This window comes from Eutrigla gurnardus (assembly GCF_963514095.1).
Source record: "Eutrigla gurnardus genome assembly, chromosome: 7".
In the NCBI taxonomy this organism is placed as follows: Eukaryota; Metazoa; Chordata; class Actinopteri; order Perciformes; family Triglidae; genus Eutrigla; species Eutrigla gurnardus.
Window position 1 is genome coordinate 6994227 of NC_139921.1, and position 576716 is coordinate 7570942.

At 43.7% G+C, this 576716-nt stretch overlaps 11 protein-coding genes, 1 long non-coding RNA gene and 1 pseudogene across 22 annotated transcripts in view; 6 read left to right on the forward strand and 7 right to left on the reverse strand.

Annotated features, from left to right (window-relative positions):
• The first annotated feature begins 1699 nt into the window (after nucleotides 1–1699).
• rin3 (Ras and Rab interactor 3) lies at nucleotides 1700–17820 on the forward strand. Of its 2 annotated transcripts, none has more exons than XM_084013987.1 (14): nucleotides 1700–2107; nucleotides 6972–7632; nucleotides 9600–9711; nucleotides 9830–9902; nucleotides 10139–10230; nucleotides 10733–11816; nucleotides 12965–13139; nucleotides 13227–13398; nucleotides 14065–14186; nucleotides 14320–14506; nucleotides 15581–15712; nucleotides 15790–15926; nucleotides 16412–16529; nucleotides 17005–17820. In XM_084013987.1, the coding sequence occupies exons 1-14, from the start codon at nucleotides 2073–2075 to the stop codon at nucleotides 17262–17264; spliced, it is 3360 nt and encodes a 1119-aa protein (XP_083870113.1). In that variant the 5' UTR covers nucleotides 1700–2072; the 3' UTR covers nucleotides 17265–17820. The 2 variants fall into 2 exon arrangements, with proteins under 2 accessions (XP_083870113.1, XP_083870112.1); XM_084013986.1 differs by having other exon boundaries at nucleotides 1701–2107; nucleotides 15790–15953; nucleotides 16415–16529.
• A 2323-nt stretch (nucleotides 17821–20143) lies between these two features.
• Nucleotides 20144–424404, reverse strand: LOC311016342 (uncharacterized protein). Of its 4 annotated transcripts, XM_084013971.1 has the most exons (26): nucleotides 424304–424404; nucleotides 423643–423765; nucleotides 393418–393534; nucleotides 392045–392111; nucleotides 391669–391888; nucleotides 388972–390772; nucleotides 385364–385537; nucleotides 359585–359758; nucleotides 330167–330340; nucleotides 326758–326931; nucleotides 323407–323580; nucleotides 321500–321673; nucleotides 289310–289483; nucleotides 287384–287557; nucleotides 240303–240476; nucleotides 160704–160877; nucleotides 157975–158148; nucleotides 115166–115339; nucleotides 111748–111921; nucleotides 106436–106609; nucleotides 69548–69721; nucleotides 66498–66671; nucleotides 25200–25373; nucleotides 23297–23470; nucleotides 22456–22502; nucleotides 20144–21278 (listed from the first exon to the last, which is right to left on the reverse strand). In XM_084013971.1, the coding sequence occupies exons 1-26, from the start codon at nucleotides 424390–424392 to the stop codon at nucleotides 20752–20754; spliced, it is 6123 nt and encodes a 2040-aa protein (XP_083870097.1). In that variant the 5' UTR covers nucleotides 424393–424404; the 3' UTR covers nucleotides 20144–20751. The 4 variants fall into 4 exon arrangements, 3 of the variants coding, with proteins under 3 accessions (XP_083870097.1, XP_083870098.1, XP_083870099.1); XR_014597473.1 differs by lacking the exons at nucleotides 20144–21278; nucleotides 22456–22502; nucleotides 23297–23470; nucleotides 66498–66671; nucleotides 106436–106609 and adding an exon at nucleotides 108345–108518 and having other exon boundaries at nucleotides 25253–25373; XM_084013972.1 differs by lacking the exons at nucleotides 20144–21278; nucleotides 22456–22502; nucleotides 23297–23470; ... (4 more) ...; nucleotides 111748–111921; nucleotides 115166–115339 and adding exons at nucleotides 103275–104357; nucleotides 152044–152090.
• LOC311015829 (stonustoxin subunit alpha-like) lies at nucleotides 60392–62862 on the reverse strand (the record flags this gene model as incomplete). The annotated part of the gene is made up of 2 exons (XM_084013270.1): nucleotides 60392–62391; nucleotides 62856–62862. The coding sequence occupies 2 exons, from the start codon at nucleotides 62860–62862 to the stop codon at nucleotides 61859–61861; spliced, it is 540 nt and encodes a 179-aa protein (XP_083869396.1). The 3' UTR covers nucleotides 60392–61858.
• On the reverse strand, nucleotides 82614–90626 carry LOC311015830 (uncharacterized protein; the record flags this gene model as incomplete). The annotated part of the gene is made up of 6 exons (XM_084013271.1): nucleotides 90560–90626; nucleotides 89155–89282; nucleotides 88596–88660; nucleotides 84817–84922; nucleotides 83907–84029; nucleotides 82614–82716 (listed from the first exon to the last, which is right to left on the reverse strand). The coding sequence occupies exons 3-6, from the start codon at nucleotides 88651–88653 to the stop codon at nucleotides 82614–82616; spliced, it is 390 nt and encodes a 129-aa protein (XP_083869397.1). The 5' UTR covers nucleotides 88654–88660; nucleotides 89155–89282; nucleotides 90560–90626.
• LOC311016359 lies at nucleotides 125327–127421 on the reverse strand. The gene is made up of 3 exons (XR_014597476.1): nucleotides 127363–127421; nucleotides 125951–126078; nucleotides 125327–125848 (listed from the first exon to the last, which is right to left on the reverse strand). It is a non-coding gene; the product is annotated as an uncharacterized lncRNA (long non-coding RNA).
• Nucleotides 303674–306929, reverse strand: LOC311016356 (uncharacterized protein). The gene is made up of 4 exons (XM_084013999.1): nucleotides 306818–306929; nucleotides 305445–305511; nucleotides 305078–305288; nucleotides 303674–304261 (listed from the first exon to the last, which is right to left on the reverse strand). The coding sequence occupies exons 1-4, from the start codon at nucleotides 306880–306882 to the stop codon at nucleotides 303858–303860; spliced, it is 747 nt and encodes a 248-aa protein (XP_083870125.1). The 5' UTR covers nucleotides 306883–306929; the 3' UTR covers nucleotides 303674–303857.
• On the reverse strand, nucleotides 356003–419465 carry LOC311016349 (NLR family CARD domain-containing protein 3-like; annotated as a pseudogene). Its single transcript, XR_014599473.1, has 7 exons — nucleotides 419363–419465; nucleotides 416667–418467; nucleotides 413037–413210; nucleotides 409637–409810; nucleotides 407710–407883; nucleotides 406879–406925; nucleotides 356003–357112 (listed from the first exon to the last, which is right to left on the reverse strand). The product of XR_014599473.1 is annotated as an NLR family CARD domain-containing protein 3-like (transcript).
• A 14582-nt stretch (nucleotides 424405–438986) lies between the features above and the next one.
• On the forward strand, nucleotides 438987–441056 carry pth2 (parathyroid hormone 2; the record flags this gene model as incomplete). Its single annotated transcript, XM_084014396.1, has 3 exons — nucleotides 438987–439090; nucleotides 439276–439449; nucleotides 440879–441056. The coding sequence occupies 3 exons, from the start codon at nucleotides 438987–438989 to the stop codon at nucleotides 441054–441056; spliced, it is 456 nt and encodes a 151-aa protein (XP_083870522.1).
• Nucleotides 441057–441900: 844 nt separating this feature from the next.
• On the reverse strand, nucleotides 441901–445583 carry tedc1 (tubulin epsilon and delta complex 1). Of its 5 annotated transcripts, none has more exons than XM_084014386.1 (8): nucleotides 445260–445583; nucleotides 444693–444772; nucleotides 444288–444507; nucleotides 444069–444206; nucleotides 443726–443794; nucleotides 443130–443216; nucleotides 442646–442792; nucleotides 441901–442517 (listed from the first exon to the last, which is right to left on the reverse strand). In XM_084014386.1, the coding sequence occupies exons 1-8, from the start codon at nucleotides 445398–445400 to the stop codon at nucleotides 442158–442160; spliced, it is 1242 nt and encodes a 413-aa protein (XP_083870512.1). In that variant the 5' UTR covers nucleotides 445401–445583; the 3' UTR covers nucleotides 441901–442157. The 5 variants fall into 5 exon arrangements, with proteins under 5 accessions (XP_083870512.1, XP_083870510.1, XP_083870508.1 ...); XM_084014384.1 differs by having other exon boundaries at nucleotides 441902–442517; nucleotides 444288–444505; nucleotides 444694–444775; nucleotides 445257–445583; XM_084014382.1 differs by having other exon boundaries at nucleotides 441902–442517; nucleotides 444288–444499; nucleotides 444685–444775; nucleotides 445257–445583.
• A 6388-nt stretch (nucleotides 445584–451971) lies between these two features.
• On the forward strand, nucleotides 451972–488627 carry gphna (gephyrin a). Its single transcript, XM_084014249.1, has 24 exons — nucleotides 451972–452093; nucleotides 457408–457486; nucleotides 458673–458730; nucleotides 459140–459232; nucleotides 459969–460063; nucleotides 460231–460297; nucleotides 462198–462503; nucleotides 465045–465146; nucleotides 465684–465821; nucleotides 467380–467422; nucleotides 467716–467853; nucleotides 468346–468438; nucleotides 469123–469178; nucleotides 469569–469688; nucleotides 469774–469832; nucleotides 471268–471421; nucleotides 472049–472170; nucleotides 473467–473554; nucleotides 473749–473822; nucleotides 474827–474891; nucleotides 479980–480083; nucleotides 480353–480449; nucleotides 481292–481430; nucleotides 484115–488627. Exons 1-23 carry the CDS (start codon nucleotides 452030–452032, stop codon nucleotides 481423–481425), a joined length of 2349 nt encoding a protein of 782 aa, XP_083870375.1. The 5' UTR covers nucleotides 451972–452029; the 3' UTR covers nucleotides 481426–481430; nucleotides 484115–488627.
• Nucleotides 488628–489743: 1116 nt separating this feature from the next.
• pals1a (protein associated with LIN7 1, MAGUK p55 family member a) lies at nucleotides 489744–520520 on the forward strand. The gene is made up of 17 exons (XM_084013992.1): nucleotides 489744–489908; nucleotides 503316–503625; nucleotides 504929–505106; nucleotides 506387–506487; nucleotides 507583–507690; nucleotides 509876–509953; nucleotides 510203–510343; nucleotides 514073–514234; nucleotides 514495–514572; nucleotides 514664–514847; nucleotides 514991–515062; nucleotides 515366–515437; nucleotides 516192–516359; nucleotides 516433–516522; nucleotides 517864–517976; nucleotides 518209–518319; nucleotides 518436–520520. Exons 2-17 carry the CDS (start codon nucleotides 503449–503451, stop codon nucleotides 518610–518612), a joined length of 2010 nt encoding a protein of 669 aa, XP_083870118.1. The 5' UTR covers nucleotides 489744–489908; nucleotides 503316–503448; the 3' UTR covers nucleotides 518613–520520.
• Nucleotides 520521–522663: 2143 nt separating this feature from the next.
• Nucleotides 522664–565854, forward strand: ccdc88c (coiled-coil domain containing 88C). Its single transcript, XM_084014250.1, has 31 exons — nucleotides 522664–523286; nucleotides 524807–524919; nucleotides 527463–527571; nucleotides 538568–538637; nucleotides 539488–539546; nucleotides 540325–540408; nucleotides 541543–541686; nucleotides 542998–543230; nucleotides 543792–543873; nucleotides 544549–544707; nucleotides 544804–544950; nucleotides 545288–545438; nucleotides 545529–545710; nucleotides 545795–545932; nucleotides 546030–546314; nucleotides 546478–547275; nucleotides 547576–547703; nucleotides 547805–547946; nucleotides 548029–548139; nucleotides 548540–548701; nucleotides 549332–549609; nucleotides 550662–550805; nucleotides 551087–551273; nucleotides 551383–551528; nucleotides 552214–552303; nucleotides 552402–552694; nucleotides 556837–556926; nucleotides 557608–557712; nucleotides 557793–557930; nucleotides 558047–558285; nucleotides 561318–565854. The coding sequence occupies exons 1-31, from the start codon at nucleotides 523227–523229 to the stop codon at nucleotides 562086–562088; spliced, it is 5838 nt and encodes a 1945-aa protein (XP_083870376.1). The 5' UTR covers nucleotides 522664–523226; the 3' UTR covers nucleotides 562089–565854.
• Nucleotides 565855–567732: 1878 nt separating this feature from the next.
• The window catches only part of gpr68 (G protein-coupled receptor 68), an 18443-nt gene continuing 9459 nt past the window's right edge, over nucleotides 567733–576716 (forward strand). Inside the window, exon 1 of one of the 2 annotated variants that reach the window (XM_084014273.1) lies at nucleotides 567733–567841. The gene's annotated coding sequence lies outside the window, so the exon portion shown is untranslated. Of the gene's footprint in view, nucleotides 567842–569534; nucleotides 569668–576716 lie in introns of those variants that run through there. The other variant, XM_084014274.1, reaches the window with a different exon arrangement.

The window sequence follows — 576716 nt, forward strand, 5'->3', positions numbered from 1 at the left end:
CTCCACCTACAAATACTTGGGCATCTGGTTAGACACGACACTCTGATTTTCACATCACATCTGTCTGTTACAGTCTAAGCTGTGGGCCAAACTCTCCATCAGCTGCTGCCGTTGACTGGAATGCACCACAAAAACACCTCAAACTGGTCAAATTAATTTCCATCCCGGCCTTCAAAGAGGCCATCTCACACCTTCTCACAGATTCCTGCAACTGCTTCCACTCCATCTAACCTTCCTCTCATTCTCTCTGACTCTGTTTTAGTGCTGAGGGACACAAAATAAATTCACAATTCGTGTCTCCGGACACGAAAACCAATGAATTGCATTTTGTGACAATTTCCCAAATTGCAATGACAATGGGATGGCATAAAGTTCAAATCTTCTCAACTTTTCAGCGCCAGGCGTGGAGTCACACTGCTTGTCAATGTCTCATTTGGCCCAGGAAGCCAATCTAATTGAGATTCACAGACTTAACCACTTCCTTCCTGTTTGATGCTGGTACGTGGGGTAGGAACGGACAACAGCGAATGCAAGAAAGATTGAAATTATGCGTTTTAATTAGGATGAACTTTTTTTAGTCTGTATCTTTTTGTGGTCTTTTGTTCCCTCCTCCTCATCCAACAGCAGAACAAGAGCTCCACGTCTGCTTGAATCCACATTCGATCACACGGATGATCACACGCCCTCACTACACAGGCTGATCAGCTGCTTGACCCGCACTGCAGTGTGATCAGGGCCTAAGTTTGAACTTTTTTCAGCTCGAGGTGTTCAGGGTCCTCCTACCAAACAGGAGAACGTCATGTGCTTAGCAATGCAAAAAACAACAACAAAACAATAAAAAGCCACCCAGCTGATCACTCTGTCATATCAGGTCCCTAAAACTGTTTTGTTCCAATATCCTTCACCAAAACAAATTTATGTGACTCTTGTGGCAAATCAATCATTTAAGTCAGGCTTTGGTTGGGTCGGGATTGTTGGAGCTGCACCATTATAATACACTGATATTAAACAATGAGCAGTTCCCTCCTGTCAACATGGTTAGTGATGGAATGGTGCCTAGAAGAGCACTGACCATGTTTCTCATTGTGTGATGAGGTTCTATAGTCTGATACTAATGCTCTGTACCATAGCTCCCTCCAGTGGTTCCTCCCTGCGCCTCACATTCAGCTGAGAAGAGTTTTCAGAATCAAAACATGTTTTACCATGCATGTTTGCACAGGAAGCAGCTGTCACCACACTTGGCTGCATTGAGATTGAATGACTGTGTCCTGCATGTGTGTGCGTCGTTGACCACATATGCGTGTCCACGCACGTTAGCATCTGTAGGTTTTACAGGAAATGTAAATGAACCAAAGGGAGATAGTGACCTTTGCACCAAATCAGACATGCATGCCTGTCTTTCAGTCTATCATCCCGGTCTGACAGTGCATGGACACTCAGGCTTTCCACTGAAAGCTGCACACCAACACAGCTCAACCCCAAGACTGATCTACGAGGATCTAGACAGAATGTGGGAGGTGGGTAGGGAGGGAAGAGGGAAGGGAGAGGGGGAAGGGGGGGGGCATAAAGTTGTACATTCCACAGTTTGAACGAGGGAGCATCTGGAAGTCTTTAAAGAAAAGGGGAGGAGAGAAGGAAGGAGAGGAGGAGGCTAACAGAGAATCTGCTAAATATTTGGGCCACATATGCAGAATCTGAGGGTCGTATCCCCGAGACTGAGAGGTGTGTTTGAATATGCAAACATAAACGGATGACGAGGACAGAGGAGTGACATGAGCAGTAAAAATGATTGCATGTGACAGAAGTTGTAAGAGAGACAAAAGCAGACGAAGAGAGAGCAGGGGGAGATCTGACCAAAGTGCTCGGCCTCTTCCTGCCTGACGACCAGCTCAGGAAGTAGAGACGGAGGGGAGGGCTGACGGAGAAACATATTTTCCCTTTGCCTTTTTCCTTTTTCAGTCCTGCTCCGGAGGAAGACAAAAGGGGGAGGCAGAGAAAAGGCGGGGTTTTGGATGGAGCAGACAGTAGAGACAGAGTGACAGCGAGCAGCCAAACACTCAGTCTGTGGAAGTATGATGGAAGTCAGCGTTGTTTCCAAGGACACCGGGTGAGTGTGTGAGGGGTCTGTGGTAATGTCGTTGGGTGAGAATACGCTGGGGGGGGGGGTTTAACTGCCGTGCACGGGTGAGGGGGCTGGGGGGGTCAAAAGTCGAAAACAGCCAGAGCAGGAAAAACAGATGTGATGACTCACCGACTGATATTTAGGTCAATAGCTTCTCACCAAATGAGACTTCTAATACATGAACTGTACCTACTGAGTGGTAACCATTTTGTTAGAGAAACATTCTTCCAAATGTGAGTGGTTGAAAGTTGCCCCTGACTGACTGTTGTAAGGCATGCTGGGATTTGTTTGTTTGACCTTAAATGTACACAGTTGCAGTAGAACTTCCTCCACTTTAAAGTGAAGGCTGCGTGTTGGCGATGATGTGATTCAGGAGGTTTTTTTACCAGTTGGACTTTGTGTCAGTTAACATGTTGAGGCTGGCTGAAGTTGCTGTGTTTGTTTCCTGCTTTGACAATGAGGTAATAATAAGAATGATGACATGTCCTCCATTTATTTAGTGAAAGATTGGACTGTGTTGCTTTTCCTTTCTTCATGAGAATGCGATTAACCTGAAGGTCATGTTAGGTCAAACAACGACCTAGTGAACGAGGTATTCACATGCCTTACTTTAGTTAAAGTATCAGTGCTGCAGTATGAAAATACTCCATTGCAAAAAAAAGTCATGTATTGAAAATGTAACTTCAGTCAAATCAGCTAAATGTACTTATAGTATCAAAAGTAAAAGTACTGCTGAAAGATTTTGAGTGTACTTACTTATACTTCATTGTTGAAGTATTAATATGATTAATGGTCTATCATTTTATTGTGGTTGTAGCTGCACAGGGAAGATATATTCTATATGTGTTATATACTGTTGGGTAGATTCATTGATCTGGAAAGTAAAAAATACTACATTTGTCTTAGAAGTAGACGTATAAAGTAGTGTGGAATGGAAATACTCAAGTAAAGTCTTAATTTGTACTTGAGTATAGTACTTTTGAGTAAATGTAGTTAGTTACTTTCCAGTACTTGGTAAAGTTATGGTTTGCTTTCCCCATGACTGCAATGCAAGCTAATCACATATTTAAAACAATTGGTCTGTGAAGCTTTGGAACCGCATAATTCTATTATTACTCACACCTTCCGGACTATAATAACATGTAGTAAATATGAGATGTGATGCAGATAAAGTCAAATAAAGTGTGTTTCTGAATGCTGAGAGCTTTACTGACATCTCCCAGAGCAACATTTTGCTGACTTAATGGTGATTTCCTCCTTTTCCTGTGAGCAAGCATGACTTGAGACAAACAGGACTGCTGAAGACGTGATTTCCTTTCCTGTGAATTTCTGCTGATATTCCTTTTAAGATCATAGAAGAGTGATCTCACTCATAACTGCATTCTATGTGACTTAAAAAGATCAAAGTTATTCAGTGGCTGAAGAAACAAATCGTTAAAAGGAGGCAGATCATCAGATAGAGTGTGAATCTCACTCATATATCTGTATTTTTAATGGAAATGTTAAAGGGTTGGTTCACCCTAATTACATAAAAAATATATTTCCTCACTTACTTCTAGTTGGATCTATCCGTGCAGATGGTTGATTCTATTCTTTATTCAACTTTATTCAGATATTATGATGTCATGAGGTTTCTGCCACCAAGGCATGAGATGATATGAAAATATCATAATATTCTCTATTATCCTGGTCCAAATAATTGAGATTCACAATATTTTCCCGATAATATTAAAACATCCTTTTTAGTGAAAAAAAATCAAATGATATTAAATATGATGACTTGCTGCATAAATACATTTTTAAAATGTATTTTTGCATCATGTATTTTTTAAATCAGGCTCTATTTTTCAGGTCTCTCAAATAGTCAACTCAACAGTTTTGTCACTCGTAACAATATTTCAATTATCCTGATAACGGAAAATCAACATAAGCCGTGTTTTGCCGCAGGATCCGTTGTGTTTATTAATGTGTGTTTATTTGTGTCACCCGGACGAGACACACGAATGAGGAGGCGGGGCTTACTTCCATGTAGACACCAACAATGTTTCATGGCTGAAATCACCACAGTCACTGCTTTGTAGCTACATGGTGAACTCCCATGTCGGCTAATCAACAGTGTCCTGTTTTTGTTCACGCAGAGCTGCTCGATGAATTTAATTGAGCTGAATTCAACAGTGAATAGCAAGCCACACATCGGCTGGTTTACTACAGCGGTATGATCCCAAAACTATTTTGTTGTAATTTAACTGCAATAAACACATAAAAATAATAACAAAGTAGCTAGAGGCCTGAAAACCTTTTTATTTACAAAGGCTTTTGACTGCTGAATTGTGCTTGTGCTTGTTTTCAGAATGGCTTTTGGATCCATCAGAGCACTGCAGCTGATCCTTAAACATTTAAAATAACTCAACATAAATAGCGGCGTTGGTTTGGTCTCTGTATGAAATGTAAGATACAACTCTAGAGCTCTGGGACCACGGGCCGCTACGATATGTTCTGTCTCCATTTCAGGAGGAGAATCTCAATGCTGATTGGCTTCACGTCAGAGTGCCATGTGGAAATTATTATAAACAAAAGATTTGCATCATTACATCAAGGATCCACGTGTATTCACATCTTTGCATTGAGTTTATACTCAATTGTGCCGCACAAATAATTTGCATTGCGTTTGGTGTGAACACACCTTTATTGTGAAGGTTTTTTATCAGAATCTGTGATAAAATCCTATATTGCCCCATCCCAACTGCCACTACTGAACAAAAACGGGGTGGAATACAATTTGTGCTATTCACCACATTGTTACAGGTTACATGAGAACATGTTGTTAGAAGTTCTCGGTAAAACAGCATTTTGACACTAAAACATACTGTACACAATTTTAACAAAAATTTGAATGTTGGTGATCATCACTGGGAAGCCACAGAATTACTTAAAAACGTTAATAAAGAAAAAAAACAAATACTTAAATAATGGACCTGTCCTTTAAAATCGTAGTTAATTGATAACGTCAATAAGGGTTCACATAGCCAATTTCTTTCTTGTTAAAAGTCAGCATTTCCTGTGCATTTCCTTTCCTGTTTGGTGATTTTATGAAGTGATTGGCTGCTATCAGAGCCCGAGATGGACTCCTGTGGTTTGTCTTATAGCTCACCAAAGCTTAGAAAGGGGGAAGTGAGCAGCACTGGAAGCAGTTGTATAAAATCTAAAATTGGACTGATGGTCACGTTGTCCTCTCATTGAAACCCTTCATGTTGTTCTAACTGCAAACACAGCATTTCGACTGACACGGTATTAAACCGAGTTCATATCAACACGTTGTTATTGAAAGCAGTGTTGGTTGTATGAAAGTGTGGTTTAGAGATCAAACAAATATAGAAGGTGTTATTTTGAGCTTTACAAAGTGAAACCATCAGACCACCGGACACTGGACTTCTCGGAACTACAACCAGTGAAGAAGTCCAGCTGGCAACCAGTTAAAAGCAACAGACATTGTCTTCTTCCATTCTGTTCTGTTGAACAAGAGTTACTGTCATGTTCACTTTTAGTCACATTAAAGATGCATGCTCAGAACCTGATGATGTAAATGTGTCTTAAAGTGATACCGTATCTAATTCCTCTCTCCATTAGAGATGCTGCAGGTCTAAAGAAAGTACTTTAAATACACCAGTTACTGTCCTGTAGATCGGTTCAATCAGAGTGGGATTCTGCTCAGTAATATGTCATGAAGTATAGAATAAACCAAGACTGGTTATAAAGGTCACAGTGAAATCTGACAACATAAATATGAACTTATCCAAATAACTGTATTTTGTATGGCTTTATTCTGTATTTAAATCAAAAACAAAAAGACAAATTGGCTTTACAGAAATGCTTCTTTCTAAAGTATATTCTTTCTACAGACTATGATGCTATAATCCTTAAACTCTATGTACCGTATACACTTTCATCAGTATAGATTATTCTGAAAATAAAGACTCAAACCTTTTTTTTTTTTTTTTTTTTCAAAAAAAGCCAAATTATTTGGGGGGGCTTGGGAACAATTGAGGGTAGTACCACCCCCCTAAAATAGGCCGAAATCATCATTGATGTGAGCTGTCAAGTTGGAGATCTTGGTTAGAGTTGACTGCCTTCCCTCAAATATAATGGAACTAGATGGCAACTCCTACTCTTACTGGAGATAATCCACAGATCTTGTTGTAAGCACTTTCATGTAGGAATTGTTTTTCTTTCAACCATAATTTCAACATGACATTGTGAACAACAGGATTGCTGTTAAGTTTTGTATTCTTGATTTGGGGTTGAACTGTCCCTTTAAGACTACCTTGTCCTATTCCCACAGACCCACACTGCTTCCTCTTACAATGACATGTTGCACTTGAGCCTCTTCTCCCTTCCTGGAGTTAAACAATTGTTTATGAAGAGCAAAGGTTAGGACAAGAGACAAACAGGCACTAGCCAGCTAGGCTAGCTGGCGGTATTAGCTGCAGCTAACATGCTGACTAGTTAAAGGCTAAGAATGAGGATACCACTGCACAGCAGAGCATCTTTCCATTTCCTGCCATAAAGCAAAACAATGCAGCAGATTCCTTAAAGCAAATGGACGGGCTCTGGTCCTCTCAACAATGGTTCCAATTATTCACAGTAATCAAACACATCATGTGTCACAAACTGCATCCAGTACACGGGGTAAAACTTAAACTCCATTCAGGTTTTCTGCAGTCACTGAGAATGAGTCAAGTCCTGGTGACCAGATGCTTGTTTCTGGAGGCAAACTGAAGCAGAGACAAGGCACACAAATCCTCTGCATGTTGTTCCCATTTCTGACCTTCAGCCGTTTTGTTTCCTTCAGCCACACAAGCCCAGTGACAGGATCACTCCAGGACACTCCATCCTCCCCCTCTCCTGCCTCCATCCCTCCATCGTCTCCCCTCTCCCCACCTTCCCTGCCCTCCTCCAACCCTCCAGTCCGGCCATGTCGGCCCAAACCGCCACCTCCTACGGTGAGGTCCTCCCAGCTCCCCTCTTGTCCTCCCCTACCTGTGTCCACTCCTCCAACCCTTCCTCCCCCTCTACCCCCTGTCTCCAAACCACCTGCCCCTCAACCTCCTATCTCCAAACCTCCTGCCCCTCAACCTCCTATCTCCAAACCTCCTCCCCATCTCTCCCCCAATCCCCCTACTTCCTCTGCTCCTCCCCTTCTCTCCTCCAACCCTCCTCCCCCATCTCTTCCTCCTCCTCTCTCCCCTACTCCAGTCTCTCCTCTACCTCTGCAGCCAAATGTCTCCTCTGATCTTACTCCTTCTTTTACTCCTCTTCCTGCTCCATTATTGCCAACAATCCCACCATCCTCCTCATGCCCTCCTCCACCTCCCCCTGTTATTCCTCCATCCTCTCCAACTCCTCCATTGCTGAGTCCCATGGATCAGCTGGTTGGGAGTGTCTCCGTATGGCAGCCCAAAGGACTCAGCCAAGACCAAACCACCAGTATCATGGAGAAAGAGACGGCCGGGGTGAGACTCACACACATTCACACACTGTTTCAGCCTCAAGTCTTTGAATTAGAGTTTAACTTTGAGTTTTATTAACTGGAAGGCTTTATCTCATTGTACAGTGACATCAGGGGAGAAGGTCTGTCTCAATTGTTTACACACTTACGGGCACTCGACACACAAAGACCACCACTTGTTACTCATGAACCAAACCCCTGAACCAGTTCTGCTGAGCTGCTAAACGGCTAAAACAGCAAGACCAGGATCGAGGAAAGCCATAATCTCAAATGAGCTTCGGACCACTTTTAGAAAGATAGCAACAAAAATAGCACGGATAAATAACACACAATGGAGAGAGATTAAGCTTTGGCTTGCTGCAACGTGCGTATATATTGTGAAGCATGTGAGACTGCAAATGTGTACCTTGCAGGTGTGCAGACTGATTTTACATTATTCTTCACATTATTATATATGAATTGTGGTTATTTGGTAGCATTTCGTAGTGTGATCTATTTTACTTACTGCATTAGTAGCTAACGTACAAAGGTAGAGGTGTACTGTTTGATAGATCCCCGCTCCCCCTACGTCAGGCTTCCAGTGGGGAGGCCTAAGGTCATCCCCCCTCCGCCCCCTCCCCCTTCTCTTACTTGTATAAACTAAACTAAACTTTCTTAACAGTAACTTGCCGAGCCACAGTGCACCGTGGCCGAATGCCGCCCTGTGCGACTGCCCATCTCGCCCATGCCTAAATCCTCCACTGGCTATTAGAGCAGGGAAATGTTTAGCTTACTTCAACATAAACACTGGAAGCCTAGAAATAGGCTAACAGTTAGCCTTTCTCCCTCCAAAGTTAATGGTATTAGCTAAAACTATTTGCTACATAAAGTGGAGTTATGTTGACCTGAGCGGAGAGTTAAAGAGAGATAAGTCGCTCTCCTTCTGTGTGTGTTGTAATCCGAGCTTCTATGCTTTGTCTACGTAGCCCAAGTGGCTAGCTCATGGTCGCTTAGGAATATAGCACACCATCCAATTACCCCAAAGGTAAACAACGTTAGCTTCGTCGGCAATGTTGCTATCGATGGCACTGTTAGAGAGAGGATCTCCAACCAACCGCCACATAGACTCTCATGTTAACCGATAACATAAAACAGCAAACAGCACCAGTTTACTGCTCCCCGACTCACAATTTTACCACCACACACACATTTCACACAGTGTGTTAATCAGCGGCTCCTAACTCCTCATGTTAAATATGTTATTGATAGGAGTTACGATTTTTGTCTGGGAAGCAGTTGTATGACAGGTGTGCTTTATCTACTATACAATACTCTGTCTGTTACCATCACCACGGCAACGTTGGATTGCTGAGTAGACCTTCTTAAAATTAAAAAAGCTCGCTCCCATGTTCACCCTTCATTAATAAATTTAACTCAAATTAAAAAAGATCATATTAATTTTCACACATCTTTTGTAAACTATTGGTATTGTTCCACTTTTCAATGAAATTCATACTAATTAATCCCGTTCTCACTTTTTCAGCTATTTTCACAAATACACTATCTTATATCCCCATTCTAGTTAAATATTGAAAACTTTAATTTCCATGTTCAAATATTTAATTATACTGTATGCATTAAACATTTGCCAACTGAATTAAGCCTCATTATCTATATTTTCCAGTCTCCAGTTTTCTGTGACTTACACACATACAATTGTCCATCTAAGAAATGATATGGAACCTTTAAAATCATGTAAAAACCCATATTGGTTGAGCTTTAACACAGGCTGATGTAATGAGTGTGTTTTTTGCTGTTGCTCAACCTTTATGCAAATGTATATCTTAAATGTTTGCAAACAAAATCATGGATTTATGTTTTTGTTGTTGCATTATGCATGAGTTTGTGTACAGATGTGATTCAGCATTTTTCTGTACCTGTTCTCCATTCTGACCTCGTAGTTGTAGGCTTATCACATGTTGACATTTGCAGGCATTCCTGGTTCACAGCGCCGAGGACAAGGCCATGACACTGTGGGTCCGGCTGCCTGATGAACAAGGGCCGCTGCACGTTCACAGCCTGCCGGTCAAACAACACAAGGCGTGTACGTGTTACACACTATTGCAGAGAGGATTTTCAAATGTAAAATGCAAAGATTTCTGTGGCGGAGCACAGATGGCAGAGCAGTGAGTGATTGGGTTTTCAATTGTTTCCTGTCGCAGTTCTTCACTTGGATGGTTCCTCTCTAGTTTTTGATGACATCTTCAAATTGATCTCCTTCTACTGTGCCAGCAGGTAACACATATACATGTACAGAAACAGTAAACATACATAAACATACACAATATATCAATAAAAAAAACCACACCTATCTATACTGAGTATCTATATACACTAAACATCCATAACATCATATTAGATACATCTCAACACACACACACACAAAGACACACAATACAGCCAGATTGTGTTATGTCATCCTATTTAAAGTCCTTGCTTTCACTTAATGCTGGGTCTTTATGATGAAATAGGGACATTCTAGCCATCCCACTGACGTTACCCCGGGCTATTACCAAGGCAACTAAGAGAGAGGAGCTGGAGGTCATCGCTGCTAAGGGTGCAGGTAGATAAATCTACATCATTAGCACGTTGAAATTGTGTCATTGCTGTAACAAGGAGCAGCATACAGCAGAAGATAAAGGAATCACGTCACTCTACTGAGTATCTATATATATATATATATATATATATATATATATATATGAATAACAGTATGTTTGAAAATATACAGACACAGGAAAAAGTCTAAATATTTAAATTATTAAACACACACACAAGCAATGTAATGAATACGGGAGGAATATATGTGAATTATATTATATTACAGATCACAGAGGGCATAAAAAGGTGAGAGGTGAGAGGTGAAAAGTCAGAGCACTGTAAATGAATAAATATACATATTCAATCTAAATGTTCTAGACATATATCCTTCAAGGAATAGTCTGACAATTTACAATGAACGATCAAGCTCAGTCAGTCAATCAGTTTTCATATAGTCATACAATGTCAGACGATTGCAAAGAAACACAAGTACTTTTTTTAAACACTGACTGCATCTGTTGTAGATTTCTGGACATCCGAGCTGAACCAGCAGGCTAAGAACCAGGACCTGGTTTTGGATCAGAACCACAGCAGACTGTACATGTATGTCAATCCAGTCACTGTGGAGGAGACCCCCAACAAAGACCTGGACCCCTCCACTATCTCCAAACTTGACCTCATCATTAATGAAAACATCACCTCCTCCCTGCAGAATGGAGAATCTCCACCGAAGATCAGCACAGAAGTCAAAGGTCAGACGAAAACCTCACCCAACCAGGACATTAAATACAAGCGCCCCCCACCACGACCCCCCAGCCTGGGCTCAGGGTCAGGGACGGGCCTCCTCTTCTCCTCCCCCCCCTCGCTTCACACTTCGGCTTCTGTAACTCTAGCAGCTGAGAGAAAAGAGGAAGGAAAGGGAGGAGTAGGGGAGAGAGAAGAGAGGAAGTCAATGTCAGCATCACTTACTCCATCGAGGCCCCCCGTCCCCCCACAGAGCCGAGCTGCTCCTCCACTGCCTCCTGCTCCTCTCCGTCGCACCTCCTCCAGGAAAAGCACTGACCGAGAGGCAGGAGAGGGGACGGAGAGAGAGAAGGGACAAAATCCTGCAAAGAAAAGTGAGAGAGAGGGCGGAGGAGAGAGAGGAGAGGAGAGGATGGGAAGTAAATCAGGTCAGCTGGGTGAGGGGATTGGAAAAGAGAACAGTAGCCAGCAGCAAGAGAAGGAGGTGACAAAGGACAGGGAGAAGAGAGAGAAAGAGGAGGAGAAGGACGACAGAGAGATTAAAACGGATAAAGAGGAGGACAAACACAAATCCAGCTCCCACTGTCCGCCATTAGTGAAGAGACCATCCCGTCCAGTCCCTCCACCCAGGAGGAAACCATGTTCCCCAGACGCACCTGTCTGCCCCAACCAGACTGGAGGAGGATCAGCCAATCAGACTGCTGGGGCGAGAGTGCCTCCTCCTCCCTCCCCAGCACGGCGGCCAGATGTGTCGCTGTACTCCCCGCAAGGGGGTACAGTCCTACTAACGGACCCCGACTCCTGCTCCACCAGCAGCGCAGAGGAAGAAGGAGAGCTGAACCAGGACCAGGAGCAAAACCACAAGTAGGTCTGGATTCGCTGTAGAGAGGCACCAGAGTCCTGCACTCTGTTCAAAGTCCCAACCTTTATTCATACTAACCTACTATTCATTCTAACATGTTATACATATTAACCTACTATTCATACTAACATGTTATTCATACTAACATGTTATTCATACTTACTATTCATGCTAACATATTATTCATACTTACACTTCATACTGACATATTATACATATTAACCTACTATTCATACTAACATGTTATTCATACTTACACTTCATACTAACATATTATACATATTACCCTGTCATTCATACTAACATATTATTCATACTTACTATTCATGCTAACATATTATTCATACTTAAAATTCATACTAACATATTATACATATTAACCTACTATTCATATTAACCTACTATTCATACTAACATGTTATTCATACTAACCTACTATTCATACTAACATGTTATTCATACTAACCTACTATTCATACTTACATGTTATACATATTACCCTATCATTCATACTACGGGTAATATATCATTGATACTAACCTACTATTCATACTAAGATATTATTCATACTAATATTATTCATACTAACTTACAATTTATACTAATATATTATTCATACTAACGTATTATTCATTCTAACCTATTATTCATTTTAACCTATTATTCATACTAACCTACTTTTCATACTCAACTATAATTCATACTAACATATCCATACCAACATACTATTCATTCTAACCTATTATTCAAACTAGCCCATTATCCATACAAACCTTTCCATACTAAACTAATAGTCATTCTAACCTATTCTATGCTAATTTGAATAACAATCGCAGTTAAATCAAAAGATTTCCCTGCAACATTCTCAGGCCAGAAACTATGTAGATAAACATGTAAGATATCATCATCATCAAATGGTCTTGAGCTATGCGTCCAGATTCATCCGTAAAGGACACTGCACTGAAGGTCTCAGCCGATTGAAGACTGGACCTCATAATCAATTGGTACCACAGGGATTCACAGTCACGAGTCATACTTTACATACTTTAAGTTTCCATATTTGAACCTTAAAGTGTGTCATGTGTCACATGGACACTGTGGTGGAGAGGGTTAGTCTACTGGTCAATGAAAGAAAGTGATTTCTCTCCAGTCGCCCTGCAGAGAGCCCGAAGGTAACGGTCAAGAGAACCCCGACCACCGTTATGTTGGACCGAGCCCGCCACCGCCTGTCCACCGTCCTCACCGGCCTCATCAGCCACGACCGCCGCCTCACACAGCGCATCGTAGAGCTGGCCAGGGACCCGCTGAGCTACTTTGGTAACCTGGTGAGGACGCTCAACAACCAGCTATGTGGTTTCCTGGCTGGATAGATGTGAAATACAAACTGAAACTTTCATATGTTTTGGATTTAGGTAAAAGAGCACCGTGCTTTCACCTTGGAGACCATGATGAACCACTCCTCCTCCACTGAGCTGTTACAGGAGATCAGGCAGATGATGACTCAGCTGAAGAGTTACCTACTGCAGAGCACAGAGCTGCAAGCCATGCTGGAGCCCCAGCACCAGTATACACAAGACAAACTGGGTAACGTCTCTCACCTTCATTCTGAAAGTATTCTTATGTGGGACTGGCTGTATGAGGAATTTTGTAAAACTGTTATGTCATTTGTTCTATAGTGTTTATATTATTATCAGCCTGTGAAAAAAGTTGTGTAATGCCTTCTGTCATTTTAAAATCTGACAAAATAACCCTGATGATGTTTGAGTTTGTAATCTATAAATGGATAACTAACTGGGAGCAGGGACTTTACCAGACAGGGTTCATCCAATAAAGAGGGTATGCCCCGCCCCTTCTGGTGTTCCCCATGGGACCTTATTTGGAAACGTCAACGGCGAGACACGATCCCATTTGAATTGTACCATGAATTACATTTTGCAAGTCAAGAAAGTCTCAGTTTGTCGCACACGCTTGTTAGCTTGGCTTGCTCGCTAGCTAGCTAACTTAGTTATGTTCCATCACAAATCATTCACCTTGGTATTGTATTTTCACACTTTGTTTTAATACATGCTCTCAGTCTTATTTTATCACAGTTATGTTTTTTGTAAGTGGTAGTGCTCTCTGCTGGCCAAACTGTGTAATGATATCATTTCTCCTACCATATTGGATTTCTCACAAATCGATGTTGCACATATTGGCTGGTGTATGCGGCGATACTAAATTAATTACATGAATATGTGTGTGTCCATGTAGAGAGCATAGTAGAAGCTGCTCTGTGTAAGAGTGTGCTGAAACCACTGAGGGAGCCAATTTACCAGAGCCTGGAGAAACTGCACACCAACAACAGCAACCTGAAGCAACTGGCCCAGAACCAGGTAGGACCGAGCACTGCTGCAGTGTTATATTCATAGTACCAAGAGCAGTTGTGATGCTGATGGTGTGTGTGTGTGTGTGTGTGTGTGTGTGTGTGTGTGTGTGTGTGTGTGTGTGTGTGTGTGTGTGTGTCAGTCTGTCGTCCTAGGCAGCACCACCACAGCAATGGGAATCAGCACTGCCGTCCCTGAGGCCTCTGCCATGGAGAAGATCAGCATCAAACTCAACAACCTCCATCTGGAGTATTCTCCCCAGAAGAAGATAGAGCTCATGCTGAAGTCCTGCAAGATCATCTATGACTCCATGTCGGTCAGCTGTCCAGGTCAGAACCCCAAACAGTCCTTCAACCTCCGACCATACATTCTAAACTTGCCAGGAGTATAGACCATATATAAGAAATGGATGAAGTAATCATGACATCACCTGCTGGTGTGTGGACAACAGTTTTGAAGCCTCGAGTTCAGCACTTGGGCCGTCGCCATCTTGGTTTTTGCAACCAGACGTGTCAAGAGAGGGTGGAGCTAAGCATCAAAATATCTGGTTGTCACGTTTTCAGTTGTCAGAATCGATATTCCGACTCAAGTAAGGAATTCAGACGGGATGACAACCAATCCAGAGCAACAGGTGTTTCAGATTAACGAGGTACTGTGTTAACTAGTGAATTTTAGCTGGTCATTACTCGTATTAACGTAGATAATAAACAGTTTTCTATTTTAATTTTAATTTTATTTATAGTATCATATCACAACAAAGTTTATCTCAGGACACTTTACACATCGAGCAAGACTAGAACATGCGACCTGTCAATCACAAGGTAGCCCCGCCCTAAAGCAGCTTTATGTTGTATTTCACTATACATGGATCATAATTTACTAAATGAACATCATGCTGGATTGAAGAAGACTTGAAACTAGATAAACTCATGTTTACTGGAAAATCAAGTGAGAAGAAGGGTAATTTTCTCATTGACTTCCATGCAATCAGACTTATTTTTGCAACCAGAGGAGTTGCCCCCTGATGGCCAGTAGAGAGAATGCAAGTTTAACAGCTCTTTCATTGATATTGGACCTACAGTAATGGTTCAAATTGTCATAATATAGATTTAATTCAGAAAAGTGTATGCTAGTTCTATAGCTGTTCATTTGACAATGATTGTCTATTTGAAATAGACTTTTTGGACTAAAGTAATGTTCTGTCAAAGTCAAATTCTGAGTCTCATCTTCCTCAGCTGGTCACATTCAAAAATCACATATTGGCACAAAACATCAGCCTTCTACTGTTTTTAGTCCAAGATAAATAAGGAACGTCTCCGTATCTTCAATCAGAAATTGTTTCCTCTCTGGAGTTTACCCTGCCAAAATAATGTGTGTGTGTGTGTGTGTTTGTGTGTGTTTAGGGCGGGCCCATGGTGCTGATGACTTCCTGCCTGTAATGATGTACGTCCTGGCTCGATCCAATCTGTCCAACCTGCAGATGGACGTTGAATACATGATGGAGTTGATGGACCCGTCGTTGGCTCTAGGAGAAGGTCAACAGTAAATACAGTTTTACAGTCAATCATTTCTTGTCATCAAATTATTGATCATCATTATTGATCGTGTGTAGGTTCCTATTATCTGACCACCACCTACGGGGCTCTGGAGCACATTAAGACTTTTGACCAGCAGAGGTCAGCGACACGGCAGCTCAGCAGAGAGGTTCAGGACTCCATCAACCGCTGGGAGAGACGACGCACGCTCAACCAGGAACGTATGCAGGGATCTGTTCGGGTACACACACACAGACACACACACATAGCGCATAATCAACAATCTCACACTGTGTGACCTAAAAACGTTCTAGTGACTTGCATGCTGAAAAGGTGTGTACTATGGCTGCAAGCATTCAATTGTATGAATTGTTGTATGAGTCGTCTTTTATCTATGTGTCTGCTTTTAACTGTCTGACTGACTCTTGTTGTTATGTGATGTAGTTTGTCATTTCTGATATCATGTGAGCCAAAGACAAATTTCCACCCCGGTGGACAATAAAGATCTATCTTATCTTATCTTATCTTATCTTAAGCATGATATGATTACAATGCAATATTCGTGAACTGATATTTTCAAACTAACAAGTAGGAAAACACACTGACAGATGTGCTTATAAGTGCACAGAAGTAAGGACTCGGATGGAGAAACGGGCTGAGATGTCCATCTTTGTGTAACTTTCTGTGTGTTTCTTTGAACAGGACTTCCTGACAGTGTGTTGTCCAACGATCGGAACCAACCCAAAAACCCTGGGAGTCCTCCCCACCACCACCATGCAACAGCTAGCTGAGCAGTGTGCTGCACGCTTCGAACAAGGTACATGTCTGACAGATACCAGGCACCACAATTCAGGTCCGCACTTTACACAATAGAATATGAAGTCTAGTGTTATCAATGTTCATATTGTGCACCAATTAACCAATATATGCTGAAAAAATGCAAAAGAAAGTAAATTTTGTCCGATTTCCAGTAACATAATCCAATGTTTTATTTTTCCTGGAAAACATAACATGTCGCGTGCTTACACCAGCCAGTCCCGATCAACTTCAACCGGTAACATTGTGACATCCATCCATGAATCAATCTGTAACTTTGAGAATGAAAGAGCTTGAGAAGGTTGTCAGATAATCTTTACAATCAGATTGAATCAAATTTGTCAAGTTAGTTACCTTACTGCTAATACTTTACTAGAAACAAGTCATATTTGAGTCGTGTTTATGACTGCCAGTGTCAACAATTTGTTCTGGACTACTGTTATAGCATCACTACGTTATCATTCTGTTTCCCCCAGACTCCTACATGCTCAGCGTGTATATGGACGGTGTTCACCATCTCCTGGCTCCTACAGAGGTGGCCCTCAATGTTAAGAACAGTTCCCAACCTGGAGACTACTGCTTCGTCTACCACCCCATCGACCAGCCCATCACCCAGCCGCCGCCGGCCCGCAGCTGCCCCACCGACCCGCCTCCAGCTCCTCCTGCAGAAAGCCTTCTACCAGCCGTGGACGCTGCCGAGCCAGAGGCAGACGAGGAGAGTCTCATTAGCTTGTAACTGCTCCGTCATCACAGCTGCTGTATCGCTATGGTAACAGCATCTCTATGGCGACTGTATCGACAAACAACATTTAGGAGTTTGAAACTCAGGTCTCACTTAAAATGTTGATCTGATTGAAACTCATATGAACAAAATAGAATGTGGATTAGTGCATGGAGGGAAGGACAAAGTTCAGTTTTCATGCATCACCACAAAGAGCAACTAGCTGAAACGACACAAGAAAGAGATTAATGACTGATTTTGTACCTCTACATGGGGTCTGGAACCCCAGGGACTGCAGGAGGAATGTAAACTGTTATTCTAACAAGCACATATATGATCATGTTTATACTGTTTATACTCTATGATATTCAATGCTTCTCTCTGTGATGCTCATCTACAGTGGCGGACTGTAGCTTACCGATTATTGGTTCAGGATTATATTTACAGCATTCATCTATATTTTCTTCATAGCACTCAGATCATTTTTATTTAAAGCACAGGGATAGTATGTAATGTCCAGTAAGCATCAAGAAGTTTCCTTCCACATGTGCCTTCTATACAAATACTGATTGCATTGTAAATAAACTTTTACATTTTGTCAATGCTGTTTCTGGTTTAATTTCATAACTATAGATTTTCTATAGCTCATTTTATGCTGCCTTTTCATTGCGGGATGATCATTCCTTTTCCCCACAGCGTTCCTCCTCTGAGCAGCAATGAAGGTTGTCTCAAAACCATAACAGAGGAGAAACAAGGCGAGTCAACCTCCATCTAAACGGGGAGAGGAGGCAAGCCGGATCAGAAATTACGTTTTCATCACGACACGCCACCGGGTGATTTAAAAAGCTGATCTTGCATCAGGATAAGTTGGCTTGTTAGGGCCCGAGCACCGACAACATAACCTTTGGGCCAATCATCACGAAACTCGAAGCCTATGTCCATTTTTGGCCGTTTTTGGCCATTCACAGGGGTTGTACTTGAACTAACCGTTGATCCGATTAATACCATCATTAGATATATGGTTGGAAAGGCCTTAAGGACAAAAAGTTATCCAAAGATGTCCAGAATATTTAGGGGTGTGGCCAGGGTAATGCCATGACTGTGCTACTATTTTGAACCTTCGCCAAAAGCATCAAAGCTGTTATAACTTCAGCGTTTCTTCTCCAAAATATTCATACTTGAGTAGTCCCGTCCTGAACACGTCTGCACTGCAATATTGACTCATAGTCAGAGCGCCACCTAATGGCGACATGAAATGTGACCCCCCCATTAGGTTGGGCGTACACACACAAAATATTTTTTCCTAGATAGCCATGTGGAGATTGTGATGTCATGAGAGTCTACACAGCTCTCAGCGGGATAACTCAAGCAGTGCAAGGACACAAGTTAGGGTATAAACAAGGATTTAATAATGTTTTTAGGGAATTAACAGAAATAGTTTTCAAACTCAAACTATAACTAAGGTAGGCTGCTCTCCAGTGATCAAAAGTCAAATAATGTCTCTTCAGCCCTTCAACAGTGAAAATCCAAACTTAGGTACAGATCCTCCCAATAAACCGTCCTCTTGTAGTATTCCAGGTAAGTAATCCAAATGATAAGTTCCCCACAGGTCACACTCATGGTCTGGCTGGTCCTCTCCAGAGCATTCAGCCAACGAGCCTTTCTCCACCAACACACCCTCGCACTCCCTGCGTCTCCAACCCTCAAAAGCCCTGCAGTCAATTAGTCCCTGATCAGCCTCAGGTGTGTTGGTGTGTTGGTGTGTTGGTGTGGAGTTCCGAACTCCCCCACCAGGTGAAGCCATAGCAGTCAGAGATTGAAGCCATCTGTGGGGAATATAGCTCCTCTCCAGGACACAGCCTCTCGTGACATCCCAAGATGTACAAAAAAGCCTCTTTGACCCACTGCCTAAAGTCAACAGGAAGTGGGTAAAAAATGTTTTTTAACCATCTGCGTATCAGCGCTGTCATTGTAAATAGTGGGGGAGGGGGAGGAGAAACACTAAGGGGACTCAGAGAGATGTCAGGAAGGCATGGAGAAGATGTGACCTCTGTCACTGTTTAACACCAGATCAACAGTCATGAAACTTTCCACACCTGCGAATGACTTTATACATGGCTTTGAATGACGATCACTTGTGTCTAAACCCACCACAAGAGGCGGCCCAGCAGGGGTAGGCGTCCACGACACTGCCATGTGACCGCAGGCACTCCATGACCGCATATGAGCGACGGCCCGTCACGACAGAGCTTGCAGTTTTATTTGAACATGTTCTCATGCAACTTCCTTATTACACAGAGCTTTGTCTTTTTATTATTTCAGTCGTTTGATTTGAATCCACACATTCTCTCATCTTAATCTTAATCAATTTCCTTTTGGAGAATATTATGTGTTACTCACTGCGTCTAGGCCGAGGTGAAGCAGACGATAAAATAGTGGCAAAACATCTCCGACCTTTATTTGCGTCTGCAGTGTCGGAGTTGCCCAGAGCCGAGATGCAGCCAGCGGACGCTTCTCTTCTTCCAAGCCTGTTGGTGACGCCGGATTCAATTCAACGGAGGTTCACTGCAGCAAAGTCACCATTTATACCCAGACACGTTCACATGCATCATGCAGCCGTCTTCATCAGCTGGTCTGTGTATCTCTGGACACGAAGACGAGTCCTTGGGAACACAACATTCAGCAGGCCTCCTGCACAAGTTGTACCAAGTTCAACTGATGCAGGTATTAGAAATAATAACACAACAGAGTGATAATAATGGGACTAATCTCCACATTCAATATACAATAGTATCGGACTGTACTCGGGGAAATGAAACAAACATCAGCCCTGTTTTCATTTTCATGACGAGGCATCTTTCAGATCGTCACACTGGTTTTTAAATATGGTTTAATTAAACTTTTGCTAAAATATCAGTTCAAGAACAGTTTATTCTCTTTTAAATGCAATTTTATTTATTGTTCCATATCATAACAAAAGTTATGTCAGGACATGTTTTCACATACAGCAGGACTAGAACACCCTCATGATGTTCAAAGTCCCAACATCACCCAAGAGCAAGCGTTATAAAGCGTTGATGAATGGAAAATCTCAGCTGCAGCATCATCATAGTTTATCATTCCTTAGTGAATTTAGCAGGAGCATTTTCTCCAACAATGAACAAACAGTTTAATATGTTTTTTATTTGTAATATGTTAAATAAATTATGTTTTCTATTCTAATCTGTGTGTGCTCTGTGTTTCATGTTGATGGTTTTCACTGGACAGCAACTATTTGCTCCAGTCACTAATGCATGTTCCTCAACACGACAAGGTTCAGTCTAAAGACAAAGCCATCCCGATATACTCCATTCATTTAAGTACATTTACACACGCATTAATACATTTACAAGAAGTACAAGGAGGAATGAACCTGACTGATTACAAACTGCAATTTTTTCATTCACATCTTTGCATTGACTCTGAATGTAATCACACCGCTTTGTGTTTGTTGTGAACAGTTTCAGAGACACAGAGACACTGATGATCCAGACCAGACTCCAAACCCAGGATAAAGAGGTTCAGTGAATGTGGTGTTGAAGGTGTGGAGGTGGATCAGTTTGTTAGAGGAGACTCTGTAGAAGGTCAAAGTGCTAGCAGGACAGTCCAAGTACACTGCTACCACATCAGAGGAGGAGGAGGAGGAGGAGGAGGAGATGAGTGTTTCTTTGTTTTTGTGACAGACATAGTAACCACCATCATAACAACACAGACTCCAGGACTGATCATTCCATCCAAACACAGAGTCGTTTCCTCTCCTCTTGATTCCTCTGTAACTCACTGATATATCAACCCTTCCTCTCCACTCAACCTCCCAGTAACAGCGACCAGTCAGACCGTCTCTACACAGCAGCTGAGGATATGAGACAAATCTGTCTGGATGATCTGGATATGACTGGTCGTCTGACACACCTGTCACCTTCCTGTTGGTGTCGTCCAGTTTGAGTTTTCTGCTGACTGTGTTTGTGTCCAGTTCCAGTTCACAGACATCTGATGGAGAGAACAAACACAATGCAGCTAAAGGTTATTGTTGGAGACAATTGGGTGTTTTTTGTTTGTGTTTTAAAAAGCTTAATAAATATACTTTGGGTATTAGTATATGACATCACAAGGGGGCGGTAACTTGATGGTGATGGGTCACGTCATACATTTCATTGATAAATAGGACACCGGTGTGTAGTGGTGTGTGTTTTGTTGGATCGCAGAGAAAAACACAGTGTTGGGGAACTAGCAGGAGCAGATTCAGTTATTAATAGATAATTATTAATATCAATACTCAGTCTCAATATTAAGGAGTTTGTACTCAAATGCCAATAATTAATAACTATTAGAATATGAGTACAAACAGTTGAAGGATTTGTGAATTCTTCACAGAGAAGAGGTTGAAATCATTCATTCTTATACAACATTAATAAACACAGCAGTATGTTCATAAGGGGTTTATTAACAATGAACAAAGAAATATACACTAAGTCCAAGTGGCCTATCTAACTAAATACTATACAAGTGTGTGTGTGTGTGTGTGTGTGTGTGTGTGTGTGTGTGTGTTACAAGATGGCGGCTGTGGGTGTCGACCAGTCAGCCATGTGGAGTGGGGGTGTTCTTTGTGGGAGGCCGTGTGGTCCTGCCTGGAGAACAGGTTTCTATATGTGTGTATAATTAGTGTAATATATGTAGAGCCGTTAGGAAAGTTGGATTAGTGAGAACGCAACATCGTTATCAAAAAAATATCACAGTTTGGCCTTAAATTACTAAAGATTGAAACCAGACCGACCTGTGGTCTGGTCTCTGGACTAATGTGAGCTACTATTGTAGACCTCTAGGGGACCACAGACCCAGGAGACAACATCTAGTTCCTCCATTTAGGATTCAGGGACGACAGGAGGACGATCTCAAAGCTGAGACGCTTTATCTCTTGAGTTGAAATATTTAAACTCACACAAACACGTCTCCGTTGCCGTCCGGCAGGAATTGGCGTCCGTTTGTGTCTCTGCGTTGACTTTGTGTGTAATTGAGTGTGAAAATGTGGCGTTTGGTGTGAACACAACACGACATCTTTACAGCCACGAAGAAACAAACGCTGCATCCTGATAGAAACGTGATCATCGGATTTCAGTCATGAACATGTTCAAATCTGGAGCAGCTGAGTCACTGAAGACATACTCACACTTCCTCACACCAGGTCTCAGTCTCTGCTGTCCCCCATGGTCCACCCTGCAGGAAGACATTCAAAGACCTCAATCAGGTCCACCATTAAACATGAACCCCAGTTCCTCAGTCAGAGACGGAGACACAGTCTGGATCTGTTGTCCATCTGTCCTCACTGGAGAGTCCAGTCTGATGTCTGTCCATCTGTCCTCATATGAGTGTCCAGTCTGGTGTCTGTCCATCTGTCCTCACCTGAGTGTCCAGTCTGATGTCTGTCCATCTGTCCTCACCTGAGAGTCCAGTCTGATGTCGTTCCATCTGTCTTCACCTAAGAGTCCAGTCTGATGTCTGTCCATCTGTCCTCACCTGAGAGTCCAGTCTGCTGTCTGTCCACCTGTCCTCACCTGAGTGTCCATTCTGATGTCTGTCCATCTATCCTCACCTGAGTCTCCAGTCTGATGTCTGTGCATCTGTCCTCACATGAGAGTCCAGTCTGATGTCTGTCCATCTGTCCTCACCTGAGTGTCTAGTCAGATGTCTGTCCATCTGTCCTCACCTGAGTGTCCAGTCTGGTGTATGTCCATCTGTCCTCACCTGAGTGTCCAGTCTGATGTCTGTCCACCTGTCCTCACCTGAGTGTCCATTCTGATGTCTGTCCATCTGTCCTCACCTAAGAGTCCAGTCTGATGTCTGTCCATCTGTCCTCACCTGACTGTCCAGTCTGATGTCTGTCCCTCTGTCCTCACCTAAGTGTCCAGTCTGATGTCTGTCCATCTCTCCTCACCTGAGTGTCCAGTCTGATGTCTGTCCACCTGTCCTCACCTGAGAGTCCAGTCTGATGTTTGTCCATCTGTCCTCACCTGAGAGTGTCCAGTCTCCAGTGTGGACCCTCCAGTCCAGCAGACAGCATCTTTACTCCCGAGTCTCCTGGATGATTGTAGCTCAGGTCCAGCTGTCTCAGATAGGAGGGGTTGGAGTCCAGAGCTGAGGCCAGAGAAGAACAGCCGTCCTCTGTGATCAGACAACCTGACAGACTGAAGACACACACTACTGTCACTTCTGGGGACTTTACATAGACTTATGTCCATTTGTCCACTTTTTAAAATGAGAAAAAGGGATATTTGTCTTTTGTTGTGTTGATGTTGTACTGGGTGGGATAAGCGTGGCTGAGTGATGGACAGAGATGGACAGAGGAGGAAGTTAAAAGAAAGACAAGAGACGAGCTGAAATGATTGATAGAGAAATTGAAGCGTTAGAAAAGAGAAGAAACAACAGTTGAAACAGTCTATGTGGTCTGTCTTCAGACCTTCAGACCTGGTGTGCCAACAAAGATCTGGTATTGATTTTAAACCATCGAGCAAAGAAAAAAGGCTGTAATTCAATAACATTTCAACAATGTTTATAGTTTTCATATTGAACTGGAGGAATTATGAATAACAAGTACTCTGATAATAACAGTAAAATACAAAACACAGCTTTGAAAATGTGCTTCTTAAGAGTCTCAGAACATATGAGGCATTCAGGTGTTCAACTGCCAGTTGGAAGAAAAGAGTCTGTCTTGATTCAAAGCTCTGTTCTCACTGTCAGCGTTCCTCTTTGAGAGCAGCCGTGTGAACTTATCTATCGGCTCTAGATTTCACCGACCTGACTGACGTTTATCACCTCCACTCTCTGATCCATCTGTCAGCTGTCAGTGAGTCTCGTCAGTTGTCACCATAGAAACGTCACTCACAGAAACTTATTATAATTACCCCGTTGCATTACTGGGTAATTAAGTGTTTGTGAGTAGCAACCAGTGAGATGATTTAGCCTCCAACCATCTGAACCAGTGTAGTGATGCTAACGCTGCAGCAGTAAAATGGAAACGCTCCATCATCATTTAATAATTCTCAATGATCTATCAGTTATGGGTCTGGGTCCAGATAGTATGGGGTCTGGGTCTGGATCTGGGCCAAGCTCCACCTCTTAGTGACCCTTGCTATAGAGCCTTTTACAGTCATTGTCATCATAAATGTGTGCACATGTTGGTGTTAAAATGGCGTTTTGTCTCCGCCGTGCAGACGAGTTAGAAGCTTTAAACTTTGAATTAAAACTGTCAGCAGCATCAAAATGTCTGCTTGGTTCATGTTCAGTTGTCAGAGTTGATATTCCAATCAGGCATCAACCTCTGGTTCAGAAAAGTGAAGTCAAGCCTGAAGGTCCTTAAAGCTGCATTCTCTCTGCTGGCCACTAGGGGGTGTTTCCATGTATAATATGTCTTCATTGCATCTGCATAGCTTTGAGTCTGCATGTGGGTCCTCCCTGCTGCTTCAACCACCGTGACAAGAATATTAGTTCATTTCATATAAAACTCAATAAACTCAACTGTATAGAAAGTGGTTCAAACTGGCTCCACCTTGACAGCAGAGACAGTCTGGTGTTGTAGTTCAGGCTCACATGTTCATGGAGTGACGTTCACAAACGTAGACTGACGTTTGCAACAGCATTTCTAAACGCCAGGTGGATTTATAAAACTATTAAAACATCGAACGGCGGGGAAAAGATAAACAAGAGGTTTGGTTTTGATAAAAGTTTTGTTTTGTTTTGTTCTTTTGCTGGCAAGTCGTTAGCAGCAGAAACAGTATTTCATCAGCCATGTAAACAGATTAGTAGCAAACGTGTCTTTTGAGGAATACGTGAATATAAAAAAACTGAATATTTGGTGCATGTAAACACATCATTGAAAGCTTCATAGGTAAACTTCTCGAAGTAGTTGAATCTGACCTGAGAGTTTCCAGTCGACAGTGTGGACTCTCCAGGCCAGCAGACAGCAGCTTCACTCCTGAATCCTGCAGGTCGTTGTGACTCAGGTCCAGGTCTCTTAGACTGGAGGACTGGGAGCTGAGAACTGAGGACAGAGCTTCACAGCTTCTCTCTGAGAGGTTACAGCCACTGAGTCTGAAGAGGAATCAGAAATTAGTGATGAAACAATTACAAACAACTGTTCATCACCTCAGGTTCTAACTGACATTTTTGTCATAATTAAGTTATTCACATTTTCTTATTCTATGATAACTTAGTAACATTATGTGAGGTGTTTTTTTAGGAAACAAAAAGGTTCTATTTCCAAAGTCAAACCAGCTTGGTTCTCTAAGGTTCTACTTGTGTGCCAATCAGCAGGTCAAATGCACACAGGAAGACCAATCGGGTTCTGCTTCTTTGTCATGTTGCTGTGGTTGCTCAGTGGCAACAACAACAAGGAGCAGAGGAAATGTCACGCCAACGCAACGCTTAGAAGAAACCTCAAGATCAAGCCTTGTGAAAGACAGCAGGACAAACACCAGACTAGTTCAGTCTTGCTAATAAGTTTATTTTCATTGTTAGCTACCATGCTAGCCAGCTAACACTGGCTTCCTATGATTAGTATGGCAACATTAGGAATATATAGGAAGCTAGCATTATCTGGCTAGCATTAGCATATGAAGCCACGAAACCAAACGGTGTCCTGTCTGAGATTATAGCCTTGTCTCAACAGAATGAGAATCTCAACACTGACACACAAAGCGTCACACAAGTTCTTGACTCGTGAGACTTCCGTGAATTCGTCTTGTATGTGTTGTGTTATTTGTGTCATTTGCGCTGCCCATTGCAAAATGGCTTCTATTCACGTCTTTGATCGACTTTGTATGTGTTGCGAGGGCAGCTGTAAGCCCCTGCCAGCGAATGTGACAACGCCACTCTGGGAATTTCACCCAGAGAAGTTCTAATACAGAGAAAAGGGGCAGAGATGGGAGTTCCAGTTCAAACACCTTTTTACTTTTTATTTAGACAGCAGATCAATTGGTGGCTCTAATGAATAAAGATTTTTAAAAGATGAGATCATGTTAAAAGTCAATTGTTTTATTACAAAAATATACTTCAAAATCCTAAATGCTAAGAAAAGGTTACCAGTGCAGGGGAGAGGGTGTCAGAGAGACCCACAGGAGGGAGTACGTGAAGGGAAAGGGGGAAGGGGGGGGTCACCACCACCAGGCACTGGAAAGAACAAGCCGCTCACACTGCAAAGCAGAAGACACACAGGTTAGTCATGCATTTTATATTCGGCATTTAAAACTCACTTCTACTATAAAAGAGGACACAGCAAAGTTTTTTTATTTATTTATTAAAGATTATTTTTTATGGCTGGAGTGCCATGCAAGCCTTTTTTTATTGTTTTTTTAATGCAGAGAGAGACAGTGTGGAAAGGGGAGATAGAGGGGGAAGACATGCGCGAAAGAGATTGCCGGGCCGGGAGTCAAACCACTGATCTCCGCGCCGAGGCTGAGCCTCCGTACATGGGGCGGCTGCCTTATCCACTGCGCCACCGACCGCCCCAGGACACAGCAAAGTTGCGTGCAATAGACCCAGAAGGGGGGGGACCCTGCACCCAGTGACCCCCACCTGTACACCTATGACAACCCACCTGCACTCGCACTAAAACACCACTCAGAATGTCAATGGTTCATACATTTAGTCACCACAAGCCTTCTCTCCAACACAGTTCAACTAAATTCTGGTAAATAAACCAAAAATAGAACAATTTGAAACAAACTAAACAAGGAAACTGGTCAAAATATCAAGAATTGATAGTCAACAAAAGGTTACCAAAAACAAGGCGACAAGACAAATAAATACAAAAAATCAATACAAGAAAAAGGTGGGCAAAAACCGCAGTAGCCAGAGCTCCTCCTTTACCAGAACCACAATTGGATCACGTGGGGTTCTCCATCATATTCCCATTCCTGAGGGTTGCAAGTTACGCCAAACAACTTATGTGCATGGGCTGGCACTAAGTGCACCACACTCCTCTCACTGCCGCACTGCGTGGGGGAAGGGAGGAGACGCCACCACTACCTTGCTTTAGCTCTCTTGTTACCGCAAACACCTTAGTTGAACATTAGCATCCCTAAAGCAATGTGGTGTTGGGACAGAGCGAAGCAAGCCTGCTGCTGGCAGCTATCTTTGAACAAAGAACTAAGTGATTAGGTCACCTGGCACTAATCACTGATTGCAAGGTTTGGCTGAAACAGAAAGGGGGAGGGGAAAGTCTACCTGTCACATATGCAATTATGCTGTGTGACAAATTCACTTTGTTTCTTGTGTGAGCAGCATTGGGGTTAGAAGGTCCTGTTTGCATTAAACCCATTCCCAAAAAGAAGAAAATATTTTAATCTTATGTATGAAAAGGACTTGTTCCACATATACACTTTTGCAGTTGGGAAAACCAATCAAATCGTTCAGAATGCAGATAGAACCTTGTAATTTCAAGATGGTTTGTTGTTTTCTGAATGAAAAACTATATTTACAGAGCTTCGCTGGAGGCTTGGACCACCGGCAGCAGCCTCAGAAGAGCCTTCTCTGAAGCAGAGTATTTCTTCAGGTCAAACAGGTCTAGATGTTTTTCTGATGACAGTAAGATGAAGACCAGAGCTGACCACTGACCAGGAGACAGTTTATTGTAGGAGAGACGTCCTGAAGTCAGATACTGTTGGATCTCCTTCACCAGAGAACGATCATTCAGTTCATTCAGACAGTGGAACAGATTGATGCTTCTCTCTGGAGACAGATCCTCATCAACCTTCTCCTTGATGTACTGGACTGCTTTCTGATTGGTCCGTGAGCTACTTCCTGTCTGTGTCAGCAGACCTCGTAGGTGTTTCTGATTGGTCTCTAGTGACAGACCCAGAAGGAAACGGAGGAACAGGTCCAGGTGTCCGTTTGGACTCTGTAAGGCCTTGTCCACAGCTCTCTGGTGCAGATGTCTTAGTTTAGGTTTGTGTCTGGAGACTTTAGACTTCCAGGAGGTCGTTAGTTTTTCTGCCATCAGATTGACACCAGAGTTGACGAAGGTCAGATGGACATGAAGAGCAGCCAGAAACTCCTGAACACTCAGATGGACGAAGCAGAACACATGGTCCTGGTACAGTCCTCTCTCCTCTCTGAAGACCTGTGTGAACACTCCTGAGTACACTGAGGCTGCTTTGATATCGATGCCACACTCTTTCAGGTCTGATTCATAGAAGATCAGGTTTCCTTTCTGCAGCTGCTCAAAAGCCAGTTTTCCTAGAGACATAATCATCTCTCTGCTCTGTGGACTCCAGTGTTGATCCGTCTCAGCTCCTCCATCATACTTGATGTTCTTCAGTTTGGACTGAACCACCAGGAAGTGGATGTACATGTCGGTCAGGGTCTTGGGCAGCTCCCCTCCCTCCCTGGTCTTCAACACGTCCTCCAGAACTGTAGCAGTGATCCAGCAGAAGACAGGGATGTGGCACATGATGTGAAGGCTTCGTGAGGTCTTGATGTGGGCGATGATCCTGTTGCCCTGCTCCTCTCTAAACCTCTTCCTGAAGTAGTCCTCCTTCTGTGGGTCAGTGAACCCCCTGACCTCTGTCACCATGTCAACACACCCAGGAGGGATCTGATTGGCTGCTGCAGGTCTTGTGGTTATCCAGAGACGAGCAGAGGGAAGCAGTTTCCCCCTGATGAGGTTTGTCAGCAGCACTTGGACTGAGGTGGACTCTGTAACATCAGTCAGGATCTTGTTGTTGTGGAAGTCCAGAGGAAGTCGACACTCGTCTAGACCGTCAAAGATGAACGCAACCTGGAACTCTTCAAACCTGCAGATTCCTGCTTCTTTGGTTTCGGTGAAGAAGTGATGAATGAGTTCCACCAAGCTGAACTTCTTCTCTTTCAGCAGGTTCAGCTCTCTGAAAGTGAATGGAAACGTGAACTGTATGTCCTGGTTGGCTTTGTCTTCAGCCCAGTCCAGAGTGAACTTCTGTGTTAACACTGTTTTCCCGATGCCAGCCACTCCCTTTGTCATCACTGTTCTGATTGGTTCATCCCTTCCAGGTGAGCCTTTAAAGATGTCTTCTTGTCTGATGGTTGTTTCTGGTCTGTCTGCTTTCCTGGATGCCGTTTCAATCTGTCTGACCTCATGTTGGTCATTGACCTCTGCAGTCCCTCCCTCTGTGACGTGGAGCTCCGTGTAGACCTGATTCAGGAGGGTTGGGTTTCCTGCTTTAGTGATGCCCTCAAACAAACACTGGAACTTCTTCTTGAGGTTAGACTTGAGTTTACGTTGGTTCACTGCACCAGCGGTTCCTGGATAAACAACAAAGGAACCCAGTTAGTGGATCCTACAGACCCTTTTACAGTCTATGAACAAGCCATGTGTTAGAGCCATGTATTCCTATAGTCCTCAGTAGTAGTGACTTCATGAGCTTCTTTCGTGATTAAATCATAACTATTGGTGACTAAAATCAATCAGGTGCACCTGATGAAGCCAACAGAAGTAAAATAAAAGACATTTACAAGACAAACAGAACTGGAAGGATATAACCCTTTGAAATGCAGCTGCAATGCTCAGTGAGTAAATGGTAATCGGGTCTGTAGACAACCAGAGAACCTAAACATTGAAGTTGTTTGCAGCCTATTAGGAGAAATATGAAGTTCTTCATGTTGAATCCTTCTCTTCTTTCCACCATGTTAAATCTGTTAAAATCCTCTTACTGATCTGCAGACGGTCAGCCAGCTCCTCCTGCTTCATTCTCCTCAGGAAGTGCACTGTGATCTTCTGAAACGCCTCTCTGCTGCTCCTCAAATCCTTGTCCTCACTCTCCAAGCTTTCCGGGTAATCTGGACTCAGGACCTTCTGGATCTTCTTCAGCTCGTTCTTCACAAAAGTGCCGATGTTCTCCTCCAGCAGCTGGAACAGAAGGATAAACTGAACATGAACTCTAAAGAACCCAACATGGGATTCATGTGTGGGTCTGAGCAGCATGGAGACCACTAGAACCTGTTCAGCATTGAGTCTGTAGTTGATGTGGTTAATAGTGAAAGGTGAGCTTGTACATGTACTCACCATAAATATGGAGTCCAGGTCTGTTTGATGCTGCTGGGTCAACGGAACCTCTGAGATCTGCTGAACTCTGTGGAGAAAACCAAGTTTAAAGAGTCACTAAACCACAGACTGTAGATCAGAAGTGGACGTCGTCATGGTGACATCGCCTGTTGGTTTGTGGACTACGGCTGATGAACGTGGCAGAGCGGGACCCAGAGCAGCAACCTAACTGGATCTGGATCCATCTGGATTCTGGTGTGAAGCTGTTAACAAAGTTAGCTTCATAATTCCAGTGTTAAAGGTACAATATGTAAGAAATCTAAAGCAACTGGCCGTAAAATCATCCTAATATGTCATAGAGACTCAGGAATAATAATCATATAACATACTGAACTCACCAACAACAACAGCCAAAATATTCGCATTTGAAGTTTATTTATGGATAACCCCTTGAGATGAACAGTCATCTCGTTTTCAAGGGGGTCCAACATACAATAATACAAGACAAGACATTGTTACAGCAACAGACATAACATACATAAATACATAGAAACATAGAGGCTCTCATCAACCCACCTATCCAGACACCAATCCCAAAACCCCTCCATCCCCACCTGCTGCAATTATAACAATTGCCAATTGACTTGACATATACAACCACACAACACACACCAATGCAGACGGTCAACACTACTGCATGACAAATCTTTTCATGGCATTGTGACACAATATAATACAAGACTGTTGCACTATGCAACCCAATAACACAAAAGTACAATGGCCATGCATACACAATAGCCATGTCAGATAATCACGCACATATGATAGGAGGAGCTCGAAGATTCTAACACTAGTAGCAGGTACATGGTTCCACAAGGAAGGGCAAAAGTGTATTTTTAAATAGACGAAATGAGCTAATAGTTCTTATGGAACTAGGCAGGGTGTTCCAGTCAGAAGGAGCTTTACATTTAAATGAACGTCTCCCAATTTCTTTGTTGGTTCTTGGGATAAAGAAAAAAGGTTGCTGAATATGTCTTAGTGGGTATGAGGGTGTGTATGGTAACAGGGATTGTTTTAAATAAGAAGGGTAGTTGAAATGGATGCATTTAAAGATGAACTGGAACCAGTGGTAGCATCTTCGAGCATGGGGGGATAACCAGTTTAGTATTTGGTACATAGAACAGTGGTGAGTTAGATATGGACACCTTAAAATAAATCTGCAAAGACTATTATAAATTACATTGAGGGATTTAAGATGTACCTCAAATGTATTCTGATATACAATATCAGCATAATCCAATATAGGAAGTAATAGTTGAGAAACAATTCTTTTTCTCATCTGAAAGGTGAAACAGTTTATATGACGGTAAAGAATACCAAGATTACAGCTGAGTTTTTTAGAAATCGTCTCAATACGCTGCTTAAATGAAAGAGTTGGGTCGAGCCAAACACCAAGATATTTAAAGCTCACTACTTGTTTCAGTGGTGATTCTTCATTAAATGATAAAGTCAGATCAACAGAGTTACCAAGGCCTTGTCTGGTACCAAATAACATACTGCATGATTTATTTTTATTTAAAATTAGTTTGTTACATACAAGCCATTTCTGAACAAGGGTAAGGTGTGATTGAAGGGATCTTTCAATATCTGACTTATCGGTACTAGATGTATATAGCACTACGTCATCGGCATATAATTGTGTTCGACAGTCAGAACAGATATTAGGGAGGTAATTTATAAAAATAGAGAAAAGGAGTGGTCCCAAAGACGAACCTTGCGGGACCCCTTTCTCAACAGTTAAGAAGTTGGATTGACTTCCAATAAAGGTAACACATTGGCGTCTATTATGAAGGTATGAATTAAACCACAGTAGATCGTTTTTAGAGAGACCAATAGAGTAAAGTTTATCAAGCAGTAGGTAGTGATCGACAACATCAAAGGCCTTGGTTAAATCAAGAAAGATGGCTCCGGTGAGTTTACCATCCTCAGAAGCAGTGAATACATCACTGGTGAGTTTTAACAGAGCTGTAGTTGTGGAGTGATTAGGTCTGAACCCAGATTGGTATGGAGACAGTATATTAAAAGTTGAGACATAATGTGATAGCTGGTTGAACACTAGTTTCTCGAGGATTTTAGCCACTGAGTTAATAATTGAGATGGGGCGGTAATTATTAATGTCATGTGGATCGCCTCCCTTATGCAATGGTGTAACATTGGCACACTTCCATGCCAAGGGGAGGGCACAAGATGAGAAGGACAGATTAAACAGATCGCATAGTGGGTACTGTAGATGCTTTCGTGTGTATGTGTGTGAGTTCAATGATCACACATTATCTCCAAAGAGTGTGGTTTTATTATAACTCAGAGAGCATGGAGTGGGAGCCTTACGTACAGCCTAGCAGGCAACTAACTGCGCCGATAACCCGAACACTCACAGAACATACAGAGATGGTGCGACCCCTACTGGGCACAACCGGGAACATCATCAACGATCTACATCCCTTTCCTTGAGCTCACATCCCAAACATAAACGAAGGAGCACTGGATTAATGAAAGCACTGTAAACATTTCTATACAACTTTACGCTTTTAGCAATAACCTTAGCTGCACTTAGGTGAACTGGAAACAATCCAATATTAAATATGGACAAATGTATCACAACCATGAGATCACGATGAGTTCTTAACCTGGAAGACATGCACAATGAATTATGATTACTTAGTCAAACAATTACTCATCCTTACCATACATGAACACATTGTACAAAGGAATTTTTTCATTTTTTTTATTTTTTTTCATTGCATGTATTTAGGATTTGGTCTGCAGATGCGACCTGAACGTGTTGTGTAGTATGCATTGCTATTGTCTGTGGGCAAATGTGTAGTGCATGTTAACTGGGAGGGGGATGTTTGTTCTGATTGTGTGATGTTTGGCTCTGGTGTGTGTGTGAGAGGAACACTGTTCACAGTGTGATGACTGGTGGTGAATGAGTCTCGATCCTCTGTGTGGAGCTGTGGTGGTTGCTCTGCCACAGGAAGAATGTGTCGTCGATTCCTCCTGTATGTCCTCCCGTTTGACTGGATGACGTATGAGCGAGGCTCCTTGCTCCTCTCCTTCACAATTCCTAGCTGATCATATCCTTTGGGTGTTTGCATGCGGACCACCTGTCCCTCTGTAAAAGGCTGCAGTGGATGACTTGACTTGTCATGCTGGTGTTTCAGAGTGAGCCTTTTGTTGAGGAGCTGGGCTCTGACTTGCTGGCTGCTCTTAGGTGTTGGTTGCAGCAGTTCAGTGCAGACAGGAACGGCTGTGCGTGTTTGACGCGACATCAGGCGCTCTGCCGGGGAGCCCAGTGTTGAATCCCGGGGGATATTTCTGAGATTCAGGATGCTGAGGAAGATGTCTGACCCGTCTCTGTGAGACTTCTCCATCACCTCTTTGGCACTGCGCACTGCTCTCTCTGCGAGCCCGTTGGATTGTGGGAATTCAGGACTGCTGGTAGTGTGAATGAAATCCCATTGTTTGGCAAAGTTCTTGAAATGCTGACTGGTATATTGTCTGGCATTGTCAGAGATGAGAATGTGTGGCGTGCCATGGACCGAAAAGTGTCTCTTAAGTTTGGAAATCACAGCTGATGATGTTAGCTGATGGAGCAGGTCGACCTCAAACCATCCAGAGTATGAGTCCACGAGCACTTGATAGTGTTTGCCGTGCCACTCGAACATGTCTGTGGCCACGATGGACCACGGGAGATCTGGGACTGGATGGAGTTGCAAAGGTTCCTTTTGTTGGTGTGACTTGGTGCTATTACACACCGCGCAGGTGAGTAGCTCTTCAGTTATGTCTTTGGACATTGCAGGCCAGAATACAATGCCTCTGGCTCTGCGCTTGGTCGCTTCAACACCTGGGTGGCCTCTGTGAGTTATGTGATATACTCTTTGCGCAGGGTGCGCGGGATGACTGCTTTGTGGCCTTTCATAATAACACCATCATCCACAGTGAGTTCGTCCCTGTAGGGAAAGAAGGGAACGATGGTGGGCTTGAGATGGCCTTCTCTGGCAGGCCATCCATTCCTGATGACTGCACAGAGGGTTTGTAGTTCTTCATCCTCTGCGGTGTGTCGCCTGAGCTCATCCAGGCGGGCTGTGGAGATGTAGCTCACTGACATGACCTCATAGGCTTCCTCCACATCAGGGCTCTGGGAAGCCTGAGCACATGGAGCTCTGGAGAGCGTGTCAGCCAAATACATGTGTTTGCCCCTTTTATACACCAGGCTGATGTCGTAGCTCTGCAGGCGAAGTAGCATCCGCTGGAGACGAGCAGGGGCAGTGTGAATGGGCTTTTTCAATATTGTCACTAAGGGCTGGTGATCAGTTTCCACAATGACGGACTTTCCATAAACATAGTCTTTGAATTTTGTACAGCCGAACACGACAGCCAGAAGCTCTCGTTCTATCTGTGCGTATCGTGTCTCTGTATCTGTGAGGGTGCGTGAGGCGAACGCAACTGGCTTGCTATTTTGCATGCACGCCGCTCCGAGTCCGTAGCATGAAGCGTCACAAGTGAGAGTGACTGGTTTCTTCACGTCATAGTATGCCAATACTGGTGGGTTTGCAAGGCTTGACTTCAGGCGATCAAAAGCCTCTTGGTGCTGCTGAAGCCATCACCACTCAGTGTCCTTGTGTATCAGTGTTCTCAGTGGAGCTGTGATGTCACTGAAATTGGGAATGTATTTTGCCAGGTAGTTTCCCATGCCCAGGAAACTGCAATGATGTGACGTCGGTGGGGACTGGCATGCTGGTGATGTTTTGGCGGGGTCAGCTTTTAGGCCCTGACTTGTGAAAATGTGGCCTACGTACCCCACTTGATCCAGACGAAACCTGCATTTCTCAGGATTGAGCTTGAGGTTGACCTCCTTCACCCTCTCAAGCACTTTCTTCAGGTTGGCGTCATGTTCGGCCATGTCGCGGCCTCCGATGATGATGTCATCGACGATAACGGAGCATGGGTAGCCAGTGAAAAGCTGCTCCATTGTCCACTGAAACACCTCACTAGCAGAGTTGATGCCGAAGGGCATACGCAGGAATCTGTACCGCCCAAATGGAGTACTGAACGTTGTCATCATTGAAGATTTCCTGTCGAGACAAATCTGCCAGAAGGAGTTCTTGGTGTCCAGGACAGAGAATATGGCTGCCCCAGACATCTGGACCGCCACCTCCTCAACACAGCGCATAGGGTAGTGAGGTCTTTTGAGTGCTATGTTGAGGTCCTTTGGATTGATGCAGAGCCTTATTTCATGCTTGTTCTTCTTATGTGCTACTACCATCGAGGAAACCCAGTCTGTGGGCTCTGTGACAGGTGTTATGACACCTATGCTTTGCATGCGATCCAGCTCTGCTTTAACTCTGTCTTGCATTGCTACAGGTATGCGGTGGGCTGGTCGGACCACAGGTTGTGTGTTGGGATCCAGGGTCATAGAATACGTGACTGGAAGCTTTCCGAGTTCATCGTTGAAAACATCTTTGTACTGTCTGAGAGTCTGTGTTCTGAAATCTGCATTTCTGTCCATGGTGACGAGGTGAACATCAGGGCTCATTCTGACGATTCCCATGTCCACACATGCCCGAAATCCAAGTAGTGGCTGCACATCTGAGTCCACTATGAAGAAGGGTATCGTGTAATGCTGCTCTTTCAGACTGCATGATAGTGTAACTAGTCCCATAGTTTCAATCCTGGTGCCTCCGTAAGCAACAAGGTTTGCAGCAGTCTTCTGCAGGGTGACTCCCTCTCCTTTAGATACTTGTTTAAAAGTCTTCTGGGAAAGCACATTACACTTTGCTCCAGTGTCCACCTTTAGGCTCAATAGTTTTGCCATTCAGTTGCACAGTGACAAATCCTTCGTCCCTCTCACAGTCCTGAGAGTTAACACTGTTGACATTGATACCATCCACATAAAACGTGTCGTCTCCCTGTGCTGATGGCTGTTCCACTGTCACTTCATGCACTGGCCGCCTGAAGCCCTTCCTTTGTAGTCTATTTTGGTCCCATGATTTTGATTTGCAGCACCCTTTAAAGTGGTTCATCTTATGACACTTATGACACTGCTGTCCATAAGCGGGACACTTCTCTCTTTTAGCAACATGGCTGCCCCCACAATTGCTGCATTTGGCTATGGTTTGTATGGGTATCTGGGGCCTGGGTTGCTGCCTTTTATTGTAGAACGGCTTCAGTGCATCAACATTGGCGGCCTGAGTTGCTAATGTCTTACTGTTTTCCTCGGTCATTTCGTGAATGCGACAAACTGAGATGGCTTTGGCAAGAGTCAGTTCACTATCTCTCAATAGAGATTTTCTCAAAGAGTCACTGGTGATGCCACACACAATGCGGTCACAGATAAGTTTGTCAGTTAAGTCTCCGAAGTGGCAACTTTTAGCTTTTATCCTCAGATCGCTGATGTATGATTCTATGCTCTCACCTTGTTTTTGATTCCGTGAATGAAATATGTGTCTGTCCATTGTCCTGTTACTTTGAGGATTGCACATTTCCCTGAACTTCCTCTTCAGGCAGTCCGGATCCTCTCTGGACTCTCCCGGGGTGACCACTGCTCCGCCGTCCCCGGGTGCACGCACCTCAGCAGCATAAACGAAAGAGCGTTCACGGTCGATGGCCTCCGGGCCGGCGAGGTTGAGAAGAATGTAAGCCCTTGTCTTTACCGGCTTGTCCGGGTGTGCTGCAGCAATAAAAATATCATACTCCCTTTCAAAAATACGCCAGCTCTCGGCGACGTTGTCGTCAAAAACAACAGGGTCTGGCCTGCGAAAACCCTCCGCCATGACGTCCAGCAAAACAAAAAATGTCCACGGCTAGCTAGTTAGCGTAGCCCGAAGCATCAGGTCCATGGAGAAAAAAAAATCCAACAAGGTACTCACAGGCGAAAAGTTCGTCGCTACTGTCTTCTGACACCATGTAGATGCTTTCGTGTGTATGTGTGTGAGTTCAATGATCACACATTATCTCCAAAGAGTGTGGTTTTATTATAACTCAGAGAGCATGGAGTGGGAGCCTTACGTACAGCCTAGCAGGCAACTAACTGCGCCGATAACCCGAACACTCACAGAACATACAGAGATGGTGCGACCCCTACTGGGCACAACTGGGAACATCATCAATGATCTACAGGTACATTAGAATATTAGCTCCTAGCTTAATGAATTTAGTCTCAATACCAGCTGGTCCAGAACCACAGTCATCCTTTAGATTATTAATAACATGTTGAACGTCAACAGGTGTTATTTTTTTAAAAGAGAAAAAGCTTCTACGTGTAGAGTTAGCTGGAATGTCACATTTAATAGATGGGTCAAATACAGTAGTGCTACATACAGTGGAGAAGTGCTGGTTGAATGCAAATTCAAATTTGAAAATTTGAATTTGAAATATAACAGCAGGGTCCTGAATGATGTCATTGTTGACCTGAATCTGAGTGCTGATGTTTTGATTTGATTTATTAAGAACATTATTTAATCTTTTCCAAAACTTTTTTGGATTATGCATATCTTCTGAGAGATGTTTTTTGAAATAACTTGATTTAGCATTACGTGTTTTTGTCGTACATTGATTTCTTAAGGACCTATATTTTTCCCAATCAGCAGAGTCCTTTGTTTCCCTGGCAGTTTTCCAGACTTTATCCCGCTCATTGAAAAGATTTATCAAATCAGCACTAATCCACGGTAAATGTTTTCCCTTGACTTTTATTTTCCTCCAGGGGGCATGTGTATCGATAACTCTTGTGACCTCAGTATAAAAATAATTCCAGGCATCCTCAACAGTTGGAATAAGTTGAAACCTATCCCAGTTAATTGCAATCAGGTCATTAATATAGTTATCATAGTTTAATTTCCTATATTGTCTGATACAAATATGTTTATGAGGGAGACGGAGACATTTAATCTTCCACACACAGAAGATAGCAGAATGGTCACTGAAGCAATCTTGCAAAACACCGGATGTTAAGATTCGGTCAGGATGGGTAACAAGAATCCAGTCTAATAGTGATGTAGAATTACCCTGAACTCTGGTAGATTCTTCTATTAGTTGGGTCAGGTTTATACTTTTAAGCAAGTTTTTGTCGTTAGAAGAAGAACGATCGAGACAGTTTTTATTGAAGTCACCAAGAAGCACTAATTCGCATGGGTGTTCAATAGAGGTGAGGGTGGAGATTAGGGACTTGGTTGAGTCAGGATGAACAGGAGGAGGTCGATAGATAGTGCCAATAATTAAATGTTTATTCACATGAAGTTTTAGCCTAATGAAGAGGCTTTCAAAGAGAGATGAGGTTACTTCAGGGATGACAAGTTCAGATATAAAGCGAGTTGACACGTAACAAGCCACACCTCCAGCTCTTGTAGGCCTATCTACTCTATATAATATGAAATTATCAATATGAATATCATTGTCACTAATTCCATTATGTAACCATGTTTCTGAAAAAGTTATTATTTCAGGTTTAATCTGTGCAATCCAGACTCTTATTAAGTCTATCTTTGGAAGAAGACTCCTAATGTTCAGATGTATAATTTTTAGGCCTTTAATTGTATCAATTGTGGATCAGTTGGGTGTAGATAAGGTTGGGGGAGTGGGGCAGGGAAAAGGTATGAGGAAGGGGACGAAAGAGCCACATACATAGATTGACACCACAGACATTGAAAACACAAACATACAGAAGACAGGACAGAGAAAACACACAAGATCAGGCTGCACCATTGAGAGAGAAAGAGAGAGCTAAAAGAGAAAAGAAGGGGGAAAAACGAGCACACTCAGCTCAGTCAGCATAGCTCATATTTATACAAATAAATCAAAGTTGTGAGGTCCTGAACCATTGATGTTTAAGTTAATAGGGCATTATAGGGCCCAAAATAACAACCCATATCATCGCATATGATTGGTATAATTAAAATAAAAAGAGGGAAAAAAATGTAGAATAAACTTAATTTGTCAGTTTGTCAACTCAAAATAGTTGTCAATGCATTATAATCAATTATTTATAGGAATCAATCCTTTACCATTCAAAACATTTTACGTTTCGCAATAGAGAACTCGGCTCTTAGTGTTGCGACTTTTTACGGCAATACGACACGTTTTGCGGCAAACAGTAGTAAAGCCGCATCGGTCATAACAACTCTCATGCCAGCTGCAACTTTTTAAATAAGACATAGAAAATCAATGCTGGCCAACGGGTAAATAATTACAAAAGGAGCCGCCGGCATCATTATATCAATACTAAAGTTGAGTAGGAAAATTATAGAGAAAAGAATTCAACAGGAACCAGCTAAACACAAAGTTAATCGGCAGACAACATTATTGTGCTAGCGTTAGCACTAGCCACTAACTTTAGGCTGTCATGTCCGAGTCCATGGAGGAGTTAATGGGGGAGAGCTCATGAAGAAATGTCTCAACTTCATCAGAAGTGCGAAAGAATTGTGTCTAGCCAGCGTGGACAATTCTCAGTGTACTGGGAAAGATTAGTGCATATTTAATGTCACGATCGCGGAGCTTTTTCTTAGCCGCATCATACTCCCGGCGTCTCTGGACAAGACTGGCGCTGAAGTCCGGGTAGATATGGACCCGAGCTCCGTTGTACTCGAGGGGCACCTTTTTCTCACGGGAGAGCTTCATTATCCTCAGCTTATCCTGGAAATGGAGGAACTTCACCAGGATCGACCTCGGAGCCTTGGTTCTGGAATTATCCATGCGACCGGTGCGGTGACCGCGCTCAATCACAGGAGCAGTAGGGAAATTTGCTTCACCGAGAAGCTGCGGTATCAAACGGCCCATGAATCCGGTGATATCTCTGGACTCTGCCCTCTCAGGGATGCCGACAAAGCGTAAAGGCTGAGTTATGCTTCCGCGTCGACACAACGCAAGGGGGCTTGCGGACCCCTTACGTCCTTGCGGACCCCCTTACCTCCAATGCAAGGGCCTGACGTGTACCTCCCAAAAATCCTAGACGCGCGTCGAGGCGACGCAACACCAACGCAACACCAACGCAGCGGCTTTGGCTGTGATTGGTCCGCTAACTACATCCGCTGGAGACCGCTATCCGGTTTCCACTCATAAACACCGCCATTTAAACTTTTTGGCACGTGGCGCCACCCACTGGCGTCTACAAATCATTGCAGTCAGTAGAGTCTCAGCTGCCAAGCAACCATGGGTTGCCAGTTTCGACTGAGCTACAATGGCGGAGGCAACGAAACCCAAAAGAGCTCGTTATGATTCACAAAAACGGCAAGATAAAAACCGAGGCAAAGCGAGGGTCTATAGGGGATGCATTTGAACGGTGGAGACAGTTGAAAGCTGAGAGGAATTTGAAATCGGATGCAGAATTGGCTACTCTTCTCCTAGACAGGTAAGGTGAGTTTGGCTAACTAAGTTAGCATCATAGCTTGACGGGGATGGACATTTTGAATACTTTGAACTGTCGAATAACGTTATTCATTTATATCATAGAAACAAACGTTAGCAGCATAGACGTCGGAACTAGGGGTGCGGGGGGTGCGGCCGACTCAGGGAGCGGCTCCCGGTCGGTAAGAGCGCAGTCACCGAGGATCAACAGCTGAGTGGCGGAGGCTCCGCTTTTATGTCCGCGTCATAACGCTTTTGGTGCGTGTTTAAAACAGTGGGTTTACTTCAAAACGCGAGCGTCAGACGCTGTCAGAGCGTTTATGAACAGTGTTTCAGAGCCCCCCCTAAATGTCTCAAAGTAGGCTTTCAGGTAATTTCGCGGCATAACTGCGCCTTCCGGGTAAAAAAGACGTAGCCTACGGCAAAATATGGAATGACAAATGGCACTGTTATTTCATCCCTGAATCCCATTCATAAACGCAGTATCTAATATCAGTCGTTTTCCGTTTTTAAAACGAATAACGGGATACGAGTCATTTTCCGTTTTTCGTTCTTTTATTTTGAAGCGAAAAACGGGAAACGACTCGTTATCCGTTTTGTGATTGTTGACTTAAAAACGAAAGTCGGATGGCCGCAACGTACACGGACCGTTTATCCACTTAATCATTGTGTGCGTCTCTCCCCCGACCGCCATCCAGCTTGCTGACGGAGGATACGCCAACAGCTCTGGCAACCTCAAGTCTGGAGGTGGTGGAGGGGGAGGCGGATACGACTCGCCGATGTGTTTTGAATTTGGGTGTAGTAACGTTTTTGGCCACATTCTTACATATGGCGCCTTTAAAGTAGATAACTGCATTTGTAGTGTGGTAGCGACCTGTCAATCAGCAGGTAGCCTCGCCCCCTAAAGCATCCCCTGTTTCTGGTCTGGTGGACTCTAAATGGACCTGTCAATCAGCAGGTAGCCTCGCCCCCTAAAGCATCCCCTGTTTCTGGTCTGGTGGACTCTAAATGGACCTGTCAATCAGCAGGTAAGCCCCGCCCCCTAAATCATCCCCTGCTTTCTGGTCTGTTGGACTCTAAATGGACCATAATGTACTAAATGAACATCATGCTGGATTGAAGAAGACTTGAAACTAGAGATTGAGACCATAAACTCATCTTTAAAATGTTTACTGAGATAATACATCAAGAGAGAAGTAGGACCATTTTCTCATAGACTTCTATACAACCAGAGAGGAGTCGCCCCCTGGTGGCCAGCAGAGAGAAGTAAGACCATTTTCTCATAGACTTCTATACAACCGTCCTACTTCTCATAGACTTCTATACAACCAGAGAGGAGTCACCCCCTGGTGGCCAGCAGAGAGAAGTAAGACCATTTTCTCATAGACTTCTATACAACCGTCCTACTTCTCATAGACTTCTATACAACCAGAGAGGAGTCGCCCCCTGGTGGCCAGCAGAGAGAAGTAAGACCATTTTCTCATAGACTTCTATACAACCGTCCTACTTCTCATAGACTTCTATACAACCAGAGAGGAGTCGCCCCCTGGTGGCTAGCAGAGAGAAGTAGGACCATTTTCTCATATACTTCTATACAACCAGAGAGAATGACAGTTTAAGGCACTTCAGCCGTTACAGAACTGGAGTTTCCATCTAGTTTTAACCAGTAGAGGGCATATTTGTATATGCATATTTTATTTTTAAATACTTTGCACTTAAATGTCAAAATCTGGACCTGAATCCACCAACAACAATGCTTAATACCAGATACACTGGTTGTGTGAATGTTGGCTTCTCAAACCTGCAGTAAAACTCATTCAGGTCTGGTGGTGTAGAATGTCTCTCTGGTTGCTGCTTGCTTGCCTTGAACGGCCTCTTGAGGGATTAAAGTCAGAAAAGATAAAAGTTCCAATGTTGCCAATGCCTTTGCTATCCATGAAAACCTGAATCCTGGCATGATCCAGTACCTGATATGTATCCATTTCTCCCTTCATACCTGTTCCTGGACTTTGATCTGTTGCCTGTTCCTGATTCCTCTGGATTTCTTTACCTGTTTGGATCAAAGCGGTCTCTCTCCAAATGCATCAAGTACCTAGTTTGGTCAGAGCCCCTTGGAGTCTGATGCTGGGTTTTCTAGCAGCTCCGATGTAAACCCAGCTTAGCATAGCTTAGCTTAGCTTAGCTTGCAGTAGCTGTCACGTTAGCCAATTTAGCTTCTCACTGACTCTTAACTTTTCTCTGGCTGGTCTAGACCTGATTCATCCTCTAAGGAGGGTTCAGGTTCAGTTCTTACCTTCCATCATCAGCTTGGTCAGTTTTATTTTCAATAGGGTGATCCATAGACCAGTCACTCTTCATGGACACACAGCTGGGTCCAGGTCCAGGGGAGTCTGGTCTCTGCTGCTGCATCCTGATACATTAAATACAATTTCAGATTCTAACTAGTTGAGCTTCATGAATCAGTTTGCTCTGTTTATCTTTATATTGATGAGTCTTGCTCTAAGAGTTGATGCTAGTGTCAGAATCAATACTATAAATGGATCTGGGTCACATTAGACCACGTTGTGGACCTGTGAACACCCGTCTTAGTGCTGCACTCAGCGTTTTGGTAGCATAATGTTAGCTTTGTGGTTCGTAGTTGCGCCTAAGGGTTCTATGAGCTGAGTGGACTAGAAATATCCGTTTCCAAGTTGTATCTAAGGTCCCTCCTATTAACGGGAGCAGTGGACAATGTTTCCGTTGCATTAGAACCTTATGGGGTGATAATGATGTGGAAACGGAGTTATGACTCGTGAAACAATTTTGCATTTTGGTTGCAAAATCTCCACTGGGCGTCTTGATGGTTCTGTCCTTCACGTAGTCCATTACCTCCTGATAATAGACACATCCTCGGGCATTATCAGTTACGTTAAACCCTAAAATAAAGAGTCTGGTGGATATAAAGTGTCTTACTTAATGCTCTACAACCTCCCTTGAGTGAGAGGAAGACGGTGCTCGAGTTTGGTGTCTGTTAGTTTGGAGTCTTTCTGTTCTTAGCTTAGCTTAGCCTGGCCTCTACTCTTCGATGTCATTAACTCTTTACTTTTCCCGCCCACTATGAGTCTTTTCTTTCAAGAGGTTTTCGCCTGATTGTCTTTTTAAGTTTTAATGGTCCAACAGACCAACAGAGAATCTGAATTTCCCAGCTAAACTTTCATTCCTATCATATCATTATTTGAAGCTGATCAGCTGAGGTGTCAGCAGGTTACAGTGTTGGTCCAGGTGTATGTCAGGTTAATATTTAATCTGAATATTTATTTGACTCATCAAACTCCTCTGCTTCTTCTTCTCAGACAACTAAAAGTACTGAAGGCAATTAAAGGCTTCTGGTCTCAGTGAGTGTTCACCAAAGTGAAAACAAATGGATTCAACAGGAGAGTCGACATAGATTCGGATCATCCCCTACATGGACTACGATGATCTGGACCAAGACCTGAAAAAACTGTCTCTCTCTCATATCATCGTGGCTCAGAAGACCTAACAGGTTGCAGGATTCAGGGCTGGTGACCCAGAGTTATTTTTTAAGGGGCTAGTCTAGACCTGATTCATCCTGTAAGGAGAGTTCAGTTTCATTTCTTACCTTCCATCAGCAGCTTGTTCAGCTTTAAAAAGAATAGGGTGACTCATAGAGCGGTCACTCTTTATGGATACACAGCTGGGTCCAGGTCCAGGTCCAAACGAGTCTGGTCTCTGCTGCTGCATCCTGATACAATAAATACAATTTAAGGAAATACTTTTTCCAAGATTCTCACTAGTTAAGCTTCATACATCACAATATAAGCCACAACACGAAATTATCAAAAAACCTTATCACAATACTATATTATCGTGAAACATAAGTCCCCCCCCCCCTTCCCATCTGCAATGTCATAAGCAATGCAAATAAACACAAATGATCCTACTGTAAAACTAAGTATGCGAGGTGAAAGTTGCATTGTGGGAGGTGTTTGGCAGTTCAGACCATCACATTATTCATTCGGCAGACTTGACTTAATGTTGATGGACGTGTGTTTTTGTGGTTTAACAGACCAACAGAGAATCTGAATTTCCCAGTTAAACTTTCATTCCTTTCATTCAATATTTGAAGCTGATCAGCTGAAGTGTCAGCAGGTTACAGTGTTGGTCCAGGTGTACGTCAGGTTAATATTTAATCTGAATATTGACTAATATGACTCATCAAAATGTACTGCTTCTTCTACTAAAAGTACAGAGGTCAATTAAAGCTTCTGGTCTCAGTGATTGTTCACCAAAGTGAAAACGAATGGATTCAAAAGGAGAGTCAACATAGATTCAGATCATCCCCTACATGGACGACAAAGGTCTGGACCAAGACCTGATTCTTCACCTCAGGACAGTCAGATAATAAAAAGGTTGAATTTTAAACTCAATAAAGCGATCTAGTTAATATTATGTACATTTATGTTGTTGAGTGAGAATCATGATGGTGGAGTGATCTGAGTCCTGGACACTTCGTGATCCTCGTCTCACCTCTGAGCTTTGGTCTGGCTGTCATGTCCCCCATCCTGAGTGGTTTTAGAGGGAAGGACTCCGTCCTCTCGGTCCTCACACTGATTCATAGCAGAGTCTCCACCTGCTGGCAGAGACGCACACTGTCACTACGGCAACACTGAACAGAGAGGCAAAGTCCCGCCCCTTCCTGTGTCCAATGGGACCTAATTTCTTGAAAACTAAACGGTAGTTAACGGTGAGACCAATATTGTTTTAGTCCCGTTTGAGTTGTACAGCGTCCAGATGAAAGCAGGAGAATCTCAAAGGCTTTCAGGACACAGCGACACACAAAGTTACCGCTCGGGTTAAAATATTTCAACTGACTCAAATACGCATTTAGTCCTTGTGTTAATCCTTGAGCTTTTCTTCATAGATAACTTTAGCTTCAATGCTAACATTTTATTCACATTGTAAATAGCTCAGACTAATGTCCAACATGAAGCAGTAGGGATGAATCCCTGTTATCGTTGTCATCCTGTCGTAGGGAGTTAGACCTTGTCCATGTGTTTTTGTTTGTTTCTTTTGTTATCGGGATTAGCTCGAACTCCGGTCAGGAAGTTACATTGTTTGTTTATTGCTTTGGCATTTTGTTCGACATGAACTTCCAACAAAGTCTCACAGCAATTGGTGAAATAGTCATGAAATTGTAATCTAGTCATTTGTATACATGGACATGAATTTTTTGTTTTTTTCCTGGCATTCAGCACAACTGTTTGTACATTCAATTGGGTCGACATTATGCCACAAAACCAATGTTAGCTTTAGAAAACCAAACCAACAACAAAAACAATGTTAACTTGAGACAAAAAAAATACTACATATGTGACCAGGTACTTTTCGGTGTAAAACCCAGAATAAACTGGAACCAGAGACTGAGTATAGGAAAATATATATTTTATTTTGTCTGCATAGACTCTGTAAACAACAAGACCATAGACTAACATAAACTGAGTATACTTATAAATGAAAACAAATAAAAAAAATAAAGCAAACAAAAAGTAACCAAGGTGGGGTAAACTGCACGCCGAGGGGGGTTGGTGTAGAGTGCTGCCTAAATAAGTGACGTTGTCACCACTGCACACCAAATCAACTAGTCCAGAGCTACCCCAATTTACTCATTCCCAGCATGCTAATGGGCCTTAACCACTACAACTAGAACAAAACACCCACACAAGATGGCTACTCTATCTGCACTGCCCTCCTCGACATGGCCGAAAACCCCACAATGAAAATAATGAATGGCCCCAGCTAAGAAGTAAACTAACAATCTGAAAACATGGGAAAAACAGTGGTTTGCAACTTCAGGTGGCTGGAATAGAACATAAAGTCATTATTTCATAAAAGGACTTAAGAACCTAGTTAAAAACATTGTTTTTGTATGTAGCCTACCTGGCTTATTTGCTGATATAAACAACCACTTCAAACAATTTGAATTCCCACCGAACATGCAGCATCTAAAACACAAATGCCTTTAATAATTAATTTCAGTATCATTTAATTAGACATTGTAATAATTAAAATCATGCTTTGAAACATTCTAAACAAAAGGAACATACCACAGGCACCTCAGCTGCTCTCACTAGGGTGAATCAATTAAAGTGAAGGGCCCAGGTGAGCTAGCCGCCCCATTTTATAGACTTTGGCCCTCTGCCTGGGTCCTAGTGCCCGACTCCTCTCTACCTCCCTGCCACACATAGAAAGAATAGACATAGTACACAATATTGTTTAATGGTTAGAATGTTTTTGAGGGACTTTTTTTTTCAGATACATTCTAACTTTTTGACCATCACACTCCAGAGCTGTGAACATGGTTCAATGAGAAGGGATGAGCTGTTGGCCAGAGGACGAGGACCCACCTGTCCAGACTCATCCAGGTGAGACGCACATTAAATATATATATACTCGTAGTGAATGCAACTGTCATGTTAGAACATCTTAAAATTGACTGTTTCTTTTTTAAATAAATATCAATGCACTTACAAATTTAACTTTGAGATAATGGACATTCAGAGCACATGGTGCTGAACCCTTAAGTTATTAATAATAACATACAGGTTTGACACATTTTGACCCAGGGAGGTAGAACTCTGAATGTGGGTAGTTACTGTCTTTTTCACTGTTGTTGACAAGAAGACATTTTTTAACTAACTAACTCTTTCAACTAACAGATCCATGTCACCCAATCAACATGAAGAGAGGTGGACTACGAGTACCATGGGGACGAGAGCCGAGGACCTTATCGAGGACTACCATGCAACTATTATCTTCATTGGTCATTCATCACCCGAAGGGCCGAAGTATAAGACATAGAAACGAGTTTGCATAATTTATAGTTGAATTAGAATTGCTCGACTTCCGTTATTGCATTAAAAACCGAATTTGAATCACATACGTTGAATTTAAATGTTATCAGTGGCCTGGCAGTCAGGATGTCTGGTTCTACACAAAGGTTAACTGTCAGTGACACATTATCTCCTGGACCTTTAAAAGACTCAAGTCACAACACTGATTTGAGCACTTCCTCTGTAGCATCTTCATACAGTACGTTGTTGCATTGTAACTGCTCCTCTTGGCCAAGATTAAAGTCTGACGTCGATTTTACTTCTGTCTCTGATCTCCTCCTTGGGTGAATTTATTCGTTTACGGACTTCTTTTAACATTTACAATCTTTGTTTTTCTTTACAGTTTATTAGACGACATGTAATTCTGTAGTATGTTTTTATTTACTGTATTTCACAGTAAAAATACTTTGTTAGTAAATATAAAAGTTCTGCTTGTAATTAGCTAATTGTACTTAAAGCATCCACAGTAAAAGTACACAGCCCAGTGTTGTACTATAATACATGATAAGCTTAGATTATTCTTACTGATGCATTCAGGTGGAAGCTGTATTTTACAGCTTCAGTACATTTATTGCAGTAAAGACTGAACATTGTCGCGTTCTTGTATGTTTGAAATATCAAAAACTGTCACTTACCAAACTGTTCACATGTAGGAGAGACGACGGGACGATGTGTAGCAGATCTCATACACCAGGAAGTAACCAGATTCTCAAGTATGATTTAAACCAGTTTAGGACTGTGCCAGACAGCCCCACCCATGTTCCCAGGCTGCCTACCAGTATGTCGTGGTCTACTGTATCAAACGCAGCACTACGGTCCAGTACAACTAGAACGAAGATTTTGCTGCAATCTGTACGAAAACCAATATCATTTCAACCCCTCATTAAAGCGGTCTCTTTGCTGTGATTCGATCAAAATCCAAATTGTTGAAATTGTTGTTGTTTGAGGAAGTCAAACTGTTCAATAAATTGACTTGGGAAGGGCAGATTGGATTTGGACCTGTAGGGCCTGAGGACTGAGGTATCAAGGTCATTCTTTTTTAGGAGAGGCTTCATCTGCAGCTTTCAAGGCCCATGGGCAGATACAAGGGAACTATTGACGAAATGCAATACATCTGAAGCAATACAATCATAAACATAAAGTTTATTGGTAAACTATCAAATCAACAGGTAGAGGTCTTTGGATGCAGCACAACTTCTTCTAGTGTTTTGTAGTCGACTGGATTAAACTGTGACACGTCCACTTGGTTTATTTATTGGAACACAACGCAGACGCAGACATTTGAGTCATAGAGCTGCTGACTTCTTGTCTAAACGTCTCATAAACTAATTTTTCCTGTAAGAAATGAAGCAAAGTGGAGAGCAGTTGAGGGGTTAGTCCGCCTTTCACCAGCGGAGAATGAGTACAGATGTCACAGTGAAGCAGCCCTTCCTCCACGCGTCCCTCCGTGATCTGGTCGTAGTGACACGACGGCGTCACACTGATCAGTTGATTGTTGTTGTTGTTGTTGTTTTCGTTGCCACGGCTGATTTGATTGAGCCGTTGGCCTTTAGGCGTCTGATCGCGACGCCGCTGCATAAGAGCAGCAGCAGCGAGCCGACAGCCAAGCTGATCACAGCCGCCATCATAGTCCTGACCAGAGTGTCGGGGTCCTGAACCTGGACGAGATACTGGACCAGGGTCCTCCGGTGCACCTTAAGCTTCACTGTTTCCACCGTCTCACAGGTGTCGATGCCGGAATCAGAAAGGGAGGGTCTGAGGACGAGACCAGGGAGGAGGACGCCATCAGAGCGCCGCCAGCTGACTGGGAGGTTTGTCTCTGGGAAACATGGGAGGAACTGCGCTGTGTGCCTGAAGAGGATGACGATGGCAGGTTTTCTTCTCATTAACAAATGGATGTGTGGATTTACGTATATTATTTGACTAAAGATGTGTAAACCCCTGAGTGTTTCTAAAACACTCCTCCTGCAGTTGATGCTGAGCCATCAGAGCCAGTCCAACTACTTTAAAACATGCCTGGATAAAAGTGATACGTTTACATTCCAGTGTGTTCATTTCCAGGGAGTGGTGTGTGTGTTCATCCATGTTAGCATGTCTGGCTGCAGGCTGACAGGTTACTGGTACTGGGGCCTGTACTACGAAGCAGGATTTGTGCTTAGCGAGGTAACTTAAGCGTTAACTCTGGGTTTTCCGTCCTACGACGCTGGTTCACTTCTTACCGGGGTAGATCGCCATGGTAACTTACGCTGTGGAGCTAACCTGCTCCGGAGCAGGTTATGTTCCTGATAAGAGATCAACGTGGAGAAACACACCGCCGACTGACCAATCAGCTCTCTTGGTGCGCGGATATAAAAAAAAAGAAGCTCGGTGGATCGTGAGAGGGTCTCGTAGGAGAACTATAGAGTGTACAGAGACCGGCAAAACCCTTTTTCTGTCCCTGACGATGTTTTTTATGAGAGATACAGATTCTCATCGGAGGGAAAGACTTTTCTTTGTCAGCGTACAGCCTACTTACCACTTTGAATTATGTTTTTATATTTATTTGATTTGCTCCCAAGTCCGTTTTATACCGCTGGGATTGCAGCTGAAAGAATGAGGCTAATACTGTCATAAACCACGTTATAAGAATACATCAAAGCAACAAATCATTATTTTAAAGTTATGTGTTCTGCCTTTTATTGCTGAAGGACATCATAAGAGTTAAAGGGACTAAAGAAAGAGTGACGACATGATTTAAAAGACGGCCGCAAGGCAGATTCAAACCCAGGTCCTCTGCAGACAGCCCCAGTACATGGGGCGTCAACACAACCACTAAGCTATCAGCTAAGCTACTGTTATAATCAAATCAGTCAGATATACTAGTGTCCTTATGATGGGGCAGTCATATTATACTACTACTAATACTATTAATACGACTTCCGCGTTCACACAGTCGGTGAGTTTTTGCCAGCTGTCCTTCCTGCATTTGGCAGATGAAACTGTTGCTTTTTGCCTGCATTATATGTTTAACTTCTTCGTATTTCTGTAAGATTATGGTTCGCTCCTCGTACATGAAATACGCCGCTCCGCTGCCGTAGACTGATCCACGTTTGTGATTGGTCAAATCCTGCAAACGCCGCCTCTTTCATGTGCACGCGCTCATAGCTGGACAGGTAAACCCTGGGTTGAGTTAACGAGTTGATAACCAGAGGGGTATTCCACCAAACTCGCTAATTAAAGCGGCGCTTACCTGGTTAAGCCTGGTTAGAACTAACGCCAATTCTCACTTGCGGCTAAACCCATTCCATTAACGCATTTCAGCCGCGCCTTGTTGAGGCTAATTCAAGCCAGGTTAACGTTGTCGTGTGTTACGCCGTTCACGGGATATGAAGCCAGACCAGAATCGTGAATGTCGAATCATCGAGAAAATGGTAGAAAAGACCAGAGCAAAAATTATTGATGGAACTGTACGAGGAGTACAAACCCATCATAACCAATAAAGGGAATACTGTAGTGATGAATAAAAATCGCGAGGCTGCTTGGGCAAGAATTACCGAGCGATTAAATACGGAAGTACTGTTAAGAGTAACATGCTCTAATATAACACTGACAAAGAATTCTTGAATGTGAGGATAGCGTAGAGGTAACGTGCCGGCTTTGCATGCGGCCAGCCAAGGTTCAACTCACGTCTATGGAACTTTGTGAAACTTTTTTCTTTGGCTGGAACTCTCTCTCTCTCTCTCTCTCTCTCTCTCTCTCTCTCTCTCTCTCTCTCTCTCTCTCTCTCTCTTTTTTTTTTTAGATAGGCCTAGTAAATGCATCTACATTGACCAACTCATTTATCTCAACAATTCAATGAACACATTCAATTAACCTATTAATGAACCCACCTGAAAGGAATTTATGTGGCTGAAAATTGCATGCAGCAATGCCTTTGTCATTGGGATCTATAACATGTTATTAATAATAACATCTTTATGCCTATCATGTTTTTGCGAGTTATATTTGAGTTCTCGGGAAATTGTATGACATATTTATAGGTAAGGTTTATAGTTAAGGTAAAACGTTGGTCTAATTCTCTGATTAAAAAAAAAAAAGAAAACACACAAAATGTCCTTGCCGGGATGTGAACCTGCGATGCCCACATTCATTCGAACGCCGGCACGACCGTCCAAAATTGACCAATGTTGGAGGATGACAGCCAATCAGATGCGCTGCTCCAACATTCTCCCACCAATCGCCTTCGCCCAGCTCCAACATTTGACCAATCACGACGGAGAAATGTTGGACGGAGCCGAGCGAAGCCGAAGAGATTTACAGGTAAACTTCGGCGTGTTTTATTGAGCGGTGATTTTGAAGCGAGCGACAGAGAAGACAAAGCAGAACAACAAGCGACATTCAAGTATTAACACCTTTACTACTCTGCTGTACATAATGAAACTTTATATAGTGAAGTAATTTCACCTGTCGTGTTAAATTTTATGACTGACATTTCTGCCTTTTCGCGCGTTTGCTAACGTTAATTTTATCGATGAATGGGGCTTTTTGATAACGTAAATGTATCAGAACAACAAGCGACACGGCAAGTATTAACAACTTTACTACTCTGCTGTACATAATGAAACTTTATATAGTGAAGTAATTTCACCTGTCGTGTTAAATAACTTTATATAGTGAAGTAATTTCACCTGTCGTGTTAAATAACTTTATATAGTGAAGTAATTTCACCTGTCGTGTTAAATAACTTTATATAGTGAAGTAATTTCACCTGTCGTGTTAAATAACTTTATATAGTGAAGTAATTTCACCTGTCGTGTTAAATAACTTTATATAGTGAAGTAATTTCACCTGTCGTGTTAAATAACTTTATATAGTGAAGTAATTTCACCTGTCGTGTTAAATTTTATGACCGTCATTTTGCCTTTTCTCGCGTTTTTTAACGTTAATGTTATCGATGAATGGGGCTTTTTGATAACGTAATTTGTATGAATGATTTAGGACGGTCGTTCCCCCCAACACTCATTTTCATCTCTGTAGATATACATTCATTGTCATCATTTAGTGTTAAATGTATCCCTTAAACAAGCAAAGTTTTGTAAGGGGAACTTCACTGTCAAGGTGGGGGTGGGGTGGAGTCAAGGTGGGGGTGGGGTGGAACTACCCTGAAGTCACACTGGCTGTGATTTTTAACACCTCTGAGAAGCTGACTTGTTAGTATACATCTAACAATAACATTTAAAAAAGACTTATGTTGTTGTTATAACCAGGTTATTCAAACTAAGAAGACATTAACTTTCTAATTCACAATATTTTCCATCACACACTATAAGAATACGTATTTATCATAGAGATCAGGTTCATTCTAGAGCCGAGTCATGGTCTGGCTTTCATGTTCCAGTATTCATGTTGTTTTCATTCATTCAAAAATGTTCATGCGTTTATGTCACTGAAGGCAACAACGTCAAAGACCCACAAGGCAATGGCCGACTCAGAGTGGATGTCCCGCCTGAGGAAGTTTGCCAGCACTGGGGCCTGGCCTGCAGGTGAGGGAAACAGGCCAGCTCCCAGGCAGAAGAAATGGTTTGCACTGTATCAGATGGTATGAGTATATTCAGTATTCACTCAACAGTATATTGTATTCATTATCATTTACTCTCACAGCACATTTAACTCTGTAACTACACAAATGAAAATCAGTGATTTGACCTGTGGTTGGTTCAATCCAATGTGCAACTCTTATTTTTAGATCGAGAAATGTCCAATGCAGAGACCAGGACAGAGGTCTTTGTTTGGTCAAGAGAGGCAGTGTGTCTGTAAATTTCACACGCAGAAGGTAACACTGGTCAATTAAATACTCAAGTTGTGTGTGTGTGTATTAGTACACAAACTAATGTGACTTAATATATACTCTGCCATGTCCAGGGCACTGTGCAGCCACAGACTGCAGCACCAGCACCAGCACCAACACCTGCACCAGCACCAGCACCAGCACCTGCACCTGCACCAGCACCTGCACCTGCACCTGCACCTGCACCAGCACCTGCACCTGCACCAGCACCTGCACCAGCACCAGCAGCTGCCGTCCAGGGCACTGTGGGGCAACAGACTGCAGCAGCAGGGCAGCAGAGTGCATCCCAGAAGCAGCGACCCCTGCTTAATTTGTCAATGGTATTTGGATAGTTATTGACACTCATAACTAGGGGTGTAACGGTACACAAAAATCTCGGTTCGGTACGTACCTCGGTTTTGAGGTCACGGTTCGGTTCATTTTCGGTACAGTAAGAAAACAAAATGCAAAATATAAATGTGCTAGTTGTTTATTACTTTTGTGCTTTTAACAGTAGGAACATGCACTGGAGCTAGAATGCTGCTCAAAAATATAAATACAAGTATTTAAAAAATAAAAATAACAGACTGTTTCTTTAAAAAAAAATCTCCATCTGATGTGCAAAATTGAACAGTTGCAACACTAAATAGTTTCAAGTTGTTGCTCAGATTAAATAACATGAATAAGGCTCAGACTGTTTTTTTAAAAACAAATCTTTTCTCCATCTGATGTGCAAAATTGAACAGGGCAGGGAGAGGCTGTTTAAATGCGATGGGGAGCTGTGTTTGCACTAAAGGCGGGTCCACACCGGACCGAAAATCGGCGTCTTTGAGAGAGTCGGCGTCCGTGACATGAGTCTCCTTGGTGTGGTCGCTCGAATCGGCCCACGTCGGCGTTCATTTCAGCCGATTCAAATGTGTAATCCGCCATTCGAGTCAGCCATATTAAGTAGCCCGACTTCATTTACCGACGCGAGTCGGGCAGTCGGTGCGGTGTGGACCCGCCTACGCTACGCTCGTCTTTCTCCTCGTTGTAGCGATGTTCACGTGGGGGTGGTGCCGTTTCAAATGCGTCAACAGGTTTGACGTGTTGCCAGAAACATACCCGACCTCACATGAACAATGTCGGCAAACGAAGTGTTCCCAAACGGGAGACCTTAATGTCGCGGGAGGGTCCTCCAACTCTGGCTTGTTGCCAACGCTAGCGGCATTAGCCATGACGTCCGCTACTACTGCTGTTTATTGTGTCGCGGTGTGCGCAACTGCGCATGTGCGGCTGCAGCACGCTCCACAAATGCGGTCCTCTACTTAATATGTCCGTATGGAAACTCGTTTGGTACGCCTCCGTTCCGAACCGAGCACCCCGTACCGAAACGGTTCAATACAAATACATGTACCGTTACACCCCTACTCATAACTTGACGATTAATATGAATCACTGAATGATAGTTTGACAACAAAGTCCTCTCTTTGCTTTATTGCCTTTCAGTTTACCAAGCCAAGATTTGGTGGCAGTCATGTTGCGGCTGCAAAGCCAAATCTGAGCAGAGCTAGAAAAGCACCACAGGTAAATGGAGATCACATTAAAACTGTTCATATTAGGTTTTTTATACAAGTTACTTAGACTGAATTCTTTACAGCCCCAAGTCGCGGACTCCACAGCAACCACCAGTTTGCCAGCTAGCACTGCTGTCTCAGTAAGTAACAATATAACTCAGTTTCAAACACAGTCAATGTATTTGTATTTCTGTCCATAATTTTCTCAAGATTATTAGGAGTATTAAAAAAACACTCACATCAGAAATGACACCCAAAAGCTAAATAATAGTGTTTCATGTAGAACAGCTATATGAAATAACAACTTAATCTTTCATTGTGTTGTTAATAATATGAATTTTTGAAACTGATGTCAGTATATTCCTTGCCATGCTTTTTCAGGCTCCAGACCTTGAGACAGATCGTCGAGGTCCAGTGCCTGTCCTGGTCACAGTAAGTAATATAACATTTAATGTCATTCTGTGTAGAGCATAATCAGTCTTCCAGCAGTATTAAGTGTGTTTATGTATTGTATTTTTTATCACTAAGGATGCTCAACCCAGGACAGAGACATCATCTCAGCTGCCCCGTTTGTGGTCAGAGGGTTTGCCACCGGAAGACCACAAATGGGTTGAAAAACATATTTTGAAGATGGGGCCCAGAGGAAAACTAGAGCTTCAAAATAACTTGAAGCTCTGGTACTTTCCACCCCAGCCAAGTCCGCTTTACCACCAGGCTCCTGCTCCAGACCGCTTCTTTGCCCACCCATTACTTGTATGGATGCCATACAAGTTGTGGAAGGTGAAGGTGGTCTGTCCCAACCCTGCCTGCGGACACCACCAACTCACAGGAGCGGGACTACATAAGAGGGCACGTCGGGTCCTGGATGTGGACAGGACCTACAACATGGTGACAGAGACACTGACCTGCACCAGATGTAGATCGAACCATGTGTCTTGGAGTCAGACTGTCCTAAAACAGCTGGACTTGGCACACAGGTCAGAGTTCCGGGTCATCCTCACACAAAAGTGAGTAACATCTCCTGTCTCTTTTGCCTTGTCAAATAGAATTATGTAAAACATTTTTACTGATACATCTGTCTCTGACCAAGGTTTGCGTGTGACATTCGGGTCATCCGACTTCTGCGGGAGAGAACCCTGGGGAACAGTCCTACCCGGGTTTTGAAACAACTCAGGGAGAACCACACGGAGGAGTGGCTTCAGCGTGTGGCCCGGTATACCACTGAGTGTGTGGACTTCCTCCAGCGGCCCGGACTGTTGCCCATGGCATTCCCTGAGCCTCCGGAGTCTGCTGTGGTGCCTAGCTGTAAATGGCTCCTCTCCGTTTACAGCCAGGACATATTGACGAGGCTGGAGGACATCAAGGCCAGAATAACATCGACCTATGGCACCATTCTAAAGATGGACTCCACCAAAAAGGTTAAACAATCTTCTTTGCTTCAAAAAATAGGATACATATTATGTTACATATATATATCAACATACATGCCTGTTTTTCAGGATTTCTGAATCATATTGACAGAGACCCTATTTTGTGTGCTTCAGATCACCAAGAAGCTTGCCGGAACTGCCAAGGGCACAGCACTCTGGCTCACCTCAGTGGGGAATGAGTATGGGCAGATACTAATAAGTGTACTGACCGCTCAGGAGGGAGCTGGCCTGGACATGATGGCAGCGGATCTGGTGAAGCGGTACCGGCAGGCAGGTGTGGATCCCCCTGTCATCCTGTATGTGGACTGTGGCTGCTGTGCTGAGGCGGCGGAGACCAAATTGAAGGCCAGATTCAGCGGGTGGCCAGACCTGACAGTAAGGTTGGATATCTGGCACTTCATGCGGCGACTTGCCCTGGGATGCGCAACAGATGCGCATCAGCTGTACCCAGTGTTCATGTCGCGCCTGTCGGCGTGCATGTTCGAGTGGGATGCAGCTGATTTAGCTCTGTTGCATGAAGCAAAAAGACAGCAGCTTCAGTCCCAGGGACTGCCCTGTCTCACTGACAGTGACATCAGCCGACGCCTGTCCAGGGAGGAGCTGGCTCTCCACTGCCGGAGGAGGACCCGTGGTGAGGAGACCACCACTAAGCTGCTGGAGGAGCTGCTGCAGGGGCTGGCGGGTAGCAGTGGGAACGACTCCCTTGGAGTTCCCCTGTTTGACGGGGAGAGGATGGAGCACATCTGGCATGTCCAGAAAAAACATATCAAGTGCATCCAGGACCTACCAGGTGTTGCACTTTACATCCAAACAGGGGAGCTCAAGAAGGGGGGTTTGCTGCTACCGACATACCGATGTGCCAGAGGCTCAACATCTTTGGAGTCCTTTCATCTCCACCTGAACCGCTTCATACCAGGTTTGTGTCTTTCAGACATGTTGGTTTATGTGCTGTATAATCCAAAACAATTTCATAATTTAATATTTGATGATGTCCTTCTAGGGACCAGTGCCAACAGCCTGAATTTTCAGGCATACCTGCTGGAGGGACTCCATCGTTGGAACCAGGACCGGGGTAGTGCTGCCCTGTCTACTGCACCGTCAGCTTTGCGCAGCTACTCAGGTGACCTGCTTCACTGCGTGAACAGGCATTTCATGAAGCTGTTTGGCAGAAAGTTGGCACCAGAGTTCTGTCCACCCTCACGTTACACTGGTAAGTATTTGGGAACACAGTGGTATTCAACTCAGTTTTAAAATCCTTTATTAACACTTTAAATTATCCACATTACTTCAATTATTTCAGGAGAGCTCATAGGGCTGCAGTATCTGTTCCGACAGACTGGTCAGGCACTGCAGGATATGCACCCTGACTCAGAGGATACTGCTGAGCTTGTCGAACAGCATGGGGATGATGTGGAAGGAGATGAGGGCTTCGTTGACATCCCGGACGACCCCACAGTGGCTGACCTGGAGGTCCTTCAGATTGCAGCGCCTCTCACTCCTGGTCCCTCAGCCCCGGCTCCTGGCACATCAGCCCTACCTCCTCGGCCATCAGCCCTGGCTCCTGGCACATCAGCCCTACCTCCTCGGCCATCAGCCCTGGCTCCTGGCACATCAGCCCTACCTCCTCGGCCATCAGCCCTGGCTCCTGGCACATCAGCCCTACCTCCTCGGCCATCAGCCCTGGCTCCTGGCACATCAGCCCTACCTCCTCGGACATCAGCCCTGGCTCCTGGCACATCAGCCCTACCTCCTCGGCCATCAGCCCTGGCTCCTGGCACATCAGCCCTACCTCTTCGGACATCAGCCCTGGCTCCTGGCACATCAGCCTTACCTCTTCGGACATCAGCCCTGGCTCCTGGCACATCAGCCCTACCTCCTCGGACATCAGCCCTGGCTCCTGGCACATCAGCCTTACCTCCTCGGACATCAGCCCTGGCTCCTGGCACATCAGCCCTACCTCCTCGGACATCAGCCCTGGCTCCTGGCACATCAGCCCTACCTCCTCGGACATCAGCCCTGGCTCCTGGCACATCAGCCTTACCTCTTCGGACATCAGCCCTGGCTCCTGGCACATCAGCCCTGCCCTCTACTGAGCCTGGAGTGCTTTTGCAGGCTGAAGAGGAAGATATGGTAAGTGTGTGTGTGAGATCAATTTTGATTATGTAGGTGTATAGATATGCCCAACTCTTACACACTTGCACACAGTACATATGCACACACTCTGGATGATGTGTACTTTAAAGAAACTGTGAAGGTTGTAAGGTTTGCTATTTTCTTATTTGCACAGGCTGTTGATGACCAAAATATTTGTGGGTACCAGCACGTGGACAGGCTTGCTGAGTACATGGTGAAGCTTCGGGAGCAGGCCTCTCTCTGTCTCACCAACCAGCAGGCCAGTGCAATCCTAGCACTGTGGGGGAAGCTGGATGAAGGTGACAAGCAGCGGGTGATCTACGCAGCACGACACCAGGAGAGACTTTTGAGTGGCCGGTTCAGGACACCGAAGAAGCCCTCAGTTCCTGGTGTGGAGAGCAGCACCCGTTGCTTGTTAGGTGCAAGTAGTGCACCTGCCCAGTGGCCTGACTGCTGTCGGTTGGTGGAGAGCATTTTTTTATTCGGCTCTGTGATCTCCACCAAGCCCCAGTGAGGAAAGGCAAGGGGGCTGTGTCAAGGTGGTCCTTAATTCTAAGGGACTACCATAAAATAAGGCAGCTCATTGTTGGGAACTCTCTGGTGATGCAGGGATCAGAGATCCAGCTGGTAGAGGTGAACCAAAACACCCTCATCCAGTGGTACAATACCAGGCAGAAGAAGCAGGAACTCTCTGTGCTGCTCCAGGGCACTGTGTTGCCTCCAGCGATATCTGTGTCCGAGGAACCTCTTCAGGAGGCAAAAGTACTTCCTGCTGAGCCCAGGTCAGCTCAACAAGAGCACATATATCAGCTGCCGGAGAGCACAGCAGGTCAGGCACAACAGAGGCCGACAGCCTCTCATCGTGCCATTATGCCAAAAGCGCCAGTGAAGAGGCTTTTGCTTGTTGCGCCCCCAGCACCTGAGATCATTGCAACAGGACAGACCTTCCCTCAGTTTGCCTCATTACTCCTTCCTGCACCAGTTCAGGGCACCAGCCCACAAACATCAGGGCCCAACACCACATCAGAGGCTGGACCTCCAGCAAAGAGGCTCTACAGGAGAAAAGTGGAGGCAAATACTTGCAAAAAGTGTGGCCAGTTCCGTACAGCTGAGACTGGACACAGCCAGTTCCGTGGCAAAGTATATTGGCCTTCCTTTGAAACGCTCACAAAACAGCAGTGGTTGGAGGAAATGAGGCAGAAATTACCTAAATGAGGGTAATATATAAGTAATGCTTGTAAATAACAGTTAAATTGTAAATAGTTTGACATTTTTGTTTATTTTTGAATACTTTGTTTGTATGGATAGTGTTGTGTGAATAGTTGTGTGAATAATTGTGTGTATTTTAAATTTTTCTACATTTGATTCTTTATTTTACTTGTTGCACTTTTCATAGTCTGTTCTAAATAAATCTTTTCTAAAGTTTATGTTTCTTTTCTCCGTGAACAAACAAACAAACAAACACAGCGTACACCAAAGGTACAAGAGGGTGTTTTTAATGATGACAATGACAACATTCAATAACAGTAAAATGGTATGTTATTTACAAGTTAATTAACTTGAACTCTTGAAAAAACACCATGCTATTACATTTCATTTATTATTATACAGGAAAAGATTAAAAGTAACAGTTAAATTCTTACAGATTTGTTACAGTGTGCAGCAATGGAAAGATCGTGGGTTCGAATCCCGGCCGAGTTTCATCAAAAACACAAAAATGTCCAACTTGCGTCCAGGCAGCTAGAAAAGTATTACAAGATAGCCAGATTTTCCTTTCTTTCTCTCTTTTTTCCTCTTTTTCTCCCTTTTTTCTTCTTCCCCCTTCTCCCCCCTTCTTCCCCCTCTTTGACGGCCGAGTGTTCCCCAGCTTGACACGTTCACATGCATCATGCAGCCGTCTTCATCAGCTGGTCTGTGTATCTCTGGACACGAAGACAAGTCCTTGGGAACACAACATTCAGCAGGCCTCCTGCACAAGTTGTACCAAGTTCAACTGATGCAGGTATTAGAAATAATAACACAATCTAGTGATAATAATGGGACTAATCTCCACATTCAATATACTATAGTATCGGACTGTACTCGGGGAAATGAAACAAACATCAGCCCTGTTTTCATTTTCATGACGAGGCATCTTTCAGATCGTCACACTGGTTTTAAAATATAGTTTAATTAAACTTTTGCTAAAATATCTGTTCAAGAACAGTTTATTCTCTTTAAATGCCATTTTATTTGTTGTTCCATATCATAACAAAAGTTATGTCAGGACATGTTTTCACATACAGCAGGACTAGAACACCCTCATGATGTTCAAAGTACCAACATCACCCAAGAGCAAGCGTTATAAAGCGTTGATGAATGGAAAATCACAGCTGCAGCATCATCATAGTTTATCATTCCTTAGTGAATTTAACAGGAGCATTTTCTCCAACAATGACGAAACAGTTTAATATGTTTTTTTATTTGTAATATGTTAAAGGAGTCATCACCCGGAAATCGCAATTTCTCTTGTTAAAACATGCATATCTGTGTTTGACCTCAGTTGAAACTTGCCTGAAAGGCTGGAGTTTGAAAGTGGCGCCGTTTTTTCGCTTCTGCTCTTTTTCCGAACAGGAATAGCACACAAGGGTGTGCATTCCTAAAGCACGAGATTTTGATTCTGCGCCTTCGGTGACGTCACCGTGGCGGCTACTTGCATAAGCCCACCCCTCTTTCACCACCCAACCCCGCCCCGTCCGCTACCTGAAATCGCCGAAGCGCCGCCATTATGTTTTGGAGTCTGCATGCAGGCAAGCCCCCCCGGCTCTGTCCTTCCTGCGGCGAATCAACGCGCGCCTCATTACATATTATACAATGCACATCCGGACCAGTCAAAACCTCGCGCGTAATCTCGCGTGATAAAATCGCGGTGTGAAAAAGGGTCAGAACAAGCTCAATGTTTGATTAAAATTTTTTTTTTTTTTTCTAATAAGTTTTACGAATTGATCCAAAGCGATCCAAGGGGGGCTGGATACGTATAAAACCAGGTGATGACTCCTTTAAATACATTATGTTTTCTATTCTAATCTGTGTGTGCTCTGTGTTTCATGTTGATGGTTTTCACTGGACAGCAACTATTTGCTCCAGTCACTAATGCATGTTCCTCAACACGACAAGGTTCAGTCTAAAGACAAAGCCATCCCGATATACTCCATTCATTTAAGTACATTTACACAAGCATTAATACATTTACAACAAGTACAAGGAGGAATGAACCTGACTGATTACAAACTGCAATGTTTTCATTCACATCTTTGCATCGACTCTGAATGTAATCACACTGCTTTGTGTTTGTTGTGAACAGTTTCAGAGACACAGAGACACTGATGATCCATCCCAGACTCCAAACCCAGGATAAAGAGGTTCAGTGAATGTGGTGTTGAAGGTGTGGAGGTGGATTAGTTTGTTAGAGGAGACTCTGTAGAAGGTCAAAGTGCCAGCAGGACAGTCCAAGTACACTGCTACCACACCAGAGGAGGAGGAGGAGGAGGAGGAGGAGGAGGAGATGAGTGTTTCTTTGCTTTTGTGATAGACAGAGTAACCACCATCATAACAACTCAGACTCCAGGACTGATCATTCCTTCCAAACCCATAGTTTTCTCCTCTCCTCTTGATTCCTCTGTAACTCACTGATATATAAACCAGTCCTCTCCACTCGACCTCCCAGTAACAGCGACCAGTCAGACCGTCTCTACACAGCAGCTGAGGCCATGAGACAAATCTGTGTGGATGATCTGGATATGACTGGTCGTCTGACACACCTGTCACCTTCCTGTTGGTGTCGTCCAGTTTGAGTTTTCTGCTGACTGTGTTTGTGTCCAGTTCCAGTCCACAGACATCTGATGGAGAGAACAAACACAATGCAGCTAAAGGTTATTGTTGGAGACAATTGGGTGTTTTTTGGTGTGTGTTTTGAAAGCTTAATAAATATACTTTGGGTATTAGTATATGACATCACAAGGGGGCGGTAACTTGATGGTGATGGGTCACGTCACCCATTTCATTGATAAATAGGACACCGGTGTGTAGTGGTGTGTGTTTTGTTGGATTGCTGAGAAAAACTGTTGGGGAACTAGCAGGAGCAGATTCTGTTATTAATAGATAATTATTAATATCAATACTCAGTCTCAATATTAAGGAGTTTGTACTTAAATGCCAATAATTAATAACTATTAGAATATGAGTACAAACAGTTGAAGGATTTGTGAATTCTTCACAGAGAAGAGGTTGATATCATTCATTCTTATACAACATTAATAAACACAGCAGTATGTTCATAAGGGGTTTATTAACAATGAACAACGAAACATACACGAAGTCAAAGTGGCCTATCTAACTAAATACTATACAAGTGTGTGTGTGTGTGTGGGTGTGTGAGAGTGTGAGTGTGTGTGTGTGTGTGTGTGTGTGTGTGTGTGTGTGTGTGTGTGTGTGTGTGTGTGTGTGTGTGTGTGTGTGTGTGTGTTACAAGATGGCGGCTGTGGGTGTCGACCAGTCAGCCATATGGAGTGGGGGTGTTCTTTGTGGGAGGCCGTGTGGTCCTGCCTGGAGAACAGGTTTCTATATATGTGTATAATTAGTGTAATATATGTAGAGCCGTTAGGAAAGTTGGATTAGTGAGAACGCAACCTGTCAGTTCTGGATCACTGACGATCAACAGACAACAAAAACGCTACAAAATTACATCGTTATCAAAAAATATCACAGTTTGGCCTTAAATTACTAAAGATTGAAACCAGACCGACCTGTGGTCTGGTCTCTGGACTAATGTGAGCTACTATTGTAGACCTCTAGGGGACCAGAGACCCAGGAGACAACATCTGGTTCCTCCATTTAGGATTCAGGGACGACAGGAGGACGATCTCAAAGCTGAGACGCTTTATCTCTTGAGTTGAAATATTTAAACTCACACAAACACGACTCCGTTGCCGTCCGGCAGGAATTGCCGTCCGTTTGTGTCTCTGCGTTGACTTTGTGTGTAATTGAGTGTGAAAATGTGGCGTTTGGTGTGAACACAACACGACATCTTTACAGCCACGAAGAAACAAACGCTACATCCTGATAGAAACGTGATCATCGGATTTCAGTCATGAACACGTTCAAATCTGGAGCAGCTGAGTTACTGAAAACATACTCACACTTCCTCAGACCAGGTCTCAGTCTCTGCTGTCCCCCATGGTCCACCCTGCAGGAAGACATTCAAACCCCTCAATCAGGTCCACCATTAAACATGAACCCCAGTTCCTCAGTCAGAGACGGAGACACAGTCTGGATCTGTTGTCCATCTGTCCTTACCTGAGTGTCCAGTCAGGTGTCTGTCCATCTGTCCTCACCTGAGTCTCCAGTCTGATGTCTGTGCATCTGTCCTCACCTGAGAGTCCAGTCTGATGTCTGTCCATCTGTCCTCACCTGAGTGTCTAGTCTGATGTCTGTCCATCTGTCCTCACCTGAGTGTCCAGTCTGATGTCTTTCCATCTGTCCTCACCTGAGAGTGTCCAGTCTGATGTCGGCCCATCTGTCCTCACCTGAGTGTCCAGTCTGATGTCTGTCCACCTGTCCTCACCTGAGTCTCCAGTCTGATGTCTTTCCATCTGTCTTCACCTGAGAGTGTCCAGTCTGATGTCTGTCCACCTGTCCTCACCTGAGAAACTCCAGTCTGATGTATGTCCATCTGTCCTCACCTGAGTGTCCAGTCTGATGTCTGTCCATCTGTCCTCACCTGAGAGTCCAGTCTGCTGTCTGTCCATCTGTCCTCACCTGAGAGTGTCCAGTCTGATGTCTGTCCACCTGTCCTCACCTGAGAAACTCCAGTCTGATGTATGTCCATCTGTCCTCACCTGAGAGTGTCCAGTCTGATGTCTGTCCACCTGTCCTCACCTGAGAAACTCCAGTCTGATGTCTGTCCATCTGTCCTCACCTGAGAGTCCAGTCTGCTGTCTGTCCACCTGTCCTCACCTGAGTGTCCATTCTGATGTCTGTCCATCTGTCCTCACCTAAGAGTCCAGTCTGATGTCTGTCCATCTGTCCTTACCTGAGAGTGTCCAGTCTGATGTCTGTCCATCTCTCCTCACCTAGGTGTCCAGTCTGATGTCTGTGCATCTGTCCTCACCTGAGAGTCCAGTCTGATGTCTGTCCATCTGTCCTCACCTGAGTGTCTAGTCTGATGTCTGTCCATCTGTCCTCACCTGAGTGTCCAGTCTGATGTCTTTCCATCTGTCCTCACCTGAGAGTGTCCAGTCTGATGTCGGCCCATCTGTCCTCACCTGAGTGTCCAGTCTGATGTCTGTCCACCTGTCCTCACCTGAGTCTCCAGTCTGATGTCTTTCCATCTGTCTTCACCTGAGAGTGTCCAGTCTGATGTCTGTCCACCTGTCCTCACCTGAGAAACTCCAGTCTGATGTATGTCCATCTGTCCTCACCTGAGTGTCCAGTCTGATGTCTGTCCATCTGTCCTCACCTGAGAGTCCAGTCTGCTGTCTGTCCATCTGTCCTCACCTGAGAGTGTCCAGTCTGATGTCTGTCCACCTGTCCTCACCTGAGAAACTCCAGTCTGATGTATGTCCATCTGTCCTCACCTGAGAGTGTCCAGTCTGATGTCTGTCCACCTGTCCTCACCTGAGAAACTCCAGTCTGATGTCTGTCCATCTGTCCTCACCTGAGAGTCCAGTCTGCTGTCTGTCCACCTGTCCTCACCTGAGTGTCCATTCTGATGTCTGTCCATCTGTCCTCACCTAAGAGTCCAGTCTGATGTCTGTCCATCTGTCCTTACCTGAGAGTGTCCAGTCTGATGTCTGTCCATCTCTCCTCACCTAGGTGTCCAGTCTGATGTCTGTCCATCTATCCTCACCTGAGTGTCCAGTCTGGTGTCTGTCCACCTGTCCTCACATGAGAGTCCAGTCTGATGTCTGTCCTCACCTGAGTGTCTAGTCAGATGTCTGTCCATCTGTCCTCACCTGAGTGTCCAGTCTGGTGTATGTCCATCTGTCCTCACCTGAGTGTCCAGTCTGGTGTTTGTCCACCTGTCCTCACCTGAGTGTCCATTCTGATGTCTGTCCATCTGTCCTCACCTGAGAGTGTCCAGTCTGATGTCTGTCCATCTGTCCTCACCTGAGTGTCCAGTCTGGTGTCTGTCCACCTGTCCTCACCTGAGTGTCCATTCTGATGTCGTTCCATCTGTCTTCACCTAAGAGTCCAGTCTTATGTCTGTCCATCTGTCCTCACCTGAGAGTGTCCAGTCTGATGTCTGTCCACCTGTCCTCACCTGAGTGTCCAGTCTGGTGTCTGTCCACCTGTCCTCACCTGAGTGTCCGTTCTGATGTCTGTCCATCTGTCCTCACCTGAGAGTCCAGTCTGATGTCTGTCCATCTGTCCTTACCTGAGAGTGTCCAGTCTGATGTCTGTCCACCTGTCCTCACATGAGAGTCCAGTCTGATGTCTGTCCTCACCTGAGTGTCTAGTCAGATGTCTGTCCATCTGTCCTCACCTGAGTGTCCAGTCTGGTGTATGTCCATCTGTCCTCACCTGAGTGTCCAGTCTGGTGTTTGTCCACCTGTCCTCACCTGAGTGTCCATTCTGATGTCTGTCCATCTGTCCTCACCTGAGAGTGTCCAGTCTGATGTCTGTCCATCTGTCCTCACCTGAGTGTCCAGTCTGGTGTCTGTCCACCTGTCCTCACCTGAGTGTCCATTCTGATGTCGTTCCATCTGTCTTCACCTAAGAGTCCAGTCTTATGTCTGTCCATCTGTCCTCACCTGAGAGTGTCCAGTCTGATGTCTGTCCACCTGTCCTCACCTGAGTGTCCAGTCTGGTGTCTGTCCACCTGTCCTCACCTGAGTGTCCGTTCTGATGTCTGTCCATCTGTCCTCACCTGAGAGTCCAGTCTGATGTCTGTCCATCTGTCCTTACCTGAGAGTGTCCAGTCTGATGTCTGTCCATCTGTCCTCACCTGAGAGTGTCCAGTCTCCAGTGTGGACCCTCCAGTCCAGCAGACAGCAGCTTGACTCCTGAGGCTCCTGGATGATTGTAGCTCAGGTCCAGCTGTCTCAGATAGGAGGGGTTGGAGTCCAGAGCTGAGGCCAGAGAAGAACAGCCGTCCTCTGTGATCAGACAACCTGACAGACTGAAGACACACACACTACTGTCACTTCTGGGGACGTTACATAGACTTATGTCCATTTGTCCACTTTTTAAAATGAGAGAAAGTGATATTTGTCTTTTGTTGTGTTGATGTTGTACTGGGTGGGATAAGCGTGGCTGAGTGATGGACAGAGATGGACAGAGGAGGAAGTTAAAAGAAAGAAAAGAGACGAGCTGAAATGATTGAGGGAGAAATTGAAGCGATAGAAAACAACAGTTGAAACAGTCTATGTGGTCTGTCTACAGACCTGGGGCCCGTTTCACAAAGCAGGTTCAACAAACTCTGAACCTAACCCTGAACTCTGAGTTGACCAACTCTGAGATGGGCAACTCTGAGTTTTCGGTTTCAGAACAGCGGTTTTGAATTAGTTCAGTCAACTCTGAGTATGTAAACTCTGAGTTACGCGCGTGCCTGCCGACTCTACAAAGCCATCATCAATGGAGCTCCGATACTACCGATTCACCATGGCAGCTGGGAGAGCGTTATTAGATATTACCGAGTGTTTATGTAGAAAATGAGCTCATCCTGAGAAAGAGGAGCAACGTAACTGCAGCGTAGCGATAGTTGGCGTGGCAGACATTTACTGCCCGATCTAATGTGTATAACTGAATAAAACAGTCTATTGATCTAAAGGTAATAAGTCTTTATTGTCAGAGTTGCAGAGCGACACTGTGGTGTAATGGTTAGCAACCCTGCCTATAGTGCAGGCGACAGTGGTTCAATTCCCGTAGTTCACAGTATAGCGCAATGAATAAATTATCATTTTCATTGGGTGTAATCCCCCCAGGCACAGAAAGAAAGTGGCTTCAGTTGAAAATTAAGCATAAGAATATTGCGCAAATACGTTGACTAAGGCATATGATTTTAATCATATTTCACATATTAAACAGTAAATATAAGCAGATATTTCAACACAGGAATGTACTTAAACATTTCATAAATCTCCCGTTCGCAAAAAAGCTAGCTCCGCAAAGAATCTGGTTGCGGATTATGTCCGCGATATGAAATGTTGAAAATTTCGGAGAATATTGTTTAGATAATATCTAATGTGATTGGAAGGAAAGGTAATCAATATTCTCTCCCGACGCAAAGCTGCTAGAATCACTTTTATTTCCATATTGATTAGGTTGACGATGAAAGGACGGCACATTGTTTTCAGAGTTGGTTCAGATTCCGGAAAAAGGCGGAGACATGTAGGGAGAAACTCAGGGTTCATGGAAGCAAACCTGCTAGTGAGCAGGTTAGGTTCACGGAGTATGTTACCCGGGTAACTGACTCAGATTTATGCTGAACTGGCTTTGTGAAACCGAAAAACCAGAATTTCCCTCATCTCAGGGTTAACTAACTCAAGGTTTTCACTAAACCTGCTTTGTGAAACGGACCCCTGGTGTGCCAACAAAGATCTGGTATTGATTTTAAACCATCGAGCAAAGAAAAAAGGCTTTAATTCAATAACATTTCAACAATGTTTATAGTTTTCATATTGAACTGGAGGAATTATGAATAACAAGTACTCTGATAATAACAGTAAAATACAAAACACAGCTTTGAAAATGTGCTTCTTAAGAGTCTCAGAACATATGAGGCATTCAGGTGTTCAACTGCCAGTTGGAAGAAAAGAGTCTGTCTTGATTCAAAGTCTCACTGTCAGCGTTCCTCTTTGAGAGCAGCCGTGTGAACTTATCTATCGGCTCTAGATTTCACCAACCTGACTGACGTTTATCACCTCCACTCTCTGATCCATCTGTCAGCTGTCAGTGAGTCTCGTCAGTTGTCACCATAGAAACGTCACTCACAGAAACTCCAGTTTGCACAGATTTGATTAAGTTCGGAGTTTATGTTTCACCCCGTTGCATTACTGGGTAATTTAGTGTTTGTGAGTAGCAACCACTGAGATGATTTAGCCTCCAACCATCTGAACCAGTGTAGTGATGCTAACGCTGCAGCAGTAAAATGGAAACGCTCCGTCATCATTTAATAATTCTCAATGATCTATCAGTTATGGGTCTGGGTCCAAGTAGCACGGGGTCTGGGTCTGGATCGGGGCCAAGCTCCACCTCTTAGTTACCCTTGCTAAAGAGCCTTTTACAGTCATTGTCATCATAAATGTGTGTGCACATGTTGGTGTTAAAATGGTGTTTTGTCTCCGCCGTGCAGACGAGTTAGAAGCTTTAAACTTTGAATTAAAACTGTCAGCAGCATCAAAATGTCTGGTTGGTTCATATTCAGTTGTCAGAGTTGATATTCCAATCAGGCATCAACCTCTGGTTCAGAAAAGTGAAGTCAAGCCTGAAGGTCCTTAAAGCTGCATTCTCTCTGCTGGCCACTAGGGGGCGTTTCCATGTATAATATGTCTTCATTGCATCTGCATAGCTTTGAGTCTGCATGTGGGTCCTTCCTGCTGCTTCAGCCACCGTGACAAGAATATTAGTTCATTTCATATAAAACTCAATAAACTCAACTGTATAGAAAGTGGTTCAAACTGGCTCCACCTTGACAGCAGAGACAGTCTGGTGTTGTAGTTCAGGCTCACATGTTCATGGAGTGACGTTCACAAACGTAGACTGACGTTTGCAACAGCATTTATAAACGCCAGGTGGATTTATAAAACTATTAAAACATCGAACGGTGGGGAAAAGATAAACAAGAGGTTTGGTTTTGACAAGTTTTGTTTTGTTTTGTTCTTCTGCTGGAAAGTCGTTAGCAGCAGAAACAGTATTTCATCAGCCATGTAAACAGATTAGTAGCAAACGTGTCTTTTGAGGATTACTTGAATATAAAAAAACGGAATATTTGGTGAATGTAAACACATCACTGAAAGCTTCATAGGTAAACTTCTCAAAGTAGTTGAATCTGACCTGAGAGTTTCCAGTCGACAGTGTGAACTCTCCAGGCCAGCAGACAGCAGCTTCACTCCTGAATCCTGCAGGTCGTTGTTACTCAGGTCCAGTTCTCTTAGACTGGAGGACTGGGAGCTGAGAACTGAGGACAGACCTTCACAGCTTCTCTCTGAGAGGTTACAGCCACTGAGTCTGAAGAGGAACCAGAAATTAGTGATGAAACAATTACAAACAACTGTTCATCACCTCAGGTTCTAACTGACATTTTTGTCATAATTAAGTTATTCACATATTCTTATTCTATGACAACTTAGTAACATTATGTGAGGTGTTTTATTTAGGAAACTAAAAGGTTCTATTTCCAAAGTCAAACCACCTTGGTTCTCTAAGGTTCTACTTGTGAGCCAATCAGCAGGTCAAATGCACACAGGAAGACCAATCGGGTTCTGCTTCTTTGTCATGTTGCTGTGGTTGCTCAGTGGCAGCAGCAACAAGGAGCAGAGGAAATGTCACGCTTAGAAGAAACCTCAAGATCAAGCCTTGTGAAAGACAGCAGGACAAACACCAGACTAGTCCAGTCTTGCTAATAAGTTTACTTTCATTGTTAGCTACCATGCTAGCCAGCTAACACTGGCTTCCTATGATTAGGATTGCCAACTGTCCCGTATTAGCCGGGACGTCCCATATATTGGGCCTAATTTATTTGTCCCGTACGTGACCTCTTTGGTCCCGCTTATTGACTGCTACGCTGATCTGACCACTGACTGATACAACTGCAGCAGCGCTGATCACGACACTTGAGGATCATCAACGACACCTGTCATCATCCAATCACAGCCCCACCTCCCGTATCAGTATACGTTCAGTAAATGCGCCAATTCCTAAAAAAAAAACAAGAGAAAATCACAGTGTGACGTTGCTGAGTCGACTGTGAATACGGATTGAACTACAATGGATAAACCTGCAAAAAAGAAAAGACTGTGCAGCTACAACAAACTATGGGAAGTTACAAAGACGTGGGTTAAGCCCGTCAGCGGGGACTCAACGAAAGCCTTCTGTACTTTATGTCGCCGGGAATTTTCAGTTGGCCATGGAGGTGAGAATGACTTGTCCCAACATGCTTCCACAGAAATGCACAAGAAGGCCACACTCGCTAAAGGTGCAAGCAATATCGGTGCATTCTTCGGGGCGGCTACTGTGGAAACGGACAAAATAGCAGCAAGTGAAGCCTCGTACGTTTATCCCACTGTCAAACATGGACTTAGCTACAACAGCGCCGACTGCCTCGTTAAGCTAAACGGAGCGTTGTTTCATGACTCAAATGTTGTGAAGAAGATGCACCTCGGAAGAACGAAAGCTGAGATGATCACAATGAATGTATTAGGACCAAAGACTGTACAGGATATCCTGAATGATCTATCCCCGACTGAAGGTGAGCCTGTGTTTTACTCGGTTGCCTCCGATGCCTCAAACAAGGGAAATAGAAAAATGTTTCCAGTGTGCGTGAGATATTTTTCTGTGTCTGATGGAGTGCGGTGCAAGCTACTTGACTTTTATGAAGATAGTGATGAAACGGCAAATGGTATTCATCAAGCTCTGATGAACTGCCTGAAAAAGTATGAACTGGATATAAAACACATCACGGCCTGTGCGGCAGATAATGCCAATGTAAACTTCGGAAAACACCACTCCGTTTACCAGTTATTGAGCAGTGACAACAGTCGCATTTTGAAAGCTAACTGCCCGGCTCACATAGCTCATAACACCTGCAAGCACGCCTGTGATCAGCTGTCAGTGGATATTGAGTCACTGGTTTTAAAGATCTACAGCCACTTCTCAGTATCTGCTTCCAGAAGAGAGGAACTGCGTGCATTTTTTGTTTTTGTTGACATTGAGTGGCGTGAAATTCTGCGTCATGTTTGCACGCGATGGCTGTCTCTCCATCCAGCTGTTGATCGTCTCCTGCAGAGCTGGCCAGCTCTCACCTCATACTTCAGGTCCCTTGGGGAGACCTGTCCTGTGTTTCTGAGGAGGATTTTTGAGGATGAAGAAAAAACTGCAGCTACTGAGATTTATCTGTGCTTTTTCCACAACGTGGGGTGTGTTTTTGACACACTCGTTAAAAAGCTGGAGGAAACAAAGCTCTGCATCACAGAAGTGTACGGGGAGGTGGGAAAATTCAAAGCGAAGATGCTTCAGCAGAAAGAAGACAGCTTTTTTGGATACCAGACCAAGCAGCTGATGGACAAACAACTGCCAGCACAGAGATCACAGCAGCAGAAGGACTTTCTGAAGTTCTATGACTCTGTCATTGCATACATTGACAAATGGTTTGATTTCTCATCAGAAAATGTGATGATGAAACTGAAACCGATCGGCCTACAGGAGGAGCTCTCCTTCACTGACCTGGAGCAGGTGGTGGTTGCCCTCAAAATGACAGAGACAGTGAGTATGGACCAACTCTATGAAGAGTTTTGTGCTAGCAGGGAGGAAATAAAGAAAGCCACACAGGATACCACAAAATCTACCAGTGAGAAGTGGGTTGCAGTTTTCCAAAACCTAGGGAAAGCCAACTTGATCATCATGTTCAGGATTGTCTCATTTGTCCTCAGCGTGCCAGGCTCAAATGCCTTTGTAGAGAGGATTTTCTCTCTGACTCAAGAAACAGATGCAGCACAGAGCTGATCAAAAATGAACTTCAAATATCTGTGAACTGTGACTTGTCATGTAAGGACTTTTCTCTGGCTGCACAAAAGGAAAAAAGACTTCTTGAATCCGTCAAGAGCAGCCAAAAATATCCATGGAAAAAGTAGAGTTGGTGAGCAGAGGTAAGCCCACTGTTCCTCTATTTTTGTTTAAATTTTTTGCTTTTCAACTTGTGTATAGTTTGAGTGAATAAGAATGTGAAGCATTTATTCCCCACCACTGTTTGTGTACACAGAGGGTGTACATTCTGAGTGTCTGCTATTTTATTCCTCTGCAAAACTGCTATTATTATAACAAATGCCTTAAAACAATACTCTGTATATTCACACAAAACCATACTCGCATTCCTACTGCAGGCCACGTTTTGCCCCTTATTTCATAGTGACAAAGTTGGCAACCCTACCTATGATTAGTATGGCAACATTAGGAATATATAGGAAGCTAGCATTATCTGGCTAGCATTAGCATATGAAGCCGGGAAACCAAACGCCGTCCTGTCTGAGATTATAGCCGACAGAATGAGAATCTCAACACTGACACACAAAGCGTCACACAAGTTCTTGGTTCGTGGGACTTCCGTGAATTTGTCTTGTATGTGTTGTGTTATTTGTGTCATTTGAGCTGCCCATTGCAAAATGGCTTCTATTCACGTCTTTGATTGACTTTGTATGCAATTATGCTGTGTGACAAATTCACTTTGTTTCTTGTGTGAGCAGCATTGGGGTTGGAAGGTCCTGTTTGCATTAAACCCATTCCCAAAAATAAGAAAATATTCGAATCTTATGTATGAAAAGGACTTGTTCCACATATAACTTTTGCAGTTGGGAAAACCAACCAAATCGTTCAGAATACAGATAGAACCTTTTAATTCCAAGATGATTTGTTGTTTTCTGAATGAAGAACTATATTTGGGGATAGTGAGGATTCATAAAAAAAAAAATAAAAAAAAGGGGGGGGCTCCCTCACCATCTCTCACCATCTCCAAAACTAGTACCTACACTGGACTTTATTTTTTATCTTTATTTTTACTTTTCTATTTTTAATTTTTACTTCTCTTTTCCCTCGGACCTTGTCTACATGTTGAGACTGTTGCTCTATTGTGATGAACAATATGGACATGTGTGCAGACACACACGTAATCTGTATGCACTGGACTTCAGCTCTCTGTACCACCTACTGCTGTAACATATTATGTCAAATGTCACTAGGAAAAGGAAAAGTTATGTCAAATGAAAAATGCAATGAAAAGAAAAGATTCTGATTCTGATTCTATCCTGTGTGTAATGGGGGCGGGACTAGATAAGCCTTGGCTTCTCCCGCTTTCCCTTTCGGCCATGTGTATTTTTTGTTACTATGTGAAAATGATGTGTGATGATGATTTAACTGACATGCCCGAAATAAACAAATAAATAAAATATTTACAGCGCTTTGCTGGAGGCTTGGACCACCGGCAGCAGCCTCAGAAGAGCCTCTTCTGAAGCAGAGTATTTCTTCAAGTCAAACAGGTCTAGATGTTTTTCTGATGACAGTAAGATGAAGACCAGAGCTGACCACTGACCAGGAGACAGTTCATCGGAGGAGAGACGTCCTGAAGTCAGATACTGTTGGATCTGCTCCACCAGAGAACGATCATTCAGTTCATTCAGACAGTGGAACAGATTGATGCTTCTCTCTGGAGACAGATCCTCATCGACCTTCTCCTTGATGTACTGGACTGCTTTCTGATTGGTCCGTGAGCTACTTCCTGTCTGTGTCAGCAGACCTCGTAGGTGTTTCTGATTGGTCTCTAGTGACAGACCCAGAAGGAAGCGGAGGAACAGGTCCAGGTGTCCGTTTGGACTCTGTAAGGCCTTGTCCACAGCTCTCTGGTGCAGATGTGTTAGTTTAGGTTTGTGTCTGAAGACTTTAGACCACCAGGAGGTTGTTTGTTCTTCTGCCATCAGATTGACACCAGAGTTGACGAAGGTCAGATGGACATGAAGAGCAGCCAGAAACTCCTGAACACTCAGATGGACGAAGCAGAACACCTGGTCCTGGTACAGTCCTCTCTCCTCTCCGAAGACCTGTGTGAACACTCCTGAGTACACAGAGGCTGCTTTGATATCGATGCCACACTCTTTCAGGTCTGGTTCATAGAAGATCAGGTTTCCTTTCTGCAGCTGCTCAAAAGCCAGTTTTCCTAGAGACATAATCATCTTCCTGCTCTGTGGACTCCAGTGTGGATCTGTCTCAGCTCCTCCATCATACTTGACATTCTTCAGTTTGGACTGAACCACCAGGAAGTGGATGTACATGTCGGTCAGGGTCGTGGGCAGCTCCCCTCCCTCCCTGGTCTTCAACACGTCTTCCAGAACTGAAGCAGTGATCCAGCAGAAGACCGGGATGTGGCACATGATGTGAAGGCTTCGTGAGGTCTTGATGTGGGCGATGATCCTGTTAGCCTGCTCCTCTCTGAACCTCTTCCTGAAGTAGTCCTCCTTCTGTGGGTCAGTGAACCCTCTGACCTCTGTCACCATGTCAACACACCCAGGAGGGATCTGATTGGCTGCTGCAGGTCTTGTGGTTATCCAGAGACGAGCAGAGGGAAGCAGTTTCCCCCTGATGAGGTTTGTCAGCAGCACATCCACCGAGGTGGACTCTGTAACATCAGTCAGGATCTCGTTGTTTTGGAAGTCCAGAGGAAGTCAACACTCATCCAGACCGTCAAAGATGAACACAACCTGGAACTCTTCAAACCTGCAGATTCCTGCTTCTTTGGTTTCGGTGAAGAAGTGATGAATGAGTTCCACCAAGCTGAACTTCTTCTCTTTCAGCAGGTTCAGCTCTCTGAAAGTGAATGGAAACGTGAACTGTATGTCCTGGTTGGCTTTGTCTTCAGCCCAGTCCAGAGTGAACTTCTGTGTTAACACTGTTTTCCCGATGCCAGCCACTCCCTTCGTCATCACTGTTCTGATTGGTTCATCCCTTCCAGGTGAGCCTTTAAAGATGTCTTCTTGTCTGATGGTTGTTTCTGGTCTGTCTGGTTTCCTGGATGCCTTTTCAATCTGTCTGACCTCATGTTGGTCATTGACCTCTGCAGTCCCTCCCTCTGTGACGTGGAGCTCTGTGTAGACCTGATTCAGGAGGGTTGGGTTTCCTGCTCTAGTGATGCCCTCAAACAAACACTGGAACTTCTTCTTGAGGTAAGACTTGAGTTTACGTTGGTACACGGCACCAGCGGTTCCTGGATAAACAACAAAGGAACCCAGTTAGTGGATCCTACAGACCCTTTTACAGTCTATGAACAAGCCATGTGTTAGAGCCATGTATTCCTATAGTCCTCAGTAGTAGTGTCTTCATGAGCTTCTTCCGTGATTAAATCATAACTATTGGTGACAAAATCAATCAGGTGCACCTGATGAAGCCAACAGAAGTAAAATAAAAGACATTTACAAGACAAACAGAACTGGAAGGATATAACCCTTTGAAATGCAGCTGCAAAGCTCAGTGAGTAAATGGTAATCGGGTCTGTAGACAACCAGAGAACCTAAACATTGAAGTTGTGTGCAGCCTATTAGGAGAAATATGAAGTTCTTCATGTTGAATCCTTCTCTTCTTTTCCACCATGTTAAAATCCTCTTACTGATCTGCAGACGGTCAGCCAGCTCCTCCTGCTTCATTTTCCTCAGGAAGTGCACTGTGATCTTCTGAAACGTCTCTCTGCTGCTCCTTTTCTCCCCTTCATCCTCACCGTCCAACAACTCCTCGTCCTCACTCTCCAAGCTTTCCGGGTAATCTGGATTCAGGACCTTCTGGATCTTCTTCAGCTCGTTCTTCACAAAAGTGCCAATGTTCTCCTCCAGCAGCTGGAACACAAGGATAAACTGAACATGAACTCTAAAGAACCCAACATGGGATTCATGTGTGGGTCTGAGCAGCATGGAGACCACTAGAACCTGTTCAGCATTGAGTCTGTAGTTGATGTGGTTAATAGTGAAAGGTGAGCTTGTACATGTACTCACCATAAATATGGAGTCCAGGTGTGTTTGATGCTGCCGGGTCAACGGAACCTCTGAGATCTGCTGAACTCTGTGGAGAAAACCAAGTTTAAAGAATCACTAAACCACAGACTGGAGATCAGAAGTGGACGTCGTCATGGTGACATCGCCTGTTGGTTTGTGGACTACGGCTGATGAACGTGGCAGAGCAGGACCCAGAGCAGCAATCTAACTGGATCTGGATCCATCTGGATTCTGGTGTGAAGCTGTTAACAAAGTTAGCTTCATAATTCCAGGTCAACTTTACAGCTAAGTGTTAAAGTCATCTAAGTAGATAACTGCATTGGTAGTGTGGTAGCGACCTGTCAATCAGCAGGTAAGCCCCGCCCCCTAAAGCATCCCCTGTTTCTGGTCTGTTGGACTCTAAATGGACCTGTCAATCAGCAGGTAAGCCTCGCCCCCTAAAGCATCCCCTGCTTTCTGGTCTGTTGGACTCTAAATGGACCTGTCAATCAGCAGGTAAGCCTCGCCCCCTAAAGCCTCCCCTGTTTCTGGTCTGTTGGATTCTAAATGGACCATAATGTACTAAATGAACATCATGCTGGATTGAAGAAGACTTGAAACTACAGATTGAGATCATAAACTCATCTTTAAAATGTTTACTGAGATAATACATCCAGAGAGAAGTAGGATCATTTTCTCATAGACTTCTATACAACCAGAGAGGAGTCGCCCCCTGGTGGCCAGCAGAGAGAAGTAAGACCATTTTCTCATAGACTTCTATACAACCGTCCTACTTCTCATAGACTTCTATACAACCAGAGAGGAGTCGCCCCCTGGTGGCCAGCAGAGAGAAGTAGGACCATTTTCTCATAGTTCTATACAACCAGAGAGAATGACAGTTTAAGGCACTTCAGCCGTTACAGAACTGGAGTTTCCATCTAGTTTCAACCAGTAGAGGGCATATTTGTATATGCATATTTTATATTTAAATACTTTGCACTTAAATGTCAAAATCTGGACCTGAATCCACCAACAACAATGCTTAATACCAGATACACTGGTTGTGTGAATGTTGGCTTCTCAAACCTGCAGTAAAACTCATTCAGGTCTGGTGGTGTAGAATGTCTCTCTGGTTGCTGCTTGCTTGCCTTGAACGGCCTCTTGAGGGATTAAAGTCATAAAAGATAAAAGTTCCAATGTTGCCAATGCCTTTGCTTCCCATGAAAACCTGAATCCTGGCATGATCCAGTACCTGATATGTATCCATTTCTCCCTTTGTACCTGTTCCAGGACTTTGATCTGTTGCCTGTTCCTGATTCCTCTGGATTTCTTTACCTGTTTGGACCAAAGCGGTCTCACTCTAAATGCATCAAGTACCCAGTTTGGTCAGAGCACCTTGGTGTCTGATGCTGGGTTTTCTAGCAGCTCCGATGTAAACCCAGCTTAGCATAGCATAGCATAGCTTAGTTTGCAGTAGCTGTCACGTTAGCCAATTTAGCTTCTCACTGACTCTTAACTTTTCTCTGGCTGGTCTAGACCTGATTCATCCTCCAAGGAGGGTTCAGGTTCAGTTCTTACTTTCCATCATCAGCTTGGTCAGCTTTAATTGAAGCCTAATTGGCAGAGTTTCAGGAGCAGGTCCACACCTCAACAGCGCCAACTTCCGCATCTCTATAAATAGCCACCTGACCCTCTCCTCCGCTTCGCTCTCGTATTCTGCGCTCGCTCTCGTGTTCGGCCAGAGACGAGAGCACGCGACTTCGCCTCGAGCACAACCAAACTTTCGCATGAGCAAACATCAGCTTTGGCTCACCTCGCAGCTTAACTCACCTCACCACGGATTTCGTCTCTCCATCCCCGTCCGCCGACGATCCTTTCCATCGAGATCGGGACCATAATCCACCAGAAGCCGACGCCACCTCCGTTTCCGAGACCCCGACTTCAGTGGCACAAACGACGTCCAAGACGCAAGCGACTTCGAAGAAAACCAACTCTGTCTCATCCACGGTCAGTGTTCCGCCTAGTTCATCCCTTCTCAACAGTCAAGACTACCATAGCTCGCCAGACGAATCCTCCGTGTCCCCCAGCCCACCTCCTTCAGCAGCTAAGAGAGGACGAGGAAACTCACAGACAGAACGTCGCCGGAGTTCGCCGACCCCGTCGCCTCCGAACATCACTCCAGCCTTCGCCATCGTCCCGACAACACCGGCGAACAACTCGCCGGTGTTGGTCTCCATCTTCAAAGAATCTCCAACCGGAAAGACGCCAAAAGACGTTCCATAGATCGACAATAAAGCAAACTCCACACTCGTGGCCGCTCGTTCCGTCAACACCAGGTCGCTTCCGGGTGACGTCATCACGCACACACGTACAGGCCGACGCTCTTGTTAAAGGGACAGTACTGGTACAATTCGCTTTCACTGTGTTCACTTTAGACTCGTACTTTTTCACCGAACCCATATAAATCACTGGTCGTGCTCATTAGTACAGTGTGACTTTTCAAACTGTCGCGTGGCACCGGCCCGCCCACCAGCCGTTTTGCACTAGTTTCGCATTCATTCCATTTAATCGTATATTATTTCGAATGTGTCTGCGTCATATTATACATCATTTGAAAGCTGCGAGTCTCGTGAATCGAACGAAACAAGCTGTTTTAGGCTCACAGAAACGCATCAAAAGCGAACACAGCGTGCGCGCGCAAAAAATAAAAAATAAAAAATAAATAAAAACCTCAACGCCTGAAGGACAACACTCAAACACGATTCATATTACATTTCCGTAAGTCCACGTCAGAGACAACTGACCAGTAAGACTCGGTTGTGTGAAAGTCCCAGCCCAAGAAGATAAAATGTATCCAGCAGCAGGAAACGAGGTTCGTTCCAACCGAGATCTTGCGGGAGCCCTGCCATTCCGAGCCCAGGCCCACCATACATTACCGCGGCCTGAACAAATTCTATATTCATGAACTGAGGATTTCTTCGGTTTATCCTTGGGCTTCCAACAAAAGAACCGGGGGCTAATAGTACCATCAAACACAGCCCTAAGAAAACAAGAGCAGTAGCAAAAGCAGAGACAGAGATCCTCTGCCAGATCAAACAACTCCGGAGTTTCCGCCACCACTTCTCGTCATCTCTACAATCCAGAGGGAGCGCCCAGACGGATTCCAGGACCCTCAAACTTCCATCAGGATTGTCATCATCAGCAAAAGCAACCTACAACCCCAAGGGCAAACGCCACAGCGCCCACCGCCATCCAGTTCCAGCCGTCACCGCAGCTAACCTTTGCCAGTGCCCCCCTCGCCGCTTTTCCAACAACCACAGCAGCCCGTTTTAGCCGGGGCTCCTGGCACCGGGATGCCAGTGCCCCCCCCCCGCCGTTTTTCCAACAACCACAGCAACTCGTTTCAGCCGGGGCTCCTGGCACCAGGATGCCAGCGCCCCCCCACCGTTTTTCCAACAACCATAGCAACTCATTTCAGCCGGGGCTCCTGGCACTGAGACGCCAGCGCCCCCCCCCACCCCGCCGCCTTCCAACAACAACAGCAGCCCGTTCACCCGGGCTCCTGGCACCGGGATGCCAGCGCCCCCCGCCGTTTCTCCAACAACCACAGCAACTCGTTTCACCCGGGGCTCCTGGCACCAGGATGCCAGCACCCCCCGCCGTTTTTCCAACAACCACAGCAACTCCTTTCAGCCGGTCCCCTGGCACCGGGACACCCCCCCCCCCCCCCCCCGCCATGTCTTCCAGCAACCACAGCAACTCGCTTCAGTCGGGGCTCCTGGCACTAGGCCACCAGCGCCCCTCGCCGCTTTCCAATAACCACCGTAGCGCGCTTCAGCCCGGGCTCCTGGCACCAAGATGCACTAACTACATTGACGTCGCACTCCCTATCTCGCCTTCCCTCCATCAACCACTCGCAGACAGATTTATTGAAGGATACGAGGGTGCCCCCACTCTAAAGTGAGAGCACCCACACGTTCCAGAGAGCTTACTCCTACAGAGTTCGCTTGCGCCTTCTCCCTTTACAGAGACGCTCTCTGTTCCAAACTCCCCATGCAACGCAATGAACTGGACGATTACTTGTCCACCATTCTTAATCTGGCCCTCCGCTTCGGCAGCATGGTTTATATCAATACCACACACACTTCGCCTCCGAAGTTGCAGCCCGCCTCTCACAGTTCAACGAGGCCACCTACTGGGGCGCTCTCGAGAACGAGATTTACAGCCGCTTCTTCGCCGCCCGTGCAGCCCTCACATGCTCCCTTCGCGGTGCCCCATCTCACCCAGCCTCTTCTCCCTAAAGAAGTTAAGGAAGGTTCCATGTCTTCCATCCTCCATTTCCTAACTCCGCATCAGCATCGGTATCGCATCAGTATCACAACCAGGAAATACTCCGGCAAGAAACGCACCATTATCGATCTTTTAGCACCCCATGGCAGTACTATTCCCAGCACCAATAGCTTGATCCCGAGCGAAGAATTTTCTCTCCACTACGCCACTATCAACCTTGCCATCGCCCTTATTAAACCCACTGGTAAAGGGTCGCGGCTCTCAAAAAAACATCACCAGCGCCTTCAAAGTCCCCCTATCTACCCCGACTTCTGGCGTTCTTCGGTGTCCGCTGACGTGGTGCATATTACTTTGCCGTCAGGCTCACCTTCGGCTGCAAGTACCCCCAAACTCTTCGACCACTTGTCTAAAGCCCTCTGTTGGATCCTGTCCAACAACCGGGATTCCATACGTCTTCCATCATTCGCCCCCCCCCCCCCCCCCCGTCATCACCACCCGCCTCTGGCCTGGCCACTCCGACTTCAGTCTTCTCCGACCTCTGAGTTACATCATCCGCAGAGAAAACAGAGGGCCCCTATTCGCCAAACTCTGTCTGTGGCTCAACCTTCTTACTAATCGGAACGGAATCACTTTCTTCTACGACGACAAATGGACTCACCCACATGACATCCATCTGTACATTGACGCTTCTCCTTCAGTCCTTTTTGGGGGCTTCTACAACGGAAGATGGTTCTACCCTATATTAGTCACCGTCATCTTGCGGGGACAAAAATGGTCCCGCAAGTCCATCCACATATACTCAGATAACCTTGCAGTCGTCGACATAATTAACAAGGACGCTCCAACTCCCCATCCATCATGCATTTCATACAGAGCCCCATCCGGCACTCCGTTACACATCAATATGTTCTCCGCGCAGCTCACGGTCAAACAAACACTATCGCTGACTCTCTTTCCTGCTTCCCATTGCAGAAGTTCCGAAGCTTGGCACCTCACGCCGATACCTTTCCAAAGCCATTCCTCCATATCACCCTCAACCCCCTCGTCCTACTTGACAACTCGGAAAAGCTTCCACCTCTTCCACGACCAATACAACACAACCTTTCCGTCATTCGATCTTATCACCTTGACTCTTTCATCACTTACGCCCATTCCATCAGGGCAATCCAAACACACACCATCACAGCGTACCTTAGCGGTACCAGCTTCTTCTCCAAGCTAATAACCGGCAGTTCGGGCCTGGCCACCAGCCATCCCCAGATAACTTCCCTCATTAAAGGACTCCCACGCCAAGAGCCAACCACAAACCCTTGTCGTCTTCCTCTTACTGTCGACTTACTGTCGACAGCCCACCTGCCTCTGCACGATCCGTTCCAGGTACGGCACTCCTCAAGTCGCCCAACCTCGGAAGCCATGTTCTTGCTCGCCTCGTTGGTTTCCTCAGATGCTCCGCATTCACCTCCTCAACCATTCGCTTCGACTCAAGCCGTCATGCTGGCATTTTCGACTCATCTCGCTTTTCAGACGACATCATGGTGCTCCACTTACAGCTAAGCAAAACCAATCAATTTGGTCCGCCCACGCCCGTCTTCTTCTTCAAGGTCCAATCACCACTGAATCCCTTCGAAAACCTCGCAAACTTTCGCAATTCCGCAAACCTCAGTGCACAACATGACAGATCCCTTCTTCATTTCCGAGTCCGGCCAAGTGGCTACACGATTCTAGTCCCAAGTGGTTACACGATTCTAGTCCCACCATCACTTTCACCTAGTGCTCTCATTGTCTGGTATTTGGCCAGACAACCACTCCGGGCACTCCTTCAGAATCGGAGCGGCCACTTCGGCCTCCCGTAGTGGCATCCCAGAACACTTCATACATCCCGTGAGCCGCCGGTCCTCCCAAACGTACGACCGCTACATCCGTTCAGATCACAAAGATCTCAAATCCGTTCAATCTCTTCTTGAGTAATTGGAGGTTTTTGGGGGTCCGTCCGGGAGCGGTGGCGGATTCTCTACAAGAATCCCCACAACGCACTCAAACGCTCACTTCATTCTCTTTGTCAATAATAATAAATCCTTAAACGCATCTTGTTGACGGTGTGGTCCTTGCTAGTGAAATGTCATACTGCGAGGCATAGAAAAGTCACTCTTCATGGACACACAGCTAGGTCCAGGTCCAGATCCAGGGGAGTCTGGTCTCTGCTGCTGCATCCTGATACATTAAATACAATTTCAGATTCTAACAAGTTGAGCTTCATGAATCAGTTTGCTCTGTTTATCTTTATATTGATGAGTCTTGCTCTAAGAGTTGATGCTAGTGTCAGAATCAATACTATAAATGTATCTGGGTCACATTAAACCACGTTGTGGACCTGTGAACACCCGTCTTAGTGCTGCACTCAGCGTTTTGGTAGCATAATGTTAGCTTTGTGGTTCGTAGTTGCGCCTAAGGGTTAGAAATATCCGTTTCCAAGTCGTATCTAAGGTCCCTCCTATTAATGGGAGCAGTGGACAATGTTTCCATTGCATTAGAACCTTATGGGGTAACAATGTGGAAACGGAGTTATGACTCGTGAAACAACTTTACATTTTGGTTGCAAAATCTCCACTGGGCGTCTGATGGTTCTGTCCTTCACGTAGTCCATTATCTCCTGATAATAGACACATCCTCGGCATTATCAGTTACGTTAAACCCTAAAATAAAGAGTCTGGTGGATATAAAGTGTCTTACTTAATGCTCTACAACCTCCCTTGAGTGAGAGGAAGACGGTGCTCGAGTTTGGTGTCTGTTAGTTTGGAGTCTTTCTGTTCTTAGCTTAGCTTAGCCTGGCCTCTACTCTTCGATGTCATTAACTCTTTACTTTTCCCGCCCACTATGAGTCTTTTCTTTCAAGAGGTTTTTGCCTCATTGTCTTTTTAAGTTTTAATGGTCCAACAGACCAACAGAGAAAAGATCTGAATTTCCCAGCTAAACTTTCATTCCTATCATATCAATATTTTAAGATGATCAGCTGAGGTGTCAGCAGGTTACAGTGTTGGTCCAGGTGTGTGTCAGGTTAATATTTAATCTGAATATTTATTTGACTCATCAAACTCCTCTGCTTCTTCTTCTCAGACAACTAAAAGTACTGAAGGCAATTAAAGGCTTCTGGTCTCAGTGAGTGTTCACCAAAGTGAAAACAAATGGAGTCAACAGGAGAGTCAACATAGATTCAGATCATCCCCTACATGGACTACGATGATCTGGACCAAGACCTGAAAAAACTGTCTCTCTCTCATATCATCGTGGCTCAGAAGACCTAATAGGTTGCAGGATTCAGGGCTGGTGACCCAGAGTTATTTTTTAAGGGGCTAGTCTAGACCTGATTCATCCTGTAAGGAGAGTTCAGTTTCATTTCTTACCTTCCATCAGCAGCTTGTTCAGCTTTAAAAAGAAAAGGGTGATCCATAGAGTGGTCACTCTTTAATGATACACAGCTGGGTCCAGGTCCAGGTCCAAGTGAGTCTGGTCTCTGCTGCTGCATCCTGATACAATAAATACAATATAAGGAAATACTTTTTCCAAGATTCTCACTAGTTAAGCTTCATTCATCACAATATAAGCCACAACACGAAATTATCAAAAAACCTTATCACAATAATATATTATCGTGATACACAAGTCCCCCCCCCCTTCCCATCTGCAATGTCATGAGCGGTATTTATAAACACAAATGATTCTGCTGTAAAACTAAGTAATGTGAGGTGAAAGTTGCATTGTGGGAGGTGTTTGGCAGTTCAGACCATCAAATTATTCATTCTGCAGACTTGACTTAATGTTGATGAATGCTGTGTTTTTGTGGTTCAACAGACCAACAGAGAATGTGAATTTCCCAGTTAAACTTTCATTCCTTTCATCCAATATTTGAAGCTGATCAGCTGAAATGTCAGCAGGTTACAGTGTTGGTCCAGGTGTATGTCAGGTTAATATTTAATCTGAATATTGACTAATATGACTCATCAAATTTTACTGCTTCTTCTATTAAAAGTACAGAGGTCAATTAAAGCTTCTGGTCTCAGTGATTGCTCAGCAAAGTGAAAACAAATGGATTCAACAGGAGAGTCGACACTATATTCAGATCATCCCCTACATGGACGACAAAGGTCTGGACCAAGACCTGATTCTTCACCTCAGGACAGTCAGATAATAACAAGGTTCAATTTTAAACTCAATAAAGTGATCTAGTTAATATTATGTGTATTTATGTTGTTGAGTGAGAATCATGATGGTGGAGTGATCTGAGTCCTGGACACTTCGAGATCCTCGTCTCACCTCTGAGCTTTGGTCTGGCTGTCATGTCCCCCATCCTGAGTGGTTTTAGAGGGAAGGACTCCATCCTCTCGGTCCTCACACTGATTCATAGCAGAGTCTCCACCTGCTGGCAGAGACGCACACTGTCACTACGGCAACACTGAACAGAGAGGCAAAGTCCCGCCCCTTCCTGTGTCCAATGGGACCTAATTTCTTGAAAACTAAACGGTAGTTAACGGTGAGACCAATATTGTTTTAGTCCCGTTTGAGTTGTACAGCGTCCAGACGACAGCAGGAGAATCTCAAAGGCTTTCAGGACACAGCGACACACAAAGTTACCGCTCCAGTTAAAATATTTCAACTGACTCAAATACGCATTTAGTCCTTGTGTTAATCCTTGAGCTTTTCTTCATAGATAACTTTAGCTTCAATGCTAACATTTTATTCACATTGTAAATAGCTCAGACTAATGTCCAACATGAAGCAGTAGGGATGAATCCCTGTTATCGTTGTCATCCTGTCGTAGGGAGTTAGACCTTGTCCATGTGTTTTTGTTTGTTTCTTTTGTTATCGGGATTAGCTCGAACTCCGGTCAGGAAATTACATTGTTTTGTTTATTGCTTTGGCGTTTTGTTCGACATGAACTTCCAACAAAGTCTCACAGCAATTGGTGAAATAGTCATGAAATTGTAATCTAGTCATTTGTATACATGGACATGAATTTTTTGTTTTTTTCCTGGCATTCAGCACAACTGTTTGTACATTCAATTGGGTCGACATTATGCCACAAAACCAATGTTAGCTTTAGAAAACCAAACCAACAACAAAAACAATGTTAACTTGAGACAAAAAAAATACTACATATGTGACCAGGTACTTTTCGGTGTAAAACCCAGAATAAACTGGAACCAGAGACTGAGTATAATAATAATAATAATAAATTTATTTTATAAGCGCTTTTCCAAAAGCTCAAAGACACTTTACATACAATAAATGCAGTTAAGAACACAAGACATTCAATTAAAAGCAGCAAAGACAGTATAAAACATAGAAAACAATATAGAACACACACAGAAATTATGTATTAAAAGCTGATTTAAAAAGGTGTGTTTTTAACATGGTCTTGAATGTTGGGAGGTGAGTGCAGGTGCGGATGGGTTTGGGGAGTGAGTTCCAGAGGGAGGGGGCAGTGATGGAGAAGGCTCTGTCCCCCCAGGTTCGGTGCTTGGTCCGTGTGGGTGGTGACAGGATGTTTCCTTGGGATGAGCGGAGGTCGCGGGAGGGGGTGTGGTGATGGAGCAGGTCTGTGAGGTAGGGGGGGGCCAGGTTATTAAGTGCTTTGTGTGTGAGGAGGAGGATTTTGAACTGTATGCGGTGAGTGATGGGCAGCCAGTGCAGGTCACGGAGGACGGGGGTGATGTGATCTCTGGAGCGGGTGTGGGTGAGCAGGCGTGCGGCTGAGTTCTGGATGTATTGCAGTTTATTGAGGAGTTTGGATGGTGAACCATAGAGGATGCTGTTGCAATAGTCCAGTCTGGATGTGATGAATGCATGGATGAGGGTTTCTGCAGCAGAGAAAGTGAGTGAGGGGCGGAGACGGGCAATGTTCTTGAGGTGGAAGAAGGCGGTCCTGGTGATGTGGTTGATGTGGAGGTCAAACCTTAGCTTACTGTCGAAGATGATTCCTAGGTTGCGGGTGTGGGATGAGGGGGACAAAGTGCAGTTATCAAAGGTGAGGGAGAAGTTGTGGCTGGCTTTAGTGCGGGATGTGGGGTCAATGATGATTATGTCCGATTTGTCACTGTTCAGTTGAAGATAGTTTGTTTGCATCCAAGATTTAATTTCTGTGAGACAGTTGCTGAGGGTGGAGTGGGTGTTGTTGGTGATGGCTTTGGTGGAGATGTACAGTTGGATATCGTCGGCGTAACAGTGAAAATGGAGTCCATGTTGACGGATGATCTGGCCAAGGGGGAGGATGTAGAGGATGAAGAGGAGGGGACCAAGCACCGACCCCTGGGGGACACCTTGTGACAGGGGAGCGGTGGTGGAGGTGCAGTTGTTGATGCTGATGAACTGTTGTCGGTTGGTGAGGTAGGAGTGAAACCAGGAGAGTGCTGTGCCAGTGATGTGGAGAGAGGATTCCAGACGGGAGAGCAGGATGGAGTGGTTGATGGTGTCGAAGGCTGCTGTGAGGTCGAGGAGGATGAGGATGGTGAGGTGTCCGGAGTCTGAGGAGAGGAGGAGGTCATTGGTGACTTTCAGGAGGGCTGTCTCGGTGCTGTGTTTTGTGCAGAAACCAGATTGGAATGATTCAAACAGGTTATTGCAGGTGAGGTGGGTTGTGAGTTGTGAGGCGACAGCACGTTCCAGGATTTTTGACAGGAAGGGGAGATTGGAGATGGGGCGGAAGTTATTTGGGTTGTCAGGGTCCAGACCGGGTTTTTTGATGATGGGAGTGATGGCAGCCAGTTTGAGGGTTTGGGGGACAGAACCAGAGCAGAGGGAGGCGTTAATGAAGTCAATGATGAGTGGGGAGATGACAGGGAGGCAGTCCTTGATGAGTTTGGAGGGTATGGGGTCCAGGTTGCAGGTGGAGGTTTTTATTCCGGTCATGATGGTTGTGAGTTGTGCTGGTGATACTGGAGAGAAGTGGGTCAGGTACTGGATAGTGGTGGGTGGGGAGGCAGGGAGGGAGGCAGGCGGGGAGATGGGAGGGATCCTGGAGGTGTTGAGGTTACTGTAAATGGTGCTGATTTTTGTTTGGAAGAATGATAGGAATGATTGGCACTTTTCAGTAGTGAATGATGAGGAGGTGTTGTCGTGAGGTTTGAGAAGGGAGTTGATGGTGGAGAACAGAGCCTTGGGGTTGTTGGAGCCAGAGTGGATGAGGTGGGAGTAGTGGGTGGTCCGGGCAGCGTTGAGTGCTTCTTTGTACTGTTGTAGGTGGTCGGTGTAGGCGAGAAGGTGAACTGTTAATCCGGTTTTCTTGCAGAGTCTTTCAAGTTGTCTTTTCCGGGTCTTCATTTGGCGGAGTGTGGGGGTGAACCAGGGGGCAGAGTGAGTGAAAGAAACTGTTTTTGTTTTGGCGGGGGCAAGCTGATCCAAGCAGGAGGAGAGTGTGCAGTTGTAGTAGTTAACCAGGTCAGTGGGGTCATCAGATGGTGGGCGGGGTGAAGCAGACAGACAATGGATGAGTGAGGTTGAGAGAGCAGAGGGAGAGATGGATTTAAGATTTCTGAAGGTTATGGTCCGGTTTTGTTTTGTGGTGGGGATGGGGATGTCTAGGAGTATAGGAAAATATATATTTTATTTTGTCTGCATAGCCTCTGTAAACAACAAGACCATAGACTAACATAAACTGAGTATACTTATAAATTAAAACAAATCAAAAAAATAAAGCAAACAAAAAGTAACCAAGGTGGGGTAAACTGCACGCCAAGGGGGGTTGGTGTAGAGTGCTGCCTAAATAAGGGACGTTGTCACCACTGCACACCAAATCAACTAGTCCAGAGCTACCCCAATTTACTCATTCCCAGCATGCTAATGGGCCTTAACCACTACAACTACAACAAAACACCCACACAAGATGGCTACTCTATCTGCACTGCCCTCCTCGACATGGCCGAAAACCCCACAATGAAAATAATGAATGGCCCCAGCTAAGAAGTAAACTAACAATCTGAAAACATGGGAAAAACAGTGGTTTGCAACTTCAGGTGGCTGGAATAGAACATAAAGTCATTATTTCATAAAAGGACTTAAGAACCTAGTTAAAAACATTGTTTTTGTATGTAGCCTACCTGGCTTATTTGCTGATATAAACAACCACTTCAAACAATTTGAATTCCCACCGAACATGCAGAATCTAAAACACAAATGCCTTTAATAATTAATTTCAGTATCATTTAATTAGACAGGGCTGCACGGTGGTGTAGTGGGCAGCACTCTCGCCTCACAGCAAGAGGGTCCCGGGTTTGATTCCCGGGTTGGCCCGGGTTCCTTCTGTGTGGAGTTTGCATGTTCTCCCCGTGTACGCGTGGGTTCTCTCCGGGTTCTCCGGCTTCCTCCCACAGTCCAAAGACATGCAGGATGGGGATAGGTTCATTGGTGACTCTAAAAATTGCCCGTAGGTGTGAATGTGAGTATGAATGGTTGTCTGTCTCTACATGTTGGCCCTGTGATAGACTGGCGTCCTGTCCAGGGTGTACCCTGCCTTCGCCCAATGATAGCTGGGATTGGCTCCAGCCCCCCCGCGACCCTGAATACAGGATAAGCGGTAGACAATGGATGGATGGATTTAATTAGACATTGTAATAATTAAAATCATGCTTTGAAACATTCTAAACAAAAGGAACATACCACAGGCACCTCAGCTGCTCTCACTCAGGTGAATCAATTAAAGTGAAAGGCCCAGGTGAGCTATCCGCCCCATTTTATAGACTTTGGCCCTCGGCCTGGGTCCTAGTGCCCGACTCCTCTCTACCTCCCTGCCACACATAGAAAGAATAGACATAGTACACAATATTGTTTAATGGTTAGAATGTTTTTGAGGGACTTTTTTATTCAGATACATTCTAACTTTTTGACCATCACACTCCAGAGCTGTAAACATGGTTCAATGAGAAGGGATGAGCTGTTGGCCAGAGGACGAGGACCCACCTGTCCAGTCTCATCCAGGTGAGACGCACATTAAATATATATATATACTCGTAGTGAATGCAACTGTCATGTTAGAACATCTTAAAATTGGCTGTTTCTTTTTTAAATAAATATCAATGCACTAACAAATTTAACTTTGAGATAATGGACATTCAGAGCACATTGTGCTGAACCCTTAAGTTATTAATAATAACATACAGGTTTGACACATTTTGACCCAGGGAGGTAGAACTCTGAATGTGGGTAGTTACTGTCTTTTTCACTGTTGTTGACAGGAAGACATTTTTTACTTTGTCTTTTAACTAACAGATCCAGGTCACCCAATCAACATGAAGAGAGGTGGACTACGAGTACCATGGGGACGAGAGCCGAGGACCTTATCGAGGACTACCATGTAACTATTATCTTCATTGGTCATTCATCAACCGAAGGGCCGAAGTATACGACATAGAAACGAGTTTGCATAATTTATAGTTGAATTAGAATTGCTCGACTTCCGTTATTGCATTAAAAACTGAATTTGAATCACATACGTTGAATTTAAATGTTATCAGGGGCCTGGCAGTCAGGATGTCTGGTTCTACACAAAGGTTAACTGTCAGTGACACATTATCTCCTGGACCTTTAAAAGACTCAAGTCACAACACTGATTTGAGCACTTCCTCTGTAGCATCTTCATACAGTACGTTGTTGCATTGTAACTGCTCCTCTTGGCCAAGATTAAAGTCTGACGTCGATTTTACTTCTGTCTCTGATCTCTTCCTTGGGTGAATTTATTCGTTTACGGACTTCTTTTAACATTTACAATCTTTGTTTTTCTTTACAGTTTATTAGGTGACATGTAATTCTGTAGTATGTTTTTATTTACTGTATTTCACAGTAAAAATACTTTGTTAGTAAATATGAAAGTTCTGCTTGTAATTAGCTCATTGTACTTAAAGTATCCACAGTAAAAGTACACAGCCCAGTGTTGTACTATAATACATGATAAGCTTAGATTATTCTTACTGATGCATTCAGGTGGAAGCTTCAGTACATTTATTGCAGTAAAGACTGAACATTGTCACGTTCTTGTATGTTTGAAATATCAAAAACTGTCACTTACCAAACTGTTCACATGTAGGAGAGACGACGGGACGATGTGTAGCAGATCTCATACACCAGGAAGTAACCAGATTCTCAAGTATGATTTAAACCAGTTTAGGACTGTGCCAGACAGCCCCACCCATTTTCCCAGGCTGCCTAGCAGTATGTCGTGGTCTACTATATCAAACGCAGCACTACGGTCCAGTACAACTAGAACGAAGATTTTGCTGCAATCTGTACGAAAACCAATATCATTTCAACCCCTCATTAAGGTGGTCTCTTTGCTGTGGTTCGATCGAAATCCAAATTGTTGAAGTTGTTGTTGTTTGAGGAAGTCAAACTGTTCAATAAATTGACTTGGGAAGGGCAGATTGGATTTGGACCTGTAGGGCCTGAGGACTGAGGTATCAAGGTCATTCTTTTTTAGGAGAGGCTTCATCTGCAGCTTTCAAGGCCCATGGGCAGATACAAGGGAACTGTTGACGAAATGCAAAATGCAGGAGGACGCCATCAGAGCGCCGCCAGCTGACTGGGAGGTTTGTCTCTGGGAAACATGGGAGGAACTGCGCTGTGTGCCTGAAGAGGATGACGATGGCAGGTTTTCTTCTCATTAACAAATGGATGTGTGGATTTACGTATATTATTTGACTAAAGATGTGTAAACCCCTGAGTGTTTCTAAAACACTCCTCCTGCAGTTGATGCTGAGCCATCAGAGCCAGTCCAACTACTTTAAAACATGCCTGGATAAAAGTGATACGTTTACATTCCAGTGTGTTCATTTCCAGGGAGTGGTGTGTGTGTTCATCCATGTTAGCATGTCTGGCTGCAGGCTGACAGGTTACTGGTACTGGGGCCTGTACTACGAAGCAGGATTTGTGCTTAGCGAGGTAACTTAAGCGTTAACTCTGGGCTTTCCGTCCTACGACGCTGGTTCACTTCTTACCGGGGTAGATCGCCATGGTAACTTACGCTGTGGAGCTAACCTGCTCCGGAGCAGGTTATGTTCCTGATAAGAGATCAACGTGGAGAAACACACCGCCGACTGACCAATCAGCTCTCTTGGTGCACGTATATAAAAAAAAAGAAGCTCAGTGGATCGTGAGAGGGTCTCGTAGGAGAACTATAGAGTGTACTGAGACCGGCAAAACCCTTTTTCTGTCCCTGACGATGTTTTATATGAGAGATACAGATTCTCATCGGAGGGAAAGACTTTTCTTTGTCAGCGTACAGCCTACTTACCACTATGAATTATGTTTTTATATTTATTTGATTTGCTCCCAAGTCCGTTCTATTTCGTCCCTACTGACCGCCAGAGGCGGTGCTTTAAGCACTGGATAACTCCGCCCGCGCTAGCGCATGTCGAGTACGAATAACAACAATGTCACCTGTGACTCCTGCATGAACCCCGGGAGGCTATATCTTCCGGTGTCAGCAGGCAATCGGTTCCTTCATTCTTCTCGCGACCGCGCGTCGAGGTGTACGTAAGTATAGCATGGCCGTTTAAACGGCCGGTACAATTATTACTGGCGTGCTGCTGGCTTTGTGCAGCCTCGTGCCTCCGTGGCAGGAGTAACGGGCTGAGGCTCGTCCTCCGAGAGGCTGTCGCCAGCGTTTTGCCCATTGTATGTTGTACCTGCTCTGGTGGCTTTGCTGGGTTGGTGGCGTTTCCGCCCCTCACCTTCCAGCATTGCACACAGCTGCTGAGGGCCGTGTTACTAGCAGGTTGATGCTGCTTTGAATGCTAATAACTGTTTTTTGTTTCTCTGTTTAGTGTTCACAGTATTATTGAAGGATTCAACTGGATTGAGGTAGGGTTTCACTCCCTCTTCAAGCTTAGTTGTATTTTGGTAAAACTAATAAATCTTGTTGGTGAAGGTTGCGTACCTGCCCCCTCTCCCAACTTGGTATTGTGTTTCAAAGTGTTGGCGTTCCCGTCCCGGCGGCGTCACACTTTGTGTTGTTTGTTGTTACTTGGCTACCTCTCCACCTGGTTCCGGATGGAGCATGCCTGTGACAGCTGTTTGGCGTCCCTGGAGCCTGAGGATGGCCATGACCGGTGTGTGTCCTGTCTTGGCGTGGATCACCTGCAGGAGGCCATCACCGACGAAGCCTGCATAAATTGTAGCATTATGCCGAGGTCAGTAAGGCTGGCCAGGCTGGCCCAAATGGATCCACTATCCTGCCTGCCTTCATTCCAGCCTGTGAGGGTGGATTCCTGTCGGGGTGCTGCAAAGAGGCGGTCTGCCACACAGGACGGGGACGGTGTCCCCGCAGGAAAACGGCGGAGGAAGGCAGACGACCAGCTCTCCTCTAAGGTTGACCGTATGGCTGCTGATATAGAGGAAATGAAGGCACTTCTTCTTAGCCTGCAGCCTGCTGGGGGGATGACACATGCTGCTGTTGCGGCTGCCCAGGGGTCACCGCTGCCACCGGACGACGCTATCTCCATTGCAGCTTCATCTAGCCAGTTTAATGGTTCCCAGGTCGGGCTAACGACTCCGACTGCACCAGGCTCATCACATTCTTCAGCCTCGGATTCACGGCGAGGATCTGATGACTCCTCCATGGGAGCAATCATCCGGGCTGCCCTGGCACGCCTGCAGCTTGACGCTCCGAGTCAAGAAAAAGCTCCTAGCGCTTTCTACAGGCGCAACCCCCCACCGGCGAAGACTAGGGTGCCGCACTCTCCTGATTTTTTGAAGGAGCTGCATTCCTGCTGGGGAGACACGTCGGCCCTCACCAGGCCTGGGTCGGATGAGCGAGCCTTAGCTGCCATGGAGGGTGCTGAGGCAGTTGGTCTTCTCCGCATGCCAGCGGTGGAACCTGCAATTGCTGCCCTGATTGTTTCTCCAGAGGAGGCAATGAAGTCGGACCCCAGGTGCCCTTCTGCCCAGTGTAAGGTCACTGATGACTACGTCTGCAGAGCTTACAACACGGCAGCGCATATCGGCCGCCTTGGAAACACCCTCTCCCACTTCCTTTTGGCCCTCTCATCTTCCCTGCAGGACGCTCAGGTGGATGACTCCATCCGTGACATCTGCGATGCCTCACTGCAGACTTTTGCCTGTCAGTCGAGAGAGTTGGGTCGACTTATGTCGACGCTTGTCCACACTCGTCGTCACGTGTGGCTGGCCCAGTCACCCCTGACGGAGGCGACTCGTAGGGTCCTTCGCAGGGTGCCGGCGGAACCTGGTGAGCTGTTTGGCTCTGCAGCTCTGCAGGCATTGGACCACACAGCTGAAGCCGATGAGACCAGGCGGCGGCTTGCAGGCCTTCACAGGAGGGCGCCTACCTCAACGAGTGGTTCACCTCCATAGATTTGAAGGATGCCTACTTTCATGTCCCGATCGCTGCTCATCATCATCCCTTTCTGAGGTTTGCCTTCCAGGGTCACCATTACCAGTTCAGGGTGCTCCCCTTTGGACTCTCCCTGTCCCCAAGAGTGTTCACCCGTTGTGCTGCGGCAGCCTTTGCGCCTCTGCAGGCGGGAGGCATGAAGGTCCTGCCCTATCTAGACGACTGGTTGGTGTGCGCGCATTCCCGTGCCCAGGTGGTCCGGGATACCAACCGTCTTCTGCTGCATGTGGCCCGACTGGGCCTCACTGTCAACATTGCAAAAAGTTGCCTGGTCCCCACTCAGCGGATTGCCTATTTGGGTCTGGATCTGGACTCGGTCGCCATGAAGGCCTATCTGTCGGAGAAACGTGTGAGCAACATCCTCCAACTCCTCCCTTTCTTCAAGAGGGGCAGGCGGCTACCTTACATTCAGTTTCTGCAGCTCCTGGGCAAACTGACGGCTGCATCGACTGCCTACCTTCCGGCCTGTTGCTACTGCGCCCGCTCCAGATGTGGCTGAACAGCTTCCATCTGGACCCGAAGTTTCACAGGCACAAGCTGATCGTGGTGTCTCAGGTGTGCGTCCACGCTCTGGCACCATGGCAAGACAGGGCGTTCCTACTGGGGGGGGCACCTATGGGGGTCCTCCCTTCCTTCCGGGAGACGGTTGCCACAGATGCATCCCAGTTAGGGTGGGGTGCAGTCTGGCGTGGCAGGTCCGCCCAGGGACGGTGGTCTCTTCGGGACCGCATGCAGCACATCAATGTGCTGGAGCTGCGGGCTGTCCACCTGGCTCTCCGACATTTGTTACCGCACCTGCAGGGGAAACATGTGCTGGTCCGGTCAGACAACAAGGCAGTGGTCTCCCAGGTCAATCATCAAGGGGGCACCAAGTCGGCGCAACTGCTGCAGGTGTCCCAGCGCCTGCTGACATGGGCCGCTCCCCGTCTGTTGAGCTTGCGAGCAATGTGGCTCCCGGGGGACCAGAATCAGGTGGCAGATTTCCTTTCTCGGCAGAAGCCTCCGCCGGGGGAGTGGAGGCTACACCCAGAGGTTGTCGAGCTGATCTGGGGCGTTTTCGGCAGGGCGGAGGTGGATCTCTTTGCCTCCAGGGAGTCAACCCATTGTCCCCTATGGTTTTCCTGGATGGAGGAGGACAGTCCTCTGGGACAGGATGCCTTGGGGCACGAGTGGCCCAGCATGTTCCTGTACGCCTTCCCACCGCTGCCTCTGATCCTCCCGATGCTGCAGCGGGTCCTTCATTGGGGCCACCGCCTCCTCCTGGTAGCCCCGTTCTGGCCAGGAAGGCCCTGGTTTCCACTGCTGCGGCAGCTCTGCTGCAGCTCGCCATGGAGTCTCCCAGGGAGGAAAGATCTCCTGTCACACCTAGGGGGGCGGATTTGGCACCCCAACCCCTGTCGTCTCCAGCTTTGGGCCTGGCCGCTGCAGGGTCTGACACGCTTCTGACCGGTTGCACTGAGCCTGTCCGACGAACCATCTCGCATGCTCGTGCATCGTCCACCCGTCTCCAGTATGAGAGCAAGTGGAGGAGGTTCTCTGCCTGGTGCGCTGACAGGGGGGACGACCCCACTTCTTGCCCGGTGGCCACCTTTCTGGACTTTCTTCAGTCTCTCCTGGACAACGGCCGTGCACCTTCCACTTTGAAGGTGTATGTAGCAGCCATTTCATGGCAGCATGACTTGATAGACAATGCTACTGTAGGGTGCCAGCGGCTGGTGTCTCTATTTTTAAGGGGGGCATTGAGGCTGCGGCCCTCAGTCTCCCCCAGGGTTCCGGCGTGGGACCTCTCCCTGGTGCTGAAGGCCCTGTCTTCTTCACCTTTCGAACCTATCGCCCAGGCTGACCTCAAGTGGCTGTCGTTGAAGACAGCCTTTCTTCTGGCCATGACCTCAGCGAAACAGGTGGGGGAGTTGCATGCTTTGTCTGTCAGCGAGCCCTGCCTGCGTTGGGGGCCTGATGGTTCAGGGGTGACCCTATGGCCTAATGTTGCGTTTCTGCCAAAGAACCTGCCCCGTGGCCATGTCAACCGCCCTATTCACCTGGCGCGGTTTGATCCCACAGCGGCTGATGGTGAGTTGCGTGCCTTGTGTCCTGTGCGGGCCCTGGTTGCCTATATCAGTGCCACTGCACATCTGCGGCAGTCGGACCAATTGTTTGTTTGCTATGGGGGTCATAACAGGGGTTGTGCCCTCTCCAAACAGCGCCTTTCTCATTGGATTGTGGACACCATCTCTTGTGCTTACAGGGTCAATGGTCGAGCATTGCCGACGGGGGTCAGATGCCACTCAACGCGGGTTGTCTCCACGTCCTGGGCTGCCCTGAGAGGCGTACCCCTGGGTGATATCTGTGCTGCAGCCTCTTGGTCGTCGCCGGGTACGTTCCATCGGTTTTACCGGCTTAATGTTGCTGCTCCCCACCCGTTGGGCGTGGTCCTTTGCCGTGGGTCTTCAAACCCTCATCAATAAGGTGGGTTAGGGGATTCTTCATGACACTGTTGGTATATGTCATCCAGTGCTTAAAGCACCGCCTCTGGCGGTCAGTAGGGACGAAATAGAACGAAGAGTTACAGTTGTAACTACGGTTCTATGAGTCCCGGATGACCGCCAGAGCACTCGGTCACTAAGAATCCCTGCGCGTTCGCGAGAAGATTTTGGGAGCCGATTGCCTGCTGACACCGGAAGATATAGCCTCCCGGGGTTCATGCAGGAGTCACAGGTGACATTGTTGTTATTCGTACTCAACATGCGCTAGTGCGGGCGGAGTTATCCAGTGCTTAAAGCACCGCCTCTGGCGGTCATCCGGGACTCATAGAACCGTAGTTACAACTATAACTCTTCGTTTTACACCGCCGGGATTGCAGCTGGAAGAATGAGGCTGATATTGTCATAAACCACGTTATAAGAATACATCCAAGCAACAAATCATTATTTTAAAGTTATGTGTTCGGCCTTTTATTGCTGAAGGACATCATAAGAGTTAAAGGGACTAAAGAAAGAGTGACGACATGATTTAAAAGACGGCCGCAAGGCGGATTCAAACCCAGGTACGCTGCAGACAGCCCCGGCACATGGGGCGTCAACACAACCACTAAGCTATCAGCTAAGCTACTGTTATAATCAAATCAGTCAGATCTACTAGTGTCCTTATGATGGGGCAGTCATATTATACTACTACTAATACTATTAATACGACTTCCGCGTTCACACAGTCGGCGAGTTTTTGCCAGCTGTCCTTCCTGCATTTGGCAGATGAAACTGTTGCTTTTTGCCTGCATTATATGTTTAACTTCTTCGTATTTCTGTAAGATTATGGTTCGCTCCTCGTACATGAAATACGCCGCTCCGCTGCCGTAGACTGATCCATGTATGTGATTGGTCAAATGCTGCAAACGCCGCCTCTTTCATGTGCACGCGCTCATAGCTGGACAGGTAAACCCTGGGTTGACTTAACGAGTTGATAACCAGAGGGGTATTCCACCAAACTCGCTAATTAAAGCGGCGCTTACCTGGTTAAGCCTGGTTAGAACTAACGCCAATTTCCACTTGCGGCTAAACCCATTCCATTAACGCATTTCAGCCGCGCCTTGTTGAGGCTAATTCAAGCCACGCTAACGTTGTCGTGTGTTACGCACGTTCACGGGATATGAAGCCAGACCAGAACCGTGAATGTCGAATCATCGAGAAAATGGCAGAAAAGACCAGAGCAAAAATTATTGATGGAACTGTACGAGGAGTACAAACCCATCATAACCAAAAAAGGGAATACTGTAGTGCAGGGGCGGGGTTTTTATTTTTTTTTATTTTTTTTTATTTTATTGGTTTAGTTCAGGGACATTGCACACTAATCAACATTCAAAATGTAAGTGAGCCAGAGTTAGCCTGAGAGGCTAGTTTTCGTCTGTTGTCCCCTGCCAGATATTCAAACAGTAACAGAAGAGTAACATCCTCTAATATAACACTGACAAAGAGTTCTTGAATGTGAGGATAGCGTAGAGGTAACGTGCCGGCTTTGCATGCGGCCGGCCAAGGTTCAACTCACATCTATGGAACTTTGTGAAACTTTTTTCTTTGGCTGGAACTCTCTCTCTCTCTCTCTCTCTCTCTCTCTCTCTCTCTCTCTCTCTCTCTCTCTCTCTCTCTCTCTCTCTCTCGCTCTCTCTCTTTTTTTAGATAGGCCTAGTAAATGCATCTACATTGACCAACTCATTTATCTCAACAATTCAATGAACACATTCAATGAACCTATTAATGAATCACCTGAAAGGAATTTATGTGGCTGAAAATTGCATGCAGCAATGCCTTTGTCATTGGGATCTATAACATGCTATTAATAATAACATCTTTATGCCTATCATGTTTTTGCAAGTTATATTTGAGTTCTCGGGAAATTGTATGACATATTTATAGGTAAGGTTTATAGTTAAGGTAAAATGTTGGTCTAATTCTCTGATAAAAAAAAAAAGAAAACACACACAAAATGTCCTTGCCGGACCTGCGATGCCCACATTCAAGGGCAGGTGCATCGCCACTCACCCAACTGGAGGCTTTAGATAATGATATGGCCAGTCAGTCTTAAACAAAATAAACGATTTATTATTCGTGTGAATGTGTGTGACTGCTGTATGTTTGAGGTGGGGGTCGGAGGGGCCGTAGGCGCTGAATGGCAGCCACGCTTCCGTCAGTCTGCCCCAGGGCAGCTGTGGCTACTATCGTAGTTTACTACCACCGGTATGACTGTGTGTGAATGAATGGAACCCGGAACCCTGTCAGAGCGCTTTGAGTATCTTGAAAAGCGCCATATAAATCCAATCCATTATTATTATTCATATTTTTTTAATTGCAGGTAGCGAGGCTTATTGAAATTAGCCCGGCTTTGTGCTTAGCGAGTTTGATGGAATACCCCTCAGCTTCGTGTGACCGCTTATCTCCGATTGCCTTTGTTAGGGTTACTTAAGCTGGATCTCTTAAAGATACCCTGGGTATGTTGAACTCACTTCGTAGTACAGGGGTCCGTTTCACAAAGCAGGTTTAGTGAAAACCTTGAGTTAGTTAACCCTGAGATGAGGGAAACTCTGGTTTTTCGGTTTCACAAAGCCAGTTCAGCATAAATCTGAGTCAGTTACCCGGGTAACATACTCCGTGAACCTAACCTGCTCGCTAGCAGGTTTGCTTCCATGAACCCTGAGTTTCTCCCTACATGTCTCCGCCTTTTTCCGGAATCTGAACCAACTCTGAAAAAATGTGCCGTCCTTTCATCATCAACCTAATCGATATGGAAATAAAAGTGATTCTAGCAGCTTTGCGTCGGGAGAGGATTTTGATTGCCTTTCCTTCCAAACACATTAGATATTATCTAAACAATATTCTCCGACATTTTCAACATTTCATATCATGGACATAATCCGCAACCAGATTCTTTGCGGAGCTAGTGTTTTTGCGAACGGGAGATTTATGAAATGTTTAAGTACATTTCTCTGTTGACATACCTGCTTATATTTACTGTTTAATATGTGAAATATGATTAAAATGATATGCCTTAGTTAACGTATTTGCGCAATATTCTTCTGCTTTCAACTGACGCCACTTTCTTTCTGGGCATGGGGGGATTGCACCCAATGAAAATGATAATTCATTCAATGAACTGCTTTGTGAACTACGGGAGTTGAACACCTGTCCCCTACACCGTGGGCGGCATTGCTAACCATTACACCACAGTGTCTCTCCGCAAGGTCGAAAATAAAGACTTATTACCTTTAGATCAATAGACTGTTTCAGTTATACACATTAGATCAGGCCGTAATTGTCTGCCATGCCAACTATCGCTACTTTGCTCCGCTTTCTCAGGATGAGCTCGTTTTCTACATAAACACTCAGTAATATCTAATAACGCTCTCCCAGCTGCCATGGTGAATCATAGTATCGGAGCTCCATTGATGATGGCTTTGTAGAGTCGGCAGGCACGCGCGTAACTCAGAGTTTACATACTCAGAGTTGACTGAACTAATTCAAAACCGCTGTTCTGAAACCGAAAACTCAGAGTTGCCCATCTCAGAGTTGTTCAACTCAGAGTTCAGGGTTAGGTTCAGAGTTTGTTGAACCTGCTTTGTGAAACGGGCCCCTGGACTACTGTTATAGCATCACTACGTTATCATTCCGTTTCCCCCAGACTCTTACATGCTCAGCGTGTATATGGACGGTGTTCACCATCTCCTGGCTCCTACAGAGGTGGCCCTCAATGTTAACAACAGTTCCCAACCTGGAGACTACTGCTTCGTCTACCACCCCATCGACCAGCCCATCACCCAGCCGCCGCCGGCCCGCAGCTGCCCCACCGACCCGCCTCCAGCTCCTCCTGCAGAAAGCTTTCTACCAGCCGTCGACGCTGCCGAGCCAGAGGCAGACGAGGAGAGTCTCATTAGCTTGTAACTGCTCCGTCATCACAGCTGCTGTATCGCTATGGTAACAGCATCTCTATGGTGACTGTATCGACAAACAACATTTAGGAGTTTAAATCTCAGGTCTCACTTAAAATGCTGATCTGATTGAAACTCATATGAACAAAATAGAATGTGGATTAGTGCATGAAGTGAAGGACAAAGTTCAGTTTTCATGCATCACCACAAAGAGCAACTAGCTGAAACGACACAAGAAAGAGATTAATGACTGATTTTGTACCTCTACATGGGGTCTGGAACCCCAGGGACTGCAGGAGGAATGTAAACTGTTATTCTAACAAGCACATATATGATCATGTTTATACTGTTTATACTCTATGATATTCAATGCTTCTCTCTGTGATGCTCATCTACAGTGGCGGACTGTAGCTTACCGATTATTGGTTCAGGTTTATATTTACAGCATTCATCTATATTTTCTTCATAGCACTCAGATCAGGCATTTTTATTTAAAGCACAGGGATAGTATGTAATGTCCAGTAAGCATCAAGAAGTTTCCTTCCACACGTGCCTTCTATACAAATACTGATTGCATTGTAAATAAACTTTTACATTTTGTCAATGCTGTTTCTGGTTTAATTTCATAACTATAGAATAACTATAGCTCATTTTATGCTGCCTTTTCATTGCGGGATGATCATTCCTTTTCCCCACAGCGTTCCTCCTCTGAGCAGCAAAGAAGGTTGTCTCAAAACCGTAACAGAGGAGAAACAAGGCGAGTCAACCTCCATCTAAACGGGGAGAGGAGGCAAGCCGGATCAGAAATTACGTTTTCATGCCGTGTTATGTGCACGACACGCCTCCGGGGGATTTAAAAAGCTGATCTTGCATCAGGATAAGTTGGCTTGTTAGGGCCCGAGCGCCGACAACATAACCTTTGGGCAAATCATCACGAAACTCGAAGCCTATGTCCATTTTTGTCCGTTTTTGGCCATTCACAGGGGTTGTACTTGAACTAACCGTTGATCCGATTAATACCAACATTGGATATATGGTTGGAAAGGCCTTAAGGACAAAAAGTTATCCAAAGATGTCCAGAATATTTAGGGGTGTGGCCAGGGTGATGCCATGACTGTGCTACTATTTTGAACCTTCGCCAAAAGCATCAAAGCTGTTATAACTTCAGCGTTTCTGCTCCAAAATATTCACACTTGAGTAGTCCCGTCCTGAACACGTCTGCACTGCAATATTGACTCATAGTCAGAGCGCCACCTAATGGCGACATGAAATGTGACCCCCCCCCCCATTAGGTTGGGCGTACACACACAAAATATTTTTTCCTAGATAGCCCATGTGGAGATTGTGATGTCATGAGAGTCTACACGGCTCTCAGCGGGATAACTCAAGCAGTGCAAGGACATAAGTTAGGGTATAAACAAGGATTTAATAATGTTTTTAGGGAATTAACAGAAATAGTTTTCAAACGCAAACTATAACTAAGGTAGCGGCTGCTCTCCAGTTATCGAAAGTCAAATAATGTCTCTTCAGCCCTTCAACAGTGAAAATCCAAACTTAGGTACAGATCCTCCCAATAAACCGTCCTCTTGTAGTATTCCAGGTAAGTAATCCAAATGATAAGTTCCCCACAGGTCACACTCATGGTCTGGCTGGTCCTCTCCAGAGCATTCAGCCAGCGAGCCTTTCTCCACCAACACACCCTCGCACTCCCTGCGTCTCCAACCCTCAAAAGCCCTGCAGTCAATTAGTCCCTGATCAGCCTCAGGTGTGTTGGTGTGTTGGTGTGTTGGTGTGGAGTTCCGAACTCCCCCACCAGGTGAAGCCATAGCAGTCAGAGATTGAAGCCATCTGTGAGGAATATAGCTCCTCTCCAGGACACAGCCTCTCGTGACATCACAAGATGTACAAAAAAGCCTCTTGGACACACTGCCTAAAGTCAACAGGAAGTGGGCAAAAAATGTTTTTTAATCATCTGCGTATCAGCGCTGTCATTGTAAATAGTGGGGGAGGGGGAGGAGAAACACTAAGGGGACTCAGAGAGATGTCAGGAAGGCATGGAGAAGATGTGACCTCCGTCACTGTTTAACACCAGATCAACAGTCATGAAACTTTCCACACCTGCGAAAGACTTTATACATGGCTTTGAATGAAGATCACTTGTGTCTAAACCCACCACAAGAGGCGGCCCAGCAGGGGTAGGCGTCCACGACACTGCCATGTGACCGCAGGCACTCCATGACCGCATATGAGCGAGGGCCCGTCACGACAGAGCTTGCAGTTTTATTTTATTTGAACATGTTCTCATGCAACTTCCTTATTACACAGAGCTTTGTCTTTTTATTATTTCAGTCGTTTAATTTGAATCCACACATTCTCTCATCTTGATCTTAATCAATTTCCTTTTGGAGAATATTATGTGTTACTCACTGCGTCTAGGCCGAGGTGAAGCTGACGATAAAATAGTGGCAAAACATCTCCGACCTTTATTTGCGTCCGCAGTGTCGGAGTTGCCCAGAGCCGAGATGCAGCCAGCGGACGCTTCTCTTCTTCCAAGCCTGTTGGTGACGCCGGATTCAATTCAACGGAGGTTCACTGCAGCAAAGTCACCATTTATACCCAGACACGTTCACATGCATCATGCAGCCGTCTTCATCAGCTGGTCTGTGTATCTCTGGACACGAACATTCAGCAGGCCTCCTGCACAAGTTGTACCAAGTTCAACTGATGCAGGTATTAGAAATAATAACACAATCTAGTTATAATAATGGGACTAATCTCCACATTCAATATACTATAGTATCGGACTGTACTCGGGGAAATGAAACAAACATCAGCCCTGTTTTCATTTTCATGACGAGGCATCTTTCAGATCGTCACACTGGTTTTAAAATATAGTTTAATTAAACTTTTGCTAAAATATCTGTTCAAGAACAGTTTATTCTCTTTTAAATGCAATTTTATTCATTGTTCCATATCATAACAAAAGTTATGTCATACATGTTTTCACATACAGCAGGACTAGAACACCCTCATGATGTTCAAAGTCCCAACATCACCCAAGAGCAAGCGTTATAAAGCATTGATGAATGGAAAATCTCAGCTGCAGCATCATCATAGTTTATCATTCCTTAGTGAATTTAGCAGGAGCATTTTCTCCAACAATGAAGAAACAGTTTAATATGTTTTTTTATTTGTAATATGTTAAATACATTATGTTTTCTATTCTAATCTGTGTGTGCTCTGTGTTTCATGTTGATGGTTTTCACTGGACAGCAACTATTTGCTCCAGTCACTAATGCATGTTCCTCAACACGACAAGGTTCAGTCTAAAGACAAAGCCATCCCGATATACTCCATTCATTTAAGTACATTTACACAAGCATTAATACATTTACAACAAGTACAAGGAGGAATGAACCTGACTGATTACAAACTGCTATTTCTTCATTCACATCTTTGCATCGACGCTGAATGTAATCAAACACGTGAAAAATTTGCTTTGTGTTTGTTGTGAACAGTTTCAGAGACGCAGAGACACTGATGATCCATCCCAGACTCTAAACCCAGGATAAAGAGGTTCAGTGAATGTGGTGTTGAAGGTGTGGAGGTGGATCAGTTTGTTAAACGAGACTCTGTAGAAGGTCAAAGTGCCAGCAGGACAGTCCAAGTACACTGCTACCACACCAGAGGAGGAGGAGGAGGAGGAGGAGGAGATGTGTGTTTGTTTGCTTTTGTGATAGACATAGTAACCACCATCATAACAACACAGACTCCAGGACTGATCATTCCATCCAAACTCAGAGTTTTCTCCTCTCCTCTTGATTCCTCTGTAACTCACTGATATACGAACCACTCCTCTCCACTGGACCTCCCAGTAACAGTGACCAGTCAGACCGTCTCTACACAGCAGCTGAGGCCATGAGACAAATCTGTCTGGATGATCTGGATATGACTGGTCGTCTGACACACATGTCACCTTCCTGTTGGTGTCGTCCAGTTTGAGTTTTCTGCTGACTGTGTTTGTGTCCAGTTCCAGTTCACAGACATCTGATGGAGAGAACAAACACAATGCAGCTAAAGGTTATTGTTGGAGACAATTGGGTGTTTTTTGGTGGGTGTTTTGAAAGCTTAATAAATATACTTTGGGTATTAGTATATGACATCACAAGGGGGCGGTAACTTGATGGTGATGGGTCACGTCATACATTTCATTGATAAATAGGCACCGGTGTGTAGTGGTGTGTGTTTTGTTGGATCGGATTCAGTTATTAATAGATCATTATTAATATCAATACTCAGTCTCAATATAAAGGAGTTTGTACTCAAATGCCAATAATTAGTAACTATTAGAATATGAGTACAAACAGTTGAAGGATTTGTGAATTCTTCACAGAGAAGAGGTTGAAATCATTCATTCTTATACAACATTAATAAACACAGCAGTATGTTCATAAGGGGTTTATTAACAATGAACAAAGAAACATACACTAAGTCCAAGTGGCCTATCTAACTAAATACTATACAAGTGTGTGTGTGTGTGTGTGTGTGTGTGTGTGTGTGTGTGTGTGTGTGTGTGTGTGTGTGTGTGTGTGTGTGTGTGTGTGTGTGAGTGTGTTACAAGATGGCGGCTGTGGGTGTCGACCAGTCAGCCATGTGGAGTGGGGGTGTTCTTTGTGGGAGGCCGTGTGGTCCTGCCTGGAGAACAGGTTTCTATATATGTGTATAATTAGTGTAATATATGTAGAGCCGTTAGGAAAGTTGGATTAGTGAGAACGCAAACTGTCTGTTCTGGATCACTGACGATCAACAGACAAAACAAAAACACGACAAAATTACATCGTTGGTCCTAAAAATATCACAGTTTGGCCTTAAATTACTAAAGATTGAAACCAGACCGACCTGTGGTCTGGTCTCTGGACTAATGTGAGCTACTATTGTAGACCTCTAGGGGACCACAGACCCAGGAGACAACATCTGGTTCCTCCATTTAGGATTCAGGGACGTCAGGACGACAGGAGGACGATCTCAAAGCTGAGACGCTTTAGAGACACAGAGGAATTTATCTCTTGAGTTGAAATATTTAAACTCACACAAACACGACTCCGTTGCCGTCCGGCAGGAATTGCCGTCCGTTTGTGTCTCTGCGTTGACTTTGTGTGTAATTGAATGTGAAAATGTGGCGTTTGGTGTGAACACAACACGACATCTTTACAGCCACGAAGAAACAAACGCTACATCCTGATAGAAACGTGATCATCGGATTTCAGTCATTAACACGTTCAAATCTGGAGCAGCTGAGTTACTGAAAACATACTCACACTTCATGACACCAGGTCTCAGTCTCTGCTGTCCCTCATGGTCCACCCTGCAGGAAGACATTCAAAGACCTCAATCAGGTCCACCATTAAACATGAACCCCAGTTCCTCAGTCAGAGACGGAGACACAGTCTGGAGCTGTTGTCCATCTGTCCTCACCTGAGTGTCCAGTCTGATGTCTGTCCATCTATCCTCACCTGAGTCTCCAGTCTGATGTCTGTGCATCTGTCCTCACCTGAGAGTGTCCAGTCTGATGTCTGTCCATCTGTCCTCACCTGAGAGTCCAGTCTGCTGTCTGTCCACCTGTCCTCACCTGAGTGTCCATTCTGATGTCTGTCCATCTGTCCTCACCTAAGAGTCCAGTCTGATGTCTGTCCATCTGTCCTAACCTGAGAGTGTCCAGTCTGATGTCTGTCCATCTGTCCTCACCTAGGTGTCCAGTCTGATGTCTGTCCATATATCCTCACCTGAGTCTCCAGTCTGATGTCTGTGCATCTGTCCTCACATGAGAGTCCAGTCTGATGTCTGTCCATCTGTCCTCACCTGAGTGTCTAGTCAGATGTCTGTCCATCTCTCCTCACCTGAGTGTCCAGTCTGGTGTCTGTCCATCTGTCCTCACCTGAGTGTCCAGTCTGGTGTCTGTCCACCTGTCCTCACCTGAGTGTCCATTCTGATGTCTGTCCATCTGACCTCACCTGAGAGTCCAGTCTGATGTCTGTTCATCTGTCCTCACCTGAGAGTCCAGTCTGATGTCTGTCCATCTGTCCTCACCTGAGAGACCAGTCTGATGTCTGTCCATCTGTCCTCACCTGAGAGTGTCCAGTCTCCAGTGTGGACCCTCCAGTCCAGCAGACAGCAGCTTGACTCCTGAGTCTCCTGGATGATTGTAGCTCACGTCCAGCTGTCTCAGATAGGAGGGGTTGGAGTCCAGAGCTGAGGCCAGAGAAGAACAGCCGTCCTCTGTGATCAGACAACCTGACAGACTGAAGACACACACTACTGTCACTTCTGGGGACATTACATAGACTTATGTCCATTTGTCCACTTTTTAAAATGAGAAAAAGTGATATTTGTCTTTTGCTGTGTTGATGTTGTACTGGGTGGGATAAGCGTGGCTGAGTGATGGACAGAGATGGACAGAGGAGGAAGTTAAAAGAAAGAAAAGAGACGAGCTGAAATGATTGAGAGAGAAATTGAAGCGTTAGAAAAGAGAAGAAACAACAGTTGAAACAGTCTATGTGGTCTGTCTTCAGACCTGGTGTGCCAACAAAGATCTGGTATTGATTTTAAACCATCTAGCAAAGAAAAAAGGCTGTAATTCAATAACATTTCAACAATGTTATAGTTTTCATATTGAACTGGAGGAATTATGAATAACAAGTACTCTGATAATAACAGTAAAATACAAAACACAGCTTTGAAAATGTGCTTCTTAAGAGTCTCAGAACATATGAGGCATTCAGGTGTTCAACTGCCAGTTGGAAGAAAAGAGTCTGTCTTGATTCAAAGCTCTGTTCTCACTGTCAGCGTTCCTCTTTGAGAGCAGCCGTGTGAACTTATCTATCGGCTCTAGATTTCACCGACCTGACTGACGTTTATCACCTCCACTCTCTGATCCATCTGTCAGCTGTCAGTGAGTCTCGTCAGTTGTCACCATAGAAACGTCACTCACAGAAACACCAGTTTGCCCAGATTTGATTAAGTTTGGAGTTAACGTTTCACCCCGTTGCATTACTGGGTAATTTAGTGTTTGTGAGTAGCAACCAGTGAGGTGATTTAGCCTCCAACCATCTGAGCCAGTGTAGTGATGGTAACGCTGCAGCAGTAAAATGGAAACGCTCCGTCATCATTTAATAATTCTCAATGATCTATCAGTCATGGGTCTGGGTCCAAGTAGGACGGGGTCTGGGTCTGGATCTGGGCCAAGCTCCACCTCTTAGTGACCCTTGCTATAGAGCCTTTTACAGTCATTGTCATCATAAATGTGTGCACATGTTGGTGTTAAAATGGCGTTTTGTCTCCGCCGTGCAGACGAGTTAGAAGCTTTAAACTTTGAATTAAAACTGTCAGCAGCATCAAAATGTCTGGTTGGTTCATGTTCAGTTGTCAGAGTTGATATTCCAATCAGGCATCAACCTCTGGTTCAGAAAAGTGAAGTCAAGCCTGAAGGTCCTTAAAGCTGCATTCTCTCTGCTGGCCACTAGGAGGTGTTTTCATGATAATATGTCTTCATTGCATCTGCATAGCTTTGAGTCTGCATGTGGGTCCTCCCTGCTGCTTCAGCCACCGTGACAAGAATATTAGTTCATTTCATATAAAACTCAATAAACTCAACTGTATAGAAAGTGGTTCAAACTGGCTCCACCTTGACAGCAGAGACAGTCTGGTGTTGTAGTTCAGGCTCACATGTTCATGGAGTGACTTCACAAACGTAGACTGACGTTTGCAACAGCATTTATAAACACCAGGTGGATTTATAAAACTATTAAAACATCGAACGGTGGGGAAAAGATAAACAAGAGGTTTGGTTTGGACAAGTTTTGTTTTGTTTTGTTCTTTTGCTGGCAAGTCGTTAGCAGCAGAAACAGTATTTCATCAGCCATAGTATCAAACATGTCTTTTGAGGATTACTTGAATATAAATAACTGAATATTTGGTGCATGTAAACGCATCATTGAAAGCTTCATAGGTAAACTTCTCAAAGTAGTTGAATCTGACCTGAGAGTTTCCAGTCAACAGTTTGGACTCTCCAGGCCAGCAGACAGCAGCTTCACTCCTGAATCCTGCAGGTCGTTGGTACTCAGGTCCAGGTCTCTTAGACTGGAGGACTGGGAGCTGAGAACTGAGGACAGACCTTCACAGCTTCTCTCTGAGAGGTTACAGCCACTGAGTCTGAAGAGGAATCAGAAATTAGTGATGAAACAATTACAAACAACTGTTCATCACCTCAGGTTCATTTTTGTCATAATTAAGTTATTCACATATTCTTATTCTAAGACAACTTAGTAACATTATGTGAGGTGTTTTATTTAGGAAACAAAAAGGTTCTATTTCCAAAGTCAAACCCCGTTGGTTCTCTAAGGTTCTACTTGTGAGCCAATCAGCAGGTCAAATGCACACAGGAAGACCAATCGGGTTCTGCTTCTTTGTCATGTTGCTGTGGTTGCTCAGTGGCAGCAGCAACAAGGAGCAGAGGAAATGTCACGCTTAGAAGAAACCTCAAGATCAAGCCTTGTGAAAGACAGCAGGACAAACACCAGACTAGTTCAGTCTTGCTAATAAGTTTACTTTCATTGTTAGCTACCATGCTAGCCAGCTAACACTGGCTTCCTATGATTAGGATTGCCAACTGTCCCGTATTAGCCGGGACGTCCCATATATTGGGCCTAATTTATTTGTCCCGTACGTGACCTCTTTGGTCCCGCTTATTGACTGCTACGCTGATCTGACCACTGACTGATACAACTGCAGCAGCGCTGATCACGACACTTGAGGATCATCAACGACACCTGTCATCATCCAATCACAGCCCCACCTCCCGTATCAGTATACGTTCAGTAAATGCGCCAATTCCTAAAAAAAAAACAAGAGAAAATCACAGTGTGACGTTGCTGAGTCGACTGTGAATACGGATTGAACTACAATGGATAAACCTGCAAAAAAGAAAAGACTGTGCAGCTACAACAAACTATGGGAAGTTACAAAGACGTGGGTTAAGCCCGTCAGCGGGGACTCAACGAAAGCCTTCTGTACTTTATGTCGCCGGGAATTTTCAGTTGGCCATGGAGGTGAGAATGACTTGTCCCAACATGCTTCCACAGAAATGCACAAGAAGGCCACACTCGCTAAAGGTGCAAGCAATATCGGTGCATTCTTCGGGGCGGCTACTGTGGAAACGGACAAAATAGCAGCAAGTGAAGCCTCGTACGTTTATCCCACTGTCAAACATGGACTTAGCTACAACAGCGCCGACTGCCTCGTTAAGCTAAACGGAGCGTTGTTTCATGACTCAAATGTTGTGAAGAAGATGCACCTCGGAAGAACGAAAGCTGAGATGATCACAATGAATGTATTAGGACCAAAGACTGTACAGGATATCCTGAATGATCTATCCCCGACTGAAGGTGAGCCTGTGTTTTACTCGGTTGCCTCCGATGCCTCAAACAAGGGAAATAGAAAAATGTTTCCAGTGTGCGTGAGATATTTTTCTGTGTCTGATGGAGTGCGGTGCAAGCTACTTGACTTTTATGAAGATAGTGATGAAACGGCAAATGGTATTCATCAAGCTCTGATGAACTGCCTGAAAAAGTATGAACTGGATATAAAACACATCACGGCCTATGCGGCAGATAATGCCAATGTAAACTTCGGAAAACACCACTCCGTTTACCAGTTATTGAGCAGTGACAACAGTCGCATTTTGAAAGCTGACTGCCCGGCTCACATAGCTCATAACACCTGCAAGCACGCCTGTGATCAGCTGTCAGTGGATATTGAGTCACTGGTTTTAAAGATCTACAGCCACTTCTCAGTATCTGCTTCCAGAAGAGAGGAACTGCGTGCATTTTTTGTTTTTGTTGACATTGAGTGGCGTGAAATTCTGCGTCATGTTTGCACGCGATGGCTGTCTCTCCATCCAGCTGTTGATCGTCTCCTGCAGAGCTGGCCAGCTCTCACCTCATACTTCAGGTCCCTTGGGGAGACCTGTCCTGTGTTTCTGAGGAGGATTTTTGAGGATGAAGAAAAAACTGCAGCTACTGAGATTTATCTGTGCTTTTTCCACAACGTGGGGTGTGTTTTTGACACACTCGTTAAAAAGCTGGAGGAAACAAAGCTCTGCATCACAGAAGTGTACGGGGAGGTGGGAAAATTCAAAGCGAAGATGCTTCAGCAGAAAGAAGACAGCTTTTTTGGATACCAGACCAAGCAGCTGATGGACAAACAACTGCCAGCACAGAGATCACAGCAGCAGAAGGACTTTCTGAAGTTCTATGACTCTGTCATTGCATACATTGACAAATGGTTTGATTTCTCATCAGAAAATGTGATGATGAAACTGAAACCGATCGGCCTACAGGAGGAGCTCTCCTTCACTGACCTGGAGCAGGTGGTGGTTGCCCTCAAAATGACAGAGACAGTGAGTATGGACCAACTCTATGAAGAGTTTTGTGCTAGCAGGGAGGAAATAAAGAAAGCCACACAGGATACCACAAAATCTACCAGTGAGAAGTGGGTTGCAGTTTTCCAAAACCTAGGGAAAGCCAACCTGATCAACATGTTCAGGGTGGTCTCATTTGTCCTCAGCGTGCCAGGCTCAAATGCCTTTGTAGAGAGGATTTTCTCTCTGATGACCATTAAATGGTCAGACTCAAGAAACAGATGCAGCACAGAGCTGATCAAAAATGAACTTCAAATATCTGTGAACTGTGACTTGTCATGTAAGTGTAACCGGGTGGTAAAACCCGGCATGTTTGTGTTTTCACTTTGGTTGTTGAATACCTGAAAAATGTAAAGTTTATTTCATATGTCATTTGTTGATTTATTTTGATTGTGTCATTTCTATTTGTTAAAACTGTGAAGGAGATTGTAAATGTTTCGCCACAGTCAGTTCTTAAATATGGTCACTAGACGGCAGCATTTAGCCTGGGGATTTGTTACTGCGCAAAGTGCATTATGGGTTTTGTTTTGTTGCGTGTGGACCACGGAGAGATTTCAGCCAGAAAGGACGGTGATGTGATGCCATTGTGTGAGGAAGAAGGTAAAAAACGAACAAATTGTGTTACATATCGCTGTATAAAACCCTTAAATAAAGGTACCTGTTGATATTTGTAACTGATGATTGTATTTACTGTTGATCTCTGCGGATTTTGGACGTGAGTCGCCGATGCACTAATGTTCAATGACATAAGCATGCTAGCTAGTGTAACGCCTTGCGGTGTGATGTTGAGTTTGAATGTGAGTCGTTAGCAGCAGAAACAGTACTTCATCAGCCATGTAAACAGATTAGTAGCAAATGTGTCTTTTGAGGATTACTTGAATATAAAAAAACTGAATATTTGGTGCATGTAAACGCATCATTGAAAGCTTCACAGGTAAACTTCTCGAAGTAGTTGAATCTGACCTGAGAGTTTCCAGTCGACAGTTTGGACTCTCCAGGCCAGCAGACAGCAGCTTCACTCCTGAATCCTGCAGGTTGTTGTTACTCAGGTCCAGGTCTCTTAGACTGGAGGACTGGGAGCTGAGAACTGAGGACAGACCTTCACAGCTTCTCTCTGAGAGGTTACAGCCAGTGAGTCTGAAGAGGAATCAGAAATGAGTGGTGAAACAATTACAAACAACTGTTCATCACCTCAGGTTCTAACTGACATTTTTGTCATAATTAAGTTATTCACATATTCTTATTCTATGACAACTTAGTAACATTATGTGAGGTGTTTTATTTAGGAAACTAAAAGGTTCTATTTCCAAAGTCAAACCACCTTGGTTCTCTAAGGTTCTACTTGTGAGCCAATCAGCAGGTCAAATGCACACAGGAAGACCAATCGGGTTCTGCTTCTTTGTCATGTTGCTGTGGTTGCTCAGTGGCAGCAGCAACAAGGAGCAGAGGAAATGTCACGTCAACGCAACGCTTAGAAGAAACCTCAAGATCAAACCTTGTGAAAGACAGCAGGACAAACACCAGACTAGTTCAGTCTTGCTAATAAGTTTACTTTCATTGTTAGCTACCATGCTAGCCAGCTAACACTGGCTTCCTATGATTAGGATTGCCAACTGTCCCGTATTAGCCGGGACGTCCCATATATTGGGCCTAATTTATTTGTCCCGTACGTGACCTCTTTTGTCCCACTTATTGACTGCTAAGCTGATCTGACCACTGACTGATACAACTGCAGCAGCGCTGATCACGACACTTGAGGATCATCAACGACACCTGTCATCATCCAATCACAGCCCCACCTCCCGTATCAGTATACGTTCAGTAAATGCGCCAATTCCTCAAAAAAAAACAAGAGAAAATCACAGTGTGACGTTGCTGAGTCGACTGTGAATACGGATTGAACTACAATGGATAAACCTGCAAAAAAGAAAAGACTGTGCAGCTACAACAAACTATGGGAAGTTACAAAGACGTGGGTTAAGCCCGTCAGCGGGGACTCAACGAAAGCCTTCTGTACTTTATGTCGCCGGGAATTTTCAGTTGGCCATGGAGGTGAGAATGACTTGTCCCAACATGCTTCCACAGAAATGCACAAGAAGGCCACACTTGCTAAAGGTGCAAGCAATATCGGTGCATTCTTCGGGGCGGCTACTGTGGAAACGGACAAAATAGCGGCAAGTGAAGCCTCGTACGTCTATCACACTGTCAAACATGGACTTAGCTACAACAGCGCCGACTACCTCGTTAAGCTAAACGGAGCGTTGTTTCATGACTCAAATGTTGTGAAGAAGATGCACCTCGGAAGAACGAAAGCTGAGATGATCACAATGAATGTATTAGGACCAAAGAATGTACAGGATATCCTGAATGATCTATCCCCGACTGAAGTTCAGCCTGTGTTTTACTCGGTTGCCTCCGATGCCTCAAACAAGGGAAATAGAAAAATGTTTCCAGTGTGCGTGAGATATTTTTCTGTGTCTGATGGAGTGCGGTGCAAGCTACTTGACTTTTATGAAGATAGTGATGAAACGGCAAATGGTATTCATCAAGCTCTGATGAACTGCCTGAAAAAGTATGAACTGGATATAAAACACATCACGGCCTGTGCGGCAGATAATGCCAATGTAAACTTCGGAAAACACCACTCCGTTTACCAGTTATTGAGCAGTGACAACAGTCGCATTTTGAAAGCTAACTGCCCGGCTCACATAGCTCATAACACCTGCAAGCACGCCTATGATCAGCTTTCAGTGGATATTGAGTCACTGGTTTTAAAGATCTACAGCCACTTCTCAGTATCTGCTTCCAGAAGAGAGGAACTGCGTGCATTTTTTGTTTTTGTTGACATTGAGTGGCGTGAAATTCTGCGTCATGTTTGCACGCGATGGCTGTCTCTCCATCCAGCTGTTGATCGTCTCCTGCAGAGCTGGCCAGCTCTCACCTCATACTTCAGGTCCCTTGGGGAGACCTGTCCTGTGTTTCTGAGGAGGATTTTTGAGGATGAAGAAAAAACTGCAGCTACTGAGATTTATCTGTGCTTTTTCCACAACGTGGGGTGTGTTTTTGACACTCGTTAAAAAGCTGGAGGAAACAAAGCTCTGCATCACAGAAGTGTACGGGGAGGTGGGAAAATTCAAAGCGAAGATGCTTCAGCAGAAAGAAGAGCTTTTTTGGATACCAGACCAAGCAGCTGATGGACAAACAACTGCCAGCACAGAGATCACAGCAGCAGAAGGACTTTCTGAAGTTCTATGACTCTGTCATTGCATACATTGACAAATGGTTTGATTTCTCATCAGAAAATGTGATGATGAAACTGAAACCGATCGGCCTACAGAAGGAGCTCTCCTTCACTGACCTGGAGCAGGTGGTGGTTGCCCTCAAAATGACAGAGACAGTGAGTATGGACCAACTCTGTGAAGAGTTTCGTGCTAGCAGGGAGGAAATAAAGAAAGCCACACAGGATACCACAAAATCTACCAGTGAGAAGTGGGTTGCAGTTTTCCAAAACCTAGGGAAAGCCAACTTGATCAACATGTTCAGGATTGTCTCATTTGTCCTCAGCGTGCCAGGCTCAAATGCCTTTGTAGAGAGGATTTTCTCTCAGATGACCATTAAATGGTCAGACTCAAGAAACAGATGCAGCACAGAGCTGATCAAAAATGAACTTCAAATATCTGTGAACTGTGACTTGTCATGTAAGTGTAACCGGGTGGTAAAACCCGGCATGTTTGTGTTTTCACTTTGGTTGTTGAATACCTGAAAAATGTAAAGTTTATTTCATATGTCATTTGTTGATTCATTTTGATTGTGTCATTTCTAATTGTTAAAACTGTGAAGGAGATTGTAAATGTTTCGCCACAGTCAGTTCTTAAATATGGTCACTAGAGGGCAGCATTTAGCCTGGGGATTTGTTACTGCGCAAAGTGCATTATGGGTTTTGTTTTGTTGCGTGTGGACCACGGAGAGATTTCAGCCAGAAAGGACGGTGATGTGATGCCATTGTGTGAGGAAGAAGGTAAAAAACGAACAAATTGTGTTACATATCGCTGTATAAAACCCTTAAATAAAGGTACCTGTTGATATTTGTAACTGATGATTGTATTTACTGTTGATCTCTGCGGATTTTGGAAGTGAGTCGCCGATGCACTAATGTTCAATGACATAAGCATGCTAGCTAGTGTAACGCCTTGCGGTGTGATGTTGAGTTTGAATGTGAGTCGTTAGCAGCAGAAACAGTACTTCATCAGCCATGTAAACAGATTAGTAGCAAATGTGTCTTTTGAGGATTACTTGAATATAAAAAAACTGAATATTTGGTGCATGTAAACGCATCATTGAAAGCTTCACAGGTAAACTTCTCAAAGTAGTTGAATCTGACCTGAGAGTTTCCAGTCGACAGTTTGGACTCTCCAGGCCAGCAGACAGCAGCTTCACTCCTGAATCCTGCAGGTTGTTGTTACTCAGGTCCAGGTCTCTTAGACTGGAGGACTGGGAGCTGAGAACTGAGGACAGACCTTCACAGCTTCTCTCTGAGAGGTTACAGCCACTGAGTCTGAAGAGGAACCAGAAATTAGTGATGAAACAATTACAAACAACTGTTCATCACCTCAGGTTCATTTTTATCATAATTAAGTTATTCACATATTCTTATTCTAAGACAACTTAGTAACATAATGTGAGGTGTTTTATTTAGGAAACTAAAAGGTTATATTTCCAAAGTCAAACCACCTTGGTTCTCTAAGGTTCTACTTGTGAGCCAATCAGCAGGTCAAATGCACACAGGAAGACCAATCGGGTTCTGCTTCTTTGTCATGTTGCTGTGGTTGCTCAGTGGCAGCAGCAACAAGGAGCAGAGGAAATGTCACGCTTAGAAGAAACCTCAAGATCAAGCCTTGTGAAAGACAGCAGGACAAACACCAGACTAGTTCAGTCTTGCTAATAAGTTTACTTTCATTGTTAGCTACCATGCTAGCCAGCTAACACTGGCTTCCTATGATTAGGATTGCTGACCGTCCCGTATTAGCCGGGACGTCCCATATATTGGGCCTAATTTATTTGTCCCGTACGTGACCTCTTTTGTCCCGCTTATTGACTGCTATGCTGATCTGACCACTGACTGATACAACTGCAGCAGCGCTGATCACGACACTTGAGGATCATCAACGACACCTGTCATCATCCAATCACAGCCCCACCTCCCGTATCAGTATACGTTCAGTAAATGCGCCAATTCCTCAAAAAAAAAAACAAGAGAAAATCACAGTGTGACGTTGCTGAGTCGACTGTGAATACAGATTGAACTACAATGGATAAACCTGCAAAAAAGAAAAGACTGTGCAGCTACAACAAACTATGGGAAGTTACAAAGACGTGGGTTAAGCCTGTCAGCGGGGAGTCAACGAAAGCCTTCTGTACTTTATGTCGCCGGGAATTTTCAGTTGGCCATGGAGGTGAGAATGACTTGTCCCAACATGCTTCCACAGAAATGCACAAGAAGGCCACACTCGCTAAAGGTGCAAGCAATATCGGTGCATTCTTCGGGGCGGCTACTGTGGAAACGGACAAAATAGCGGCAAGTGAAGCCTCGTACGTCTATCACACTGTCAAACATGGACTTAGCTACAACAGCGCCGACTGCCTCGTTAAGCTAAACGGAGCATTGTTTCATGACTCAAATGTTGTGAAGAAGATGCACCTCGGAAGAACGAAAGCTGAGATGATCACAATGAATGTATTAGGACCAAAGACTGTACAGGATATCCTGAATGATCTATCCCCGACTGAAGGTGAGCCTGTGTTTTACTCGGTTGCCTCCGATGCCTCAAACAAGGGAAATAGAAAAATGTTTCCAGTGTGCGTGAGATATTTTTCTGTGTCTGATGGAGTGCGGTGCAAGCTACTTGACTTTTATGAAGATAGTGATGAAACGGCAAATGGTATTCATCAAGCTCTGATGAACTGCCTGAAAAAGTATGAACTGGATATAAAACACATCACGGCCTATGCGGCAGATAATGCCAATGTAAACTTCGGAAAAAACACCACTCCGTTTACCAGTTATTGAGCAGTGACAACAGTCGCATTTTGAAAGCTAACTGCCCGGCTCACATAGCTCATAACACCTGCAAGCACGCCTGTGATCGGCTGTCAGTGGATATTGAGTCACTGGTTTCAAAGATCTACAGCCACTTCTCAGTATCTGCTTCCAGAAGAGAGGAACTGCGTGCATTTTTTGTTTTTGTTGACATTGAGTGGCGTGAAATTCTGCGTCATGTTGTCTCTCCATCCAGCTGTTGATCGTCTCCTGCAGAGCTGGCCAGCTCTCACCTCATACTTCAGGTCCCTTGGGGAGACCTGTCCTGTGTTTCTGAGGAGGATTTTTGAGGATGAAGAAAAAACTGCAGCTACTGAGATTTATCTGTGCTTTTTCCACAACGTGGGGTGTGTTTTTGACACACTCGTTAAAAAGCTGGAGGAAACAAAGCTCTGCATCACAGAAGTGTACGGGGAGGTGGGAAATTCAAAGCGAAGATGCTTCAGCAGAAAGAAGACAGCTTTTTTGGATACCAGACCAAGCAGCTGATGGACAAACAACTGCCAGCACAGAGATCACAGCAGCAGAAGGACTTTCTGAAGTTCTATGACTCTGTCATTGCATACATTGACAAATGGTTTGATTTCTCATCAGAAAATGTGATGATGAAACTGAAACCGATCGGCCTACAGGAGGAGCTCTCCTTCACTGACCTGGAGCAGGTGGTGGTTGCCCTCAAAATGACAGAGACAGTGAGTATGGACCAACTCTATGAAGAGTTTTGTGCTAGCAGGGAGGAAATAAAGAAAGCCACACAGGATACCACAAAATCTACCAGTGAGAAGTGGGTTGCAGTTTTCCAAAACCTAGGGAAAGCCAACTTGATCAACATGTTCAGGATTGTCTCATTTGTCCTCAGCGTGCCAGGCTCAAATGCCTTTGTAGAGAGGATTTTCTCTCTGATGACCATTAAATGGTCAGACTCAAGAAACAGATGCAGCACAGAGCTGATCAAAAATGAACTTCAAATATCTGTGAACTGTGACTTGTCATGTAAGGACTTTTCTCTGGCTGCACAAAAGGACAAAAGACTTCTTGAATCCGTCAAGAGCAGCCAAAAATATCCATGGAAAAAGTAGAGTTGGTGAGCAGAGGTAAGCCCACTGTTCCTCTATTTTTGTTTAAATGTTTTGCTTTTCAACTTGTGTATAGTTTGAGTGAATAAGAATGTGAAGCATTTATTCCCCACCACTGTTTGTGTACACAGAGGGTGTACGTTCTGAGTGTCTGCTATTTTATTCCTCTGCAAAACTGCTATTATTATAACAAATGCCTTAAAACAATACTCTGTATATTCACACAAAACCATACTCGCATTCCTACTGCAGGCCACGTTTTGTCCCTTATTTCATAGTGACAAAGTTTGCAACCCTACCTATGATTAGTATGGCAACATTAGGAATATATAGGAAGCTAGCATTATCTGGCTAGCATTAGCATATGAAGCCGGGAAACCAAACGCCGTCCTGTCTGAGATTATAGCCGACAGAATGAGAATCTCAACACTGTTACACAAAGCGTCACACAAGTTCTTGGTTCGTGGGACTTCCGTGAATTTGTCTTGTATGTGTTGTGTTATTTGTGTCATTTGAGCTGCCCATTGCAAAATGGCTTCTATTCACGTCTTTGATTGACTTTGTATGCAATTATGCTGTGTGACAAATAAACTTTGTTTCTTGTGTGAGCAGCAGTGGGGTTAGAAGGTCCTGTTTGCATTAAACCCATTCCCAAAAAGAAGAAAATATTTGAATCTTATGTATGAAAAGGACTTGTTCCACATATAACTTTTGCAGTTGGGAAAACCAACCAAATTGTTCAGAATGCAGATAGAACCTTTTAATTCCAAGATTGTTTGTTGTTTTCTGAATGAAGAACTATATTTACAGGGCTTTGCTGGAGGCTTGGACCACCGGCAGCAGCCTCAGAAGAGCCTCCTCTGAAGCAGAGTATTCCTTCAGGTCAAACACATCCAGATGTTTATCTGATGACAGTAAGATGAAGACCAGAGCTGACCACTGACCAGGAGACAGTTTATTGTAGGAGAGACGTCCTGAAGTCAGATACTGTTGGATCTCCTCCACCAGAGAACGATCATTCAGTTCATTCAGTGGAACAGATTGATGCTTCTCTCTGGAGACAGATCTTCATCAACCTTCCCCTTGATGTACTGGACTGCTTCCTGATTGGTCTGTGAGCTACTTCCTGTCTGTGTCAGCAGACCTCGTAGGTGTTTCTGATTGGTCTCTAGTGACAGACCCAGAAGGAAACGGAGGAACAGGTCCAGGTGTCCGTTTGGACTCTGTAAAGCCTTGTCCACAGCTCTCTGGTGCAGATGTGTTAGTTTAGGTTTGTGTCTGGAGACCTTAGACCACCAGGAGGTTGTTTGTTCTTCTGCCATCAGATTGACACCAGAGTTGACGAAGGTCAGATGGACATGAAGAGCAGCCAGAAACTCCTGAACACTCAGATGGACGAAGCAGAACACCTGGTCCTGGTACAGTCCTCTCTCCTCTCTGAAGACCTGTGTGAACACTCCTGAGTACACTGAGGCTGCTTTGATATCGATGCCACACTCTTTCAGGTCTGATTCATAGAAGATCAGGTTTCCTTTCTGCAGCTGCTCAAAAGCCAGTTTTCCTAGAGACATAATCATCTCCCTGCTCTGTGGACTCAAGTGTTGATCCGTCTCAGCACCTCCATCATACTTGACATTCTTCAGTTTGGACTGAACCACCAGGAAGTTGATGTACATGTCGGTCAGGGTCTTGGGCAGCTCCCCTCCCTCCCTGGTCTTCAACACGTCTTCCAGAACTGAAGCAGTGATCCAGCAGAAGACCGGGATGTGGCACATGATGTGAAGGCTTCGTGAGGTCTTGATGTGGGCGATGATCCTGTTAGCCTGCTCCTCTCTGAACCTCTTCCTGAAGTAGTCCTCCTTCTGTGGGTCAGTGAACCCTCTGACCTCTGTCACCATGTCAACACACCCAGGAGGGATCTGATTGGCTGCTGCAGGTCTTGTGGTTATCCAGAGGCGAGCAGAGGGAAGCAGTTTCCCCCTGATGAGGTTTGTCAGCAGCACTTGGACTGAGGTGGACTCTGTAACATCAGTCAGGATCTCATTGTTGTGGAAGTCCAGAGGAAGTCGACACTCGTCCAGACCGTCAAAGATGAACGCAACCTGGAACTCTTCAAACCTGCAGATTCCTGCTTCTTTGGTTCCAGGGAAGAAGTGATGAACGAGTTCCACCAAGCTGAACTTCTTCTCTTTCAGCAGGTTCAGCTCTCTGAAAGTGAATGGAAATGTGAACTGTATGTCCTGGTTGGCTTTGTCTTCAGCCCAGTCCAGAGTGAACTTCTGTGTTAACACTGTTTTCCCGATGCCAGCCACTCCCTTTGTCATCACTGTTCTGATTGGTTCATCCCTTCCAGGTGAGCCTTTAAAGATGTCTTCTTGTCTGATGGTTGTTTCTGGTCTGTCTGGTTTCCTGGATGCCGTTTCAATATGTCTGACCTCATGTTGGTCATTGACCTCTGCAGTCCCTCCCTCTGTGACGTGGAGCTCCGTGTAGACCTGATTCAGGAGGGTTGGGTTTCCTGCTTTATTGATGCCCTCAAACAAACACTGGAACTTCTTCTTGAGGTAAGACTTGAGTTTATGTTGGTTCACTGCAGCAGTGGTTCCTGGATAAACAACAAAGGAACCCAGTTAGTGGATCCTACAGACCCTTTTACAGTCTATGAACAAGCCATGTGTTAGAGCCATGTATTCCTATAGTCCTCAGTAGTAGTGACTTCATGAGCTTCTTTCATGATTAAATCAGAACTATTGGTGACAAAATCAATCAGGTGCACCTGATGAAGCCAAAAGAAGTAAAAGTACAAGACAAACAGAACTGGAAGGATATAACCCTTTGAAATGCAGCTGCAAAGCTCAGTGAGTCAGTCTAGAAATAAAGAGCCTCTTGTATCACCTCAATTTGCCGCTGGTCACTACAACACATCACAATACAGCATCATAGAAAGAGACAGTATTGATAATGGTGTTGAAAATAGTACCATTGGGATTTCTAAATATCCTGGTATACCGAATCTTCCACGCTGAGACGCCACCATTGAAAACATGGAGGTGTCTTCATAGAAGCCTGTTTTAAATACATTTTTGTTTTCATCTACCAACTATTTAGTTATACGAGCTGAAAGTCACCAGTTAACACGGTCACTGGATGAAGTGAAACACCTGTTCCTCTGAAACGGTCGTGATCCTGTCTGAACTCAGTAGAACTCGAGTCTGTTGAAATATTGATTCTGACAACCGAACACGTAACAAGCAGACATTTAGATGCATATTTATGATGATGTCAGCTGTAATCGGGTCTGTGGACAACCAGAGAACCTAAACATTGAAGTTGTGTGCAGCCTATTAGGAGAAATATGAAGTTCTTCATGTTGAATCCTTCTCTTCTTTCCACCATGTTAAATCTGTTAAAATCCTCTTACTGATCTGCAGATAGTCAGCCAGCTCCTCCTGCTTCATTCTCCTCAGGAAGTGCACTGTGATCTTCTGAAACGCCTCTCTGCTCCTCCTCTGCTCTTCATCCTCACCGTCCTCATCCTCACTCTCCAAGCATTCTGGGTAATCTGGACTGAGGACCTTCTGGATCTTCTTCAGCTCATTCTTCACAAAAGTGCCGATGTTCTCCTCCAGCAGCTGGAACAGAAGGATAAACTGAACATGAACTCTAAAGAACCCAACATGGGATTCATGTGTGGGTCTGAGCAGCATGGAGACCACTAGAACCTGTTCAGCATTGAGTCTGTAGTTGATGTGGTTAATAGTGAAAGGTGAGCTTGTACATGTACTCACCATAAATATGGAGTCCAGGTCTGTTTGATGCTGCTGGGTCAACGGAACCTCTGAGATCTGCTGAACTCTGTGGAGAAAACCAAGTTTAAAGAGTCACTAAACCACAGACTGGAGATCAGAAGTGGACGTCGTCATGGTGACATCGCCTGTTGGTTTGTGGACTATGGTTTTGAAGCCTCGGATTCTGCACAAAGGGTGGATCTGATGAATATAAGCGATAGAGCGGCACCCAGAGCAGTAACCTAACTGGATCTGGATCCATTTGGATTCTGGTGTAAAGCTGCTAACAAAGTTAGCTTCATTAATCAAGGTCAACTTTAAAGCTAAGTGTTAAAGTCATCTTAGTAGATAACTGCATTGGTAGTGTAGTAGCGACCTGTCAATCAGCAGGTAGCCCCGCCCCCTAAAGCATCCCCTGCTTTCTGGTCTGTTGGACTCTAAATGGAACATAATGTACTAAATGAACATCATGCTGGATTGAAGAAGACTTAAAACTAGAGATTGAGACTATAAACTCATGTTTACAATGTTTATTGAGATAATACATCAAGTGAGAAGTAGGACCATTTTCTCATAGACTGCTATACAACCAGAGATGAGTCGTCCCCTGGTGGCCAGCAGAGAGAAGTAGGACCATTTTCTCATATACTTCTATACAACCAGAGAGAATGGCAGTTTAAGGCACTTCAGCCTTGGCTTCACTTTACAGAACTGGAGTTTTCATCTAGTTTCAACCATTAGAGTGCATATTTGTATATGCATATTTTATATTTAAATACTTTGCACTTAAATGTCAAAATCTGGACCTGAATCCACCAACAACAATACTAAATACCAGATACACTGGTTGTGTGAATGTTGGCTTCTCAAACCTGCAGTAAAACTCATTCAGGTCTTGGACCAGATAGTGTAGCTGGTGGTGTAGAATGTCTCTCTGGTTGCTGCTTGCTTGCCTTGAATGGCCTCTTGAGGGATTAAAGTCAGAGAAGATCAAAGTTCCAATGTTGCCAATGCCTTCCCATGAAAACCTGAATCCTGGCCTGATCCAGTACCTCATATGTATCCATTTCTCCCTTCGTACCTGTTCCTGGGCTTCTTGAATTCTGTTGCCTGTTCCTGATTCCTCTGGAATTCTTTACCTGTTTGGACCAAAGCGGTCTCACTCCAAATGCATCACCCAGTTTGGTCAGAGCCCCTTGGTGTCTGATGCCAGGTTTTCTAGCAGCTCCGATGTAAACCCAGCTTAGCATAGCTTAGCTTAGCTTGCAGTAGCTGTCACGTTAGCCAATTTAGCTTCTCACTGACTTAACTTTTCTCTGGCTGGTCTATACCCGATTCATCCTCTAAGGGGGGTTCAGGTTTAGTTCTTACCTTCCATCATCAGCTTGGTCAGCTTTGAATGTAATACTGCGAGGCAAAGACCCGTCTTTCTTCATGGACACACAGCTGGGTCCAGGTCCAGGGGAGTCTGGTCTCTGCTGCTGCATCCTGATACATTAAATACAATTTCAGATTCTAACTAGTTGAGCTTCATGAATCAGTTTGCTCTGTTTATCTTTATATTGATGAGTCTTGCTCTAAGAGTTGATGCTAGGGTCAGAATCAATCTGTCACCCGTCTTAGTGCTGCACTCAGCGTTTTGGCAGCATAATGTTAGCTTTGTGGTTCGTAGCTGCGCCTAAGGGTTCTATGAGCTGAGCGGACTAGAAATATCCATTTCCAAGTCGTATCTAAGGTTCCTCCTATTAACGGGAGCAGTGGACAATGTTTCTGTTGCATTAGAACCTTATGGGGTGACAATGATGGGGAAACGGAGTTATGACTCGTGAAACAACTTTGCATTTTGGTTGCAAAATCTCCACTGGGCGTCTGATGGTTCTGACCTTCACGTAGTCCATTACCTCCTGATAATAGACACATCCTCGGGCATTATAAGTTACCTTAAAACCTAAAATAAGAGTTTGGTGGATATAAAGTGTCTTACTTAATGCTCTACAACCTCCCTTGAGTGAGAGGAAGACGGTGCTCGAGTTTTTCTGTTCTTAGCTTAGTTTAGCCTGGCCGCTACTCTTCGATGTCATTAACTTTTCCTGCAATCTATGAGTCTTTTCTTTCAAGAGGTTTTCTCCTCACTGTCTTTTTAAGTTTTTGTGGTCCAACAGACCAACAGAGAAAAGATCTGAATTTCCCAGCTAAACTTTCATTCCTATCATATCAATATTTGAAGCTGATCAGCTGAAGTGTCAGCAGGTTACAGTGTTGGTCCAGGTGTATGTCAGGTTAATATTTAATCTGAATATTGACTAATATAACTCATCAAAATGTACTGCTTCTTCTACTAAAAGTACTGAAGGCAATTAAAGCTTCTGGTCTCAGTGATTGTTCACCAAAGTGAAAACAAATGGATTCAACAGGAGAGTTGACACTAGATTCATATCATCCCCTACATGGACTACAAAGGTCTGGACCAAGACCTGATTCTTCACCTCAGGACAGACAGATAATAAAAAGGTTCAATTTTAAACTCAATAAAGTGATCTAGTTAATATTATGTATATTCATGTTGTTGATTGAGAATCATGATGGTGGAGTGATCCGAGTCCTGGACACTTCGTGATCCTCGTCTCACCTCTGAGCTTTGGTCTGGCTGTCATGTCCCCCATCCTGAGTGATTTTAGAGGGAAGGACTCCGTCCTCTTGGTCCTCACACTGATTCATAGTAGAGTCTCCACCTGCTGGCAGAGACGCACACTGTCACTACGGCAACACTGACAACAGAGAGGCAAAGTCCCGCCCCTTCCTTTGTCTCCAATGGGACCTCATTTCTTGAAAACTAAACGGTAGTTAACGGTGAGACCAATATTGTTTTAGTCCCGTTTGAGTTGTACAGCGTCCAGACGACAGCAGGAGAATCTCAAAGGCTTTCAGGACACAGCGACACACAAAGTTACCGCTCGGGTTAAAATATTTCAACTGACTCAAATACGCATTTAGTCCTTGTGTTAATCCTTGAGCTTTTCTTCATAGATAACTTTAGCTTCAATGCTAACATTTTATTCACATTGTAAATAGCTCAGACTAATGTCCAACATGAAGCAGTAGGGATGAATCCCTGTTATCGTTGTCATCCTGTCGTAGGGAGTTAGACCTTGTCCATGTGTTTTTGTTTGTTTCTTTTGTTATCGGGATTAGCTCGAACTCCGGTCAGGAAGTTACATTGTTTGTTTATTGCTTTGGCGTTTTGTTCGACATGAACTTCCAACAAAGTCTCACAGCAATTGGTGAAATAGTCATGAAATTGTAATCTAGTCATTTGTATACATGGACATGAATTTTGTTTTTTTCCTGGCATTCAGCACAACTGTTTGTACATTTAGTTGGGTCGACATTATGCCACAAAACCAATGTTAGCTTTAGAAAACCAAACCAACAACAAAAACAATGTTAACTTGAGACAAAAAAAATACTACATATGTGACCAGGTACTTTTCGGTGTAAAACCCAGAATAAACTGGAACCAGAGACTGAGTATAGGAAAATATATATTTTATTTTGTCTGCATAGACTCTGTAAACAACAAGACCATAGACTAACATAAACTGAGTATACTTATAAATGAAAACTAATCAAAAAAATAAAGCAAACAAAAAGTAACCAAGGTGGGGTAAACTGCACGCCGAGGGGGGTTGGTGTAGAGTGCTGCCTAAATAAGGGACGTTGTCACCACTGCACACCAAATCAACTAGTCCAGAGCTACCCCAATTTACTCATTCCCAGCATGCTAATGGGCCTTAACCACTACAACAAAACACCCACACAAGATGGCTACTCTATCTGCACTGCCCTCCTCGACATGGCCGAAAACCCCACAATGAAAATAATGAATGGCCCCAGCTAAGAAGTATACTAACAATCTGAAAACATGGGAAAAACAGTGGTTTGCTACTTCAGGTGGCTGGAATAGAACATAAAAAAGTCATTATTTCATAAAAGGACTTAAGAACCTGGTTAAAAACATTGTTTTTGTATGTAGCCTACCTGGCTTATTTGCTGATATAAACAACCACTTCAAACAATTTGAATTCCCACCGAACATGCAGAATCTAAAACACAAATGCCTTTAATAATTAATTTCAGTATCATTTAATTAGACATTGTAATAATTAAAATCATGCTTTGAAACATTCTAAACAAAAGGAACATACCACAGGCACCTCAGCTGCTCTCACTCAGGTGAATCAATTAAAGTGAAGGGCCCAGGTGAGCTATCCGCCCCATTTTATAGACTTTGGCCCTCTGCCTGGGTCCTAGTGCCCGACTCCTCTCTACCTCCCTGCCACACATAGAAAGAATAGACATAGTACACAATATTGTTTAATGGTTAGAATGTTTTTGAGGGACTTTTTTATTCAGATACATTCTAACTTTTTGACAGTCACACTCCAGAGCTGTAAACATGGTTCAATGAGAAGGGATGAGCTGTTGGCCAGAGGACGAGGACCCACCTGTCCAGACTCATCCAGGTGAGACGCACATTAAATATATATATACTCGTAGTGAACGCAACTGTCATGTTAGAACATCTTAAAATTGGCTGTTTCTTTTTTAAATAAATATCAATGCACTTACAAATTTAACTTTGAGATAATGGACATTCAGAGTACATTGTGCTGAACCCTTAAGTTATTAATAATAACATACAGGTTTGACACATTTTGACCCAGGGAGGTAGAACTCTGAATATGGGTAGTTACTGTCTTTTTCACTGTTGTTGACAAGAAGACATTTTTTACTTTGTCTTTTAACTAACAGATCCATGTCACCCAATCAACATGAAGAGAGGTGGACTACGAGTACCATGGGGACGAGAGCCGAGGACCTTATTGAGGACTACCATGCAACTATTATCTTCATTGGTCATTCATCAACCGAAGGGCCGAAGTATACGACATAGAAACGAGTTTGCATAATTTATAGTTGAATTAGAATTGCTCGACTTCCGTTATTGCATTAAAAACCGAATTTGAATCACATACGTTGAATTTAAATGTTATCAGTGGCCTGGCAGTCAGGATGTCTGGTTCTACACAAAGGTTAACTGTCAGTGACACATTATCTCCTGGACCTTTAAAAGACAAAGTCACAACACTGATTTGAGCACTTCCTCTGTAGCATCTTCATACAGTACGTTGTTGCATTGTAACTGCTCCTCTTAGCCAAGATTAAAGTCTGACGTCGATTTTACTTCTGTCTCTGATCTCCTCCTTGGGTGAATTTATTCGTTTACGGACTTCTTTTAACATTTACAATCTTTGTTTTTCTTTACAATTTATTAGGTGACATGTAATTCTGTAGTATGTTTTTATTTACTGTATTTCACAGTAAAAAATACTTTGTTAGTAAATATGAAAGTTCTGCTTGTAATTAGCTCATTGTACTTAAAGTATCCACAGTAAAAGTACACATCCCAGTGTTGTACTATAATACATAATAAGCTTAGATCTTACTGATGCATTCAGGTGGAAGCTGTATTTTACAGCTTCAGTACATTTATTGCAGTAAAGACTGAACATTGTCGCGTTCTTGTATGTTTGAAATATCAAAAACTGTCACTTACCAAACTGTTCACATGTAGGAGAGACGACGGGACAATGTGTAGCAGATCTCATACACCAGGAAGTAACCAGATTCTCAAGTATGATTTAAACCAGTTTAGGACTGTGCCAGACAGCCCCACCCATGTTCCCAGGCTGCCTACCAGTATGTCGTGGTCTACTGTATCAAACGCAGCACTACGGTCCAGTACAACTAGAACGAAGATTTTGCTGCAATCTGTACGAAAACCAATATCATTTCAACCCCTCATTAGGGTGGTCTCTTTGCTGTGATTCGATCGAAATCCAAATTGTTGAAATTGTTGTTGTTTGAGGAAGTCAAACTGTTCAATAAATTGACTTGGAAAGGGCAGATTGGATTTGGACCTGTAGGGCCTGAGGACTGAGGTATCAAGGTCATTCTTTTTTAGGAGAGGCTTCATCTGCAGCTTTCAAGGCCCATGGGCAGATACAAGGGAACTGTTGACGAAATGCAATACATCTGAAGCAATACAATCATAAACATAAAGTTTATTGGTAAACTATCAAATCAACAGGTAGAGGTCTTTGGATGCAGCACCACTTCTTCTAGTGTTTTGTAATCGACTGGATTAAACTGTGACACGTCCACTTGGTTTATTTATTGGAACACAAGGCAGACGCAGACATTTGAGTCGTAGAGCTGCTGACTTCTTGTCTAAACGTCTCATAAACTAATTTTTCCTGTAAGAAATGAAGCAAAGTGGAGAGCAGTTGAGGGGTTAGTCCGCCTTTCACCAGCGGAGAATGAGTACAGATGTCACAGTGAAGCAGCCCTTCCTCCACGCATCCCTCCGTGATCTGGTCGTAGTAGACACGACGGCGTCACACTGATCAGTTGATTGTTGTTGTTGTTGTTGTTTTCGTTGCCACGGCTGATTTGATTGAGCCGTTGGCCTTTAGGCGTCTGATCGCGACGCCGCTGCATAAGAGCAGCAGCAGCGAGCCGACAGCCAAGCTGATCACAGCTGCCATCATAGTCCTGACCAGAGTGTCAGGGTCCTGAACCCGGACGAGATACTGGACCACAGTCCTCCGGTGCACCTTAAACTTCACTGTTTCCACCGTCTCACAGGTGTCGATGCCGGAATCAGAAAGGGAGGGTCTGAGGACGAGACCCCGGCTCAGAATGGTGAGTCGGGGACCAGGGAGGAGGACGCCATCAGAGCGCCGCCAGCTGACTGGGAGGTTTGTCTCTGGGAAACATGGGAGGAACTGCGCTGTGTGCCTGAATAGGATGACGATGGCAGGTTTTCTTCTCATTAACAAATGCATGTGTGGATTTACGTGTATTATTTGACTAAAGATGTGTAAATCCCTGAGTGTTTCTAAAACACTCCTCCTGCAGTTGATGCTGAGCCATCAGAGCCAGTCCAACTACTTTAAAACATGCCTGGATAAAAGTGATACGTTTACATTCCAGTGTGTTCATTTCCAGGGAGTGGTGTGTGTGTTCATCCATGTTAGCATGTCTGGCTGCAGGCTGACAGGTTACTGGTACTGGGGCCTGTACTACGAAGCAGGATTTGTGCTTAGCGAGGTAACTTAAGCGTTAACTCTGTGTTTTCCGTCCTACGACGCTGGTTCACTTCTTTTTTTTTTTTTTTTTTGAACTTGTTTTTTTATTCCATTTATCAAGTGCAGTCATACAGTATGTCACAGATGATACAGTAAAATGCCACAGGTAAGTCTACAGAATGGTGATTTGTCCACAGATATCCTTCCTCCTAATCATGATGTGAGAAGAGATGTTTATCTCAGTGATATCACATATCTACATATATTACAACTGGATTTACAGTGCAAATGACCATTGTCTTCAAAAAAAAAAAAATGAATTAAATTAAAATAAAATAATAATGATTAAAAAAAAAGGGGGGGTTGGGGGGGGGGGGGGGGGGACACAAAAAAAAAAGAAAAAAAAAAAAAGGCAAGAGCCTGGTTCACTTCTTACCGGGGTAGATCGCCATGGTAACTTACGCTGTGGAGCTAACCTGCTCCGGAGCAGGTTATGTTCCTGATAAGAGATCAACGTGGAGAAACACACCGCCTACTGACCAATCAGCTGTCTTGGTGCGCGGATAAGAAAAAAAAAGAAGCTCGGTGGATCGTGAGAGGGTCTCGTAGGAGAACTATAGAGTGTACTGAGACCGGCAAAACCCTTTTTCTGTCCCTGACGATGTTTTATATGAGAGATACAGATTTTCATTCGAGGGAAAGACTTTTCTTTGTCAGCGTACAGCCTACTTACCACTTTGAATTATGTTTTTATATTTATTTGATTTGCTCCCAAGTCCGTTTTATACCGCTGGGATTGCAGCTGAAAGAATGAGGCTAATATTGTCATAAACCACATTATAAGAATACATCCAAGCAACAAATCATTATTTTAAAGTTATGTGTTCGGCCTTTTATTGCTGAAGGACATCATAAGAGTTAAAGGGACTAAAGAAAGAGTGACGACATGATTTAAAAGACGGCCGCAATGCGGATTCAAACCCAGGTCCGCTGCAGACAGCCCCGGTACATGGGGCGTCAACACAACCACTAAGTTATCAGCTAAGCTACTGTCAGATCAAATCAGTCAGATCTACTAGTGTCCTTATGATGGGGCAGTCATATTATACTACTACTAATACTATTAATACGACTTCCGCGTTCACACAGTCGGTGAGTTTTTGCCAGCTGTCCTTCCTGCATTTGGCAGATGAAACTGTTGCTTTTTGCCTGCATTATATGTTTAACTTCTTCGTATTTCTGTAAGATTATGGTTCGCTCCTCGTACATGAAATACGCCGCTCCGCTGCCGTAGACTGATCCATGTATGTGATTGGTCAAATGCTGCAAACGCCGCCTCTTTCATGTGCACGCGCTCATAGCTGGACAGGTAAACCCTGGGTTGACTTAACGAGTTGATAACCAGAGGGGTATTCCACCAAACTCGCTAATTAAAGTGGCGCTTACCTGGTTAAGCCTGGTTAGAACTAACGCCAACTTCCACTTGCGGCTAAACCCATTCCATTAACGCATTTCAGCCGCGCCTTGTTGAGGCTAATTCAAGCCAGGTTAACGTTGTCGTGTGTTAAGCCCTGATTATGCTTCTGCGTAGTGATCACGCAACGGCCACGCAACGGCCACGCAGTTGCTTGGAGACCGTGATGGTTCTGCGTTGGGTTTACGTATCGAAATGCAATTCAATGCCACACCGGTAAAGGGCGATATGTTTTTTGTAAAGACTGACCGACCGACCGAGACTCTTGACGTATATCGTCGTTAGCCTCGTTATAGCGTATTTGTTTACTTTCCGGCTTTAAACGTCCACAATTTTTCAGAACTTGGTGTTTTATTTCTTTGTGCAAAAGCGACAAGGTGCAAACAATAAAACGAGGTGCAAATGTCACAGGGCAGGGCAGTAAGATTGGTTATTTTAAATGCATTTTTTACTTGAGTTCATATTGCATGCTTTTACGTGTGTTGTGCTTTTAATTATCTATTGTGTTTAAGTTTTAGTGCATGTGTATGATTTTACTACTGCCTGCCTGTGAACCCACTACTTAGCGTTGAGTAGCTGCACCTGGAGGTCCCGCCCTTTCTCCCCAACAGGCCAATCAGCAGCAGGAGAGAGGGTCCCCTCAGACACAAATACGACGGAGGTACGGAGAGGAAGGAGGAAAAACTAACACGCAAGAAGGACGCCACAGAGACGAGAGGACGGCTCGAGGAAACGAAACAATACGATATTGAAAGGTCGGAAGACGCCGAGTGGCTGGTGACGAGGCGAGACAGCGAGAGCACCGGTCGGCGAAGGAAAAGACCCAGAGCGTTGCAACCCGACATACTCGCAGCGGCAGAGCATAGCGCTCTGCCTGCCGGGTAAGTACCCTTGTGAGCCAGTAACGCTCTGGTCAGTCTCTGCTCTGTGCATTGCATGTTGTGTGAACAGTGGACACCCGTACTGGCCGTCTGTCTTCTGTGTGTAGGTGACTCCCGGACGCCGACTGCGAGAAGTAGCCGAGGCACCTGAGTGGCACCTGAACAGCACCTGGCGTGACGACAGAGCCCTGAGCCGCTTTTCGTAACCGTTCTCTCTCAAAATAGACTCTCTCTCTCCCTGTTTCAAAGGACTATTTTTAATGTGTGTAGTTGCGTTTATAACTTGGTTTTAAAGCCTTTAAGGGTTTTATGTTCTGTGGTCTTTTTTTATGAAAGAAAGAATTTCCTGTAATAAATTATTGTAAGTGCACCGGCATACATTGTTCCGTCCTTCTTTCTTTCGATCACTGTCAGTGTGCTCTCCCCGATATTTTCACCAGAACCTGTGTCCCATTCAAAATAACCTTCTTGCCTTAAATTATTACCATATCTCACCTCCCCCTCCTTACATCTGTTTTTGGCGTTGTCGGCAAGATCGGGTTTTAGAGCACCTGCAGTGATCGAGAAGGGAGGCGGCCATGATGATGCCGGTGTACCCTGGTGCCCCTTGGTTGCCAAAGTTTAAGGGACCAGGTGATGATATAAAATACAGTGATTGGAAAGAACAAATACAAGGTCTGCTGGGGACGCAAGAGTTGACAGAAGCCAGGAAGGTTGATGTTGTTTTGGGTGCATTAGCTGGGGAAGCTAAACGTTAGATTAGTGTTTTAGAAGAGGATGAAAGAGACCAAACCCGCAAAGTCTTTGCGTATTTAGACTCACTATATGGTGATAGAACCCCTACACCTGTGCTAAGGTCTCAGTTCTTTGGCTGTGTCCAAAGACCAGATGAGGCAGTGCCCTCATATGTCCTTAGGCTACGAGAGTTACATTGCAGGTTGCGGCGACATGGCCCAGACAGTGCCCCCTCCGATGCTGCCCTGAGAGACCAGCTACTACTGGGACTACGTGAGGGCCCCCTGGCCCAAACTTTGAAAGTTTACGTACGCCGCAACCCAGATGAAACCTTTGCTGCTGTTCGTCAGGAAGCACTGCTGCTGGATTCAGAGCGTGGAAATTCAAGGACTGAGGTAACATGTGCTTCTGTGAGTAACCCATGTGTGTCTGCTCAACCTCAGGATGCCAGCTGGAAAGAGACCCTGAAGAAAGAGATAATGGAGGACGTAAAACTGCAAATGTCCGCAATCACTCAGGAACTGTTGAGGGAGATAAAACCACTCCTCCAACCACCCAGCATTGTGCCACAGCCACCTGTACCAACCATGAGGGAGCAATGGCGGTCAACTACCCACCCAAACAGTTGGGATGAACAAGGTAGGCCCATTTGCCACCGGTGCAGACAAGCAGGCCACATTGCAAGGTTTTGTAGGCGACCAGCAGCTTCTCAGCAAGCTTTAAACTAACCATCCCTGCTGCTGAGGTCCGAGGGACAGGGGTTGAGTGTACACCAGGGGAGAAAAGGGCCACTGAAGCATTTATTGGAAATTGCCCAACTATTCCAGTTAAAATTGAAGGAGTTGAACTGTTTGGACTGTTGGACACTGGGTCTCAAGTCACATTGATGCAGCAAAGTCTCTTTGAGCAACACTTCCCTCAATTAACGTGTGGTAAAACCCCTGTGTTTTTTAAATTGAGGGCAGCCAATGGACTTGAGCTTCCCTACATAGGCTACGCCTTGCTCGACATGGAAGTGGAGGGTATTATTATACCTGGACGGGGGGTTGTGGTCGCCAAAGATGAACACTGCACTCACCCACTTGTCATCGGAATGAATGTTGTGAAATCATGTTGGGATGCACTTTTTAAACCGTCCGAGAAGTCTGGTTTACCCCCACAGAACTTGCAGAGCCATCAAGCCTGGAGAGATGCGTTTGCCACCTGCCGTCGCATTGAGGCCACCATGACGGAGGATGGGATGCTGGGTTATGTGCGACCAGCTAGTCGATGTAAAATCAAAGTCCCTCCAAAAAGTGAGCTGCTAGTGTGGGGCCGGACCAGGAGGGGCCCCAGAGGAAAAGACTACTGTGCTCTCATGGAAGCACTGCCTGAAAATAGCAGCGTGGGAGTGGCTAGGACATTAACGATGGTAAGAGATGGCAGAGTTCCTGTGAGGATTTGCAACCCACACTCTTATTATCTGACCATAGGCCGATACCAGAAGCTTGGCAAAATGTACCATGTTGAGGAGGCTGACGTGCATGGCCCGGGTGACCCGAACCTGTCCCTGAAAGATGATTGTGTCGTGGAGGTGGCATCGGTGAATACAGCAGCTGATGAACCAGAACAGGAACTACCAAAAGAGGTGAGCAGTCTTGTTGACCTCCCAGATTTGTCGGAACAGCAACAAGAGGAGCTACATGCCCTCCTGCTAAAGTGGAGACATGTCTTTGCACAACATGATGAGGATGTTGGACATACAAACCTAGTACAGCACCAAATACACACCGGTGCTGCACCACCTGTCCGAGAGCGTTATCGCCCCCTACCCCCGGCCATGTACAAGGAAATGAAGACGTTACTTTCAGGTATGCTTGAAACAGGAGTCATCAGGGAGAGCTGTAGTCCATGGGCGGCGCCCATAGTACTGGTGAGGAAGAAAGATGGCAGCTGGAGATTTTGTGTAGACTATAGAAAGTTGAATGCCGTGACTCATAAAGATGCCTTTCCCTTACCTAGGATCGAAGAGACCCTCACCAGCATGACCCAAGCGGAGTGGTTCTCCACTCTTGACCTTGCCAGCGGCTACTGGCAGGTTGAGATGGACCCCCTGGATCGAGAGAAGACAGCCTTTACAACACCACTGGGCCTGTGTATGCCATTCGGCCTCTGCAATGCGCCGGCTACGTTCCAACGGCTGATGCAGCAGTGCTTAAGTGGTCCGCTGGCCGACTATGCGCTTGTGTATTTAGACGACATCATCCTATATTCACCTGATTTCACCTCCCACCTGCAACATCTGGACAAGGTGCTAGAGAGGCTAGGGCAACACGGTCTGAAACTGCGGCTAGACAAGTGCAAACTGCTGCAGCACGAAGTGAAGTTCTTGGGCCATGTTGTAGACTCAACTGGTGTGAAACCTGACTCAGACAAAATTTCCGCTGTACTCAACTGGCCTGTCCCCACCACCATAAAACAGGTACGAGCCTTCCTTGGATTAGCTGGGTATTACAGACGATTTGTATCAGGTTTTGCTAAGGTCGCACGTCCACTGAACCAGCTGCTGACTGGAATCCCAGCTAATAAAAAGTCAGAAGCCCAGAAGGTAAATTGGTCCCCAGAGTGTCAGACATCTTTTGTTGAACTCAAAACAGCCCTAACACAAGCACCTGTCTTGGCATATGCTGATTATTCTCTCCCGTTCATTGTCTATACAGATGCGAGCAACCAGGGACTGGGAGCAGTTTTGGCCCAGGTCCAGGGGGGACGAGAACGTGTAATAGCTTATGCAAGCCGTAGCCTACACCCAACCGAACAAAACGATGCCAATTACAGCTCTTTTAAAATCAAGCGTAGCGTTAGTTCTGGCAGGCCACGACGTCAAGCTCTAAATCAGCAGCAACAGCGTAGCTGTCAAAACCGAGGAGATCAGCTGACGGCTCAGCTGACTCCCCGTACCCGCTTCCTATTGGGAAATTGCATTCAGAGCGCGCTATTTAAACCGCTCTAGCCTGACCTCCCTCATTGCTTCCTCTGCCGGCTTTTTCAGACGAGCTCCCGTTCGAAGAGAATTCGCTATTCACGTTCGTACTCACCCTGCTGCTGCTACTGATGTCGTCGCTCTCCGTCCATGTCGAGGACCCGCGGCAATATGACGGTACGGAGCCTCAGCAAAACCCCGAAACAGAGGAAGCCGACGAATCTACGACGATGAGAGGGCTCCATCTCTCCGTCGAAGCTCTCGCCCGGCAGGCAAGGTAACGCCACAGATGTCCCATCGCTCGATGACTGGCCGATTCCAAAACCGCTGGAGTTTCTGTTTGCTAACGATGTTACCGCTCCGGTCGGAGCGTCACACCAGGAACTGTTAGCTTTATTTTAAATTTCGCTGGGTCTCAACCTCCACCCGCCGATCAGCTCCTGCCTCCGCTCCTCGGAAGCTTCAGCAAACGCAAACACAGCTCCCGGAACTCAGCATTCGCTCCGACTCCAGCTGCTGCCCCGCTGGCCAAAAGAGCTAGAACCCCGACTCCAGCAGTCGCCTCTGCAGCTCCGGGAAACGACGCCATCATGTCTTCCACCCAGTCATCCATTTCCAGCATGAATTCCAGGATCCAAAGCTTAGAGGCCGCTACCGCTTCACCTTCCAGCTCTTCCCTCCAGGCCGCCGTGTTTACATCCCGGGAACCTGCCGCTTCCTCCTCGACGCGGGCCGAAGACGTCACTCCGACACCCCCTGACGGCGTCTCTATCCCGCGCAGAACTCTGGGAAGTGCAGTCCCAACCTCCACCGGCGTCCCATTCTACCCCCCCGCTGCTGCCAGCTCTGGCAATCTGAGAAGCCAGATCCCCGCAGTCGCAGGTAATGATGTCGATCTAGTCAAATCCTGCTGCGCTCTGATTTCAGTAGGCGAATTCGACCCGATGTACCTAACGCATTGTATGTGGGTTGAAGCGATGCATGATGGCTGGAATTTGTTTTGCTAGCAGCTGACTACAAATACGTCACAGGGTCGCGGCCATATCACGTGACCTAAAACATCGCGTTAATAGTTTTCAAGAGCCGCTTCTCGCAGCGCTAAGCAGCGCGGTCTGCGACGGCTACAACCGGCTTGCCCACACCTCCGCCACAGCGGAATGGTTCTCATTGGTTAAAAGTTCAATGACGTGTGTTCAGGTCCGCACTCGGCGGCCACCTCGTGGTGAAATGCTTTGCCTTTATTTTGGTCGCTAATCTCATGGCTTGATCTTAAGTCTGTGCATTGTGTTGTGAGCAGGCCTATTTATATTATGTGAGGTCCAGTTAATCAAACATAGGATGATAATACAAAAAAAAAAAAAAAAAAAACGTCGCCTGCGTGTGCGTGTACATGTGTGTGTGTATATATGCGTATATATATGTGTAGGCTATATATAGCCTATATAGCAGGGGTACTCAAATACAAATCCTCAAGGCCACAAAGATGTTTTTCGATGACTCAAAGGTCCATTCATTGAGGTCGGTCAGGCCACATGTGATATACTGTATTTAGTGCATTTCTTTTTGTTGTTCTTACCTCTGAATTTTGAGGATATGTTTCTTCAAAATTTGTATGCTTTGTCTCATAATGCCGCTTCAAATTGGAAATCTCACCACAGATAGTCTCCTGGCATATTAAGCACATGGGTCTTGTGCTGGTTGGAGGAAGAATGAATGCAAACTTTTCAGTCCATTCTTCTTTAAATTGGCGATTTCACTGTCCACCTTTCTTTAGGCAGAGAACTTGGAACACGCCATTTCCATGTAATCTTTTCCCGTCTATGCTATCTATCTATGCTCCTACTGGCAAAGTGGCAATATGCGAACCGCTTCAAAAACGAAAGTGAAACTAAAAATGCTCGCAGCGCGACCCAATAACAGGCTGTCTGTGTATCGTTGGCATGGAGACAAGTCCCGATACACGTGTTGACCCAACCAAAACACATACTGAAAAAATAATCGTTCTGGGGCCACAAATAGGTGTACCGCTGCATATAGCCTATCGCTTGAGTCACGTTGACTCTGCTGTCAGACTCGACGGCGTTCGGCCACAGTCTCTTAGAGCCCGCCCCCTCAGATACCTGCAGCTCTCGTCGGCGTGATAAGTCAAGTCAAGCCAAGACCATCCTGAACAAGCGTAATGATAAGTGTGTGGTAGATTGTGGTGATGTGTCCATGATGTTGATACGGAAGATAGCCTAATGATCCTAGACCTGGAAAGACTCTGACACTAGCAGGATTCTCCGTTGTCATGGCGTATACAGAGATGTAATCTGCGAAGTCTATCCATCCTGTCCAGCCGAACTGGATCCTTCCATCATTGCCGATCTTGCCATGTCATACGGGGGAACTCTGTTTTATGAATATCACAAATCATTCTCTGCCAGGGCTGCCATGTTCATTCAGAGGTTAACCAAAGACTGGACTGGTCTGTGGTCGACCTGGCTCTAATCAGCAGGCACTGCACTGGCCGCTAAGCTCCTTCTTGCACCATTCGCAGTTCTTTCTCACACCATGCAAGCTGTGTCCCAAACCCGTGGCTATAGTCCGTCCGCCGGCAGGCCAAAAGCAGATGAGGATAAGGTGACATCTTTGGACTCCAATGTTTCACAAATCCATAAAAACGTATGCAATTTGTCAACTGTAACTAATTAACAGATTTATAAGACGCCTTACTTGGGCATCCTTGCTGGGGATCTTCATCATCTAGCAGCTCACATTCCAGGCCGCATATGCTTTTTGGTTCACTGTTTTGAGTCCCGCAAATGCAGCCGTCCTCCATCAAAGGCCTCCTCGCAGGTGTCCAGTTCCACCTGCGCTGCTCGGATCCATCCGCCAACAGCTTGCTAAACGGCTTCAAGAGAGGAACCCAAGGCAAGAAATTCGTCTCCCTTTCACCACACTCCGCTTTGCACAAATTAATCACCCACCATGGAACGGGTGCTTTGGCTCACAGGCTCACTGTTAGGAACAGCCTTATGGGTTTTAATAGAGATACTCGGATCAGACATCAGCTCCGATATCGACTAATTAGCTGGACATCGGATGAATGAGGCCGATCCAGCATTCCGATCCAGCCATTTAATTTTTATTAACATCCTACACAGCAATACAGTGACAGCGATCTAGTCACTTCAATTCTGTTTGCTATGCTGGTTATGTCATCACGCAGAGCACGCTAGCAGCTAGTGATGAGTACACAGAGCAAAACGGAGCAAGCGCCGGTTCATTAAGCCTTTGTCCGTCGGGTTCAGGCAGCTACTACATTTCATGTTACATTTTAAAATATCTGTTTACAGTGCACTTTACATGGTACAAGTGTTATTTATCTCTTTTGCTGCTAACGTACACTTTATTCGTTAATAACAGTCCACAGTCATTACCTTTTGTGTTCCTGAAACATTCCAAAACTGATAGAAACAGAAGCGGAATATCTGTTCCTAATTCCCAAACTAACTCTGTTTTTTGTCCATTGTCTTCCATGGCCCGCTATCTGGGAGCCGTGCTCCAGCCAGCCCACAGGAGCCGCTGTTCATCACGGAGGGAGGAGAACCCCTGTCACAAGCCTGGTTCACCTCTTGCCTCCGCCTCCTCTGCAATTCTGCGGCCTCTCTCCAGAACGCTGCATGGCTCATTCGTTCCGCTTTGGAGCAGCAACCACAGCAGCAATGTGCCCAACCTAAAAGCCATGGGCAGATGGTCCTCACCTGCTTATGAACGTTATCTGCGCCATCCTAGATGCTCAAGCCATGAGCCGAATATTGGATGTACATAAGTATAATCAAAATATTATTATTCACCAAGCCGAGGGGTAACTGATCGGCCTATCTCCTATTTAAATAGGCTACATTTATTTTTAACTCAGCCTCCTGACATCTCTTGTAGCAAGAGGGTCAGGGAATTGCCGTCGTGGTCGTTTTGGGGGTCTTTTCTTTGCTGCTGCGCTCCCGGCTTGGCTGTGCCTGCTGCCACGGACTACTACTTGATACATGCTTCTGTTAATGCCACCACTACTGTTAATGCTACTACTACCATACTACCAACACCAAATGCAGTTGGAACCCAAGGGCCTGGGCTGCACGAGATTTCTGCCTAAAAGCCTATTAAGGCAGTTTTTTCTCGCCACTGTCGCTGTAAAGCTTGCCCCTGGGTGACGTTGGGACTTTGAAATTGTGGTGACTCTTGAAATTTTGAGTGTATTCTAGTCCTGCTCAATATTAAGTGTCCGGAGATGACCTCTGTTGTTTGAGAATACAAAATTGAATTGAATTTATCGTGTAAGGTGACATGGGGTGTTTGAAAGGCGCCAACAAATATATGTATTATTATAATATTATTATTATTATTACTATTATTATTATTAATATATTATGCCGTTCATGATAACTCATGAAGGGCAGGAAGGTGCTCTTCCTGCCTCAGGCTTTCCACGCAAGCGCGTGGAAGAGCAGATAGGATACGTTTTTCTTTGCTGCTACGCTCCCTGCTTATGCCGTTCATGATGGCTCATGAAGGGCAGGAAGGTGCTCTTCCTGCCTCAGGCTTTCCACGCAAGCGTGTGGAAGAGCAGATAGGATACGTTTTCTTTGCTGCTACGCTCCCTGCTCATGCCGTTCATGATGGCTCATGAAGGGCAGGAAGGTGCTCTTCCTGCCTCAGGCTTTCCACGCAAGCGCGTGGAAGAGCAGATAGGATACGTCTGTCTCCTCTTTATTCATCAAGCTGAGGGGCAACGGATCTACTAATCTCCTACCTAAATAGGCTACATTTATTTGAACTCAGATAGCCCCCTGACATCTCTCGTAGAAAGAGGGTCAGGGAAATTGCCGGTGTGGTCGTTTTGGGGGTTTTTCTTGCTGCTACGCTCCCTGCTTATGCCGTTCATGAGGGCTCATGAAGGGCAGGAAGGTGCTCTTCCTGCCTCAGGCTTTCCACGCAAGCGCGTGGAAGAGCAGGGAGTCCCAGAACAGTACCATACCGCCAAATGAAACTTGTGCAAATAAATAAAGATTCTTTTTGACAAAGTGGTCCTGACTGAAATCAAGCGTAGCGTTAGTTCTTGCAGGCCACGACGTCAAGCTCTAAATCAGCAGCAACAGCGTAGCTGTCAAAACCGAGGAGATCAGCTGACGGCTCAGCTGACTCCCCGTACCCGCTTCCTATTGGGAAATTGCATTCAGAGCGCGCTATTTAAACCGCTCTAGCCTGACCTCCCTCATTGCTTCCTCTGCCGGCTTTTTCAACCCACCTCCACCCCAGCTCCTCCTGTCATCTGTTATGTACCTTACCATTGTTCTTGTTGGTCTGCTCTGTCTGGGGTTTTTCTTGCTGCTACGCTCCCTGCTTATGCCGTTCATGAGGGCTCATGAAGGGCAGCAGGCTTTCCACGCAAGCGCGTGGAAGAGCAGGGAGTCCCAGAACAGTACCATACCGCCAAATGAAACTTGTGCAAATAAATAAAGATTCTTTTTGACAAAGTGGTCCTGACTGAACTGGAACTTTTGGCCCTCAAATGGGCTGTGACGGAAAAATTCAAAGATTACCTGACTGGAACGAAATTTACTGTCTACACTGACAATAACCCTCTTGCCCACCTACAGACAGCTCGCCTAGGTGCGGTGGAGCAACGCTGGGTTGCACAGCTTTCTTCCTTTGACTTTGACATTAAGTATCGCTCCGGTAAGAGCAATGTGAATGCTGATGTACTGTCTAGATGTCCAGTTAACCCCCTGTCCACAGGTGTGGCTAGCACAACATCTGACATGGAGGTCACTCCAGTGACGGCAACCATTGAACTGACCCCTGAAGGAGGTCAAGAGGAGTGGGCCAGCAGTGAGTGGGAGGAAGCACAGGCTAGTGACCCAGATGTATGCGTTGTCAAGAGGTACGTGGAAACACGTGTACTACCTGAGAGACCAGAGCGTCAGGCTCTGTCCCACTTGGTGTAATAGTCAACGACGACCATAAGAGTTGAATTTCTGGCTCTGCTAAATGGCAATGGGCCCATGAAGTCTACTCCGATCATCTCTCCTGGTTCCTTGACCTCTGTCGTCTGCATCAGTCCAGCTGGCTTGACGTTGGAAGCCTTGTACTGCTGGCACTTCTGGCAAGCACGGACATGGCTCCAGACATCTTTTCTGATTTCTGGCCACCAAGCGACCTCCAAGATCTTCAACAGCGTCTTCATTCTTCCTAGATGTCCACCGAATGGACTGTCGTGGAAGTATGCCATGAATTCCGGAATCTGACTCACTGGAACAACCATCTGGTAATTAAAACCACCAAACTTGGAAGGCACGCACCGGTAGAGCACCCCTTGTTGGAGCTGGTAGTGAATCCGACCCGGTACTGGCTCTGAGATGGATTGGAAGAGCTCTCGACACAGGGGATCACTTTCTTGTGCCTTCTTAGTTTCTTGCAAGGAGCTAGGCAAGTTGGACCAACAAGACTTGGCCACCGCCACCGCTGCACTAACCTCTTCCAGCGGTTGGTTCGCTGGTTGAGGAGCACGGGATAGCGCGTCCGGAACAACCTTGGAGCAGCCCTTCTTATAATGAACTCTGAAAGAGAATGCTTGTAGCCGTAGCGTCCACCTGGTGAGGCGAGATGTTATCTTGGGGCAGTTGAATGCCCAGGCCAGAGCACTGTGGTCAGTGAACACATCGAATGTGTCCCCTTCCAGATAGTGGCGCCATTTCTCCACCGCCCACACAACCGCAAGGCACTCCTTCTCTGAAGTGGAGTACCTCAGTTCAGGACCATGGAGAGTTCTTGAGGCAAAGGCAATGACCTGCTCCACACCCTCAATGGTCTGAATCAGGACAGCACCTAGGCCAACATCACTGGCATCACAATGCACTTCAAATGGCAGGTGAGGACTTGGCTGAGCAAGTACTGGGGGTGACTGCAATAGTGCTTTGAGGTGTTCAAAAGCGTCCTGGCACTGAGCAGACCATTCCCAAGGGACGTCTTTTCTCTTGAGGTTGCTGAGTGGCGTTGCGGCATCTGCCAGTCTTGGAAGGAATTTGTGGTACCAGCCCACCAACCCCAAAAACCTTTGAAGGCTTTTGAGGTCGGTGGGTACTGGATAGGCCTTGATGGCATCGACCTTGGCCGGATCCACCTCAACTCCTCTTGATGAGACAATGTGTCCCAGGAGGGTCAGCTCCTTCTTGAAAAGATGGCACTTTTTTACATTGAGCGTCAGATTGGCCTGGTGTAGCTTTTGAAAGACTGCATCAAGGTCCTGTAGATGTTGTTGCTCTGTCCTGGAAAAGACGATAATATCGTCAATGTAAACAAAGCAGATGTTTCCTCTCAGATTTCCCAGGACAGTTTCCATCAGCCGCTGAAAGGTGGCACCGGCGTTGCGAAAACCAAACGGCATCACCTTGAACTGATAGAGGCCTCGATGAGTGATCATGGCAGTCTTCCTCTTGCTATCTTCACTCATGGCGACTTGCCAATAGCCACTCTGGAGATCCAGTGAGCTGAAGTACTGGGCCCCTCGCATAGACTCCAGAATTTCATGCACGAGCGGCATTGGATAGGCGTCATGGTGAGTTTTAGCATTGAGCCCCCTATAATCCACACAGAAACGGAGTGACCCGTCTTTCTTTGGGACTAAGACCACTGGGGAGGCCCAGGCCGATGACGATGGCTCAATGATGTTGTTACTAAGCATCTTGTCAAGATGTTCTTCAATGATGGCTTGCTTTTGAGATGACACACGATACGCTCTTTTACGCACCGGAAGCTCATCAGTTGTCAGGATGTTGTGCTTGAAGACATTGGTAATACCAGTGTCCTCTGTCCACACCGAGGACCACTTCTGCAACAGAGGTCTGACCACCTCATGTTGAGCCTCAGACAGTGAAACTAGAGGTTGTGGGTTGGAGTCTTAAATCACTGCTGCATAGAAGTAAGCCGATGGGTCTGGGTGATTCCACTGCAGTGCGTCACGAGATTTATGGAGAAACATGTGTTCTTTTCCTCCTGGCAATACGTATTTCCCTAGGTGGGGCTTCAAAGTGATTTGGCTTGTGCGCATAAAGTCCAGGCCTAGCAGAAGAGGCATGCACAACTGGTCTACTTCCAGGATGTACATCCCTCAAGCACTGTGTGAGTTCTTGTATGCTTGCACGAACCAGCTCCTCCATCTCCGTTGGATAGTCAGAGGGCAGAAAGGTTTCAAGGAAGGCACTCTTGAATGCCTCCCAAGTGGTAATCTTGTCACGTGCAGCTAGCCACCAGCTCCGCGCTGGTCCCTGAAGGACTGAATTAATGGTGCCAATGAGCTCAACATCAGTCAGTGGTCGAAGAGTGAGAACATTTTCACATAACTCAATGAAATCAGTGACGTCTTTTGAGCTCCTTGACTCCCCAAACTTAGGAAACTCCATCCGAATATGGCGTGGTGGTAGTTGTGAGCCTAGCTGTAATTGCGGCATCCCCTCCCATTGGACGAAGCATGGTGGGGCCAAAGCCTGGAGTGGAGCAGGCAGCGGGACCCCATGATGGACGTTTGCTGATAGCCCTTTTGATTTCCTCCTTCCATTGTTTGTCCCTGCGCTCCAAGCAAGCAACCACAGCTTGGTCGAATTTCCTCAGCTTCCCATCAGAGTAGTCCATGGCATGTTTCACTGCAGCTTCAATTGCAGCTCTGATACCATCTTCTCTATTGAGAGTGCTGTCTACTGCCTCTTTGAGTCTATTTCCTAAAGTCTCAATTTTAAGATGCAAGTCTTGGAGCTGTTCCTGTGTTTCATCAACTCCATCATCTGAATGCCCCCCCTCTTCGTCACTATCAAGACACATAGTCTCCAATCGGGTGGTTATTTCTGAAACACTACTGGTATTGTGCCTAGTAGTGACATGTTTAAAGGGATTTGCATTACCAGATGAGCTGGCATCTTCACCAAGAACAATGAGAGGGCTTGCTTCATTAGCGGCACTAGCCGAGGCAGACCCCTGCTGGTTACCCGCGGTCAAGGACATCCTGCATGTATGAGATGGAAATGTATGTAATGCACTGAGGGTGTCCACACTATGCTGTGGTGTACAGCACTAATAGTGTCCTATAATGTATGCAGTAATTAAATACCCTATGACCTATTACCCTAATAAAATAAAACTATTAAATGCAAAAAGGATGTGCGAGTGATTCACTGGCCTAGCCTCTTAGCCTGCCTGATACACCCAGCAAGATCAAACAGTTCAATGCACAAACAATTTCCCAAAAATAAGTACACAATACAATTACACAATAGCTAGCACAAAACGTTAGCAACAATTGCAAAATAACACTTCGATCCGAGTCCCCGTACGGGCCACCAGCTGTAACAGTTCACACCCTTATTTAATTAGGCGCTCGCTGCCACAACGCACAAATAAGGTTTCGGGAGGATCGGTTGTACAATGTTGCGAAAATTATTACCGCAGTCCCAACTAATGAAAACCAACGGAAGGCCTGGCCTCCCTATCAGTGACAGGATGGAAATAATTATTGCACTTACAAACGATGAAACCACCATATGCATTGAATCACTTTATATTCAGTTGACACCGGTTGCGCGTGAAGGCAGGCGCGCTGACACGTAATGTTTTTTTTTTTTTTAACGGCAAAAGCCGACTCGTTAACCATCAATTGACAGACACTCTTAACACGCTCAACCCTTGCAAACCCAGCGTCCATACACCCCAACCCTCAACCACAAAATCAAACCGTCCAAAAACAAACCCAGTCCTGAGTCCAAGCCTGAACTCCCGGCAAAATAACAAAAAAAAGAAAAGGGGAAATGTTTGCCTCACAGTCTGAAGAGCCGCCGCCGCGGGTATCCTGTTACGCGGCGCAATCCCTCCATGAACGCACATCAGGAAAAAAATGTCCTTGTCCTGCATCCCTCTCATGATCCCCCAAAAAAGGTAATCCACAAAAAACGGTTAGATTCCAACAGGGTCACGGTATTTTCCAGCAGTCGGGCCTCAGTCGTGCGCAGGTTCCCCGTACCGGATTTCGGTCAAGCATTTCCGCCCCCGGGGCGAGCGCTCTCCCCGTCCCCATATATAGACAATAGGCATGTTTCGAATCAAGCATGCGCATGCATTTGCCTCGCAAAACAAGGCATTCTGGGAAAAAAACGTCACAAATGCTGGTGATAACTTCCCTTTGCGACATGTCACATGACTTTAAAAACTCGCGGTATCTCCAGGGTACCTCCCTTCGCATGCTTTTCTCTGCAGATGGTCTGAAATAAGTGCGGACATAAGACACTCCCCTCAACGTTGCCCTAGTTGGTTAGAATTATCACGTGGTATTTCCCACGTGAGAAAATTCCTCAGCCTCCGTCAACAACGGGACTTCAAATGCCTCGGCTCGAGTTTGTCAGCGACGAAGAAAGCCAGCGCCACTGGGCAGGCCATTCTTTGTGCAAAGATTATTAATTAATTAATTATTAATAAAGTTTAAATCAAAAAAAAAAAAAAAAAAGCCAGTGAAGTGCACTTGACGTGGTGAGAACTTGGCGTGTTTATGACGAGTTCCGGCGGATCCTCTCAAGTCTCGTGCATGCATCGGCGCAAATGCATGCGATCCAAAACGCGCCCAATGGCATGGAAGTCCGGCCCTATCCACCAACACGCGTTCCATACACTTGGCCGACCATCAAATAGACATAAATGGCATAATATTCAATGAGCAAAATAACAACACATATTTATCATAAACATACATATGCATCATACCCTCATTTATCCCAGACAGAAAAAGGTGACTTGATGGCAATCTTTACAAGTTAACGTATTTGCGCAATATTCTTTTGCTTTCAACTGACGCCACTTTCTTTCTGGGCATGGGGGGATTGCACCCAATGAAAATGATAATTCATTCAATGAACTGCTTTGTGAACTACGGGAGTTGAACCCCTGTCGCCTGCGCCGTGGGCGGTGTTGCTAACCATTACACCACAGTGTCGCACTGCAAGGTAGAAAATAAAGACTTATTACCTTTAGATCAATAGACTGTTTCATTCAGTTATACACATTAGATCGGGCCGTAATTGTCTGCCACGCCAACTATTATGGAGGACTAAACATGACTTAAGTATAAATAAATAAATTAATAAATAAATGAATAAATAAATGCTGAAATAAATGAATGAATAAATAAATGCATGAATAAATCTATAAATAAATACAGGAATAAATAAATAAATGCTGAAATTAATAAATAAATAAATGCATAAATAAATAAATAAAAGAATGAATAACAAAATAAATAAATGCTTTATATTTATTTCTACATTTCTGTTCACCTACATTTATTTATTTCATATTTCTGTGTCCATATGTTAATGAGGTAGGAGGTCCTAACCTCAGTCAACAGCATGATTGGTCAAATCGGAGGGCCAGACAAAAGCAAATGATTCCCGATCCCAAGCCTTGCTCCCTGTAACTTTGCAAACCAGCTCCAGTAAGCGTAATGGCCTCGACCGGGAGGCCACTGGCAGACCTGCTGCGGGATGTGGCTGACCAGCTTGAAAACTGTGAGTTTCTTCTGTTTAGGCCTGTAACAGGTATAGCAAGAAACGGCAGTTGTTGAGCTTAATAATAATTGAAATTGGCACCCATATGATTTTCACTGCTTTGTTATTTTCTGTACAGCACCGAGGACCGCTAATGCGCCAAGTTCACCACCTCCGCCGTCACACAGCATGACAGTGGCGCTGTGCATTAGCTTTAACAGATCACATTTGGGTCATTCCATGTGAAAACAGCCAAAATCGGGGCACATGTACATGACACCTCTCAGATTTTGCTGAAAAGCGATGAAAATATGCCTTATGTTACCAAACGAGGGAATCTGAAGTTTCAGGTCAATATCTCAAACGGTTTGCCCGTGGCGTCCATTTGAATTTCAAGTGCCACACCCCTTTTTGACACATTGGAATTTCGCATTTCATTTGTTGGCATTTTTGGAGGCCCATAACTTCTGTTCTAATAGTGATAGAAGGCTGAAAATTGCTCTGTTAGTTCATTGTAATGTGTACTTCACAATTACAGGCAGAATCAACATTCCTTACTGTTTGGGTGAGAGGTGGGTCACCAAAGTCCAATTTTTTTTTTGATGGCCAAAATTATTTTTCACTATTTGGGTGCTCCTAGCACCACGATGAATGATCACATTTATTCCACACAGGATTATTTGTTATATGTGGGACCTTTGCTCTTGCCAAAATGAATTTGAAGGGTATGGTACCACTGGTGGGGGTTTTATGGGGGTCTAAAAACCCTCCCGGGCAGAGGTGACTCTTTTGGAACCCCATATTTGGACCCCCAAATGACCACATGGGCACTTGATGATCCTAATGGGATTTATACCAGATAAAGATACATATTTGTTCTTTCTTTTAATTAAATAAAACCTTTGACTTTGAAGCTCCTTAATGTGAATTTTATTCGTCAAAATGCACCATTTTGGACTTTTTTTCCAGAAGTCTGGAATGTAGATCAGGGAGAATTTAGTGATGATAAAGCATGAAAATAGTGGAAATAACTTAGTATTATGCTCAGTGATGGCAAACAATGGGGAAAGGGCACTCCTTTCTTTTTATAAGATGGCTAATGTTGAGTGGGCTTGCCCCTTGACATGCACACTTAAGGGTAAATTGCTTACACATACAAAACTAAAGGTAAAAAATATATATATTTTTACAATTTTCATTTAACTGACGACTGTACCGTGTGTTTTGCTTTTTCAGGAGATCCAGCAATTGGTGATGGTGTGACTCGCCATTTCTTTGCAACCATCATGTCAAAAGTTCAGTATGGTTTTGGGATCAATTTTGGTAAGTAAATATTCACTTTGGTGTTTGGTTGGTACCAGTTCCAGACTGAAAACAGATCTGTCTTCCCAGATCTTTACGCTTACCCAGAGAATACTAAACTTATTCCTAAATGTGAATGTAGCTGCTGTGAACCTTTAGGTTTCTACAGGATCAACCAGAATATTCAGTGGCTGATTGATATTTCCATTACTAATGCTATATGACAGGTAAATATCTATGTCCTTTTTTTTAAAGATTTTTTTTCAGGCATAGACACCTTTATTTTTGACAGTGGATAGATTGGAAATGGGAGAGAGAGGGGGTGCGACATGCAGCAATGGTCCTTTAGACGAGATTTGAACCGGGGTCCGCTGTGTATGTGGCATGCGCTCTAACCACTCGACTACCTGCGCATCCAAATATCTATGTCCTTTACATTACTATCTATATGCTTTGACTTTTCTCTTGTTTATTCAAGTGCCAGGGGGAACTCTTCTTTTTGAGGGAGAAGAAGATCATCGGATTCCCTCCACTTCCCTTATCCTTTTGGAGAGTGACTTCTTTGTTGTTGCTGGTCGAATGATCGGTCATTCATTTCTACATGATGGGCCATGCCTTGGTGGACTGAGCCCAGCTTTCCTGCATGTGCTCTTAAGTGGATCCCCAGAAGAAGCCACAATCGATATTAAGGACTGTGCTGACCTTGATATCCGTGAGACAATCAAGTTGGTACGATCCATTTTTTTCAAGTATGATTTTATTGATACAAATTGGGGCTAGGACGATAAAAAGAATATCTGATGTCAGGGAAAAAATAAATATATTTTTATAATCAATTCATTCAATTTAGATACTGGTAATTCAACTTGATCAACTTTATAGATACCTCCACAATCACATCATGTAGTTACAATTTGCACCAGCAGGGAGTACTGAAGGAGTTGAAGGAATCTCTTTAACCCTCCTGTTATCCTCAAATATACTAACATCCTTTATCCTTGGGGTCAATTTGACCCCAGCAATTTAAACCTCTAGAAAATTATTGTAATTACAATTATAACCCAGTTTTATGTGTCAGGTACTTTATGTCTCTTTGTTGACTACCTAAATACCTGTAGATAAAACATAACCCCCTACACCCATGTCATGTAAAATGTGTTTTTTTGAGCAAACATTGTTTTACAGTTACTGACTACTAACATGCTGCTCACAAGCTAAATGAAAATAATTTGGCATGTGGTTTGAGACCATAGACTGTATCTAAAGATGGACGATGTGGCTCTCTCCCACTTTCTCCCACTGTACGAAAGTGAAGCCAAAATATTCCAGATATGAGCGCCGCCATCTTGTAATTTTGGAGCCAGAGTCTGTGCAGTAATGAGTCAATCACAGTTGTCAATCATGACATTTCAGTCTGTTTTTATAGCATAAAATAAGTAATAAAAAACAAACTTATCAGAAAAATGAACACTTGAACAAACATCAGTGTGATAAAAAATACCTAAAAATGACAGAAACCCTCTTTGGGAAACATTTTTTTGACATGTACTTTGATTTTTTAGTTTGGTCCATGTCCCATCTGCTAACATGGAGGGGGTGGGGCTTATGACCTATACTGCAGCCAGCCACTACGGAGCGATCCAAATGATCCTGCACAAGTTGTACCAAGTTCAACTGATGCAGGTATTAGAAATAATAACACAATATGGTGATAATAATGGGAATAATCTCCACATTCAATATACTATAGTATCGGACTGTACTTGGGGAAATGAAACAAACATCAGCCCTGTTTTCATTTTAGTGACGAGGCATCTTTCAGATCGTCACACTGGTTTTAAAATATAGTTTAATTAAACTTTTGCTAAAATATCTGTTCAAGAACAGTTTATTCTCTTTTAAATGCAATTTTATTTATTGTTCCATATCATAACAAAAGTTATGTCAGGACATGTTTTCACATACAGCAGGACTAGAACACCCTCATGATGTTCAAAGTCCCAACATCACCCAAGAGCAAGCGTTATAAAGCGTTGATGAATGGAAAATCACAGCTGCAGCATCATCATAGTTTATCATTCCTTAGTGGATTTAGCAGGAGCATTTTCTCCAACAATGAACAAACAGTTTAATATGTTTTTTTATTTGTAATATGTTAAATACATTATGTTTTCTATTCTAACCTGTGTGTGCTCTGTGTTTCATGTTGATGGTTTTCACTGGACAGCAACTATTTGCTCCAGTCACTAATGCATGTTCCTCAACACGACAAGGTTCAGTCTAAAGACAAAGCCATCCCGATATACTCCATTCATTTAAGTACATTTACACAAGCATTAATACATTTACAACAAGTACAAGGAGGAATGAACCTGACTGATTACAAACTGCAATGTTTTCATTCACATCTTTGCATTGACTCTGAATGTAATCACGCCGCTTTGTGTTTGTTGTGAACAGTTTCAGAGACGCAGAGACACTGATGATCCATCCCAGACTCTAAACCCAGGATAAAGAGGTTCAGTGAATGTGGTGTTGGAGGTGTGGAGGTGGATCAGTTTGTCAGAGGAGACTCTGTAGAAGGTCAAAGTGCCAGCAGGACAGTCCAAGTACACTGCTACCACACCAGAGGAGGAGGAGGAGGAGGAGATGAGTGTTTGTTTGCTTTTGTGACAGACATAGTAAAAACCACCACCATAACAACCCAGACTCCAGGACTGATCATTCCATCCAAACCCAGAGTCGTCTCCTATCCTCTTGATTCCTCTGTAACTCACTGATATATAAACCCTTCCTCTCCACTGGACCTCCCAGTAACAGCGACCAGTCAGACCGTCTCTACACAGCAGCTGAGGCCGTGAGACAAATCTGTCTGGATGATCTGGATATGACTGGTCGTCTGACACACCTGTCACCTTCCTGTTGGTGTCGTCCAGTTTGAGTTTTCTGCCTACTGTGTTTGTGTCCAGTTCCAGTTCACAGACATCTGATGGAGAGAACAAACACAATGCAGCTAAAGGTTATTGTTGGAGACAGTTGGGTGTTTTTTGGTTGTGTTTTAAAGCTTAATAAATATACTTTGGGTATTAGTATATGACATCACAAGGGGGCGGTAACTTGATGGTGATGCGTCACGTCATACATTTCATTGATAAATAGGCAACGGTGTGTAGTGGTGTGTGTTTTGTTGGATCGCAGAGAAAAACACAGTGTTGGGGAACTAGCAGGAGCAGATTCAGTTATTAATAGATAATTATTAATATCAATACTCAGTCTCAATATAAAGGAGTTTGTACTCAAATGCCAATAATTAATAACTATTAGAATATCAGTACAAACAGTTGAAGGATTTGTGAATTCTTCACAGAGAAGAGGTTGATATCATTCATTCTTATACAACATTAATAAACACAGCAGTATGTTCAAAAGGGGTTTATTAACAATAAACAAAGAAACATACACTAAGTCGAAGTGGCCTATCTAACTGAATACTATACAAGTGTGTGTGTGTGTGTGTGTGTGTGTGTGTGTGTGTGTGTGTGTGTGTGTGTGTGTGTGTTACAAGATGGCGGCTGTGGGTGTCGACCGTTCAGCCATGTGGAGTGGGGGTGTTCTTTGTGGGAGGCCGTGTGGTCCTGCCTGGAGAACAGGTTTCTATATATGTGTATAATTAGTGTAATATATGTAGAGCCGTTAGGAAAGTTGGATTAGTGAGAACGCAAACGGTCTGTTCTGGATCACTGACGATCAACAGACAACAAAAACGCTACAAAATTACATCGTTATCAAAAAATATCACAGTTTGGCCTTAAATTACTAAAGATTGAAACCAGACCGACCTGTGGTCTGGTCTCTGGACTAATGTGAGCTACTATTGTAGACCTCTAGGGGACCACAGACCCAGGAGACAACATCTGGTTCCTCCATTTAGCATTCAGGGACGAGAGGAGGACGATCTCAAAGCTGAGACGCTTTATCTCTTGAGTTGAAATATTTAAACTCACACAAACACGACTCCGTTGCCGTCCGGCAGAAACTGCCGTCTGTTTGTGTTTCTGCGTTGACTTTGTTTGTAATTGAGTGTGAAAATGTGGCGTTTGGTGTGAACACAACACGACATCATTACAGCCACGAAGAAACAAACGCTACATCCTGATAGAAACGTGATCATCGGATTTCAGTCATGAACACGTTCAAATCTGGAGCAGCTGAGTTACTGAAAACATACTCACACTTCCTCACACCAGGTCTCAGATTCTGCTGTCCCCCATGGTCCACCCTGCAGGAAGACATTCAAAGACCTCAATCAGGTCCACCATTAAACATGAACCCCAGTTCCTCAGTCAGAGACGGAGACACAGTCTGGATATGTTGTCCATCTGTCCTCACCTGAGAGTCCAGTCTGATGTCTGTCCATCTGTCCTCACCTAAGTGTCCAGTCTGATGTCTGTCCATCTGTCCTCACCTAGGTGTCCAGTCTGATGTCTGTCCATCTATCCTCACCTGAGTCTCCAGTCTGATGTCTGTGCATCTGTCCTCACCTGAGAGTCCAGTCTGATGTCTGTCCATCTGTCCTCACCTGAGTGTCTAGTCTGATGTCTGTCCATCTGTCCTCACCTGAGAGTGTCCAGTCTGATGTCGGCCCATCTGTCCTCACCTGAGTGTCCAGTCTGATGTCTGTCCACCTGTCCTCACCTGAGTCTCCAGTCTGATGTCTGTCCATCTGTCCTCACCTGAGAGTGTCCAGTCTGATGTCTGTCCATCTGTCCTCACCTGAGTGTCCAGTCTGGTGTCTGTTCACCTGTCCTCACCTGAGAGTCCAGGCTGATGTCTGTCCATCTGTCCTCACCTGAGAGTCCAGTCTGCTGTCTGTCCACCTGTCCTCACCTGAGTGTCCAGTCTGATGTCTGTCCATCTGTCCTCACCTAGGTGTCCAGTCTGATGTCTGTCCACCTGTCCTCACCTGAGTCTCCAGTCTGATGTCTGTCCATCTGTCCTCACCTGAGAGTGTCCAGTCTGATGTCTGTGCATCTGTCCTCACCTGAGAGTCCAGTCTGATGTCTGTCCATCTGTCCTCACCTGAGTGTCTAGTCTGATGTCTGTCCATCTGTCCTCACCTGAGAGTGTCCAGTGTGATGTCGGCCCATCTGACCTCACCTGAGTGTCCAGTCTGATGTCTGTCCACCTGTCCTCACCTGAGTCTCTAGTCTGATGTCTGTCCATCTGTCCTCACCTGAGAGTGTCCAGTCTGATGTCTGTCCATCTGTCCTTACCTGAGAGTGTCCAGTCTGATGTCTGTCCATCTGTCCTCACCTGAGTGTCCAGTCTGATGTCTGTCCATCTGTCCTTACCTGAGAGTGTCCAGTCAGATGTCTGTCCATCTGTCCTCACCTGAGTGTCCAGTCTGATGTCTGTCCACCTGTCCTCACCTGAGTGTCCAGTCTGATGTCTGTCCATCTGTCCTCACCTGAGTGTCTAGTCAGATGTCTGTCCATCTGTCCTCACCTGAGTGTCCAGTCTGGTGTCTGTCCATCTGTCCTCACCTGAGTGTCCAGTCTGGTGTCTGTCCATCTGTCCTCACCTGAGTGTCCAGTCTGATGTCTGTCCATCTGTCCTCACCTGAGTGTCTAGTCTGATGTCTGTCCATCTGTCCTCACCTGAGTGTCCATTCTGATGTCGTTCCATCTGTCTTCACCTAAGAGTCCAGTCTGATGTCTGTCCATCTGTCCTCACCTAAGAGTCCAGTCTGATGTCTGTCCATCTGTCCTCACCTGAGAGTGTCCAGTCTGATGTCTGTCCACCTGTCCTCACCTGAGAAACTCCAGTCTGGTGTATGTCCATCTGTCCTCACCTGAGTGTCCAGTCTGATGTCTGTCCATCTGCCCTCACCTGAGTCCAGTCTGATGTCTGTCCATCTGTCCTTACCTGAGAGTGTCCAGTCTGATGTCTGTCCATCTGTCCTCACATGAGTGTCCAGTCTGATGTATGTCCATCTGTCCTCACCTGAGTGTCCAGTCTGGTGTCTGTCCATCTGTCCTCACCTGAGTGTCCAGTCTGGTGTCTGTCCACCTGTCCTCACCTGAGTGTCCATTCTGATGTCTGTCCATCTGTCCTCACCTGAGTGTCTAGTCTGATGTCTGTCCATCTGTCCTCACCTGAGTGTCCATTCTGATGTCGTTCCATCTGTCTTCACCTAAGAGTCCAGTCTGATGTCTGTCCATCTGTCCTCACCTAAGAGTCCAGTCTGATGTCTGTCCATCTGTCCTCACCTGAGAGTGTCCAGTCTGATGTCTGTCCACCTGTCCTCACCTGAGAAACTCCAGTCTGGTGTATGTCCATCTGTCCTCACCTGAGTGTCCAGTCTGATGTCTGTCCATCTGTCCTCACCTGAGTGTCCAGTCTGATGTCTGTCCATCTGTCCTTACCTGAGAGTGTCCAGTCTGATGTCTGTCCATCTGTCCTCACCTGAGTGTCCAGTCTGATGTATGTCCATCTGTCCTCACCTGAGTGTCCAGTCTGATGTCTGTCCATCTGTCCTCACCTGAGAGTCCAGTCTGCTGTCTGTCCACCTGTCCTCACCTGAGTGTCCAGTCTGATGTATGTCCATCTGTCCTCACCTGAGTGTCCAGTCTGATGTCTGTCCATCTGTCCTCACCTGAGAGTCCAGTCTGCTGTCTGTCCACCTGTCCTCACCTGAGTGTCCATTCTGATGTCTGTCCATCTGTCCTCACCTGAGAGTCCAGTCTGCTGTCTGTCCACCTGTCCTCACCTGAGTGTCCATTCTGATGTCTGTCCTTCTGTCCTCACCTAAGAGTCCAGTCTGATGTCTGTCCATCTGTCCTTACCTGAGTGTCCAGTCTGATGTCGTTCCATCTGTCTTCACCTAAGAGTCCAGTCTGATGTCTGTCCATCTGTCCTCACCTGAGAGTGTCCAGTCTGATGTCTGTCCACCTGTCCTCACCTGAGAAACTCCAGTCTGGTGTATGTCCATCTGTCCTCACCTGAGTGTCCAGTCTGATGTCTGTCCATCTGTCCTCACCTGAGTGTCCAGTCTGATGTCTGTCCATCTGTCCTCACCTGAGAAACTCCAGTCTGATGTATGTCCATCTGTCCTCACCTGAGTGTCCAGTCTGATGTCTGTCCATCTGTCCTCACCTGAGAGTCCAGTCTGCTGTCTGTCCACCTGTCCTCACCTGAGTGTCCATTCTGATGTCGTTCCATCTGTCTTCACCTAAGAGTCCAGTCTGATGTCTGTCCATCTGTCCTCACCTGAGAGTGTCCAGTCTGATGTCTGTCCATCTGTCCTCACCTGAGAGTGTCCAGTCTGATGTCGGCCCATCTGTCCTCACCTGAGTGTCCAGTCTGATGTCTGTCCACCTGTCCTCACCTGAGTCTCCAGTCTGATGTCTGTCCATCTGTCCTTACCTGAGAGTGTCCAGTCTGATGTCTGTCCATCTGTCCTCACCTGAGTGTCCAGTCTGATGTCTGTCCATCTGTCCTTACCTGAGAGTGTCCAGTCTGATGTCTGTCCATCTGTCCTCACCTGAGTGTCCAGTCTGATGTCTGTCCATCTGTCCTCACCTAAGAGTCCAGTCTGATGTCTGTCCATCTGTCCTCACCTGAGTGTCCAGTCTGGTGTCTGTCCACCTGTCCTCACCTGAGTGTCCATTCTGATGTCTGTCCATCTGTCCTCACCTGAGTGTCCAGTCTGATGTCTGTCCACCTGTCCTCACCTGAGTGTCCATTCTGATGTCGTTCCATCTGTCTTCACCTAAGAGTCCAGTCTGATGTCTGTCCATCTGTCCTCACCTGAGAGTGTCCAGTCTGATGTCTGTCCACCTGTCCTCACCTGAGAAACTCCAGTCTGATGTCTGTCCATCTGTCCTCACCTAAGTGTCCAGTCTGATGTCTGTCCATCTGTCCTCACCTGAGTGTTCAGTCTGAATTCTGTCCATCTGTCCTCACCTAAGTGTCCAGTCTGATGTCTGTCCATCTGTCCTCACCTGAGAGACCAGTCTGATGTCTGTCCATCTGTCCTTACCTGATAGTGTCCAGACTGATGTCTGTCCATCTGTCCTCACCTGAGTGTCCAGTCTGGTGTCTGTCCATCTGTCCTCACCTGAGAGTCCAGTCTGATGTCTGTCCATCTGTCCTCACCTGAGAGTGTCCAGTCTGATGTCAGCCCATCTGTCCTCACCTGAGTGTCCAGTCTGATGTCTGTCCACCTGTCCTCACCTGAGTGTCCAGTCTGATGTCTGTCCATCTGTCCTCACCTGAGTGTCTAGTCAGATGTCTGTCCATCTGTCCTCACCTGAGTGTCCAGTCTGTTGTCTGTCCATCTGTCCTCACCTGAGTGTCCAGTCTGGTGTCTGTCCACCTGTCCTCACCTGAGTGTCTAGTCTGATGTCTGTCCATCTGTCCTCACCTGAGTGTCCAGTCTGATGTCTGTCCACCTGTCCTCACCTGAGTGTCCAGTCTGATGTCTGTCCACCTGTCCTCACCTGAGTGTCCATTCTGATGTCGTTCCATCTGTCTTCACCTAAGAGTCCAGTCTGATGTCTGTCCATCTGTCCTCACCTGAGAGTGTCCAGTCTGATGTCTGTCCACCTGTCCTCACCTGAGTGTCCAGTCTGATGTCTGTCCACCTGTCCTCACCTGAGTGTCCATTCTGATGTCGTTCCATCTGTCCTCACCTGAGAGTCTAGTCTGATGTCTGTCCATCTGTCCTCACCTGAGTGTCCAGTCTGATGTCTGTCCATCTGTCCTCACCTGAGAGTGTCCAGTCTGATGTCTGTCCACCTGTCCTCACCTGAGAAACTCCAGTCTGGTGTATGTCCATCTGTCCTCACCTGAGTGTCCAGTCTGATGTCTGTCCATCTGTCCTCACCTGAGTGTCTAGTCTGATGTCTGTCCATCTGTCCTCACCTGAGTGTCCATTCTGATGTCGTTCCATCTGTCTTCACCTAAGAGTCCAGTCTGATGTCTGTCCATCTGTCCTCACCTAAGAGTCCAGTCTGATGTCTGTCCATCTGTCCTCACCTGAGAGTGTCCAGTCTGATGTCTGTCCACCTGTCCTCACCTGAGAAACTCCAGTCTGGTGTATGTCCATCTGTCCTCACCTGAGTGTCCAGTCTGATGTCTGTCCATCTGTCCTCACCTGAGTGTCCAGTCTGATGTCTGTCCATCTATCCTTACCTGAGAGTGTCCAGTCTGATGTCTGTCCATCTGTCCTCACCTGAGAGTCCAGTCTGCTGTCTGTCCACCTGTCCTCACCTGAGTGTCCATTCTGATGTCGTTCCATCTGTCTTCACCTAAGAGTCCAGTCTGATGTCTGTCCATCTGTCCTCACCTGAGAGTGTCCAGTCTGATGTCTGTCCATCTGTCCTCACCTGAGAGTGTCCAGTCTGATGTCGGCCCATCTGTCCTCACCTGAGTGTCCAGTCTGATGTCTGTCCACCTGTCCTCACCTGAGTCTCCAGTCTGATGTCTGTCCATCTGTCCTTACCTGAGAGTGTCCAGTCTGATGTCTGTCCACCTGTCCTCACCTGAGTCTCCAGTCTGATGTCTGTCCATCTGTCCTCACCTGAGTGTCCAGTCTGATGTCTGTCCATCTGTCCTTACCTGATAGTGTCCAGTCTGATGTCTGTCCATCTGTCCTCACCTGAGTGTCCAGTCTGATGTCTGTCCATCTGTCCTCACCTAAGAGTCCAGTCTGATGTCTGTCCATCTGTCCTCACCTGAGTGTCCAGTCTGGTGTCTGTCCACCTGTCCTCACCTGAGTGTCCATTCTGATGTCTGTCCATCTGTCCTCACCTGAGTGTCTATTCTGATGTCTGTCCATCTGTCCTCACCTGAGTGTCCAGTCTGATGTCTGTCCACCTGTCCTCACCTGAGTGTCCATTCTGATGTAGTTCCATCTGTCTTCACCTAAGAGTCCAGTCTGATGTCTGTCCATCTGTCCTCACCTGAGAGTGTCCAGTCTGATGTCTGTCCACCTGTCCTCACCTGAGAAACTCCAGTCTGATGTCTGTCCATCTGTCCTCACCTAAGTGTCCAGTCTGATGTCTGTCCATCTGTCCTCACCTGAGAGTGTTCAGTCTGAATTCTGTCCATCTGTCCTCACCTGAGAGTGTCCAGTCTGATGTCTGTCCATCTGTCCTCACCTGAGAGTGTCCAGTCTCCAGTGTGGACCCTCCAGTCCAGCAGACAGCAGCTTGACTCCTGAGTCTCCTGGATGATTGTAGCTCAGGTCCAGCTGTCTCAGATAGGAGAGGTTGGAGTTCAGAGCTGAGGCCAGAGAAGAACAGCCGTCCTCTGTGATCAGACAACCTGACAGACTGAAGACACACACACTACTGTCACTTCTGGGGACATTACATAGACTTATGTCCATTTGTCCACTTTTTAAAATGAGAGAAAGTGATATTTGTCTTTTGCTGTGTTGATGTTGTACTGGGTGGGATAAGCGTGGCTGAGTGATGGACAGAGATGGACAGAGCAGGAAGTTAAAAGAAAGAAAAGAGATGAGCTGAAATGATTGAGAGAGAAATTGAAGCGATAGAAAACAACAGTTGAAACAGTCTATGTGGTCTGTCTTCAGACCTGGTGTACCAACAAAGATCTGGTATTGATGTTAAACCATCGAGCAAAGAAAAAAGTTGTCAGGCCTAGACTTAAAGGAGGACTCAGATGCAGTGTTAAGCAGAAATCAACAGGCTTTTATTTCTGAATTTGCTGGCTCAGACAGAGTGAAACAAATAAGGCTATGAAACCTTAACCTGACAGACTCAGAACACTGAGGAGGAAAAACAAAAGGAAAAGGAGAAAACAAAACCACACCAACGGTGGGAACTCAACGAGTATCGGAGAATAAGAAACTAAACCTGACTAATATCAATCCTAACTACACAACAGAAAACGCTCTCAAGGAGGTAGACAAAAAAACAAAACCTGACTAATCTCAATCCTAACTAAACAACAGAAAACGCTCTCGAGGAGGTTGACATGGCTATCGAACACTGAATAACAGGAAATACAAAAACAACACAAAATCGCTCCCAGGTGGAGGAAATCAAAAAGGCTAAACTTAAAGCTGTGAGCAGAGCTACACTATGCAAAAGGTTACAACAAAAAATCACTCTTCTAGAGGCACAACAAAAAAACAGAAACATAAACCAGTGACAATTAAACGGGGCAGATACTTAACGCGACAAGGCTATGACGAAGGGCTTGGGTGAACGACAGGCGAAACACTTTGGCACAGGACAAGGGAAGACGCAGACTTAAGTACACAGAAGGGTAATGGGAAACAGGTGGAAACAATCAGGGATCAGGGAAGACGTCAGACTGGAGACACATGAGGAAGGGCAAGTGACCTGGAACGAGAGGAGAGTTAGGATTTCAAAATAAAACAGGAAATACATGAGACAAAAACACCCAAGACAAGACAGACCTCACCGCTGTGTGACAAAAGGCTTTAATTCAATAACATTTCAACAATGTTTCTAGTTTTCATATTGAACTGGAGGAATTATGAATAACAAGTACTCTGATAATAACAGTAAAATACAAAACACAGCTTTGAAAATGTGCTTCTTAAGAGTCTCAGAACATATGAGGCATTCAGGTGTTCAACTGCCAGTTGGAAGAAAAGAGTCTGTCTTGATTCAAAGCTCTGTTCTCACTGTCAGCGTTCCTCTTTGAGAGCAGCCGTGTGAACTTATCTATCGGCTCTAGATTTCACCGACCTGACTGACGTTTATCACCTCCACTCTCTGATCCATCTGTCAGCTGTCAGTGAGTCTCGTCAGTTGTCACCATAGAAACGTCACTCACAGAAACTCCAGTTTGCACAGATTTGATTAAGTCCAGAGTTAACGTTTCACCCCGTTGCATTACTGGGTAATTACGTGTTTGTGAGTAGCAACCAGTGAGATGATTTAGCCTCCAACCATCTGAACCAGTGTAGTGATGCTAACGCTGCAGCAGTAAAATGGAAACGCTCCGTCATCATTTCATAATTCTCAATGATCTATTAGTTATGGGTCTGGGTCCAAGTAGGACGGGGTCTGGGTCTGGATCTGGGCCAAGCTCCACCTCTTACTGACCCTTGCTATAGAGCCTTTTACAGTCATTGTCATCATAAAAGTGTGTGCACATGTTGGTGTTAAAATGGTGTTTTGTCTCCGTAGACGAGTTAGAAGCTTTAAACTTTGAATTAAAACTGTCAGCAGCATCAAAATGTCTGGTTGGTTCATGTTCAGTTGTCAGAGTTGATATTCCAATCAGGCATCAACCTCTGGTTCAGAAAAGTGAAGTCAAGCCTGAAGGTCCTTGAAGCTGCATTCTCTCTGCTGGCCACTAGGGGGTGTTTTCATGAATAATATGTCTTCATTGCATCTGCATAGCTTTGAGTCTGCATGTGGGTCCTCCCTGCTGCTTCAGCCACCGTGACAAGAATATTAGTTCATTTCATATAAAACTCAATAAACTCAACTGTATAGAAAGTGGTTCAAACTGGCTCCACCTTGACAGCAGAGACAGTCTGGTGTTGTAGTTCAGGCTCACATGTTCATGGAGTGACGTTCACAAACGTAGACTGACGTTTGCAACAGCATTTATAAACGCCAGGTGGATTTATAAAACTATTATAACATCGAACGGTGGGGAAAAGATAAACAAGAGGTTTGGTTTTGACAAGTTTTGTTTTGTTTTGTTCTTCTGCTGGAAAGTCGTTAGCAGCAGAAACAGTATTTCATCAGCCATGTAAACAGATTAGTAGCAAACATGTCTTTTGAGGATTACTTGAATATAAAAAAACTGAATATTTGGTGCATGTAAACGCATCATTGAAAGCTTCATAGGTAAACTTCTCAAAGTAGTTGAATCTGACCTGAGAGTTTCCAGTCGACAGTGTGGACTCTCCAGGCCAGCAGACAGCAGCTTCACTCCTGAATCCTGCAGGTTGTTGTTACTCAGGTCCAGGTCTCTTAGACTGGAGGACTGGGAGCTGAGAACTGAGGACAGACCTTCACAGCTTCTCTCTGAGAGGTTACAGCCACTGAGTCTGAAGAGGAATCAGAAATTAGTGATGAAACAATTACAAACAACTGTTCATCACCTCAGGTTCTAACTGACATTTTTGTCATAATTAAGTTATTCACATATTCTTATTCTATGACAACTTAGTAACATTATGTGAGGTGTTTTATTTAGGAAACTAAAAGGTTCTATTTCCAAAGTCAAACCACCTTGGTTCTCTAAGGTTCTACTTGTGAGCCAATCAGCAGGTCAAATGCACACAGGAAGACCAATCGGGTTCTGCTTCTTTGTCATGTTGCTGTGGTTGCTCAGTGGCAGCAGCAACAAGGAGCAGAGGAAATGTCACGCCAACGCAACGCTTAGAAGAAACCTCAAGATCAAGCCTTGTGAAAGACAGCAGGACAAACACCAGACTAGCTCAGTCTTGCTAATAAGTTTACTTTCATTGTTAGCTACCATGCTAGCCAGCTAACACTGGCTTCCTATGATTAGGATTGCCAACTGTCCCGTATTAGCCGGGACGTCCCATATATTGGGCCTAATTTATTTGTCCCGTACGTGACCTCTTTTGTCCCACTTATTGACTGCTAAGCTGATCTGACCACTGACTGATACAACTGCAGCAGCGCTGATCACGACACTTGAGGATCATCAACGACACCTGTCATCATCCAATCACAGCCCCACCTCCCGTATCAGTATACGTTCAGTAAATGCGCCAATTCCTCAAAAAAAAACAAGAGAAAATCACAGTGTGACGTTGCTGAGTCGACTGTGAATACGGATTGAACCACAATGGATAAACCTGCAAAAAAGAAAAGACTGTGCAGCTACAACAAACTATGGGAAGTTACAAAGACGTGGGTTAAGCCCGTCAGCGGGGACTCAACGAAAGCCTTCTGTACTTTATGTCGCCGGGAATTTTCAGTTGGCCATGGAGGTGAGAATGACTTGTCCCAACATGCTTCCACAGAAATGCACAAGAAGGCCACACTCGCTAAAGGTGCAAGCAACATTGGTGCATTCTTCGGGGCGGCTGCTGTGGAAACGGACAAAATAGCGGCAAGTGAAGCCTCGTATGTCTATCACACTGTCAAACATGGACTTAGCTACAACAGCGCCGACTGCCTCGTTAAGCTAAACGGAGCATTGTTTCATGACTCAAATGTTGTGAAGAAGATGCACCTCGGAAGAACGAAAGCTGAGATGATCACAATGAATGTATTAGGACCAAAGACTGTACAGGATATCCTGAATGATCTTTCCCCGACTGAAGGTGAGCCTGTGTTTTACTCGGTTGCCTCCGATGCCTCAAACAAGGGAAATAGAAAAATGTTTCCAGTGTGCGTGAGATATTTTTCTGTGTCTGATGGAGTGCGGTGCAAGCTACTTGACTTTTATGAAGATAGTGATGAAGCGGCAAATGGTATTCATCAAGCTCTGATGAACTGCCTGAAAAAGTATGAACTGGATATAAAACACATCACGGCCTGTGCGGCAGATAATGCCAATGTAAACTTCGGAAAACACCACTCCGTTTACCAGTTATTGAGCAGTGACAACAGTCGCATTTTGAAAGCTAACTGCCCGGCTCACATAGCTCATAACACCTGCAAGCACGCCTGTGATCAGCTGTCAGTGGATATTGAGTCACTGGTTTTAAAGATCTACAGCCACTTCTCAGTATCTGCTTCCAGAAGAGAGGAACAGCGTGCATTTTTTGTTTTTGTTGACATTGAGTGGCGTGAAATTCTGCGTCATGTTTGCACGCGATGGCTGTCTCTCCATCCAGCTGTTGATCGTCTCCTGCAGAGCTGGCCAGCTCTCACCTCATACTTCAGGTCCCTTGGGGAGACCTGTCCTGTGTTTCTGAGGAGGATTTTTGAGGATGAAGAAAAAACTGCAGCTACTGAGATTTATCTGTGCTTTTTCCACAACGTGGGGTGTGTTTTTAACACACTCGTTAAAAAGCTGGAGGAAACAAAGCTCTGCATCACAGAAGTGCACGGGGAGGTGGGAAAATTCAAAGCGAAGATGCTTCAGCAGAAAGTAGACAGCTTTTTTGGATACCAGACCAAGCAGCTGATGGACAAACAACTGCCAGCACAGAGATCACAGCAGCAGAAGGACTTTCTGAAGTTCTATGACTCTGTCATTGCATACATTGACAAATGGTTTGATTTCTCATCAGAAAATGTGATGATGAAACTGAAACCGATCGGCCTACAGGAGGAGCTCTCCTTCACTGACCTGGAGCAGGTGGTGGTTGCCCTCAAAATGACAGAGACAGTGAGTATGGACCAACTCTATGAAGAGTTTTGTGCTAGCAGGGAGGAAATAAAGAAAGCCACACAGGATACCACAAAATCTACCAGTGAGAAGTGGGTTGCAGTTTTCCAAAACCTAGGGAAAGCCAACTTGATCAACATGTTCAGGGTGGTCTCATTTGTCCTCAGCGTGCCAGGCTCAAATGCCATTGTAGAGAGGATTTTCTCTCTGATGACCATTAAATGGTCAGACTCAAGAAACAGATGCAGTACAGAGCTGATCAAAAATGAACTTCAAATATCTGTGAACTGTGACTTGTCATGTAAGGACTTTTCTCTGGCTGCACAAAAGGACAAAAGACTTCTTGAATCCGTCAAGAGCAGCCAAAAATATCCATGGAAAAAGTAGAGTTGGTGAGCAGAGGTAAGCCCACTGTTCCTCTATTTTTGTTTAAATGTTTTGCTTTTCAACTTGTGTATAGTTTGAGTGAATAAGAATGTGAAGCATTTATTCCCCACCACTGTTTGTGTACACAGAGGGTGTACGTTCTGAGTGTCTGCTATTTTATTCCTCTGCAAAACTGCTATTATTATAACAAATGCCTTAAAACAATACTCTGTATATTCACACAAAACCATACTCGCATTCCTACTGCAGGCCACGTTTTGTCCCTTATTTCATAGTGACAAAGTTGGCAACCCTACCTATGATTAGTATGGCAACATTAGGAATATATAGGAAGCTAGCATTATCTGGCTAGCATTAGCATATGAAGCCGGGAAACCAAACGCCGTCCTGTCTGAAATTATAGCCGACAGAATGAGAATCTCAACACTGACACACAAAGCGTCACACAAGTTCTTGGTTCGTGGGACTTCCGTGAATTTGTCTTGTATGTGTTGTGTTATTTGTGTCATTTGAGCTGCCCATTGCAAAATGGCTTCTATTCACGTCTTCGATTGACTTTGTATGCAATTATGCTGTGTGACAAATAAACTTTGTTTCTTGTGTGAGCAGCATTGGGGTTAGAAGGTCCTGTTTGCATTAAACCCATTCCCAAAAATAAGAAAATATTTTAATCTTATGTATGAAAAGGACTTGTTCCACATATAACTTTTGCAGTTGGGAAAACCAACCAAATTGTTCAGAATGCAGATAGAACCTTTTAATTCCAAGATGGTTTGTTGTTTTCTGAATGAAAAACTATATTTACAGAGCTTTGCTGGAGGCTTGGACCACCGGCAGCAGCCTCAGAAGAGCCTCCTCTGAAGCAGAGTATTCCTTCAGGTCAAACACGTCCAGATGTTTATCTGATGACAGTAAGATGAAGACCAGAGCTGACCACTGACCAGGAGACAGTTCATCGGAGGAGAGACGTCCTGAAGTCAGATACTGTTGGATCTCCTCCACCAGAGAACGATCATTCAGTTCATTCAGACAGTGGAACAGATTGATGCTTCTCTCTGGAGACAGATCCTCATCAAGCTTCTCCTTGATGTACTGGACTGCTTTCTGATTGGTCCGTGAGCTACTTCCTGTCTCTGTCAGCAGACCTTGTAGGTGTTTCTGATTGGTCTCTAGTGACAGACCCAGAAGGAAACGGAGGAACAGGTCCAGGTGTCCGTTTAGACTCTGTAAGGCCTTGTCCACAGCTCTCAGATGCAGATGTATTAGTTTATTTGTGTCTCCATAGACTTTAGACCACCAGGAGGTTGTTTGTTCTTCTCCCATCAGATTGACACCAGAGTTGATGAAGGTCAGATGGACATGAAGAGCAGCCAGAAACTCCTGAACACTCAGATGGACGAAGCAGAACACCTGGTCCTGGTACAGTCCTCTCTCCTCTCTGAAGACCTGTGTGAACACTCCTGAGTACACTGAGGCTGCTTTGATATCGATGCCACACTCTTTCAGGTCTGATTCATAGAAGATCAGGTTTCCTTTCTGCAGCTGCTCAAAAGCCAGTTTTCCTAGAGACATAATCATCTCTCTGCTCTGTGGACTCCAGTGTGGATCCGTCTCAGCTCCTCCATCATACTTGACGTTCTTCAGTTTGGACTGAACCACCAGGAAGTGGATGTACATGTCGGTCAGGGTCTTGGGCAGCTCCCCTTCCTCCCTGGTCTTCAACACGTCCTCCAGAACTCTAGCAGTGATCCAGCAGAAGACCGGGATGTGGCACATGATGTGAAGGCTTCGTGAGGTCTTGATGTGGGCGATGATCCTGTTGGCCTGCTTCTTATCTTTGAACCTCTTCCTGAAGTAGTCCTCCTTCTGTGGGTCAGTGAACCCTCTGACCTCTGTCACCATGTCAACACACCCAGGAGGGATCTGATTGGCTGCAGCAGGTCTTGTGGTTATCCAGAGGCGAGCAGAGGGAAGCAGTTTCCCCCTGATGAGGTTTGTCAGCAGCACATCCACCGAGGTGGACTCTGTAACATCAGTCAGGATCTCGTTGTTGTGGAAGTCCAGAGGAAGTCGACACTCGTCTAGACCGTCAAAGATGAACACAACCTGGAACTCTTGAAACCTGCAGATTCCTGCTTCTTTGGTTTCGGTGAAGAAGTGATGAATGAGTTCCACCAAGCTGAACTTCTTCTCTTTCAGCAGGTTCAGCTCTCTGAAAGTGAATGGAAACGTGAACTGTATGTCCTGGTTGGCTTTGTCTTCAGCCCAGTCCAGAGTGAACTTCTGTGTTAACACTGTTTTCCCGATGCCAGCCACTCCCTTTGTCATCACTGTTCTGATTGGTTCATCCCTTCCAGGTGAGCCTTTAAAGATGTCTTCTTGTCTGATGGTTGTTTCTGGTCTGTCTGGTTTCCTGGATGCCGTTTCAATCTGTCTGACCTCATGTTGGTCATTGACCTCTGCAGTCCCTCCCTCTGTGACGTGGAGCTCCGTGTAGACCTGATTCAGGAGGGTTGGGTTTCCTTCTTTAGTGATGCCCTCAAACAAACACTGGAACTTCTTCTTGAGGTAAGACTTGAGTTTACGTTGGTTCACTGCACCAGCGGTTCCTGGATAAACAACAAAGGAACCCAGTTAGTGGATCCTACAGACCCTTTAACAGTCTACGAACAAGCCATGTTTTAGAGCCATGTATTCCTATAGTCCTCAGTAGTAGTGTCTTCATGATCTTCTTTCATGATTAAATCAGAACTATTGGTGACAAAATCAATCAGGTGCACCTGATGAAGCCAACAGAAGTAAAAGTACAAGGGTCATTCCGTGTCATTTCATCAAATTTCTGAAAATCTTCCGACCTGACCATCTCAGAATGTCCTGAAAAAATTCAAGTACAAAGACACACTTGTTACTAGGACAAATCCAAAATATTAGGTCTCTACTGTCAATACTTTTCTCATGAAACGTCATTGAATGAAGGGTAGTTTAGACGGTTTTTGGCATCATACTCTGAAAAGCCATTTTAAAACAGCAATATCTGGAAAACTATCTCACCTGTGGCCTTCATATTTTCTACAGTGTATATCTGTTACTAATAGCCTCCAGACATGAAATATCAGGGGTGTAGCTCAATGATAACCTAGTATGGTAGGTACTTAAAATTAGGCTTGTTGAAATAAAGTAGGACATTTGAAGAGTGGCTGAGCTCCCATTTTTGCAGATAAAAGACTTCTATCACTTCTGCCTCTATCTCTGGTGTTAGCTTAAACATTCTACAAAATATGGTTTCTCTTAGATTATTAGTTTCACAGATATTAAGGCTCAAAAATGGAAGTAAACACATCTTTGCCCAACTTCAGAGTCATATTCCAAGAAACTGACAACACGCATCAGGTCCAAACTTACTTATTTTGAAAGATCATATTCTTGTTGAAATCATATTAAAAAATCAGGAGGGTGTTTTGCCTCAATTTGTCGCAGTGATTTTTTTAAATCCTGACATTGGTGGGGTTTTTGTGGCCGTTTTTGGTACTGCATGTCTTATTATCCTACCAGTAAACATCACAGGAGGGCAATTCAAATGTGTTTTTTACCATTTACCAAAGACTTACATGTGACTAAATGCTACTGATAAATTTAGCCTTACGAAAACATTAAAATGTAGCACAGTTGTAGTTACAGAGGCAATAAGTCCTTGAATGTGAGTTAAACATGCTGAAAGCAGCTTTTAATGTGTTATGAACAAATATAGTATAATATTGAAGACTGTACATTTTGTCATACTTTAAGTATATAAATTACACAACTAAACCAAATAATAATCTTAATTTGAGCATAAAGATTTTGAATTACAGTAGAAAAGTCTCCAAAGTTTGATATTGAATAACAGTTTGTCTCTATATGCTCACTATGAGACAATATGTGAGTTATGATCAGAAATGGTGGATAGGAAGTATCAGAGATGTTTCAGATCAAGATGAAGATGTACTGGTTCAGTTCATGCACCCACATGGCCCTGCCAAGAGTTTCTACTGGCCAAGAAGAGAAGATGTGCAATGTCCCACTGCAGCATAGAATTGCAAGATTTGACGTTCCCTCTACAGTAACTGGGTGCATGTATGCCATCAAAAAAGATGAGCACAACAGAGCAGAGATGTACATTAGACAAAAGTGACTGCCAAATGAATGAATGTGATGAAGGAATTGGATCTAAAAGATGAAAAATGTGTCATCCCTCACAGTGAGCATAGAGACAAACTGTTATTCAATATCAAACTTTGGAGACTTTTGTACTGTAATGTAAAATCTTATGCTCAAATTAAGATTATTATTTGATTTGGTTGTGGTATTTATATACTTAAAGTATGACAAAATGTACAGTCTTCAATATTATGCTATTATGTTCATGGTTTAAGACATTAAAAGCTGCTTTCACCATGTTTAACTCACATTCAAGGACTTATTGCCTCTGTAACTACAACTGTGCTACATTTTAATGTTTTCGTAAGGCTAAATTTATCAGTAGCATTTAGGCACATGTAATTCTTTGGTAAATGGTAAAAAACACATTTGAATTGCCCTCCTGTGATGTTTACTGGTAGGCTATTAGGACATGCAGTACCAAAACCAGCCACAAAAACCCCACCAATATCAGGATTTAAAAAAATCTATTAATATGATTTTAACAATAATATGATCTTTCAAAAAAAGTAAGTTTGGACCTGATACGTGTTGTCAGTTTTTTGGAATATGACTCTGAAGTTGGGCAAAGATGTGTTTACTTCCATTTTTGAGCCTTAATATCTGTGAAACTAATAATCTAAGAGAGACCATATTTTGTAGAATGTTTAAGCTAACCCCAGAGATAGAGGCAGAAGTGATAGAAGTCTTTTATCTGTAAAAATGGGAGCTCAGCCACTCTTCAAATGTACTACTTTATTTCAACAAGCCACATTTGAAGTACCTACCATACTAGGTTATCATTGAGCTACACCCCTGATATTTCATGTTTGGAGGCTATTAGTAACAGATATACACTGTAGAAAGGCCACAGGTGAGATAGTTTTCCAGATAATGCCGTTTAAAAATGGCTTTTCAGAGTATGATGCCAAAAACCGTCTAAACTACCCTTCATTCAATGACGTTTCATGAGGAAACTGTTGACAGTAGAGACCTAATATTTTGGATTTGTCCTAGTAACAAGTGTGTCTTTGTACTAAACATTTTTCAGGACATTCTGAGATGGTCAGGTGGGAGGCATTTGATGAAATGACACGGAATGACCCACAAGACAAACAGAACTGGAAGGATATAACCTTTTGAAATGCAGCTGCAAAGCTCAGTGAGTTAGTTTAGAAATAAAGAGCCTCTTACAGTAATACAGCATCATAGAAAGAGACAGTATTGATAATGGTGTTGAAAATAGTACCATTGGGATTTCTAAATATCCTGGTATACCGAATCTTCCACGCTGAGACGCCACCATTGAAAACATGGAGGTGTCTTCGTAGAAGCCTGTTTTAAATACATTTTTGTTTTCATCTACCAACTATTTAGTTATACGAGCTGAAAGTCACCAGTTAACACGGTCACTGGATGAAGTGAAACACCTGTTCCTCTCAAACGGTCGTGATCCTGTCTGAACTCAGTAGAACTCGAGTCTGTTGGAATATCGATTCTGACGACCGAACACGTAACAAGCAGACATTTAGATGCTACTAACAGTTATACAACACGTAGATCCGACCGAGCAATCTGATTGGTCAATCAGACATTTTAGAACGTGCTCAAATGAGCGTTAAAGCACAGCTAGCCGTGCTCAAATGAAAAATGCCTCATCACTGTAAATATCACTCCGCCTTATCATTGTAGATAAAGATCAGCTGTGCTGATGAGTCGTTGACATGGCAACTGCTACCGTAACGTTAGGCTACTAGCTTAAAATGACTGTAAAGTCGGCAGACGTAATAACTATATCAGTCCATGAAAAAAATATTTTTACCAGTGGATATCTTAGTTACAACATGATTGAGCTAGCAAAGCAGTTGTGTGTTGCTTTGTGTGGTATTTATTCAGTTTTGGGAAATTGCGGTGGCTTTCGAGACAGCTGCAGACGTTGGCTGTCAGCTGACAGGGACTAGTTAACGCCAGACGTCATGTATTTCCATTGAAACGGGGACAAACACTAGCAAAATACTTATACTTTGAGAGCGTATTGTTCCACATCATTTTCTAATATATTTTATTTTTATTGTTGGTCGTTGTATAATCGCATTATTACACGAGAGGGTGTGCTTTACCGTCATTATTGTCACTTCAGTGATGCTAACGGAACTTGGAGCAAGCGCCTCGTTCCTGACCGCATCACTGTCGTGACAATAATGACGGTAAAGCACACCCTCTCGTGTAATAATGCTTAATTTAAATTCACTGTTTAAAGCTTCTAGCTCGTCTGGATGGTTGAAGCAAAGCAACATAAACGTTGACATCATGCGTACGCATATTAATGATGAGATCGGCTGTGGACAACAAGAGAACCTAAACATTGAAGTTGTGTGCAGCCTATTAGGAGAAATATGAAGTTCTTCATGTTGAATCCTTCTCTTCTTTCCACCATGTTAAATCTGTTAAAATCCTCTTACTGATCTGCAGACAGTCAGCCAGCTCCTCCTGCTTCATTCTCCTCAGGAAGTGCACTGTGATCTTCTGAAACGCCTTTCTGCGCCTTCTCTGCTCTTCATCCTCACCGTCCAACAACTCCTCGTCCTCACTCTCCAAGCATTCTGGGTAATCTGGACTCAGGACCTTCTGGATCTTCTTCAGCTCATTCTTCACAAAAGTGACGATGTTCTCCTCCAGCAGCTGGAACAGAAGGATAAACTGAACATGAACTCTAAAGAACCCAACATGGGATTCATGTGTGGGTCTGAGCAGCATGGAGACCACTAGAACCTGTTCAGCATTGAATCTGTAGTTGATGTGGTTAATAGTGAAAGGTGAGCTTGTACATGTACTCACCATAAATATGGAGTCCAGGTGTGTTTGATGCTGCTGGGTCAACGGAACCTCTGAAATCTGCTGAACTCTGTGGAGAAAACCAAGTTTAAAGAGTCACTAAACCACAGACTGGAGATCAGAAGTGGACGTCGTCATGGCGACATCGCCTGTTGGTTTGTGGACTATGGTTTTGAAGCCTCGGATTCTGCACAAAGTGTGGATCTGATGAATATAAGCGATAGAGCGGCACCCAGAGCAGCAACCTAACTGGATCTGGATCCATTTGGATTCTGGTGTGAAGCTGCTAACAAAGTTAGCTTCATTATTCAAGGTCAACTTTACAGCTTAGTGTTAAAGTCATCTTAGTAGATAACTGCATTGGTAGTGTAGTAGCGACCTGTCAATCAGCAGGTAGCCCCACCCCCTAAAGCATCCCCTGCTTTCTGGTCTGTTGGACTCTAAATTGACCTGTCAATCAGCAGGTAAGCCCCGCCCCCTAAAGCATCCCCTGCTTTCTGGTCTGTTGGACTCTAAATGGACCATAATGTACTAAATGAACATCATGCTGGATTGAAGAAGACTTAAAACTAGAGATTGAGACCATAAACTCATGTTTACAATGTTTATTGAGATAATACATCAAGTGAGAAGTAGGACCATTTTCTCATAGACTTCTATACAACCAGAGATGAGTCGCCCCCTGGTGGCCAGCAGAGAGAAGTAGGACCATTTTCTCATATACTTCTATACAACCAGAGAGAATGGCAGTTTAAGGCACTTCAGCCTTGGCTTCACTTTACAGAACAGGAGTTTTCATCTTGTTTCAACCATTAGAGTGCATATTTGTCTATGCATATTTTATATTTAAATACTTGCACTTAAATGTCAAAATCTGGACCTGAATCCACCAACAACAATACTAAATACCAGATACACTGGTTGTGTGAATGTTGGCTTCTCAAACCTGCAGTAAAACTCATTCAGGTCTTGGACCAGATGGTGTAGCTAGTGGTGTAGAATGTCTCTCTGGTTGCTGCTTGCTTGCCTTGAATGGCCTCTTGAGGGATTAAAGTCAGAAAAGATCAAAGTTCCAATGTTGCCATGCCTTCCCATGAAAACCTGAATCCTGGCCTGATCCAGTACCTCATATGTATCCATTTCTCCCTTCGTACCTGTTCCTGGGCTTCTTGAATTCTGTTGCCTGTTCCTGATTCCTCTGGAATTCTTTACCTGTTTGGACCAAAGCGGTCTCACTCCAAATGCATCACCCAGTTTGGTCAGAGCCCCTTGGTGTCTGATGCCAGGTTTTCTAGCAGCTCCGATGTAAACCCAGCTTAGCATAGCATAGCTTAGCTTAGCTTGCAGTAGCTGTCACGTTAGCCAATTTAGCTTCTCACTGACTCTTAACTTTTCTCTGGCTGGTCTAGACCTGATTCATCCTCTAAGGAGGGTTCAGGTTCAGTTCTTACCTTCCATCATCAGCTTGGTCAGCTTTAAATGTCATACTGCGAGGCATAGACCAGTCACTCTTCATGGACACACATCTGGGTCCAGGTCCAGGGGAGTCTGGTCTCTGCTGCTGCATCCTGATACATTAAATACAATTTCAGATTCTAACTAGTTGAGCTTCATGAATCAGTTTGCTCTGTTTATCTTTATATTGATGAGTCTTGCTCTAAGAGTTGATGCTAGTGTCAGAATCAATACTATAAATGGATCTGGGTCACATTAGACCACGTTGTGGACCTGTGAACATCCGTCTTAGTGCTGCACTCAGCGTTTTGGTAGCATAATGTTAGCTTTGTGGTTCGTAGCTGCGCCTAAGGTTTCTATGAGCTGAGCGGACTAGAAATATCCATTTCCAAGTCGTATCTAAGGTCCCTCCTATTAACGGGAGCAGTGGACAATGTTTCTGTTGCATTAGAACCTTATGGGGTAACAATGATGTGGAAACGGAGTTATGACTCGTGAAACAACTTTGCATTTTGGTTGCAAAATCTCCACTGGGCGTCTGATAGTTCTGTCCTTCACGTAGTCCATTACCTCCTGATAATAGACACATCCTCGGGCATTATAAGTTACGTTAAAACCTAAAATAAGAGTTTGGTGGACATAAAGTGTCTTACTTAATGCTCTACAACCTCCCTTGAGTGAGAGGAAGACGGTGCTCAAGTTTTTCTGTTCTTAGCTTAGCTAAGCCTGGCCGCTACTCTTCGATGTCATTAACTTTTCCCGCAATCTATGAGTCTTTTCTTTCAAGAGGTTTTCTCCTCACTGTCTTTTTAAGTTTTTGTGGTCCAACAGACCAACAGAGAAAATATCTGAATTTCCCAGCTAAACTTTCATTCCTATCATATCAATATTTTAAGATGATCAGCTGAAGTGTCAGCAGGTTACAGTGTTGTCCAGGTGTGTGTCAGGTTAATATATAATCTGAATATTTATTTGACTCATCAAACTTTACTGCTTCTTCTACTAAAAGTACTGAAGGCAATTAAAGCTTCTGGTCTCAGTGATTGTTTACCAAAGTGAAAACAAATGGATTCAACAGGAGAGTCGACACTAGATTCAGATCATCCCCTACATGGACTACAAAGGTCTGGACCAAGACCTGATTCTTCACCTCAGGACAGACAGATAATAAAAAGGTTCAATTTTAAACTCAATAAAGCGATCTAGTTAATATTATGTACATTTATGTTGTTGAGTGAGAATCATGATGGTGGAGTGATCTGAGTCCTGGACACTTCGTGATCCTCGTCTCACCTCTGAGCTTTGGTCTGGCTGTCATGTCCCCCATCCTGAGTGGTTTTAGAGGGAAGGACTCTGTCCTCTCGGTCCTCACACTGATTCATAGCAGAGTCTCCACCTGCTGGCAGAGACGCACACTGTCACTACGGCAACACTGAACAGAGAGGCAAAGTCCCGCCCCTTCCTGTGTCCAATGGGACCTAATTTCTTGAAAACTAAACGGTAGTTAACGGTGAGACCAATATTGTTTTAGTCCCGTTTGAGTTGAACAGCGTCCAGACGACAGCAGGAGAATCTCAAAGGCTTTCAGGACACAGCGACACACAAAGTTACCGCTCGGGTTAAAATATTTCAACTGACTCAAATACGCATTTAGTCCTTGTGTTAATCCTTGAGGTTTTCTTCATAGATAACTTTAGCTTCAATGCTAACATTTTATTCACATTGTAAATAGCTCAGACTAATGTCCAACATGAAGCAGTAGGGATGAATCCCTGTTATCGTTGTCATCCTGTCGTAGGGAGTTAGACCTTGTCCATGTGTTTTTGTTTGTTTCTTTGGTTATCGGGATTAGCTCGAACTCCGGTCAGGAAATTAAATTGTTTTGTTTATTGCTTTGGCGTTTTGTTCGACATGAACTTCCAACAAAGTCATGAAATTGTAATCTAGTCATTTGTATACATGGACATTAATTTTTTGTTTTTTTCCTGGCATTCAGCACAACTGTTTGTACATTCAGTTGGGTCGACATTATGCCACAAAACCAATGTTAGCTTTAGAAAACCAAACCAACAACAAAAACCAATGTTAACTTGAGACAAAAAAATAAATACTACATAGAAAGAATAGACATAGTACACAATGTTGTTTAATGGTTAGAATGTTTTTTGAGGGACTTTTTATTCAGATACATTCTAACTGACCATGTTGACTTCAACTAGCATTGCTAATAAACACTTACAATACCTCAAAAAAACAAAACACTTAAGGCAATTCCCTTTAGACGTTTTGAAATTACTCTGTGTTTTCCCAAAATCATACTGGCTTTTTAGACATAGGGAACCTTTTATTTAATTGAAAATGTCGGAGGTAAAGGATTTATTTGTCTGTGTTTTCTCCTTGTTGTGTTTAACAGATAAATGAGAAGTTTCTGAGATGCAACGCTGAACATCTGGAGGCAACATTCATGCAGCGATTGGACAGTCACTCTCCAGAGCTGTAGACATGGTTCAATGAGAAGGGATGAGCTGTTGGCCAGAGGACGAGGACCCACCTGTCCAGACTCATCCAGGTGAGACGCACATTAAATATATATATACTCGTAGTGAACGCAACTGTCATGTTAGAACATTTAAAAATTGGCTGTTCCTTTTTTAAATACATATCAATGCACTTACAAATTTAACTTTGAGATAATGGACATTCAGAGCACATTGTGCTGAACCCTCAAGTTATTAATAATAACATACAGGTTTGACACATTTTGACCCAGGGAGGTAGAACTCTGAATGTAGGTAGTTACTGTCTTTTTCACTGTTGTTGACAAGAAGACATTTTTTAACTAACTAACTCTTTCAACTAACAGATCCAGGTCACCCAATCAACATGAAGAGAGGTGGACTACGAGTACAATGGGGACGAGAGCCGAGGACCTTATTGAGGACTACCATGCAACTATTATCTACATTGGTCATTCATCAACGCTGATGATTAGCTACTCAGTTTATTATGTCAAGTTGGTGGTGGACTTTGTTTGGGCCGAAGTATACGAAATAGAAACGAGTTTGAATAATTAATAGTTGAATTAGAATTGTTCCACTTCCGTTATTGCATTGAATTTGAATCACATACATTGAATTTGTATGGTTATAGTTATTTTTTACAATCTTTTTTTTTCTTTACAGTTTATTAGGCGACATGTAATTCTGTAGTATGTTTTTATTTACTGTATTTCACAGTAAAAATACTTTGTTAGTAAATATGAAAGTTCTGCTTGTAATCAGCTAATTGTACTTAAAGTATCCACAGTAAAAGTACACAGCCCAGTGTTGTACTATAATACATAATAAGCTTAGATCTTACTTATGCATTCAGGTGGAAGCTTCAGTACATTTATTGCAGTAAAGACTGAACATTGTCACATTCTTGTATGTTTGAAATATCAAAAACGGTCACTTACCAAACTGTTCACATGTAGGAGAGACAACTGGACGATGTGTAGCAGATCTCATACACCAGGAAGTAACCAGAGTCTAAAGTACGATTTAAACCAGTTTATGACTGTGCCAGACAGCCCCACCCATGTTCCCAGGCTGCCTACCAGTATGTCGTGGTCTACTGTATCAAACGCAGCACTACGGTCCAATACAACTAGAACAAAGATTTTGCTGCAATCTGTACGAAAACCAATATCCTTTCAACCCCTCATTAAGGCGGTCTCTTTGCTGTGGTCCGATCGAAATCCAAATTGTTGAAATTGTTGTTGTTTGAGGAAGTCAAACTGTTCAATGAATTGACTTGGAAAGGGCAGATTGGATTTGGACCTGTAGGGCCTGAGGACTGAGGAATCAAGGTAATTCTTTTTTAGGAGAGGCTTCATCTGCAGCTTTCAAGGCCCATGGGCAGATACAAGGGAACTATTGACGAAATGCAATACATCTGAAGCAATACAATCATAAACATAAAGTTTATTGGTAAACTATCAAATCAACAGGTAGAGGTCTTTGGATGCAGCACCACTTCTTCTAGTGTTTTGTAATCGACTGGCTTAAACTGTGACACGTCCACTTGGTTTATTTATTGGAACACAACGCAGACGCAGACATTTGAGTCGTAGAGCTGCTGACTTCTTGTCTAAACGTCTCATAAACTAATTTTTCCTGTAAGAAATGAAGCAAAGAGGAGAGCAGTTGAGGGGTTAGTCCGCCTTTCACCAGCGGAGAATGAGTACAGATGTCACAGTGAAGCAGCCCTTCCTCCACGCGTCCCTCCGTGATCTGGTTGTAGTGACACGACGGCGTCACACTGATCAGTTGATTGTTGTTGTTGTTGTTTTCGTTGCCACGGCTGATTTGATTGAGCCGTTGGGAACTAATTAATATTTCGTGGCCACAACTTTTTTCTTATTTTTTGCATGTCATATCTGGGGATCCGTACAAACAGCTCCATAATACACACAAAATTCAAAAGAAACGAAAATTAACAAAAAAAAATAAACTAAACAGCATGGAGTTGTCAAAATTCCTCTGTGCGTCAGGCGTGCCAGACGCACAAACACACCATGTCGAATATAAATAAACTTGAATCATAATGTTTGTAGATCTGACTTGGTTACTTCAAAAGTAGCTCTTAGGCTTAAACAGTGTTAATTTGTTGGTGACAAAATTGTTTGACAAAAAGTGTTGAGGACATGTCATCTATTGAATAATCACTTGGTACACTTTCTTTCAAAAACAATAATTTAATAGTGAACTTGTAAAGGACCATAAATAGTTATTATAACAATAACAATAAAATACGAGTCAAAAACTGGAAACTCCACTTAAAAGTTTTTTTTTCCAAAAAGAAAGAGCGGAAAAACGTCCTCACCAAAAATGAAGGAGGGGCTAAGTGCCTAATGAAATTTTCTGCATCAAAAACTGCAAACTCCACTTAAAAGTTTTTTTGTTTTGTTTTTTCAAAAAAGAAAGAAGAGGGGGAAAACGTCCTCACCAAAAAAATGAAAGAGGGGCAAAGCTGCCTAATGGAAAAATCAGCATCCAAAACGGAAAACTCTCCTTCAAGTTTTTTTCCTTTTTTTCAAAAAAGTTTTTTAAAAAAGTGATTAAAAAAAAGAATGGGAAAACGTCCGTTTATCACCAAAAAAGAAAAGGGTGGCTTAACTGCCTAATGGAAAATGCTGCGGCTGACAGCCTTCCAATATGATTCCAGATCTCTGTGACCTGCAATGTACTGCCCTCTGAGCCTCTGGAGACGGGCCTCCAACTCCCTCCACTTGCGTCTCCTTGTTGGAGGAGCATCACCCCGGTCTGCCATCTCCAGCTTCTCCTCAGCAAGCTGCTGCTGGTCTTTCAGGTGGCGAAGAAACATCCATAGCGATGGGTGGCGCACTTGAACGGCATCGTTCAGAGTGCGATGATAAGCTAAAAACAAAAAACAACTTGTTTAAAAAATGTTAAAGGGTATTGATTATGCTGATTGTGGCTTTATAAACATGAAAATACATAGGCCTAGCTTTTTTTTTTTTTTTAGGTGTTTAGGCCGAGATGACGCACAAAAATTAAACTCTCTGTTCATCTGATTATTAGTTATAGTTTATTATAAAAGTGCTTTGAGATTGAATGAGCCGCGTTCGATCCTGTTCTGTTTTTTTCATACTGTTTTATACGAATAAATTAAAATAAATAAATAGCCTAAATAAATCCAATCAAATCAATTAATCAGAAAATCAGTCTTAATCACTTACATTCAACATGGTTGTTGGTCCTTTGTTCCATGTTTCTCTCAAACACATTCCACATTGCAGGGGGGAAGGCTGCTCCAGGGTGGACGTAGGTGTTGCGGACATATTGCAAGAAGTCCTGCAGCTCTGGGTGGTCCCGCTGGGCATGCCTGGTGTTACGTTGATGAACCAGCAGATCAAAGTTGTTTTGGACCAGGGCCAGTGGCAGGTGGCCCAGTGCCATCACTTTACGGATCACTGCTGTCAAACGATTGTTACCGCGAAATGCAGGAGCCAGTCCAAGTCCCTGTACCCTCTTCCACAGGGCCTGGTTAAAATGGAAATAGCATCCACACACTCGAGACCTCGGAAACTCTGTTTCCAGCGCAGTTATCAGTGCCTGTTGAAAGTCGCAGATGACTTTGCGAGGTCTCCAGTGGTGGTGCGTAATTCTCCTGGTTGCTCTCTTAACACAGTTGAACACTTGGCGGTAGTGTCCAATCGTGCGCTGGCTCATGAGGACATGTACCAGAGGGACGACAAAGCCATGCACGTCCCCTAGTACCGTGAAAACCTGGTTGTAGGGGCGTGGGCAGGACTTGAATGTCGCGTCCATGTATACAGTTCTACAGTGTCGCAGCTTCTTCAAGTTGTCGTCTGTGGCAAAGACTGCAATGCCCCAGTCGTCATCTTTGTGGCAGAGAAATTGGTCCCTGCCCCATGTTTCCCCCCATGGCCCTTCAATTCTGACCTCCTCAATTGTAGCTGGGATGGGAGGCATCACGGCTGTACGGGCTCTGGACATGACAGACCTCACTGAGAGGAAGCCCTGAGGTGGTGCGATGTCACCTCCACCCTGGAGTCGACGTTGCCGCCTCTGACGCCGCTGCAGGTCTACTCTTTGGGCGTTGTAGACCCTTCGGATTGGGACCGTGGGTTCTCTCTGTACCTCTGCTGTAAGCACTTGCCGGAAACCTGCATTGTGCAACATTTGTCGGTCAGGGGGATGCACGTGCTCTCCAACGTCCTGCACAATGATATGAGGATCGTCCTCATCCACATCGAAGATGTTCGTCCTCAATACTGCCCTGCAGTTTAATCTCCAACATCTCCATCTGATATTTTCTAGGTTGGTGCGGTGCCTGTGGTACCTAAAGTTTTCAAAAACCAACACTTTACCCCCTCGATCTCCAGTGATTAACGTAGCCATCATCTACTCATTGGTAATAAACCATGGCCACAGGAAGTAGGGGTGCTGGGAGTGATGCAGCACCCCTAGTGGCCTGAGTAAATTGAAAAAAGAGAGAAATGTTTCAAATAATTATAAATATGCAGCCTATAATTTATGTTGAGTGTTTTGACTAATTAGATCTTCCATGTTGAACTCTTTTTATAGGCCTAGACCTATGTAATCTTCTTAGTTTTCCCACTGAGAGAAACAGAGCGCACCCTGGCAACTCTCAGTGAGCTGCAGGTGAGTAGGGAGGAGAGCGCAGCACCTTTTTTTTTTTTTTTTACGGAAGCATCCATAGTTTTCTTTGTTTGATATTCCCACTAGTTTGCACCATGCAGGTACTGGCTTTATAAAACGAATTTCGTCTTTCTTTAGATATCATGTAGCCTTCTGGACATACTGTTATGTCGACGCAAATCGGTGATTTCTCTGGTGGTCTAATGAATGAACGTGCATTTCTACACGATAGAGGCTATGTGTAAACGTGCATGGTAGGCCTATGTGTAAAAATTATATATTTTTTTGTGTGTGTGAATTATATTTATTGTATTTGCTGCCCAACATCATGTTAGGAAAAGTCACAGAGTGAGAGCGCCGTTTGTCAAGCTGGATAGACCAGATCGTACCAGACAGGAGGTCGGGCACCGAGGCGAGAGAATCCGGTCGATTTTCAAAATAAAATAAATTAAATTATGATTAATTGATTTGTTGCTTGTCCATCTGTAGCCTAAATATTTGTCAGGTTCGTCTGCACACGACACACACACACACACACACACACACACACACACACACACCAGCTGATCCATTTTTTTCCTCATGTTCTTAGTCCAAAGTTTGCACTGCGATGATGCGCGTGCATTTGTGCGTGTGTGTGTGTGTGTGTGTGGGGGGGGGGGGGTTCGTGTGGGTGTCATAGTGCAGTGGTACTTGACTGGAGTTGAAATATTATCATCAGAAGCTGTAAAACCAGAACCAGTCCCAGAAGCTCCAGGCCCGGAGACCCAGAGAGGGGACCCTCCCAAAGCGCTCCCCGAGAATGGTGCATTGCCGCCCGCGTAAAATACGTGAGGGAGAGGGCTGGAAGATTTGACGCTTTTTTCAAAACTCCGATCTAAAATATCAGATTATACCACTTTTCCTTGGTCGATTGAGTCCAGTAAAAAGTATGAGAGAGAGAGAGAGAGAGAGAGAGAGAGAGAGAGAGAGAGAGAGAGAGATTCTCCGCGTCCGTCAACCGGCAACGGTGGGGAACATAGGACCCTTTATTTAAAAAAGGGTCCTATGTTTCCCGGGTCTTTGGGTGAACAGTGGGGAACATAGGACCTTGTTTTAAAAAAAGGGTCCTATGTTCCCCGGTTCCATACAAAGCGGGGAACATAGGACCTTTTGGGTGAACAGCGGGGAACATAGGACCTTTTTATAAAAGAAGGGTCCTATGTTCCCCGGTTCCATACAAAGCGGGGAACATAGGACCCGGGGAACATAGGACCCGGGGAACATAGGGATGATCCCGTGTGCGTGTGAGCTGCATCCAGGTGCAGGGTGAGGCTCTTAAGCTACAAGCTAGAGTAAGTGAGCACATGATTTTGCTTTCTGAATGTACTATAAGTTCAGTAAAGGTCACGGTAAAAACATATTTTGCGAAGAGATATATAAAGATGTACATTAAAGTTAATTCATGGTGTTTATTAATTTAACTCATGAAGTTTACTGAGTTAAAACTTGATGTGTACTGTAAAATGTGTCTGATAAAATGAAGAGAGTGGCTTAAAAATGTATTCATGCTAATTAATGTATTTTATTTCCTGTTTACATAGGAATAGGCCACTGCTGTTGTTTGTTTTGGTTTGTTTTGCCTGTTTTGTACTGAGACAGTCAGAAGAAATTAAGGAAAGACAGGAAAGAATTTGTTTTGTTTTTTTATTATTTGATTACAAGCAAATCTCTCAAAATTAGAGAATTAATGCTGTGTTCGTTAGAGGGCAGTCGGGGTATTAAAGATCCTACTAAAAGTTATTTTTGTGTCCGGTCTCCTCCTTCGTTGACCTGGCCACACTAATTGGTGTCAGAAGTGGGATACCCTGTTTAATTTTGAGATCTTGGTCAGATAAGAGAAATTACATAGAACAAACAAACAACAGTAGTGGTGAAGACTGGACCAGCGTGTGGTGTTCCTGAAGTGGCCGTGCGCGGCTGGAAATCCAGGACAAGAGAGGTGTCTACACCGCCGACGTGGATCGCTGGAGGAGCTGATCGTCTGGTGTCCCCGTCTCTGAGACTGTTCGACAGAGAGACATTGAACTGGCTACTGACTGTGTTATTTCCCTGCAATAAAGACACAATAAGAGACTTTTCGAAATATCAAAAGAAGACAAGGGAGCGGCTGCTCCTGGACCAGAATCCAGCGACGAGGAGATGGACAGCGCCACTGCCTCTGTGCAGGGGGATGAGGGTAACCCTTGGGTACAGGAGCTGCAGTCACAAGTCCTGGAACTGAGTAAGAAACATGATGAAGTTATGTCCAGTATTGCTAATTTGGGTGATGTTCAAACAAGATCCATTGTTTACATTCCAAGAGAAAAACATATTGTACCATTTAGTGGTGAACCAGGTAAAGATGTTTACACTGTCGATGAGTTCATAGAGGAGGTAGAGAGGGCGATGAGAGCGAGGGGTCTACGCAATCAGGATCAAGCAGATTTTGTCCTTTCACTGTTAAGGGGTCCGGCCTTAGAAGAAGTTAAGTTGTGCATGAGGGGACAGTTGTGGGAACCCAGTGATCTGTTTACATGCCTGAGAGGAGCCTTCAGGGACAAACGCAGTACCCCACAACTGTTGCATGCTTTCTATGCCCGTAGACAGTTAGAGGGAGAGGACCTAAGAGATTACTCCCATGCACTCTCACAGCTGCTTAACTCCGCTCTCCAACAGTCCTCTGATGCAGTAGCTGACGCACAACTAGCACTTAGAGACCAGTTCATTGAAGGTGTGCGCGACTCCGCCCTCCGACGCGAACTCCGAAGGCTCGTTAGAGAGAAACCTCGGTCTAGTTTGTTTGATGTCCGTGAGGAAGCTATCATGTGGGCTCTGGAAGACCGTCCTCGGAGCTCAAATGTAGCAAGAAGTAGAAATCTAGTTGGTGCTAACCCCAATGAGGTTACAGAACAGACCACTGACTCACCGACTGACTTGAGACTGACTCTGCAGGAAGTAGTTAAGATAATCGCACAGCAGGGTAAAGCTATTGGTGAGCTAACCAATGCAGTCCGCGAGCTCACTACCCAGAATCTCAGTTCAGGTGGTGGTAGCAAGAGTAGCAGACCCAAAGTTCAGCCTAAATACACAAGCGATGGCCAGCCAATCTGTTTACGCTGTGAAGGGGTGGGGCATATTGCTAGACATTGCACTACACCACGTAAACCAGAGAGCAAGCATAATGTTACCCCTTCTCCTGTGTTGGGGTTGTAGCAGGAGCAGATTTGGTTATCAACAGTTAACTATCAATATCAATATGATTATCGGTATTAATAATTATATTTAATATATTATCATGATATAATCATGAATAAACGGGGCACCACCCTGGGATCAGGGAAAAGATAACCTAAAACTGTATTCAGTCTCAATATAAAGGTTTTATACTCACATGCCAATCATCGTGATCATTGGCATGGAAGCATAAAAACAATCGAACAATTAAGAAGGGCGTGAAATTCAAGCACTAGCCTTCACAACCTGCTGTTATCCAGTGACATATACACAACAAGCACAAGAGACCGCTAGTTATAATATAATAAGATTTATTAAAATCAGTAATAATGATCACAATCAATAACACTGCAATTAACAAAGCCTTATTACCTAACTACCTAACACACAAAGCTAAGCTTAAACAAAGGGAGAGACACACGTGGAGTGTGTGTGTGCGTATGTGTGTGCGTGCGTGTGCATGTGCGTGCGTGTCGAGAGAGAGAGAGAGAGAGAGGGAGAGATGGCTATGTGCGGCCACCAGATGGAGCTATTCCTCGCAGCGTTCAGGGGCGGAGCCACTGACGTCCGATGGAGTGGCGAGAGAGAGAGAGAGAGAGAGAGATAGCCGTATGTAGCCACCAGATGTAGCTATGTCCCTAGCGTCCGCCGGGAACAGCTGACTTAGGACACGTGTGTGCGGCGTGTATGTGTGTGTGTGTGTTAGCGGGACACGAACAAAGAAAGAGAGAATGCGCGAGCGATATTCTGAGGCACAGAAATGAACTGGCGTTTATTCCGCGAGACCGGTCTTTTAACTGATAGTAGAGGCTTTCTGAGCTCGCGAATATGGCGGAGGTTAGTCGGAAACACTGTTACAGAAATCAACCCAGCTGCGTGGGTACAAGATCAGCATTCACATACAGCAGCACATGAACAAACGGACTCGGCGGTCCGCGATCAGAACTTAAAACACATTAACAAGAATTACAAGCATGTCCTACACTATCGAACCTCTGCTTCTGCCCAGACAAATAGCCTCTTACTTTTGTCGATGTGAGATGCGTCGATGTGAGGGTTTCGTCCCGTGCGGTGATGGCATTCCTTGACGCCAGCAACGGACGGTAGTTCGTGGGCGCTCCTTCAGCGCCAGATCCAATTGGTTGAAGAAAACCGTTAGTTATTCTTCCTTCTGCAGGGAAATGATGAACAAACGCGGGGCTCGGCGATTTAGTCAGCTGATTTCAGACAAAGACGGGTCGAGTTATCCGTTCTGCTGGCTGCTGGGACGAAGAAAGTTTTTCTTCTCACCGCGGGGAACGGGAGAGTCACGCTGTTGCGTTGGTCTCCTCGGGATCCAAAATGATAAACAAAAGAAAAATAAAACGAGTAGAGAAAAAGAGGGGTAAAACAGTCTGTTGCTCGTCCAGCGAGTTTGGGGGAAAGACTGCGGCCTAGGACAAAGGAAAACGCTGCAGACGTAATGTTCACCTCCTGGCGTAACGCAAGTTACTTTGGAGAGAGAAAGTTTTCTGGTGGCCGCGGGATTTATAGCTCACGGCTGGTCCGGGGGACCCCCTGGAGTCCCATGCAGTTGTCAGCCAATAGGGCACCAGTTGTGTGACGTCAGATCTCGCGACCAGGTGGAGGTGACACTAAAATGGTGGTTGTAGTTTTTTATCTCCTTTGTCTCTTTGTCTGGCCGCATTGTGTAGGCTTTGTAGGCCGCATTGTGTAGTCCTAACGGTTAGGTCCCAACACCTGCAAACCAGGGAAACGAGATCCCTCCATTGCTATGAGCCGGGCAATGCGAGGCAAGTCAGAAGGCTCAGCAGACACTTTAACCAAAGAGCGTTTTTTTAAAAATGCTGTAGGTGAGTGCCCCGAGGTAGACATTCAGATAGATGGTGTCCCTCTGAGATGCCTGTTAGACACAGGAAGTAATGTTAGCACTTTGACAGAAAGTTTCTTCAGAGACCACCTCCATGGAGAAGAAGATGACATGCACTGCACTGCAAAATGGCTTAAATTAACAGCTGCAAACAAGTTACCGCTGCCATACTTAGGCTATGTTGAGCTTGACGTACAGGTGGCTGGACTTACCATCCCAGAGTGTGGTTTCCTCATAATTAAAGATGATGACACAAACGAACCAGACTCTTCTCTACCTGGCATCATTGGAATGAACATTGCTAAACGGTGCAGGCAATTAATGCTCTCAGAGTTTGACACGACTCTACAGGGTGAGCTGGACTCTGTTTGGAGAGAAGCCTTTAACCGGGTGCGAGAGGCAGAGCTCATTGAGAAGACGTCTGTGGCTCGTGTAGCTGGCAAACACAAAGTACATGTACCTGCTTCATCCGTTTCCACCATCCATGTAAGAGGCCGTAAAAACCAGACAGAGGGTGGGGGCGTCATATTGTTTGAACCGGGGAACGTTCCACTTCCTGGTGGGTTGATAGTTGTTCCCACAGTGGTATCATCCAACAATCACATTTTTCCAGTTCAAGCAATCAACTTTTCACCAGAAGATATCTGGCTCTCCCCGAAGGCTAGGTTTGGTATCCTTAGCCAGTGTCAGTGTGTTGAGTGTGACCCCTATGAGGTAGAGTTTCAGCGTATCTCTGCTAATCATGAGGAAGTGGTAGTTAACCGGAAAGATGATCAGGGATCCAGCAGCGATGCACAGATTGTACTTGACCGCTTGCACTTAGGAGGTACACCAGAGCAACAGAAAGAGCTAGTGGCAGTTTTGATGAAGTACGTGGATGTGTTTGCAGCTAATGATGAAGATCTGGGATCCGCTGATCGAGTGAAACATGAAATCCCACTGCTGGATGAAGCACCAGTCTCCCAACCGTATCGCCGTATACCACCTAATCAGTACAAAGAGGTTAAAGAGCGCATTTCTGACCTGTTGAGGAAGGGAGTGATTCAGGAGAGTTCAAGCTCGTATGCTTCACCAATCGTTCTCGTGCGCAAGCCTGATGGAAGTTTGAGGCTATGCGTAGATTACCGGAGGCTGAATTTGAAAACTAGGCGTGATGCATTTCCACTTCCGCGCATCGACGAGAGTCTGGATGCCCTGAGTGGTGCGGCTTTCTTCTCAACCATCGATCTCGCAAGCGGATACCACCAGGTTGTGATGAATGAGAAAGATAGAGACAAGACAGCGTTCACAACACCATTTGGGCTATACGAGTACCTACGAATGCCCTTCGGGCTATGTAACGCCCCTGCAACGTTTCAACGTTTGATGCAGGCCACGATGAGTGATTTAGCCTTCCAGATTGTGTTGATTTATTTAGATGACTTGCTTGTGTTTTCTCCAAACTTCCGGGACCACTTGGTGAGACTTGAGACCGTTCTGAAGAGGTTGAAAGAGACAGGTCTGAAAGTTAAAGTGGAGAAGTGCCATTTTCTCCAACCTGAGGTTAGGTTCCGTGGCTACCAGGTCTCAGCCCAAGGTATAGACACAGATCCAGAAAAGATAAGTGCAGTGAAGTCATGGCCCATCCCTAGCACTGTAAAAGAGCTTAGGTCGTTTTTGGGGTTTTGCAGTTACTATAGGAGGTTCACAGAGGGGTTTTCACAGATTGCAGAGCCTCTTCATGATGTTGTAACTGCATGCGTCAAGGAAAGCAGCCAGGTCAGGTCTAATCAGCTGTTCAGGTCGTCGTGGACACCAGAGTGTCTAAGAGCTTTTGAGCATTTGAAAGAGAAGCTAACCAGTGCTCCCACACTAGGCTATGCAGATTTCACTCTTCCTTTTATACTAGAGACAGATGCCAGCAGCCTGGGTTTAGGGGCGGTTCTACATCAGGAACAAAGGGGAAGGAAGACAGTTATAGCCTATGCCAGTAGGAGGCTCAGAGGGGCAGAAAAAATTATCAAAACTATAGTAGCATGAAGCTTGAACTCCTAGCCTTAAAGTGGGCAGTCACCGAGAAATTTAGGAGTTATCTTTTGGGGTCAAAGTTCACTATCATCACCGATAACAACCCTCTGTGCCACGTCTCCACAGCCAGTTTAGGAGCCATTCAGCAGCGTTGGGTCGCTCAGTTGGCCGTGTTTGATTTTGATGTAAAGTATCGCCCCGGCAGGTGTAATACTGCTGCTGATGCCCTTTCTCGGCGACCAGCAAATGGTGAGCCAGAACCTGATAGTGAGGATGCAGAATATGATGGATGCGTAGCCATATGTAACACTCTCAGGACAGGTACAGCCCTAGACATAGATCTAGTGATCGCAGGTGTTGAGTGTTGTAAGCTCAGACAGTTAAGTGCATCTGAAGTCAGTGAGACAGGGACTAACAGTGCGGCCCAGGAGAACACTCCCACACTCCCTGGATATTCCAAAGCAGAGCTCCAGAGCTTCCAAGAGTCCGACCCAGCTCTTAGAGTTTTGAGAGGGTTCTGGGATAAACAAAGGAAACCAACTTACCAGGAAAAGAAAACTCTGACAAAGCCAGTCTGCTCCTTGCTGAAACAGTGGTCGCGACTACAAGAGAAAAATGGACTTATGTACAGAGTGATTGAAGATGCTCATACTGGAACCTGTCATAAGCTACTGTTGCCGGACTGTCTCAAGGAACAGGTTCTCAAAAGTGTTCACGAGCAAATGGGACATCAAGGAATCGAAAGGACGTTGGGCCTGTTGAGACAAAGATGTTTTTGGGTGGGTATGTATGGGGATGTTGAGCAGTGGGTGAAGAAATGTCAGAGGTGTGTGTTTTTTGTGTTAGCTGAGCCCTAATAAAATGTGTACTGTCACTTTAAGGCCAGCCAGGTTGAGAATCCTGTGAGAACCAGGAAGTCACGCGAGACGTGACAAAACCCGCGAACCGTCGTCTTCCTAACGCAACCAATGGTGGAGAGGTGTATTTCTTGTCTGTGAGAGTGTGTGAAGAGTTTGAGCCGTGAAAACCGTGTATCACAGAGGAAATACGTGACCGAGTGAAAGAGTTAGTGCGGACCGGTAACTGAGCCGTCTGACGGATCTGTGTGACTGAAGACTTCGTGTTTATTTCTCGTCGGTCGAGGGTTTGTGTACTGTCTCCAGGGTGTCGGGAGCCGCCCTAGACGACCACGGGTCAGCGTAAGTGGCATATAGTGTACTGAAATCTTAGTTAAAGTTACATTTTCGGTGTTAAAGTGTTATTTACGAAGCTGTGTGTTGTTACCCATGTAGAGGTGAGACAGAGAGCCGTGTGTGTGAGCTGCATCCAGGTGCAGGGTGAGGCTCTTAAGCTACAAGCTAGAGTAAGTGAGCACATGATTTTGCTTTCTGAATGTACTATAAGTTCAGTAAAGGTCACGGTAAAAACATATTTTGCGAAAAGATATATAAAGATGTACATTAAAGTTAATTCATGGTGTTTATTAATTTAACTCATGAAGTTTACTGAGTTAAAACTTGATGTGTACTGTAAAATGTGTCTGATAAAATGAAGAGAGTGGCTTAAAAATGTATTCATGCTAATTAATGTATTTTATTTCCTGTTTACATAGGAATAGGCCACTGCTGTTGTTTGTTTTGGTTTGTTTTGCCTGTTTTGTACTGAGACAGTCAGAAGAAATTAAGGAAAGACAGGAAAGAATTTGTTTTATTTTTTTATTATTTGATTACAAGCAAATCTCTCAAAATTAGAGAATTAATGCTGTGTTCGTTAGAGGGCAGTCGGGGTATTAAAGATCCTACTAAAAGTTATTTTGTGTCCGGTCTCCTCCTTCGTTGACCTGGCCACATTTACATTCCAGTGTGTTCATTTCCAGGGAGTGGTGTGTGTGTTCATCCATGTTAGCATGTCTGGCTGCAGGCTGACAGGTTACTGGTACTGGGGCCTGTACTACGAAGCAGGATTTGTGCTTAGCGAGGTAACTTAAGCGTTAACTCTGGGTTTTCCGTCCTACGACGCTGGTTCACTTCTTACCGGGGTAGATCACCATGGTAACTTACGCTGTGGAGCTAACCTGCTCCGGAGCAGGTTATGTTCCTGATAAATGCCAAGTTATGCTTCCGCGTCGACACAACGCAAGGGGGCTTGCGGACCCCTTACGTCCTTGCGGACCCCCTTACGTCCAACGCAAGGGCCTGACGTGCACCTCCCAAAAATCCTAGACGCGCGTCGAGGCGACGCAACGCCAACGCAACGCCAACGCAACACCAACGCAGCGGCATTGGCTGTGATTGGTCCGCTAACTACATCCGCTGGAGACCACTTTCCGGTTTCCACTCATAAACACCGCCATTTAAACTTTTAAAAGGCTACTTTTATTGTTTGCACCTCTTTTATTGTTTGCACCTTCTCGCTTTTGCACAAAGAAATAAAACACCAAGTTCTGAAAAATTGTGTACGTTTAAAGCCGGAAAGTAAACAAATACGCTATAACGAGGCTAACGACGATATACCCCAAGAGTCTCGGTCGGTCGGTCGGTCAGTCTTTACAAAAAACATAGCGCCCTTTACCGGTGTGGCATTGAATTGCATTTCGACACGTAAACCCAACGCAGAACCATCACGGTCTCCAAGCAACTGCGTGGCCGTTGCGTTGCCGTTGCGTTATCAATACGCAGAAGCATAATCAGGGCTTAAGAGAACAACGTGGAGAAACACACCGCCGACTGACCAATCAGCTCTCTTGGTGCGCGGATATAAAAAAAAGAAGCTCGGTGGATCGTGAAAGGGTCTCGTAGGAGAACTATAGAGTGTACTGAGACCGGCAAAACCCTTTTCTGTCCCTGACAATGTTTTATATGAGAGATACAGATTCTCATCGGAGGGACTTTTCTTTGTCAGCGTACAGCCTACTTACCACTTTGAATTATGTTTTTATATTTATTTGATTTGCTCCCAAGTCCGTTTTACACCGCCGGGATTGCAGCTGAAAGAATGAGGCTAATATTGTCATAAACCACGTTATAAGAATACATCCAAGCAACAAATCATTATTTTAAAGTTATGTGTTCGGCCTTTTATTGCTGAAGGACATCATAAGAGTTAAAGGGACTTAAGAAAGAGTGACGACATGATTTAAAAGACGGCCGCAAGGCGGATTCAAACCCAGGTCCGCTGCAGACAGCCCCGGTACATGGGGCGTCAACACAACCACTAAGCTATCTGTTGTAGCCATTTCTTAGTTTAGAAAAAACGAGTTTAGGGAAAAATGAAATTGAATTACTTTAAATTATCTTGACTTGATAATGTGTTTATGTTAATGTTAATCTGGGTTTATTTTATTTGTTAGTAGTTAATTGTCGAGTGGGTGGAGACCAGGCACGTCATGATTGGGGCCGGTGTGTGTGTGTGGGGGAGAGTCAGTCAGTCTGGCAGTCTCAGATGGGAGGCGGCTGTGGTTAAATGCCAATTTTGACCATTTCACGCTGTTAAGTTACTATCAACTTTTTTACTAAGTTAATTTTCGTTTTCTTCTGAATTTTATGCGAATTATGAAGCTGCATTAACCTATGTTTGTAAGCCCTTTTTTGTCAAATACATTTTCTAAAGTCGCAACAAGTGGAGTGTGTTGAAAACCACCACAGTCGGCTTCCCGTATACGGCATCGCTTTCTTCGGATGCCAGAACATAAGTCAAAATTGCTTCGTTACTGGACTGACTGATATTGGACTTGAAAACAACAGCCAGAGAAGAGGATGGATTTCGCATGTAAGGGGAGGAAAGTGACTGGCGCGTGAGTAAAGTCGGGCCGCCGCGTCCGCATGCTGGCTTTGTTTGCTCATACTGCTCATACTGGCGTTTAAAGTGACTGTCTTCTGTTATATCTGAATTGCATTTCGTGGTGGAAAATGGAGAGCTTTACCGAAGAAGCTTTGGAGGAGGAGAGGAAATTGATGCAAGCAATTAAAGTGCGCCGAGGAAAGTTGAGCGCATTAACAAGAAAAAAGAATGAAGTCCTTCGCATGATAAAAACGAATGAAGATGAAGAGACTGTCAGGAAACATATGGACTCTTTTAACGAACTATTGGCCTCCTTTATGGAACTGCAGGTGACTGTGCAATCCCTGCTGGACCCAGACGAAAAGGAGGAGGATCATTCTCACTGGTATGAACCAAAATGAATTGAATTCAAAGAGTTCATTCACACAGCTGAGTCATGGATGAGCAAGGATGATGATGGTGGTAGTAAGGATGATGGTGATGGTGCTAATAATGAGGATGATGATGACGATGCTGATGATGATGATGATGGTGGTGATGGTGATGATGCAGACAGTGAGATTGGACCCAGTGCATCTCAAGTGTCTGGATCATCCAGACTATCAGCTGCCTGCTTAGAGGCTGAAGCTGAGCGTGCTGCTCTGAGCGTGAAGGTTCAAACATTGAAGGAGAAGCATGCGTTGGATATGGAGGAAACTCTGTTAAAGGCCAAGCAAGAAAAGCTTGCATTAGCAGCTGAATTGGCAGCTGCCGAAGCCAAAGCAACGGTGTTGAGAAGGTCTGAAACACGTTCAGTGTGTAAAACACCACCCATAAGTGTTCAGCGCTCTGCTTCATCTGTGTCGTCCGCCTCCTCCTCTTCCACAGGAAAAACAAAAGCACCAGTGCCAAATAAAACCCAACCACCTCTAAAGGCATCTGCCAAATGAAAACATTTAATGAAAAAAGAACCCAATATTGCTCCAATCAACAGCCATGTTCAGGCAAAAACAGCTGCAGCCCCAATTAACAGTCACACCCATGCAGGCACTAGTGCTGTCCCACACATGCGCATGGAAGCAAGTGTCTCAACAAGTAACATGAATGTGCTTGCAGATGTGATGAGAAGGCAAAACGACATTACTGAACTGTTAGTTAAGCAGCAGAGAGCCTCTCTCCTTCCTGTCAAAGAGATCCCCATCTTTCCGCTCCAATACTGTTCCTTTATCAGAGCATTTGAGCAAGGCATTGAAAGCAGGATCGACAATGCGCAGGACAGGCTTTATTATCTTGAGCAGTTCACGATGGGGCAACCCAGACAACTTGTGCGCAGCTGTCTGCATATGGAACCGAGCAGAGGATACAATGAGGCAACGGAGCAGCTGGAATGGCATTTTGGAAACAAGGTGAAAATCATGTCAGCATTCATGAACAAAGCTTTGAACTGGCCAGCCATAAAGGTGGAAGACGGAGCTGCATTAAGATCGTATTCACTCTTTCTTCGAAGCTGCTACAACACCATGTCTGATGTTGACTTTGTGGACGAACTGGAAAATGCATCTCATTTGAGGACAATTGTTTCAAAGTTACCCTTTAAATTGCGTGACAACTGGAGAACTACTGTCTATGACATTCAGGAAACCAAGGGCAGAAGAGCAAAGTTTAAAGACCTCCTTCACTTTATTGAGAAAAAGACTTGTGTTGTGCTTGATCCCATCTTCGGTGAACTTAATACCCCAGTGGATAATAAAGCTAAACTCAAGGTGCAGCAAAAGACCAGCAGGGGGAGCAGTTTTGCAACCGCGGTTACCACCATCTCTGGTCGGGCCAAAAGCAGAACGGTTGTGGAGCACAAGCAAAGCATAAACCATGCATTTAAAAAGCCCTGCATGTTTTGTGGACAGGACCACACAATGGAAACGTGTGGAGTGCTTAAGCTCAAGCCCAACAAAGAAAAGGTGGAATGGATGAAGGACAATGGATTGTGTTTTGGATGCCTAGAAAAGGGACATATGAGCAAGGCTTGTAAAAGGCGCATGATGTGTCAAATCTGCCGCAAGATTCATCCAACCATCTTGCACATAGAAACAAAAGAAAAGCAGAGACAAGGCCCAGCCCACACAGAGCACCCAGAAGCCACCATGTCCAGCGCTTTGGTCTCCTTGAATGCTGGTAGCCACACTAGGGCCGGCAAAGAAGACTGTGCACTCGCAATAGTCCCAGTGAAGGTGAAATTGGGCAATGGAACCAAAACTGTACAGACGTATGCTTTCCTTGATGGTGGAAGTACGGCAACGTTCTGCTCAGAGGCATTAATGCATCAGTTGAACGCTAAAGGAAAGAGGCTGGACATATTGCTGAAAACCATGGGTCAAGAGATACCAGTGAGTAGCTACAAAATACCTGGTTTGGAAGTTGCTGCTTTGAAAGGCAAAGCCTTCCTCAAACTACCTGATGTCTACACACATGGAACTATCCCAGTCACCACAGCAAACATTCCTCAAGAAGAGGACATTAAGAAATGGCCTTACCTGCAGGAAGTTGACTTGACACGTATTGATGCTGGCATTGGGCTGCTCATAGGTGTTAATGCTCCAAAGGCCATGGAATCGCTCAGAGTCATAAACAGTGAGGGTAGTGGACCCTACGCTGTAGAAACTCTGCTGGGATGGGTCATCAACGGCCCACTTGGTGTAAATGAAGATGGAGATGCTGGTGTGGTACAGGTCAATCGAGTATCCATAGAAGACCTGTTAATCCAGCAGTATAACCAGGACTTTGTCGAGCAACACTATGATGACAAAAAAATGTCTGTGGAGGATCGGCAGTTTATGGACATAGTGTCAAGGTCAGCTGTGCTGAGGAATGGCCATTACAGCTTGAAGCTGCCTTTCCGCAAGTCCAATGTGTGCCTGCCCAACAACAAAGCTGTAGCCCTGCAAAGAGCACAGCACCTCCTAAAAAAGTTCAAGAAAGACCTGGAGTTTTTTGGTGAGTATAAAGACTTCATGAGCGACGTCATTGCAAAGGGATATGCGGAAGTGATACCCCAAGATCAACTGGAACATGAAAGTGGAAAAGTGTGGTTTGTACCACATCATGGAGTCTATCACCCACGTAAGAAGACCTTACGTGTGGTGTTTGATTGTGCATCTGCATATGGTGGAACTTCCTTGAACAAAGAACTTCTCCAAGGTCCTGACCTAACGAACTCACTATTGGGTGTATTGCATCGGTTCCGTCAGGGCCCCATAGCGTTCATGACCGACATTGAGGGAATCTTCCACCAGGTGAGGGTGGCAAAGGAGGATGTCAATTTCCTGCGCTTTCTCTGGTGGCCGGATGGGGATTTCACCAAAGATCTGGTTGAACACAGAATGACAGTCCACATCTTTGGAGCTGTGTCATCTCCAAGCTGTGCCACATTTGCCCTGTTGAAAACAGCTGATGACCACCAGAATGAGTACCCACCAGAGGTGGCGAATACCGTTCGACAGAATTTCTATGTTGATGACTGCTTAAAATCTGTCAACACAGTGGAGCAGGCAACATCATTATACCAACATCTTACAGAGCTGTGCACCAAAGGAGGGTTCCGCCTCAACAAGTGGGTAAGCAACCATCGTCTGTCCTGGCTGCTATTCCTGAAGATCAGCGGGCTAAAGGTGTAAAAACATTGGATTTTGACAGGGACCAGCTCCCCATGGAGAGAGCACTTGGAGCTCAGTGGAATGTGGAACAGGACACATTTACCTTCAGTATAGAGGTAAAACCCCACTCAGTGACCCGACGTGGTATCTTGTCCGTTGTTAGCTCGGTATATGACCCTCTTGGGTTCCTGGCACCGGTTGTTCTCCCTGCAAAGCAAATCCTGCAAGGCTTGTGCAGGACAAAGCTGGGATGGGATGACCCAGTACCACAAGAAACGGCTCAAGTATGGCAGAGATGGCTGGACGAGTTAACACTACTGGATACATTCAGCATCAGCAGAAGCTTTGCACCCAAAGACTTTGGGCAAATAATGGCAGCACAGTTGCACCATTTCTGTGATGCTAGCGAAACTGGGTATGGCTTGGTGTCTTACCTCCGGCTGTCGAACATCAGGAGAGAAGTGAACATTGCCTTTGTCACAGGAAAGGCCCGGGTAGCACCACTGAAGCAAACAACCATACCCAGAATGGAACTTGCAGCAGCAGTCTTAGCTGCACGCATGGACAAAATGCTGAAAACAGAATTGGAACTCAGCGGGGAAGAGTCTGTCTTCTGGACAGACAGCATGACAGTTCTTCAGTATATTAGCAATAACACAAAGAGGTTCAAAACGTATGTGGCGAATCGAGTCTCCATAATCCGAGAGCTGTCACGAGTGGAGCAATGGCGACATATCAGTACCAAACTGAATCCAGCGGATACAGCATCACGTGGTGTGCGGGCTGAAGTTTTCCTTCGAGCTACGTTGTGGATCAAGGGACCATGCTTTCTCTCCAAACCTCAGTCACACTGGCCAGGAACAACAGAAATGGACGGTGTTCCTGATGATGACCCAGAGGTTAAGGGTGGGATAACCGCCTGTGCTGTGATGCTGGGTGAGAAGGAATGTCCCACAGGCAAACTCCTAAACTACTTCTCCAAGTGGACAGACTTAACAAGAGCTGTAGCCTGGGTACTGAAGTTTAAAGAGCTGCTGCATCAACAGAGCAAACAAAGAAAGCAGGCCTCCCCTGAGCGCAAATCAAAGCAGCAGAAGATTGGCATGTCAAGACTGTCTGTGGATGACCTAAATGGTGCTGTAAAAGCCATTGTTTGTTTTGTGCAGCGGCAGGTTTATCCAGAGGAAATCGAAGCTCTACAGAAGGGCACTCTGAAGAAAACAAGTCAACTGTTTAAGCTTGACCCTGTGTTGGTGGACGGGGTTTTGAGAGTCGGTGGTAGATTGAGCAAGTCTGCTCTTCCTGAGGATACGAAGCACCCGATGATTCTGCCAAAGAACAGTCACGTTACAACGCTCATTTTGCGTCACATCCATCGGAAGGTTGGTCATGGCGGCAGGAATCACATGCTGTCCACTCTTCGACGCCGGTTCTGGATACCGCATGCCAACACTGCTGCCAGAGCTGTCATCAGGAAGTGTATAGAGTGCCAACGACAATGGTGCAAGCCTGGTGAGCAAAAGATGTCAGACCTACCTGCAGACAGAATCACAGCAGACCTCCCACCATTCACATGCGTCGGAGTGGACTACTTCGGTCCCCTGGAAGTGAAAAGAGGCAGAAGCACTGTGAAGAGATATGGTGTCCTGTTCACATGCTTGACCTCTCGTGCAATCCATCTCGAAGTGGCACACTCTTAAACACTGACTCATGCATAAACGCTATAAGAAGGTTTGTCTGTCGCAGAGGTCAGGTCAAAGAGATAAGATCTGACAACGGAACAAACTTTACCAGCTCTGATCATGAATTGAAGCAAGCCGTCAGAGAGCTTAATCTAAACAAGATGCAAGACTCTCTCATGCAAGATGGTATCAAGTGGACCTTCAATCCCCCACATGGAGCTCACCATGGAGGAGTTTGGGAGCGACTAGTGCAGCAGGTCAAGAGAGTTTGCACAGTGGTGAGGCAGCAAGTGCTTGATGATGAGGCTTTACATACTGCATTATGCGAAGTGGAAGCGGTCTTGAATGACCGTCCTATCACGCCGTCTACTGACGACCCTAATGATCTTGAGGCGCTAACCCCAAACCATCTCTTGCAGCTTAAGGCAAAACCTCTCATGCCACCTGGCTTGTTTGCAAAGGAAGACCAGTATACCCGCAGACGATGGAGGCAAGTCCAATACATTGCAGACTTATTTTGGAAACGGTGGATAAAGGAATACCTTCCTCTCATGCAATCACGCCAGAAGTGGAACAAGGCACGAAAGAGCTTCGCAGTGGGAGACCTGGTGCTAGTCATGGATGAGTCAGCATCGAGGAATTCATGGCCGCTCGGACGGGTCATAGAAACCATCGCAGACTCCAAGGGATTCGTTCGTCGTGTCCGTCTAAGGACACAAACAACTGAGCTGGAACGACCCATAACCAAGCTATGTCTTCTGTTGGAAGGAGTACCTGCTGATGGAGTCCGAGATGCTGCGCCTGCTGGTGCGGTCTGAGGTCCCCAGCTACATATACACTGACGAACACACCCCATTATACTTTCACTACATTTATGCACAATACAGTTTCTCATAATGCACATACCCCCTGCACACAATGCATGCTATGCATGCATGCATATCACATTTTTATTTTTTATTTTTTAGTCCTTTTTAAGAGGAACGAAGACCTAGGTTTGCCTTCTTTAAGGCTCATGGACTGACGTAAAGACATTGCAAAATGCTGCATTGGATGTATGTAAAACATGTTATGCTTGAGACTTGGTACATCCTGGTAAAGCTACATTGTGTGTTATGGCTATTTAATTTAGTTTGTAATTAGTTGCTCAACAGTAATTAGGGGCCGGGATGTTGTAGCCATTTCTTAGTTTAGAAAAAAACGAGTTTAGGAAAAAATGAAATTAAATTACTTTAAATTATCTTGACTTGATAATGTGTTTATGTTAATGTTAATCTGGGTTTATTTTATTTGTTAGTAGTTAATTGTCGAGTGGGTGGAGACCAGGCACGTCATGATTGGGGCCGGTGTGTGTGTGTGGGGGAGAGTCAGTCAGTCTGGCAGTGTCGGGGAGGCGGCTGTGGTTAAATGCCAATTTTGACCATTTCACGCTGTTAAGTTACTATCAACTTTTTTACTAACTTAATTTTCGTTTTCTTTAGAATTTTATGCGAATTATGAAGCTGCGTTATATGTTTGTAAGCCCTTTTTTGTCAAATACATTTTCTAAAGTCGCAACAAGTGGAGTGTGTTGAAAACCACCACGGTCAGCTTCCCGTGCACAGCATCGCTTTCTTCGGATGCCGGGACACTATCAGCTAAGCTACTGTTATAATCAAATCAATCAGATCTACTGGTGTCCTTATGATGGGGCAGTCATATTATACTACTACTAATACTATTAATACGACTTCCACGTTCACACAGTCGGTGAGTTTTTGCCAGCTGTCCTTCCTGCATTTGGCAGATGAAACTGTTGCCTTTTGCCTGTATTATATGTTTAACTTCTTCGTATTTCTGTAAGATTATGGTTCGCTCCTCGTACATCCGCTTACCTGGTTAAGCCTGGTTAGAACTAACGCCAATTTCCACTTGCGGCTAAACCCATTCCATTAACGCATGAAGCCAGACCAGAATCGTGAATGTCGAATCATCGAGAAAATGGCAGAAAAGACCAGAGCAAAAATTATTGATGGAACTGTACGAGGAGTACAAACCCATCATAACCAATAAAGGGAATACTGTAGTGATAAATAAAAATCGCGAGGCTTCTTGGGCAAGAATTGCCGAGCGATTAAAAACGGAAGTACTGTTAAGAGTAACATGTTCTAATATAACACTGACAAAGAGTTCTTGAACGTGAGGATAGCGTAGAGGTAACGCGCCGGCTTTGCATGCGGCCGGCCAATGTTCAACTCACGTCTATGGAACTTTGTGAAACGTATTTCTTTGGCTGGAACTCTCTCTCTCTCTCTCTCTCTCTCTCTCTCTCTCTTTTTTTTTTAGATAGGCCTAGTAAATGCATCTACATTGACCAACTCATTTATCTCAACAATTCAATGAACACATTCAATGAATCTATTAATGAACTCACCTGAAAGGAATTTATGTGGCTGAAAATTGCATGCAGCAATGACTTTGTCATTGGGATCTATAACATGCTATTAATAATAACATCTTTATGCCTATCATGTTTTTGCAAGTTATATTTGGGTTCTCGGGAAATTGTATGACATATTTATAGGTAAGGTTTATAGTTTAAGTAAAATGTTGGTCTAATTCTCTGATCTAAAGACAGGCAAAAAAAAAAAGAAAACACACATGAAATGTCCTTGCCGGGATGTGAACCTGGGATGCCCATATTCAAGGGCAGGTGCATCGCCACTCACCAAACTGGGGGCTTTAAACAATCATATGGCCAGTCGGTCTTAAACAAAATAAACGATTTATTCATATTTTTTTAATTGCAGGTAGCGAGGCTTATTGAAATTAGCCCGGCTTTGCGCTTAGCGAGTTTGATGGAATACCCCTCAGCTTCGTGTGACCGCTTATCTCCGATTACCTTTGTTAGGGTTACTTAAGCTGGATCTCTTGAAGATACCCTGGGTATGTTGAACTCGCTTCGTAGTACAGGGGTCCGTTTCACAAAGCAGGTTTACTGAAAACCTTGAGTTAGTTAACCCTGAGATGAGGGAAACTCTGGTTTTTCGGTTTCACAAAGCCAGTTCAGCATAAATCTGAGTCAGTTACCCGGGTAACATACTCCGTGAACCTAACCTGCTCGCTAGCAGGTTTGCTTCCATGAACCCTGAGTTTCTCCCTACATGTCTCCGCCTTTTTCCGGAATCTGAACCAACTCTGAAAAAATGTGCCGTCCTTTCATCATCGTCAACCTAATCGATATGGAAATAAAAGTGATTCTAGCAGCTTTGCGTCGTGAGAGAATTTTGATTGCCTTTCCTTCCAAACACATTAGATATTATCTAAACAATATTCTCCGACATTTTCCACATTTCATATCATGGACATAATCCGCAACCAGATTCTTTGCGGAGCTAGCGTTTTTGCGAACGGGAGATTTATGAAATGTTTAAGTACATTTCTGTGTTGACATACCTGCTTATATTTACTGTTTAATATGTGAAATATGATTAAAATGATATGCCTTAGTCAACGTATTTGCGCAATATTCTTCTGCTTTCAACTGACGCCACTTTCTTTCTGGGCTTTGTGAACTACGGGAGCTGAACCCTCGTCGCCTGCACCGTGGGCGGTGTTGCTAACCATTACACCACAGTGTCTCTCTGCAAGGTCAAAAATAAAGACTTATTACCTTTAGATCAATAGACTGTTTCATTCAGTTATACACATTATATCGGGCCGTAATTGTCTGCCATGCCAACTATCGCTACTTTGCTGCAGTTACGTTGCTCCGCTTTCTAAGGATGAGCTCGTTTTCTACATAAACACTCAGTAATATCTAATAACGCTCTCCCAGCTGCCATGGTGAATCATAGTATCGGAGCTCCATTGATGATGGCTTTATAGAGTCGGCAGGCACGCGCGTAACTCAGAGTTTACATACTCAGAGTTGACTGAACTAATTCAAAACCACTGTTCTGAAACCGAAAACTCAGAGTTGCCCATCTCAGAGTTGGTCAACTCAGAGTTCAGGGTTAGGTTCAGAGTTTGTTGAACCTGCTTTGTGAAACGGGCCCCTGGACTACTGTTCATAGTTCATAGCATCATTACGTTATCATTCTGTTTCCCCCAGACTCCTACATGCTCAGCGTGTATATGGACGGTGTTCACCATCTCCTGGCTCCTACAGAGGTGGCCCTCAGACTCCTACATGCTCAGCGTGTATATGGACGGTGTTCACCATCTCCTGGCTCCTACAGAGGTGGCCCTCAATGTTAAGAACAGTTCCCAACCTGGAGGCTGCTAGGGGTGCCACTCTGCCGCTTGTGTTGATCCAGATAGGAAATGAGAAAAATAATCAAATGTTAGACAATATATTTATTGATGCAAATGTAATGCCAGTCTGCAGTCAAGAAGGCGGACACCATTTCAGACTATGCCTCCCTGCAGTCTCTCCACTTCCTGGCCCTCACAGAGACCTGGATCACCCCGGAAAACACTGCCACTCCAGCTGCCCTTTCAACTGCCTACTCGTTTTCACACTCCCCAAGACGAACAGGGCGAGGAGGAGGAACTGGGCTCCTCATCTCACCCAGATGGTCCTACCAGGTCCTTCCTCTAGACCACCTACCCCGATCTACACTTGAATTCCACGCCGTCTCTGTCACCCTTCCTTTCAAACTCAACATCATAGTGATCTATCGCCCACCCGGTCCTCTCGGTGACTTTTTGGATGAGATGGATGCCCTCCTGAGCTGCTCCACTGATGATGGCACACCACTCGTCGTCCTCGGTGACTTCAACATCCACTCGGGAAAGCTGCACTCATCTGAATTCATCGACTTCTTTTCCGCATTTGACCTTACGCTCTCCCCCTCTCCACCAACTCACCGCGCCAGGAACCAACTTGACCTTGTCTTCACAAGATCCTGTGGCATCTCGGCACTCTCTGTTACCCCGCTCACCGTGTCCGACCACCACCTTGTGACTTTCTCCCTCCCCATGGAGCCCACCACATCCCTCCCCTCTACGCCTCGAATGGTCACCAGCCGCCGCAACCTGAAATCCCTCACTCCCTCCGCTCTCTCCTCAACTGTTACCATCCTCAGAACAGTTCTCCCTAATACCTACTGAGGAAGCCTCCTCCATCCTGATGTCCTCACTCTCCTCTTCTTTGGACACTCTCTGTCCCCCTATCTCACGACCTGCGCGATCATCTCCCCCCCCTCCCTGGCTGTCTGAACCTCTGCGAACCAACAGATCATTGTTGCGAGCGTCAGAGAGAAAATGGAAGAAATCGGGCCAGCACGAGGACCTTGCTCACTACCACCGCCTCCTCTCTGACTTCACCTCAACTGTTTCGGCAGCTAAATCTGCCTTCTACCTGGCAAAGATCAACTCTTCTGCCTCCAACCCCAGGAAACTCTTCTCCGTGTTCTCCTCCCTCCTCACCCCTCCTACCCCTCCGCCCCCTTCCTTCCTTACTGCCGATGACTTTGCTACTTACTTTACCAAGAAAGTAAATGACATCAGCTCCTCATTTACGCCTATTCCCTCCCAGAAGACATCTCCCCCAACCCTCAACTCGGATGGTCTTACCAGCTTTACCCCCCTCACCTCTGAAGATGTTCACACACTTGTTACATCTAACCGTGCCACCACCTGCTCCCTCGACCCGATCCCCTCCTCTCTTCTCCAAGACATCTCACACGACATCTTGCCATTCCTCACCACCCTGATCAACTCCTCCCTCACCTCAGGTGTCATTCCAGCGGATTTTAAGACAGCTACCGTGAAACCTCTCCTTAAAAAACCCACCCTAGACGCTACTGACATCCAAAGCTACAGACCTGTATCTCTTCTTTCATTCCTCTCTAAAACCTTGGAACGTGCCACCTACAACCAACTGTCATCCTATCTCTCACTGAACAACCTCCTAGACCCTAATCAATCAGGATTCAGGACTGCTCACTCCACTGAGACGGCCCTCCTCACAATGACCGAGTCCCTGCGAGACGCCAGAGCCTCGTCCCACTCCTCCGTTCTCGTTCTCCTCGACCTATCTGCTGCGTTCGACACAGTCAATCACCAAATCCTCCTCTCCACTCTGGCTGAACTTGGCATAACTGACTCTGCTCTCGCCTGGTTTACATCATACCTGACAAATCGCACCTTTCAGGTCACATGGAATGGCTCTATGTCCAAACCCTGTTCTCTGGACACGGGTGTCCCTCAAGGCTCAGTATTAGGACCGCTTCTGTTCTCACTATACACCAGATCACTAGGTTCTGTTATCACATCGCATGAATTCTCCTACCATTGCTACGCAGATGACACCCAGCTGTTCCTCTCTTTTCCCCCGTCCTCTGACACCCACATTGCAACTCGCATCTCGGACTGTCTGGCTGACATCTCTGTCTGGACAACTGCACATCACCTCAAGCTTAACCTGAATAAAACCGAACTCCTCTTCATCCCAGGGAAAGACTGCCCTCGCATGGACCTGTCGGTCACTGTCGAGGGCATCACAGTATTGCCGTCGTCAACTGCGAGGAACCTGGGTGTAATCCTCGATGACCAACTATCCTGCACCCCCAACATCACTGCTGTGGCCCGATCCTGCAGATTTGCCCTCTACAACATCCGCAGGATTCGGACCCTCCTCACAAAGGACGCAACGCAACTCTTGGTCCAAGCACTGGTCATCTCCCGCCTTGACTACTGCAACTATCTTCTGGCCGGACTCCCGGCCTCTGCGATTAAACCATTGCAGCGTATCCAGAACGCTGCAGCACGTCTTATCTTCAATCTACCCAAATTCTCCCATGTGACCCCCCTCCTCCGTGACCTCCACTGGCTCCCTGTTGCAGCACGCATCCAATTTAAGACGATGACACTGGCCTTCAGGGCCATCAATGGAACGGCACCCATCTACCTTCAAACACTGGTCAAACCTCATGCCCCGAAGCGAGCACTTTGCTCCTCTACTTCAGCTGGCCGGCTGGTACCACCATCGCTGAAATCAAACAAATGTCGCTCAGCAAAGTCCAGACTCTTCTCTGTTCTGGCGCCTCAGTGGTGGAACGAACTCCCGACTAATGTCAGGACAGCTGAGTCATTTGCCATTTTCCGAAAAAGGCTCAAGACTCACCTGTTCAGACTTCACCTCGACTAGCATGTAGTTTGAAACTCAGGTCTCACTTAAAATGTTGATCTGATTGAAACTCATATGAACAAAATAGAATGTGGATTAGTGCATGGAGGGAAGGACAAAGTTTTCATGCATCACCACAAAGAGCAACTAGCTGAAACGACACAAGAAAGAGATTAATGACTGATTTTGTACCTCTACATGGGGTCTGGAACCCCAGGAACTGCAGGAGGAATGTAAACTGTTATTCTAACATGCACATATATGATCATGTTTATAATGTTTATACTCTATGATATTCGCTTCTCTCTGTGATGCTCATCTACAGTGGCGGACTGTAGCTTACCGATTATTGGTTCAGGTTTATATTGACAGCATTCATCTATATTTTCTTCATAGCACTCAGATCAGGCATTTTTATTTAAAGCACAGGGATAGTATGTAATGTCCAGTAAGCATCAAGAAGTTTCCTTCCACACGTGCCTTTTATGCAAATACTGATTGCATTGTAAATAAACTTTTACATTTTGTCAATGCTGTTTCTGATTTAATTTCATAACTATAGAATATCTATAGCTCATTTTATGCTGCCTTTTCATTGCGGGATGATCATTCCTTTTCCCCACAGCGTTCCTCCTCTGAGCAGCAATGAAGGTTGTCTCAAAACTGTAACAGAGGAGAAACAAGGCGAGTCAACCTCCATCTAAACGGGGAGAGGAGGCAAGCCGGATCAGAAATTACGTTTTCATGGCGTGTTATGTGCACGACACGCCACCGGGGGATTTAAAAAGCTGATCTTGCATCAGGATAAGTTGGCTTGTTAGGGCCCGAGCGCCGACAACCTAACCTTTGGGCAAATCATCACGAAACTTGAAGCCTATGTCCATTTTTGGCCGTTTTTGGCCATTCACAGGGGTTGTACTTGAACTAACCGTTGATCCGATTAATACCAACATTGGATATATGGTTGGAAAGGCCTTGTTAAAATAATTACCCGATGGTTTAGAACTGGAGGAAGGAGATCGGAGTCAGCTCAAGGTCCAAACAGGGATTTAATCTTGATCAAGAGGAGAATTCACAGAGCAACATGCTGGTCTGTTACAATGTGTAGACTCAACGTATTGTGAGACAAACATGATATTTATCCATCTTCTTGTGGGTGTGTTTTCACTCAGTTCACAGGGATGGAAGTCGTAAACTCAAATGTTTAACTAAACCTTGCATGGGTCACAAACCCTACCTGGGTCATAAACCACAACTATGTTGCAAGGCTCTCCTTGAACCGACACCTTACCGTGGTGGAGGGGTTTGAGCACCTGAATGATCCTAGGAGCTATGTTGTCCGGGGCTTAATGCCCCTGGTAGGGTCTCCCAAGGCAAACAGGTCCTAGGTGACAGGTCAGACTAAGAGCGGTTCCAAAGCCCTTAATGAAAAAAGAAAAATCAAGGAAGTTCACGTCGCCCGGATTGGCGTTACCGGGGCCCCACCCTGGAGCCAGGCCCGGGGTTGGGGCTCGCAGGCGAGCGCCTGGTGGCCGGGTCTGTGCCCACGGGACCCGGCCGGGCACAGCCCGAAAGAGCGACGTGGGCCCGCCCTCCTGTAGGCCCACCACCCGCAGGAGGGTTCAGAAGGGGCCGGTGCGGTGGGATTTGGGTGGCTGTCCTGGGCGGGTGCCCCGGCGACCCAATCCCCGGACGGTGACTCTAGCCATGGGGACATGGAATGTCACCTCACTGGGGGGGAAAGAGCCTGAGCTAGTGCGGGAGGTAGAGCGCTACCGGCTACAGGTAGTCGGGCTCACCTCCACGCACAGTCTGGGCTCTGGAACCCAACTCCTTGAGAGAGGCTGGACTCTCTTCTACTCTGGAGTTGCCCGCGGTGAAAGGCGCCGAGCTGGTGTGGGCTTGCTTATAGCCCCCCAGCTCGGCCGCCATGTGTTGGAGTTTTCCCCGGTGAACGAGAGGGTCGTCTGTTGTTTCGGCCTACGGGCCAAACGGCAGTGCAGAGTACCCGGCCTTCTTGGAGTCCTTGGGAGGGGTACTTGAGAGTGCTCCAACCGGGGACTCCATTGTTTTACTGGGGGACTTCAACGCTCACGTGGGCAACGACAGTGTTACCTGGAGGGGCGTGATTGGGAGGAACGGCCTCCCCGATCAGAACCCGAGTGGGGTTCTGTTATTGGACTTCTGTGCTGGACACGGTTTGTCCATAACGAACACCATGTTCAAACATAAGGGTGTCCATCAGTGCACATGGCACCAGGACACCCTAGGCCGGAGGTCAATGATCGACTTCGTGGTTGTGTCATCTGACCTCCGGCCGTATGTTTTGGACACTCGGGTGAAGAGAGGGGCTGAGCTGTCAACTGATCACCACCTGGTGGTGAGTTGGATCCGCTGGCAGGGGAGGAAGCTGGACAGACTTGGCAGACCTAAACGCGTTGTGAGGGTCTGCTGGGAACGTCTGGTGGAATCCTCTGTCAGGGAGGTCTTCAACTCCCACCTCCGGGAGAGCTTTGACCAGATCCCGAGGGAGGCTGGGGACATTGAGTCCGAATGGACCTTGTTCTCTGCTTCCATTGTTGACGCGGCTGTTCGAAGCTGTGGCCGTAAGGTCTCCGGTGCCTGTCGTGGCGGCAATCCCCGAACCCGGTGGTGGACACCGGAAGTAAGGGATGCTGTCAAGCTGAAGAAGGATTCCTACCGAGCCTGGTTGGCTTGGGGGACTCCCGAGGCAGCTGACGGGTACCGGCAGGCCAAGCGTGCTGCAGCACGGACGGTCGCTGAAGCAAAGGTTCGGGTCTGGGAAGAGTTCGGGGAGGCCATGGAGGAGGACTATCGGTCAGCCTCGAGGAAATTCTGGCAAACCATCCGGCGCCTTAGAAAGGGGAAGCAGCCCTCCACCAACACTGTTTACGGCGGAGGTGGGGAGCTGCTGACTTCGACTGGGGATATCGTCGGGCGGTGGAAGGAATACTTCGAGGATCTCCTCAACCCCACTGTCACGTCTCCCATTGGGGAAGCAGAGGCTGGAGACTCAGAGGCTCATCCACCCATTACCCGGGCTGAAGTCACCGAGGTAGTTAAGAAGCTCCCCGGTGGCAAGGCACCGGGGGTGGATGAGATCCGCCCTGAGTACCTCAAGTCTCTGGATGTTGTGGGGCTGTCTTGGTTGACACGTCTCTGCAACATCGCGTGGCGGTCGGGGACAGTACCTCTGGACTGGCAGACCGGGGTGGTGGTCCCTCTATTCAAAAAGGGGGACCGGAGGGTGTGTTCCAACTATCGGGGGATCACACTTCTCAGCCTCCCCGGGAAAGTCTATTCCAGGGTGCTGGAGAGGAGAATTCGGCCGATAGTCGAACCTCGGATTCAGGAGGAACAATGCGGTTTTCGTCCTGGCCGTGGAACACTGGACCAGCTCTATACCCTCCGCAGGGTGCTCGAGGGTTCATGGGAGTTTGCCCAACCAGTCCACATGTGTTTTGTGCATTCGACCGTGTCCCTCGTGATATTCTGTGGGAGGTACTTCGGGAGTACGGGGTCGGGGGCCCTCTGCTAAGGGCTGTTCGGTCCCTGTATGACCGGGGCAGGAGCTTGGTTCGCATTGCCGGCAGTAAGTCAGACCTGTTCCAGGTGCATGTTGGACTCCGGCAGGGCTGCCCTTTGTCACCGGTCCTGTTCATTATTTTTATGGACAGGATTTCTAGGCGCAGCCGTGGGCCGGAGGGGATCTGGTTCGGGAGCCACTGGATTTCATCCCTGCTTTTTGCGGACGATGTGGTCTTGTTGGCTCCTTCGAGCCAGGACCTCCAGCATGTCCTGGGGCGGTTTGCAGCCGAGTGTGAAGCAGCCGGGATGAGGATTAGCACCTCCAAATCTGAGGCCATGGTTCTCGACCGGAAAAAGGTGGCTTGCTCCCTCCAGGTCGGGGGGGAGTTCCTGCCTCAAGTGGAGGAGTTTAAGTATCTTGGGGTCTTGTTCACGAGTGAGGGAAGGATGGAGCGTGAGATTGACAGGCGGATCGGTGCAGCGGCTGCAGTAATGCGGTCGCTGTATCGGTCCGTCGTGGTAAAGAGAGAGCTGAGCCGAAAGGCGAAGCTCTCGGTTTACCGGTCAATCTACGTTCCTTCCCTCACCTATGGTCATGAACTTTGGGTCATGACCGAAAGAATAAGATCCCGGATACAAGCGGCCGAAATGAGCTTCCTCCGCAGGGTGGCGGGGCGCTCACTTAGAGATAGGGTGAGGAGCTCCGTCACACGGGGGGAGCTCGGAGTAGAGCCGCTGCTCCTCCACATCGAGAGGAGCCAGTTGAGGTGGCTCGGGCATCTGCATCGGATGCCCCCTGGACGCCTCCCTCGGGAGGTGTTCCAGGCATGCCCCACCGGGAGGAGACCCCGAGGAAGACCCAGGACACGCTGGAGTGACTATGTCACCCGGCTGGCCTGGGAACGCCTTGGGGTCCTCCCGGAGGAGCTGGGGGAAGTGTCTGGGGAGAGGGAAGTCTGGGCGTCCCTGCTCAGGCAGCTGCCCCCGCGACCCGGTCCCGGATAAGGGGAAGATAATGGATGGATGGATGGATGGATGGATGTTGCAAGGCACACATGGGGTGCAGTCGAATAGTCAAAAAATAAGGTCCTAACTCCTATTCCTATCTCCTATTCCTTGACCTCTGGGGAAAACGTCACGGGGTTAAGGAAAGGCGATAGGAGAACGCAAAAGGACTTAGGAATAGTCGACCGCGGTGCTCAGAGAATCCGACCGGACTTTCACTAAGCTACGTCATTATAACGCGGCCGCTGATGATTGACAGCTGATGATCGGCACCGGCGATTGACGTGCGTCTGCACTGGAGAAACTACAATAATGGACTACAAAAAGCGCATCGTCCACTTCTCCACATGTTGGTTTTATAAACAGCTGGTTCACTGACCGGCTTCAGGTCCAGCAGCTCCTCCTTCCTGTTTGACCGTTTTATTTACTTTTCATTTGTGGTTTTAGTTTCGTTTTTGTCAAACATTTGTAACATGATTGAAATAAAATTAAAAAAAAACATTCAATTATTATCACTGTCCACACACATTTATTATCACTATTCCAATTACTATATGTCTGCATGAAAGTCATTGTTAAATATGTAAATGCACATATCGTTTGTTTTCATTAACGGCCAAGGTGTGCAGCACTTTAAATGTTGCTCTCGCAAAGAATTGTGGGTCGGCGTAATCTCCTTTCCTATCGCATAGGAAGGTCCGTTGCATCCTATGCTAAAGGAGCTCTGAAAGGAAGCATTGGAGCTCCTTTCCTATGCATTTAGAGAATTCGAACAGCTCTTATCATGGCGGCCACTTGTTTACTTCCGGGTCACTTCTTCAGTTAGGAACCTTCCTAAGCAAAAAAGACTATTCGACTGCACCCATGGGTTGCAAAACACACACAAATGGCCACAGGCCACAGGTCACAGGTCACAGGACACATTTACATTCTCACCAAACCTTCTCATGTGTAAGTCTTCAGTTCAGATATCAATCATCAAGAAGTACAACATTTCCATATCATATCCCTCCTGTTTATGCTGATTCTAAGCATAATCATAACATACATTTTGTGAAGTGTGAGAACGAAAACCCTATCAGGCAGTTCAAAACATTCTTATTATCCATTATCCTTCTAGAAAGGGAAACTCTCTCACGGTCCCGCTGCCCCGGCAACCACCCGCAGGTACTCCATTTAACAAGGCACAGAAATTATATATAAATAAGCATAAATTCAAAAGCATTTTGATTACGTTGTTGCCCCCAAAAACAAAACATAAATGTCCTCGCCAAGCTAGTCAACCTATCGGGCTTGGCTACGGACCTATCCCTACCTAATTAAACTATCCCTTGCACGTAAAAAGAACAAAAACAATGGGGTCTCCTTCAATATGTACAAATGCTGTGAATATTTTTCTCCTAAGTGGCTCTAGTTGGTCAATTCAGAAAACTACAACTTCAGTTAGATTTTCTGTAGTCTCATCATAATCAGTAGAATAAACATATAACAGCAATTATCTCTTAGTCCGTAGTGTCCTTATCCTCATCAAAGAGGTTACCATATAAATCATCATCTGTCAGATCAGAAGTAACATTTTCTTGTGCTGCATTCTCATAGTCCCCTCGGTGATCATCGGTGGTGGGGATCCTTTCGTACAGCATAGTTGTTTTAGTCACAGCGGTGTCAATGAGTCTCTGTAACAGTCCTCTCAAACGGGATACAACAACATCCACAAACGATTAGAATGGTAATCATTACGGTTACAGATAACATCATAGTTTTTATAGAACCTGCCCATTTTCCAAAAATGTCCTGGAGCCATCCTGTCAGAGGATCTTCAAAACCAGAGTTTTCAGCTAACTCTGCAGATAGGGAGGTTAATCCATTCAACGCCTTAGTGATGCTGCCATCAGGTGCTGTATTGTTGGGAATAAACGTACAACACATATCTCCAAACATTTTACATACTCCTCCTTTTTCAGCCAACAACATATCTAACGCCATCCTATTCTGCCATGCCATTAAACTAGTCTTATCTAACTGTTGATGTATGCCCCCAATTGCTTCCTTAGTGTAATTTAAAAATCTTTGTTGGTTATAATAGACGTAATTTATCCAATCCACATTTTTATTAACGGTTACCCACCAAGCCAGGAGTGATTCAAATCCTGCAGCAACCTGATTTCTGGCTTTAAACTCATCAGGAACACCTCGAGGAACACCAATTGCATCTATATAAACTCTGTTGTCAAAAGATCCTGCTGGTGCATTTCTTTTTGTTCGTGAATTATGTATCGTCACTTTTTCTAATGCCATTGTCTCATATGGTAAAATATATGTCGGCATTAATAATTGTACCATAGCACAAGTTCCCTTCCAATCAGTTGGTAATTTTGCTCTGAGTAACTTACCTCCACAGAACCACCATACATCAGCTCTGGCCATGGTTTGATCATTCACTATGTCATCAGTGACATTGCTCTCGCCCTTAATTACATCAATGATGGTTTTACAGGTTGTCAATACTCCTACTGACACAGTACCTCTGCTTCGTGTCAAGCAGGTATAATTCCCGGTGTATGGCGTAAACCAAGGTGGTTTAATCTGTGATGACACTGGGGGGAACAGAAGTTTCAAAGTGGTGCAGTTTGTAGCATTCTCTGATTTGTATAAATCAAGCATGCAACGAAAACCTTTTGGATCATTATCTGGATTAAGGGGAAAAGGCACTGTGCCTAACCCCGGCCTGGCTGCTGCACATGCTAGACAATTGGAAGAGGATAACTTGCTGTTTCGGGCTGTGTGAACGATCCATTGTAGCCATACATTTGAGTCTGTGAATCCTGTTTCTAGGGCATACGTTTCCTTCATATTTCTTATGTCTATATATTTTACAGGATTATTTTTCATCGAAGTCGGTTTGGTTGGTGTGGCTGTTACAGATGTTGTCTGATTTCTCGGGCTTGGGGACACTATTATATGGAATATCCCAACCTTGTTTATTCCACTCCCCCATGCTCCCAACACATATGTTCCGTTATCAGTGCGTTTAGGAGTCTTAAGTGTTATTATTACAGGCATGCAATTGTTTGTTTTGCAAATATTTTGTTTTGCAAGTATCTTGATAATTTTCAGTCGGTTTTTCAAGTTAGAATTTGGGTTGTATCCCCAATCCCGTGGTCCTGTATTAGCAATTACCCAACTCCACTTCTCGCACGCACACCCACCTATATGAACAGCTCTACCCCACGCTTTTCTATATGTGCTGCATACCTCCGTGGTGACACAGATATAATTTTCTGTCTCCGGCCAGTGAAAGTGTTGTCCTGAACAGGGGGAAACCTGACATGCATCAATCTGAGCAATGCAATTCATCCCTTCAGTACATTTTATTATCAATACACCTCTACTAGTGTCCCACCTGGATTGTATTCCTATAGCTCTTTCCCTCATTTTATTGTATACCTGGCCTTGTGTCACTATATTTGAGATAAGGAATGCAATTGTGGTCACACATAAAACAGTTATCAAGCATAGCTTTAAATCCGGCATGGTGAATGTTTCTATTTATCTGACAGTGGTATTTGTGCTCTTTTGCAGTGTGTGAGATGGATCCAAGTCTGTCTTTCAGCTATGCGGACTGCTGTGGGTGTAGACAGTAACACTTGATAGGGTCCTTCCCAGCGGGGAGCTGACCAATTCTTCCGCCTCAGGACTTTGATAAACACCCAATCTCCTGGGTTTATTGGCCCTCCTGTTGGTGCTGGATCTGTAGGAGGAGATACTGTAGACATAATACTTTTGTTCTTCATCATTTTTGACATGTAGTCAACGATTGTTTCAGTCAATCTTGTATCATCTCCCTTTGTATCTATTAGCGGTACCCTAAATGGCCTTCCATATAATATTTCAAATGGTGATAATCCTGTACTGTTAGGTTGAATGTGTAAGCTTAATGCTACAGCTGGTAGACATGTTACCCAACTCTTCCCTGTTTCTTCCATAGCCTTCCTCAGTTTTGCTTTAATAGTTCCATTGTTTCTTTCCACCAGTCCTGCTGACTGTGGATGATAACTACAATGGAACCTGAGTTGGATTGAAAATATTTCCGATTGCAGCAAATCTAAATAAATGTTTTGGTAGTAGGGTCATTCCGTGTCATTTCATCAAATGCCTCCCACCTGACCATCTTAGAATGTCCTGAAAAAAATATAGTACAAAGACACACTTGTTAATAGGACAAATCCAAAATATTAGGTCTCTACTGTCAACAGTTTTCTCATGAAACATCATTGAATGAAGGGTAGTTTAGACGGTTTTTGGCATCATACTCTGAAAAGCCATTTTTAAACGGCATTATCTGGAAAACTATCTCACCTGTGGCCTTCAAAATTTCTACAGTGTATATCTGTTACTAATAGCCTCCAGACATGAAATATCAGGGGTGTAGCTCAATGATACCTAGTATGGTAGATACTTAAAATGTGGCTTGTTGAAATAAAATAGTACATTTGAAGAGTGGCTGAGCTCCCATTTTTGCAGATAAAAGACTTCTATCACTACTGCCTCTATCTCTGGGGTTAGCTTAAACATTCTACAAAATATGGTCTCTCTTAGATTATTAGTTTCACAGATATTAAGGCTCAAAAATGGAAGTTAACACATCTTTGCCCAACTTCAGAGTCATATTCCAAAAAACTGACAACACGTATCAGGTCCAAACGTACTTTTTTTTTGAAAGATCATATTCTTGTTAAAATCATATTAAAAAATCAGGAGGGTGTTTTGCCTCATTTTGTCGCAGTGATTTTTTAAAGAACCTGATATTGGTGGGGTTTTTGTGGCTGGTTTTGGTACTGCATGTCCTAATAGCCTACCAGTAAACATCACAGGAGGGCAATTCAAATGTGTTTTTTACCATTTACCAAAGACTTACATGTGCCTAAATGCTACTGATAAATTTAGCCTTACGAAAACATTCAAATGTAGCACAGTTGTAGTTACAGAGGCAATAAGTCCTTGAATGTGAGTTAAACATGGTGAAAGCAGCTTTTAATGTCTTAAACCATGAACAAAAATAGCATAATATTGAAGACTGTACATTTTGTCATACTTTAAGTATATAAATACCACAACCAAATCAAATAATAATCTTAATTTGAGCATAAGATTTTACATTACAGTACAAAAGTCTCCAAAGTTTGATATTGAAAAACAGTTTGTCTCTATGCTCACTATGAGGGATCACACATTTTTCATCTTTTAGATCCAATTCCTTCGTCACATTCATTAATTTGGCAGTCACTTTACAAATTGTCTAATGTACATCTCTGCTCTGTTGTGCTCATCTTTTTTGATGGCATACATGCGCCCAGTTTCTGTAGAGGGAACGTCAAATCTTGCAATTCTATGCTGCAGTGGAACATTGCACATCTTCTCTTCTTGGCCAGTAGAAACTCTTGGCAGGGCCATGTGGGTGCATGAACTGAACCAGTACATCTTCATCTTGATCTGAAACATCTCTGATACTTCCTATCCACCATTTCTGATCATACACACAACTCACATATTGTCTCATAGTGAGCATAGAGACAAACTGTTATTCAATATCAAACTTTGGAGACTTTTGTACTGTAATGTAAAATCTTATGCTCAAATTAAGATTATTATTTGATTTAGTTGTGTAATTTATATACTTAAAGTATGACAAAATGTACAGTCTTCAATATTATGCTATGTTTGTTCATAAGACATTAAAGCTGCTTTCAGCATGTTCAACTCACATTCAAGGACTTATTGCCTCTGTAACTACAACTGTGCTACATTTTAATGTTTTCGTGAGGCTAAATTTATCAGCTAAATTTATTCCATCTGTTTCATTTGGTAGCAGGGTTGATGGGTTTAATGTAGTGCATCTCTCTAGTGAGATGTGGCTGTGACAGTAGGATAGTCATACAACTAAGATGTCGCGCTGGTGACATAAAGGCTATTTTGTTCTGCATAAGAAGTGCTGAGACCGCATGTGACACCAGAAGTGTCAGTGGGTGAAATAACACTATAGAAGCAGAACTCTGCACACTGAGTGCAGCTGCCTGTACTGCCTGCAAACAAGGTGTCATAGCCTTTGTGATGTTATCAAGTTTTGATGAATAATATGCAATAGGTCTCTGTTTTCCTCCAAATGGTTGTGTTAGAACACTAGTCATAAAACCAGATCTTGCATCGCAAGTCTGAACAAACGGCTTTGAGTAATCAGGGAAAGCTAATACTGCAGAGCTCACTAGAACTTGTTTGAGTCTAACAAAAGCATCATTCGTTTCTTGAGTCCATGTTATTTTGTCTTGAGCTGCCATAGGTTGGTCATATATAGTATTTTGGAGTGGTTGTGCTATTTCAGCATAATTAGCAATCCATTGTCTGCAAAAATTAGTCATACCTAAGAAAGACATCATTTGTCTTTTGGTTGTAGGTTTTGGTGCTTGTAAAATTGCTGTTTTCCTTTTTTTGTCTAGATGTTTACCTGACTGTGAAATCTTAAAACATGCATGCTCCCGTATCGCATAGAAAACGTTTTAAAATTTTATAATTGTTAACCAATAATCTGGTGATCGGTAATCGGTTTCTGATGCATGCTTAAAAATATTTCAGCGCTTTCTAGTGAACATACTTCTTCTTCCTCCTCTTCTGTGTCTTGGTGTGTGTGTGTGTGTGTGTCTTGGTGTGTGTGTGTGTGTGTGTGTGTGTGTTCATGCATGACCTGATTTATTGAAGTCACGCCGATGAATCATCAACTCGTCTGGGTCTCCCTGCTCCTCCTCTCCCCCACCAGCCTCCTTGACCTCTGCCCTTTGGAGCTCTACAGTCTTGAGCCCAATGTCCAAATTTACCACAACTGTAGGAGCTCTCATCTCCAAATCTCCGTCCTCCCCGTCCTTCTCCTCTTCCTCTCCAGGCTCCACTGCTAACATTGCCTTGGAAATACACATCAGTAAATTAATTAGCATAATTTTCATCATCATCATCATCCATGACAAATATTTCACTTGCCTTTTTTGTTCCGCCTTTCTTGGCTTTTCATGGTCAGTCGTAGCTTGTATCCTAGCAGTTCCAACACCAATTAGGTGCTTCCTACGGTTGTTGCTATCGGTGCAGGAGTGGAGAGAGTAGATGCGAAGAGAGAGGGAGCGCGAAGGAGTGGAGCTGAGGCCTGGACAAGAGGCGGTGGTGGCTGAGGGATGATGTACGGGGGAGGGTGGAGACCCAGAGGCACATACTTGTCATCCTGTTTATCTCGGTTGGAGTACAAAACAGGATAAAGTTTATTACATACTGAATCTTTTTCTTTTCCTTTTTCTCCTTTTCTTCCTATCTTTTCCTTTCTTCAACCTCTCTTTTCTCAGTTTCTTCTTTACATTGTCTCACTTACTTTTACTTTCTGCTTCTGCATTCCTCTCTTTCTTGCTTCTGCCTCGTCGAACCATGCTTTCTCATCAAGAAGTACAAAATTTCCATATCAGGCCTTAAGGACAAAAAGTTATCCAAAGATGTCCAGAATATTTAGGGGTGTGGCCAGGGTGATGCCATGACTGTGCTACTATTTTTGAACCTTCGCCAAAAGCATCAAAGCTGTTATAACTTCAGCGTTTCTGCTCCAAAATATTCATACTCGAGTAGTCCCGTCCTGAACACGTCTGCACTGCAATATTGACTCATAGTCAGAGCGCCACCTAATGGCAACATGAAATGTGACCCCCCCCCCCCATTAGGTTGGGCGTACACACACAACATATTTTTTCCTAGATAGCCCATGTGGAGATTGTGATGTCATGAGAGTCTACACAGCTCTCAGCGGGATAACTCAAGCAGTGCAAGGACACAAGTTAGGGTATAAACAAGGATTTAATCATGTGTTTAGGGAATTAACAGAATTTACACAAATAATGTCTCTTCAGCCCTTCAACAGTGAAAATCCAAACTTAGGTACAGATCCTCCCAATAAACCGTCCTCTTGTAGTATTCCAGGTAAGTAATCCAAATGATAAGTTCCCCACAGGTCACACTCATGGTCTGGCTGGTCCTCTCCAGAGCATTCAGCCAACGAGCCTTTCTCCACCAACACACCCTCGCACTCCCTGCGTCTCCAACCCTCAAAAGCCCTGCAGTCAATTAGTCCCTGATCAGCCTCAGGTGTGTTGGTGTGTTGGCGTGTTGGTGTGGAGTTCCGAACTCCCCCACCAGGTGAAGCCATAGCAGTCAGAGATTGAAGCCATCTGTGGGGAATATAGCTCCTCTCCAGGACACAGCCTCTCGTGACATCACAAGATGTACAAAAAAGCCTCTTGGACCCACTGCCTAAAGTCAACAGGAAGTGGGCAAAAAATGTTTTTTAACCATCTGCGTATCAGCGCTGTCATTGTAAATAGTGGGGGAGGGGGAGGAGAAACACTAAGGGGACTCAGAGAGATGTCAGGAAGGCATGGAGAAGATGTGACCTCTGTCACTGTTTAACACCAGATCAACAGTCATGAAACTTTCCACACCTGCAAATGACTTTATACATGGCTTTGAATGAAGATCACTTGTGTCTAAACCCACCACAAGAGGCAGCCCAGCAGGGGTAGGCGTCCACGACACTGCCATGTGACCGCAGGCACTCCATGACCGCATATGAGCGAGGGCCCGTCACGACAGAGCTTGCAGTTTTATTTTATTGAATCCACACATTCTCATCTTGATCTTAATTAATTTCCTTTTGGAGAATATTATGTGTTACTCACTGCGTCTAGGCCGAGGTGAAGCTGACGATAAAATAGTGGCAAAACGCCTCCGACCTTTATTTGCGTCTGCAGTGTTGGAGTTGCCCAGAGCCGAGATGCAGCCAGCGGACGCTTCTCTTCTTCCAAGCCTGTTGGTGACGCCGGATTCAATTCAACGGAGGTTCACTGCAGCAAAGTCACCATTTATACCCAGACACGTTCACATGCATCATGCAGCCGTCTTCATCAGCTGGTCTGTGTATCTCTGGACACGAAGACGAGTCCTTGGGAACACAACATTCAGCAGGCCTCCTGCACAAGTTGTACCAAGTTCAACTGATGCAGGTATTAGAAATAATAACACAATAGAGTGATAATAATGGGACTAATCTCCACATTCAATATACTATAGTATCGGACTGTACTTGGGGAAATTAAACAGACATCAGCCCTGTTTTCATTTTCATGACGAGGCATCTTTCAGATCGTGACACTGGTTTTAAAATATAGTTTAATTAATCTTTTGCTAAAATATCTGTTCAAGAACAGTTTATTCTCTTTTAAATGCCATTTTATTTATTGTTCCATATCATAACAAAAGTTATGTCAGGACATGTTTTCACATACAGCAGGACTAGAACACCCTCATGATGTTCAAAGTCCCAACATCACCCAAGAGCAAGCGTTATAAAGCGTTGATGAATGGAAAATCACAGCTGCAGCATCATCATAGTTTATCATTCCTTAGTGGATTTAGCAGGAGCATTTTCTCCAACAATGAAGAAACAGTTTAATATGTTTTTTTATTTGTAATATGTTAAATACATTATGTTTTCTATTCTAATCTGTGTGTGCTCTGTGTTTCATGTTGATGGTTTTCACTGGACAGCAACTATTTGCTCCAGTCACTAATGCATGTTCCTCAACACGACAAGGTTCAGTCTAAAGACAAAGCCATCCCGATATACTCCATTCATTTAAGTACATTTACACAAGCATTAATACATTTACAACAAGTACAAGGAGGAATGAACCTGACTGATTACAAACTGCTATTTCTTCATTCACATCTTTGCATCGACGCTGAATGTAATCAAACACGTGAAAAATTTGCTTTGTGTTTGTTGTGAACAGTTTCAGAGACGCAGAGACACTGATGATCCATCCCAGACTCTAAACCCAGGATAAAGAGGTTCAGGGAATGTGGTGTTGAAGGTGTGGAGGTGGATCAGTTTGTTAAAGGAGACTCTGTAGAAGGTCAAAGTGCCAGCAGGACAGTCCAAGTACACTGCTACCACACCAGAGGAGGAGGAGGAGGAGGAGATGTGTGTTTGTTTGCTTTTGTAATAGACATAGTAACGACCATCATAACAACACAGACTCCAGGACTGATCATTCCATCCAAACTCAGAGTTTTCTCCTCTCCTCTTGATTCCTCTGTAACTCACTGATATACGAACCACTCCTCTCCACTGGACCTCCCAGTAACAGCGACCAGTCAGACCGTCTCTACACAGCAGCTGAGGCCATGAGACAAATCTGTCTGGATGATCTGGATATGACTGGTCGTCTGACACACCTGTCACCTTCCTGTTGGTGTCGTCCAGTTTGAGTTTTCTGCTGACTGTGTTTGTGTCCAGTTCCAGTTCACAGACATCTGATGGAGAGAACAAACACAATGCAGCTAAAGGTTATTGTTGGAGACAATTGGGTGTTTTTTGGTGGGTGTTTTGAAAGCTTAATAAATATACTTTGGGTATTAGTATATGACATCACAAGGGGGCGGTAACTTGATGGTGATGGGTCACGTCATACATTTCATTGATAAATAGGCACCGGTGTGTAGTGGTGTGTGTTTTGTTGGATCGCAGAGAAAAACACAGTGTTGTGGAACTAGCAGGAGCAGATTCAGTTATTAATAGATAATTATTAATATCAATACTCAGTCTCAATATAAAGGAGTTTGTACTCAAATGCCAATAATTAATAACTATTAGAATATGAGTACAAACAGTTGAAGGATTTGTGAATTCTTCACAGAGAAGAGGTTGATATCATTCATTCTTATACAACATTAATAAACACAGCAGTATGTTCATAAGGGGTTTATTAACAATGAACAAAGAAACATACACTAAGTCCAAGTGGCCTATCTAACTAAATACTATACAAGTGTGTGTGTGTGTGTGTGTGTGTGTGTGTGTGTGTGTGTGTGTGTGTGTGTGTGTGTGTGTGTGTGTGTGTGTGTGTGTGTGTGTGTGAGTGTGTTACAAGATGGCGGCTGTGGGTGTCGACCAGTCAGCCATGTGGAGTGGGGGTGTTCTTTGTGGGAGGCCGTGTGGTCCTGCCTGGAGAACAGGTTTCTATATATGTGTATAATTAGTGTAATATATGTAGAGCCGTTAGGAAAGTTGGATTAGTGAGAACGCAAACTGTCTGTTCTGGATCACTGACGATCAACAGACTAAACAAAAACACGACAAAATTACATCGTTGGTCCTAAAAATATCACAGTTTGGCCTTAAATTACTAAAGATTGAAACCAGACCGACCTGTGGTCTGGTCTCTGGACTAATGTGAGCTACTATTGTAGACCTCTAGGGGACCACAGACCCAGGAGACAACATCTGGTTCCTCCATTTAGGATTCAGGGACGACAGGAGGACGATCTCAAAGCTAAGACGCTTTATCTCTTGAGTTGAAATATTTAAACTCACACAAACACGACTCCGTTGCCGTCCGGCAGGAATTGCCGTCCGTTTGTGTCTCTGCGTTGACTTTGTGTGTAATTGAGTGTGAAAATGTGGCGTTTGGTGTGAACACAACACGACATCTTTACAGCCACGAAGAAACAAACGCTACATCCTGATAGAAACGTGATCATCGGATTTCAGTCATGAACACGTTCAAATCTGGAGCAGCTGAGTTACTGAAAACATACTCACACTTCCTCACACCAGGTCTCAGTCTCTGCTGTCCCTCATGGTCCACCCTGCAGGAAGACATTCAAAGACCTCAATCAGGTCCACCATTAAACATGAACCCCAGTTCCTCAGTCAGAGACGGAGACACAGTCTGGAGCTGTTGTCCATCTGTCCTCACCTGAGTGTCCAGTCTGATGTCTGTCCATCTATCCTCACCTGAGTCTCCAGTCTGATGTCTGTGCATCTGTCCTCACCTGAGAGTGTCCAGTCTGATGTCTGTCCATCTGTCCTCACCTGAGAGTCCAGTCTGCTGTCTGTCCACCTGTCCTCACCTGAGTGTCCATTCTGATGTCTGTCCATCTGTCCTCACCTAAGAGTCCAGTCTGATGTCTGTCCATCTGTCCTAACCTGAGAGTGTCCAGTCTGATGTCTGTCCATCTGTCCTCACCTAGGTGTCCAGTCTGATGTCTGTCCATCTATCCTCACCTGAGTCTCCAGTCTGATGTCTGTGCATCTGTCCTCACATGAGAGTCCAGTCTGATGTCTGTCCATCTGTCCTCACCTGAGTGTCTAGTCAGATGTCTGTCCATCTGTCCTCACCTGAGTGTCCAGTCTGGTGTCTGTCCATCTGTCCTCACCTGAGTGTCTAGTCAGATGTCTGTCCATCTGTCCTCACCTGAGTGTCTAGTCAGATGTCTGTCCATCTGTCCTCACCTAGGTGTCCAGTCTGATGTCTGTCCATCTATCCTCACCTGAGTCTCCAGTCTGATGTCTGTGCATCTGTCCTCACATGAGAGTCCAGTCTGATGTCTGTCCATCTGTCCTCACCTGAGTGTCTAGTCAGATGTCTGTCCATCTGTCCTCACCTGAGTGTCTAGTCAGATGTCTGTCCATCTGTCCTCACCTGAGTGTCCATTCTGATGTCTGTCCATCTGACCTCACCTGAGAGTCCAGTCTGATGTCTGTTCATCTGTCCTCACCTGAGAGTCCAGTCTGATGTCTGTCCATCTGTCCTCACCTGAGAGTGTCCAGTCTCCAGTGTGGACCCTCCAGTCCAGCAGACAGCAGCTTGACTCCTGAGTCTCCTGGATGATTGTAGCTCACGTCCAGCTGTCTCAGATAGGAGGGGTTGGAGTCCAGAGCTGAGGCCAGAGAAGAACAGCCGTCCTCTGTGATCAGACAACCTGACAGACTGAAGACACACACTACTGTCACTTCTGGGGACATTACATAGACTTATGTCCATTTGTCCACTTTTTAAAATGAGAAAAAGTGATATTTGTCTTTTGCTGTGTTGATGTTGTACTGGGTGGGATAAGCGTGGCTGAGTGATGGACAGAGATGGACAGAGGAGGAAGTTAAAAGAAAGAAAAGAGACGAGCTGAAATGATTGAGAGAGAAATTGAAGCGTTAGAAAAGAGAAGAAACAACAGTTGAAACAGTCTATGTGGTCTGTCTTCAGACCTGGTGTGCCAACAAAGATCTGGTATTGATTTTAAACCATCTAGCAAAGAAAAAAGGCTGTAATTCAATAACATTTCAACAATGTTATAGTTTTCATATTGAACTGGAGGAATTATGAATAACAAGTACTCTGATAATAACAGTAAAATACAAAACACAGCTTTGAAAATGTGCTTCTTAAGAGTCTCAGAACATATGAGGCATTCAGGTGTTCAACTGCCAGTTGGAAGAAAAGAGTCTGACTTGATTCAAAGCTCTGTTCTCACTGTCAGCGTTCCTCTTTGAGAGCAGCCGTGTGAACTTATCTATCGGCTCTAGATTTCACCGACCTGACTGACGTTTATCACCTCCACTCTCTGAACCATCTGTCAGCTGTCAGTGAGTCTCGTCAGTTGTCACCATAGAAACGTCACTCACAGAAACACCAGTTTGCCCAGATTTGATTAAGTTTGGAGTTAACGTTTCACCCCGTTGCATTACTGGGTAATTTAGTGTTTGTGAGTAGCAACCAGTGAGGTGATTTAGCCTCCAACCATCTGAACCAGTGTAGTGATGGTAACGCTGCAGCAGTAAAATGGAAACGCTCCGTCATCATTTAATAATTCTCAATGATCTATCAGTTATGGGTCTGGGTCCAAGTAGGACGGGGTCTGGGTCTGGATCTGGGCCAAGCTCCACCTCTTAGTGACCCTTGCTATAGAGCCTTTTACAGTCATTGTCATCATAAATGTGTGCACATGTTGGTGTTAAAATGGCGTTTTGTCTCCGCCGTGCAGACGAGTTAGAAGCTTTAAACTTTGAATTAAAACTGTCAGCAGCATCAAAATGTCTGGTTGGTTCATGTTCAGTTGTCAGAGTTGATATTCCAATCAGGCATCAACCTCTGGTTCAGAAAAGTGAAGTCAAGCCTGAAGGTCCTTAAAGCTGCATTCTCTCTGCTGGCCACTAGGGGGTGTTTTCATTACATTTACATTTACATTTAGGTCATTTGGCAGACGCTTTTGTCCAAAGCGACTTACAATAAGTACATTTGTCAAAAGAAGGAAACAAAGAAACCACGACGTATCATTGCCGATGCAGTAAGAGCTAAAAATAGAACAAGTGTTAGGTCCTCATCTGAGTAAAGTAGTACTTCAAGAGTAACAGTGCTACGATCCGAGTTTGTTTTTTTTTTGTTGTTTTTTTTTGCGGGGAGGGGGGGGTGTCATGAATAATATGTCTTCATTGCATCTGCATAGCTTTGAGTCTGCATGTGGGTCCTCCCTGCTGCTTCAGCCACCGTGACAAGAATATTAGTTCATTTCATATAAAACTCAATAAACTCAACTGTATAGAAAGTGGTTCAAACTGGCTCCACCTTGACAGCAGAGACAGTCTGGTGTTGTAGTTCAGGCTCACATGTTCATGGAGTGACGTTCACAAACGTAGACTGACGTTTGCAACAGCATTTATAAACGCCAGGTGGATTTATAAAACTATTAAAACATTGAACGGCGGGGAAAAGATAAGTAAGAGGTTTGGTTTTGACAAGTTTTGTTTTGTTTTGTTCTTTTGCTGGCAAGTCGTTAGCAGCAGAAACAGTATTTCATCAGCCATAGTAGCAAACATGTCTTTTGAGGATTACTTGAATATAAAAAAACTGAATATTTGGTGCATGTAAACGCATCATTGAAAGCTTCATAGGTAAACTTCTCAAAGTAGTTGAATCTGACCTGAGAGTTTCCAGTCGACAGTGTGGACTCTCCAGGCCAGCAGACAGCAGCTTCACTCCTGAATCCTGCAGGTCGTTGGTACTCAGGTCCAGGTCTCTTAGACTGGAGGACTGGGAGCTGAGAACTGAGGACAGACCTTATTCACAGCTTCTCTCTGAGAGGTAACAGCCACTGAGTCTGAAGAGGAACCAGAAATTAGTGATGAAACAATTACAAACAACTGTTCATCACCTCAGGTTCATTTTTGTCATAATTAAGTTATTCACATATTCTTATTCTAAGACAACTTAGTAACATTATGTGAGGTGTTTTATTTAGGAAACAAAAAGGTTCTATTTCCAAAGTCAAACCCCATTGGTTCTCTAAGGTTCTACTTGTGAGCCAATCAGCAGGTCAAATGCACACAGGAAGACCAATCGGGTTCTGCTTCTTTGTCATGTTGCTGTGGTTGCTCAGTGGCAGCAGCAACAAGGAGCAGAGGAAATGTCACGCTTAGAAGAAACCTCAAGATCAAGCCTTGTGAAAGACAGCAGGACAAACACCAGACTAGTTCAGTCTTGCTAATAAGTTTACTTTCATTGTCAGCTACCATGCTAGCCAGCTAACACTGGCTTCCTATGATTAGGATTGCCAACTGTCCCGTATTAGCCGGGACGTCTATATTGGGCCTAATTTATTTGTCCCGTACGTGACCTCTTTTGTCCCGCTTATTGACTGCTAAGCTGATCTGACCACTGACTGATACAACTGCAGCAGCGCTGATCACGACACTTGAGGATCATCAACGACACCTGTCATCATCCAATCACAGCCCCACCTCCCGTATCAGTATACGTTCAGTAAATGCGCCAATTCCTCAAAAAAAAACAAGAGAAAATCACAGTGTGACGTTGCTGAGTCGACTGTGAATACGGATTGAACTACAATGGATAAACCTGCAAAAAAGAAAAGACTGTGCAGCTACAACAAACTATGGGAAGTTACAAAGACGTGGGTTAAGCCCGTCAGCGGGGACTCAACGAAAGCCTTCTGTACTTTATGTCGCCGGGAATTTTCAGTTGGCCATGGAGGTGAGAATGACTTGTCCCAACATGCTTCCACAGAAATGCACAAGAAGGCCACACTCGCTAAAGGTGCAAGCAATATCGGTGCATTCTTCGGGGCGGCTACTGTGGAAACGGACAAAATAGCGGCAAGTGAAGCCTCGTACGTCTATCACACTGTCAAACATGGACTTAGCTACAACAGTGCCGACTGCCTCGTTAAGCTAAACGGAGCATTGTTTCATGACTCAAATGTTGTGAAGAAGATGCACCTCGGAAGAACGAAAGCTGAGATGATCACAATGAATGTATTAGGACCAAAGACTGTACAGGATATCCTGAATGATCTATCCCCGACTGAAGGTGAGCCTGTGTTTTACTCGGTTGCCTCCAATGCCTCAAACAAGGGAAATAGAAAAATGTTTCCAGTGTGCGTGAGATATTTTTCTGTGTCTGATGGAGTGCGGTGCAAGCTACTTGACTTTTATGAAGATAGTGATGAAACGGCAAATGGTATTCATCAAGCTCTGATGAACTGCCTGAAAAAGTATGAACTGGATATAAAACACATCACGGCCTATGCGGCAGATAATGCCAATGTAAACTTCGGAAAACACCACTCCGTTTACCAGTTATTGAGCAGTGACAACAGTCGCATTTTGAAAGCTAACTGCCCGGCTCACATAGCTCATAACACCTGCAAGCACGCCTGTGATCAGCTGTCAGTGGATATTGAGTCACTGGTTTTAAAGATCTACAGCCACTTCTCAGTATCTGCTTCCAGAAGAGAGGAACTGCGTGCATTTTTTGTTTTTGTTGACATTGAGTGGCGTGAAATTCTGCGTCATGTTTGCACGCGATGGCTGTCTCTCCATCCAGCTGTTGATCGTCTCCTGCAGAGCTGGCCAGCTCTCACCTCATACTTCAGGTCCCTTGGGGAGACCTGTCCTGTGTTTCTGAGGAGGATTTTTGAGGATGAAGAAAAAACTGCAGCTACTGAGATTTATCTGTGCTTTTTCCACAACGTGGGGTGTGTTTTTGACACACTCGTTAAAAAGCTGGAGGAAACAAAGCTCTGCATCACAGAAGTGTACGGGGAGGTGGGAAAATTCAAAGCGAAGATGCTTCAGCAGAAAGAAGACAGCTTTTTTGGATACCAGACCAAGCAGCTGATGGACAAACAACTGCCAGCACAGAGATCACAGCAGCAGAAGGACTTTCTGAAGTTCTATGACTCTGTCATTGCATACATTGACAAATGGTTTGATTTCTCATCAGAAAATGTGATGATGAAACTGAAACCGATCGGCCTACAGGAGGAGCTCTCCTTCACTGACCTGGAGCAGGTGGTGGTTGCCCTCAAAATGACAGAGACAGTGAGTATGGACCAACTCTATGAAGAGTTTTGTGCTAGCAGGGAGGAAATAAAGAAAGCCACACAGGATACCACAAAATCTACCAGTGAGAAGTGGGTTGCAGTTTTCCAAAACCTAGGGAAAGCCAACTTGATCAACATGTTCAGGATTGTCTCATTTGTCCTCAGCGTGCCAGGCTCAAATGCCTTTGTAGAGAGGATTTTCTCTCTGATGACCATTAAATGGTCAGACTCAAGAAACAGATGCAGCACAGAGCTGATCAAAAATGAACTTCAAATATCTGTGAACTGTGACTTGTCATGTAAGTGTAACCGGGTGGTAAAACCCGGCATGTTTGTGTTTTCACTTTGGTTGTTGAATACCTGAAAAATGTAAAGTTTATTTCATATGTCATTTGTTGATTTATTTTGATTGTGTAATTTCTATTTGTTAAAACTGTGAAGGAGATTGTAAATGTTTCGCCACAGTCAGTTCTTAAATATGGTCACTAGAGGGCAGCATTTAGCCTGGGGATTTGTTACTGCGCAAAGTGCATTATGGGTTTTGTTTTGTTGCGTGTGGACCACGGAGAGATTTCAGCCAGAAAGGACGGTGATGTGATGCCATTGTGTGAGGAAGAAGGTAAAAAACGAACAAATTGTGTTACATATCGCTGTATAAAACCCTTAAATAAAGGTACCTGTTGATATTTGTAACTGATGATTGTATTTACTGTTGATCTCTGCGGATTTTGGACGTGAGTCGCTGATGCACTAATGTTCAATGACATAAGCATGCTAGCTAGTGTAAATAGCTCAGACTAATGTCCAACATGAAGCAGTAGGGATGAATCCCTGTTATCGTTGTCATCCTGTCGTAGGGAGTTAGACCTTGTCCATGTGTTTTTGTTTGTTTCTTTTGTTATCGGGATTAGCTCAACTCCGGTCAGGAAGTTACATTGTTTGTTTATTGCTTTGGCGTTTTGTTCGACATGAACTTCCAACAAAGTCTCACAGCAATTGGTGAAATAGTCATGAAATTGTAATCTAGTCATTTGTATACATGGACATGAATTTTTTGTTTTTTTCCTGGCATTCAGCACAACTGTTTGTACATTCAATTGGGTTGACATTATGCCACAAAACCAATGTTAGCTTTAGAAAACCAAACCAACAACAAAACCAATGTTAACTTGAGACAAAAAAAAAACACTACATAGAAAGAATAGACATAGTACACAATGTTGTTTAATAGTTAGAATGTTTTTTGAGGAACTTTTTATTCAGATACATGCTAACTGACCATGTTGACTTCAACTAGCATTGCTAATAAACACTTACAATAGCTCAAAAAAACAAAACACTTAAGGCAATTCCCTTTAGACGTTTTGAAATTACTCTGTGTTTTCCCAAAATCATACTGGCTTTTTAGACATAGGGAACCTTTTATTTAATTGAAAATGTCGGAGGTAAAGGATTTATTTGTCTGTGTTTTCTCCTTGTTGTGTTTAACAGATAAATGAGAAGTTTCTGAGATGCAACGCTGAACATCTGGAGGCAACATTCATGCAGCGATTGAACAGTCACTCTCCAGAGCTGTAGACATGGTTCAATGAGAAGGGATGAGCTGTTGGCCGGAGGACGAGGACCCACCTGTCCAGACTCATCCAGGTGAGACGCACATTAAATATATACTCGTAGTGAACGCAACTGTCATGTTAGAACATTTAAAAATTGGCTGTTCCTTTTTTAAATACATATCAATGCACTTACAAATTTAACTTTGAGATAATGGACATTCAGAGCACATTGTGCTGAACCCCCAAGTTATTAATAATAACATACAGGTTTGACACATTTTGACCCAGGGAGGTAGAACTCTGAATGTGGGTAGTTACTGTCTTTTTCACTGTTGTTGACAAGAAGACATTTTTTACTTTGTCTTTTAACTAACAGATCCATGTCACCCAATCAACATGAAGAGAGGTGGACTACGAGTACCATGGGGACGAGAGCCGAGGACCTTATCGAGGACTACCATGCAACTATTATCTTCATTGGTCATTCATCAACCGAAGGGCCGAAGTATAAGACATAGAAACGAGTTTGCATAATTTATAGTTGAATTAGAATTGCTCGACTTCCGTTATTGCATTAAAAACTGAATTTGAATCACATACGTTGAATTTAAATGTTATCAGTGGCCTGGCAGTCAGGATGTCTGGTTCTACACAAAGGTTAACTGTCAGTGACACATTATCTCCTGGACCTTTAAAAGACTCAAGTCACAACACTGATTTGAGCACTTCCTCTGTAGCATCTTCATACAGTACGTTGTTGCATTGTAACTGCTCCTCTTGGCCAAGATTAAAGTCTGACGTCGATTTTACTTCTGTCTCTGATCTCCTCCTTGGGTGAATTTATTCGTTTACGGACTTCTTTTAACATTTACAATCTTTGTTTTTCTTTACAATTTATTAGGTGACATGTAATTCTGTAGTATGTTTTTATTTACTGTATTTCACAGTAAAAATACTTTGTTAGTAAATATGAAAGTTCTGCTTGTAATTAGCTCATTGTACTTAAAGTATCCACAGTAAAAGTACACAGCCCAGTGTTGTACTATAATACATGATAAGCTTAGATTATTCTTACTGATGCATTCAGGTGGAAGCTATATTTTACAGCTTCAGTACATTTATTGCAGTAAAGACTGAACATTGTCGCGTTCTTGTATGTTTGAAATATCAAAAACTGTCACTTACCAAACTGTTCACATGTAGGAGAGACGACAGAACGATGTGTAGCAGATCTCAAACACCAGGAAGTAACCAGATTCTCAAGTATGATTTAAACCAGTTTAGGACTGTGCCAGACAACCCCACCCATGTTCCCAGGCTGCCTACCAGTATGTCGTGGTCTACTGTATCAAACGCAGCACTACGGTCCAGTACAACTAGAACGAAGATTTTGCTGCAATCTGTACGAAAACCAATATCATTTCAACCCCTCATTAAAGCGGTCTCTTTGCTGTGGTTCGATCGAAATCCAAATTTTTGAAATTGTTGTTGTTTGAGGAAGTCAAACTGTTCAATAAATTGACTTGGGAAGGGCAGATTGGATTTGGACCTGTAGGGCCTGAGGACTGAGGTATCAAGGTAATTCTTTTTTAGGAGAGGCTTCATCTGCAGCTTTCAAGGCCCATGGGCAGATACAAGGGAACTGTTGACGAAATGCAATACATCTGAAGCAATACAATCATAAACATAAAGTTTATTGGTAAACTATCAAATCAACAGGTAGAGGTCTTTGGATGCAGCACCACTTCTTCTAGTGTTTTGTAATCGACTGGCTTAAACTGTGACACGTCCACTTGGTTTATTTATTGGAACACAACGCAGACGCAGACATTTGAGTCATAGAGCTGCTGACTTCTTGTCTTAACGTCTCATAAACTAATTTTTCCTGTAAGAAATGAAGCAAAGAGGAGAGCAGTTGAGGGGTTAGTCCGCCTTTCACCAGCGGAGAATGAGTACAGATGTCACAGTGAAGCAGCCCTTCCTCCACGCGTCCCTCCGTGATCTGGTCGTAGTGACACGACGGCGTCACACTGATCAGTTGATTGTTGTTGTTGTTGTTTTCGTTGCCACGGCTGATTTGATTGAGCCGTTGGCCTTTAGGCGTCTGATCGCGACGCCGCTGCATAAGAGCAGCAGCAGCGAGCCGATAGCCAAGCTGATCACAGCCGCCATCATAGTCCTGACCAGAGTGTCAGGGTCCTGAACCCGGACGAGATACTGGACCACAGTCCTCCGGTGCACCTTAAACTTCACTGTTTCCACCGTCTCACAGGTGCCGGAATCAGAAAGGGAGGGTCTGAGGACGAGACCCCGGCTCAGAATGGTGAGTCGGGGACCAGGGAGGAGGACGCCATCAGAGCGCCGCCAGCTGACTGGGAGGTTTGTCTCTGGGAAACATGGGAGGAACTGCGCTGTGTGCCTGAAGAGGATGACGATGGCAGGTTTTCTTCTCATTAACAAATGGATGTGTGGATTTACGTATATTATTTGACTAAAGATGTGTAAACCCCTGAGTGTTTCTAAAACACTCCTCCTGCAGTTGATGCTGAGCCATCAGAGCCAGTCCAACTACTTTAAAACATGCCTAGATAAAAGTGATACGTTTACATTCCAGTGTGTTCATTTCCAGGGAGTGGTGTGTGTGTTCATCCATGTTAGCATGTCTGGCTGCAGGCTGACAGGTTACTGGTACTGGGGCCTGTACTACGAAGCAGGATTTGTGCTTAGCGAGGTAACTTAAGCGTTAACTCTGGGTTTTCCGTCCTACGACGCTGGTTCACTTCTTACCGGGGTAGATCGCCATGGTAACTTACGCTGTGGAGCTAACCTGCTCCGGAGCAGGTTATGTTCCTGATAAGAGATCAACGTGGAGAAACACACCGCCTACTGACCAATCAGCTCTCTTGGTGCGCGGATATAAAAAAAAAAGAAGCTCGGTGGATCGTGAGAGGGTCTCGTAGGAGAACTATAGAGTGTACTGAGACCGGCAAAACCCTTTTTCTGTCTCTGACGATGTTTTATATGAGAGATACAGATTCTCATCGGAGGGAAAGACTTTTCTTTGTCAGCGTACAGCCTACTTACCACTTTGAATTATGTTTTTATATTTATTTGATTTGCTCCCAAGTCCGTTTTACACCGCTGGGATTGCAGCTGAAAGAATGAGGCTAATATTGTCATAAACCATGTTATAAGAATACATCCAAGCAACAAATCATTATTTTAAAGTTATGTGTTCGGCCTTTTATTGCTGAAGGACATCATAAGAGTTAAAGGGACTAAAGAAAGAGTGATGACATGATTTAAAAGACGGCCGCAAGGCGGATTCAAACCCAGGTCCGCTGCAGACAGCCCCGGTACATGGGGCGTCAACACAACCACTAAGCTATCAGCTAAGCTACTGTTATAATCAAATCAGTCAGATCTACTAGTGTCCTTATGATGGGGCAGTCATATTATACTACTACTAATACTATTAATACGACTTCCGTATTCACACAGTCGGTGAGTTTTTGCCAGCTGTCCTTCCTGCATTTGGCAGATGAAACTGTTGCTTTTTGCCTGCATTATATGTTTAACTTCTTCGTATTTCTGTAAGATTATGGTTCGCTCCTCGTACATGAAATACACCGCTCCGCTGCCGTAGACTGATCCATGTATGTGATTGGTCAAATGCTGCAAACGCCGCCTCTTTCATGTGCACGCGCTCATAGCTGGACAGGTAAACCCTGGGTTGAGTTAACGAGTTGATAACCAGAGGGGTATTCCACCAAACTCGCTAATTAAAGCGGCGCTTACCTGGTTAAGCCTGGTTAGAACTAACGCCAACTTCCACTTGCGGCTAAACCCATTCCATTAACGCAATTCAGCCGCGCCTTGTTGAGGCTAATTCAAGCCAGGTTAACGTTGTCGTGTGTTACGCAGCTCACGGGATATGAAGCCAGACCAGAATCGTGAATGTCGAATCATCGAGAAAATGGCAGAAAAGACCAGAGCAAAAATTATTGATGGAACTGTACGAGGAGTACAAACCCATCATAACCAATAAAGGGAATACTGTAGTGATAAATAAAAATTGCGAGGCTGCTTCGGCAAGAATTGCAGAGTGATTAAAAACGGAAGTACTGTTAAGAGTAGCATGTTCTAATATAACACTGACAAAGAGTTCTTGAATGTGAGGATAGCGTAGAGGTAACGTGCCGGCTTTGCATGCGGCCGGCCAAGGTTCAACTCACGTCTATGGAACTTTGTGAAACTTTTTTCTTTGGCTGGAACTCTCTCTCTCTCTCTCTCTCTCTCTCTCTCTCTCTCTCTCTCTCTCTCTCTCTCTCTCTCTCGCTCTCTCTCTTTTTTTAGATAGGCCTAGTAAATGCATCTACATTGACCAACTCATTTATCTCAACAATTCAATGAACACATTCAATTAACCTATTAATGAACTCACCTGAAAGGAATTTATGTGGCTGAAAATTGCATGCAGCAATGCCTTTGTCATTGGGATCTATAACATGTTATTAATAATAACATCTTTATGCCTATCATGTTTTTGCAAGTTATATTTGAGTTCTCGGGAAATTGTATGACATATTTATAGGTAAGGTTTATAGTTAAGGTAAAATGTTGGTCTAATTCTCTGATTAAAAAAAAAAGAAAACACACACAAAATGTCCTTGCCAGGATGTGAACCTGTGATGCCCACATTCAAGTGCAGGTGCATCACCACTCACCCAACTGGGGGCTTTAAACAATCATATGGCCAGTCGGTCTTAAACAAAATAAACGATTTATTCATATTTTTTTAATTGCAGGTAGCGAGGCTTATTGAAATTAGCCCGGCTTCGCGCTTAGCGAGTTTGATGGAATACCCCTCAGCTTCGTGTGACCGCTTATCTCCGATTGCCTTTGTTAGGGTTACTTAAGCTGGATCTCTTAAAGATACCCTGGTTATGTTGAACTCGCTTCGTAGTACAGGGGTCCGTTTCACAAAGCAGGTTTAGTGAAAACCTTGAGTTAGTTAACCCTGAGATGAGGGAAACTCTGGTTTTTCGGTTTCACAAAGCCAGTTCAGCATAAATCTGAGTCAGTTACCCGGGTAACATACTCCGTGAACCTAACCTGCTCACTAGCAGGTTTGCTTCCATGAACCGTGAGTTTCTCCCTTACATGTCTCCGCCTTTTTTCCGGAATCTGAACCAACTCTGAAAAAATGTGCCGTCCTTTCATCATCGTCAACCTAATTGATATGGAAATAAAAGTGATTCTAGCAGCTTTGCGTCCGGAGAGGATTTTGATTGCCTTTCCTTCCAATCACATTAGATATTATCTAAACAATATTCTCCGACATTTTCAACATTTCATATCATGGACATAATCCGCAACCAGATTCTTTGCGGAGCTAGTGTTTTTGCGAACGGGACATTTATGAAATGTTTAAGTACATTTCTGTGTTGACATACCTGCTTATATTTACTGTTTAATATGTGAAATATGATTAAAATCATATGCCTTAGTTAAAGTATTTGCGCAATATTCTTCTGCTTTCAACTGACGCCACTTTCTTTCTGGGCATGGGGGGATTGCACCCAATGAAAATGATAATTCATTCAATGAACGGCTTTGTGAACTACGGGTGTTGAACACCTGTCCCCTACACCGTGGGCGGCGGTGCTAACCATTACACCACAGTGTCTCTCTGCAAGGTCGAAAATAAAGACTTATTACCTTTAGATCAATAGACTGTTTCATTCAGTTATACACATTAGATCAGGCAGTAATTGTCTGCCACGCCAACTATCGCTACTTTGCTGCAGTTATGTTGCTCCGCTTTCTCAGGATGAGCTCGTTTTCTACATAAACACTCAGTAATATCTAATGACGCTCTCCCAGCTGCCATGGTGAATCATAGTATCGGAGCTCCATTGATGATGGCTTTATAGAGTCGGCAGGCACGCGCGTAACTCAGAGTTTACATACTCAGAGTTGACTGAACTAATTCAAAACCACTGTTCTGAAACCGAAAACTCAGAGTTGCCCATCTCAGAGTTGTTCAACTCAGAGTTCAGGGTTAGCTTCAGAGCTTGTTGAACCTGCTTTGTGAAACGGGCCCCTGGACTACTGTTATAGCATCATTACGTTATCATTCTGTTTCCCCCAGACTCTTACATGCTCAGCGTGTATATGGACGGTGTTCACCATCTCCTGGCTCCTACAGAGGTGGCCCTCAATGTTAAGAACAGTTCCCAACCTGGAGACTACTGCTTCGTCTACCACCCCATCGACCAGCCCATTACCCAACCGCCGCCGGCCCGCAGCTGCCCCACCGACCCGCCTCCAGCTCCTCCTGCAGAAAGCCTTCTACCAGCCGTGGACGCTGCCGAGCCAGAGGCAGACGAGGAGAGTCTCATTAGCTTGTAACTGCTCCGTCATCACAGCTGCTGTATCGCTATGGTAACAGCATCTCTATGGCGACTGTATCGACAAACAACATTTAGGAGTTTGAAACTCAGGTCTCACTTAAAATGCTGATCTGATTGAAACTCATATGAACAAAATAGAATGTGGATTAGTGCATGGAGGGAAGGACAAAGTTCAGTTTTCATGCATCACCACAAAGAGCAACTAGCTGAAACGACACAAGAAAGAGATTAATGACTGATTTTGTACCTTTACATGGGGTCTGGAACCCCAGGGACTGCAGGAGGAATGTAAACTGTTATTCTAACATGCACATATATGATCATGTTTATACTGTTTATACTCTATGATATTCAATGCTTCTCTCTGTGATGCTCATCTACAGTGGCGGACTGTACCTTCCTGATTATTGGTTCAGGATTATATTTACAGCATTCATCTATATTTTCTTCATAGCACTCAGATCATTTTTATTTAAAGCACAGGGATAGTATGTAATGTCCAGTAAGCATCAAGAAGTTTCCTTCCACACGTGCCTTCTATACAAATACTGATTGCATTGTAAATAAACTTTTACATTTTGTCAATGCTGTTTCTGGTTTAATTTCATAACTATAGAATATCTATAGCTCATTTTATGCATGATCATTCCTTTTCCCCACAGCGTTCCTCCTCTGAGCAGCAATGAAGGTTGTCTCAAAACCGTAACAGAGGAGAAACAAGGCGAGTCAACCTCCATCTAAACGGGGAGAGGAGGCAAGCCGGATCAGAAATTACGTTTTCATGGCGTGTTATGTGCACGACACGCCACCGGGGGATTTAAAAAGCTGATCTTGCATCAGGATAAGTTGGCTTGTTAGGGCCCGAGCGCCGACAACATAACCTTTGGGCCAATCATCACGAAACTCAAAGCCTATGTCCATTTTTGGCCGTTTTTGGCCATTCACAGGGGTTGTACTTGAACTAACCGTTAATCCGATTAATACCAACATTGGATATATGGTTGGAAAGGCCTTAAGGACAAAAAGTTATCCAAAGATGTCCAGAATATTTAGGGGTGTGGCCAGGGTGATGCCATGACTGTGCTACTATTTTGAACCTTCGCCAAAAGCATCAAAGCTGTTATAACTTCAGCGTTTCTGCTCCAAAATATTCACACTTGAGTCGTCCCGTCCTGAACACGTCTGCACTGCAATATTGACTCATAGTCAGAGCGCCACCTAATGGCGACATGAAATGTGACCCCCCCCCCCCATTAGGTTGGGCGTACACACAAAATATTTTTTCCTAGATAGCCCATGTGGAGATTGTGATGTCATGAGAGTCTACACGGCTCTCAGCGGGATAACTCAAGCAGTGCAAGGACATAAGTTAGGGTATAAACAAGGATTTAATAATGTTTTTAGGGAATTAACAGAAATAGTTTTCAAACGCAAACTATAACTAAGGTAGCGGCTGCTCTCCAGTTATCGAAAGTCAAATAATGTCTCTTCAGCCCTTCAACAATGAAAATCCAAACTTAGGTACAGATCCTCCCAATAAACCGTCCTCTTGTAGTATTCCAGGTAAGTAATCCAAATGATAAGTTCCCCACAGGTCACACTCATGGTCTGGCTGGTCCTCTCCAGAGCATTCAGCCAGCGAGCCTTTCTCCACCAACACACCCTCGCACTCCCTGCGTCTCCAACCCTCAAAAGCCCTGCAGTCAATTAGTCCCTGATCAGCCTCAGGTGTGTTGGTGTGTTGGTGTGGAGTTCCGAACTCCCCCACCAGGTGAAGCCATAGCAGTCAGAGATTGAAGCCATCTGTGAGGAATATAGCTCCTCTCCAGGACACAGCCTCTCGTGACATCACAAGATGTACAAAAAAGCCTCTTGGACCCACTGCCTAAAGTCAACAGGAAGTGGGCAAAAAATGTTTTTTAACCATCTGCGTATCAGCGCTGTCATTGTAAATAGTGGGGGAGGGGGAGGAGAAACACTAAGGGGACTCAGAGAGATGTCAGGAAGGCATGGAGAAGATGTGACCTCTGTCACTGTTTAACACCAGATCAACAGTCATGAAACTTTCCACACCTGCGAAAGACTTTATACATGGCTTTGAATGAAGATCACTTGTGTCTAAACCCACCACAAGAGGCGGCCCAGCAGGGGTAGGCGTCCACGACACTGCCATGTGACCGCAGGCACTCCATGACCGCATATGAGCGAGGGCCCGTCACGACAGAGCTTGCAGTTTTATTTTATTTGAACATGTTCTCATGCAACTTCCTTATTACACAGAGCTTTGTCTTTTTATTATTTCAGTCGTTTAATTTGAATCCACACATTCTCTCATCTTGATCTTAATCAATTTCCTTTTGGAGAATATTATGTGTTACTCACTGCGTCTAGGCCGAGGTGAAGCAGACGATAAAATAGTGGCAAAACATCTCTGACCTTTATTTGCGTCTGCAGTTTCGGAGTTGCCCAGAGCCGAGATGCAGCCAGCGGACGCTTCTCTTCTTCCAAGCCTGTTGGTGACGCCGGATTCAATTCAACGGAGGTTCACTGCAGCAAAGTCAGCATTTATACCCAGACACGTTCACATGCATCATGCAGCCGTCTTCATCAGCTGGTCTGTGTATCTCTGGACACGAAGACGAGACCTTGGGAACACAACATTCAGCAGGCCTCCTGCACAAGTTGTACCAAGTTCAACTGATGCAGGTATTAGAAATAATAACACAATATAGTGATAATAATGGGACTAATCTCCACATTCAATATACTATAGTATCGGACTGTACTCGGGGAAATGAAACAAACATCAGCCCTGTTTTCATTTTCATGACGAGGCATCTTTCAGATCGTCACACTGGTTTTAAAATATAGTTTAATTAAACTTTTGCTAAAATATCTGTTCAAGAACAGTTTATTCTCTTTTAAATGCCATTTTATTTATTGTTCCAAATCATAACAAAAGTTATGTCATACATGTTTTCACATACAGCAGGACTAGAACACCCTCATGATGTTCAAAGTCCCAACATCACCCAAGAGCAAGCGTTATAAAGCGTTGATGAATGGAAAATCTCAGCTGCAGCATCATCATAGTTTATAATTCCTTAGTGGATTTAGCAGGAGCATTTTCTCCAACAATGAAGAAACAGTTTAATATGTTTTTTTATTTGTAATATGTTAAATACATTATGTTTTCTATTCTAATCTGTGTGTGCTCTGTGTTTCATGTTGATGGTTTTCACTGGACAGCAACTATTTGCTCCAGTCACTAATGCATGTTCCTCAACACGACAAGGTTCAGTCTAAAGACAAAGCCATCCCGTATACTCCATTCATTTAAGTACATTTACACAAGCATTAATACATTTACAACAAGTACAAGGAGGAATGAACCTGACTGATTACAAACTGCTATTTCTTCATTCACATCTTTGCATCGACGCTGAATGTAATCAAACACGTGAAAAATTTGCTTTGTGTTTGTTGTGAACAGTTTCAGAGACACAGAGACACTGATGATCCATCCCAGACTCTAAACCCAGGATAAAGAGGTTCAGTGAATGTGGTGTTGAAGGTGTGGAGGTGGATCAGTTTGTTAGAGGAGACTCTGTAGAAGGTCAAAGTGCCAGCAGGACAGTCCAAGTACACTGCTACCACACCAGAGGAGGAGGAGGAGGAGGGGGAGGAGATGTGTGTTTGTTTGCTTTTGTGATAGACATAGTAACGACCATCATAACAACACAGACTCCAGGACTGATCATTCCATCCAAACTCAGAGTTTTCTCCTCTCCTCTTGATTCCTCTGTAACTCACTGATATACGAACCACTCCTCTCCACTGGACCTCCCAGTAACAGCGACCAGTCAGACCGTCTCTACACAGCAGCTGAGGCCATGAGACAAATCTGTCTGGATGATCTGGATATGACTGGTCTTCTGACACACATGTCACCTTCCTGTTGGTGTCGTCCAGTTTGAGTTTTCTGCTGACTGTGTTTGTGTCCAGTTTCAGTTCACAGACATCTGATGGAGAGAACAAACACAATGCAGCTAAAGGTTATTGTTGGAGACAGTTGGGTGTTTTTTGGTGTGTGTTTTGAAAGCTTAATAAATATACTTTGGGTATTAGTATATGACATCACAAGGGGGCGGTAACTTGATGGTGATGGGTCACGTCATACATTTCATTGATAAATAGGCACCGGTGTGTAGTGGTGTGTGTTTTGTTGGATCGGATTCAGTTATTAATAGATCATTATTAATATCAATACTCAGTCTCAATATAAAGGAGTTTGTACTCAAATGCCAATAATTAATAACTATTAGAATATGAGTACAAACAGTTGAAGGATTTGTGAATTCTTCACAGAGAAGAGGTTGATATCATTCATTCTTATAAAACATTAATAAACACAGCAGTATGTTCATAAGGGGTTTATTAACAATGAACAAAGAAACATACACTAAGTCGAAGTGGCCTATCTAACTAAATACTATACAAGTGTGTGTGTGTGTGTGTGTGTGTGTGTGTGTGTGTGTGTGTGTGTGTGTGTGTGTGTGTGTGTGTGTGTGTGTGTGAGTGTGTTACAAGATGGCGGCTGTGGGTGTCGACCAGTCAGCCATGTGGAGTGGGGGTGTTCTTTGTGGGAGGCCGTGTGGTCCTGCCTGGAGAACAGGTTTCTATATATGTGTATAATTAGTGTAATATATGTAGAGCCGTTAGGAAAGTTGGATTAGTGAGAACGCAACCTGTCTGTTCTGGATCACTGACGATCAACAGACAAAACAAAAACACGACAAAATTACATCGTTGGTCCTAAAAATATCACAGTTTGGCCTTAAATTACTAAAGATTGAAACCAGACCGACCTGTGGTCTGGTCTCTCGACTAATGTGAGCTACTATTGTAGACCTCTAGGGGACCACAGACCCAGGAGACAACATCTGGTTCCTCCATTTAGGATTCAGGGACGACAGGAGGACGATCTCAAAGCTAAGACGCTTTAGAGACACAGAGGAATTTATCTCTTGAGTTGAAATATTTAAACTCACACAAACACGACTCCGTTGCCGTCCGGCAGGAATTGCCGTCCGTTTGTGTCTCTGCGTTGACTTTGTGTGTAATTGAGTGTGAAAATGTGGCGTTTGGTGTGAACACAACACGACATCTTTACAGCCACGAAGAAACAAACGCTACATCCTGATAGAAACGTGATCATCGGATTTCAGTCATGAACACGTTCAAATCTGGAGCAGCTGAGTTACTGAAAACATACTCACACTTCATGACACCAGGTCTCAGTCTCTGCTGTCCCTCATGGTCCACCCTGCAGGAAGACATTCAAAGACCTCAATCAGGTCCACCATTAAACATGAACCCCAGTTCCTCAGTCAGAGACGGAGACACAGTCTGGAGCTGTTGTCCATCTGTCCTCACCTGAGTGTCCAGTCTGATGTCTGTCCATCTATCCTCACCTGAGTCTCCAGTCTGATGTCTGTGCATCTGTCCTCACCTGAGAGTGTCCAGTCTGATGTCTGTCCATCTGTCCTCACCTGAGAGTCCAGTCTGCTGTCTGTCCACCTGTCCTCACCTGAGTGTCCATTCTGATGTCTGTCCATCTGTCCTCACCTAAGAGTCCAGTCTGATGTCTGTCCATCTGTCCTAACCTGAGAGTGTCCAGTCTGATGTCTGTCCATCTGTCCTCACCTAGGTGTCCAGTCTGATGTCTGTCCATCTATCCTCACCTGAGTCTCCAGTCTGATGTCTGTGCATCTGTCCTCACCTGAGAGTCCAGTCTGATGTCTGTCCATCTGTCTTCACCTGAGTGTCTAGTCAGATGTCTGTCCATCTGTCCTCACCTGAGTGTCCAGTCTGGTGTCTGTCCATCTGTCCTCACCTGAGTGTCCAGTCTGGTGTCTGTCCACCTGTCCTCACCTGAGTGTCCATTCTGATGTCTGTCCATCTGACCTCACCTGAGAGTCCAGTCTGATGTCTGTTCATCTGTCCTCACCTGAGAGTCCAGTCTGATGTCTGTCCATCTGTCCTCACCTGAGAGTCCAGTCTGATGTCTGTCCATCTGTCCTCACCTGAGAGTGTCCAGTCTCCAGTGTGGACCCTCCAGTCCAGCAGACAGCAGCTTGACTCCTGAGTCTCCTGGATGATTGTAGCTCACGTCCAGCTGTCTCAGATAGGAGGGGTTGGAGTCCAGAGCTGAGGCCAGAGAAGAACAGCCGTCCTCTGTGATCAGACAACCTGACAGACTGAAGACACACACTACTGTCACTTCTGGGGACTTTACATAGACTTATGTCCATTTGTCCACTTTTTAAAATGAGAAAAAGTTATATTTGTATTTTGCTGTGTTGATGTTGTACTGGGTGGGATAAGCGTGGCTGAGTGATGGACAGAGATGGACAGAGGAGGAAGTTAAAGAAAGAAAAGAGACGAGCTGAAATGATTGAGAGAGAAATTGAAGCGTTAGAAAAGAGAAGAAACAACAGTTGAAACAGTCTATGTGGTCTGTCTTCAGACCTGGTGTGCCAACAAAGATCTGGTAGTGATTTTAAACCATCTAGCAAAGAAAAAAGGCTGTAATTCAATAACATTTCAACAATGTTATAGTTTTCATATTGAACTGGAGGAATTATGAATAACAAGTACTCTGATAATAACAGTAAAATACAAAACACAGCTTTGAAAATGTGCTTCTTAAGAGTCTCAGAACATATGAGGCATTCAGGTGTTCAACTGCCAGTTGGAAGAAAAGAGTCTGTCTTGATTCAAAGCTCTGTTCTCACTGTCAGCGTTCCTCTTTGAGAGCAGCCGTGTGAACTTATCTATCGGCTCTAGATTTCACCGACCTGACTGACGTTTATCACCTCCACTCTCTGATCCATCTGTCAGCTGTCAGTGAGTCTCGTCAGTTGTCACCATAGAAACGTCACTCACAGAAACACCAGTTTGCCCAGATTTGATTAAGTTTGGAGTTAACGTTTCACCCACTTGCATTACTGGGTAATTTAGTGTTTGTGAGTATCAACCAGTGAGATGATTTAGCCTCCAACCATCTGAACCAGTGTAGTGATGCTAACGCTGCAGCAGTAAAATGGAAACGCTCCGTCATCATTTAATAATTCTCAATGATCTATCAGTTATGGGTCTGGGTCCAAGTAGGACGGGGTCTGGGTCTGGATCTGGGCCAAGCTCCACCTCTTAGTGACCCTTGCTATAGAGCCTTTTACAGTCATTGTCATCATAAATGTGTGTGCACATGTTGGTGTTAAAATGGTGTTTTGTCTCCGCCGTGCAGACGAGTTAGAAGCGTTAAACTTTGAATTAAAACTGTCAGCAGCATCAAAATGTCTGGTTGGTTCATGTTCAGTTGTCAGAGTTGATATTCCAATCAGGCATCAACCTCTGGTTCAGAAAAGTGAAGTCAAGCCTGAAGGTCCTTAAAGCTGCATTCTCTCTGCTGGCCACTAGGAGGTGTTTTCATGATAATATGTCTTCATTGCATCTGCATAGCTTTGAGTCTGCATGTGGGTCCTCCCTGCTGCTTCAGCCACCGTGACAAGAATATTAGTTCATTTCATATAAAACTCAATAAACTCAACTGTATAGAAAGTGGTTCAAACTGGCTCCACCTTGACAGCAGAGACAGTCTGGTGTTGTAGTTCAGGCTCACATGTTCATGGAGTGACTTCACAAACGTAGACTGACGTTTGCAACAGCATTTATAAACACCAGGTGGATTTATAAAACTATTAAAACATTGAACGGCGGGGAAAAGATAAGTAAGAGGTTTGGTTTTGACAAGTTTTGTTTTGTTTTGTTCTTTTGCTGGCAAGTCGTTAGCAGCAGAAACAGTATTTCATCAGCCATAGTAGCAAACATGTCTTTTGAGGATTACGTGAATATAAATAACTGAATATTTGGTGCATGTAAACGCATCATTGAAAGCTTCATAGGTAAACTTCTCAAAGTAGTTGAATCTGACCTGAGATTTTCCAGTCGACAGTTTGGACTCTCCAGGCCAGCAGACAGCAGCTTCACTCCTGAATCCTGCAGGTCGTTGGTACTCAGGTCCAGGTCTCTTAGACTGGAGGACTGGGAGCTGAGAACTGAGGACAGACCTTCACAGCTTCTCTCTGAGAGGTTACAGCCACTGAGTCTGAAGAGGAACCAGAAATTAGTGATGAAACAATTACAAACAACTGTTCATCACCTCAGGTTCATTTTTGTCATAATTAAGTTATTCACATATTCTTATTCTAAGACAACTTAGTAACATTATTTGAGGTGTTTTATTTAGGAAACAAAAAGGTTCTATTTCCAAAGTCAAACCCCGTTGGTTCTCTAAGGTTCTACTTGTGAGCCAATCAGCAGGTCAAATGCACACAGGAAGACCAATCGGGTTCTGCTTCTTTGTCATGTTACTGTGGTTGCTCAGTGGCAGCAGCAACAAGGAGCAGAGGAAATGTCACGCTTAGAAGAAACCTCAAGATCAAGCCTTGTGAAAGACAGCAGGGCAAACACCAGACTAGTTCAGTCTTGCTAATAAGTTTACTTTCATTGTCAGCTAACACTGGCTTCCTATGATTAGGATTGCCAACTGTCCCGTATTAGCCGGGACGTCCCATATATTGGGCCTAATTTATTTGTCCCGTACGTGACCTCTTTTGTCCCGCTTATTGACTGCTATGCTGATCTGACCACTGACTGATACAACTGCAGCAGCGCTGATCACGACACTTGAGGATCATCAACGACACCTGTCATCATCCAATCACAGCCCCACCTCCCGTATCAGTATACGTTCAGTAAATGCGCCAATTCCTAAAAAAAAAACAAGAGAAAATCACAGTGTGACGTTGCTGAGTCGACTGTGAATACGGATTGAACTACAATGGATAAACCTGCAAAAAAGAAAAGACTGTGCAGCTACAACAAACTATGGGAAGCTACAAAGACGTGGGTTAAGCCCGTCAGCGGGGACTCAACGAAAGCCTTCTGTACTTTATGTCGCCGGGAATTTTCAGTTGGCCATGGAGGTGAGAATGACTTGTCCCAACATGCTTCCACAGAAATGCACAAGAAGGCCACACTCGCTAAAGGTGCAAGCAATATCGGTGCATTCTTCGGGGCGGCTACTGTGGAAACGGACAAAATAGCGGCAAGTGAAGCCTCGTACGTCTATCACACTGTCAAACATGGACTTAGCTACAACAGCGCCGACTGCCTCGTTAAGCTAAACGGAGCGTTGTTTCATGACTCAAATGTTGTGAAGAAGATGCACCTCGGAAGAACGAAAGCTGAGATGATCACAATGAATGTATTAGGACCAAAGACTGTACAGGATATCCTGAATGATCTATCCCCGACTGAAGGTGAGCCTGTGTTTTACTCGGTTGCCTCCGATGCCTCAAACAAGGGAAATAGAAAAATGTTTCCAGTGTGCGTGAGATATTTTTCTGTGTCTGATGGAGTGCGGTGCAAGCTACTTGACTTTTATGAAGATAGTGATGAAACGGCAAATGGTATTCATCAAGCTCTGATGAACTGCCGGAAAAAGTATGAACTGGATATAAAACACATCACGGCCTATGCGGCAGATAATGCCAATGTAAACTTCGGAAAACACCACTCCGTTTACCAGTTATTGAGCAGTGACAACACTCGCATTTTGAAAGCTAACTGCCCGGCTCACATAGCTCATAACACCTGCAAGCACGCCTGTGATCGGCTGTCAGTGGATATTGAGTCACTGGTTTTAAAGATCTACAGCCACTTCTCAGTATCTGCTTCCAGAAGAGAGGAACTGCGTGCATTTTTTGTTTTTGTTGACATTGAGTGGCGTGAAATTCTGCGTCATGTTTGCACGCGATGGCTGTCTCTCCATCCAGCTGTTGATCGTCTCCTGCAGAGCTGGCCAGCTCTCACCTCATACTTCAGGTCCCTTGGGGAGACCTGTCCTGTGTTTCTGAGAAGGATTTTTGAGGATGAAGAAAAAACTGCAGCTACTGAGATTTATCTGTGCTTTTTCCACAACGTGGGGTGTGTTTTTGACACACTCGTTAAAAAGCTGGAGGAAACAAAGCTCTGCATCACAGAAGTGTACGGGGAGGTGGGAAAATTCAAAGCGAAGATGCTTCAGCAGAAAGAAGACAGCTTTTTTGGATACCAGACCAAGCAGCTGATGGACAAACAACTGCCAGCACAGAGATCACAGCAGCAGAAGGACTTTCTGAAGTTCTATGACTCTGTCATTGCATACATTGACAAATGGTTTGATTTCTCATCAGAAAATGTGATGATGAAACTGAAACCGATCGGCCTACAGGAGGAGCTCTCCTTCACTGACCTGGAGCAGGTGGTGGTTGCCCTCAAAATGACAGAGATAGTGAGTATGGACCAACTCTATGAAGAGTTTTGTGCTAGCAGGGAGGAAATAAAGAAAGCCACACAGGATACCACAAAATCTACCAGTGAGAAGTGGGTTGCAGTTTTCCAAAACCTAGGGAAAGCCAACTTGATCAACATGTTCAGGATTGTCTCATTTGTCCTCAGCGTGCCAGGCTCAAATGCCTTTGTAGAGAGGATTTTCCTTCTGATGACCATTAAATGGTCAGACTCAAGAAACAGATGCAGCACAGAGCTGATCAAAAATGAACTTCAAATATCTGTGAACTGTGACTTGTCATGTAAGGACTTTTCTCTGGCTGCACAAAAGGACAAAAGACTTCTTGAATCCGTCAAGAGCAGCCAAAAATATCCATGGAAAAAGTAGAGTTGGTGAGCAGAGGTAAGCCCACTGTTCCTCTATTTTTGTTTAAATGTTTTGCTTTTCAACTTGTGTATAGTTTGAGTGAATAAGAATGTGAAGCATTTATTCCCCACCACTGTTTGTGTACACAGAGGGTGTACGTTCTGAGTGTCTGCTATTTTATTCCTCTGCAAAACTGCTATTATTATAACAAATGCCTTAAAACAATACTCTGTATATTCACACAAAACCATACTCGCATTCCTACTGCAGGCCACGTTTTGTCCCTTATTTCATAGTGACAAAGTTGGCAACCCTACCTATGATTAGTATGGCAAGATTAGGAATATATAGGAAGCTAGCATTATCTGGCTAGCATTAGCATATGAAGCCGGGAAACCAAACGCCGTCCTGTCTGAGATTATAGCCGACAGAATGAGAATCTCAACACTGACACACAAAGCGTCACACAAGTTCTTGGTTCGTGGGACTTCCGTGAATTTGTCTTGTATGTGTTGTGTTATTTGTGTCATTTGAGCTGCCCATTGCAAAATGGCTTCTATTCACGTCTTTGATTGACTTTGTATGCAATTATGCTGTGTGACAAATAAACTTTGTTTCTTGTGTGAGCAGCAGTGGGGTTGGAAGGTCCTGTTTGCATTAAACCCATTCCCAAAAATAAGAAAATATTTGAATCTTATGTATGAAAAGGACTTGTTCCACATATAACTTTTGCAGTTGGGAAAACCAACCAAATTGTTCAGATAGTAGATAGAACCTTGTAATTCCAAGATGGTTTGTTGTTTTCTGAATGAAGAACTATATTTACAGAGCTTTGCTGGAGGCTTGGACCACCGTCAGCAGCCTCAGAAGAGCCTCCTCTGAAGCAGAGTATTTCTTCAAGTCAAACACGTCCAGATGTTTTTCTGATGACAGTAAGATGAAGACCAGAGCTGACCACTGACCAGGAGACAGTTCATTGGAGGAGAGACGTCCTGAAGTCAGATACTGTTGGATCTCCTCCACCAGAGAACGATCATTCAGTTCATTCAGACAGTGGAACAGATTGATGCTTCTCTCTGGAGACAGATCCTCATCAACCTTCTCCTTGATGTACTGGACTGCTTCCTGATTGGTCCGTGAGCTACTTCCTGTCTGTGTCAGCAGACCTCGTAGGTGTTTCTGATTGGTCTCTAGTGACAGACCCAGAAGGAAACGGAGGAACAGGTCCAGGTGTCCGTTTGGACTCTGTAAGGCCTTGTCCACAGCTCTCAGATGCAGATGTGTTCCTTTAGGTTTGTGTCTGGAGACTTTAGACCACCAGGAGGTTGTTTGTTCTTCTGCCATCAGATTGACACCAGAGTTGACGAAGGTCAGATGGACATGAAGAGCAGCCAGAAACTCCTGAACACTCAGATGGACGAAGCAGAACACCTGGTCCTGGTACAGTCCTCTCTCCTCTCCGAAGACCTGTGTGAACACTCCTGAGTACACTGAGGCTGCTTTGATATCGATGCCACACTCTTTCAGGTCTGATTCATAGAAGATCAGGTTTCCTTTCTGCAGCTGCTCAAAAGCCAGTTTTCCTAAAGACTTAATCATCTTCCTGCTCTGTGGATTCCAGTGTGGATCTGTCTCAGCTCCTCCATCATACTTGACGTTCTTCAGTTTGGACTGAACCACCAGGAAGTGGATGTACATCTCGGTCAGGGTCTTGGGCAGCTCCCCTCCCTCCCTGGTCTTCAACACATCCTCCAGAACTGTAGCAGTGATCCAGCAGAAGACCGGGATGTGGCACATGATGTGGAGACTTTGTGAGGTCTTGATGTGGGCGATGATCCTGTTGGCCTGCTTCTTATCTCTGAACCTCTTCCTGAAGTAGTCCTCCTTCTGTGGGTCAGTGAACCCTCTGACCTCTGTCACCATGTCAACACACTCAGGAGGGATCTGATTGGCTGCTGCAGGTCTTGTGGTTATCCAGAGATGAGCAGGGGAAGCAGTTTCCCCCTGATGAGGTTTGTCAGCAGCACATCCACCGAGGTGGACTCTGTAACATCAGTCAGGATCTCGTTGTTGAGGAAGTCCAGAGGAAGTCGACACTCATCTAGACCGTCAAGGATGAATGCAACCTGGAACTCTTCAAACCTGCAGATTCCTGCTTCTTTGGTTCCAGTGAAGAAGTGATGAACGAGTTCCACCAAGCTGAACTTCTTCTCTTTCAGCAGGTTCAGCTCTCTGAAAGTGAATGGAAACGTGAACTGTATGTCCTGGTTGGCTTTGTCTTCAGCCCAGTCCAGAGTGAACTTCTGTGTTAACACTGTTTTCCCGATGCCAGCCACTCCCTTTGTCATCACTGTTCTGATTGGTTCATCCCTTCCAGGTGAGCCTTTAAAGATGTCTTCTTGTCTGATGGTTGTTTCTGGTCTGTCTGGTTTCCTGGATGCCGTTTCAATCTGTCTGACCTCATGTTGGTCATTGACCTCTGCAGTCCCTCCCTCTGTGACGTGGAGCTCCGTGTAGACCTGATTCAGGAGGGTTGGGTTTCCTGCTTTAGTGATGCCTTCAAACAAACACTGGAACTTCTTCTTCAGGTAAGACTTGAGTTTACGTTGGTACACTGGACCAGCGGTTCCTGGATAAACAAGAAAGGAACCCAGTTAGTGGATCCTACAGACCCTTTTACAGTCTATGAACAAGCCATGTGTTAGAGACATGTATTCCTATAGTCCTCAGTAGTAGTGTCTTCATGAGCTTCTTTCCTGATTAAATCATAACGATTGGTGACAAAATCAATCAGGTGCACCTGATGAAGCCAACAGAAGTAAAATAAAAGACATTTTCAAGACAAACAGAACTGGAAGGATATAACCCTTTGAAATGCAGCTGCAAAGCTCAGTGAGTAAATGGTAATCGGGTCTGTAGACAACCAGAGAACCTAAACATTGAATTGTGTGCAGCCTATTAGGAGAAATATGAAGTTCTTCAAGTTGAATCCTTCTCTTCTTTCCACCATGTTAAATCTGTTAAAATCCTCTTACTGATCTGCAGACGGTCAGCCAGCTCCTCCTGCTTCATTCTCCTCAGGAAGTGCACTGTGATCTTCTGTAACGCCTCTCTGCTGCTCCTCAAATCCTCGTCCTCACTCTCCAAGCTTTCCGGGTATTCTGGATTCACGACCTTCTGGATCTTCTTCAGCTCGTTCTTCACAAAAGTGCCAATGTTCTCCTCCAGCAGCTGGAACAGAAGGATAAACTGAACATGAACACTAAAGAACCCAACATGGGATTCATGTGTGGGTCTGAGCAGCATGGAGACCACTAGAACCTGTTCAGCATTGAGTCTGTAGTTGATGTGGTTAATAGTGAAAGGTGAGCTTGTACATGTACTCACCATAAATATGGAGTCCAGGTCTGTTTGATGCTGCTGGGTCAACGGAACCTCTGAGATCTGCTGAACTCTGTGGAGAAAACCAAGTTTAAAGAGTCACTAAACCACAGACTGGAGATCAGAAGTGGACGTCGTCATGGTGACATCGCCTGTTGGTTTGTGGACTACGGCTGATGAACGTGGCAGAGCGGACCAGAGTACCAACCTAACTGGATCTGGATCCATCTGGATTCTGGTGTGAAGCTGTTAACAAAGTTAGCTTCATAATTCCAGTGTTAAAGGTACAATATGTAAGAAATCTAAAGCAACTGGCTGTAAAATCATCCTAATATGTCATAGAGACTCAGGAATAATGATCATATAACATACTGAACTCACCAACAACAACAGTACAGCCAAAATATTCGCATTTAAAAAAATCTTTTGCGGACCGCAAATCATGTTTATGTTTTGAAAACATGTTTTGGCACGTGGCGCCACCCACTGGCGTCTACAAATCATTGCAGTCAGTAGAGTCTCAGCTGCCGAGCAACCACGGGTTTTCCAGTTTCGACTGAGCTACAATGGCGGAGGCAACGAAACCCAAAAGAGCTCGTTATGATTCACAAAAAAGCCAAGATAAAAACCGAGGCAAAGCGAGGGTCTATATAGGGGATGCATTTGAACGGTGGAGACAGTAGAAAGCTGAGAGGAATTTGAAATCGGATGCAGGATTGGCTACTCTTCTCCTAGACAGGTAAGGTGAGTTTGGCTAACTAAGTTAGCATCATAGCTTGACGGGGATGGACATTTTGAATACTTTGAACTGTCGAGTAACGTTATTCATTTATATCATAGAAACAAACGTTAGCAGCATAGACGTCGGAACTAGGGGTGCGGGGGGTGCGGCCGACTCAGGGAGCGGCTCCCGGTCGGTAAGAGCGCAGATCCCGGCAGTCACCGAGGATCAACAGCTGAGTGGCGGAGGCTCCGCTTTTATGTCAGCGTCATAACGCTTTTGGTGCGTGTTTAAAACAGTGGGTTTACTTCAAAACGCGAGCGTCAGACGCTGTCAGAGCGTTTATGAACAGTGTTATAGAGCCCCCCCTAAATGTCTCAAAGTAGGCTTTCAGGTAATTTCGCGGCATAACAGTGCCTTCTTGGCAAAAAAGACGTAGCCTACGGCAAAATCTGGAATGACAAGTGGCACTGTTATTTCATCCCTGAATCCCATTCATAAAACGCAGTATCTAATATCAGTCGTTTTCCGTTTTTAAAACGAATAACAGGATACGAGTCATTTTCCGTTTTTCGTTCTTTTATTTTTTAGCGGAAAACGGGAAACGACTCGTTATCCGTTTTGTGATTGTTGACTTCAAAAGTCGAAAGTCGGATGGCCGCAACGTACACCGACCGTTTATCCACTTAATCATTGTGTGCGTCTCTCCCCCGACCGCCGTCCAGCTCAAGTAGCCCTGGCTGCAGGAGAAGCCCCTGGCTGCCAAGTAGCCCTGGCTGCAGTACGCAGATCGGGGCGTGGCTCAACGTGGGCGGAGTTAAACGTTTGACCCCGCCCACTGCGCGGGCGCCATCTGGTGGCGGAAATCGCGCACAACCACTGAAGAAGAGGACGTGTCTGACGGAGACGAAGCAGTACAGGACAGAAGAGGCAGTACAGCTGGCAAAATGGAGGTAAGCAAGGTGTTTTGTTGTGTTTTAACTTGCTACTTTGCAATATTTGTGACAGACAAAGAAGGAATTAACATCATTTCATTTTAAAATAAGTTATGCTGTATGTATTTACTTTTTTGCAGTGTGGGGGGAGGAATATGATACTTTTGGGGAAAAATGATATAAACCAGTTATTATATTTCAAGAATACGGTAAAGCAGGTTTAAAACAAGTTATAGTCGGGACAAAATATTATACTTTTGGGGGGGAAATGATATAAACCTGTATTTTTCTGAGTTTTAGTTTAATATATATGTCCGATTCATTTGTTAGTGTTTTGTTACGTTTTTGTGATAGTTATTACATGCTAAGTAGCAAGAATTAGGTAAAGCAGGCTTAACAAATTAGAAAATGCTGAATTTTAGATTGGGGGGGGGGGGGGGGGGGGATTATACTTTTGGGGGGGAAATGATGTAAACCTGTATTTCAATCTCCTTATGGAATAACAGTCATATGGTAAATCCCAGTAGTAGTTTGTCTTGTGGATTTCTAATTGCTGTGCCTTTTATGTCGTTCTTTTCCCCTCTGATATATAGAGACACATTAGTATATTCCTGGATGGTGAAAGGCCCATTTCTAAATGCATCAAAAGTGAACTTTTCCACTGTCCCTTTTGTAAATACAAGGGTGCAAAACCTATGGTTGATAACCATATAGAAGGCCATTCCTCAGTCAAACACAAAGGTGCTTTTCTTACATATTACACAAATTAATTAATTACAGTAGTATTTGTTTACAAATATGAATCATGTACCCTTCATTCCTTTCTTACAGAATTCACAATAATCAAGTGTGGCTTAAGTTGTCGGACGGCAACACACTTTCATTGCTGCTATTGTGCAGCAACAGTTATAAATAGATTGCAATTTATAAGGCATTTACAAATACACCAAGTGGAGGAGCATGCTGGAGCCCCCAAAGAAACAACAAAGGCCCCCTCACAGCCCGCTGTGGTCCCCAAACTGCACCCATTGGCCCCGGCTCAGCATCCAGAGGCCCCCACACAGCATCCACTGGCCTTCACTCAGCATCCAGAGACCCCCTCGCAGCCCGCTGTGGCCCCCGCACAGCCCACTGTGGTCCCCTAAAGCATAATCCCTCCACTTATTTCAGGATCTGGAAGTGGTCCCTCCAAAAACGTTCATCCTTTCAGAATCTGTCTCTGAAGCATCAGGTATTGTTCAAAGCAGTATTATTGTACACACATCCATCAAGGTTGTAGAGGTGGGATGTCATAGAGCTGGTTTTGCAGTCATTTCTCAATTTTCATTAAACCAGTATACTTGAAATAAGCCACTGATCTTTTTTACATCTTGCATTGTTGTTGTGCCTTTAAGAACTACAATCTGTTTCCTTTCTAGCGGAGGCTGAGAACTTGCCGGAACTGGGAACAGGGAACGGAGTATGTTACCTGCTGTGGGCTTTTCTTATTTCACCATTTTCTGCCTTCTCCAATCTTTATTTTAATAATTATTTTCTTTATTTTTCATAGGAGGATGCTCTGCTTAGGGACACCACTGAGGCAGCAAGGTGGTGTCGGTCAAAAGCATTCAAGGGAAAAATTTCCCTTCCCCAGGTCATCACCATGGACGAGGAAGATCGCTTGAGGGCAGTGGAGCTGCTACGCATGTCTGATGGCCTGGATGAAGAGGAGATAAATGATCTCAGGGAACCGTTCTTGTTCCTTTTTAGTTTGCAGGAAGATTATGATGACTTTTGTATGAACATGATGGACACAAGGCAGATGCAGGTTTTTTCTGCATTTGAAAGAAGTGACAGACAGGAATAAATAAATAAAGCTATTCAAGTGTCAATGGCACAAACATCACTCAGTCTTCGATCTCCTTAATGAAGCTGATATAATTGAGTGTACAATTTTTTTTTACATGTGTCTATACTGTTTGTCACACTCACTTGGGGGAAATGCTATGGTAGAATTCATTGTTCATTTATTTTTTAAATATTGGCAGCATGGATAAAATAATGGACTTAGAGTAAAAAAAGAAGCCCAATATTAAGTCCTGATTTCACTTCACTGTTCCAGTTCAGCTGGCCAGAGGAACACAGGTTTCGAGTTCAGTAGGAGCTGAACCTCAGTAAAAAGGTGTGTGTGAAGTTGTGAGGGCTCATGAAAATGTACACGTATTACCATTATTTTGTTATTATTATTTATTACTATTATTGTGTTGGCTGGTATTTACATTTAAGCTACAAAAATATTTTTTTTTTTACCAAAGAACTACACCAGACCTGATCCTGATTGTCACAAACTCCAAGGCTGAGATCTCCAAAGAGAAAACTCCAAGATGGAGATGTGAGCACCTCCCACCGTTCCTCCCACTTTACAAATAGAGGCCCAGTTGAGGCCTTCCCCCTTTTCCTTTGTCTCCAGACTCTGTGTGTGTGTGTGCTGGTGGTGCTCACCTGAGTTTGCCATGCGTGTTTGACTTCATCTCATTGTAAGTAAATCTAAACTTATTTGAACGCATTAAGGTTAAGGTCAATGTTTAAGTTTCAAGTATTTTAACATGCCTAAGTTTAACGAGAATCATTTGGTTTGATGTGTTTATGGATAATGAACTTAAAGGATTCATTGTATTCTAATTTAATGGTATTTCGTTATATTTATCAGGCATGAATTACTTGTTTCCTTTCTTTCTTTTCTTTGTTTTAGAACCATGGCACTCGGTGACACCACCCCCTCAATTCAAACGTTAAACCAAATAAACAGAGATTAAGTGCAAAGCAACTTCTGTATCCTGGTGGTTTGTGTGGCTCCAGTCTGAACCTCCACAACAAAATTGGTCCTTCGAGCCGGAGACTGAGCCACACTCCACATGTCCACAGAGCAACGCAAAATGGCTGATTCAGCTGATTCAAAGGCTGTTGGCATTAACCCGGTTGATGGGCTGATCACTGATGAAGCGCAGGCTTCTCCTGAATTCACGGATGAACACCAAGGTGGACAAGACATAACCCAGCCTAACATAGATAAGGCTTCACCTGTAATGTCTCAAACATCACCTCGGCCATCCTCATCCACTCAACACATAGAGCCTGCCCTTCCACCTGAACCATCAATTCCACCTTTGCCATCAGTATCCTACACAATCCCTGAGAACCCACTCACACAAGAGAGACGCAGGAGGCATAGACGCCCCCCTGACTATTACGGAGTCCATGTACTGCCACAACAAACATCTATAAAGTCCCATAGCCCACGCAGCGGTGCTTATAGTAAGACTGGCTCCAAGTCAGTTTCCAGTCTCCCCTCAGCCTCTCGAATTAGTAGGATTTCCAGAGGCAGTAGTACTTCAGTCTTAAGTGATCTCCAAGCCAGTCTCCTTGAGGAAAAGAAGAGGAGAGATGAGCTGGAGGAGTTGAAAAGACAACAAAGGGAGGATGAGGAGCTTGATACAGAATGTGCATTGATAGACAAGGAAGCCAGAGATGCTCAGCAAAGACAACAGGAAGCACAACAGAAGAGAGAGAAAATTATCAGAAAGGTTGCAACAAATCGACGCATCCGCACTAAGGAGCAAGAGCTTGAGGCAGCCCAGCTTGTTTCAAGTTTTATTAGAGAAAACCTCTTAGATGATCACCCTGCTGCAGCTTCTGCACCAACATCATCATCTCTTCAAGACCATGTAGCGTCCACTTCCTTTTACGATCTCCCCCCCTCCAGAATATTTACTCCTGCCCCTGTAAACATGAGATATGCCGAGTCTCAAGATGGTTCAACACCCCCACTATCACAAATTGGCTATCCCATTGCCCCTCAGATTCATCCTATGCTTCAGCCCTCGCAGCAAATCCTACCCCCTGTCCAGGTTCCCACCTCTACTGCCCAGTCATATATCCCCTCTCTGCCTGCTGACGCCATACTACCGTCTCTCTCTACCCACCATGTACCTGTAACTCTAGCTCAAGCCCCTATTCAAATCCCATCTAAGCATGCACCTGTAGCTTTAAGCTCAGTCCAAGCCCCCAATCAACCTGCATCCATGCTTGGCCCTGTGCAGTCCACCTTTGCTGGGAGTTTACCACCTATGCAGATATCATCTCTGCCTCCACGTTCTGTGCACTCGCAACCCCCCAATGTTATGGATCTGGTCCTGGCCTCAGCCTATGGGATACCAAAGCCCTCACTCCCTGTGTTCAAGAGTGGTAGAGAAAGTGATTTTGCTCTGTTAAAAATGGCCTTAGATAACCTCCTTGACAACCACACCCATCTTACTGAGCAATTCAAATACCAGGTCCTCTTAGAACATCTTCAACACCCAGGAGCCCACAAATTGGCCAAATCTTGCATGCATGATATGAGACCATATTCTACTGCCCTTCAAGCGCTGCAGGAGAGGTATGGTCAACCAAGGCTGTTAGTTCAGAGTGAGATTGGTTCAATATTGAATTCTCCTGTTATTCGTATTGGTGATGTTGAGGCCTTTGATGATTTCTCTCTCTCTATCCGTGCTCTGGTGGGAATGTTGCTGACACTGGAGTATGGAGCTAGAACAGTCTCATAATTCATAAATGCACACAGAAATTCATAAATGCACAAAAAAGATTTACAAATGTATTTGGGGATTTGTATATACATGTGACTCAAAACACAAATAAATTTTCAATGCACACACAAATATGTTTCATTTCATATGTAAGTAAAAAATATTCACATATAAAAAACAAGATTCATAAACATATTTCCAATGCACACACAAATCTAAAAAAAAATCACAAATACATGAATGTTAAAGTATTTGCAATCTTCATCAAATACGCATTTGGGGCTTGTTACATTCATATATGAACTGTTGGACCTGTATTTACAAAGTGCTTTTAATTTGTAAACCTCCCTGCATTTGTGTGTGAAACTTTTGAGACTCCCCTGACGTGACTCTGATCCACAAGTTTTTTCTAAGAGGAGGTTGTCTGTAGCCAATCAGATGTCTCCCTCCTTTACAGCCAATCACGTGAGTGTCTCCCCCAAAAGTCTAAAACACAACTCCGCCCGCACCGGTTCATCTTCCCCAGAATGAGGGAATAAATTACTTCCATAAAATGCTTCTTTATAAAAGAAAAATAGATATTTATATAACTGTACACCTAATCTATACAGCATAAAGACAGGGAGCACAGGAAGAAGGGAAATTATCTCCAGAAATAAGGTCGATTCTGGCTCTAGCACCCATATCCCTCCAACGCAACGCACTCACGTGATTGGCTGTAAAGGAGGGAGACATCTGATTGGCTACAGACAACCTCCTCTTAGAAAAAACGCAATGTATTTGTGTTTTGAGTCACATGTATATACAAATCCCCAAATACATTTGTAAATCTTTTTTGTGCATTTATGAATTTCTGTGTGCATTTATGAATTATGAGACTGTTCTAGCTCCATACTGGAGGGCCCTACAGGATCTGAATTAAGATGTGGCTCCCATGTGGATAAACTCCTCAGTAAACTCCCTGTACAGTACAGAGATGGATTCATTGAGCACTGTATTAACCGAGGCATTCTCACTGGACAGGCAACCAGAACTTATTCCCTCCTTGACCTCTCAACCTGGCTACAGTTGAAATCAAGGGCCAAACGCATATCAGAGAGAGCTGTGGAGTTTCACAAACAAGAAAAACAGCAGACTGGAAAACGCCAGCCCTCCAGACCAGTCTCCTCTGTCTACTTGTTGTCAACATCTGATGAGAATGGCGCATCGAGAGCACACTCCAAGGAGAAGGTAAATGCCAATTCTACTATTAAACCTAAACCTTACTGTCCCTACTGTAACATTCAAGACCACTTCCTTGGCTCATGTGCAGAGTTTAAGAAACTCACAATGACCGACATTGAGAAATGGATCAGTGAGAAAGGGAGATGCACTAGATGTGGGAGAACACACAAAATGGACAAATGCACCTTGAAGAGGCCATGTAACGTATGTAAAGAGATTCACTTAACCATTCTCCATGATCTCCATATATCTAAATCGGCCACAGTGATGTTTGCATCTTCCCCCTCTGAGCTCCTCTATGTTGACCAACCTAATCGCTCTCGTAAAGTAATGCTGAAGGTTGTGAATGTACTCATACACAACGGGGATAAAACCCTTAAAGCGCACGCAGTTCTTGATGATGGTGCAGATAGGTCCATTCTGCTCCCCAAAGCTGTCCAACATTTGGGCCTCGCCACTCAGCCTGAAACCCTGTCCCTATGCACAGTAAGACATGATATAGTGCAACTGGATGGGGCATCTGTGTCCTTTGAAATTTCCCCTCTTAACCAGCCGAACGAAAGACATGTTATTAATCAAGCTTTCACGGCAGAGAACCTTGGGCTGTCTCAACACACCTACCCCCTGAAGCAGCTACAAGAGCAATATCACCATCTCAATGGTATCCCATTACAGCCCATTGACCATGCATGTCCCCTGGTTCTCATCGGCTCAGACTATGCCCATCTAATCACGGCCACAGAGGAAATACGGATGGGGCCCCCTGGTGGTCCACTGGCAGTGCACACCCGGCTTGGATGGGCTCTCCAAGGGCCAGCTAATGTAATACATACCCAGCCAAATGTTTCCTTTGCTCTTACCTGCTTCAAAGGTGAACTGCTCAGGAATGTGGAAAGGTTGTGGCAGATTGACACCTTGCCCTATGTGAATGAGAAGACAGCCACAAGATCAAAACAAGATAAATGGGCCCTTGATCTTCTCAATTCTAAGACGGTGAGAGTAAACATAGATGGTGTAATGCGCTATGCCACTCCATTGCTTAGAGCCCCTACTATGCCTGCCCCGTCTCTGCGCTACAGAAAGACGCCTATGGGTCATTCCATGTGAAAACAGCCAAAATCGGGGTATCATGTACATGACACCTCTCAGATTTTGCTGAAAAGCTGGGAAAATATGCCTTATGTTACCAAACGAGGGAATCTGAAGTTTCAGGTCAATATCTCAAACGGTTTGCCCGTGGCGTCCATTTGAATTTCAAGTGCGACACCCCTTTTTGACACATTGGAATTTCGCATTTCATTTGTTGGCATTTTTGGAGGCCCATAACTTCTGTTATAATAGTGATAGAAGGCTGAAAACTGATCCGTTAGTTCAGTGTAATGTGTACTACACAATTCTACAGGCAGAATCAACATTTCTTACTGTTTGGGTGAGAGGTGGGTCATCAAAGTCCAATTTATTTTCGACGGCCAAAATTATTTTTCACTTTTTGGGTGCTCCTAGCACCACGATGAATGATCATATTTATTCTAAACAGGATTATTTGTTATATTTGGGACCCCATATTTGGACCCCCAAATGACCGCGTGGACACTTGATGATCCTAATGAGATTTATACCAGATAAAGATACATATTTGTTCTATCTTTAAATGAAATAAAACCTTTGACTATGAAGCTCCTTAATATGAATTTTATTCGTCAAAATGCACCATTTTGGACTTTTTTTTCCAGAAGTCTGGAATGTAGATCAGGGAGAATTTAGTGATGATAAAGCATGAAAATAGTGGAAATAACTTAGTATTATGCTCAGTGATGGCAAACAATTAAATATTTAGACTGCTGGCCATTTATTTCCTGAAAATCACAAATTAACCCCTTATCCCCGATGAAAGAGACCCGCCTGTGACAAGCGACTTGCAGCACGAGCAAGTCTGCAGGCCACTGATGCAAACCATATTCTGACACCAATGGAGATGTTTCAGTGGGCAAAAGAAAACATTAAGAACATTACATTCTTCTTTGGTAGTGCAGAAAATATTAAAAAACACGAGGAAACGTACAAATTGTAGAGACGTTACGCCTCGGCCAAAACGATCAGTGGAACACGATCGCATCATTGCTTTATACCAATTTCCAAAGATAGGATACGGATGAAAAGAATATCACAGGATACAATATTCACAGATGTCGATGCAGGACAACAATCTCCTCGTATCTTATTTTTGGAAATTGGTATAAAGCAATGCACTGAACGTTTTGGCCGAGGCGTAACGTCTCTACAATTTGTACGTTTCCTCGTGTTTTTTTATATTTTCTGCACTAACAAAGAAGAATGTAATGTTCTTAATGTTTTCTTTTGCCCATTGAAACATCTCCATTGGTGTCAGAATGTGGTTTGCATCAGTGGCCTGCAGACTTGCTCGTGCTGCAAGTCGCTTGTCACAGGCGGGTCTCTTTCATCGGGGATAAGGGGTTAATTTGTGATTTTCAGGAAATGAATAGCCAGCAGTCTAAATATTTAATTGTTTGCCATCACTGAGCATAATAAGTTATTTCCACTATGTTCATGCTTTATCATCACTAAATTCTCCCTGATCTACATTCCAGACTTCTGGAAAAAAAGTCCAAAATGGTGCATTTTGACGAATAAAATTCATATTAAGGAGCTTCATAGTCAAAGGTTTTATTTCATTTAAAGATAGAACAAATATGTATCTTTATCTGGTATAAATCTCATTAGGATCATCAAGTGCCCACGCGGTCATTTGGGGGTCCAAATATGGGGTTCCAAAAGAGTCACCTCTGCCCGGGAGGGTTTTTGGACCCCCATAAAACCCCCACCAGTGGTACCATACCCTTTAAATTAATTTTGGCAAGAGCAAAGGTCCCAAATATAACAAATAATCCTGTTTAGAATAAATATGATCATTCATCGTGGTGCTAGGAGCACCCAAAAAGTGAAAAATAATTTTGGCCGTCGAAAATAAATTGGACTTTGGTGACCCACCTCTCACCCAAACAGTAAGGAATGTTGATTCTGCCTGAAGAATTGTGTAGTACACATTACACTGAACTAACGGATCAGTTTTCAGCCTTCTATCACTATTAGAACAGAAGTTATGGACCTCCAAAAATGGCAACAAATGAAATGCGAAATTGCAATGTGTCAAAAAGGGGTGTGGCACTTGAAATTCAAATGGACGCCACGGGCAAACCGTTTGAGATATTGACCTGAAACTTCAGATTCCTTTGTTTGGTAACATAAGGCATATTTTCACCGCTTTTCAGCAAAATCTGAGAGGTGTCATGTACATGGGTGGCTGAGTTGGCACGGAATGACCCCTATCCAAGGATCCCAAACTGTCTGAGAAATACCAGGAGGAACTGGATAAGCTGGTGCAGTCTGGCTATGTTTGTCAAATCCCCAGTGAACAGATAGACCAACCTAAAGAGATCTGGTATTTCCCACATCATATTGTTGAACACAACAACAAGCACAGGGTTGTATTTGACTGCTCCTTTGAGTATATGGGACAAACTTTGAACAGATGTCTTTCTGCCTGGTCCAACACTCGGCCCCTCTCTGCTGGGAGTTCTCCTCAGATTTCGCCTACATCCCATCGCAATCTGTGGAGATATTAAAGGTATGTTCCACCAGGTGCGCCTTTTGAATGAAGACAAGTCTTTATTGCGTTTCATATGGAGAGGGATGCAGCTGGATCAGGAGCCAAGTGTGTATGAATGGCAAGTGTTGCCCTTTGGAACAACCTGTAGTCCATGCTGCGCCATCTATGCTGTCAACAGACATGTCCAAGATCACTGTAATGGAAATGAGGAGGTTCTCCACTCTGTCCAACAATGTTTTTATGTTGATAACTGCCTCCAAAGTTTCCCATCCTCTCACCAAGCCAAGTAGCTCATCGAAAAGATGCGCCCTCTGCTGGCAACTGGTGGCTTTGACATCAGACAATGGGCTAGTAATGATCCAGCTGTCATACACCATCTTCCACCAGATGCAAAGTCCGAAACAAGCGAGTTGTGGCTCTCAGGAAATGGAGACCCCAAAGAACTGACATTAGGTCTCCAATGGAACTGCCTGACAGACATGCTGAGTTACAAAACTAAATCAATCACCTACCATCAACCTACAATGAGGAATATATACAGAGTGCTGGCAAGTCAATATGATCCTCTGAAGGCTATGGTGTCGGATTTGAAGCAGAAATTAGCCCACACACAGGTGAGATTCCAATTCAATCCTCCATCTGCCCCACATTTTGGTGGGAGCTGGGAACGTGAAATAAGATCAGTTAAAACAGCCCTCTATGTTGCATTGGGGAAGCAAACAACAACAGACACAGTCCTGCACACAGTACTGGTTGAAGTTGAAGGCATCCTTAATTCAAAGCCCCTTGGATACGTCTCCTCTGACCTTGCCGATTCCGATCCAGTAACACCAAATATGTTGCTCATGGGGCGGCTTGACTCCTCTCTTCCTCAGGCAATCTACTGCTCAAGTGAACTCCTTGGCCGAAGGACATGGCGTCACAGCCAGATCTTGGCAGATCGTTTCTGGACAACATTCATTCACTATTATCTCCCTACTCTACAGACCAGGCAAAAATGGAAATCTGACAAGGAGAACGTGGATTCAGGTCAGGTTGTAATGATTGTTGACCCCCAGTACCCTCGGGCATCATGGCCCATTGGAAGAATAACTGAAGTGTACCCTGGAAAGGATGGAAAGGTTCGCAGTGCCAAGGTCAGTATTCAGGGAAGAGAATACGTACGACCTATTGCCAGATTAATCCCACTTCCTGGGATCACAGATTGAAGAAAATGTACGTATTTGCTGCACAAATCCGGGGGCGGCTGTCACAAACTCCAAGGCTGAGATCTCCAAAGAGAAAACTCCAAGATGGAGATGTGAGCACCTCCCACCGTTCCTCCCACTTTACAAATAGAGGCCCAGTTGAGGCCTTCCCCCTTTTCCTTTGTCTCCAGACTCTGTGTGTGTGTGCTGGTGGTGCTCACCTGAGTTTGCCATGCGTGTTTGACTTCATCTCATTGTAAGTAAATCTAAACTTATTTGAACGCATTAAGGTTAAGGTCAATGTTTAAGTTTCAAGTATTTTAACATGCCTAAGTTTAACGAGAATCATTTGGTTTGATGTGTTTATGGATAATGAACTTAAAGGATTGATTGTATTCTAATTTAATGGTATTTCGTTATATTTATCAGGCATGAATTACTTGTTTCCTTTCTTTCTTTTCTTTGTTTTAGAACCATGGCACTCGGTGACACCACCCCCTCAATTCAAACGTTAAACCAAATAAACAGAGATTAAGTGCAAAGCAACTTCTGTATCCTGGTGGTTTGTGTGGCTCCAGTCTGAACCTCCACAACACTGATATAAATCATAATGAAAGGTCCCCCCATACAAAAGTGTTTTGAGCTAAACCCAGAGGTGTGGCATATCGGGACAGAGCTGATCAAACAATGGTACCTAATACATTTGACTTAATTATTAGCTGTCTCTCTCTGTATTTTAATGAAATCCAGCTAACACGTGAATTGAAATTGTATCGTTATTCTACATCAATGCGTGGGTTTTATGCCACTCTGGCCGTAGGTGCTGCATTGATGTTTGAGAATGTGCTGCCCAAACTCCGCCACCAGATGGCGCCAACGCAGTGGGCGGAGTCAAACGTTTAACTCCGCCCACGTTGAGCCACGCCCCGATCTGCGTACTGCAGCCAGGGACTTCTCCCTGTTTCTGGTCTGGTGGACTCTAAATGGACCTGTCAATCAGCAGGTAGCCTCGCCCCCTAAAGCATCCCCTGTTTCTGGTCTGGTGGACTCTAAATGGACCTGTCAATCAGCAGGTAAACCCCACCCCCTAAATCATCCCCTGCTTTCTGGTCTGTTGGACTCTAAATGGACCATAATGTACTAAATGAACATCATGCTGGACTGAAGAAGACTTGAAACTAGAGATTGAGACCATAAACTCATCTTTAAAATGTTTACTGAGATAATACATCGAGAGAAGTAGGACCATTTTCTCATAGACTTCTATACAACCAGAGAGGAGTCGCCCCCTGGTGGCCAGCAGAGAGAAGTAAGACCATTTTCTCATAGACTTCTATACAACCGTCCTACTTCTCATAGACTTCTATACAACCAGAGAGGAGTCGCCCCCTGGTGGCCAGCAGAGAGAAGTAAGACCATTTTCTCATAGACTTCTATACAACCGTCCTACTTCTCATAGACTTCTATACAACCAGAGAGGAGTCGCCCCCTGGTGGCTAGCAGAGAGAAGTAGGACCATTTTCTCATATACTTCTATACAACCAGAGAGAATGACAGTTTAAGGCACTTCAGCCGTTACAGAACTGGAGTTTCCATCTAGTTTTAACCAGTAGAGGGCATATTTGTATATGCATATTTTATTTTTAAATACTTTGCACTTAAATGTCAAAATCTGGACCTGAATCCACCAACAACAATGCTTAATACCAGATACACTGGTTGTGTGAATGTTGGCTTCTCAAACCTGCAGTAAAACTCATTCAGGTCTGGTGGTGAAGAATGTCTCTCTGGTTGCTGCTTGCTTGCCTTGAACGGCCTCTTGAGGGATTAAAGTCATAAAAGATAAAAGTTCCAATGTTGCCAATGCCTTTGCTTCCCATGAAAACCTGAATCCTGGCATGATCCAGTACCTGATATGTATCCATTTCTCCCTTCATACCTGTTCCTGGACTTTGATCTGTTGCCTGTTCCTGATTCCTCTGGATTTCTTTACCTGTTTGGACCAAAGCGGTCTCACTCCACATGCATCAAGTACCTAGTTTGGTCAGAGCCCCTTGGAGTCTGATGCTGGGTTTTCTAGCAGCTCTGATGTAAACCCAGCTTAGCATAGCATAGCTTAGCTTAGTTTGCAGTAGCTGTCACGTTAGCCAATTTAGCTTCTCACTGACTCTTAACTTTTCTCTGGCTGGTCTAGACCTGATTCATCCTCTAAGGGGGGTTCAGGTTCAGTTCTTACCTTCCATCATCAGCTTGTTCAGTTTTAATTTCAATAGGGTGATCCATAGACCAGTCACTCTTCATGGACACACAGCTTGGTCCAGGTCCAGGGGAGTCTGGTCTCTGCTGCTGCATCCTGATACATTAAATACAATTTCAGATTCTAACTAGTTGAGCTTCATGAATCAGTTTGCTCTGTTTATCTTTATATTGATGAGTCTTGCTCTAAGAGTTGATGCTAGTGTCAGAATTAATACTATAAATGGATCTGAGTCACATTAGACCACGTTGTGGACCTGTGAACACCCGTCTTAGTGCTGCATTCAGCGTTTTGGTAGCATAATGTTAGCTTTGTGGTTCGTAGTTGCGCCTAAGGGTTCTATGAGCTGAGTGGACTAGAAATATCAATTTCCAAGTCGTATCTAAGGTCCCTCCTATTAATGGGAGCAGTGGACAATGTTTCCGTTGCATTAGAACCTTATGGGGTAACAATGATGTGGAAACGGAGTTATGACTCGTGAAACAACTTTACATTTTGGTTGCAAAATCTCCACTGGGCGATGGTTCTGACCTTCATGTAGTCCATTACCTCCTGATAATAGACACATCCTCGGGCATTATCAGTTACGTTAAACCCTAAAATAAAGAGTCTGGTGGATATAAAGTGTCTTACTTAATGCTCTACAACCTCCCTTGAGTGAGAGGAAGACGGTGCTTGAGTTTGGTGTCTGTTAGTTTGGAGTCTTTCTGTTCTTAGCTTAGCTTAGCCTGGCCTCTACTCTTCGATGTCATTAACTCTTTACTTTTCCCGCCCACTATGAGTCTTTTCTTTCAAGAGGTTTTCGCCTCATTGTCTTTTTAAGTTTTAATGGTCAAACAGACCAACAGAGAAAAGATCTGAATTTCCCAGCTAAACTTTCATTCCTATCATATCAATATTTTAAGATGAGGTGTCAGTAGGTTACAGTGTTGGTCCAGGTGTATGTCAGGTTAATATTTAATCTGAATATTTATTTGACTCATCAAACTCCTCTGCTTCTTCTTCTCAGACAACTAAAAGTACTGAAGGCAATTAAAGGCTTCTGGTCTCAGTGAGTGTTCACCAAAGTGAAAACAAATGGAGTCAACAGGAGAGTCGACAGATTCAGATCATCCCCTACATGGACTGAAAAGGCCTGGACCAAGACCTGAAAAAACTGTCTCTCTCTCATATCATCGTGGCTCAGAAGACCTAACAGGTTGCAGGATTCAGGGCTGGTGACCCAGAGTTATTTTTTAAGGGGCTAGTCTAGACCTGATTCATCCTGTAAGGAGAGTTCAGTTTCATTTCTTACCTTCCATCAGCAGCTTGTTCAGCTTTAAAAACAACAGGACAACCCATAGAGCGGTCACTCTTTATGGATACACAGCTGGGTCCAGGTCCAGGTCCAAACGAGTCTGGTCTCTGCTGCTGCATCCTGATACAATAAATACAATTTAAGGAAATACTTTTTCCAAGATTCTCACTAGTTAAGCTTCATACATCACAATATAAGCCACAACACGAAATTATCAAAAAACCTTATTATCACAATAATATATTATCGTGATACATAAATCCCCCCCCTTCCCATCTGCAATGTCATAAGCCTTGCAAATAAACACAAATGATTCTGCTGTAAAACTAAGTATGCAAGGTGAAAGTTGCATTGTGGGAGGTGTTTGGCAGTTCAGACCATCACATTATTCATTCAGCAGACTTGACTTAATGTTGATGGACGTGTGTTTTTGTGGTTCAACAGACCAACAGAGAATCTGAATTTCCCAGTTAAACTTTCATTCCTTTCATTCAATATTTGAAGCTGATCAGCTGAAGTGTCAGCAGGTTACAGTGTTGGTCCAGAGGCCTGTACTACGAAGCGGGATTTGGGCTTAGCGAGGTAAGTTGAGCGTTAACCCTGGGTTTTCCGTCCTACGACGCTGGTTCACTTCTTACCGGGGTAAATCGCCATGGTTACTTACGCTGTGGAGCTAACCTGCTCCGGAGCAGGTTATGTTCCTGATAAGAGATCCATCCATCCATTTTATACCGCTTATCCTGTATTCAGGGTCGCGGGGGGGCTGGAGCCGATCCCAGCTATCATTGGGCGAAGGCAGGGTTCACCCTGGACAGGACGCCAGTCTATCGCAGGGCCGACATGTAGAGACAAACAACCATTCACGCTCACATTCACACCTATGGGCAATTTAGAGTCATCAATTAACCTATCCCCATGCATGTCTTTGGACTGTGGGAGGAAGCCTGAGAACCCGGAGAGAACCCACGCTAACACTGGGAGGACATGCAAACTCCACACAGAAGGAACCCAGACCCGGGAATCGAACCCAGGACCCTCTTGCTGTTAGGCGAGAGTGCTACCCACTACACCACCGTGCAGCCCCTGATAAGAGATCAACGTGGAGAAACACACCGCCGACTGACCAATCAGCTGTCTTTGTGCGCAGATATAAAAAAAAAGAAGCTCGGTGGATCGTGAGAGGGTCTCGTAGGAGAACTATAGAGTGTACTGAGACCGGCAAAACCCTTTTTCTGTCCCTGATGATGTTTTATATGAGAGATACAGATTCTCATCGGAGGGAAAGACTTTTCTTTGTCAGCGTACAGCCTACTTACCACTTTAAATTATGTTTTATATCTATTTGATTTGCTCCCAAGTCCGTTTTACACCGCCGGGATTGCAGCTGGAAGAATGACGCTGATATTGTCATGAACCACATTATAAGAATACATCCAAGCAACAAATCATTATTTTAAAGTTATGTGTTCTGCCTTTTATTGCTGAAGGACATCATGAGAGTTAAAGGGACTAAAGAAAGAGTGACGACATGATTTAAAAGACAGCCGCAAGGTGGATTCAAACCCAGGTCCGCGGCAGACAGCCCCGGTACATGGGGCGTCAACACAACCACTAAGCTATCAGCTAAGCTACTGTCAGATCAAATCAGTCAGATCTACTAGTGTCCTTATGATGGGGCAGTCATATTATACTACTACTAATACTATTAATACGACTTCCGCGTTCACACAGTCGGCGAGTTTTTGCCAGCTGTCCTTCCTGCATTTGGCAGATGAAACTGTTGCTTTTTGCCTGCATTATATGTTTAACTTCTTCGTATTTCTGTAAGATTATGGTTCGCTCCTCGTACATGAAATACGCCGCTCCGCTGCCGTAGACTGATCCATGTATGTGATTGGTCAAATGCTGCAAACGCCGCCTCTTTCATGTGCACGCGCTCATAGCTGGACAGGTAAACCCTGGGTTGACTTAACGAGTTGATAACCAGAGGGGTATTCCACCAAACTCGCTAATTAAAGCGGCGCTTACCTGGTTAAGCCTGGTTAGAACTAACGCCAGTTTCCACTTGCGGCTAAACCCATTCCATTAACGCAATTCAGCCGCGCCTTGTTGAGGCTTATTCAAGCCAGGTTAACGTTGTCGTGTGTTACGCAGCTCACGGGATATGAAGCCAGACCAGAATCGTGAATGTCGAATCATCGAGAAAATGGCAGAAAAGACCAGAGCAAAAATTATTGATGGAACTGTACGAGGAGTACAAACCCATCATAACCAATAAAGGGAATACTGTAGTGATAAATAAAAATTGCGAGGCTGCTTGGGCAAGAATTGCTGAGCGATTAAAAACGGAAGTACTGTTAAGAGTAACATGTTCTAATATAACACTGACAAAGAATTCTTGAATGTGAGGATAGCGTAGAGGTAACGTGCCGGCTTTGCATGTGGCCGGCCAAGGTTCAACTCACGTCTATGGAACTTTGTGAAACTTTTTTCTTTGGCTGGAACTCTCTCTCTCTCTCTCTCTCTCTCTCTCTCTCTCTCGCTCGCTCGCTCTCTCTCTCTCTCTCTCTCTCTCTCTCTCTCTCTCTCTCTCTCTCTCTCTCTCTCGCTCGCTCGCTCTCTCTCTCTCGCTCTCTCTCTTTTTTTAGATAGGCCTAGTAAATGCATCTACATTGACCAACTCATTTATCTCAACAATTCAATGAACACATTCAATTAACCTATTTATGAACTTACCTGAAAGGAATTTATGTGGCTGAAAATTGCATGCAGCAATGCCTTTGTCATTGGGATCTATAACATGTTATTAATAATAACATATTTATGCCTATCATGTTTTTGCAAGTTATATTTGAGTTCTCGGGAAATTGTATGACATATTTATAGGTAAGGTTTATAGTTAAGGTAAAATGTTGGTCTAATTCTCTGATCAAAAACAAAAAGAAAACACACACAAAATGTCCTTGCCGGGATGTGAACCTGCGATGCCCACATTCAAGGGCAGGTGCATCACCACTCACCCAACTGGGGGCTTTGAACAATAATATGGCCAGTCGGTCTTAAACAAAATAAACGATTTATTCATATTTTTTTTATTGCAGGTAGCGAGGCTTATTGAAATTAGCCCGGCTTTGCGCTTAGCGAGTTTGATGGAATACCCCTCAGCTTCGTGTGACCGCTTATCTCCGATTGCCTTTGTTAGGGTTACTTAAGCTGGATCTCTTAAAGATACCCTGGGTATGTTGAACTCGCTTCGTAGTACAGGGGTCCGTTTCACAAAGCAGGTTTAGTGAAAACCTTGAGTTAGTTAACCCTGAGATGAGGGAAACTCTGGTTTTTCGGTTTCACAAAGCCAGTTCAGCATAAATCTGAGTCAGTTACCCGGGTAACATACTCCGTGAACCTAACCTGCTCACTAGCAGGTTTGCTTCCATGAACCCTGAGTTTCTCCCTACATGTCTCTGCCTTTTTCCGGAATCTGAACCAACTCTGAAAAAATGTGCCGTCCTTTCATCATCGTCAACCTAATTGATATGGAAATAAAAGTGATTCTAGCAGCTTTGCGTCGGGAGAGGATTTTGATTGCCTTTCCTTCCAAACACATTAGATATTATCTAAACAATATTCTCCGACATTTTCAACATTTCATATCATGGACATAATCCGCAACCAGATTCTTTGCGGAGCTAGCGTTTTTGCGAACGGGAGATTTATGAAATGTTTAAGTACATTTCTGTGTTGACATACCTGCTTATATTTACTGTTTAATATGTGAAATATGATTAAAATCATATGCCTTAGTTAACGTATTTGCGCAATATTCTTCTGCTTTCAACTGACGCCACTTTCTTTCTGGGCATGGGGGGATTGCACCCAATGAAAATGATAATTCATTCAATGAACTGCTTTGTGAACTACAGGAGTTGAACCCCTGTTCCCTACACCGTGGGCGGCATTGCTAACCATTACACCACAGCGTCTCTCTACAAGGTTGAAAATAAAGACTTATTACCTTTAGATCAATTGACTGTTTCATTCAGTTATACACATTAGATCGGGCCATAATTGTCTGCCATGCCAACTATCGCTACTTTGCTGCAGTTACGTTGCTCCGCTTTCTCAGGATGAGCTCGTTTTCTACATAAACACTCAGTAATATCTAATAACGCTCTCCCCGTTGCCATGGTGAATCATAGTATCGGAGCTCCATTGATGATGGCTTTGTAGAGTCGGCAGGCACGCGCGTAACTCAGAGTTTACCTACTCAGAGTTGACTGAACTAATTCAAAACCACTGTTCTGAAACCGAAAACTCAGAGTTGCCCATCTCAGAGTTGGTCAACTCAGAGTTCAGGGTTAGGTTCAGAGTTTGTTGAACCTGCTTTGTGAAACAGGCCCCTGGACTACTGTTATAGCATCATTACGTTATCATTCTGTTTCCCCCAGACTCCTACATGCTCAGCGTGTATATGGACGGTGTTCACCATCTCCTGGCTCCTACAGAGGTGGCCCTCAATGTTAAGAACAGTTCCCAACCTGGAGACTACTGCTTCGTCTACCACCCCATCGACCAGCCCATCACCCAGCCGCCGCCGGCCCGCAGCTGCCCCACCGACCCGCCTCCAGCTCCTCCTGCAGAAAGCCTTCTACCAGCCGTGGACGCTGCAGAGCCAGAGGCAGACGAGGAGAGTCTCATTAGCTTGTAACTGCTCCGTCATCACAGCTGCTGTATCGCTATGGTAACAGCATCTCTATGGCGACTGTATCGACAAACAACATTTAGGAGTTTAAATCTCATGTCTCACTTAAAATGCTGATCTGATTGAAACTCATATGAACAAAATAGAATGTGGATTAGTGCATGGAGGGAAGGACAGAGTTCAGTTTTCATGCATCACCACAAAGAGCAACTAGCTGAAACGACACAAGAAAGAGATTAATGACTGATTTTGTACCTCTGCATGGGGTCTGGAACCCCAGGGACTGCAGGAGGAATGTAAACTGTTATTGTAATGTGGCAGGGAGGTAGAGAGGAGTCGGGCACTAGGACCCAGGCGGAGGGCCAAAGTCTATAAAAGGGGGGGGATAGCTCACCTGGGCCCTTCACTTTAATTGATTCACCTGAGTGAGAGCAGCTGAGGTGCCTGTGGTATGTTCCTTTTGTTTAGAATGTTTCAAAGCATGATTTTAATTATTACAATGTCTAATTAAATGATACTGAAATTAATTATTAAAGGCATTTGTGTTTTAGATTGTGCATGTTCGGTGGGAATTCGAATTGTTTGAAGTGGTTGTTTATATCAGCAAATAAGCCAGGTAGGCTACATACAAAAACAATGTTTTTAACTAGGTTCTTAAGTCCTTTCATGAAATAATGACTTTTTTATGTTCTATTCCAGCCACCTGAAGTTGCAAACCACTGTTTTTCCCATGTTTTCAGATTGTTAGTTTACTTCTTAGCTGGGGCCATTCATTATTTTCATTGTGGGGTTTTCGGCCATGTCGAGGAGGGCAGTGCAGATAGAGTAGCCATCTTGTGTGGGTGTTTTGTTGTAGTTGTAGTGGTTAAGGCCCATTAGCATGCTGGGAATGAGTAAATTGGGGTAGCTCTGGACTAGTTGATTTTGTGTGCAGTGGTGACAACGTCCCTTATTTAGGCAGCACTCTATGCTAACCCCCCTCGGCGTGCAGTTACCCCACCTTGGTTACTTTTTGTTTGCTTTATTTTGTTGATTTGTTTTCATTTATAAGTATACTCAGTTTGTTAGTCTATGGTCTTGTTGTTTACAGAGTCTATGCAGACAAAATAAAATATATATTTTCCTATACTCAGTCTCTGGTTCCAGTTTATTCTGGGTTTTACACCGAAAAGTACCTGGTCACAATTGGCGTTGTTGACAGGATTTGTTAATTTCAGAGACTGCTTACTAGCTGGGTTTTGTTTTGTTTTTTGTTTTTATTTTTGGCCCTGAGTTGTATAGTGGTAGGCATTAAGTGTAGTGGGAAAAACAGTGGTGGCAGCAGCAATCAAGACCCACAGAGGATCAGTGTTGACGACTTCAGGACGTTTCAAAGCCTCTACGGTGAATAAGTCTGTGGTATGGAGGACATTCAAGCCATCATGGATCAGGTACGGCAGCTACAGGCGGAAAATGAACAATTAAAGTCACAGGTGGCAAACCAAAGTACTGTTTCACCTCAAGCGGGGCCATCCACCGCTGGACTGGGCATAGGGCATGGCGGGCATATGCCCGGTGGCCTGAAGCCTTTTATTTATTTTTTTATTCATGCCAAACTCGCGTCTAACGTAGCAGGCCACGTTAACTTCAATGCAGGCCACATTAACGTCAATTCAAGTTAATGCAAGTTAAACTGGCAGATCTGCCCTTTATCATGATTGATTGAAGCCTGGGCCAATGAGGTGAGGGGCAGGCCAATTACGCCTACCCCTCCATCTCAGCCTCCGTTGGTGACTTGGTTGGTTAGCCACTGCTAGGCCATCTAATGAACCTGAGGCCTCCACCTCAGCAAGTGCCAGCATACCTGTTCCTGTTGCTACTCCAGTACAAACTCAATTTATGTATGTGCCAAGAGAGCGAAAATGTCCAAAGTTTTCTGGTAAATTGTCTGTGGATTTGATAACTGTTGAAAAATGGATCGAAGAGGCTCGCAGGTTCCTGGCAGTTAGACCAATGTCCCAAGCTGAACAAATTCTTTTTTTGTACGATCATTTAGAGGGGGGTGCTAAAGCAGAGCTTGAGTTTCACAGTCCGACAGACAGAGATAGTCCAGAAAACATATTTCTAATACTCACTGAAAACTATAGTTGCTCACAGTCTTATGTTGCTGCACAGCTTCAGTTTTTTCAGCGCAATCAGAGGGAAGGGGAGTCTCTCAGAGATTACTCTCATGTTTTAAAATCCCTTATGGATGTGGTCATTCATAAAACACCTGGTGGCATAACTAACTCTGACCAAATCTTGCGTGATCAGTTTACAGAACATGTGTATGATGATGTGTTGCGGAGGGAGCTCAAACAGAGAGTTAGTCAAAATTCTGCTATATCATTTACTATGCTCTGTAGTGTAGCCATCAGGTGGGCGGAGGAGGGGAGAAATGGGAATAAGCAAAGGGCTCGAGTTTTTTCCTGCAATACATACATCAATCGCGACGGCAGGGAGGTAGTGGAGTCTAATGCTGTGACTTTACAACCTCATAATGACTTAGCAGAGCTGAAAGAGAGTCTTAAAAAACAGCAGGCACAGCTAGATGCTATTATGAAACATATAGGTATCTCAAATACAACCCCGCATGTGCAAATTTCCCTTAAGGAAGCGAGAGACTCCAAACCCTATCGTTTTCAAGCAGATGGTCGACCAATTTGTCTCCGCTGTAATAAGGCAGGCCACATAGCACGGTTCTGTAGGGTCCATATACAGTCCGCTGCAGGCCCCATTAGAAGCCCAGGACATCAAGCAACGGTACAAATGAACGAGGCTGTAACTTCCCCAGACTGGCCGCAGGAAAACTAGCACCTTCTGGTGTGAGGAGTCAAACACCAGGAGGGGGACTTAGAGGCTCAAGTAACCAGGATAAACATCCAACTGAACTTATAGGGGAATGCCCAATAGTGGAAGTAAATATGGGAAGTTTCGAAGTCCCATGCCTACTGGATACCGGGTCTATGGTATCTACTATTACAGAAGACTTCTTTAGAGAGCACATTCAGTCACAAGGCAACGATAGGTTGCAACAGTGCAACTGGTTGCAGTTGAAAGCTGCAAATGGCCTGGGAATCCCATATATTGGTTATTTGGAACTTGATGTCAATATCCTGAGTAAGACCCTTCCCCGAATGGGGGTACTGGTCGTGAAGAGCCCAGAAGACTCTCGTCTTAGGCAGCAAAAATTGTCAGTGCCTGGCTTGCTTGGAATGAACATCATTCGACGTTGTTATGATGAGCTTTTTGTTCAGCTTGGTCCTGATCTCTTTGACTTTCCCCCACTAGAGTCTGCTGGCCCAGGCTGGAAAGAGGCCTTGTCAGAGTGCCACTCTATTGAGTCCCTTAATGAAAGAGGGTACTTGGGAAAAGCTAAGGTCAAAGGTCGACCTGTATTGATTCCAGCAGGCTCCATGAAATTCATTCCGATTGTTTGTCCAAGTTCTGCAAGCACCACCACTCTTCCTTCTGTTTTACTAGAACCCTGTGAAGATGGAAGTTGTCTGCCCTCGGGTGTGTTGGTCTCCAAGGCCCTGTTGTCAGTGAACAGGGGCATAGTGGAGATACCTGTTGTCAATGTTGCTTCACAGGACGCATGGCTTAAACCTAACACCCTACTGGGTGTACTGCATGTTGTTCAAACAAAGTCCCCCCTGTGTTCAGTAACTTTGGAAGAAGAAGGTGGAAGCAAAGTAGCTGTGGTGCAATCCATGACTGCTGACAGTGGCTCAACTTCTGATTTCTCTAGTGTCTCATGGTCCACCCTTTTATTAGAACAAGAGCAACAGGGGAAGGCACTATTGGAGAAATATGCAGGAGTGTTTAGTCAGGGAGAAGGAGACCTGGGTTGCACCACATTGGTTGAACATGAGGTCACTGTGATGGACGATGCCCCCATCCGGCAACGCTACAGGCGGCTACCCCCCTCTCAGTATGAGCTGGTCAAGGCTCATATTCAACAGCTGTTGCATAGCGGCGTCATTCGACAGAGTTGCAGTCCTTATGCTTCCCCCATTGTCATTGTTCAAAAGAAAGATGGGAGCATAAGGCTGTGTGTGGACTACAGGCTCCTTAATGCAAAAACAAGGAGAGACGCATACCCATTGCCACGGATAGAAGAGTCCCTAGATGCCCTGGGTGGAGCAAAATGGTTTTCCACACTTGACTTGGCTAGTGGATATAACCAGGTTCCCGTTGCTGAGAAGGACAAGGCCAAGACAGCATTCTGCACCCCATTTGGACTTTTTGAGTTCAACCGCATGCCTTTTGGTCTATGTAATGCACCCAGTACCTTTCAGCGACTAATGGAGCGCATTTTCGGAGACCAGTCCTTCCAGTCCCTCCTCTTGTATCTTGATGACATTGTTGTTTTCTCATCCACCTTTGAAGACCATCTGCAACGCCTAGAACTGGTCCTGACTCGCTTACAAGAACACCACCTGAAATTGAAATTTCAAAAATGTCAGTTTTTCCAAAGTGAGGTTAAATACCTGGGGCACATAGTGTCAGCAGCCGGAGTGGCCACTGACCCTGACAAGATCAGTGTGGTATCACAATGGAAACGACCCACCACTGCAACAGAGCTTCAGTCCTTTCTCGGGTTTGCATCTTATTACCGCCGCTTTGTGGAGGGCTTCTCCAAAATGGCCGCACCCTTACACCGTCTTGTGGCAGAAGTAATTGGAAGCAAACATAAGCCAAAGGGCAAGGGCAAGTGCTCTATTGTGGAGAGGTGGAATGAGGAATGTGAGCAAGGGTTTCAGTCCCTGAGGGAGCGGTTAGTCAGTGCCCCAGTCCTCTGTTATGCTGATTTTGCTAAACCCTTCGTGCTTGATGTTGACGCTAGTCATGCAGGTCTGGGTGCAGTATTGTCTCAGGATCAAGAAGGCCAGCGGAGACCTATTGCATTTGCCAGCAGGGGCCTTAGACGCTCAGAGCGTAACATGTCTAATTACAGCTCAAGGAAGCTGGAGCTTCTGGCCCTTAAATGGGCAGTGACAGATAAATTCAGGGAGTACTTGCTGGGAAATAAGTTCACTGTTTTTACTGATAACAACCCCCTAAGCTACTTGAAGACAGCCAAACTTGGGGCTGTGGAACAGCGCTGGGCGTCAGAGCTAGCTGCATTTGACTTTGACATCAAATATCGTCCAGGTGCTACAAACAGGAACGCGGATGCCCTTTCCCGACAGCCAACATGTGACTCCATCTTGTCAGTGACCCCTGGCATCCAAGTATCCAATACGATCCAGCAGCATAAGTATGGGCCACAGATGCCACCTCAGGACCTCGTCATTACTTCAGCAATCCAAGCTCTCCCAATGCGGGACAAAGCAGACCTGCAGGCCCTCCAGGAAGCAGACCAAGTAATTGGTGCATTCAAGCTTTATTGGCAGCGGGCAACACGTCCATCAAAACAAGAACTATCAACTGAGCCAAAAGAGGTTCGCAAACTTGTCCAACAGTGGGACAAACTTTGTATAAGAGATGGGGTCTTGTATCGCTGTATTAGATTACCAAAAACGAGTGAAGACATATTTCAGCTCCTCCTCCCCGAGTGTCTTAAGGGTGAAGTGCTTAAACATCTCCACGACAACCATGGTCACCAAGGGGTGGAACGTACCACCCACCTAGTGAGAGAGAGATGTTTTTGGCCCAACATGTGGCAAGATGTTGACAAATACTGCCGAAATTGCCCTCGCTGCTTGGTAGCTAAAGCCAACCAACCCAAAGTCAGAACCTTCCCTGGCAACATAATGGCAACGCAACCCTTAGAGATCCTGGCCATTGACTTCACTGTACTGGAGAAGGCTGGTGATGGCCGAGAAAATGTCCTTGTGGTCACAGATGTTTTCTCTAAATTTACACAAGCGTATCCCACCTCAGATCAGAAAGCCAGCACTGTAGCTCGAATTCTTACAGAAAAATGGTTTTACACATATGGAGTCCCCAAACGTATCCATAGTGACCAAGGTAGGAATTTTGAAGGAGAATTGTTAAAGCAACTGTGCAGAATATATGGCATTGAAAAGAGTCGCACTTCACCCTATCATCCTCAGGGTAATGGGCAGTGCGAGAGATTCAATCGCACCCTGCATGACCTACTCCGTAGCCTCCCACCGGAAAAGAAGAGGAAATGGCCACAATACCTCCCTCAGATCCTTTTTTCTTACAATACAACGGAACATTCTTCCACCAGCTACTCTCAATACGAGCTAATGTTTGGGCAAAAGGCCAAGCTACCGGTTGATTTTTTGTTGGGCTCAACAGATAACAGTTTGGATCCAGGCTCCACCCATGAGTGGGTAGTCGAGCATCAGAAAAGACTGAAGATTGCATATCATCATACAACGGACCAGTTAAAGTTGGCTGCTGAACGTAGGAATAAACAACTGACTCCAAATGCAACAGAGATACTGGCACCAGGAAACCTTGTCGTCCGAAGAAACCATCCACTTGGAATAAAATCCAGGATGCCTGGGAACATTCAATGTTTGAGATTGTGCACTGCTTGGATGACCAAGGAAGAGTCTACAAAATCCGACCAAGGAGTAAAACTGGGCCAGACAGAAATATAAACAGGGCAGAGCTTAAAGTGCTCCCGTACACTGCAATGGCCGAAACCTCGGATTCTTCATCAGAACCACACAGTTTGGCCCAAGTTGAGGAAATGGACCGTGATATGTCTGAAGATGAAAGTGAAATGGGCAGCGTGATAATGGTTAACGTGCAGCCCCTCAACCCGGAAAACCCCCAACTGCAAGCAACACCTTATAACTTGTTACCTCAAAACCTCCCAGCTATAACACAGTCCGAACCCAAGTTACCCTGTCAGGCAGAAACGTGCATCAGCCGCAGTCAAGTGACTCCCCCGTTATGAGACGTTCTCATAGGACTACAGCAGGCCGCCACGCAAACCCCTTTAACCTGCCACAATCGGTATCCAGGCCAGTTGAAAACAGTTTAAGTGAGAGTAATACTCTACAGGCATCAAGCCAAGCAGTTAATGCAGCATTTAGACCATGGGTTTAAAACTGAGGGGAAGCATTTTTTTTTATTGTCACCGGGACGGCGACCTTTTAATGTGGGGGTATGTGTGGCAGGGAGGTAGAGAGGAGTCGGGCACTAGGACCCAGGCGGAGGGCCAAAGTCTATAAAAGGGGGCGGATAGCTCACCTGGGCCCTTCACTTTAATTGATTCACCTGAGTGAGAGCAGCTGAGGTGCCTGTGGTATGTTCCTTTTGTTTAGAATGTTTCAAAGCATGATTTTAATTATTACAATGTCTAATTAAATGATACTGAAATTAATTATTAAAGGCATTTGTGTTTTAGATTGTGCATGTTCGGTAGGAATTCGAATTGTTTGAAGTGGTTGTTTATATCAGCAAATAAGCCAGGTAGGCTACATACAAAAACAATGTTTTTAACTAGGTTCTTAAGTCCTTTCATGAAATAATGACTTTTTTATGTTCTATTCCAGCCACCTGAAGTTGCAAACCACTGTTTTTCCCATGTTTTCAGATTGTTAGTTTACTTCTTAGCTGGGACCATTCATTATTTTCATTGTGGGGTTTTCGGCCATGTCGAGGAGGGCAGTGCAGATAGAGTAGCCATCTTGTGTGGGTGTTTTGTTGTAGTTGTAGTGGTTAAGGCCCATTAGCATGCTGGGTATGAGTAAATTCGCTTTATGCCAAAGGCTATTGTGACGTACTTCCGCTGAAATGTCAGCCACCGCGATTGCTTCCGGGAGCATAGGCGTCTATTTGTTTTGGTAGGTAGCTGCTACGCTAATGTTAGTTGACAAGACATGAAAAAGTCAACTTTTAAATACCAGAAAGTGTCTGGTACAACTGCGGAACACTGCTGTGTACCACAGTGCCAGGCATCTGCAAAGTACAATTCTGTACTTAGTTTTTTTACTTTTCCGGCCGATGAGGAGCTGAGGCGTAAGTGGATTGTCGCTATCCGCAGGGACAAATTTAGTGTAACGTCTCACACCCGGGTGTGTAGCCGGCACTTCAAAACTGAAGACATCCGTGAACCAGCAGCAGAAACAGGTCGACGGCTGTTGAAAAGGGGCTCTGTTCCTGTATTATTTGAGTGGAACAACTTCTCCCTTCCACCTACAAGACCAGGAGTTTGGGAGAGAAGGGAAAGACCGCCGCCAGAGGATGACCGGGAGGACACACCGGATCACGTAGCATTCGACGTCCTCATGCAACACGACTACGCGTCGAAACCTGAAGCTGCAGTCGTTGATTTGGTGTTGGAGGAAAATACGTCTCTCCGGGAGGAAATTCGCCTGTTACGCCAACAGATCGAGGGCGTTACACTGAGGCAACGGTTTGGCATTCACCGTTTTGCGGCCTCGGACAAGGATATCAGGTTCTTTACAAGGTAAGTCTACTCTAGATATGTAGGCTGAGCCTGTGTGTGTGTGTGTGTGTGTGTGTGTGTGTGTGTGTGTGTGTGTGTGTGTGTGTGTGTGTGTGTGTGTGTGTGTGTGTGTGTGTGTGTGTGTGTGTGTGTGTGTGTGTGTGTGTGTTGGAGATTGTAAAGTACGATCATGTTGTGCTGTAGTGTTAGCTGTAGTAGGTATACTGTGATGTAGTAGTTAGCTGTAGTGGGTATACTGTGATGAACCCCAAATAATACATATCCTTGCCTATTTTAAGTGGGAATACTGAGGTGGTGATGCTTTTTAAGTGGGTATACTTATCACGTAGACTACACCACTGATGTGACGATTGTAAGCAATGAGTCAGGAGCACACTGTATGTAGGGGATTGCAGTATGTGTGTTCTGTCAGAAAAACTCTTCTGGTGTAATAGTAACACCGCCACCCAGGTACATTTAATTAAAGTTATTTGTGTACATTTTGTGTAGTTAATTATGAACAGTTTTTTATCTGTATCTGTATTCCATTTCTTTAGGTTTGCATCATATGATCTACTGATGCGTTTCTGGGGCTTCATTGCAAACTCTCTACCATCCATGGTCAGTGTTCGACAAGCACAGAGAGGAGCTCTCACAGAGTCAAACGCTTCCCATTCCCTGCAGCCCATTGACGAGTTTTTCTTATTTTTGAATTACCTTGCCCTTGGGTCCAAGCAACGGGACCTTGCTGACCGGTACAGTATCCATCAGTCCACGGTCAGCAGAATTATAACAACCTGGAGCAACTTCCTGTTCACAGTACTCGGCTCAGTGAGGATCTGGATACCCGAAGACGAGATACAGAGAAATCTGCCTGCAGACTTTAAGGACTACCCTGACACCACAGTCATCCTTGACTGCACTGAGCTGCGGTGTCAATGCCCATCTTCCCCTCTCCTCCAGAGTGAGGTATTTTCCTCCTACAAGTCCCACTGCACTCTGAAGGGGCTCATTGGGATCGCACCACATGGGCCAGTGACATTCGTCTCCGCGCTGTTTGCTGGGTCTATCAGCGACAAACAGATTACCCGTGAGTCTGGTGTCCTCAGTCTGCTCAAACCTGAGATGGCTGTCATGGTAGACAGGGGCTTCCTCATCAATGACATTGTGCCTTGCAAGGTCTACAGGCCACCCTTCCTCTCTGGCAGGTCTCAGATGTCTGCCTCTGAGGTTACGGAGACACAGGCCATAGCCCGTTTAAGGGTGCATGTTGAACGCTCCATTCGCCGGGTCAAGGAGCACAAGTTCTTTGATTCAGTGATTCCCCTACGGGTTTTTGGGAGCATTAACCAACTCTACACAGTGGCTTGTCTGCTTACCAACTATGAAAATGGGCCACTGGTAAAGGCTTGGGCAAAGAAGCCTGAGGTCTGAGGTCTTTCTAACATGTACATTTAAAAATCTTAATTTTGTTCAAGAATCCTTTTTATAACCCCTTTCAATTCCTTAATCTTATCAGTTTATAGAGTTGAGTGTATATTTGTTTAAATATTGTTATATTTGTTTGTATACACCTTTTGCTACCTTATTAAAATACTTCTTTGGTCAATCTTCTTTTGTTTGGTCTCATTTTTAATTACTGTCTCTTACCTTTTAAAACTTAAGCCATACAAAACACTGAAATGCTTAGATCCAAGTAATTTATTACTCATTGACCCTAAACATTACATCACAAACAAAAACACAATGCAGCAACATTTCACTGATGAGGTTGAAATTTATTTCCTACACAGTAGCTTCAAAAACATTTACACTGCGATCAATTCATTAGTTTGCCAAAAAGGCATTGAGGTAGAAATAAAAAAAGAAATAGTCAACTTTTTCTTTAATGGTTTGTATGACTTCCATGTCACGGGGAATTCTCTGGATAAACATGTCATCTGCTGTGTAAATGACAAAGTCACACCAGTCACACCCAGAAACCAACATTTGTCCCTGGACCTGCCAGTAATAAGGATGGGATTGTCTCAGTGTTTGTGTCCCATCCTTTATCCTAATGTAAGGGCAGTCCACATAGCTAGCTACGTTTGGGCATTTAATTTCTAATAGGCCAAACACTGGCTGCCCCACAGGATCATACACTATCCCATCAGGTGTTGACCCCATCCATGGTGCCTCAGGGTGGATCAGGAACCCACATGGGTAGTGGTTGACCTCCCTTACCTTGCAGTACTCCTCTAGTGCTACAGGCTCCAAGGCAAGACCCCGCCGCATGTCAGCAGTCTGATGACATGATCCCAGAAGCCTTTTTGCAAGGTTCTCAGCAGAGCTTTCCGCCCTGGTGTGGCAAACTTCTCTAAATTTAGTAGATGTGATGCGGCACCTCCTCAGTTGGTGCCACTCAACGCAGGAACTCTGCTCTCGTGTGCTCTTTTCAATTTGGTGTGCTGTCTCAAAAGATGTCACGAGGGATACCAAATGATGGTGCTGGTGTTCAGAAAGTACAAATGAACAGGTAGAGGGTCCGAGTCTGTAATATGACAGTGGCAGCTGTGGGGGAGAAGGGGCATCTGTGTGCGGACGGGTACTGGGGACTGTCCTTATTGGTAGCTGATAGGACAGCACACTTCCCTCCTGCACCGGACCGAACATGGACTCAACCAGAGGAACATTGCTGGATAGCGCCATTACGGTGATCATGGGAGCTTCATCTGCACTAAGTCCATGGTATGCCTCCTGAACTTTTAATGTGGAGATGTCTGACAGAGGGCAGCTCACTCCTTTATACAAGTTGCTTCTGTGGAAAAAAAGACAAACAAATGTGTTGTAATTAAGAAGTAATAGTAGTAGTAGAAACACATACTTCATACTTAGTATATAGTATATAACTAACTATTATACTATATAGTATATATACTATATATATATATATATATATATATATATATATAATATATAATTATATTATTATTATACTATACTTAGTATATAATATATAGTCATAACATCATACTAACACATACCTTATTCCTTCTGCAAGCCTCCTCTCTCTTGGTCTGGCTGATAATGATGACCATGTCATTAACTGGACCAGGTTTAATACCCTGCATCAAAATACAAACATGTTTGAGAAACATTCAAGAGATATCCATACTTAATGACAGTCATGAAAGTCATTAAAAGGCTTGCTACCATGGTCCTTGGTTTGTGCCACTTTTGTTCAGTTTCTGTGCAGCTGAACACTGGGGGAACTGATGTAAGCCTCAGCTGGGAGTAGTGCGCCGTCTGGTACAGTAGAGCTGCCACATGACAGCACAAAGCTGTACCTGCCACACAGGTACACTGGCATCTCTCCAACACCACCAGCTTAGAATCCCTTAGCACAATCTGTTACAAACCCAAATATTTGTTAGAAAAAATGTACCAGCTAAAACTGCAATTAAAAACAGACAGCCTTTCACACACTACATTTTGTTAGTGAAACTTTGTTAGTGAACTTTTAAATATGTAAATGATACAGGGATTGATACAATTTAGCCTAGAGTTGACCATGTCAAATGTAATAGGATTGATCAGGATTAATCTCATTTTACTCATTTTAAAATAGCAGTGCAGAATAAGTAACGATAACTTCTAACAAAATCTTGCTTCTGTGGGAGTCATTCATTTTACATTCTTTCTGGTACAACCTGTATTCATATCACATGATATCTCAGGTACCATATGATTAATATAGTGCAATGATTGTGTTTTATCTGTATCTAATTCACAGCAATGATATAACTCACAGAAACATGATTTTGACAAACAGGAACCTGTTTCTTTTGAACCTGAACTGAACTGAACTGAACTGAACTGAACTGAACCTGCAGGCTGACTTTCCCTTACACTCAGACAGTGAGGCTTCTGGCTTTTCCTCATAGATCGGAAGCACTCCGACCTAACCGTGACCTCTCCTCCTGACTCCTTGTTTGCAACTGTGATTAACATTGAGGTTAGGGTATCGCATTTTCAGAAACACAAATGATTCACGACATTAACCTATCACTCTGCTTACGTTGTTAACACTACTTCTTCACTGTGCTAACTTTGGCTAGTAAAAAGCCAATGAGTGTAGCTTCTATCGTCGTTTGATAAACTCAAAACAGTGGCTTGTTAACTTACCTTCGTAGTTGTGTATATAGCTGGCCACATACAGTTTAAATCCTTTATCTCTTTTTGCCGTTGGTGTCTTTGATGTGGCCTGGATGATTCGGTGAACATCGTTTACCGTTATCCTCGGCAGGTCCTGCAGTGATCTCGTGAAAAACGCCATAGCAGAGAAAACGGGCTCTGGCTAAAGTTAACGTCAACGTAAACCGGAAGTTGTGCTACTGGCTGAAAAGTCCGGAAGCATCCGAACGTAAGTCCGCGGCATATAGGGTATTGGGGTAGCTCTGGACTAGTTGATTTTGTGTGCAGTGGTGACAACGTCCCTTATTTAGGCAGCACTCTATGCTAACCCCCCTCGGCGTGCAGTTACCCCACCTTGGTTACTTTTTGTTTGCTTTATTTTGTTGATTTGTTTTCATTTATAAGTATACTCAGTTTGTTAGTCTATGGTCTTGTTGTTTACAGAGTCTATGCAGACAAAATAAAATATATATTTTCCTATACTCAGTCTCTGGTTCCAGTTTATTCTGGGTTTTACACCGAAAAGTACCTGGTCACAGTAACATGCACATATATGATCATGTTTATACTGTTTATACTCTATGATATTCAATGCTTCTCTCTGTGATGCTCATCTACAGCAGCAGACTGTACCTTCCTGATTATTGGTTCAGGATTATATTTACAGCATTCATCTATTTTTCTTCATAGCACTCAGATCAGGCATTTTTATTTAAAGCACAGGGATAGTACGTAATGTCCAGTAAGCATCAAGAAGTTTCCTTCCACACGTGCCTTTTATACAAATACTGATTGCATTGTAAATAAACTTTTACATTTTGTCAATGCTGTTTCTGGTTTAATTTCATAACTATAGAATATCTATAGCTCATTTTATGCATGATCATTCCTTTTCCCCACAGCGTTCCTCCTCTGAGCAGCAATGAAGGTTGTCTCAAAACCGTAACAGAGGAGAAACAAGGCGAGTCAACCTCCATCTAAACGGGGAGAGGAGGCAAGCCGGATCAGAAATTACGTTTTCATGGCGTGTTATGTGCACGACACGCCACCGGGGGATTTAAAAAGCTGATCTTGCATCAGGATAAGTTGGCTTGTTAGCGCCGACAACATAACCTTTGGGCCAATCATCACGAAACTCGAAGCCTATGTCCATTTTTGGCCGTTTTTGGCCATTCACAGGGGTTGTACTTGAACTAACCGTTGATCCGATTAATACCAACATTGGATATATGGTTGGAAAGGCCTTAAGGACAAAAAGTTATCCAAAGATGTCCAGAATATTTAGGGGTGTGGCCAGGGTGATGCCATGACTGTGCTACCATTTTGAACCTTCGCCAAAAGCATCAAAGCTGTTATAACTTCAGCGTTTCTGCTCCAAAATATTCATACTTGAGTAGTCCCGTCCTGAACACGTCTGCACTGCAATATTGACTCATAGTCAGAGCGCCACCTAATGGCGACATGAAATGTGACCCCCCCCCATTAGGTTGGGCGTACACACACAAAATATTTTTTCCTAGATAGCCCATGTGGAGATTGTGATGTCATGAGAGTCTACACGGCTCTCAGCGGGATAACAGTGCAAGGACACAAGTTAGGGTATAAACAAGGATTTAATAATGTTTTTAGGGAATCAACAGAAATAGTTTTCAAACTCAAACTATAACTAAGGTAGCGGCTGCTCTCCAGTGATCAAAAGTCAAATAATGTCTCTTCAGCCCTTCAACAGTGAAAATCCAAACTTAGGTACAGATCCTCCCAATAAACCGTCCTCTTGTAGTATTCCAGGTAAGTAATCCAAATGATAAGTTCCCCACAGGTCACACTCATGGTCTGGCTGGTCCTCTCCAGAGCATTCAGCCAGCGAGCCTTTCTCCACCAACACACCCTCGCACTCCCTGCGTCTCCAACCCTCAAAAGCCCTGCAGTCAATTAGTCCCTGATCAGCCTCAGGTGTGTTGGTGTGTTGGCGTGTTGGTGTGGAGTTCCGAACTCCCCCACCAGGTGAAGCCATAGCAGTCAGAGATTGAAGCCATCTGTGGGGAATATAGCTCCTCTCCAGGACACAGCCTCTCGTGACATCACAAGATGTACAAAAAAGCCTCTTGGACCCACTGCCTAAAGTCAACAGGAAGTGGGCAAAAAATGTTTTTTAACCATCTGCGTATCATTGTAAATAGTGGGGGAGGGGGAGGAGAAACACTAAGGGGACTCAGAGAGATGTCAGGAAGGCATGGAGAAGATGTGACCTCTGTCACTGTTTAACACCAGATCAACAGTCATGAAACTTTCCACACCTGCGAATGACTTTATACATGGCTTTGAATGACGATCACTTGTGTCTAAACCCACCACAAGAGGCGGCCCAGCAGGGGTAGGCGTCCACGACACTGCCATGTGACCACGGGCACTCCATGACCGCATATGAGCGAGGGCCCGTCACGACAGAGCTTGCAGTTTTATTTTATTTGAACATGTTCTCATGCAACTTCCTTATTACACAGAGCTTTGTCTTTTTATTATTTCAGTCGTTTGATTTGAATGTGTCGGAGTTGCCCAGAGCCGAGATGCAGCCAGCGGACGCTTCTCTTCTTCCAAGCCTGTTGGTGACGCCAGATTCAATTCAACGGAGGTTCACTGCAGCAAAGTCAACATTTATACCCAGACACGTTCACATGCATCATGCAGCCGTCTTCATCAGCTGGTCTGTGTATCTCTGGACACGAAGACAAGTCGTTGGGAACACAACATTCAGCAGGCCTCCTGCACAAGTTGTACCAAGTTCAACTGATGCAGGTATTAGAAATAATAACACTATAATAGAGTTATAATAATGGGACTAATCTCCACATTCAATATACTATAGTATCGGACTGTACTCGGGGAAAAGAAACAGACATCAGCTCTGTTTTCATTTTCATGACGAGGCATCTTTCAGATCGTCACACTGGTTTTAAAATATGGTTTAATTAAACTTTTGCTAAAATATCAGTTTAAGAACAGTTTATTCTCTTTTAAATGCAATTTTATTTATTGTTCCATATCATAACAAAAGTTATGTCAGGACATGTTTTCACATACAGCAGGACTAGAACACCCTCATGATGTTCAAAGTCCCAACATCACCCAAGAGCAAGCGTTATAAAGCGTTGATGAATGGAAAATCACAGCTGCAGCATCATCATAGTTTATAATTCCTTAGTGGATTTAGCAGGAGCATTTTCTCCAACAATGAAGAAACAGTTTAATATGTTTTATATTTGTAATATGTTAAATACATTATGTTTGCTATTCTAATCTGTGTGTGCTCTGTGTTTCATGTTGATGGTTTTCACTGGACAGCAACTATTTGCTCCAGTCACTAATGCATGTTCCTCAACACGACAAGGTTCAGTCTAAAGACAAAGCCATCCCGATATACTCCATTCATTTAAGTACATTTACACAAGCATTAATACATTTACAACAAGTACAAGGAGGAATGAACCTGACTGATTACAAACTGCTATTTCTTCATTTGTATCTTTGCATTGACTCTGAATGTAATCACACCGCTTTGTGTTTGTTGTGAACAGTTTCAGAGACGCAGAGACACTGATGATTCAAACCAGACTGTAAACCCAGGATAAAGAGGTTCAGTGAATGTGGTGTTGAAGGTGTGGAGGTGGATCAGTTTGTTAAAGGAGACTCTGTAGAAGGTCAAAGTGCCAGCAGGACAGTCCAAGTACACTGCTACCACACCAGAGGAGGAGGAGGAGAAGGAGGAGGAGATGTGTGTTTGTTTGCTTTTGTGCCAGACATAGTAACGACCATCATAACAACACAGACTCCAGGACTGATCATTCCATCCAAACAGAGAGTTGTTTCCTCTCCTCTTGATTCCTCTGTAACTCACTGATATACGAACCACTCCTCTCCACTGGACCTCCCAGTAACAGCGACCAGTCAGACCGTCTCTACACAGCAGCTGAGGCCATGAGACAAATCTGTGTGGATGATCTGGATATGACTGGTCGTCTGACACACGTGTCACCTTCCTGTTGGTGTCGTCCAGTTTGAGGTTTCTGCTGACTGTGTTTGTGTCCAGTTCCAGTTCACAGACATCTGATGGAGAGAACAAACACAATGCAGCTAAAGGTTATTGTTGGAGACAATTGGGTGTTTTTTGGTGGGTGTTTTGAAAGCTTAATAAATATACTTTGGGTATTAGTATATGACATCACAAGGGGGCGGTAACTTGATGGTGATGCGTCACATCATACATTTCATTGATAAATAGACACCGGTGTGTAGTGGTGTGTGTTTTGTTGGATTGCTGAGAAAAACTGTTGTGGAACTAGCAGGAGCAGATTCAGTTATTAATAGATAATTATTAATATCAATACTTAGTCTCAATATTAAGGAGTTTGTACTCAAATGCCAATAATTAATAACTATTAGAATATGAGTACAAACAGTTGAAGGATTTGTGAATTCTTCACAGAGAAGAGGTTGATATCATTCATTTACATTTACATTTACATTTAGGTCATTTAGCAGACGCTTTTGTCCAAAGCGACTTACAATAAGTACATTTGTCAAAAGAAGGAAACAAAGAAACCACGACGTATCATTGCCGATGCAGTAAGAGCTAAAAATAGAACAAGTGTTAGGTCCTCATCTGAGTAAAGTAGTGCTTCAAGAGTAACAGTGCTACGATCCGAGTTTTTTTTTTTTTTTTTTTTTTTTTTTTTTTGCGGGGGGGGGGGGGGGGGTCGAGGGAGGGTGTTAGTGGGTCATGCTATGTAGAGTCGAGGTGAAGTCTGAACAGGTGAGTCTTGAGCCTTTTTCGGAAGATGGCAAATGACTCTGCTGTCCTGATATTGGTCGGGAGTTCGTTCCACCACTGAGGCGCCAGAACAGAGAAGAGTCTGGACTTTGCTGAGCGACATTTGTTTGATTTCAGCGATGGTGGTACCAGCCGGCCAGCTGAAGTAGAGGAGCGGAGTGCTCGCTTCGGGGCATGAGGTTTGACCAGTGTTTGAAGGTAGGCAGGTGCCGTTCCATTGATGGCCCTGAAGGCCAGTGTCATCGTCTTGAATTGGATGCGTGCTGCAACAGGGAGCCAGTGGAGGTCACGGAGGAGGGGGGTCACGTGGGAGAATTTGGGTAGGTTGAAGATAAGGCGTGCTGCAGCGTTCTGGATACGCTGCAATGGTTTAATCGCATAGGCCGGGAGTCCGGCCAGGAGAGAGTTGCAGTAGTCAAGGCGGGAGATGACCAGTGCTTGGACCAAGAGCTGCGTTGCATCCTTTGTGAGGAAGGTCCGAATCCTGCGGATATTGTAGAGGGCAAATCTGCAGGATCGGGCCACAGCAGTGATGTTGGGGGTGCAGGATAGTTGGTCATCGAGGATTACACCCAGGTTCCTCGCAGTTGAGGAAGGAAATACTGTGATGCCCTCAACAGTGACCGACAGGTCCATGTGAGGGCAGTCTTTCCCTGGGATGAAGAGGAGTTCGGTTTTATTCAGGTTAAGCTTGAGGTGATGTGCAGTTGTCCAGACAGAGATGTCAGCCAGACAGTCCGAGATGCGAGTTGCAATGTGAGCGTCAGAGGACGGGGGAAAAGAGAGGAACAGCTGGGTGTCATCAGCGTAGCAATGGTAGGAGAATCCATGCGATGTGATAACAGAACCTAGTGATCTGGTGTATAGTGAGAACAGAAGCGGTCCTAATACTGAGCCTTGAGGGACACCCGTGTCCAGAGAGCAGGGTTTGGACATAGAGCCATTCCATGTGACCTGAAAGGTGCGGTTTGTCAGGTATGATGTAAACCAGGTGAGAGCAGAGTCGGTTATGCCAAGTTCAGCCAGAGTGGAGAGGAGAATTTGGTGGTTGACTGTGTCGAATGCAGCAGATAGGTCAAGGAGAATGAGAACGGAGGAGTTGGATGATGTTTTGGCGTCTCGCAGGGACTCAGGGATTCATTCTTATACAACATTAATAAACACAGCAGTATGTTCATAAGGGGTTTATTAACAATGAACAAAGAAACATACACTAAGTCGATGTGGCGTATCTAACTAAATACTATACAAGTGTGTGTGTGTGTGTGTGTGTGTGTGTGTGTGTGTGTGTGTGTGTGTGTGTGTTACAAGATGGCGGCTGTGGGTGTCGACCAGTCAGCCATGTGGAGTGGGGGTGTTCTTTGTGGGAGGCCGTGTGGTCCTGCCTGGAGAACAGGTTTCTATATATGTGTATAATTAGTGTAATATATGTAGAGCCGTTAGGAAAGTTGGATTAGTGAGAACGCAACCTGTCTGTTCTGGATCACTGACGATCAACAGACAACAAAAACGCTACAAAATTACATCGTTATCAAAAAATATCACAGTTTGGCCTTAAATTACTAAAGATTGAAACCAGACCGACCTGTGGTCTGGTCTCTGGACTAATGTGAGCTACTATTGTAGACCTCTAGGGGACCACAGACCCAGGAAACAATCTGGTTCCTCCATTTAGGATTCAGGGACGACAGGAGGACGATCTCAACGCTGAGACGCTTTAGAGACACAGAGGAATTTATCTCTTGAGTTGAAATATTTAAACTCACACAAACACGTCTCCGTTGCCGTCCAGCAGGAATTGCCGTCCGTTTGTGTCTCTGCGTTGACTTTGTGTGTAATTGAGTGTGAAAATGTGGCGTTTGGTGTGAACACAACACGACATCTTTACAGCCACGAAGAAACAAACGCTACATCCTGATAGAAACGTGATCATCGGATTTCAGTCATGAACACGTTCACATCTGGAGCAGCTGAGTTACTGAAAACATACTCACACTTCCTCAGACCAGGTCTTAGTCTCTGCTGTCCCCCATGGTCCACCCTGCAGGAAGACATTCAAAGACCTCAATCAGGTCCACCATTAAACATGAACCCCAGTTCCTCAGTTAGAGACGGAGACACAGTCTAGATCTGTTGTCCATCAGTCCTCACCTGAGAGTCCAGTCTGATGTCTGTCCATCTGACCTCACCTGAGTGTCCAGTCTGATGTCTGTCCATCTGTCTTCACCTAAGAGTCCAGGCTGATGTCTGTCCATCTGTCCTCACCTGAGAGTGTCCAGTCTGATGTCTGTCCACCTGTCCTCACCGGAGAAACTCCAGTCTGATGTCTGTCCATCTGTCCTCACCTAAGAGTCCAGTCTGATGTCTGTCCATCTGTCCTCACCTGAGAGTCCAGTCTGATGAGTGTCCAGTCTGATGTCTGTCCATCTGTCCTCACCTAAGTGTCCAGTCTGATGTCTGTCCATCTGTCCTCACCTGAGTGTCCAGTCTGATGTCTGTCCATCTGTCCTCACCTGAGAGTGTCCAGTCTGATGTCTGTCCATCTGTCCTCACCTGAGTGTCCAGTCTGGTGTCTGTCCACCTGTCCTAACCTGAGTGTCCATTCTGATGTTGTTCCATCTGTCTTCACCTAAGAGTCCAGGCTGATGTCTGTCCATCTGTCTTCACCTGAGCGTGTCCAGTCTGATGTCTGTCCACCTGTCCTCACCTGAGAAACTCCAGTCTGATGTCTGTCCGTCTGTCCTTACCTGAGAGTGTCCAGTCTGATGTCTGTCCATCTGTCCTCACCTAAGAGTCCAGTCTGATGTCTGTCCATCTGTCCTCACCTGAGTGTCTAGTCAGATGTCTGTCCATCTGTCCTCACCTGAGTGTGTCCAGTCTGATGTCTGTCCATCTCTCCTCACCTGAGTGTCTAGTCTGATGTCTGTCCACCTGTCCTCACCTGAGTGTCCAGTCTGATGTCTGTCCATCTGTCCTCACCTTAGAGAGTCCAGTCTGATGTCTGTCCACCTGTCCTCACCTGAGAATGTCCAGTCTCCAGTGTGGACCCTCCAGTCCAGCAGACAGCAGCTTGACTCCTGAGTCTCCTGGATGATTGTAGCTCAGGTCCAGCTGTCTCAGATAGGAGGGGTTGGAGTCCAGAGCTGAGGCCAGAGAAGAACAGCCGTCCTCTGTGATCAGACAACCTGACAGACTGAAGACACACACTACTGTCACTTCTGGGGACTTTACATAGACTTATGTCCATTTGTCCACTTTTTAAAATGAGAGAAAGTGATATTTGTCTTTTGCTGTGTTGATGTTGTACTGGGTGGGATAAGCGTGGCTGAGTGATGGACAGAGATGGACAGAGGAGGAAGTTAAAAGAAAGACAAGAGACAAGCTGAAATGATTGAGAGAGAAATTGAAGCGTTAGAAAAGAGAAGAAACAACAGTTGAAACAGTCTATGTGGTCTGTCTTCAGACCTGGTGTGCCAACAAAGATCTGGTATTGATTTTAAACCATCTAGCAAAGAAAAAAGGCTTTAATTCAATAACATTTCAACAATGTTTATAGTTTTCATATTGAACTGGAGGAATTATGAATAACAAGTACTCTGATAATAACAGTAAAATACAAAACACAGCTTTGAAAATGTGCTTCTTAAGAGTCTCAGAACATATGAGGCATTCAGGTGTTCAACTGCCAGTTGGAAGAAAAGAGTCTGTCTTGATTCAAAGCTCTGTTCTCACTGTCAGCGTTCCTCTTTGAGAGCAGCCGTGTGAACTTATCTATCGGCTCTAGATTTCACCGACCTGACTGACGTTTATCACCTCCACTCTCTGATCCATCTGTCAGCTGTCAGTGAGTCTCGTCAGTTGTCACCATAGAAACGTCACTCACAGAAACTCCAGTTTGCACAGATTTGATTAAGTTTGGAGTTAACCTTTCACCCCGTTGCATTACTGGGTAATTTAGTGTTTGTGAGTAGCAACCAGTGAGATGATTTAGCCTCCAACCATCTGAACCAGTGTAGTGATGGTAACGCTGCAGCAGTAAAATGGAAACGCTCCATCATCATTTAATAATTCTCAATGATCTATCAGTCATGGGTCTGGGTCCAGATAGGACGGGGTCTGGGTCTGGATCTGGGCCAAGCTCCACCTCTTAGTGACCCTTGCTATAGAGCCTTTTACAGTCATTGTCATCATAAATGTGTGTGCACATGTTGGTGTTAAAATGGTGTTTTGTCTCCGCCGTGCAGACGAGTTAGAAGCTTTAAACTTTGAATTAAAACTGTCAGCAGCATCAAAATGTCTGGTTGGTTCATGTTCAGTTGTCAGAGTTGATATTCCAATCAGGCATCAACCTCTGGTTCAGAAAAGTGAAGTCAAGCCTGAAGGTCCTTAAAGCTGCATTCTCTCTGCTGGCCACTAGGGGGTGTTTCCATGTATAATATGTCTTCATTGCATCTGCATAGCTTTGAGTCTGCATGTGGGTCCTCCCTGCTGCTTCAGCCATCGTGACAAGAATATTAGTTCATTTCATATAAAACTCAATAAACTCAACTGTATAGAAAGTGGTTCAAACTGGCTCCACCTTGACAGCAGAGACAGTCTGGTGTTGTAGTTCAGGCTCACATGTTCATGGAGTGACGTTCACAAACGTAGACTGACGTTTGCAACAGCATTTATAAACGCCAGGTGGATTTATAAAACTATTAAAACATCAAACAGCAGGGAAAAGATAAACAAGAGGTTTGGTTTTGACAAGTTTTGTTTTGTTTTGGTCTTCTGCTGGAAAGTCGTTAGCAGCAGAAACAGTACTTCATCAGCCATATTAACAGATTAGTAGCAAATGTGTCTTTTGAGGATTACTTGAATATAAAAAAACTGAATATTTGGTGCATGTAAACGCATCATTGAAAGCTTCATAGGTAAACTTCTCAAAGTAGTTGAATCTGACCTGAGAGTTTCCAGTCGACAGTGTGGACTCTCCAGGCCAGCAGACAGCAGCTTCACTCCTGAATCCTGCAGGTCGTTGTTACTCAGGTCCAGGTCTCTTAGACTGGAGGACTGGGAGCTGAGAACTGAGGACAGACCTTCACAGCTTCTCTCTGAGAGGTTACAGCCACTGAGTCTAAAGAGGAATCAGAAATTAGTGATGAAACAATTACAAACAACTGTTCATCACCTCAGGTTCTAACTGACATTTTTGTCATAATTAAGTTATTCACATATTCTTATTCTATGACAACTTCGTAACATTATGTGAGGTGTTTTATTTAGGAAACTAAAAGGTTCTATTTCCAAAGTCAAACCACCTTGGTTCTCTAAGGTTCTACTTGTGAGCCAATCAGCAGGTCAAATGCACACAGGAAGACCAATCGGGTTCTGCTTCTTTGTCATGTTGCTGTGGTTGCTCAGTGGCAGCAGCAACAAGGAGCAGAGGAAATGTCACGCCAACGCAACGCTTAGAAGAAACCTCAAGATCAAGCCTTGTGAAAGACAGCAGGACAAACACCAGACTAGTTCAGTCTTGCAAATAAGTTTACTTTCATTGTTAGCTACCATGCTAGCCAGCTAACACTGGCTCCCTATGATTAGGATTGCCAACTGTCCCGTATTAGCCGGGACGTCCCATATATTGGGCCTAATTTATTTGTCCCGTACGTGACCTCTTTTGTCCCGCTTATTGACTGCTAAGCTGATCTGACCACTGACTGATACAACTGCAGCAGCGCTGATCACGACACTTGAGGATCATCAACGACACCTGTCATCATCCAATCACAGCCCCACCTCCCGTATCAGTATACGTTCAGTAAATGCGCCAATTCCTCAAAAAAAAACAAGAGAAAATCACAGTGTGACGTTGCTGAGTCGACTGTGAATACGGATTGAACTACCATGGATAAACCTGCAAAAGACTGTGCAGCTACAACAAACTATGGGAAGTTACAAAGACGTGGGTTAAGCCCGTCAGCGGGGACTCAACGAAAGCTGATATGGAAATTTTGTACTTCTTGATGAGAGATACTGAACTGAAGACTTACACATGAGAAGGTTTGGTGAATGTAAATGTGTCCTGTGGCCTGTGGCCATTTGTGTGTGTTTTGCAACCCATGGGTGTTTTGCGACATGGGTGTTTTTGCGACATGGGTGTGGTTTATGACCCAGGTGGGGTTTGCGACCCATGCAAGGTTTAGATAAACATCGGAGTTTATGACTTCCATCCCTGTGAACTGAGTGAAAACACACCCACAAGAAGATGGATAAATATCATGTTCGTCTCACAACATTTTGAGTCTACACATTGTAACAGACCAGCATGTTGCTCTGTGGATTCTCCTCTGATCAAGATTAAATCCCTGTTTGGACCTTGAGCTGACTCCGATCTCCTTCCTCCAGTTCTATACCAACGGGTAATTATTTTAACACTTTGGCGCCCAACGTGGGGCCCCAATATCTTTCCCTCTCTTCGTACCAGAGGACCTGAAGACCTTAAGGCAGAGGAAATAGAAACCCTCTGAAAAGACCTCCACCGCGGGGCTCATATAGCCTCGTTTTGGACAGGAGGCCAGGTCCTCTGAAGAGGGGGCGGTGACGGGGCCAACCACAGAGGGGAGACGGACCAGCCAGGCAAACAGAGTCAGGGACTCATCGAAAGGGTAAGAAATTTCTAATAAGTAAAGCAAGTCGGGAACTTGGGGGATCGATCTCTTAGAATAGGTCAAAGGACCTAATAGGAAAAAGGAAATAAATAGAATCAAGCCAAGGCTTGGGGGAGCAGGACTCTCTTAGATTTAGGGCAGGACCCTAAATCCAGGTAAGCTGTCTTTGGAAGGACAAAGATTAAACTAATCCCGAAGGCCTGCGAAAACAAAAAGACGTCAGGGAGGGTTAGAGACCCATAGGTAAGAGTACTCAAAAGGAAAGAAATGAAAAGACCGGTAAAATAGAAATAACGTTTAAATAAAAATACGTATTAAAATAAATAAATAAATAAATAAATAAAATAAAATATATATATAAATATATATAAATAAATACATACAAAATGGGAAATTGTAATAGTTATAAACATAAACCTGACGAGGTTCAATATAAAGGAGATGCAAAACGAATGAGCCAGAAAGCTCTAGATAATGTAAAATATATAAAGAAGTGGGAAGAGAAGTATGGGTTTAAAGGAAAGTTGCAGGTGGAAGAGTGCAAAGAATTGGTAGAAAAAATAGAGGAAAGGTCAAAGGGAAGTGAGAAAAGGCAGAACAAAGAGGGATACACACAGGCGAAAGCATGGTTAGAAGAGGCAGACGCAAGGAAGAGAGGAATGCAGAAGCAGAAAGTAAAAGTAAGTGAGACAATGTAAAGAAGAAACTGAGAAAAGAGAGGTTGAAGAAAGGAAAAGATAGAAAGAAAGAAAAGGAGAAAAAGGAAAAGAAAAAGATTCAGTATGTAATAAACTTTATCCTGTTTTGTACTCCAACCGAGATAAACAGGATGACAAGTATGTGCCTCTGGGTCTCCACCCTCCCCCGTACATCATCCCTCAGCCACCACCGCCTCTTGTCCAGGCCTCAGCTCCACTCCTTCGCCCTCCCTCTCTCTTCGCATCTACTCTCTCCACTCCTGCACCGATAGCAACAGTTTATAAGGAAGCACCTAATTGGTGTTGGAACTGCTGGATACAAGCTACGACTGACCATGCAGTACACGCAGAGAACGTACTGAAAGAAAAGAAAAACAAGAAAGGTGGAACAAAAAAGGCAAGTGAAATATTTGTAATGGATGATGATGATGATGAAAATTATGCTAATTCATTTACTGATGTGTATTTCCGAGGCAATGTGAACAGTGGAGCCTGGAGAGGAAGAGGAGAAGGACGGGGAGGACGGAGATTTGGAGGAGATGAGAACTGCTACAATTGTGGTAAATTTGGACATTGGGCTCAAGACTGTAGAGCTCCAAAGGGCAGAGGTCAAGGAGGCTGGCGGGGGAGAGGAGGAGCAGGGAGACCCAGACGAGTTGATGATTCATCGGCGTCACTAGCCAATAAATCAGGGGCCCGTTTCACAAAGCAGGTTCAACAAACTCTGAACCTAACCCTGAACTCTGAGTTGACCAACTCTGAGATGGGCAACTCTGAGTTTTCAGTTTCAGAACAGCGGTTTTGAATTAGTTCAGTCAACTCTGAGTATGTAAACTTTGAGTTACGCGCGTGCCTGCCGACTCTATAAAGCCATCATCAATGGAGCTCCGATACTACGATTCACCATGGCAACGGGGAGAGCGTCATTAGATATTACTGAGTGTTTATGTAGAAAACGAGCTCATCCTGAGAAAGCGGAGCAACGTAACTGCAGCAAAGTAGCGATAGTTGGCATGGCAGACAATTACTGCCCGATCTAATGTGTATAACTGAATGACACAGTCTATTGATCTAAAGGTAATAAGTGTTTATTTTCAGCTTTGCAGAGCGACACTGTGGTGTAATGGTTAGCAACGCCGCCCACGGCGCAGGCGACAGGGGTTCAACTCCCGTAGTTCACAAAGTAGCGCACTGAATGAATTATCATTTTCATTGGGTGTAATCCCCCCAGGCACAGAAAGAAAATGGTGTCAGTTGAAAATTAAGCATAAGAATATTGTGCAAATACGTTGACTAAGGCATATGATTTTAATCATATTTCACATATTAAACAGTAAATATAAGCAGATATTTCAACACAGAAATGTACTTAAACATTTCATAAATCTCCCGTTCGCAAAAACACTACCTGTCTGGTTGCGGATTATGTCCGCGATATGAAATGTTGTAAATGTCGGAGAATATTGTTTAGATAATATCTAATGTGATTGGAAGGAAAGGTAATCAAAATCCTCTCCCGACGCAAAGCTGCTAGAATCACTTTTATTTCCATATCGATTAGGTTGCCGATGAAAGGACGGCACATTTTTTTCAGAGTTGGTTCAGATTCCGGAAAAAGGCGGAGACATGTAGGGAGAAACTCAGGGTTTGTTGAAGCAAACCTGCTAGCGAGCAGGTTAGGTTCACGGAGTATGTTACCCGGGTAACTGACTCAGATTTATGCTGAACTGGCTTTGCGAAACCGAAAAACCAGAGTTTCCCTCATCTCAGGGTTAACTAACTCAAGGTTTTCACTAAACCTGCTTTGTGAAACGGACCCCAGGTCATGCACAGTCACACACACACACACACACACCAAGACACAGAAGAGGAGGAAGAAGAAGTATGTTCACTAGAAAGCGCTGAACTATTTTTAAGCATGAATCAAAAACCGATTACCGATCACCAGATTATTGGTTAACAATTATAAAACTTTAAAACGTTTTTTATGCGATACGGAAGCATGCAGAACAATTAGAATAATCAGAAAAGATGAAGGCGGTGGTAGACTGCCTACAGACAACTATTCTTTTCTATGGCCATGTCTGCAAACTTAGCAAAATTTGTAATAAATTTGTAATTTGTAAAATTTGTGTAAAAGCCAGATACTATTATATGTGGATGACATCTTAATAGCGTCTAAAACTGAAATAGATTGCAAAACAGATACCTTAGCTCTATTAAAATTCTTAGTTGAATAAGAATTTAAGGTCAGCAAAAATAAATTGCAATTGTGGCAAACGGTTGTAAAATATTTAGGTTTTAATATTTCACAGTCAGGTAAACATCTAGACGAAAAAAGGATAACAGCTATTTTACAAGCACCAAAACCTACAACCAAAAGACAAATTATGTCTTTCTTAGGTATGACTAATTTTTGCAGACAATGGATTGCTAATTATGCTGAAATAGCACAACCGCTCCAAAATGCTATATATGACCAGCCTATGGCAGCTCAAGACAAAATAACATGGACTCAAGAAACGAATGATGCTTTTGTTAGACTCAAACAAGTTCTAGTGAGCTCTGCAGTATTAGCTTTCCCTGATTACTCAAAGCCGTTTGTTCAGACTTGCGATGCAAGATCTGGTTTTATGACTAGTGTTCTAACACAACCATTTGGAGGAAAACAGAGACCTATTGCATATTATTCATCAAAACTTGATAACATCACAAAGGCTATGCCACCTTGTTTGCAGGCAGTACAGGCAGCTGCACTCAGTGTGCAGAGTTCTGCTTCTATAGTGTTATTTCACCCACTGACACTTCTGGTGTCACATGCGGTCTCAGCACTTCTAATGCAGAACAAAATAGCCTTTATGTCACCAGCGCGACATCTTAGTTGTATGACTATCCTTTTTTTTTTTTTTTTTATATTTATTTATACCACTTTGGTTCAGAGAATACACTTTACAAATCAACAGTACATAAGTGGGTTTTTTTTTTTCCCCTCCCATCCCACCCGATGTCTCCTCCACAAACGAAACTACCAAACAAATTTACAAAACAAACAAAGAGATAAAAAAAAGAAAAGTAAATAAACAATAATAAATAAAATAATAATAATAGCAATCATAATAGTAACAATGTATATGTATAATAATAAAACATAAATAAATAAAAAATAAAAAAATAAAAAAAATGAAAAAAAATAATATTAAATCTTTTATCCAAAATCACATTATCAGCATGAGCACATATATAAAGCAGTTAGAAAAATATATATCTTAGTCTAATGATGTACAATTCATATTCTCAAAATGCAATATAAGAGGTTGCCAGTGTTCATAGAATTTGTCGGTGGATCCCCGAAGAGTAAATTTGACTTTCTCTAGCTTCTAGCTTGTATGACTATCCTACTGTCACAGCCACATCTCACTATAGAGAGATGCACTACATTAAACCCATCAACCCTGCTACCAAATGAAACAGATGGATTAGCACATGATTGTGTAGGAGAAACTAGTGCTAGAGTTTTACCAAGACCAGATCTCACTGATGTACCACTTGATGCTGCTGATATTGTGATATTTGTAGATGGCTCATGTAAAAAGAATCCTGACGGGACAAATGTAAGTGGATATGCTGTAGTAACATCTGACAAGGTTTTGAAGTCAGGCTCCTTACCGTCGCATTTCTCTGCGCAGGCAGCAGAACTTGTTGCACTTACAGAGGCGTGCAAAATAGGGAGAAATAAAGATATAACTGTATATACAGATAGCCAGTATGCATTCTCGACACTTCACGTGTTTGCACAACAGTGGAAAAATAGAGGCATGGTAACATCTACAGGGAAACCTATTACACATAAAGATCTCATTTTGCAGCTACTGGATGCCATTCAACTGCCAAGAAAAGTTGCAATATGCAAGTGTGCTGCACATACTACAGGTAAAGATTTTATTTCAATGGGGAATAAAAAAGCGGACGAGGAAGCAAAACGAGCGGCTGCTACTCAGAAAAATGTAGATGACATTTATACTACTGAGACTACGCTTACACATATAGATCATGACATTTTGAGAGACATGCAAAATAGTTCACCTGAGACTGAGAAAAACATGTGGCGAAATAAAGGAGCCACACAGACAGAAACGGGGATTTGGGAGAGCCTCGACGGAAAGCCTATACTACCGAAAAATTTATTTAGATTTGCTGCGATATTGAGTCATGGGATTACCCATGTCTCAACAGGAGGGATGGTATCCACAATAGAGAACATTTTTACTACATATGGATTTCACAATTACACAAAAAAATTTTGTGCCTCATGATTGATTTGCTCTAAACATAATGCTCAAGGTAGACTACGTCCAAAACCAGGTAAATTCCCAGAAGCGACATACCCATTTCAATGTATCTGTATGGATTTTATTGAATTAAACAGAGCCGAAGGAAAGAAATACTGTTTAGTAATAGTGGATATGTTCTCCAAATGGGTAGAAATTACACCAACAGTGAACAATGATGCAATAACTGTGGCCAAAATTTTAGCTACAATAATAGCTCCAAGGTATGGTTTTCCAGAAAAGATTTATTGTGATAACGGTCCTCATTTTAGGAATCAAGTAATACAAAAGCTATCGGAAATATTTTCAATCCAACTCAGGTTCCATTGTAGTTATCATCCACAGTCAGCAGGACTGGTGGAAAGAAACAATGGAACTATTAAAGCAAAACTGAGGAAGGCTATGGAAGAAACAGGGAAGAGTTGGGTAACATGTCTACCAGCTGTAGCATTAAGCTTACACATTCAACCTAACAGTACAGGATTATCACCATTTGAAATATTATATGGAAGGCCATTTAGGGTACCGCTAATAGATACAAAGGGAGATGATACAAGATTGACTGAAACAATCGTTGACTACATGTCAAAAATGATGAAGAACAAAAGTGTTATGTCTACAGTATCTCCTCCTACAGATCCAGCACCAACAGGAGGGCCAATAAACCCAGGAGCACCAACAGGAGGGCCAATAAACCCAGGAGATTGGGTGTTTATCAAAGTCCTGAGGCGAAAGAATTGGTCAGCTTCCCGCTGGGAAGGACCCTATCAAGTGTTACTGTCTACACCCACAGTAGTCCGCATAGCTGAAAGACAGACTTGGATCCATCTCACACACTGCAAAAGAGCACAAATACCACTGTCAGATAAGTAGAAACATTCACCATGCCGGATTTAAAGCTATGCTTGATAACTGTTTTATGTGTGACCACAATTGCATTCCTTATTTCAAATATAGTGACACAAGGCCAGGTATACGATAAAATGAGGGAAAGAGCTATAGGAATACAATCCAGGTGGGACACTAGTAGAGGTGTAGTGATAATAAAATGTACTGAAGGGATGAATTGCATTGCTCAGATTGATGCATGTCAGGTTTTCCCCTGTTCAGGACAACACTTTCACTGGCCGGAGACAGAAAATTATATCTGTGTCACCACGGAGGTATGCAGCGCATATAGAAAAGCGTGGGGTAGAACTGTTCATATAGGTGGGTGTGCGTGCGAGAAGTGGAGTTGGGTAATTGCTAATACAGGACCACGGGATTGGGGATACAACCCAAATTCTAACTTGAAAAACCGACTGAAAATTATCAAGATATTTGCAAAACAAAATATTTGCAAAACAAACAATTGCATGCCTGTAATAATAACACTTAGACTCCTAAATGCACTGATAACGGAACATATGTGTTGGGAGCATGGGGGAGTGGAATAAACAAGGTTGGGATATTCCATATAATAGTGTCCCCAAGCCCGAGAAAGCAGACAACATCTGTAACAGCCACACCAACCAAACCGACTTCGATGAAAAATAATCCTGTAAAATATATGGACATAAGAAATATGAAGGAAACGTATGCCCTAGAAACAGGATTCACAGACTCAAATGTATGGCTACAATGGATCGTTCACACAGCCCGAAACAGCAAGTTATCCTCTTCCAATTGTCTAGCATGTGCAGCAGCCAAGCCGGGGTTAGGCACAGTGCCTTTTCCCCTTAATCCAGATAATGATCCAAAAGGTTTTCGTTGCATGCTAGAATTATACAAATCAGAGAATGCTACAAACTGCACCACTTTGAAACTTCTGTTCCCCCCAGTGTCATCACAGATTAAACCACCTTGGTTTACGCCATACACCGGGAATTATACCTGCTTGACACGAAGCAGAGGTACTGTGTCAGTAGGAGTATTGACAACCTGTAAAACCATCATTGATGTAATTAAGGGCGAGAGCAATGTCACTGATGACATAGTGAATGATCAAACCATGGCCAGAGCTGGTGTATGGTGGTTCTGTGGAGGTAAGATACTCAGAGCAAAATTACCAACTGATTGGAAGGGAACTTGCTATGGTACAATTATTAATACCGACATATATTTTACCATATGACACAATGGCATTAGAAAAAGTGACGATACATAATTTACGAACAAAAAGAAATGCACCAGCAGGATCTTTTGACAACAAAGTTTATATAGATGCAATTGGTGTTCCTCGAGGTGTTCCTGATGAGTTTAAAGCCAGAAATCAGGTTGCTGCAGGATTTGAATCACTCCTGGCTTGGTGGGTAACCGTTAATAAAAATGTGGATTGGATAAATTACGTCTATTATAACCAACAAAGATTTTTAAATTACACTAAGGAAGCAATTGGGGGCATACATCAACAGTTAGATAAGACTAGTTTAATGGCATGGCAGAATAGGATGGCGTTAGATATGTTGTTGGCTGAAAAAGGAGGAGTATGTAAAATGTTTGGAGATATGTGTTGTACGTTTATTCCTAACAATACAGCACCTGATGGCAGCATCACTAAGGCGTTGAATGGATTAACCTCCCTATCTGCAGAGTTAGCTGAAAACTCTGGTTTTGAAGATCCTCTGACAGGATGGCTCCAGGACATTTTTGGAAAATGGGCAGGTTCTATAAAAACTATGATGTTATCTGTAACCGTAATGATTACCATTCTAATCGTTTGTGGATGTTGTTGTATCCCCTGTTTGAGAGGACTGTTACAGAGACTCATTGACACCGCTGTGACTAAAACAACTATGCTGTACGAAAGGATCCCCATCACCGATGATCACCGAGGGGACTATGAGAATGCAGCACAAGAAAATGTTACTTCTGATCTGACAGATGATGATTTATATGGTAACCTCTTTGATGAAGATAAGGACACTACGAACTAAGAGATATGTTTATTCTACTGATTATGATGAGACTACAGAAAATCTAACTGAAGTTGTAGTTTTCTGAATTGGCCGACTAAAGCCACTTAGGAGAAAAATATTCACAGCATTGAAGGTGACCCCATTTCTTTTGTTCTTTTTACGTGCAAGGGATAGTTTAACTAGGTAGGGATAGGTCCGTAGCCAAGCCCGATAGGTTGACTAGCTTGGCGAGGACATTTATGTTTTGTTTTTGGGGGCAACAATGTAATCAAAATGCTTTTGAATTTATGCTTATTTTTATATAATTTCTGTGCCTTGTTAAATGGAGTACCTGCGGGTGGTTGCCGGGGCAGCGGGACCGTGAGAGAGTTTCCCTTTCTAGAAGGATAATGGATAATAAGAATGTTTTGAACTGCCTGATAGGGTTTTCGCTCTCACACTTCACAAAATGTATGTTATGATTATGCTTAGAATCAGCATAAACAGGAGGGATATGATATGGAAATTTTGTACTTCTTGATGAGAGATACTGAACTGAAGACTTACACATGAGAAGGTTTGGTGAATGTAAATGTGTCCTGTGGCCTGTGGCCATTTGTGTGTGTTTTGCAACCCATGGGTGTTTTGCGACATGGGTGTTTTTGCGACATGGGTGTGGTTTATGACCCAGGTGGGGTTTGCGACCCATGCAAGGTTTAGATAAACATCGGAGTTTATGACTTCCATCCCTGTGAACTGAGTGAAAACACACCCACAAGAAGATGGATAAATATCATGTTCGTCTCACAACATTTTGAGTCTACACATTGTAACAGACCAGCATGTTGCTCTGTGGATTCTCCTCTTGATCAAGATTAAATCCCTGTTTGGACCTTGAGCTGACTCCGATCTCCTTCCTCCAGTTCTATACCAACGGGTAATTATTTTAACAAAAGCCTTCTGTACTTTATGTCGCCGGGAATTTTCAGTTGGCCATGGAGATGAGAATGACTTGTCCCAACATGCTTCCACAGAAATGCACAAGAAGGCCACACTCGCTAAAGGTGCAAGCAATATCGGTGCATTCTTCGGGGCGGCTACTGTGGAAACGGACAAAATAGCGGCAAGTGAAGCCTCGTACGTCTATCACACTGTCAAACATGGACTTAGCTACAACAGCGCCGACTGCCTCGTTAAGCTAAACGGAGCGTTGTTTCATGACTCAAATGTTGTGAAGAAGATGCACCTCGGAAGAACGAAAGCTGAGATGATCACAATGAATGTATTAGGACCAAAGACTGTACAGGATATCCTGAATGATCTATCCCCAACTGAAGGTGAGCCTGTGTTTTACTCGGTTGCCTCCGATGCCTCAAACAAGGGAAATAGAAAAATGTTTCCAGTGTGCGTGAGATATTTTTCTGTGTCTGATGGAGTGCGGTGCAAGCTACTTGACTTTTATGAAGATAGTGATGAAACGGCAAATGGTATTCATCAAGCTCTGATGAACTGCCTGAAAAAGTATGAACTGGATATAAAACACATCACGGCCTGTGCGGCAGATAATGCCAATGTAAACTTCGGAAAACACCACTCCGTTTACCAGTTATTGAGCAGTGACAACAGTCACATTTTGAAAGCTAACTGCCCGGCTCACATAGCTCATAACACCTGCAAGCACACCTGTGATCGGCTGTCAGTGGATATTGAGTCACTGGTTTTAAAGATCTACAGCCACTTCTCAGTATCTGCTTCCAGAAGAGAGGAATTGCGTGCATTTTTTGTTTTTGATGACATTGAGTGGCGTGAAATTCTGCGTCATGTTTGCACGCGATGGCTGTCTCTCCATCCAGCTGTTGATCGTCTCCTGCAGAGCTGGCCAGCTCTCACCTCATACTTCAGGTCCCTTGGGGAGACCTGTCCTGTGTTTCTGAGGAGGATTTTTGAGGATGAAGAAAAAACTGCAGCTACTGAGATTTATCTGTGCTTTTTCCACAACGTGGGGTGTGTTTTTGACACACTCGTTAAAAAGCTGGAGGAAACAAAGCTCTGCATCACAGAAGTGTACGGGGAGGTGGGAAAATTCAAAGCGAAGATGCTTCAGCAGAAAGAAGACAGCTTTTTTGGATACCAGACCAAGCAGCTGATGGACAAACAACTGCCAGCACAGAGATCACAGCAGCAGAAGGACTTTCTGAAGTTCTATGACTCTGTCATTGCATACATTGACAAATGGTTTGATTTCTCATCAGAAAATGTGATGATGAAACTGAAACCGATCGGCCTACAGGAGGAGCTCTCCTTCACTGACCTGGAGCAGGTGGTGGTTGCCCTCAAAATGACAGAGACAGTGAGTATGGACCAACTCTATGAAGAGTTTTGTGCTAGTAGGGAGGAAATAAAGAAAGCCACACAGGATACCACAAAATCTACCAGTGAGAAGTGGGTTGCAGTTTTCCAAAACCTAGGGAAAGCCAACTTGATCAACATGTTCAGGATTGTCTCATTTGTCCTCAGCGTGCCAGGCTCAAATGCCTTTGTAGAGAGGATTTTCTCTCTGATGACCATTAAATGGTCAGACTCAAGAAACAGATGCAGCACAGAGCTGATCAAAAATGAACTTCAAATATCTGTGAACTGTGACTTGTCATGTAAGGACTTTTCTCTGGCTGCACAAAAGGACAAAAGACTTCTTGAATCCGTCAAGAGCAATCAAAAATATCCATGGAAAAAGTAGAGTTGGTGAGCAGAGGTAAGCCCACTGTTCCTCTATTTTTGTTTAAATGTTTTGCTTTTCAACTTGTGTATAGTTTGAGTGAATAAGAATGTGAAGCATTTATTCCCCACCACTGTTTGTATACACAGAGGGTGTACGTTCTGAGTGTCTGCTATTCTATTCCTCTGCAAAACTGCTATTATTATAACAAATGCCTTAAAACAATACTCTGTATATTCACACAAAACCATACTTGCATTCCTACTGCAGGCCACGTTTTGTCCCTTATTTCATAGTGACAAAGTTGGCAACCCTACCTATGATTAGTATGGCAACATTAGGAATATATAGGAAGCTAGCATTATCTGGCTAGCATTAGCATATGAAGCCGGGAAACCAAACGCCGTCCTGTCTGAGATTATAGCCGACAGAATGAGAATCTCAACACTGACACACAAAGTGTCACACAAGTTCTTAGTTCGTGGGACTTCCGTGAATTTGTCTTGTATGTGTTGTGTTATTTGTGTCATTTGAGCTGCCCATTGCAAAATGGCTTCTATTCACGTCTTTGATTGACTTTGTATGCAATTATGCTGTGTGACAAATAAACTTTGTTTCTTGTGTGAGCAGCAGTGGGGTTGGAAGGTCCTGTTTGCATTAAACCCATTCCCAAAAAGAAGAAAATATTTGAATCTTATGTATGAAAAGGACTTGTTCCACATATAACTTTTGCAGTTGGGAAAACCAACCAAATTGTTCAGAATGCAGATAGAACCTTTTAATTCCAAGATGGTTTGTTGTTTTCTGAATGAAGAACTATATTTACAGAGCTTTGCTGGAGGCTTGGACCACCGGCAGCAGCCTCAGAAGAGCCTCCTCTGAAGCAGAGTATTCCTTCAGGTCAAACACATCCAGATGTTTATCTGATGACAGTAAGATGAAGACCAGAGCTGACCACTGACCAGGAGACAGTTTATTGTAGGAGAGACGTCCTGAAGTCAGATACTGTTGGATCTCCTCCACCAGAGAACGATCATTCAGTTCATTCAGACAGTGGAACAGATTGATGCTTCTCTCTGGAGACAGATCTTCATCAACCTTCTCCTTGATGTACTGGACTGCTTCCTGATTGGTCTGTGAGCTACTTCCTGTCTGTGTCAGCAGACCTCGTAGGTGTTTCTGATTGGTCTCTAGTGACAGACCCAGAAGGAAACGGAGGAACAGGTCCAGGTGTCCGTTTGGACTCTGTAAAGCCTTGTCCACAGCTCTCTGGTGCAGATGTGTTAGTTTAGGTTTGTGTCTGGAGACTTTAGACCACCAGGAGGTTGTTTGTTCTTCTGCCATCAGATTGACACCAGAGTTGACGAAGGTCAGATGGACATGAAGAGCAGCCAGAAACTCCTGAACACTCAGATGGACGAAGCAGAACACCTGGTCCTGGTACAGTCCTCTCTCCTCTCTGAAGACCTGTGTGAACACTCCTGAGTACACTGAGGCTGCTTTGATATCGATGCCACACTCTTTCAGGTCTGATTCATAGAAGATCAGGTTTCCTTTCTGCAGCTGCTCAAAAGCCAGTTTTCCTAGAGACTTAATCATCTCCCTGCTCTGTGGACTCCAGTGTGGATCCGTCTCAGCTCCTCCATCATACTTGACATTCTTCAGTTTGGACTGAACCACCAGGAAGTTGATGTACATGTCGGTCAGGGTCTTGGGCAGCTCCCCTCCCTCCCTGGTCTTCAACACGTCTTCCAGAACTGAAGCAGTGATCCAGCAGAAGACCGGGATGTGGCACATGATGTGAAGGCTTCGTGAGGTCTTGATGTGGGCGATGATCCTGTTAGCCTGCTCCTCTCTGAACCTCTTCCTGAAGTAGTCCTCCTTCTGTGGGTCAGTGAACCCTCTGACCTCTGTCACCATGTCAACACACCCAGGAGGGATCTGATTGGCTGCTGCAGGTCTTGTGGTTATCCAGAGGCGAGCAGAGGGAAGCAGTTTCCCCCTGATGAGGTTTGTCAGCAGCACTTGGACTGAGGTGGACTCTGTAACATCAGTCAGGATCTCATTGTTGTGGAAGTCCAGAGGAAGTCGACACTCGTCCAGACCGTCAAAGATGAACACAACCTGGAACTCTTCAAACCTGCAGATTCCTGCTTCTTTGGTTCCAGGGAAGAAGTGATGAACGAGTTCCACCAAGCTGAACTTCTTCTCTTTCAGCAGGTTCAGCTCTCTGAAAGTGAATGGAAACGTGAACTGTATGTCCTGGTTGGCTTTGTCTTCAGGCAGTCCAGAGTGAACTTCTGTGTTAACACTGTTTTCCCGATGCCAGCCACTCCCTTTGTCATCACTGTTCTGATTGGTTCATCCCTTCCAGGTGAGCCTTTAAAGATGTCTTCTTGTCTGATGGTTGTTTCTGGTCTGTCTGGTTTCCTGGATGCCGTTTCAATATGTCTGACCTCATGTTGGTCATTGACCTCTGCAGTCCCTCCCTCTGTTACGTGGAGCTCCGTGTAGACCTGATTCAGGAGGGTTGGGTTTCCTGCTTTATTGATGCCCTCAAACAAACACTGGAACTTCTTCTTGAGGTAAGACTTGAGTTTATGTTGGTTCACTGCAGCAGTGGTTCCTGGATAAACAACAAAGGAACCCAGTTAGTGGATCCTACAGACCCTTTTACAGTCTATGAACAAGCCATGTATTAGAGCCATGTATTCCTATAGTCCTCAGTAGTAGTGACTTCATGAGCTTCTTTCATGATTAAATCAGAACTATTGGTGACAAAATCAATCAGGTGCACCTGATGAAGCCAAAAGAAGTAAAAGTACAAGACAAACAGAACTGGAAGGATATAACCCTTTGAAATGCAGCTGCAAAGCTCAGTGAGTCAGTCTAGAAATAAAGAGCCTCTTGTATCACCTCAATTTGCCGCTGGTCACTACAACACATCACAATACAGCATCATAGAAAGAGACAGTATTGATAATGGTGTTGAAAATAGTACCATTGGGATTTCTAAATATCCTGGTGTACCGAATCTTCCACGCTGAGACGCCACCATTGAAAACATGGAGGTGTCTTCATAGAAGCCTGTTTTAAATACATTTTTGTTTTCATCTACCAACTATTTAGTTATACGAGCTGAAAGTCACCAGTTAACACGGTCACTGGATGAAGTGAAACACCTGTTCCTCTGAAACGGTCGTGATCCTGTCTGAACTCAGTAGAACTCGAGTCTGTTGAAATATCGATTCTGACAACCGAACACGTAACAAGCAGACATTTAGATGCATATTTATGATGATGTCAGCTGTAATCGGGTCTGTGGACAACCAGAGAACCTAAACATTGAAGTTGTGTGCAGCCTATTAGGAGAAATATGAAGTTCTTCATGTTGAATCCTTCTCTTCTTTCCACCATGTTAAATCTGTTAAAATCCTCTTACTGATCTGCAGACAGTCAGCCAGCTCCTCCTGCTTCATTCTCCTCAGGAAGTGCACTGTGATCTTCTGAAACGCCTCTCTGCTCCTCCTCTGCTCTTCATCCTCACCGTCCTCATCCTCACTCTCCAAGCATTCTGGGTAATCTGGACTGAGGACCTTCTGGATCTTCTTCAGCTCATTCTTCACAAAAGTGACGATGTTCTCCTCCAGCAGCTGGAACAGAAGGATAAACTGAACATGAACTCTAAAGAACCCAACATGGGATTCATGTGTGGGTCTGAGCAGCATGGAGACCACTAGAACCTGTTCAGCATTGAGTCTGTAGTTGATGTGGTTAATAGTGAAAGGTGAGCTTGTACATGTACTCACCATAAATATGGAGTCCAGGTGTGTTTGATGCTGCCGGGTCAACGGAACCTCTGAGATCTGCTGAACTCTGTGGAGAAAACCAAGTTTAAAGAGTCACTAAACCACAGACTGGAGATCAGAAGTGGACGTCGTCATGGTGACATCGCCTGTTGGTTTGTGGACTATGGTTTTGAAGCCTCGGATTCTGCACAAAGGGTGGATCTGATGAATATAAGCGATGGAGCGGCACCCAGAGCAGCAACCTAACTGGATCTGGATCCATTTGGATTCTGGTGTAAAGCTGCTAACAAAGTTGGCTTCATTAATCAAGGTCAACTTTACAGCTAAGTGTTAAAGTCATCTTAGTAGATAACTGCATTGGTAGTGTAGTAGCGACCTGTCAATCAGCAGGTAGCCCCGCCCCCTAAAGCATCCCCTGCTTTCTGGTCTGTTGGACTCTAAATGGAACATAATGTACTAAATGAACATCATGCTGGATTGAAGAAGACTTAAAACTAGAGATTGAGACTATAAACTCATGTTTACAATGTTTATTGAGATAATACATCAAGTGAGAAGTAGGACCATTTTCTCATAGACTTCTATACAACCAGAGATGAGTCGCCCCCTGGTGGCCAGCAGAGAGAAGTAGGACCATTTTCTCATATACTTCTATACAACCAGAGAGAATGGCAGTTTAAGGCACTTCAGCCTTGGCTTCACTTTACAGAACAGGAGTTTTCATCTAGTTTCAACCATTAGAGTGCATATTTGTATATGCATATTTTATATTTAAATACTTTGCACTTAAATGTCAAAATCTGGACCTGAATCCACCAACAACAATACTAAATACCAGATACACTGGTTGTGTGAATGTTGGCTTCTCAAACCTGCAGTAAAACTCATTCAGGTCTTGGACCAGATAGTGTAGCTGGTGGTGTAGAATGTCTCTCTGGTTGCTGCTTGCTTGCCTTGAATGGCCTCTTGAGGGATTAAAGTCAGAGAAGATCAAAGTTCCAATGTTGCCAATGCCTTCCCATGAAAACCTGAATCCTGGCCTGATCCAGTACCTCATATGTATCCATTTCTCCCTTCGTACCTGTTCCTGGGCTTCTTGAATTCTGTTGCCTGTTCCTGATTCCTCTGGAATTCTTTACCTGTTTGGACCAAAGCGGTCTCACACCAAATGCATCACCCAGTTTGGTCAGAGCCCCTTGGTGTCTGATGCCAGGTTTTCTAGCAGCTCCGATGTAAACCCAGCTTAGCATAGCTTAGCTTAGCTTGCAGTAGCTGTCACGTTAGCCAATTTAGCTTCTCACTGACTCTTAACTTTTCTCTGGCTGGTCTATACCCGATTCATCCTCTAAGGGGGGTTCAGGTTCAGTTCTTACCTTCCATCATCAGCTTGGTCAGCTTTAAATGTAATACTGCGAGGCAAAGACCCGTCTTTCTTCATGGACACACAGCTGGGTCCAGGTCCAGGGGAGTCTGGTCTCTGCTGCTTCATCCTGATACATTAAATACAATTTCAGATTCTAACTAGTTGAGCTTCATGAATCAGTTTGCTCTGTTTATCTTTATATTGATGAATCTTGCTCTAAGAGTTGATGCTAGGGTCAGAATCAATCTGTCACCCGTCTTAGTGCTGCACTCAGCGTTTTGGTAGCATAATGTTAGCTTTGTGGTTCGTAGCTGCGCCTAAGGGTTCTATGAGCTGAGCGGACTAGAAATATCCATTTCCAAGTCGTATCTAAGGTTCCTCCTATTAACGGGAGCAGTGGACAATGTTTCTGTTGCATTAGAACCTTATGGGGTGACAATGATGGGGAAACGGAGTTATGACTCGTGAAACAACTTTGCATTTTGGTTGCAAAATCTCCACTGGGCGTCTGATGGTTCTGACCTTCACGTAGTCCATTACCTCCTGATAATAGACACATCCTCGGGCATTATAAGTTACCTTAAAACCTAAAATAAGAGTTTGGTGGATATAAAGTGTCTTACTTAATGCTCTACAACCTCCCTTGAGTGAGAGGAAGACGGTGCTCGAGTTTTTCTGTTCTTAGCTTAGCTTAGCCTGGCCGCTACTCTTCGATGTCATTAACTTTTCCTGCAATCTATGAGTCTTTTCTTTCAAGAGGTTTTCTCCTCACTGTCTTTTTAAGTTTTTGTGGTCCAACAGACCAACAGAGAAAAGATCTGAATTTCCCAGCTAAACTTTCATTCCTATCATATCAATATTTTAAGATGATCAGCTGAAGAGTCAGCAGGTTACAGTGTTGTCCAGGTGTGTGTCAGGTTAATATTTAATCTAAATATTTATTTAACTCATCAAACTTTACTGCTTCTTCTACTAAAAGTACTGAAGGCAATTAAAGCTTCTGGTCTCAGTGATTGCTCAGCAAAGTGAAAACAAATGGATTCAACAGGAGAGTCGACACTAGATTCAGATCATCCCCTACATGGACTACAAAGGTCTGGACCAAGACCTGATTCTTCACCTCAGGACAGACAGATAATAAAAAGGTTCAATTTTAAACTCAATAAAGCGATCTAGTTAATATTATGTATATTCATGTTGTTGATTGAGAATCATGATGGTGGAGTGATCTGAGTCCTGGACACTTCGAGATCCTCGTCTCACCTCTGAGCTTTGGTCTGGCTGTCATGTCCCCCATCCTGAGTGGTTTTAGAGGGAAGGACTCCGTCCTCTTGGTCCTCACACTGATTCATAGTAGAGTCTCCACCTGCTGGCAGAGACGCACACTGTCACTACGCCAACACTGATAACAGAGAGGCAAAGTCCCGCCCCTTCCTGTGTCCAATGGGACCTAATTTCTTGAAAACTAAACGGTAGTTAACGGTGAGACCAATATTGTTTTAGTCCCGTTTGAGTTGAACAGCGTCCAGACGACAGCAGGAGAATCTCAAAGGCTTTCAGGACACAGCGACACACAAAGTTACCGCTCCAGTTAAAATATTTCAAGTGACTCAAATACGCATTTAGTCCTTGTGTTAATCCTTGAGCTTTTCTTCATAGATAACTTTAGCTTCAATGCTAACATTTTATTCACATTGTAAATAGCTCAGACTAATGTCCAACATGAAGCAGTAGGGATGAATCCCTGTTATCATTGTTGTCCTGTCGTAGGGAGTTAGACCTTGTCCATGTGTTTTTGTTTGTTTCGGGATTAGCTCGAACTCCGGTCAGGAAATTACATTGTTTTGTTTATTGCTTTGGCCTGAGCAAATGAAATTGTAATCTAGTCATTTGTATACATGGACATGAATTATTTTTTTTTTCCTGGCATTCAGCACAACTGTTTGTACATTCAGTTGGGTCGACATTATGCCACAAAACCAATGTTAGCTTTAGAAAACCAAACCAACAACAAAACCAATGTTAACTTGAGACAAAAAAAAAATACTACATAGAAAGAATAGACATAGTACACAATGTTGTTTAATAGTTAGAATGTTTTTTGAGGGACTTTTTATTCAGATACATTCTAACTGACCATGTTGACTTCAACTAGCATTGCTAATAAACACTTACAATAGCTCAAAAAAACAAAACACTTAAGGCAATTCCCTTTAGACGTTTTGAAATTACTCTGTGTTTTCCCAAAATCATACTGGCTTTTTAGACATAGGGAACCTTTTATTTAATTGAAAATGTCGGAGGTAAAGGATTTATTTGTCCGTGTTTTCTCCTTGTTGTGTTTAACAGATAAATGAGAAGTTTCTGAGATGCAACGCTGAACATCTGGAGGCAACATTCATGCAGCGATTGGACAGTCACTCTCCAGAGCTGTAGACATGGTTCAATGAGAAGGGATGAGCTGTTGGCCGGAGGACGAGGACCCACCTGTCCAGACTCATCCAGGTGAGACGCACATTAAATATATACTCGTAAACGCAACTGTCATGTTAGAACATTTAAAAATTGGCTGTTCCTTTTTTAAATACATATCAATGCACTTACAAATTTAACTTTGAGATAATGGACATTCAGAGCACATTGTGCTGAACCCTCAAGTTATTAATAATAACATACAGGTTTGACACATTTTGACCCAGGGAGGTAGAACTCTGAATGTGGGTAGTTACTGTCTTTTTCACTGTTGTTGACAAGAAGACATTTTTTACTTTGTCTTTTAACTAGCAGATCCATGTCACCCAATCAACATGAAGAGAGGTGGACTACGAGTACCATGGGGACGAGAGCCGAGGACCTTATCGAGGACTACCATGCAACTATTATCTTCATTGGTCATTCATCAACCGAAGGGCCGAAGTATACGACATAGAAACGAGTTTGCATAATTTATAGTTGAATTAGAATTGCTCGACTTCCGTTATTGCATTAAAAACTGAATTTGAATCACATACGTTGAATTTAAATGTTATCAGGGGCCTGGCAGTCAGGATGTCTGGTTCTACACAAAGGTTAACTGTCAGTGACACATTATCTCCTGGACCTTTAAAAGACTCAAGTCACAACACTGATTTGAGCACTTCCTCTGTAGCATCTTCATACAGAACGTTGTTGCATTGTAACTGCTCCTCTTGGCCAAGATTAAAGTCTGACGTCGATTTTACTTCTGTCTCTGATCTCCTCCTTGGGTGAATTTATTCGTTTACGGACTTCTTTTAACATTTACAATCTTTGTTTTTCTTTACAGTTTATTAGGCGACATGTAATTCTGTAGTATGTTTTTATTTACTGTATTTCACAGTAAAAATACTTTGTTAGTAAATATAAAAGTTCTGCTTGTAATTAGCTAATTGTACTTAAAGTATCCACAGTACTTAAAGTACACAGCCCAGTGTTGTACTAAAATACATGATAAGCTTAGATTATTCTTACTGATGCATTCAGGTGGAAGCTTCAGTACATTTATTGCAGTGAAGACTGAACATTGTCGCGTTCTTGTATGTTTGAAATATCAAAAACTGTCACTTACCAAACTGTTCACATGTAGGAGAGACGACGGGACGATGTGTAGCAGATCTCATACACCAGGAAGTAACCAGATTCTCAAAGTATGATTTAAACCAGTTTAGGACTGTGCCAGACAGCCCCACCCATGTTCCCAGGCTGCCTACCAGTATGTCGTGGTCTACTGTATCAAACGCAGCACTACAGTCCAGTACAACTAGAACGAAGATTTTGCTGCAATCTGTACGAAAACCAATATCATTTCAACCCCTCATTAAGGTGGTCTCTTTGCTGTGGTTCGATCGAAATCCAAATTGTTGAAATTGTTGTTGTTTGAGGAAGTCAAACTGTTCAATAAATTGACTTGGAAAGGGCAGATTGGATTTGGACCTGCAGGGCCTGAGGACTGAGGTATCAAGGTAATTCTTTTTTAGGAGAGGCTTCATCTGTAGCTTTCAAGGCCCATGGGCAGATACAAGGGAACTGTTGACGAAATGCAGTACATCTGAAGCAATACAATCATAAACATAAAGTTTATTGGTAAACTATCAAATCAACAGGTAGAGGTCTTTGGATGCAGCATCACTTCTTCTAGTGTTTTGTAGTCGACTGGATTAAACTGTGACACGTCCACTTGGTTTATTTATTGGAACACAACGCAGACGCAGACATTTTAGTCATAGAGCTGCTGACTTCTTGTCTAAACGTCTCATAAACTAATTCTTCCTGTAAGAAATGAAGCAAAGTGGAGAGCAGTTGAGGGGTTAGTCCGCCTTTCACCAGCGGAGAATGAGTACAGATGTCACAGTGAAGCAGCCCTTCCTCCACGCGTCCCTCCGTGATCTGGTCGTAGTGACACGACGGCGTCACACTGATTGTTGTTGTTGTTGTTGTTGTTGTTTTCGTTGCCACGGCTGATTTGATTGAGCCGTTGGCCTTTAGGCGTCTGATCGCGACGCCGCTGCATAAGAGCAGCAGCAGCGAGCCGATAGCCAAGCTGATCACAGCCGCCATCATAGTCCTGACCAGAGTGTCAGGGTCCTGAACCCGGACGAGATACTGGACCACAGTCCTCCGGTGCACCTTAAACTTCACTGTTTCCACCGTCTCACAGGTGTCGATGCCGGAATCAGAAAGGGAGGGTCTGAGGACGAGACCCCGGCTCAGAATGGTGAGTCGGGGACCAGGGAGGAGGACGCCATCAGAGCGCCGCCAGCTGACTGGGAGGTTTGTCTCTGGGAAACATGGGAGGAACTGCGCTGTGTGCCTGAAGAGGATGACGATGGCAGGTTTTCTTCTCATTAACAAATGGATGTGTGGATTTACGTATATTATTTGACTAAAGATGTGTAAACCCCTGAGTGTTTCTAAAACACTCCTCCTGCAGTTGATGCTGAGCCATCAGAGCCAGTCCAACTACTTTAAAACATGCCTGGATAAAAGTGATACGTTTACATTCCAGTGTGTTCATTTCCAGGGAGTGGTGTGTGTGTTCATCCATGTTAGCATGTCTGGCTGCAGGCTGACAGGTTACTGGTACTGGGCCCTGTACTACGAAGCAGGATTTGTGCTTAGCGAGGTAACTTAAGCGTTAACTCTGGGTTTTCCGTCCTACGACGCTGGTTCACTTCTTACCGGGGTAGATCGCCATGGTAACTTACGCTGTGGAGCTAACCTGCTCCGGAGCAGGTTATGTTCCTGATAAGAGATCAACGTGGAGAAACACACCGCCGACTGACCAATCAGCTCTCTTGGTGCGCGGATATAAAAAAAAGAAGCTCGGTGGATCGTGAGAGGGTCTCGTAGGAGAACTATAGAGTGTACAGAGACCGGCAAAACCCTTTTTCTGTCCCTGACGATGTTTTATATGAGAGATACAGATTCTCATCGGAGGGAAAGACTTTTCTTTGTCAGCGTACAGCCTACTTACCACTTTGAATTATGTTTTTATATTTATTTGATTTGCTCCCAAGTCCGTTTTATACCGCCGGGATTGCAGCTGAAAGAATGAGGCTAATATTGTCATAAACCACGTTATAAGAATACATCCAAGCAACAAATCATTAATTTAAAGTTATGTGTTCGGCCTTTTATTGCTGAAGGACATCATAAGAGTTAAAGGGACTAAAGAAAGAGTGACGACATGATTTAAAAGACGGCCGCAAGGATTCAAACACAGGTACGCTGCAGACAGCCCCGGTACATGGGGCGTCAACACAACCACTAAGTCATCAGCTAAGCTACTGTTATAATCAAATCAGTCAGATCTACTAGTGTCCTTCTGATGGGGCAGTCATATTATACTACTAATACTATTAATACGACTTCCGCGTTCACACAGTCGGTGAGTTTTTGCCAGCTGTCCTTCCTGCATTTGGCAGATGAAACTGTTGCTTTTTGCCCGTATTATATGTTTAACTTCTTCGTATTTCTGTAAGATTATGGTTCGCTCCTCGTACATGAAATACGCCGCTCCGCTGCCGTAGACTGATCCATGTATGTGATTGGTCAAATGCTGCAAACGCCGCCTCTTTCATGTGCACGCGCTCATAGCTGGACAGGTAAACCCTGGGTTGACTTAACGAGTTGATAACCAGAGGGGTATTCCACCAAACTCGCTAATTAAAGCGGCGCTTACCTGGTTAAGCCTGGTTAGAACTAACGCCAATTTCCACTTGCGGCTAAACCCGTTCCATTAACGCATTTCAGCCGCGCCTTGTTGAGGCTAATTCAAGCCAGGTTAACGTTGTCGTGTGTTACGCCGTTCACGGGATATGAAGCCAGACCAGAATCGTGAATGTCGAATCATCGAGAAAATGGCAGAAAAGACCAGAGCAAAAATTATTGATGGAACTGTATGAGGAGTACAAACCCATCATAACCAATAAAGGGAATACTGTAGTGATAAATAAAATCGCGAGGCTGCTTGGGCAAGAATTGCCGAGCAATTAAAAACGGAAGTACTGTTAAGAGTAGCATGCTCTAATATAACACTGACAAAGAGTTCTTGAATGTGAGGATAGCGTAGAGGTAACGTGCCGGCTTTGCATGCGGCCGGCCAAGGTTCAACTCACGTCTATGGAACTTTGTGAAACTTTTTTCTTTGGCTGGAAATCTCTCTCTCTCTCTCTCTCTCTCTCTCTCTCTCTCTCTCTCTCTCTCTCTCTCTCTCTCTCTCTCTCTCTCTCGCTCTCTTTCTTTTTTTTTTAGATAGGCCTAGTAAATGCATCTACATTGACCAACTCATTTATCTCAACAATTCAATGAACACATTCAATTAACCTATTAATGAACTCACCTGAAAGGAATTTATGTGGCTGAAAATTGCATGCAGCAATGCCTTTGTCATTGGGATCTATAACATGTTATTAATAATAACATCTTTATGCCTATCATGTTTTTGCAAGTTATATTTGAGTTCTCGGGAAATTGTATGACATATTTATAGGTAAGGTTTATAGTTAAGGTAAAATGTTGGTCTAATTCTCTGATTAAAAAAAAAAAGAAAACACACACAAAACGTCCTTGCCGGGATGTGAACCTGTGATGCCCACATTCAAGGGCAGGTGCATCGCCACTCACCCAAGTGGGGGCTTTAAACAATCATATGGCCAGTCGGTCTTAAACAAAATAAACGATTTATTCATATTTTTTTAATTGCAGGTAGCGAGGCTTATTGAAATTAGCCCGGCTTTGCGCTTAGCGAGTTTGATGGAATACCCCTCAGCTTCGTGTGACCGCTTATCTCCGATTGCCTTTGTTAGGGTTACTTAAGCTGGATCTCTTAAAGATACCCTGGGTATGTTGAACTCGCTTCGTAGTACAGGGGTCCGTTTCACAAAGCAGGTTTAGTGAAAACCTTGAGTTAGTTAACCCTGAGATGAGGGAAACTCTGGTTTTTCGGTTTCACAAAGCCAGTTCAGCATAAATCTGAGTCAGTTACCCGGGTAACATACTCCGTGAACCTAACCTGCTCACTAGCAGGTTTGCTTCCATGAACCCTGAGTTTCTCCCTACATGTCTCCGCCTTTTTCCGGAATCTGAACCAACTCTGAAAAAATGTGCCGTCCTTTCATCATCGTCAACCTAATCTATATGGAAATAAAAGTGATTCTAGCAGCTTTGCGTCGGGAGAGGATTTTGATTGCCTTTCCTTCCAAACACATTAGATATTATCTAAACAATATTCTCCGACATTTTCAACATTTCATATCGCGGACATAACCCGCAACCAGATTCTTTGCGGAGCTAGTGTTTTTGCGAACGGGAGATTTATGAAATGTTTAAGTACATTTCTGTGTTGACATACCTGCTTATATTTACTGTTTAATATGTGAAATATGATTAAAATCATATGCCTTAGTCAACGTATTTGCGCAATATTCTTCTGCTTTCAACTGACGCCACTTTCTTTCTGGGCATGGGGGGATTGCACCCAATGAAAATGATAATTCATTCAATGAACTGCTTTGTGAACTACGGGAGTTGAACACCTGTCCCCTACACCGTGGGCGGCATTGCTAACCGTTACACCACAGTGTCTCTCTGCAAGGTAAAAAATAAAGACTTATTACCTTTAGATCAATAGACTGTTTCATTCAGTTATACACATTAGATCGGGCAGTAATTGTCTGCCACGCCAACTATCGCTACTTTGCTGCAGTTACGTTGCTCCTCTTTTTCAGGATGAGCTCGTTTTCTACATAAACACTCAGTAATATCTAATAACGCTCTCCCGGTTGCCATGGTGAATCATAGTATCGGAGCTCCATTGATGATGGCTTTGTAGAGTCGGCAGGCACGCGCGTAACTCAGAGTTTACATACTCAGAGTTGACTGAACTAATTCAAAACCACTGTTCTGAAACCGAAAACTCAAGAGTTGCCCATCTCAGAGTTGTTCAACTCAGAGTTCAGGGTTAGGTTCAGAGTTTGTTGAACCTGCTTTGTGAAACGGGCCCCTGGACTACTGTTATAGCATCATTACGTTATCATTCTGTTTCCCCCAGACTCCTACATGCTCAGCGTGTATATGGACGGTGTTCACCATCTCCTGGCTCCTACAGAGGTGGCCCTCAATGTTAAGAACAGTTCCCAACCTGGAGACTACTGCTTTGTCTACCACCCCATCGACCAGCCCATCACCCAGCCGCCGCCGGCCCGCAGCTGCCCCACCGACCCGCCTCCAGCTCCTCCTGCAGAAAGCCTTCTACCAGCCGTGGACGCTGCCGAGCCAGAGGCAGACGAGGAGAGTCTCATTAGCTTGTAACTGCTCCGTCATCACAGCTGCTGTATCGCTATGGTAACAGCATCTCTATGGCGACTGTATCGACAAACAACATTTAGGAGTTTGAAACTCAGGTCTCACTTAAAATGCTGATCTGATTGAAACTCATATGAACAAAATAGAATGTGGATTAGTGCATGGAGGGAAGGACAAAGTTCAGTTTTCATGCATCACCACAAAGAGCAACTAGCTGAAACGACACAAGAAAGAGATTAATGACTGATTTTGTACCTCTACATGGGGTCTGGAACCCCAGGGACTGCAGGAGGAATGTAAACTGTTATTCTAACAAACACATATATGATCATGTTTATACTGTTTATACTCTATGATACTCAATGCTTCTTTCTGTGATGCTCATCTACAGTGGCAGACTGTAGCTTACCGATTATTGGTTCAGGTTTATATTTACAGCACTCAGATCAGGCATTTTTATTTAAAGCACATAAGTTTCCTTCCACACGTGCCTTCTATACAAATACTGATTGCATTGTAAATAAACTTTTACATTTTGTCAATGCTGTTTCTGGTTTAATTTCATAACTATAGAATTTCTATAGCTCATTTTATGCTGCCTTTTCATTGCGGGATGATCATTCCTTTTCCCCACAGCGTTCCTCCTCTGAGCAGCAATGAAGGTTGTCTCAAAACCGTAACAGAGGAGAAACAAGGCGAGTCAACCTCCATCTAAACGGGGAGAGGAGGCAAGCCGGATCAGAAATTACGTTTTCATGGCGTGTTATGTGCACGACCCACCACCGGGGGATTAAAAAAGCTGATCTTGCATCAGGATAAGTTGGCTTGTTAGGGCCCGAGCGCCGACAACATAACCTTTGGGCCAATCATCACGAAACTTGAAGCCTATGTCCATTTTTGGCCATTCACAGGGGTTGTACTTGAACTAACCGTTGATCCGATTAATACCAACATTGGATATATGGTTGGAAAGGCCTTAAGGACAAAAAGTTATCCAAAGATGTCCAGAATATTTAGGGGTGTGGCCAGGGTGATGCCATGACTGTGCTACTATTTTGAACCTTCGCCAAAAGCATCAAAGCTGTTATAACTTCAGCGTTTCTGCTCCAAAATATTCATACTTGAGTAGTCCCGTCCTGAACACGTCTGCACTGCAATATTGACTCATAGTCAGAGCGCCACCTAATGGCGACATGAAATGTGACCCCCCCCCCCCATTAGGTTGGGCGCACACACACAATATTTTTTCCTATTGTTTATTGTATTCTTTGGATCCCCATTAGTCTACATAATGATGCAGACTATTCTTCCTGGGGTCCACATAAAATCAAGCACAACAGTACAGTGTTTGTTAAAAAAAAAAAAAAAAAAAAAAAATTACATGAAATCATTTATCCTAAACAAGATTATAAAAATGCATATTAAGTAATACAATGTGAATAAGTTTACACGATCAAGAGGATGATTACATGATTATCAAATAGTTACATGATTATAGACATGACATGATCAAGAGGAGTAATATATTTTTTACATGATAGCCCATGTGGAGATTGTGATGTCATGAGAGTCTACACGGCTCTCAGCGGGATAACAGTGCAAGGACACAAGTTAGGGTATAAACAAGGATTTAATCATGTTTTTAGGGAATTAACAGAAATAGTTTTCAAACTCAAACTATAACTAAGGTAGCGGCTGCTCTCCAGTGATCAAAAGTCAAATAATGTCTCTTCAGCCCTTCAACAGTGAAAATCCAAACTTAGGTACAGATCCTCCCAATAAACCGTCCTCTTGTAGTATTCCAGGTAAGTAATCCAAATGATATGTTCCCCACAGGTCACACTCATGGTCTGGCTGGTCCTCTCCAGAGCATTCAGCCAGCGAGCCTTTCTCCACCAACACACCCTCGCACTCCCTGCGTCTCCAACCCTCAAAAGCCCTGCAGTCAATTAGGGACTAATTGACTGCAGGGCTCAGGTGTGTCAGCCTCAGGTGTGTTGGCGTCTTGGCGTGTTGGTGTGGAGTTCCGAACTCCCCCACCAGGTGAAGCCATAGCAGTCAGAGATTGAAGCCATCTGTGGGGAATATAGCTCCTCTCCAGGACACAGCCTCTCGTGACATCACAAGATGTACAAAAAAGCCTCTTGGACCCACTGCCTAAAGTCAACAGGAAGTGGGCAAAAAATGTTTTTTAACCATCTGCGTATCAGCGCTGTCATTGTAAATAGTGGGGGAGGGGGAGGAGAAACACTAAGGGGACTCAGAGAGATGTCAGGAAGGCATGGAGAAGATGTGACCTCTGTCACTGTTTAACACCAGATCAACAGTCATGAAACTTTCCACACCTGCGAATGACTTTATACATGGCTTTGAATGACGATCACTTGTGTCTAAACCCACCACAAGAGGCGGCCCAGCAGGGGTAGGCGTCCACGACACTGCCATGTGACCGCAGGCACTCCATGACCGCATATGAGCGAGGGCCCGTCACGACAGAGCTTGCAGTTTTATTTTATTTGAACATGTTCTCATGCAACTTCCTTATTACACAGAGCTTTGTCTTTTTATTATTTCAGTCGTTTAATTTGAATCCACACATTCTCTCATCTTGATCTTAATCAATTTCCTTTTGGAGAATATTATGCGTTACTCACTGCGTCCAGGCCGAGGTGAAGCAGACGATAAAATAGTGGCAAAACACCTCCGACCTTTATTTGCGTCTGCAGTGTCGGAGTTGCCCAGAGCCGAGATGCAGCCAGCGGACGCCTCTCTTCTTCCAAGCCTGTTGGTGACGCCGGATTCAATAACACAATATAGTGATAATAATGGGACTAATCTCCACATTCAATATACAATAGTATCGGACTGTACTCGGGGAAATGAAACAGACATCAGCCTTGTTTGCATTTTCATGACGAGGCATCTTTCAGATCATCACACTGGTTTTAAAATATAGTTTAATTAAACTTTTGCTAAAATATCAGTTCAAGAACAGTTTATTCTCTTTTAAATGCAATTTTATTTATTGTTCCATATCATAACAAAAGTTATGTCAGGACATGTTTTCACATACAGCAGGACTAGAACACCCTCATGATGTTCAAAGTCCCAACATCACCCAAGAGCAAGCGTTATAAAGCGTTGATGAATGGAAAATCACAGCTGCAGCATCATCATAGTTTATAATTCCTTAGTGGATTTAGCAGGAGCATTTTCTCCAACAATGAAGAAACAGTTTAATATGTTTTTTATTTGTAATATGTTAAATACATTATGTTTTCTATTCTAATCTGTGTGTGCTCTGTGTTTCATGTTGATGGTTTTCACTGGACAGCAACTATTTGCTCCAGTCACTAATGCATGTTCCTCAACACGACAAGGTTCAGTCTAAAGACAAAGCCATCCCGATATACTCCATTCATTTAAGTACATTTACACAAGCATTAATACATTTACAACAAGTACAAGGAGGAATGAACCTGACTGATTACAAACTGCTATTTCTTCATTCACATCTTTGCATCGACGCTGAATGTAATCAAACACGTGAAAAATTTGCTTTGTGTTTGTTGTGAACAGTTTCAGAGACGCAGAGACACTGATGATCCATCCCAGACTCTAAACCCAGGATAAAGAGGTTCAGTGAATGTGGTGTTGAAGGTGTGGAGGTGGATCAGTTTGTCAGAGGAGACTCTGTAGAAGGTCAAAGTGCCAGCAGGACAGTCCAAGTACACTGCTACCACACCAGAGGAGGAGGAGGAGGAGGAGGAGGAGATGTGTGTTTGTTTGCTTTTGTGATAGACATAGTAACGACCATCATAACAACACAGACTCCAGGACTGATCATTCCATCCAAACTCAGAGTTTTCTCCTCTCCTCTTGATTCCTCTGTAACTCACTGATATACGAACCACTCCTCTCCACTGGACCTCCCAGTAACAGCGACCAGTCAGACCGTCTCTACACAGCAGCTGAGGCCATGAGACAAATCTGTGTGGATGATCTGGATATGACTGGTCGTCTGACACACATGTCACCTTCCTGTTGGTGTCGTCCAGTTTGAGTTTTCTGCTGACTGTGTTTGTGTCCAGTTCCAGTTCACAGACATCTGATGGAGAGAACAAACACAATGCAGCTAAAGGTTATTGTTGGAGACAATTGGGTGTTTTTTGGTGGGTGTTTTGAAAGCTTAATAAATATACTTTGGGTATTAGTATATGACATCACAAGGGGGCGGTAACTTGATGGTGATGGGTCACGTCATACATTTCATTGATAAATAGGCACCGGTGTGTAGTGGTGTGTGTTTTGTTGGATCGCAGAGAAAAACACAGTGTTGGGGAACTAGCAGGAGCAGATTCTGTTATTAATAGATCATTATTAATATCAATACTCAGTCTCAATATAAAGGAGTTTGTACTCAAATGCCAATAATTAATAACTATTAGAATATGAGTACAAACAGTTGAAGGATTTGTGAATTCTTCACAGAGAAGAGGTTGATATCATTCATTCTTATACAACATTAATAAACACAGCAGTATGTTCATAAGGGGTTTATTAACAATGAACAAAGAAACATACACTAAGTCCAAGTGGCCTATCTAACTAAATACTATACAAGTGTGTGTGTGTGTGTGTGTGTGTGTGTGTGTGTGTGTGTGTGTGTGTGTGTGTGTGTGTGTGAGTGTGTTACAAGATGGCGGCTGTGGGTGTCGACCAGTCAGCCATGTGGAGTGGGGGTGTTCTTTGTGGGAGGCCGTGTGGTCCTGCCTGGAGAACAGGTTTCTATATATGTGTATAATTAGTGTAATATATGTAGAGCCGTTAGGAAAGTTGGATTAGTGAGAACGCAAACTGTCTGTTCTGGATCACTGACGATCAACAGACAAAACAAAAACACGACAAAATGACATCGTTGGTCCTAAAAATATCACAGTTTGGCCTTAAATTACTAAAGATTGAAACCAGACCGACCTGTGGTCTGGTCTCTGGACTAATGTGAGCTACTATTGTAGACCTCTAGGGGACCACAGACCCAGGAGACAACATCTGGTTCCTCCATTTAGGATTCAGGGACGACAGGAGGACGATCTCAAAGCTAAGACGCTTTATCTCTTGAGTTGAAATATTTAAACTCACACAAACACGACTCCGTTGCCGTCCGGCAGGAATTGCCGTCCGTTTGTGTCTCTGCGTTGACTTTGTTTGTAATTGAGTGTGAAAATGTGGCGTTTGGTGTGAACACAACACGACATCATTACAGCCACGAAGAAACAAACGCTACATCCTGATAGAAACGTGATCATCGGATTTCAGTCATGAACACGTTCAAATCTGGAGCAGCTGAGTTACTGAAAACATACTCACACTTCATGACACCAGGTCTCAGTCTCTGCTGTCCCTCATGGTCCACCCTGCAGGAAGACATTCAAAGACCTCAATCAGGTCCACCATTAAACATGAACCCCAGTTCCTCAGTCAGAGACGGAGACACAGTCTGGAGCTGTTGTCCATCTGTCCTCACCTGAGTGTCCAGTCTGATGTCTGTCCATGTATCCTCACCTGAGTCTCCAGTCTGATGTCTGTGCATCTGTCCTCACATGAGAGTCCAGTCTGATGTCTGTCCATCTGTCCTCACCTGAGTTTCTAGTCAGATGTCTGTCCATCTGTCCTCACCTGAGTGTCCAGTCTGGTGTCTGTCCATCTGTCCTCACCTGAGTGTCCAGTCTGGTGTCTGTCCACCTGTCCTCACCTGAGTGTCCATTCTGATGTCTGTCCATCTGACCTCACCTGAGAGTCCAGTCTGATGTCTGTTCATCTGTCCTCACCTGAGAGTCCAGTCTGATGTCTGTCCATCTGTCCTCACCTGAGAGTGTCCAGTCTCCAGTGTGGACCCTCCAGTCCAGCAGCCAGCAACTTGACTCCTGAGTCTCCTGGATGATTGTAGCTCATGTCCAGCTGTCTCAGATAGGAGGGGTTGGAGTCCAGAGCTGAGGCCAGAGAAGAACAGCCGTCCTCTGTGATCAGACAACCTGACAGACTGAAGACACACACTACTGTCACTTCTGGGGACATTACATAGACTTATGTCCAATTGTCCACTTTTTAAAATGAGAAAAAGTGATATTTGTCTTTTGCTGTGTTGATGTTGTACTGGGTGGGATAAGCGTGGCTGAGTGATGGACAGAGATGGACAGAGGAGGAAGTTAAAAGAAAGAAAAGAGACGAGCTGAAATGATTGAGAGAGAAATTGAAGCGTTAGAAAAGAGAAGAAACAACAGTTGAAACAGTCTATGTGGTCTGTCTTCAGACCTGGTGTGCCAACAAAGATCTGGTATTGAATTTAAACCATCTAGCAAAGAAAAAAGGCTGTAATTCAATAACATTTCAACAATGTTATAGTTTTCATATTGAACTGGAGGAATTATGAATAACAAGTACTCTGATAATAACAGTAAAATACAAAACACAGCTTTGAAAATGTGCTTCTTAAGAGTCTCAGAACATATGAGGCATTCAGGTGTTCAACTGCCAGTTGGAAGAAAAGAGTCTGTCTTGATTCAAAGCTCTGTTCTCACTGTCAGCGTTCCTCTTTGAGAGCAGCCGTGTGAACTTATCTATCGACTCTAGATTTCACCGACCTGACTGACGTTTATCACCTCCACTCTCTGATCCATCTGTCAGCTGTCAGTGAGTCTCGTCAGTTGTCACCATAGAAACGTCACTCACAGAAACACCAGTTTGCCCAGATTTGATTAAGTTTGGAGTTAACGTTTCACCCCGTTGCATTACTGGGTAATTTAGTGTTTGTGAGTAGCAACCAGTGAGGTGATTTAGCCTCCAACCATCTGAACCAGTGTAGTGATGGTAACGCTGCAGCAGTAAAATGGAAACGCTCCGTCATCATTTAATAATTCTCAATGATCTATCAGTTATGGGTCTGGGTCCAAGTAGGACGGGGTCTGGGTGGATCTGGGCCAAGCTCCACCTCTTAGTGACCCTTGCTATAGAGCCTTTTACAGTCATTGTCATCATAAATGTGTGCACATGTTGGTGTTAAAATGGTGTTTTGTCTCCACCGTGCAGACGAGTTAGAAGCTTTAAACTTTGAATTAAAACTGTCAGCAGCATCAAAATGTCTGGTTGGTTCATGTTCAGTTGTCAGAGTTGATATTCCAATCAGGCATCAACCTCTGGTTCAGAAAAGTGAAGTCAAGCCTGAAGGTCCTTAAAGCTGCATTCTCTCTGCTGGCCACTAGGGGGTGTTTCCATGATAATACGTCTTCATTGCATCTGCATAGCTTTGAGTCTGCATGTGGGTCCTCCCTGCTGCTTCAGCCACCGTGACAAGAATATTAGTTCATTTCATATAAAACTCAATAAACTCAACTGTATAGAAAGTGGTTCAAACTGGCTCCACCTTGACAGCAGAGACAGTCTGGTGTTGTAGTTCAGGCTCACATGTTCATGGAGTGACTTCACAAACGTAGACTGACGTTTGCAACAGCATTTATAAACACCAGGTGGATTTATAAAACTATTAAAACATTGAACGGCGGGGAAAAGATAAGTAAGAGGTTTGGTTTTGACAAGTTTTGTTTTGTTTTGTTCTTGTGCTGGAAAGTCGTTAGCAGCAGAAACAGTATTTCATCAGCCATAGTAGCAAACATGTCTTTCGAGGATTACTTGAATATAAATAACTGAATATTTGGTGCATGTAAACGCATCATTGAAAGCTTCATAGGTAAACTTCTCAAAGTAGTTGAATCTGACCTGAGAGTTTCCAGTCGACAGTTTGGACTCTCCAGGCCAGCAGACAGCAGCTTCACTCCTGAATCCTGCAGGTCGTTGGTACTCAGGTCCAGGTCTCTTAGACTGGAGGACTGGGAGCTGAGAACTGAGGACAGACCTTCACAGCTTCTCTCTGAGAGGTTACAGCCACTGAGTCTGAAGAGGAACCAGAAATTACCGGTAGTGATGAAACAATTACAAACAACTGTTCATCACCTCAGGTTCATTTTTGTCATAATTAAGTTATTCACATATTCTTATTCTAAGACAACTTAGTAACATTATGTGAGGTGTTTTATTTAGGAAACAAAAAGGTTATATTTCCAAAGTCAAACCCCGTTGGTTCTCTAAGGTTCTACTTGTGAGCCAATCAGCAGGTCAAATGCACACAGGAAGACCAATCGGGTTCTGCTTCTTTGTCATGTTGCTGTGGTTGCTCAGTGGCAGCAGCAACAAGGAGCAGAGGAAATGTCACGCTTAGAAGAAACCTCAAGATCAAGCCTTGTGAAAGACAGCAGGACAAACACCAGACTAGTTCAGTCTTGCTAATAAGTTTACTTTCATTGTTAGCTACCATGCTAGCCAGCTAACACTGGCTTCCTATGATTAGGATTGCCAACTGTCCCGTATTAGCCGGGACGTCTATATTGGGCCTAATTTCTTTGTCCCGTACGTGACCTCTTTTGTCCCGCTCATTGACTGCTAAGCTGATCTGACCACTGACTGATACAACTGCAGCAGCGCTGATCACGACACTTGAGGATCATCAACGACACCTGTCATCATCCAATCACAGCCCCACCTCCCGTATCAGTATACGTTCAGTAAATGCGCCAATTCCTAAAAAAAAAACAAGAGAAAATCACAGTGTGACGTTGCTGAGTCGACTGTGAATACGAATTGAACTACAATGGATAAACCTGCAAAAAAGAAAAGACTGTGCAGCTACAACAAACTATGGGAAGCTACAAAGACGTGGGTTAAGCCCGTCAGCGGGGACTCAACGAAAGCCTTCTGTACTTTATGTCGCCGGGAATTTTCAGTTGGCCATGGAGGTGAGAATGACTTGTCCCAACATGCTTCCACAGAAATGCACAAGAAGGCCACACTCGCTAAAGGTGCAAGCAATATCGGTGCATTCTTCGGGGCGGCTACTGTGGAAATGGACAAAATAGCGGCAAGTGAAGCCTCGTACGTCTATCACACTGTCAAACATGGACTTAGCTACAACAGTGCCGACTGCCTCGTTAAGCTAAACGGAGCATTGTTTCATGACTCAAATGTTGTGAAGAAGATGCACCTCGGAAGAACGAAAGCTGAGATGATCACAATGAATGTATTAGGACCAAAGACTGTACAGGATATCCTGAATGATCTATCCCCGACTGAAGGTGAGCCTGTGTTTTACTCGGTTGCCTCCAATGCCTCAAACAAGGGAAATAGAAAAATGTTTCCAGTGTGCGTGAGATATTTTTCTGTGTCTGATGGAGTGCGGTGCAAGCTACTTGACTTTTATGAAGATAGTGATGAAACGGCAAATGGTATTCATCAAGCTCTGATGAACTGCCTGAAAAAGTATGAACTGGATATAAAACACATCACGGCCTATGCGGCAGATAATGCCAATGTAAACTTCGGAAAACACCACTCCGTTTACCAGTTATTGAGCAGTGACAACAGTCGCATTTTGAAAGCTGACTGCCCGGCTCACATAGCTCATAACACCTGCAAGCACGCCTGTGATCAGCTGTCAGTGGATATAGAGGAACAGCGTGCATTTTTTGTTTTTGTTGACATTGAGGGCGTGAAATTCTGCGTCATGTTTGCACGCGATGGCTGTCTCTCCATCCAGCTGTTGATCGTCTCCTGCAGAGCTGGCCAGCTCTCACCTCATACTTCAGGTCCCTTGGGGAGACCTGTCCTGTGTTTCTGAGGAGGATTTTTGAGGATGAAGAAAAAACTGCAGCTACTGAGATTTATCTGTGCTTTTTCCACAACGTGGGGTGTGTTTTTGACACACTCGTTAAAAAGCTGGAGGAAACAAAGCTCTGCATCACAGAAGTGTACGGGGAGGTGGGAAAATTCAAAGCGAAGATGCTTCAGCAGAAAGAAGACAGCTTTTTTGGATACCAGACCAAGCAGCTGATGGACAAACAACTGCCAGCACAGAGATCACAGCAGCAGAAGGACTTTCTGAAGTTCTATGACTCTGTCATTGCATACATTGACAAATGGTTTGATTTCTCATCAGAAAATGTGATGATGAAACTGAAACCGATCGGCCTACAGGAGGAGCTCTCCTTCACTGACCTGGAGCAGGTGGTGGTTGCCCTCAAAATGACAGAGACAGTGAGTATGGACCAACTCTATGAAGAGTTTTGTGCTAGCAGGGAGGAAATAAAGAAAGCCACACAGGATACCACAAAATCTACCAGTGAGAAGTGGGTTGCAGTTTTCCAAAACCTAGGGAAAGCCAACTTGATCAACATGTTCAGGATTGTCTCATTTGTCCTCAGCGTGCCAGGCTCAAATGCCTTTGTAGAGAGGATTTTCTCTCTGATGACCATTAAATGGTCAGACTCAAGAAACAGATGCAGCACAGAGCTGATCAAAAATGAACTTCAAATATCTGTGAACTGTGACTTGTCATGTAAGTGTAACCGGGTGGTAAAACCCGGCATGTTTGTGTTTTCACTTTGGTTGTTGAATACCTGAAAAATGTCAAGTTTATTTCATATGTCATTTGTTGATTTATTTTGATTGTGTCATTTCTAATTGTTAAAACTGTGAAGGAGATTGTAAATGTTTCGCCACAGTCAGTTCTTAAATATGGTCACTAGAGGGCAGCATTTAGCCTGGGGATTTGTTACTGCGCAAAGTGCATTATGGGTTTTGTTTTGTTGCGTGTGGACCACGGAGAGATTTCAGCCAGAAAGGACGGTGATGTGATGCCATTGTGTGAGGAAGAAGGTAAAAAACGAACAAATTGTGTTACATATCGCTGTATAAAACCCTTAAATAAAGGTACCTGTTGATATTTGTAACTGATGATTGTATTTACTGTTGATCTCTGCGGATTTTGGACGTGAGTCGCCGATGCACTAATGTTCAATGACATAAGCATGCTAGCTAGTGTAACGCCTTGCGGTGTGATGTTGAGTTTGAATGTGAGTCGTTAGCAGCAGAAACAGTACTTCATCAGCCATGTAAACAGATTAGTAGCAAATGTGTCTTTTGAGGATTACTTAAATATAAAATAACTGAATATTTGGTGCATGTAAACGCATCATTGAAAGCTTCACAGGTAAACTTCTCGAAGTAGTTGAATCTGACCTGAGAGTTTCCAGTCGACAGTTTGGACTCTCCAGGCCAGCAGACAGCAGCTTCACTCCTGAATCCTGCAGGTCGTTGTTACTCAGGTCCAGGTCTCTTAGACTGGAGGACTGGGAGCTGAGAACTGAGGACAGACCTTCACAGCTTCTCTCTGAGAGGTTACAGCCAGTGAGTCTGAAGAGGAATCAGAAATGAGTGATGAAACAATTACAAACAACTGTTCATCACCTCAGGTTCTAACTGACATTTTTGTCATAATTAAGTTATTCACATATTCTTATTCTATGACAACTTAGTAACATTATGTGAGGTGTTTTATTTAGGAAACTAAAAGGTTCTATTTCCAAAGTCAAACCACCTTGGTTCTCTAAGGTTCTACTTGTGAGCCAATCAGCAGGTCAAATGCACACAGGAAGACCAATCGGGTTCTGCTTCTTTGTCATGTTGCTGTGGTTGCTCAGTGGCAGCAGCAACAAGGAGCAGAGGAAATGTCACGTCAACGCAACGCTTAGAAGAAACCTCAAGATCAAGCCTTGTGAAAGACAGCAGGACAAACACCAGACTAGTTCAGTCTTGCTAATAAGTTTACTTTCATTGTTAGCTACCATGCTAGCCAGCTAACACTGGCTTCCTATGATTAGGATTGCCAACTGTCCCGTATTAGCCGGGACGTCCCATATATTGGGCCTAATTTATTTGTCCCGTACGTGACCTCTTTTGTCCCGCTTATTGACTGCTACGCTGATCTGACCACTGACTGATACAACTGCAGCAGCGCTGATCACGACACTTGAGGATCATCAACGACACCTGTCATCATCCAATCACAGCCCCACCTCCCGTATCAGTATACGTTCAGTAAATGCGCCAATTCCTCAAAAAAAAACAAGAGAAAATCACAGTGTGACGTTGCTGAGTCGACTGTGAATACGGATTGAACTACAATGGATAAACCTGCAAAAAAGAAAAGACTGTGCAGCTACAACAAACTATGGGAAGTTACAAAGACGTGGGTTAAGCCCGTCAGCGAGGACTCAACGAAAGCCTTCTGTACTTTATGTCGCCGGGAATTTTCAGTTGGCCATGGAGGTGAGAATGACTTGTCCCAACATGCTTCCACAGAAATGCACAAGAAAGGCCACACTCGCTAAAGGTGCAAGCAATATCGGTGCATTCTTCGGGGCGGCTACTGTGGAAACGGACAAAATAGCGGCAAGTGAAGCCTCGTACGTCTATCACACTGTCAAACATGGACTTAGCTACAACAGCGCCGACTGCCTCGTTAAGCTAAACGGAGCATTGTTTCATGACTCAAATGTTGTGAAGAAGATGCACCTCGGAAGAACGAAAGCTGAGATGATCACAATGAATGTATTAGGACCAAAGACTGTACAGGATATCCTGAATGATCTATCCCCGACTGAAGGTGAGCCTGTGTTTTACTCGGTTGCCTCCGATGCCTCAAACAAGGGAAATAGAAAAATGTTTCCAGTGTGCGTGAGATATTTTTCTGTGTCTGATGGAATGCGGTGCAAGCTACTTGACTTTTATGAAGATAGTGATGAAACGGCAAATGGTATTCATCAAGCTCTGATGAACTGCCTGAAAAAGTATGAACTGGATATAAAACACATCACGGCCTATGCGGCAGATAATGCCAATGTAAACTTCGGAAAACACCACTCCGTTTACCAGTTATTGAGCAGTGACAACAGTCGCATTTTGAAAGCTAACTGCCCGGCTCACATAGCTCATAACACCTGCAAGCACGCCTATGATCAGCTTTCAGTGGATATTGAGTCACTGGTTTTAAAGATCTACAGCCACTTCTCAGTATCTGCTTCCAGAAGAGAGGAACTGCGTGCATTTTTTGTTTTTGTTGACATTGAGTGGCGTGAAATTCTGCGTCATGTTGTCTCTCCATCCAGCTGTTGATCGTCTCCTGCAGAGCTGGCCAGCTCTCACCTCATACTTCAGGTCCCTTGGGGAGACCTGTCCTGTGTTTCTGAGGAGGATTTTTGAGGATGAAGAAAAAACTGCAGCTACTGAGATTTATCTGTGCTTTTTCCACAACGTGGGGTGTGTTTTTGACACACTCGTTAAAAAGCTGGAGGAAACAAAGCTCTGCATCACAGAAGTGTACGGGGAGGTGGGAAAATTCAAAGCGAAGATGCTTCAGCAGAAAGAAGACAGCTTTTTTGGATACCAGACCAAGCAGCTGATGGACAAACAACTGCCAGCACAGAGATCACAGCAGCAGAAGGACTTTCTGAAGTTCTATGACTCTGTCATTGCATACATTGACAAATGGTTTGATTTCTCATCAGAAAATGTGATGATGAAACTGAAACCGATCGGCCTACAGGAGGAGCTCTCCTTCACTGACCTGGAGCAGGTGGTGGTTGCCCTCAAAATGACAGAGACAGTGAGTATGGACCAACTCTATGAAGAGTTTTGTGCTAGCAGGGAGGAAATAAAGAAAGCCACACAGGATACCACAAAATCTACCAGTGAGAAGTGGGTTGCAGTTTTCCAAAACCTAGGGAAATCCAACTTGATCAACATGTTCAGGATTGTCTCATTTGTCCTCAGCGTGCCAGGCTCAAATGCCTTTGCAGAGAGGATTTTCTCTCAGATGACCATTAAATGGTCAGACTCAAGAAACAGATGCAGCACAGAGCTGATCAAAAATGAACTTCAAATATCTGTGAACTGTGACTTGTCATGTAAGTGTAACCGGGTGGTAAAACCCGGCATGTTTGTGTTTTGACTTTGGTTGTTGAATACCTGAAAAATGTAAAGTTTATTTCATATGTCATTTGTTGATTCATTTTGATTGTGTCATTTCTAATTGTTAAAACTGTGAAGGAGATTGTAAATGTTTCGCCACAGTCAGTTCTTAAATATGGTCACTAGAGGGCAGCATTTAGCCTGGGGATTTGTTACTGCGCAAAGTGCATTATGGGTTTTGTTTTGTTGCGTGTGGACCACGGAGAGATTTCAGCCAGAAAGGACGGTGATGTGATGCCATTGTGTGAGGAAGAAGGTAAAAAACGAACAAATTGTGTTACATATCGCTGTATAAAACCCTTAAATAAAGGTACCTGTTGATATTTGTAACTGATGATTGTATTTACTGTTGATCTCTGCGGATTTTGGACGTGAGTCGCTGATGCACTAATGTTCAATGACATAAGCATGCTAGCTAGTGTAACGCCTTGCGGTGTGATGTTGAGTTTGAATGTGAGTCGTTAGCAGCAGAAACAGTACTTCATCAGCCATGTAAACAGATTAGTAGCAAATGTGTCTTTTGAGGATTACTTGAATATAAAAAAACTGAATATTTGGTGCATGTAAACGCATCATTGAAAGCTTCACAGGTAAACTTCTCAAAGTAGTTGAATCTGACCTGAGAGTTTCCAGTCGACAGTTTGGACTCTCCAGGCCAGCAGACAGCAGCTTCACTCCTGAATCCTGCAGGTTGTTGTTACTCAGGTCCAGGTCTCTTAGACTGGAGGACTGGGAGCTGAGAACTGAGGACAGACCTTCACAGCTTCTCTCTGAGAGGTTACAGCCACTGAGTCTGAAGAGGAACCAGAAATTAGTGATGAAACAATTACAAACAACTGTTCATCACCTCAGGTTCATTTTTATCATAATTAAGTTATTCACATATTCTTATTCTAAGACAACTTAGTAACATAATGTGAGGTGTTTTATTTAGGAAACTAAAAGGTTATATTTCCAAAGTCAAACCACCTTGGTTCTCTAAGGTTCTACTTGTGACCCAATCAGCAGGTCAAATGCACACAGGAAGACCAATCGGGTTCTGCTTCTTTGTCATGTTGCTGTGGTTGCTCAGTGGCAGCAGCAACAAGGAGCAGAGGAAATGTCACGCTTAGAAGAAACCTCAAGATCAAGCCTTGTGAAAGACAGCAGGACAAACACCAGACTATTTCAGTCTTGCTAATAAGTTTACTTTCATTGTTAGCTACCATGCTAGCCAGCTAACACTGGCTTCCTATGATTAGGATTGCTGACCGTCCCGTATTAGCCGGGACGTCCCATATATTGGGCCTAATTTATTTGTCCCGTACGTGACCTCTTTTGTCCCGCTTATTGACTGCTATGCTGATCTGACCACTGACTGATACAACTGCAGCAGCGCTGATCACGACACTTGAGGATCATCAACGACACCTGTCATCATCCAATCACAGCCCCACCTCCCGTATCAGTATACGTTCAGTAAATGCGCCAATTCCTCAAAAAAAAAACAAGAGAAAATCACAGTGTGACGTTGCTGAGTCGACTGTGAATACAGATTGAACTACAATGGATAAACCTGCAAAAAAGAAAAGACTGTGCAGCTACAACAAACTATGGGAAGCTACAAAGACGTGGGTTAAGCCCGTCAGCGGGGACTCAACGAAAGCCTTCTGTACTTTATGTCGCCGGGAATTTTCAGTTGGCCATGGAGGTGAGAATGACTTGTCCCAACATGCTTCCACAGAAATGCACAAGAAGGCCACACTCGCTAAAGGTGCAAGCAATATCGGTGCATTCTTCGGGGCGGCTACTGTGGAAATGGACAAAATAGCGGCAAGTGAAGCCTCGTACGTCTATCACACTGTCAAACATGGACTTAGCTACAACAGCGCCGACTGCCTCGTTAAGCTAAACGGAGCATTGTTTCATGACTCAAATGTTGTGAAGAAGATGCACCTCGGAAGAACGAAAGCTGAGATGATCACAATGAGTGTATTAGGACCAAAGACTGTACAGGATATCCTGAATGATCTATCCCCGACTGAAGGTGAGCCTGTGTTTTACTCGGTTGCCTCCGATGCCTCAAACAAGGGAAATAGAAAAATGTTTCCAGTGTGCGTGAGATATTTTTCTGTGTCTGATGGAGTGCGGTGCAAGCTACTTGACTTTTATGAAGATAGTGATGAAACGGCAAATGGTATTCATCAAGCTCTGATGAACTGCCTGAAAAAGTATGAACTGGATATAAAACACATCACGGCCTATGCGGCAGATAATGCCAATGTAAACTTCGGAAAACACCACTCTGTTTACCAGTTATTGAGCAGTGACAACAGTCGCATTTTGAAAGCTAACTGCCCGGCTCACATAGCTCATAACACCTGCAAGCACGCCTGTGATCGGCTGTCAGTGGATATTGAGTCACTGGTTTTAAAGATCTACAGCCACTTCTCAGTATCTGCTTCCAGAAGAGAGGAACTGCGTGCATTTTTTGTTTTTGTTGACATTGAGTGGCGTGAAATTCTGCGTCATGTTGTCTCTCCATCCAGCTGTTGATCGTCTCCTGCAGAGCTGGCCAGCTCTCACCTCATACTTCAGGTCCCTTGGGGAGACCTGTCCTGTGTTTCTGAGGAGGATTTTTGAGGATGAAGAAAAAACTGCAGCTACTGAGATTTATCTGTGCTTTTTCCACAACGTGGGGTGTGTTTTTGACACACTCGTTAAAAAGCTGGAGGAAACAAAGCTCTGCATCACAGAAGTGTACGGGGAGGTGGGAAAATCCAAAGCGAAGATGCTTCAGCAGAAAGAAGACAGCTTTTTTGGATACCAGACCAAGCAGCTGATGGACAAACAACTGCCAGCACAGAGATCACAGCAGCAGAAGGACTTTCTGAAGTTCTATGACTCTGTCATTGCATACATTGACAAATGGTTTGATTTCTCATCAGAAAATGTGATGATGAAACTGAAACCGATCGGCCTACAGGAGGAGCTCTCCTTCACTGACCTGGAGCAGGTGGTGGTTGCCCTCAAAATGACAGAGACAGTGAGTATGGACCAACTCTATGAAGAGTTTTGTGCTAGCAGGGAGGAAATAAAGAAAGCCACACAGGATACCACAAAATCTACCAGTGAGAAGTGGGTTGCAGTTTTCCAAAACCTAGGGAAAGCCAACTTGATCAACATGTTCAGGATTGTCTCATTTGTCCTCAGCGTGCCAGGCTCAAATGCCTTTGTAGAGAGGATTTTCTCTCTGATGACCATTAAATGGTCAGACTCAAGAAACAGATGCAGCACAGAGCTGATCAAAAATGAACTTCAAATATCTGTGAACTGTGACTTGTCATGTAAGGACTTTTCTCTGGCTGCACAAAAGGACAAAAGACTTCTTGAATCCGTCAAGAGCAGCCAAAAATATCCATGGAAAAAGTAGAGTTGGTGAGCAGAGGTAAGCCCACTGTTCCTCTATTTTTGTTTAAATGTTTTGCTTTTCAACTTGTGTATAGTTTGAGTGAATAAGAATGTGAAGCATTTATTCCCCACCACTGTTTGTGTACACAGAGGGTGTACGTTCTGAGTGTCTGCTATTTTATTCCTCTGCAAAACTGCTATTATTATAACAAATGCCTTAAAACAATACTCTGTATATTCACACAAAACCATACTCGCATTCCTACTGCAGGCCACGTTTTGTCCCTTATTTCATAGTGACAAAGTTGGCAACCCTACCTATGATTAGTATGGCAACATTAGGAATATATAGGAAGCTAGCATTATCTGGCTAGCATTAGCATATGAAGCCGGGAAACCAAACGCCGTCCTGTCTGAGATTATAGCCGACAGAATGAGAATCTCAACACTGACACACAAAGCGTCACACAAGTTCTTGGTTCGTGGGACTTCCGTGAATTTGTCTTGTATGTGTTGTGTTATTTGTGTCATTTGAGCTGCCCATTGCAAAATGGCTTCTATTCACGTCTTTGATTGACTTTGTATGCAATTATGCTGTGTGACAAATAAACTTTGTTTCTTGTTTGAGCAGCTGTGGGGTTGGAAGGTCCTGTTTGCATTAAACCCATTCCCAAAAAGAAGAAAATATTTGAATCTTATGTATGAAAAGGACTTGTTCCACATATAACTTTTGCAGTTGGGAAAACCAACCAAATTGTTCAGAATGCAGATAGAACCTTTTATTTCCAAGATGGTTTGTTGTTTTCTGAATGAAGAACTATATTTACAGAGCTTTGCTGGAGGCTTGGACCACCGGCAGCAGCCTCAGAAGAGCCTCCTCTGAAGCAGAGTATTCCTTCAGGTCAAACACATCCAGATGTTTATCTGATGACAGTAAGATGAAGACCAGAGCTGACCACTGACCAGGAGACAGTTTATTGTAGGAGAGACGTCCTGAAGTCAGATACTGTTGGATCTCCTCCACCAGAGAACGATCATTCAGTTCATTCAGACAGTGGAACAGATTGATGCTTCTCTCTGGAGACAGATCTTCATCAACCTTCCCCTTGATGTACTGGACTGCTTCCTGATTGGTCTGTGAGCTACTTCCTGTCTGTGTCAGCAGACCTCGTAGGTGTTTCTGATTGGTCTCTAGTGACAGACCCAGAAGGAAACGGAGGAACAGGTCCAGGTGTCCGTTTGGACTCTGTAAAGCCTTGTCCACAGCTCTCTGGTGCAGATGTGTTAGTTTAGGTTTGTGTCTGGAGACTTTAGACCACCAGGAGGTTGTTTGTTCTTCTGCCATCAGATTGACACCAGAGTTGACGAAGGTCAGATGGACATGAAGAGCAGCCAGAAACTCCTGAACACTCAGATGGACGAAGCAGAACACCTGGTCCTGGTACAGTCCTCTCTCCTCTCTGAAGACCTGTGTGAAACTCCTGAGTACACTGAGGCTGCTTTGATATCGATGCCACACTCTTTCAGGTCTGATTCATAGAAGATCAGGTTTCCTTTCTGCAGCTGCTCAAAAGCCAGTTTTCCTAGAGACATAATCATCTCCCTGCTCTGTGGACTCAAGTGTTGATCCGTCTCAGCACCTCCATCATACTTGACATTCTTCAGTTTGGACTGAACCACCAGGAAGTTGATGTACATGTCGGTCAGGGTCTTGGGCAGCTCCCCTCCCTCCCTGGTCTTCAACACGTCTTCCAGAACTGAAGCAGTGATCCAGCAGAAGACCGGGATGTGGCACATGATGTGAAGGCTTCGTGAGGTCTTGATGTGGGCGATGATCCTGTTAGCCTGCTCCTCTCTGAACCTCTTCCTGAAGTAGTCCTCCTTCTGTGGGTCAGTGAACCCTCTGACCTCTGTCACCATGTCAACACACCCAGGAGGGATCTGATTGGCTGCTGCAGGTCTTGTGGTTATCCAGAGGCGAGCAGAGGGAAGCAGTTTCCCCCTGATGAGGTTTGTCAGCAGCACTTGGACTGAGGTGGACTCTGTAACATCAGTCAGGATCTCATTGTTGTGGAAGTCCAGAGGAAGTCGACACTCGTCCAGACCGTCAAAGATGAACACAACCTGGAACTCTTCAAACCTGCAGATTCCTGCTTCTTTGGTTCCAGGGAAGAAGTGATGAACGAGTTCCACCAAGCTGAACTTCTTCTCTTTCAGCAGGTTCAGCTCTCTGAAAGTGAATGGAAATGTGAACTGTATGTCCTGGTTGGCTTTGTCTTCAGCCCAGTCCAGAGTGAACTTCTGTGTTAACACTGTTTTCCCGATGCCAGCCACTCCCTTTGTCATCACTGTTCTGATTGGTTCATCCCTTCCAGGTGAGCCTTTAAAGATGTCTTCTTGTCTGATGGTTGTTTCTGGTCTGTCTGGTTTCCTGGATGCCGTTTCAATATGTCTGACCTCATGTTGGTCATTGACCTCTGCAGTCCCTCCCTCTGTGACGTGGAGCTCCGTGTAGACCTGATTCAGGAGGGTTGGGTTTCCTGCTTTATTGATGCCCTCAAACAAACACTGGAACTTCTTCTTGAGGTTAGACTTGAGTTTACGTTGGTTCACTGGACCAGCGGTTCCTGGATAAACAACAAAGGAACCCAGTTAGTGGATCCTACAGACCCTTTTACAGTCTATGAACAAGCCATGTGTTAGAGCCATGTATTCCTATAGTCCTCAGTAGTAGTGACTTCATGAGCTTCTTTCATGATTAAATCAGAACTATTGGTGACAAAATCAATCAGGTGCACCTGATGAAGCCAAAAGAAGTAAAAGTACAAGACAAACAGAACTGGAAGGATATAACCCTTTGAAATGCAGCTGCAAAGCTCAGTGAGTCAGTCTAGAAATAAAGAGCCTCTTGTATCACCTCAATTTGCCGCTGGTCACTACAACACATCACAATACAGCATCATAGAAAGAGACAGTATTGATAATGGTGTTGAAAATAGTACCATTGGGATTTCTAAATATCCTGGTATACCGAATCTTCCACGCTGAGACATCACCATTGAAAACATGGAGGTGTCTTCATAGAAGCCTGTTTTAAATACATTTTTGTTTTCATCTACCAACTATTTAGTTATACGAGCTGAAAGTCACCAGTTAACACGGTCACTGGATGAAGTGAAACACCTGTTCCTCTGAAACGGTCGTGATCCTGTCTGAACTCAGTAGAACTCGAGTCTGTTGAAATATCGATTCTGACAACCGAACACGTAACAAGCAGACATTTAGATGCATATTTATGATGATGTCAGCTGTAATCGGGTCTGTGGACAACCAGAGAACCTAAACATTGAAGTTGTGTGCAGCCTATTAGGAGAAATATGAAGTTATTCATGTTGAATCCTTCTCTTCTTTCCACCATGTTAAATCTGTTAAAATCCTCTTACTGATCTGCAGACAGTCAGCCAGCTCCTCCTGCTTCATTCTCCTCAGGAAGTGCACTGTGATCTTCTGAAACGCCTCTCTGCTCCTCCTCTGCTCTTCATCCTCACCGTCCTCATCCTCACTCTCCAAGCATTCTGGGTAATCTGGACTGAGGACCTTCTGGATCTTCTTCAGCTCATTCTTCACAAAAGTGACGATGTTCTCCTCCAGCAGCTGGAACAGAAGGATAAACTGAACATGAACTCTAAAGAACCCAACATGGGATTCATGTGTGGGTCTGAGCAGCATGGAGACCACTAGAACCTGTTCAGCATTGAATCTGTAGTTGATGTGGTTAATAGTGAAAGGTGAGCTTGTACATGTACTCACCATAAATATGGAGTCCAGGTCTGTTTGATGCTGCTGGGTCAACGGAACCTCTGAGATCTGCTGAACTCTGTGGAGAAAACCAAGTTTAAAGAGTCACTAAACCACAGACTGGAGATCAGAAGTGGACGTCGTCATGGTGACATCGCCTGTTGGTTTGTGGACTATGGTTTTGAAGCCTCGGATTCTGCACAAAGGGTGGATCTGATGAATATAAGCGATAGAGCGGCACCCAGAGCAGCAACCTAACTGGATCTGGATCCATTTGGATTCTGGTGTAAAGCTGCTAACAAAGTTAGCTTCATTAATCAAGGTCAACTTTACAGCTAAGTGTTAAAGTCATCTTAGTAGATAACTGCATTGGTAGTGTAGTAGCGACCTGTCAATCAGCAGGTAGCCCCGCCCCCTAAAGCATCCCCTGCTTTCTGGTCTGTTGGACTCTAAATGGAACGTAATGTACTAAATGAACATCATGCTGGATTGAAGAAGACTTAAAACTAGAGATTGAGACTATAAACTCATGTTTACAATGTTTATTGAGATAATACATCAAGTGAGAAGTAGGACCATTTTCTCATAGACTTCTATACAACCAGAGATGAGTCGCCCCCTGGTGGCCAGCAGAGAGAAGTAGGACCATTTTCTCATATACTTCTATACAACCAGAGAGAATGGCAGTTTAAGGCACTTCAGCCTTGGCTTCACTTTACAGAACTGGAGTTTTCATCTAGTTTCAACCATTAGAGTGCATATTTGTATATGCATATTTTATATTTAAATACTTTGCACTTAAATGTCAAAATCTGGACCTGAATCCACCAACAACAATACTAAATACCAGATACACTGGTTGTGTGAATGTTGGCTTCTCAAACCTGCAGTAAAACTCATTCAGGTCTTGGACCAGATAGTGTAGCTGGTGGTGTAGAATGTCTCTCTGGTTGCTGCTTGCTTGCCTTGAATGGCCTCTTGAGGGATTAAAGTCAGAGAAGATCAAAGTTCCAATGTTGCCAATGCCTTCCCATGAAAACCTGAATCCTGGCCTGATCCAGTACCTGATATGTATCCATTTCTCCCTTCGTACCTGTTCCTGGGCTTCTTGAATTCTGTTGCCTGTTCCTGATTCCTCTGGAATTCTTTACCTGTTTGGACCAAAGCGGTCTCACTCCAAATGCATCACCCAGTTTGGTCAGAGCCCCTTGGTGTCTGATGCCAGGTTTTCTAGCAGCTCCGATGTAAACCCAGCTTAGCATAGCTTAGCTTAGCTTGCAGTAGCTGTCACGTTAGCCAATTTAGCTTCTCACTGACTCTTAACTTTTCTCTGGCTGGTCTATACCCGATTCATCCTCTAAGGGGGGTTCAGGTTTAGTTCTTACCTTCCATCATCAGCTTGGTCAGCTTTGAATGTAATACTGCGAGGCAAAGACCCGTCTTTCTTTATGGACACACAGCTGGGTCCAGGTCCAGGGGAGTCTGGTCTCTGCTGCTGCATCCTGATACATTAAATACAATTTCAGATTCTAACTAGTTGAGCTTCATGAATCAGTTTGCTCTGTTTATCTTTATATTGATGAATCTTGCTCTAAGAGTTGATGCTAGGGTCAGAATCAATCTGTCACCCGTCTTAGTGCTGCACTCAGCGTTTTGGTAGCATAATGTTAGCTTTGTGGTTCGTAGCTGCGCCTAAGGGTTCTATGAGCTGAGCGGACTAGAAATATCCATTTCCAAGTCGTATCTAAGGTTCCTCCTATTAACGGGAGCAGTGGACAATGTTTCTGTTGCATTAGAACCTTATGGGGTGACAATGATGGGGAAACGGAGTTATGACTCGTGAAACAACTTTGCATTTTGGTTGCAAAATCTCCACTGGGCGTCTGATGGTTCTGACCTTCACGTAGTCCATTACCTCCTGATAATAGACACATCCTCGGGCATTATAAGTTACCTTAAAACCTAAAATAAGAGTTTGGTGGATATAAAGTGTCTTACTTAATGCTCTACAACCTCCCTTGAGTGAGAGGAAGACGGTGCTCGAGTTTTTCTGTTCTTAGCTTAGTTTAGCCTGGCCGCTACTCTTCGATGTCATTAACTTTTCCTGCAATCTATGAGTCTTTTCTTTCAAGAGGTTTTCTCCTCACTGTCTTTTTAAGTTTTTGTGGTCCAACAGACCAACAGAGAAAAGATCTGAATTTCCCAGCTAAACTTTCATTCCTATCATATCAATATTTGAAGCTGATCAGCTGAAGTGTCAGCAGGTTACAGTGTTGGTCCAGGTGTATGTCAGGTTAATATTTAATCTGAATATTGACTAATATGACTCATCAAAATGTACTGCTTCTTCTACTAAAAGTACTGAAGGCAATTAAAGCTTCTGGTCTCAGTGATTGTTCACCAAAGTGAAAACAAATGGATTCAACAGGATAGTCGACACTAGATTCAGATCATCCCCTACATGGACTACAAAGGTCTGGACCAAGACCTGATTCTTCACCTCAGGACAGACAGATAATAAAAAGGTTCAATTTTAAACTCAATAAAGCGATCTAGTTAATATTATGTATATTCATGTTGTTGATTGAGAATCATGATGGTGGAGTGATCCGAGTCCTGGACACTTCGTGATCCTCGTCTCACCTCTGAGCTTTGGTCTGGCTGTCATGTCCCCCATCCTGGGTGGTTTTAGAGGGAAGGACTCCGTCCTCTCGGTCCTCACACTGATTCATAGCAGAGTCTCCACCTGCTGGCAGAGACGCACACTGTCACTACGGCAACACTGACAACAGAGAGGCAAAGTCCCGCCCCTTCCTGTGTCTCCAATGGGACCTCATTTCTTGAAAACTAAACGGTAGTTAACGGTGAGACCAATATTGTTTTAGTCCCGTTTGAGTTGTACAGCGTCCAGATGACAGCAGGAGAATCTCAAAGGCTTTCAGGACACAGCGACACACAAAGTTACCGCTCGGGTTAAAATATTTCAACTGACTCAAATACGCATTTAGTCCTTGTGTTAATCCTTGAGCTTTTCTTCATAGATAACTTTAGCTTCAATGCTAACATTTTATTCACATTGTAAATAGCTCAGACTAATGTCCAACATGAAGCAGTAGGGATGAATCCCTGTTATCGTTGTTGTCCTGTCGTAGGGAGTTAGACCTTGTCCATGTGTTTTTGTTTGTTTCTTTTGTTATCGGGATTAGCTCGAACTCCGGTCAGGAAATTACATTGTTTTGTTTATTGCTTTGGCGTTTTGTTCGACATGAACTTCCAACAAAGTCTCACAGCAATTGGTGAAATAGTCATGAAATTGCAATCTAGTCATTTGTATACATGGACATGAATTTTTTGTTTTTTTCCTGGCATTCAGCACAACTGTTTGTACATTCAATTGGGTCGACATTATGCCACAAAACCAATGTTAGCTTTAGAAAACCAAACCAACAACAAAAACAATGTTAACTTGAGACAAAAAATACTACATATGTGACCAGGTACTTTTCGGTGTAAAACCCAGAATAAACTGGAACCAGAGACTGAGTATAGGAAAATATATATTTTATTTTGTCTGCATAGACTCTGTAAACAACAAGACCATAGACTAACATAAACTGAGTATACTTATAAATGAAAACAAATAAAAAAAATAAAGCAAACAAAAAGTAACCAAGGTGGGGTAAACTGCACGCCGAGGGGGGTTGGTGTAGAGTGCTGCCTAAATAAGGGACGTTGTCACCACTGCACACCAAATCAACTAGTCCAGGGGCGCAGTCGAATAGTCAAAAAATAAGGTCCTAACTCCTATTGCTATCTCCTATTCCTTGACCTCTGGGGAAAACGTCACGGGGTTAAGGAAAGGCGATAGGAGAACTCAAAAGGATTTAGGAATAGTCGACCGCGGTGCTCAGAGAATCCGACCGGACTTTCACTAAGCTACGTCATTATAATGCTGCTGATGATTGACAGCTGATGATCGGCACCGGCGATTGACGTGCGTCTGCGCTGGAGAAACTACAATAATGGACTACAAAAAACGCGTCGTCCACTTCTCCCCATGTTGGTTTTATAAACAGCTGGTTCACTGACCGGCTTCAGGTCCAGCAGCTCCTCCTTCCTGTTTGACCGTTTGCTTTATTTACGTTTCATTTGTGGTTTTAGTTTCGTTTCTGTCAAACATTTGTAACATGATTGAAATAAATGAAAAAAAAACAACAACATTTGATTATTATCACTGTCCACACATTTATCGACACTATTCCAATTACTATATGTCTGCATGAAAGTTCATGTTAAATATGCAAATGCACATATCGTTTGTTTTCATGAATGGCTGAGGTGTGCGGCACTTTAAATGTTGCTCTCGCAAAGAATTGTGGGACGGCGTGATCTCCTTTCCTATCGCATAGGAAGGTCCGTTGCATCCTATGCTAAAGGAGCTCTGAAAGGAAGCATTGGAGCTCCTTTTCTTTGCATTTAGAGAATTTGAACAGCTCTTATCATGGCGGCCACTTGTTTACTTCCGGGTCACTTCTTCAGTTAGGAACCTTCCTAAGCAAAAAAGACTATTCGACTGCACCCCAGCAGTCGAATAGCAAAAAAGACTATTCGACTGCACCCCAGAGCTACCCCAATTTACTCATTCCCAGCATGCTAATGGGCCTTAACCACTACAACTAGAACAAAACACCCACACAAGATGGCTACTCTATCTGCACTGCCCTCCTCGACATGGCCGAAAACCCCACAATGAAAATAATGAATGGCCCCAGCTAAGAAGTAAACTAACAATCTGAAAACATGGGAAAAACAGTGGTTTGCTACTTCAGGTGGCTGGAATAGAACATAAAAAAGTCATTATTTCATAAAAGGACTTAAGAACCTAGTTAAAAACATTGTTTTTGTATGTAGCCTACCTGGCTTATTTGCTGATATAAACAACCACTTCAAACAATTTGAATTCCCACCGAACATGCAGAATCTAAAACACAAATGCCTTTAATAATTAATTTCAGTATCATTTAATTAGACATTGTAATAATTAAAATCATGCTTTGAAACATTCTAAACAAAAGGAACATACCACAGGCACCTCAGCTGCTCTCACTCAGGTGAATCAATTAAAGTGAAGGGCCCAGGTGAGCTATCCGCCCCATTTTATAGACTTTGGTCCTCTGCCTGGGTCCTAGTGCCCGACTTCTCTCTACCTCCCTGCCACACATAGAAAGAATAGACATAGTACACAATATTGTTTAATGGTTAGAATGTTTTTGAGGGACTTTTTTATTCAGATACATTCTAACTTTTTGACCATCACACTCCAGAGCTGTAAACATGGTTCAATGAGAAGGGATGAGCTGTTGGCCAGAGGTCGAGGACCCACCTGTCCAGACTCATCCAGGTGAGACGCACATTAAATATATATATACTCGTAGTGAATGCAACTGTCATGTTAGAACATCTTAAAATTGGCTGTTCCTTTTTTAAATACATATCAATGCACTTACAAATTTAACTTTGAGATAATGGACATTCAGAGCACATTGTGCTGAACCCTCAAGTTATTAATAATAACATACAGGTTTGACACATTTTGACCCAGGGAGGTAGAACTCTGAATGTGGGTAGTTACTGTCTTTTTCACTGTTGTTGACAAGAAGACATTTTTTACTTTGTCTTTTAACTAACAGATCCATGTCACCCAATCAACATGAAGAGAGGTGGACTACGAGTACCATGGGGACGAGAGCCGAGGACCTTATCGAGGACTACCATGCAGGGGCGGACTGGCCATCTGGACGTTCTGGAGAATACCAGAACGGCCGGTGCTGCAGGACGGCCGCCGGGCCGGCCGCTGTGCAGCCGTCAGTGTTTTTTTTTTTTTTTTTTTCTCTTTCTTATAATCTACTGTTGTTCCATGTCCAGACCGATAGGTGGCAACAATGCGCCTGCAGGCCCATAGATGCGCAAGCTCACTCGTCACTCAGCCGTGTGCAAGTGCAGATGGGAGAGACTAGAGATGGATACTGTTGCTAATCCTAAAAAAAGGAAAGAAAAAGGAGGGGCTGAGAAGGTGAGGGGAAAAAATTAGGCAGTTAGAGAGAGAAGCATCCAAATGTCGGAAGCTCACTGAAATGTTTGCCAGTGGCAGCAGTGCAGCAACTGCCGGCAGCAGCAAGTTTGGAGGCGGCGCCTGCAGTTCTGAGAGCCAGACCGCTGTGCAGGACGAGGCTGAGGCTGAGGCTGAGGCTGAGGCTGCAGCACAGGGACAGATAGATGAGGGACAGATGCATGAGCTGGTGGAAGTTCCCCAGACAAGTGCAGGGCATGTAAGTATGAAAGGGGGAAAATTAGGGTTACTTGCTAGGTAATCTGACGTTAGCAAATGTTATTTCAAGTTGCTACATTTACCAGAAATGAAACAAAACTATTACAGTTATTTATTATATATTTAATAAAAGTAGTTGAACCATTTTTGTGTAGTAATTTCTGCACAAACTAATTAAAATTAGTAAGTAATAAATACATTTTTAAGATTACATGGAATAGATGATACATAATACATAAACCCTGTTGTTTTTTCAAAATCCATTCTTTCATTTGTTTATTTAGGTAGAGCATAGAGAGGATGACACTCACTCCAGCTCTACCCTGCATTACTTTGAGCGCCCCAAATCAGACAGTCACAGCCTAGAAGTGTTTTTTTCTTACCACCCTCAGAGGAAGACAAAACACTTGACACCTGACACCATGACTGAAAAACGCAAAGATGGCACAGACAGAAAATGGCTAACATACTGTGAAGAGTACCATACACTGTATTGTGCAGTATGTCTAGCATTTGCCAAACCAAATGAAACCAATCCCTTCATAAGTGGAATGCAGGACTGGAAACATACTAGTCAAAGAGTGGAGGAACATGAAAGGAACATTATGCACAGAGGTTGTGCTGAGGCATATTTTTTGAGGGCATCTAAATCAGATATAGCCAGCCTGCTTCATGGTCCCCAAATTGCGGCTCACAGAGATCAAGTGAGGAAGAAACGGCAGGTGTTAGAACGCGTTATAGATGTGGTCAAGTTCATAGGGAAGAGAGGACTGAGCTACAGAGGAAAGAAATCTGAGGGAGCATACACTCTCGATGATGCCAGCATTGACCATGGCAATTTTCTGGAGCTCATCATTCTTCTTGCGAAATATGATGTATGCCTCAAGGAACACCTCACCTCATGCATAACACAAAGTAAAAAGATGCACCAGTCACAGCAGGCAAGAGGTCGTGGTGCTGCTGTAACTTTGTTATCCAAAACCACAGTGAACACTGTCATTTCTACGGTTCAGCGGCTGATGCAGGAGACAATTGCAAAAGAGGTGACTGAAAGTGGGATGTTTTCTGTCCAGATCGATACAACCCAGGACATTATGTCCCACGAGCAGTGCTCTGTAATATTAAGATATGTGACAGATGCTATTCAGGAAAGGCTTCTTGCAGTGGTCAAGTGTGAGGCATCCACTGGCCAATATTTTGTCCAGCTGCTGGCAGATGTGATGGACCGTTTTAATCTGGACATTCGTAACTGTGTCAGCAATGCTACAGATGGTGCATCAAACATGCAGGGTCATTATAAAGGTTTTGCCACACTCCTGTCATCAAAAGCCCCCAAACCAGGTACATGTTTGGTGTTATGCACATGTGTTAAACCTTGTTCTGGCTGACACGACCGAAGTGGCCATACCTACCGGGTCCCTCTTCTCCCTTATGAATGAGATTGCGGTGTTCATTGGTGAATCCTATCAGAGGATGAATGTGTGGGAGCAAAGGAGCAAAGACAGTCGACACAGACGTCTCTCCACTATTGGAGAGACAAGGTGGTGGGCCAAAGATTTGGCCTTGAAGAAGATCTTTGGGTCATTTGGGAGACCAGACCAGTCTTTGTACATTGATGTCCTCATGACACTCAGCATCTTTCAAGGTCAGACCAATTTAAAAACAACAGCGCGTGTCAAAGCCAGAGGATACTTAGATGGGCTGATGAAGTATGAAACAGTACTAACTGCTCAGCTTTTTCTTCGTATATTTGAGGTAACAACACCTCTATCAAAATACCTACAGTCAAGTGGGCTGGATATCTTAACTGCACACAAGATGGTCATGACAACTCAAGATATCCTGAAAAACATGGCAAGAGATTTTGAGGCAGTTAAGCAAGCTGCTGATAGCTTTGTCCAGTGGGCAAATGCACAACTCATGGAGGAGGAGGACTGTGAACTTGAGTTGGAGGCAGCACTTCCTCAGAAAAGGAAGAGGAAAAGGAAGATGATGGCTGGTGAAGTAGCAACTGATGAAGGTATCACAGATGCAAACAGTGCCTATGAAGTTGAGGTCCATAACCAGATTATGGATACAATCACACAGAGCATCCACAGGCGGTTTCTCACTCATGGAACACTCTATGCTGACTTGGCTCTTCTTGATCCGAGAAACTTTGCTGAAGTGTCTACATCAGACTCTCTGCCTGATTCAACATTTCAAGAACTAAGCAAATGCTTGCTCAGGTTTGACAGCAGAGCAACAGCTGTCAATTTGCAGTCAGAGTTGAAGTGTCTGGCAACCAGTGTTGGGTGTAACGCGTTACTTTGTAACGCGTTACTGTAATCAGATTACTTTTTCAAGTAACTAGTAGTGTAAGGCATTACTCTACTGAAAATAGTAATAATATTACAATTTTCCGGGCTCGTTACTTGCGTTACATTTGCTAGTAGCTACCAGCTACTTCACCACACACGCATCACACAAAACAGCACGGAGGGAGGGAGGGGGAGGGGGGGGCGTGAATGGATCAGTGATTGGTTGGGGTTTGACACGAGGTATCATTTACCATCACCGATTGGTCGCCAGCGGCACCCGCTAGGACAGATGGGTAAAAAATGGAAGAGTCAACAAGTCCGGAGCATGTTGCTGCTGCTGCTGCTAGCTCGCATCCTGAAGAAGGCACCGCTCTGCAAAAAACCTCGTTCGACGGCTGGAAATTCAACCACTATTTTCAATATTTGCAACGAAAGGAAAATAACGTCGTAGTGCAATGTACCCTTTGCCCGGGAAAAAAGCTACTCTCAACCATTATTTTGACCAAAATTAATAAGCTGACACATTAAGACGTTCATATTTTGCACTACAGTAGTTGTAGTAGTAGTCTAATTGATTTGTTTTGAAGCTGTTGTATGCTTAAAGTAATTTCAACAACCTACCTCTCCTCTGCAGTGTTTTGGTTTTATTTTTGACAGTTTACCTCTCCTCTTCACAGTGCTGGTAAGACCAGTCTTTTTTATTTAAGATTTTATTTATGTTTTGAGGAAGTTAATATTTCTTGTTTGTACTTGTTATAAATTTACAATCAAACTGATTGTTTGCACTAGACTGTTGATTAAACATTAAGGAAGTTAATATTTCTTTGTATTTGATTGCACAAGTACACTTGTTTGTATTTGCACTAGACAATGTTAATTGAGGAAGTTAAACAGCATGTAGGCCAGTCTGTTGTTGGGTTAATAAAGACCTTCAAGAAGACTCCTCCTTTGTCTGCTCTCTTTCCATCTTATGCATCTCAGGCAATTTTAGAGCAAGTAGAAAAAAAGTAACTAGTAATATAACTAGTTACTTTCTCCAGGGAGTAATATAGTAGTGTAAGGCATTACTATTTTTGAGAGTAATATGTAATCTGTAATATATTACTTTTTAAAGTAACTAGCCCCAACACTGCTGGCAACCCAGTGGCCACGGCTTAAAATGTCTGCACTTGAAGAGTATAAAGTCAGGATGGCAGGGGATGGTTCTGATGATGAGGATGAGGATGATGAGAAGGAGACAGCTGTACAAAACAAACAGTGCAAGTCTTGTAAGGAATGCCCAATCTGCTGCTACAAAATTCTTCAACGCTACAACCTCTTCACAGATGCCTATCACATCCTTGGCTTAGGATACAAGTTCCTCCTTACTCTGCCTGTGACACAGGTAGCTTGTGAGAGAAGTTTCTCTGCTCTCAAACGCATCAAGAGTCGATTAAGGAGCACACAGTCACAAGAACACCTGGAAGCATTCATGCTTATGACCACAGAGAAAGACATCCTCATGTCCCTTGACAATGACTTGGTCACAGACAAAGTTGCAGAAAAAAGCAACCTACTGAAGAAACTTCTTCTCCCCCAGCACTGAGCTGTTAAGATGCTTCAGATCATTGCTGGCATAGTTTGAGGCAGTCACCATTGTACTGTTCATTAAGACACATTTGAAGAGTGTGCTGTTTATTTCTCAGTGAGTATTCAAGTTAACTGTATAATCACAGCCTCTTTACATTGTGATTTATCATAACTCATACCATTTGTGTTTGTGTGTTTCAGGCAGTCACCTCACCTGCATTGTATTGTTCAGCAGAGAGACATTTAAGGAGTGTTGTGTATTTCTCAGTGAGTATTCTATACTATGCTCTTAACACAACTTTTAGTCAACAGTGATAATGCTATAATTTAGAAGGTAAAATATCATGGGTTAAGATTTAAGTATTTTGAGTTTTCGCGCATCCGTTGTGGGCTGGGCCGAGTCAAAGTCCAGGGCTGTTTTTTAGTCCCAGTCCGCCACTGCTACCATGCAACTATTATCTTCATTGGTCATTCATCAACCGAAGGGCCATAGTATACGACATAGAAACGAGTTTGCATAATTTATAGTTGAATTAGAATTGCTCGACTTCCGTTATTGCATTAAAAACTGAATTTGAATCACATACGTTGAATTTAAATGTTATCAGGGGCCTGGCAGTCAGGATGTCTGGTTCTACACAAAGGTTAACTGTCAGTGACACATTATCTCCTGGACCTTTAAAAGACTCAAGTCACAACACTGATTTGAGCACTTCCTCTGTAGCATCTTCATACAGTACGTTGTTGCATTGTAACTGCTCCTCTTGGCCAAGATTAAAGTCTGACGTCGATTTTACTTCTGTCTCTGATCTCCTCCTTGGGTGAATTTATTCGTTTACGGACTTCTTTTAACATTTACAATCTTTGTTTTTCTTTACAGTTTATTAGGTGACATGTAATTCTGTAGTATGTTTTTATTTACTGTATTTCACAGTAAAAATACTTTGTTAGTAAATATGAAAGTTCTGCTTGTAATTAGCTCATTGTACTTAAAGTATCCACAGTAAAAGTACACAGCCCAGTGTTGTACTATAATACATTATAAGCTTAGATTATTCTTACTGATGCATTCAGGTGGAAGCTTCAGTACATTTATTGCAGTAAAGACTGAACATTGTCGCGTTCTTGTATGTTTGAAATATCAAAAACTGTCACTTACCAAACTGTTCACATGTAGGAGAGACGACGGGACGATGTGTAGCAGATCTCATACACCAGGAAGTAACCAGATTCTCAAGTATGATTTAAACCAGTTTAGGATTGTGCCAGACAGCCCCACCCATGTTCCCAGGCTGCCTACCAGTATGTCGTGGTCTACTGTATCAAACGCAGCACTACGGTCCAGTACAACTAGAACGAAGATTTTGCTGCAATCTGTACGAAAACCAATATCATTTCAACCCCTCATTAAGGCGGTCTCTTTGCTGTGATTCGTTCGAAATCCAAATTGTTGAAATTGTTGTTGTTTGAGGAAGTCAAACTGTTCAATAAATTGACTTGGAAAGGGCAGATTGGATTTGGACCTGTAGGGCCTGAGGACTGAGGTATCAAGGTCATTCTTTTTTAGGAGAGGCTTCATCTGCAGCTTTCAAGGCCCATGGGCAGATACAAGGGAACTATTGACGAAATGCAATACATCTGAAGCAATACAATCATAAACATAAAGTTTATTGGTAAACTATCAAATCAACAGGTAGAGGTCTTTGGATGCAGCACCACTTCTTCTAGTGTTTTGTAATCGACTGGCTTAAACTGTGACACGTCCACTTGGTTTATTTATTGGAACACAACGCAGACGCAGACATTTGAGTCGTAGAGCTGCTGACTTCTTGTCTAAACGTCTCATAAACTAATTTTTCCTGTAAGAAATGAAGCAAAGTGGAGAGCAGTTGAGGGGTTAGTCCGCCTTTCACCAGCGGAGAATGAGTACAGATGTCACAGTGAAGCAGCCCTTCCTCCACGCATCCCTCCGTGATCTGGTCGTAGTGACACGACGGCGTCACACTGATCAGTTGATTGTTGTTGTTGTTGTTGTTTTCGTTGCCACGGCTGATTTGATTGAGCCGTTGGCCTTTAGGCGTCTGATCGCGACGCCGCTGCATAAGAGCAGCAGCAGCGAGCCGACAGCCAAGCTGATCACAGCTGCCATCATAGTCCTGACCAGAGTGTCAGGGTCCTGAACCCGGACGAGATACTGGACCACAGTCCTCCGGTGCACCTTAAACTTCACTGTTTCCACCGTCTCACAGGTGTCGATGCCGGAATCAGAAAGGGAGGGTCTGAGGACGAGACCCCGGCTCAGAATAGTGAGTCGGGGACCAGGGAGGAGGACGCCATCAGAGCGCCGCCAGCTGACTGGGAGGTTTGTCTCTGGGAAACATGGGAGGAACTGCGCTGTGTGCCTGAAGAGGATGACGATGGCAGGTTTTCTTCTCATTAACAAATGCATGTGTGGATTTACGTGTATTATTTGACTAAAGATGTGTAAACCCCTGAGTGTTTCTAAAACACTCCTCCTGCAGTTGATGCTGAGCCATCAGAGCCAGTCCAACTACTTTAAAACATGCCTGGATAAAAGTGATACGTTTACATTCCAGTGTGTTCATTTCCAGGGAGTGGTGTGTGTGTTCATCCATGTTAGCATGTCTGGCTGCAGGCTGACAGGTTACTGGTACTGGGGCCTGTACTACGAAGCAGGATTTGTGCTTAGCGAGGTAACTTAAGCGTTAACTCTGTGTTTTCCGTCCTACGACGCTGGTTCACTTCTTACCGGGGTAGATCGCCATGGTAACTTACGCTGTGGAGCTAACCTGCTCCGGAGCAGGTTATGTTCCTGATAAGAGATCAACGTGGAGAAACACACCGCCTACTGACCAATCAGCTCTCTTGGTGCGCGGATATAAAAAAAAAGAAGCTTGGTGGATCGTGAGAGGGTCTCGTAGGAGAACTATAGAGTGTACTGAGACCGGCAAAACCCTTTTTCTGTCCCTGACGATGTTTTATATGAGAGATACAGATTTTCATTGGAGGGAAAGACTTTTCTTTGTCAGCGTACAGCCTATACTTACCACTTTGAATTATGTTTTTATATTTATTTGATTTGCTCCCAAGTCCGTTTTATACCGCTGGGATTGCAGCTGAAAGAATGAGGCTAATATTGTCATAAACTACGTTATAAGAATACATCCAAGCAACAAATCATTATTAAAGTTATGTGTTTGGCCTTTTATTGCTGAAGGACATCATAAGAGTTAATGGGACTAAAGAAAGAGTGATGATATGATTTAAAAGACGGCCGCAAGGCGGATTCAAACCCAGGTCCGCTGCAGACAGCCCCGGTACATGGGGCGTCAACACAACCACTAAGTTATCAGCTAAGCTACTGTTATAATCAAATCAGTCAGATCTACTAGTGTCCTTATGATGGGGCAGTCATATTATACTACTAATACTATTGATACGACTTCCGCGTTCACACAGTCGGTGAGTTTTTGCCAGCTGTCCTTCCTGCATTTGGCAGATGAAACTGTTGCTTTTTGCCTGCATTATATGTTTAACTTCTTCGTATTTCTGTAAGATTATGGTTCGCTCCTCGTACATGAAATACGCCGCTCCGCTGCTGTAGACTGATCCATGTATGTGATTGGTCAAATGCTGCAAACGCCGCCTCTTTCATGTGCACGCGCTCATAGCTGGACAGGTAAACCCTGGGTTGACTTAACGAGTTGATAACCAGAGGGGTATTCCACCAAACTCGCTAATTAAAGCGGCACTTACCTGGTTAAGCCTGGTTAGAACTAACGCCAACTTCCACTTGCAGCTAAACCCATTCCATTAACGCATTTCAGCCGCGCCTTGTTGAGGCTAATTCAAGCCAGGTTAACGTTGTCGTGTGTTACGCCGTTCACGGGATATGAAGCCAGACCAGAATCGTGAATGTCGAATCATCGAGAAAATGGCAGAAAAGACCAGAGCAAAAATTATTGATGGAACTGTACGAGGAGTACAAACCCATTATAACCAATAAAGGGAATACTGTAGTGATAAATAAACATTGCGAGGCTGCTTGGGCAAGAATTGCCGAGCGATTAAATGTGTAAGTACCGTAAGAGTGACATATTCTAATATAACACTGACAAAGAGTTCTTGAACGTGAGGATAGTGTAGAGGTAATGCGCCGGCTTTGTACGCGGCCGGCCAAGGTTCAACTCACGTCTGTGGAACTTTCTGAAACTTATTTCTTTGGCTGGAACTCTCTCTCTCTCTCTCTCTCTCTCTCTCTTTTTTTTAGATGGGCCTAGTAAATGCATCTACATTGACCAACTCATTTATCTCAACAATTCAATGAACACATTCAATGAATCTATTAATGGTCTAATTCTCTGATCTAAAGACAGGCAAAAAAAAAAAGAAAACATACACAAAATGTCTTCGCCAGGATGTGAACCTGCAATGCCCACATTCGAGGGCATGTGCATCACCACTCACCCAACTGGGGGCTTTAAACAATCATATGGCCAGTCGGTCTTAAACAAAATAAACGATTTATTCATATTTTTTTAATTGCAGGTAGCGAGGCTTATTGAAATTAGCCCGGCTTTGCGCTTAGCGAGTTTGATGGAATACCCCTCAGCTTCGTGTGACCGCTTATCTCCGATTGCCTTTGTTAGGGTTACTTAAGCTGGATCTCTTAAAGATACCCTGGGTATGTTGAACTCTCTTCGTAGTACAGGGGTCCGTTTCACAAAGCAGGTTTACTGAAAACCTTGAGTTAGTTAACCCTGAGATTAGGAAAACTCTGGTTTTTCGGTTTCACAAAGCCAGTTCAGCATAAATCTGAGTCAGTTACCCGGGTAACATACTCCGTGAACCTAACCTGCTCGCTAGCAGGTTTGCTTCCATGAACCCTGAGTTTCTCCCTACATGTCTCCGCCTTTTTCCAGAATCTGAACCAACTCTGAAAAAATGTGCCGTCCTTTCATCATCGTCAACCTAATCGATATGGAAATAAAAGTGATTCTAGCAGCTTTGCGTCGGGAGAGGATTTTGATTGCCTTTCCTTCCAAACACATTAGATATTATCTAAACAATATTCTCCGACATTTTCAACATTTCATATCGTGGACATAATCCGCAACCAGATTCTTTGCGGAGCTAGTGTTTTTGCGAACGGGAGATTTATGAAATGTTTAAGTACATTTCTGTGTTGACATACCTGCTTATATTTACTGTTTAATATGTGAAATATGATTAAAATCATATGCCTTAGTTAACGTATTTGCGCAATATTCTTCTGCTTTCAACTGACGCCACTTTCTTTCTGGGCATGGGGGGATTACACCCAATGAAAATGATAATTCAGTCAATGAACTGCTTTGTGAACTACAGGAGTTGAACACCTGTCCCCTACACCGTGGGCGGCGTTGCTAACCATTACACCACAGTGTCTCTCTGCAAGGTTGAAATGAAAGACTTATTACCTTTAGATCAATAGACTGTTTCATTCAGTTATACACATTAGATCGGGCCGTAATTGTCTGCCATGCCAACTATCTCTACTTTGCTGCAGTTACGTTGCTCCGCTTTCTAAGGATGAGCTCGTTTTCTACATAAACACTCAGTAATATCTAATAACGCTCTCCCAGCTGCCATGGTGAATCATAGTATCGGACCTCCATTGATGATGGCTTTGTAGAGTCGGCAGGCACGCGCGTAACTCAGAGTTTACATACTCAGAGTTGACTGAACTAATTAAAAACCACTGTTCTGAAACCGAAAACTCAGAGTTGCCCATCTCAGAGTTGTTCAACTCAGAGTTCAGGGTTAGGTTCAGAGTTTGTTGAACCTGCTTTGTGAAACGGGCCCCTGGACTACTGTTATAGCATCATTACGTTATCATTCTGTTTCCCCCAGACTCTTACATGCTCAGCGTGTATATGGACGGTGTTCACCATCTCCTGGCTCCTACAGAGGTGGCCCTCAATGTTAAGAACAGTTCCCAACCTGGAGACTACTGCTTCGTCTACCACCCCATCGACCAGCCCATCACCCAGCCGCCGCCGGCCCGCAGCTGCCCCACCGACCCGCCTCCAGCTCCTCGTGCAGAAAGCTTTATACCAGCCGTGGACGCTGCCGAGCCAGAGGCAGACAAGGAGAGTCTCATTAGCTTGTAACTGCTCCGTCATCACAGCTGCTGTATCGCTATGGTAACAGCATCTCTATGGCGACTGTATCGACAAACAACATTTAGGAGTTTAAATCTCAGGTCTCACTTAAAATGCTGATCTGATTGAAACTCATATGAACAAAATAGAATGTGGATTAGTGCATGGAGGGAAGGACAAAGTTCAGTTTTCATGCATCACCACAAAGAGCAACTAGCTGAAACGACACAAGAAAGAGATTAATGACTGATTTTGTACCTCTACATGGGGTCTGGAACCCCAGGGACTGCAGGAGGAATGTAAACTGTTATTCTAACATGCACATATATGATCATGTTTATACTGTTTATACTCTATGATATTCAATGCTTCTCTCTGTGATGCTCATCTACAGTGGCGGAATGTAGCTTACCGATTATTGGTTCAGGATTATATTTACAGCATTCATCTATATTTTCTTCATAGCACTCAGATCAGGCATTTTTATTTAAAGCACAGGGATAGTATGTAATGTCCAGTAAGCATCAAGAAATTTCCTTCCACACGTGCCTTTTATACAAATACTGATTGCATTGTAAATAAACTTTTACATTTTGTCAATGCTGTTTCTGGTTTAATTTCATAACTATAGAATATCTATAGCTCATTTTATGCATGATCATTCCTTTTCCCCACAGCGTTCCTCCTCTGAGCAGCAATGAAGGTTGTCTCAAAACCATAACAGAGGAGAAACAAGGCGAGTCAACCTCCATCTAAACGGGGAGAGGAGGCAAGCCGGATCAGAAATTACGTTTTCATGGCGTGTTATGTGCACGACACGCCACCGGGGGATTTAAAAAGCTGATCTTGCATCAGGATAAGTTGGCTTGTTAGGGCCCGAGCGCCGACAACATAACCTTTGGGCCAATCATCACGAAACTCGAAGCCTATGTCCATTTTTGGCCATTCACAGGGGTTGTATTTGAACTAACCGTTGATCCGATTAATACCAACATTGGATATATGGTTGGAAAGGCCTTAAGGACAAAAAGTTATCCAAAGATGTCCAGAATATTTAGGGTGTGGCCAGGGTGATGCCATGACTGTGCTACTATTTTGAACCTTCGCCAAAAGCATCAAAGCTGTTATAACTTAAGCGTTTCTGCTCCAAAATATTCATACTTGAGTAGTCCCGTCCTGAACACGTCTGCACTGCAATATTGACTCATAGTCAGAGCGCCACCTAATGGCGACATGAAATGTGACCCCCCCCCCCATTAGGTTGGGCGCACACACACAAAATATTTTTTCCTAGATAGCCCATGTGGAGATTGTGATGTCATGAGAGTCTACACGGCTCTCAGCGGGATAACTCAAGCAGTGCAAGGACACAAGTTAGGGTATAAACAAGGATTTAATAATGTTTTTAGGGAATTAACAGAAATAGTTTTCAAACTCAAACTATAACTAAGGTAGCGGCTGCTTTCCAGTGATCAAAAGTCAAATAATGTCTCTTCAGCCCTTCAACAGTGAAAATCCAAACTTAGGTACAGATCCTCCCAATAAACCGTCCTCTTGTAGTATTCCAGGTAAGTAATCCAAATGATAAGTTCCCCACAGGTCACACTCATGGTCTGGCTGGTCCTCTCCAGAGCATTCAGCCAACGAGCCTTTCTCCACCAACACACCCTCGCACTCCCTGCGTCTCCAACCCTCAAAAGCCCTGCAGTCAATTAGTCCCTGATCAGCCTCAGGTGTGTTGGTGTGTTGGTGTGGAGTTCCGAACTCCCCCACCAGGTGAAGCCATAGCAGTCAGAGATTGAAGCCATCTGTGGGGAATATAGCTCCTCTCCAGGACACAGCCTCTCGTGACATCCCAAGATGTACAAAAAAGCCTCTTGGACCCACTGCCTAAAGTCAACAGGAAGTGGGCAAAAAATGTTTTTTAACCATCTGCGTATCAGCACTGTCATTGTAAATAGTGGGGGAGGGTGAGGGGAAACACTAAGGGGACTCTGAGAGATGTCAGGAAGGCATGGAGAAGATGTGACCTCTGTCACTGTTTAACACCAGATCAACAGTCATGAAACTTTCCACACCTGCGAATGACTTTATACATGGCTTTGAATGACGATCACTTGTGTCTAAACCCACCACAAGAGGCGGCCCAGCAGGGGTAGGCGTCCACGACACTGCCATGTGACCGCAGGCACTCCATGACCGCATATGAGCGAGGGCCCGTCACGACAGAGCTTGCAGTTTCATTTTATTTGACCATGTTCTCATGCAACTTCCTTATTACACAGAGCTTTGTCTTTTTATTATTTCAGTCGTTTGATTTGAATCCACACATTCTCTCATCTTGATCTTAATCAATTTCCTTTTGGAGAATATTATGTGTTACTCACTGCGTCTAGGCCGAGGTGAAGCTGACGATAAAATAGTGGCAAAACGCCTCCGACCTTTATTTGCGTCCGCAGTGTCGGAGTTGCCCAGAGCCGAGATGCAGCCAGCGGACGCTTCTCTTCTTCCAAGCCTGTTGGTGACGCCGGATTCAATTCAACGGAGGTTCACTGCAGCAAAGTCAACATTTATACCCAGACACGTTCACATACATCATGCAGCCGTCTTCATCAGCTGGTCTGTGTATCTCTGGACACGAAGACGAGTCGTTGGGAACACAACATTCAGCAGGCCTCCTGCACAAGTTGTACCAAGTTCAACTGATGCAGGTATTAGAAATAATAACACAACAGAGTGATAATAATGGGACTAATCTCCACATTCAATATACTATAGTATCGGACTGTACTCGGGGAAATGAAACAAACATCAGCCCTGTTTTCATTTTCATTCCTTACGATCGTCACACTGGTTTTTAAATATGGTTTAATTAAACTTTTGCTAAAATATCAGTTCAAGAACAGTTTATTCTCTTTTAAATGCAATTTTATTTATTGTTCCATATCATAACAAAAGTTATGTCAGGACATGTTTTCACATACAGCAGGACTAGAACACCCTCATGATGTTCAAAGTCCCAACATCACCCAAGAGCAAGCGTTATAAAGCGTTGATGAATGGAAAATCACAGCTGCAGCATCATCATAGTTTATAATTCCTTAGTGAATTTAGCAGGAGCATTTTCTCCAACAATGAAGAAACAGTTTAATATGTTTTTTATTTGTAATATGTTAAATACATTATGTTTTCTATTCTAATCTGTGTGTGCTCTGTGTTTCATGTTGATGGTTTTCACTGGACAGCAACTATTTGCTCCAGTCACTAATGCATGTTCCTCAACACGACAAGGTTCAGTCTAAAGACAAAGCCATCCCGATATACTCCATTCATTTAAGTACATTTACACAAGCATTAATACATTTACAACAAGTACAAGGAGGAATGAACCTGACTGATTACAAACTGCAATGTTTTCATTCACATCTTTGCATTGACTCTGAATGTTATCACACCGCTTTGTGTTTGTTGTGAACAGTTTCAGAGACACAGAGACACTGATGATCCATCCCAGACTCCAAACCCAGGATAAAGAGGTTCAGTGAATGTGGTGTTGAAGGTGTGGAGGTGGATCAGTTTGTTAGAGGAGACTCTGTAGAAGGTCAAAGTGCCAGCAGGACAGTCCAAGTACACTGCTACCACACCAGAGGAGGAGGAGGAGAAGAAGGAGGAGAAGGAGGAGATGAGTGTTCGCTTGTTTTTGTGACAGACATAGTAACCACCATCATAACAAGACAGACTCCAGGACTGATCATTACATCCAAACCCAGAGTCGTCTCCTCTCCTCTGGGTTCCTCTGTAACTCACTGATATACCAACATGTCCTCTCCACTGGACCTCCCAGTAACAGCGACCAGTCAGACCGTCTCTACACAGCAGCTGAGGCTGTGAGACAAATCTGTCTGGATGATCTGGATATGACTGGTCGTCTGACACATATGTCACCTTCCTGTTGTTGTCGTCCAGTTTGAGGTTTCTGCTGACTGTGTTTGTGTCCAGTTCCAGTTCACATTCATCTGATGGAGAGAACAAACACAATGCAGCTAAAGGTTATTGTTGGAGACAGTTGGGTGTTTTTTGGTGTGTGTTTTAAAAGCTTAATAAATATACTTTGGGTATTAGTATATGACATCACAAGGGGGCGGTAACTTGATGGTGATGGGTCACGTCATACATTTCATTGATAAATAGGCACCGGTGTGTAGTGGTGTGTGTTTTGTTGGATCGCAGAGAAAAACACAGTGTTGGGGAACTAGCAGGAGCAGATTCTGTTATTAATAGATAATTATTAATATCAATACTTAGTCTCAATATTAAGGAGTTTGTACTCAAATGCCAATAATTAATAACTATTAGAATATGAGTACAAACAGTTGAAGGATTTGTGAATTCTTCACAGAGAAGAGGTTGATATCATTCATTCTTATACAACATTAATAAACACATCAGTATGTTCATAAGGGGTTTATTAACAATAAACAAAGAAACATACACTAAGTCCAAGTGGCCTATCTAACTAAATACTATACAAGTGTGTGTGTGTGTGTGTGTGTGTGTGTGTGTGTGTGTGTGTGTGTGTGTGTGTGTGTGTGAGTGTTACAAGATGGCGGCTGTGTGTGTTGACCAGTCAGCCATGTGGAGTGGGGGTGTTCTTTGTGGGAGGCCGTGTGGTCCTGCCTGGAGAACAGGTTTCTATATATGTGTATAATTAGTGTAATATATGTAGAGCCGTTAGGAAAGTTGGATTAGTGAGAACGCAAACTGTCTGTTCTGGATCACTGACGATCAACAGACAAAACAAAAACACGACAAAATTACATCGTTATCAAAAAATATCACAGTTTGGCCTTAAATTACTAAAGATTGAAACCAGACCGACCTGTGGTCTGGTCTCTGGACTAATGTGGGCTTCTATTGTAGACCTCTAGGGGACCACAGACATTCTCTGGTTCCTCACATAGTCTGGTCTGGTCTCTGGACTAATGTGAGCTAATATTGTAGACCTCTAGGGGACCACAGACCCAGGAGACAACATCTGGTTCCTCCATTTAGGATTCAGGGACGACAGGAGGACGATCTCAAAGCTAAGACGCTTTAGAGACACAGAGGAATTTATCTCTTGAGTTGAAATATTTAAACTCACACAAACACGTCTCCGTTGTCGTCCGGCAGGAATTGCCATCCGTTTGTGTCTCTGCGTTGACTTTGTGTGTAATTGAGTGTGAAAATGTGGCGTTTGGTGTGAACACAACACGACATCTTTACAGCCACGAAGAAACAAACGCTACATCCTGATAGAAACGTGATCATCGGATTTCAGTCATGAACACGTTCAAATCTGGAGCAGCTGAGTTACTGAAAACATACTCACACTTCCTCAGATCAGGTCTCAGTCTCTGCTGTCCCCCATGGTCCACCCTGCAGGAATACGTTCAAAGACCTCAATCAGGTCCACCATTAAACATGAACCCCAGTTCCTCAGTCAGAGACGGAGACACAGTCTGGAGCTGTTGTCCATCTGTCCTCACCTGAGTGTCCAGTCTGATGTCTGTCCATCTGTCCTCACCTAGGTGTGCAGTCTGATGTCTGTCCATCTATCCTCACCTGAGTCTCCAGTCTGATGTCTGTGCATCTGTCCTCACCTGAGAGTCCAGTCTGATGTCTGTCCACCTGTCCTCACCTGAGAAACTCCAGTCTGTTGTATGTCCATCTGTCCTCACCTGAGAAACTCCAGTCTGATGTCGTTCCATCTGTCCTCACCTGAGAGTGTCCAGTCTGATGTCTGTCCATCTGTCCTCACCTGAGAGTGTCCAGTCTGATGTATGTCCATCTGTCCTCACCTGAGAGTCCAGTCTGCTGTCTGTCCACCTGTCCTCACCTGAGTGTCCATTCTGATGTCTGTCCATCTGTCCTCACCTAAGAGTCCAGTCTGATGTCTGTCCATCTGTCCTTACCTGAGAGTGTCCAGTCTGATGTCTGTCCATCTGTCCTCACCTGAGTGTCCAGTCTGATGTCTGTCCATCTGTCCTCACCTAGGTGTCCAGTCTGATGTCTGTCCATCTGTCCTCACCTAGGTGTCCAGTCTGATGTCTGTCCATCTATCCTCACCCGAGTCTCCAGTCTGATGTCTGTGCATCTGTCCTCACATGAGAGTCCAGTCTGATGTCTGTCCATCTGTCCTCACCTGAGTGTCTAGTCAGATGTCTGTCCATCTGTCCTCACCTGAGTGTACAGTCTGGTGTCTGTCCATCTGTCCTCACCTGAGTGTCCAGTCTGGTGTCTGTCCACCTGTCCTCACCTGAGTGTCCTTACTGATGTCTGTCCATCTGTCCTCACCTGAGTGTCCAGTCTGATGTCTGTCCATCTGTCCTCACCTAAGTGTCCAGTCTGATGTCTGTTCATCTGTCCTCACCTGAGAGTCCAGTCTGATGTCTGTCCATCTGTCCTCACCTGAGAGACCATTCTGATGTCTGTCCATCTGTCCTCACCTGAGAGTGTCCAGTCTCCAGTGTGGACCCTCCAGTCCAGCAGACAGCAGCTTGACTCCTGAGTCTCCTGGATGATTGTAGCTCAGGTCCAGCTGTCTCAGATAGGAGGGGTTGGAGTCCAGAGCTGAGGCCAGAGAAGAACAGCCGTCCTCTGTGATGAGACAACCTGACAGACTGAAGACACACACACTACTGTCACTTCTGGGGACTTTACATAGACTTATGTCCATTTGTCCACTTTTTAAAATGAGAGAAAGTGATATTTGTCTTTTGCTGTGTTGATGTTGTACTGGGTGGGATAAGCGTGGGTGAGTGATGGACAGAGATGGACAGAGGAGGACGTTAAAAGAAAGACAAGAGACGAGCTGAAATGATTGAGAGAGAAATTGAAGCGTTAGAAAAGAGAAGAAACAACAGTTGAAACCGTCTCTGTGGTCTGTCTTCAGACCTGGTGTGCCAACAAAGATCTGGTATTGATTTTAAACCATCGAGCAAAGAAAAAAGGCTTTAATTCAATAACATTTCAACAATGTTATAGTTTTCATATTGAACTGGAGGAATTATGAATAACAAGTACTCTGATAATAACAGTAAAATACAAAACACAGCTTTGAAAATGTGCTTCTTAAGAGTCTCAGAACATATGAGGCATTCAGGTGTTCAACTGCCAGTTGGAAGAAAAGAGTCTGTCTTGATTCAAAGCTCTGTTCTCACTGTCAGCGTTCCTCTTTGAGAGCAGCCGTGTGAACTTATCTATCGGCTCTAGATTTCACCCACCTGACTGACGTTTATCACCTCCACTCTCTGATCCATCTGTCAGCTGTCAGTGAGTCTCGTCAGTTGTCACCATAGAAACGTCACTCACAGAAACTCCAGTTTGCACAGATTTTATTAAGTTCGGAGTTAACGTTTCACCCTGTTGCATTACTGGGTAATTACGTGTTTGTGAGTAGCAACCAGTGAGATGATTTAGCCTCCAACCATCTGAACCAGTGTAGTGATGCTAACGCTGCAGCAGTAAAATGAAAACGCTCCGTCATCATTTAATAATTCTCAATGATCTATCAGTTATGGGTCTGGGTCCAAGTAGGACGGGGTCTGGGTCTGGATCTGGGCCAAGCTCCACCTCTTAGTGACCCTTGCTATAGAGCCTTTTACAGTCATTGTCATTGTGGAGAAAAATGTAAATACATGAGCTAATCACACATGTTTTAAATTACTACACACACATACACACACACAGGCACAGGCGAGAGAGCAGCAAGGGCAGGGGTCAAACAACATACCAAGGATACATTCCTTAGCGGAAGCCGCACAGGGGAGGAGTATATGATATATGTGCATCTCGACAACATACACACACATACATAGATGACAGCACCCAGAGGGATGGATCGTATGAGCCAGTGTGGGTGGAGATACCCAGCGCTCCAACCAGGCCGCGGCATGCTAAAATTACGCTCCGCCTGCATCTATAGAATGAGCCAATCAGACTCATGCGGAGTCTCAATGAAATAAGCTGCGCATTCTGTTGTAAGCGCCTTTTGAGTGAATTCAACCCTATGTTGAGTTGACTATAAGGTCCGTGCACGTATAACTGCCGGAATATGTTTTCCTGATATTTGTGCTAATAAAGCGCTGTTATTGATATAACCCATAGACTCTCCTCGTATATTCAAGCTTACTGTTTTTTTCACAACAAATCTGGTAGCAGAGGATGGTTGGGAGAAAAGCTTGAGGAGGAAAGAATTTTAACAACTACCTCCTGTCTTGCAGAAGGAGGGGGGTCTCCTGAAAGAAAGTGGAGGCCAGAAGGATTCATCCATTCTCGGGAACGTTGATCACTGAGCGCTCAACCGAAAAGGTAAGCAGAAACCTATTTAATTGAATTCTGTAAATTGAAAAATATAAATTAGGTGATCAACAACTACCGAGTGTGAGTATGAATACTTTAGACAAAATTTAACTAAAGGATAAAATGTTAAAAGAACAGAAGAAAAGCATATTCTGTAAAAGTGATAAAATAAACCTGCCATAGTGTGTACACATGTGTGACTGAACCTAACAGAAAACACGAGATGAAGGACGAATAGAAGGGCTTTTATGTGTACAGTATCGTGAAGAGCGGACCCACCACACCCCGTGAAGCATGAGAATTCTTGCACATAATTAAGTCACTCTATTAACGAACATAGCGTGTTTTGGGTTAACCAACAGACTGCATAAATAGTACTTTGTAATTCGGAAATCGATACAACTCCCCCGGGACCGCGCTGTCGAGCAGAGAAGCGTAGGCAGTGGTTGTAATACAATAGAAATTTATAGTACTTTGTAATTTGGAGATCGATACAATTCCTCCGGGACCGCGCTGTCGAGTAGAGAAGCGTAGGCAGTGGTTGTAATACAATAAAATTTAGACATGGCATGGAGTTTTTTGACATAGACATAGAAGAGTTCAGAGAGATAGATAACAAAGAAGAAGAGGAAGCAGCCGACACCCTGTTGCACGCTCTAGGAAGTGACACTCTCCACTCAGCAGCAACAGCAGAAACACACACACCAACGATAACGGTAGTGAGTAGACAGATACTAGAACTAGAAAAACTTATTAAGACGAGTCTGTTAAATAAACCTAGTGGGATTTGGGCTGGTCTGGGTAACGTTAGGAGCGATTCTTTTGATTATATTGAGGGATTGAACGAGGGGGAAATGGAAGACTTCGTAGAGACCTTGAAGGCTAGAGTTATGACTGAGGATAGAAGTAAAAAGGGAGATGGGAAGATAGTTAAATCAGTAGCGAAAAGGTGGGAGATAAAGGGATGGATCACCAAGGACGGGCTGCCATCAAGAGAAGCTATTAATATAATGGTGAATGATGTCAAACAAAGATTAGAGAGAGCTCGACAGAACATGGAGGCTGAAAAGGACAAGCGATCATTTTTCAAACCACTCAAAAAGATGTTTGAAGAACAAGAAGAAGAGACAAGAGTAACAAATCTAATGCTAAAAGACCTGTTTCAGCAGAGAAGAATGGAGAGGGGAGACAAACATGAAGAGACACAGGGAGGGGGAGGGGGCATATATCCAGTCCTGCCAGAGAAGTTAACAACTGGGCCTCCAGAAACGACACCTCCCCCAACAGCCCCACCTCCCTACACCCACCAAAGATTAATGCCTGCACAGACCACAGACACAGCAGTACAAGCACCAGTACTAACATTGGCCGGCGTGGAAGTCCTAGTACAAGACCAAGACAGAGAGGAAATGAAGAGAGAAGTGGAAAGACTGCAACAGCGAATAACGGCACTGGAGCCCCCTGGAGGATCAAGGAGTCAAGGCGGCTCAGAAAAGACCTGGTCAGAAAGTGAACCAGAAGGACCCCTCACAAAAAATCCCTCGAAGCCACCTAGTGGTGGAAACCATATCGACCCAAGGAAGGAAGGGTCAACCAGAGTAAAGTCACCTGCCAGCAGTATTGGCGGCCAGAAAGAGGAAGAGGAACAGGGAGCGGCTGGAGGATACAACCCTAAATCAGCGGCATGTGGATACGATCGGGACTTCATGAGAGATAACGAGGACCACTTTGGCCTCCCCACAGGAGGGGTAGACATATCTCAATTCACTGATCTAAGCAACATGGCCGCTCCAAGTCCAAAAACCCCGCCAAGGAGCCCAAGCCCCACCAGAGGAAGATATGTGGTGCTTCACGGGCCCCCATACCACGGATGTCTCCCTCCCAGAACACATACCACTGCCAAGACAACATGGACTCCCATGTACGGACCACCCAGGAGCCGGAGCGGTTTTGAATGCGGTGAACTCACGATTTTGGACTATAACCCCCCATGACGTAGGAGCCCTGGAAACACAACCAGTAATTGTCACCCTGAAAGACCCAGATGCACCTCCTATTTATCGACGGCAGTATCCTTTAACCCAAGATCAAATGAAGGGAATTTCCCCCACGATACAGGGCCTTCTGGACGTCGGGGTAATATACGAGTGCCACTCCCCATGGAATACTCCCATATTACCGGTACAGAAAGCAGGGGGAAAGGGCTGGAGAATGGTACAAGACTTCCGCCCTATAAATGATGTAACGACTCCAGATGTTCATCCAGTACCAGACCCACACGTAGCACTCACGAGTTTAAGCCCAGCATTTCGATACTTCACTGTCATAGATTTGGCAAACGCTTTCTTCAGTGTTCCACTGGCACAAACATCACAAGCCATGTTTGCTTTCACGTTTGGGGGCAAACAGTACACCTACAATCGGTTGCCACAGGGGTTCAGGGACTCGCCAGGTCTCTTTAATCAGGTACTAAAAGCACACCTACTAGAACTCCAATGGCCACCAGGGGTTGTGCTCATCCAATATGTAGATGATCTTCTCTTGGCAGCAGAAACATCTACCCTCTGCCTGGAGGCCACTGCCCTACTGTTCTCAGTTCTGCACAAAAAGGGCTACAAAGTCAAGAGAGAAAAAGTGCAGCTATGCAGAGAAGAAGTCCTATTCCTAGGCCGACAAATCTCGGCATCAGGATTGGGAGTATCTACGGCCCACAGGGAATCAATCCTACACCATCCAAAGCCCACCACGGTGGCAGACATGCTGTCATTTCTGGGACTAACGGGCTACAGCCGATCCCACATACCTGATTACTCCAATCGGACACAACCTTTGCGGACAATGATCAACGAGGTAGGGGCTCGAAACCTCACAGAACGACTACCCTGGACTTCTGAAGCTGAACAAGCATTCACTGACATGAAACAAGTACTCTCCCAAGCTGCTGCACTCACCTCACCGGACTACACAGAAGTGTTCCATTTGGATGTTTCTGAACAAAATGCATTTTTAAATGCTGTTTTGTATCAGAAAAAAGGGGGAGAGAGGAATGTGTTGATATACTACTCTTCAAAACTTGACGCAGTGGAAACCGGACAGTCAATGTGCGCCAGATATGTTGCAGCAGTAGCAAAAGCTCTCCAAAAAACAGCACATGTAGTGATGTGTCACCCATTACAGGTCCACACTCAACATGGAGTTGCAGCGTTTTTGGCAAGTAAGGAGTTTACTTTCAGCATGGCCAGAAAAACCAAGATTCAAAGAGAATGCACCAGGCCACATATAACCTTTGTCGCAGCCGAAAGGAACATGGCTGGAAACTTTGGGAAAGGAACCCCACATTCATGTGAAGAACTTGCGGTCAAGGAAAGTAAGCTCAGACAAGACCTGAAAAATGACATAGATCCCAAAGCAGAACTCTGGCTCTACACTGACGGATGCTGCTATCGAGGAGAAAACGGACTGAACCAGGCATCATATGCAGTGGTTCAGCAACACCCCAATGGAAGACATGAGACGCTCAAAGCAGAAGTAATACCACAACCCGCTTCAGCGCAAATGGCAGAAGTCAAGGCGCTCAACGAAGCCTTGAAACTGGCCAAAGGAAAGACGGTGAACATCTTTACAGATTCTGCTTACGCACATGGGGCGGCACAAGTAGATGCACCCATGTGGCAACGGAGGGGATTCGTAACATCCAGCAACGCCCCAATCAAACACCAAAGAGAAATACAAGAGCTGGTGGAAGCAATCACCCTACCAAGAGGAGTATCCATAATGAAGTGCAAAGGTCATGAGAAAACAGGCACCAGGATCAATCAAGGAAACGAGGCTGCAGATCAGGCGGCCAAAAAGGCAGGAGGATATCAGCCAAAGCAAATGGTACTCAGGCTGACGCCCCCCCAACCTAAACTCACCGAAGAGGACCTAAAAAAGATACAAGAACAAGCAGGCCCGTACGAATGGTCGACATGGACACAAAAGGGGGCCACAAAGAAAGAAGGTCTCTGGAGATCACATGATGGAAGGATAGTGGCACCAGCAAAACTAGTAGCGACCCTACTAAAAGAAGCCCATGGACCAACCCATGAGGGACAAAGACAAACACTGTTGAACATTTCAGCACTCTGGTGGCACCCACACCTAGACAGCATGGCAAAACTATACTGCGAAGAATGCGTCGTCTGTGGAAACCACAACCCAAGAAAACCATTCAAAACGCCCATGGGATCCTACCCCGTACCTCTCGCACCATTCCAAGATATTAGTATAGATTATACAGATATGGGACAGGAGAACGTAGTACAGGGAAAGAGGTACATGTTGGTAATGGTAGACAGATTTTGAAGATGGGTAGAAGCAATCCCCACAAATAGAGAAGACGGGAAGACAGTAATAAAGTGGTTGCAAACAGAGCTAATACCCAGATACGGGGTACCAAAACGTATCAGATCAGACAACGGGACACATTTTAACAATCAGATGCTGAGTGAAGTGGAGGCATTCCTGGGGATTGCACACAGTTTTGGTTCGGTCTACCATCCACAGTCCCAGGGACTGGTGGAACGCGCGAATCAAACGTTGAAGGCTAAAATAGCCAAGGTATGTGCGGGCAGTAAGATGACATGGTTGGAGGCCCTCCCTTTGGCTCTCATGGCCATGAGAACCTCAAAAGGGGGAGGCACGCACCTGTCGCCCCATGAGTTGTTGACGGGAAGGCCAATGCCTGGCCCGCCACGTGATGGAGGACATATACCTCCTTTAGATGTGTGTCAGATAGAGAAATCCGACTACATGAGAGAACTAATATCTCTTGTCTCAGCTCTCTCAATACAGGTGCAGAAGGCACAGGAGAAGGATCCCGAAGAGCAGGGGACGATAGTCAAAGTAGGAGACTGGGTCAGGGTCAAGGTTCACAAAAGAAAGTGGACAGACCCCAGGTGGACTGGTCCGTACGAAGTGAAGGAGGTTACTTCACACTCGGTCCAGGTCAAGGGAAAAGCAGGAGCTCCCTGGCACCACCTGACACATTGTGCCCCAGCATCACCACCTACTCGCTCACTCCAGGAAGTGAGAACAGATTTGGCCCAAAATGACGACTCCGAGGAGTTTTAGGAGACTCTCCGGAGATCCGTCTGTTGCACCGGAGGAAAGACGGAGGTGGAGATATGCAGACTATCTCCCAAGGGGGAAAACGATGTGCACCGTGATCATGGGTGTAACCGGGGTGGCGGTAATACTCCTTCTACTAGGACTCGAACTAATAAACAAAGAGCGAGACAATTCCACCAACATTTACCTAACCCGTCCCAAAAGGGAACAAACGAAAACTTTCCAGATCCCCGAAGTCGCGTGCGGTGCTAAAATAGTTTTAAATTATACTGCCGGGGATACCACAATGTTCACATTCGACCTGTGCTCCGTGATAGACTGCGGGGAATCCCAAGCAAGTTGGCGGGGCTACGATGTCTATCTTTGTCATAGTCCACGAATAGTGGAGAGCTGCGAGGCCACTGGGAATGCTTTCCAACATGGGTTTGGGCTCTCGGTGCATTCACAGCCATTTTGTCCCGAGTGGTATCTAGTAACAAAGTTCACTGGGACTTGGTCCGGTTTTACCCGATTCCCACACAGCGAGTTTTGGGACCACATTTCGTTCCAAAGAGATTTCAGTCCAACCGGCAATCCGCTCACTCTCTCTATCAATAACATTAAGGCAAGCTACACGGGAAAAATCGCATATGGATCGCATTAGGAGTAGACGTCACCGGAAAAGACCAGATACGAGGAATACAAGTAAACATATACCCGCCCAAATACGCCCCCACTAGTAAAGGTAGTGCAACGAATACGACCACAGCTAATTCCACTGCCCTAAAGCCGCCCACTACCAGTCCGATAGTGATGACCCAGGATTACACAGAATTAACTCCTTTAGACGTCGTAAAGATGACTACAGGCTTCGGAGAAAGTAACATTTGGTTGAGGTGGATTACGGATAATGCTAAGCGCCAGAACATGACGGGATGTGTAGCATGCGCGGCTGCGCGTCCTGCCATGTTCGTCGAACCTGCCCCCTTATATCCAGACAAAGACAAAGTAGGTTATGAATGTATGATGAACTTAACCAGAAAAGCCACACCCTCAGGATGCCAATCCCTGGCATCAGTCTTCCCACCCATTGATAATAAAACTAGGGCCGGCTATTTTACCGCCATAAAAGGAAAAGATCCCAGGTATCAGTGTTTCAACTTCACCAGCAGCAAACCAAAAGTTAATGTGGGAAACATACCCTCAGATTGGTGTAATAGGACAACATCTGGGGATGTGATAGGACCATGGGCCCGAGCGGGACTGTTTTACTATTGTGGAGGGTTGCGTCTCTATTCTCGAGTAGAGGCCGACACCACCATAGGCACCTGCGCCATGGTCAGACTAGGGATGCCCCTTACGTTAATAGGCAGTCGAGTGATAAAAAACCCCTCAGGACCTAACGCCCTCGTCCAGCGAAGAAGAAGACATATACTTGCTAAAAGGGACACAAGCTTGCAAGACCCATTTGGAGGGACCACATACGTGGACGCTATAGGTATCCCTCGAGGCGTGCCAGACGAGTATAAATTGGCCAATCAAGTAGGGGCAGGGTTCGAATCGATCTTTCTCTGGATACTCCCCAATAAAAACGTAGACCGCATTAACTATATCCACTATAATCTTTTGCGCCTCGCTAATGCCACTAGGGATGCAGTAGAGGGGCTGGCGGAGCAGCTCGCACCCACATCGATCATCACTATGCAAAATAGAATGGCGCTAGACATGCTCCTAGCTGAAAAAGGGGGTGTCTGTGCCATGTTCGGAAAACTTTGCTGTACCATAATCCCCAATAACACGGCCCCAGATGGCTCAGTCACTCGAGCATTAGAAAACCTAAGAGCACTCTCTAAAGAAATGCACGAAGCATCAGGGGTCGATGACCCGTTCACCAAATGGATGAGGGTAGTGTTTGGAAAATGGAAAGCGGTAATAATATCTTTAGCAGCCTCAATAGCCATCTTCCTGGCCATACTAGTCACCTGTGGGTGCTGCTGCATTCCATGTCTGAGAACCATGGTTTCCAGGTTAGTGCAAACTGCACTGACTAAAGAAAAAGACCCACCAAAATATATGATGCCCCTACTAGCTAATGAGGAACTATAGGATGGGAGCCTGGACATGGAAGACGAGGAAGGAAAAGAGTACCTTTAAACAAAATGTTCACACCTAGTTGGTGTGAAAAGGGGGATTTGTGGAGAAAAATGTAAATACATGAGCTAATCACACATGTTTTAAATTACTACACACACATACACACACACAGGCACAGGCGAGAGAGCAGCAAGGGCAGGGGTCAAACAACATACCAAGGATACATTCCTTAGCGGAAGCCGCACAGGGGAGGAGTATATGATATATGTGCATCTCGACAACATACACACACATACATAGATGACAGCACCCAGAGGGATGGATCGTATGAGCCAGTGTGGGTGGAGATACCCAGCGCTCCAACCAGGCCGCGGCATGCTAAAATTACGCTCCGCCTGCATCTATAGAATGAGCCAATCAGACTCATGCGGAGTCTCAATGAAATAAGCTGCGCATTCTGTTGTAAGCGCCTTTTGAGTGAATTCAACCCTATGTTGAGTTGACTATTAGGTCCGTGCACGTATAACTGCCAGAATATGTTTTCCTGATATTTGTGCTAATAAAGCGCTGTTATTGATATAACCCATAGACTCTCCTCGTATATTCAAGCTTACTGTTTTTTTCACAACATCATCATAAATGTGTGTGCACATGTTGGTGTTAAAATGGCGTTTTGTCTCCGCCGTGCAGACGAGTTAGAAGCTTTATAATAATAATAATAATAATAAATTTTATTTTTAAAAGCGCTTTTCCAAAAGCTCAAAGACACTTTACATACAGTAAATGCAGTTAAGAACACAAGACATTCAATTAAAAGCAGCAAGACAGTATAAAACATAGAAAGCAATATAGAACACACACAGAAATTATGTATTAAAAGCTGATTTAAAAAGGTGTGTTTTTAACATGGTCTTGAATGTTGGGAGGTGAGTGCAGGTGCGGATGGGTTTGGGGAGTGAGTTCCAGAGGGAGGGGGCAGTGATGGAGAAGGCTCTGTCCCCCCAGGTTCGGTGCTTGGTCCGTGTGGGTGGTGACAGGATGTTTCCTTGGGATGAGCGGAGGTCGCGGGAGGGGGTGTGGTGATGGAGCAGGTCTGTGAGGTAGGGGGGGGCCAGGTTATTAAGTGCTTTGTGTGTGAGGAGGATGATTTTGAACTGTATGCGGTGAGTGATGGGCAGCCAGTGCAGGTCACGGAGGACGGGGGTGATGTGATCTCTGGAGCGGGTGTGGGTGAGCAGGCGTGCGGCTGAGTTCTGGATGTATTGCAGTTTATTGAGGAGTTTGGATGGTGAACCATAGAGGATGCTGTTGCAATAGTCCAGTCTGGATGTGATGAATGCATGGATGAGGGTTTCTGCAGCAGAGAAAGTGAGTGAGGGGCGGAGACGGGCGATGTTCTTGAGGTGGAAGAAGGCGGTCCTGGTGATGTGGTTGATGTGGAGGTCAAACCTTAGCTTGCTGTCGAAGATGATTCCTAGGTTGCGGGTGTGGGATGAGGGGGACAAAGTGCAGTTATCAAAGGTGAGGGAGAAGTTGTGGTTGGCTTTAGTGCGGGATGTGGGGTCAATGATGATTATGTCCGATTTGTCACTGTTCAGTTGAAGATAGTTTGTTTGCATCCAAGATTTAATTTCTGTGAGACAGTTGCTGAGGGTGGAGTGGGTGTTGTTGGTGATGGCTTTGGTGGAGATGTACAGTTGGATATCGTCGGCGTAACAGTGAAAATGGAGTCCATGTTGACGGATGATCTGGCCAAGGGGGAGGATGTAGAGGATGAAGAGGAGGGGACCAAGCACTGACCCCTGGGGGACACCTTGTGACAGGGGAGCGGTGGTGGAGGTGCAGTTGTTGATGCTGATGAACTGTTGTCGGTTGGTGAGGTAGGAGTGAAACCAGGAGAGTGCTGTGCCAGTGATGTGGAGAGAGGATTCCAGACGGGAGAGCAGGATGGAGTGGTTGATGGTGTCGAAAGCTGCTGTGAGGTCAAGGAGGATGAGGATGGTGAGGTGTCCGGAGTCTGAGGAGAGGAGGAGGTCGTTGGTGACTTTCAGGAGGGCTGTCTCGGTGCTGTGTTTTGTGCGGAAACCAGATTGGAATGATTCAAACAGGTTATTGCAGGTGAGGTGGGTTGTGAGTTGTGAGGCGACAGCACGTTCCAGGATTTTTGACAGGAAGGGGAGATTGGAGATGGGGCGGAAGTTATTTGGGTTGTCAGGGTCCAGACCGGGTTTTTTGATGATGGGAGTGATGGCAGCCAGTTTGAGGGTTTGGGGGACAGAACCAGAGCAGAGGGAGGCGTTAATGAAGTCAATGATGAGTGGGGAGATGACAGGGAGGCAGTCCTTGATGAGTTTGGAGGGTATGGGGTCCAGGTTGCAGGTGGAGGTTTTTATTCCGGTCATGATGGTTGTGAGTTGTGCTGGTGATACTGGAGAGAAGTGGGTCAGGTACTGGATAGTGGTGGCCGGGGAGGGAGGGAGGGAGGTAGGCGGGGAGATGGGAGGGATCCTGGAGGTGTTGAGGTTACTGTAAATGGTGCTGATTTTTGTTTGGAAGAATGATAGGAATGATTGGCACTTTTCAGTAGTAAATGATGAGGAGGTGTTGTCGTGAGGTTTGAGAAGGGAGTTGATGGTGGAGAACAGAGCCTTGGGGTTGTTGGAGCCAGAGTGGATGAGGTGGGAGCAGTGGGTGGTCCGGGCAGCGTTGAGTGCTTCTTTGTACTGTTGTAGGTGGTCGGTGTAGGCGAGAAGGTGAACTGTTAATCCGATTTTCTTGCAGAGTCTTTCAAGTTGTCTTTTCCGGGTCTTCATTTGGCGGAGTGTGGGGGTGAACCAGGGGGCAGAGTGAGTGAAGGAAACTGTTTTTGTTTTAGCGGGGGCAAGCTGATTCAAGCAGGAGGAGAGTGTGCAGTTGTAGTAGTTAACCAGGTCAGTGGGGTCATCAGATGGTGGGCGGGGTGAAGCAGACAGACAATGGATGAGTGAGGTTGAGAGAGCAGAGGGAGAGATGGATTTAAGATTTCTGAAGGTTATGGTCCGGTTTTGTTTTGTGGTGGGGATGGGGATGTCTATGTCCATGGTGATAGCCAGGTGGTCAGAGATATGCAGGTTGTGGCTGGTTAACTGTTGGATGTTGAGATTGGTGGAGCAGACCAAGTCCAGAATGTGACCACGGCTGTGTGTTGGGAAGTTGATATGTTGGGTGAAGTTGAGACAATTTAGCAGTTCCAGGAATTCTGTGGCCGGTTTATTGTCTGTGCTGTCAATATGTAGATTAAAATCACCTAGGAGGAGAACAGATGGCGAGATGGCAGATAGCTGGGTTAGAAGGTCAGCAAGATCAGAAAGGAAGGAGGGATGTGGTTTGGGGAGGCGATATATGATGGCTGTGACCAGAGGACAGGGACCAGAGAGTTTGTAGGTGAGGTGTTCAAATGAGGGGGCAGGAGGAATGGAGATGGTGGTTGTCTTGATGTTGTTTCTGTAGATGGCAGCAGTGCCACCTCCCCGGCACTCTGTGCGGGGTTTGTCCATGTAGGTGTATCCTGTGGGGGTGGCTTGGTTTAATGAAAAATAGTCCAGGGGTTTTTGCCAGGTTTCAGTGAGACAGAGAAAATCCAGGTTATTGTCTGTTATGTATTCACTGAGGATGAGGCTTTTGTTGTTGAGGGAGCGGGTGTTAAATAAGGCTACTTTGAGGTGATGTTGCATTGTGAGGGGCTGTGAGGACCGGGGAAGTGGACGCAGGTTGACCAGATCAGGATGTCTTGTGCTCGGTGGGCGGGGGTGCCTGCATGTGATGATGGTCTGAATGTGAAAAGTTACAGGTTGTGGGTGTAATGACTGATGTGACCAGGGGGGGGTGCTAGTGGTCATGAGTGAGCTGTGAGCTGCCAGTGAAGCTTTGGGCGGAGAAGAAGAGTGAGCGGAGTGAGTGGGGGGGGGTGTGGCAGGTAAACAGTCATGCATGTGCGGTGGTATGGATGGCGTGCTGCAGGTTAGCCGCTAGCATGCGGCTACCGTGCCCGTTCGGATGGAGACCGTCGTTTTTGAAGAGGGGGGAGCGGTTCCAGAACAGATTAAAATTGTCTATGAAGTTGATGTTGCGAGTGGAGCAGGTGGACTGTAACCAGGTGTGGAGACTGAGAATCCTGCTAAAACCTTCTATTCCGCGGGCCACGGTGGGAGTCGGCCCGGAAATAAAAACAGACTTCCCGCAGCTGCTTAGAAAGTTTAAAAGGTCTAAAAAGTGAGTTTTTGTCAGTTCAGACTGTCTGCGAGAGGTGTCATTGGACCCAACGTGAACAACCACTCGTTTTATGGAGGACGGGAGAGAGTGTAGCAGCGCCGGGAGTTTGCTTAGTATGACTGGAACTGTGGACCCAGGGAAACAGTGTGTGGCGGCGTTAAAAAAGCGGACATTTCTGATTATTGAATCTCCAACTATTAATGTGGTTGGGGAGAAAAGTGGACGAGGGGGTGACGACTGCTGGTTCCCGTTGCCAGGGAGAGTGGAGTCTGAGTCAGTGCTGTGAGAAGAGGACGCGGAGTGAAGACGGACCGGGCTGGCAGCGGGGACAGCCGCCGGGACGGAAGAGGGATTCCCCAACATCGGTTCCAGGCGAGGGGGGATCCCAGAGGGGCTAAGCGCAGCCGCTTTCCGGAGCTTTTGACGGGGTGCGTGAGTGAGGGGGGCCGGCTTTGATGACGGAGGAGAGTGGTCATTTTTAAGTGGGGGAAAATTATCCTCATCCAGGATGGAAAACTTGTTGGACAAATTGAGGGATGGAGGTGTGCTTTTCTGAAGAGTATTCCACGATTCCTTCCGACGGGATCCGGGAGCGGGGGTGAAGTTGACCAGCGCCTTGGGTTTAGCTCCTAGCTGGGACCAGTGAGCTGCTGCGGCCGTGGTGGCAGGATTTTCCGGAGACGTGAGTGGGACAGTCGAGTCGAGTTCTCCGGTGGATGTGGAGTTGGCAGCGGGACCCAGGGCGACGACCATCGAGTCCATGATGTGCTCGTCTTCCCTCAGCTGGTGCAGCAAGGACATCCTTCCTTCCAGCTCGTCGATCCTCTGGCTGAGCCGGAGGCAGCTGTCACATCCAGGCGAGGTGAGTGGAGCCATGTCACGGTGGGGTCGGTGGTTTTCTGGGGAGGAATAGCACAACTGTGGCCAGTAACGGAGTCGAAATAGGTGACGGGTTGTGGTGATTGTTGTTGTTGTTGGTAACGTAGGCCGGTGAGGTCAGCAGAGACAGTAGCACATGGGGAGACTTAACGTACACGCGAGGGCTCCAGAGGGAGCCCAGTGCGGAGAGTAGATTCAATACACACAGGTCGGCGTTTGGTCAGCGAGACTTACCGGCACAGGCCCATTGACTGGGCCTGGTGAGTTAGATCGGCGTCCGGTAAGCTGTGTTGGTGGTCTTCCGTGGAGGTTAGCCCAGTGCTGTAGTAACTCACACTGGAGTCAAGGTATCTGATATAACCCGAATAGCGTGATTTATTTTCGGTCCGTTGACGGACTTAAACCTAGCTAGCTTGTTTTGTATCAAGCTACTCTGCAGGTGACAGCTGGGTCTTGACTTCTCGGTTTTGCGGGCTTTGTTTTGAAACTGTCTCCGAATACCAATGAGACTGGCTAGTTAGCGTTAGCTGTCAGACGACGCAACTAGCTAACATTTACTTAACTTGCAACTTGCGACTGTTCTCGTTAGCTATCTTCGCTGCGTGTCAACTCGCTGCGTGTCTAACCCGCTCTGACAGCACTCCGCTCTTTAAACTTTGAATTAAAACTGTCAGCAGCATCAAAATGTCTGGTTGGTTCATGTTCAGTTGTCAGAGTTGATATTCCAATCAGGCATCAACCTCTGGTTCAGAAAAGTGAAGTCAAGCCTGAAGGTCCTTAAAGCTGCATTCTCTCTGCTGGCCACTAGTAGGTGTTTTCATGATAATATGTCTTCATTGCATCTGCATAGCTTTGAGTCTGCATGTGGGTCCTCCCTGCTGCTTCAGCCACCGTGACAAGAATATTAGTTCATTTCATATAAAACTCAATAAACTCAACTGTATAGTGTGGAGAAAAATGTAAATACATGAGCTAATCACACATGTTTTAAATTACTACACACACATACACACACACACACAGGCACAGGCGAGAGAGCAGCAAGGGCAGGGGTCAAACAACATACCAAGGATACATTCCTTAGCGGAAGCCGCACAGGGGAGGAGTATATGATATATGTGCATCTTGACAACATACACACACATACATAGATGACAGCACCCAGAGGGATGGATCGTATGAGCCAGTGTGGGTGGAGATACCCAGCGCTCCAACCAGGCCGCGGCATGCTAAAATTACGCTCCGCCTGCATCTATAGAATGAGCCAATCAGACTCATGCGGAGTCTCAATGAAATAAGCTGCGCATTCTGTTGTAAGCGCCTTTTGAGTGAATTCAACCCTATGTTGAGTTGACTATTAGGTCCGTGCACGTATAACTGCCGGAATATGTTTTCCTGATATTTGTGCTAATAAAGCGCTGTTATTGATATAACCCATAGACTCTCCTCGTATATTCAAGCTTACTGTTTTTTTCACAACAAATCTGGTAGCAGAGGATGGTTGGGAGAAAAGCTTGAGGAGGAAAGAATTTTAACGACTACCTCCTGTCTTGCAGAAGGAGGGGGGTCTCCTGAAAGAAAGTGGAGGCCAGAAGGATTCATCCATTCTCGGGAACGTTGATCACTGAGCGCTCAACCGAAAAGGTAAGCAGAAACCTATTTAATTGAATTCTGTATATTGAAAAATATAAATTAGGTGATCAACAACTACCGAGTGTGAGTATGAATACTTTAGACAAAATTTAACTAAAGGATAAAATGTTAAAAGAACAGAAGGAAAGCATATTCTGCAAAAGTGATAAAAATAAACCTGCCATAGTGTGTACACATGTGTGACTGAACCTAACAGAAAACACGAGATGAAGGACGAATAGAAGGGCTTTTATGTGTACAGTATCGTGAAGAGCGGACCCACCACACCCCGTGAAGCATGAGAATTCTTGCACATAATTAAGTCACTCTATTAACGAACATAGCGTGTTTTGGGTTAACCAACAGACTGCATAAATAGTAGGGGTGTAACGGTACACAAAAATCTCGGTTCGGTACGTACCTCGGTTTTGAGGTCACGGTTCGGTTCATTTTCGGTACAGTAAGAAAACAAAATGCAAAATATCAATGTGCTAGTTGTTTATTACTTTTGTTCTTTTAACAGTAGGAACATGCACTGGAGCTAGAATGCTGCTCAAAAATATAAATACAAGTATTTAAAATATTTATTTAAAAAATAAAAATAAATAAAAATAACAGACTGTTTCTTTAAAAAAATGTCTCCATCTGATGTGCAAAATTGAACAGTTGCAACACTAAATAGTTTCAAGTTGTTGCTCAGATTAAATAACATGAATAAGGCTCAGACTGTTTTTTTAAAAACAAATCTTTTCTCCATCTGATGTGCAAAATTGAACAGGGCAGGGAGAGGCTGTTTAAATGCGGTGGGGAGCTGTGTTTGCACTAACGCTCGTTACGCTCGTCTTTCTCCTCGTTGTAGCGATGTTCACGTGGGGGTGGTGCCGTTTCAAATGCGTCAACAGGTTTGACGTGTTGCCAGAAACATACCCGACCTCACATGAACAATGTCGGCAAACCGCTTTGCCGAAGTGTTCCCAAACGGGAGACCTTAATGTCGCGGGAGGGTCCTCCAACTCTGGCTTGTTGCCAACGCTAGCGGCATTAGCCCTGACGTCCGCTACTACTGCTGTTTATTGTGTCGCGGTGTGCGCAACTGCGCATGTGCGGCTGCAGCACGCTCCACAAATGCGGTCCTCTACTTAATATGTCCGTATGGAAACTCGTTCGGTACGCCTCCGTTCCGAACCGAGCACCCCGTACCGAAACGGTTCAATACAAATACATGTACCGTTTCACCCCTAATAAATAGTACTTTGTAATTCGGAAATCGATACAACTCCCCCGGGACCGCGCTGTCGAGCAGAGAAGCGTAGGCAGTGGTTGTAATACAATAGAAATTTATAGTACTTTGTAATTTGGAGATCGATACAATTCCTCCGGGACCGCGCTGTCGAGTAGAGAAGCGTAGGCAGTGGTTGTAATACAATAAAATTTAGACATGGCATGGAGTTTTTTGACATAGACATAGAAGAGTTCAGAGAGATAGATAACAAAGAAGAAGAGGAAGCAGCCGACACCCTGTTGCACGCTCTAGGAAGTGACACTCTCCACTCAGCAGCAACAGCAGAAACACACACACCAACGATAACGGTAGTGAGTAGACAGATACTAGAACTAGAAAAACTTATTAAGACGAGTCTGTTAAATAAACCTAGTGGGATTGGGGCTGGTCTGGGTAACGTTAGGAGCGATTCTTTTGATTATATTGAGGGATTGAACGAGGGGGAAATGGAAGACTTCGTAGAGACCTTGAAGGCTAGAGTTATGACTGAGGATAGAAGTAAAAAGGGAGATGGGAAGATAGTTAAATCAGTAGCGAAAAGGTGGGAGATAAAGGGATGGATCACCAAGGACGGGCTGCCATCAAGAGAAGCTATGAATATAATGGTGAATGATGTCAAACAAAGATTAGAGAGAGCTCGACAGAACATGGAGGCTGAAAAGGACAAGCGATCATTTTTCAAACCACTCAAAAAGATGTTTGAAGAACAAGAAGAAGAGACAAGAGTAACAAATCTAATACTAAAAGACCTGTTTCAGCAGAGAAGAATGGAGAGGGGAGACAAACATGAAGAGACACAGGGAGGGGGAGGGGGCATATATCCAGTCCTGCCAGAGAAGTTAACAACTGGGCCTCCAGAAACGACACCTCCCCCAACAGCCCCACCTCCCTACACCCACCAAAGATTAATGCCTGCACAGACCACAGACACAGCAGTACAAGCACCAGTACTAACATTGGCCGGCGTGGAAGTCCTAGTACAAGACCAAGACAGAGAGGAAATGAAGAGAGAAGTGGAAAGACTGCAACAGCGAATAACGGCACTGGAGCCCCCTGGAGGATCAAGGAGTCAAGGCGGCTCAGAAAAGACCTGGTCAGAAAGTGAACCAGAAGGACCCCTCACAAAAAATCCCTCGAAGCCACCTAGTGGTGGAAACCATATCGACCCAAGGAAGGAAGGGTCAACCAGAGTAAAGTCACCTGCCAGCAGTATTGGCGGCCAGAAAGAGGAAGAGGAACAGGGAGCGGCTGGAGGATACAACCCTAAATCAGCGGCATGTGGATACGATCGGGACTTCATGAGAGATAACGAGGACCACTTTGGCCTCCCCACAGGAGGGGTAGACATATCTCAATTCACTGATCTAAGCAACATGGCCGCTCCAAGTCCAAAAACCCCGCCAAGGAGCCCAAGCCCCACCAGAGGAAGATATGTGGTGCTTCACGGGCCCCCATACCACGGATGTCTCCCTCCCAGAACACATACCACTGCCAAGACAACATGGACTCCCATGTACGGACCACCCAGGAGCCGGAGCGGTTTTGAATGCGGTGAACTCACGATTTTGGACTATAACCCCCCATGACGTAGGAGCCCTGGAAACACAACCAGTAATTGTCACCCTGAAAGACCCAGATGCATCTCCTATTTATCGACGGCAGTATCCTCTAACCCAAGATCAAATGAAGGGAATTTCCCCCACGATACAGGGCCTTCTGGACGTCGGGGTAATATACGAGTGCCACTCCCCATGGAATACTCCCATATTACCGGTACAGAAAGCAGGGGGAAAGGGCTGGAGAATGGTACAAGACTTCCGCCCTATAAATGATGTAACGACTCCAGATGTTCATCCAGTACCAGACCCACACGTAGCACTCACGAGTTTAAGCCCAGCATTTCGATACTTCACTGTCATAGATTTGGCAAACGCTTTCTTCAGTGTTCCACTGGCACAAACATCACAAGCCATGTTTGCTTTCACGTTTGGGGGCAAACAGTACACCTACAATCGGTTGCCACAGGGGTTCAGGGACTCGCCAGGTCTCTTTAATCAGGTACTAAAAGCACACCTACTAGAACTCCAATGGCCACCAGGGGTTGTGCTCATCCAATATGTAGATGATCTTCTCTTGGCAGCAGAAACATCTACCCTCTGCCTGGAGGCCACTGCCCTACTGTTCTCAGTTCTGCACAAAAAGGGCTACAAAGTCAAGAGAGAAAAAGTGCAGCTATGCAGAGAAGAAGAACCTATTCCTAGGCCGACAAATCTCGGCATCAGGATTGGGAGTATCTACGGCCCACAGGGAATCAATCCTACACCATCCAAAGCCCACCACGGTGGCAGACATGCTGTCATTTCTGGGACTAACGGGCTACAGCCGATCCCACATACCTGATTACTCCAATCGGACACAACCTTTGCGGACAATGATCAACGAGGTAGGGGCTCGAAACCTCACAGAACGACTACCCTGGACTTCTGAAGCTGAACAAGCATTCACTGACATGAAACAAGTACTCTCCCAAGCTGCTGCACTCACCTCACCGGACTACACAGAAGTGTTCCATTTGGATGTTTCTGAACAAAATGCATTTTTAAATGCTGTTTTGTATCAGAAAAAAGGGGGAGAGAGGAATGTGTTGATATACTACTCTTCAAAACTTGACGCAGTGGAAACCGGACAGTCAATGTGCGCCAGATATGTTGCAGCAGTAGCAAAAGCTCTCCAAAAAACAGCACATGTAGTGATGTGTCACCCATTACAGGTCCACACTCAACATGGAGTTGCAGCGTTTTTGGCAAGTAAGGAGTTTACTTTCAGCATGGCCAGAAAAACCAAGATTCAAAGAGAATGCACCAGGCCACATATAACCTTTGTCGCAGCCGAAAGGAACATGGCTGGAAACTTTGGGAAAGGAACCCCACATTCATGTGAAGAACTTGCGGTCAAGGAAAGTAAGCTCAGACAAGACCTGAAAAATGACATAGATCCCAAAGCAGAACTCTGGCTCTACACTGACGGATGCTGCTATCGAGGAGAAAACGGACTGAACCAGGCATCATATGCAGTGGTTCAGCAACACCCCAATGGAAGACATGAGACGCTCAAAGCAGAAGTAATACCACAACCCGCTTCAGCGCAAATGGCAGAAGTCAAGGCGCTCAACGAAGCCTTGAAACTGGCCAAAGGAAAGACGGTGAACATCTTTACAGATTCTGCTTACGCACATGGGGCGGCACAAGTAGATGCACCCATGTGGCAACGGAGGGGATTCGTAACATCCAGCAACGCCCCAATCAAACACCAAAGAGAAATACAAGAGCTGGTGGAAGCAATCACCCTACCAAGAGGAGTATCCATAATGAAGTGCAAAGGTCATGAGAAAACAGGCACCAGGATCAATCAAGGAAACGAGGCTGCAGATCAGGCGGCCAAAAAGGCAGGAGGATATCAGCCAAAGCAAATGGTACTCAGGCTGACGCCCCCCCAACCTAAACTCACCGAAGAGGACCTAAAAAAGATACAAGAACAAGCAGGCCCGTACGAATGGTCGACATGGACACAAAAGGGGGCCACAAAGAAAGAAGGTCTCTGGAGATCACATGATGGAAGGATAGTGGCACCAGCAAAACTAGTAGCGACCCTACTAAAAGAAGCCCATGGACCAACCCATGAGGGACAAAGACAAACACTGTTGAACATTTCAGCACTCTGGTGGCACCCACACCTAGACAGCATGGCAAAACTATACTGCGAAGAATGCGTCGTCTGTGGAAACCACAACCCAAGAAAACCATTCAAAACGCCCATGGGATCCTACCCCGTACCTCTCGCACCATTCCAAGATATTAGTATAGATTATACAGATATGGGACAGGAGAACGTAGTACAGGGAAAGAGGTACATGTTGGTAATGGTAGACAGATTTTGAAGATGGGTAGAAGCAATCCCCACAAATAGAGAAGACGGGAAGACAGTAATAAAGTGGTTGCAAACAGAGCTAATACCCAGATACGGGGTACCAAAACGTATCAGATCAGACAACGGGACACATTTTAACAATCAGATGCTGAGTGAAGTGGAGGCATTCCTGGGGATTGCACACAGTTTTGGTTCGGTCTACCATCCACAGTCCCAGGGACTGGTGGAACGCGCGAATCAAACGTTGAAGGCTAAAATAGCCAAGGTATGTGCGGGCAGTAAGATGACATGGTTGGAGGCCCTCCCTTTGGCTCTCATGGCCATGAGAACCTCAAAAGGGGGAGGCACGCACCTGTCGCCCCATGAGTTGTTGACGGGAAGGCCAATGCCTGGCCCGCCACGTGATGGAGGACATATACCTCCTTTAGATGTGTGTCAGATAGAGAAATCCGACTACATGAGAGAACTAATATCTCTTGTCTCAGCTCTCTCAATACAGGTGCAGAAGGCACAGGAGAAGGATCCCGAAGAGCAGGGGACGATAGTCAAAGTAGGAGACTGGGTCAGGGTCAAGGTTCACAAAAGAAAGTGGACAGACCCCAGGTGGACTGGTCCGTACGAAGTGAAGGAGGTTACTTCACACTCGGTCCAGGTCAAGGGAAAAGCAGGAGCTCCCTGGCACCACCTGACACATTGTGCCCCAGCATCACCACCTACTCGCTCACTCCAGGAAGTGAGAACAGATTTGGCCCAAAATGACGACTCCGAGGAGTTTTAGGAGACTCTCCGGAGATCCGTCTGTTGCACCGGAGGAAAGACGGAGGTGGAGATATGCAGACTATCTCCCAAGGGGGAAAACGATGTGCACCGTGATCATGGGTGTAACCGGGGTGGCGGTAATACTCCTTCTACTAGGACTCGAACTAATAAACAAAGAGCGAGACAATTCCACCAACATTTACCTAACCCGTCCCAAAAGGGAACAAACGAAAACTTTCCAGATCCCCGAAGTCGCGTGCGGTGCTAAAATAGTTTTAAATTATACTGCCGGGGATACCACAATGTTCACATTCGACCTGTGCTCCGTGATAGACTGCGGGGAATCCCAAGCAAGTTGGCGGGGCTACGATGTCTATCTTTGTCATAGTCCACGAATAGTGGAGAGCTGCGAGGCCACTGGGAATGCTTTCCAACATGGGTTTGGGCTCTCGGTGCATTCACAGCCATTTTGTCCCGAGTGGTATCTAGTAACAAAGTTCACTGGGACTTGGTCCGGTTTTACCCGATTCCCACACAGCGAGTTTTGGGACCACATTTCGTTCCAAAGAGATTTCAGTCCAACCGGCAATCCGCTCACTCTCTCTATCAATAACATTAAGGCAAGCTACACGGGAAAAATCGCATATGGATCGCATTAGGAGTAGACGTCACCGGAAAAGACCAGATACGAGGAATACAAGTAAACATATACCCGCCCAAATACGCCCCCACTAGTAAAGGTAGTGCAACGAATACGACCACAGCTAATTCCACTGCCCTAAAGCCGCCCACTACCAGTCCGATAGTGATGACCCAGGATTACACAGAATTAACTCCTTTAGACGTCGTAAAGATGGCTACAGGCTTCGGAGAAAGTAACATTTGGTTGAGGTGGATTACGGATAATGCTAAGCGCCAGAACATGACGGGATGTGTAGCATGCGCGGCTGCGCGTCCTGCCATGTTCGTCGAACCTGCCCCCTTATATCCAGACAAAGACAAAGTAGGTTATGAATGTATGATGAACTTAACCAGAAAAGCCACACCCTCAGGATGCCAATCCCTGGCATCAGTCTTCCCACCCATTGATAATAAAACTAGGGCCGGCTATTTTACCGCCATAAAAGGAAAAGATCCCAGGTATCAGTGTTTCAACTTCACCAGCAGCAAACCAAAAGTTAATGTGGGAAACATACCCTCAGATTGGTGTAATAGGACAACATCTGGGGATGTGATAGGACCATGGGCCCGAGCGGGACTGTTTTACTATTGTGGAGGGTTGCGTCTCTATTCTCGAGTAGAGGCCGACACCACCATAGGCACCTGCGCCATGGTCAGACTAGGGATGCCCCTTACGTTAATAGGCAGTCGAGTGATAAAAAACCCCTCAGGACCTAACGCCCTCGTCCAGCGAAGAAGAAGACATATACTTGCTAAAAGGGACACAAGCTTGCAAGACCCATTTGGAGGGACCACATACGTGGACGCTATAGGTATCCCTCGAGGCGTGCCAGACGAGTATAAATTGGCCAATCAAGTAGGGGCAGGGTTCGAATCGATCTTTCTCTGGATACTCCCCAATAAAAACGTAGACCGCATTAACTATATCCACTATAATCTTTTGCGCCTCGCTAATGCCACTAGGGATGCAGTAGAGGGGCTGGCGGAGCAGCTCGCACCCACATCGATCATCACTATGCAAAATAGAATGGCGCTAGACATGCTCCTAGCTGAAAAAGGGGGTGTCTGTGCCATGTTCGGAAAACTTTGCTGTACCATAATCCCCAATAACACGGCCCCAGATGGCTCAGTCACTCGAGCATTAGAAAACCTAAGAGCACTCTCTAAAGAAATGCACGAAGCATCAGGGGTCGATGACCCGTTCACCAAATGGATGGAAGTAGTGTTTGGAAAATGGAAAGCGGTAATAATATCTTTAGCAGCCTCAATAGCCATCTTCCTGGCCATACTAGTCACCTGTGGGTGCTGCTGCATTCCATGTCTGAGAACCATGGTTTCCAGGTTAGTGCAAACTGCACTGACTAAAGAAAAAGACCCACCAAAATATATGATGCCCCTACTAGCTAATGAGGAACTTGAGGATGGGAGCCTGGACATGGAAGACGAGGAAGGAAAAGAGTACCTTTAAACAAAATGTTCACACCTAGTTGGTGTGAAAAGGGGGATTTGTGGAGAAAAATGTAAATACATGAGCTAATCACACATGTTTTAAATTACTACACACACATACACACACACAGGCACAGGCGAGAGAGCAGCAAGGGCAGGGGTCAAACAACATACCAAGGATACATTCCTTAGCGGAAGCCGCACAGGGGAGGAGTATATGATATATGTGCATCTCGACAACATACACACACATACATAGATGACAGCACCCAGAGGGATGGATCGTATGAGCCAGTGTGGGTGGAGATACCCAGCGCTCCAACCAGGCCGCGGCATGCTAAAATTACGCTCCGCCTGCATCTATAGAATGAGCCAATCAGACTCATGCGGAGTCTCAATGAAATAAGCTGCGCATTCTGTTGTAAGCGCCTTTTGAGTGAATTCAACCCTATGTTGAGTTGACTATTAGGTCCGTGCACGTATAACTGCCGGAATATGTTTTCCTGATATTTGTGCTAATAAAGCGTTGTTATTGATATAACCCATAGACTCTCCTCGTATATTCAAGCTTACTGTTTTTTTCATAACATCATCATAAATGTGTGTGCACATGTTGGTGTTAAAATGGCGTTTTGTCTCCGCCGTGCAGATGAGTTAGAAGCTTTAAACTTTGAATTAAAACTGTCAGCAGCATCAAAATGTCTGGTTGGTTCATGTTCAGTTGTCAGAGTTGATATTCCAATCAGGCATCAACCTCTGGTTCAGAAAAGTGAAGTCAAGCCTGAAGGTCCTTAAAGCTGCATTCTCTCTGCTGGCCACTAGTAGGTGTTTTCATGATAATATGTCTTCATTGCATCTGCATAGCTTTGAGTCTGCATGTGGGTCCTCCCTGCTGCTTCAGCCACCGTGACAAGAATATTAGTTCATTTCATATAAAACTCAATAAACTCAACTGTATAGTGTGGAGAAAAATGTAAATACATGAGCTAATCACACATGTTTTAAATTACTACACACACATACACACACACAGGCACAGGCGAGAGAGCAGCAAGGGCAGGGGTCAAACAACATACCAAGGATACATTCCTTAGCGGAAGCCGCACAGGGGAGGAGTATATGATATATGTGCATCTCGACAACATACACACACATACATAGATGACAGCACCCAGAGGGATGGATCGTATGAGCCAGTGTGGGTGGAGATACCCAGCGCTCCAACCAGGCCGCGGCATGCTAAAATTACGCTCCGCCTGCATCTATAGAATGAGCCAATCAGACTCATGCGGAGTCTCATGAAATAAGCTGCGCATTCTGTTGTAAGCGCCTTTTGAGTGAATTCAACCCTATGTTGAGTTGACTACTAGGTCCGTGCACGTATAACTGCCGGAATATGTTTTCCTGATATTTGTGCTAATAAAGCGCTGTTATTGATATAACCCATAGACTCTCCTCGTATATTCAAGCTTACTGTTTTTTTCACAACAATAGAAAGTGGTTCAAACTGGCTCCACCTTGACAGCAGAGACAGTCTGGTGTTGTAGTTCAGGCTCACATGTTCATGGAGTGACGTTCACAAACGTAGACTGACGTTTGCAACAGCATTTATAAACGCCAGCTGGATTTATAAAACTATAAAAACATCGAACGGCGGGGAAAAGATAAGTAAGAGGTTTGGTTTTGACAAGTTTTGTTTTATTTTGTTCTTTTGCTGGCAAGTTGTTAGCAGCAGAAACAGTATTTCATCAGCCATGTTAACAGATTAGTAGCAAACGTGTCTTTTTAGGAATACGTGAATATAAATAACTGAATATTTGGTGCATGTAAACACATCATTGAAAGCTTCATAGGTAAACTTCTCAAAGTCGTTGAATCTGACCTGAGAGTTTCCAGTCGACAGTGTGGACTCTCCAGGCCAGCAGACAGCAGCTTCACTCCTAAATCCTGCAGGTCGTTGTGACTCAGGTCCAGTTCTCTCAGACTGGAGGACTGGGAGCTGAGAACTGAGGACAGACCTTCACAGCTTCTCTCTGAGAGGTTACAGCCACTGAGTCTGAGGGGAATCAGAAATTAGTGATGAAACAATTACAAACAACTGTTCATCACCTCAGGTTCATTTTTGTCATAATTAAGTTATTCACATATTCTTATTCTAAGACAACTTAGTAACATTATGTGAGGTGTTTTATTTAGGAAACTAAAAGGTTCTATTTCCAAAGTAAAACCACGTTGGTTCTCTAAGGTTCTACTTGTGAGCCAATCAGCAGGTCAAATGCACACAGGAAGACCAATGGGGTTCTGCTTCTTTGTCATGTTGCTGTGGTTGCTCAGTGGCAGCAGCAACAAGGAGCAGAGGAAATGTCACGTCAACGCGACGCTTAGAAGAAACCTCAAGATCAAGCCTTGTGAAAGACAGCAGGACAAACACCAGACTAGTCCAGTCTTGCTAATAAGTTTACTTTCATTGTTAGCTACCATGCTAGCCAGCTAACACTGGCTCCCTATGATTAGGATTGCCAACTGTCCCGTATTAGCCGGGACGTCCCATATATTGGGCCTAATTTATTTGTCCCGTACGTGACCTCTTTTGTCCCGCTTATTGACTGCTACGCCGATCTGACCACTGACTGATACAACTGCAGCAGCGCTGATCACGACACTTGAGGATCATCAACGACACCTGTCATCATCCAATCACAGCCCCACCTCCCGTATCAGTATACGTTCAGTAAATGCGCCAATTCCTCAAAAAAAAACAAGAGAAAATCACAGTGTGACGTTGCTGAGTCGACTGTGAATACGGATTGAACTACAATGGATAAACCTGCAAAAAAGAAAAGACTGTGCAGCTACAACAAACTATGGGAAGTTACAAAGACGTGGGTTAAGCCCGTCAGCGGGGACTCAACGAAAGCCTTCTGTACTTTATGTCGCCGGGAATTTTCAGTTGGCCATGGAGGTGAGAATGACTTGTCCCAACATGCTTCCACAGAAATGCACAAGAAGGCCACACTCGCTAAAGGTGCAAGCAATATCGGTGCATTCTTCGGGGCGGCTACTGTGGAAACGGACAAAATAGCAGCAAGTGAAGCCTCGTACGTCTATCACACTGTCAAACATGGACTTAGCTACAACAGCGCCGACTGCCTCGTTAAGCTAAACGGAGCATTGTTTCATGACTCAAATGTTGTGAAGAAGATGCACCTCGGAAGAACGAAAGCTGAGATGATCACAATGAATGTATTAGGACCAAAGACTGTACAGGATATCCTGAATGATCTATCCCCGACTGAAGGTGAGCCTGTGTTTTACTCGGTTGCCTCCGATGCCTCAAACAAGGGAAATAGAAAAATGTTTCCAGTGTGCGTGAGATATTTTTCTGTGTCTGATGGAGTGCGGTGCAAGCTACTTGACTTTTATGAAGATAGTGATGAAACGGCAAATGGTATTCATCAAGCTCTGATGAACTGCCTGAAAAAGTATGAACTGGATATAAAACACATCACGGCCTGTGCGGCAGATAATGCCAATGTAAACTTCGGAAAACACCACTCCGTTTACCAGTTATTGAACAGTGACAACAGTTGCATTTTGAAAGCTAACTGCCCGGCTCACATAGCTCATAACACCTGCAAGCACGCCTATGATCAGCTGTCAGTGGATATTGAGTCACTGGTTTTAAAGATCTACAGCCACTTCTCAGTATCTGCTTCCAGAAGAGAGGAACTGCATGCATTTTTTGTTTTTGTTGACATTGAGTGGCGTGAAATTCTGCGTCATGTTTGCACGCGATGGCTGTCTCTCCATCCAGCTGTTGATCGTCTCCTGCAGAGCTGGCCAGCTCTCACCTCATACTTCAGGTACCTTGGGGAGACCTGTCCTGTGTTTCTGAGGAGGATTTTTGAGGATGAAGAAAAAACTGCAGCTACTGAGATTTATCTGTGCTTTTTCCACAACGTGGGGTGTGTTTTTGACACACTCGTTAAAAAGCTGGAGGAAACAAAGCTCTGCATCACAGAAGTGTACGGGGAGGTGGGAAAATTCAAAGCGAAGATGCTTCAGCAGAAAGAAGACAGCTTTTTTGGATACCAGACCAAGCAGCTGATGGACAAACAACTGCCAGCACAGAGATCACAGCAGCAGAAGGACTTTCTGAAGTTCTATGACTCTGTCATTGCATACATTGACAAATGGTTTGATTTCTCATCAGAAAATGTGATGATGAAACTGAAACCGATCGGCCTACAGGAGGAGCTCTCCTTCACTGACCTGGAGCAGGTGGTGGTTGCCCTCAAAATGACAGAGACAGTGAGTATGGACCAACTCTATGAAGAGTTTTGTGCTAGCAGGGAGGAAATAAAGAAAGCCACACAGGATACCACAAAATCTACCAGTGAGAAGTGGGTTGCAGTTTTCCAAAACCTAGGGAAAGCCAACCTGATCAACATGTTCAGGATTGTCTCATTTGTCCTCAGCGTGCCAGGCTCAAATGCCTTTGTAGAGAGGATTTTCTCTCTGATGACCATTAAATGGTCAGACTCAAGAAACAGATGCAGCACAGAGCTGATCAAAATGAACTTCAAATATCTGTGAACTGTGACTTGTCATGTAAGGACTTTTCTCTGGCTGCACAAAAGGACAAAAGACTTCTTGAATCCGTCAAGAGCAGCCAAAAATATCCATGGAAAAAGTAGAGTTGGTGAGCAGAGGTAAGCCCACTGTTCCTTTATTTTTGTTTAAATGTTTTGCTTTTCAACTTGTGTATAGTTTGAGTGAATAAGAATGTGAAGCATTTATTCCCCACCACTGTTTGTGTACACAGACGGTGTACGTTCTGAGTGTCTGCTATTTTATTCCTCTGCAAAACTGCTATTATTATAACAAATGCCTTAAAACAATACTCTGTATATTCACACAAAACCATACTCGCATTCCTACTGCAGGCCACGTTTTGTCCCTTATTTCATAGTGACAAAGTTGGCAACCCTACCTATGATTAGTATGGCAACATTAGGAATATATAGGAAGCTAGCATTATCTGGCTAGCATTAGCATATGAAGCCGGGAAACCAAACGCCGTCCTGTCTGAGATTATAGCCGACAGAATGAGAATCTCAACACTGACACACAAAGCGTCACACAAGTTCTTGGTTCGTGGGACTTCCGTGAATTTGTCTTGTATGTGTTGTGTTATTTGTGTCATTTGAGCTGCCCATTGCAAAATGGCTTCTATTCACGTCTTTGATTGACTTTGTATGCAATTATGCTGTGTGACAAATAAACTTTGTTTCTTGTGTGAGCAGCATTGGGGTTAGAAGGTCCTGTTTGCATTAAACCCATTCCCAAAAATAAGAAAATATTTGAATCTTATGTATGAAAAGGACTAACTTTTGCAGTTGGGAAAACCAACCAAATTGTTCAGAATGCAGATAGAACCTTTTAATTCCAAGATGATTCGTTGTTTTCTGAATGAAGAACTATATTTACAGAGCTTTGCTGGAGGCTTGGACCACCGGCAGCAGCCTCAGAAGAGCCTCCTCTGAAGCAGAGTATTTCTTCAGGTCAAACACGTCCAGATGTTTTTCTGATGACAGTAAGATGAAGACCAGAGCTGACCACTGACCAGGAGACAGTTCACGGGAGGAGAGATATCCTGAAGTCAGATACTGTTGGATCTCCTCCACCAGAGAACGATCATTCAGTTCATTCAGACAGTGGAACAGATTGATGCTTCTCTCTGGAGACAGATCTTCATCAACCTTCTCCTTGATGTACTGGACTGTTTCCTGATTGGTCCGTAAGCTACTTCCTGTCTGTGTCAGCAGACCTCGTAGGTGTTTCTGATTGGTCTGTAGTGACAGACCCAGAAGGAAACGGAGGAACAGGTCCAGGTGTCCGTTTGTAATCTGTAAGGCCTTGTCCACAGCTCTCTGGTGCAGATGTGTTAGTTTAGGTTTGTGTCTGGAGACTTTAGACCACGAGGAGGTTGTTTGTTCTTCTGCCATCAGATTGACACCAGAGTTGACGAAGGTCAGATGGACATGAAGAGCAGCCAGAAACTCCTGAACACTCAGATGGACGAAGCAGAACACCTGGTCCTGGTACAGTCCTCTCTCCTCTCTGAAGACCTGTATGAACACTCCTGAGTACACTGAGGCTGCTTTGATATCGATGCCACACTCTTTCAGGTCTGATTCATAGAAGATCAGGTTTCCTTTCTGCAGCTGCTCAAAAGCCAGTTTTCCTAGAGACTTAATCATCTTCCTGCTCTGTGGACTCCAGTGTGGATCTGTCTCAGCTCCTCCATCATACTTGACGTTCTTCAGTTTGGACTGAACCACCAGGAAGTGGATGTACATGTCGGTCAGGGTCGTGGGCAGCTCCCCTCCCTCCCTGGTCTTCAACATGTCCTCCAGAACTGTAGCAGTGATCCAGCAGAAGACCGGGATGTGGCACATGATGTGGAGGCTCCGTGAGGTCTTGATGTGGGCGATGATCCTGTTAGCCTGCTCCTCTCTGAACCTCTTCCTGAAGTAGTCCTCCTTCTGTGGGTCAGTGAACCCTCTGACCTCTGTCACCATGTCAACACACCCAGGAGGGATCTGATTGGCTGCTGCAGGTCTTGTGGTTATCCAGAGACGAGCAGAGGGAAGCAGTTTCCCCCTGATGAGGTTTGTCAGCAGCACATCCACCGAGGTGGACTCTGTAACATCAGTCAGGATCTCGTTGTTTTGGAAGTCCAGAGGAAGTCGACACTCGTCCAGACCGTCAAAGATGAACGCAACCTGGAACTCTTCAAACCTGCAGATTCCTGCTTCTTTGGTTTCACGGAAGAAGTGATGAAGGAGTTCCACCAAGCTGAACTTCTTCTCTTTCAGCAGGTTCAGCTCTCTGAAAGTGAATGGAAACGTGAACTGTATGTCCTGGTTGGCTTTGTCTTCAGCCCAGTCCAGAGTGAACTTCTGTGTTAACACTGTTTTCCCGATGCCAGCCACTCCCTTTGTCATCACTGTTCTGATTGGTTCATCCCTTCCAGGTGAGCCTTTAAAGATGTCTTCTTGTCTGATGGTTGTTTCTGGTCTGTCTGGTTTCCTGGATGCCGTTTCAATCTGTCTGACCTCATGTTGGTCATTGACCTCTGCAGTCCCTCCCTCTGTGACGTGGAGCTCCGTGTAGACCTGATTCAGGAGGGTTGGATTTCCTGCTTTAGTTATGCCCTCAAACAAACACTGAAACTTCTTCTTGAGGTTAGACTTGAGTTTATGTTGGTTCACTGCACCAGTGGTTCCTGGATAAACAACAAAGGAACCCAGTTAGTGGATCCTACAGACCCTTTTACAGTCTATAAACAAGCCATGTGTTAGAGCCATGTATTCCTATAGTCCTCAGTAGTAGTGACTTCATGAGCTTCTTTCATGGTTAAATCATGACTATTGGACACAAAATCAATCAGGTTCAGCTGATGAAGCCAACAGAAGTAAAAGTACAAGACAAACAGAACTGGAAGGATATAACCCTTTGAAATGCAGCTGCAAAGCTCAGTGAGTCAGTCTAGAAATAAAGAGCCTCTTGTATCACCTCAATTTGCTGCTGGTCACTACAACACATCACAATACAGCATCATAGAAAGAGACAATATTGATAATGGTGTTGAAAATAGTACCATTGGGATTTCTAAATATCCTGGTATACCGAATCTTCCACGCTGAGACGCCACCATTGAAAACATGGAGGTGTCTTCGTAGAAGCCTGTTTTAAATACATTTTTGTTTTCATCTACCAACTATTTAGTTATACGAGCTGGAAGTCACCAGTTAACACGGTCACTGGATGAAGTGAAACACCTGTTCCTCTCAAACGGTTGTGATCCTGTCTGAACTCAGTAGAACTCGAGTCTGTTGAAATATCGATTCTGACAACCGAACAAGTAACAAGCAGACATTTAGATGCTGCTAACAGTTTAAATTCACTGTTTAAAGCTTCTAACTCGTCTGGATGGTTGAAGCAAAACAACATAAACATGGGTACGCATATATATGATGATGTCAGCTGTAATCGGGTCTGTGGAAAATAAGAGAACCTAAACAAGGAAGTTGTGTGCAGCCTATTAGGAGAAATATGAAGTTCTTCATGTTGAATCCTTCTCTTCTTTCCACCATGTTAAAACTGTTAAAATCCTCTTACTGATCTGCAGACAGTCAGCCAGCTCCTCCTGCTTCATTCTCCTCAGGAAGTGCACTGTGATCTTCTGAAACGCCTCTCTGCTCCTCCTCTGCTCTTCATCCTCACCGTCCAACAACTCCTCGTCCTCACTCTCCAAGCATTCTGGGTAATCTGGACTGAGGACCTTCTGGATCTTCTTCAGCTCGTTCTTCACAAAAGTGACGATGTTCTCCTCCAGCAGCTGGAACAGAAGGATAAACTGAACATGAACTCTAAAGAACCCAACACGGGATTCATGTGTGGGTCTGAGCAGCATGGAGACCACTAGAACCTGTTCAGCATTGAGTCTGTAGTTGATGTGGTTAATAGTGAAAGGTGAGCTTGTACATGTACTCACCATAAATATGGAGTCCAGGTGTGTTTGATGCAGCCGGGTCAACGGAACCTCTGAGATCTGCTGAACTCTGTGGAGAAAACCAAGTTTAAAGAGTCATTAAACCACAGACTGGAGATCAGAAGTGGACGTCGTCATGGCGACATCGCCTGTTGGTTTGTGGACTATGGTTTTGAAGCCTCGGATTCTGCACAAAGGGTGGATCTGATGAATATAAGCGATAGAGCGGCACCCAGAGCAGCAACCTAACTGGATCTGGATCCATTTGGATTCTGGTGTGAAGCTGCTAACAAAGTTAGCTTCATTATTCAAGGTCAACTTTACAGCTAAGTGTTAAAGTCATCTTAGTAGATAACTGCATTGGTAGTGTAGTAGCGACCTGTCAATCAGCAGGTAGCCCCGCCCCCTAAAGCATCCCCTGCTTTCTGGTCTGTTGGACTATAAATGGAACATAATGTACTAAATGAACATCATGCTGGATTGAAGAAGACTTAAAACTAGAGATTGAGACCATAAACTCATGTTTACAATGTTTATTGAGATAATACATCAAGTGAGAAGTAGGACCATTTTCTCATAGACTTCTATACAACCAGAGATGAGTCGCCCCCTGATGGCCAGCAGAAAGAAGTAGGACCATTTTCTCATATACTTCTATACAACCAGAGAGAATGGCAGTTTAAGGCACTTCAACCTTGGCTTCACTTTACAGAACTGGAGTTTTCATCTAGTTTCAACCATTAGAGTGCATATTTGTATATGCATATTTTATATTTAAATACTTTGCACTTAAATGTCAAAATCTGGACCTGAATCCACCAACAACAATACTAAATACCAGATACACTGGTTGTGTGAATGTTGGCTTCTCAAACCTGCAGTAAAACTCATTCAGGTCTTGGACCAGATGGTGTAGCTGGTGGTGTAGAATGTCTCTCTGGTTGCTGCTTGCTTGCCTTGAATGGCCTCTTGAGGGATTAAAGTCAGAGAAGATCAAAGTTCCAATGTTGCCAATGCCTTTGCTTCCCATGAAAACCTGAATCCTGGCCTGATCTAGTACCTCATATGTATCCATTTCTCCCTTCGTACCTGTTCCTGGGCTTCTTGAATTCTGTTGCCTGTTCCTGATTCCTCTGGAATTCTTTACCTGTTTGGACCAAAGCGGTCTCACTCCAAATGCATCACCCAGTTTGGTCAGAGCCCCTTGGTGTCTGATGCCAGGTTTTCTAGCAGCTCCGATGTAAACCCAGCTTAGCATAGCTTAGCTTGCAGTAGCTGTAACGTTAGCCAATTTAGCTTCTCACTGACTCTTAAGTTTTCTCTGGCTGGTCTAGACCCGATTCATCCTCTAAGGGGGGTTCAGGTTCAGTTCTTACCTTCCATCATCAGCTTGGTCAGCTTTAAATGTAATACTGCGAGGCAAAGACCGGTCACTCTTCATGGACACACAGCTGGGTCCAGGTCCAGGGGAGTCTGGTCTCTGCTGCTGCATCCTGATACATTAAATACAATTTCAGATTCTAACTAGTTGAGCTTCATGAATCAGTTTGCTCTGTTTATCTTTATATTGATGAATCTTGCTCTAAGAGTTGATGCTAGGGTCAGAATCAATACTATAAATGGATCTGGGTCACATTAGACCACGTTGTGGACCTGTGAACACGTCTTAGTGCTGCACTCAGCGTTTTGGTAGCATCATGTTAGCTTTGTGGTTCGTAGCTGCGCCTAAGGGTTCTATGAGCTGAGTGGACTAGAAATATCCGTTTCCAAGTCGTATCTAAGGTTCCTCCTATTAACGGGAGCAGTGGACAATGTTTCCGTTGCATTAGAACCTTATGGGGTGACAATGATGGGGAAACGGAGTTATGACTCGTGAAACAACTTTGCATTTTGGTTGCAAAATCTCCACTGGGCGTCTGATAGTTCTGTCCTTCACGTAGTCCATTACCTCCTGATAATAGACACATCCTCGGGCATCATAAGTTACATTAAAACCTAAAATAAGAGTTTGGTGGACATAAAGTGTCTTACTTAATGCTCTACAACCTCCCTTGAGTGAGAGGAAGACGGTGCTCGAGTTTTTCTGTTCCTAGCTTAGTTTAGCCTTTACTCTTCGATGTCATTAACTTTTCCTGCAATCTATGAGTCTTTTCTTTCAAGAGGTTTTCTCCTCACTGTCTTTTTAAGTTTTTGTGGTCCAACAGACCAACAGAGAAAAGATCTGAATTTCCAAACTAAACTTTCATTCCTATCATATCAATATTTTAAGATGATCAGCTGAAAGTACTGAAGGCAATTAAAGCTTCTGGTCTCAGTGATTGCTCACCAAAGTGAAAACAAATGGATTCAACAGGAGAGTCGACACTAGATTCAGAACATCCCCTACATGGACTACAAAGGTCTGGACCAAGACCTGATTCTTCACCTCAGGACAGACAGATAATAAAAAGGTTAAATTTTAAACTCAATAAAGCGATCTAGTTAATATTATGTATATTTATGTTGTTGAGTGAGAATCATGATGGTGGAGTGATCTGAGTCCTGAACACTTCGAGATCCTCGTCTCACCTCTGAGCTTTGGTCTGGCTGTCATGTCCCCCATCCTGAGTGGTTTTAGAGGGAAGGACTCCGTCCTCTCGGTCCTCACACTGATTCATAGCAGAGTCTCCACCTGCTGGCAGAGACGCACACTGTCACTACGCCAACACTGACAGCAGAGAGGCAAAGTCCCGCCCCTTCCTGTGTCCAATGGGACCTCATTTCTTGAAAACTAAACGGTAGTTAACGGTGAGACCAATATTGTTTTAGTCCCGTTTGAGTTGAACAGCGTCCAGACGACAGCAGGAGAATCTCAAAGGCTTTCAGGACACAGAGACACACAAAGTTATCGCTCCAGTTAAAATATTTCAACTGACTCAAATACGCATTTAGTCCTTGTGTTAATCCTTGAGCTTTTCTTAATAGATAACTTTAGCTTCAATGCTAACATTTTATTCACATTGTAAATAGCTCAGACTAATGTCCAACATGAAGCAGTAGGGATGAATCCCTGTTATCGTTGTCATCCTGTCGTAGGGAGTTAGACCTTGTCCATGTGTTTTTGTTTGTTTCTTTTGTTATCGGGATTAGCGCGAACTCCGGTCAGGAAATTACATTGTTTTGTTTATTGCTTTGGCGTTTTGTTCGACATGAACTTCCAACAAAGTCATGAAATTGTAATCTAGTCATTTGTATACATGGACATTAATTTTTTGTTTTTTTCCTGGCATTCAGCACAACTGTTTGTACATTCAGTTGGGTTGACATTATGCCACAAAACCAATGTTAGCTTTAGAAAACCAAACCAACAACAAAACCAATGTTAACTTGAGAAAAAAGAAAATACTACATAGAAAGAATAGACATAGTACACAATGTTGTTTAATGGTTAGAATGTTTTTTGAGGGACTTTTTATTCAGATACATTCTAACTGACCATGTTGACTTCAACTAACATTGCTAATAAACACTTACAATAGCTCAAAAAAACAAAACACTTAAGGCAATTCCCTTTAGACGTTTTGAAATTACTCTGTGTTTTCCCAAAATCATATTGGCTTTTTAGACATAGGGAACCTTTTATTTAATTGAAAATGTCGGAGGTAAAGGATTTATTTGTCTGTTTCCTCCTTGTTGTGTTTAACAGATAAATCCATAGACCATAGAGTCATCCAGGTGAGACGCACATTAAATATATATATACTCGTAGTGAACGCAACTGTCATGTTAGAACATTTAAAAATTGGCTGTTCCTTTTTTAAATACATATCAATGCACTTACAAATTTAACTTTGAGATAATGGACATTCAGAGCACATTGTGCTGAACCCCCAAGTTATTAATAATAACATACAGGTTTGACACATTTTGACCGAGGGAGGTAGAACTCTTAATGTGGGTAGTTACTGTCTTTTTCACTGTTATTGACAGGAAGACATTAGACTAACTAACTCTTTCAACTAACAGATCCAGGTCACCCAATCAACATGAAGAGAGGTGGACTACGAGTACCATGGGGACGAGAGCCGAGGACCTTATTGAGGACTACCATGCAACTATTATCTTCATTGGTCATTCATCAACCGAAGGGCCGAAGTATACGACATAGAAACGAGTTTGAATAATTTATAGTTGAATTAGAATTGCTCAACTACCGTTATTGCATTGAATTTGAATCAAAATACATTGAATTTGTATGGTTATAGTTATTTTTTACAATCTTTTTTTTCTTTGCAGTTTATTAGGCGACATGTAATTCTGTAGTATGTTTTTATTTACTGTATTTCACAGTAAAAATACTTTGTTAGTAAATATGAAAGTTCTGCTTGTAATCAGCTAATTGTACTTAAAGTATCCACAGTAAAAGTACACAGCCCAGTGTTGTACTATAATACATAATAAGCTTAGATCTTACTGATGCATTCAGGTGGAAGCTGTATTTTACAGCTTCAGTACATTTATTGCAGTAAAGACTGAACATTGTCACATTCTTGTATGTTTGAAATATCAAAAATATTACCAAACTGTTCACATGTAGGAGAGACGACGGGACGATGTGTAGCAGATCTCATACACCAGGAAGTAACCAGAATCTAAAGTATGATTTAAACCAGTTTAGGACTGTGCCAGACAACCCCACCCATGTTCCCAGGCAGCCTACCAGTATGTCGTGGTCTACTGTATCAAACGCAGCACTACGGTCCAGTACAACTAGAACAAACATTTTGCTGCAATCTGTACGAAAACCAATATCATTTCAAACCCTCATTAAGGCGGTCTCTTTGCTGTGGTTCGATCGAAATCCAAATTGTTGAAATTGTTGTTGTTTGAGGAAGTCAAACTGTTCAATAAATTGACTTGGAAAGGGCAGATTGGATTTGGACCTGTAGGGCCTGAGGACTGAGGTATCAAGGTAATTCTTTTTTAGGAGAGGCTTCATCTGCAGCTTTCAAGGCCCATGGGCAGATACAAGGGAACTGTTGACGAAATGCAATACATCTGAAGCAATACAATCATAAACATAAAGTTTATTGGTAAACTATCAAATCAACAGGTAGAGGTCTTTGGATGCAGCACCACTTCTTCTAGTGTTTTGTAATCGACTGGCTTAAACTGTGACACGTCCACTTGGTTTATTTATTGGAACACAACGCAGACGCAGACAATTGAGTCGTAGAGCTGCTGACTTCTTGTCTAAACGTCTCATAAACAAATGTTTCCTGTAAGAAATGAAGCAAAGTGGAGAGCAGTTGAGGGGTTAGTCCGCCTTTCACCAGCGGAGAATGAGTACAGATGTCACAGTGAAGCAGCCCTTCCTCCACGCGTCCCTCCGTGATCTGGTCGTAGTAGACACGACGGCGTCACACTGATCAGTTGATTGTTGTTGTTGTTGTTTTCGTTGCCACGGCTGATTTGATTGAGCCGTTGGCCTTTAGGCGTCTGATCGCGACGCCGCTGCATAAGAGCAGCAGCAGCGAGCCGATAGCCAAGCTGATCACAGCCGCCATCATAGTCCTGACCAGAGTGTCGGGGTCCTGAACCCGGACGAGATACTGGACCACAGTCCTCCGGTGCACCTTAAACTTCACTGTTTCCACCGTCTCACAGGTGTCAATGCCGGAATCAGAAAGGGAGGGTCTGAGGACGAGACCCCGGCTCAGAATGGTGAGTCGGGGACCAGGGAGGAGGACGCCATCAGAGCGCCGCCAGCTGACTGGGAGGTTTGTCTCTGGGAAACATGGGAGGAACTGCGCTGTGTGCCTGAAGAGGATGACGATGGCAGGTTTTCTTCTCATTAACAAATGGATGTGTGGATTTACGTATATTATTTGACTAAAGATGTGTAAACCCCTGAGTGTTTCTAAAACACTCCTCCTGCAGTTGATGCTGAGCCATCAGAGCCAGTCCAACTACTTTAAAACATGCCTGGATAAAAGTGATACGTTTACATTCCAGTGTGTTCATTTCCAGGGAGTGGTGTGTGTGTTCATCCATGTTAGCATGTCTGGCTGCAGGCTGACAGGTTACTTGTACTGGGGCCTGTACTACGAAGCAGGATTTGTGCTTAGCGAGGTAACTTAAGCGTTAACTCTGGGTTTTCCGTCCTACGACGCTGGTTCACTTCTTACCGGGGTAGATCGCCATGGTAACTTACGCTGTGGAGCTAACCTGCTCCGGAGCAGGTTATGTTCCAGATCAACGTGGAGAAACACACCGCCGACTGACCAATCAGCTCTCTTGGTGCGCGGATATAAAAAAAAAGAAGCTTGGTGGTGAGAGGGTCTCGTAGGAGAACTATAGAGTGTACAGAGACCGGCAAAACCCTTTTTCTGTCCCTGACGATGTTTTATATGAGATACAGATTCTCATCGGAGGGAAAGACTTTTCTTTGTCAGCGTACAGCCTACTTACCACTTTGAATTATGTTTTTATATTTATTTGATTTGCTCCCAAGTCCGTTTTACACCGCCGGGATTGCAGCTGAAAGAATGAGGCTGATATTGTCATAAACCACGTTATAAGAATACATCCAAGCAACAAATCATTATTTTAAAGTTATGTGTTCGGCCTTTTATTGCTGAAGGACATCATAAGAGTTAAAGGGACTAAAGAAAGAGTGACGACATGATTTAAAAGACAGCCGCAAGGTGGATTCAAACCCAGGTCCGCTGCAGACAGCCCCGGTACATGGGGCGTCAACACAACCACTAAGCTATCACCTAAGTTACTGTTATAACCAAATCAGTCAGATCTACTAGTGTCCTTATGATGGGGCAGTCATATTATACTACTACTAATACTATTAATACGACTTCCGCGTTCACACAGTCGGTGAGTTTTTGCCAGCTGTCCTTCCTGCATTTGGCAGATGAAACTGTTGCTTTTTGCCTGCATTATATGTTTAACTTCTTCGTATTTCTGTAAGATTATGGTTCGCTCCTCGTACATGAAATACGCCGCTCCGCTGCCGTAGACTGATCCATGTATGTGATTGGTCAAATGCTGCAAACGCCGCCTCTTTCATGTGCACGCGCTCATAGCTGGACAGGTAAACCCTGGGTTGACTTAACGAGTTGATAACCAGAGGGGTATTCCACCAAACTCGCTAATTAAAGCGGCGCTTACCTGGTTAAGCCTGGTTAGAACTAACGCCAATTTCCACTTGCGGCTAAACCCATTCCATTAACGCATTTCAGCCGCGCCTTGTTGAGGCTAATTCAAGCCAGGTTAACGTTGTCGTGTGTTACGCCATTCACGGGATATGAAGCCAGACCAGAATCGTGAATGTCGAATCATCGAGAAAATGGCAGAAAAGACCAGAGCAAAAATTATTGATGGAACTGTACGAGGAGTACAAACCCATCATAACCAATAAAGGGAATACTGTAGTGATAAATAAAAATTGCGAGGCTGCTTCGGCAAGAATTGCAGAGTGATTAAAAACGGAAGTACTGTTAAGAGTAGCATGCTCTAATATAACACTGACAAAGAGTGACAGCTTTGCATGCGGCCGGCCAAGGTTCAACTCACATCTATGGAACTTTGTGAAACTTTTTTCTTTGGCCGGAACTCTCTCTCTCTCTCTCTCTCTCTCTCTTTCTCTCTCTCTCTCTCTAGCTCGCTCTCTCTCTCTCTCTCTCTCTCTCTCTCTCTCTCTCTCTCTCTCTCTCGCTCTCTCTCTTTTTAGATAGGCCTAGTAAATGCATCTACTTTGACCAACTCATTTATCTCAACAATTCAATGAACACATTCAATTAACCTATTAATGAACTCACCTGAAAGGAATTTATGTGGCTGAAAATTGCATGCAGCAATGCCTTTGTCATTGGGATCTATAACATGCTATTAATAATAACATCTTTATGCCTATCATGTTTTTGCAAGTTATATTTGAGTTCTCGGGAAATTGTATGACATATTTATAGGTAAGGTTTATAGTTAAGGTAAAATGTTGGTCTAATTCTCTGATCAAAAACAAAAAGAAAACACACACAAAATGTCCTTGCCGGGATGTGAACCTGCGATGCCAACATTCAAGGGCAGGTGCATCGCCACTCACCCAACTGGGGGCTTTAATCAATCATATGGCCAGTCAGTCTTAAACAAAATAAACGATTTATTCATATTTTTTTAATTGCAGGTAGCGAGGCTTATTGAAATTAGCCCGGCTTTGCGCTTAGCGAGTTTGATGGAATACCCCTCAGCTTCGTGTGACCGCTTATCTCCGATTGCCTTTGTTAGGGTTACTTAAGCTGGATCTCTTAAAGATACCCTGGGTATGTTGAACTCGCTTCGTAGTACAGGGGTCCGTTTCACAAAGCAGGTTTAGTGAAAACCTTGAGTTAGTTAACCCTGAGATGAGGGAAACTCTGGTTTTTCGGTTTCACAAAGCCAGTTCAGCATAAATCTGAGTCAGTTACCCGGGTAACATACTCCGTGAACCTAACCTGCTCACTAGCAGGTTTGCTTCCATGAACCCTGAGTTTCTCCCTACATGTCTCCGCCTTTTTCCGGAATCTGAACCAACTCTGAAAAAATGTGCCGTCCTTTCATCGTCAACCTAATCCATATGGAAATAAAAGTGATTCTAGCAGCTTTGCGTCGGGAGAGGATTTTGATCACCTTTACTTTCAATCACATTAGATATTATCTAAACAATATTCTCCGACATTTTCAACATTTCATATCATGGACATAATCCGCAACCAGATTCTTTGCGGAGCTAGTGTTTTTGCGAACGGGAGATTTATGAAATGTTTAAGTACATTTCTGTGTTGACATACCTGCTTATATTTACTGTTTAATATGTGAAATATGATTAAAATCATATGCCTTAGTTAAAGTATTTGCACAATATTCTTCTGCTTTCAACTGACGCCACTTTCTTTCTGGGCATGGGGGGATTACACCCAATGAAAATGATAATTCATTCAATGAACTGCTTTGTGAACTACGGGAGTTGAACACCTGTCCCCTACACCGTGGGCGGCGTTGCTAACCGTTACACCACAGTGTCTCTCTGCAAGGTCGAAAATAAAGACTTATTACCTTTAGATCAATAGACTGTTTCATTCAGTTATACACATTATATCAGGCCGTAATTGTCTGCCACGCCAACTATCGCTACTTTGCTGCAGTTACGTTGCTCAGCTTTCTCAGGATGAGCTCGTTTTCTACATAAACACTCAGTAATATCTAATAACGCTCTCCCAGCTGCCATGGTGAATCATAGTATCGGAGCTCCATTGATGATGGCTTTGTAGAGTCGGCAGGCACGCGTGTAACTCAGAGTTTACCTACTCAGAGTTGACTGAACTAATTCAAAACCACTGTTCTGAAACCGAAAACTCAGAGTTGCCCGTCTCAGAGTTGTTCAACTCAGAGTTCAGGGTTAGCTTCAGAGTTTGTTGAACCTGCTTTGTGAAACGGGCCCCTGGACTACTGTTATAGCATCATTACGTTATCATTCTGTTTCCCCCAGACTCCTACATGCTCAGCGTGTATATGGACGGTGTTCACCATCTCCTGGCTCCTACAGAGGTGGCCCTCAATGTTAAGAACAGTTCCCAACCTGGAGACTACTGCTTCGTCTACCACCCCATCGACCAGCCCATCACCCAGCTGCCGCCGGCCCACAGCTGCCCCACCGACCCGCCTCCAGCTCCTCCTGCAGAAAGCCTTCTACCAGCCGTCGACGCTGCCGAGCCAGAGGCAGACGAGGAGAGTCTCATTAGCTTGTAACTGCTCCGTCATCACAGCTGCTGTATCGCTATGGTAACAGCATCTCTATGGCGACTGTATCGACAAACAACATTTAGGAGTTTGAAACTCAGGTCTCACTTAAAATGCTGATCTGATTGAAACTCATATGAACAAAATAGAATGTGGATTAGTGCATGAAGGGAAGGACAAAGTTCAGTTTTCATGCATCACCACAAAGAGCAACTAGCTGAAACGACACAAGAAAGAGATTAATGACTGATTTTGTACCTCTACATGGGGTCTGGAACCCCAGGGACTGCAGGAGGAATGTAAACTGTTATTCTAACATGCACATATATGATCATGTTTATACTGTTTATACTCTATGATATTCAATGCTTCTCTCTGTGATGCTCATCTACAGTGGCGGACTGTACCTTACCGATTATTGGTTCAAGTTTATATTTACAGCATTCATCTATATTTTCTTCATAGCACTCAGATCAGGCATTTTTATTTAAAGCACAGGGATAGTATGTAATGTCCAGTAAGCATCAAGAAGTTTCCTTCCACACGTGCCTTCTATACAAATACTGATTGCATTGTAAATAAACTTTTACATTTTGTCAATGCTGTTTCTGGTTTAATTTCATAACTATAGAATATCTATAGCTCATTTTATGCTGCTTTTTCATTGCGGGATGATCATTCCTTTTCCCCACAGCGTTCCTCCTCTGAGCAGCAATGAAGGTTGTCTCAAAACCGTAACAGAGGAGAAACAAGGCGAGTCAACCTCCATCTAAACGGGGAGAGGAGGCAAGCCGGATCAGAAATTACGTTTTCATGCCGTGTTATGTGCACGACACGCCACCGGGGGATTTAAAAAGCTGATCTTGCATCAGGATAAGTTGGCTTGTTAGGGCCCGAGCGCCGACAACATAACCTTTGGGCCAATCATCACGAAACTCGAAGCCTATGTCCATTTTTGGCTGTTTTTGGCCATTCACAGGGGTTGTACTTGAACAAACCGTTGATCCGATTAATACCAACATTGGATATATGGTTGGAAAGGCCTTGAGGACAAAAAGTTATCCAAAAATGTCCAGAATATTTAGGGGTGTGGCCAGGGTGATGCCATGACTGTGCTACTATTTTGAACCTTCGCCAAAAGCATCAAAGCTGTTATAACTTCAGCGTTTCTGCTCCAAAATATTCACACTTGAGTAGTCCCGTCCTGAACACGTCTGCACTGCAATATTGACTCATAGTCAGAGAGCCACCTAATGGCGACATGAAATGTGACCCCCCCCCATTAGGTTGGGCGTACACACACAAAATATTTTTTCCTAGATAGCCCATGTGGAGATTGTGATGTCATGAGAGTCTACACGGCTCTCAGCGGGATAACTCAAGTAGTGCAAGGACACAAGTTAGGGTATAAACAAGGATTTAATCATGTTTTTAGGGAATTAACAGAAATAGTTTTCAAACGCAAACTATAACTAAGGTAGCAGCTGCTCTCCAGTGATCAAAAGTCAAATAATGTCTCTTCAGCCCTTCAACAGTGAAAATCCAAACTTAGGTACAGATCCTCCCAATAAACCGTCCTCTTGTAGTATTCCAGGTAAGTAATCCAAATGATAAGTTCCCCACAGGTCACACTCATGGTCTGGCTGGTCCTCTCCAGAGCATTCAGCCAGCGAGCCTTTCTCCACCAACACACCCTCGCACTCCCTGCGTCTCCAACCCTCAAAAGCCCTGCAGTCAATTAGTCCCTGATCAGCCTCAGGTGTGTTGGTGTGTTGGTGTGTTGGTGTGGAGTTCCGAACTCCCCCACCAGGTGAAGCCATAGCAGTCAGAGATTGAAGCCATCTGTGGGGAATATAGCTCCTCTCCAGGACACAGCCTCTTGTGACATCACAAGATGTACAAAAAAGCCTCTTGGACCCACTGCCTAAAGTCAACAGGAAGTGGGCAAAAAATGTTTTTTAACCATCTGCGTATCAGCGCTGTCATTGTAAATAGTGGGGGAGGGGGAGGAGAAACACTAAGGGGACTCAGAGAGATGTCAGGAAGGCATGGAGAAGATGTGACCTCTGTCACTGTTTAACACCAGATCAACAGTCATGAAACTTTCCACACCTGCGAAAGACTTTATACATGGCTTTGAATGATGATCACTTGTGTCTAAACCCACCACAAGAGGCGGCCCAGCAGGGGTAGGCGTCCACGACACTGCCATGTGACCGCAGGCACTCCATGACCGCATATGAGCGAGGGCCCGTCACGACAGAGCTTGCAGTTTTATTTTATTTGAACATGTTCTCATGCAACTTCCTTATTACACAGAGCTTTGTCTTTTTATTATTTCAGTCGTTTAATTTGAATCCACACATTCTCTCATCTTGATCTTAATCAATTTCCTTTTGGAGAATATTATGCGTTACTCACTGCGTCTAGGCCGAGGTGAAGCAGACGATAAAATAGTGGCAAAACGCCTCCGACCTTTATTTGCGTCTGCAGTGTCGGAGTTGCCCAGAGCCGAGATGCAGCCAGCGGACGCCTCTCTTCATCCAAGCCTGTTGGTGACGCCGGATTCAATTCAACGGAGGTTCACTGCAGCAAAGTCAGCATTTATACCCAGACACGTTCACATGCATCATGCAGCCGTCTTCATCAGCTGGTCTGTGTATCTCTGGACACGAAGACGAGACCTTGGGAACACAACATTCAGCAGGCCTCCTGCACAAGTTGTACCAAGTTCAACTGATGCAGGTATTAGAAATAATAACACAATCTAGTGATAATAATGGGACTAATCTCCACATTCAATATACTATAGTATCGGACTGTACTCGGGTAAATGAAACAAACATCAGCCCTGTTTTCATTTTCATGACGAGGCATCTTTCAGATCGTCACACTGGTTTTTAAATATGGTTTAATTAAACTTTTGCTAAAATATCAGTTTAAGAACAGTTTATTCTCTTTTAAATGCAATTTTATTTATTGTTCCATATCATAACAAAAGTTATGTCAGGACATGTTTTCACATACAGCAGGACTAGAACACCCTCATGATGTTCAAAGTATCATCTGCAGCATCATCATAGTTTATCATTCCTTAGTGGATTTAGCAGGAGCATTATCTCCAACAATGAAGAAAAAGTTTAATATGTTTTTTATTTGTAATATGTTAAATACATTATGTTTGCTATTCTAATCTGTGTGTGCTCTGTGTTTCATGTTGATGGTTTTCACTGGACAGCAACTATTTGCTCCAGTCACTAATGCATGTTCCTCAACACGACAAGGTTCAGTCTAAAGACAAAGCCATCCCGATATACTCCATTCATTTAAGTACATTTACACAAGCATTAATACATTTACAACAAGTACAAGGAGGAATGAACCTGACTGATTACAAACTGCAATGTTTTCATTCACATCTTTGCATCGACTCTGAATGTAATCACACCGCTTTGTGTTTGTTGTGAACAGTTTCAGAGACACAGAGACACTGATCCAGACCAGACTGTAAACCCAGGATAAAGAGGTTCAGTGAATGTGGTGTTGAAGGTGTGGAGGTGGATCAGTTTGTTAAAGGAGACTCTGTAGAAGGTCAAAGTGCCAGCAGGACAGTCCAAGTACACTGCTACCACACCAGAGTAGGAGGAGGAGGAGGAGATGTCTGTTTGTTCGTTTTTGTGACAGACATAGTAACGACCATCATAACAACACAGACTCCAGGACTGATCATTCCATCCAAACAGAGAGTTGTTTCCTCTCCTCTTGATTCCTCTGTAACTCACTGATATATAAACCACTCCTCTCCACTGGACCTCCCAGTAACAGCGACCAGTCAGACCGTCTCTACACAGCAGCTGAGGCCATGAGACAAATCTGTCTGGATGATCTGGATATGACTGGTCGTCTGACACACCTGTCACCTTCCTGTTGGTGTCGTCCAGTTTGAGTTTTCTGCTGACTGTGTTTGTGTCCAGTTCCAGTTCACAGACATCTGATGGAGAGAACAAACACAATGCAGCTAAAGGTTATTGTTGGAGACAATTGGGTGTTTTTTGGTTTGTGTTTTGAAAGCTTAATAAATATACTTTGGGTATTAGTATATGACATCACAAGGGGGCGGTAACTTGATGGTGATGCGTCACATCATACATTTCATTGATAAATAGGTGTGTAGTGGTGTGTGTTTTGTTGGATTGCTGAGAAAAACTGTTGTGGAACTAGCAGGAGCAGATTCTGTTATTAATAGATCATTATTAATATCAATACTTAGTCTCAATATTAAGGAGTTTGTACTCAAATGCCAATAATTAATAACTATTAGAATATGAGTACAAACAGTTGAAGGATTTGTGAATTCTTCACAGAGAAGAGGTTGATATCATTGTGTGTGTGTGTTACAAGATGGCGGCTGTGGGTGTCGACCAGTCAGCCATGTGGAGTGGGGGTGTTCTTTGTGGGAGGCCGTGTGGTCCTGCCTGGAGAACAGGTTTCTATATATGTGTATAATTAGTGTAATATATGTAGAGCCGTTAGGAAAGTTGGATTAGTGAGAACGCAACCTGTCTGTTCTGGATCACTGACGATCAACAGACAACAAAAACGCTACAAAATTACATCGTTATCAAAAAATATCACAGTTTGGCCTTAAATTACTAAAGATTGAAACCAGACCGACCTGTGGTCTGGTCTCTGGACTAATGTGAGCTACTATTGTAGACCTCTAGGGGACCACAGACCCAGGAAACAATCTGGTTCCTCCATTTAGGATTCAGGGACGACAGGAGGACGATCTCAAAGCTGAGACGCTTTATCTCTTGAGTTGAAATATTTAAACTCACACAAACACGTCTCCGTTGCCGTCCGGCAGAAACTGCCGTCCGTTTGTGTCTCTGCGTTGACTTTGTGTGTAATTGAGTGTGAAAATGTGGCGTTTGGTGTGAACACAACACAACATCTTTACAGCCACGAAGAGACAAACGCTACATCCTGATAGAAACGTGATCATCGGATTTCAGTCATGAACACGTTCAAATCTGGAGCAGCTGAGTTACTGAAAACATACTCACACTTCCTCACACCAGGTCTCAGTCTCTGCTGTCCCCCATGGTCCACCCTGCAGGAAGACATTCAAAGACCTCAATCAGGTCCACCATTAAACATGAACCCCAGTTCCTCAGTCAGAGACGGAGACACAGTCTGGATCTGTTGTCCATCTGTCCTCACCTGAGTGTCCAGTCTGATGTCTGTCCATCTGTCCTCACCTGAGTGTCTAGTCTGATGTCTGTCCATCTGTCCTCACCTGAGTGTCTAGTCTGATGTCTGTCCATCTGACCTCACCTGAGTGTCCAGTCTGATGTCTGTCCATCTGTCTTCACCTAAGAGTCCAGGCTGATGTCTGTCCATCTGTCCTCACCTGAGAGTGTCCAGTCTGATGTCTGTCCACCTGTCCTCACCGGAGAAACTCCAGTCTGATGTCTGTCCATCTGTCCTCACCTAAGAGTCCAGTCTGATGTCTGTCCATCTGTCCTCACCTGAGAGTCCAGTCTGATGAGTGTCCAGTCTGATGTCTGTCCATCTGTCCTCACCTGAGTGTCCAGTCTGATGTCTGTCCATCTGTCCTCACCTGAGAGTGTCCAGTCTGATGTCTGTCCACCTGTCCTCACCTGAGAAACTCCAGTCTGATGTCTGTCCATCTGTCCTTACCTGAGAGTGTCCAGTCTGATGTCTGTCCATCTGTCCTCACCTAAGAGTCCAGTCTGATGTCTGTCCATCTGTCCTCACCTGAGTGTCTAGTCAGATGTCTGTCCATCTGTCCTCACCTGAGTGTGTCCAGTCTGATGTCTGTCCATCTCTCCTCACCTGAGTGTCCAGTCTGATGTCTGTCCATCTGTCCTCACCTGAGAGAGTCCAGTCTCCAGTGTGGACCCTCCAGTCCAGCAGACAGCAGCTTGACTCCTGAGTCTCCTGGATGATTGTAGCTCAGGTCCAGCTGTCTCAGATAGGAGGGGTTGGAGTCCAGAGCTGAGGCCAGAGAAGAACAGCCGTCCTCTGTGATCAGACAACCTGACAGACTGAAGACACACAAACTACTGTCACTTCTGGGGACTTTACATAGACTTATGTCCATTTGTCCACTTTTTAAAATGAGAGAAAGTGATATTTGTCTTTTGCTGTGTTGATGTTGTACTGGGTGGGATAAGCGTGGCTGAGTGATGGACAGAGATGGACAGAGGAGGAAGTTAAAAGAAAGACAAGAGACAAGCTGAAATGATTGAGAGAGAAATTGAAGCGTTAGAAAAGAGAAGAAACAACAGTTGAAACAGTCTATGTGGTCTGTCTTCAGACCTGGTGTGCCAACAAAGATCTGGTATTGATTTAAACCATCTAGCAAAGAAAAAAGGCTTTAATTCAATAACATTTCAATAATGTTTATAGTTTTCATAATGAACTGGAGGAATTATGAATAACAAGTACTCTGATAATAACAGTAAAATACAAAACACAGCTTTGAAAATGTGCTTCTTAAGAGTCTCAGAACATATGAGGCATTCAGGTGTTCAACTGCCAGTTGGAAGAAAAGAGTCTGTCTTGATTCAAAGCTCTGTTCTCACTGTCAGCGTTCCTCTTTGAGAGCAGCCGTGTGAACTTATCTATCGGCTCTAGATTTCACCGACCTGACTGACGTTTATCACCTCCACTCTCTGATCCATCTGTCAGCTGTCAGTGAGTCTCGTCAGTTGTCACCATAGAAACGTCACTCACAGAAACTCCAGTTTGCACAGATTTGATTAAGTTTGGAGTTAACATTTCACCCCGTTGCATTACTGGGTAATTAAGTGTTTGTGAGTAGCAACCAGTGAGATGATTTAGCCTCCAACCATCTGAACCAGTGTAGTGATGCTAACGCTGCAGCAGTAAAATGGAAACGCTCCGTCATCATTTAATAATTCTCAATGATCTATCAGTTATGGGTCTGGGTCCAGATAGGACGGGGTCTGGGTCTGGATCTGGGCCAAGCTCCACCTCTTAGTGACCCTTGCTATAGAGCCTTTTACAGTCATTGTCATCATAAATGTGTGTGCACATGTTGGTGTTAAAATGGTGTTTTGTCTCCGCCGTGCAGACGAGTTAGAAGCTTTAAACTTTGAATTAAAACTGTCAGCAGCATCAAAATGTCTGGTTGGTTCATGTTCAGTTGTCAGAGTTGATATTCCAATCAGGCATCAACCTCTGGTTCAGAAAAGTGAAGTCAAGCCTGAAGGTCCTTAAAGCTGCATTCTCTCTGCTGGCCACTAGGGGGTGTTTCCATGTATAATATGTCTTCATTGCATCTGCATAGCTTTGAGTCTGCATGTGGGTCCTCCCTGCTGCTTCAGCCACCGTGACAAGAATATTAGTTCATTTCATATAAAACTCAATAAACTCAACTGTATAGAAAGTGGTTCAAACTGGCTCCACCTTGACAGCAGAGACAGTCTGGTGTTGTAGTTCAGGCTCACATGTTCATGGAGTGACGTTCACAAACGTAGACTGACGTTTGCAACAGCATTTATAAACGCCAGGTGGATTTATAAAACTATTAAAACATCGAACGGCAGGGAAAAGATAAACAAGAGGTTTGGTTTTGACAAGTTTTGTTTTGTTTTGTTCTTCTGCTGGAAAGTCGTTAGCAGCAGAAACAGTACTTCATCAGCCATATTTACAGATTAGTAGCAAATGTGTCTTTTGAGGATTACTTGAATATAAAAAAACTGAATATTTGGTGCATGTAAACGCATCATTGAAAGCTTCATAGGTAAACTTCTCAAAGTAGTTGAATCTGACCTGAGAGTTTCCAGTCGACAGTGTGGACTCTCCAGGCCAGCAGACAGCAGCTTCACTCCTGAATCCTGCAGGTCGTTGTTATTCAGGTCCAGGTCTCTTAGACTGGAGGACTGGGAGCTGAGAACTGAGGACAGACCTTCACAGCTTCTCTCTGAGGGGTTACAGCCACTGAGTCTGAAGAGGAATCAGAAATTAGTGATGAAACAATTACAAACAACTGTTCATCACCTCAGGTTCTAACTGACATTTTTGTCATAATTAAGTTATTCACATATTCTTATTCTATGACAACTTAGTAACATTATGTGAGGTGTTTTATTTAGGAAACTAAAAGGTTCTATTTCCAAAGTCAAACCACCTTGGTTCTCTAAGGTTCTACTTGTGAGCCAATCAGCAGGTCAAATGCACACAGGAAGACCAATCGGGTTCTGCTTCTTTGTCATGTTGCTGTGGTTGCTCAGTGGCAGCAGCAACAAGGAGCAGAGGAAATGTCACGCCAACGCAACGCTTAGAAGAAACCTCAAGATCAAGCCTTGTGAAAGACAGCAGGACAAACACCAGACTAGTTCAGTCTTGCTAATAAGTTTACTTTCATTGTTAGCTACCATGCTAGCCAGCTAACACTGGCTTCCTATGATTAGGATTGCCAACTGTCCCGTATTAGCCGGGACGTCCCATATATTGGGCCTAATTTATTTGTCCCGTACGTGACCTCTTTTGTCCCGCTTATTGACTGCTAAGCTGATCTGACCACTGACTGATACAACTGCAGCAGCACTGATCACGACACATGAGGATCATCAACGACACCTGTCATCATCCAATCACAGCCCCACCTCCCGTATCAGTATACGTTCAGTAAATGCGCCAATTCCTCAAAAAAAACCAAGAGAAAATCACAGTGTGACGTTGCTGAGTCGACTGTGAATACGGATTGAACTACAATGGATAAACCTGCAAAAAAGAAAAGACTGTGCAGCTACAACAAACTATGGGAAGTTACAAAGACGTGGGTTAAGCCCGTCAGCGGGGACTCAACGAAAGCCTTCTGTACTTTATGTCGCCGGGAATTTTCAGTTGGCCATGGAGGTGAGAATGACTTGTCCCAACATGCTTCCACAGAAATGCACAAGAAGGCCACACTCGCTAAAGGTGCAAGCAATATCGGTGCATTCTTCGGGGCGGCTACTGTGGAAACGGACAAAATAGCGACAAGTGAAGCCTCGTACGTCTATCACACTGTCAAACATGGACTTAGCTACAACAGCGCCGACTGCCTCGTTAAGCTAAACGGAGCATTGTTTCATGACTCAAATGTTGTGAAGAAGATGCACCTCGGAAGAACGAAAGCTGAGATGATCACAATGAATGTATTAGGACCAAAGACTGTACAGGATATCCTGAATGATCTATCCCCGACTGAAGGTGGGCCTGTGTTTTACTCGGTTGCCTCCGATGCCTCAAACAAGGGAAATAGAAAAATAGAGATATTTTTCTGTGTCTGATGGAGTGCGGTGCAAGCTACTTGACTTTTATGAAGATAGTGATGAAACGGCAAATGGTATTCATCAAGCTCTGATGAACTGCCTGAAAAAGTATGAACTGGATATAAAACACATCACGGCCTATGCGGCAGATAATGCCAATGTAAACTTCGGAAAACACCACTCCGTTTACCAGTTATTGAGCAGTGACAACAGTCGCATTTTGAAAGCTAACTGCCCGGCTCACATAGCTCATAACACCTGCAAGCACGCCTGTGATCAGCTGTCAGTGGATATTGAGTCACTGGTTTTAAAGATCTACAGCCACTTCTCAGTATCTGCTTCCAGAAGAGAGGAACAGCGTGCATTTTTTGTTTTTGTTGACATTGAGGGCGTGAAATTCTGCGTCATGTTTGCACGCGATGGCTGTCTCTCCATCCAGCTGTTGATCGTCTCCTGCAGAGCTGGCCAGCTCTCACCTCATACTTCAGGTCCCTTGGGGAGACCTGTCCTGTGTTTCTGAGGAGGATTTTTGAGGATGAAGAAAAAACTGCAGCTACTGAGATTTATCTGTGCTTTTTCCACAACGTGGGGTGTGTTTTTGACACACTCGTTAAAAAGCTGGAGGAAACAAAGCTCTGCATCACAGAAGTGTACGGGGAGGTGGGAAAATTCAAAGCGAAGATGCTTCAGCAGAAAGAAGACAGCTTTTTTGGATACCAGACCAAGCAGCTGATGGACAAACAACTGCCAGCACAGAGATCACAGCAGCAGAAGGACTTTCTGAAGTTCTATGACTCTGTCATTGCATACATTGACAAATGGTTTGATTTCTCATCAGAAAATGTGATGATGAAACTGAAACCGATCGGCCTACAGGAGGAGCTCTCCTTCACTGACCTGGAGCAGGTGGTGGTTGCCCTCAAAATGACAGAGACAGTGAGTATGGACCAACTCTATGAAGAGTTTTGTGCTAGCAGGGAGGAAATAAAGAAAGCCACACAGGATACCACAAAATCTACCAGTGAGAAGTGGGTTGCAGTTTTCCAAAACCTAGGGAAAGCCAACTTGATCAACATGTTCAGGATTGTCTCATTTGTCCTCAGCGTGCCAGGCTCAAATGCCTTTGTAGAGAGGATTTTCTCTCTGAGGACCATTAAATGGTCAGACTCAAGAAACAGATGCAGCACAGAGCTGATCAAAAATGAACTTCAAATATCTGTGAACTGTGACTTGTCATGTAAGTGTAACCGGGTGGTAAAACCCGGCATGTTTGTGTTTTCACTTTGGTTGTTGAATACCTGAGAAATGTAAAGTTTATTTCATATGTCATTTGTTGATTTATTTTGATTGTGTAATTTCTATTTGTTAAAACTGTGAAGGAGATTGTAAATGTTTCGCCACAGTCAGTTCTTAAATATGGTCACTAGAGGGCAGCATTTAGCCTGGGGATTTGTTACTGCGCAAAGTGCATTATGGGTTTTGTTTTGTTGCGTGTGGACCACGGAGAGATTTCAGCCAGGAAGGACGGTGATGTGATGCCATTGTGTGAGGAAGAAGGTAAAAAACGAACAAATTGTGTTACATATCGGTGTATAAAACCCAAAGGTACCTGTTGATATTTGTAACTGATGATTGTATTTACTGTTGATCTCTGCGGATTTTGGACGTGAGTCGCCGATGCACTAATGTTCAATGACATAAGCATGCTAGCTAGTGTAACGCCTTGCGGTTTGATATTGAGTTTGAATGTGAGTCGTTAGCAGCAGAAACAGTACTTCATCAGCCATGTAAACAGATTAGTAGCAAACATGTCATTTGAGGATTACTTGAATATAAATAACTGAATATTTGGTGCATGTAAACGCATCATTGAAAGCTTCATAGGTAAACTTCTCAAAGTAGTTGAATCTGACCTGAGAGTTTCCAGTCGACAGTTTGGACTCTCCAGGCCAGCAGACAGCAGCTACACTCCTGAATCCTGCAGGTCGTTGTGACTCAGGTCCAGTTCTCTTAGACTGGAGGACTGGGAGCTGAGAACTGAGGACAGACCTTCACAGCTTCTCTCTGAGAGGTTACAGCCACTGAGTCTGAAGAGGAATCAGAAATTAGTGATGAAACAATTACAAACAACTGTTCATCACCTCAGGTTCTAACTGATATTTTTGTCATAATTAAGTTATTCACATATTCTTATTCTATGACAACTCAGTAACATTATGTGAGGTGTTTTATTTAGGAAACAAAAAGGTTATATTTCCAAAGTCAAACCACGTTGGTTCTCTAAGGTTCTACTTGTGTGCCAATCAGCAGGTCAAATGCACACAGGAAGACCAATCGGGTTCTGCTTCTTTGTCATGTTGCTGTGGTTGCTCAGTGGCAGCAGCAACAAGGAGCAGAGGAAATGTCACGCCAACGCAACGCTTAGAAGAAACTTCAAGATCAAACCTTGTGAAAGACAGCAGGACAAACACCAGACTAGTTCAGTCTTGCTAATAAGTTTACTTTCATTGTTAGCTACCATGCTAGCCAGCTAACACTGGCTTCCTATGATTAGGATTGCCAACTGTCCCGTATTAGCCGGGACGTCCCATATATTGGGCCTAATTTATTTGTCCCGTACGTGACCTCTTTTGTCCCACTTATTGACTGCTACGCTGATCTGACCACTGACTGATACAACTGCAGCAGCGCTGATCACGACACTTGAGGATCATCAACGACACCTGTCATCATCCAATCACAGCCCCACCTACCGTATCAGTATACGTTCAGTAAATCCGCCAATTCCTCAAAAAAAAACAAGATAAAATCACAGTGTGACGTTGCTGAGTCGACTGTGAATACGGATTGACCTACAATGGATAAACCTGCAAAAAAGAAAAGACTGTGCAGCTACAACAAACTATGGGAAGTTACAAAGACGTGGGTTAAGCCCGTCAGCGGGGACTCAACGAAAGCCTTCTGTACTTTATGTCGCCGGGAATTTTCAGTTGGCCATGGAGGTGAGAATGACTTGTCCCAACATGCTTCCACAGAAATGCACAAGAAGGCCACACTCGCTAAAGGTGCAAGCAATATCGGTGCATTCTTCGGGGCGGCTACTGTGGAAACGGACAAAATAGCGGCAAGTGAAGCCTCGTACGTCTATCACACTGTCAAACATGGACTTAGCTACAACAGTGCCGACTGCCTCGTTAAGCTAAACGGAGCATTGTTTCATGACTCAAATGTTGTGAAGAAGATGCACCTCGGAAGAACGAAAGCTGAGATGATCACAATGAATGTATTAGGACCAAAGACTGTACAGGATATCCTGAATGATCTATCCCCGACTGAAGGTGAGCCTGTGCTTTACTCGGTTGCCTCCGATGCCTCAAACAAGGGAAATAGAAAAATGTTTCCAGTGTGCGTGAGATATTTTTCTGTGTCTGATGGAGTGCGGTGCAAGCTACTTGACTTTTATGAAGATAGTGATGAAACGGCAAATGGTATTCATCAAGCTCTGATGAACTGCCTGAAAAAGTATGAACTGGATATAAAACACATCACGGCCTGTGCGGCAGATAATGCCAATGTAAACTTCGGAAAACACCACTCCGTTTACCAGTTATTGAGCAGTGACAACAGTCGCATTTTGAAAGCTAACTGCCCGGCTCACATAGCTCATAACACCTGCAAGCACGCCTGTGATCAGCTGTCAGTGGATATTGAGTCACTGGTTTTAAAGATCTACAGCCACTTCTCAGTATCTGCTTCCAGAAGAGAGGAACTGCGTGCATTTTTTGTTTTTGTTGACATTGAGTGGCGTGAAATTCTGCGTCATGTTTGCACGCGATGGCTGTCTCTCCATCCAGCTGTTGATCGTCTCCTGCAGAGCTGGCCAGCTCTCACCTCATACTTCAGGTCCCTTGGGGAGACCTGTCCTGTGTTTCTGAGGAGGATTTTTGAGGATGAAGAAAAAACTGCATCTACTGAGATTTATCTGTGCTTTTTCCACAACGTGGGGTGTGTTTTTGACACACTCGTTAAAAAGCTGGAGGAAACAAAGCTCTGCATCACAGAAGTGTACGGGGAGGTGGGAAAATTCAAAGCGAAGATGCTTCAGCAGAAAGAAGACAGCTTTTTTGGATACCAGACCAAGCAGCTGATGGACAAACAACTGCCAGCACAGAGATCACAGCAGCAGAAGGACTTTCTGAAGTTCTATGACTCTGTCATTGCATACATTGACAAATGGTTTGATTTCTCATCAGAAAATGTGATGATGAAACTGAAACCGATCGGCCTACAGGAGGAGCTCTCCTTCACTGACCTGGAGCAGGTGGTGGTTGCCCTCAAAATGACAGAGATAGTGAGTATGGACCAACTCTATGAAGAGTTTTGTGCTAGCAGGGAGGAAATAAAGAAAGCCACACAGGATACCACAAAATCTACCAGTGAGAAGTGGGTTGCAGTTTTCCAAAACCTAGGGAAAGCCAACTTGATCAACATGTTCAGGATTGTCTCATTTGTCCTCAGCGTGCCAGGCTCAAATGCCTTTGTAGAGAGGATTTTCCTTCTGATGACCATTAAATGGTCAGACTCAAGAAACAGATGCAGCACAGAGCTGATCAAAAATGAACTTCAAATATCTGTGAACTGTGACTTGTCATGTAAGGACTTTTCTCTGGCTGCACAAAAAGACAAAAGACTTCTTGAATCCGTCAAGAGCAGCCAAAAATATCCATGGAAAAAGTAGAGTTGGTGAGCAGAGGTAAGCCCACTGTTCCTCTATTTTTGTTTAAATGTTTTGCTTTTCAACCTTTGTATAGTTTGAGTGAATAAGAATGTGAAGCATTTATTCCCCACCACTGTTTGTGTACACAGAGGGTGTACGTTCTGAGTGTCTGCTATTTTATTCCTCTGCAAAACTGCTATTATTATAACAAATGCCTTAAAACAATACTCTGTATATTCACACAAAACCATACTCGCATTCCTACTGCAGGCCACGTTTTGTCCCTTATTTCATAGTGACAAAGTTGGCAACCCTACCTATGATTAGTATGGCAACATTAGGAATATATAGGAAGCTAGCATTATCTGGCTAGCATTAGCATATGAAGCCGGGAAACCAAACGCCGTCCTGTCTGAGATTATAGCCGACAGAATGAGAATCTCAACACTGACACACAAAGCGTCACACAAGTTCTTGGTTCGTGGGACTTCCGTGAATTTGTCTTGAATGTGTTGTGTTATTTGTGTCATTTGAGCTGCCCATTGCAAAATGGCTTCTATTCACGTCTTTGATTGACTTTGTATGCAATTATGCTGTGTGACAAATTCACTTTGTTTCTTGTGTGAGCAGCATTGGGGTTGGAAGGTCCTGTTTGCATTAAACCCATTCCCAAAAAGAAGAAAATATTTGAATCTTATGTATGAAAAGGACTAGTTCCACATATAACTTTTGCAGTTGGGAAAACCAACCAAATTGTTCAGAAAGTAGATAGAACCTTGTAATTCCAAGATGGTTTGTTGTTTTCTGAATGAAAAACTATATTTACAGAGCTTTGCTGGAGGCTTGGACCACCGGCAGCAGCCTCAGAAGAGCCTCTTCTGAAGCAGAGTATTCCTTCAGGTCAAACACGTCCAGATGTTTTTCTGATGACAGTAAGATGAAGACCAGAGCTGACCACTGACCAGGAGACAGTTCATCGGAGGAGAGACGTCCTGAAGTCAGATACTGTTGGATCTCCTTCACCAGAGAACGATCATTCAGTTCATTCAGACAGTGGAACAGATTGATGCTTCTCTCTGGAGACAGATCTTCATCAAACTTCTCCTTGATGTACTGGACCGTTTCCTGATTGGTCTGTGAGGTACTTCCTGTCTCTGTCAGCAGACCTCGTAGGTGTTTCTGATTGGTCTCTAGTGACAGACCCAGAAGGAAACGGAGGAACAGGTCCAGGTGTCCGTTTGGACTCTGTAAAGCCTTGTCCACAGCTCTCTGGTGCAGATGTGTTAGTTTAGGTTTGTGTCTGGAGACTTTAGACCACCAGGAGGTTGTTTGTTTTTCTGCCATCAGATTGACACCAGAGTTGACGAAGGTCAGATGGACATGAAGAGCAGCCAGAAACTCCTGAACACTCAGATGGACGAAGCAGAACACCTGGTCCTGGTACAGTCCTCTCTCCTCTCTGAAGACCTGTGTGAACACTCCTGAGTACACTGAGGCTGCTTTGATATCGATGCCACACTCTTTCAGGTCGGGATCATAGAAGATCAGGTTTCCTTTCTGCAGCTGCTCAAAAGCCAGTTTTCCTAGAGACATAATCATCTCTCTGCTCTGTGGACTCCAGTGTGGATCCGTCTCAGCTCCTCCATCATACTTGACGTTCTTCAGTTTGGACTGAACCACCAGGAAGTGGATGTACATGTCGGTCAGGGTCTTGGGCAGCTCCCCTCCCTCCCTGGTCTTCAACATGTCCTCCAGAACTGTAGCAGTGATCCAGCAGAAGACCGGGATGTGGCACATGATGTGGAGGCTTCGTGAGGTCTTGATGTGGGTGATGATCCTGTTAGCCTGCTCCTCTCTGAACCTCTTCCTGAAGTAGTCCTCCTTCTGTGGGTCAGTGAACCCTCTGACCTCTGTCACCATGTCAACACACTCAGGAGGGATCTGATTGGCTGCAGCAGGTCTTGTGGTTATCCAGAGACGAGCAGAGGGAAGCAGTTTCCCCCTGATGAGGTTTGTCAGCAGCACATCCACCGAGGTGGACTCTGTAACATCAGTCAGGATCTCGTTGTTGAGGAAGTCCAGAGGAAGTCGACACTCGTCCAGACCGTCAAAGATGACCACAACCTGGAACCCTTTGAACCTGCAGATTCCTGCTTCTTTGGTTCCAGGGAAGAAGTGATGAATGAGTTCCACCAAGCTGAACTTCTTCTCTTTCAGCAGGTTCAGCTCTCTGAAAGTGAATGAAAACGTGAACTGTATGTCCTGGTTGGCTTTGTCTTCAGCCCAGTCCAGAGTGAACTTCTGTGTTAACACTGTTTTCCCGATGCCAGCCACTCCCTTTGTCATCACTGTTCTGATTGGTTCATCCCTTCCAGGTGAGCCTTTAAAGATGTCTTCTTGTCTGATGGTTGTTTCTGGTCTGTCTGGTTTCCTGGATGCCGTTTCAATCTGTCTGACCTCATGTTGGTCATTGACCTCTGCAGTCCCTCCCTCTGTGACGTGGAGCTCCGTGTAGACCTGATTCAGGAGGGTTGGGTTTCCTGCTTTAGTGATGCCCTCAAACAAACACTGGAACTTCTTCTTGAGGTAAGACTTGAGTTTACGTTGGTTCACTGCACCAGCGGTTCCTGGATAAACAACAAAGGAACCCAGTTAGTGGATCCTACAGACCCTTTTACAGTCTATGAACAAGCCATGTGTTAGAGCCATGTATTCCTTTAGTCCTCAGTAGTAGTGACTTCATGAGCTTCTTTCATGATTAAATCAGAAGTATTGGTGACAAAATCAATCAGGTGCACCTGATGAAGCCAACAGAAGTAAAAGTACAAGACAAACAGAACTGGAAGGATATAACCCTTTGAAATGCAGCTGCAAAGCTCAGTGAGTCAGTCTAGAAATAAAGAGCCTCTTGTATCACCTCAATTTGCCGCTGGTCACTACAACACATCACAATACAGCATCATAGAAAGAGACAGTATTGATAATGGTGTTGAAAATAGTACCATTGGGATTTCTAAATATCCTGGTATACCGAATCTTCCACGCTGAGACGCCACCATTGAAAACATGGAGGTGTCTTCGTAGAAGCCTGTTTTAAATACATTTTTGTTTTCATCTACCAACTATTTAGTTATACGAGCTGAAATTCACCAGTTAACACGGTCACTGGATGAAGTGAAACACCTGTTCCTCTCAAACGGTGGTGATCCTGTCTGAACTCAGTAGAACTCGAGTCTGTTGAAATATCGATTCTGACAACCGAACACGTAACAAGCAGACATTTAGATGCTGCTAACAGTTTAAATTCACTGTTTAAAGTTTCTAACTCGTCTGGATGGTTGAAGCAAAACAACATAAACATGCGTACGTATATTTATGATGATGTCAGCTGTAATCGGGTCTGTGGACAACAAGAGAACCTAAACAAAGAAGTTGTGTGCAGCCTATAGGAGAAATATAAAGTTCTTCATGTTGAATCCTTCTCTTCTTTCCACCATGTTAAATCTGTTAAAATCCTCTTACTGATTTGCAGACAGTCAGCCAGCTCCTTCTGCTTCATTCTCCTCAGGAAGTGCACTGTGATCTTCTGAAACGCCTCTCTGCTCCTCCTCTGCTCTTCATCCTCACCGTCCAACAACTCCTCGTCCTCACTCTCCAAGCATTCTGGGTAATCTGGACTGAGGACCTTCTGGATCTTCTTCAGCTCGTTCTTCACAAAAGTGACGATGTTCTCCTCCAGCAGCTGGAACAGAAGGATAAACTGAACATGAACTCTAAAGAACCCAACATGGGATTCATGTGTGGGTCTGAGCAGCATGGAGACCACTAGAACCTGTTCAGCATTGAATCTGTAGTTGATGTGGTTAATAGTGAAAGGTGAGCTTGTACATGTACTCACCATAAATATGTCCAGGTGTGTTTGATGCTGCCGGGTCAACGGAACCTCTGAGATCTGCTGAACTCTGTGGAGAAAACCAAGTTTAAAGAGTCACTAAACCACAGACTGGAGATCAGAAGTGGACGTCGCCATTGCGACATCGCCTGTTGGTTTGTGGACTATGGTTTTGAAGCCTCGGATTCTGCACAAAGGGTGGATCTGATGAACATAAGCGGCAGAGCGGCACCCAGAGCAGCAACCTAACTGGATCTGGAGCCATCTGGATTCTGGTGTGAAGCTGTTAACAAAGTTAGCTTCATAATTCAAGTTCAATTTCAGAGCTAAGTGTTAAAGTCATCTTAGTAGATAACTGCATTGGTAGTGTGGTAGCGACCTGCCAATCAGCAGGTAAGCCCCGCCCCCTAAAGCATCCCCTGCTTTCTGGTCTGTTGGACTCTAAATGGACCTGTTAATCAGCAGGTAAGCCCCGCCCCCTAAAGCATCCCCTGCTTTCTGGTCTGTTGGACTCTAAATGGACCTGTCAATCAGCAGGTAAGCCCCGGCCCCTAAAGCATCCCCTGCTTTCTGGTCTGTTGGACTCTAAATGGACCTGTCAATCAGCAGGTAAGCCCCGCCCCCTAAAGCATCCCCTGCTTTCTGGTCTGTTGGACTCTAAATGGACCTGTCAATCAGCAGGTAAGCCCCAGCCCCTAAAGCATCCCCTGCTTTCTGGTCTGTTGGACTCTAAATTGACCTGTCAATCAGCAGGTAAGCCCCGCCCCCTAAAGCATCCCCTGCTTTGTGGTCTGGTGGACTCTAAATGGACCATAATGTACTAAATGAACATCATGCTGGATTGAAGAAGACTTGAAACTAGAGATTGAGACCATAAACTCATGTTTAAAATGTTTACTGAGATAATACATCAAGAGAGAAGTAGGACCATTTTCTCATAGAATTCTATACAACCAGAGAGGAGTCGCCCCCTGATGGCCAGTAGATACATTAAATACAATTTCAGTAGGACCATTTTCTCATAGACTTCTATACAACGGTCCTTCTTCTCATAGACCTCTATACAACCAGAGAGGAGTCGCACCCTGGTGGCCAGCAGAGAGAAGTAGGACCATTTTCTCATAGACTTCTATAAAACCAGAGAGGAGTCACCCCCTGGTGGCCAGCAGAGAGAAGTAGGACCATTTTCTCATAGACTTCTATGCAACCAGAGAGAATGACAGTTTAAGGCACTTCAGCCTTGGCTTCACTTTACAGAACTGGAGTTTCCATCTAGTTTCAACCAGTAGAGGGTATATTTGTATATGCATATTTTATATTTAAATACTTTGCACTTAAATGTCAAAATCTGGACCTGAATCCACCAACAACAATACTAAATACCAGATACACTGGTTGTGTGAATGTTGGCTTCTCAAACCTGCAGTAAAACTCATTCTGGTCTTGGACCAGATGGTGTAGCTGGTGGTGTAGAATGTCTCTCTGGTTTCTGCTTGCTTGCCTTGAATGGCGTCTTGAGGGATTAAAGTCAGAAAAGATCAAAGTTCCAATGTTGCCAATGCCTTCCCATGAAAACCTGAATCCTGGCCTGATCCAGTACCTCATATGTATCCATTTCTCCCTTTGTACCTGTTCCTGGACTTTGATCTGTTGCCTGTTCCTGATTCCTCTGGAATTCTTTACCTGTTTGGACCAAAGCGGTCTCACTCCAAATGCATCACCCAGTTTGGTCAGAGCCCCTTGGTGTCTGATGCCGGGTTTTCTAGCAGCTCCGATGTAAACCCAGCTTAACATAGTTAAGCTTAGCTTGCAGTAACTGTCACGTTAGCCAATTTAGCTTCTCAATGACTCTTAACTTTTCTCTCTAGACCTGATTCCCTCTAAGGAGGGTTCAGGTTCAGTGCTTACCTTCCATCATCAGCTTGGTCAGCTTTGATTGTCATACTGCAAGGCATAGACCAGTCACTCTTCATGGACACACAGCTGGGTCGAGGTCCAGGGGAGTCTGGTCTCTGCTGCTGCATCCTGATACATTAAATACAATTTCAGATTCTAACTAGTTGAGCTTCATGAATCAGTTTGCTCTGTTTATCTTTATATTGATGAGTCTTGCTCTAAGAGTTGATGCTAGGGTCAGAATCAATACTATAAATAGATCTGGGTGACATTAGACCACGTTTTGGACCTGTGAACACCCGTCTTAGTGCTGCATTCAGCGTTTTGGTAGCAAAATGTTAGCTTTGTGGTTCGTAGCTGCGCCTAAGGTTTCTATGAGCTGAGCGGACTAGAAATATCCATTTCCAAGTCGTATGTAAGGTCCATCCTATTACATTTTTTTTCAATCGCTAACAAGCACTTACCCATACTTCAGATACTTTTTCTAAACTCTTAACACAGACTCACATCTACAAAACACAATTGGCCAAATGGATAATTTTCTTCTCAAAAACACATTTTGTTAAATATATACTAACTCTTCATTTCAAAATAGAACACATCTTTCTCTGCACACACTAACTTTACCAAAACACTGGAAATCTGACTCAAAATGAAATTATTCTGTCAAAGAATAACACTTGTTTTTACTTCACAAGGTACATGCAGTCAATCAAAGTACACCAGGTTTCAAAAAACTGCATAGACTTTTATGTTTCGGTTTTACAGGTATTTGCATGCAAAACATGCAATCCACCGTTTTTACACTACATTTCTTGGTTGGGAACTGTATGTCTACATGTAATGTTCACATTCAAAAGCATTCCAGTAAAAAGCAAATCAGTTTTTTTCCTTTACTTTTTACTACAGGAGATACAGTAGAAATACTGTTTACAGTATGATAGAACAGAAAAAGTTTTACAGTATTGCTTACATTGAACAAAATATCCATGAAACACACAAGAGCATTCTGAACAAAAAAACAACAGCAAAAATCCCAGATAAAAAGTTTGTCTTTTTCTGTTTCTGAAAACAACACTCCTCAAAGTCTTCCTTTCACTGTATAAGTGTCAGTGTAATAGAAAAAATAGCCCCTGCCACTGAGTCTAAACCAGCCCAATTTAGCCAACATAAATCAGCTGTGTGTAAATTATTCAATTGTTTGTTTATTATCAGCTGAGATATATTGTTTTTGAACTGATATCATTGCAGAATCAGTGGTTTTAATACTGTATCTAAGGTTTGGAATATTGTTTTTGCTATTGTGGGATGTTGTGTGTTAACATTCGTAAATAATACAAAAACAATCCATAATTTTGTTGGGAGGTAGGCCTATAGCTTGTCTGTTAAGAAAATGTAAGCATTGTGGAAGTGTGTTCACTGACTGCATATTGTGTGAAAACGACATGAAATGTGTGAATGGTATGGCCACAGAAGACCGATGCTGTGCTAATTGTGTTTAGAGTTTTGAAAATGTGACAACTGGTTGGACAAACGCTTGTTAGCGACTGAAAAAAACTGTAGCGGGAGCAGTGGACAATGTTTCTGTTGCATTAGAACCTTATGGGGTAACAATGATGGGGAAACGGAGTAATGACTCGTGAAACAACTTTACGTTTTGGTTGCAAAATCTCCACTGGGCGTCTGATGGTTCTGTCCTTCACACAGTCCATTATCTCCTGATAATAGACAGATCCTCGGGCATTATCAGTTACGTTAAAACCTAAAATAAGAGTCTGGTGGATACAAAGTGTCTTACTTAATGCTCTACAACCTCCCTTGAGTGAGTCTTTCTGTTCTTAGCTTAGCTTAGCCTGGCCGCTACACTTCGATGTCATTAACTCTTTACTTTTCCCACCATCTACGAGTCTTTTCTTTCAAGAGGTTTTCTCCTCATTGTCTCTTTGAATTATTGTTTTAGGGGCTGGTCTAGACCTGTTTCATCCTGTAAGGAGAGTTCAGTTTCATTTCTTACCTTCCATCAGCAGCTTGTTCAGCTTTAAAATAAACAGGGTGACCCATAGAGCGGTCACTCTTTAATGATACACAGCTGGGTCTAGGTCCAGGTCCAAGTGAGTCTGGTCTCTGCTGCTGCATCCTGATACAATAAATACAATTTAAGGAAATACGTTTTCAAGATTCTCACTAGTTAAGCTTCATTCATCACAATATAAGCCACAACATGAAATTATAAAAAAAAAAACATTAATATCACAATATGTTTGGCAGTTCAGACCATCACATTATTCATTCAGCAGACTTGACTTAATGTTGATGGACGCTGTGTTTTTGTGGTTCAACAGACCAACAGAGAATCTGAATTTCCCAGTTAAACTTTCATTCCTTTCATTCAATATTTGAAGCTGATCAGCTGAAGTGTCAGTAGGTTACAGTGTTGGTCCAGGTGTGTGTCAGGTTAATATATAATCTGAATATTTATTTGACTCGTCAAACTTTACTGCTTCTTCTACTAAAAGTACAGAGGTCAATTAAAGCTTCTGGTCTCAGTGATTGTTCACCGAGGTGAAAACAAATACAATAAAGCGATCTGGTTAATATGTATATTTATGTTGTTGAGTGAGAATCATGATGGTGGAGTGATCTGAGTCCTGGACACTTCGAGATCCTCGTCTCACCTCTGAGTTTTGGTCTGGCTGTCATGTCCCCCATCCTGAGTGGTTTTAGAGGGAAGGACTCCATCCTCTCGGTCCTCACACTGATTCATAGCAGAGTCTCCACCTGCTGGCAGAGATGCACACTGTCACTACGGCAACACTGAGAGAGGCAAAGTCCCGCCCCTTCCTGTGTCTCCAATGGGACCTCATTTCTTGAAAACTATGAACGGTAGTTAATGGCGAGACCAATATTGTTTTAGTCCCGTTTGAGTTGAACAGCGTCCAGACGACAGTAGGAGAATCTCAAAGGCTTTCAGGACACAGCGACACACAAAGTTATCGCTCGAGTTAAAATATTTCAACTGACTCAAATACGCATTTAGTCCTTGTGTTAATCCTTGAGCTTTCCTTCATAGATAACTTTAGCTTCAATGCTAACATTTTATAGATATAGAATAGACATAGTACACAATGTTGTTTAATGGTTAGAATGTTTTTTTGAGGGACTTTTTATTCAGATACATGCTAACTGACCATGTTGACTTCAACTAGCATTGCTAATAAACACTTACAATAGCTAAAAATTGAAATTGAAATGACTGTTTTCCCCAAATCAGACTGGCTTTTTAGACATAGGGAACCTTTTATTTAATTGAAAATGTCGGAGGTAAAGGATTTATTTGTCTGTGTTTTCTCCTTGTTGTGTTTAACAGATAAATGAGAAGTTTCTGAGATGCAACGCTGAACATCTGGAGGCAACATTCATGCAGCGATTGGACAGTCACTCTCCAGAGCTGTAGACATGGTTCAATGAGAAGGGATGAGCTGTTGGCCAGAGGACGAGGACCCACCTGTCCAGACTCATCCAGGTGAGACGCACATTAAATATATATATACTCATCTTAACATCTTAAAATTGGCTGTTTCTTTTTTAAATAAATATCAATGCACTTACAAATTTAACTTTGAGATAATGGACATTCAGAGCACATTGTGCTGAACCCTCAAGTTATTAATAATAACATACAGGTTTGACACATTTTGACCCAGGGAGGTAGAACTCTGAATGTGGGTAGTTACTGTCTTTTTCACTGTTGTTGACAAGAAGACATTTTTTACTTTGTCGTTTAACTAACAGATCCATGTCACCCAATCAACATGAAGAGAGGTGGACTACGAGTACCATGGGGACGAGAGCCGAGGACCTTATCGAGGACTACCATGCAACTATTATCTTCATTGGTCATTTATCAACGCTGATGATTAGCTAAGTTTATTATGTCAAGTTGGTGGTGGACTTTGTTTGGGCCGAAGTATACGACATAGAAACGAGTTTGAATAATTTATAGTTGAATTAGAATTGCTCGACTTATTGCATTAAAAACTGAATTTGAATCACATACGTTGAATTTGTTATAGTTATTTTTTACAATCTTTTTTTTCTTTACAGTTTATTAGGCGACATGTAATTCTATAGTATGTTTTTATTTACTGTATTTCACAGTAAAAATACTTTGTTAGTAAATATGTAATGATGATATTCTGCTTGTAATCAGCTAATTGTACCACAAAAGTATCCACAGTAAAATTACACAGCCCAGTGTTGTACTATAATACATGATAAGCTTAGATTATTCTTACTGATGCATTCAGGTGGAAGCTGTATTTTACAGCTTCAGTCCATTTACTGCAGTAAAGACTGAACATTGTCGCATTATTGTATGTTTGAAATATCAAAAACTGTCACTTACCAAACGTTTCACATGTAGGAGAGACGACAGGACGATGTGTAGCAGATCTCATACACCAGGAAGTAACCAGAGTCTAAAGTACGATTTAAACCAGTTTAGGACTGTGCCAGACACCCCACCCATGTTTGCAGTTTTCAAGGCCCATGGGCAGATACAAGGGAACTGTTGACGAAAAGCAATACAATCATAAACATAAAGTTTATTGGTAAACTATCAAATCAACAGGTAGAGGTCTTTGGATGCAGCACCACTTCTTCTAGTGTTTTGTAGTCGACTGGATTAAACTTTGACACGTCCACTTGGTTTATTAATTGGAACACAACGCAGACGCAGACATTTGAGTCGTAGAGCTGCTGACTTCTTGTCTAAATGTCTCATAAACGAATCTTTCCTGTAAGAAATGAAGCAAAGTGGAGAGCAGTTGAGGGGTTAGTCCTCCTTTCACCAGCGGAGAATGAGACATGCTCATTATGTTTTTGTCAATGAGGTCAGAGAACAACATTTGTCTGGCTCTCTCTTCCAAACAGTCGATGCTTTAATCTTCTTTGTAAATATCACAATGAATCCTGAATTCTGATGTTTCGCCACCTGCGTTCAGCTCACTGCCACTTTCACTGATGTGACGTTTGTCCACGGTGCTGCAGGACTAATGGCATCCAGCGCCCAGTTTTTCAGAAGGAATCCGATTGGATTTCATATTTCGGATTGGATTAAATATTGAAAATGGAAAAACAAAAGGAAAAACAGATTCTGATATCGGATAGATCACGTAATCCAATCTTGGTTTACCTAAACCTTCAGTCTGTGTTGTTCAGTTAAGTACAGTAATATAATATAAACACAGCACACATTATTAGGCCACATTTGAATACAGTAAGGTAAAAATAATAATAATAATAATAATTCCAGAAACAGAAGTCCTGAAAAAACAAAAAATAAATGCCGATATTTTTTTTAAATGTCATTTATCACAGTCAGAGATGAACCAATCAAAAGTACAGTGCCTTGAAAAAGTATTCATACCCCTTGAACTTTTTCACATTTTGTCACTCTACAACCACAAACTTAAATGTATTTTATTGAGATTTTATGTGATAGACCAACACAAAGTAACACATAATTGTGAAGTGGAATGAAAATGATACATGATTTACAAAAATTTAAGCAAATAAAAATCTGAAAGGTGTGGTGTGCATTTGTATTCAGCCCCCTCTACTCTGATACCCCTAAATAAAATGCAGTTCAATCAGCTGCCTTCAGAAGTCACCTAATTAGATTTATAGAGTCCACCTGTGTGTAATTTAGTATCAGTATAAATACAACTGTTCTGTGAAGGCCTCAGTACTTTGTTAGAGAACACTAGTCAACAAAGAGCTTCATGAAGACCAAGGAACTCACCAGACAGGTCAGGGAAAAAGTTGTGGAGAAGTTTAAAGCAGGGTTAGGTTATAAAAAAATATCCAAAGCTTTGAACATCTCAAAGAGCACTGTTCAATCCATCATCCAAAAATGGAAGAAGTATGCCACAACTGCTAACCTACCAAGACATGGCCGTCCACCTAAACTGACAGACTGAGCGAGGAGAGCACTGGTGAGAGAAGCTGCCAAGAGGCCCATGGTCACTCTCGAGGAGTTGCAGAAATCCACAGCTCAGGTGGGAGAATCTGTCCACAGGACAACTATTAGTCGTGTACTCCACAAATCTGGCCTTTATGGAAGAGTAGCAAGAAGAAAGCCATTGTTGAAAAACAGACATAAGAAGTCCCGCCACAAGCCATGTTGGGGACACAGCAAACATGTGGAAGAAGTTGCTCTGGTCAGACGAGACCAAAGTAGAACTTTTTGGCCTGAATGCAAAGCGCTATGTGTGGCGGAAAAGTAACACTGCTCATCACCCTGAACACACCATCTCCACTGTGAAACATGGTGGTGGCAGCCTCATGCTGTGGGGATGCTTTTCTTCAGCAGGGACAGGGAAGCTGGTCAGAGTTGATGGGAGGATGGATGGAGCTAAATACAGGGCTATCCTGGAAGAAAACCTGTTGGAGGCTGCAAAAGACTTGAGACTGGGAAGGAGATTCACCTTCCAGCAAGACAATGACCCTAAACATACAGCCAGAGCTACAATGGAATGGTTTAGATCAAAGAATATTCATGTGTTAGAATGGCCCGGTCAAAGTCCAGACCTAAATCCAATTGAGAATCTCTGCAAGACTTGAAAGTTTCTGTTCACAGATGCTCTCCATCCAATCTGGTTGAGCTTGAGCTATTTTGCAAAGAAGAATGGGCAAAAAATGCAGTCTCTAGATGTGCAAAGCTGGTAGAGACATACCCCAAAAGACTTGCAGCTGTAATTGCAGCGAAAGGTGGCTCTACAAAGTATTGACACAGGGGGGCTGAATACAAATGCACACCACACTTTTCAGATTTTTATTTGCTTAAATTTTTGTAAACCATGTATCATTTTCGTTCCACTTCACAATTATGTGTTACTTTGTGTTGGTCTATCACATAAAATCTCAATAAAATACATTTAAGTTTGGGGTTGTAGAGTGACAAAATGTGAAAAAGTTCAAGGGGTATGAATACTTATTCAAGGCACTGTAGTTCCTTATTGCAGAACAACAGATATAAATTGGGTATTTTCTATTTTGTTGTTGTACTGGATATTTAGTCTTTTTATTTGAGTATTTCCTGATTTAAAACATATTGAAAATATCAACGACATGCTTTCTTTTTAAACAAATGAAACAATGAAACAATTTTACACTTCCGTTCTGTGATTTGATCTGCCAAAAAAATCATATATGTATATCTATATCTATATATGTATCTATATCTATATATCCATATATGTACAATGGAAAAGGGGGTTGGGGGACATGTCTATAATACATTACAATAATACTTATATGTTCTAATCTCATTCTGTTGGTTAATAACACTCGCATTATGATGCTTTTTATAATAACCATACGTCATAATGTAATCATTCATGTACATTCGTCCTTTTGAAGTGGCCGTAACCATGGCGACCCAAAAATGTCTTACCGTGATATGAATGTGTTCCTTCAAGGCTCCAGTCTGAATAATCACTCGCCTTATGTTTTGTGTTTATTGGATCTCACATGTGATAAAATGCAATGAAACAAAGTGTTGTCACTGTCTGCCTCTTCAACCACTTTTGCCCCAGTGCCTGCTGGGAGAATGGGTACAGTTGTAACTGTTTGTGTGGCTTCTAGTAAAAATAGAAAAACACAACCACATTAACAAAAACACAACCACATTAACCAAAACAACAACATTAACAAAAACAAAAACACAACCACATTAACAAAAACACAACAACATTAACAAAAACAAGACCATATTAACAAAAACACAAACACATTAACAAAAACACGACCATATTAACAAAAACACAAACACATTAACAAAAACACAACCACATTAACAAAAACACAACAACATTAACAAAAACACGACCATATTAACAAAAACACAAAGACATTAACAAAAACACAACCACATAACAGAAACACAACATTAACAAAAACACAACCACAACAGAAACACAACCACATTAAACAAAAACACAACCACATTAACAAAAACACAACCACATTAACAGAAACACAACCACATTAACAAAAACAACAACATTAACAAAAACACAACAACATTAACAAAAACTATCATGACTGTGGGTTTTGTTGTTTTGTGTTGTCATGCATTTTTCTTGTCTTGTTTCTGTCTTGACTTTCTTGTCTCTCAGCTGTGTCTCATTGTCTCATCATCCTTGCCTCTCGTTCTCCCCAATCACCATAGCCTGCCCTTTTGTTTCCACACCTGTCTGTGGTTGAACCTAATCAACCCTTGTGTATTTAGTCTGTGTGTTTCTGTTCTGTCTTGGCTTGGTTGTCTGTTTTATCTCAAATGTGTGTCCACCACCTTTGTCTTGATTATTGTTTGTGAGTTTTGTCTATGCTTTGGATTATGTTCTTTGTTTTTTTGTATGGTGTTTTTGCCCTTGTGGCCTCCCTGAGTTTTTTTTATGTTTTTGGTTAATTTTTGTATCATGTTTTTGCCCCTGTGGTCTTTTTGGACATTGTTTTTTGTTAGCTTATCATTTAAATAAACATTTTAACTGCATTTCGGTCCATACCTCCTTCAATCATAGTACATCCGTGACAAAATGAGCAAGCCAAAACATGGACCCAGCAGATATTTTTGCTAGGGGAGCGATTGCATTGACGCAATCTACAGTATACTCTCCAACGCCTCCGGAGAGAGTATCATGCTGTGAGCGAGGAGGATAGGGCTTCAGCCCTGACAGAGACACAGAGGGAGATTTTCTCTAAGCCATGGGTGTGGTGGGCCAAGGACGTCCTGGCTACACCTGATCCCCAGCCTACCCCAGTCAAGCAACCTCTTGCACCAGCCGTGACCCGTTCCTGGGAACTTGCCTGGCACGGGGAGGGCCCAGGAGCATCCAGTTGACTAGCCGCCACTTGGCTAGCCTGCAGCCCTCTCGCAGGAGAAGGTGTAGCTCAGGGAAGCAAGACTTCCCAAAGCGGCCATATGACATCCAACCTGTTTCCATGTTGGGGGTCCCGGCTGACACCAAGCCTGTTCCGGTGTCCGGGGTAGGATACAACGGACCTTCCTTTACCAAAGGAAAGGAGCTCCAATGATCCTTTCAGATCTCCCATAGCATACAACGGACCTTCCTTTACCAAAGGAAAGGAGCTCCAATGATCCTTTCAGATCTCCTTTAGCATACAACGGACCTTCCTTTACCAAAGGAAAGGAGCTCCAATGATCCTTTCAGATCTCCTTTAGCATACAACGGACCTTCCTTTACCAAAGGAAAGGAGCTCCAATGATGCTTTCAGATCTCCTTAAGGATACAGCGGACCTTCCTTTACCAAAGGAAAGAATATTACGCCGACAAACAAATCCTTGCGACAGCAACATTTAAAGTGCCGCACACCTCAGCTGTTCATGAAAACAAACGATATGCATATTTTTTATTTTTTTTAACAATTACTTTCATGCAGACATATAGTAATTAGGGCCCGAGCGCCGACAACGTCGGGCTGCGAAGCCCTATTTTTATTGTACGTTTCGTATTATTCTTTCACGAGTTAGACGTGCCTTTTTCCGCCATCTTGGATTTTATGAAAAAACGGATGTTGCTTATTTCTCCAACACCGTTGATCCGATTTGGACGACATTTGGTGTGTGTACTCGTTAGACCTAGCTGGGGTGATGGTCCAAAAAGGTTTTGAAAATATGGTGTTATTCAGAAGATATCGGCCAATGAACATAAGAGGCCAATGAACATAACCTGTGGGCCAATCATCACGAAACTTGAAACCTATGTTGACATAGCATGAAAAAAACATCCATGTTAATTTTTATCAAAATCGAGTAATGTGGGGGGCTTCCAAAAAATTCCAAAAATTGCCATTTTTGGCCGTTTTTGGCCATTCATAGGGGTTGTATTTGATCTATAAATCGACTATACTGTTGATCCGATTGATACCAAAATTGGACATATGGTTGGAAAGGCCTTAAGGACAAAAAGTTATCAAAAGATGTACACTCAACAAAAATATAAACGCAACACTTTTGTTTTTGCTCCCATTTTTCATGAGATGGACTTAAAGATCTAAAATTCATTCCAGATACACAATATTACCATTTCTCTCAAACACTGTTCACAAATCTGTCTAAATGTGTGATAGTGAGCACTTCTGCTTTGCTGAGATAATCCATCCCACCTCACAGGTGTGCCACATCAAGATGCTGATCTGACATCATGATTAGTGCACAGGTGTACCTTATACTGCCCACAATAAAAGGCCACTCTGAAATGTGCAGTTTTGTCTCACAGCAAAATGCCACAGAGGCCACAAGCATTGAGGGAGCGTGCAATTGGCATGCTGACAGCAGGAATGTCAACCAGATCTGTTGCTCGTGCATTGAATGTTCATTTCTCCACCATAAGCCGTCTCCAAAGGCGTTTCAGAGAATATGGCAGTACATCCAACCGGCCTCACAACCGCAGACCACGTGTAACCACACCAGCCCAGGACCTCCACATCCAGCAGGTTCACCTCAAAGATCGTCTGAGACCAGCCACTCAGACAGCTGCTGAAACAATTGGTTTGCATAACCAAACAATTTCTGCACAAACTGTCAGAAACCGTCTCAGGGAAGCTCAACTGCATGCTCGTCGTCCTCATCAGGGTCTTGACCTGACTCCAGCTCGTCGCCGTAACAGACTTGAGTGGGCAAATGCTCACATTCGATGGCGTCTGGCACGTTGGAGAGGTGTTCTCTTCACGGATTAATCTCGGTTTACATTGTTCAGGGCAGATGGCAGACAGCGTGTGTGGCGTCGTGTGGGTGAGCGCTTTGCTGATGTCAATGTTGTGGATCGAGTGGCCCATGGTGGTGGTGGGGTTATGGTATGGGCAGGCATCTGTTATGGACGAAGAACACAGGTGCATTTTATTGATGGCATTTTGAATGCACAGAGATACCGTGATGAGATCCTGAGGCCCATTGTTGTGCCATACATCCATGAACATCACCTCATGTTTCAGCAAGATAATGCACGGCCCCATGTTGCAAGGATCTGTACACAATTCTTGGAAGCTGAAAATGTCCCAGTTCTTGCATGGCCAGCATACTCACCGGACATGTCACCCATTGAGCATGTTTGGGATGTGCTTGACCGGCGTATACAACAGCGTGTACCAGTTCCCACTAATATCCAGCAACTTCGCACAGCCATTGAAGAGGAGTGGACCAACATTCCACAGGCCACAATTGACAATCTGATAAACTCTATGCGAAGAAGATGTGTTGCACTGCATGAGGCAAATGGTGGTCACACCAGATACTGACTGGTTCTGAGTCCCCAGACCCCCAATAAAGCAAAAAAATGCACATTTCAGGGTGGCCTTTTATTGTGGACAGTCTAAGGCACACCTGTGCACTAATCATGATGTCAGATCAGCATCTTGATGTGGCACACCTGTGAGGTGGGATGGATTATCTCAGCAAAGCAGAAGTGCTCACTATCACACATTTAGACTGATTTGTGAACAATGTTTGAGAGAAATGGTAATATTGTGTATCTGGAATGAATTTTAGATCTTTAAGTCCATCTCATGAAAAATGGGAGCAAAAACAAAAGTGTTGCGTTTATATTTTTGTTGAGTGTATATATAGAATATTTAATGGCGTGGCCAGGGCGACGCCATGACTGTGCTACTATTTTGAACCTTCGCCAACGGCATTAAAGCTGTTATAACTTCAACGTTTCTTCTCCGACCTGCTCCAAAAAATTAATACTTGATAAGAGTCCCGTCCTGAACACATCTGCACTGCAATATTGACTCACAGTCAGAGCGCCACCTAATGGTGACATGAAATGTGACTGATTTTTGCGGCCGGTGTGAACCCAGCATAATAGGCAGAACGACAAGGCAGCTCCGGGCCAGCTGTTGCAATTGAAAAATTGCAGCTATTTTTATACTTTGGAAATCATACCGCGGGCCGGATTAAACGCGTTTGCGGGCCGGGCCATAAGTTTGACACCCCTGCACTAGGGGAAGGAGGAGAGATGTCAGGAAGGCATTGACATGTGTGTGAGCTCTGTGACTGAAATGTAGTTTCACTTTGGATCACACCAGATCAACACTCATGAAACTTTCCACACTCCTAATGATTTTATTCATTGTCTCATCTGCTCCACACTTAGCACGCACCTCAGACAGCAGTCAGGGAGATAAATGGCTTTGAATGTCGATTGCTTGTGTCTAAACTTGTGCCACGAGGAGGCGGCAGCAGCACAGGTAGGCGGTTGCGACACTGCCGTGTGACCGTATGCACTCCACGATCGCACGTGAGAGATGGATGGCTTTGAATGCCGATCACTTGTGTCTAAACTTGCGCCACAAGAGGCGGCCCAGCAGGGGTAGGCATCCACGACACTGCCATGTGACCACAGGCACTCCACGACCGCATATGAGCGAGGGCCCGTCACGACTCTGCTTGCAGTTTTATTTTTAATTTAGTTTTGTTTACATTTACATTTACATTTAGGTCATTTAGCAGACGCTTTTGTCCAAAGCGACTTACAATAAGTACATTTGTCAAAAGAAGGAAACAAAGAAACCACAACGTATCATTGCTGATAAAGTAAGAGCTAAAAATAGAACAAGTGTTAGGTCCTCATCTGAGTAAACTAGTACTTCAAGAGCAACAGTGCTATGATCAGAGTGCTATAGGTAAGGGCTATAGGTTAATTATTTTTATTATTTATTTTTTTTGGGGGGGGGCTATGTAGAGTCGAGGTGAAGTCTGAACAGGTGAGTCTTGAGCCTTTTTCGGAAATTGGCAAATGACTCAGCTGTCCTGACATTAGTCGGGAGTTCGTTCCACCACTGAGGCGCCAGAACAGAGAAGAGTCTGGACTTTGCTGAGCGACATTTGTTTGATTTCAGCGATGGTGGTACCAGCCGGCCAGCTGAAGTAGAGGAGCGAAGTGCTCGCTTCGGGGCATGAGGTTTGACCAGTGTTTGAAGGTAGATGGGTGCTGTTCCATTGATGGCCCTGAAGGCCAGTGTCATCGTCTTAAATTGGATGCGTGCTGCTACAGGGAGCCAGTGGAGGTCACGGAGGAGGGGGGTCACATGGGAGAATTTGGGTAGATTGAAGATAAGGCGTGCTGCAGCGTTCTGGATACGCTGCAATGGTTTAATCGTGTTTAATAGTGGCTCAAGCAAATATGAGTTTCCCTGAATACATACAGTCAGGCTAACCTATTAGCAACATTTTCTTTCCCTCTAATATTTTAGCCTTCTGCGAGAGCTAAGCCTTCATAGCTAATTGCAGGTAGCCCTAGGCTACGCTACAACATTTTCTCTCCATCACTGTGCTTGCCAATATTGTAGCCTGCTAGAGCCTTGAATCCCAGTTTGTCATCTTAAATGTGTGCGATATCGATATTGCCACACAACAACACAGCAAGATGACATTTTCACTGTCGCCCATTAGTCTGGGCTAATTTGTATTTGCCTCCAGTCTCTTCTGTCATTTGCCTCCAGCGAACAGCATGACATAATCATGACTGTCGGCTCTAAAAGGCTCTATTGATGAGAGATGTGGAAGTCGGTGAAAGGGACTTTGACGGCAAGCTTTTCACCGTAAGTGTCCCTATTAAAACAAGTATAGACAGTTTTTCCTTCATAGTCATCTGTATGACTTTGGCATAATTTCATAGTCATAGACATGACTCGCCATACAAACTAGTTTCATTCAAGCATACTAGCCCCTGAACCATGTTTTACTCAAAAGCTTCTCACTGTTGCCAGGGGTGTCAAATGATAAATATGTTCATTCAGTGACGACGTCACCGATGGGAGTTGGACCTCCCTGATGAGAACAAAGGTAGTGTGAGGTGACACTACTTTGTGTCTGAAGCTTGTTATCCTCTGTGTGTTGCAGAGCCATCGCTAAAGCCAGCTGCTTCCTGTCTGCAGGTCATTATTTCCAGCAAGGCTCATAATGAGGTACTTAACAAGCTTCCTGTCTGCCAACAAACTGCAGAATCTCCACCACCTTTTGTCTTGTTTCCATTTCAGTATCATACACACACAGAAAATGTTTCATGACCATGAGTAAAATATCAAATAGACGTGGACCCATCCATTTTTCTTTTTATCACTTCCTGAACAGCTGATGTTTGAGCATGAAGGGATTCTCAATACTGACATACTAACAATGTGTCTATGTATACAACAAAGATGGCTGACAAAAATAACTGTCAATAAATGATAGAGGCTATTGGGTGCAACTAAGCGGAAGATTTTTTTTTTTTCAACTGATTTGTCCAGGAATGTTAACTTGATGTGTGACACATCACATCTAAGGATGTCTACAGATGTTTGACCCAGGTTTTCTTGGAGAGTTATGAAGGAAAGCTGAGATGATGCACATGAACATGATGGAATTATTTAGTTTTCCACTTCATTGTTGTATCTACTAGATATAGATGCATTGAACACATTCGTAGGATGACCTTCAAGTCTGACATCACTACCACGACGTCGCTACCACGTTGTCGCTACCACGTTGTCGCTACCGCACTACCAATTACATTTGCTACTAAGATGACTTTGACACTTACCTGTAAAGTTGACCTTACCAATTATGGAAGTTAACTTTGTGAACAGCTTCACACAAGAAGCCAGGTGGGTCCAGGTCCACTAGGGCTGCTGTTTGGGGTGCCGATCTGCCGCTTGTGTTCATCAGATCCACCTGTCGCTCCTCCACAGACCAATTCTGGTCACCTTCATTCACTGGTTGCAAAAATTCCAAGATGGCGACGGCAAAAGATCAAGCAAAACTGTAGACCACACAAACCAATGGGAGACGCCAAGATGACTACGCCCACTTTTCATATACAGTCATAATACATAGACTAACTACTACCAACTGTGTCATGTCTAAATGATATGCTCTATGAGTAAAAATATGTGATGGTATAGTAGCCAATACCTATGAAAATGGCAAGACTGTAGCATTACTTCCTGATGGCGCAATTACAATTGTTGAGTATAAATTGTATCCATTTGTCTCCATTACATCACTGCTGTCATAAGGCTTTTGGGTCGGGTGCATTGTCAGCCAGGCGGCAGGCAAAGTCACTCGTTTTCAGCAGCAGCAGGCAACTAGTTTCAATGAAAAAGATCCAAAAAACCTAATGTGCACTACTTGGTCCACACCAAGCAGCAGACCGACACAGTTGACGACTAAATGGTGAACACAATGGAGCATTCAGAAGAGCCAGATGTTTCGGTCAGGAGTTGGTGAAGACCAAAACAGAGCTAAAAGGAAACTGAATCAGCTTGGGTTCATCAGCTGGACACAAATATTCCCACTCAGCAACTCTATGATTACAAGTTCAGCATATCGAGTTAAATATATAAAAATATTTCCCCCCAAATCCACATAGATATCTTTTTTTCTGCGTGGACGACAGTATTGCTTTAGCCTCCGAGAGAAACATCCAGTGTTTGGTTGACCTGCCATAGTATGAATGAACACACTCTCTCTCACACACACACACACATACACACCACAAGCACTATAATGACTTTCAGTAATAAGATGGTGGACTCTCCACAACAGCCAACAGCGTCACGTCATTGAAACAGGACACTAACAAGCTAACAGCACTTCCACTGGGGTTGTCCACTTGCATGCTAAACTCAAAGTGGGTTTGATCTGGTGAAAGGTGTGTCTGCTTGCGTATATGTGTGGGTGAGTTAGGGGGATCGGCAGTTAAAACACTCCAGTCCAGGGTATATAAGTACGCAGGACAAGAAGCCGATACTTTAAAACCGCCGTAGACCTGCACAGAAGAAACCAGCAAACGTCGTTGTCATCTTGACAAGAAAAAATAAGAAAAAAAGTAAAAGGTACCGAACTACACATAAAGTAGTCATTTCAGTCGCCGTGGTTAGTCGTACGCCTTGGAACACATCCCTGCTTACACCTGACCTTTTCACCTCTGAAGTCCAGCCTTGGGAAGCTCTTTGCTGGGACAGACTTTTAACAGAGAGAACACATCCACCTGAGAAACAGGTAAGAAATCAGCCAGCCTACTTTTTTTTATTGGTTTATTTAAAACAGGGACCATGTACAAGGTTCATTAATTACATGGAGTAAAAAGATGACTTGTACCAGATTATAGCTAAAAGCTCATTTCCATCTGCACCTCCTGTTATCCACGGGGGTCAATTTGACCTCATTCAATGTTTAACGTCTCTAAAAAGAAGGTTAATATCATTTTGTTTGCTTGATATTCAGACACTTTTCCTAATTGAATGGGGCCAAATTGATGTGGTGATGTGTTTTCAATGTCCTCTACACAATTTGGACACACTTACAAAAAAATGTGTTTTTCTCATGTTCCAGCTCCACATTTGAACTTCTTAGTGCTGCTAATGTTGCCTATTATTTATTCATCTGGCTGTATAAAGGGGTGGGAGGAGGGGTGTGTTTTATTTAATGGGTTATTTAGGTTGTCATCAAAGAAACATGAAGTACCCGAAGCATAAACCTGGGTAACAGTTTTGTCTATAATCATTTTCTGAAGGTTTAAATTACTGGGAAGGTTAACAAATGTTAGAAAATCTCATAACCAACACATGTTCATGCATTTTGCTTTAAGCTGTGCTGAATGTTAGTCTAATCCAAGCGGCTTCAGACTGCATTCACTGAACCTCTATTATTTTTTGTCGATGTAGAAACACAAACTGACAGAACTCCAGCTGATCACATACTAAACCTCCAAACAAGAGTTTCAAAGATTATTGGCTTTTGTTACCGATTCGGTAGGGATGCAAGTACTTAAAATTTGATTTCCTAGTTATATGATCTAACTTTTCTCATTAAAATCTTTATAAAAGTTACAAATGTTTAAAAAAGACACTTGTCAATGGTTCTTTACAGCAGCATGCAGGAGTGATGTCAGGATTAATTCTGGTTCAGTTAGATTTTTGTTTTATTTTATTTTTTTGCCTTTTTTTAAAGACCTTGATGATAACCCCAAGTGGATTAAATGATGACATATTATTGGTCTTTTTAATTTCATTTCAGTTGTACTGTACATGTCAATGACTGGGTCTGAGTCTCAAGAGGTTAAACTGAGACAGTATAGAAGATACAGAACCTGAAGATATAAGATGATATACACCTTTATTAGTTATTTACAAACATATAAGCCTATGAATCTCTTCTAATGTAAAGAATCACAATGTTAAAAAAATAGCACTGAAGTGTGAGAGATTTTTGTTGTTTTCACAGTAAAGAAGGTTAATATTTATGTTTGATGTTCATTGTTTTGCTTGGCTTCTTATTTTTTTAGGATGTCTGAGCAACCAGCTTTCCCCCGAATGTCCCTCCCGTTGCTTTGCATTCTGGGTATGATCTTGCTGACATCTGGCTTCCCTCAGCCTCGACTACCTCTCAGGTGATTACTCCATAAATGTCATCAAGGAATTAATAAGTACTAAAATAACCCCCTGAACTAACTAGTACCTCAGTTACCCAACTCTATTTTGTCCTTCATATGTTGTACTTTTATTGTCGGACATACAATGCAATAAAAGATGTTTCCGATGGAATCGTTGAGTGTGATGTATTATCTGCTTCCAGAAGCACCGATGACTCAGAGGTACAAGGTGACTGGGACATCCTCTTCCCCTCCATCTCTCTCCGTGATTGGAGCATTCAAATGATGTCAGCGCCCAGCCTCGGAGCAGCAGAAGACAGCAAGGCAGGACTGATGAGGAAGGCGTGGCTGTTTGCCCCTGAGAGGGCAGAAGCCAGGTGACTATAGTGAGGGAAACCCTGCAAATGACCTGACGCTATTGTAACAAGACCTAACTCTGATTTCATATCATCTGGCAGAACTTTAGATTTGATTCACTTAGTTAAGATGTCATTTCACAAGTTAGATGAGAAGGTTGATATCACTCAAATCTGTGAGCTAAATGTTAAGCTAGAGCCAGGAGATGGTTAGCTTAGAACACAGACTAGAAAAAATGGTTTTATGTTCACTAATAGACATGTTGTATCTTGTTAAATATGTACAAAAACCGAGGTGTCTATTTCCGAGCAGGGGTCGATTTGATTTACTTTGGACAGAGCAAAGCCAGCCGTTTCCAATCTTAATGCTAAGCTAGGCTAACGGGCTGCTGGCTTTATTTTCATATTTCATGAGTGCTATAGATCCTCTCATTTAAATCTCAAAAAGAGAGTGAATACATCTATTTCCCAAAATGTCAAACTCATAGACGTAGTCACGCATTGGTTTGTGCTCGACATTTTGGCCGTCGCCATCTTGGATTTTTGCAACCAGCAGTAACACAACAGGGTGGAGCCTGAATATTTTTACACGACCAAAATGCTACAAATTACTTTCATGTACTGAAAACACTGTGAACGGTTGATGTTTTAGGACGAGAAGACAATTCCCAGATAGGACAAAGCCGCGACAGGTGAATCACCAGGTAGCTGCACCCTAAATCATGCTATTTGGTCTATTTGACTCTAAATCACTCTAATTTTCCAAGCTGAAGGTAGCTGCCTGGTCAAACTCTTCCTTTTATTCGGTAGTCTCAGGAGAAATTTGGGGCCCTACGGAGCTGCTTTAGATTTAGTACAGTGAGTATCCCCGATTGAAAGTGAATATTTGACTGACAACAAATACTTTACATTTGATTGGACTGAGGGACAAATATATTTTTGATCCTGTGTAAATTGTGGCATACATTTCACATCTTCGTCAATTTAAAAGATAATTTTACACACCAAGAAAGTTGCATTTTGTTGAAGAATAGGACTGAAAAAAATAAAATTAGAATTAGTAATTAGAAAGACGACACATCAAAAAGGCTACACCTCCCTTGATGGATGTCATATTATGGGTTGACATTAGATGGTACCAGCCTACATAAGCATGTTGTATTTTCTTTACCAGAAAGAAAAGATGATTGGATTTTAGCAAAAATGTGATCAATTTAATGAATTTGTAAGTGTTTGCATAGATTGTTAAATAGGTGCACAATATAACTGGGGATGTGATCTAAAAGGGTTAGAAAGGGATTTGGACATAATCTGCCTTTAAAATAAAGACTACATTTTAAGTCTTTCCAAGTCATATTTGTCCACAACACAACACAACGGCAGTTATACCTTAGTGTCCAGGGCCGTTGTTTCCTCATCACTGATCTTGGGTGTTGGTCTGTGTCTCTAGCGTGGAGAGGGCGTGGCCTGCTGAATGGCCGTCTATGGGCGCTGGCATGGTGAAGAGGAACTTGGTTGTGGCTGATGATGCTGCCTTCAGAGAGAAGAGTAAACTCCTCACCTCCATGGAGAGACAGAAGTGGCTCAACACCTACATGCAGAAACTCCTGGTGGTCAATTCTTCATGATCACCAAATGTCTACCGCCCTTTCTTCAGAATATCAAACCGCCTCTCTGCACGCGGCAACAAGCTTGTGCTCAGTCCGTCAACTCATGAGACAAGAAGACATGGTCATCAACACCTGCCATATTATTAAAGTCTAGCATCTCCAAATTCTGTTCCTATTGTAGCACGTTCATGATCTCACGATGCCGAAAATAAGTTGGTGCTATCTAAGGAATAAAGACATGCAAATTATATTATTAATGGCCGTGGCTTGTGTCTGACTTCAGTAGTGTTGATGTGATGAAAACTTAAGTAAATAATATTGTTATTCAAATAAACAAAAACAATTCTAATCATCTATCTGTACATTTTAGGCAATTTATCATCAAGCAAAAGCAACATAATGGCAGTAAAAATAAAGTGACAAAAATTAGCTTTCAAATAATGTATAAAACATTAAATTTGTAGTTAGGATGAGGTTAGCCTAGCTTAGCATTAAGTCTTGAAAAGAAGGGAACACTTCGGCAGGTGAATACGCAACACAAAAAACACATGATTTTTAATTTTCTGTTCATTTTTTGGATGAAACAAAGGAGATGCATATTAATTCTTTAGTGAGATTTTGAGGATTTTCATTGTTCACTTTTTGTTCACCAGTTTAGTTGTTTCCCCCTTCCTCCCGTCTTTAAACCAAACATTTCCTCACTCCTACTAGTTCCATACTGTACACATAAGTGTATTTCCCAAAATGTTGTATATACAATCCAGTTCTTAAACATTACACAGGGATTTCATATAAATATTAGTTGGAATATTTGTGATGTTGGAATTCAATTTTATTCTGGTAGATTCATTGCACATCATTATGAATTAGATCCATCCATCCATTTTCTACCGCTTATCCTGTATTCAGGGTCACGGGGGGGCTGGAGCCGATCCCAGCTGTCATTGGGCGAAGGCAGGGTACACCCTGGACAGGTCGCCAGTCTATTATGAATTAGATAAATGTCTAATATATATTTATATATGTGGTTTCTGTCCAAATGCCAACTGAATCTTTAGAAATAACGGAAATCTATTTCTGAATAAATAAAAAAATCAGCTGTTTGAAGATTTAAAAAGTCTACGGTGGTATCAACACCAGTTTGTCCAGCCTGCCAATCATCTCCTGCAGCTGCATCCTATTGGCCAATCTCTGCCCGTCCCTCCTCCCCAGCAGCAGAGCCTCGGTCTGAAGAAGCAGCTGCACAGCCTGAGACGCTGGGATCTCGCCCGGAGTCTCGGCCCCACCGCCGCTCCCCTCTGCTGGGTGGCTGCTGCGTCTGACTGGCCTCTCAGTCTGAAGCCTGGCTCGGTAGACCTGGGGGAAGGAGGGCGGGCAGGGGAGGGGGGGGAGAGGAGGAGGGAGGCAAGAGGTGTCCGATCCACCATGCAACCTCGCTCCCATGTCTTCAGCGGCCCCTCTGCCTCTCGGTTGTCTTTTCTGGGGCATAAAGTGGAAGGAAGACTGATTTGTGATTTTTCATGTTTCATTCACTTTCACCCTAAAGCAATGAATGTATGAAAGAATGTGTGTGTGTGTGTGTGTGTGTGTGTGTGTGTGTGTCATACCTGTCCTGTAGGCAGTCTCAGTAGCATGTCCTCCAACATTTCAAGCCCCCGGTTTCCATGGTGACACACTCGTACGCTCACATTGGGTGCATCATGTGTAGACTTATTAACCACAGGATCTGTCAGATGGCCATCCACCACACTGTCCTGCACACACACACACACACACACACACACACACACACACACACACACACACACACACACACACACACACACACACACACACACACACACACACACACACACACACACACACACACACACACACACACACACACACACACACACACACACACACACACTGTTCTATATGCAAATAAAGACATACATCATTCCTATTTGTAAGGAACAAATCCGTTGTTACTTTTCACCCTTTTAACACGTAACTTGGTTTGGTTTGCTATATAAAAAAATCGCCATAATCCATCCTCAGTGAGTCCTGGGTGCATTCACACAGGTGTGCTCTCGTGTTCTAACTCACCATCCACGTCCAGAAGACTTTCTCCACCTGTTTCCAGTTCAAATATGCTTCTAGGAGTTCACAGAGCCGCTGCAGACGAACACAGTCCTGTAACACGAACACACACACTTTACATTATATTCTATGCTAGAACCCGGTGAAGGACACCGGTTCAGAACACATGCACGTGTGTGCATATAATTGGGATGGGAGCAACTCAAAACGTTCTATTTTTATTATTAGAAGTGTTATAAAACAAACTTTTGGCATGGAAAATTCTGACTCCGTGAACTTAATGTTGTATTTTTGTTTACCTAGTTAGTTATTGAGCCCAACTTCATTGTCATGACATTGCTACAGACAGCTTTTCTTTTCACATAGAACCATTTCCACAACCTTTACAGTCAAAAGCTTGTCAACAAAGTGTCAAATAAACAATAAAGATTCACCAACATCTTATTTTCTTGGCATTTACAAAACCAAAATGAATTTGTGGCCAGAATGACAGAAAATGTTTAACACTTACTTGTAAACAGACAGCACATTCTAGTTATTTAACTCTAACTATAGGCAAAGAATTTAATTATTAATTATGTTAATAACAGCAGCTCACTAACCTCCCTTAGTGCTGTTGAGCTTCGATCAGAGGGGGAGGATACAGAGGAGGGAAGGCTGGCGAAGAACACCTGAGAAAAACATGGATTCCTTGGTTAAACTCCTTCCAATGCATGCAGAGCTAAACTCGAACGAGTAAAAGTAGTTAGCAGGCGGCTACCAGGTGTCTTCTATCAGTCTGTTGTGTGTGTTTGTATTTGAGTAATTTAGTCCACCAGTCCATCAGCTTTCTTTTTTTTAGCCCCATCCTGCACATATGCTCCAAAACGTAATAATAATTTGAACTTGTTTTCAAAAGCAGAATAGCAGCATGTAGAAAAGTTGGAAAAGTGGGGATTTTCTCACAGCATGGAGCACATGGGTTCGCTCTTCTTGCATGGACAGCAGGCTCCGCCCCTGATTTCTCAGACAACCAATGAGCCAGTGAAGTTTCCTCAGAGACGCTGAGTCTAACTGGAGCTCATTAGTAAGCCGGGGGTTTACCTAACAGAGACAAATTAGAGATTTAAAGTTATACATAGAGGATTATCTTATAGTAGAATGTGGTGTACCAGTGGTACTCACAGGTGTAGGTGTGAGTAGTGTTTTGTCCAGTTGCAGTACTCGCTGTGTCAGCAGTGCCTCCAGTTTTCCTGTAGCGAGCAGCCAGCCCAATGCCAGGAGGAGGTCTCTGCTGGAGAATCTCCCGCCCTCCCCTCCTTCTCCCCGCCTCCCATACATCCAGTCAGCATGGTAGCCAGTCTGCCAGAGACCTGCAGCTACCAGCTTCCTGGTCTCTGTGGCTAAACAGACAGATAAAACACATTCAGTCAATTTGAACATTTTCATCCCTTCAAGAGATCTCAGTCAGTTTGGGATTTTCATATAAAGATACGAAGAAATATATTTGGGGATTTTTTTCTGGCATATATTGTTTAAATAGATGCATTTTTATTTCAGCTTTAGAAATGAACAGATCAACGTGACTTACCTCCTAACTGTGCACCAGCTTCAGAGGAAACAGTGCTGGACCTTTGAAGGATATTGGCAAGGAGTCTCCAAAACTGATCCTGCTTGGAACAGAAAGATGTCTGTGTCAACCCGGCAACGGGACCATATGAAAACTTCATGATTATCCTGGTCACAATAACTGTGATTCACTATATTATCCCAATAATCATCATTGCTTAAAATGGCAAATATCATCAAAAACAACCTTATTGTGTTTGAGGAAACACGTTGTTTTAATGTTTGACAGATAGGAAACAAGCAAGCTGCTCCTGCAGCCAACTGAGATCCAGGGTAATAATTCATCATTCATTTTTTATCATTTTACACTTCTGGTCTGTAATGACTTGTTTGAAGAACAAGAAATCATTGTGAAATAAAACAGTTTCATATGGTTTCATGTGTTCATATATTGTGTCTGTACAATCAAGTAACTAAAGCTGTGAAGTAACTATCATAAGAGTAAAAGTATAGTGCAAGTAGTTAAAAAGACAATGCAGTTACACGTCACCATGCCCCGACAGTGACGGCGGATGCTGAACGTACCACCTCGGGTCCACCACCGAACTTCGCCCGTCTGAAGGCCTCCGGTGCGGGGACGGAGTCCAGGCCGGCCGCCGCCAGCAGTCTGCACAGAGCTCCGATCACCTGCTTCACTTCCACACTCACAGCCGCTTTACTGCGCTGCATTCCCGCCGCCACGCACGACCCGCAGACGGCCAGACGTTACACACGCTCCCGTACTCCGCCCAGCCCCGTAGATATCAGCGTTAAAGACATTTTAGTTCACCGTCTACACATTTGAAGTCGAGCTGTTGATATTTCGCGGCGAAGAGAACAACTTCCGGGTACGAGGTCGTTGCCAGGGGAGCGAACGGCAGAAGCTGTGATCTTTTTTTTTCTTCAAAACTTTATTATACCTTCTAGTATACAGAACGGTGTAAACATAGTTGATACGGTACAATGATAACGACTTGCACCAGTAGCCTACATCAGACAAGCACACACACATTAAACATAAGTTAGGAAATAAGAAAAACAAATAAATAAACACAAGACAAACAAAACACAAGAGGGGAGATCTCGGGGTTTCCTCCTCCTTTTCACCCTCCTCTTGATCTAATCTATGCTCCTCTGGTTTTAGTCAACTGAATGGCATCTAGCGAGGATTGTAGACGAATACGTTTTTGTTTGATATTTTCACTTAATGTAGCTTTATTTCAGATGCAGTTTATCTATTTTTTACTATCTCTGCTTAGCAATGTGCTATTTAATATGGAGCTCTGACGTACCTTATATTTTAAATAATCCCATTCATCTCTAAAAGTCGTAACATGTGGATCTTCCACTATACCATCGATAGCTCACGATTTAAAAAGCTTGAATAACATTTCCAGTATCCTTTTTTCCTCTGAAAGGTGTGGATATGATTGAACCATCAGGTTTAAACCATGGGAAATTTTGGGTAGCATGCCATGTGCCTTCTATGGTAAACACACTACAAAAATCAAGTAATACAGGATTGTAATGGTGACCCTGATGGTTTGAAGGAGACCTATCCATCCATTCATCCATTACCATATTAAAATAACCCCCAAATATGAAATCTCACTGGGATATCTGGGACAAAGATCCTTTACAGGCTTTGAAATTTCAGAGATCATAGTTTTGTGTTAGGTACTCATATTAGTTCCAGGATTAAGAAGTTATCATTTATTCCAAATAATCAAATTATCCAATGACATAAATGATCCCTCTGGTGGTTTTAATTTTTCCAGGGCAACGCCCACTGACCTATTAGTACCGTGATTAAATATATATTTGGAGTTAAAGTGAAGATTTAAAGATGTTTGTTTATTTGGAACCCTATTTAGCAGTATTTGGGGGACATCCCTGTATATAGCATTACCATACCGCCCTCAAGTGGTGAAACTATAGTATTGCATCAAAGTCTGTTTTCTGGCCTTGCTATTTCTCGACTTTAACCTTGAATCAACTCACCACATGGCATTCAAATTTTAACTGTTATTCAAAGTAACTGTTGATGTACATGTGCATGTAGAAATAATAAAATCAACTAATCAGAGGTGCCTTTACAGGAAATATAAATGTGGTAATCATTTCTGTAATAACAATCAATGTGTAACGTATTGAACACAGATTTTCTTTATATTTAGACACATGACAAGTAGCAGGTACCAACAGAGCCAAATGTTCACAAATAGAGGAAGGCATATCATATGGAATTTGAAATGAAGCAAAGATCAAACGTGCAGAGGTATTGAGTTAATAAAATGTGGTGAACATTATAAAAACAACTCCTGTAGTAGTAAATACAATAAATGGCACATTTGCAAAGCTTCGATTTTCAGGACTTTGAGGCTGCGTTAGTCAGGTGTTGCTTCAACTCAAAGGTCATTTTTGGTGTTTGTGCTGTTGTTGTAGTTTACTGGATGAAATCATTTTGTAAGGCATGCATATATTCAGGAACACCATGCACCTGTCTGTAAACGCCTGCTTCGTTGTAGCTTCTGATCATGTAGCAAGAATGCTAACATCCGACCATCCTGTTCATACTTGGCATTTTGGCCGCCGCCACCTCGAATTTCTGCAAACAAGTGAACGGAACGGACCGTATTGGGACATTGCTTGTAAACACGACCCATGGGGTTTTGGGGGAGTTTCACTACAAGTTTAGATTGTGTGAACCTTTCCAGGGACTGCACCTCCCTCTAACGGTTTGAGATCGGTGGTCGTTCCCTGCTGGGTCTCTGCTGCTCCTTGGTTGGTTTGGGATCCCCCTCAATGAGTCAGTGAGGAAGTTGCTGCCTCAGAACCTCAGCACCACAATAGCAGTTGTATCTGGATTAAGCTGAAGCTGTTCACTAACAAGTTCAATTAAATTAAAAGGGCTACAGAGTCCTGAACCACCTCTGGAGTCTGGGTTAGGGCTTCATAGTGGAGTGTATCAGGGTCACTTTCTTTGAGGTGGTTGTAAAATGTAAATGATCTCTTTTAGATTTTGATCATTCCTGGTTACGGTCCTAATCCTGCTCTGCATGCATTATTTGGTGTTTTCTGTTTGGTGTTGAGAATTGAATTACAAAATTCTGCATGCAGAGTCTCAATTTGGTGTTGGTCCCATTTTGTAAAGTCTTTGTTGGCACGTGGAGCCCAGACATTGCAACCAAAAGTCCAATATTCTGAAGCCAGGTTGGAATTGGTATGTCCAACTTCATGTAGTTTTCGTTGGTGTAGAAAGCCCTTTTTGCCTTCTCTCAGGTCGTTTATAGCTTGGTTGAAGTTTCTTATGGAGCTGATGTTTTGGCCAAGGTATACTTTAGGTTTAGTGTTTTGTCTGTTCTAGGGCGACCGTATCTCAAAAAAATGTATATATATCAGTATTTGTCGGGTGATGTCGGGGGCTGAAACCGAGTTGAGGTCAGCTGCAGATCTAGGAGATAATTATGTGATATTTTCAGGCTGACTAGCAGTTGCATCAGCTGATGAACCCTAATATCCCTACTTCCTCTTGTTTTCCTGTAAAAACTGAAAGCTTGAAACAAATTCAAATGGAATGTTATGCTTTTCGCCCATCAGAGGAAGTGTTTCAGAATAAGACTGTTTTAGTCAAAAGGTATGGCTTAGAGCCAACCAAACGTGTAATCACCTTTAATGTTCTAACTGCATGCTTCTAATGTACTGATTAGCTTTTATTTGTCTTTGTATGTATGTGTGATAGAATGGGATATACTGTATTTACCCGCTGCTAAGTCTCTAATGTCTTGGTCCACTCTGTGCAGCAGGAGAGGGCCATCGCATTTGGATCCATCCATTTATCTATTGTTTATTACCTGCCAAGGGACTGCGGATGTAAATTAGCAGGCTTGCTAACTCCGACACATTTACATTTGTATTCACATACTGATGTTCATTAATGTGTATTGTCCCTTTCAAATAAAGAAATAAAATAAATAAATAAATAAATAAAAACATGTTGCAAGACCTCAGTTAGACACTTCTCGTCATCCTGGCATAATTCTTTTTTGCCACATGTAGAATTTAATAAAGTGAACAGCATTGTTGGAGCATTTAACAGAGTTTATAAATTCCAGAAAGAGAACACATTTTAAGATTAAATTACAATTGTATGTGAGTACAAAGGAAGTACATTTTGGAGTTTGTTGACTAAATATTGCTCCAGAAAGTAACACAAGTACTCTTTGTAATAATTCACCTTCTCGCATTGCTTTTGCCTCAGTGTCATTAGCTTTCATTGTGGATATCAAAGAATACCAAAAAATCATAAACACGCATAAAAAAAAAGAAAAAAACCCTCTTTAAAGTAGAGCTGAAATGACATTATTCTACCTTATTGTGATGAAAACAGTAGCTCACACTTCTCCAGCGCTTTGCAAGCCAGTTGCACTCGTTGCTGGATGAATGTCATAATATTATTGGTTGACACGTATGTCATGAATTGACCTGGGATTTGTAGACCAAAGATATCACATTGTGACAATAGCAGTAAGCGACATTACACCTCGTTAGCATCATTTTCTGCTGACCACTGAATGCATATTGTGTCCAACAAAGCCTGCTGGTCACCATGTTCTGTCACATACATCATATGACACACATTGTAGTTCCCCCTCCCAAGGCACATGACACAACGTTCTCAAAAGTTCTCACACTTAAGACCCACTCCTAATTGTTAGACACATTTTTGAGGCTCATCTTCCCAAATAAATTAATAAAAAAATAACATGACAAAAAAGGGACCCAATATCGTGGGATGTCTGTCTGCTAAATACCAGAATAAATATTCTGCTTAACCTCATTATGAATCCAAATATAATGTCTTCAGGGTCACATGTCCTCAACACACACTTTGGAGCTTTTACTCGTCTCCTACGTCACATTTTTCCCATCAAAACCAGATCCATTTCGTTTCACTGCATCCGAGAGAACGTTAGCTAACAGTGGCAAAACACGTTTGTCTTTACCTGATGAATTGTTGTGAATATCATGCTGATATTCAGATATAACTGGTCATTGGAACCATGCTTAGTTTGAATAACTGTTATTTAAATATATGTACATTATTAACTGCTCAGTGAACTACGTCTCACACAACGGACGTCACCAACACGGCCGTTAACTTGGCTTGCTAGCGAGCTCGTTAACTTAGCAGCGTTATAAATAATTGTGTGTAATTCCTGTCACAATTCATATGGGATCAAAAAGTGATTTGTCCTTCACCGTAGTCACCATTTTTTTTCTAAAATAAGGTCACATGGTGGTCCACTGGAAGGGGCGGGACTTAGCTTTGATGTCAGAGCTGGATTCATGACCTCACCTGAATGCAATTAAGGTATCATGCCACTGACTGTAAACGCCTGCTTCATTGTAGCTCCTGATCATGTAGCATAAATGTTAAAGGCAGAGTAGGTCAGTTGGAAAAAACACAGAAACTTTGACTTTGAACGCATCGCCGAAACAGAAAAAGTTGCCGTTTGTTAAGACCCGTGTTCAAAAGCCGCTGACCCCCCAGAACGAGTGCTAGAGATCAGCAGAGTGTGTCCAATCAGGAAGTAACCACTGACAGACAGGCAGGTCGTCCAATTATCTTCTCGGCCCGACTTTTTGATTGGACGGAGTTTTTACCGTCCTGCCACGGCCACAGATGATATTTTTATTTTATTTTAATGTCAGAGCATTTAAGGTATTCATTGCTATCGGTATGTTACGAGGATTTCGAGTAATATAATGGGAAGTGTTTCTGAATAGAATCACCTACTCAACCTTTAACAGTGGCGTGCACAGGTAGACACTAGGTGGTGCTAAAGCACCTGCCCTTGCCCTCTGGACCAAGCAAGTGGCAGCAGACAGTGCACATGTTACTGGTCGGTTCTGTTGCTCTGCGTTGTGTGGAAACAAGATGACTCCCAATAGCGGATGAAGCCTTTTATTCTGCACATGGGTCAGACACAAAACCAAAGTTGGTATGTGGATTCAGGGCCAGGATGCGTGCGTCACCTGCAGCATGGAGAATCTCTTCCCGCCTGTACAAATACTAACGAGTACTACTGTAATTGTAATATATTTCTAATGGCATATGATGGGTTAATAAAATAAACAAATAAAATTCCAAAAGGGAAGAATGTACCATCAAAATGTGAATAAGGTGTGAGTGAGAAATACTTATAATTCGAATTCTTATCTAAATGTATCTAAATTCTGAGGTAGTGATCATATAGTGTAGTACATAAACATATAAAAATATACAGATAGAAAAATATTCAAAAAGAAAACATATCTGACATGTAGCATACAGAAAAGGCACTGTTTCATCCATTTTCAATATGTGAGCTGCACAACCTGCGCTCATACAAAGGTAAAGACTAGCCTCTTGTGGCTAAAGCTGGTATTACACTTAAATACAGTTATAACGTGGCAGGCTAAGCACATTTGAGATCGCGAATGTTAGCGCAGCCACGAGGCAAACTTAGAACGTACAAATTCCCAATTGCCTGCAGGAAAAGTAGCCCTGTGCCTTGTTGAAATATAACCAAACAGCCTTATTCATATTGTTGGTCTCTTTTTATTTACCAATTGCAGCATAATGCCTAGAAAGGCGAGGATAAGAAGGGGAAAAGAAAGGGCGCTACAGCAGGCAGCCCAGGGGAGCAGCTCTCTGGGAAATAAAACAATAGTGATTGACTGATCAGTGCTATAGTGTGAAACTGTACCAGTTCAAAGGTCAAGTAATTTTATTAAGATATTGATAAATAAATATGCAATTACGTTCAACATGTGCCTGTAATTATTATTTATTTTTTTAAATCTCACTCAGCTATAAGCCAGCCGTCAGTTCTACATGCCGCATAAAGTGCCCTTAGTTTTCACCGAGCACCTGCCCCCCAAAATGTCTGTGCACGCCACTGACCTTTAATATATTTTACGACTGGTGTTATCCCACCAAAATCTACAAATGCACTACGTTTCGTACAAAATGGAGCACTGACTGACTGCCTGTTGGGCCAATGTAAGATATGTCTCACATCGGTCAATTTACTGTTATTTGGGGGTTTTCTCAAGCCAGTACCAGTCCTTCTGGTCCCTATCAGTATTTTTTGGAGACAGTCCCTAAATCTTTACCTACTAGTTGGAGGACACTTACACTTAAAAGGACACACACGCGCACACACGCGCGCGCGCACACACACTGGAGTCGTCCTCCAGAGGTGCAGCAGCAGCCCGCACACCACCACTGTTTCTATGTATGTGCCGGCACAGCGCAGACTGAGGTTGTAAACATGGCGGCGGACGGGATGGTGCTCACCAACCACGACCATCAGACCCGAGTGGGGATTCTGACGGGTAAGGACACGGTTTGATAAAATGCGACCAAACGTTTCTCCACCGTAGTCTTCGGTGGCGTTTTGCCGTCGGTTGCCTGTCTACGTCGGTGTCACAATGCGAGCTGCCGAGCTAGCTGCCGTTAGCCAGTGTGCTAAGCTAACCGGTTTGGTTGACTGTCATTGGTGAAGCGATAGCTCGCTGCCTTTTTGACAGGTCGGACAGATGTGCGATTTGCTTTGTAACGACGTTATATGCAACACTGCAGTGGAGTTTATGATGAATACATTATACGCGTGAATACTTGAGTGCCATATTCAGTGTTGTTCTAGATAGCTACACGACATTGTAGTGAGATATTTTAATCGGCGTCAAGTGAGCCAGGAGGAAAAAGAACGCCCAGCAAAGACTTTCAAAATTAGGGCGCTATTCCTTGGCGAGCAATGGGTTTTTAAACGAAGATTGGCGCTTTTATTTTGAAAGCAGAACGGCCGTTCTTCTAGCCGTGCTGCTGTATGTTGCCACCTTGACACAGGGGACGTTATATTTTCTAGCAATGTAGCGATACCGAGCCTACATCAGCTGCATTATTCATGTCCTCTTTGCAGATCCAATATGTTGGCCGCTAGTGAGGGTGCTCTTCATTAACATTTCTTTTATGGTTCATTTGACGGCCGTTTAATTTGGGCTTAATGTCTGTTTTTTTTAATTGAGCTCAGAAATGCACATTTATTAATCCTAAATCGTGCGTTTGGTAGCTATTATAAGCTACTTAGAAGACGAGGCGCACTGCCAAGGCGAAATGAATCCTGCTTTTGCGGGTTGTTTTAGCAGCTTCCCTAATTAGCTCTGATGTTCGCCTGAGTTGTGCAGAGGAGTAGTGGGACCAGGATCCAGTCGTGTGACAGCCACCAGTCGCCCTGCTGCCTCCTTGCCAAGGCGGCAGGGGGAGACGTGAGAGCAATGCTAAGAGGATGCGCCTCAGCAGCTGGCTGGGAAGTCTGTCGTGGTTTTGATGAGCTAGCATCTCGGCTAACGGCAGCTAAGCCTGCTGTCCATACAGCTGACCGTCACAACCTCCTGTCACATGTTGACACACGTTCCCAACCCGTTCATGTGGGGTTTTAACTGAGGGGTTAGGCCATGTTTATGGTCAAGTATGGGGTTCAGGAAACGTGACTTCATTTTTTACAATGACCACATAAGAACAGCTGCTTCTGCTAACCAAAGCCTTGTAGGTTGATTGTGAAATCAGCATCATATATATGAGGTTTTCCTCTTGTGATTACCGGACAGCAGCAACCAGGTTAAACACACTGTATGAGGTCTGCTAGCTGAATTACATTTGGGAATATTTTAATGGGCAATGGCTTTATGTGTCCAAAGGGGAAATGAGATTACTTAAGGAAGTGGTGAAATTCTATATTTTTAGCATCAATTTCCATTAAAATACCATATCAATGATGAGGTGATCCTACTTGCTATTAGTGTGTGTGTATCCCAAAGCCTCTCATATCTTATTCCTTCACAGGCTTAAAAACACACACATAAGCTACACTGTTAGTACACTCATTAGCACACCAAATGGGTATTAATCCGCAGCCAAACATAGTCCCCCACGATATCTCCCTCTCTCTAAATAGCATTTGTGGAGGAAAAAACATGGCTCAGCTGTTTCAAGGAAATTACTTTTTTGTTTTTAAATATTTATACCTTCAGGGACAAATAACAGAAGAGTTATCTACTACGTGACTAAAAAATAAAAAAAACTAAAGAACATTATCAAGTGTCCTAAGTAGCAACTGTTACCTATCTTGGTAGAACGTCCATATGTCCTTGCTTCTATTGTATGCCAGAAGGAAAACACAAACACATTTATTTTGGTATCAATAATACATATACATCAATAAGGACATATATATTTCTACTTTACTGTATTTGTAACAGAGTATCTTTGCCCTGTGCTATTACTTAAGTAAACAATCTGAGTACATAACATATTATTGTTGGTCTTAAAAAATGAATCTTTTACTAAATCAGGAATACATTTAAGGGCGCAGGTGCCTCTAGTTTGTTATGAAGCCAGAAAGCTTCACAACAACAACAACAACAGTCTGCCATCGTTGAGAGATTGTGTTTCAGTTGGTGACATTTGTAATCTCAGTTTTTGGAGAGGAGGGAGGCGAGCTTAGTTGGCTTCACTCTATAAAAGCAACACACTGTGCCAAGTCACACAGTTAGGATCTCACCATTTAAGCCCACCAATTGAGTTAGTAAAATACAAAACGTTTTATTATAATCATATACTGTATCTATCCTGTAGTGTAACCAGGCAGCAACCTCACATTCTGAAAAGTGAAGTCATTGCATCACAACTGCATATTGATGCACTTTACCTTTATTTCAGAACAGTATTGGTAAGATGGGGATCTGAATGGGATTTTTCTTGTGGGGTCAGATATGTCTATAACAGCAAGTTCAAGACATCTTCATGGCTTGGTTTAGGTGGTTTCCTTGATTCACGCTCACTGTGCAGTTATGAAATTGACTATATTCCTAACAGTGTACAGAAAATGTCTAATGCATGTTGGTGTGTGCGCAGGTTGGCTTGTTTTCAATAATGTTGCTGATATTGTTCCAAAGCTAATGTCACCTATCCTTTTGGAAAGCTAAAAATTAACTCTCCTTCTTAAGATGTGTTCACACCAAACGCAAAGCATATTTCCGCCTTACGTTACTCTTCTTGCATGAGTTTGATCGCAAGATCAGTTGTGTTCATTTGGAATCAGTTGAGTTTATTTATGTTATTATACCTCGATGTAATCCATAACAAGGTTTCATCACAGGACTGAAATAACCACTATTTCTGCTTTGTTGTGAAGTCCCAGATACGCTGAGTAATCAAACACCATCCTGTCTGATCGTTTAACATCATAATGTATATATATGGTATGCTAACATTCAACTCTTAAAATAACATCATTTAGACATATGGCAGGGACCTTGTTGTTTGTAACTTTGTACCACAGACAGTCTCTGGTTTCTCCACGTAGTCTGGTCTGGTCTCTGGACTAATAGCTACTATCTAGACCTTGATTTTGGCGTATTTGCGTCATTTGCATTGCGTCATTACCACCAAATGGAGTAAATGTGTGTTTTTGCTATGACTTTAAAGGCTCATGCGTACAAAATCAGTATGGACATAGTTCTGTTCAGTCATTTTACAAATGTAAATTACTATCGTTGAGCTCTGGGTGATCAAATACCTACAACATATTTTGTCTCCATTTCTGATTCACTGACGACAGGAGAAGAATCTCAATGCTGATGGGCTTTCACGTCACACACATCTTTATATAGAGTATAAATAAGTGTGTTTGCATTGACTTTGTATGCAATAGAACTGCATGCGTTTGGTGCGAACGTACCTTAAGAGAGTATTACGAGTCATGTCCATACTATAGTACATTTGTTATTAATTGGAATTGAGGTTTGTATTTACAAAACAATACAAACATTTGGATCTATTGCTATAGATTCAGTGTACCTGCATAGGCACCATACAAGATGTGTAAGACTAGCATATAAGGCTTATTATAGGTTGTGTCTCATTCACTGCTCCCTTGTCACTATCCAAGAAGTTTGAAAACACTTTGTGACACTACTACGGTCATTTTCCCTACACCGTTAATTACTTAACTGCTGACGTACGATTACAATGGTAGCTGGTGGACTATCCATAATAAATACCAACATAATTTGTTGTTATAAATACAAATTGTAAGTTATTTTAGTTCCCCTGTTAAGCATTGAAGCTGCGTATATTTCTAGTGCTTTTATTGTGAAAGGTAAGAATGAAAGGAGCTGTATAGCTGCCGTTGTCAATTTGGAGGCAATACGTATATTCCTTAATTAATAAATAAATACAAAGTGCTTTGTGTCCAGCTTGTTGTGATGCTCTGCTCACATTAAAATATATTGTTTTCATGGATTTCTCTCAGTCAATACATACAAAACATAATGTTTCCTTGTTTCAGCACACAGCATGATAGTATTCTACTTTTCAAGGTGAATTGTGGGATACTTTAGTCCACTATATAGGGTAATTCTTGCTATACATTCGGACATTAAGATTGACATTGAGAACTCACTATAGTCCACTACATGGTGAGCAGTGAGGGATTTGGGACACCGCCATAGAGATTGAAGAGTCCCCCTTTCACTGAGTCTCTGGTTTCACCTGGAATGGAGGATGATGTCACCCTTGAGACCACACTCACTTTCACCTATAAATACCAAAGCTGATAGCCTGGATGCTCTAAATATGTTTGCCCTTGAACCAAGTGGACCAAGTTTTCCCAATAAGCTACGTTTTCATGTTCGTATGTCAGCTTGCAGAATATCTGCAATTGCTTCAAAAGTCTTAAAAGTGTAATATCTAATTAACTAATTATATTAGTGTTTAAATGTAATTTTTAGACAGCTTGGGTTTTCTGGTGAGAAGTCACCTAGATTGTTGTTTATGTAGATCGAAAATGTAGTCTTAGCTTTTCAAAATTGCATTTTTTTTTTACATTTTGAGGCACATGAGTGTTAAACGAGATCAATACTCCTTATATCTGTTCATTATATATGGCTTCAACCAGCAGCGGCTTAGCGTAGCTTAGCATAAAGAATGGAAGTGGGGAGAAACAGCCAGCGCTGTCAGAACCAGGCCAGAACAAAGTGACCTTTGACTGATTAAATAGTCTGTCTATTTGCTCCTGGGGAGAAGAGTCACACAGCAGCTATTCAACTATTTACACCCAGCCAAGTTGTTGTAGTAGTAGCTTATAACAATTGTTTATTATCATTGTTATTGTTCTCAGTCACTTGTTTAGGTTAAGACAATAAAACTACTGTACGTAGTTAGCTTAGGTTAAGTGTTCAAAGTGTTTTTTTAAATCACTTTGTTAGTCTACAGTCACTCTTTACAGTGGATCTGGACAATCTCAAGTGTTTTTACTTTAGCAATTCATACCGTAATATAATAACAAAATAAATATATAAACCATGGGTGAATGAGCTGCTGTCTGTAGACTAGAGGCAAATAGTGTGATAGCTCCATGTATTAATGTGTAACAACATTTCCACAAGCCGTTTCCCTTTTGAACGTGTACACAAAGTTCCCTTGGAAAACTAACTTATTCAGGCCTGTGAATCAGTAATTAGACACTGAGCTGAAAACACAACCATCAGTGTCGGTGAACATTTTTATTTTAAATATTCCTTAAAACTGTATCATATTCGTCAGCTGTTCTGTTCTGTAATGATAATGAACTTCTCTCTTCTTCAGTCAGTGACAGCTGTTTCAAGAACTTGGCTGAGGACAGGAGTGGAGTGAACCTGAAGGACCTGGTCCATGATCCTTCACTGTGAGTCTACACACACATTGTGTTATGGAGTCGGATCAATCGCTAGTTTAAGTCTTCTTCAATACAGCATGATGCTCATTTAGTAAATTATCGTCCCGCATAGAGCCAAATAGGCTATAGTGCATCCCTGTATGTTGGGATTGACAGGTCGCTACCATCGCTACCAATGCAATTAGCTACTAAGATTACTTTAACTCTTAGCTGTAAAGTTGATCTTGAATTATGGAAGCTAACTTTATTAATGGCTTCACACCAGCAGTCAGATTGATCCAGAGGCAGTAAGGTTGCTGCTCGGGGTGCCGCTCTGCCGCCTGTGGTCGTCATATCCACCTGTTGCTGCTCCGCAGTCCAATTATGGTCACTTCCTTCACTGTTTGTAAAAATCCAAGATGGCAATGGCCAAAATCCAAGATGGCAGCGACCAAAATGGCGAACTTGATCCTTCAAAACCGTAGTCCACAAACCAATGGGTGACGTCACAGCGACTACATCCACTTATTATATCCACTTGTTATAATCAGCCTTTCTAAGATCATATTACGGCTAGCAAGCTAAATATCCTAGATTGTCTATTAGCATTATGTAGCTAACACTAGCTCATCACTAATGTATTAGGAATTCATAACTCAGAAGCTACTTACACCGCCACCAGATGCCATGTTGAGGTTGACCTCTGATCTCTGGGCAGCTGATTGTAAGTTGGATACCCATCCTCCTGTTCATAACGGCAGACAACGCAGATCTAACACTACCAAATTAAATAAAATCATCCCCTTTAATCCACGCTTACATGATTGGATGAAATGGACGGAGATATCTGTTTGGCTACAAATAGTTCCCTGTTGATTGCGTTTGTGATTGGAGTTCACAGATGGCAATCAGTACATGAATGCAGGTTCAACACACTGTAATAAAAATGGAACAACATCCAAATTATTATTTAAAACAAGAAATACTTGTGTATCAGAAATATATATTTGTGAACGTTGTTTTTTATAAGTGGATTTTCTTACATACATACATTAATCACTACGAGTCTGTTAACTGTAAATCAAAAAATACATGTGTGTATCCTTCTCTGTGCATTCATTAATTTTGAGACTGATCTGAATCTGTAGTTGTCTGCACACACACATATACACACATGCCTGTACACACTTACTCTAATCATTGTCACCTCCTGCAGGCTAGGAGGAGTCATAGCAGCCTACAAGATCGTTCCAGATGAGATTGATGAAATCAAGGTACGTGTCTTTGCTTTGAGCTCAATCCCATCACTCACTTTATTGCTGGACACACTTTCCCACTGGCACTCAAAAATTGTTCAATCTGTGTTAGAAGAAGAAACACTTGAACACTGAATGCAAACAGTGGCCAGTTCCCCCTCACATACTTCCTCACAAGTCTTATCTGTCCATCATCCAACACTTAGCTGGTCATGATTCCTCATTGCAGTGCTTTTCCAGCCACTCAATGCTTGTTGTTTGAATATGAGTGGATCCCTGTGGGGGAATTAGACCTGGCAGGGATTGTTTTGCTCAATGACATTTGAGCAGGACAGCTGTTTGTCATTAAATGAGTTTAATGAAAGTTTCAAGTGTGTTCATCCATTGCAGCTGCCTGCTGTAGTAAACTGTGTTTACATGTGTACAGGAAACTCTTTTGGAGTGGTGCGATGAACAGCAGCTGAATCTCATCCTCACGACTGGAGGGACTGGCTTTGCACCACGAGATGTTACACCTGAGGTACAAACACGGAGCCACCGACTGTAAAAGTTGAATTAAAGTGAAAAGCAATACTGTGGTTACACTTGTCTTTTCAATGCGACCGGCCTGATCGGATAGTGATCAGATATATTTAATGGTTAAAGCAGTGGCTGTACAACGCTGGATTCATATATTTCATATCCTATACATTCTTCACAATAAAAGCCCCTCCCTACAGTATTAGCAAACTCGTTTTATTGAAGAATAGCCACGAACAAAGTTCTGTTGATTTGGTAATAAAAACATTTCATACGTCACAATAAAAGACCATTATTTTTGCTGCTTACTTTTGCTGCCTCTAGTATTAGTAGACTTGTTTTATTGAAGAATAGCCACTAACAAATCTCTGTTAACTTGGTAATAAACACATTTCAAACACTACACATTCTTCACAATTGTGAAGCTTATTATTCCTCCCTGCAGTACTAGTACTTCTTTTATTGAAGAATACCACACTGAGATCCAAACAAGCCAGGCCATCTCGGCATGTGGTCTGGCTGAGCGGATCCCAATGTGAGCACGATCTGATCTCAGAGCACACAGGCTAACGGTTAATGCGTCCTGGCGTGACTGCATGATAAAAGTCCCATTAAAAAGTCAAGTGGAACCACGGCCTGTGATTAAGATGAAGTAAATATACTGCTTTGAGGGTGTATTCCAGATAACGAGTTTTTGGATTGTGTGAACTAGCAGAGAGCTGGTGTTTGTGTTGTAGGCCACCAGAGAAGTGATCGAGCGAGAGGCTCCGGGGATGGCTCTCGCCATGCTGATGGGATCACTCAACGTTACACCACTTGGCATGCTGTCCAGGTGACGACTTCATATTTTCACTACCATGTTCAGCGTCAGTGAGTCAGACATGCTGTCTACACCAGGATGTGCAGTCGTAATCTGCTAATCTGTTTTATTCTAACCAGATTAGTCCGTCTGGTATCCTCTCCTGATCTAATCTGTTTTATCCTGCGTCTTCTCCCCAGGCCAGTGTGTGGTATCCGTGGCAAAACTCTGATCATCAACCTGCCAGGGAGCAAGAAGGGCTCTCAGGTGGGATTCTGTGCTTACTCTGAACCTCCTTACTCATGTAATGTACATCTCCCTGTTAGTTGTTACGAGAGTCTCACATGTAGCTCTACAAAACTGACATTGTTATTTTTTTAACTATGAAATGTAATGTAATTTGAAATGGGATTTGCATACCGATTTCTTAAGGACTTAATACTCAAAGACTTGCAAAAGCATTGCTTGTCACAACCATAGAAGTAGAACAGAAGTAGAAGGGACGTTCCACTCCAAATCAATGCAGCTGGATGGTCAGAAAGGTTGGGTCAAAAATATGTACAACTTTTACCCAGGAGCCTTAATATAATCAACACTTCTGTTGCCTTTTTGTTTGCTGTTGTAATAGAGTGCTGCAGTAACGTGTCCTAAAGCCTGGGAATGAGTCAGCGTCTAAATGTAGAACAGATTATATCTATGGTCACTGCTTTTGTGTTTTTTTTTATTTGTTTTTGGTTAGATGCCTAAAATAACGTCTGTGCTTAAGCTGTAATGGAAAATGCATTTTTAACATACAACTTGTTTTTAACAATATATACTGAAAAAATTACCAAAAAATCACCTTTTTGTATTTTTATATCAAAAGCCAATGTTTTATGCTTGCTGGAAAACAAAATATGACGTGTGCTTACATCAGCTAGTACGAACAAATTTCAACCAATTATATCATGAGATTGATCTCTCAATCAATCTGCAACTTTTAACAGAACAGAGTTGCAGGGAAGATAAGCTTTTGAATGATCAAATCAACATTATGTCCTGCCTCCTCTCCTGTTTAAAGGGAAATATGACACCATATGGTAGATAGATACTCCGGAAGTGTAGTTTGATCTCAACTTTAAGAGATTTTATCATTTGGTTCTATGATATAAAATACATCAGTAATTATCTCTGTAGCACAAGAAGCTAAATGAGAGATCACGCTGACTAGTCCGCCTTTACGCTGTCATTGTGTATACTCACGCTTATGTGATGTTAGCTTTTTGTCGAGGGAACCAGTGCGTATTGACTTCTGGGATTGGTCCACAAAAATCCGCCTGTTGCAGCAGGCTAACTGTATCCATCCATCCATCCATCCATTGTCTACCGCTTATCCTGTATTCAGGGTCACGGGGCTAACTGTATAATTAAATTCAATTGTATTTATAGTGTCGTATCACAACAGAAGTTTTCTCAGGACACTTAATACATTGAAAATGTATTAACTCTGAAAATCATGAGCATATTCTTGTCCTGCTCAAAGTCCCAACATCACCAGAGTTACAGCGGCAGTGGCGAGAAAAAACGGCCTTAATAGGCTTTTAGGCAGAAATCTCGTGCAGCCCAGGCCCTTGGGTTCCACCTGCATTTGGTGTTGGTGGTAGTAGCATTAACAGTAGTGGTAGTATTAACAGAAGCAATATAAACTTCGGCGTGTAGCACCCCAATTTATGGAACCAAAAGCTATTCAGATTTTTTTAAAAAAGCAGGCAGCTATTTTCATTGAAAAACTCCCCAAAAGAACTGTATGCTCTCAGCGGTCATCAAAACTGATCACTATATGACCGAACACAGATGACCGAACACAAGTCAGATCGTATGGAGCTATTACAATCAATCCCATATAATGCTCCAGGAGGTAGAGCAGATGGCTGGTGACCGTAAGATTGCCGGTTCGATCCCCGGCTCCTCCTAGCTGAGTACCTGGTGTCCCTGAGCAAGACACCTCACCCTAATTGCTCCTGACGAGCTGGCTGTCGCCCTGCTTGGATGACTCTGCCGTCGCTGCGTGAATGGGTGAATGTCAGTCATTGATGTAAAGCGCTTTGGAGAAAAGTGCTATATAAATGAGGCCATTTACCATATTAGTCCGTGCTCTAGAGTTTAACTTCTGCGTTGTTTTCTCCAGGAGTGTTTTCAGTTCATCCTGCCCGCTCTTCCCCACGCCATCGACCTCCTGCGTGACGCCACAGTCAGGGTTAAATCCACGCATGCCGCCCTGGAGCAGCTGCCCTCCCCTTCCCCTCTGCTGGCCAACACGCACATTGACACTCACATCAACATGCACACCATGGAGCGCGGCACCCAGTGTGAGGAAGAGGAGGATGAGGAGGAGGAGGAGGAGGAGGACAGGAGGAGAGCTCGACATGTGCACAACCACCACCATCACCAGCATGGTTCCTCTCACATCACCGCAGCTGCTATCGCTGCCAAGGTAAACCAGGCGACCGGAGACCCATGACCTGCTGCTGCTGGAAACGTGATAGATGGAACTTTAATGATCCGTGTGGCGAAATTGGGTCATTGCAGCAGCAGGGTACTGTACGACCAGCCTGGCCTCCTAAAAGTTACGCTCCCACATAATGAAACTGCATTCTGAATTAAGTTTAGAGGTGAACATGACTTTTTGGGGGTTTCAAACCATTCGGTCTGTGGGGAAAAAACATTTCCTTACGTAATTCAGAGTGCAATTTACTTGTATGGTAATGCCATTTTGTAGGAGACAGGGTTGGTACTACAGACAACTGCTGCTCAAATGCTATAGGCTGCCTCAAGACCACAATAATAATCATGAAAAATACAAAAAATAGGCAGCTTCAGAAAATCATTAACATTCTTCTCAGAACATTGAAACTTTTCTGGGTGGAACTTTAACTTAATGTTAAGTTTGAACATTGATATTGAGACCCTGTTTACGACTGGTATTCAAATCTGTATCTGAATATCTTATCTGGATGAATATCTTATTGGAATATTGCCGACACCCCCCCACCCCCCACACACTTCCTTGATGGAGGAAAAATAAGTAAAGCCCATACTGCAGCATCACTTAGGAACAGGGGTCCAGTGGTTGCAAAGGACATTTTTGCTGTTGTAAAATTTCTGCCGTAATATATTATTACGCGTCCTTTTCATTTTTGAAAGATAATAAGACATTTTAAACGTTTTAAACTTGGTCGTCTCCGATTCTAATCCAATTCACTTCTAGTTAAATACAGCGACACCCCCTCACGGTCCATTAGCTGCCCGTTCTGCTGTTTGCAGAAAACCAATCCGGTGTTCAAACACGGGCTCTGTAAATGGGGAAAGTAGCTCAGACTGAGGCACTAGGGCTGTACCCAATATTTTCTACATTCGATGCTTCTATTGGTGTTTTTGAATGTCTGTTAATACAGATTCAAGCTTCTCTGCTTTGCCAGAACACCAGTAAATATGGATTGAAGCAGAGTCTTTCGTTCGATAAAAACATGTTGTGAGTTTTGGAAATGATAACATTATCTTTTTCCAATACATGCAGCCTTTTGGACTGAGGACTGAAATTGGCACAAACCACTTGGAGTTAAGAATGAACTGCTTGGAATTTGGAGGTGAAATGGCACTTTGACCTTGCAAAAAAACACATTTGGGGTCATAACTCAAGAATTGATATGCTAATTATGACAATTTCATACAAATGTCTAAAAGGATAAAATGATGAAGTGATGACATTTTGAACCGACATAGCTGTAAACATACAACTACAGGGCGGTAATTCTAGTTAATAATTAATATGCAGCTTATAGATTATGCCTTCATAAGGGCATGCAGAGGAACTGACTGGAATTATTAAAACTCTAGAAAGTGTGATTTTCTGATCCTGCAAGCAGTCGCTTCACTGGGAGGAAATCTGGCAGCAGTGGCACCAGTCTAGCAATCTTCTCCACTTGGCTCTGATTTCTTTCTTACAGTATAAGTAAGTCTAGTTTTCAAAGACAATTTACCCCTGAAGGCCTTCAAATGCGTCCAACTTCACTTGACGATGATGTTGACAAGCTTCTTCCACATGGCTAATATGTTTGTGTAAGTGCATGAGGATGCACACAGATTCCTGCCAGTGGTTTCACACTATTCCAATTCTCTAGAGGTTACATGCAAAGATATACAGTAATATGCCCGGAAAAATACGGAAGCAGAAGACTGCAAGCTAGTAAATATGGATGTAAACCATACAGGATTCAAAAAACAAAAACAAAAAAACCCATTTAGAGTCGCATAGACCAGCAGAGTATGCTTTAGGGCGGGGCTACCATGTGATTGACAGGTCGCTACGACAGCATCGTTACCAAGGCTACCATCGCTACCAATTCAGTTAGCTACTAAGATGACCTTAACACTTAGCTGTAAAGTTGACCTTGAATTATGAAGCTAACTTTGTTAGCAGCATCACACCAGAATCCACATGGATCCAGATCCAGTAGGGTCGCTGCTCCGGGTGTCGCTCTGCCGCTTGTGTTCATCAGATCCACCCGTCGCTCCTCCACAGTCCAAATATGGTCACTTCTGTTCTCTGGTTGCAAAAATTCCAAGATGGCGACGGCCAAAATGCTGAACTAGAGACTTCACAGCCGTAGACCACAAACCGGTGAATGATCCACAACGCAGACCCATGATCACATGTCATCATCCAGATAGTGTATCAAGATACAGATGACCTACTCTCACAAGCCAGTTCCAAACACTTGATTGATAAATGTCGTCGATAAAGCCAAGGGCAACATAGCTGGTAAGAATCATAAGGATCCAAATGTTGGTTAATATGTGGAGGTGGTCCGTGGCGCAGCTATCACGTGAAAAATGTCAACTTTTTGTGACGTCATTCCAGATTGAAGCACCCCATTTCATCTCATTCACCTGTCTGTCTCTGGGGACACGTGTCTTTCTGCCTGTGTGTTTGTGCGTGTCCGTGTGTGTGTCTGTGTGTCTGTGTGTCCATCAGACAAGTCATGCTGTGGTCATGGCTAAGGGCGCCCCCTATCTGCCCGGCAACACACCCGCCCCGCCCACTCATTTCACCTGCTCCTGCACCCATGACCAGCAGGTGAGACCCTCACACACGGCCTCCTCTCCTCTCATTGGTCAGTTCATCTTGTCTTTCAGGTACACACAGCTGGCCTTGTTCTTCATATGTAGATAACCAGCATGTCATGGTCACAATCCTCTGATCAGCTCACAGTCAATCATCGTTCTCTGCTCATGTTGCCTATATTTCTTTTGTCTTCCAGGAAGCTAGATATGAAATTTAGCTGGCCAACAGCCTGGATTAGTTTTACCAGTTGTATAAAACGGGGCCCTGAACTAAAATCTTGGGTGATGCTGGTGGTTTAAAAAGCATCAGTTTGTAGGTGTGATGGCTATTTACTTTACAACCTGGAAAAAAAAGCTTTTAAGCATCTTAAGAATAATTGGACAAATATTATTCTGTCCATTTTAGCATTCCATAAAAACAAGTAGTAAAACAACTGAAGCTAATTTTTGATTAAGCATTAAGTGTGTCAGTGTGTGTTTGTCTGTGTGTCTGTGTGTGTGCGCGTGTGTGTCTGTGTGTGTGTGTGTGTGTGTGTGTGTGTGTGTGTAGATCCCGGACTCTATCATTTCTCGAGGTGTTCAGGTGCTTCCTCGAGATTCGGCCTCTTTAAGCTCCACCCCTTCCGAGTCACCACGGGCAACACAGGCGACCTCCCGCCTTTCCACAGCCTCATGCCCGACACCCAAGGTACACACTCCCTTTCATATACACACACACGCACGCACACACACACACACACACACACACACACACACACACACACACACACACACACACACACACACAAATGATCACTAAGAAACAAATCAAATCAACCGTAAAAATATATAAAAACATGTTGCACGTTGCATGAAATTTAAAATGTCGTATTTATGCTTTGATTCATAGATTATGACAAGAATATATGTATTGAACTGCTGATAGCAAAAGCTATCTCAGCAGTTTTCAATAAAAAAACACTAATGGACAGTTCTTGCATGATTAGAGTTTTACTTATTCCTTGATCCCCCAATTTCCTGTACGTTCTTTTCTGCTGTTTTCATCACTGATTATGGCAAACTGCCAGTAAAGGCGAAGCTAAGATCACTTACCAAACAGTTTAAGTTAAACGTGAATCCCAATCCTGTGTCAATTTTTCTTCCACGTGAGTATATTAATATATAAAAAGTTAGTAGTCGGGACGTAGCTCGGCCTCTCACTCACGACGGTCGGGACTCGTGTGCTGTTTGGAATTGAATGGGAGTGAATGAGACTGTCAGCAAAACTGAAACATAAATATCTTCAGTTGTGGTACATTCACATAACATCTGTCCCAATTAATATCGAGGGGGAGCATTTCTGAATAAAAAGTCCAAATTTGTTGGAATTGTCTTCAAAGTGATTTTTAATTGATAATAGTGGCCTTTATTTACCTCAAATACACCAAGAGATCCAGGCCTTTATTTACACATGTTTTTTAGGCCTTTATTCCTAATTTCCCCCTGTTCTGCAAGTACTGGACATTTTTTCATAATTTTTATCATATTAATAATAATAATTGACTCCTTATTGTGACATTAAATATACTGTGTATATGTTTAAATTGGAAACATGTGCAGGATATGTTGACTTTCATTGACAATAAACTTAAAATCTATGAAAAAACTAGATATGATTCCAATTGATTAGTGAAATAAAACTTTATTTTTGACCAAAGAGAAAGTGAGAGTAGGTTTAAATCTGGTTTTATTTACCTTTTTCAATTTGTATTCAATGGTAAGAACAGTTTTTAACATTGCAATCAAGACAAAGAAACAACTCTCGAAAAATATGCTACATGTGTTTTAATAATAAAATAATAAAAACTATGGGAAAAGTAGAGAAAGTAAAATGTCATCACAGGTTTTACAAACTGTTTTGATATCGCTGTGTTGGAGAGGAACTTCCATAGCAGATATGGACAACGAGCCGGCAGATATATCTGGTATGTGATTTAAGAAAGACAATTGGACGTATCAGTCAAACCCCAAACAGATTCCTGATTTAGTTTCTGATAATCCTGTGTTGTTCTGTCACGGCATTAGATGCACTCCTGCTGGCTTTGAACGTCACAGCCATCATGTGATTTGTGTTTCCATGTCCTGTGTATTAGACGTTAATAGATGGATCAACACTAAAGCCAGACTGTCTTGTATTTAAATGATCCCTTCCACATATTTGAATCAAACAATGACCAAATATAGAACATCTGTCTGTCTCTCTGCAGGTTCAGTCACGATGTGGAAGTAATGAGAATATTCTGAGAGCCAGTAAGTTCTGTGTGTGTGTGTGTGTCTCATTAACATGCCGGCCTTGCAACAGTAACTTGCATCACCGTGGAAAGTCTTTAAACTTCATAGTGTTGTTGTGTATAGAAGCATATTTACCACTTACTCACAACTTTTCTCTTTAATTGTGTGTGTGTGTGTGTGTGTGTGTGTGTGTGTGTGTGTGTGTGTGTGTGTGTGTGTGTGTGTGTGTGTGTGTGTGTGTGTGTGTGTGTGTGTGTGTGTGTGTGTGTGTGTGTGTGTGTGTGTGTGTGTGTGTGTGTGTGTGTGTGTAGGCCACAGTGCGGTGGACATCAGTAAAGTGGCACGTCGTCATCGCATGTCTCCGTTCCCATTGACGTCAATGGACAAAGCCTTCATCACTGTTCTAGAGATGACACCTATTCTGGGAATTGAAGTCATTAACTACAGAGGTGAGTCTCTCTCTCCCTCTCTCTCTCTCGCTCGCTCGCTCTATGTTGACTGTAGGTATGTGTGTTCAGTTGGACTTGTCTATGCACAAGCATACTTTTACTGTATATATATTTATACATTACATTTTATACTTAAATGTGTCTATTTGATGCACTTTGAGAGCAAAGTTCGGTGATCTTTTAACAATTTAGTGCTCTTACTCACTGGATGTGAAAGCAAGAAGAGTCACACCCACAGTGCATTGTTAACAAGACGGCTCCATGTTTCACGGGTCGGGTGGGTTCCTAACTTTCCTCACACTCGTGGTTGACTGTTGCCCCGTTCCTCCCTGCAGGGAGAGAGGGGGAAGCGAGTACCAAATCCACAAAATAGTTGTAGCACGGCGATGCTGAATATATCGTGCAGCTTATAACTGTATTATCATTGTGTGTTATTGTTAATATTTGCAGTGATTGCACTAAAATGAACTGGTCTTGGGCTTATCTCTTTAGATGGTTTGGGTCGAGTGCTCGCTCAGGACATCTATGCCAAAGACAACCTTCCTCCATTCCCTGCTTCCGTTAAAGATGGCTACGCTGTACGAGGTGAGACCACCAACACCATCTATTGCTATACAACCTCAGTTAAACAATCAGTGCCATTAAAGTTGACACCAGTTGGCATCAAATTTATTACAGAGCAAATTCTTCCCATGGTGCTCTGTATATGAACTGTCCTCTTGGCTGAATCCTTTAAAAAAAAATAGTCACGGTCTAATTTTATAGAGAGCTTCCTGACTTAATTTCTCAGACCCACCAAGAGGAAACTTGGGTGGATGATTGGCTGTGACCTTAGCCCAGTCAACTCACGGTATTAAAAGCACACCTTCAGCTAAAATGACCGGAGACCCCTCTCATCCAGCCCACCACCTGCTCCACAGGTCCACATTAACCAACAACACTCAGCCTATGCTTGATTTTGTTTTTGATATATACTTTCATGCTGAGTTGTTTGAATGTAGATGGCCCTTCCCATATACTGATGAGGTCTGCAGGCACTAGACTAAAACTGAACTTGAGCCTGTTGGGCTACTTGGTATGCTGGGGAACTGAACTGTTTACATCACATATATTCACGTTCTTGCTTTTTGTGTTCTGTTTCTTCGGCACCAGATTGAGTGATGATACTGTAGCAAAACAATTACCGCCGACTCTGCATGTGTCAGTAATAATGTCTTATCTTGTATTTCCGTAATTAACTTAATGAACATCATTATCATTGACCTGCAGCTGCTGACGGCCCGGGAGATCGCTTCATCATGGGGGAATCACAGGCTGGACAGCAGGTCAGCTTTAATACACGAACACTATAGTAACGTCACAGTCGTGAATAACACAACCTTGTAATGTTGAATCAAGTTCTACATGGTTCGTTCAAACTTCATAACAGCCTGGTTACACTTAAAGGATGCACTTAACAACTCACTCTTCTTTTCCTCTTCCTTATTTTAAATTTGCTTCCATTTTGGCTTTGTTTAAATTGTTCTTATAAGAGTTAATAAGGTTGAGGACATTTAAAGAGGAGCCATTATGAAGAAAAGTGGATTCCCTAATTGAAATGAATGAATTGTTTCTCCATTGAAAATTGTGGAAGACGTTAGATAATGAAAAAACAGGCAGGAGGAATGGATTTAGAGGCAGATGGCTATTTTTTACAGTTGAGTTTGTGTGTGCAGCCCACCCATACAGTGATGCCAGGTCAGGTGATGAGGGTGACGACCGGGGCTCCGATACCTTGTGGAGCTGATGCTGTGGTCCAAGTAGAAGATACGGAGCTGCTGAGGGAGTCTGAGGATGTAAGTACACGAGTCAGGGCGTTACCTTGGATACGGTCTAGTTTTACACTATGTGTGGTGTTATTGACAGCCCGGCTTATTTCAGGGCACAGAGGAGCTGGAGGTGAGGATTATGGTGCAGGCCCGGCCTGGACAGGACATCAGGTAAAAACAAATCACAGCACGGTACAGAACAGAGTGGAGGCTACATACTGTTAGGGCTGACCCCCGTGGTTGCATTAGACTTTCTCATTGTTATGTTGATAGACAGCATTGTAAAACAATCTGTCATAATCTATTATTACCTGTCATTGAGGTTTTCAGGTTTTAATTACATAAAAACATAGCCGAGGCATATTTAAATCCAAAGCACTTTTTTGTCAAATTCAGAGAATATCTCCTCAGACTGAGCCACCAGCTGAACCCAATATCACTTGTTTATACATTCAAAGCTTCCAATTCCTGTTAATAGAGCTGTGAGCCTCCCCTTATGGGAGAGTAAACTGTTTGGGACCAAAGTGAAAAAGCTTTTTGAAGAGGTTAAACAGCAACAAATATGGATTTAGGCAGGATATTTCATGAGATTAAAAGATGTTGCTGAATTTCTAAAATTAGTTCCACCGGCGCCTCTCATGGCAGCTGCAGCGTCCCTTTTACTCTATATGTGTTTGTGTGTGTTTTTAAACCATTTTTAAGCCTATGGAACACGTTTATACATATTATAGGTATTTATAAGGGCATGGAGAGAAAACAAGACAGAGTGCAATAACCTTTCATGTCAACACAACCAAAGTGGATTGATTTTTTTGCTATTGTCCTCAGACAACTTCTCATGCCTGTTTTGATTTAGTTCTGAAGGCTGAATCGGCACTTTTCTGCCACACTGGAGACTGGACTTACCAGACTCTCTGAATGTGGGATTTACTGATCCTGCAAGCACTCGCTTCATCGGGAGGAAATCCTGCAGTCCTCCTTCTGCACCAGTGTTGCATCCGCTTTGGCTCCAGTCTGTCAACATGACAGACGGCCTTAAGAACTTTCCGGCATTTAAAAAAAAAAAAGGATAATATTCTGAAAACACGACCTCTGGGAGACCATGAACAGTCGGCTTCAGAAAGGCTAAATATCAATAAGGCAACTGATGTACGTTACCCAATACCCAATATAGTGGACTCGAAGTATCCTGCAATTCATCTGGAACAGAAGAATACAACCAATGGTCAATAACCGAACTCGATATACCATCATGCATTGCGCTGAAGGAAAAATGACAGACAGAGGAGGGTAGAGAGCACAACTGAGAAAATAAGCATTGCATCATAACATACAGTCACAAAGTATTGTGAATGTATTTATTAATTTGGGAAAATACTCCTCGGCGTATGGCGCTCCTTTTGTTCTTACCTTTCACAATAAAAGCCCTAAAGATATACGCAGCATAGCATAGCACTGTTTACCAGGGGAACTGGTACAAACAAAACAAAATAGCTTACAATATGTATTTTTGTTTAAATTATGTTTTTACACAGTCCTCTATGTTGAACTCCCTGGATAGGGAGTCAGTTAATCATGAGTGTAACGTGTTTGTGTTTCTGCACAGGCCAATAGGTCATGACATCAGGCGAGGCGAGTGTGTGTTGTCTAAAGGGACACACATGGGCCCGTCAGAGATCGGCCTGCTGGCTACAGTGGGAGTGACCGAGGTCAGCGTGCACAAGTTCCCTGTGGTGGCTGTCATGTCCACTGGAAACGAGGTATGAACAAAGATGAGAATGCACATTTTCTTGTGATCTTTGTATTTAGAGTGTTGTGTTTTGTACTGAATGAAGGGTTCATGTTCACATAAAAGGTGTAGGGTTTACAGCATATGACATCAAACATGGACACGTCCACTGCCAGCAGAGAGGCATATTTTATAAACTATAATATTAGACAAAAACAAAGTTAAACACATAATCCAGACTAAAAACAACATAGTTTAAACTGACAAATGCAGGAAGGACAGCTGGTAATTATATAAATGAACAGACTTCTAATATCACTGCCCATCTAGAGCTCCATAGATCTGACTATTATTACATTTGTGTATTATGTTAAGTTAATGAACTGCTTAGATGTGTTGTTACAATATAGAAGAATAGAAGAGACTTAAAGCATTCTCTTGGGAACCAGAGCAGGTCAGATCTGCAGCATCAGTTACCCCGGGGATCTGTATGGTAACAAGTGAACCACCGTCGTAGGACTGAACATACAGAGTTAAACCTGATGTTACCTCGCTAACTCCAAATCAGTACAGGATGTTGAATTCCCTGTGTGTGTGTGTGTGTGTGTGTGTGTGTGTGTGTGTGTGTGTGTGTGTGTGTGTGTGTGTGTGTGTGTAGCTGTTAAATCCAGAGGATGACCTCCATCCAGGGAAAATCAGAGACTCCAACCGCTCCACTCTGCTGTCCACCATCCAGGAACACGGATATCCCACCATCAACCTGGGCATCGTTGGAGACAAGTAGGAGCATTTTAGGTTTATGTAAAACCATGACATTTAGTTTGGAGGCACAAGCGTTGCACTGAGAGTTTTGCCATCAGTCCTTTTGACAAGAAAACATAATCAACTCAGGAAATATATGTAAAAGTATGCATTAAAAAACAAAACAACTTATAGTGTGCTATAATAATCTCTGCCTTTTGAATTTGTTCCCATTACAGTTTCCAGTCTGTGCATTTAAAGGCAGCCTGAAATCTAGCCTAAAACTGAACTGAAATACTGCTAATAAACTACTGGTGATGTACTTTTCACTGGTTTCAACCACCTTGTAGTCAAACTGTGCTTTTGTCACAGCTATGGTACGTAGAAAGAGTTAATGTCTGGAAATGTAGGAAAACACTTCTGAAGATATGGCATGTCAAAAAGATAGAGGCTACAAATTCAAAGACATTTGTTTACAAAGAAACTTAAAAGAATATTCAAAAGTGGGCATTTTCTTTAATTGAGTAACCAACCATTTGTTGATTAACTTAATGAAATAGAGACAAACTTTAAATATCGCTATTTGTCAAAATGTAGAAACACTTCTTTTTATCAGATGGCAGCCTCCAGTTCTGAAAAGTGATGCCCTGTTGAAGCACCTTAAACCTGCATTCTCTCTACTGGCCATCAGGGGGCGACTCCTCTGGTTGTAAAAATAAGTCTGCATGGAAGTCTATGAGGAAATGGTCCTACTTCTCTCTTTAATTAATTATCTCAGTAAACATGAGTTTATGGACTCAATTTAGTTAGCTTTAGTCTAGTTTCAAGTCTTCTTCAACACAGCATGATGTTCATTTAGTAAATGATGGTCCATTTAGAGTCAGACAGACCATAAAGCAGGGTTTTCTTGAGGGGGGGGACTACCATGTGATTGACAGGTCATTACCACGGTGTCACTACCGTCGCTACCAATGCAGTTAAATACTACAAATAAACACTTAGCTGGAAAGTTGACCTTGAATTATGAAGCTAATTGTTAGCAGCTTCACACCAGAATCCACATGGATCCAGATCCAGTAAGGTTGCTGCTCGGAGTGCCACTCTGCCATCCACCTCATTAGATCCACCCGTCGCTCCTCAGTCCAAATATGGTCACTCCCTTTCACTGGTTGCACAAAACCCAAGATGGCAACAGGCAAAATACCAAACTCAAGGCTTCAAAACCGAAGTCCGCAAACCAACAGTTAATATCACGTTGACTACGTCCACTACTTATTTACGGAGTAGCTCCATCCAGGAAGTCGTTAGCTGAGTGTGTCACGTTTGTGTTTGCAGCCCTGATGACTTGCTGTCAGCTCTCCATGAGGGAATCAGTCGTGCTGATGTCATCATCACTTCAGGGGGTGTGTCCATGGGAGAGAAGGTAACCTCTGACCTTTGACCCATCTCCTCTAATTCACTAAATAATTCACTGACATTTGAAGTGGATTTTCTGATCTTTAACTCTCATCAACTTTTTTTCACAATATATTTGTCAGCCTACTGTTTCTCCTCCAGGTACTCCAGCACCGTCTCATACTGCTGTTGTTCTCCATCTGTCTGTGTCTTATCTATCAGGACTACCTAAAACAGGTGCTGGATATTGACCTTCATGCTCAAATCCACTTTGGAAGAGTCTTTATGAAGCCAGGGTGAGATGGGGGTAATTAAAATGGGGGAAAGATCATTATATATGCATACTTTTGTTATTGATGCCTGGTGAGACATAAAATGAAATCACTCACTGTTCATGTTATTCATACTGCTGCTTGTGATGCTGCTACAGTGATAGAGAGCTGCAGGGATGATGCTTTTTTGCAGGCCATCCCCAGAAGTTAGCAATGCATTGGTTCCCTTAACATAAAGCCAAATAAACTGCAATCTACAGTATAGTCGTATCACTTCACATCATCTCAGCCTTTTTTAAGATGCAGAAAAATGTCAAAATTCACAAGAGGGGTATTTACTGACTTATTTTATATTGTAGAATAACATCTCTTACATTTGTGTTAACCAGTGGCCTTATTTCAGGCATATCTGTGAAGGGTCTCAGTCATCCAGGTCATTCTAGAAAGCTTTGTCATAGGCAACTGGACTTGTTTCGGTTCTCCTCTCATCCACGAGGCTTCTCTGGTGGGGAGTTCAGGTATTTGACCTCTTGTAGGATGAGAAGGACCTAAAACCATTCCAGTCGCTTACAACGAAGCTGTCAAGGGTTATGCATCTAAGAAACCATTCAAAACCCCTTTGACTTAGAGACAAGGAACCTGGAAGTGTTTAAATGCTGACTCATTTTCAGGATTTAGGGCTCATCCCTGCAGCACTACCACGACTCTACTACTACAACTATTATTAGTGCTTCTTCTTCTACTGCTGCTTTTGGTACTCTCACTCCTATCTCTGTTATTACTACTGTTTGTACTTTAACTTCTACTAACCCCATGGTCACTATTCCTTTCCACTTCTTCTACAAGTATTAGGCCTAATGTTAATGCTACGAGTGTTACTGTTACTACTACTGCTATTTTTACTACTACTTACATGGTACTGCTATTACTACTGTTACTGCTGTTGGTATTATTGATGCTACCACGTACTCTGATACTGTTATGGTAACTAAAGGATAAACGATGACCTGTGGGTTTCTGTCCCTCAGTCTTCCTACTACCTTTGCCACAGTTGACATTGATGGAGCACGGAAACTCATCTTTGCTCTGCCAGGTAATATATGAGTGTTAGAGTGAGTGGGAGTGTTGTTTGGGCGTCCTGTAAGTGTGTATCTCCTTGTTGTCCGATTCCCTGGACCATATCTGACACCCCACTTCTTTGCCCTAATGGTCTATTTAGTCTTTGGCTCAACGCCCACTAAGATTATTCATCTGAAGGCGTGTGCCATTTGCTGTAAGTAACCGTCACCTTGGCACCAGTAGGCATGGTGATATGAACGTTGTTAATATCACCATTATCCTGGCCAAAATAACTGCACTCCACATAAAAACTCCACAGTGACACCAAAACCTTCTGGTATCAGTTAACCTTTCTTTTTTTCTTTTTTAGAAACAAATATTTTTATTGCGTCTTTCTTTAGTGGAAAAACAATCAAATTAAGTAGGAGTTAAGGACACAATGTAGCACATAAGATGTAAAACTTTTTTTTAGCATACCGTGGTCCTGGGCACGTGTGTGTGAAACAGCTGAACACATGCCTATACACCGCTACCGTCGCACACAGTGGGGGTTTTGAAAAGTTTCCATCATTCTATGCTCAGCTGCCTGTTACACTAATAGACATCTGCTTGTCACTACACCACCTCACATCAATATAGCATCATAGAAAGCAAAACATCAGTTTTTACGACTTTTTTCTAAATAGCCATGGTATACCATAATGCACTGATGGAATCAACTTTCCCGATGTGTATATTATTGTTTATATTTTGGTTGAAAGTGTCAAGAACGACTTTCTGGCCTGCCTTCGTACTTGGCCGTGCCATTCAGACGATTGGGATCGACGGATTCAGATTTCGGAGCATTGAGATGCTAACCGTACCCGAGTACACATGAACCATACTCGAGTGGACCAGGTTTTAATCAAGCCAACTGGACTTAAATTAACATTTGCATAAGCCGGACTTGTGTCAGTCCAGTCTATAAATGGGCGTTCAAACCCTGTCTTGTGTGTCTGTACTAGTTGTCCTTGTCCTTGGTGTGTATGGTTTGTTTATGGTACTGTTGGATGATATATTGCTGATTTACTGGTTATTTAATAGTTAGTGAAATCAGGTATTGATCCGTCAGTAGCTTTCACGTCCAATAACAAGAAGGTAACTCTTGTTTTATTCAAACAGTCTCCATCCTGGACTGTGTGCATAAAATCTACCTCCCTCTCCCTTTCAAGACAGTTCTTCCCATTTTGCCCTGGACTCTGTAGCTCTTGATCAATTCCTGGCATTCAATACATTCAGACCTAATGCTGTCAGTTTGTGTTTGATAGCATATCACTCAAAAAACATCTAATGTTTGCAATTTTCACCATATTACGACTAAGAGTCCAGCTTTGCATTGCGTAGTGACATTTGACATCCATAGCACACACTTCATGAGCTTTACAGACGGATGAATTTCTATGGAGGCCTGGATGCACCTTTCCATGATTGAAGTTTGATCTAATTGCTTGTTATCTGGAATGTTGATGCGCGTTGATGCTAGAAAATATCACCGTGTTGTAACCTGATGTGTCGAGATGCCATTTATTTGTGGGCTTGCATAGTAAACAATTGGTGCTGCTGTTCTGACGTGATCTGTTTCTGATGTGTGTTGCCCTTTGAGGCCGGTTTATACTTCTACGTTGAATTGTAGATCGTAGTCTACGCCATAGCCTGACTTGGGCTACCTTGGGATTGACAGGTTGCTGCCACTCTACCGTTGCTACCATGCTGCCAAAGCAACTAGCTACTAAGATGACTTTAAAACTTACCTGTAAAGATGACCTTGAATTTTGACGCTAACTTTATTAACAGCTTTACACCAGAAGCCAGATGGATGTAGATGCAGTCAGGTTGCTCCTCGGGTGCCACTCTGCCACCAGTCGCTCAGCAGTCCAAATATGGTCACTTCCGTTCATGGGTTGCTAAAACATCGATTGATTGACAAAAATGGTGCATCGCCATGACTACGTCCACTTCTTATATACAGACTGTTTGAAACGCGTAATGCTATACTGTTCCCTGTTTTTTTATATCTAGAAACTTACATTATGTGTATCTATATGAATTCCCCAGTGTTCTGGGTGCTTACTACCTTAACTGTATTGCACAGTGAAGCTTGGTTTAGAAGTATGCTTTAGTTTCATCTTTTTCCCACCCTCCTCAAAACACCAATTTAACCAACCAACACTTAATTTTGTTACAATGCAAAGATTAGATGGGTTATAAATGAGCAGAACTGTCCTTTGAAGAGCTGCTAGCAACACAACATCAACATTTTGAATTTCTGCGTAAGAGTTTGGCTTTATAAAGCTGCTGTAGTCCCCCAGTCTCTCGTTGACTAAAGCACAACCGTCCTTCTAGGTTGTGCTCTTTAAAACTGTATTTTTCAGCGCTAGATGTCAGTATGTTGCCATGGTAATGTAAAGGGATCCTACAGTACAGTATGTCCTGTGGCCTTAAGTCTGGGTCCTTGTGATTTGGAGTGTGTTGGTCTTTGCTCCAGTCTGGCACTGTACATGTATTGCTATTGTTATTAAAGGAAACTTCAACTTCAGAGTGACTGGGCCCTCCCTGCTGGAGGCCGTAGCTCCGAGCGAGACCGAGGCCAGACAACCACTAACCCCTGCACCTAGAGGAAGTAGGTCCTGAAACTGAACCCACAAGTACCCATAAATGACCTCTGACTGTACAGATCCCCTTTCATCCTGCTTGGAAGAAAGACGTCCGAAATTTCCTTTTAGCCCAAACAGTGCAAGATATTGGGGCTAAAACATGCCACAAGTCATGGGTATTGCAGTGGACATTAGCGATGAACCAAAGATTTAAGTGCACTATTTTAGTGTTTCTGATTACGCATTTGGACAGTGCATATTTAGAGGCTAACTTATTGTTGCTTGAAACTAAATGAGAGATGAGGGAGTGGAAGCACGCGATCCCAGGAATCCCAGGAATTTGACCAATTTACAAATCCTATTTATCTTGATCAACATTAGAAAGAACATAACATAAACTTCGTATGTGGTTTGAACTGTGAACTTTGTGTGATCTGTCTGTAGAGAAAAGCCTCATGGAAGTTTTATTTGACATTTTTTCATTGTATAAACCAATGTTATTTGTTTGGAATTTTAAAAGTCACTCTACTAAACTGAGTCGGATTCCATGTTCGCGTTTAGAGGCTGCTGGTTCAGGCCTTCGGTAATATCCAACATTAGATAAGTAGTAATAAAGTCCATGATCACTTAACAGTGAAAGTTAAAGAACATTTCTGTATTTGTACGTGAGCATTTCAAACATTGTACACTGTGAATTGAACGCTTAATGTGCAAAATGCAAATAATTTTCGGAAGAGGACGGTTAGTGCTAGAACAATAGATGACACTGCCGGGCCAAAAGGAAGTTGTTACCGTTGTGCTGCTTTGTTTCTCTGCCGACTCAGAGAGTTGTATCCATATGGGGGGATGTAAAGGGCTTATGTATTTTCTGTAGAGATTTTGTATGTATCAGCCTTCTTGGTTTGCACCCAGAACAGAATGGAGAACTAGTTTTTCTTGTTTTCACAAATGGCAAATAGTTTGGATGTGATTCTGGGATTAAACCCTACTTTGCATTTCTGTTCTTTGACACGATCCGGGTGTTATAGTGACAGGCAAAAGGTAAAAGTCCAGGAATTCCATTTGCTTATTCTGTGTTCACACCAAAGGTTAAGCAAATTTTTCGACGAGTGCTATTGCATATAAAGTCTTTGCAAAGAAACGAAAAGAAGCAAATTTGCTCCAGATGGGATGCGCTAGTACTTCATAGTAGTACAGACACCAGACCAGACTGTGTAGAAATGATAGACTGTGGTTCAAACAATGACTTTGTATTATGAGTGTTGATAGAGCAGCTACAATATTAGCATAGCCTACCACCCATCAGTCCAAACTCCATTCAGAAAATAAGCATTTTAAAAGTTGTTTGCTTGTCGTCTTGCAGACCGACCTAAAACACATGACTTCAGACTTTTTACAAATCCTCGTCATTATGTAGGTAGTCCACTCCTCTCTGGCACATCTAGTGTGAGTGATGCAAATTAACACCAATGATCCTCTGGTCTTACTTGCGTGAATAAAGCAAGGCGATTTTGGTGAACACACCTTTGGTCAGTTACTGTTCCACTTTGTGAAAACCAGACAGTGAAATGACCTTCAACAATCCAGAGGAATTTAGTCCGAACCTTGAGCCAACTTAAATAGACTCACCCTGCATCCAAAACCCTATCATCCATATTATCACAAGTAAAGCTTGACCTCAAGCCTCAAATTAACTCAACAAATCCTTTCTCACTTTAGATCCTAGCATCCAACCTTAAATGACCCCAAGAGGTCACAAACCCTGACCTCAGTTAATAGTGCACTGATGCCAAATGAAGGCGTCTTTAGTCCAAACCTATCACCTTCTTTGTTCATGCATATTCTCGATTGCCCAGCTTTTTGTCCTGGTCCATGTCCCTGGTCCTTGTCCTGGTCAAGGGTCAGGGGTCAGGGGTCAGTCACTTGTGTCACTACCTGCTTATCCAGAACTCATTTCATGCTGCCTTGACATTACAGTAAAATAAGTCAAAATGGTTGGCACCATGGGATGCAAGTCTGCCAACAACCTTTTTGTTATCGTAATGATTAAGATGTGTGTGACATTTTTCTTTTTTATTTCTTTTTATATTTCAGTTCATTGCAACATTCTGTGGTCGTCTTTTGAAGTTTAAAAATGCTCATGTGCAGCCAGACTTCTATTGTGGTTTTGTTGGACACGTACTCCAGTCAACTTTTCTGATGGCAAGTTTTGGTGCAAGCTGGTTATGACTATAACATGAAGATACATTTAGAGTGTGTACATGCACAGGTGTGTCCGGGTTACGCTGGTGTAAAGAGATATTAGCAGATAAAACACACACGCAGAGTAATCAGTGCAAGTCATGGATTAGATATTAGTGTACGTATACAGTAGACGCTGGGCTGTGTGTGCGCCAATATAAACCATATCTGTCATCTATTGGTGATCTAACTTTGTATTCAGGGGTTTGCAGGTAACCATAGTAACCCGATATTGTCTTGTTTTCCAGGTAACCCAGTGTCTGCAGTGGTGACATGTAACCTGTTTGTGATTCCTGCTCTGAGGAAGATGCAAGGCATTCTGGACCCGAGACCTACAATTATTAAAGCTAGGGTAACACTCGTGTGCACACACACACACACACACACACACACACACACACACACACACACACACACACACTTTCTGTCCCAAATGAAAAATCCACAGTTCTAAAAAAAAAATGAACCCATCAGCCAAACAGAAACCTACAGACAGTTCTTTCATTTGTCCTCTCTCTCTCTCTCTCTCTCTCTCTCTCTCTCTCTCTCTCTGTGTGTGTGTGTGTGTGTGTCTGTGTGTGTGTCTGTGTGTGTCTGTGTGTGTGTCTGTGTGTCTTTCAGCTTTCCTGTGACGTGAAGCTGGATCCCAGACCAGAGTACCACCGCTGTATTCTCACCTGGCATCACCAAGAGCCGCTGCCCTGGGCACAAAGCACAGGTACATATAGGCGGTTTCTGTAGAGCATTAAAACCATGAATTCCTAAGTTATATGCTGTGTATGTTAGAACTAAATAAACCAGTGAGTACGTACGACTGTTAAAATGATCCAACCTAAAAAACAGTGTTTTTCACTAAACAGGATGTTCAGTTCTATGACGCAATACAAGTATTGTTAAAGTGATGTCAGTATGTTTCAGTGCCATTTTAAGAGTTTTAAACACATTTTGATGATAATCAGAATAATATTTTGAGTCAGAATGATTTTGGCCATGAAATCTGGCAGCGTGTGCCTCGGTCAGCAGACAGGCAGGCAGTCTGTCCAATCATGTCTTTGATTCAGGCCAAATGAAATGATTTGACAGTCCTGCAACAACAATAGATCCCAGATTTGGTCAGAACATTTGATTTATTGATTTCTTTCATGATGTGAAAAAAATAACTTCCTTCCTGCTGCACTCAGTCGACCCCACACACCCAAAACAGACAATTATACATTCCCTCATTCACTTACAATCACAATATCAATGTACACCACTGGGAAATATATTTCCTATATCCTATTTCATATGTGCAATGATGTGATCCATGATTATACTTACCTAAAACCTAAATATATATATATATATATACTTAATATTTATAATAATACTTGTTTTCATTTACTTATTATATCCTTACTGTTACTTACAGTTACTTCCCCACTGTGGGACTCATCAAGGATTATCTTATTTTACAACAAAACCTTCGAAGAATATGGCCAACCCTAGCTATTATTTGTATAACAGGGTCAAAACTGTGCCCATGTCCCACATAAACACACATAAAAACTCTCTCTGCAGGCAACCAGGTATCCAGCAGGCTAATGTCAATGCGTAGCGCCAACGGTCTGCTGATGCTGCCTCCTAAAACCGAGCAGTACGTGGAGCTGCGTAAGGGAGAGGTGGTGGACGTCATGGTCATCGGACGGCTATGATGCAGGTACATGATAGATGGTGGACCACCATGGGACCTCATTTTGGAAATATCTATGTCATTGATCCAGTTTGAATTGTGGCATGAATTACACGTATGTTTGTTCATTTAAAAGAATATTTAACATGTCAAGAAAGTTGCATTTTTTAGTGTAAGACTTTGAAAAGACGACACACTCCAATATCATTGTGCCGTCTGTCTCTGAAGCTACGATGCCGGTGTGTTTAGTACCAGGATGTAACGTTACTATAACAACAGGTCTGTCTGTGTGTTGGGTACCAGGATGTAACGTTACTATAACAACAGGTCTCTCTGTGTGTTGGGTACCAGGATGTAACGTTACTATAACAACAGGTCTCTCTGTGTGTTGGTACCAGGATGTAACATTACTATAACAACAGGTCTCTCTGTGTGTTTGGTACCAGGATGTAACATTACTATAACAGGTCTCTCTGTGTGTTGGGTACCAGGATGTAACGTTACTATAACAACAGGTCTCTCTGTGTGTTTGGTACCAGGATGTAACGTTACTATAACAACAGGTCTCTCTGTGTGTTTGGTACCAGGATGTAACATTACTATAACAGGTCTCTCTGTGTGTTGGGTACCAGGATGTAACGTTACTATAACAACAGGTCTCTCTGTGTGTTTGGTACCAGGATGTAACATTACTATAACAGGTCTCTCTGTGTGTTGGGTACCAGGATGTAATGTTACTATAACAACAGGTCTGTCTGTGTGTTTGGTACCAGGATGTAACGTTACTATAACAACAGGTCTCTCTGTGTGTTTGGTACCAGGATGTAACGTTACTATAACAACAGGTCTCTCTGTGTGTTTGGTACCAGGATGTAACGTTACTATAACAACAGGTCTCTCTGCGTGTTTGGTACCAGGATGTAAGGTTACTATAACAACAGGTCTCTCTGTGTGTTGGTACCAGGATGTAACGTTACTATAACAACAGGTCTCTCTGTGTGTTTGGTACCGGGATGTAACGTTACTATAACAACAGGTCTCTCTGTGTGTTGGGTACCAGGATGTAACGTTACTATAACAACAGGTCTCTCTGTGTGTTGGTACCAGGATGTAACATTACTATAACAACAGGTCTCTCTGTGTGTTTGGTACCAGGATGTAACGTTACTATAACAACAGGTCTCTCTGTGTGTTGGTACCAGGATGTAACGTTACTATAACAACAGGTCTCTCTGTGTGTTGGTACCAGGATGTAACGTTACTATAACAACAGGTCTCTCTGTGTGTTGGTACCAGGATGTAACGTTACTATAACAACAGGTCTCTCTGTGTGTTTGGTACCAGGATGTAACGTTACTATAACAACAGGTCTCTATGTGTGTTGGGTACCAGGATGTAACATTACTATAACAACAGGTCTCTCTGTGTGTTGGTACCAGGATGTAACATTACTATAACAGGTCTCTCTGTGTGTTTGGTACCAGGATGTAACGCTACTATAACAACAGGTCTCTGTGTGTGTTGGGTACCAGGATGTAACGTTACTATAACAACAGGTCTCTCTCTGTGTTGGGTACCAGGATGTAACGTTACTTTAACAACAGGTCTCTCTGTGTGTTGGGTACCAGGATGTAACGTTACTATAACAACAGGTCTCTCTGTGTGTTGGGTACCAGGATGTAACGTTACTATAACAACAGGTCTCTCTGTGTGTTTGGTACCAGGATGTAACGTTACTATAACAACAGGTCTCTCTGTGTGTTGGGTACCAGGATGTAATGTTACTATAACAACAGGTCTCTCTGTGTGTTTGGTACCAGGATGTAACGTTACTATAACAACAGGTCTCTCTGTGTGTTGGGTACCAGGATGTAACGTTACTATAACAACAGGTCTCTCTGTGTGTTGGGTACCAGGATGTAATGTTACTATAACAACAGGTCTCTCTGTGTGTTGGGTACCAGGATGTGACGTTACTCACACTAACAACAGGTCTCTCTGTGTGTTGGTACCAGGATGTAATGTTACTATAACAACAGGTCTCTCTGTGTGTTGGGTACCAGGATGTAACGTTACTATAACAACAGGTCTCTCTGTGTGTTGGGTACCAGGATGTGACGTTACTCACACTAACAACAGGTCTCTCTGTGTGTTGGTACCAGGATGTAATGTTACTATAACAACAGGTCTCTCTGTGTGTTTGGTACCGGGATGTAATGTTACTATAACAACAGGTCTCTCTGTGTGTTTGGTACCGGGATGTAATGTTCCTATAACAACAGGTCTCTCTGTGTGTTTGGTACCAGGATGTAATGTTACTATAACAACAGGTCTCTCTGTGTGTTTGGTACCAGGATGTAACATTACTATAACAACAGGTCTCTCTGTGTGTTTGGTACCGGGATGTAACGTTACTATAACAACAGGTCTCTCTGTGTGTTTGGTACCGGGATGTAATGTTACTATAACAACAGGTCTCTCTGTGTGTTTGGTACCGGGATGTGACGTTACTCACACTAACAACAGGTTGGATAAAACACATCAGGTAAAATAACGTTACATTAGCGATGGGATGTAGCTAAGTTAGCTGGCTAAAATGAATCATGGTACAATTCAAACAGGATCAAAAAATGTATTCTCTCATCTATTTAATTCACGTCGCCTGTCGTCACATATTTGAAACGCTATAACCCGAATAATTTTCTCCCCAGACTTCAATGTCACTCGCTACCGATTACCATGGCAGTGCCAGGACTTCCTGTCTGGACAGGAAGCGGGCGGGGGCAGGATGTGATGCATGTCTACCTGGTCGCCATTAGCTGTGATGTCATATGCAACAGCCAATCGGAGCCAGCGGAGGCTGAAACCTCATTGGTCTGCTCTGAGGAGATCACTGTATTTCAATGGAGAAAAAAAAAAGTGAAAAAAAATATATGAAATATGAGATTTATTCTGTAATATTATAATTATAATTATCCTGATGATAATGATTATTAATATTCTTAATTAATATTCTATTTATTATTATTATCATGGTTCTGATTGAATATTATCATCTTAGTAGTACTCATGCCCTCTTCTCTCCTGTTCATTTGCTTTGTGCGTTCGATATTTTTCCCTGGTAGATATAGAGATGTAGAGACTTTCTCCTCCTTCCTCCACCCCTCCTGAACATCTTTTCCCTTTTCTCTCCCCCTTCTTTCTCTCTTCTTATTCTTCTTTTCTGCTCTGGCATCCTCTCCCCAGATATAGATGATAACCCCTCCCTGCAGTAGCACTACATATCCTCCTGGAACACAATGACATTAACATCAGTATTGACACAAATATGAACTAAAGGCATATAAAGTCATATTTCTAAAGAAGCTGCTAATATAGTTTGTGACAGTACAGTAAATATAACTTTTTTTGCCAAAAAAAAAGAAAAAAATGTCAGGATATTTGTTTAACTGATTCCAGATTTCAAAATGTTCAAACCACACTGAAACATTTAAACTTACCATGACTCTCAATGAAAGCCATGAAACTGTTTTAAGGCGGGCTGAGGCAGGACGCATAGCATCTTCTCTCACCACACCGGAATCATTTCTGTGGTCTGACATCAGATGTATTATGTATTATATAAAATATATAATGGCTTCTATGATCTGTGGTCATGGAGCAATCTTTCTTAGCTGCGCCACAAAGACAGTATGAACTTAACCCTGCACCTCGTTTACACCTTAAAACTACCAAATTGAAATAGAAACTGCGTTTTTACAACTATTAGAGGATATTGTTGTGATATTCTATGCTTTTCTTCTTGTCAACAAACCTAACTTTATATATCACATTTATTTAACAGCTTTAGAGGAGCTGCGACCTTCAGCTCTTGCTCGTTCCCCATCTTTATGCTAAGCTAACAAGCTGCTGGCTTTAGCTCCACAGCTCAACTTTGGTAAGCGTATTTACCAAAACGTCAAACTATTCCCATGAAGGAACATGTCAGCTAGTGTGACAGTGAAGCTCAACATGTTTTTGATAACTATGGAGCTCTCTGGCTCGGAGGGAGAGACACATTAGGCGATACAAACTCAGTTCAGTTTATTGTTGATTGGGTCTTTTCATGTGATTTGTTGACGGTAAGAAAAATGTAGAATATGACCCGATTATCCTTTAAGTAGCCAAAGATTAATTACTAATACCTAATTGACAGCGGCCCTGTACTACGAAGCAGGATTTGGGATTAGCGAGGGGTTGAGCTTTAACCCTGTGTTTTCAGTCCTACGACGGTGGTTTGCGTCTCATCAGGTAACCATGGTAACTGATGCTGCACACCTGACCTTCTCTGTAGCAGGTGATGTTCAAGATAAGAGAGCAACTCCTATAAAAGCCACGCCTACTGACCAATCAAAGCTTGATGAGCGGATAATTAGCTAATAATACACAAATAAGAAGAAGGTTAAGTCATAATCAGACTAAAAGAAACGGTTTAAACTGACTAAAGCAGAAAGAACAGCTGGTATAAAATCACTGACCATGTGTAAATTAATAGACTTATAACATCACTGACCATCTAGAGCTCCATAGATCTGACTGTAATGAGCTGCACGTGTGCATGCAGTCATTTTCCAATGGGAATACATATTCTATTATTATACATTTAAGAAACACATTCATTTAGTATAATACGCACATGTAGAGAATTACCCACTGATCAATTTGATGTCTAAATTAAGTCAAATTTATGTCTATTTGTCTGTAGACGTCTGGTTTAAATGTGGGTTGTTGAGTAAAAATGAGAAAAAAAGACAACTAGTCGTAGCCTAGACATTGTTTCAACATCTTGTGCATTTTTAATGATGTTTTCCAAACATGGCCTAAATCCGTGCTATACATAGCCGAGTAACACTTGGTTATATGAGAGCTAAAGCACAGAGGAGGATCGACGTCTAATGCTGAGTGGGTACAGTCAGATCTACGTGCTCTAGATATTATAAATATATTAATTTACACATTCACACAGTAAAGTCTCATTGTGTGTGTAACTCCGCCCCTTCCCCACGGTCACAGTCAGACTGATTGATTTAGTGAGTTGCTAACCACCGTCGTAGGGCCGCTGAGCGCGATCACAGTTGTTAGGTAGGGTTAGCTAAGCCAGATAACCCAAAGGTACTCTGGGTAGTCGCTTCACACTACAGGCCTCAGGTCTCAAAGGCTGGCACGTGTTCGTCCAATCAGCCGCCTTCAAACCACACAAACGGGAACGTAGGAGCTCCTTGAGCGAGTTGTGACATTGCTGTCTTCCCAAACTCAGAGAAAAACTCCAACCTGACATCACTTGAAAGCAGGGTGTCGCATTCAGGTGCTCGTTAACTACACAACTGGTGTATTTCTACCACGACAGTGTTAAGGTGCTTGCTAGAGTCAAAAGAATCGACACAGTTCAAGGCTGTAAAATAAAGTCAATCATTTGACTGCTTTTCTCTCAATGTACTGTACATAGTCTGATAATCATTGAGAAATAAAGGAAACCTTGTTTGATATTTAGCCCACAATAAAAGCATAGTTTACTATTAGCATTAATGACGTAGTAGGCCGGTTAGCTGCTGTATCCTGCTATTAAAAACTAAAATTGTTTACCAATTAACAAGGACCGTTCAAATGCATCATATGCAATCTGTGAGTCCCAAGCATTCACCAATGCACCATACCTTAACTCCTCTAGTTCCTCTGAGTCTTCCTATCAGTGTGCTGCACACCAAACACACCCACGGGGTCAAAGGTGTAATGCTGCATTCAGGTCATACTGGAATAATGGTACAAAATGCTGGTACTTATTTGTATTTAATGGTACTTAAGATGACATAATTGATGTTTTTCCTAGACTTTGTTTGCTGCTGATGATCTTCGACCCCCCCCCCCCCCCCCCCCCAGAGATACAAAGTGTTAACTTCCAGATGTCTGCTATCTCTCCTCTGACCTTAAAGCAGCACCAGGCAGAACGTCTGAACTTTGACCCCTCTCCTGATAGGCTGACACAGTCTTCCTCCACCCCTCCCCCACTCTCCCCTCTCCTCTCCATCTTTCTTTTCCCCTCCCCTCCTTCTCCACACTTGCATGCCCATAAAGGAGGGGCGTGGCTTTCTCTTTGGGTAGGTTTCATTCCAGGCGTGAGACGAGGGTGCAGCACCTGGGCGGGACTTCTGATCTGACTAAATGTTACATTTATGGCCGTTTATGATGCGACTATTGGTGCGCAACAACCATTTTGTAACCAACACAAGCCCCCAGGAAAGGCCTCAGGCTTTGAAGCAATTTTCACACAGTGTCTAAATGGTGGACTTAGAATTGCCGAGACCGTCACGTGATGCCATTGGAAAAATGTCTAAATCAGTAGATGCTTTTTTGGGTGAATCAACTTCCTATTATGAACACTTGAGTAGCCCTCATGTAAATCATTAAAAGTCGTAAAAATGCACCAACAGGCAAATCCGGAGTTCTTTTCCTCCGTTCATGTGAACGAGGCTGGACCGAGGGCTGGGAGGTGGGGTTGAAACAAAAGCTAGTGCACTTGCTCTGCGGCTCTCATGGATGGGGAAGATTGAAAGAATTTTATACCCGGATTTAAAGTTTCTTTTGCTTGCGCCACTGAACAACTTAGGAATGAACGGAGAGGCTGTATCCAGCTCTACATCCATTGTACCAACGCTGTCTTCTCATTCATTCCTCTAGCGCAGATGTCAGAAACTTCCCAGTTACCTCAAATGCACCATTTATCTATCAGTGACTCATGCTGGGTTCATGTCATTAAGACAAAGTGGACGAACTGTGGCTTTTAGTCGGTTTCATTTGGTAGAATCATCCAAATTAAATTTAAAAAAGTATCTGATTTAAGTTTTTTGGCAGCTCATATTTACGATTAGCCCATTTATGACGTGAACGCAGCATCAGAGCACATTGAGGCGCCTGCCCAAGGAGAACCAATCAAACCCAGATAGATTCATTTGAGTAAGAAGAAGCAGGTTATTGTTAAACTGCCTTTGTACTGAGTGATTCGTAACACTGGACTGAACTCAGTGTCACACTGCACACACTATAAACTATGACCAGCACTTGTAATGAAGCAATGACACAGCATTCTACTACTACTGTATAAATATAATGAAGAGGATGTTTTTTTTCCTGTAATGATATTATTGAAACCGAAGCTGAATTAATAAAAATAACCCTGATTATTCTGTACCTTCTGTTGGGGCTGTTTTTTTTTAAAATCTGTGATACAAGGTGTGCAGAGCTATAAACACAATATATGCAGTTATTTCAGATCTTTATGCAGTTTGTATCAACAACAGAGATCTGGATACAATTTCTCAAAGCAAGAAATTTAACCAGGATTGTGAAAAATGTCATACAAACAAACTTCATTAAGCAATAAGGATATATTGCAAATCTGATTTATTTCTGTTTCATAATTTTAACATCAATTTTATTTTATAAATAACTTAAGTTAATTAATTTTTTTCATTTTCTGTTTTAGCTCAAAGTCCAAATAAATGTTTAACAAACTAATTTTTAGCACTGTAGGAATATGCTTTTTTCTTCATCGGATTTGACAGAATGTTTTTTTTTATTAAATAAAGTTGCAGTTGCAGGGAATGCAGATTTATTTATTTATTGTCTCGGAAAGACCATTTCTGTATGTTCTGGATGACTCAAAACTTGGGATTCAAACTTAATTTAAATCACTCCTTTGAATAATGTAACATCTGTTGTCTATTCAATAGACGTTTCCCAAAGCCCAGGTTAAGTTTTTTTTTTTTATTGTCATTATGTTTTAATATATAGCTCATTATTTCAGGTTGGCTTGACTTTGAGATCCAATTCAAGGATTGACAATTGAAAATGGTGATATATCAATATCATTGTTCAAAGGTCATTTTTATTTGTTAGAAATGCTGAATGAAGCACGATTCCTCCTCATCACAACATCAAGTGTAGACTATACATTTGCAAATAGTGAATACTGGTAGTGGTGTTGTTGCACTGAACAGTGGGGTAATTATTATTATTATTTTTTAAGTAAAGTAATTTAAAAGTAACACTAGAAATGTCTGCTGCAGTGAATATGTTTTTAAAATGTCAAATATATTTGTATTTACTGGTTCTGCTCTAACTTGTCAATACTGTAGTAATAATGTCAGTGTCCTCACGTGCAACGTCCCACCGATGTAGCAATGCGTTTGATTGGTTTAGACGGATTCCTCTCATCGCTGTATCCAATCAGCATCTTCGTTTCATCCCGCTTGTTGGTATGTTGGCTCCTCCCCCTGTCTGGAGTTGGGAAATGACAGTCTGAGAGGAGGAGACGGAGGGAGAGGTTTGTCCGATGAACGAGCCGAGCCTGTTAGAGCGAAACTGTGAATTAGAAACATCTCCGAACTTCGACAGGTCAACTAACTCTTGATCAGGAGTTTTCCCTTGGATTTAGCGGCTGGAGGAGTTCGTGGAGGGCTCAGAAACAGCGTGAGTATCCCTGGGGTTTCCGTCTGCTCTGAAGCGGCTTTGTTATCAACAGGTGCTGCAGGAAGCGACGATCTAGCCAGTTAGCTGCTAACATTAGCCCGATAACTGAGTGAAATCAACCCACGCCTACGAAATAAAGTGATATTTTGTGAGGGTGGCTAGTCGCTAAACAGGTTTCGCGCCATTCCAGCTGCGTGAACTTTATGTCTAATGGAAACGGAGATAATTAGCAGTTCAGCTACTTCTGGCTTACTTTGATAGTGGACCCGGCTAACCAAAACAGTCATTTTAGCTAGCGTTAGCTGGCTGTCACACCGCCCTGTCAGACACAGACGTGAAACCAAACGTAGTGAAGGAAAAGTACACGCTCACGTTATGTGATAGTTAACAATTACAACAGGACTGTTTAGTGGGCGTTTTGCCATATTGAGTTAACGTTAGCTACAGGTTGTTTTTACCCCATAGCGTTGGCTCATGAATTAACAATATTTTTAGGCATACGTTTCTACCATATATATTTCTGCTTGAGTTGCATTGCTATTAGGAATGATGCTTTTTTCCTTTATGACAACTAAACAAACAAAAATAATAATAATGAAGGTGATTTGTCAGAAGAAACATACGCCCACTTGATTAAAGATAAATATGAACCATGACTCGGCAATTCGCAATTATACATACCTGAATTTATTTACAAACTGAAATGATCACCTTCTGTGTGCCTTCAGTATGAGCACAAGGATGCAAAATACATATTATTAAAATGAGAAACCTTAGATTTTCTGGGAGAACAGTGGGCTGTGCCAACATGACAGTAATACTATTGAAAGCAGTATTTATGGCAATCAAAATGAACTTTCTTTAGGTTTCCCCAAGTTTTCCTCTGATTCCAAATCTTCATTCAGGATTGTGAATGTCAACCCTATGAAATGTTCATGTATACATAAAAAAACTACAGGATTCACGATGAAAAAACCTACCTTGTGTGTAGACATGGGACGATATGAAGATTTAATGTCACTTTTATCCTGGGCAAAATAATTGCTATTCACAATATTATTATGACCATAATCATCAAAATATGCTTAAAACTCTTCAAATGCACTTATACATCCTGGCATCACTTTGCATTTTGTTAAGAAACAAATACTTTTATTGCAGTGTGACGGATTAAATAGGTGTTGGAAATACGATTACCCCGAGTATACCACAACAACAATGGAAGTTTAACAGAGAGTTGAGTTTCTTTTGCTTGTCGTGCACATTTGCACAACTGTTCAAGGGCAAGCAAAGTTTTGCTGTGCATCATTACAACATGTTGACATACAATGACCTCCATCGCTGCTCAGAGGTGGAAGGACTCTGACACCCCATTCCGTCTCTGTACTTTTGACACTAACAACGTTGTGGAAATTTAGTGATAATCCTGCAATTACAAGTCAGCGTTAAAGGGGCTACAGACAGACATACAACAGACAACACATAACCTCCATTACTGTAGTCACAGTCTTGAACAGCACTGACACTAAAATCACCTTACGTCAGTGAATACCTCTCCACCTGCAGTGTCACTGACAGGGAACTGATGATCTATGCTGCTTTGCAATGTTGTTCTGACACATTGCCATGTTGTAGCTGCTCATGTATTCAGGTGGTGTGGTGTGTTTGGGACGAACACACACTCTTCTCCTTAAACAAACACTGTTGTGTTGGCTGACAGCCCTGTTGTTTAGATGAAGGTGAGACAAGGAATGTAGGTGAAACCATCGCGATACTGTGGGTCAGCACACTATCTACCTGCTGATAGAATTCAGTGGAGATACTTTTATGTGCGTGGCATTGCAGGTGTGCAATTTTGTGTGAACTAGAAAAGAGACACACAAACAGTCATGGAGAAGATCATTTACACATTTTACCACAGGTATATCCTATATAACTCACAGGTATAGAGTTATTTTGTGTTCTTTATAATCCACCGGATTGAGGGAACAAACACATAATGACTAGGTAGATTTAGACTGTACTTTAAATTGACGTAGCCTATTACGTAATGTGTTTCGGTGCCTGTATGGGTGTACCATGCTGCTGTATCTGTGTGGAATTGATCATAAAAGGGTGTGGTTTTGCTATGTTGCATAGTGGCATACTTATGAGTGGTTGATGTGTTCCTGACAAGTTTGGACTTGAGCCTAACGAAGTGAATGACTTTGAAAAATAGTATATACCTTTTACAGGATGTAAACAATGACGACGTATGTAAGTGTGAGCACGCAGTTTGGCAATGGAAGTACGACGGAGTGCATCAGCTTGTCAAGCTATGTAAGAACGTTAACCACCAAAGATGGTGGCTGCAAACCTAAACAAACTGAATTTCCATATCTGTGTACAATTAATGAGTTGGTAGAATACATTAGCAGGTGGCCCAGTGTTTAGGTCAATGTATATACATGTATTTAGGGGAGAAACCGAGTGGTATCATTACACCAGTGACGCACTATGAGCATCGATGATCCTACTACGCTATCTGTGCTCATGTACAGAACATCAAACACCATAGACATAGACTCATTTTGAGTTTTTAAATGCGCACTAGAAACTTTTTTACCAGACCAGTGGTAGTCAAGGTGTTAAGTAGCTTGCAGCCATAGATGCCGTCGGTGTTCTGGTTTAACAAGTGACCGTGTTAACTGGTAACTCGACTGAATGCGTCCGTGGTTGCTCGTAGCTTACATCAGTTGTTGAAAACACCAACAGAACATGTAGGTGTCCTCGTAAAAGCAGTCTATCAATTTTAAATACATCTGTGTTTATTATCTACTACAAGTTATAAAGTTAGTTGTTATCTCATGTCAAACAGCCCTTCTTCTGCTGGAAAACCGTAATATAATCAGTGAATGCATCCAGATGATCCAGATTCTTTGTGATTTTGCCACTCGCACGTCAGCGCCACTACAGAACTGTCACTTTCTGTCAACAGTTTGGGCCCGCCCCCAAAATACTTAATCGCTTGTTTATAAAGACAAAAAAGGTCTATAGTGATAAGGACCGTATGTAAACACCCTGGTGCTGTTAAACTCTGAAGTGACCTTTAGATTAGGCTCTACTGCAGGTATGAGGTCACATCACCATGGCGATGGGGTCAACACTGACCTTTATGGGCACACAGTGAGGTGAGGATGGGTACATTCGGCCACAGGCCAGCAAAATACAGAAGTCCTCTGTTCTCTGGAATGCTCTCTCCATCACTCTCGCTCTCATTGTCACTCTGGTGCTCTGACCCGATTGAGACCCGACGTTAGGCTGCTGCCAAATCAGAATGTGTCGCCACATCGGGGTCGGACTCTCACTGGGGCTTATATTGTCCTCTGGTAGTCTGCCTCGGGTATGATGAAGGTTCCTTCCTGGCCATGGCTAGTCAGTGTAATTCATCTAGTGTGCTGTTTGGGCGTCTGTTAGCCCTTTCAGGCTGTCAGTCAGTGAAACAATAGGTTGCTTGGGCACGTCATCGGCTCAACGATACCATCTTAACACAATACTTAAGTCATAATATGATCTTATCACGATACGCTCTTATCACGATACGTCCTTATCACGATACGCCCTTATCACGATACGCCCTTATCACGATACAATCTTATCACGATACAATCTTATCACGATACGATCTTATCACGATACTTAAGTCATAATATGATCTTATCACGATACGCCCTTATCACGATACACTCTTATCACGATACGTCCTTATCACGATACGCCCTTATCACGATACAATCTTATAACGATACAATCTTATCACGATACGATCTTATCACGCTACGATCTTATCACGATACTTAAGTCACGATATGAGCTTATCACGATACTATCTTTATTGCGATACAATCTAATCACGATACGATCTTATCACAATACGATCTTGTCACGATGCAATCTTATCACGATACGATCTTATCACGATACTTAAGTCATGATATGAGCTTATCACGATACTATCTTTATTGGGATACGATCTTATCACAATACGATCTTGTCACGATGCAATCTTATCACGATACGATCTTATCACGATACTTAAGTCATGATATGAGCTTATCACGATACTATCTTTATTGGGATACAATCTAATCACGATACGATCTTATCACAATACGATCTTATCACGATAGTTGCAATATAATCTTATCCCAATACTTAACTTAAGTACGTACAAACTTACGCCCAGGCTCGGACTCTGGTGAACGCAGATGGGCCGGCATAATTGTGGGCCGCAGGGCCGCCACAATGTTGGGACAAGAATTGGAGGGAAAAAGAAAATCTGTTGCGGCCGGTTTTCCTTTGTCTATTGCAGCCAGAGCTCGTACATTTAAAAGAAAAAGTATCTTCTGGTCGGCCCACTTGATGTTGGAACGGCCCATCTGACTGGCAGGGTCCCAAACATGCTACATATCCTTTAGGTGCAGTAAGTGCTACAATCACCACCTCCTCCCACCCCTTCAAGTGGATCCTTCCATCCATTAATGTCAGAGGTCAGGCGGAAATAATCAAATCTAAACAGAAATAAGCTAGCTAATACTGTTATAGGATCGCAAATGCAAAATTGAATATAAGATAATGGATAAAGGACCCAAAAACACAAAAGGTGTAGCGGAGAAGATCAGGGAAAAAAAGAAAAAGACATTTGGAAGCAGAAGCTGCAAAATGTATGAAAAAAAAATGTGTTCATAATGAAGAAGGGCAGCGGGAGCAGAGCTAGGTCAGAGGGGATTCATACAGAAGCTGAGTCTGATATAAATTATTATTATCCATTGGAGGTATTTTTCAAATTCCATCCTCAGCATGTTCCCAGTGCGACCCTTCCCACCCCTAATACTTAGCCTGACTTCCAGTAGATAACTCAATGTAAAAAACAGACTACCGGCCATACATCCAGATTAGAGCAGGCGTTTTCCCCGGTATTCCTGAAGGGTGTGGTGGACACTCGACAGATATTTTGCAAATACCTGGCATTGATAATTGCACAAATATGTTATCATTACTATTTATTGCACCTTTACCGAACTTTGTCGAAGCCTTTTTAGGACATTCACATAAATGTATTGAAATCTGTCATCAATACGTCATCAATTCATGTTTTCTATTTGCATCATAAATTACTCTTATTCGTTGTTTTAATAGAAACCCAGCTTGTAAATGCACTTCCCCTCTCTCCCATTCATTTTGGCTTTTTCTCTTCATCTGGTACAGGCTGGTACAGCCCGTTTTTAAGTGTGTGTGTGTGTGTGTGTGTGAGGGAGTTTAGTGTGTGTGTGTTTAGTGTGTGCTGTCAAACACAAGATAAGAGGCAGCTCTGCTTCTGCTCTCAATGACATTCACCGTAGTGCACACAAACAGACTCACTGCTTAAAGCCCAAGTTATGCTTCCGCGTCGACACAACGCAAGGGGGCTTGCGGACCCCTTACGTCCTTGCGGAACCCCCTTACGTCCAACGCAAGGGCCTGACGTGTACCTCCCAAAAATCCTAGACGCGCGTCGAGGCGACGCAACACCAACGCAGCGGCATTGGCTGTGATTGGTCCGCTAACTACATCCGCTGGAGACCGCTATCCGGTTTCCACTCATAAACACCGTCATTTAAACTTTTAATAGGCTACTTTTATTGTTTGCACCTCGTTTTATTGTTTGCACCTTGTCGCTTTTGCACAAAGAAATAAAACACCAAGTTCTGAAAAATTGTGGATGTTTAAAGCCGGAAAGTAAACAAATAGGCTATAACGAGGCTAACGACGATATACGTCAAGAGTCTCGGTCGGTCGGTCGGTCAGTCTTTACAAAAAACATAGCGCCCGTTACCGGTGTGGCTTTGAATTGCATTTCCACACGTAAACCCAACGCAGAACCATCACGGTCTCCAAGCAACTGCGTGGCCGTTGCGTGGCCGTTGCTTAATCACTACGCGGAAGCATAATCAGGGCTTTACTCTTTGTGTCCCATAACGTTTGTTGGTTTTCAAGAGTTGCAGGAATACTCCACCTTGTACTGTACTTATTCTTAGATTGGGGTAAATTATACAGATTAAGCCTGATTTTACCCAGAATTTGTTTCTCACTAGGGTTGTCGGAAAAATTTACACTTTGTATTCAAATTTATTTTTTGCACTCCCTTAGACAACCTAAAAATATTGTTCTCTTTTTTGTTTTTTAACCTTACTGAATCTTAAAATATATCATATATACACTACTCTACAGTTATCTTACTATGATACATTTTTTAGCATGTCAGACAAAGTGTTTTTAAACGATAGGGATAATATTCCAGATCGCAATCATGTTGCAACTGAGCATATTTTTTTATTTTATTTTTTTTACACTAAGACACTAAGCGATGCATGTATTGTTTTTTGTTTTTTTTAGATCACCAAGAGTTGATAAATGTTCAACTTTGGGTAAAACGTGGCTCTCATCTCTGTTAGTCTTTACACAGCCTTCCAATGACAATGTACGCTATAATGAATACACATTGACCAGTAGGTCCATCCTCTGTCCCTGCATGCCTCAGCCTTCCCTTCGTCCAGAGCAAGTACTCTACTGTATGCTGACAAGTTTACTTCTGTATCATAGCAACCAGATGTCTCAGCTAAAAAAAACTTAGTGTCATAGCCCCTCTGGCAATGGAGCGTATTTATATAGCACTAAAATCAGGATACATTTAAGTAATTTGCAAAAAAAGTAATACTTCCTATTAGGGATGCACCGATACCAGCATCGGCTATCGGTCCGTTAATGTGCAAGTGTACTTGTACTCGGAATCATAAAGGTGCTCCAAGGTGGTGGAGCAGGAGCAATGTCATCCGTGATGAGATTCACTCTGTTGCTAATGTCGGGGCTAACTGCTACTTTCACAGCTGTAACGCGTCACAAACTCTTTCCTGAAGTGTGATGGAGCTGCTGACTTCATACTCACCGTCATTCTCTCTCTCTCTCTCTCTCTCTGAAAGTAATTATAAGAACTGTTTTGGATTATTAATTACTCATATCCGTACTTGCTATTGGCAAGTGTCAAATGTAAGTACTTGTACTTGGTCTGAACAAAGTGGTATTGGGCATGCATACTTCCTTTTGTGCTGTAGAGCATTATTGTTACCGCAAAGGAAATTTTGTTATTACTTTAAGTTTGAGAGGATCATTATGTCTTGATTAATTGCCTGAACAGACTGACTGTCGGACATATCAACTTTATCATCAGGTCCCCCAAACTCACCACCTGATTTAACGAAGCAATACGTTAGTTGCATTGGATAGTTATTGCAGTGATTAATTAGTTATTAATAAGTTATTTAGTACTAACTGAGTAGCTTCATAAAAATCTTAAACAACCATGTCGGATGACATATCCTGTGGTCGTGGAAAATATGTTACTCTGGCCCCTTTTTTGCTGCCTATATGTTGCACCTTTTTTCCGCACCGTTATTGTAAAAGGTACTCGGAAGGAAAGGGGATGTCAGAACTGTTCCTCCTCTGAGTCGGCACCGAAGGTAGTCCTAGCCGTAAGAGTCATGACGACCTCTTCGTGAAGCTGGAACAGAAGGTGACGTTTTGAAGACGTGTTATGTGCGTGACCCACCACCGAGGGATTTAAAAAGCTCAGAACGTTGAGCTGGAAAAGATAAAAAGCCCGTATGCGAGGCCTGTATGCAACAACTTTGCTTGGGCTTGAAGACGAGTTTACGTTTACCTTCCATGTTGTTTTGGTAGCCTAGAGGGTATTTCCAACTCTTATTGAATACACTACCATCGAAGTATTACACGTTACAATCTTTGGGATGTGAGTGGTCCAACTGCCACATCATCAATACAAGATCTTGGCGACAAATGAATGCAACTCTGGACAGAAATGGATGTTGTGACATTGCATAAGCTTATGGAAAGGATGCCACGGTGGATGTGTCTTGGACGGTGTATTGATGTTGTAGCCTGTAGCTTGAAGGAGGATTTTGCATGTCCCCCACTCTTCATTGGAAGAGCTTTTTGTTGTTGCCTCAGTAAGACACACATTCATACATGCACACCGGGGGGTAAGCTGTGGCAGCAGATGGTGTGTATGTATGTGTGTTTGATGGGGGAGTGTCATGTTCTAGCTTATCAGCCCTGTGTGTGATTCTTAGGAGTAGACCATCCTCAGATAAAGTCTCATTTAACTAGTCTGGTCTAGTCTGTAGTCCCAATCCCTTTCAGGGGAAAATGAAGGATTTATTGTTATTGTTTAAAATGTTGGTTATTTGCAGGATTTTCTTCCACTTTGGGTTTTATTTATGTGTCTACTGAAGTGATTGGCAGACCGGTCAAACTTGATTGACAGAAAAGCCTGATATCGGCTGTTGCACCAAACTGGGTTTCAAAACCAAAAACTTCATCCTTTCTTGCACATCTATAGCACATTCAGCCAGAAACGCTGATCTTCAGAAGCCTGCTTTCACTTACAATGTATGGATCCCTACTCAAAGTAGGTCATGGATCTGTTCCTGCTAGCTTTCCACATCATTAGAGCAAAATAATTTTAATGAGCCTCACTCTGAGTAGGAGAAATCCATTTATTCACTTTAGGCCCCTTCCTCGACGACTGGCTCCATTTGTGTGTACGGACTGTGCCACTCATCCTTTTATGGTTCATACTAGTATTTCAGGTTCCTACTAGAACATGTTCACAAGCTTGAGTTTATTTTTCCATCCTGGCTGTGCTGCAGCAGCTTTTCTCTGTTTGTGCTCCACTCCGACCGGCTTTGTTTGATGCCGTGACAAACTAGCAGCTGGGCAGATATTATGCTAATGTGTTACTTGGTGACATCACCACTTTAATGAAGAATTGGGGTGTTTGGAGCAGCTCAAGAGCATGGTTTCTGTGGGGGATAGGAACTTCCTTTGGACACGGACTTTGGGCTTTTTTTTACCTTATTCATACACATAAATCACACTAAAGGAAAGGAAGATGCAGAAAAGCACAATAGGTCCTCTTTAACCTATTTAAATTAAAACAAAGCTCATGAGAATTCATTTTAATTAACACATATCTTACAAAAGGCATTCAACATGTTTCCAGTATGTGCAAAATCACATTTCGTGAATTGACATTTTTAACACTTAAACATCCATAAAAAGGAAATGTTTGATAATTAACCCTTCAACGTTTTGATGCCACCACTTTAGGAAAAGAAGTGCAACATACAGCCAATCAGATGCCATTTTCATAGCCATTCTGTTTCGATGGGATTTTGTCTAAATTTAGAGCGAGAGCACAGTAGACCTCAGACGGCGTAACAAAGGCTGTATATACCCGAGCCATGTCATTATAATGGTAATGCCCTGGCCTGGTTACTCAGGTAACTGCTCATGTCAACATCATGAACAACTCTGGAAACCTCATATTCCAATAAGCTGCTTCTCTACCTATTACTATTACCTGCTTACTAAACTCACCATGTGCCCAGGCTTACACAGTGTTATGGGTGCATTTAAATGTCAACCTAGAAAAGAAAACATGCATGTCTAATACGTTTATTTTTCAACAGTGCCATTGACCTTTTTTCCCCTTTTGGGGAATCTAAGGAATGAGAGTAAAACAAATAATCAAACTTTAAGAATCAGCACACCCACACAGGTGGGTGCTGATTAGAGCTCCTTTCAGGTGGAAGTTAGCACCTTTACTTGGACTTTGCTCATATCACCAAACTTGTATGTTGTATCTAACATTTCCTACCTCACACATCTAAATGGAATGCAGCCATCATTATTAATTATACCTGTGCCTTTCAGTCAACTGTCTGCTGTGAGAACAACCTATTAGTACATAATATACTGTAGACTGTATATAAAAAGTGTGCGTAGTCATTGTGAAGTCACCCGTTGGATTGTGGACTATGGTTTTCAAGCCTCGAGTTTGGCATTTTTGCCCATCGCCATCCTGGAATTTTTGCAACCAGTGAATGGAAGTGACCATATTTGGACTGCGAAGGAGCGACGAGCACAAGACTCCATCCGTCTTCTGTTGTGAAGCTGTTATTAAAGTTAGTTTTAATAATCGAGGTAATCTTTTCCAGACAAAATACAGCACTCCAACTAAGTGTTGAAGTAATCCTAGCAGCGAAGTACCTGTAGTGTGGTGGCGACGGTAGCAGGGTTAGGCTGACTGTATCATATATAGTACCTACCTACTACTACAGCAATAATGCCATAAAGCAGTAAAAGGTGCAACAAACTAATATGTAAGGGTAAGAGTAATGCAGGTTAGTGATCTATTTTGACTCTTAAACGTTGACTTACAACTTCCAGCTGTTATTACCAACTGTTCTTTCCTCAATTCTATTTTTTTTTTGTAAATTGAACTTCATTTATGCCAGAGAGGCATTCAAATATATTTCCTAGAATGTGCTATTGCCCAGATGGTTCTCCCATGTTGAAAACATACCTGCTTTTACTCGGTTAAGTAGCAGGTCATGTTTTTCCTGTTCATTCCTGTCAACAGCTTCCCATCTATCTGTAAATGATTGAGGTGCTTACCAGTGACTAACCCATGGTCACAGTCCAGGTTCACCTCTCCAGTGCTTCTCATCCCAATGCTTATCCCAGACGGTTTGTATCGGGATCATTTCCAGTCCTTTGTTTTCCTTGTTTGAGGCCTCTCAATGAGTTTCCGTAGGCTGGTTTTGATCAGAATTGAATCCCTCATAGGGATGATAGCAGGTTAATGTTTGTTTTTCTAGGCGGAAGGCTGGCCCTCCAGAGGAGCTGCTTCAATCCTTCAGCGTTTACCTCCTCTCATTGATGTCTGAGGATCACACACTGACGACTCAGACTCATCGCTGGTTTATGGCTCCACTGGCTCTCAGGCAGAAACCTCGTTAACAGATTTATTATTGTGAGACAATACAGGATTGCACAATAGCCTCCTCCTTGCTGCACACACAGAAAATGTGTACACAGATATTTAACATATTTAAATGACATTAGGGATACAAACAAAACAAGACAAACTATGTAAATATTACACTAAAGGAAGTTGCACATTTGCTTTGCTTCCGTTCACCTGCTGTTTGGTCTACTGCCGTGTTTGACCAAACCTGTTTTGGAGACTCGAACTGGACATTTTTTATCTTTTGACCTTTGAATCTTAGAAGCCTAGGAAGCATTTTAGTAAACACACTTCAACATCTATACATTTGGACTTTGTCAATCCAAACCTTGATGTATTCCGTTGTTACAGAAGAATAACACTTGTTTTGAACCAATGATGTTGAATTGAATTTGAAAAGGAATGAGGGCTTTCCGTAGTGTAGTGGCAATAAATGCATGGAGGTAATATGCATGAGAAACTGCATGTTGACCATATGAGAAGTGAACAGGCTGAACTCAGTCCCATTTCTATTAAAGGGCCGATATTCCAAGCTTTTTTAATGAAAGCAATAAAGTGAAACTAGTCCAACATGAATTTCCGGTGGATTGTTCAGTGATTTTATTGCAGTCTCCTGGTGGGAGAGACTTATTTGTCTGCTGGACCTGAGGCATCCAGAGAAATCTTAGAAACTGGAAAACTAGGATGTGTGCAAGCTTGTTGTCTATAACGATACTTGTCTTGGTAAAATCATGGTTGCAGTTTATCAAGTTGATTGTGGTGAATTTCTATCAACAGGATCGTCATAAATATCGTCACAAGTGACTTGAACAAGCTGTCTAGCTCGCTATCATGGGAGAGAAGAGAAAGATAGAGCCTGATTAAGAATGCAGGATACAAAAATCCATGATTTTAAATATATATACCCTTTATTTATGCAGGGAGACCTTATGATTTATGATCTCATTTAGGAACATGTGATTGTTTTTTCACTAGAAAGATGTATTCATCTGTGATACAATATAAATATTTGTTTCTTAACAATCTTACTGCTATCAACAACAAGTGATAGCAGTATGTTTAAGTGCGTGGACTGTCTTTGGTGTAGCAGAGCATTCGTTTGGATTTCAACACGTCCAACAATCATTAACTTTCACCTGCGAGCGCCCAAAATATAATGAACGCAATGATGCTCTGCTCCAGTTGACTGGACTTGTGTGTCGTTGCCGATGATGCATTAGATATCAAGGCCTCACGGAGATCATGCAGACGTACTGAGAATGCAAGCGTGGTGTGTTTCTATCGGGCACGGGCACACACACACACACACACACACACTCACGCACACTCTCCCTTCCCCCATCAGTGGAATTTTGTTCCCAGGGCTGCCTGGCATTCCTCACTGCTGCATCATGGGACCTGTGTCGTGTGTGTGTGTGTTTGTGTGTGTGTGTACAGTCCTGCTGGTAAGAGATAACATATCACCATGCTGTTGTTATTGTGGCTCTGAAAGATAAGGTATCCATCCGTCTCACCTGTTTATTTTTACCTTGCTTGCCCTCTATTTTCTCATCCATCCACTCTTCTGTGTGTGTGTGTGTGTGTGTGTGTGTGTGTGTGTGTGTGTGTGTGTGTGTGTGTGTGTGTGTGTGTGTGTGTGTGTGTGTGTGTGTGTGTGTGTGTGTGTGTGTGTGTGTGTGTGTGTGTGTGTGTGTGTGTGTGTGTGTGTGTGTGTGTGTGTGTGTGTGTGTGTGTGTGTGTGGACCACCCTGCTGCTGACAAAGCCGTTGTCACGGTGATGGGTCGAGAGTGGGGGGGTTGTGATGATGTTGTGGTCTCTGAACTGCTAATGAGAGGGAGCTAGACATGACTAAGATGGAGGGAAAGTGACTGTCAGTCAGCGTACCAATGAGTCATAGTCACCCTCATCCCCCTCAGGCAGTAAACCAGTCGCTCATGTAGTTTTTGGTCGGATTATGAAAGGGCACTCACTGGGAGGTCAGTTCATAAACCAGTAAGCAAACCAGTTGGGACACTCAGTAAATCAGTCACTCGCCAAACCAGTGCACTTGTCAGGTGTTATAAACTGTCAGTCAGTCCACCTGTTTGATAGAAATTAGACATTAATTCTGGTTTATTACAGCTTGCCCTCACAGCTATTACATTACTGATAATGTTGGCACGTCATCCTAAACTATCTACATACAGTGATAAAAAGTTCCCGGTGATTATTAAATAGTGTTTTTACTTGAAACGTCCATCCCTATTAGCCAGTACGTGGATCTCTAAGTCCACCAGTAAGTTGTGTGTTTTAAGGGTTCGTGTCGAGCCACTCTTTCTGGTCTGTTGTCAGTCATCGTGTCTTTGACCAGTCTTGGCAGCCTGTTGGACGCAGGTAAACGGATACCTGATAGGTACCTGGGTCTGATGCTGTAAACTTCACTGCTGAATGGCTAAAGGAACCCCAATGTTAGAATGTCACCAACGACATTAATGACATCATCTTTCTGCTCTCTCAACAGGTGAAGGTGTCATGGCCGTCCTGTTTACTGAGCTGCCCTCCTAGACTTGCCTGGTATATAGATAGGCATACCTTCACATCCCTGCAGTCCACACAAACACGCCTGCTTTGGACTCTTTTGGCGTGTGTGAGGGATGACAACCTCCCATCTGAACGGCCATGTTGCTGGGGAGGGAGGAGGAGGAGGAGATGAAGAGCTGAGGGGAGGACAGCAGCACCGGGAAATGGCCGTCGACTGTCCGGGAGAGCTGGGGAGTCGAACACTGCCCGTCCGACGATCTGCACAGCTGGAGAGGATACGACAGCACCAGGTATGTACACACACACACTCTTGTTTATTTTACTCGCCATTAAAACAATCCTAAAGGTCCTATTTATTTCTAAAGTGCATTCAAGAACAACCAGGGCTGTTTAACATGCTGTACGAACAAGTGGAATGATAACAGTGTCCTATGTCACAGTCACTGCATATCTTTGCACTAGCTGACCCCACAAGAGCTAGCAGCAGTGGAGGAGTGTAACCAAGTACAGTTACTCAAGTGCAGTACTTAAGTACAACTCTGAGGTGCTTGTTGTTATGAAGTATGCAAATTTTACCTTAAATGACCTAAATGTCAGAATGAAATACTTAAGTTACGTTGTTGGTTCGGAGCATCTCACACCTAGATTCACAGTAAACAAAGATGCGGTGCCATAGGGTTGAATGATTTGAGACAAATATTTTGCTGCCGATTAGAATTGTTATTATGCTCAATAGTACTTGCATAGTTTTAAACAAGATATAATTGGACCAAGCATAAGCAGAATGTTACCCTGTTTCTGAGTCATTACAATCTGATCAAATAACGCTGAGGTTTCTCTTCTTGTTCACTTCCATCTTGATTGTTTATGTACAAAAAGACCTTTCATTCTGCAAATTCCTGTCCATCAAAAATGATACAGAGAAGTGTTTTTTTGTGTTTTTTCTTCAAAGATCCAGATACCTCACTTTTGTATTCAAATCACTAAATCAGTCACATTTCAATAAGTACACATCCATTGACAAATTAGGGGATTTGTTTTCTTCCGTTATACTTAAACGTTCAATCCAAAGTAATCTTTGATTTGCCAGTAGATTGGTTTGATTATTCAGTGTTAAAGAATCAAGCGTTATGATGTAAATGCTGAGTGCGTTGAAGTGGAAAGGCTGGATGCTAACAAGGGACTTGACTATAGGAGGGAAAAGTAGAGCCTACTTTAAAAAGTAGTATCACGTTATTTAATAAAACCGACTCAACACAATGTTGCAATGATTTATCATTTTATTTATGCAGAGAGACCTTACGATGTATTATTACTTTGTGTTTTTCACCGTAAAGGAGGTTCACATAAAAAGGCATGCGATGCAATAAAAATATTTGTTTCGTAACAAAATGCAAGGTGAAGTGATTCCAGTACAATTTAGTGTCATGTTTAGTTTTAAGCATGTTCGATATCGGCATCGTGGATTGATTTCAGCCTGGATCATGTCATGACATGATATCGTCCCATGCCTGTTCTGATTTATCAAACGATCCATTCACGTGTTCAGCTGTATTTCTACATATGATGCATTCATGCGCCCGTGTGTGACAGGAGGACCTCCGTCGTCGCAGAGAGGAGGAGGGTCGGCAGCTGGACCTGAACGCCTCGCTCAGACTCAGGAAGCTCTCCCAGCATCCCAACATCGGCATCGACAACCCAACATTCCTGCAGGATTCACAGACATCGCAGCAGCCACCGCTCGGCAGCCAGCACACACACACACTGCTGGGTAAAACACACACACACACACACACACACACACACACACACACACACACACACACTGCTGGGTAAAACACACACACACACACTGCTGGGTAAAACACGCACACACACACACACACACACACACACACACTGCTGGGTAAAACACACACACACACACAGACACACACACTGCTGGGTAAAACACACACACACACACACACACACACACACACTGCTGGGTAAAACACACACACACACACAGACACACACACTGCTGGGTAACACACACACAGATGACAGGAGAATTGCAGATCATTGTTGTAGTGAAGCCCTCAGAGGAAAGAATAAAGAGGTAAGAGGGGTGATGAGACTTTAAAGATCATTTAAATGTGAGAATGATGAAGGGGTGATGAAGAGGAGAAAGGAGCGAGAGAAAGCTGGCTGGGAGGGAAAGGAATGCAAGGAAGACATGTCGTTAGGGAGGGAATTCCTGAGGGAGGGAGAGAAGGACTTGAGAGGCTCTCGAGGGCGACTTGATTAAAACTCTGGTCGGAGTGGTAATGTTGACACACACACAGTGTGCGAGTTATACCACGGTGTCCGGGGGAGCCGGGGCTGGGGGCGGGCGATCATTTTTTTTTTTTTTTTTTTTGGAGGGGGGCAAAGTTTAAATGCTGATCCTGTCATTAATAGCAACAGCATATGCCTATTATAAAGAGAAAATCCGTTGCACGCACACCATAGGTCTATGTACAATATTTACATGAAACACCCCGATCGATCATCATCACATCATACATCACATGGGCTATAGCTGTACACAGAGCCAAACACGCGATAAGAGCAGCCAGCGGCACCACGCTTCAAGCGCCTCCGACGTGCAAGCAGGCAACACTTTTTTCATGAATCACGAACTAAAAATAAAATTTTATTTCTCTTATTTTACACCTTTGAGGGAAAACCATGGCCAAAATATAATTAATTTGGCAATCATATCAATATTTTAGAGCTCCCCCCAAATTTCACAAATCATGTTTCCAGGGGAGCTCAGGTGGCCACCAGGGGAGCCATGGCTCCCCCTGCTCCCCCGTAACTCGCACCCTGCACACACACACACACACACACACACACAGGAACACGTAATCTAAAGTCTGGACTAAGAAATGAGATGTGGTCTCTCACACACACGTTGATCTGAAGCCAGGACCAGCAGGAAATCTTCTGCCATCACCTAATAGTGATGTAAATCTTTGAAGCAAGTCTTTTGTAAGTCGGAGGTTAATGAGTGTGTTTTTCTTGCAGAGTTGGAGGAGTTGCTGCTGTCACTGAAGCAGGTCCGGGGCTGCCTGTCCGACCAGCAGAGTCAGAATGACATAGAGCTGGTTCTTGCACTACTAAACAAGGTAATATGAAGGGAAGGAGACGGACAGAGCTTTTTGTTTAAGACTTTCTGGCCTCCGAGGAAGAAGGGATTTCCCACGATGGAGCAGTGCCGTCACTGCTGTCTGAGCTTTAGGGGCCCTCGCAGCATTTCTACCGTTGGAGTGAAGGATGCTGGGATTGGAGGCGAGACGCTCTAGATAGACACGTTTCTGATGGGCTCTCTTTTGTGCCAGTATTAAATATTAATGCGGTTGGATATTTTTATGCCTAAAGCTAACAAATAATTCAGTGTTTCTCCTGGAACTTTGTACCATTTGTCAGGATCATAAAGCCTTGAATGGCCCTTTGGGCTGCAAGGATGTTTCCAGGAATATCTCCGTTTTTTATTTAGGAATTATGAAAATGTTACCTATATTGCAAGTGAAGGAACCTAGTTTTGGTTCCTGGTTTGTAGTTTGTGCCTTCCCTCCAAAATATCCTGTTGAGGTGAGATTATTAACTGTACAAATATGACACTTTAAACACAAAGCTGTGTTTGTCTTGGATCATCTCCACACTAAACAGGCTAAATCTGAAAACAAATATTTTTCTGTCCGTTGTGGTCCTCTCTCCATACGCCGGCATCTTTCCTCAACCTAAGTTTTTTGGGAATGCTCTTCGGGGGACTGAATCGCATCGAAAACTTTCATCGTTAATCTATAAGGTGAAACACTTGTTTCATCACTTAGGTTCATCACAAAGAAAGAAAACATTTCACCAAGTATTATAAATGTTTTATCCCATTTTAATTTTACTTTTAAACTATGAATGGGGTACAGTGATGTGAAAGCAGGACGTTTTACCTAAAGTCGAGCTGGAGCGTCTCTATTGTTCTTATGGTGACATGAAAGAAGCAGGCGGGACGTAACGCTCTGTGTAGAGCCGACGTTTCAGATTGATGGATGTCATGATGTCATTATATATTGTTTTCCAGGAAGACATAAAAATACATATACTTTTTTTATTTCTCCAGCACATGTTGTTAAATGGGTGAACAATATGACCGGGATGTTATTTTCCTTTCAGCTAGACTTTAATGTGGTCACTCCAGTTGACTGTCTTTTTCTGTCCTTTAGTCTGACTTCCAGGCAGCGCTGAAGATCCATAATGCCGTGGCCACCAGCATGCACCGACCATCTCCTCCATACCCACACACACAACAAGCTCTTCAGCTGGCCATGGAGGTATCTCACCATTTATTTCATTTAAAATGGAAATGACAATTCTTGTTGCATCATGTTCATCTGACAGGAAGCTAACACACACACACACACACACACACACACACACACACACACACAGACACACACACAGAAACACACGGAGTCCAGGTCAGCGAGTGTGTACTGTAATAACGAGGTTGGAGACAGAGCAGCTCTGTCCAGCATCAATTAGAGTTGTGTGCATGTACACACATACACACAATCTTGTCAGCCAACTCTTTTATGTTGCAATCATATTTTTAAACAAAAGCCTGTTTAATCAATTAATGCTACCGATGTCAGATTTATCTCAGAGTTCATTCATCAGAAGGACGAGCCAAAGCTGCTGAACTGACTGAAATGCTTTCAAGTCTAACTGTAAATCATTTATTTGTATGGGCGACTACCAGATAACACCAGGTTGATGACAACCAGTTCAAGTGAAGCCCACATCCAGGGTGCCGGTACCATCCGTGCAGCAATTATTTTTCTGCCATAGAGTTGAGTTGGCTCGCTGTTGGCTCATTTCAGTGGAATGTTATGAAAGAGCAGCACATTATTTCTGCTGCATGTTGGCTTGTCCGCCTCCTGCCCTGCATTTGGCTTTCAAGAAGAAAAGCTTTCAGCCTTCGTACTGCACTCCCAGAAACATGTCGCTTTGTCATTGACAATGAAGTGGAAACGAAACAAAAAGGATCGTCCTGCACAAGTGTGCACAGTTTTAAACATTTACCAATTTTAAGATGAACAAATATAATAGATGGATGATAGACAATGAGCCTCATTCAGCAACCGTTTTAAAGAAGAAATATCTTCTTAAAACCCACTTCTACAGTTTTGAAGAAGAGTCTGACATTCACCAAAGACTCCAATTACATTGCAAAACCATATATATATATTTTTAATTAATACAAATCTTTTAATAAAATAACATGAATGTATCTCATCATCAGAAACGTCCGTCTGGACTCAAGGATGAACTGATTGGATTTAGGTGGTCAAAGGTCACTGAACTCATAACCATAGACTGTATATAAGAAGTGGACTTAGTCATCATGATGTCACCCATTGGTTTGTGGATTCTGAAGCCTCAACAGTGAAGGAAGAGCAGCACCCTTACTGGATCTGGATCCATGTGGATTCTGGTGTGAAGCTGTTCACAAAGTTAGCTTCATAATTCAAGGTCACCTTCACAGCTGAGTGTTAAAGTCACCTCAGAAGCTAATTGCATTGCCGTGGTAACGACTCAATCACAAGGTAGCCACAAGTGACCTTCACCTTTACATGGATGTAAACTGCAACTTGACCAGTTGGTGGAAGCCTAAAACCCCAAGGCAGTAATAGAATAGTAGTTTTCCACCTCATACGTTGGCCGTCTTTCTCCAGGTACAGCGTTCGCTGAACGAGAAATGACATCCCAAGCATCTTTTTTTATATATTTTATTTTAATATGACAGCTCGTTTGGCGTTGGTACTTCATGCAGTAGTACCTCCACTTCAAAACTGATTTTTCCGCACCCTCTTTAGACTTTAGTTTCGGCATTCTTGAGTTAATTCTCTCAACTCTCATCATTATAAGAACGGCAATGCAAACAATTCTGCGGTTTAAGAACACGTCATTAATAACTCAATAACAAATTTAAGAAAATAACTTTGTGAATGAGGCTTGTGAATTAAAGTATAAATAGTTCCTGCCACATGTTTAACAAGCCTTTGTCTGACATTGTTATTCCAAAATGTTTTCTCCTTGTGGTTGTAATTTGAAAACTCCTCTCTTTGTTAGCTTGTCTCTCCATGATGGGCCTTTTAGTATCATCATTTATCTACATTTAAACAAAGTTTTGGCAGCGGCCCGGATTGTTCTGCTGGCTCTTCTAGACAGTTAAGATCTTGTTCTCGTAGCCCCCTCACGTTATCAGATCCTCTGTTCCTGACATTGATACACACCACGGCTCCAGATTACTCCTTTGGTTGTAATGAATGGAGAATACATTCCATGCAATCTGAGCACATCTTTAGATGAACCCTCAATTATTTTGTAGGAATTTTTTGTTTCGGGTCCGTACAACATATTGAGACAAATAGTCACTCACTGCAAAATGCTAATATAATGATGAAATTTGTATGGCGTATTTCTCAATGATCTTTTATGTCCCCATGGTTCCAGACCAGGAGTCTGGTTCATTCAAGTCAGAACAAAGAGGGACTGGAACTCCACAGCCTGCTGTCAGATGCACACATCCAGGTAGACATGCAAGAAACTAACGTATCCTGTTCTGTTAATGTCATCGCTCCAATCCTACAGCTGTGTGTGTGTGTGTGTGTGTGTGTGTGTGTGTGTGTGTGTGTGTGTGTGTGTGTGTGTGTGTGTGTGTGTGTGTGTGTGTGTGTGTGTGTGTGTGTGTGTGTGTGTGTGTGTGTGTGTGTGTGTGTGTGTGTGTGTGTGTGTGTGTGTGTGTGTGTGTGTGTGTGTGTGTGTGTGTGTGTGTTGCAGTCATTGCTCCTGGCCCATGACAGCATAGCAGAGACAGAAATGCAGCCTGAGCCCCTCCCCAGCCAAGGAGAAACGCTGACCCAGTGGGGAGGAGAGACCGTCAAGATAGTTCGCATAGAGAAAGCCCAGGACATACCACTGGTAAGAATAACACCTGAGAAGAGCTGACAGCAGTTTAGTGTTGATTTCACTCACTTTAATTACTGATGGAGGGACCTTTCTGTGCATGTTGTCCCACTGCCTGCTCGGGTTCCCTCCCACAGGAGTGTAAACTCTAAATCACTCTTTAGGCGCTTGGGTGGTATCTGTTTATTTTCATACCTTTTAAACCTTCTTGACATTATACCGGTGAATATACAGTATATGATTGTATATGTGTGTATGGAATATTAAATTCATATAATATAATTCCTAGAGGTGGGAGAAATAATCAATTCTATGATGCACCGCAATTCTGTATCGACGCAGTAAAGTCTATAATTGATTATTACATTTTCACATTTTATGTAAGTAATGTATCAACTGTATCATACAAATAGGAACTGGTTTGAAAGATTTTGAGGAAACATTCTCATTATATTTAGTAGAGAATCACAAACAAGGGATGTCAACGGTTAACGAGGACTTTTTTGAGCGGTTACGCCAGTCGATCTCAACCAACTGAGCTGGTTCAGACAGGAAACGCGGCGGCGACCTCTGTGGGCCCCACAGCACCCGACGACACAGCTGGACACACACACACACAAACGGTGCTGGGTGCACTACGGCGAGCTCTGTGGCGCCGGGCCGGCGAATGGGAAACAGTTGGTCACGCGTTTCCACATCGGGCTCGGTGGATTAAAGAGAAGGCTTGGAAACACACAAACTAGTGTTGAAAACGTACCAATTCAGAATCGATGCCTCATCTGATCAGCTTTTAGGGAGACCACCAATCAAACTGTTTAGATAGAAGCAGATTGTCAGCTCATAGGTAATCTGATCAAAATGCATCCGTAAACTTCAGCAACGCCAACAGGAAATATTAATTTAAGTTGTTTACAACACAAATATTAAAACTGGATGGATATAACCCTTCAGAATATGGCAGCAAAGCTCAGTGAGTCAACAAAATGAACCAAAACGGACATCCTTACTACAAACAATGCCTTTCAAATCAACTGTACAGGCGCCCTCTGGTGGCGTATTCTGGAAATGTAAACGGGTACATGAATAAAATAGTTGTACGAACTCGTATTCGTGGTGCCGACTAGTGAGGTTAGCAACGTTTTATCCACATGTTGATTTATGGCGGCCCTGTGATGTCACGGCGTCCGCCTGCCTTTTTCCCAGTGTGTGCTGGATTTTAGGACTGCAGCTGTCGATAACTTTACTGATCAAGTATTCAAACTAGAATTCATCAATTAATCGACTAAAGGGATAAGAAATACTTTTGCTTTATTAAGGATAGTTAATACAAAAGAGAAATTAGGACTGAAGAACTGAATCTGAAAGAAGCTTACAAATATCTGTCATCATATATCTGACGCTTTCACCCTTGGGGTGCAGTTAGTTCTTGCTGGTGAACAGAAATTCTATATTTTTAGTCATAGACTTTCCTGAAGAATCGCAGCTCTAGCTGGAATTAGCTCCAACCCCTTCATGACCCCATGCTGAATGAGTGGGTGTAGATTATGGACGGATTAATAAACAAAACCAAAAAATGGAGCATTAATCCACTTTGGCTCTGTTCATATTCCAACCTAAATGGACATCTACTACGATACTGGCTTGCAGAACTTGAGCACCATGACATTTTAACAAAAAATAAAAGAATTATTCTGTTAGCTATGTGAAAGTAATGTGTGAATAAGTTCATAAATGCTCAGATAAAGAAAACAACTCTGGGGTGCGGCTACAGATGATGAAGAAAAAGGCCATCAGTCATGTGAGCTTCAGTTATCATGATACGGGACAACGTTAAGCTAAATGTCAACATTGTGGGGAAATAGGGAATTAGGAAATTTGTAAAATCATATCATACTGTATGATAGGGGTGGGACGATACGGGTAACTCACGATTCGATACTGTGACGATATTTGGCCCACGATAACGATAATATCACGATACACGATATCTGCGATATTCGATATATTGCAAGAAATTTCATCAACGATATATCACGATATGTGACTGAAAAAGAAAAAAATATGCATAAAAAATAAATTCCAAAACTTCGTACAATGTACACATGAATAAACACTGTCCAGCTGGCCACATTAAAGTGCATGAACATTAATAACATGTCTTATGTAAACCAGGACAGTGCTTTCTGATACTGAAAAGTCAGTAGCAACTTGTTTTATGTAAACTTGGGCCCGTTTTAGTTTAACAATAGCTAAACAAGATAAGACATCAGAATTAAATGAAATATTGGGCACATTTCAGTATGCAACCAATTATGTGCAGAGTTATGTTCACCCATCCAGTACCTGGGAAGTCGGGCCTCAAACCGCTTGGAGCTCACAGCAACACCGGGCAGCACACGGCTCTGCGGATCCACACATGCGGACCCTCCGGCGGACGGTAAACACGCGCCGCCCGGAATCCTGCCCGTAAATAGGCAATCGAGCCCGGCCGAAAAGTGGGTCCTCATGCCCTCAATGCTGTGTGAAAAGCGCTTGAAGCTCACAACAGCACCGGCCAGCACACGGCCACGCTTATGCGGCGTTCACACCGGACGCGATAGACGCGAATACAATCACGTGAGACGCGTGTATCGCGCCGCTTGATCATTTTGGACTATTCGCTTCATTCGCGTCATTCGCGCATGACGCTCATTTTTGAACCGGTGCTGCTCTAGCGGGGGAAACGAGGGCAGCGCCGGCGGGGAGCCGGCGGGTCACGTCGGCGGACCCTCCTCCTCCGCCTCGGGGTACCCGATGCCAGAGTCCGTGAGTCCGTGAGCCTCTAAACGCTCGGAATCCTGTCCGTAAATAGGCAATCAGACCGGGCAGCGGGCGGCCCCCGCGGATCCGCTCCGGAGAACCGTAAACTCTTAGACGCACCGACGGGAGTCTAAAAAAACCCGTAGACCCAAAATATCGATATTTGCCGTCAGTGTATCGATTAATTTATTGCGACAGAGAGCACAACAATATATTGCAATATCGATTTTTTTTCCCACCCCTACTGTATGAGAAGTGCATGGCCAAGTAATGATGGGAACACTCTTTCACAGCCACATGCACTAAACACACTTCTACACACACGAAAACATGGATGCAATGAACAGAAGCCATAACAGTGTAATTCAAGTACATATAGTACAAGTTAAACATGGGAGAATCACTTCACATTTTGTCAATCATTTTATTGCGTCACAGATCGATTGAGTCACCATTTTTGAGTGGAAAACAATAAAATAATTTTTAATAAGATGATTATAGATCATATGGTCTGCCAGCATAAGTACAGCTTTTAAATCACTTGTGACAATATTTTACGATACTCGTGAAAATGGAATTTCACCATGATCAACTTATTGTGTGTGGGTTTTTTTTTTTTATCCTATATCGTCTCATCCCTAAATTGTGATTTGGATTAGAGGTCGTTTTGCCCCCAGCCCTGTCAACAACGAAGGTGTAGGAGTCACTTAGACTCATGGGATATTGGGAACGTAGAAGTAACACAGAATACATTATCTGCCTTCTCTTGAATATAATGCTTTGTTTTTTGCTCCTGTTTAAACTTTCTTTTAGTATTTGTCCACTAATTGACGTGTCTGTAAATAATGTGTTTTCATTCAGTAGTCCAGCTTCTTCTTACTGGGACCAGTGAATCATCTGCTGTGGACATGCAGTCATGTCTGGGTTTCTGTGTGTGTCCTGTAGGGGGCAACGGTCCGTAATGAAATGGAAAGCGTGGTGATCAGTCGTATTGTTCGAGGGGGAGCCGCTGAACAGAGTGGACTTTTATCAGAAGGAGATGAGATACTGGAGATAAACGGCATCGAGATCAGAGGGAAAGACGTCAACCAAGTCTTCGACATTCTTGTGAGTAAATCCACTTAATGGACTGATAAATACCACCAATGGGTGGACACATAATGGATGATTAGATCCAGCTTCAGAAAAGTCATTATATGTGTTAACTGTCATACAAGTGTCTAAATGTTCTATAGTACCTCCATCCCACTGACGTGTGTGAAGATGATTATTGTAGTTGGTGGCTGTATTCTCTGATACCTTATAAAACATGTCTATATATAAGACGAGCTGATCAATAACGAGCGCTCTCTGTGTGTTTGTGTCAGGCGGACATGCACGGCCTCCTGACCTTCGTGCTTATTCCCAGCACTCAGAACAAACCTCCTCCTGTCAAAGAGTCCGTGGTGAGTTTCTGTGGAACAGATTTAAAACCTGTGGACGGTACTGAGGTCGGGAACCGTCTTGACTTTGTCCTCCCTCCTCTCTGACCTCCAGGTCCACGTGAAGGCACATTTTGACTACGACCCGTCAGATGACCCCTATGTGCCGTGCAGAGAGCTGGGCTTGTCTTTCCAGAAAGGAGATATTCTCCACATTATCAGCCAGTCGGACCCCAACTGGTGGCAGGCTTACAGGGACGGAGATGAGGACAACCAGCCTCTCGCTGGCCTGGTGCCAGGTACGTCTGTCCATCTGCTGTCTTTTTTCTTCTTGGGTGTTTTTGTTTGAGCTTTTGAAGACTCCTTGGTCATTCTGGTTGACTGTTGCACTGCATGATATATCTGCTACTTGTTTTTCCTCATATTGTCCTTGTTCCCACAGGGAAGAGTTTCCAGCAGCAGAGAGAAGCCATGAAGCAGACCATAGAAGAAGACAAGGAGCCGGAGAAGTCTGGTCGGTTACTCTCCTCGCTACACTATAACCAGTTGATAGCACTTGATATATAATATCCTTTAATTAACGATTGGGTAAATGTCTAAACCACAGAAAATAACTCATTCTATTGAGGGAGTTTGTTGATCTCCAGTTAGCTAACTTGCAGGCCACCATCACAGCACACACACATGAATTTTAAGCAAGAACAAAATGAATTCAGGCTTGGTTTCTCATGCACTAATGCCAAAATATAAGTCCCTTACAGTGAATGCAATAAGCTTCAGAGCTAAAGTGTGCTTGGTGTTGTGTGCCTGTTTGCAGGGAAGCTGTGGTGTGCAAAGAAGAACAAGAGGAAGAGAAAGAAGCTGCTGTACAACACTCACAAGAATGATGGTATGACAACGTGCATGTACGTTGCTAGTAAGTGGAGTCATGGATGACCAACTCTGAAGTAGTGTTGTTTCTGGCCTGTTTTACTTTTAGTTTTAGTCTAGTCTTTGTCTCAAGCTATCATTTTAGTTTTTATTAGTTTTAGTCACGTTCAGACTATTTTTAGTCTAGTCAAGTTTCAGTCGACTAAAAGTCTGAGCATTTTAGTCTAGTTTTAGTCAAAGATTGTATTTAGCCAAACCCATTTCACAATTCAAACAAGGTTATCTTATTATTATATTATTGTTACCTTATAGATTCAAGAATACATCCATTCCAGACGCTCTGATTTGAATTTACAACATGTTTATTTTACCAAACAAATATGTTATCACATGACCAGCGTTTTCGCGTCTCGTCTAGTTTTCCTCACGTGATAAAGGTTCGTTGACGATATTTCGTCATCATTTTTGTTAATGAAAGCAACACTACTCTGAAGACATAAAAACTGAATTAGGCATGAAGGTTGGACACAACAATTAAGAAACTGAAGCTTAATGTCACAAATGTAGCCGCCATCTGAGTCCTGGTTAAAACGTAAACCCAAAACATTTACAGCTGTGTGAGATCAGCTACTCATGGCGGACTTCTTGTTTGTTTTACGTTTTGCTTCTCCCTGTCATCATTCACACCCTCAGTGTCTCCCTCTAATCTGCTTCCTGTTTTCCTTTGGACCATTTAACCTTTTTTTCATTCGGTTCTCTTTCCATTTGTGCAGATATTGATAACGAGGAGATTCTCACCTATGAGGAGATGGCTCTGTACCACCAGCCGGCCAATAGGAAGCGGCCGATTGCACTGATTGGTCCAAACAGCTGCGGGCAGGCAGAGCTGAGACAGAAACTGCTCAACAGTCAGCTAGAACGATTTGCTGGAGCTGTCCCCCGTAAGTACGCCCACAGTTCACCTCACACTAGCTTGTATGTGTTTGTGCCCTGACCTCCACCTGTTGGTCGTAGACACCACACGGAGCCGGCGAGATGGCGAGCAGAGCGGGCGGGATTACCATTTTGTGTCTCGCCAGACGTTTGAGGCAGAACTGTCAGCAGGTAAGGATGTTCTGTCAGTGTCAGACTTTGTGTATGTTTTCACCGTTGAAGCACCAGGTCCATCAAGGATGTATTTCATTTCACTCTGCAAATTACAAAATATAACTAACCCTAACCCCAAGTATTTAGAAGTAAAGTTGCCTTAGAGGTGACGAGTGTTAGACAGAAGAAAACCTCAGTTAGCCTTAGTTTTCCTCCGTACAGTCTGCAGTAGGAACACAGACAATGTGGCTGTTTGGATGGAAGTAATTTTGCATCTGGCCATCAGGGGGCGACTCCTCTGGTTGCAGAAATAAGTCAGATTGCATGGAAGTCTATGAGAAAATGACCCTTCTTCTCTCTAGGTGTGGTAATCTTTGTGTGTCTCACGATTTGATTCAGAATCGATTTTCGATTCAAAAGGATTCTAGTCTGTTTTTGAGTTAGTACATGCTTCAGGATCGACTCCAGTCCTCCATCCAAACTTTTAGCATTTCTCAATTCTCACTTTGTCAGTGGTTTTGAGAATAATAAGTTATACAAATGATAAAAATGGTTAAAAAAAATGGCATAAATAAAATTGGCAGGTTTAGGCTAGCTGCCTTTCTTTGATAAACTTGCACAAATAAAACATTGTAAACATTTAGTTTATGTCTCAATCTCTAGTTTCAAGTCTTAATTTAGTACATTATGGTCCATTTAGAGTCCACCAGACCAGAAAGCAGGGGATGCTTTAGGGGGCGGGGCTTACCTGCTGATTGACAGGTCACTACTGTGCCTTTGACAGCGTGCTTTTACTTCATAAAAGTTATTTGTAACATTTTGGTGTTCATACCAAAAGTGAAGTGATTTTTAAAATTATTTGTATCATTATTGTTTTATAAATGAATATCATCTCCTTTATATGTATTATGTCTGTGTATTCACTAACCGAGGAATAAAGGGGGGACATCAGGAGTGACAGAATCCATGGAAATGAATAGTTATGATTATTATCTTTGTTTTGATATTCATAAGGCTTAGAGTATTTAATTCAAACCGTCCTAACGTCCCCTATTCATTAATCCACAGATTGAGATTAGATAAAGGTTTACAGATGACGCTTGTCATAGAGGTGAAAGAACCAAAGCACTTTTAACATTGGGTCATTTTCCTTCCTATAACCAACAATAACGGTAGTTATAATGACAGATTCACAAGCCAAGGAGAACAAACAGACAGAGTTCAGCCTGGATTAAGAGAATGAAATGCTAGTTTGTAATTACAACACATGGAGATCTTGTCCTAGTGTGTGAAAGAATCCAACAGTAACACCTGAACCAAATATGGCGATGACACTTCCGCCCCGTGTCTCGTTCCCAGGAAAGCTGATCGAGTCTGGCGAGTTTGAGAAGAACCTGTATGGAACGAGTACCGACTCGGTGAGACAGGTCATCAACACTGGAAAGATCTGTGTGCTCTGTCTGCACACACAGGTAAACACTCACACACGCACGCACACACGCACACAGGCACACAGGCACACACGCACACACACAGGTAAACACTCACACACGCACGCACACACTCACACACGCACACACACACGCACACTCACACACTGACTGAGCAGCTGGAGGAGTTGATTTCCTAACAGACATCTGACTTAATAATCCCAACAGATAACTTCATCAGGTTGTTTGACCGATAAATAATCCGTGTTTTCAGGCTCTAAAGATTCTGAGAAGTTCCGACTTGAAGCCTTACATCATCTTCATAGCTCCGCCCTCACAGGAAAGACTCCGAGCCCTGTTGGCGAAGGACAACAAGAACCCCAAGGTATTTCTTTGTTTGCTCGTTTCCGCCTCTCAAATAAACCCAACCGTCCGTGTGTGTCTACTCTGCCTGTTTACACTCGGTCAAAGACAAATACCGCTGCTGTTTCCACCCGGCAGCCCGAGGAGCTGCGTGACGTCATCGAGAAAGCCCGGGAGATGGAGCAGACCTGCGGTCACCTGTTCGACGCCGTCATCGTCAACACGGACCAGGACAAAGCCTACAACGAGCTGCTACGACTCATCAACAAACTGGACACTGAGCCCCAGTGGGTGCCCTGCTCCTGGCTGCGCTAAAACACACACACACACACACACACACACACACACACTCACACTCATAGAGTTCACATAGAAATCCAACCAACTGGAACCAGAGATGCTGTGTGAGAGTCACCACGGAGTATTAGGGCCACTGTATGAACAGAGAGGTGCAATGTTGTGGGATAAAGTTGGGATTTTATGAGAACGCATCATAATATCAGATTATTTTACAATAAAATATGATTATAGATAGAGATCATTATTTTTCTGCAGAATGCAGGCGGGGAAAACAACATGAAGGGAACTACTGTAAATTACAGCCGTCTGTGGAACAGGATAGATGAGTTTTACTCAGAGCCCCGCCCCTTCCTGTGGGTTTGAGACTTCATGTCTCTTTTCTATAATGACATCATCAGAGAGCTCCAGCCATTCCTCCATATTCCCTCATTTGACTCATTTTGATATTTACCATTTAAATATGGTTGTCTATTAAAATAAAGATTGGACATTTTGTTCTCAAAGTAACCAATTCTCAAAAATGTACTTTTTTCTAATAAAATAAGGACTATATAATAATAATTCTGATCAAGTTACAGATTATTTTTCTCTTGTGAAATATTGCGTCTCCCTCATAAAACTATGACACGTTATTTCTGTTGGCGTGTCCCCCATTATCATTATGTATATAATATACAATAATATGTTTTCTTTTCTTTTAATTCCAACTTTATTCTCATAACATTGTGACTTTTGTCTTGACTTTTTCTGAACATTGAGCCTAATTCTCTGTGCAGCGACACAATCAGCATCTTGTAGAATGTATGACCTGTTGGCACTGTAATGATGAATACATGCAGGTTAACCTCTGTGTGTGTTGATCGTCCTTAAAGGGAGGAAACCCTCAACAAAGTGATCTTGTTGTTACCTAACTGGTCTCTTTCTTATCATCACAATTCAGAGACCAAACTATGGACCTGGAAAATACTTTATTTTCTGTTTTAAGAGTTTAGAAATATGGGGCCTTGCTGATTAAGCATCCTTTGCCTTTTTCCTGTCATCATTTCAACCATTACCATGAAAAATATTTTAACTGACAGTCGAATCATTTGTTTTGCAGTGTCGAGAATCTGTGTAAAATGTGATTTTTGTGTTCAGGCTTCTTAGTTTTGTCTTAAATGAGTCGGGCTTGGTGTCGAGCACGAATGAGGCCTTAGGACTAAATGTGAGAATCACACAGAGACGTGAAGTACTCATTTAAACCCTACTGAGCCACAGCAGTTTACACACCGCAGCAGTGCGTTAGAGGCAGACTCTCCTCTGAAGTCTGCCGACTCGTGGCCTGAAGCAGGCAGCAAGGCCTGCAGCCTTCTTCACACTGACTGACTGGTTTCTGACTGGCTCTCCTCTTAGAATGCACACTATTGCCATAAACACTAAAAAAAGGACGCAGCACTTGATCTTTCCTGTGTGATCACAGCGAGCAGGTAAAGAAAACGTGAAAGTTGTAGTTTGTAGTCGTGTTCCTGATCGTCACATGATGCTGAAGTTATTATATATATATAGTGTGTGCGTGTGTGTGTGAACGGATGTGTGTGTGCGCCTGTCGTTTAAGACAGTGAAGTATTATTATGACCTGAAGTAGACCTGACGAAATATCACTGTTATCACTGGGTAGAGCATTTATATATTTGTAATATTGAAAATAGATTTATGAAGTCCAGAATGCACCAATAGGATTGCAGGTTTCCACCTTTTCTTTTTTCCTCAACTGCCATTGGTCCAGGAGGAAGAGGGGGCGGGGCTAAGTGGATTTAATTGTATTGAATGTAAAGTTAATTGATACCACTTCTTGTTTATCGGATGTCACATCTTCTGAGTAAATCTGCTTTTTGTATGAATATTCACGATGAATAAATAAATAGATGATTGATAGAAAATCTGTGACTTTGTGGGGTTCATTTGTTGTTAAAGGTTTTTTTTTTTCAAAGTAACCTGGACGAGAAAATTGCCTCCAGACAGAAGCTGACATTGTAAAGGTTCAGTATGTAGTATTTAGGGGATGGACTGGAATAAATCCAATATAACCACTAATGATCTTGGGCATCATGAAGTCTACAGGAGGCTCAGTCTAAATGCTAGAGCTGCTGGTATCATGAAAACCAGAAAACCTCAGGAATCGACAGACACAGTGATGTCATGCTGGCTTGTTGGAAAGGGGATTGAATTACACTCCACATTTTCATGCAGTAATAAAGAACTAACATGGTGTATTTTAATATTTCTGCTAGCATGAGCCCAACTGTATCCATGTGTGATGATGTAGGTCCACACAGTAGCCGTGTCGTTGTAGTGAGAACACTTTTAGAAACTCGACGTCACTGAATAAAATGACCTGTGACGAAATGACAATTCTTGCAGAAATCTCCAAATGTCAAACGTTTTAGACACAAAATAACAGCCTGACTTCTTCTGTGGCGTTCCTCAGGGTCTTGGTGTCTTAGTGTGCTGTTTGGGGGGGATTATTATAATTTAAAAAAAATGCTTGGATGGTAAAATTATGTTAAATATAGCACCAAATATATATTTAGACGTTCATAGATTTGAAGGAATCCTTAAATATTCCAGTCAGAAATTACAAAGTATCACCACTACCACTGCTAGTTGAAATTCTTCTAGTCAGAAATATTTTTTTTAAACTTTAAATGTTTTAATAAATGAAAGGATTTGAAGTTTCACCTGTGTGTGGATTCACTAACAGGTTTGAAGAACTATATTTCACAGTAGCTTCCGTGAAGCTGAACCCTCATGTAAACTGATGAATGAGTTTCTGATAATACATGTAGTAACACATAACAGCCACACGGGGGCGCTGCTCTACAGATTATCGTTGCCATGTCCGATCAACGTCCACTGCCTTCTCTCTCCCACATCGACCACTTCATCAAAACGCGTTGTTTCCAGAAACACGTTGCTCTGCTGGAAGGAAACGACCTGTTCCTGTTATTTTGTCCACTTGTTGGCTCTGCTTCTGGACATGAAGCTGCTGAACATCGTTGTTGTTGACTGATCATGCCAAACATAAAGCACACTCCCCTCATACAATGCTGTGACTCTGAGACCAGCAGATAAACATCTCTCCCCACTTTCCAATTAAATTCCTCTGTAAAGGTCAGTAAACGTGGAATTGGATGATGCTGTTTGCTGTTTACTTAACAAGCTGACCCTTTATAAAGACTATAAAAAGTACAACTGTTGTGTAGAAATCAGTTGTTGTCACCAGTCCCTGCTACTTTGCATTGAGCCTTTGTGTCCTTTTGATCTGAGCTGATCTTTGGTCTCCCTTTCAACCTTTTCTTTGAGGAGCAGTCAAAGATACGAGAGCAAGAGGTGTATCCGTAACCTAAGTCTGGGTTAGCTTAAGGGTCAATTTCCTTTCAAAAACTTAAATACGGTTACAGTTTACCGGATGTGCCCTGCCTATATGTTTGGAATATTTTTCAATTTGTATTCTGTTATTCTCCCTTTCTCTCTCTTTCCTTTTTTTTTATTTGTCATACAAAGTTAATCACAAAAGCCACTGACTGACTCCTTATGTTGTTATGATACAGAACCAGGTGTTAACCAAAAAAGGCCTCCACCAAGTCGTCAAGTTGCGGTCTACATCTATGTAGACAATGATACTGGATTTAAAAACGCATGTGGGCAAGATAACTGTTGCTATATTTTTATCTTGTTAAAAAACACAACCAGTTAGCTGAATATGGTAAAATTACAATTTAGTTAGTTTACATGAAAAACAAGGAGGGGAACGGTCATTAATGTGTTAGTATATCAAGATAATACATATCAACTAATCGTAAAGTACCAGAAAAGTGAATTTTCTATCCACGTGAGGACGTTCATCATCTTGTTCTGTCTAACGTCTTTGGCTGTTGGCATACGGCGGTGACGTCAGACCCAGAGAAAACGCTGCCATATTGCCGCACTGTAATTGGCTGATTCAACGTAAAGGGCGGGGGCCGCGTCTTTTCCAGCATCTGATTGGTCGGTCCCTGCCGCTACTGGTCGCACAGCCAGACGGTCAGGTTGATGGAGAGAAGGAGAGGAGAGGGGCAGAAAGACGGGGTTGAGATGTAGCAAACAACGAAAACATCTGTTTTAACGAACCCTGTTCTCCTTTACCGTGATTTGGACTTTTTTCTACTTTTTTACTTTACTTTTCTTATTTCACGGCCGTTCCGCCGCTTTACGGTCAGAGTCTTGTATCCTTGGAAACGCGAACAACTGTCCTGCGAAGTTTGGATCAAGTGTTACACCTTCAGCCGGAAAATAAACTGGATGTTTACCCGCTAAACTACCGGAACTAAGTCTGGGGCTGCTTACGAGCGTTTGTGGGAGTATTTCGAGCAGTTTTTGTTCGCATTTAACGCTTTTCCTTTAAACCCGGTGTTAAGGTAAACGGGACAGCGCGAGACAATAGTGGTGTGAGAGAGAGAGAGAGAGCTCGTGCAGGGAGGGGGGGATCGATGCCTCGCGGGGGCTTTGTTCCGTCCTGTGTGGTGACCTACCGCGAGCCTGCCGCGGATATCGACTGATCGGCCGGTGGATTTATGATTTGTTGGTGATCGACACGCCGCTGGACCGACCATGGACGTGACTCTGTCCGAGTTACTGGCCACTTTCATGGAGTCGCCGCTGGTGGTGTGGGTGAGTGGGAGCAGCGCGCGCACACGCAGTTGTGCGATGATGCACGCGAGTTGCTGACCCCGAGTCTGTTGTTCAGAAACTACCTGACCGACTAGTAGAAAACACCTTTGACCTTTAATGCATACTCTACTGACACTGACATTACAGCGCGAAGGGGGAGATTTTCAGTGTAAAAGCCTCGATGAAGTGAGACGTTAGTTGGTGTCTTTGGGACTTTCCGAGTCTAGGACTCTATTAACCGTCAAACCGAAAAAAAGAGTTCAAACATCTGTTTCTTCACATTTTCGTCTTTTTACATTAAAATGCTGACGTACCTGATCATCTGCCAATGATTATTAAACCATACATTAATATAAAGCTACATATATTAATTCCCTAGGAGATATTTCTATAGCAGTGTCAGAGTTAAGGTAAAAAAAAAAACGAGCTCCCAGACAACATACAAACACACACCCACAAAAGACACACAAACATGAATAAATACTATACTAAATACAGACTATGACAACCCAGTCAGCAGGTTATGCACTATGCGTTACTTCCTGTTTCCCTGTGTGACTCCATCCTGTTGACCTGAACGGTCAACCAAAAATGTTTCCCATCATTGTTGGACACAGATGATCCCAAAACGCAGCCACGTCGTAGTAGCTGACATGGAAACTGGCTAGTAACCACACACTCCGAGGTTAGAGACTCATGTGCTGCCAGATTTTAGGGTACCTCTGGGAGGAGAAAATGAAAGGGTGCTGGTTGCTCCAGTGGAGCTGCTCGTGGCCAGCAGATCAGACTGGGGCCGTACTGGGCAGCTTCCAGCTGTCACGGTGTGACCACCAGCAGGGCGTTCCTCAAAAAGAAAGCATTACTCTCAGCAAAGCCCTCTGAATAAATATTAAATATGCTGTATATGACACTTTAGTTCCTTCTTAAAGAAATGTACACCCTTGTTTAAGTCCATAAGGGTCATCGGTAACTGTAATTGTCCATACTGGCCAAGAAATCCCCTCCAAACAGGGATGGGACACACGATGTAGGATTTTATCAGGGATTGCTTTAAAAACACTCACAATACGGCAATCATGGTGAATTTCCATTATCGTGATAGTAAATATCATTATGACTTCACAAAGCTTGCCATCACCATTGTGGTGTGCGTTGAAATCTTATATCATCTCGCCCCTATTTATGGTTAATGGATTGTTTGTCACTAAAAATGATATCTGGTAAAATAAGATGCGTCTTCTCGGTGACACCATACAAATATTTGTTTCTTAGTTAAATGCAAAGGGATTCCAGTATGATTTACAGGATAATATCTTGAATCTCAATTATTCTGACCAGGATAATCGTCACCAGTCGTTTCATACCTCGTATCCTGTGTGTGGAAGCACAAAGAGGGATTTTCATTCATTTGACACGATTTTGAACTCATGATTGGATATTCAGCAGGATGCAACCAGCATATAAGTATGTACGTGTATATAAGTTGTCTGCAGGTGGTTGACTTCTCTTCCTGTCTCTAGGTGCGGACGTTGGGTCCTTTGGGGTCATGTGACGACCTTGGCTCAGAGGAAAGGCTCAACATGTTCATGGAGCTGGTGGACGGCGTCTTCCTGCACAAGATCATGACCCACATGTAGGTAGTTCTGTCTGTGTGTCATGTGTCATGTGTCTATGTGTCTTTGGTGTGTGATCTTCTGGGTGCATTGAACAGCTAGTGAGTTAATCCAGGGTTTCCTGTGTACGCGAGTCGGTGTGACCACATCCTGACGCGCTGGTTTCAGGTTGTAAACGTCACAGCCAGATGTGCATCAAGACACAGTCTGAATGTTCACCAGCAGTCCTTTAGAAGTGAGCTGCTGTCTGATTGTTCAGGTTATGCATCATATCGTCACGAGTGACTTGAAAAAGCTCCCTATCATGGTGAAAAATAGAGCCTGATTTTCGTCCCATGCCTACTGCATACCTTAGCTAGCGATGCACAACTATGAAGGTGATGCACCACCGACTGACACAGTGAGAGCAGGAAGTCCGTGTGGTTTGATTAGATTGATTATTATTACCAGGTTTTTTTATGCCAACATAGAACATGCTAAACTGATGATGATGGAGGATCATGTCACAGTTACTCCACTAAAAACATGTGGCTCATTAATGTGTTTTCTATTTCAAACAGTGGAGCTTTGGATGCAGACACAACACTCGTTAGTAGGACACGCTCGTTGTTGGCTTTGGTCTTTTCATTGGTGGACAGTAAAAATGTAGATTATTGTCAGGCTTATCCTTTAAATCTTTCTAAATTGGACAGACTCTGCCCTCGGTGATCATAATGAAACATAACTACTAGTGTAGAACCTAAATCTTCTCCCATCCAGACGGCCCTCTGTCCACCACCAGACCACATGTTCACATGTCAGTTATTGTCTTCAGCAACAATGATAATCACGCTATTGTTCTCCACACACCGAATGTAGGCTGGGCTAACTGGAGGGGTGATTAGGACTTGGTAGGGGTTTATGGGAAAGTGGGTTACAGAGGAGGAGGAGGAGGAGGAGGAGGAGGAGGAGGCCAGGATGGGAGGGCCTCGAGGAAAGCCACAGGAAAGCCACTCAGAGGCCGTTGGCAAATCAGTCTGTCACAGAAGCAGTCAGCTGTTGTATCAGTCAGTCTGGAAACCTGGTTTTCTCTCTGACTTTTCAACTGAAATCTGCAATCATATTGCAAGTTAATGTTTCCATCTTTAATTGACTGTTAATTGACTTGGATTAAAAGAGGATGCGTCTGATAATTAGGTGAAACATGACAAATAGCTGAGGTGGAAGTGCTGGTCGAAACATACTGTAGTTACTGAAAGGAGTTGAGATGGCATTAACAATAAGTAAAGTGTCTACAGACTGAAGTCTAAATATCAGTTGAAGTCAAAGTGATGAAAGGAGTTTAAAAGACTGGAAATAGAAGTGATCCATTGAGTTGGAAGTCATGAAAGAAATGAGTGGAAGCACTGAAAGCAACGGTACGTTATGTCTGATTATTTGTGTAAAATTGTGGAAGTTGAAAGAGCGGAGGAAGTGTTTCCCCTCGCTTCTTATCAGGTTTTAAAAATGAATGTAAGTGCAGAGAGAAGTTGAAGTGAAAGTGTTGAAAGAAGTCAAAGAAATGTGGAAGTGATGATCCATTCCTTTTTTGATAATCTGTTAATCCTGAGAGTCTTCTCCACTCAAAGTCCAAATTTTGATTATTTTTCACATCAGGCTCTATTTTTCACGTGTCTACTATGACAGCGACTAGACGGCAATTTCAAACCACTCGTGACGATATTTACGATAATCTTGATATCCCTAATTTCACTGGTAGCGAAGACCACAGTAGCGACCTGTCAATCATAAGGTAGCCACGCCCTCTGAAACGCTGCTTTATGGTCAATTTGACTCTAAACGGGGCGATAATTTACATTAACATCATGCTATTGAAGAAGACTTGAACTACAATGTTTCCTGAGGAAGTAAATGAAGAGAGAAGTTGGGACATTTTCCCATAGATTTCTATGCAATCAGGCTTCTTTTTGAGCTAGATGTGTCCCACCCTGATGGCCAGTAGAGAGAATGCAAGTTTAAGGCACTCCAGCATTGGCTTCACTTTATAGAACCGGAGGTTGCCACCTGGCCCACCCAAGATGCCATTATGTATTTTATTTTACATGCAGAACAGGTTTTACTAAATGATGTGTTATTTACACAAAGTTTACGTTTCTGTTTAGTTGATGGTTTACTGTTTACAATTTAAGCTTCCATTGTGAAGATGGATTTGTTTAAATGATTGTTTGAGTGGCGCTCCATTGTACTATTTAGAAATGTGTCTGGAAGGCAGCGTTAATGCAAAGCCAAGCAAAATAAAAGTGCACCTTCAAGTGTATTCAGGATAGTTTCCATTCAGCATCAATGACGTCATGACAGTCTCAGTAGGCTGTAGACAGCGTTCCCCCCCCCCCCGTTCACATGCAAATCAGTCCGCCACCGGCTGATGAGTGTCCAACCAGCTTAAATCCTTCTCTAGCACAATAGTTACCCAGCACTTGGGATGTGTGTCTGTGTGTGTAATTAATATGATCTTTGTCTTAAGTAGCAACGGCGGACGTCAATCTAACCTGTAGTGTGTGTGTGTGTGTGTGTGTCTCCATAGTGATCCCAGCCCAACCAATCAGAGGCTGAACAAGAATGTGAACAATGATGTGTCTCTTCGCCTTCACAACCTGACAGTTCTCATCAGACAAATCAGGACGTACTACCAGGTATGAACACTAGCAGACAAGCAGCACTATTATTATTTTATCCTCCCACGTAACAGAAAACAAGTAGAATTAGTGTAAAACCTCCAACTAAACACTTTGACTTTTGGGTTGTGATGACACATTTTGATCAATACAAGCATCTCAGTTCGACCCGGCCGCCATTGCTGTGAAACGGTTCATTTTCCTAGAAGTTGGTTGGATGTGGAAAACCTCTTAAAGCCCATCCGGTTGCCGGAGCGAGTTCTCAGCTGCTTAGATTGTGAATACAAATAAATGTATAATGTTTGGAAGATTTGGTTCGGTTCTCCAAAATTCATCGATCAGTTAATTTTACGGAAACCATAAGCACTAAAGTTGAATTCATTCAGATTCATCGTCAGTTATCAATTATCAGTTCATTTCTAGATAATGTATTGTGTGTTTTTTGTAACAGACATTACTGAAGTATTCCTGTTTGTCTGTTTGGAGATCCAGCTGTGACCCAGCTAGTATTGTCCTCAGCTGATTTACTGCCTGGGGGGTGTTTGTCTTTTAGCCATCATTGTTGTCATCTGATGAACATTATGAACGGGCCCTGCAGACCCAGTTTAGGAATGTCTATGGGCTGTATTGATGATGGTATATCAGTACGGATCAACCTTGAACTTGCTGGCCATGTTTTAGTTGACTTGCTTGACAACCAATAATCTGCAGGGATCAATAGTAGCAGGAAGTGACACAGTGTGGTCCGATCATTGGGGTCAAATGTCGTGTTCAGTGTCGCGTCCCGTTGCTTTGATACAAACCATTAATATCACACGCTGCACGGCTGCTTTCCTTTCCTGTAAGTTGGTATACTCCTTCACGATGGATTACTGGATGTTTTCACAGTGGAAACTTCCAGCACCATAATCATAGGCATAATGTCCCAATCCCATTTGGCCAAATATTTTACAAATACAGCTCATATGTAAACGATTTGGGGGACGTCGATCCAAACAGTCTCTAGTTTCCCCACAGCAACAGACTCAGCAGTGACTGGCTTACATTTCTTGCTAACAGACAGAAAAATATGATTTTCTGCATAATGACTGAGGATGAGGATTTTCCAGGCAGCCGGCAAAAGTCCAGGAATCCAGGAAAGGTTTCCATATTGTATCAAATCAGCTACACAAGTATGTTTCAAACCTGGGAAACACTGCCGAGTAAAACAGGGTGATCACACACTTCTAGTTGTCCTGAACCCACGGCAAGAGTCTGTCTAATCCAGAAAAGGTTTCCGTGTGTGTGTGTGTGTGTGTGTGTGTGTGTGTGTGTGTGTGTGTGTGTGTGTGTGTGTGTGTGTGTGTGTGTGTGTGTGTGTGTGTGTGTGTGTGTGTGTGTGTGTGTGTGTGTGTGTGTGTGTGTGTGTGTCAATAGGACATGAATGGCAGCTCAGCCAAATCAACTGCATCTGAGCTCCTTATCTGTGATTTATGATACAAAAGACACACTGTGCATGCACACAGAGGAGGAATGCCTCTGACCGAGGAGCTGTGATCAGCTTTGAGAGGACGGTCCATGACATCATGGGCCTGGCATCAGTACACAGCACGCTCCATTCCTTTCTCTCATACGGTAGGAACCTTTAGTTTCCTGGTCACACCGGTCAGATTGATCACTGTTCTGGTGCCCGTCTGGTGTAGTTAAAACAAACTCAGTCCATTCGCTCGGTTAGTATGGTTTGTGTGAAAGGGGATTAGTCTGTGGTGTGAAAGCAAGCAGACTAACAACAGGATGTTTGATAACAGACATGTGCTTGAAACATGATCTCAAGATAAACTTCTTATTTAATATTTTCAGGAAGCCATCTTATAGATTTGGTGTTGTGTTTAAAGAACATTTATAAGCATATCAGCGCTGGTTATTTTCACTCATATTTGTGCAAACTTGTCTCTACTATTATTCATCATTACAAGTGGTTGATTAATCAATACTCATTTAAGCATTTAAGTGGTGGATAAACTGTTGTTCATTTCCCCACGCGGGTCCTGATGATGCAGGATGGTAATCGCCAAAACTGTCCAGTCATCAAGAACTTTAGTCATTTTCTAATTGACATGTGTGCAATTATGACATGAATAAGAGGTCAGGGTTCAAGGTGGGATTATGTGAATGTACATAATCGTCACTGAACCTCTTGACAAGCCGGCTTCAACCACAGTAGTTCTCCCTGAGTGCCGTTAGCAGCCGTTACTGTTTCTGATAGTGATGAGGGACTATCTCGTTGGCTCGTTTTTGGCAGTTTGTCAGCTGCTTCGTTGTGATAAAATAATTTTTCCCACGCACACAGCACCAGAGTCTGGTGGCCAATCCGAAGCAGGCGTGTTGGGGTGAAGGATCATGGGAGTGAAGTAAAAACAAATAGGGAGCCAGGGAGAACATGCAGACGCCACACAGAAGGAACCCGAACCCGGTTTGAACCGAGGCCTCTCTTGCTGTGATGTGACGGTGCTAACCACGACACCGCCGCGTGGCGTAATTCATTAATGATCAACAGTTTAGCAAACAATGGAGAAAAAGTAGGTATAAAGATGATAATAAGTACAAACGATAAAACCACAAAGTTACTAAATCACTGCATGAAGGCCAGACCAAATAGATGGTTTTAGTTTCCAGCTCCTCTCTGATCGTTGGAGTGAGACCAGCGTCGCCAAATGTTTTCGTTCTGCAGCTACAAGAGAAGAATCAGAGGATCTGAGGGCCTTCCTGGTTCCTAACTCTACACAGCAGTGTGGCCCGGTCATAACAGTGATGCAGATCAGACACAATAAAGGCCACGTCTGCTGTGTGTGTGTGAGAGTGTGTGTGTGTGTGTGTGTGAAGTGGGTCACTCTGGGCAGTATGGGGTTAATCTGTCCATTATGGTTAATCTCTAACCACAGTCACAGTAACCCAGGCCTTAAAGCACACACACACACACACACACACACACACACACACCTCATAGAATAACCTCAAGTCCACGAGCCTCAAACTGCCACTTAGTTTAGTTTAGGATCGTGGTTCAAGAACAAAATAAACACACACACACACACACACACACACACACACACACACACACACACACACACACACACACACCATTTGTTTGATTGAATATGATTCATATAGCTCAATATCACAAATGAGCCTAGGAGGTCTTTACGATCTGTACAACATATGACATGTCTGTCCTTTTGACCGTTGCATCAGATAAGAAGAAACTCCCCCCAAAAATGTTTAACAGGAAAAAAAATCAAGAAACCTCCAACCGGGGGATGCCTCTCCCAGGACGGACAGAAGAGCCATAGATGTCATGTTTACATGCTAAACAACACAATTATAATTGCCAATCCATATGACAGAAATGATACATAACATAGAACACAAATACAAATAGAACGTGATTAATACCAATAACACATGCATATCCATCAGTTCATGAGGGGCTAGGCGTTGGCTTTCTACTAATTAGATGATCTCTCAGCAGACACACAGGTCCAGTGACTCCTCCCAGTCTCCCCAGTGACAAAGCACGGTGTGTGTGTGTGTCTTTTGTGTGTGTGTGTATTCCGTATTGTACCAAGCGCAGTAACCTGATATCACCAGCTCTGAATACTAAGCTGTCGACTCTTTTAACACTCTTACTGGTTTTCCATCAAACTGCTCCATGTGAATGCCGGAGTAAGTCCCTCATGAATTCTTTAACAGAACGTGAACCAAACACATTTTTAACAGTAAAAAAAGAAGCATTTTGTGGTTACAGCTTCTCAGATGTGAGGATAACCATTTACAATGTTTAATATCATTCTTTGGTAACTAATATTAAAAAGCAGCAACTCCTGGAACATGAGAAGCTGGAACATGATATGTGAGAATGGGCCGTCTGATATCTGATCCCAGGGGTGTAACAGTACACGATTCCTACGGGACTTTTTTGACAGGACATTTGGTTCGGTGTGCGATGGTTTGCCCTGTGACCCAAACAGATGCTCGTTTTTACTTCCACTGCTCGTGGAACAAACATTCTGGAGTGTGAGTTTCACCTGGAATGTTTTGGCAGCGTGCGTTATTTGTAATGATGATGGGTTTAAGTTACAGTGTGGTTGAGTTCACATTGTTGCACATGGGATAGCAATGTTGATATTCCACCTAATATTGATATTGCACGGTGGCATACGTTGATATTGTTGCACATGAAGGAATGCGTCGATGACGGAACGAGTGAATAATTGACAGATTGTGGTGTGTGTGGTCTGTGGGCTCTGTGTTGATTGTGCTGTCAGACAGCAATTATCTGATGGTCAACGACTGGGTCGACCACCATGCAGGTGTAGTTTTGTCAATTAGTAAGATTGTTATATTATTGTGCAGTGAATATTTTAGTTACTCAAATTCAACAAAACTCAATAACGTTGCATACTGTAGTCTTTTTAGGGTACTATTTTGTCCTTTTCGAGGTATTAAAATGTCTTTAAAGGCATGAAGATATGCTGCTTAAGTATTCATGAGGTAACTTTTCTACTAATCTCATGCTAGGGATACGGGGCAAATGGCTACTCTGCTGTTGGTGTTAAAAGAAAAACAACGACACTGAGTTCTTCACTCGTTATACCTGAGCGTCTGTAAGACTTTGACAGCGTCTGAGTGTGAAACTCTTGTGAAAGACATTTTATTGTTGTGTCGTAACTTAAGTAGAACTCTGACTCGCTCTCCTCGCCCCCTTCACGGTTACTCCTCCTCGGTTACCGTGGGAACCGAGGAACAAAGCCCTGAGCCTACGTGGGATGTTTTGAACTCCATATCCTCTGGCCCATTTCATACACACACACACACACACACACACACACACACACACACAGAAAGGCTGGGTGGATTGTAATATTCAGCGTGTGTGCCTGGTCAAACTTGTCGACAGTGTTTTATCGCCAACTAACTGCCAGCCTGTGTGTGTGTGTGTGTGTGTGTGTGTGTGTGTGTGTGTGTGTGTGTGTGTGTGTGTGTGTGTGTGTGTGTGTGTGTGTGTGTGTGTGTGTGTGTGTGTGTGTGTGTGTGTGTGTGTGTGTGTGTGTGTGTGTGTGTGTGTGAGGTTACTAGACCATGAGGTTTTCAGCACCGTGAGGTTACTAGAGACTAGTGTTAGCTTTTGATCTCTCTTAAAGTCGGGCTGAAACAGCATTTTTCTACGTATCTCCCAGGGAAACAGGATATACAGGCGGGACATAACTGTGGGAGGAAATTGATTTGATCACGACCTTCTCTAGCTCTGCGTAGAGCCGATTACAGCTCCAGATTGATTGATGGATGGATTTGTTCGGCATTTATTGTTAAATAGGTGAACAATATGATGGGATGTGATCTAATGGGGTTAAAAAGAAGTCATTTTTAATTTCACCACAACTCTAATGTAGGCTACAGTTCAGGGCCAATCAATCACTCTCTGACCTGACACCTTTTGATGTAAACATTATTTTCTGCATATTAACTTGTCTGAGAGAGCGTGATAGCGTGGTTTGATTCCCTAGAGTGACCAACCATTCAGCACGCAGATCCCTCAGAGTTGACCCACTTTGGACGACCCCCCCCCCCCCCCTAAAGACACAGATATAATCTTTCACAATAAACACAACACAATAGTTCTCTGGTTCTCACAGATGAGATAAAAAAAAAAAACAAGTTGATCCACAATTTCAATACGTTTGGTCCAAAATAAATATACAAATTATTTTCTTCATTCTAAGGAAAATAGATCTAACTTTTTTGGACGATGTGCTGAGTCATGCATTTTTATAAGGTGTCATGCATGATAAAAAACAACGGCTTTTATAAAACCTTATAAATGCATTATAATGTGTTATAAATGTGCTTATGATGCATTATATACATGACCTTCATAGAAAGTCTTTTTTCCCGTTTTTCAGTCATGTGAGAAACAAGCGAGACATAACATTTGAGGTGAAAGAGAAAATAGACAACATGACGGAAGTATGCGTTTGAGCTACGCAGCATATCGTCACAAGTCTACTGTTGCTCAACGAGAAAACCTCAGGAGATGTAACATATTAGAAAAGTGAAAAATTACCTGTCAGCCACACCTCTTTATCATATTTATTTATTTTGGAGCAAAATGATTAAAACTGTGGATCCCCTTGTTGGACCCTTGTGTTGTGCTTGGAAGGCCCCTGTGTGCTGAATGGTTGTCTTTCTGGTGAATCAAACCGTGTTCTAACACTCTCAGATACGTTGTTTTTTATGTGGCCTCTTTCAGCCCTTTTGATTGGTAGAGAGGAACAACTGGAGGCTCAGAGACAGAATGCTAGTGTTGGCTTTGTCGGTAGAAAGGACGAGGAGTAACTATGGACGAAGGAATGAGCCTTCACTCGTCTTTGAAAACTCTGTTTACCAGCAGAACCGTATCCTGTAACTATGATTTTCTAGTCTGTGAAGACTGATGCTAATGCTGTTAGCTATGTTTCCCTCCATATCTGCCAAGCTTCTGAAACAAGGCATTTAAATGCAAATCAACTGGTTTCTGAATATATGGAAACCATAGACTGTTAATAGATAAGAAGTGGTGTCTCCCATTGCTTTGTGGACTACATATATGGACTCTGATGGAGCGACGGGTGGAGCTGATGATGCCAGCGACTGAGCGGCAACCCGACCAGCAACCTCACTGGATCTGGATCCATCTGGTTTCTAGTGAAGCTGTTAATAAAGTTAGATTCATAATTCAAGGTCAACTTTAGGGCTAAGTGTTTAAGTCATCTGAGTAGCTAACTGCATTGGTAGCGATGGTAGTGACCTGTCAATCAGCAGGTAGCCCCGCCCCCTAAAGCATCCCCTGCTTTCTGGTCTGTTGGACTCTAAATGGACCTGTCAATCAGCAGGTAAGCCCCGCCCCCTAAAGCCTCCCCTGCTTTCTGGTCTGGTGGACTCTAAATGGACCATAATGTACTAAATGAACATCATGCTGGATTGAAGAAGACTTGAAGCTAGAGATTGAGACCATAAATTCATGTTTACCATGTTTACTGAGATTATAAATCTAGTGAGAAGTAGGTTCATTTTCTCAAAGACTTCCATGTAATCAGACTTCTTCTTGCAACCAGAGGAGTCGCCCCCTGATGGCCAGTAGAGAGAATACCAGGTTGTCAAATCCAATTTTGACCATTTCATCTTTCTAGAAATGATCATATTCTGCGTCAGCGCTTTGGCTCAGAGCTTCTCAGCAGTAACGGGTTTGGATGTGTTTTTGAAGTGGTGAGAAAGTTGTGGGACACAGAACCTAGCGGCTCAGTGAACGTCAGATCGGCTGTTAGCCGCCACCATTTCATTGATCTGGGATTAGAAATGAGAGCCCAGTGTGTTAGTGGGCTGTGGATTTAGGCCTCGTGTGTGTGTGTGTGTGTGTGTGTGTGTGTGTGTGTGTGTGTGTGTGTGTGTGTGTGTGTGTGTGTGTGTGTGTGTGTGTGTGTGTGTGTGTGTGTGTGTGTGTGTGTGTGTGTGTGTGTGTGTGTGTGTGTGTGTGTGTGTATAAATGGGTCATGTAGCAGGCTGTATTGATCCCTTGTCAGTTTTTAGTGTTGGCTCCTCCTGGTGATGTTGCTGCAGCAGAATATCTATAGATCTGAGCTATCACACACACACACACACATGCACACACTATCCTTCAAACATATCGTAGATGCTTCGGTCACTCTGAAATATTTGCTTTTCCAAAAAATAGAAAATATGCAGGGAATGCAGTTAGTGACAGTGTGAGTAGCAGCGTGGGGCTTAATGCAGGTTCAGTTGTGTTAGTATCCATTCAATCATTTGCATCAGTGGTTGTTGCGGAGGTGGAAATACATACATTGTACCAGAAGTTGTCACTACAGGATATTTAGTTTGGTATCAGACTACTCTTACACGTAGGTCATAAATTCTGGAGTTTTACCTGGAAAGTTTTGGCAGAGCACCACTTGTTGTCAGCTGTAGCACGCTAGTTGGTTTAGCCCGGTTAGCTGGGTTAAATAAGCTCAACGGAGCTGTGTGTGACGTTGTTAAACTGAAGTCGGGTTCTTCTGAGGATACACTTGAAAGGTTTAATTTACAACAGTATCGCCTGAATGTGTCGATGAGCTGAACGCAACATAGACGGACAGGCGAGCGAGTTGCAGCGTTCAGGCTCCGCCCCCTGCAGATCCACACAGAGGCAAAGTAATCACTCATGCTGTTTGTTGATGTGTGTAAGAGACCACACTTGATCGTAGTTGATACAGAATTAAAGCTACAATGAGCCTTCACATGTATATTAGTCTGTTCAGGCCCAGTTCATGAAAACAAGTCAGATCTTTTAAAGATTACAGAATCTGAAATATTTTTTGATCCCCGGGGGAAATTATTTTCAATACAAACATTTCTGTGATTTATTTTGTGTTATATTTATTTTTCATTGACAATATGCCAATATTGGGTATCTTAACTGTTAAAGTAAGAATTATGGCCAATGAGAATCATTTTCAAAATAAATGAATAAAAGTATATTATTATTTTCCTGCATATTCATTCCTGCCATCTCATGTGAAATGTCCTCTCAGAGAGTTTAATGTTTAAGGGTGCCGTTCTTAATCAGTCCCAATAAAACAAACATACAAAGCTTCCAAACCTGCGGAGTGTTTCAGCTCCTGCTGTGCCTTAAAGACATCTGGTAGCCAGCTTGCATGTTTTATTCACACTCTGTGTGTGTGTGTGTGTGTGTGTGTGTGTGTGTGTGTGTGTGTGTGACAGACAGAGAGCGGCTGGTTGGGTCTCTCTTTACCAGCTGGTGTGTAGGCCGGTGTAACAGTATCTGCAGGTATAACTCTACAGTCTCCACCTCAAAGCAGATCAGTTGTGACCGTCATGGAAGCCGATATCATCTCATGAAGTTGTGACGATGACCAAATATACATGAGAGACATTAAAGAATGTTAATGGGATTTTCCAGTTCATATTTAATTTGGAAACTGCACCAACTCACGTGCATCCCTGTCGTGTGTGTGTGTGTGTGTGTGTGTGTGTGTGTGTGTGTGTGTGTGTGTAATGTGTGTGTGTGTGTGTGTGTGTGTGTGTGTGTGTGTGTGTGTGTGTGTGTGTGTGTGTGTGTGTGTGTGTGTGTGCGTGACTGATTGCAGGTGTGTGCTGCTTGCTTTCCAGTGTTATTATTCCAGCCCGCCCTTCCCTGCTGACAGTCACTTCCCTCATCCCACAACACACACACACACACACACACACACACACACACACACACACACACACACACACACACACTTCCCTTCTCCTTAGCCAGGGGTCATCCCCCCCATGTGTCCTTTCTCTAAACGTAATATCTTCCTATCTGACCTGTACCACTCCCATGTTTCCTCATCTCAAAACAACTTGTTTGGCATCAAATTTCATGTTTTGATAAAGACATAGCACATCTGCCTCCCCTCAGATCTGCACTGTAATGGAACAAAACAGACTTTTTCCTATATATATTGCGGTATTAAACATTTTAAACATTTTAACCATACCTTTTGTATGTTTTAAAGTTAAATGCATACCTTTTATTCACTTTGAGAGCTAAATCAAGGTCTCTTAAAATGTTGTGCTCTAGTAAAACATTTTTATTTATAAACCCACTGGCTGTATAGATATGAAAGCACAAAAATTATACCCACACAAAGCAGGTTAACGAGACAGGCTCGGTGTTTCAAGGCAGGTGTGTTGCGTTGCCAACCTCGCCACAGGCCCCTCCCACTGTGGACAGTCTGTGCCGCTGGGAGCCCCGGTCCTCCCCAGAGGGAGAGGGTGAAGCCCTGGGAAGCAGCCAAATCCAGACGAGGGCTGCTGTAAAGCTCACAGTCAGATCTGTCAGCCACCTTCAACCCGGGCCTTTCTAAGCCGACGTAGCCGGTAGCACAACACTACGAGGAATCCCCCCCAGCCCCCTTTCCCCATCCCATGTACTGGTTTCTTTTACTGCTTTGGATTATTATTATTATTAATAATAATACGTTTTGGGAGGCAGAAGAAGATATGCTGGACTGCAGAGCATTCCCTTCTTGGGGGCTGATTCTTTCCTGACTCAGACACACACACACACCCACACACCCACACACACACACACACACACCCACACACACACATCCACACACAGCACACACACACACAGCACACACACACACACACACACACACACACACACACACACACACACACACACACACACACACACACACCACACACAGCACACACACACACACACACCCACACACCCACACACACACACACACACACACACACACACACACACACACACACACACACACACACACACACACACTCACACACACACACACACAACAGCAGGGTGTTTCCTGTTGGCTGTTCTCCTATACAAACATTCACCAACACAAACCTGTACAAGTCTGGGTCAGGTGGTGGCTGGACTTTGACTCATTTTATTTCCGCTGTATTGCAATGTTAGATTTAGGCCACACATTTGACTCGCTAGTGGTGAGAATCTTACATAAGACAATTTTTAAAAATAATTATGCTCAAGTTTTTGGTCCTAATAATACTTTCCTTTAAAATAAAATAAAATAAATAGGACTTTATATCCCAACAGAGGGATTGCGATGACTATATTATTGGTCTATCTTATTAGAGTTGCATTCTCTCTACTGACCATCAGGGGGTGACTCAGCATGATGATGATACAGCACCATGTTAATTTAGTAAATTATGGTCCCATTTAGAGTCAAATAGACCATAAAGCAGGGCACGCTGTAGGGCGGGGCCATCTCTGATTGATGGGTCTCGACCACAACCGCAGCCTCGCTGCCACGCTACCAACGATGGCTTAAATTTAGCTGTAAGGTTTAGCTTGAATTATGAAGCTAACTTCACACCTGAAGCTAACTTTAAATCTGCCTTTTGCCATTATTATTATGCTTGAATGTATTTGTTGTTGTCTTCTCTGCGACAGGAGAGCTTACAGCAGTTAATAGTCATGCCTCTTCCCAACATTCTCTGCATGGCCAAGGATCCGATATCAGGTAACACACACACACACACACACACACACTCACACACACACACTCACACACACACTCACACACACGGTACACTGTTACTAATCAGGTCCTACATATTTCTACTACCTCCTTGTCTGTACTTTAATAGACATGTATTACACACACACACACACACACACACACGCTCACACACACACACTCACACACACACACACGCTCACACACACACACACACTCACACACACGCTCACACACACACACACGGTACACCGTTACTAATCAGGTCCTACATATTTCTGCTACCTCCTTGTCTGTACTTTAATAGACATGTATTACACACACACACACACACACGCACACATATGGAGCTTTGCAAAAAAACTCATGACCATCTGGTATATTAGGATAGAATGAGAACAAATGATCAAATCTGTGATAAACTTGAATATTCCCCAACATTCTAAGGTCATAATTTAGTTTTTTTTCTTTTCATTTGAAAAACCTCAATAGAAGCTTTGGTTGTAAAAACTGACATTGCGGTGCAGCTCTACTCATTGATCTTATAACACAGATATTAACTGCGTCTCTGCAGCGTTCAGAACTGGGCTGTTAAATTGAATAACAATGGAGGATCTGTTGTCAGCATTGAAAGATTAGCTTTAGCGTAACACTGCCTGAGGTATGGAACAGCCTCAATCCCCGTCAAACGTAAGATCATTGCTTCAAACACGACACTCAAGGAATTGCGGTTTGACCTTTATTCAACCTTTGTGTTAAAGTGATTTTTCATTGTTGTTCAGCTGCATCAAGGTTGCCTGGATGTGAAGTATTTCTCTAACAGAGCTGCCTTTGTGTTTTGTTTTTCTTCCAGCAAAGAGCATGGAGCAGCTGAAAAGACTTCTGTTGCTGCTACTAGGCTGTGCTGTCCAGGTAAGACACACACACACACACACACACACACACACACACACACACACACACACACGCCCAAACACAGCAGCTGGCTGTGCCATCCAGTACAACAGGAAGTGTATTTGTGTCTCTTTAGTTTTGCATGTCTGAGCACAGCCGTTGGCTGGGACAGCGGGCTCATAATGAACATGGACCAATGGTTTTAATATTAGGATTATGGTAATATATCATAAACATGTTGATAGTCCGCACAGTTTGATGGTAAGTTTGAGCACATTTTTAATTTTTTTTCGCAATTTTGAATTCTTTTCTTTCCAAATTGATTTAATGTGAGGTTAGATTTGGTGAGTTAAGAGTTAATTGGGTTGCCTGTAATTAAAGAGGAGGGGCTAGTCATGTGGGAGGTCGAGAGGCAGGTGGTTTCTCTGTGTGTGTGTTCGCTGGTTCAGCTCTTTGTTGTCTCTCATTTCTCCCACGGTTGTAAACACACCAAAGTGGTGCCTTCTTGCCCCTTTTCTTAATTTCCATGCGGCTGTTCTGTTTCTCTCTTCATCCTAATTTCCCTCCTTTTACTTCCAGTCTTCCCTCCTTTTGTGTCCGTCCCTACCTGTACTGGTTGTACTGGTTTAGCCACGAGGGAACAATGTGTTGTAAAAATAAAAATGTTTCACCCCAATAAACGGAAAAAAAAAACTGCATTCTTCATCATGTTGTTTTTCACATAGACCATAGACATATTCTGCTTGAAAACACAATTTTATTCGTGTGTGTGTGTGTGTGCGCGTGTGTGTGTCAGTGTGAGCGTAAGGAGGAGATGATAGAGAAGATCAAGCTGCTGGACATTGAGACCCAAGCTGCCATCGTCTGTCACATCCAGGAGGTCAGTAGGTCACCATGCCGAACAACTTCACCGAATTCATCCCTCAACGTGAATTAGAAAGACGAGCAGAAAACTGGCTTCTTATGAAGATGAGCAGGATATTCCCCCTCATACCTTTTTTTTTCTGGTGCTTTCAACCATGTCCTACAGTCTTCTTCGTTAGGTACAACACTGAAAAAAAACTGACCTTGCCGGTTTTTTTCCTGTGATATACTGTATATCGCAATAAAAAAAATAGTAATAAATGCATCAATCTGATCTAATGAGGCTAGATAAACCATTTTTTCCTGTAGTTTATTACTGGGTTGTAAAGAGAAGCTCCTCCCACGATTGAATCCCCATAGAGAAGTGAGAAGTAAAACGGTTCATTTTACAGATTTAAACAACAGCATATTATCTGATAACTCTGGTTCTAAAGAAATCAATACAACTCAATACAGTTATCATACAGTATATGTATATAGGGTGCAGCTCCCTCCCTCTGTCCTCTAGAGCTGCTATGATTGGTCAGAAAAGTCTTCTTTCTCTATTCTCTTTTCTAATAATGTGAATATATATTTTGGTTTTGGAGTGATGATTGGGAAAAAGTAGCCATTAGTAGATCCAGTCGTCATTTTTTTCTTACTATTCTTTGTCTTTTTATGGAGTAAAGAATGAATCCACTAATCGATATCATAATCAGATTAAATGATAATGAACATATTTGGTAGTTGCAGCCCTAAAAGTGTGTGTGTTGTTTTTATGTTTATCTCCCTGCAGCATGAAACAACATCAGCTGACATCAAAGAACAATAACTTGTTCAGCAGTAATCAATTTAAATTGTAATGAATGTGATGTTTAAATAGCGCTGTCCTATTTCCAGCCCTTTTACTTCTGAGGCAGACTGCTGGATGCTGAGATCACGCTAATGATGTTAGCATGCTCGTTTATCTCTGCACATACTTTAAAGAGTGTGCCGTTACTTACAAGCATTGTTCAAACAGTTTGTTAAAATCCTGAGGCTTCCAAACGTGTCGAGCCAAATCTAAGTGGTAATGAGCGTGAATGTCCCATTTAATCAAACGTGTGTTAGTACTCCCGTGCTGTATGTGCCTCTCTGCACACACTAACTTGTTGTTTGGTGTCGGTCGCAGGTGACCCACAACCAGCAGAATGTCCTTGACCTTTCCTGGCTGGAGGAAGGATCCGAGCTGGCCCACGAAGAGCTGGATCCTCTGTCCCGCAACATGGCGGCGTCGCTGCAGCAGCTGATTGACCAGAGAGACAAAGCCAGCGAGGTACGAACCAACACAACCACCGCTGACAGGCTGCTGCTGCTGGAATGTTATTATTAATCAACTCTACTAAAAATAGATAATTATCGTCTACTTTTTATAGGATGCAGTTAGTTTGGTATGTTTGATAATTATTGTGATTAACCCTCTGAACCGTGAGCTGTTTAACTGCATGTTTTCACTGCATTATAAAAGCACCTTTATGGAAACAGCACAACCATGGCTAGAAGTAGGGGGAACTCACAGATGACAGTTATAATCATAACATCATAAAAGAGTGCTAGTGCAATATCTTTCATAATCTATGTTGCAAAAATTGGGAAACAATGGAATTTCTATATACAACCCTTTTTCAAGTGTTGCCAATCTTAGAAAAACAAATTGAGACTCCACATGCTGTAGAGATAGCACTATTTACATGTTTATAACCTCCACTTTCAAGCTTTTTGTCAGGAACTGGTGAGTGGTTTCTTTTTGTTCAATTTAAATGAGACCTCACAGCAAGAAGGGTCTGGGTTCAGGTTCCTGTGTGAATGGTTGTCTGTCTCACCATGTGATAGACTGGCTACCTGTCTGTCTCTACGTGTGATAGACTGGCTACCTGTCTGTCTCTACGTGTGATAGACTGGCTACCTGTCTGTCTCTACGTGTGATAGACTGGTTACCTGTCTGTCTATACGTGTGATAGACTGGTTACCTGTCTGTCTCTACGTGTGATAGACTGGCTACCTGTCTGTCTCTACGTGTGATAGACTGGTTACCTGTCTGTCTATACGTGCGATAGACTGGCTACCTGTCTGTCTATACGTGTGATAGACTGGTTACCTGTCTGTCTCTACGTGTGATAGACTGGTTACCTGTCTGTCTATACGTGTGATAGACTGGTTACCTGTCCAGGTGAACCCCGCCTTCACCCAATGTCAGCTGGGGTCGGCTCCAGCCCCCCTGCGACCTGAACAGGAGAAGTGACTATGGCTGGATGGAGGTTTTAAACTTAGATGTGGTTATTTGTGTTCGTCACACATTATTTGTTCAAGAACCATCGGAAATTTGAAAATCCAATGATAATTTCCGATTTTACAGTTTCTGGCTGTGAAAAATGCTGTTAGTTTGGCATTTTTTAAACCTGCCAGCGCGCTGTGAGGTCCAATTTGTAATGTTAAATGCTCTTTCAGAGGATTTTTCATTTGAACACACGAATAAATACCTTTTATGTTGAGGAAACAAATATAAAGAAGAAAGTTGGCAGAAGCCCCAAAACATACGTCCTATGTGAAAACATGAATTAAACAGGAAACCACTTCTGCCTTCCAGGTGATTGTGGATCTGACCCAGGAGAGGGACTACCTGTCCACTCAGCAGCCCCAGGAAGGGTGCAGGAACCTGGGCATGAGCAGCCCCGAGCGCGGGCAGACTTCTGGAGGAGTGCGGCTGAATAACGGTGGATCTGCTGTGGCTGTGTCTGGGCTGACCAAAGAGGAGAAGCAGCATCTGTCCGTGGAGCTCGCTGATACCAAAGCCAAGCTCCGACGATACAGACAAGAACTGTGAGTCGGGATCAAACTTGTGATGTGAACAACAAACCTACCCATGTGGCCAAAGCAGCAGCTCAGTGCATACTGCTGAACGTCAGAGTCCTCAAGGTTTCTGTGGGTTTAAGGCTGAAACAGCAGCTGGAAGTCATTAAATATCCAGCACATCGTATTATGCTGTCTAGGTCTGATAGATGTAGGATGACATCACACAGGGGTCCTAAAATATACACTCCCACTTTACACAAGCAACTGGAGGTCATTCTGTAGAATAAACTGTCTGGATACGTTTACTTAGCTATATTAAAGACTTGGAGTCAGGAAAGTCTACTGTGTTTCTGCAGCATCAAACTCTTCAATTACTATCAACCTACCTAGACATTAGCAGGGTGTGGGGCTGATGGGACAACATAATTATGGATTGTAAAGCTGAACTGTGTGTGTGTGTGTGTGTGTGTGTGTGTGTGTGTGTGTGTGTGTGTGTGTGTGTGTGTGTGTGTGTGTGTGTGTGTGTGTGTGTGTGTGTGTGTGTGTGTGTGTGTGTGTGTGTGTGTGTGTGTGTGTGTGTGTGTGTAGGGAGGAAAAGACGGAGCAGCTGATGGATTCAAAACATGAAGTGGAGCGACTGGATCAGGAGCTACAGAAACAGAAACAAGAGGTCAGGACCTGTGATTCATTTCATGTTAATATTTCATTTGTTTTTTTTCAAACTGTTGTTTTCTATCATGAGTACTTTCACAGAGAACATGAATATTACGTGGTGAGAAAGAAACAAAGTTGATTTTTTGGAACTTTCACAACGCTGATAAAGGCATCAACCAATCATGTTCAATCATGCATAATGGACATATTCAATATGCACCCTTTTAGGGATGCGATGGATATAGGATATTGTTTTATCTCAATAAAAAACACTCACAGTAAGTTGCATTTAGAATTTTCCTGCCATGTATTTATCATGCACCCCGTGTGGAAAGGCCTTAAGACTGGGGATCCACTACACACTTTTTGTTTCTAATGCAGGGCTCAATACTAACTTTTAAAAGCAACAGCTTTTGACACGGTTGACATTTTCTTAGTAGTCTTATATTTTGAGTAAGCAAAGTGTGTGTTGTGATGTTCATGTATTATTTACAACAACAAAGTCAATGGGAGATCATATTAATGTATATTTGTGTATATTTGTGTGTGTGTGTGTGTGTGTGTGTGTGTGTGTGTGTGTGTGTGTGTGTGTGTGTGTGTGTGTGTGTGTGTGTGTGTGTGTGTGTGTGTGTGTGTGTGTGTGTGTGTGTGTGTGTGTGTGTGTGTGTGTGTGTGTGTGTGTGTGGTTCAGAACCAGTCTTTGTCCTGTGAGGCTCGTTCCGTCAGAGTGTACCGGGACGAGGTGGACTCACTGAGGGAAAGAGCGGCCCGGGTCGACCGGCTGGAGGCTGAACTGACCCGATGTAAAGAGAAACTCAATGACGTTCACTTCTACAAGACCAGAATGGAGGTACGAACACAGCTTCACCCTGCACATCGATACGTCTCCATCATATCGAGGTCTCCTCACACTCTGTGTGTGTGTGTGTGTGTGTGTGGTCTTTAGGAGATTCGCGAAGACAACCTGACTCTCATGGAGACGAAGGTGCTGTTGGAAGAGCAGCTCTCCGCCTCCAGGGGGCGCTGTGATAAACTGCACACGTTGGAGAAGGACAACCTGTTACTTCGAGCTAAAATCCACGACCTGGAAATGGTATTACACGACACTGTTATCAACGATTTCTCAGTCTAAGTTCATGTGTCGGCTTTTTTAAGGTTTCAACACGCTCATTTTGGCGTGAACATATTTAGAAGCTCTATAAAATCTTGTTGTATTCGGGCCGGTGTCCACATAGGTTTTTTGCTGTCTATCCTGAGTGTTATAAGATTAGTGGCACGTTACAGCTGTCAGACTGACCTGTTGAAAATACAATGCCAAACAAATCGATAGTGGCCCGACTAGATAATAAAAAACAAAGGGGCGCCTTGCTGTTAGAAACAGACAGATGTACAGACACAGGCCCTGAGGCAGTATTCCACATTGTGTGCAGGACAGGGACAATGAACGTCAGAGGTTGCAGGAGCTGGTGGAGGAGAACATGCTGCTGGAGATTGGACAGAAACAGAGTATGAACGAGTCTGCTCATCTCGGCTGGGAGCTGGAACAGCTGTCCAAGAACCATGACAACACTAACACAGAGAGTACGACAGTCATTTCTCCTTTCTTTTATATTCTGGTGTACCGCTGCCGTTTGTACGTTCAGATATGTTATATTTCTGTCTGTGCTGCAGCTCGTAAATCGTTGGTCCATGAGCTGAACGAGTGTGTTTCCAGTCGGGCCTTGAAGCTGGAGAAGGAGAACAGGGAGCTTCAGTCCTCTATAGAGAGACTGAAGGAGGATAATCTCCTCCTGCAGGAGCAGCAGCTCCACACCCAGGAGCTAGACAGGGAGAACCAAGGCCTCAACAAGAAGGTAGGACACATTCATTTTTTTGCAATGCTTGTTGCAAATTTTTTTTCTAATAGCTACTGTACCTTTAAATTGTTCGTTTGTCAGTTGGATGGCCTTCAGAGTTTACTGGACCAGGAGAGACTGACCAATCAGGACATGGAGTCTCTGGGAGAGGAAATACTGAAGGAAAAGCAGAGTCTGCAGAGAGAAATGCATACTCTGAGGGCAGAGAAAGACAAACAGGTGATTAACACACACACACACACACACACACACACACACACACTGATCAAAATGCATTCTTTGTTCACCCTGTATTCCACTCTTCCTGTCCAATCAGATCTCAGAGTTGGAGAGTGAGAAGCAGCACCTCTCCGATGCCGTCGCGTCCCTTCAGGAGCGCGCTCAGTCAAACAGCGAGGCGAGGGTCCGTGAGGTGGAAACGGAGAACCGCCTGCTGCACCAGAACATCACTGATACCAGCTCCCGATTGGCCAGCTTCGAAACCCAACTGAAAATGGCCAATGAGGATGCAGAGAGGCTGAGGGAGAGGGCAGGGCGGTGTGAGGAAGTGGAGAGAGAGGCAGCGAGGCTGGAGAGGAGCAGGGACGCTCTGAACAGAGAGGTAATAATATTCAAGGATCATTTAATGGCATTGTGCAACACAGGGATGCACAACACACTTCCTTCTCCGATGGTGATGAGTGTATTCTTTCATATGCCGTAAGTGCTTCAGTAATCAATACGAAAACACAACTTTAACACTTTAATCTCTGTTTTGCATTTAGGTGGCCTCTCTGCGTGCGTGCAGCGAGCGGTCAGAGGCTCTAGAGAAGCAGATGTCCTCCCTGGAGCAGGAGGTGCACAGGCTGAAGCGGGAGGCAGAGGAGGCCCAGCAGGAGCACCAGCGACTGGGGAAGCAAGAGGCAGAGAACAGCCTGCTAGCGAAGGAGAACCTGGACCTGCGCTGCTCCATGGAAAACCTGCGCTCCTCATCCGCCCGCTTGGCCTCCCTACAGGAGGAGCATAAGGAGGCACAGAGAAAGACACAGGATCTGCAAAGGAGGCTGGAGGGAGCTAAAGAGGAGGCACAAGGAGAAAGGAAGAGGGCTGAGAGGCTTGACCTGAACGTGGCAGCTCTGAACCAGGAGAAGCATCGCTTAGAGGGGGAAATACAGAGGAGCAAAGAGGAGAGGGAAGAGGAGGAGAGACAGAGGCAGGAGAGCCAGGTCAGAGAAGAGGAGCTGAGAAGGGAAGTAGAAGACCTGAAGGAGGAGAGGAGAAGGAAGGAGGAGGTGGAAGAGGAGAGGAGGAAGCTCCAGCTGGATTTGGAGCAGTCGGAGAAGAGCAGGAAGCACCTGGAGAAGGAGAGCTGGAGGATCAGGACACTGCTGGAGGGGAAAGAGACGGAGCTGGAGGAGAAAGGGAGGCGACTGGCCACAGTGAAGAAAGAGAACCTGACTCAGAATAAGGAGGTGGAAAGGCTAAAGGAGGTGTCGGTCAAAGCCAAGGAAGTGGAGAGGGAGAACAAGGAGCTACAGAAACAGGCAACCATTGACAAGAGGACTCTGGCCACTCTGAGAGAGGTGAGAGGAAGAAGCTGCACTCAACAAGGCTGTAGACATTATTTCTTTATTCTTTATATGTGAAAGATGTTTCTGGAATCGACTCCCCTTTGGAGTTTTGGATGAATGAAAAAAAACATATCCACGTTGATTGTCGATAATTTGATACAATAGGATAAAACTTAAATGAATATAAAATAATGGGGAGTCAGGGAGGGTTTTTGGCCTAACATTCCGACTAACCTGCAGTATGCATTCTTCTAACCCTGCATGCATGTTAGCATCTGTATGGAAATGTTGACGTGTGTGCGTTTTGTGCAGGACTTGGTTTCAGAGAAGCTGAGTGTCCAGCAGCAGAGTGTTGAGTTGGAGAGAGTCAATCAAGAACTTGAGAAGATCGGCTTGAGCAGAGAAAAACTACTCCAGCAAGAGCACACACTGGAGGACAGGTAGACTCCTGATAGGCTGCTATTTTTTCCCCATGCTTCGGGTTACTAATCAGATTGTAATGATTTCATGTGTGAAATGATTTCCCATGTGCACATGTCAGCAGGTACAGGCTGCTGGAGTCTCGGCTTGAGGAAACCGTCCAACAGACGATGAAGGTTAAAGAGGAGAAAATCTCCTGTCTAGAAAAGAAACTCGAAGCGAGCAACACGCTCAACACTGTGCTCCGCGCTGAGCTCGCTACCGTAAGGACACGCGTACAAAGCCCTTTCCACACGATGAGGTGTTGTGTTGTAGAGTGTGTTAGGATATGTTTTGTTTTTCCAGGGGGAAGAAAACCACAACCTCCTGCAGCGCTCAGGAAGCGACCGAGGTCAAGGGTCAGCCACTGCTGAACTGCTCCGAATCAAAGATCATCTTATTGATGTAGAAAAGAATGTAAGATTCATTTGGTTTTAATTCCTGAATAAAAAGTATGTTTTTGTAGTGTTAACCCATATTTTATCAAGCATATTTAAAGCTATGGTCTACTGGATTTGGAATAAAAAAAGAAATCCATCCAGTCTATCAGCCGTAGCCCTGCATAGAAATTGGCCAATGGGAGCCATTGCTCCGAAAGCTCCCGGGCGGGATGCTTTTTTCAAATCTGTCTCAGAGGCTCAACTGATTTTCAGAATGTAGACCACAGCTCTAATGTTGTTTTATATGTTAAGTTCACTCTTTTGCCCAATTTCTTAGTATATTAAATTCAATTAGTGGACCATCGTTGTGACAGGAATGACTTGATGTGCCTCTTATTTCCCATACGAGTCCTTCATGTCGTCATTACTTCCTGCAGAACGCCTCCCTGCAGACGGAGAGCTGTCTGTTGAAGGGGCAGCTCAAACAGCTGGAGAACCACAATACATCTCTCAACCACCAGATGTTGGCGCTGCAGCGACACACCACCACGCTGCAGGAGCAGAATTCAGCCCTACATACGCAGACAGCTAAACTACAGGTAAACAGTATTAATGACTAGAAAATACATCTCTGAAGACATTTCAGTCTGGATGCTGGAAAGGTGACGCTATGCTGGATTGCTGGTTTAAATACAAGAACGTGAAGTCGTGGTCATATTTGTGGTTTCTTGGTGCTAACATGAGAGTCTATGCAGCCGTTGGTTGGAGATCCTCGTGCTTTCGGGATCCTGTGGTTAAATGTGTTTGCTTGAAGTGAAAAGTGTAGGAATGAGAGCAGCTTTCCTCCTCGTCTTCTCCCAGACCTCGTCTGAATGTATTATCATGTTGTGGGTTCAGGTTTGGGAAGCCTCTCTCAGTCTCCTGTGCTGCAGTCTCTGAAAACCGTGTGCCTTTTAAAGCGGTTTAATATGATCTGGTTGAAAATATGAAGTTAGCTTCAAGGAAATCACCTAACCTCAAGTATAGGGAGAACTGCTTACGGCATTCATTTTACATTTTTATTTTTGTTTTCCCCATGTTATGTCATCTATTATGTTATTTTGCTGTGGTCTCGTTTTTGTTTTGGTATCTAGATATTTAGGTCAAAGGTGTCAAAGTCAGAATTTTGCCAAATTTCTCAGACTATACTTTGTTTCCCCTCTGACTTCTAATGTACTTCTGTTTCTTAGGTGGAGAACTCCACGCTCTCTTCCCAGAGTGCATCTCTCATGGCCCAGAATGCTGTGCTGCAGGGCCAAGTGACAGCCCTGGAGTCAGAGGTGGAGTCGTGGCAGAGGCAGCGCGAGGAGGCGTGGCGAGGCCGAGAAAATGTGCTCAGCGACCACGAGCGCCTGCTGAACGTCCACGAGAGGCAAGCGCACGAGTACGAGCAGCTGATCAGTCAGCACGCTGCCCTGAAAGGCAAGCAGAGGGCGCTAGAGGGCGAACACAGGACGCTGCACAGCAAGTAAGTACAGAACATGCACACCTGACTAGCAGTGTAGAGATGGAGTCCTCTAAAAACAACGGGAGGGAGACGCATGACAAGAACCTTATTTAGTAGATAATAAGCTCATTTTAGGAGCTTTTATTGGACCAAGTTCCAATGAATAGTCTGTTAAAGTCACGGTGAAATGGTATTACAGCGTCTTTATCTTCTTGTGATGTTTTTCATATCAGAATATGTGGGTTCCAGAATATAGCAGGATACACAGAGCTGTGGGAAGATATGGACCTGCAGGATTGTGTACCTCCGTGTTGTTAAACCATCCCATTAATTACGTAAGACTGTGTCTGGTCTTCTTCGTCCCACTACAGCTTCAGAATGAACAGAACATATCTTTACAGGCGGGCCCGGGCCAAGTCCAGTGCATTTCCTCTTCCATATGTTAACAAGCGTTGAGCTCCTCGTGGTCCCATATGGGAAACTGGACTGCCAACGTTTAACAAGACAAAGAAATGGAAACTCTGTTTTTTACGTAGTCTATGTTGGAGGGCCTCAATAGAGCTGCAGGAGTGTTTCCCTCGTCTCGACATCGTGTCTTTTGAATGTGTTTTATATATTATAAGGTCTGTGGTTAACGCATGTGTAAGAGATTTTAACATTTTGTTCCATGATATAAAAGGCATCAATAAATGTGTACTCTTGTACATTTTGAAGTTTTTGCCTGTCTTAAAAAGGTGGGTAACAAGTGTCTAAGACTACAAAGTGTTATCAGACGGACGAGTCGGCCTCCAGCTACGTGGCGTGACAGTGACGTCATGTGACCCGAGGTAGTTAGTTTCTAGGAGTTTATAGCTAAAGTTGTCTTTACTTCACTTTATCTAGTGTTGGTGGTGTTCGTTTCATACTTTTCTCCTCTATTGGCACTTGTGGGGATCACAGGTGAAGGAAGGAGGCGTCACACACGCGACATGCTGACATGAAACCAAACATGACCGTGCTCACGCTGTAAATGCACACAACGTCATGTAGAAATAATAACGAAAAAATAATGTCTCTGCTCCGCCTGTCTGCAGGTATTGTGGCTTGCTGCAGCAGGAGGAGAAATGGGAGGAGCAGGAGGGGCACGGCCGGAAGGAGAAGGAGGAACTTAACCAGGAGATCCAGAAGAATCGGCTCCTACAGCAAGAGAATCTCCAGCTCAAAACCGAAGTGGACAGGTACTCGTTTTTTACACCGTCACACTGGCAGTGGTAAAGTGCACGTTGTTCCCAGCGTTACTGCTCGTTAGAACAGGTGTGGCCCAAGAATATTAGTTCCATATCAGTTTCTAAAACCAGCTTCTAAGTCCTCACACTGTACACGGGAGTATTTGCTATGTGTTAAACTTTCCTTCATGGATTTAGCTGTGAAATCGGTCAGAGCTGCACATTTTATAACTACCTGAGTCTGTCCTCGTATCCCTTCCTTTGTGTCTGACTTCGTCTGTCTCCCTCTTTAGATCCAGAGACAGCCAATCACAGCAGTCGGAGCAATGCGAGGGGCTGCAGCAGCGCATGAACGAACTGAAGAGCTCACTGATCTCCGCCCAGCTGGAAGAGAGTCGCTGGATGGCTCGATACGATGCGCTGATGGAGCAACACCAGGGTCTGGATCTAACCATGACCAAACTGGACAACCACTGTGAGGTGAACGGCACCTTTTCATTTCACCACCAGGCAGTGGGAGGAATACGTGACAAGTATCTGGGCCATCATGTTGTTCTGTCCTGACTCCTGCATGTGTGTGTTTTTGTAGCTGTTGAGCCGACTGAAAGGGAACCTGGAAGAGGAGAACCACCACCTCCTTAGTCAGATCAACCTGCTGAGTCAGCAGAACCACACTCTGCTAGAGAGGAGCATGGAGAGCAAAGAGCTGAATCACCAGGAACAGAAAGTCTACATGTAAGTGCACACAGCACCTGCAACACAAACTACAACATGAACACTTGTACTTATACATACTTATACATAGTATATAGTACTAGTAACATACATACATGGAGCTGGAGAGCAGATAGAACTGCTGTTGTCTTCACAAACATTGGTGGGTATTTAAAACTGAAAAAGCTTAAAATGATGCTGTAACATATTTCCATTAGCATCTGTAGCTCACACTAATAACCTTTAACATGAATAGCATCTAACATCTAGTAGCAAAATATTTACACTCAAATCAGCATGTTATAACTGAACGAGATGTTCAGTGCTTTTCAATACTCAAAAGAGTTATTAATGTATTCATCACAGTTTGTGGGAGTTTAGTCTTTTTCTCTGTCCTCTAACCTGTTTTACAATAACAGACAAACAAAAAAAGTGATATTCATTTGCAGTCAACACGGTCAAAACCATTTTGAGTCAGCAACAACTATATGTTAGATACTTGATTGTAATACTTTATGCCTAACTGACAGCGCCCCCAAGTGGCGGGAGGCTCACCAAAACAAACAGAATGTGTTGGGACATAATAAATCTCTTTCAGGCAGACCTAATAGTATGCTAGTATGAGCGCTCCCCAGGTTTTCAGTGAGATATTCTGTGACAATAAGTAAGGGATTATAATGTGTTTCTGTCTTTCTTTTTCATGTAGTGATAAGCTGAACGCTCTTCGCCGTCAGAAAGAGAAACTGGAGGAAAAGATCATGGACCAGTACAAGTTCTACGACCCCACACCTAAAAAGTGATGCTTTTATCAGCACATTCAAATATGCTGCATGGAATAGCCGTGTGTCGCGTTGCCGTTTTATCTCACTGGTGAATGCCGTTGTGTCTTGTCAGGAGGAGTCAGTGGTCCGGAGCCAAAGCTTTAGCCAAACTGATCAAACCCCGGAAGGAGAGCAGCAGGGAGAGAGGAGCCGACCGAGACAAGGAGAGAGAACGAGCAAAGAGCGCCCCAGACATCCCGCTGCCTTCCCCGCCTCCCCTCCTCCCCCCTGAAACCCCACCCCCTCTCCCCAAACGCACAGGAAGTGACACGCAGGACAGCGGCCATGCCCACAGTAACCATAACAACCACACCCCGAGCATCAGCCTGGGACCCCAGAGTCCAGCGCTCACACCCATCAGCCGAGGTAAACGCACACTCAAACGCCTCTCCATATTCATCATCATGTTTATCATCCCGACATGTCAACGATGGGTCGACTGGGTAACACCTCAGCACTGAACAACACACTAACCTGCCGACAGGTTTGGTTTTTATCTGAGCTAGACCCGAGAATAATCAGGTCCACCACATCCTCATTGTTGTCTGTGAAGTTTACAGGAAGTGATGTCATGGAGGTGGGTTTCATGTGGAGTGAGCGCTGCACCAGACTCTAAAAAATAACCTTTTATATCAACCAGCTTTAAAAGGGATGCGTTTTCTTCATCAATAAGTGCTGTGAGGTGGAATTAGAAAAGGGACTGATAATAAATATTTGGAAAATCAACCAATAAATATTGCAATGAACTAATACCTCCGGTCAATCACAATGACAGACCTTTTTAGTTATCAACTCTCCTTTCAAGAAAACAGAGTTTTTACCTAATAAACTATTTTACATATAGAGAAAAAGAGCCGTCGTCATTTACAGGAACATAGTAAACATAGTAATTCCACTGAAGTTTTCACTCACACAAAGTATCAGTATGTAAATGTTCAAACTGGCCCTAAACACTGGAGGAGAAGTGAATGTCTGTGGTTTCATGTTTAGGGTATACGATGGAGTGGAACATGGCGCACCTCCCTATCTGCTCCTATAGAGGGCGCTGTTGACTGACTCACCGAGTTGCTTTACACCTCTGTTTCTGTTAACATCCACCGACTGTGTTTCCATATTAACAACACTAGAGATACTAACAGCAATGATTGAATGGAAAATAGATTCCTTCTGCATTCTTTCCAAACTTTAACATGTTTTGGAACGAGTGCGATGTAGAATTAGATTTTACACTTCCAAGTGTTTCCTGATTCTTTTATCATTTACACATTTTTCAAATAATATTCAGTCAGATCAAACAAAGTAACTAGTGCAGTGGTCAGGACCGTTCTGCCTTCTACTCTGACTTTAGAGTGAAGTGCTACTAAAAGTAACTTACGTGCTTTTAGTAGGGATGGAAAATTAATAAGTTACTATTATACTGTACTATTATTAGACTAAAATATGTCATTTTCAAGTGAAGCAATCTAAAAAAGGGGAGAAACCGCTACACAGTGAACTTACTTCATTCTGTTTGTCTTGAATTTGAACAAACTATGGATCATGGTGTCACAAACAGCAGTGACACCAGGCTATGTCTAATAAATATAGTGGCTGGATTTTGAAATGTGAGCATGTGTGAATCGAATCGGGGAAATTGTACCTCCAGGAGAACGGCAGGGAGGAAAGTTAAAAGTGTGGGATGCAAATATATAATATTCATGATCAGATTTAGATCATTTATTTATATAATGTATGATAAATCATTTTTGGCGTTTGTAATGCATTATAAGTGTAATTTCTTGCCAGATTCGCTCGTGGCCCAATTTACATCCAAAATCCAATGTAAAAGTCACATTGGCTTCAAGGGAACTTCCTGTTGCTCTCAGTCTCACCACAACTTAAATCAAGCTTGACTCATATTTACACACTTTACACTATCGGGACCTGTTTTTTTATCACTCTGTCCTAATAATAGAAGTGGGTTCTACTGCATGGTCCTTTGTTTATGTTTCTATTTCCATGGGTTTCCTTTTTTAATGCTCTCCACTTAAATTCAACACATGGCCGAGCTCGATTCACTCTCAGAGGCTTTTAAATGTCATATTCATAGATATTGAAATGTAAAGAATAAGTCTGGCCAGTTCTGTTATACAGCCACATGCAGTACGTCTGACACGTCTGCCTGAATGAGAGTGAGTTGAGCTCTTCTTGAGTCTAATGCATGATTTTACTTTACATCTGTTTACTTGTTTGATTCTAGTGGATTTTCTTGCATGATATCTATAATTTTGCATACGTGCTCAATAACTTCTTAATCAACTGTCATTATTTCATGGTTTTCTTTACATTTCTCCATCCTTCCCTCCTATCTCTCTCTATCTCCATTCTCTCCATCTCAGCTCCACCCACATCCAAACGCTTCGGTTTTCTCCGCAGTAAAAGTCAAGAGAAACTCCTCCCCTCCTCCTCCTCCTCCTCCTCCTCACCCTCCTCCTCCTCCTCCCGTCCCTCCCTCTCTCTCACTAGAAGACTGCGATTCTGGTCTTCCAGTGACATCACAGCCGACGTCATCCATAGCCAGCCAATCTCAGCCAACGGAGTATTTTAAAATCCTTCCTCATCCTTTGTAACCACACACCTCTTCATCTTCATCTTCACTGCCACACCGGACTGTTCAACAACACTCAGTACACGACACATAAATGCACATATCATACCTGCACGTCATAAACACTAATGCACAGACTGCACACGCCTCAAGACACACACACACACACACACACACACACACACACACACACACACACAGGCAGGTGTGTGTTGCGGGTGTGAGCCAGCCAGTGCTGCTAGTAAGTAGTAAGTACACACATGTAGAGCTGGTTTCCAAGCACGCCAGGCATGCCTGCATATATCTGCATATGTCTGCATGTTGGTGAAGAGTTGGATGATGAAGACTTTTCTGTGTTTGTGTGCCGTCACCTCACTCCATGTTGTTAGTCTGCTGTCTTGGTGGATCCCTTCACTGAGAGCAGATCTCTGTTCCGAGCTGTGAGCTCCTTGGAGGCAGAGCTGAAGCTTTGCTGCAGTTTCCTCTGAATTCACTCCGCAGTGACGGGTCACCACAGCAACCACACTCCTGCAGACCACCTCTCCTTCCACGTTCTGTTTGTCTACTTGCTTTAACCCTTTTGTCTGTACATCCTCTGTCTGAAATGAGCTTTTTAAGTCTCAAAAGCCTCTGTGGCTTTTTAAACATGCCAATAGAAGCATCGTTGAAGCAGCTAAGATGAGAATCAAGACAAAGTATCGGCTCCTACAGATGAAAAGTTTAATTCATAAGCAATAAAACACTCACACCTGCTCAATTCAGCACACTGGGGCTTCACAGCTTTACTTCATCTCCACCTGTGCTACTGTTTCTTTACATCATAGCGTCTCCCGGATTAAGATTTCACTGACTTCATCACAAACGTGAAGCAAATACACTGAGATGTTTGTTGTCACCTCCTCCTCAGTGAGGTTGCCTCATGACGATGTGCTAAAAGAAGGGAAATCAATGTGTTAAATCAAAGAGTAACAAATGATACACACAGCACCATGGTTTCTCCACCTTGGCATTATTTCCATTTTGATAATGTAAGTGATGGAATGTGGCCAAAAGGGCAATAAGAGCAAACTGTGTCTCTAAACAGGGAGTGTGTTTCATGTGTTGTCAGGGAAATTTGGAGGGAAGAGTACGAGAGGTTGATCGCTAAATCCGAAATTCAGAGAATGTCTCCTGCCGAATCCCGGCTCCTCCAGTTCACATGCCGAAGTGTCCTTGAGCAAGATACTGTCCCCAAAGTCTGAGCCATCGGTGCGTGAAGGTGGTGAATGTAGACTGAATGTAGTGAATGCAGGTCAACTTTACTGGCAACATGGCGACGCTAACAGGAGGGTGGGGGTCCAGCCTGCGGGGGCATGCTCACATAAAATCAGCCTAGAGAAGCTCCGATAATAACACACACTCTGCTCACGTAGACATGACTACACTACATCTCTCCCCTTAGTCGTTTGCTGCTTTATTAATGCTGTGAATGTGTCACATAGAGAACCCTTAAAAGCTTACCTGTTACTGCGTTTTGTGCCATCAACATGTCAAATTGCATAGTTCAGCTTTACATTTAAACGTGTTATTGGCCAGAAAGATTAGCAGAGTGTTGGACCCTGGTTCTGGATAAACATTTGGACTTTTGCCTGAATTCAAATGTTCATGATAGCACATGGCAGGACTTGGTATTATGATGATTTACTGTGGCACACAGATCTCAGCGACCCCTGTCTATTATTCAGAAATGTCCAGTTATAATGAGATGAATCCACTGAATATGAACAGATATCACCGTTTTAAGCTTCCAGAGTGCCTGAATCAATGAATGGATTGCTCATGTCTTGCTTTGCTCTCTTGCTACTTTATGTCACGCACACCACACATGTTATGGTCAAACTGTGGCATGCAGGTTCCTGACATCATTCTGATTGGTCCGCAGGTTTGACTGACAGGGGTCGGGGTGTGTACCGCAGCAGTACACCAGGAGGCAGCAGTGAGAGTGTCAACGGAGAGGACGGACACGGACAAGGTAACGGATATGTTTGTGTTTACTCTTAAACCACCAGCTTAGATCGAGTGTGAAACCGCCAACTGGAATAATGTCAAGGTTCATTTAGTCAAACTTCATCAGCTCTTGTACACATTCAGGGTCGACAGTGGAGATTTGGTGGCATCTCTTTTTTACTTTTGCTTGTCTTCTAATGCTTCCTTTGACAATATATGTATTTAGTATATATATAGTTTAAAAAGTGAAGAAATGGAGGGAACACTTAATCATCACAGTCTAACACCAAGTTGGTAAAACGTCAGGGAAATTAATCTGCACATTTAGGAAGCAGGTGATTGTGAATCAGCTTCACCTGCTTTGGTGCCAAAGACAGTGACAGCAGGTGCAGCAGAGGCAAAGGCAGGGCGACCCCCAAAGAGGGAGGCTTAGAGGGGGCGGCTCAGACCGGTCCTCTCTTTCTGTCCTTCCTGACTGATCCTTGAGGCAGTACCTGATATGATTTTGGTTTCCATCAAAGGTTTCGTCAACAAATTATACAATTAGGTAAAGATTTTCAACTTGAATAATTCATTCATCAAAATCTAATGATGATCAAGCAATAACATAAGTATAATATTATAGGAGATGAAAGATGGCCTCAGTTTAATGTGAACTAATCTAGAATAAGACATTGGTTAAGCTCTTGGAGTTTCCTGCCCTCAGGTCAGACCCATAAAGCTCTGAGCTCCACTCCCACTCACCCCTCATTGGGCCTAACCAACAACTCCAGCTCCAGGCTGGGACAAGGCCCCGGCCGCAGGCCCAGAGGTAGGCCACGGTATTAACTCCCACCTTATTCAGCCAGCAGGAGTGTGAGTGTGTGTGTGACGGCTCATAAATGTGTTCAGGTCAGTTATTTGATGAAGACTCCCGCCACAACTCCCCGGACCCTGTGTTTGTTCAACATGGCAACACGGGAGGTCGCCCGGGGTCGGCAGACTTCAGCCACCACACCTCCAGCTCTAACTCGCCTGTCAACTGCAGAGGTACACACGCACACACACACACACACACACACACACACACACACACATACATTACACACTTTATATACATGTTTTAGTTTCAGTCTGTAATAACACAACGTTTTCCACCGTCTTAGACGCATCAGATCGCCAGGGTCGCTCGGCCAGCCTCTCCAGTGATGATGTCATTGGCCTGAGCCAATCACAACAGACTCTGTCACGTAGCTCCACCCTTCCATACGACCACACACCCCAGAGGGCCCAACCACAGCACGGAGGCGGAGTCAGACCGAAGACCCGCCCTTCTTCTCCTGGAAGTGAGATGGTGACGCTGGAGCAGTTTCTACAAGAGAGCAACCTCCAGTCGCCTCCTGTGGTGAGAAATATGTGCATATATTATAAAAATATATATGTATGTACACATAAGAAATATAGTTGGTTCATAAAAGACATCAGTCATAAGGAAATATGTTCATGTATTGATATAACACACACTCACTCACTGTATAACATAATAGTAATTCCGGCTGGGTGTCGCTGCTGTACTTTCACACAACGAATGCTGCAGATTGTACAAAGAGGTAACTCTCTAACCTGCTTCAGTATGAGAAATATTGATATTTACCTTAAAAAAAGACCCAAAGCAGTTACAACAATGCAATGTTTATTCAACAAGAACTAAATGTGAAGAGCGTCAGAGAGAGAGAGAGAGAGAGAGAGAGAGAGAGAGTGGTCCTTCATATGAACGTCTCCAGTGAGGTTTGATTGGGCTCGGACAGAGATTTGTGGTGTTACCACAACATTCGATCTCAAGTTTCACATCTTTCATATTGATTTTTGCTTTAATCCAGCTCTCTTCTGCCTTCAGGCCTGAAACTGTCTGTCTGTCTGTCTGTCTATCTATCTATCTATCTATCTATCTATCTATCTATCTATCTATCTATCTATCTATCTATCTATCTATCTATCTATCTATCTATCTATCTATCTATCTATCTATCTATCCATCCATCCATCCATCCATCCATCCATCCATCTATCCATCCATCCATCCATCCACCCACCCACAATTATAAATGAAAGACAAAAATAAAAAATAGGGCCACAAGATGCCAAGCTGCGAATCAAATTATTTGTAATCTTTTTAGTTTTGACTGGTCATCCACACACATCAACCATGAAGCAGAAGGAAGTACATTTGTAGGTAATGGAGTCATTCTTATCGGTCTCAAACACATGAGCATTTTAGGTCCGCTGGTGGAACAGACTCTGAATAATACATGAAAACCTGAACAATGCAGTCATGCAGGTTTCTCTCATGCTGTCACACATGACTCATATTACACTCCCTCCCTGAAGAGACTGGCTGAAGGATTCAGCGATTGATCCTAACACACAGATGATGATGATGATGATGATGATGATGCTGATGCTTGCTGAAACACCTTCTTATCAAACAGGAGAAATGTGACTTTTGATTTATGAAAGTATTTCTTTTCATCTCTAACTCTTTTGAGGGAAACTCCTGCCCATAAATCAGATGTTTAATTCCAACCTGTCGTCTGCATATGTACGCACTGAAATCAGCGTGAGAATATTACTATTCAGTCACTGAACATCTCACTTGTCTTCAGTCTGTTAATATTCTGTTTTACTAATATAAATGTAACACCCATAATAACTCTTATTGATGATCCCACAGAGAGGGTGAGGCCTTCACAGCTGCCTCTAAAACAACACACATTCTTATGACAAAAAACAATGAAATCCAGGATGATTATGAAACCGATGTTTCAATCATTGTAATAAAGTAATATGATAAACAGTGATTTACAACCTTACATCAAAGTATATGTAAATGTTAAATATGTGTATATATTCCCCACTCGTCCCATGGGCCGTCTTGTGTTCCCTGCTTCCTGCTCAGGTCCTCTACCAGAGGAGCCTGGTGGTTCTGCATTATCATAGCTGTTCTGGTCTGAGCTCTTCTGGACAGAGGTCTGGGATGTTGTCCCTGGACTCTGCTGGACCCACTGTCCCAGTTTGGGGGTTAGAGCCCCGAGTGACCCTTTACTCTCCACCTCTTTTCTAGCTCCTCTGTCATCTCTTGGTATTTTAAAGCTTCTCGTGTTCCTTCTTCCTGACGATGCTGTCTCTTGTTAGAGCTCCATCTATCACGACTGCTGTGATCTGCTGTTAGTCCACCTCCATGATGGTTGGTTAGCCGTCACCAGTTCATCAGTCTGCATCTGGAAGTCCTACAGGATCTCAGCTTCTCAGCTACCTTTGTCTTCCATTCTGACCTCATCCAGCCCACATGTTCCTGTAGACTTTGCCAGCCCGGTTATGGTGTTCCATCCTGGATCAGTGAGTCCATGTCACACTTATGTCTGGCATACAGCTTGATGTGACCCATGTAGAGGAGGTGGCTGATGGTTACTCCACTTGGGAACCGCTATCCGTCGCCACTCTAAGTGATGATCTGGCTGAGGGGGTTCAGGCCGATGCAGCAGACGAGACAGAGCATCTCCTTTAGAGTTGTCTTCCACAGCCCCATTGAGTTTTTGATGAAGGCTTCTTGTAATCAAACCAGATCAGTTGGTCCGTCTGGTCTTACAGTCTGAGTGTCACAGTGGAGTGCTTTGTCAACCAGTAGGTTCCCCTGGTGTTCCTACCAACACCTTTCTGGGCTCCGCTCATATATTGATCCATGTGCCTTCTCATCTGAGCCACAATGATGTCTTGGGTTCACCACTCTGGATGGGTCCTGATCCAGCTGGTTCATTCCTCGCCAGTAGGTGTGGATCCTATCAGGGCCCGGTGCAGATGACACTGCCTGGGTGTCGACCATTGTGATGGTTACTGGGTCTTGTTCTGGGAAGGTTTCCACTCTGAGACCAGCTAGTCTCTGAGCATTGGTGTTTTGTGTTGCCTCCTTCTCTCATAATGTTTTCCAGTATTGTTCAGCCCTGGGTGGGTCTGTTCTCATGCTAGTACTCTCTCTAGTACACTCCGGATGGTTCTGTGGAGAACATCCTGTTTCTCCTCACTTCTTCTCTAGTGTGCCTCTTCAGACGGGTAGCCAGAGCTGTGAGTCTTTGTTTGTCTTAGCTGTAGTATGGACACATTAACGCGTTAACACAGTATGATTAATTTGTGGTAAACTAGGTTAATTATTAATACCCCTACTGCTCTGTTTTTTATCAGGAAAACACAAAGTTGAATGTTTTCAAAGTTATTGTTAGAACTGTAATGGTATTATTCAGTACATATAGGTACTCTGTATCAGCAAGTACTGCAACTTAAGTACTTGTACTCTTTTGGGTATATTTTGTACTTTTGGGTATATTTATGAATGTGTGTGTGTTTTTTATTAAATAATTGTTTTAATATATCAATTTTGTCTAGGTGTCAACAGGAAGCAGGGAGGACCTAATGACCGACTATTTCACCAGAAGCCCCGCCCCCTCGACTCCAGCAGGCAGAGATCAGGTGACTCCCACCAGCTATGTCACGCCCACGGTTCAGTCACCCATCCAGAGGCCCGGCCAGAGCGTCAAGCCTTCGCCCCGCCAGCCTGTAGGCCAATCCCCAGCCTCAGGCCAGTCCAACCAGAGAACCAGCCAATCACTGAGCAGGGCTTTCAGCCTGGCCTCGGCTGATTTGCTGCGCTCCAACGGACCAGACAGTTTCCGTGGGAACGAAGGCCAATCCGATGTGGTTGTTCGGAGACAAGGGGGAGGGGCGAGTGGGAGAGAACGGCCACTGTCTGCTCGGCTGGCTGGTCCGACCAATCAGCATGGAGATGGAAGCTTCCTAAATCCGCCCATTCACCATTCGTCCTCCCTCAATCTGCAAACGGAGAGATTCACAGAGAGAGAACGAGAGCGAGGGAGGACTCCCGTCCCTCGGAACGGCCCCACCTCATCCTCCTCCTACCACCACCGTGGAGAGGTCGCCATGGTGACCCCCGTCAGGGCCGTGCCTGCCACACGGACCGACGAAGCCTCGGAGCACGGGGAGGTGTCGAGGGAGGGGCCGTCAGCTGACTCCGCCCACTTAAAGAAAGAAAGTGAGAGAGAGAGGTCTGGCTCTGTGGAACGGCCGAAAAGCACGCCTGCTTCCCCTGACCCCAACAACGACCCTCAGACTGTGTGGTACGAGTACGGCTGTGTCTAAACGCTGACACTAATGTGCGTCTGTAGGTATGGCTGTGTCTAAAGATGGGAACCAAATACTCTCAACATTAACTGGAAATAAGTCTAAATCCTGGAAAGCCAAATTTAAACACATCTCTAGTGAGTTCAGTCTGTATTTCCTGGAACAAACCTTTTCTGTTTCAGCTGTACCAAAAATCACGTCATACCTTAACTGCAGTCGATTTGAGCATTTTCCATCACAAGCTGAATCTGACAGTGAATGCACTATAGATTTGAGCTCACTGATGGTCTTTCCCAGGATTTAGACATGAACACTATAGACGTTCTCTGAGAATGCTGGAAATCATTGGCTTGCTGTTTTCTTATCACCATATCTGTGGTCCAGCAAGCAGCCGGAGCCCACAGGATGAGGTTTATTTTCTGGGGCAAAGGAGCCACCAACAGGTTTTGCTTTTACTGGCTGTTTTTAAAAATGAATTGTGGATATTTTAGCAGGTGATGACCCAGATGCTTTTTAAAGAGTGCTTATTTAAACAGAAATGGGAGCTGAGATGAAGATGAGAATCCATAACACTTCAAGACTGCAGGCAGAGAGGACAAGTGCTCCATGCTGAGCTGTGGACCAGAATACCAAGGATGGGTTGGTCTATGAGCTGCAGCTCTTTGACTGCTAACACTGCCTGGTCCTGCTAAGCTGGAGGCTCTGCAGAACATAGCCATCACCGAGAGGAGTGATTGAACTAAAGTGAAGGCGACCAGAAACACCAGAGCGACTGAATGTATCAGATTTCTCCTGCTTTTTTTGTCCTCCTCCTCTCCTTTGTTATGTGGAAGAGAGGAGTGAGAGAATGGAGGGATGTGAGCAAAGAAGAAAGACTGAGGGATGCTGGGATGGAGAGCGGTGGACAGATATAGAGATGGATGCAGTGACAGGAGGACAGATGGATAAACAGGACAGAGTTGGAGGCGCTCCTCCCAGTTAAATTACAGTCTTTCTCCCTCTCCATCTTTAGATTCTGTCCCAGCATGCAACACTCTGACACTTTACTGGAAATGTTGGTCGGCCCGAGCCAACACTAGTTTCATAAACACACACACTCACACACACACATATATATATAATGATATATACAGACGCCGAGGAATGGTCCCCCGAGGGGCTTGCTTGTGGCTTCGCTAACCATTGAATTGGATTAAATCCACACACACACACACACACACACACACACACACACACACACACACACACTGCTGGGTAAACCACTGGTTTCGTAGGGTGCACGGCTGCACGTTAGCCAGACAGTTGTGAGGAGAGCATCAACAGAGATGTGATTGTTAGAGTTTGCATGGAATCAGGTGTTTGGTAGATCGTTCTCTTAAACATGCGTTTGTTCTCATTAACGGGTCAAAGTGTCTCCGGAGGGTCTGTGATTTTGGTGCACCATGCTAACACTTTACACAAGCATCATGCTTTATTATGTTGGCTGACGGAGCAGATTAAAGCATTTCAAGTCGGGCTGAAAAGTCACTTCTAGAGAATCTATCTTCTGTATTCTCCTCTGTGTTTCCCAGCCAAGCAGGAAAGGCAGACGGGATGTAACGTTGGGAGTAATTTGATTGGATGCTCACAACGTTTGCAGTTGATGGATGATGTCATGATATTACTGGTTGAAGAGGTTGGTTCTAGGTGATGTAAACACGCGTCTTATTTTGTATCCAGGAAGAAAATGGTTGTTTTTTTTTGTTGTTGTTTTTTTTACATTTTTTAGGCATATATTGTGCACAATGTGATGTAAAAGGGTTTAAAAAGGCGTTTTTCATTTCAGCTTGACTTTAAATCTAAGATTACTCTATTAAGATTCCAGTAGCAGAATGTAAAATGTATTGGTGTCCACCATATTAATAACTCTCTAGAATAATAGAAGTGTTCTCTCACATTTACAGTGTAACTTTGGTATTTTTCAACCTGGAAGTTTTCCATCTTTTTGTGTCTTAACTGACTAGTAGGGACAGCAATGTCTGAAACTGGTCCAGTATTGAGGGAGATGGGCAACAGGAAGTGGAGGGTGAACCAGCTGCTTCAAGGCGGTGCTGCTGAAACCTGCACCACAGAAGAAGAAGATCTCAACTCTCAACGAGAATCCTCCTTGTGCAGGACACACAATAACAGATCAAGTGAAAGAAAAGAGAAATGTTTTATTTGAAATGCAGAGGTTCTTTTTATAATGTTGTCAGACATTAATAATAACAATCTGAGCCTGTCAGTGGCAACAACAAGCGCTTTAATTGGGCGTAATCTAGGTTGGAAAATACAAAAGTTAATCTTAATCACACACACGGGTGAACACGTCACACAGCTCACTTCACTCTGTAGTATTGGGGTTTTTTCTTATCTTCTTGTCTGAAACTCAGATCACATCAGGAGAATTCAACTGGAGACGTCACTGATTTTCAGTGACGTCATCGCTGGTAGACAGATGACTGATGGGGGATTTTAAAAACACTTGGCATGTAAGTAAAGGCCGGTGAACGGAGAGGAAAATGAAGAGGTGGGGGAAATGACTAAAAGTATGGAGACAGATGATACCGTTAATGGAAAAAATGAATCTCATGCTAAATATTCTGATCAACTGACCGTTTGTCTGTTCTGCTGTTGTAAATACAAAGCTGTCCCTGCGGCATTACAAACGACTTTCTTAAAAGCACTAGAATGAGGAAGAAGATGCAACACTGGAGTTATGAAAATGAAGATTTGACTGGAATCCATCGCTAACCTTTTGAACAAAAAGCACATGTCAATATGCAACGAGCTAAATTATTTTACCTGTAACATTTGTACATGACATTAGATAGAACTGGGAAAATATTAAAAGACAAGATACTTTTTGTAAAAAAAACACTTTGGGAGCTTCACCTTGAAAATGTTTGTTGATACCAAAAAAAAAAAAAACAATTCCTGTAAACTAGTCAAACTTATGTGGTAAGTTTGGTACATTTTTAAACAAATACTAGTAGTGAGCTCATGTTTGCAGATGACGTAACATGATATTAAACACTGTACTGTAGGTCGATGCTATCAGTAGTGCTGCAGCTGGTCTATTTATCTGTTTGGAGGTTGCTGTGTTGCCTTTTTAATGTCTCTGCATTATTCACCCCTGAAGCCCTCCAGGCTGTATGTATGTGTGTGTGTCCGTTTTGCTGACATCACAAGAAAAACATATTAAATTCCAAGAAAGAAACCTTTCTGTTATTGAAACGCCATCTCACACAAACCTGTGCACATCACATTATTACTATATTGTGTGTGTGTGTGTGTGTGTGTGTGTGTGTGTGTGTGTGTGTGTGTGTGTGTGTGTGTGTGTGTGTGTGTGTGTGTGTGTGTGTGTGTGTGTGTGTGTGTGTTTTTTGCTCTGTCCACCTGTGTCCCATTATTCCCTTACCAATACACCAGTTTGGGGGTTGATGGTCCCCGTTAGTCGGCTTACCTGCTCACTCCTAAAAGTGCCAGATTGAAGGGCACCACTTCCTGCCGGTGTTCCACCAGGCCGGCGTGGGAGAGCGAATAGCTGCTGGCGATGCAGCGTCTCATTAGAGAAGTGAAAGCAGAAGGTGAAGAAGAGCCCACGTCACTGGCATTTCCTGCTGCAATAACTTTAGTTCACTTTATGAATACTGCTGACTGCTGTGACGTGACTACTGTTAAAAGGCTACTAGTGTGATCCAGTAGAATCTGAGGTTTTTACACCCGAAAGCTTTTTTTGGTAATAAAGGTTTATAAACTTGAAGTGATGCTCCTCCTACTTCTTCATTGTGTCAGCTTGTGTTTTTCTCTTCAAACAGACGACTTCATAAACACCTCAAATGCGATACAGATCATCTCAAAGGTGTGAATGTAAACATTTCAGATGTGTCCCGGTGTATTTCCTGTTGCAGTGTATGTGAACAGCATCTGCATGACAGGAAGTAGACATGGACCCAAGTTGTTGACTATATGCAGTTTTGTTGAAACGTCCATAGGCCTTTTTGTTAATTATATTAATTATTGGTCTGTTCTATTCAAGTGTCCCTGTGAGCCACCATGTTGCTACATTTTATATTTATTTTTGTTGTGTTTTTATTCATAGTTATTTAAGATATTTACTGTTCATGCTATGCAACCTGTGCTATTGTTTGTGTATAACGTTTTGTTGATTTAAAGGTGAAAGACTGATGGATGTGGTGAAATGAGTCCAACCATCACCATACATTGAATGCCATCCTGTTCATCACATCTCACAGATTCAGGTTTGTGAAAACGTTTCCTCTTTCCCGGAGTTGATGAGACGTCTAGTATTTCCCAGAGCACCTGAATGCACCGTAAGTGTCACAATCTCCCAGGCTGCAACAGATGGGGATCCAGTTACGTTGACATGCATTCATGAACACTTATTGCTTTTCACTGACCTCAAATATCAATGTTAATATAGACTGCGGATGCACAGCATTGTGGAATATTCCACTAAACCGGACTGTGACATTTAATGTGTCAGAACACGTCCTGCATAGTAGCAACCAATGTGCAACAGTTACTGAACAACCACGTCAGCGACAAGCTGGTGAACACAGTGGAGCATTTAACAGCTTCAGAGCCAGATATTTCTCTCAGGAGTTGGTGGAGACCGAGCGAGGAGGGAGTGAATTATTTCATTAGGTGGCCAGAAACACGACGTCAAGTGAATGCTAATGATGAAGTCCCCTCTAGGATGATCTTCGAGTGGAGAAAACATGATGAAGATCCCTCTAGGATGATCTTTGAGTGGAGAAAACATGATGAAGCCCTCTCTAGGATGATGTTCAAGTGGAGAAAATATGATAACGTCCCCTCTAGGACGATCTTCAAGTGGAGAAAACATGATTAAAGGCCCCACTAGGATGATCTTCAAGTGGAGAAATCATGATGAAGTCCTCTCTAGGATGATCTTCGAGTGGAGAAAAACATGATGAAGACCCCTCTAGGATGATCTTCGAGTGGAGAAAACATGATGAAGCCCTCTCTAGGATGATGTTCAAGTGGAGAAAATATGATAACGTCCCCTCTAGGATGATCTTCGAGTGGAGAAAACAAGATAAAGCCCTCTCTAGGATGATGTTCAAGTGGAGAAAATATGATAACGTCCCCTCTAGGACGATCTTCAAGTGGAGAAAACATGATTAAAGGCCCCACTAGGATGATCTTCAAGTGGAAAAATCATGACGAAGTGCCCTCTATGTTCTTCTAGTGAAGAAAACCTGACAAAGTGCCCTCTATGTCAGATAAAACCTGATGAAGTGCCCTCTATGTCCTTCTAGTGGAGAAAACCTGATGAAGTGCCCTCTAGGATGAACTTCTAGTGGAAACAACATAATTAAGTTCTCTCTAGGATTACCTTCTAGTATAGAAATGTAATTAGGTTCTCTCTAGGATGACCTTCTAGTGGAGAAACATGATGTTGTGCCATTGATGACTTGTGCTGAAAACCACTAGAGAAGTAGAAAATGAGAAGCATATACATATGCATACTTCTCATTTTCTACTTCTCTATATATACATATTATGTATAAAGGGTTTGCTTGGGGGGCTGTAGCCTTAGAACCACGCATGCTCAGCCATACAGGCTACACAGCATCCTGCTTTACCTTTAATCTTGACGTGTGAGCGTGTTTCAGGAAGAGAGGCCACGCGCGCGCGTGTGAACGAGAGCGCGAGGGAGCTGGCGGTCAGTTGGATGCAGACCTTCAGAGCGAAGACACTCGGTAAGAAATAAGCCTCTTTATTTCACTAAAGAAAAGGAAATGGAGAAAGAAAATCAACCTGTTGAACTTGAGAGACCAGAGAGAATGCGTCGATTTGTTTTTTAAATATCTAGCAGCGATGGTCTTCAATATTTGGAGAGACATATCAGCGGATTCCTGTTGAATATGGATTCTTATGGCGCGATTATTTGCTGGATGTGAAGAGTGACATGCGGTTAGAATTCCTGCACAGCCTCTCCAGTCCACAGTTATTAATGATTGATCTTAATGATCATGTCGTGTCGGGCTGTGAGGGAATCAGTGACAACGTTTCCATCACTGTGTGAAGCAGCGGTGGGGAAAAGCTGCATTCAGTGTATTTAAGTGACTCGCAGACTGATGGCTAAGCTGCTTCATGCTTTATTCATAAGGACTTACCAAGTGTGGAATCAGTGACAGAGGAAGTGGACTTTAGAAGCTCAGTAGACGTTCTGTCAGGAATATCACAGGAGTATTTCGGAGATAAGAATACCAGGTGTTTTGTCTCACCTGTAAGTAGTTTTTAGATCTTCACTGCTGAGATTTTATGCCGTCACCCCAAACAGTGGAGCTGAATGGAATTTACTTGCACTGCTTCATCTTCCAGCTCTGTTGGAAATATAGAAAAGATGGATCTCCATCCCTAACATCCATAACACCCTGGTGATAAATAAATATACTTAAGGATATGAAATGTTAGTATACTTGAGTGTACTTGCAGAGACAATCATCAGTACTTCAGGTGTGTTAATTAATACTTTGCTATTTTGGAACAACTAATTTTGTGCTAAGTGTATTTTACACGTTGAATTGTATTTAGTGTACTTGTATAGTGTTAAAAGTGGAACAACTTCAAGGATATTTAAGTACATGGCCATGAATATACACGCTCAATGAATGGAATTAAAGTGTGCTTGGGGGGCTAATATACAATACAAAAATATACCATTAATATATTATTGTTTTAGAAATAGTATGCTCAATAATACTTCTGGCTTATTCCAATTCATTATTAATTTATTTTTTATATGCGTCCAATTTTGAGCATATATTTTAAAAATATACCAAAATTGTATTTAACAACAAAGTTGACGTACGTAGACTTTAGTAACTTCACATAGCTTTCACATAAAGTATATTTTCCTATAATACAGGCATAGAAAGTGTACATTAGTACATCATCATTTCAATATATTCCCAGAGAGTACATTTCTTTGCTAGTATATTTGCAATATACTATTGAAAATGTAAATATATATTCATATACACTGAAGCATATTTATTTTTCAACTGGGACTTCAATAATCAATATTTCCTATATTAACGAAGCTTCAAAGGACTTCATGTGATGTGAACATGGTTGCTCGTAGTGACAAATGTAATACCTGTACTTATACCTGTTTTAGGATGATACATACATACACAACCTTAAAGGATGTTTTTATGGCTACACCATTCAATCAAATGGAAATATTCTGAATGCAACATCTTCCTGACGTATTTGATATCTTTTTGAGAACTGAACTAGCATTTCAAATAAAATTGAGGTTTGAACGGTTTTGAAATAATCTGGTTTTGGTCTACTAGCTTATTCTGCAGTCCACCAGACCTATAGTTAATACAGAACAGATACTTTCTACTTCCTGAATAATATGGGATTTCCTTCATTTCCCCAGAACTAAAGCTTGACTCCATGCCCACAACAACAGAGGCTCAGCTCAGCAGCTCTACTTATTACCTCGACTTGTCATCCATCACATATGGACTATTTCTTGTCAGGCTGTCTCACATTGACTCCCTCGGTTCTAGTAAGTTGTACCGACATGGATGAAGGAGCATTAGTGCTCACCATTTACATGAACAGCAGAGACGGAATCAATAGAGGATTCCATGTGACACTAATTAAAGCAACTATAGGCGGAAAACAGGAAAGGCAATTCACCAGCAACACACATGAGCATAAGGTGTAATTTCCTCTTCTTCATATTGAGGTATTTCATATCACCAGTCAGTGAAAAACTCTGCTCCGATCGCAGTGTCATTACTTTTGACTGATGTTTTCATTCTTAAATCAGACACGTTGGTAATCTCCTTATGGACTCCCCTTGGGTTCAGGCCCAGACCGGCACCAGTTGGACCGAATGCAGTGGCCCTTTGTGTACACTCACCTCATTCATCCATGAAAAGGCCATCTCAGCTCTCTGCAGACATCAGCACAAAAAGCCAAACCTAGTTGGTAATGTCAGTGTCCTTACATACAGATCTCAGCTCAAGCGGTGGTGCTAAATGTGGTGATCAAGGACTACAAGGGCCCCAGAGTGTCCATGGAGCCTTTGTGACTGTGCTAGGGGCCCTCAAAGGAGTCTTGTGGCCCTGGTGGGGGTCTCCCCCTGTCCTCTGGGTGGAGAAGAACCCTTGATAACCCTTCAAGGGACTTGGAATTCTGTGAAGCCCCCTAAGACCTCCACATGAAAACCCCAAATCTTGTTAAGGCCTCCTGGGATTCTCTCAGGGACTTCCTAGAAAAACCCTGGCTACCCTTGAAGAATCCCAAAATGTCCTCCAGTGGCTGCTGGACTCCCCTGTGGCCCCCGTAGAAGTCAGATGTCCACAAGGGTTTTCCAGGGTCCCTCTGGGATCTCTGCCAGAAGCTCAAGGGGGACTCTGATAGCAGTGTTTTTCTTATCTGTGATGAAACTGGTTGCCTGATCTTCTCCGGTTACTCTGGAACATTTAGACCTGTACTAAGATCACAGTGGGCATGTGAACACATGCTGCATTCAAGTGCTCCTCTAAAGCTCCGACATAGCCAATTCAGAGAGAAATACAAGGATGGAAATGTGAAATTAAACTTTATTGCAAAACCGAAAATACCTCAATTCACAAGTGCGTGGATGGCGTACCGTTCGGTTCAATATTCTATTGAGAACCGTGGCATCCCTAATGGACACTGGAAGTCCCTTTAGCTCCGGTCGACATACCCAGGGTCCTCAAGGGGTTTCCATGGTCTCTAGAAGGACTTGATGACAGAACTGTCTTGAAGAGTCCTTCTACGTACCCCTTCAAAAAACCTCTGAGACCTCGAACCAGTGCCACCAGGGCCGTTCGGAGGTGCAGTGACCCTGCAGTTTCATTCAGGGTCCATCTAACAGGATTCAGGGCTTCCTTGTGACATCTCATTTTGCAACATAAGAAACAATTTGTGTTTATTGAGCTTTTTATTGGCATGCTTTCATTGTTCAATGGCCCTGTAACTCCCTAATGACCACATGATTACTTCTCTCCTTCCTCCTCTCACTCTGCCTCTTTCTGTCTCTTTCTATCTGATTTGTGACGCACTTCATGAAATGAAGTGTGTAATTAGGTGTCTGGACGTCTCTGGAGAATACTTTAGTCAATATTGTATGTGAGTGTTTACTTGTAGCGATGGTTTGTTCATTAGGGGTCCAGCAAGGAGCCAAACGTTAACGTAGCCCTGTTATAACTGAAGTATCTGTTGCTTCTTCGTCACTCGGGATCCTAGAATATTATGAACTGAAGCTGGCTCGTGTGAAGCTCGTATCGGCTGCATAGACTTTCTCCTCAGACGGAGAATAGCACAGATACGATTGTCTGGAATGTGAGGTTACTGAAGCATGTGCACACCACACACACACACACACACACACACACACACACACACACACACCACACACACAGCCTGTAGCCGCCTAACTGTTATTTTATTTGGTTAAAAGTCACTATATATAAATATATATATATATATATATATATATATATATGTGTGTGTGTGTGTGTGTGTGTGTGTGTGTGTGTGTGTGTGTGTGTGTGTGTGCATGAAACTAAAGACTTTTAGTTTGTTTGATACATCTATTTTGGTCATCCACCAAGAAAAGAGTAGTTCCTCATTACTAGTGGTACAGTAACATTAGAAGTCTCCACTTGATCCTCTTCTATTGACGTCTCAGCTCAATGAATCCAAATAATGGCAATAGTTGAGTATCTGTGATTTTAATCACTGATGGAATTTATCCAAACACATCTTGTTTTTGGAAGTAAACGTGAAGAAGAATCATCCTCCTATAATATAATTTCCTCATTTCATTCACAAAAAGTAAAAGAATAACAATGTAGTTCGGAAGATGAGCACCTTGGCTGACCAGAGAAAGCAAAAGAGAGCATTCCTGTTTTGTGGGGAGGTGATCTCTGGGAAATGCAGTTAAAAACACAAACAAAAATCAATAGAGGGTTTTTGTTGAATGCCACTTGAAATCTGACGGGGACTTCTGTTACATCAGAGGTTTGTGCAGTGACCAGTTGTGTTTGCTGCTGTTTCATCTCCTCCCTGAGTGTGTTATAAATCATGGCCACCAGTTGAATAAATCACATCCTGTACTGTCCTTGTAGACGGATAGCAAGGGGACGATCCAGCTTTCGTCAGCAGGGGCGGAGGGAGAGACGTCTTCACACGGGCAGTAAATAAAATACTATAGCAACATGTTCTCATTCTAAAGAGGCAAATATAGAAAACGCTCCAATGCTTCAAACCATGACGTTCCCCTCTAGCATCGCTTCTGTCCTACAGACCATGTTGAAGTAGACGGCACGTCACTGCAAAAAAACAACTATCTTGATATATTGATGTGCTGTCGGATGTCAGAACAGAATTACAAAAGGAGATGATCTTCTATTGTTGTCGCAGCAGACTTTGAAGTGAAATGCAGACGTTTATGGTCCATTAAACGGACTGACTGGACTGAATTCTCATGTCATATCACTTGTGCTCGACATAAGTACAACATTTTGAGTGTAGCGGGAGAGATTTGTATGCATTGAGTTGTTCTTAGATACTGGGTTGTTCTTTTGTATAGATACTGGGTTTTCCATCAGGTATAAAACGAAAACTTAATCCATATAGTTGGATTCGTACAGTGAGTGTGTGACTAGCTAATGACAAATTAGTCATGTGACTACCAACACTAACGATTCCCTTTACTAGCTCTTCTTTATACCATGTCAGTTGCCTATATCCACAATATAATGGGAGGATGTGTTAGATACAAACGCTCTGGCATCGGCTATGACGGCTTGGTCGTGAGAACGGCTTGATTAAAGCATTTCCTTTCACTTCCTTTCTATAGATTCACTGGTTCATTCGCTTCTGACCAAAACAGACATGTCGCATCAGCGTGTGTTGTAAAGAACTCATTCAAGGAATTTAGGCATAATTTCTTTCTGGTAAACAAACAATGATGCTTTGCTTCAAGTAACAAGAAGCTGTGATGTAGACACACAAACATCCTGTGATTTGGAAGAGATGCGTTTAAATATTTCTATTATGTATAGAGTAGTCCATACGTTGAAAATGAGGTTGTGAGTTGGAGGAAGCATGTGGTACAGCACATTCCCCGTAACGGTATTGCCATGGTTACCGCTGTCAGGCTCACTAATCACGGAGGGGCAACGGCGTTCCAGCTGCCCAAGGGAAATAAGGCAAGGTATTGATCACATGGTAAATTGTTACCATCGTTGGCATCCTGGTGCTGTGGGTAGACTGAGCTTAAAGTTATCAATGCACAGTGACTGGTTTGTTTGCTTGGAGAACTGGACCTCTGCACTGGGACTGTGTGTGACACAGTTTGGCATTCAGCGCTGGCAGCTGTGGCACAGCTGAGAACTCTGTGTTCTCTTTCTTCATCCTCTCTGCTCGGTCTTTAGATATTAATGCAAGGCATTTGGAGTAAGACTGGCATCTACTAGTGGTATCAAAACAGGAAGGAAGTGGTTAGGTAACAAAGGCACATCGCTGCGAGGTGTGATTCCGCCCCTGGCACTGAAAAGTTGAGAATATTTGAACCGTTATGCAGGCGGACGCTAGCCTGGCCCTGCCCGCCTACGTACTTCCGCTCAATTTTCATTTCCCTTCAGTACAAAGTCTGGATTTGCAGTATATTCACAGGTTTTCTCCGGCCAATCAGCGAACAGAGGGAGTGGCTAAGAACAATGACGTTGAGGTCGTGTGCTAGTTTGAGTTGTTGCCAAGACAGTTGTAGTTCAGTGATGGCGGCGGAGAAAGATGCGAGCGAAGCTATTCGGTCTGTTGTGGCAACGATGCTGAATATCCAGAAGTTAAAGCCGGAGCTTTGTTGAGTTTTGTTGGTGGCCGTGATGTTGTGGCGCTTCTCCCCACGGGGTTCGGGAAACAGACTCTCTGTGCAGATTAAATGAAGTATGAGATCGTCTGGTGTTCCTCTTGACGGTGTGATCTGCCTCTTACACGTTCACATAGAAAAATCCAAAAGCTATGAATGCATTTAATGGCACACAATCCGTGGAGACACAAACCTTGACTGCAGGAAAACTCTAGGACCCATTAAACTTAGACTTCAACGGCATAATGATGTGAAAACACAATATTTTATACAAAACTGTGCAAGAAGAACCTGCCTACTGCTGTGTCCATAACACACACACACACACACACACACACACACACACACACACACACACACACACACACACACACATACACACACACTCACACACACACACACACACACACACACACACACACACACACACACACACACACACACACACACGTGATTAAACCCAGCTCTGACAGCCAGTGTTACTCTCTGGATGGATGTTACTGGGGGTCGGAACAAAAGGTCCACTTGAAGAATGAGTTTGCTGGAAGCAGCACAAACAGTAGAACTGATTTATTACTGTAGATATTAAGTAATACAGTTATTATGAATGCCATCCATAACATCGTACTGACTGAGGTTTCCGCCAAGACATCCACAGTATGATGTGTTATCACTTATTTAATTACACTATAATCAGGGTGTCATTAACGAGGATTCGGCTCCTTTTCTGGTTCCTACTTGTATTTCAGGTTCCTACTAGAACATGTTTACATGCTCTTATTAATATTTTCCATTCCATTGGTTGCCACAGCAGAGTGGTGACATTTCTGCATCTGGTTCCATCTGGCTTCTGGTGTGAAGCTGTTAACAAAGTTAAAGGAATCTGGACCGTCAATCACAAGGTAGCCCCGCCCCCTAAAGCATCCCCAGCTTTATATTTGACTCTAAATGGAACATAATTGACTAAATGAACATCATGCTGTAATGGAGAAGATTGAGACCATGAACTCATCTTTACAGTGTTCACTGAGACAATAAAACAAATAGGGTCCAAATAAGTACAAATACTTACATTTGTCAATGGCGAGTACCGATATGAGTCCTCAATAATACCATTACAGTTCAATCAATAACTTTGAAAACACATTTTAATCTTTATCACACCATCACTTTCTGACTGTAAAAAATACAACATGATGCTGTTGCTGATATTTTAACATTCAACTTTGTGTTTTCCTGACAAACAGAGCAGAGTGTGCAGTCGGGATATGAATATTTAACTGTTTAATCAGTTAAAGAGTTAAAAGACATTAAAGATTAAAAAAAGCTAAGAGACTCAGCAAAGCAGGAGAATAGGGCTGGTCCGCCTTAAGGTCAGTCCACCTTAACCTTAGAGTTGTTGCTAACTTCGGGGCTAACCTCCTTCACTTCAATCATCAGCTGGTTGACAACAAGACACGGGAACTTAGCTTGTGTCTCCTCGTGGGTCTGGAGGAGTTGTAACATTTATTCACTGTACCCACAATGCACTCTCTCTCTCTCTCTCTCTCTCTCTCTCTCTCTCTCTCTCTCTCTCTCTCTCGACCGTACACTCGCTTACGTTATGTCGTAACGGCTGTTGTTCGTCTGTGAAACCCCGACATAGCTTCATACTGCAGCTGCTGAGAAATGATGATTTCACCAGTTTGTTCACCAGGTTATTGTTGCAGCCGGGCGGATTATTAGCCTCAATGGTGAGAGATTAACGTCCCGTTAATGGTTTTGGGTGCGGTTGTATCGGAGTAGTGTTATGAGTACGAGTATGAGGACCTGAGTACAATATCGGACCCGATACCTGTATTGGTGCATCACTAAAATCAAGTGGGTCCTTTTCTTTACTTAAGGTTTTGCAACTCTTTTATTTGCATAAAAAAGGACATAATGCACATGGGTGTGCTAAAGGGTGGTTAATCTGGAGTTATTGATCCTTCACAGGCAGAAAATCCACACTGATTTAAATTGAGCTGATGTCAGCAAGATACACAACATGTTGGTTGATATCTTCTGCCTTGTGTGAGTTGACAGTAAGGGTGCATGCAAGATAGGAACAAACTTGAGTTGTGGAATATATTTTTACTACTGAAGTTCCTTCAAATTAAATGTCAAAATAAGTCAGCCATTTGTCCGTCTCATGTGGAAGTCTTTTCTGATCTGACCCCCCATCCTCAGGACCACATGACTTCCAGATCCATTTCAATGGATGGTTCAAATCACGTTGAACAATAAGTCTGTTATATGATGGACACCACTATGGTTAAGGTTTGGTTACGTTCAGGCACGAGAGCATCCGGTTGGGTTTCGGGAAGGCTTCTGGTTCGGGTTGGAATGACTACTTTGCTTCGCCATCATGGTTACAATAATCCCAAAGTGGATCAAGGTTAGGGAACCATTTCAGTGTCTTTAACAAAACAACATTGTGTCTCAAACGGGAAGCCGACTGTGGTTTCTGAGTTTTAGTTGACAGTTGAGTTCAGCCAAGTCCAGTTTATTTACAGATGAATATGAAATGTGACAATATTGCAAATATATATTTTTGTTTGTCAGAAATAGATTTATGAGCCTTATTTTTCTTTTGTGTGGATTCTTTTTCCATTTTTATACAACAATAACTTGTAGAAATATGAATCACATATTTCATTGTTGGATCCCTCTGTGTGCATTCATGA

Excerpts from the sequence above, each read along its gene's own strand:
- rin3 (XM_084013986.1), top strand. The coding sequence starts at position 2,073 with ATGATGGAAGTCAGCGTTGTTTCCAAGGACACCGG. Across the intron at positions 11,817-12,964 it reads GACCAGGAGCAAAACCACAA|TCGCCCTGCAGAGAGCCCGA; the intron begins GTAGGTCTGGAT and ends ATTTCTCTCCAG. Across the intron at positions 13,399-14,064 it reads GTATACACAAGACAAACTGG|AGAGCATAGTAGAAGCTGCT; the intron begins GTAACGTCTCTC and ends GTGTCCATGTAG.
- LOC311016356 (XM_084013999.1), bottom strand. The coding sequence starts at position 306,882 with ATGAAGAAAGACGGGTCTTTGCCTCGCAGTATTACATTTAAAGCTGAC. Across the intron at positions 305,512-306,817 it reads GACCAAGCTGATGATGGAAG|AGTTCAGCAGATCTCAGAGG; the intron begins GTAAGAACTGAA and ends TTTTCTCCACAG. Across the intron at positions 304,262-305,077 it reads GGCTGACTGTCTGCAGATCA|GAACCACTGCTGCAGTGAAC; the intron begins GTAAGAGGATTT and ends TTGTTTATCCAG.
- LOC311016342 (XM_084013971.1), bottom strand. The coding sequence starts at position 424,392 with ATGAATCAGTGTGAGGACCGAGAGGATGGAGTCCTTCCCTCTAAAACC. Across the intron at positions 393,535-423,642 it reads GAACAAGCTGCTGATGGAAG|GATGCAGCAGCAGAGACCAG; the intron begins GTAAGAAATGAA and ends TTAATGTATCAG. Across the intron at positions 330,341-359,584 it reads TGGAGACTGGACACTCTCAG|ACTCAGTGGCTGTAACCTCT; the intron begins GTGAGGACAGAT and ends GTTCCTCTTCAG.
- tedc1 (XM_084014382.1), bottom strand. The coding sequence starts at position 445,400 with ATGCAGCGCAGTAAAGCGGCTGTGAGTGTGGAAGTGAAGCAGGTGATC. Across the intron at positions 443,217-443,725 it reads GCTCAACAGCACTAAGGGAG|GACTGTGTTCGTCTGCAGCG; the intron begins GTTAGTGAGCTG and ends TTCGTGTTACAG. Across the intron at positions 442,793-443,129 it reads AAGTCTTCTGGACGTGGATG|GACAGTGTGGTGGATGGCCA; the intron begins GTGAGTTAGAAC and ends GTGTGTGTGCAG.
- gphna (XM_084014249.1), top strand. The coding sequence starts at position 452,030 with ATGGCGGCGGACGGGATGGTGCTCACCAACCACGACCATCAGACCCGA. Across the intron at positions 469,179-469,568 it reads AATCACAGGCTGGACAGCAG|CCCACCCATACAGTGATGCC; the intron begins GTCAGCTTTAAT and ends TTGTGTGTGCAG. Across the intron at positions 471,422-472,048 it reads TCATGTCCACTGGAAACGAG|CTGTTAAATCCAGAGGATGA; the intron begins GTATGAACAAAG and ends GTGTGTGTGTAG.
- pals1a (XM_084013992.1), top strand. The coding sequence starts at position 503,449 with ATGACAACCTCCCATCTGAACGGCCATGTTGCTGGGGAGGGAGGAGGA. Across the intron at positions 506,488-507,582 it reads TTCTTGCACTACTAAACAAG|TCTGACTTCCAGGCAGCGCT; the intron begins GTAATATGAAGG and ends TCTGTCCTTTAG. Across the intron at positions 509,954-510,202 it reads TGTCAGATGCACACATCCAG|TCATTGCTCCTGGCCCATGA; the intron begins GTAGACATGCAA and ends TGTGTGTTGCAG.
- ccdc88c (XM_084014250.1), top strand. The coding sequence starts at position 523,227 with ATGGACGTGACTCTGTCCGAGTTACTGGCCACTTTCATGGAGTCGCCG. Across the intron at positions 523,287-524,806 it reads AGTCGCCGCTGGTGGTGTGG|GTGCGGACGTTGGGTCCTTT; the intron begins GTGAGTGGGAGC and ends TCCTGTCTCTAG. Across the intron at positions 544,951-545,287 it reads AAATCCACGACCTGGAAATG|GACAGGGACAATGAACGTCA; the intron begins GTATTACACGAC and ends CATTGTGTGCAG.